Source organism: Bolinopsis microptera, chromosome 12 (genome assembly GCF_026151205.1).
Source record: "Bolinopsis microptera isolate Bmic1 chromosome 12, MBARI_Bmic_1.0, whole genome shotgun sequence".
Taxonomy (NCBI): domain Eukaryota; kingdom Metazoa; phylum Ctenophora; class Tentaculata; order Lobata; family Bolinopsidae; genus Bolinopsis; species Bolinopsis microptera.
In genome coordinates, this window is record NC_087083.1 from 4,784,533 (window position 1) to 5,324,270 (window position 539,738).

Genomic DNA, 539,738 nt, shown 5'->3' on the forward strand with positions numbered 1-539,738 from the left:
GGAGAAGGAAACTGTGGACGAATAATTTGTCAACAGAAACGAACTGCGTTCGAGTTTGTATTTTTATCCGCTCTTATATCGATAAATATAGGACAAGCACATTGGTCCTGAATTCCTAATTTTGAGAAAAGTGTATTTTATTTACTATTTATATCACTTTCAACACTATAATATAACAAACAATTTGAGTATAGTTATTTAATGGGATGCTTTAACCAGGTACAGCTATATAGTCCACACCCTGGCTCCATAATATGAAGGACATGCTTTAATTCCAAATGAAGTGCACGAATACCGGAGGAAGATCTCATTATCCCGTTCTTGTAACTCATTTCTCCATCGGATAATACAAATATAGATTCTGATAAATTCTGTGGAAATTGAAGATATTTTATAAGTCAATTAAAACGCCTGACAGGAATGTAGGGTCTACTATTATAGTCCCACCAACAGTTCTTAACATAAGTATTCAGACATCCAACAACTGGGAGATGGTGGGCTTCAAAGTTCCAAAGGTATAATAATAATCTATTGTTAGCATCTCCTTAAATACCATCTCTCGGGGCGTGTAGTAAAAACCGGGCCAAAACTTCCCGGTCATTATATGGGACTGCATTACGCAAAGTGAGCTCTCGACTTTAAGCAATGTACTTTTTGCTCCTTTTACTTCCATTTTGGAGCTGCGAACCCGGAAGTGTGGTAGTGAATATCGCCGCACTAAAATATGACCCAGAATGGAAATATGGCGAGCAACCCTGCAACTTTAAGTATGTGCTGACAGGCCTTAAGAGAGGGGTGGATCACCCTAGACAGGGCACTACTGCTGCGCTATAATTAACCCCTGCAGCTGATGAATTGTTAATTGTTGGCCGCGGGCACAAAACAATGTTAAGTAGTTTGGGAGAGAGCGAGAGAGAGCGAGAGAGAGCGAGAGAGAGCGAGAGAGAGCGAAGAGTGCGAGAGAGAGCGAGAGAGAGAGCGAGAGAGAGCGAGAAAGAAAGAGATGAGATAACATGAGTTGCTGAAAACTCTCAGCACAACAAAGCCCTGAAAGGGCCTCAACCGACTAAATAAGATGTAATGACTACCCACCGAACGGGCTTCAACAATTCCAATTACAAAATTATTGGCGCTAACACTACAGTGTTATTTTTGCAGAGCGAGCGGGGAAGGATAACTAGCTGGGATATTTTATTAGGGCTTTAATGACAACTAGAGCAGCAGAACACTCACCCCACCCAAGTCTTGTGATCTCTACAGCTCTTGTTATGTTGGAGCTAGAATGTGGGAATGTGGGAGTCTCGTTATCAAGTTGTGAGGATGGTGGAGTGGTAGGGGCAAGCATATTATATGCGGTAAATACCGGGATAGAGGTGGAACATAATGCACGGATTTAACGGAGGATTTGTTAACCAAATCTGTAGGGGAATCTTTGGTATGATCATTGATTTATGTATGGGTTTGGAACTTTCTTTACGCCCTAGAGCAGGACCTGCCCGAAATTTCAGAGTGTCTGCCGTTGTGGCAAATTTTTCTTGGTTTCCTCTAGTAGGTGCTCTTCACAGCACGATCTGGCACCGCGTTATGTGACAATAGTGTTGTTTTAGAGTCGGGAAATGAGAGGCAGGCGACGTTGGTTGAAACTTCAAAATTGTAACCTTGTCAAGAAGTGTTTAAAAGTTTTTCCGGTATATATCGTGTAGCCAATTGTCCTCGAATGGGCATGGCCACAATTAGGCTGGGAATCTTAGTTATTTGTCAATGTGTCAGGTAAACAGTGAACAACTTTTTTTTCGGAGAATTTTTCCTAGAATTTGGGTCGGGGTGGCAAAAGTTTTCGGCTAATTATTATACCGCAGAATGATAGTGATAATATAATTCATGTACAAATAAGGTAACGAAACATGCAAGGATCAGGATTAACTAGCTAATTATTTGCCCGGAAAGGAAGTTAGGACTGTGATAGCTCAACAGCCAATAAGAGAATAAGTATAAGTATTTGGAGACTTTACAGGTGGAATTTATTGTTTTTGGGTTGTTCAGTGCGTACCTATGCTGAATTTTATTATTATTATTTATTTTCCTTTCCATGCACCCAAATCGAATAAGCACAACAATACCTTATTCATAATCATCGGCAATCTTAGACCACCCGTGAAACCGCGAATAGGACGAAATATCTGAGAATTCGAAATATTTGAATAATATTACAACGCTAAGCCAAAAATTCTTTGGGTGGGCTAAGCCGGGAGTGTTCTCGTAAAATCGGATCGCTAGTTGAATTATTACAATCTTAAAAATATACAAATAACCCTCTTCCATTTTATTTCAATATTATATTTTAATACAGTCTCGACTGAATTAAAATCATGCATCATATTATGTAAATAACTACTCTCCCGATAGTTCTCACTATTCTATACTTTCAGAAACAAAAGAATTGCCTAATTAAAAGGTGTTAAAGGTGTCAAAGGTGTTAAAGACAAAATATATACTGTCACTTTTTCCTATTTTCACACCGTTTCCACCGTTTAGACTTAAACTGAAAAAGTAAACAACAAAACACTGCCCCAACACGAAACAACGCCAGAATAACCTCATGTGATGAAAGACCACGTGACCGAACAATTCCGTGCTCCAACAATTCCGCAATTAACCACGACTAGAAACATCCACGTGACGTCATCAACAAATCTACCGATAATTGCATGATACCGGTAAAGATAGGCTATATATCGAAAGGAAGCTAGAACTATTTCATTTTATTGTTGCTCTCGGTTAATAAAGCAAAGAGGATGTCCAAACAAGCATGACAACCCGGTTATACCTTGCTTTTCATGGCTTGGTCATTAACGCCAATTAACTGAAAATTGTCGCTAATTGCCAGCTGATGGAGCCACTACGTCTGAGTTTAGATTTTAAGGAAATATCTCGTGTCAGTGCGGTCAAGGGCCCTGGTCACGTGCTATTGGTTTGGTCACGTGATATGGTCGAGTGTGGATCCGTATGTCACGTGATATGGTCGAGTGTGAGTCCGTATGTGACGGTGCCTCAGCAGTGACGGTTATTCGTATTCTGCGGAATGATTTCAATATTCAAAATCAATCTTGGAGCTGGAAGTTCGAATTTACTCAGTTTAACCAAATGTTTAAACGATCCTAATTACGGGTTAAATGGTTAATTTACGACAAAGTATATGCAGCAACCCGTGATAATGATCTCGAATAACCTGTTTAATTGGTGGGCTGCAACGTCACAACAACATCGTCACACCTTTTAATCGCACATCCTGGATTTTAAATCTTGGACAAACACAATTAAGGAGGAGGATAAAAGAAGGTAAAAGAATTAAACGCCTGAAAGCATGTCCAGTGAATTGGGAAGTGATTATTTCGTATACAACATACACCCGCAAGAAACATCATAAAGTCTTAACCTTGGAAGGATTTTTTATAAATATATCGAGAAAGAAATCGAGAATTCGACCCTTTTATGACACATCTAAAGATTTAATTTTTTGATGAGATAGTTATCATAATCATAACTGAGATATAGCTGAGATATAGCTGTGATATAGCTGAGATATAGCTGAGATATAGCTGAGATATAACTGAGATATAGTTGAGATATAGCTGAGAAACGTTAAAAGAAAGTGGCCCACTCGAACGCTCAATATAGCTAGCTCAAACCCGTTCATGAATCAACTTACGTTTGAATTATAACAGCAATAGTCTGGATATGATCAGGTTTTCTGGGGATCATTTGTTTAATCATACTGAAGGAATGACAGATTAGGGCCCCGCCAATAATGCAAGTCTTTCAGTCTGAAATATCACTTTCGCTCCTTAATAAAATAAACATATGAAAGTGGAAAAGAAGGATTCGTAAATCGAAGAATTCCTTAATCGTTATATATGTCGTGACGACGACCACGATGAGGGCTTTATAAATTTGCTTAAGTCCTTGGAATGTTTACGATTTATCGAGAACACGTACTCTAGAGTTCGACGCGTACAAGTTTGCAAATTCTTCGTATTCCTCATATTCCTGATATGTCCCGTGCACCACCTAGGGACTGGAATATTATAGTATTATGCAGTGTTCAGCTGATGACAAATATAGCTGACAAATGAAAGTAATACTAATAGGATGAACCATCTACAAGATTGAGATTTTACTTAGGCTTGTTTCCAATTCTATGAGTACATATATAACAATTAAAATAGTGTGCTGTCTCTCATATGTAAACGACACAACAATAAGAACTGGGCTAATTTATAACCTTGCTATGTGTACTATAATTAAGGCTTAATTGAGCACGACATTATAGGTTACAATATGGCGCTAAATTTGATGATCAGCATATCCCAGTTGAAACTTTCCAACTCTATCAACGATATCTGCAAACAAACAAAAAATGGTCCATCTCCAATCAGAATCCAAATCTATAGTCTATTATAGCTGTCATGGTGGCCATGGCAACGTACAAAATTCAGAAGTCGCCACTACCAGCAACTTTTTTACAAAATGATCAGTTGAGACAAATGGGTACAAAAGTTATTCAAAAGTAATCCTTGCAAGACCTTTGAAACACCCTGTATGTTATGTCATATTTTTTCCGAAAATAGTAATCTGAGGATGACAAATTATTCCGGAATAGAAAGTTATGGAATGCGGGTGTTAGGTGGATATAAACCTGTAGATGTTAGATTTTCCAAGAATAAAAGGGAAATGATGCTTGTTGGGCCCTAAAATAGATGCCCGAGAATTTTACAGTAAAACAAAGTAGTAAAACAAAGTATTTAGTAAAACAAAGTATTTTATTTATTAGCAGTGCAATCAATTCATATGATATAATTATAAGAATATAATAGTATGTCACACCTATTTAACTGTTACGTTCGAGTAGTCGTGCCATGGCTAAATTTAACTAGGACCAGTGGTGTCGATTAACATTTTAAAAGGTGATTCTAAGTGACACAAATGGAAAATTTTAAGAAAAGACGGATCAAAACACAGATCCAAGGACAAGGAGACCCCACTGCAGGACCATACATGCTATTGGCTTGTGCATGGCCCAAAAGGTTCCAGCTGTCCAGGAAACTGTACGTAGCTGGTCAACTAGTTTTGAATTCAGACTAGGCTTGATGAGTTCTGGGGTTTCTAGAGTAAGATTTGATGGTGCCAGGTTTGTTCAGGCGGACATGGAAATTATGCGAGGAATATATAGGTATATAAAAATCATGTCAATATAAAAATAGGTCCAAAAATAGATCCAAAGATTCACACGGCAGTCAGGGAACTTCCAGACAGGATGCTTTTGAAACAGGTATAATTAGCGCTTTTGTAATTAGTTGTATGCAAGGGATGGGATGCTGATTGACTAAGCTGGTTCAATGCCCCAGCTATTTAGGGGGAGCCACTCAATTTCACGCCCAGGTGTTGTCAATTGCTGGGTTTCAAGTAAGAGCTTTTTGATACGGCTCTTGATAATTGAGATGGGGGAGGAAAGGTCGGAAAATTTACTAGAGCCAGGGACCATGACATTGTTTTCATTAGGAGTGCATTTGTCGAATATTTTATCAACCAAACTTTTCCATATAGTCGTACCTTTGAAGACAAAATTGTGTTTAGAAATTTCAAGTTTGTGTCGGGGGACCCGCATAGTTTGGCTACATGCTCTGGAACTTGTTTGGAATAAACTTGTCAGAGAGATAGGTTGATGCAGTTTCAAGATTTTAAACAGTTCAGTGGATATATGTTGGGTGTACAGGTTGTGGATTGACATGATTTTCTCGGTATTGAATATTGGCTTAGTGTTTTCCAAAGCAAAGCTCCTTTTTGCGATGTGTTCACTGTATGGTCTTGCACGTGCACATGTTTCATAGTACTCTGCCCGGTCAAAGCTTGGTTTGCTTCCAAATAGAAGGCGTACACATCTTTTTTGGATGGAGAACAGTTTAGATAGTCTATAAGGTGTGACACCACCCCAGCTACTGATACAGTAGCTCATATGAGACTTGAATAAGGAGTCATACAGCTTATGGTACTCTGTTTCTGGAATAAACTTCATAATACGTTTAATTATAGCTATACTTGTAGTTAGTTTACTTTTTATGTTATCTAGTTGGGGTTCCCAGGATAGTTCATGGTCTATGATAACACCAAGGAATCTCACTTTATCTACTCGTGTAAGCGTGTTGCCTGATAACGTGAGTGAGTTCTCAGAGCCATATTCACGAGCACGTGCACAGGACGAGTACCGACAATATTCTAGAATAAAAACGCGTACGTTTTTATAGGACAGGTGGGTCTCTTCACTTAAGTAAACTCCCTTCATTACCACGCACGATTATAACTAAACAGGGTCTACCTATATTATAAAATTAACTACTAATTATATTATAACTATATTATATAATTTACTACTATACCCTATGACACCACTCTTCTGATAGTGAAGTTGTTGAAATGTCAGAGGAAAGAAAACGATTGCTACAACTTCTGAATAATAATGAATACAGAGACAGAAAGGACTTGAGATCAAAAATTAACAAACTCTCAAATGACATTAAGAAGCGACTGAATACTCTCAGAATAGAAGTTGCAAACAGTCTTGCAGACTTTATCAATAATACAGACGACGGCCGTAAAATGTTTGAAGCTGTTCGGCAACTATCAGGTAACAAGAAATCAGACTCCATTTCTGTTTTTAATGACAAGAATCAACTGGTAGATAATGAGAGTGACAAAGCTGACATTATACGCAACTATTTTGAGCAACACTACACAGGACCAGACAGTGAACCTCCACTTGAGCCGTTCGTTGGCAGTCCTCAGCCACTAAACAATCCCATAACATCCTTTGAAGTGGAACAAGCTGCCAAAAAGCTAAGAAATGGTAAGGCTGTTGGTCCTGATGGTATACCAAACGAATTCCTTAAACACTCCCCACCTATTTTCTATTCTACATTTGCACAGCTGACCAATCAATCTTTTGAACGTCATGAACATGTACCTTCATTCACTGAAGGATTCCTTACCCCACTGCAAAAACCTGGTTAGCCACGTGGACCTTTAAAAAGTTTGCGCCCTCTTTGTCTTTTAAACGGCACCAGGAAAATATTGTCCATGATAGTCCTTAGACGCATTCAAAGACAAGTTTCTCAGTACACTGGACCTTGGCAAAATGCCTACAAGCCTGGCCATAGCTGTGCAAATATTGTTTGGACACAACGGATCCTAGTTTCAGTTGTGAAGGAGAAACGCTGGTCTCTACACAAAATGGGTATTGATATGTCATCTGCATTCGACACCATTAAGAGATCAGTTTTGCTAGAACTTCTTGCTGATGCTGGTTGTAGTGAAGACGACATCCGACTGGTAAGGTACCTACTCTCATGTACCAAACTGAAGATTAAAGTGAGGTCTACCGTATCAGGGGAGTTCATTGTCACGATAGGTGCGTTCCAAGGTGATAGTTTGTCTGGAAACCTTTTCATCCTGTATTTGGCTGGCGCACTTTACCACCTTCGTGCCTTTATGTCTTATCTAAGACCCAACCCTCCGTTTGCTGAAAACCTGCTACCTCTTGAGTGGGAGTACGCAGACGACGCAGACTTCACAGACGAGGATAAAAAGAATTTGGAGTCCATGTTACCAATATGCAAGGAGATATTGGAGGAGTGGAATCTTTTTGTCAACGAATCAAAAACAGAGTTCACACATATCTATCTGGCCGAGAAGAACGAAGTTGATGACAAAGGAGAGCCACTTCGAGGAAGAGAGCCCTGGAGATCATCTATCTCACTTGGTTCCAAATTGTGCAGCAACGAGGACATAAAAAGACGATGTATTCTGGCAAATCTTGCTTTCCAAACCTACAAGAAAGTTTGGGAACAAGGTAAACGCATACCTCTTAAGACCAGACTTAAGATCTACGAAGCCCAGGTGGTCTCCGTCTTAATGTATAATTGTAGCTGCTGGGCAGCTTCAAAGCAGCTACTGAGTAAACTGGATATTTGCCACAGAAAGCATCTGAGGCAAATCATCAGAATGACTTACCCTAATATAATCAAAAACGACACCCTTTACAAGAGATGTGAAGTGGTTCCACTCAGTGAGCGTGTTGCATGTGCACGATGGAGGATGCTCGGACATGTCCTTCGCAGTGATAACAACTCACCTGCACAGCTTGCATTACACTTTGCAGTAGAGAGTCAGAGTACTAAAAAGGGTAGAGTAGGTAGACACCAGTCGAACTTGCTTAAGACTATTAAATTTGATTTAGGTAGCAGGAACATTCCATTTGTAAATACAGACGATTTGTACAATTTAAGACTTTTAGCCTCTGATAGAGCGGGATGGAAGAAGTTGTTATAGCTTGTGTATCAGTATTTCTTTTTTTCTGGCTACTTATCAGATCTTTAAGATGTTCATTTATGTTCTATTTTTGATTTGAATAAAGTTATATAATAAATATAATAACTACTATACCTACTATTATAACTATATTGATAAGTGAATCAAGTTGTATTTGTAGCTATGGTGGGGACTACAAACCACCGTCGGCAAATTTCAAGCTCATTACGATGATACCCGAGAATTTAGCTCAACTTTCGGTACCATAGATTCATCCTAGCCTTCTAAGTTGAAATGTTTGCTGTTTGATTGATTGTTTACTGGTTAATGTTTACTCAAGAATTTATACATTCAATAATATACAATAATTATATACCTAAATCTGCTAATATAAAACCAAAATAACTCTAAGAACATACACCGCACGAAATTATGGACCTGGAAGTAAAATTAAATACTTCAGCTTAATACACAAATCAAAACAAAATTCTAGAAGAAAAAAAACTAGACGGTACGTGCACAGATTAATCCAGAAGTAGAAGAATTGGAACCTTCGCGCGAAATTCTCAAATTTTTTTCTGCTTAAACAGTTGGCCTAAATAGTATTCATTCAGTGTTTTAAGTTCTTCGTCAATTTGTGAGACCAATTTTAGAGATTACAAGTATATTATGGACTAGCGTAGATTAAGATTGCGACCTGCAAGCTAGCTGAAAAGCTGGTGTTCGTATACAGATACTGCAACAAAAGGATGAAGCTTTGAGTTTAACGATAATTACAAGTAGTAGTAGTGTAATATAACCGGTTAAGAGCGATCCGGTACACAAATTTTCCTCTTAAATCTTTTATTGTTTTAACCACTGTGTTTATTTTCGACTTCTATTTCAAAATTATGATGATAATACTAATCAAAAATTGAAAGTAATTCACTGAAGTTGATTCTAAAAATTTGAAAAAAAAATTGTACTTTACAGTGCCTGTACGGTACGTACCTTTAAAAGTAGCTGTACCGTACGTACTTAAAGCCCTGTACCGTACGTACTTGCCATCTAAGAGTACAACCACGGACTAGATTTCAAGTCATCAAGCTGCTTGTCCTTGGTAGCTAGCAGCTCTTTCTGCAATTCAACTATTGTAGGCCCCTGACTGTCAATCACATCGGAGTGTAATTTCTGGTTGTATTTCTCCAGCTGATCAATGTACAACGATTGTCTATACATAATTTTTAACGCAGCATTAATTCTCTGAGCCATGACTTCCCTAGTGATTTCTCTTTTACCACTGAAACTCTGAACTACACACGCGTTAACATAATCTGCTTTGCCTTTAGCAAGCCCGAGAGTTTTCCAAATTCATTCAGCTGCATCATCTTTCACTTCATCAAGCTTATAAGCCACGTATTTTTCCGATTTATACATCATACAACCACAGCACTTGTAGCGCGATGCACTACTGGGTCGCGCGCGCATCAAATAATTGATAATGCTTCTCGGCGAGATGCGAAGGTGGAAGGATTGACATCGTGAATCAACCACAGCACCGGTTAAACAAGCAAGTCTTATCAACGTAATGATAAGTAACTGATAAGCGAGCACAAACGTATTGCAGTTCCTGTTCTACCAATAAAATCAACAACAGTGGAACTGGAACCTCCCGACTGATCTTAGCATAGCCATAGCGTCGCTACTTTTATATCCATGCGCTGGTGTTTCGAAACTGCGCGCGGGGTGGTGTAATAAAAAGATTTCCGAATCTCGTGAAGTGAATAAATTTGAGAAAAAATCAACTCCGATCGTTTTACTTTTGGTTTTCATGACTTTCTGTATACAGAATTCGGTGTACATTGGCATGTACAGTGAATTTACATCGTTTTAAAACTCAGCGGCGGTGTGCCGTGTGGTCGGTAAATCCTCAGCGACGTTCGGTGCGGCGACGTGCTTTATATATATATACCTTATCGGACCTTATTTGGACGGACATTACTTGAACGCTGGAGGCACCTTAATGTCTGTAGCTGTTCAAATAAAGTCCGTTCAATTAATGTCCGTCCAAGTTAAAGTCCGTTGAATTTTTTTCAAAAATTTTTCCGTTTCGAACTTTCTGTCCAGAATATGACAACTTTTTAATTTCAGTCAATTTCAATAGCTATCATTAAACTAAACTATATCGTTGAATCAATAAAAATGAAGTATTATAAAATTTTAACAATCTGAATTGTAAATATCACATTATTGCATGATCACTATCTTGAGGTTGATCTTCGGCTTCTTCTAGTTCTACCTCCACATTTTCTCTTACAACTGGTTGTCTGTCCAACTCGTAGTCGTACCGAGCAATGAACGATCCCAACTGCTCTACTAGAGAGAATGAGGGATACTTGAATACCTAAAGCTTAAGCTGTATCTCTAGCTCCCCACTTGGTATAGGCGACCTACGGTGGCATATGTCAGCTACGAGTATATGATACCTTCCACAATACCATTACCACCCATCACCATAAAGTAAAAGACAAACCGAAAACCCATTTGATAAAGATGATATCTGATATTAGATAATGATCATGTACACATATTTTAACATTTTTACTGATTGAACTTAAAGACTGCTTTTCTTGCTTACTGTATATGAAAATGGATTTTAATCATTTGCTAAAAGTTTTAAAAAGTCAAAAAAAAAGATGAAAAAAATTCGGATATTTGATGGTTTTGGTTGCCTTCTAGTTCTAGCGTTCATAATCATATTAATGTACGTTCATAATTATGTCTGTTCAAGTAATGTCCGTCCAAATAAGGTCCGATAAGGTGTATATAATATACGCTATATAATAGTAATATACGCTATAAAGTGGTCGACTCACATACTACTCAAGCGATATTGACAGTTGAATTTACGAATTTTACGTGACCACCATTATTGGACAAGTTCCGTTAATGATAACGTAATGAGAAATTGAGAACAACATTATTGCAATATTCTCGTTTTGTCCATGACACTTTTTGAACGACTGGAGCCTATTTGCTTAGGTTTCTTCTTCAGAGCGTTTGTGGCAGAAGGGTTTGTAGTTAAAGGGCGCTTTTGTGATGTAGTAAAGTTTGCTTTATAAGGTGATGCAAGACACATTTTTTAACATCAGATTTTCAGGTTAGGTTGAGGCTTGAGGGCCTGCCTTGTTTTTAAAATCGTATTGACTACTATTTAACCACTTATACTATTGATTGAGTTTGTAGCGTATATATGACGCTTTGCCCTTGTACTTTGCCCTTATACTATTACTTATAACGGCAGCTTAAATAGAATTCTATCGATTTTAATCGAACTGCATTGGTATTTGGTAAGCTACTGCAAATCTTCCCTGACGAGTTAAGAGCAAAACTGTTTTAATCACGTGTTTAAACTAATTACACACTACAAATCTATTACATTTATTGAGAATTATGTAATGTAACGCGATGGAAGTATTTTAAGCGGGCATATCCTGTCCAAACCCAGGATACATGTCATAAAGAATTTGGTTTAACTTGTTTGTATGAAAAGCATCAATACCTATATGGAAGTAGATCAACAATGTCGTTCAGCATTTGGGAGATTTAGATGTTTAGGTTTGGGTAATTAGGGTTAGCACTTAGCAAAGTAATACTAATGTGGTTTTGGATTATCCACCATAGTTACCTAGAAAGCAAATTAAAGCTTTACACTTAAAGGTAGATGCAAGTATCAAAGACTATTATAGCTATAGAATGCTTCAAATAATTATGATATTTAAGAATAAAATGAATTAAAATCAGCATTGATAACTTTTTCACCTGAGCATTTGTTCTAAAAATAAAATTGAATGATCAAGCCCGCCATTGAACTTCGAGAGCTATATCTCGACATGTCACACTGTGGTCTGTGACATGGTATTGGTAATCATTACCCCAATTAATGTGGAAACAATTTTAGTCCTCAAAACATACCAGTACTTAAGTATTAATAAAGTAATAATAAGTTCTACGTAAAGAATACTTAATTATACCAAGTTCTGTAGATTAACAGCATAAATCTCTACAAGATACTATAAATAATTCTTCAAGGTAGTCGGACAGTGGTACCTATAAGTATAACAGACCGCGAGATGTCTGCCGACAATCTGTGTCTCACCAGTTGTTATACTCAGTGGATATCCTGCTATGGAGCTGACCTTCTAGGTTTGTTCCTTTTTATTTTTTTCCACGTTATTATTTGTTCTAGGTTTGTTCCTTTTTATTGTTCTTGTGAAGAATAATTTCGACAGGGTTAAATGTTTCCACCTCACTAAACCTTAAAAACTGTTGGTACAAATGGATGATGTCCTGATTTATCAATTCCAGTCAGACCATTTTAGGCCTAGTAATTATTGACCCACCCGGATCACGACATTAAATTGAATTTTCAAAACTGTTATCAATTTATACAAATAGCAATATGATTATGAAGACATGTTATTCAAATTTTTAACCTGGGTCAATAATACAACCCATACCACTCGGACATCGAACCGGGTCCGTACGTCATTAATAATCATCAGTCTCGTACTGTTCCTCCACCATGCACATTGCTGATTGCACTATGCAGAAGGCAGCGAAACATTTCACTGCACACTTCACACACTCGTCGGTAGTCATGTTCTTGCAAAAACCGGTGGCTGACCACTACTACGCCCTTTGAGATAATTTTCCGTAATATGGCCGGATGCATGTGAGTTTGGAAAGAGCTCCTTATTATACAATGGGCCAGTGGCGTGACGTTGTTTGTTTGGCGATTTCACCAGAAGTAAACTCGGCACTAACACCTTACACATTTTCTTTACATCAATCATAGAAAAATATAAAAAGTTACAAAAGACACAAATATGACGTACGAAAATGGTAAGTGTGGACTATGGAGTACCCATGGTGAGTTCATGGTGGTTACATGTTGACGCCTCTACTTTGACCCCAACCCTAACCCTGGCCCAATTTCTAACTGAAGCATATATGCTAAAACCTCAACCATAACGAGAAACTATACTAACTTCCTTATTTAATATTTGGTCATGTGATCACGTGATCGAGACAGTTTTTCGCCGATATCTCGCCAGGGGAGCATTTTAACCCTATGTCATGAGGGTGATTCGGAATCAGCGTTCCAAAAAACATCGATTTCAGTTGGTTTCAACTGTCAAGGGGCCTTTTAGAAAAGTTTCGAACTTCAAAAGTAAAGTGATTTAGCACGCTCGTACACAGTCCGGTGGCCGACCAATTCTCCGTATGGAATATACACTGAAACGTCATGACTTGTTATTCTAGGCCCTATAGGGACGAATAATGCTCTGCTGGGGACAAATGTATGCTCTTCCTATAGTTCCACTCTCAGTTATAGAACCTTGGTCTTGTTCAACTTTCCCGCTCATAATTACACATCCATTGTCTCAATTGGACGTTGCTTTTTACATTTGTTTCATATTACTAAATAGCTAAATTTAGTTGTTGCATAATATATCGCTCAATATTTATTTAGTTGTTCGTGCAACGTTGTAGCTATGTCACCTACCATCAGAAATTTATCGGCTCTCAGCATCTCTCCACCCCCAGGTAAACCATTATCAGCCACTTTCGTATTTTTTCATATTTCCTCATTCGGATAAATTCTACCTCCGAATTATTTGGATTTAAATGTTAAAGCTAGTTCACGTTATTAACTGGGTCCATGAATTAGAAATATAATGTTTAGGACATGATACATTAAACTTAAATGCCTGATAAATTAAGGAAATGAAAGAAATTCCCAAATTGTTTAAGTAATTGAGTCCAGAAAAGGGTGACATTGGAGGGGGGAGTGGGTCCGACTCGATTTATTGGGATCCATGGCTAACTCTAGGGCGTGAAACTTTTATTTATGGCGTGAGACTCTATAGAGTATATTAGGGCGTCTGATTTTAGGGCGGCGTTAGGGTTGGGGTTAGTTAAGGTTTCGCGGATGAGCAATGAGACCGTTTCTTTCTGTTACAAAACGTGACAGATCACGCTGGCGAGTGAATTATTAAAAGCCTTGCTGGGACCTGGCTATGCCTATAACCAATAACCATCTCTGATCTCATCTGACAGGGTCGTTATGACGATCTGCTTTGTCGAATACTGCTGGGATAGGCCAGCTACCATGGGGTAAGACCCATATGATAAGACAGATAGTATGCCTGGTTTTGGTCTTTAGGTTGGGTAGTGGTCGGAGCCTGCAGCGGATCTGCAATAGAGAAGTCAGACGGGGTCATAAAAGTGGCTACCTCAGCCTACATCGGTACCACGCCTCCTGCTTCTCTAAGGCCCCGGGAGTCTTTATTTAGAGACGAGTTGCCCGGGTTAACAATAAAGGCTTTGTAGGCATCCCTCCACTTACCTGTACTCCGGAAAAGGACAAATTCAGGTAGTCGAGAGTCCTCGACGGTTGAAGCAGGAGAGGGACAGAGTTGTATCTGTGTATGTGGACGTCGGTTTGACACAGTCAAAGGCAGGAATATCCATCGGGGTCGAATGAAGTGCATTTGGGAAGGGGAGTCGTCGGCTGGCAGTATGCCTGTAACTTCGACGGAGGTATCTAGCCAGGAAAACAACTACAGTGCTAGAGATATCCGGGCTCTCCTTGACAAGAGAATTTCAGTCGAACCACCTGCTAGCAAAAGAGACAAGGTGAAGTGGCCGGCGTCCAATGATGGTCGATGGAATAAGTTTGATGAGTGTGTGGTAGAGAAGTTTGCAGTGGTTCTCAAGCGGAAACCATTTCAAGAGAAGATGGTGAGTCATTGTGATGTAGTGTACGACGAGGGTGTCAAGTTGTTTGGTATTGTTGAAGTAGGTGCTGGTAGTGGAAAGAAGTCCATGAGCTTTAAGAACAGGCGAAAGGAGGAGATCGACAGCCTGATTGAAAAGAGGAAGCAGTTGAGGAGGAAGAAAAGGAAGGCAAGGAGTGAGATAGAGAAGGATGGTTATGAGGCATTATTGAGAGTGTTGGCTGGTCGTTTGATGAAGTTGAGGAGGGCTGAGAAAAGGAGACAGAAGCAGAGAGAGATAAGGAGAGTTAGAGGGGATTTTGGACGCGACCCTTTCAAGACAGTCAAGGGAGTGCTAAATCCAGGTCCAGTGGGGGAGCTTAAGTGTTCAAAGGAGGAGCTAGATGATCACTTGGCCAGAACGTACGGAAATCCAGCCCGGCAGCAGCCCCTTGGTATACTTGAGGGTCTGCCTGAGTGTGCTCCTGAACCCTCTGTTGCCTTTGACCTCACAACGGTATCCAAGAAGGAGTTTGAGGAGGTTGTAAAGAAGGCAAGGAGCAAGAGTGCCCCGGGTAACAACGGGATCCCGTACACAGTGTACAAGAGATGTCCTGGTATTGCCAAGAATCTCTGGGACCTGTTAAGAACTGGATATAAGTTAGAAGAATATCCTGACAATTGTAGGTATTTCGAGGGTGTCTACATCCCAAAGGCGGATGGCGACTTTTCACCAAGTTCAGGACGGCCTATTTCCCTGGGTAACATTCAAGGGAAGATTTATTTGGCGATCCTGGCGAAGAGGTTGACCAGCTTTGTTGTCTCGAATGGATATGTAGACCTCTCTATACATAAGGGTGGTGTGCCAGGCGTCCGTGGGTGCACGGAGCATTTTGGTGCCATGTGGGAGGTACTTAAGGAAGCAAAGGTCAAGAAGAAGGATCTGAGTGTGGTATGGCTTGACCTGGCTAACGCTTACGGAGCGGTACCCCATGTTCTGATTGCCAGGGCCCTTCGTTTCTACAACGTCCCCGAGAAGGTTATCAATATTATCCTACGGTACTTCTCCGGGGTATTCGGAAGGTTCTCCTCAAGAACGGTGACATCAGACTGGCAGCAGTTTGAGATAGGAATCTTCATGGGGTGTGTGATATCAGTCATCTTGTTTGTCTTGTGCATGAACCTTGGGCATGAACACCTAAAGTCTAAGGTTCCGAGAAGCATTGAGTACATCAAGGATGACACACCGATACCAACTCTGAAGCTGTTTATGGACGATAGCTGTCTGACGACCGCACGTGCAGAGGATATGCAAACGTTACTCAATGTGTTTCAGAAGTACGTGGACTGGTCCAGATTTAAGTTAAAGTCCTCCAAGTCCAGAGCACTGGTGTTGAAGAAGGGAGTGGCTGTGAGGTGGGTTGAGGAGGTAGTGGTAGGAGAGGAGGAGGTGGAGAGAGAAGAGGTGTGTTTGCAGTTGGGTGGTGAGGTGATTCCGAATGTGTCAGAGAAGCCGATAAAATTCCTTGGGAGATGGATAAGAGTGGAAGGAAATGACAAATCAGTCATCGACTCAACCAAGGTCGACCTTAACACTTTTCTTCGTAGACTCGATGAAAGTTCCCTTACTGGACCCCAGAAGTGCTGGGGATATCAGTACATGGTCCTTCCAAAACTGAAGTGGCCTCTTGCCATCTATGATATTCCGATCACAACAGTTACCAGATGGGAACAAAATACCAATAGTTTCCTCAGGAAGTGGTTAGGGGTGGGGCACACTCTGAGTGGTCTTTGTCTGTTCAGTCAATCATCCAGTGTGGCCTTACCGGTGAGCAGTTTGACAGATACATGGAAGATAGAGAAGTGTCGACTGTTGCAATCCTATCAGACATCTAAGGATGACCTGATTAAAGCAGTCCAGCCCCAAGTTCGTTCTGGTAGAGTTTGGAGGCCTGAGACAGAACTGGAAGAGGCCAGAAGAGATTTGGTCTGTGAATCGGTGCGAGGGATGGTGCAACCTCAAAAAAGAGTTGGCATCGGTTTTGGTGACTGGAAAAAACCTTGGGAGAGGATGGATGAACGGGAAAGAGAGAGGGAGGTTATGCTGAGAGTGAAGGAGAACATTGAAAGAGAGAGGGAGGTGCAAGTAGGTTCTCTGGAGATGCAGAGCAGGTGGGGTGAGTGGAGAGAGCTCGTAATGAAGACGGATTTGAGCTGGCATACACTTTTTAAGTATGGTGACTCACTTATTGGGTTCATGCTAAGTGCTGTGTACGGTACCCTCTTAACCCCCTCTATGGTTTCCAAGTGGAGTGAAGATGAGGATGGGAAGTGCAAGTTATGTGAGGAGAGGATGGGCACCATTCAGCACATTTTGGCTGGGTGTAAGGTGGCCCTTAGTCAAGGAAGGTATAGATGGCGGCACGACAAGGTTCTGAAGCAGATCTCTGAACAGGTTGTCTTCCATTGTGATCGCCGAGTGAACACTTATAAGAACAAGGCCGGCGATGGAAGGCAGTTCATTGATTTTGTTCCTGCTGGGAAAAGAAAAGCAGGTACAGACGACCGGAAGGAGAGTCGTGGTTTTGGGATCCTGAGTGGGTATCGGGATTGGATAGTGCTGTCAGACCTTGAGGGGCAGCTTAAGTTTCCCAGTGAGATTGTGGAAACACGGCTGAGGCCGGACCTTGTGATATTCTCAAGGTCGGCAAAGACAGTTATTTGGTGGGAGCTAACAGTACCATCTGAAGAGCGGATCGCTGAATCGCACGAGTACAAGCTCGACCGATACAGCGGTCTGCAGGCTGAGATTCAGGCTAAAGGTTGGTGCTGTTATAATGCCGCAGTCGAAGTTGGAGCTAGGGGAGTGGTTGCGCAGAGTTTGGAGAGAGCTGCAAGGAGGATTGGTTTTAGGGGAAGAGAGCTGAAGAAGCTGGTACGGGACAGTGGGAAAGAGGCAGCCCACTGTTCCAGATGGATCTACTTGTTATCGAGAAAGAGGGAGTGGGAGTTCAGGAAGGTTGGAGCTTGAGAGTTTACTATAACATCTAGAGGTACCATAAACGTTATCTCGTCGCCAATTGCGAGCTCTAACGGGTCTCCTCAAGTGACTCTCGGATCAGATGGTGGTTCAAGGGTGGACTGCTGGGGCGCCTGACAGGAAACCGTATTGCGATTAAAGCCCCGAAACGGTGTCAGGTTGGTAACTGATGATTCTGATCCATGCTCCTGTGAGTTTGCTGTTGTATCTCAACTCGCTAAACTGAGGCATCTCCGCATCTTGGGTGAATATGCGTACATCTTCATACTAAACCCAGGTGTGGCATGTGTCAGTGAATACGGGCGAGCGGATGCAATAGCGAAGGTGGTGTGACAAGGCCTAAAAGACACAGTCAGATAGTTGTCAGCTCGCTGACTGTAAGGGAGAAGGTATATCCGTATTTCGCTGCTACTGATGCAGTCCTTGATCTGGCAATCAAGGCTTCTCTGTTTTTCGTCTAACTATGTACCGTTGGGCTTGTGGAACCCGTCAGGGGGACATACATAGGTTAGAATGGTTTTGTGCACCAAGAGGAGTGAGGGAATGAGGGTTGAAGAGAGAGAGCTAGAGAGTTGTTAGGGTGGTTAGGATCAGTAGGTGGAGTGTTTGGTTGGAGCGTTCTGTTTTTGCTGTATAGCATTTTAGTCACTCCGCAGTTTATTAACTGTGTCTCAACTCTGTCGAATTTGGCTAATTTATCACGATATGATCAAGTGGCATTTAAATAGTGAGCACAGCTGTAGAATATCATTAGTCATACTCGCACATCCTCGAACTTCTACGAGTACAGTAACAGATCAGTGATCACAGATGTCATGCAAAATTGCAGACCATGCGGACGAATTGACACAAAAGATGTTAGTTCAATTCTTAGCTCGTTTAGCTTTGGGGGTTTTTGAGACATCAACGTGATATGTTAATTAATAATTTGACGGCAACAGAAGCTTTTTTAAATATGTTTAAATATAGTCTTTAGCTGTGCGTGCAGTTCTTCTTAAGATCTTTAATTGTTGCAATAAGCACGTTTTCATGCTTCTCAGAGAGATGCATGAAATTGAAATATAAGCGGCTTATGCGGTAGTACAGAGTGCGGAAAATAAAGACAGGCGTGATTTTTGGAGTATGTGGACTCAAGACGAAATAAAGTCTAAAGTGTTGTATGGATATATTTTATGTGTTGCATGCATATAATATTAATTTGATTGATCCTGGTTTCTTAAGAAACCAAATTTCTTTCCATTGTCTTATTTTAAGTTTAACATCGCTGTGTTTCAGTATTTTTATTTCGTGCTGATTTCGTAGCAACGCTGATTTATAGCCGTTGAAGCTATGTCACCAACTGTAAACATATCTTCTACTCTCACTCCACCTCCAGGTAACCTAATAGTCAATGTTATTTTATTTCCATAGTAGGATTATAAAAAGTTAGATTATTTCCGCCAAAATCTGAGTTACAATATACGGAAAACTAACACTTTTATTAAACAATTTTATCAAAGCACCTGTAAATCAGCTCATGATGATGAATCATTCTACGCTGGAATATTGTACGTAACTTACACGAGTTTAACACGTTATTCGAATGAGTTTTTCGCAGATAACTCTCTAGGGAAGTATTTTAACCATACGTCATCTGGGTGATTCGGAATCAGCGTCCAAACATACATCGATCTGAGTTGGTTGTACAACTGCCAGGGGCCTTTTAGAAAAATTTTGAAGTTCCAGTTTTCACAGTGATTCATCACGCTTGGCTCCATATCGAAATTCGAGGGTGAGCACATCCGATCACTATTATATGTTAATCGAGTTGTTGCCTGTTTCTCTGTACGGGAAAAGCTCTTTAATAGTAAACGACCATACCGTTATATTAACTTTATATTAACTTTAAGTGTAATCGATCTAGCAAAAAACCAAAATTGTCCACTCTGCCTTCCCACAGTGTTGTATCAAATATTGTTGGATTTGGATTTTGTTGTACTGATATTTGTAGCAACCCTGAATTGCCGGTGAAGTTATGCCTCCAACCATTCACTCATCATCACCCCTTTCTCTGCCTTCAGGTAAACAGTTAAATCAGTCAGTGGCTGTTTATATTCCGATCTAGGATTCAGATAATCTGTATCGTTATTTTCATATACTGAATCAGATGCTACAGGGTTACCATTTTGAATTGACCTATGATATCAGCATTGTTGATCAACAGAACTATGAATTAAAATACAAATTAGACTTACGAAGAGGGCGTCTAAATTAATTTTGGGGGCCAATCTAAAGTTTTAAACTGATTATGGTACAGTGGCGTAACGAAGGGCCCCGCTGACCCCGCTGTGTGGTAGGGCGCCATCTTAGAGTTATAGAGAGGTGCCAAATCGTTGATTGAATGTGGGACAATTTTGAAAAACTTAACTGCAGTACTCCGCGTTTTGCTCTAGAAGCACGTTCTTTTAGAGATTTTACCGGCGTGACCTCTAAAATCACCTAATTTGTCTAATTTTACGGAGGGGCGCTAAAAGGGGAGGGGTGCTTTTTCGGCGGGGGGGGGGGTGGGGGCGCCGACATGCAACGTTATGCCACTGGGACCGATTTAAAGTTTTAAAATCTAAACTGACTTATATGGTATCCGAATTCCCATATACCTTACAGCCACATTACATTCTGAACCAATTAAATCGTCAGCAATGAAATGAACTTTGGTTCATGGGTTGAAATTCTTCTTATTTAATTCTTTAAAATTCTTTTAAAGAATTACAATAAAAAATCCGACTATTCCATAATTCCTTCTCATTACATGGTTATACATTCATTTGCGCTTAGTTAACTGCAGTGGAGTAAATAGAAAATCTTATGAATGAACCTTCAGTATTAACGTATGTAGTGGAAATACCTGTTTATCACGCGTTGGAACTCTTGTAACAGCTGCATATAAAGACATTATAATGTAGCAGCTTTATAAGGGATAATCGTTTAAACGCGTGTTTCATGTAAGTCGTCAGGGAGAAATTGCGATTTTTCGTATACATTTGTATTGATCCGTATTCCGTATGTATTGATCCTCATTTGTGTGTACGATCAGTGAACACTAATTTCTTTCTTTTCTTAATTCGAGTATAGTCGGTCTTTTGAGACATGATGTCGTTGTTGTTGTCATCTATTAATACATGCAATTGTTACCCGACAGTTGGAACCAGTGATGATGTAAGTAATAATGTTTGTCAGACTTTTGGTGCTTCTGCTGAAGACGTAAATAAGTAATAATATCAAGGTTTTTAGAAATTCAGTACTTGAACTTCTGCTAAAGTCGTAAATTGGCCGTCTTGGAAGAGCAGAATAACCTGAAATATGTACGTCCTGTATTTGGTAGCTAATTCTCAGATCGACAGCTAAAGTATAATATAAGCACAAAGATAATATATGTACCAGAGAAATTAGTGATAATTGACAAGTAAGCTGATATGCCAATAATATTTTGAGGTTATCTGTGTATTTATGCACTTCAGCCTCTTGCTATTTAAGCTTATATGATTACGTCATGCACAGTTTATATCGAGTCTCGTTTGATGATTATTTCAAGGAAATTTCTGATTTTTTTCTGAATAGACTCAGTGGTGACCATTTTAAAATGAAAGTTGTAACATTATCATCTCTAAGTCTACTTGTCTATTCAGAAAAACATCAGACATTTTATTAAAAGTATTGAGACAATATTACATATGAGTATTGCTGAAAGCACAGTGTAAGGCCTACACGGACCTACATATATAATATATATGATATATATTAAAATATGTGTGTGTGCTTGTCATTGACGAAATTTTTTGTTAGGTTGCACAATGCCGCAGATAGAAATGATCTATTAAGCTTAACAGTTACTGTGTATCGGTATTATATTTGTTAGTTAGATTACAAGTGCAAATGATTGAATTTTATCGCTATACGATCATTTGATCTGGAAGTTTATCTGCTGGATCTATAAAATTTGAAAAACGTTATTTACTCCGAATTTCAAATCCCATCATTTAACCATGGCATAATCTCACAAAAAATGTTTTTTATAGTGGTGAACGGAAAGCGTGCATGATTTTAAACATACAGTTTTGACACTGTTTGAACCGCGTGAAATACCACCGCTTATATGTAGTTTTTTCTAGTTCAAGTTAGGAAATTGTGAGTCCCTGATAAAATGGTATTTCCCTCAATAGGTGATACCGAGATTTTGAGGTTTAGAAGACGTAAAACTCGTTTAAATGGGTTTACGAAATGCCATGGTAAAAAAACCGTACTACCATAAATATCCTCAGTACATGATAATAAAAGTAACAAACGGCGATCAATTCTACATAATATATATGTATAGTCTCATGTCTATTGCCATTAGGGCCTCGCTCCTCGTGATCTCTCAGCTGCATCAACTTCCTCTTATCTCCTCTTATCTCCTCGTCATCGTTCCCGGTCCTTTCATACTCGCCGTCTCTCCATTGTCACATGGTTGTCGGTTGACAATACCCTACCATAGAAGTTGCTGTGTATCACCACCGGATCTTAACTCCATTATATGTGTTAAACTAATTTCTTCCTTGGAAATCCAAGATAATTTACTGCAATACTGGGCAGCTGTTTGCAATGAGATTATGCTGTCTCTTATTTACTTTAGTTGTTGCCACGTACTCGGCTTTGTAAATTTTAGTTTTGTGAAGACACACAAAGACCAATGAACGGCAGGAACATAGGAGATCTCAGCATGAAATTGGTGGATGTGGATTGGTCACTATCACCTGCAGGTTCTTTTCACTTATCTCTCCTTAATTTAGTTTTTGACATTGATAATGATAAGTAATCCTTTGAGAGGCATAACGTGCGGTTATTGATCCATATACTTGGTATTTAGTATAATAACTGTCTCTCTTATTTTTGAAACTATTGGCCATGGCAAATTTAATTAAGAGAGGAAAATATAGGGATGAATTTTTTCGCCAAGTTTTCTAAGCCTGTTCAATAAATTTATTTATTAATTCTCGTCTGACAGATCTCTACCGTTACAAAATTCACTATTATCAAGCTCTTCGTAACGCATTTCTCCAGTGAATTTTGACTCGATTGTAATCGACCTCTAATTCTCTAATTCTTACTTTCTTAACGGTATAGCAATAACCACATTGAATATATTGAATATATTGAAAATTTCAACGACGATTTTATGTTATTTTTAGCCATGAATAATAAATATCTGTCTGAATATATGAGCATAATATATGATCAGTTTGAGAAAAATAGCCTTTTAAAATTAATGTAATTAAATGAAAAGTTAACTTTCTCATGGCCACATACAGAAAATTCAAAATTTTGAATTTCCTACGCAGACCAATATTTCCTCCAAAATCCAAAAAAATTGTTCTCAGATTATCTGCGCTCCTGGCTCCCCTTATCAAGTGCTTCTTATCAGAATTCAGAGGTACATTGGATGACTACCTACCGTGCTACTGTCATCAGTAATTGCATACTGAAAACCTCATGTACATGTCCCTATCCAATCGACGAGTCATTATCACTTTATCAAGCCATCATAAAGTAGTTGCCCTGAGGGAGGGTGTTGACTCACGTGACCTCACCGAGTGTCACGTGACCTCAACTTTATATACCAGGGTTCTGTATTATTAGAAGTCTTTTTAGTTCACCACCATTGATTACAGTTACCCTGTTGTTTTACTTGTCGAATCTAAGTCACGTTGGATGGTTAAAAATCAGAAATGTGGAGAATACGGCGAGTCATAGTGAAACGAAGAATCAAAATTTTAAATTTCTGGAAGATGGAATATTTGTGACATCAATATTTGCATAAAATTGTAGACAATACTTTCTTATTTTATCCCTTAATTCCCTTGCAGCTTTGGACATAGAAGAAGGAAACCTGGACCATGGCGGCGGTGGAAACGCGGAAACAGTACTTTTTACAAACCCACTGACAGCGAACTCAAAGAACCCTGATCTTGAAGCAGCGGAGGATTTGAACGAGACAACGGTTATCAGTAACGGAGTACACGGAGGTAACGGAGTACACGCAGATAACGGGCCACAGTCTGACGTTGGGATCGTTCTTACGGTAAGTTATCAGCTAGTAGTTTGTTTGGAGTATATATGTACCATAATTCATACAACCGTACAAAATTTTTGGAAGTTCTGTCCTCTTGGTTGGGTTGAACCATTAACGTAGTATGGGATAGTTAGGAATCACACAATTCTATAATATATAATATGCAACAGCAATGAGTGATTGAGAGTTCTATTAGCTAATTGAAAAGTTTGAGGGCTGTAGAGTTAGTGATCTAGAGAGTTAGAGAGTTAGAGAGTTCCTAGTTGGTGAGTTAGAGATCTAGAGAGTTAGGGAGTTAAGCAGTTTGATAGTGAAGCAGTTAGAGAGTTAAGCAGTTAGAGGGTTAAGCAGTTAGAGAATTAAGCAGTTAGAGAGTTAAACAGTTAGAGAGTTAATCAGTTAGAGAGTTAAGCAGTTAGCGAGTTAAGCAGTTGGAGAGTTAAGCAGTTAGAGAGTTAAGCAGTTAGAGAGTTAAGCAGTTCAGAGGGTTAGAGCACTCACTTCACACCACGTGGAAAGTAACATTACGTTTATTAGAAACTGCCCGGTCGATGCTAATTCATTAATTTCATAACACTATTAAATGTATGTACAGTCTGGAAGTAAATATGTACCACACTATTAACTATTAAGTCTATATCCTTATATCTGACCTAACCTAATAGATTACTATACCTAAATTCAACTCTACCGTCCGTGGTTCAGTACAGCACAGCACTTATTTCATTCATAACATTTTCTTGCTCTCTTATCACTACGCTATCTTGCTCTTTTGAAAAATAAGTGATTTGTGCATCATCACCGTGTTACTTGACCATGCCCGGCCGGGATATACTGATACAAGATGTGCAAGTTCTAGAAGACTGAAGAAGTGAGAAAACTTTTTTTGTTGTTCGTATCTGGTCTCTTCAAGACTTCAGTTCGCCTCTACTCGTGATCGTGCTATAGTATACTTTCTTTCTTACGAACGAATGATTTATTAATGGTTCCCTTTGTGCTGATAAGTGCCCTAAATTATAAGTTCCTATAACTCCCTTTCTTCCTAGGATGAGATATTATCAGAAGCCCTGTTTTTCTATATTAAAGGCCTCTTGCTAGAGGATGAGATATTATCAGAAGCCCTGTTTTTCTATATTAAAGGCTTCTGACTAGAGGATGAGATATTATCAGAAACCCTGTTTTCTGTATTAAAGGCCTCTTGCTAGAGGATGAATTATTATCAGAAACCCTGTTTTCTATACTAAAGGTCTCTTGCTAGAGGATGAATTATTATCAGAAACCCTGTTTTCTATACTAAAGGTCTATTGCTAGAGGATGAATTATTATCAGAAACCCTGATTTCTATTTAAAAGGCCTCTTATACTAGAGGATGAGATATTATCAGAAACCCTGATTTCTATATTAAAGGTCTATTGCTAGAGGATGAGATATTATCAGAAACCCTGTTTTCTGTATTAAAGGCCTCTTACTAGAGGATGAATTATTATCAGAAACCCTTATTTCTATTTAAAAGGCCTCTTATACTAGAGGATGAGATATTATCAGAAACCCTGATTTCTATATTAAAGGACTCTGACTAGATGATGAGATATTATCAGAAACCCTGTTTTCTATATTAAAGGCCTTTTGCTAGAGGATGAGATATTATCAGAAACCCTGATTTCTATTTAAAAGGCCTCTTATACTAGAGGATGAGATATTATCGGAAATCCTTTTTTCTATTTAAAAGGCCTCTTACTAGAGGATGAGATATTATCAGAAACCCTGATTTCTATATTAAAGGCCTCTTGCTAGAGGATGAGATATTATCAGAAACCCTGATTTCTATTTAAAAGGCCTCTTATACTAGAGGATGAGATATTATCGGAAATCTTTTTTTCTATTTAAAAGGCCTCTTACTAGAGGATGAGATATTATCAGAAACCCTGATTTCTATTTAAAAGGCCTCTTATACTAGAGGATGAGATATTATAAGAAACCCTGATTTCTATATTAAAGGCTTCTGACTAGAGGATGAGATATTATCAGAAACCCTGATTTCTATTTAAAAGGCCTCTTATACTAGAGGATGAGATATTATCAGAAACCCTGATTTCTATATTAAAGGCCTCTTACTAGAGGATGAATTATTATCAGAAACCCTGATTTCTATTTAAAAGGCCTCTTATACTAGAGGATGAGATATTATCAGAAACCCTGATTTCTATTTAAAAGGCCTCTTACTAGAGGATGAGATATTATCAGAAACCCTGATTTCTATTTAAAAGGCCTCTTATACTAGAGGATGAGATATTATCGGAAATCTTTTTTTCTATTTAAAAGGCCTCTTACTAGAGGATTAGATATTATCAGAAACCCTGATTTCTATTTAAAAGGCCTCTTATACTAGAGGATGAGATATTATCAGAAATCCTTTTTTCTATTCAAAAGGCCTCTGACTAGAGGATGAGATATTATCAGAAACCCTGTTTTCTATTTAAAAGGCCAATTCTGAAAGCCTGTTTTCTATTTAAAAGGTCAAGATTCTGAAAGTTAGAATAGAACCAAAACTTAATTCATGTGCCTTTTCTCAAACATGAGTTCCATTAAAAAATCCTGGATTTTATTTTTGGCCGATTAAGCCGCTAAGCTAGTTGAAATTCTTAGCTAGCTAGTGGCGCAGGACAGGTAAGCGGCTGAAACCTCTAGAGCTTACCAATCGCTAACTCCTTCATTTATTAAATATATTATTTTATTTGAGATCTGAATAAAGTTACTGTAATATTCCAAATTATATTTAAATGTTCAAATGTTTATTCTAACTATACATACATATTACATATATGTATTTACTCATGCAAATACCACTTTCACAGGAGAAATACCCTGACTATTCAGAAAAGTCCCCTGAAAAGCAACAAGAAACTTATCAGAACACTTCCATTCAGTAAGTTTTTATTTCATAGCAGATAATTTGTTAATTTTTATACTTATTAGGATTAATTGTTTTAATTCCCTGCGCTTTTGTCTTTTATTTTTTCCAAAAAACTGCGAAAAAGCATGGTAAATTGAACAGCTCTTTATCTTGCGAATTAACTATTTTAATAATGTTCTGTTTCTCAAACTTTATCAAATAATTTACAATCTTTTCATTTCAGCGTTTGGTCACCTTCATCAGAGATCGCCATCAACAAATCCACCGTGAATCTGATCGAAAAATCTAAAACAGGTACCTATAGTTATATGCAATATGCATGTGGTTGTACTTTAATTACATATTACATGCACTCTGTTGAGATTATATTACACATTTTTCACACCCCTATGTCACGAAATTTGCACTTTCGGTCCGTCGTGACTGTATGCTGTCACGATTTGTTATCAGGTTGAAACAGAAATGAAGTTGGTACTTGGTTGATTAATTTCAGCCCACATAAGATTTTCGCAATATTTTGAAACAGTCTGAAACTTCACACGAAACCCGTGTTAATAAAATTCTTTTGCCTTGTTTATTTAAGTTTAACTTGTTCCTCTAACGACCAGAACTGTCAACTTAATGATCGCTGACACGTGCCAAACACGTGCCAAACATTTGTGCCATTTTCTAATACTAATTTATTTAATCTTAATTCCTAGACCCTGCATAAATTGGTTGCAGCAAAACGATTTCTTCGAATAATACCTGTGTGTAGATATTAATTCACCGGAGGGCCTTTTAGTTGACATTATGTTATCTTTAGTAATTGCATATTGATAACTCCATTTATAACGTTCCCCCTTTCAGTTGACGTATCATGCTATCATTGCGTGTTCTTGTATTTCCCTTTAGGGAGGATATTTGTGAAGGCCTTTATCACGCGAACTGAATTATATAAACCTGAATTATATAACCCCCCCCCCCCCCCCCAACCTGTGCTATAAGTAAGTTCTATTCGGGCTTTCGTCCGTTCTCCACAATTGACATTGATTACTTTCTTACTTTAACTGGTTATTTCATTTGTACCCACCTAATTTATCTGGAGGCCACGGTTTTGAACTTTAAATGTTACTTTTTAACACTCCCGACCTAATATGTGCTCAACTCTGGATTCAGAGGCAACATATAAGTGCGATGGGTGCGGAATCGCACTATTGACCTAAATATACTGCACTTTTTCGCACTATGGGCCGTTATTCGTTTAATAATTGTATTATATATAAATTATGAGGCAAGAGAAACGCCATCTCAGAACACGCGAGGAGGATTAGGACCCCCGTACAACATTAAATCAATTCATTCTGTAACGTCCTCAATAAATGTAAAAGATTTCTTAGTGTTTTAATTAGTTTACGCTGTCCAATCTAACGTGAGAGTACCTACCTAAAGGCTAAAAATTAGGCAAATTGTTCAGCTTAATTTTTTCTTCTCTAAATTTGCCGCACATAGAACAGTTTTATTGTTAAGGAAGGTGCGGAATCGCACTATTTGCAAAATATTACTATTATTATTTGGTTAATATCACCGCTGTTGGATCAACTGCAGTCAGCACGTGATTGTGTCTGTAAACTCTGGATTGGAGTAACTTTATTTTTAGTTTGATAGCTTCTAGTAATATGGAACCTACTGCAAAAATCTGTTAACGCTATCGAAGATCTCTCAGCATATCCAAGCCATCTTTAGGACTGTTTCTCGACAAATTTCCTGAAAATCCCCCAATGACAGGCTACACTGCTGTCTGCAGCAACCCTCGTATAATAAACCGGAGCCTCCAGTGGAGAGAGGTATACGTGATGTATGATCATAATTGCCCTGATCACCTTCCAGCTAAACCTCATCAAGGTATCAAATTAAGTAAGTTAGTAATCTTATTAACCGGAAATAGGGGGTAAAATGTTTATGGAGTAAGAAGGGGTATTACCTTACCAGAAATAATTGTCACGGACAACTAGTCTTTCATGGACTAAATTTTTCACGGACATAATTATTCACGCTCATGACCGCCCAAAAATGTACAAAAAATTGTGAAACTTTGGTGATTTTTTAATAAATGTTTTACTCTTTTTCTGAACTCTAGAATGTGACTGAGGAGTGATTATATTTGTACTAGTATACTAATAAACTAATATAGTAATCGGCTACACACATATCTACGCATATGGAGGGACACACTCACTAAAATTAATGGAAATAATTACCGGACTTTATTATTCACGGACCTTGATGCCACAGACAGTATTTTCACGGCCTTAATTATTCACGCTAAGGTCTTCAGCGTGAAAGTAATGTCCGTGATAATTATGACCGATAAGGTATATAATATTATATACATATTTATATTATATAGATATTATATAATCTGGTGGGGTTCTGACTTCTGATGGGATTCCAATTGATTCCAATTTTCCCGAGATTGGGCGTTTCAGTTTGATTCATATTTGATACAAGAGAAACGCCATTTTCGGACGTGAGGAGAGTTAGGACTCCTCCAACTACATTAAATCAATTCCTTCTGTAACGTCCTCAATAAATGTAATAGATTTTCGATGTTGTAATTTATAGTTTAAAACTAATCGTACCGTATCCCCTCGAGAATTTGAGAAGATGTTTTAAAACTTCAAAACCATCATCTACTCAGATTAACATCTCAATATATTAACATTATGTTCAAATCAGAAACCTCACGTAGTCTCACAACCAATATTTCAATTGTTGCTGCATCATCACTCCATACTCCAACATCTCAACATATTAACATTATGTTAAAATTAGAACCTAACCTGACGTAGTCTTACAACCAATATTTCAATTGTTGCTGCATCATCCAAACTCTAACTTATTCGTTGTCATGAAGGATGATGCAACCACTGCTGTACCATTACAGTTCACGCTTTAGAAATATAACGTCAGATAAATTACTGATTTACATTTTGTTTTAAGTCAGTGTGTAGGCGTTGAATTCATTATGAATCTATTTCCCTTTTTCTAACCATTCTTGTACTTTCGTCTTTTACTGTGCTTGAAAATTATCTCTTTTGCTAATTGAATTGAGTCCTATCTTCTATCTGCACAAAATTTAATATTGCCGTATTTTACAGCAGAGGCGTACGCCTCTGCTGTAAAATATTTCACCCTCCGGTTTGTTCTCCCTCCGGGTGTGACGTCATGTCTGTGTGACGTCATGTCTGTGCTCCCGCCACAATTGGCTCGGTAGTGTGATAATACAGTACATATTTGCACGGCATATGAACATTTCTTGATACTTCTTGCATTTCTATTTTATTGCCAATATGCATTATGCATTGTAACAATTTAACAAACGTTGCTATAGCTTTGCTAATTAAAATTGTATTATTGTATTGCTGCTTAATAAACATTTTATATCACTTATATGTTTTAAACAACCCCTCCACTCTCCAGGCTTGTCCTGCTTTTTTTTAGTTATCAGTGTAATTCTCAGCTCTTTATGATCATCATGCTTTCTAGTCAATAATTTGAAGTGTCTGCCTGGTGGTAGCTGCGCCCCTGACCCTGGTCCCTGGCCACTTATCGTACATCAAATTAGATATGAAAATTATCATCAACTTGCACGAATGAATAACGGCTTGATCACCAAAGCGTTTTAGAAATAAACGAGTGGTTACCAAACTGTTATCAGCAAAGTTTAATTAGTTAATTAGTCACACAAGCCTCTGGAGTCTGGAATGCGGTCAACGCAATTTTCCCGCGCCTTTTTCAAACCAATTTTCATGGGAGGAGCTCCAGTCTTGAAACTCTGGACCCATCTTCACCTTAAGTTAACAGCATCCTATTACGGCCCTGAGAAGATTTTAAAACTAGCCACTGGAACTGGAACTTCCGACGTCATGAACTATTACATTATTCCCCAGCCGTTGCGCATATAACATGTTTCCATGAAAAACTAATTACCTTAAAGCAGGATATTCATGCATATACTGTTATTTCATATCTGTATATACTGTATATTCATATACTGTTATTTACAGGATATTATAATTCATATACTGATGGGACAGATTTTAGCCTTTGGATTTAATTTGAAGGGGAGTTCGGGCTGTAAAATTGTAATGGAAGTACGTGATCATTATATGTGACGTAAAAAATAACATAATATTATTATATATCATACCATGGGGTGGCAAGTCCCCATACATCGTGGTCCGATAGTTTCATTGCGTCTTAATATATTCGCATATATTTGTATATTGCTATTTTTATCAGAATAATCTCGCATATTTTTGAGGATCTCTTTCCTCTTTTATCGTTTTCGTTTTAGAGTTTTGCGGCTGATCACTGATCATACCTGTTTGTCCTTTCTTGGAATGTGATTTTAACATATTATATCATAAAATATATTATATTATAATACCTTACAAGACATATTTATAACGTACGAAATGTGGCGGTTTTCCGAAAATTTCGCCATATTTTCGGACCGCCAAAATTTCGGTCGTCGTAATAGAATCCGTCGCATTATCTTTAAGCTTATTTCAATGACTGTGCCTTCACTGCTTTATTTTGTTTCTAAAAAGTAATATCAAGTAAAATAAATAAATAAATTCTGGCATCTTGGGACAAATTATCACCACACCAATGACGAATTGAATGTCACGCAATACAGTTTAAATTTGCATTAAAATACATGTATGTGCTAACATGAAAGTCTTACAGTCTTAATACAGACTAAGTTTGAACATGATTTTACCGAATTTCAGAAATTTCCTTACTGCTTACTGTCACAAAAAATGATGAAAAATACCCTTATTTTCTGTGACGTCCGAAATTTGACGGTTTTTGTTCAATTTCGCCATATTTTCGGACCGCCAAAATTTCGGTCGTCGCAAATTGGTCCGCCACAAAAAAGTCTTGTAAGGTATGTGATTTTAGGATTCGTCAGTTTAGTTAATTTGATTTCAGTAGTTCATGGTAGTAGTTGATACGTTATTTGACCGAACGTTATTTGACCGAACGTTATTTGACCGGACATTGCGTGAACGGACATAATTTGAACGGACATTGAAATGTACGCTCAAAGGCATTCAAACCATTACAAATCCGGATTTTTTGTGGGATTTTTTTTCAATTTTAACAGGTAAATTTTCGATGGATTTGTAATATTGTTATCGCAACGCCAATAAGCTGATAGCATGTGACACGTCACCAGATCAGGATTGTAAATCACAATGCTTCGAAAACGCTAATAAATAAAGGGTAATGCTTTTATGACACCGTGGTTATCGTGAAAAGATAATAATGAAGGTATAATGATTGTCTTACGCTTTTGAAAGAACATGATTGAAAGTTGGCATTATGCCACCATAGTGGCGCTATGCCTTTAGTGCCGCGACAGTTCCACCATAGTGCCACGAGAGTGCCACGAGAGTGCCTCGACAGTGCCACGAGAGTGCCTCGAAAGTGCCTCGACAGTGCCACGACAGTGCCTCGACAGTGACACGACAGTGCCACGACAGTGCCACGACAGTGCCACGACAGTGCCACGACAGTGCCACGACAGTGCCACGACAGTGCCACGACAGTGCCACAATAGTGCCAAGACAGTGCCGCAACAGTGCCACGATAGTACCACGACAGTGCCACGACAGTGCCGCAACAGTGCCACGATAGTGCCACGATAGTGCCACGACAGTGCCACGACAGTGCCACGACAGTGCCACGACAGTGCCACGACAGTGCCACGGCAGTGCCACGACAGTGCCACAACAGTGCCACGACAGTGCCACGACAGTGCCACGACAGTGCCACGACAGTGCCACGACAGTGCAGTCGGGATCCGGATGTATGACCATATCCTGGACAATGGGTTTGTAGTGGAATACTTTTGGGAACAAATTTCAAAAAATGTGACGTGCCTGGTGATTAATGTGATTTCCGTGTTCAGATCCACATATTTTCCCTGCTACTTATAGTAGGGTGAATATTCATACTATATAGGGCCAGGGCGAATACCTATTAATATTCGCCGAATACCTTACGAGACGAATTTAAATATGTCTCGTAAGGTAGGTGGTTTCGCCGAATAGGTAATAGCTCTGCCACTACGTATTCGATTTATGTTATTCAAGAATAATATAAATTATAAATGCAGTATCAAGCGGTTAAAATTGAGAAGGATTGCCAGGGTGGCAAGTCCCCATACATCGCGATCGTGGTCCGATATTTCATTGCGTCTTAATATATTCGCGTATATTTTTATATTGCTATTTTCATCAGGATGATCTCGCATATTTTTGAGGATCTCTTTCCTCTTATCGTTTTCTTTTTAGAGTTTTGCAGCTGATCACTGATCATACCTGTTTGTCCTTTCTTGGAATGTGATTTTAACATATATCATAAAGTATATTATATTATATGTGATTTTAGGATTCGTCAGTTAATCTGATTTCAGTAGTTCATGGTCGTAGTTGATACGTTATTTGACCGAATGTTATTTGACCGGACATTGCGTGAACGGACATAATTTGAACGGACATTGCAATGTACGCTCAAAGGCATTCAAACCATAAAAAATCCGGATTTTTTGTGGGATTTCTTTTTAATATAATAATATAATTTTAACAGGTAAATTTTCGATGGATTTTTAATACAGCAAGCAAGAAAAGCAGTAAAAATGCCTCGACAGTGGCTTGACAGTGGCACTACAAACCATGAGGGTTTGTAGTGGAATACTTTTGGGAACAAATTTCAAAAAATGTGACGTGCCTGGTAAATTAACCGTTATAAATGTGATTTCCGTGTTCAGATCCACATATTTTCCCTGTTACTTATAGTCGGGTGAATACTCATACTAGGGCCAGGGCGAATACCTATTAATATTCGCCGAATACCTTACGAGACATATTTAAATATGTCTCGTAAGGTAGGTGGGCGCAACCCTAAATCCGTGGTTCCGCCGAATAGGTAGTAGCAGTTAGCACTGCCACTACATATTCAATTTATGTTATTCAAGAATACCATAAATTATAAATGCAGTATCAAGCGGTTAAAATTAAGAAGGGTTGCCAGCTCAGTACTAGTATGGGTTTTAACCGCTTTACCGCTCTAAGCAAGAATAATATTGTCGTGTCTTCAAGTTTAACGTCATATTATAGTTATACTAATGAAATTATAGGAAACGAGAAAAATCTCATGCGTCAGCGAAATCAAACGGTACTTTTATGTCAGACCGCACTAGGTAATAAAGTTATGAACATAAGATATATCTATTTATTCAATATAATATATTTAAGTTAAATTTCAACTCTCAGCAATCAGTAATATCTTACAACGTCCTCTATTCAAAATTACAGTTTAAGTACATTAATTGAATAACTAACTATATCTGGCGAATAAGTTGTACTATAACTGAAATACTGTCCCTATAATTACTGAGAAGTGGGAGGCCATATTCTTCGGCTGGATAATAACTGCCCACCAGTTTAAACTCTTAAATCAACTGTGAAGTGGTAGACGGGGCAAACCACGTAAGTTTTGGTAATACAACAACAACAACTACATGGCGAACCTAGGAACGAGGGGCCGATCTCCTTTTCTTTTGCGGCGTGGCCACGGTCCTTTCGGTACAGATTTCCCTGTAGCATAGTCGGGACGCAACCCCAGGCCAAAGCACTCGTGTTATTTTCGGTAACACGACTCCTGTCCGACAGCACTTCTTTCTTGTGTTTGAAGTTATAACTCAAATTTGGCACATAGAATTTCACCAAAACTTGCCCAGATGATTCGTTTTAAAACTATCTGGAAAATTTCAAGAAAATCGTATGGTAGGATCCGACATAAACTATTGTCCGAAAAACCTAACTTTGGAGTCGGACAGAAGTCGCTGTCGGACACGATCAGTCGCCCAATAACTCGCACCTCTTATGAGAGCCACGACCATTCACACCAGGGTTTGGTGAGTGACGGCTGTACATCACTTTTGAGATATTGGCCCAATACTGAGATTCGAACTCACAACCTCAGCGCCAGTAGACAAGCGGGCTAACCAACTTAGCCACTCAGTTACTCAGTAATACACTTACTTTTAATTGTTTTTAATAACCAAAACACGGAGTATAGTTAGAAATTGTCTAACATGATCCAGTTATTAATTATCAAATCTTAATTCTGACCCCTCGGGCCTAGAAAATCGAAACCGAATCATGTCCCGGAAATGGAATATGGAGTGTAGTTAGAAATTGTTTAACATGAGTCCGGTAAGTCCGGTTATTAATGATTATAGATCAAATCTTAACATTTTGACCCCTCGAAACCGAATCATGTCCCACGTCTGCGTGAAATTTCACGGTAATCGCTTACTCAACGGATCAATTTAGGAGATTCGCCTTACGCTTTTTTGTTAATTAAAATGAAATAAATTGGGCTTGATTCCTGAAACTCGAAATACATAAGTAAACTGCTGAGGCGCACATTGCGGTGAAATTTGAAGTCAGACCACCTCTTTATACCTAATTAATCAATTTTTGGCTATGAGAAATAATTGTGTTCAGACTTCAGACAATATATTGCCTGAACAAATCTTCACCATCCGACATATTTTACATGTCTTAAATGTCATTAGGATGACTTATTGATCTCACTGATGAAATTATCTCCTAACTCTGTAGAAGCTTAATGTCAGTTCGATAGAAACATTGACTGTTTTTCAAGTGATCGGTTTCATTTTGATCCGCAATTTGTTCTGGACAGTTTTCTAGTCTTATCCATAGGATTGATTTCAAATAAATACTAAATTACTAAAGTCTTGTTCCAAAAAAATGTTCAAGATTTCTCACTTTCCGCCTTTACTGGTTTTCATCAATAAATGAGACGAAGATTTGTATTGCTGTAATTATTGTAGGAATTAGCCAGTTATAATTATATGTGATGTTGATCATTTTCTGGAAAAATAATTATCTAATTATTTAATTAAGTAATCATGTGGAAAAACTGAGGCTACAGTAAACAAATACTCGATCTTGCTAGAGTATTTGGAGTAGAATGAACAGATACTGTGGTACGGCACCAGTTTGTCGGGCACGTGGCAACCGAGTGATCACTTGATAGATAACGTGACCTATATTAGCCAGCGAGAAGGGCTGGATTTCATGCTCAAGCAAAAATATAGATTCACAATTCACATTCTTTTAGTTTGAGAGAACAGCAAGGGTTGGGTCAAGCTTGAAATATCACTGTAATCGTTGGAAATAAGAGGATTATCTATCGCAAGGGAATTACTTTTATAAAGGAATTGAACTTTTTGGAGTACTGTATGTGATTTATGAAATACAGTACTCAATAAGTATCGATAATCAAATCGTCACGTGACAAAAGTGCGCTGTCCAATAGCAGTTAGTTAAGCTGTCATGTGCCAACGACGAGAGTAACACGATGGTAGCAGCATGGCAGGATGCTCATTGGACAATGAAAACTTTGTGTCGGAAATAGATACAGTTTTTTGCCAATTTGACACGGTTAAAATGCACCAAATTTCAAAATGTTGGTCGGAAAATGTTCCCAAGACTGTTGTCCCAAACGAGTGCCTTCGACACTCGTTTGGTCAGGAGTTCTATAACTTACCTCATGGAGTCGGGTATGGCAAGTCCTTCGCCTCTTAGCGGGTGTCTTACCAACACTCAACATGTCGATAGGAAAGTCAGTAATGACCTGCCGCTCTTTAATAGCTCGCACATACTCTTGAACAGAGGGCTTGCAGCACCGCCGGGCAAATGTGAGGGCTGAATCCTTGTCCTTCTTCCGACATTCGTCGATATACGTCACTAATTGGTGACATGATCTACTACTTTAGATTTGTTTGGAGAGGCGAATCATACACAGTTTAGGCTCTTGAAATCTTCGATATACAAAATCATCTTGAGAGAACCTCCTGAATAGAATCAAGTTAGGCTCATATTTAGGTGAAACAAAACAGTCTTAAAAACAAGAATCCCAAAAATTTCATATGGATGGAAAAAATCTTTTATTGGGACACCAATCATTAATAAAAACATAAATACTGACAAGAATAAACAAAGGCTAATAAATAACACAACACAAATATCTAAACTTATCATCTTATAACTTTAATTCTATTTATCCCCAAAATATTTGTTCTGAACTTTAAAATTCATAAGACTCATGGATTCCGGGTGTTCATTAAAACAATGCTGCGATAAAGCTGATTTAGTATAAGACTTATCAGCATCAAATTTAAATTTGCTCCTGTGCCCATTAAAGCGTTGTCTCACTTCAGTGGTTGTCTGACCAACATATGTGCTCTCTCCTAAATTACTACCTGTACAAATACTACACTGGGCAACATATATCACTTTTTTTTCTCTACAGTTCAACCTCATGTCCAGGATAACTTTTTTTCCATTGACCACTACTTTCTTTCCACTCTCGAACAGTAGGGGACAAGTTCCACATTTCTTACCACTACATGATTGAGAGGATGCTGCACGAAATTGGTGTTGGGCAACCCCTTGGCTAAGAGATCTATTCTTTATGACATAGTCATTAATTGCCTCATGTTTCTTCAGAGCAAAGATAATTCGTACATCACCTATTAATCTCTGTATATCCTCTTTCATGTCATGTACTAAGGATTTAAGACTTTTCACTTCTTTGAAGAACTTTTTCGTAAACACCAAGGAACTTGTACTCTTCTCCTTTTTAGGGGCCAATCTGTGTGCTGTACTAACATTAATCTCAAGGCTCTCTCTACTGCTAATGGCTCCAATTCATCCAATCTGTCTGCGTTGTGCCCACATCTAGAAAGGTCGGTCTCCAGATCTTCCAAGTCTTTGAGGCTGGTGTCTTCCTGAGAGTTCCTTTTGATGACTCTGAGCAGTTGGCTGAATGCAACCGAATCAAATACTTGGGGAGGGTGGAAGCTAGTAGTGTTCAAATACTGTCTAGCGTCTGTCTTCTTCCTATAGAGTGAGTACTGGATTTGGCCTTCTTCATCTAGGTACAGTTGGACATCAAGATAGTTCACAGTTGATCTAAAGTAGATGAAATAATCCACATTTTTTATGGCTTTCCCAGATCGACTTTGGAGGTCGCTAGATCGATCCTCCATATTCAATGTCATATTTGTGAAGCCCCACGCTCGCTGCTGCCGATTCTACTCGGAGCAGGAACTCGTTAGCCTTATCCATGTCCTCCGATATAAGTGCTATATCATCTGCAAAGTCCACATCGGTAATGATCTTGGGCCCCACTCTTCTGCTTTTTCTACGTTCGAGAGTGAGTCCAAGTCGCTCCGCATCATAACCTATGGCTTGCCTCATACAGTAGTCGATGACTATTACAAAAAGGTAAGGAGCTAAGGTATCAACCTGTAACACACCTACTAGTATCTCGAACAATTCCGTTTCTCCATCTGGAGTTAGGACTTTGGTCATTGTCTTCTCGTACATGAGCCGTTTAAGCATCTTGAGCATTTTCCCACGATGTACACTGTCGAAAGCCTTCTTAAAGTCTATAAATGTCAGACCAGCTGGCAGTTTCCACCTATTAGACGTCTCAGTATCAATATCTGCTGGGCTGTTGACCTTCCTGGTCTGAATCCGTTCTGGTTTCTGCGCAGAATTGTCTCAATTTCTGGTTTCAACCGGTTCAGGACAATTTTGTTCATTATCTGGGGACTCCAGGCTATTATGTTCATAAACATAATATTATGCCGAATAGAGATTCGGCGGAATGACAGGCTGAGCGCCGCCCAGTAATTTGTTCAGAGCCTTGGCAACTAGGGATGACAAGCTTATTCCCCGATAGTTCATTGGTTCGCTAAGGTCGCCCTTTTTTTGGAATTGATACGATGTTCGCAATTGACCATTGGTCTGGTTTCTCGCCTTTCAATAGAGCATTGTTACGGAAGTCTAAGACAATTTGATCAAGGTCGCATCGTTTTAAGACTTCTGGGGCTATGTTGTCGTCACCCCATGCTTTTGCTTCCTTTATACTGGACTTTGCTTTCCTGTACTCATGATAGTGGACTGGATCAATATCCTCTTCCGCATTCGCTACTGTTGGTGGTGAGCCTAGAAGAGTAGCAAAATAGTCCTGCCATTTCTGAACTCGTTCCGTTGGTGAGTTTTCCTTGATTTTGCCAGTATACGATGGAGCTTTACCTGTGATCTTGTTGATCATGGTCCAGCTTTTAGCATGCCTCTTCCAGTTCCCGGACCCGCCCCTCCAGCAGTTGCTCTTGGGCTGCTTGATAGGCATCGCCTAGCTTCTGTTTGCATTCTTGAACAGTTATACGGTTGTCCTCAGCTGGCATCTGAGTGGTATTTTATGCTACATTCCCTCAGCTTCAGCCTAGCAATCTCAACACTTGGAGTCGCTGAGATTTTACTTTTTACTTTTTCTCTTTTTTAGGGAGCAAAAGTTGAGAAGTTCTACTATTCGCATCAATGAAGCATTGATACAGGGTGCGTAATAAAAACTATACACTTTGATTCTTAAAATTGTGGAGGAAAAACTATAAGGAGTTGGCACGTTCCTTTTGTATGGTATCAGTTATATGCCTTGAGATAGCTGATACAAAAAATCAAGTGGATTGAAGAATTTGGTCATGCATTTCTTTAAGGGGTTTATAATTTAAATACTTTATAAAAATAGTACAATTCTTGCATGTTTCTTTTTGCGGTTCTTGTAGCTCAACAAAAATTTATATTTTCTCTATCTTTCCATACAGATCTAGCTTGGACACTCCTTGGAGTGCTTAAAAAGTCCCCATATAAAGATATCAATTGGTTATTGAGATAATTGATGTTATGTGGGGCGCTCCTCATATCCAAAAATGAGCCATAATCTGGCTCAAGCGAAATTTCTACAGACAGGTCTTAAAACCACATAAATTACCATAATTTATCTTAATCTTGAGGTTTTAGTTGTAAAATGTATCAAGGAACACAGTAGTGAAGTCCATTTGCTGCCAAATTTCATAATTAGACCGCCACGCCTGTTTTATTACGAAAAAACGCCCATTTTGACGATTTTTGCCCGATTATCGCCCTCAGATGGGCCGGGTGACCCTAAGAAACTCCTACAATTTTACAGGATACTTCTAATGGCCAACCCCATATACTTCCTGACATTCAGAACACCATATATTTTTATTTGGAGTTCTTATTAGATAGCCGAATATTAGGGTAAAATTGAGAAATGCAAGGATTTCTAAATGGGTATTCCAGGGGGTTGCCGATTGTGGAAAAAATATTTGGCCGATTCCAAAAAACTCAGGAAAAGGTCCAGACTTATTGACTAGAAAGATTGAGATAAGCTTTCAAATTTAAATTATTGAATTACAAAGTGTATAATTTTTTTTACTCACCCTGTACCTTTCTGTTGCTGTCTGATCCTCCTGTCATGTGGGATACTGAATGGAAAGGAAGCAGTTCTAACGAGCGCTTCTCAAACACAAGGATATATCTTGTGAACTTGGCTAGTATATATGAAACATTTGACACGGAGTTGTAGAGTGAGCTATGTGCCTCGCCGGGCTAAAGTAGTGGATGTCCTTGCTGTACGGCAAGTTAAACAAGGAACTGAAACTACTAGGTTCCGTACAGACTCAACTCTGCACCCATGTCAATATGTTCATTATATGCAAGCCTCTTGATTTATAATCACCGGGTCTAGTAATTGTTTAAGAGAGCTCTCTGGCAGTTACGAAACTCGAGAGACTGTGGGATACTGAAGGGAAAGGAAGCAGTTCTAACGAGCGCTTCTCAAACACAAGGATATATCTTGTGAACTTGGCTAGTATATATGAAACATTTGACACGGAGTTGTAGAGTGAGCTATGTACCTCGCCGGGCTAAAGTAGTGGATGTCCTTGCTGTACGGCAAGTTAAACAAGGAACTGAAACTACTAGGTTCCGTACAGACTCAACTCTGCACTCATGTCAATATGTTCATTATATGCAAGCCTCTTGATTTATGAACTGACCCCTGATAATCAGGGGTCCCCCTAAGTCGGCCTCCCGAATAATAAAGTTGTTCACCGTTAACGAAAGATGATCGAACGATTTGGTTTAATAAAAATACGTAGTATGTGACTTTTCAAATCGGAGATAAACAGCATTCATCAGTCGTAAATCGTAATGTTGCAAATTAGTATCATAACTTATAATTCCAGTTTTCAGATGACTTAATCGTTAAATACCGAGTATAAGTTAAAAGGGAACTTATTTGTTTATTTTAGAATTCTAATCTCCTTCCTACTATTATTCTGTTATTATTACTGTTATCTTTCTTGAATTGTTAATGAATTATAACCTTTATAAAAGCCTCGACAGTCACGGATATGTCTCCACATAGTATTAATATGACACCTTTCTTAACGTTTCAAAGTTGTCCTCATACCGTCCACAGTAATCCATACCTGTGTTAGTTGATACTGGATAGCGGGGAGCGCTGCACGGTGGAAATATCTTGTTCATTACATGATTAAATTTTAAACAGGTCAGCCGTCAGGTTCCTTGTCATCGCCAAATTATGATTTTAGGTGTTAACTTATTTATATTAAGAACGGTCATTTTATGTGGTTTTTTGGTGATGAAAACTAAACAAATTGAGCAGGATACGTAAAATTTGGAATACCTGAGTTTAATAACAAGATATACTATGCGGCGAAATTTGAACAGAAACCGACCAATATTTTCCAAGATTGACATCTAACTTTCCGTTCTGAGGACATATTTTAAATGTACATATGTTTTGAAGAATTAAATAGTAGCTTAAATTATATGCCCAGGAACCAGACATATTAAATTGGTATTCAAATTATGGTTATAAAATGTTACTGGACTAAGACAGTACATGTTAATTTTGTGTTCGGTTAGTCGTCGAGTAAGTACCGCCAAAATAAGAAGCAACAAAGTTACATTAATTCCTTCCGCAAGGCCCTTTCTTGGTCGCTCTCTTGGAACAGTCGCTACGTCTGCAAATGATATCATCATTAACTCTTTGATATCTGCTTTCATGTGTTCTGATGAACATGATTGGATCGATATTCATTAAACAAGAAATCACGAATAATGTAATTATGAAGGTATAATTATTGTTTCTCGTGAACTGGCTTGAAATTGGTCTCTTTAGTTTTATAGAGAGGTTGCGAAAAGCTGGCCGCTAACAGCTCAAAATTGCAACATAATTACACTAAAAGCTTTAAAGGTCATCTTTTCACGGCCGTGGTACACTAAATAGTTATATCTGTTTTCATATATACGGGTAAATGCCTCACAGAATGGCTAGCCTCACAGAATGGCCAAATTTGTAAATGTTTTTGTAACTAATTTTTTATAAAAGACTGGTAGGTTTTGTGGATACCATATGAAACAAAAGTCTTCTGGCAACACTTCCTGTGGTGAAATCATTAACTAGGACCACATTTTCTGGCATAAATATGACTGTTTATGTAGAAATTTTGAGCACTGAAAAATTTGATTCAAATTTTTGAACTAAGTTTACATTTTGGTGAGAACTTCTGGCACCAGTATGACAGAAGATGTTCAAAGAATAGTATTCATCAAACAAAACGAACATTGTTCAATATAGGAAGAAAAAAATGCTAAAATGGCTACACGCCTCACAAAATGGCCAAAATATGCCTCACAAAATTTGTTTTCAAATTTTTGAACTAAGTTTGCATTTTGGTGAGAACTTCTGGCACCAGTATGACAGAAGATGTTTAAAGAATAATATTCATCAAACAAAACGAACATTGTTCAATTTAGGAAGACACAAAATGTTAAAATGGCTAAACGCCTCACAAAATGGCCAAAATATGCCTCACAAAATGGCCAAAATTTAAAACTCCTTTTATTCAATGAAACCATAAGTCTAAAGTATTCACAAGCTATTTATCATATAATAACACCCCAGATGGAGTGTTTTTACAGCCGAATGAAGGTTATAAATCATGAAATCAGGGAATATGAACAACGCCACACAAAATGGCCATTTTTGGTGTAGGAAATTATGCCCTTTTTATTCAGTTCTAAGAAATTTCACCTATATGGGGGTGTTAACAAGGCATATTAATACCAGCAGCATGCCTGAAACAAGAGCCAAAGGTTTTAGAAAAATACAATTTTCTCGTTTTCTTTTTTTTTTTGCCATTTTGTCAGGCATTTTTTCTTTTTTGTGAAATAATTTTTCACAGCTCAGTTTTTTCGTGAGTTTTAGGTTATTACCCCATTCCTTAATAGGTTTTCTAAGAACGTGTGGTGATAGAAATTTAAAAAGTATCTCCATCAACAAAATTATAGAAATTCAGATTTGGCCATTCTGTGAGGCATGTTTTTTTGGAGGAAGATTTTCCGGCCAATTTTTCTCAAAGAAAAAATGGTTATGAGATTAAATGAACCCCCGGGAAGAAAAATATGAGTGTCAACTTAGCTTCTTATGAGATAAAAACTGGAATAAAGTGTGTTTTGTGACTTTGAGAGACCTTCCTTTTTTTTGGCCATTCTGTGAGGCAAATACCCGTATAAGTTTTACATAATATATAACTTTTATATATGTACATAGTATAAATTTTAAACCTTGAAAACCAATCTAATTACAGCGGTATTAACTTCTCAAAACGGTAAATTCTCCTCCAAAAAACCAGAGTCGCAGAATTTCAGCAAACTTAAGTTACACATGAGTATTTATGAAAATTTTGAAGCTGAGAATTGGATGGATTTCTCATTTTCTCAAAAAATTTTCCACTCAAAAATAGTGATATACCAAATCATTCTTCATTGTTCATATCAGTGCAATGCTCAAAAAATGCTCAAAATCAATTTTTGAGAATGAGAATTTGGCATTTTCGTTGGGACTTTCAAAAATGCTCATGACCCCCCCCCCCCCCCCCCCCCCACACAAAAATATTCTATTTATAAAATGTTATCAAGTCGTGAATATCTGCAAGACAGATCGAACGTGTTTTAGCAACGTGAACATCTAATCCAATGTTTTATAAGCTATGCGCTCCATCATATTCATGGCGCTGAACCGGGTTTTAAACTAATTACAACACCACAAATCTATTACATATTTATCGAGTATTATGTAATGGGATGGCAGCGCTTTAACCAGGCTAGCTCCATAATATGAAAAAATTTGCTGTTCCACTACCAGATGAAAAGCTCAAATACCGGCAAATAACGCTGTGGTATGACCCATATTTAAGATGTTTCCATATTCAATCTTCATTTATCGCCTAAACAGACACGATGCTGATTACTAGCATATTTGATATTAAATCCGCTGCGGGGAGCCCGGTATAATGCATACGGTATAACCGATCATACTGTATTAGGAGTCACTGTTACATATAATATTATTGTTGGCAAAATCTTATACCTTCGTTCTAGCAGATATTTTGCGCAGTTATATTATAGTTATATTACAGCTCATCAAATCTGCTGCACTAAGTACATATTTCATGAGCCCATATTATAACGGTCCTTCTTCTTATAGCCCCGCGCATGAGTGTCCCTTACCGTCAATAAAGCAATAAATAGATTCGTTCTTATTAGGAGCCATTAATTTTTTTAGTCTACGTTCATGATCTGCACTTAAAACTTCTTGTTACTGTTGCAAACCTCCAAATTAGAAAGTTTTAACCTGATGGCTGCATTTGAGCTGTTAGTTGAGGGTGACGTTCAAGATAATGACGTGAGTGTTGACCTGAAAACGGATCGGGCGAACGGATACAAGGATCAGTATAATGGTGAGTATGAAGTTTTCAAATTGATGGTTACAACTCTGTTTAATGAATAACTAATTATGTAACACTACTAAGTTACTTAGTAAGTATTCAGTTATCATATCCAACGTTTACATAATATACACTAACATACTTAACATACATGTATAGTGTATATCACCACACAAATTATAGTAATAGCACACTGCACTTGAGTCGCAGATAGATTGTAACGATGATTGGTGAGATTGGGGATCTCGATGAATAAAATATCACAAACCTGCACTGAATTGCAAAAGAAAAATTTATAAAGGAGCAAAAAAATATACATTGCTAAACCGCTCAATATGATTGATCATGATTTTCTAGTTTCCTTTTATTATTTTATTGATCCTAGCTCGCATATTGTGTGAAATTTTGATTGATGGGCGCAGTGAGCAACGTAATAAGCCTAAGGCCAAGGCATGTGCGGGTGCAAAACCGTGCTGGTCTGGGAATATCTTTTGACTCCGCTGATGAATCAGAAGATTCCAATTACTACGGTACATAACCTAATATCAATAATATTGAAGTATTGATATTTTACTAAATATTAGTTTAAATAGTTTAATTTATTAATTTATCTCTCTCAATTCTCTCAATAATCGGGTGGGCGACAATTGACCCCCCGACAATTGACCCCCCGACAATTGACCCCCGACAATTAACCCCCCGACAATTGACCCCCGACAATTTACCCCCCGACAATTGACCCACCGGCTGACCCTGACCCTGACCCTGACCCTGACCCTGACCCTGACCCTGACCCTGACCCTGACCCTGACCCTGACCCTGACCCTGACCCTGACCCTGACCCTGACCCTGACCCTGACCCTGACCCTGACCCTGACCCTGACCCTGACCCTGACCCTGACCCTGACCCTGACCCTGACCCTGACCCAGGACACTGACCCTAACCCTAACCTTAACCCTAACCCTAACACTAACCCTAACCCTAACCCTAACCCTAACCCTAACCCTAACCCTAACCCTGACCCAGGACCCTGACCCAGGATCTTGATCCAGGACCCTGACCCTAACCCGATCAATTGACCCCAGTGTAATTACATGGGGTGTCAATTGTCGGGGGGTCAATTGTCGTACTCAGCCCTAGATTTCGCGACAATTGACCCCAGTGTAATTACATAGGGGTCAATTGTCGGGGGGTCAATTGTCGGGGGGTCAATTGTCGGGGGGTCAATTGTCGCGGTACCATAATAATCCACTATCTTTAATTGGAAGTGTAACTCTCAATGAGGGTGAACTAAACAGGGGGAATATAAACCGATCGAGAAAGTGTTTATTATTCACATTAGCAACACTCGAATGTATCTATAATTTATAGTTTGTTTGTTTCCATGAAATATTTCAGGTCCGTGCAAGTAATTTCACTTGTAAATAGCTACCGATAATGTATTCGTTTTCCACCTTTTTCCGTTTTTGAGCTAAATATTTTTGTATTTATTAAGATTAAATGTCACTGTAGTAATAGCAAAACGGCAGTATTATGATTGTAACATGCTCGAGTGAGAGATTATTCGCTTGAGCATGTTTATGAGGTGATTGATAACTGTAAGGAGTGTTGCTTGAAGCATCGTTTAATCTTTGATCACTGCTACTATACCTGTTTATAATACGTTGTCGTCTTAGAAAGATTAAAATTGTCTCAATTATCATTTTTCATAGCATGTATACCGCTAACCTTTTTCAACTGGCGCCCATAATTAAAACTACTGAATAGGATATACTGGATTTAGCACCCATTTCAAGGCCACGCCCGGACCAGTTACAGATACTATACCTAGTACCTACACTCTTATTTAGCGCGACATTCCATTTCTCAACCTTTATTGTACTAACCAATAGCTGGTTAAATGTTTATGCTGCACTGCAGGTAGCACGCTATAATTTTGAGCGGCACCAAATCACCTGATACCTATTATACCGTTGCGCGTGTTTGTTTTTCATTTGAGCTGAACTACAACATAATCAAAACAAACACACTCGCCTTGTAGCGTCATCTGCCTAGAACGAATCATGATCCGATTCTAGCACCACGTGATCAAATGTCGCCAATCCTACCGTCCTACCTTGTTACCTTGTACCTTGTTAGCTGGATATTTACGTAATAAGGTTAATTTTATTACATAATCGAGTGTGTTCTTGTGACATTCTACCTCCTATATTTTGGTAATAACTGTGTGTTCGAGCGCATTTATTACATTTAGCTCCGCCGATACGTTCCTCCATTGCCAGTTACAGTGTCACCCCCGGCAACACAGCATCATAACCGTTCGTACTATTGATAGTCGTTCATTTTCTGTCTTCACGAATTCCGTCGTGGTCTACAGTTTGATCCACTGAGAGTTTTTACTCGTAGGAAGTGACTCCCCCATCTGCTTGCCTTCACAAGAAAGAAACGGTTCTGAACACCCGAAAGGCGAAAACACCGACTGTTGAAATTCTTTGTAAACAAATATTAATTCTTAATATTGTGAAGCTAAGTTCTACATAAAAGTGTCGAAATAAAGACAGCTGATTGGCCCCCAAGAATCACGTGCCGCAACAAAAAGTGCTTACTGGCCCCGAGATATCACGTGACAGAGATCATACATTACTAATTCACTGATTGGCTAACACATATCTTCTGGTCTCCCAACATGCAGAATCACATGTCAGTTTGTTTTGCTCTTATCAAATTCTTCTCGAAGATACACCACGCTGTCATGCCTGCTGGAGAGCAAAAAAAAGATTCTTCCTCCGCTGTTCTTTTGGCGAAGTCCTGCTTATTCTTCTTTCTCAGTGTTGGGATTGAACTGATGGGTGCATTGTTCGCCGTGTATTTTTTTCTTGTCTGCACCTTTACCGACCGGTTTTATCTGCCTACGGCACTATCTTCTTACAGGTAATTAGAAACAGAACATTATGGAGATTTTATTAGCGTAATTTAATCTATCTTTGCTGATGATAAATGACAATCGTATAATATGATATTACTGTTTTGTGGGAAGCGAAGTATAGTAGTACTCGAGTAGGAAGATATTTAAACTTTGTATTCTGACAAATTTTATCGCGCAATTCAACTAACTTAAACTACTAATTTCCAAGTACACACCTTAATCTGCTGTTCTTGTTCATTTTAATTGACACTCAAAACAGTTTAATAATAATGTAATACACTTTTAGCGCAAAATAGCGTATTATTATTGCGTCACACTGAAACGAACAATCTTTGGTAAGATCATGTCCAGCAGTGATTAATTAGTTTATTGTAGTCATAAATTACAGCAGGTTGTGATAATGATATATATTTGTGTAGTATCACTATCATGGGTATAGAGTATAGACACATATAATGAATACATATTTTAATCTTACCTGTATTTAAGTTGTAACGAGTTGTTGATGACCAGTGACCACGCATGATGCATCTAATTTAGGCTTGATATATCTAATTAGCCTAGCTTGAAATCGAAAATATGTTTGATTCTCCACAATAGCCCATAATACGATGTCCAAATAATCTCACGCATTTTGTTAGAATCTGTCGCGTAGGTATTCTTCACTTGTACTCTTTCGCAAGTGTTAATTAGGTTATTATTTTTCATATGCTTCCACTCTTATAAAGTTATAACTAAGGTTGGTCACTGTGATACCGCTGTAGCTTCGGTATTACCCAAAAATGTTTTTCTTTATATCGCATAACGCATTGTTTCTGATGTGAATCGGAGTCGGAGAGAATCGGCAGTAATATGGAACATTTTGACTGAATATATATGGTTGAATATACACTGTTTGATGTAAACTGTATACATCTCAAGTAATAATTTAGTTTTTTTGCAGCTTAAATCTGTTTGTTTGGACGGTATTTTGTCACATATTATAAAGATACCATGTTCCCTTCTATATGGCTCCCAAATGATCAAATTTCATGTGATCTCAGGTTGCTATCCTCCCCATTGAACTTTTAAAACTTACCTTTTTGGAATTTGGCTTAACATCATCTCGTCCAAAGTTGGGAATTCAGTGATAATTGCACCGCAGAAAATGCTCTACTGATGATTATCTCAAACGCTAAAAAGTAAAAATAAAATAAAAAACAAGGTTCCTTACAACATTCCAAGTAATTTAAAATATCCTGTGAATTTTCTAGTGACCGTTCTTCTTCAGAAGACCAGGGAGAGGACTCACTGGGGTCCCGTACTTATAACGCCCTCAAAGATACAGAAGAGGACCCAGGCCCCTTGGAATGTCACAGTCTCAGTTACACTTCACGCAAGGTATTTCATCATTTATGGCATCATTTAGGGCATGCAAGGTATGTTATTGTAAGGTCACTTCACGAAAGGAATGTTATCATGAGATAAATTGGTGTGAGGGTCTCAACATATTTTCGTTGTAAATAAAATTTTTCGACAGTTGAGGGTAAAACATTTTTATTCGATTTCAGTAATTTCTCCGGATATGAATTTTTTTCCTCTTTTTTGTTCATCTTTGTTTCAGCAGGGCTTAAGTTTTATATAGTATTATAAATTAAATGGATACCTCATATTTTTCTATAATATTCTTCAAACTAAAATTGATTTCCCCAGCTACTGCCCATGAAGCACTATCACGATGAAGCACGTGCCATGAAAGACATCCAGAAATTCCTGTCAAATCCTATTATTCTTTTTAAACTGGAAAAGCACACAGTCCACGATATCATACAGGAGATGATAACGAAGCTTGCATCAGAGGTATGTAATGGTCACGTGTTATGTCGGAGGTAGCAAAAAAGCCGCGCACCCCCAAATATCTTTTCTCATTCGATTTTGTTGTAAGTTTATACTCTGAGCTTATCAGTATGAAGGTTACTATGATAGATATTCCCAGTTATTTCTCAGTCTCTTTGAGGAATAGTTGAGAAAATTAATAAATTGCAAATTATCACCCTTATTTGGTGTTGTATTAAAATCTTCCTAATCCTACAGAAACCACGACTCAACTTGAAATTAGAAAACATTATATCGTCGCTGGTGGAGGAAAATTCAGGTTTGCATTATTTATTTTTTATTTTCATATGCTTGAGTAATGAGTTGTGTTGTGCACATTTTTCAAATATTTATAGGTCTCTTCTGAATTATGTTCAGTTTGTGACTGCCAAGTTTCAGGACGATTTTACTAAAAATGTGGGAGGTAATAGATTTTGAAGTAGAATTAAACCTCTACTTTGAGTCAGCCCTGATATGAAGACCAACGGTCGATGTATCGTGAAAAAAACGAAATGCACTTTAGATTTCATCAATAATATTGATGATCATGAAATTAGTTAGAAATACTGTAATCTGTATGCCAATTTTATCTCTAGTACTATTTTTATTATCTCAGATTACAAGCTTATGGAGATCATGCAGGGCATGAAAACGAATGAGAAAGGTGAAAATGAGACGGAACCTTCTTTTGTCACAATCTTGTGAGTTCAATTTAGAATTCAATTTAGAATTCAATTTTAAGTTCAATTTTTAGTTCAATTCAATTTCCAAAGGTTCATAGTTTATATAATTATGTTCTTTGATTTGCAGAAAAAGGCGTGAAATGACTAGTGACTAAATGATAGATTACAGCAAAGCATAAAACTTGAGATAATAAATCCTGCACATGCAAAATACACTCGATTTTTTGATAAAAGTCTATAAGATTATCTGGCTAGAATATAAATACAAATTATGTCAACACGATATGGCACAAGTTCTAAAATTTTCAAATATAGAAATCGTTTCGGTTGTTTAAACTGATTTAAACTCGTTTATAACAGCACTCGAGCTCAACTATCATCACATAAAATAATCAGTGTTGTTAAATCAAGAAATATTTCTACATCTCTGGAATGTCCGTCTGCAAAAGCTTGTCCTTCGGAAGTTCCAACTCAGAGTCATATTTATACAGTACTTTGGTGCGGAGAACAGACGTTGACTGTCGAGACTGATCAGTGGTGAGAAAGGGTGCATTCTTTAAGCGCAGAGACGCTACAGTTTTACACATTGTCGACTGGACAGTAGAGGTGAATTTTGTTAATCCGCTGGTTCTCATCCAGGTTTTGTAATTTGGCATTCGGAAGTAGTAAAGGAAAGGATTGAGGGTGGCATTCAAGACTGGGAATACGATCTGGAAGAGGTAACTGTAATTCCATCCGATGAAATAATCAAGCGAGAACAAATCTTCAGTTTCGAACCACAAAGTGCAGTGTGACATTATTTTAGTAATAACTAAAGGCAACTGGCAAAATAGATAGATTCCGGTGAAATATGCAATTGTGACTGAGGCCCTCCAAATTTTATTTTCTGTGCGACCTTTCCCGCTGGCGGATTTTCGTGTTAACAAAGCAAAAACGCTCAAAATAAAACTAACAATGACGATCGTGATTGGTCCGAAGGTTTGGACGCTTGCTATCGGGACGAAGACTTTGTCCCAAACTTCCTTTCTTCCAGCTGCTTTTTTGAAAGATTTTGGAGCGAATGAGCAATAGCCCATATCGTTGTAGAAAACGAATTGAACTACGTCCAAACCATACAGTACGGAGACAAATCCGAACTCAAAAATGACATACACAGCAATGGCTCCTATGATCAGTGGCTTCATGATGTTGTGAAAGGGAGCCACTATGGAGACAGTCCTGGAGACACTGATGACCATGACTAGGAAGAGTGCCATGGTAGTTGCACCTTTCCAGAAAATAGTCCAGAGCCCACAAAATGTAGGGTTCTTAAAAAACATTTTTTTCCTTAAAGCGAAAAGGACAACGGCAACTGGCCATGAAAGCAAAGATGTCAGCGTGTCTAATACACACATCATGGTGTATAGGGTGTCGTGGATTGTTTTCTTTTTCTTTTTCACGAAGTAGATAAGCGAGATGATGTTTCCCAATGTCCCTGCAACGCACAAACTCGCAAGAATGACTCCCCAGAGGGTGTCCAATTTCAGCATCCTCCCGGAGGGACTCACAGAGAAGAAGGTTGTTGAGAATGTTTCAATGGTTGTGTACTGAGACAGGTTGTGCGTCATCATTTGCAGCAGACTTAGCTAAGATATTATTGTTTAGTGATTGGTTATCAAATATTGATTAAATAATAATATAATAATATATATTATGAATGCACATTGTATTAAATTAATATCCAAAGTCCCACTGCTATTTTGTTTAAGGATATCGGGATCTCAGTGCCAATTCGGCCGGGTACTAGAAAGCTTCATGGATCATAATAAATTAAACCGATGCAATTAAAAACGAATAGTATAAATTCCCTAAGTTAAACATGTTAAAGAGCTCCAATGCATAGCTGGTAACACAGGATCAGTGGCACCCTTAGTGAAATAGCTAAAATTGCGTACTGAAAGAAAGGACGAATGGTTCATTATTATTAGATCAAACTAGCTATTAATTAAGGCTATACGAAACATTCATTTTTCAGTTTCCACGTATAAATTTCAAAGAGCCGCTGGAGACGAACAACATTATAGCACCGGCCCTAATTAACATCAGCAACTCCACTCATAAACCTGTGATTTATAATAGTATAATGCAGGTGGCAAACAGGGCTTTGTGTTATAGCTTTAAATAATACTCACAAGGAAAACCAGGGGTTGGCTTCTCCCACACGAACCTAGGTTTCTGGAGCGAGCTCAAGGAATTGTTATATCTTGGGCTCGCTCCAGAAATTTGGTTAACAGTGTCATACAACTTGCAAGCTAAGGCCAAATGATTGTTCGAATGCGAATTACCATAATTACAGCTTGTACCATGTGTATGTTACCATCTTGGAGGCGCCAAGTGTCTTTAGACAAAACGTTGGAGCGTTTTTGCATGGTATAAAATAAATAAATAAAAATGGAATCGTATTGAACTATTCCTGTAACCTAATCAATATTGAGCTAATTACTAATTAGCATACAACTGCACGGTCCGTGGCTGGTGGCACCACACGGTCTGCTGTCTTACAATTCAATGCTGATATAATAAAGATATAAGTCCGCCAAAAAATCTATAGTGTGGCTGGTGCTGATTGTTAAATTATATTGTTTAAGGGGACGCCGGAAGGGAGGGAGGTTGCAATTATGCCAAATCACCTCAACATGCCCAAAGCCCAGATTTACTTGTAGCTAGTGGTCCAAAATCGTTGACATCATTTATAGCAGTAAAATGTCAACAGATATATTATATTACTAGTGTAACCCGTGCCTACTGCCTATGGCCGGGACTCTCTCAGTTGAAAACGAAATTTAATTCTAAGCGCCCATCACGTAATACGTATCCAGTAGGAATACTTAACAGGCTCAACTGCCAAATTACCTAATTATGTTCAAAGCAGTTATTAGCAGGGTTGTGAAAAACGTAAATGGTAAACTCAAAAAACGTTAAAAACGTGTTTTTTTCTATTTTTTCCAAAAAACGAGAAAAAAACGTTCGCATAATCTAATCAAGCCGACTCACGTGAAAATTCAAAATGTAGCGGTATGACCAATCAAACTTGCCAGTTGTGTTGACTGTTGAATACTCTTGCTTTCTAAGTTACTGTACATGTAACACGAATAACTAAGAGGGGTGGGAATCAGCTGCAGTTTCATCTTTCTATCAGTAAGCAAGAAATGAGATTATGACCATGCCATGCACCTACAGCCTACTAAGAGAGCAACATCAGATGTTAAATATAGTTTCGGTTATACTTTCTGGAAATATCAAATATGAAACATCTTAATATGCGCTAATTTATCATTTAAGTTATAGAATTAGCGTTATCTCGCACATATAATCTGACGGTATAATATAGCAGAGTCTGGAATGTTCGCTTAACTACAATAATAAAGTGAGTAATGACGATATGTGATGGATCTTTTCGATACTTTGCAGTTTTAATAGGAATGTACAGTGTAACTGAAGACTGCAATCTGCTTATGTGATTGTGGCCCAGGCCTCAGTGTTCGTACTTCGCTGGTTCGCTCACTAGTAGTCGGTGACTAATCACAACGTTTTTTAAATAAATACGCAAAAACCTGTTAAAAAAACGTAAAAACGCTCCAATTCAAAAAAACGTAAAACATGACGTATTTCACAACCCTGGTAATTATGGGAGCTGTAAATGGGGAGAGACTAGTAAGTGAGAGAGAGAGTATGCGAGAGGGACAATAAGTTAGTCACTTTAATATGACATTTGCAGCACAAACCCATCAATTAAACCACTTACCACCGGCCACTTTTTTTTAAATTTTCGCTTTGGCTTCGGAAAAACCAGTCCCATAACTTTTACCGTTTTCTCGATTAAACCATTTGGAAATTTCCCACACAGACAGTCAGACAGATAGACACACATTTTGGGATTATTAGTATTGATATTTATATAATAAATGTATCATCTTGCTTTTTATATAGTAAGATGGATCATTAAAACATCATACCAGTATGATAACTACAGATTACTTTCGACACTGCAAAACTTTATAAACATTTGACTATCTTGAATAATATTTCCGTTGTTCGAGAATAAGGAAAAATGAACTTCATTAGGTATCTATTAAGAAATACCTCAATGCATGCTATTGCCCCTATTTAACAGTGACAGTGAAATGTGGTCGAAGGCCGGGTTGAACTATTAACCGGGTTGAACTAATAACCGGGTTGAACTATTAACCGGGTTGAACTATTAACCGGGTTGAACTATTAACCGGGTTGAACTATTAACCGGGTTGAACTATTAACCGGGTTGAACTATTAACCGGGTTGAACTATTAACCGGACGGGTTGAACTATTAACCGGACGAGGTATGGTCTTATTCCAAGTAAAGTAAAGCTTATGAAACAAAAAAAGCGTCAATTCATAGATTGTATCATATATGCATGCAAAAAGAGTTAGGTTTAACAAAGTTCTTAGCATAAGAACCTCTTAATATATGAATCCTAATATACCAATCTTAGTAGTTGTGTTATGAAGTTTTAAGGAAAACTATTGCTATTTATAAGGAAACCAGCTGTGTTCCGTAATATATATAATTGTCAACTTGTTACAATTTAAATGCTTCTCTGAGTCTTATAGTCTGGACTAAAACTCTCAGACTTTAATATTTTCCTCCTTTTCATGCCAGTTACCAGCAATGCCATTTAATAAGAAATTATGGCAGACAATTTTCCGATACATTAGTGCAATTATTCTACTGATAGTGCAAGAACTTCACTAATTCCACCTTCAAGTTTGAATTAAAACGACCACAATTCTCCAAACTCATCGTATATATACGACAAAACGTCACAAATTACGAGTGACCACGCACGTTTGGGCTTTTGAGATAAAAATAAAAAAGCATTATCAACCTAACTCCATCATCATGCCATACTTAAACCTCAATAGAATCGGATCGTCCACATTAAAAGTCTTGACATAACTCCGTCAATCCGCTAGAGCTATAATTCAGCGAATTTACTGAATTTACTGAATTTACAGAATCATCCAGAAATCATGTTTGAGGTTCAAATAATAAGCCACAATCCTGTAAAGAGTACACTCTGGATAAAATGATTAAATAGATATCTAATTATTATATTTTAGATTAAGAGAGCCTTTTTGCCAACCTAAATACCGAGGCAAAATGCCAATAGAAACTTTGAACCCCAACTAATTTTAGGTTTGCACTGTATAACAGTTGCAAAGATTTATAAAAGATCATGCCAAATGAAAATTCTATTACGATCGGAATCTAAGATGTCTAAGCTAGATTTTAAAATGTTTGGAATCCTGAGCCCTATCTCTATTAATTAAAGAGCGACCTGTCAAATTTCGATGCTAAAATCACTAATTTTATCGTTAAGATATGAAAAATTATTTCAAAAAATATGTGCCGACTTCTCATAAGTTAAGTTATCAGTTTTAATTTTAAAGTAAACTTGGTGGCAAATCCAAACTATTTTGAATCGATTGAATGATAATCAAAACGATGCTATAATACTTTTAATACAGTATTATGAAATATAACTTATATTATGAAAACATTGAGCTTCGTTTCACTTTAATCGCCAAAAAATAGACTTCAAGTGACCACGTTGATAATAGCTGGATATTTTAAAAACACAAAGGGAAATAAATGGCGATACTTTTTTAGGATTTTATGTTCGGAGTAATATGCCGTATAAAGTTAATTTAAGAAATATATCAGCCTATCACGTACAAGTATCAAGTAGTATCACGTACAAATATATTATCGGACAAAGAATGCCAGACTGGGAGTTAAAGTTATACGGTACTCCCTTCTCTCACCAAAAAAAGCATCAGCTGCTGCACGCCTATGACTACTCATTCACAGTGAGATCTGTAAGATTCTGGAATGTTCTCCCCCAAATTGTCAATGCTTGAGCTTCAAAACATTTCTTGGAAACTACCTAGACGCCCTTCCTGACAAGCTCAGTGCAGAAAATTCTAACTTGATAATCGATTGGTGCAGTCAATGAGGTGGTCCGCAGATTGCGTAATCACCGTGAAGAGGCCTACTTCTAAACCTCTCGATAGTTTCAATAGGTAGAAAAGACGAAGACAAATTGGACTATTGAAAGGGTGGACCTGCAGGACAATATACATATTACATAAGAGACCAGTTTTAGGGGGCCATACCTAAATATTTATAAAATATAAATGGGCTATTATGGAATATTATGGGCACTTACACAATTGTCCATAATCTATATCATTGTCTTCACATGTGGACGTTCATTTGGCCACTGACCACCTCGCATATTATTGACGCTTCATAATAAGATGTGACATTTATCTACAATTAAACATAATATCTAACTACCGTGGTATTTCAGGTGTAGCAGCAATGAGGTCACAGAGAATCACGTGGTTATGTGTTTGCTCCACAACACTATTAACCTGGGTCCCGGAGCAGAGGAGATCCATTTTATCGCCCTGGTGTTGAGCCCTCTTAAAGAGGTAAGTGTTTAAGGGGGCCGGGGGGGCCTCCATCAAATTATCTCGAAATCTTTTTGATGGAGACCCCCCCCCCCCCCCTCCCCGCGGCCCCCTTAAACGATTTTTCGTAGGGTCAGGAGTTTTTTGTTGGATTTTATTTCGCACCATGGTGAGTGGTCACCAGGAAAAACACGAAGTAAGGTTAAGGCAAGAAATTATAAGGTGTACAACTTTTAAGACAGAATTCTTATACTCTTAGATCTTATATATAAGCCTTGACTTCAAAAGCCCAAGAACCTATAAAAGTATAAAGACGTAAATTAAAAATTTCCAGGGTTAGTATTCTTGTCCTTTCTTTGTGTGGAAAAAGAAATATCAACTTCAAAATTAGACATATCAAAACGAGACATATGGTAAAACACTTGACACTTGTATAAAGTTAAACTTTACTTCAAAAGCGTAAAAACATACAAAGTAGTAAGCAAATTTACACTACTTACGTGATGAGACTGGGATAATTAGTGAACAATTAGTGAACAATTAGTGAACAATTAGTGAACATTAGTTTATTAAGCTTTCTTAATGGCTGCGTGGAGGGTCGTGGTAATATATATATATGTAGTATATGTGAATATATCGTGTAAATATGACTTCATAATTTGACCAATAAGGCTTTTGAGTGGGAGGAGCCTGAAAATCTCATAAAAGCTATCTTTTCGGCAAGGATAGTCTGAAACCTGGATAGTGGATAACGCGTAAAATTTTAGGTCTGTTATATAACGAAAATGTAGTTATTTAAAATCAACGTTGTGGACCAGCCCTCTTTTCCAGATATCAGCGTACAGTAGTCAAATAAAATTACAAACACACTTGGTACTTCATGGTATTCGAGTTGGCAATCTCCCAGGGCCCAGCTTGTATGAAATGAATGCGGACATCTTGGACACCGCCATGTTTTGTCTCAAAATGTTGCAAGGAAATGTGGCTTGATCACGATTAATATTAATAACTAAATAATGAGCTAAGGCCGGTGCCATAAAATATTTGGTTTAACCCGGTTTGTGAGCCCAACATGGTATTTTTATATTGCCTAGAGGTCGAACCGAACAAAATTACGCGTGCTTTCTTGAGAATAACCTGAGACGAATAACCTGATCACAAAACAATTGCTGTTATTGACAATACGTCTTATATATAATGCCACAACGTATTCTCAAAAGCAGCACTAAATAACGACTCCATTCTCCAATCTCCGCGTGCCACGTTCATTACAAAAATTTGCATACGCAATTTAAAATAACCACAACAACGTAAGTTTGGCCCAACGTGGATCCTGGAGCAACCACTGATCAGTTAGATAATTCAATTGCTCTTTAAAACCTAAATTTTGTACTAAAATAATGGCATACGCGGATGCCATCTTCATACTCCAGAGCGTTATAGTGTTACGCAGTAGCATAGATGTGTTGATTGCAGCCTTTTCCGGGTCGTACAATAGTTTGTTTTCGACAGAACTGCGACATTCCTGCGATGAAAAAACTTCTACAGAACTGCGAAAGTGCTTTGACAGAACAGCGACAGTCCTGTGTGCGACAGTTCTGATGATATAACTACGACAGAATTGAGACAAAATTGAGACAATACAAAATTCCAATACAAAATATTATAAGAAATAACATAAGTTTGCTAACAAATAAATTGCTGAAATTTAAACTGGTATTAAAATATAGCTGTTATCGGATGAACAATTTACAGCACACTTCAAATAAGCCGGCTGGAAGCAATATAGCGTGTCTCCGCTTTTGGTTGAACTCGTCAGAATTGAGGATAGTTCCACTAATGCTGTATGGAATGCTTTGATACTAAATCGAGTTAAATGGGTCATTAGTCATTAAAATTTAAAGTCACTTAGTTACGCATGTTGTGTCCATAATCCATATTTAATATTAGGCACGTATGAGAGAAATTTGTATATCAGCGTCTGAAGGGCTTATAGGCCTTCGGAAAAGAGAATGACGGTAACATTTTTGTGGTACAAATTTTGTCTCAGTCAGTCACAGCTAGACATTTGATATGAGTCTACACTATATTCCTCAGATTATTACATAACTGAATCCTTTACAGAAAAAGATCAAGTGTGCAATCGAAGTTTCTCGAACATATTCGACTCTGCTGGCAGATGTCAAATTGCGGCAACAACTCAAGGGGGCAACTAATCCGACCGAATTCGCCGTAAGTTTACTTCAATATATTGCTATGTTTATAAACTATATAATTGGAAACAATCTGTTATTTAACAACATTTTTATTTCACGAGGTGCTCACTGACGTAGCTTATAATATATCTTTACTCACATATTTAGTATACTAGTTTAGAATAGGTTTTAATCGAAGTCTTTAAGTTTACAATAGTCTTAAAATTATCGAATCGAGCTTAATAGATTCGATATTGATTTTACATTCTTGAATAAATTTAGCTGTTTTTTCAAGAATGCGAAATTAACCAAATGGTTTTAAACAATTGCTAAACAATTACAAAATAAGCAATTTCAATCTAAAGATCGGTCACTATAGTTATGCAACAGATTTCTCGAATGACAGAAATGTCATTTACAAAGTTACACTCAAGAATTACTATGTGATAGGCATACGATGAAGATCATTGGTTAGCACCGAGTACTGTTTCAGTGCTTCCGGTTATTGCTCCTCAATTAATCAGTCAATCAATCGGACAGAAATAATATGAAATATTCATGTGTTGTGTTTGATCAATGAAGTGCCTTGAGTGAAAATTGCTCCGCAGATCAATTAAATCATAGGTCATTAAGGATAATTGTGACTGATAACATATGCATTCGACATTACCTATCTAAACAATTTGTGACATGCCAATTTAGCGGTACGACAATCGTATGTGTGTGCAAATTGTCAACGATTCAATTTAGATCTAATCATCGCTATATTATGTTCTGAACATTTTTGATATGTCAGAATCTACGCATTAAAACGGCTGACGCACAACTAAGAACCTGTCAATTTTACCTAGTTAACTAATTAACATGCTAGCTTGGGAAATCCAATCAGCTCCGACAACTAAGAACCTCTGGAGATACTTTAAACATTCAGTGTCCAATGATTTCACAGCTGTGCTGGTTCATCCCCCCCCCCCCCCTCCCCATCAGCTTTAGTCTTGACAGAGTCTTGACAGATACCCATGTATGTCCTGGGAGCTAATACACAATTTATGGCGCATTAAGTTATCTTAAATAATTTATACACCATACTCCATACTATTAACGCAGCACAATAACAACTTTATGTTGGGCAATTACGCACCCAAAATTTTGAGTCGCTTTTGGCCGCAGAATTGATCAAATGCATTATATTTTGAACTAAACCAACATTATCTTTGATAGTTAAGCATGATTTCCATAATCCTATAATATCAGGCTATAGAAATTTATCACGTACTGAGGCTTATAGGTTCAAAAGAATACGGAAACAATTTTGTGACAAATTTTGCCATCATCACTCAGTTTCGCATAATTTCAATAACATACTTCCTTCAAAAAAAGACTCAATGAGTTTCTCAACATATTGATTTGGCAGTGTCAAATTTTCAGAACAACGAGAATCGCCGAGTTTACCTTAAGTTTTGCATAAATATTGATTGGGAAACCTTTAAAAAAATTTTATTCGGGGCCAAATTTAAAATCCCGCAAATTTTGAATATTTATAAATTTTTTAAAGGCCCTAAGTTTACAAATTCGTCAAAATTAAACGATCGAAATGCGATTCGATATGTTACTTCTGAAAATTTCATGTTAAGAATTGAAAATTAACCATGAAACACTATTGACATTACATAAAGCTATTTTTGAAGCGAGTCCAAGTTTGCAAATATTCTCGAATGAGATATGGGAATGTCATTTACGATATTGAACGACCAAGAATTACAGTTAGGATAGATATTGAGCTGGTTTAGAAGATGTTGTTAGGCTTCCTTTCTCTAATTAATTGTAATTCAATCAAAAATATTGAATATATCATGTTTGGGTCCAAGAATCGATCGAAAATTGCTCGCAGCAAATTCCAAATATAGGTCATGTAGTTTTGTGACTCATAACTACCCATTTTTATCCAAACATTGTAAACATTGCAATTTAGCGGTTCATGGGGCAAACTAATATGCCGCTTTTTATTTTACAATAGTAAAGCACCACAAAGCCTGGTATTTACCTGTTAACTAATTTGCTAGTTGGGAATTGGACAAAAATCTGGCAGCCCTCGGGCACTGATTTCACAGCTTGGGTTCTAATGTAAAGGTCTATCAGGCACAACGACAAGCGCTCCCTAATTACAAAATACAATCTTAATTACAATCATAATGAACTTAATTATAATCTTAATGCACTTGCACGAATTAATTAAGTTCATTGTCTAATGTCTATTAAATTTCAATGTCTTGGCGTTCGTTCAGACTGTTCACGGACTGTTCGCATGTGAGTGTGACCATTGACAGGTGGTAAAAATGCAAATGGTCGCAAACTTGAGTCTTGACAGAAACTGCGGTATGCCCTCTATAGTCTATACAAGGTACCGGGTAAGTTTAACAGCTTCAATTGGATTTTGGAGTCTACCACCTGCAATTAAAATAAGTTAATTTAATAAATTAAATTAAATACTGATCTTATACACAGCATCCTGTCAAGGCAAATCCATTCTCAAAAAGATATGTAACGACAAGTTACTCGATATAGGAAACAAAAACTGATTAAATAAACAGCTTCAATGGATATAACCTTAAATACCGGGTTACGTACATTGCTAAACACAACTAACCAATGATTCTTGCTGCTACAACGAGCCCCAAAGACCAAATATTTAGATTCAGTTTAATAAGGAACCCGATAAGATTATATACGCATATGAACCAGATGTAGCCAAAATGATACTGGGACTAACAATATCAATATCATCATGACACAAACAAAAACACAAACACAAACACAAACACAGACACAGACACAGACACAAACACAAACACAAACACAGACACAGACACAGACACAGACACAGACACAGACACAGACACAAACACAGACACAGACACAGACACAGACACAGACACAGACACAGACACAGACACAGACACAGACACAAACACAGACACAAACACAAACACAGACACAAACACAAACACAGACACAGACACAGACACAGACACAAACACAGACACAGACACAGACACAGACACAGACACAGACACAGACACAAACACAGACACAAACACGAACACAAACACACACACACACACACACACACACACACACACACACACACACACACACACACACACACAAATTATCGTGCTGCCTCAACATGACCTAAACAAGGGCATTGGGGTGGCGAATCATCTATCAAGGCTTGTTTTAGGACCAGTACGCCTCGAGCTCGGGTCGGTATAGTGCTCACTGCAACACCACTTAGCGTTTGTAACAGTAAAAATATACAGAAGACAATTGTACATTGTATGATGCCGTTCCTGCAAAAAATTTATCAAATTTTAAGCACTAATTCGGGCGGCTGCTGAGCAGAAAAATGAAATAGGAATAGCAATAAGAAAGGTAGAATATTTATTTTAACTTGTTATTAACCTACTCCACATCTCAACGCTTCTTTAAAAAGATAATTAACGGACTGCCCGGAATTTTTTTGCGAAACAGGGTGTTTTAGACGACATTTGGCACTAAAGAAAATTGTAGGACAGCAATAAACTGGGATTGAAAAGAATCAAGTACTCACGTAAATTTGGTAACTTCACAACAGCAATCTGCATTCTCCAATCAGAATTTACGACTTACTCAGGCCTCATCGTCTTAAGATTTTTACATTTCCTACGGTCTAGGGGACACTATTGACTATTTATAGAAGTCTTCTAGAATGTTTGCTTGGATTTTATGACAGATTTTATGACAGATATTTACTTTATGACAGATATTTACTATAATCCACAGTTCAAATCTTTGACTGACTGCAGTCAGAAACACAGCCCAGTTACCAGGCGACCATGGGGACTAGGGGGCTTATATTTTTTCTGGGGTTCGATTTTTTCCGGGGGGGCTGCCGCCCCCCTAGCCCCCCCCCCCCCCCCCCCCTGTCTACGTGCCTGCCGATACGATGGTGTTCCCGCCCACTCGTACATCAATCATCATAGTCATAATTATATCGACTTCGCTCACGGACCTCAACTGCTATCTCAGAATCTACCAGACGATAAGACGATTAGAACCCCCCAACGGCGAAATTATAACTACCGAGCATTACATGTATGTCGACGTCTGTGTTATCTCCGGTAATTTTCTTGACTAATGGTTTAACCACAATAGTAATTTAAATTAGGAGACCAATACAACTGCCCACTTTAATAATAAATTAGCAGCTCCCTACAGAACCCTCACTCCATATTCATCCCTCTCCAACAATGAGTCGTTTAGTCGTTAATGTGTTGCATGACCTGATTATGATCTGGATCAATAATGATATTGATAACTACCACACCGAATGCTATGATCATAATCAGAAGTACAAGCTCAGGAACCCCAATACGATTTTGATCGTGATAGGAGTATCAACAAGGACTTTTAGTGACGAGCAGGCCGACAAATTAGAGGTCGTTTTGCGATGATCGTATCGTGTCAGCTAACCTTTGAGAGGATAGATAAGGACAGAGCGATTTTCTGAACGTCCAACAACAAAATAAATACTGGCTGACAACAAAAACAAATACTGGCATATCTATAAATACTGGCACCAGCACCTACTAATAGTAAGATGAACTAGAGGTTGATCGTTTAACGGTTTACGGAATAATTTCTGCGTCAACTGTCGAGTGTCGACACTAATGATAGATCAGTTTAATATTTGGATTATATCAGCGCGTGCATGAGTTGGGCCTGTTAAAATCGGTCGTGTTATTAACAGTCAATAAGCATTATAATGCTTGTTGACTTTTCCAAGGTATTTGATCTAGTTGACAGCGAGATACTTCTTCAGAAGCTGGAACACTATGGTGTAAGGGCGCCTCAGCCTGTCTTGGTTCGAGTCATATCTAACAATTAACGGAGACGATAATATGTTCACGTCAACAGTTGCAATTCAGAAGAAATGGGGTTGGCACATGGAGTTCCTCGAGGGTCCATTCTTGGTCCAATATTGTTAATTATTTACATTAACGACCTTCCAAACGTCAGTGATACAGCCCAATATGAACATCATCATTAAGTGTTTTATATACTCAATACTGTTATGTAAAAACGTGGGTAAAAAACAACGGTTTCAAACTTAATGTAGGCAAAACTAGATGTATAATATTCACTAACAGATCACCGGAGGATACATAAATACCAGTATAGAAGGACAACTATTAATGGAAAGTGAACATCAACAGTTTTTAGGCGTCATAATTGGCTCAAAACTTAGTTGGAGTCTACGCAACGAACAGCTTAAATCAAAATATCTATAAATTCTGGTATAATGCCAAAACTTAAAAGTTCCATTCCTACAACAAAAGATGCGTACTTAATAAGATATTTGAAAATAGGCATACAAATATTTAGACATGAAGTTAATAAGAGAATTATTCTCGGCTAAATGTTCATATTGCTGACGCAAGTTAAAAAGATAAACTACAGGTCTAAGAATCGATCTGACCTGTCAATATGTTCAATATATAAGAATCCATTGATTTATAATGCACCGCTAGTATTTTTAAAAGAGTTTCGCTGCAAGTTACAAAAAACCCGAGCCTGACAGTGCGTGAACAAAAATGGAAGCTAGTTCCTAATCAGACTCTATTAAATACAAAGGATAAACTTTAATTTAGTTATATATATATAGGACGCATTGAACATGGAAGTGTATAGGGGACTTGCCTCGCCAGGGCTAAAATAATGATGAACCTTCCCGTAATAGAACCGTTAAACATACGGATCTGCAAACTACTTAGGTTCGTAAAATGATCAACTGAATGTCATAATAGACTTAATAAATCAAAATATGATTATACTCAAACTTGATCTATTATTATCGACTTCTGTTTGAGGCACTAAATCTTTACGCTAATTGCTAACGCTATTCGCCTACTTATAATAAAATAATTATAAAATAGGCATCACAAATATTTCTACGACAAAGAAAAATGTAACATAAAAGCTATCTTCGACAATTATTTTATGCTAAATACGGTTCATAATTATAAACAGATAATAAAAGATATATAACAGGTCTAAGAATGCGAGTCTTATAGCTCAAAAGTTAGTGTAATTAAATATTATAAGAATCCGATTAAGCATTTATATTTTGCAGTCGCCGTGGTTTTTTAATATTTCGCTGCCACACCTAGCTTATCTAAAAAAATCCCTGTGGCCTGTACAGTGCGTGCTAACAAAATACTTGGATTTCTACCGACCTGATAGTATACCTATATAGATTACTATATATAAGTTTTATCTTAAAAGTGGTGTTATTAAACTTTAATTTATTATTATATATATATATTAGGACGCAATGAAACTATCGGACCACGATGTATGGGGACTTGCCACCCCATGGCAGCATTAAAATATATCGACTCTGTTACACCGTTTCCTGTTAATATAAAACTCCGTTACAAAATGAACTGGGATCTGGCAATACTACACCTTAGTTCGATAAAATATGATAAAGTAATGTATAACTAGACTTAAGTAAAAGTCTGAAAGAATATAGAAAACAAAATATATACTGCTAGAAAGCTTGATAATAATAAACTGCCAAAGAATAGTTAACGTGATATAAAACTGTTCCGAAACGATCAAAGGGAGAAGTGAATAGATCACGGACGAGGTAACATGCATATATAATAATAAATTAAAGTAATGATATATATATTATTATAACATATTATCTATAGTAATAATCTCAAGATGTGTGTTCGTTTGTTCGTTCGCGTGTTATTTCCTTACGGCTTAATCAAGAAAACGGTAAGAGTTACGGGCTGGTTTTTTCCGGTATAGTGCCGAGAAAACTCTGACGAATGTTTTTTAAATCAGTCGGTGGTTTAAAGTGGTTTAATTGATCATTTTGTGACCCAAAATAATAGGCGGATTTATACTTTTTCATTTCAACTGCGATAGTAAAGTCTCGGCCGTTGGCACGGGTTACACTAGTATCTTACTATATATAAATCGAGACGATATATATGGATCCGCACAATTTTACTGACACCACGGCATCAACTTTAACGCGACTTTCCGCAAAAACCGTAAAAGATATACAACTGAAACTTTTTTGACTGGGTCAAATGCTTTAATGGCCTCCAATTCAGCATGAAAAATAAAAAATTGGCCAAGGAATAGGAGTTTTAGAGCCTAAAATTTGGACCCCAAGTGGTGTCAAAAACGCGAATTGAATAGGTAATAATTATTTTAGTCTCTTCAGTCTTGACACCATTTTAGGGTTATACGGGTTCCTGCTAGTTAATATAATCGCGGGTTTACTACGACATGAAGAAGAAGTGTTGATATAGCGTTGATTTTTTGAATTTGTTGGCTATTTACCATGCTGCTATTAACTTGATTTTACTTTTCGTAACCTTAAATGTTGGTTCTTTCTGTCCCAAAAGTATGCCATCTCCGAGAAGTAATAGTTGGTATTTGGCATCGCCACTGGCAAAGTACTGGTCAATGAAGTCCAAACATGTTTAAACTTTTTAAAACTGGGAACTGGTCACTCAGGCAGACGATTTAGAACACAAATCAATGATTTTTCAGATTCGCTGGTGTATTTCAAAGCCTGACATTATCTATCATCATATGTCTGAATATTAGTTATGGGGAGTTCATCATGTGCATATAATAAAATTCCACCTCCAACCTTAACTTCTCTATCAATGTAGGACTTAAGCCATGTCTCCGCTAATGTGACTAATGGAACCCGAACAGTGTGGTCCTTGGCTTTTTCCTATCTCAATTGGTGTTCAATAAGCTTATAAGGATTGAGAGGCTTTTCATCTGGAGATACCATGGATTTAAGCTAATCCAACAATTACACGCATACATTTATGAGCCCTTCATAGTGACTAGTGAGCCCGTCCTATCCAGTGGCGTAACGTTACCCTCTCTCTCTCTCTCTCTCTCTCTCTCTCTCTCTCTCTCTCTCTCTCTCTCTCTCTCTCTCTCTCTCTCTCTCTCTCTCTCTCTCTCTCTCTCCCCCTCTCTCTCTCTCTCTCTCTCTCTCTCTCTCTCTCTCTCTCTCTCTCTCTCTCTCTCTCTCTCTCTCCCCCTCTCTCTCTCTCTCTCTCTCTCTCTCTCTCTCTCTCTCTCTCTCTCTCTCTCTCTCTCTCTCTCTCTCTCTCTCTCTCTCTCGTATGCAAAGTTTGCAGATCAGCGCAGAATATCCCGACAAAACTCAATGTGCAGTCATAAGCACTTATAATTAGTTTTAAGGTACATTCCATACCCACCCACATCGTGAATATGGATGTTGAACTACCGATTGGGTCTTTACTCTTTAAGTCACCTTATTGCGGGAGCTGGAGCACTGCAAACAATGTTGAAACTCAGAAACTTTAAATCTTACACTCTTACAGTTTACAACAGATTTACCTTCTTAAAGTGCTCTAATATGACTTAAGCAATCAAAGCAAGGTAGCTGCATTTTCATGGGTTGTTTTTTTTTTTGTATAAGTATTAAGTATATTATTAGTATTAAGTATATTAAGGAATGATATTGGTGACTTATCATGGTGAATTCGTTTGGGTTAAATTATAAACGGCCATTAAAAGGAGAAATGAAAGAAGCAATTTGTCTAAACTCTAAAGCTAGCCAATTTTATTGATTTAAACTATTTTGAATTAATTCTGGCCAAAAACAACTAACAATCATAGCTGTTCCAGACGCTAAAACTGAGTCCACTACGTCCAAGATTGTGAATCTACTGACGGATTATAAGGGACAGTGCAGTTGTGGGAGTCAAAATAAACATCTTCTGAATATTCGCGAAATATACATCTTCTGAATATTCGCGAAATGTCCTAACGTTCTCATTTAAATATGTAAACATTCCACACATATTATCAAATTATATTCTACGCAAATCATTTGTAAGACCACAAACATATTATTCGTTAAACAGCTTCAAATCGTTACAATCACCAGTGGGTCTCCTCTTCGTGGCGGAAGACTCATTAACTAAAACATAATTAATCAAAGTAGGTATAATGCAAAATACAGTTTAAATGGATGTAGAAGATTGCCATCCTAGATTCTGACGAAACAATCTATACAACTAGAAGCCCGCTAGCCGGGGGAATTTCGTCAAGTTTAAATATAATATAGATTTACTAGCAGATAAATATATCAAGTTATTTTATTATTATTATCAAATTTCAATAAAACTTTATTCGAGAAATAATGTGTTTAAATGTTAGGTCTAGTGCAGACGATTTGATAGACTTATACCGTGTAAAGTAAACGTCAACAATTAGAACGATTGCTTTTATTTATCGTATATTTATTATATAGTTATTTTTTCTAAAGAATAAAAAGTCCAAAGTTGATGACAGACGTTAAGTAAAGTAAACGTCAACAAGAACGATTGCTTTTATTTGTCGTCTATTTATCATAGAGTTATTATAGCTATCCGTTGTTAAGAACTATTAGAAGTAACGATATCAAAATTATAATAAACATATTATCTCTTTTCTTCTTTTAGAGTGAACGGCATGTCTTAGTTAGTTAAGGGGGCCGGGGGGTCTTCATTAAAATTCTCTCGAAATTGACTTTATAGTTGTTTCTAATAGAGGGGAGTAATATCTACCGGTTGCTTTTGGTCCCATGGAAAAATATTATTCCTAGCCGAAATTATCGCCGGTCTAAGATCAGCGCTCATGAGTAATTGCATAGTACGAGCGAGTTCTGAAAATCGCTCGAAATTGACTTTATAGTTGTTTCTAATAGAGGGGAGTAATATCTACCGGTTGCTTTTGGTCCCATGGAAAAATATTATTCCTAGCCGAAATTATCGCCGGTCTAAGGTCAGCGCTCATGAGTAATTGTATAGTGCGAGCGAGTTCTGAAAATCGAGTCTAAAAATCTATCTTATCCTACATCACCCTGAAACTTTTAGGATATTTTCTAGGGACCATTTAGAAGGAGATCACTCATGGGACCAAAAGCAGATGATAGATATCACTCCCCTCTATCAGAAACAACAATAAAGTCAATTTCGAAAGAATTTTGATAAGCCCCCCCCCCCCCCCCCCCCCCCCCCCCCCCCCCTTAATGCTTTAATGACAGTTGATATTATCTTATTATGAAACTAGGTACGAGGTACTTAAACGTTTAACAATAGAACAGTTTTGCGATATTTAGCCTTCGAGTTGCAGTCTCGTTGGAGACTTCACTATTTATTCATTAATTATATTTGGCCATGTTATCAAACGAAGGCTAAACATGATCTTAAAATATTGACTGCCTAGATGAGGGTATATTGTCATCTGTCTTTCATTCTTTCATTCATTGAAGCCTTATTATCAAGCCTTGCTAGAGAGCTAGAGCTAAACATGTTTGAACCATTTTCCGGTCCGGCAAAATCTGGCAAACCGGAAAATAGATTTGTTTCCGGTTTGGCAGCTAAAACCCCCGACCGGTCGGTTCCTAGACGGAATAATACAGAAATCGGACGTTTTTTCCAAATCAAATAAAATAACTCTCAGTTAAAGCTATCAAATTCCTAACGACTTTAAAACTAACTTTGAAATTAAAAGGGCTGGCTACTTATTATCAAAAATTAAATTGAGTACCGTGTGTTTTATTTTATGTTATAATATGATAATGAGTCAAATGGGCTCAGTCGAGGCAAAAAATGACTTGAAGCACAGTTTGGGGAAACTAAACATACTTGGGACACCATTGGGGCACAGTTGGTGCACAGCTGGGGCAAAAAGTTAAATATTCCACGTGACCCCTCGATCACATTCCCTCGTCAATGAAGTTATTTGAGATACTTCACGTGAAGTTTTTTTTGCCTCGACTGTGCCCCAGCTGTGCCCCAACTGTATTTGCCAAGACTATCATGCCCCACGTGTGCCCCAAGTAACTTTTTGCCCCAAGTATGCGCCAGGAAGGGTTGTAACTAAAACTTGAAGTGTGAGACTGACCCCCAGGTGGTGTAAATACTTTTCGCCACAAAATATTTATATTTATATTTTAAATCACGTAGTATTTGGATTTATAAATCCAATTACACGACGAGATTTAAAATTGTTCCAGTGTCAGTGTCAGTGGTGGTAACCAGGTAACTGATAACGACCAGTTCTTTTATTACGACCGTTAAAATATCACAGCATAATTGGCTAGATAAAACCGAGACAACGGAGATCAAGAATTCCTTAAATTTGTTGGAAACTTTGTGGCTGGGTGGCCTAGTGGTTAGAACTTCCACCTTCTGTACAAAAGGTCCACCGTCCAAGGTTTGAATCCCAGTGTCCACTCAGTCTAAAGAGTAGCTAAGGATTCATTGGATCTATGCGATCTCCTCGGTCGACCCAGCCGAATGATAGGAAACTTGATTGAGGGTTAAATGAGGAGGGGTGCCTGTGCCAAGAATCTTAGGATACTTCTTCAGAACATCTACAATGTAGTGTACTGTAAGAAAAGACCCTGTAGAGGAATCTACGAACTTTACAAATCATTCAAATTACTATTATACTAACTACTAAGCCTTCTTTTTCAGTAAAGAGTTCGGCACAGTCAAATACATGCATACGCTCTACTGCGTATATAATATTTACTGAATTTTTCCCACTGAGAAAGTAATGTCAGGTGGTCTTCTAACCATTTAACAGCATGTGAGCACTCGGCGCCAGCTCTCATTAATTAAACCAACAAAAAAACTTATTTAACCTTTAATATTCAAATTTTGAAATAATAAATTCGCCTACTTCAGCACATCTTCGAGTTGGAAGTTCACCGTATCTACACAGAGCAACGCAACGGTGTGGAAAAGGCGCTGGAGTCTCGCCAGGTGAGATAAATCTTTCCAGCCTCATAAATATTAAATAATTATAATTAATCACCAAATTAAAATTAACGTCCCGTCGTTATGACCATGATAACGTCCATGCACAATACAGGAGCGTTTTACAGAGTAGTTCCTTGAAGTTATTTTAATTTTACTCAGTGGCTGGCATCATTTCTGGAGCCCGCCAAGCTGTACTACAATACTACAATACAACATGAACTATTTGACCAGACTCAACAATGATGTTCAATTTGGTTTACAAAAGCAAGATTGCGCGGTTTTGTCTAATTTTGTGTATTTGGACTGAGGTGTACTCTTTGCCGCTGATTTTAATTTTCTCTCATGACTGGAATTAAAATGACGTGATTGGAATTGCAGGATTTGGGAGGGAACAGCAAGTGGTGTTTCGGAAACGATCTTATCAACGATCTAAAACGGCGAGCTCCCCATTACCTTTCAGATTATACAGACGGTAAATATGTTTATATTGTCCGTTTAACTGCGGTGGACTTAGGGTCATAGAGCTGATCCAGCCCCCAGAGAGACCACATCATACCAAATGGGCTAGATCTAAGTGTTAATACTCGGCCTAGAACTTAGGTATAAATATTGTAAGATTGAAGAAAGTAGTATCACATTCTATCAACTTACAACATTCTATCAACTATCAACATGCCAACCTTCTCCTCCACCCCCCCCCCCCCCCCCCCCCCCCCCCCCCCCCCCCCCCCCCCCCCCCCCCCCCACAACAACTATGTAGATAGCTGACGGGACCTTTTACCTGGCACCTAAGATTTGAAGCAACTTACAATATACATGGCCATTGGAGATTTGAAGATTATACTACTTCGACTGTATGAATATTAAATCCGTACGTAAGCATGTGAATGGATCGGAACCTGTTACGGCTGTTACGCCGTACATTAAGGGATGTGTGTGATGCAGTCCCCTGATCCAACGACTAAGAGGAGACCTCTTCATGTTATTATGTTATAGCATGTATTTATGTATGTAATAAATTATGCAATTTCGCTTGGTGCTTAACCATTATGTAAGTTATATAGTCCTGCTAATGCTCGCCCGTGAGCTAGGTGCTACCGCCTCTCACATTTCCGGACATAAGAATGAGTGACTAAGTCTTAGTTCTTACTGACTATACTGTTTTCAAAAAACAGTGACCAAATTAGTGACCTATTTGCAAAAATTAGACTCAATGAATGGAGACATACATTGGGCATTTAACAATTAAAAACTTAAGTTACATGTTTCCGGCCTTTGTATTTTTGCGGCCCTGATCGTTTCTAAACCATTACAGCATAACGAAAGCCAGAAAACTTAGTACCAGTCAAGTTCATTGTTAATGAATAATTAACACACATCGTAATTTATCGTGCATCTATAATTATAAATTATAATGCAACGATACTTTACCTGGTCGTCTACTAAACTTATAATATCCTGCTGAGATCTTACAAAATTAACAAAAACGAGTAATATACTAAATTGAGGCCATTGTTCAATAAAACCAGCAAGTTTAAAAACATTTGCCGACCGGAAAGACTGAATGTAGGTTATTTTGAAACCTATGTTTTCCAGCTACTCCGACGAAATTAATCTATCGTCTTTTAGATATTATTATATTATTCATTGAACAACAATACTTAAATTATAAATTCAAATTCGACGTTGAAGAAACTTTATGGGCGCATCTCTTCTCCGCCGTACTATATCAAACACGTGATAGTAAACACGTTGTAATGTCCAATGAAGAAGTACTTGGAGCTAGACAGTACCTCACGTGCCGCACAACTATTGTTTATGAATATCTATGGTTGAGCACACGATAATTTGGCAGTTGGCTCGAGCGGATATGGCCGCCCTGCCAGCATTCTACCGACGCCCTACCGGCAGCATTATCCGCTGGAACTACCACAAACATAAGATTTACAAAACATGAGTAAAGTGGTAAATACAGATTCATATCACGTGGAACTCAGCAGGTATATACGCTTGTTTAAGCCGCTGTGTAACTATCTCAGCAGTTCAAATCGAGGCCAACTCGCTGTTCAACAAACATGTTATGAAGATAAACTGTATATAACTGTAAAATAGTATAATCTTTTTCAAATATAGGGTCAAAGAAGGGGGGCAATTCCATTGCCTATTTATTCCTCAACTTTTGGTCAAATGGGCATTGATTTGCATTGCTGATTTTAAGGTTTTGCCCATTGAGCAAAACCTTAAAACCAGTTAAAAATTGAGTTATGATGAAAATGAACATGACTATCGTGTTGGTCATCCTTTAGTTCGCAATCAGAAATATTTATTTTAAGATACCATAATATGTGCCCATTTATTCCTTAACTTTTGGTCGAATGGACATGGACATTGATCGGGTTGTAAGATCATTATTATTTTCTATCAGAAAACAAATTGAGATGGATTTGGTTTGTTTAAAAAATATCGTTTTTCTTTCTCAACAACACATTCCATCTGCACGTGCCATCATTCAGACAATTATAAGTATGTAATGTCGGTTTATCGTAAACTTCATTTATGTTAATCTCATGACAATCATGATGGTATTGATAGTATAATATCTGGATGTATGACTATGAAAGTATGTTTCCGAAAGTATGTTTCAGAAAACTTAACGTAAGGCCATCAGGTCAACTTGTCAAAAGATGCTTTATCACCGTCTGAGACTGGGGTTTCAACCAAAACATTTGTTCGATTGTAAGCCCCATGAATCATAACTGCTACCACTAGTGTGTAGATCAATTAAAAATTGGTTAATTTATTGACGAAGATTGCAAACATTTGTTTCAAGTTTTCGTTGGATGATTCACCTATAATGTAAATTTTACAATTTGCATAACGTACTAATCCTCAGGGCTGAACACGTGTGCTGGCATACAGAAGATCATTTCAACCATCATGTTCCTTTTCTTCTCCCTCATCATTCCTTGTATTGCATTTGGAGTTCTCTTCAGTTCATTAACCCATGGTATCATCGGTATGTAGATGAAACAAAGTAACCTTATAATTTCAATTAGCAAGTAAAAATGTCAGTAAACGTGTCAACTGTCAATTGTTATTTTTAATCAAGAACGGAGTAGAGCTCGAGATGTTAAAAATGCTAGATCCTACTTTTCTTTGATACGACAAAATTAATATTTTCACATCGTGTAATACAGATACTTTCAGATGTTAGGAAAGTGATTTTATCGCAAGCCTTAGCTGGTTCATTGTTTTCTATATTCGGTGGTCAACCTTTACTAGTTATCCGTGCCACGATACCTCTCACTATTTTCACAAAAGGTAGAAACTAATTGTTCAATGTGTATCAGTGATGTTTATTGTTTATTGTTAAAAGGTTTTGTCATTAAAGTAACTATGTAACTAAACCTTATGAGCAAACTAAACGTTTCAAACAGAATGATCAAAATATTTGGTAAATTAAGTATATTTGGTAAAGTAAGATGTACATTTGGTAACGTAAGTTTATTTACAATCCAGTAATTTTTAGTGATTTACTCGATCAGCGACGAGAAGGAAATGGATTTCCACACATTTTACGCAATGACTGGGTTGTGGACCAGCATCTTTCTGGTAATCAGTTCGCTAACCGGCATAAGCAGTGTAAGTATATCAGTAGTCGAATATTTGGCATAACATTATAAATTCTAGTGAGCAGTTTTCATGCCCAGAGACGAGAATCTGGTATCTGTACATGAGAATCGGTTTTAAGTGTTATAGTTCTTCTCGGTTGATTTGTCTGCCAAATTAAACGGGGCTAATTACAACGTTATCAAAGCTTTACATTGTTGGCTTAAAAAACTGTAACTTGATAAGTAGAAACTGCTTTGTTGACTGTAAAATATTTCAGCTCATGAAGTACTGTTCTCGATCAACCGAAGAAATATTTGCGCTTTTTATCTCCATTGCCTTCACCGTGGACTCCATCAAGTTTCTGGTGCATGAATTCGACTACAATTTCTGCTTCGACTCCGTGGTAAATATTTCAGGACTAAAATTCATTTTATGAAATATATTTTAATCAATTTGCTAGAAATTTTAAGTAAAAACTACATGATAATGTTTGCCTCATATATTTCATTTCATGATACAGGCTGTAGAGTGTAAACAAAATTCCTATAAAAAGCATCGACAAATAAAAGGCTGTCGTTGCGAGGATCATTATACCGCATAATTCACCATTCTCGTATTCATCCGGGTTCAAGAATTTTTCTGGAAACGCCTCTTTCATTATAAAGACAACATGTTACATGTCCTATTATATGTCCTTTATTGCATATAATGCGCCGACATTCTATGCGTATTGTGCAATTAGCATAAGCCCGACTTGGTGCATTTTAGACATCCAATTACAGTATCAGTTTCCAACATCTTCCACTGGAAGATTTTTCCAGATCTACTTATGATCAACAAACTTCTCCGGCAGGAAGACTGTAATGTTCCTAAAGCCCTGCTCAGCCTCATCCTCTTAGTAGGAACAGTACTGATTGGATGTGAGATCTACAACTTCCGTTACTCCCCCTACCTCACCGCCGCCAAGAGAACCCTATTGGCTGACTACGCCCTTCCAGTCGCCGTGCTTCTCATGGCTTTTGCTGGTAGTTGGCTCTTCAGAAGAGTTGAGATGGGAACCTTTGACGACAAAAATCCCACAAGCTTTCAGTACACAGCTTGGGGAGAGGTGTCAGTTGGGATGGTATTGGGCAGCATGGGTCTGGGTTCGCTGCAGAGCCTGCTCATTTTTATGGATCAGAATATTGCTGCTAACATTGTTAATAATCCTTCCAACAGGTTAGTCTTATTGTTAGCATTTAGTATTTACTTAATCTTGCGACTTGCAGTTAAAACTTAAATTCTATAAACGATTACTATATTCAAATAATGCTTGTTTAAAATTGTTGACGCATAAGCGCACCATCATTTTTTGTTACAATGTTTCACTCTTCCTTTACTTCTGCCAACCACTTTTCACCCACCCAGGTTAAAAAAAGGACCTGCCTATCACTGGGACCTGATGGCTGTTGCAGTGATAAACGTCGTCTTGGCCCTGTTTGGATTACCACTGGTCCACGGCGCCCTGCCCCATTCTCCACTACACGTCAGAGCGCTGGCAGATATTGAAGAGAAGTGTGATCACGGACATGTTAGAGAAATGTAAGTTTTAGTTAGGATCCTGTATCAACAGAGTTGATGTGGGCGATCATCAACTAACATATTTCCAGTTTGTTTGTTTCACAAAAATTGAGGTTGCAGGAGGCAGGCAACAATTTCCCCTTTCTTCCGCATCTTTAGTCATGGAATTTCACCTACAATATCCCACAGTATCGTCAGTGTCAGAGAAACTCGAGTAACCTCTCTAGTATGCCACGTGCTTATTTGGATCTGCGCTTTGTTCCTCATTCCCAAACCTCTGAACTATATCCCGATCCCTGTCCTATACGGTCTGTTCGTCTTCCTGGCTATTGTGGCTCTTGACGATATTCAGCTTTGGGAGCGAATGTTACTCATATTTACCGAACAGGTTTGTGTTTTATGTTTTTTCAAGAAGGTAGTTTGTAAGTTATTCAGTTAGTAAGTTGGTCAGTTAGTTAGTCAGTTAGTTAGTTAGTTAGTTAGTTAGTTAGTTAGTTAGTTAGTTAGTTAGTTAGTTAGTTAGTTAGTTAGTTAGTTAGTTAGTTAGTTAGTTAGTTAGTTAGTTAGTTAGTTAGTTAGTTAATTAGTTAGTTAGTTAGTTATTTAGTTAGTTAGTTAGTTAATTGGTTAGTTAGTTAGTTAGTTAGTTAGTTAGTTAGTTAGTTAGTTAGTTAGTTAGTTAGTTAGTTAGTTAGTTAGTTAGTTAGTTAGTTAGTTAGTTAGTTAGTTGGTTAATTAGTTGGTTAGTTAGTTGGTTAGTAAGTTAATCACTTAATCTGTAATCATAATATTTCAGAACTCCTACCCTCCCACGAGTTACATAAGAAAAGTACCCCAGAAAGCGGTCCACACTTTTACCATTATACAAGTGATACAGCTTGCGGTTCTTTGCGCGATTTCCTTCTCTGGCTCTCCTTATCTGAAAATGTTATTCCCGGCTCTCCTCATACTCATGATCCCCATCAGGTAAAGGAATTTTGTCATTATATATAATAATTATAAATCAAGAGGCTTGCATATAATGAACATATTGACACGGGTGCAGAGTTGAGTCTGTACGGAACCTAGTAGTATATTATATATATTATATATATTATATAAATATTGTTCCTTGGATTCATTGGAGTCTTTGGACCTGGATTCTTCGGCTACTTAAAACATGGCATGAAATACGGCTGTGGCTAGAAAACCCATCCCCATGAATATATATATTGTTTTCGATCAATAAATCAAATAATAACTCACACAATTACATGTAACTTATGGAATGTTTTAAAACTTCAGTGCAAGGTTATCCATATAATGTCGATCCAAAAAGTTCAAAGTTTGATAAATATTAAATACCGAAATAAATCTCTTATATTAGTTTTCCTCAGATCGAAATTGGTCCCGAAGCTGATCAAAGAGCAATACCTGAAAGCCCTTGATGGACACATTTGAGGCAGTCACCAATGTCCATGCCCCATGGTACATACGACAGCCTTAATTTTGCCGATGCAGAAGACTTGAATAAGAAATGCCCACTTTTTATTTCAGATTTGACTTATTGGTTTTTAATAAGTGCTTTTGTGGGACATTTTTATGTTTCTTAAACATTGTTTCTCTAATAATGCTTCGGTGGAGGGCACAGGGAGACTAAAGTGCAAAGAAACTGCTGCTAACTGGGGGGCAACTCCATGCCAATTTATTACTCAACCTTTAAGTCAAATGGGCACGGGCATCGATGGGTCGGGTTGCCCCTTCTCCTTTGCCTAACCCTCTCCCCCTTCCCCCTCCCCAATGCCTAAGCACCCCGGCCCTGGCCCTTAGTTAACTTTCATAATCATGGTTTGAAAGCGAGTAATTTTGAACATTGACATAAGGAAACAACTTGCTTGAATAAATGGTAGTTTTTTTTTCAGTACAGAGCAGAGGATGGAATTGGCTTTTGTAGGTTTATAACCTACCAGGACGCGCGCCGAGTTGGACTCGTGGAACAAATATGAATATTTTACGAGTATCACCCGTTAAAATTGGCTTATGCCTAATATCGGCGAAAAATAAATACGTAGTAGTTTTTTAGATAAAATATTTGTTCCAAATATATCAATGGTCGTCCATCTCCATTTTCCATACTCGGCGGACGTCTTAGTGGGTTTTTAACGTAACTTGACATGCAGGCGATTAAAAAACTGATTCAATTGTTTACTGTTGAGGTAATAAGTATTTGTAATTGTATAGGAGGTGCACGAAAAAATTAAACTTGCTTGGATTTTCAACATTTTTGTACCATTGTTTTCTTGAAAATGTGAATTTTTTTAAAATTTTGCCTTGTATTGGTGCCATATTTAACGACGCGCGGCTTTCTATTTTGGAGCTAAATTGGTAATTTGACTTAATTCATGATTCATTGATTTTCGTCGTACTATTCCGTTTTTTCATACGTTGTAGGCCTGCCGCTACTAGTGCCATTTAGTGAAACGACAATCATGGCCGGGGGTCACGACATGATACAACTTTTGTCATACTCATATCTTAGGTTCCTGGAAGGGAATCATAATTTGAAAATTCGTAACGACGCTTTGGTGAATATCGGAATTGACACAGTGATGGAAATTTGAAATTGGGGAAAATTAAAAGTTGTTATTATGTTCAACATAATTTTTAATGGTTGGGTATCAAATATGCTCAAACTTCTTCTTACTGGGCGGCGCTCGGCCTGTCATTCCGCCAAATCTTTATTTATGAACATAATAGCCTGGGGTCCCCTTGTCATACGTTGTATGACCCACCGCGCACGAAGTGCGCGGCTCCCCTCGTATCGTCAGGACGATAGTGAAACGACCGTGGGGGTCGCAACGTGATACAAGGGTCCCCGGGTAAACTTCTTCCAAAGGTTTTTTGTAAGTATAAGTAAGCTTACCAATTTTTGTTAACATTGGGTTGAGGGAAGGTTACCAAATATCAAATATGCATTTATATCAAGACTTTCGTATTTTCTGCTGGCCGAAAAATTCTTAGCGTTAAAAAAACATAATACAGTCGGTACACGCGGCGCACTGCTTATAATATAATAAAAAGGTTATACTGTATACAGCTCAAAGAAACTGCTGCTGTCGCGCGCGCGCCCCATTTGCAGCAGTTGCGCGCGGCGTGCGCTGCGCTGTAAAGACAGGTACACAACTGCTACTGACTGCTGCAAATGGCGCGCGCGCGACAACAGCAGTTAGCAGCAGTTAGCAGTAGTTTCCTTGCACTGTTATAAATATAGTTCCCCTGTGTTATATATAAATTTGAAACTTGGTTCGTGATTACCGATGGCCGGTGGTATTCAAGCATTTAGTATTGGTACTTTAATTGCCTTGTAGGTTTATAACCTACCAAAACGCACGCCTAATTGGACTTTGCTCTATCCAGAGCCCTTGCGCTTGCAGTAGTAGCGCGCGCCCGCCTCACGGCGGTAAAAAGGGCTCTAGCCATCAACCCACCCAATGATTTTGGCACCACTCTACAGTGGTGCCAAAATTACCCGCGCTTTTGTCCTCATATGCGACGTGTGTAGCCTTTCAGATATTGATTGCGTGAACGAGGTGTCGTACGTCACCCCAAGATCGGGTGACAGGGGGCTGACCATGCCCGAACCTAATTGATCATTGATTGGGTCTGAGGTCACGTGATTATGAGCCTATGAGGTCACATGACTATGACGTCACCAGACCTTTCCCGCTCATTGGACCAGGTGAGCTTGCATGCTTGTAAATGTAGGTGTAAGTACACTGTACAGCTGTACTGTAGTTTATACCTAATTAACCCCTATACACTGTCACTATATGTATATGCACTAAAGAAACCTGAAAAGTGGTTACTGCATACTGGAGGGAGAAGTGCCAAGACTACCTGCGCTACATAGACGCTGTTGTCAGCACTGCGCACGCGCGCACGAACCTTCCCATCGGGGTTCGTGGATAGGTGCTTTTCTTGACTTGTGAAACAAGCGCGCCCGAAGTGGCGCGAAAGCACATGGTTAGGTGAAATTGGACTCGTACGTCGACTTTATCAGCTAGAATTTTATACCATGTGGCGCGCTAGCTGCTAGTGCTGCTCTAACCAGAGCCCTCTCGCTTGCAGTAGCACGCAACCGCCGAAGGTGGAACAAGCACGTCACGCAGTACGCGTACACACATGGCTATGTGAACTGCTAGTGTATTGCTCTAACCAGAGCCCTTTCGCTTGCAGTAGCGCGCGACCGCCGGCCGAAGCACGAAGCTTTTGCCATTCACACTTGTATCACGTGGTGACCCCTTGATTGACGATGTCAATCCGTCGAGATCGTTGCTCTGCGAAGCAAGAATGCTAGTTTGCTAGTTTGCGCGGCGCGTCGAAGCGGCGAAGTCCTCCAAGGTGACCCCCCACTGTCGCTTCACTATGTATCGTCTTCGACGATACAGGGGAGCCGCGCACTTCGTGCGCGGCGGGTCATACACCGTATGACAAATTTACACTACTCATGTATATTTATAAAATGTGATAGTATGCTTGATGCTATATTTGGTAATATATTTATTAATTGATTGTGTAATAAATTGGTGATAAATGATAAAATTGTCTTTTTTCAAAAAATTTTGTTTTTTTGGATCGAACAAATATTTTAAAAATATCGCCCCTTGATTATTACCGACTTAAAGCACCGGAGGGCCAAAGTGCAAAAAACTAGTTAGCAGTAGTGAGCAGCAGTTAGCAGCAGTTATTAGCAGTTAGCAGTTTCTTTTATATAACTTTTTATATAACTTTTTATATAACTTTTTATATAACTTTTTATATAACTTTTTATAATTCTAAGAGAATAAATCAATGAAACAAGAAATTTTCAATGAAACAAGAAATTTAATTTTTAGCACATTTTACAGAATAAAAAGATGTAAAGCAATTAATAAAAATATAATGCCTATGTGGTGTATGACTTTTTTTCTTGACGGACTGCTAGTTTGATTTTGAAAGAACAGGCAATTAACGGGGCAAGGAATGTGCATGCCTGAAAGCTTTTGCACACACACCGTAACGCTTTACTAGTTCAATTGAGTTTGTAGAGACTAAGGCTCATATTAGGACCAGAAGAAAATTGTTAGCAGACATCAGGGGTTCTGTTTAAAATTTTTTTTAAAAAGGGGGGACCCCCATAGTAGAGGCTCTTACGGGCAAAAAGACGTGTTTTCTGCTACGAGTTTAGAGACCTAACCGCTAATTGGACACAATAGTATGATGTCTAAGGATCGATAATATGTTAAGAAGTATAAATTTGGACTTATTAGTCACGTGCTATACCAATGCGCGTTTTAAACTTTGACAGTCTATTACTCTAAGGCAAATAGAGTAATTATATTCATATTTTGTCAGCAATAAGATCACATTATTTTCTATTTAGTGTGAAAATATGAGCTAGAACGGACATAATCTCGCTGAGTTATAGCTGTTTGAAATTTATGATGAACGCGCGGGTGCCAATTGATAACAACTAAATGCTTTTGCGCGTAGTGCGCGTCGAAAATTTGGCAAAAACGCTTGCGGAGTGACATAATTCAAACTTCGATAAAGTATATGAAGTGGGTACTTCTCGGAAAGGAAAAATTTAGGCAAACACGATGTGACTATTTTTGGGTTGATTTAATACAACTGCAAAAAATTATTCAAACTTCAAGCAAAAAAGTCAAAATTTTTACCACTTTTTTGGATTTTTACCTCAGAACAAATAGAGGGATTTGTTTTATTTTTATACAATCTTGTGCGGCTGTCTTTTAGCTATCTTTATGCAAGTTTTGCCGACATGCCAACAAAATTAACTTGCTCAAAATATCAAAAAACATGGTTTTTTGGCCTATTTTTGGCCCAAAAATCGGTTTTTTGCGATTTTACCCCAGAACAATCAGTCCAATCATCTTGAAACCACTTTCAATCGATTCTACGGTCAAAAATACGTCTAGTAAGGTGTATCTGGGGTCCCTAACGTATCGAGCAGACAATGCCCGTAAGAGCCTCTACCATGTAGCTGAGACACCTCACAGCAAGTAGACCAAAGTGGCTCTTGCTTGTTAAAGGTGCGTCAACTACCCGCCGAAGCGGTGGGTTGGGAGTCCCCCTGGGATCATTTCGTCCATAAAATTATATACAACATAAAATAGTACAGTAAAATATCAAAATTTACATAAACAAATCTAGGAGACCTCAAAGCTCGTCTTCTGGGGGATGAGGTTGAAGGAAATGTCTTGCAGTTCAAGATGCTGGGCCGTTGATCTTCCTCTGATTCCTCTTAGTGCAATGAGTGTACTTCTTAACAGATCAAATCTGAATCGTGTTCTGATATTTGACTTGGCTCTTGGCTTCTTTTTTATGGTCAGCTATCATCTCAGAGACACGACCTACGAATACAGTGCATAGCGGTCCCATAGCGAGTGGAGCATCGTCAAAGGGTCACTTCTGGGATCTCAGCGAAACCTTGATGTCAAAAATAAATACATGTGAGCATGATTCATATGCACATTTCATGTCTAATAACCCATTGATTGCTAAATACCGAGGAATCAATGTTTCTTGATTGTTAAATTCAGAACTACATGTTAACGTCCTAAAAATAATTAATCATTAAATGTTCCGGATAGGAACATTTTTCTTTTTGATAATATTGTGCGAACTGCAATAGCGTAGAGTGCAGTTGGGTTTCAAGTTTTGTCGAGATGGCCATGTGGCCATAATCCTATTATTATTATTATTATACCTCCAGAGGTTGTGAAGACTAGAGGGACAAAGGATCCTTTCTCTGATTGAAGTACTCTTTCTTCATACAAATATTTCTTTTCTTTCTCATGATCTTTATTGATTGAAATAAATTTCCGTGCACATACAGAATGAATGGTTAATAATTTAATATATATGTAGACCAAGGTCTGTACACGGGATGCTTCCTGGAAGAATCCAGTTCTTTTAGCGGGGCACCCTACCTAAAGCCAAATTGAGATATAATAATCATATTCCTAGAGAAATAATCAGAAATCGAATACCAATCAAATAATATGATATATAGGAGTAGTAACCATATTTACTATGTAAAATGCCCCAACCACATAGTGTAAATTTATATAGAATTCAAATTCCATATCATCATTAAACCTCAATAGTCAATATAATAGCCCAAGCAAAATTAAATAACTTCTTATATACCTTACTGTCATACTACAAATTAATTAAACATTTGAAATCTGTTAACCAGAGAATAAATTTCTAAACCTAGGATGCAAGTGAAATAATTTAGATGCAATAATGAATGCCTAATGTGAGTATCATCTGTCAATGTCCTTGTAAAAAAGTCTGTAAAAGAGATATGAGTAACTAATATAGAAGAAAAAACAGGAGGTTGTCGTCTGTTGAAAAATAAATAAAATATCTAGAATATAAATTAGAATATAAAATAACATTCAGTCAATGTGTCGTCAATAAACTGTACAATTATCAAATGTTAAAACTGGGTGATACAGTCACCAAAAATAAATACTAAGTATAATAAGTAAATAAATTAAATGTGGTCTATAAAACTACCACTAGGTATAATAGGTCAATAAATTAAAAGTGGTTTATAAAACTACCACTGTGCGAACCCTTTCTCCAGTTAAAACATGTCAGTCATGTGCAAAATCAATCAAAATGGTAAGGTGGTAAAAAAGGGAAAAACCTTTCGATACATCAATTATATATGCCTCAGATTTATAAGAATTAGAAGATACTTAGTTATCGTCGACTATGATTGCAGTGTAAAATTTGTCATATGAATTGTCGACGGTATAATTAGGGTCTGTTGTTATAGATGAGAGTAGCTGTTTCTTATACGAATCACTAAAGCTTTTAACATCGGGCAGATTTCGTAGATCTGTTGGAACATTATTCCAACATTTTGCCCCCAAGTATTTAAAGTTTTTATGTGATGTTGATCTATTAACATATAGGTTGCAGCTTTCGCCGCTCCTACTACCTCCTGATATGTAACTAAATTTGTTCATAAAGTTTGTAGGACAATTGTCATGGATGATTCTAAACATATAATTTGACAGATGGAGTTGTCGTCTAAGATGGAGTGGTAACCATTTCATGTCTCTATAAACATTAAGGCTGCTCTCTGTTTGTGGAACGTTGAGAGCTATTTTGGCTACCTTTTTGTACAGAGTGTCAAGTTCAGCAAGTTTTGTCTTGCCAGCTCTACAATAGATCGTGTCTAAATAATCGAATTGTGGCAACATGAGTGCATTGGCAAACATTTTCCTATATTTAATGGGTAGCAGTGCTTTACTTCTATACATGGCACCAATTCTCTTCATGACCTTCTTAATAATATAATCTACATGGCTTTTGAAGTTTAATTTACTATCTAGAATAAGGCCAAGATATTTTGTCTCTTTGCACTCCTTGATTGTGAAAGTTACCTCATTACATTCAATGGTTAATTCATCATGTTGATCAACAGAATTGTAGGAACCTCCCGTGGGAGTAACTACTAACTAGTCACTAGGTCTACGCAATTTATAGGGCTCCATCCTATAAGAACCAGTATAGGATCTAACTACGCCTGGTATATAGTACTGACTACAAGTCTTAATAACTTGCGGTCTAACTACTAGTAGCTAGAGCGCTCTAATGATGACTAGCTTGAGGGTCTTCGGGATCGATAGTCTCCACCAGTATGGTGTTACTCTAATTCGCCAAGAACTTGTATCCTCCTGAAACTGTACGAGTTAAGCTTGTGATTAAATACGGCTTTCTGTGTCAAGGACTCAAATTTACTGGTGGCACTGCACACTTTTAGTAATTGTAACGACTCAACTTTCAATCATAGTCTCAGAGACTTGCAATATAGCAGTTTTAGTAGTTGTAGTGTAAGCGATTAATGACAGTATATGAAAAGACCAGCAGAACATCTGGTCATCAAGGTAAGTAGTATCAAGTATCATAGTATAGTACAATAAAATATAGTATCGACCGAGCTAACCGACCTTAGGATGAGTAGGAGGGGTGGACAGTTGAAGAGCTGGTTCTCTAATCTGCATATCGCCACCGCAGCTTAAAGAGTCGACTTTCCTCAACCAGTCCGGAGATGAGTCTGATCGCTGGCCGGAGATGAGTCTGATCATCTTCAGTCGCACGGAGGCAGAATCAGGGCGTCATCTTAGGGATAAGGGCAGGAACAGAGTAGAAGTGAAGAGATCCAGAGGTTCAGTGTCGGAACGATCGGAGGCCGAGTGACCAACTCGAAGTTGGAGTAATGGAACTGAGTAGAAGTGGGGAGAAGTCCAGGTCGTCATCTCGGATAGTCTCCCAGGTTCTGTTAATTTACCGTTTAAACTCAGAGGTCCGATAATTAATTGGTCGTATCGGCTCGGTTTCTCTCGTCCTGTCCCGGTGCACTGAAATATGAGATTTCGCCGTCAGGACACCGGTTCGGGGGCTCCGTGATTGGTTGCTATTCGTACGGTTGCCACGGTGATTGGCGCGCTCCACAGTTTGATGGAAGCCGTATCACTGCAACTCTTAATGAGCTTTCATTCGCTCCTAGACAGATGTCCCGTCCGGTCCATCACGGTATGAACTAGGTATGAAGTGTAAGTGTCAACTCCCAGTGCTCAGTTATTAACTGAGCGACAAAAAGAATAGGGGGCCGAGGTTCTTACACGTCCCTTTCTTCCAAACTGGCGTCCCGCCATGAGTCTATCAGCGTTTTTGGAATCGGGGAGTTGACATGGAGAATGGAGGTTGACATCAAGGGTTGCTTGGGAGAGAGATCCACGATGGTTAAGAGTTGTTGGCCCGGTTAACCTTGGTCGATACATTAATACACTTCTAAAAACGTGGTTTCGCCGCAATAATTTAAGTTAACCCGGTTGTAAATAGTTAAAATAAAACTTGTTTCTTTTTTTACAACAAACATTTCGCCAATTATCTTTTACTTTAATTCGTAAATAGTTTTCGGCATTAGGCCAATGGTTATTGATGAATGGAGCTGTGCGGTGTTAAGTGTATGACTTTGAATGACTAACAATATCGCCAACATTTGTTAGAAAAGAAAAGTTACAACTGCAAGTACTAAGGCACGGTTTGTGAAAAGCTTCTTCTTCCTCATTTATTCAAGCCGAGGGTTGCGACTGGGTGATCGCAGGTAGAGGGTTCCCATGATTGGGAGACCATAACCTGCTTTCTTCGGGCGGACCAGCACTCGCCCACTCGGCAGAACCGAGATTTTAGTGAGTTTGTGAGTGAGTGTGACCTAAGGTTCGACGGTAAAGGAGAGAGGCAGAGAAGGAAAAAGAGGGAATTGGTTTTATCATGGAACGCCTATGACCAGGTCGTATCCAGACATCTACTCAGAGGTTTGGAAATACCACCATTTTAAAGAAAACTACCTCCTATTTATAAAAGTCACACTACTATACTCACGCGCCGCCATTACTGGAAAGTTCGTTCTTCGTCCTGTAAGCCAGGGTAGACTGGATGATATCCGCTTGGGTACATGTATTGTGATGCGTAAGGTCCGGGTAGTGTGCCATCTTGCTGTTCTGCTTGGCCGATGGGTGCTGTCGGTTTAGGGGCTTCCCCTGCATTTACCACTAATGATATGTGGCTCTCTGATCTCGGTAAGGTACTGCATCGTTCTTCGCCATATCTTTCTAAGCCGGGGTCTCGGAAGTGCACTCTGGTTGAGTTTCGCCTGCACTTGCAACACGGTGGGGGACACATATTAGTGTTAGGAGCGACAAAGTCTTTGATCATTTTCAATACCACAAATACCAGCAGTGTGACCCCTACGATGCATGCCATTTTAAAGTACTTGGGGATCATTTTTATATTTTGTATGGTGTCTTTAATTATTGGTTGTGCACTCTGCATGGTGGCAATCTCCTTTTGTCCTTCTTTCAGCTTCTGTAAGTCCTCCTGGAAGTTTTCCACGTCTCTCGCCAAGCTCTCTGCTCCCAGTCCCGGAATTTTGATCATATCCTCTCGATCTATTATTGGTGCCAGTAGAGGTGGTTTGCGGTACATGATACTGTTAATTGGTGCCGCGTTTTCAGGGCTGTGGATCACTAAACTAACACTCGTGGTATTCTGATCCCATTTCACGAATGTCACCTGATGCTTTGGCATTATTCTTTCCTCCACTGATGATGTAGTTTGCATGTGTGGATGAGAAGTGTCTTTTTCCGAGGATTTGTGGGACACTATCCTTATCGCCGTCGAGTTGGTTCGTAGAAGTAGTCCAGCTGGTGTCGAATTGTAGATTTTCAAAATCTGCCTCGATCAATGTCGCTGTCGCCGTCTGATACAGAAGATGGGGAAATTCTGTGAAGAATTTCGAAGTTTTCGCCAGTTGCCCAGTCGCTAGGTGTCTCACTTAGGAGTTTTGGGCTAGCGAGGTGTATTCCCTTTTTTTTTTTTTTTTTTTTTTTTTACCTGGAGTACTCTGCCTAAAACTATAGTATTTATTGCCGACTATTGAGTTGATCACTTCAATAGTGCGGAACCATACGAGGGTAACACATATTTACGAATAAAATCAACAGAAGTTTAAAGCACAATTCAAGTTTGTGGACACATATTAGTCTTATAATTAAACACGTAAATTTATATAATTGGTATTTGTTAATATATCAATTCCATTTCCACAATTTTTCATTCAATCAAACTTTTCAAAGTGTTCCCCAAATTATCGTCGTTTTGGAAAGAAACATAACATTTATTATTGTCGAAGATTCGCCCAAGATGTGATCACGTAAAATTCTCGGAAAGTAGCCCAAAAGTTTGAAATTCGTACGTAAAAGTATTAGTATGTTCACAACAACCATTTTCGCCGTTTGCGTGCCGTAAAACAACAATTTACATTATAACGCACAAGTAGTCTGTTCGCCAATTTAGTTGACCTGCGCACTTTAAGCTCAGGTTGCTCTACTTCTAGAGTTGTGTCCGCCTGAGGAGCTTCAACTGCTGCTTGTGGTTAATTTACTACTTCTAAGTCAGTGGGGGCTGCAGTACCAGAATCTGTGTTTTTTTTTTCTATAAGTTTGTAATTTACACTAAATGATGGTTTATCATTATGAATGTAATGACGGCTTGTCTCCGATCACCTTTGCTTACCTTACTACTCACCTTACTTTTTTTAAATTTTTTAAATGTTTTATATAACGGCCCAGTGCCCATATTGGTTATACTCATATAATATTTCATTAAACTAGGCGCAAACTACCGCTTATTTATCATTATAAATATCATCCCGCTTCAATATCAACTTGGCTATTTCTATACCGCCGCAGGCTATTTATATCGCGCCGCAAAACGTGCTTTAATTATCATTCTACGATCTTCTCACTTTTGGAGGAATAAAATAACCGGTCAACCTTTATATACATAAACACATCTCCATTTTTATACCGGTGAGCATCATCATTTATATAGCGCTTTATCGGAATATCTCATTTATATAGCGGTTCATATGCACGTGCAATTTATATAGCGGCGAACTTCAACTTTAAAATGTAGGCGGTTAATCATCAGTTCTATTCTAAGAGCTCTATTCATAAAAGTGAGGTTGCTTTACTACAGTTGCCTAATGAAACCTTTTACCTGGTGAGATGAATGGTGAATGGGTGAATTGATAAGTGAATGAATTTGATGTACCTGATGATTACCTCCTGTAGCTATAGCTGGCCACTGTAGTGCGCCCTCACTTATCCTTACCTTACGTTAATATAAGTATTTATAGTATATAGGCCGGTTCCGTTGTCGGCCAGGATCGCCGTATTAGCCACGCTGAGGGCTTTGTTAAGTAGTATATAAATTAATTGGTGGTGATTTCATGGTTTATCTTATCAACTTATAGTTATACCTTTGGTGACCGGGACAGTGCGTGTGACTTTGAGTAAACACATCTTCTGTAACTCCTCGTGGTGCACAAAACCATTCCAACCTATGTATGTCCCCCTTACGGGTTCCACAAGCCCGACGGTACATAGTTAGACGAAAGACAGAGAAGCCTTGATTGCCAGATCAAGGACTGCATCAGTAGCAGCGAAATACGGATATACCTTCTCCCTTACAGTCAGCGAGCTGACAACTATCTGACTGTGTCTTTTAGGCCTTGCCACACCACTTTCGCTATTGCATTCGCTCGCCCTTATTTACTGACACATTCGCACACAAGGTCTCTCTTATTGAGTCTATACTCACGATCGCCATTACTTACCAGTTCAACTTGTGCTACACAGGTACTGTTGACATGTGAATCTTGGGTGCCCTATTTAGTTCAGTGACCTGGTTATGTGTCACGTACGTTTCCGTACGTGACTACATTATATAAAATGTTTGAGGTCTTTAAGATTATATTTTTACTTAAATGCACCAGCCTGCGAATGTTCATTGAGATATTGAATGCAGCCTGACCCGGGTGACGTTAGTAAAGTTGTGTTTAAATGATCCGGCCCGGAGACAAACTTGTTATATTATTATGACTCGGTTCTCGGACTGCGATATATATTAAAATTTCTCATTGCTGTCCCTGGTGAGGTACAAATTACTGTCATTATCGGACAGCGCTCCCTATAATTGGCACTCGGAAGGATCAGTTCTCCAGCTGATATAATTAGCCTGTCCGACTTTATTTTAGAATGTGCCGCTGATTCCAGGAAAGTACCTGACAACTTTAGGGGGACTGGTCGTATTCGCCACGTCATTACGTGTTCGCCACTAAAATATGGAACTTTATTCGCCAGACTCCATGATTCATGAGAAACAATAATATCGGAGCAGACCGGTGTAATCATGCTAAGAGCGCTTAAAGTTAATTATAGTTATAATACCGTACTTAATCTTGATACACACAAATACACTTCTTTCATCGCGTACATTTTACAGTTCCTCATTCTGATCAGTTACTTATTCTGATCTGTTTACTCTTCACCGTTAACTCACAATTATCAATTTAATTTGGGCATAGACAGAAATTTTGGTAATCTACCCGTCAATATTTGTGCAAATGCCTTGGAGTTAATAATAATATGGCTGGTACGTTAACTCCGTTCATATTGTGCCCGTTACATTGGTCTTAAATGCAAGTTTTATAAAAATCAAAAACTATCAGAGTTTAGTTAATTGAAACTTTTAGTAATTCAACGGTCGCTTTTGCTAAAATAACCTTATGAATTTGGTCAAGGAGGGTGTATATTAGTCGACAAATTTTGTTAACTTTTCAATAGTCCTCGTTTACTAGTGTACTGTAATGTTATACAAATTGTACTGTGGAAAATGGAATTGACGTGTTACCCAAAAGTGCTGCAAGAAATCTGTTTGGATCAATGAGGGGGGTTCGTAGAATATAACTCGTAAAAATATATAGTCCGCGTTTTAAGCTGTAGGTAGTAATCTCGCCAAGTGAGAGCTACTGTGCAAACTACACAAACTAAGGCCATGCAGAATTAATGACTACATGGTCATCAAGTAGGTGCTCGCCTTCATCTTTGTCAAGGAATTCAAGAAACTTAAAGGAATATTTTACCCTGTTTAAAAACAAGTACAGAACTTTAAGGCCATGCAGACTTACCACTGCATGGTCGTCAAAATCTTTCGGCCAGTTTTGCATACAGCCGCCTTTTTCATTAAACTAACAGCGATCTATATAAATTAGTAGTGTTATTGGTGTTTTCTGGTAAAATGTAAGAATGTACGCCGTTGTTTAACCACGGACATATCACGCCTATTTAAGTCTAGTTGCAAATAATGGCCGTAAAATATTCGGATAAATAATGTAAAAATTCCGCGTTAATCAGTAGGCTGGCATTGGACACAGTGCTTTGTCTCTTTGATTGAGACGGGTTCGACGTGATGAATATTGATTTATGAGTAAAATAAAAATAGTGGGGTGAACTGAGCGTGAGTGAATTAATAAGTTTGGCTTAAGCTGGTCCACTCGGTAACCGTGGTTTGTATTGGTGCCGTTAATTTGAATATGAGCCATATTCGATCTCAGAATTTTTTGTGTGGTTACTTTAAAATGCTGGCATTCTGGGGCGTTACAAAAGGTTTGCCTATGGCCTCTCTTTTGCACATACGACAAAATGTGCCTTCCCAGCAGTAACCACGTAGCCTGGCCTTTGGTTACCATAGTGTATCAACTCTCGCTTCATTACAAATACAATTATTATCAGAAATTATTGTCGTCAAAAAAACTGAATAATTGGAAAATTCAATCACATTGGCCTTCGCCCTGTATTAAAATGTTGCTTTCTTTCTAGAAAGTTCGATTTCGCCATATATGGGCGTGGAACATTTTATAAACTTATAAAATTAGCCTCGATGCTACTGCCTACATAACTTAAAATATTAAATTAACATACTTGTAACGATGAGTTGTGATGTGGATAATATATTGACGCAATTACTGACCAGCACGGTAACACACAACTTATACAGTACAGTTACTCCTCAGGGCTCTATTTCTTAGTTACTGATTTAGTAACGCCATGTATGGCCCGTTATATTTCATTATGTTCTATCACATTTCGCCAAAAATTTTCCGCCAGAAGTAGCACATTTAGCTTACAATTCGTTACTTAGTTACTAATTTAGTAACGCCATGTATGGCCCGTTATATTTCATTATGTTCTATCACATTTCGCCAAAAATTTTCCGCCAAAAGTAGCACATTTAGCTTACAATTCTTTACTAGTGCAAACTGAGCGCTTTTTATGGAACGACAACTCTTACCTTGGTGGCCTGCAATGCCTCTTCTTGGGAGTTGTCCTCTTCTTATCCACTTTGTCGCCGTCGTGGAGTAGAGATCTTTTGAGTTTGTCTTGTCTTGCTTCTGAGGTATTCTCTCTGTCCTTCTCGGAGTTCGTCAGAGAGATAGCCGTCTGTAGGATTCGTCTTCCTTGGTTGTCTCAACTCGTTACTGTGTGGGAAAGTTCTTTTAGAATTAGAGTCTCGTTTCAGTCTCCAATTTGTAGGAACCTCCCGTGGGAGTAACTACTAACTAGTCACTAGGTCTACGCAATTTATAGGGCTCCATCCTATAAGAACCAGTATAGGATCTAACTACGCCTGGTATATAGTACTGACTACAAGTCTTAATAACTTGCGGTCTAACTACTAGTAGCTAGAGCGCTCTAATGATGACTAGCTTGAGGGTCTTCGGGATCGATAGTCTCCACCAGTATGGTGTTACTCTAATTCGCCAAGAACTTGTATCCTCCTGAAACTGTACGAGTTAAGCTTGTGATTAAATACGGCTTTCTGTGTCAAGGACTCAAATTTACTGGTGGCACTGCACACTTTTAGTAATTGTAACGACTCAACTTTCAATCATAGTCTCAGAGACTTGCAATATAGCAGTTTTAGTAGTTGTAGTGTAAGCGATTAATGACAGTATATGAAAAGACCAGCAGAACATCTGGTCATCAAGGTAAGTAGTATCAAGTATCATAGTATAGTACAATAAAATATAGTATCGACCGAGCTAACCGACCTTAGGATGAGTAGGAGGGGTGGACAGTTGAAGAGCTGGTTCTCTAATCTGCATATCGCCACCGCAGCTTAAAGAGTCGACTTTCCTCAACCAGTCCGGAGATGAGTCTGATCGCTGGCCGGAGATGAGTCTGATCATCTTCAGTCGCACGGAGGCAGAATCAGGGCGTCATCTTAGGGATAAGGGCAGGAACAGAGTAGAAGTGAAGAGATCCAGAGGTTCAGTGTCGGAACGATCGGAGGCCGAGTGACCAACTCGAAGTTGGAGTAATGGAACTGAGTAGAAGTGGGGAGAAGTCCAGGTCGTCATCTCGGATAGTCTCCCAGGTTCTGTTAATTTACCGTTTAAACTCAGAGGTCCGATAATTAATTGGTCGTATCGGCTCGGTTTCTCTCGTCCTGTCCCGGTGCACTGAAATATGAGATTTCGCCGTCAGGACACCGGTTCGGGGGCTCCGTGATTGGTTGCTATTCGTACGGTTGCCACGGTGATTGGCGCGCTCCACAGTTTGATGGAAGCCGTATCACTGCAACTCTTAATGAGCTTTCATTCGCTCCTAGACAGATGTCCCGTCCGGTCCATCACGGTATGAACTAGGTATGAAGTGTAAGTGTCAACTCCCAGTGCTCAGTTATTAACTGAGCGACAAAAAGAATAGGGGGCCGAGGTTCTTACAAGAATCAAACAATAGGAATTCAGTCTTCTTTTCATTGAGTGATAATTTATTTACACTGAGCCATTTAAAGATTGTCATAAGTTCTATTTTCATGTTTATAAATGTGCTAGATAGTAAATTAAACTTAGATCATTACTGAACATTTATTGGCCTCATGGAACAATATCCAATGCAAACTTATTAAACCTAAGATGTAACTCAGTTAAGCTATCAGATCGTGTCCCTAAAGCAAGGTGGAAGCTCCTAGGTCATATCTTGCGTAGTGCTGATGACTCCCCCGCTGCATTAGCGTTAAAGTTTGCTGTCACAACAAACTGTAAAGGGCGCGTCGGTGCGCATCGTAAGAATTTGTTCAAGATTATTGTGAATGATTTGACCCGTAGAGGTTTAAAACTTAACTCTTTGAATGATCTTAATAAGCTTAAGATATTAGCCGATGATAGAGTTGCTTGGAGAAACAAATTTTAACTCTAGCTGTCTTGATCTGTACTGATCACCATTTTAGGATGACTTGATTTCTTTTAGGGGTTTTGAATATTTTAATGGTGTAAACAGTTTCTTAATAATAAATGTGCTTCTGCAGGTTTGATCAAAGAATAGTGCACCATCATCTGCAAATAGAAAGGGCTTAGATAGGTTACAGGCATAAATGATGTCATTTATGAAGATACTAAATAATATAGGCCCAATGATGCTTCCTTGTGGTACACCATTCAGAACTTCTAAAAATGAACTTAGTTTGCCATTGATCCTAGTGCATTGATATCTACAAGATAAGAAGTTCTTAAACCAGGTTAAAGCAATGCCACCAATTCCATAATATGCCAATTTTTGAAGCAATATTTCATGATTCACTGTGTCAAAGGCCTTCTTAAGATCAAGAAAGATGATTCCTGGTTTATAAGACTTAGATTTACTCATATATATTTCGTCCATCAGATCGTACATCAAATAAGTTGTGGAGTGAAACTAGATCTTATCTAGCGTCTTAAATGTGTTTGTGTCACAATTAGGATGTGTGACCCTGTTCTGTTTATAGTTGTTATTATGGGTTGCAGTCTTGATGTGACAGAAAGTCTACACTTTAATATGCTTAAGTTTATATTGTGTAGTTCCAGGATATAAAATGCAACTTCAAGGTGGATATTATCTATTGAAGAGCTGGCGAAAGATTATGGCCTTTGTATCAACAGTTATAACAATGATGTTTCTATTAAGTCTACTCAAGGAGGCTACTATAGCCAGCTTCAAGTCCTAATGTTTTGAGCTTCAGGGCATGCTTAAATTCGATCTACAAATACAGTGTACTATTTTTTATTAAACTTTTGTTTTATTTTTTATTATAGTGGCTAAACAGACTGTCTGATTTAATTTTATTAGTTCTCTACTTGGACAAATTTGCATTTACATCTGATTATTTTATTCTTCAGCTGTAGCAATGATGTTACGAAAAAATAGCTTGTCAATATCTTCCAGTATTACATCTATAAGCAGACACAAAAGCAGTGGACCCCCACCATTGGCTGAGAAAATACATACTGACAAGCATTTTCTTGGACATGCTAGAAGTCGGCTTGACAGGTAATACTCAAAGAGTCACATATTGCGTCCAATCATTTTTTGGCCCATTTTTAACCCCCCCCCCCTCCCCCTCTGTAATCAGTTTTATACATAGCTATTGTGTCAAAATTACACTAGCATAATCAATTGGAAACCCCCCTCCCCCATCAGCTGATTACGTAATATGTGAACGACCCCTTACACTATAATTTTTCTTTCGTTAATTATGCTTGTTGCATTCACAAATGCAGCAGTTCATATTTTCATTAATTAGACAATACGTCTAGATCCTGTCCTTCAGATTCAACTGTTCAAATGTTTTTTAAAGAATCATATCACACTCAACTGAAATGAAATAGTTGTTCTGTCTATTTACTGGACATTTTTTCAGATTGGGAATGCACAGGACTATGTCATTGAGGAAAGTGCCTATTCAAGCCCAATCAACGAACAGTTTTAAAGGTATGACTCCTATTTTTATGTACTAACCACTGCTATTTTGATATCTTTAAATTTGTATTTTCGTTGGTTGTTATTTTCTGCCTGTCAAAAGTTTTTGTTTATCATCATCTGTACTGTACGACTAGCTATAACCTCACTCCCTGACCCCCCAGACGTTAAGATGCCTGTTGACAGTGTAGTTGGAATCCTTAGCAAGCGCAAGATTGAGAAGCAAAACTGTGATGTAGGAGAGTCGACCATAATGCAATCACAGAGAGAGATATCCAAGAATGTGGACAAGTGGGTTTTTTAATTTTGTATTTCATTGATTTTATAAAGATAAGGCATTGGTTTTGAATGAAAGATTATTTCTAAAACTTAAACTGATATGCAGCTTTGCAGAAAGTTGAGCAACATAGCTGACAGCTCATACTTCTCTGAAGATGTCACACCTACAAACTGTCAGTACACAAAGGAGTTAGAACTCAGAGATTGCAAGGTACTTATTAGTTTTAGTCCAAGTTTGAATGTTTTTAGAGTTGAAACATTTAGAGTTGAATAAAGTGAACCAAAGTGGACATTCTTTATTTATAAAGTTAACTTTGAGTAATACTGTGAGTAGATAAGGGACATCATCTAATCACAACTGTTCTATGCTCATTGCCCAAGTATCTATTGTTGATACAGTCATAACTTTAACAACTTATCAATTTTAAAAGCCGACTTATTTTCAGGCAGAGGACAAATTGTTAAAGTTCCCAATTGACAATGAAAATGTTGTTTGGGAAGAAAGTCATATCCCTTTTACAGATCACATTTTCCTTAACAAGTGATTATTTTTTATTTTTATGTTAATTTCAGTAGAACAAACATTTAACTCCTAATAAAAGTAGGTGCAGTACTCAGAAAATGTCTAATATTTTAACGGACTTTATTTTTTTAATTGTTTAGCTTTATTCCTTCACAACAAGTCTTAGCTAGAAAGTAACTACAGTATATAATAATTAATAATATTAATTAAAAAGTATTGTCACTTTTTCCAGGTACTTGGTCCTATTTCCACCTGTAACCCACCGCTTCATGGAGACGATTATCAGCGCATTGCAAAATAATCCTGATCTCACAGCAGACAAGAAAAAACAAATAATCTGGAGTTATTTAAACTATTTTAACTTCCACAGCGAGTTACTGGAGGAAGATGAGGAAGACATTCTCACGATATAAACATTGTTTTAAAATAATTCTTGAAAATAAGGTTGAGAATTTCTTTTTTATCTTAAACCTGTCAAACTTGTACAATGGAAGAACATAATAAATGCAGTGGTGTGTATGGTGATTATGAACATTACAAGATTGATACAATTATTCTCTATAATTTAATAGAGTAGAATGCAAATTTTGTAAAATCTTATGTTTATTTTGGACATGCTAACTGGTGTTTTACGTTAAATGCTGTACCAGAAATACAGAAATTATTTCTTCATCCTGCACTGTGTTATTCACTGAATTTATTGTGTTATTCACTGTGTTATTCACTGTGTTATTCACTGTGTTATTCACTGTGTTATTCACTGTTATTCACTGTGTTATTCACTGTGTTATTCACTGTGTTATTCACTGTTTTATTCACTGTGTTATTCACTGTGTTATTCACTGTGTTATTCACTGTGTTATTCACTGTGTTATTCACTGTGTTATTCACTGTGCTATTCACTGTGCTATTCACTGTGCTATTCACTGTGCTATTCACTGTGCTATTCACTGTGCTATTCACTGAATTCCAATGTGATTTCCATAGCAAACTTAAATTATTCCCCTATGACCCCATATTTCATGCATGGTGATATTACATTTTATATTTATATTTAAGTTATTTAAATTCTCATGCATCTCTTCAGTTTCAGCAAAAAGTTTTAGCAAAAAGTTTCAGCAAAAAAGGTTTTTCAGCAAAAAAGGTTAATCTGTAGATCATTGGTTATAACAATGACTGATAACGGCCACCACGAAAATGATGATAATATACCTGAAGAAAGTGTATTTTCATTGCTTTTTGACGACTCTGAACATGAATTTATAGCCCCAACGGCCAAAATCTCAAAAGAAGATGTCCATCAGCACTTTCTACTAAAAAACCTCGCTACAGAACTTTACGACTTGCTAAAATGCACACATGCCATTTTCAAACATTTTGGCATAAACTACTGGTTAACAGGCGGATCAATGATTGGTCACGTGAGACATAGTGGAATTATCCCCTGGGATGATGACATTGATATCTGCTGTTTTCGGGAAAACAAGGAGAAGATATTTAGTGAGGAGGTCCAGGAAGCGTTCAGGTTGAACAATGTTAAGGTTATTGACAACCAAACATTTGATATTATAGACTCAACGCTGTCCAAGATATACCGACACACTGCCAACAGTAAAGCCAATACATCTGGCAAAGTACCATATCCTTTCATTGACATATTTTACATGAAAAAACCAGACAAATATAATGACACTATAAGGTTCCTCTCGAAATGTAACGACAACCATTATATCTATCCAGATGAGCTTTTCCCCATCCAACAAATTAGCTTCGGTCCTGTCACAGCTAATGCACCACGTGACCCGTTACCTCAGCTGGATCGAGGGTATGGTAAGAAGTGGCCTAAGGAAGGGCAGATTCACATTTATGATCACGTGACTAAGCAACGTAAAGATGGACCCATTAAGAAATTTGATGTTTCTCCTTTTTTAAATGTTAGTGCTGCTTATGATGCTAGTTTGATAACGAGTAAAGTGATACTGCCTCATGCTGGAATGTAGGTGCATGTGATCAAGTGCATATTTTTAAGGATCCAGTATTTTATTGTTTTCAATATTTATCTGCAAGATATGATTAGAGACTCATATCATGGTGACTCATTGTAACTTGTTGTCCCATTTTCAATTCTAAGCTTGGTGAGCGTAGCTTCTCTGTAGTATATTGAAGTGCGTGCTCTAAAGTGAATTTTCTTAGGAAATACTAATTGATATCGATGTTTATCATTTTTAATTAAAACGTCAAATATGCTTCACTAGGATAAGAAATGTGTATTTTATATTCTATTTATTGATAAAAACTTGCTGGAATCTAAGTATCATTATTGAGAACATGTCCTCATTTTATTCTGTTGTACTAGTTCAATTTTTCAAAAATGTGGTTAGCATTCCTGAAGATTACTTAACACCACTAAAAACTATGATCACAACTTAAAATCGCATTAAACTTCACACACACGTGACTAGGAGCGAAGGCACACATGGGACCCGGCGAGAATTCTATAGACTGTTCGTGCTGCACGGGATCTAGAGTCAGGAGGTACCTCAAGTCAAAGCTACCCTGCATAGCATGGATGAGAGCGTACAATTTGAAATGTCTTCAGGGTGATATCATCGCTGGTTTGTTTACTTTTATTTTTTAGTTTGTTACTGGCCGTATGTTACTTTCTGAGTCGGTGAACTATGGATATGGTAGCGCCATGAGAACGTACCTTTACTTTGTCCCTTAATATTTCCAATCAAGTCATCATGTGCTATGCCATGAATGAAAAATCATCATCAGATTTACGGTTGTGCAACTGATATGCTACTATTAATATAACACATTGAAAATAAATGTTGATGACTCCGACAGACTCCAACCCCTCTTTTGCTCAGGATTAACGGTTGATATAATGGTGTAACCCCTCTTTTGTTCAGGATTAACGGTTGGTATGATGGTGTAACCCCTCTTTTGCTCAGGATTACCGGTTGGTATGATGGTGTAACCCCTCTTTTGCTCAGGATTAACGGTTGGTATGATGGTGATCCCACAAGGTCTAGCATACGCTCATTTAGCAGAACTTCCTCCTAACTTTGGACTTTACGCATCGTTCATTGGTGTCCTTGTTTACATTTTCACTGGAACATCAAAAGACATCACGTGAGTAGACCTAGTTAATCAAACAGTTAATCGAGCCAGGAATTTTAAACTTAGACTTAAAGAATGTTACATTTAGAAGTGGATTCTGCTGGGAAAGTGAGGCATATTTTTGACACGTGACAGCAATAAACCAATCATCAAAAACTATTAAGTAATCAAACCCCAGAATCACTGTCACGTGTCAAAACAAGATGCCTCACCTCCCCACCAGAATCCACATCTGTTGTGTCTCCGATTAAAATCTATATTTCTAGCAGGAACCACCTGACAGCAGTTCCCTCATTTTCTCATGCTTATTTTAAAATATCGTACTATGATACTAACCTTGACCATCCAACTGCAGGATAGGTCCAACAGCCATAATGTCACAGATAGTTGCGGAAGTAGCTAAAGGTAATACTAAGCTTGCAATCTGCTGTAGCCTTGTCGCTGGATGTTTTCAGGTACTTTTAATGATTGCTCTTTTAATGTATGCTTTACTTATGATGTTTGCTATTTATAAGTGTAAAATGATCTGTTGCTCCGGTGATTAATAGTCCGGTCATTAATAGCTTTTCTTGCTGAAGATTTATTAGTTAATTATGGTTTCTTTATATTTATATTTTTGGCCTTGTGGAAATTTTGGCCTTGTGGAAATTTTTGGCCTTGTGGAAATTGTCGGTTAATAATAGATTTGCTTTTTGATGAGCAACAGCAACCAGGAATTGCTCTGAAATTCGTTATTTTTGAGTACATATTCCTTGAGAACCAGCTAGAAAAAACAATTAATCAAAAAATCAACAAGTAAAGTTCAAAACAACAAGTTAATTTTCATAAGATTCAGATTTTATCCACAATAAATCACTAAATTTATAAAAGTCTCTATAATCCCCGTTTGATGCTCAGGTACTAATTGACATCACTTCATCATATAATATAATCACCCCTTCACAACATCATCCCTAGCTGAAGACGATTAACACATATATTTTGAAAGTTCCTGCTAAAACAAACTTCTCGTATCTCTTATATGTTTTAAAACAAATCCCCCTCCAGGTACTAATGGGATCCTTCTTTCTGGGGTTTGTGGTGTGGGTTATCAGTACACCCATACTGTGTGGCTTTACTACAGCCGCCGCCCTTACTATAGCAGTCGGACAACTTTCTAAACTACTTGGAATTAAAGGTGTTAGGTGAGTAAAGGTGTTAGGTGTTGCAGGCGTTATGTTGCAGGCCTGAGGCGTTAGGGATGACCATTATTCGACAGTAATGCCGTACTAAACTTCACTTTTTTAATATACCGTTTCTTAACATATCACCATTATATATTAGTCGACAACTAATTGTTTTGAAACACTGAGTGGAGACTCTCACTTCGTCACCAACTATCAAACTATATAATCGACCCACTCATAAGAGCTAAGAAATATTACCAATATCACCATTATCTGCGTAATAAAAACCCAAAGATTTACATTCCAGGAGGCAGTTCTGGCGCAACATTTACGACACTTTCTCTAAGATAAAACAAACAAGATGGCCTGATGCGGTAATGGGATTAATTTGTTTGGTCGTGCTGTTCGCTCTGAGGTACCTTCAGAGGTGGACTGAGGCTAAGCGAAACAGGTGCTGGTTATTTTTTATTGCTTTTGCTGTGGTTATTTAGAAATTACTGAGTATAAGTTTAACTTAATAGTGGTTTTATTAACCTTTATAATTGAATTTTAATAACTTGTTGGCGATGCATTGTTTTACAAATACAAATGATTGTCTCTCAAAACATTTTGATAAATCCATGATTTAAATCTCAATTTAATCTATTGAGTATGTAATCAGGGTGACGAGTCTCAAACTAACTGAAGGATGTTCAAAGTATATGTATATAATAATTTGGAGACACTGTAATAACATAACCTCGGTTAATTATATTCTTAGTTAGTTTACATTGGTGGAGTTTTGCTTTTAAATTTATCAGTATCAACAGCTTGTTTTAAGAAACGTTTGGTTATCTCAGCTGTATAAATCAATCACTGACAGCCAATTGTATATTTATAATTAGCTTATGCAAATATTGTCGTACTGATTACAAACTAAATCTGTGTGTATCATGTGTGTTAGAATAACATTGTTAGTTCTTTGTGATACAGTGCGATGTCATTACATTAAATAAATAGTCACATACTTGTACCCTACATGTGTGTACAATTCAGTTATTAGACTAAACAGAAACCGAAAGTAATTCTGACACGTGACTCCGTACTAGCTACAAACAGAAACCGAAAGTAATTCTGACTCCCTACTAGCTACAAACAGAAACCGAAACGACGACACAGAAACAACACAATAACAGGCACGGACCTGTACCTGTTCTCCCCTCCGAATGTTAGTCACGTGGACTTGACAGAGAACTCACCAACAGAACACATCCCGCTTACTGACCTACAACGACAAATTAGTGTTCTGACGTTGGTGTTATCTGTGATCTGTGATCTGTGATCTGTGATCTGTGATCTGTGATCTGTGATCTGTGATCTGTGATCTGTGATCTGTGATCTGTGATCTGTGATCTGTGATCTGTGATCTGTGAATACTGTTTATGTTCCCCAGAAAAGTAATCATCACTTATTTTGCGATATAAAATATCATCTGCTTGCCAACCTTCTCACAGTCAATGAGAATGTTATGAGGTTTAGAAAGTAACTCGTGATGGTTATAACATTCTTTAAATATAATATCTATAATTGAGTGTAACTGTAGACATTAGAGGACCTCTCTGATGTAACTTCTATTGTCGTTGTGTATAATTAATAATTACGTGCGGTGACTGTTTTAACTGTTTAGATATTACATAAGACTTTTAAACCGTGCTGTAAAATTTCATTCCTCTCTTGTATACTAGGTCTCGCTTTAATGACTTAAATGTATCTTTTTTTCGGTGTACTTTAAATGTGCAAGTGTGTAATAAATGTTAGAATTTATTCATCTATTTATTATGTATTTAAAACATCGCCGCCCCAGGTTCAGCTGTTTGACCGGTTTATTGGACAATGTACAACATGTACATTGTACACATGTACAGCATGTACATTGTACAATGTATAACATGTACATTGTACAATGTATTTAAACATGTACAACATGTACATACTACATGTATAACACCGCCTCCCCCCAGAGCAGACACCCAACCCACCTACCACATCTCCCGTCGTAAGAGCACCGCCCTTCACGTGGCCTGGTTCATCGGCGTCTCCCGCAACATCATCATCGTCATCTGTGCTACCATCACCGCGTACCTCATCACCAAAAACATGTCCGACTCATCAGGTAAATAATCAGTTTCGCTTTGCCATGTGTTTCACTTTCACTTTCACTTTCAGAGTTGAAGCACGGAGGAATATAAGGTTACAGAACGCAGTGAGCACGGTGGGCTGGCTGTTTTGTATCAGCCGGAATATTGTTGTTGTTGGTATAGCGACGGGCATTGCTTTCTCTGCTAGTAACGGTACCGTTATTGTAACTCCGTGTAGTACAATTTAATGGTACACCCCTTCTTCGTAGTATACATAGTATGTATACATTAATATTATGCAATTAGTACATGATAATTGAACAGTCTTTTTTCTTATATTGTATGTTTGAAATGATGGCTTGACACACGTGTAACTTGTATGATGATTAAATCTAAAATATAATGTCAGTCATGAATTATTGAAGAAACAAGTTATCGTGCAACTGCAACTGACAGTTAGAATGCCATGGCAGCTTACAGCCCCCGCCCCCCCCTCCCCCCCCCCCCCCCCCCCCCCCTCCCGTCCCCACCCCCCCCCCCCCACCCCCCTCCCCACCCCCCCTACAGTCAGCTCTGTAATTCAGATTTTATGATTCTGTGATTATAGAGTATTAAAGGTACTACTTGTACAGTGAAGTGCCTTCAAGAGATAGTGTCATATTATTACGTAGGAGAGTGTCGGGTAACATCTTGCAAACTTGAAATTTAACACTAGGACATTGATAATATTTTATTCCGTAATTTGATATTTGTGAGTAGATTTTAATTTACAATTACTTCAAAAATTTGATAATTCGCGTGTTTATGATTAGATATAATTACTTGTCCACATTATTGAATATAATTTAAACTATGGATGTCGTAATTTAATATGTAAAGATGTAATAACTTATTGTATGTGACAAGAGAAACACCATCTTAAGACGCGAGGAGAGTGAGGACTCCTCAAACTTCGATAAATATATTCCTTCTGTAACGTCCTCAATAAATTTAATAGATTTTAAGTGTTGTAATTAGTTTAAAACTGCATTAAAACTACTTTAAATCATACATATGTAATATGTAATATGTAATATGTAATATGTAATATGTAATATGTAATATGTAATATGTAATATGTAATTATATGTAATATGTAGTATGTAATATAATATGTAATATGTAGTATGTATCAATATGTAGTATGTAGTATGTAATATGTAAATATATAGTATGTACTATGTAATATGTAATATGTGTGATAAGGTAGTAATTTTCATGATGCCTCACCTTGAGGAGGACAATACGGCCCCCTGATAATCAGGGTCCACGGTGATCGGATCACTAAAGGCGGTTATGTTGTGGTCCAATCAGCAGTCTAACATTGAACACCGTGATATACACTGTTGACTGTACACTGTGTTGCGTAGTTATAAGTCACCTGATCTTTAACAGCAGTAACACTAACAGCATCTATACTCTATTATAGTGTCGAATATAAATTATATAATGGGCTTAAATGCTACATTTTAGTTCGAGATCCTCTTATCTTATTCTTTATCGGCCCTAATTTTATTTGGCCAACCAAGAAGTGTTTCCGGTCATAAGTATAGCCACAGAAGCCACATTTCGCAAAATCAGGGCCGGATAAACAAGTGTAACAACAAGTGTAACAACAAGTGTAACAACAAGTACAGTGTAACAACAAGTGTAACAACAAGTGTAACAGCAAGTGTAACAACAAGTGTTACAACAAGTGTAACAACAAGTGTAACAACAAGTGTAACAACAACAACAAGCTTAAATTTAGTGTGTATTTCAGGCACCACACCGTTCACAATGGTTGGGAATATAACCGGGGGACTTCCCAAACCAAGAGTAGATCAGTTCTCTTACATTTTCAACAATGATGGTAAGTTGAAGGAAAGTTATTAATTAAATTACATTAAATTACATTAAAAATAATTTAAATTAAAGAATAGTAAAGGTAAAGGAAAATTATTACGCAAGCTTTTTTCCTTCACCGACCCGTAAACAACTCTACGAGTAGCTTTTGTGTAGAATTTACAGGCGTTTCTAAATTATGACGTGTACCTTTTTGGTTTTTGGATAATCGCGAGTCAAGGCCAGTGTGTAATAAGACTCGTCAGGATATAATAAACAATTGATTAGATAATTGTATAATTACTTAATTATTGTTTAATCACACAAGTTAACCACGTTCTTCAGAATCAGTATTATAATTTGTTAATCAAATAAATAACAACTTAATAATCCTCAGAATCAGTTTGCGGATTAGAAACGGACGAATCTAAAAGGTGGACATGTAGAGCACATACCTTTACAAATGTGACAGAAGAGAAACAAGCCTGTATTGACATGGCTTGTTGTTGGGATCCTGTTGGGATAACAAAGTGTTATAGCAAGGGTAATTCATTTGTTAATTCTGTGATCGGTTGATTGTTTGATTTCTGAAGAAATGGCCCATTAAATTTGCTTAAGTTGTAATCTGTAACTCTTTGTTCAGAGTTTCAGATTTTGAACTGTTATCAGTCCAAAAGCAATATTAAATAATAACAATATATTTTATATTAGGATAATATATAATGTATAATAGTAAAATATAAATAGTATACTCACAAACATTCATCCACATATTTTATTCACGTTGAAACTCTTTAACAATCAAAGTGTTATCAGCCAGCATACTGATATTTGTAATTTTAGTTATAACTTAATTAATTAATTATTTAATTTTTAAAATTTCTCAGGGTTTAGTGTATCGGAAGTGTTATCAGGCAGTATACTGATAACAGCTATTGGTTATCTAGAACATATTGCCATCGGACAAAGCTTTGCTGTTAAAAGCAGCTACCAGATTGATAATAGTCAGGTAGATTACAAACTTATTTTACTTATTATTATTTGATTAATTTGTTTAATTAATAGTGGAGTAGATTACAAACTTATTTTACTTATTATTATTTGATTAATTTGTTTAATTAATAGTGGAGTAGATTACAAACTTATTTTACTTATTATTATTTAATTAATTTGTTTAATTAATAGTGGAGTAGATTACAAATTTATTTGACTCATTGATTGATAATTAATGAGAATTCGATATGTTATCACTAAGATTTTCTAATTTATCAAGATCCAATTACTTAAGTTTCATTGATAACTAATTAAAAATTTATAATCAGGATCCCCCCCCCCCCCCCCCCCCCCCCCCGCCGTAATCAGTTTTACACATAGCTATTGTATCAAAATTACAATAGCCTAATCATTTGGAAATCCCACCTCGGCTGATTACGTAATATGTGAACGACCCCTTATTCTTTCTCCAGTTATCTAATCAACTAAACATTTAATTAACTTATTAATTAATTAATTATCAGGAGCTGATAGCACTGGGATTAGCCAATGTGGTGGGCTCCTTTTTCTCCAGCTACCCAGTTACCGGTAGTTTCTCCCGTACCGCCCTCAGCTACATGGCCGGGGTCAAGACACCACTCGTGGGCCTGTTTACCTCCACTATCGTTATGCTCGGGCTCAGGTAATGGTTGAGATATTGGCACGTGACAGCTGTAAACCAATCAGCGTATACTGTTGATCGATCAAGTTCCAGAATTAATATCACGTATTATGAAAATATGCCTCTCCACCAGAATCTGTTGGTTTAATAATGGGTTTTATAATTAGTTAGTTACTCTGTTGGTTTAATAATGGGTTTAATAGTTAGTTAAGTAATTGGGTTTTTTAATTAGTTAATTAATTTGTCGATTAGTTAGTAAATGATTATGTGATTTTACCTTATATTCAGAAAAAAATGGTCCTCCCTTCCACTATCCAGATCTATTAAACAAATAACAAAAATTATCCAATTAATAAATTACCTCCCCCCTTTCAGTTTTCTATCAACGTACTTCCAATATGTACCTGATGCCTGTTTAGCGGCTGTTATCATGGTGGCAGTTTACCCGATGGTTGATTTCTCAAAACCTATATATCTGTGGAAGGTTTCCAAGTAAGTTTAGCTTTTTTATGCTGATAATTTAACTTATTAACTAACACCTTAAAAACTTAAATAAATAAAGGTGTTAAAGAACTAATTTGAAACTGGAATTTATCTGATTAATATTTGTAAGAATAAAACATAAAATGTTGATCTTCAAAAAAATATCCAAATCTTGAAGTTTTCCTTTTTCAAGAAAGTTTAATCCGAACTTTTAACCCAGTTTTTTTCTTCAGGAAGGAATTTTTTGTTTGGACACTTTGCTTTGTTCTTATTTTAGCTTTCAACATTGAAGTTGGCATCGGTGTCGCTATCTGCTTTGAGATACTTCTTCTATTAGTGAGTTAAAGATAACAACAATTGTCTGGTCCATCGTGCACAACTAGCGTGGTGTTGATCGTAGACACAAAAAGATTATTTTACATAAAAATCTACATTATATACATTATGTAGGATTGGCATTGTATTTATATAACTATACCTATTTGATTTTTTTCTCAAAGAGAGTGCTCGACTGCAGTTAAGCAGGAGCATTATAATTCGAACAATTGAAACAAATCAAATTGGCGGGCAAACGATCCGTTTCATGATATGTATAAAACAATACCAATCATCAGTGCCAAATAGAATAATGAATTGTAGCGCTATGATGTTGCTCCTTTATAAATCGCTATGATGTTGCTCCTTTAAAAATCGCTTAGATATCGATTAAGTATAATCCCAAGGAATTTCATCATGTGCAACGTGGATATCAAGTAACTTGTGAGTTGTGAGTTGTGACAGTACAATATCTAGGGACTGAAGATCAACAATGTCTGTTAGCCCCAATTTCGCCTCCCGGAGAGAGGGAAGCCTCAATCCAACCTCACCTGCGGGCTACAATAACAAGTTAATTAGTGGGTCTATAACCTGTTTCCGTACATTAAAGTAAAAATGTGGTAGAAACTCGAATTCAGTGATCGACCGGGATCCCGGCCCCGGATACGGCCGGGATTTGTGTTTTTTCCCCGGCCCCGGCCCCGGCAAAACAATTTTCAAAATCCCGGCCCCGGCCAGAGGCCCCCAATCCCGGCCCCGGCCCCGGCTTTTTGTCAATTTTTGCCGGGATTTTGCCGGGATTTCTCGTAATTTTCTGCCTCAATTTAAACCGATAGATTATCAGAATTTATCTTGATTTTTAGACTTAAATTAAACACAAAATTTTCGGTAACATGAGATCGAGTGAAAAATATAAATACGAGGACTTGACATCATTCCAGTTTGATATTCAGAAAATTTCAACTTTGAATTTACAAAGAATGTAAAATATTAATGTTGATTAAAAAAGTTCGAGGTTGATAAAAAAGTTCGAGTAAAGTCATGTGTTCGTGTACCGTTTTCTTTCATATAACTAGTACAAACGTCAAACAATTTAGTTCAGGAGCAAAAAACAGTAGAGAGTGAGGCCGACTCAATGCAGATGATGATGATAGTCATCAGATCACAGATGACTACTCGTTTCCGGTGTCAGCTTCAGTGTCCGAAATATCTATGTCCGGCTACAAGAAAGCCTTTCTGAGTTACATTTAACTATTAAAGAGAAATAATCGTTCCTCATCCTTTAAACATTGTGTAGCTGCCTTCTAGGTTGACCTTGAAGCTAGCTCACATTGATACGAGTTTCCGGAAACTTTCAAAAATTTTCAAAATTAGATTGAAAAAATCCCGGCCCCGGCATATTTTAGCCAATCCCGGCCCCGGCCTTGGCAACATTTCAAAATCCCGGTTAATCCCGGCCCCGGCTGATTCAACTTGGTCCCGGCCCCGGCTAAATTTCGTCCCCGGTCGATCCCTGCTCGAATTCTTTATTAGCCTCATTTTGGCCTCCTACAAGTAGACTCGGCGATTTCTGTAATGTTGAGCTTGAAGAGGATGAATCAAAAAGCCTCATTTCGCTCTCTCAAAAGGTGGTTAGCCTCATTTTCTCCTCGAATATTTAAAGCTTAGATCTCGTTCAAGTATAATCACTATGGATTATACTTGCAACTTGGATATCATGGACTTAACACGAGAAAGTTAATTTTTGAAAGTGCTGATGCTAATTCGTTAGCCTCAATTGTCCCTCGCAGTTCAATCACTCCTACTGAGTATAGTGAGCGAGCTAGGAGGTCACCGAACACTTCATTTTAAAGCCGTATCGATATTCTATAGTCTATACGCATACCAAAAATCAAATGCGTAACTAAAACAGAAATGAAATTACAAAAGTTGTAAACGAACTTTTAGTGGTGTTTCTAATAACCAGGGTCATGAATGCAATTTATCATATTATTATCGTTATCTTTCAGGGACGTATGATGTGGCCGTCTGTTAGTATAAGACATGTTGGTGATGGTACCTACGATGTTAAAATAGATGTGAGTGTTTATTTATACTGTTTAATATAATATTATGTGGATTTTGGTTGAGAATTTAAAAATATTTGTTTGGACACGTGACAGTGATTCTGAGATTTTATTGGTCAATACTGGAAGCTGATTGGTTAATCACCACGCTGTCACGCGTCAGGAAAAATTATTTTTAATAGTATGCTTTCTCTATTCAATTAAGTGATGAATGGTTTTTAAAGTTTAAACTTTAATAAACTAATTTTTACAAAAATAAGACCAGCAACTCTTCAGGGAAGTTTGTGGTACCTCGGAGCATTTACTGTAAAAGAAAAACTAAGCAGTCTGATAAACGGGACCTACGTTAAAGATAATCCCGGGCTTGATTATCCTGTTGAGAACGTCATTATAGATTTCAGCAGAGTTTCCAAGGCAGATTCAACTGCTTTGGACAAGATTAAAGAGGTCGGTGCAGTGGTTCTCTTATTAACTAAACTAAGTGTAGACTTAGCAACTTAACTAAGTAAAGATTTACTAACTTAGTAACTTTACTTATTTTACTAAATAAAGACCTACTAGTACATAACATAACAGTTATTCTGTAGAAACAAGGCAAGGCAAGAAAATATTTTATTGTAAATAAACTACAGTCTACACGGAGTACCAGTCCGCGCGAACAAAACACCTGTATTTTTACCTTTGATCGTTCATGTCCACATTCTTAAAGTTAGTTTTACCCTTAATCACCCTTAATTACCCCTAATTACCCCTAATAGCCTTATCACTGGTTTCAACTACTTACTGCCCTCCCAGGCGGTAGTGTTGGGTACAAAACGAGACATTCGACTGATGGGATACGGCATGTCGGACCAGGTCCAGATAAAGGCAGCTAAACAAGGTCTCCTCACCCTCATGATCATTGAAAAGGTGGGTTAAGGGTCTTAAACAAGGACTTCTCACCCTCATGAGATGTCGTATCTTCGTTAATTCGCCGAAAATCACCCTGAGTTTCCAACATAATGATGTTAAATAGGGAAATGTGTTAAATAGTTAAATAATAGGGAAATGTGTTAAATAGTTAAATAATAGGGAAATGTGTGTTGTTTGTGGATTTAACGCGTGTTATTGGGGGTGTGCAGATGTGAACTTGAATTTTTTGTTGTTGAAAATAAATGAATATATTTACTTTTAGCATTCATAACATTACATGGTTTGAATTCGAAAACATACCCAAATGTATACATGTATATTGTATATTGTATACATGAATATACATATTCAAGCCATTCAAGCGAGACTTAGTGCACCACGGGCTTTATACTGTAATATGACAAGAGAATATGAATTGTCCAAATCGGGTGTTTTCTAATTAATTAACTAATTGCCCGTCCAGACGGAATCAGATGCTGTACGAAGTGTAAGGTACGCCACAGACGAGTCAGGACAACCTGCTTACGTGAGATTTGACGACAGTATTATAGCTCCCAAGCTCGTTATAAAGGTTTGATAAGAGTATTATGGTTAATTATATTATATAATATATTATTATAAAGGTTTAATACCACTAGGGTGTTATTATCTATTTAATTCGATATAAATGAAATAAAATATGCTAGATCAAAATTTGATATATACATTATACGCTAGCAAAACTCTAAATTTGCTTTCAAAACTTGATATACACAAGCAGAACTCTGAATAAAACTTACATACAAACAATATCAATTTTAAACTCTCTGAACAATAATAACAATTAAATAAACTGACACTCCCAATTTCAGAGTCGATCTGGGAGTATAGAGCCGGGACACTATAGGCAACTAAGCGACGGGTCAGCTCCTGACGATTCAGTCGGCGAGTAAGTCACCTTATCTGACGTTATGTCACGTGGTTTCATATCATGACGTCACGTGGTTTCATATCATGACGTCACGTGGTTTCATATCATGACGTCACGTGGTTTCATATCATGACATCATTATATGATTTGGATTTAGTATTTACGCGTGCCTCACGCGGTCGCGTGGCTTTTCAAATGACTTAAAGTGCTACTTAAGAAATCGTTAGTTCTCAGTAACCTAATACTCCAGCTTCAACCACGAGACATTTTATTTCAACTTTATTTCATGACAGCTCGTGGATTTTCTTGTTTTAACGATTTTTTCGGAAGTGGTTCAAAGAACAGCTACAGAAACGATCCTTATTAAAGATCCGACATTACAGTTTAATGCTTATATTTGAGTTTCCTCAAGCAGCTAAAGATCATGTTAAAGTTATCTAAACTGTATAATTTTATTCGTAAACAAATTATCGATCGCATTTTCATTCCCTCAGTGCAAGTGGTTTCAGATCCTATCATATATTTTTGCGGTAAATTGTTTATGGTTAGATTTTTAATTTTTGGTATGTTAAAGTAATTTTATCTGAGACTCGCAAGATTTTTAATGTGTTATTTGTCCGCATAATTAAAGCGACGTCTATCTTAATTCTTTGCATATTATGGTTTTCAGAATTGAATCAATACCATGAACTGAGATATTTATTCAGTGCAAGTGGGTATTTTCTCATTTCTGACAGGATATATTTTTCGTAAGTTCGAAATATTTCCAAGTCTCCAACAACAATTAATAAAATTTCGTCTTAACTAATTAAGGAGCCCTTTCCTTTAGTGGAACTTTTTATAGATGTAACAGAAAAATACTAGCATGTTACATTTTTATGGAATAATATTTTTGGAAGGGCGTAGTTTACAGATGAACTCAGTGTGTATATTTTGTTACCGAAATTTGTTGTTACCGAAATTTGTTGTGATGCAAAAATGTGTTTTGATATTTTGTAGTTAATGATTTGTTGTTGTTAAATCCTGTTATGATGTTTAATACCTTCTTTTTATTATTCAGATCGCTTGTACATCCTTAATGTCTTCGTAATTATTTATTGAGCTCACTTATAACTTGATAATTAAATTCAAATAACTCCGAATAATTAAAAGATCTGACATATTAAATATTATCACAATATACTTCTTATTTCAATATTTCTGCTAAATCCATTTTTATGACAGCTAAGTTGTGAATTGTACATCAAAAGATATAACTCCAATTCTACTGAGCAGTACTTTTACGGAATATAAATACAAATTTAGGACGAAGAAATGTCAAGAAGGTCTCTATTTAGAGTATAACATGTAACATATTTACCTTAAAAGCGGCCACGGGGTGCCGTTTTTTTAGAGGGAAGATTTTGTTCTGTCAGTGCGTTATTTTGAATAGTCAGCGTCTATGATAGCAAGGAACCTGGGTCCGGATAAAAATGTTGCAACTTACACCAAAATAAATGAGCAGAACACACACCCTGGCCTCTGACACAATCAATTTGTCACACAGTTAAAATCATATAATTTGTAATTAGATTGACGAGCCAAGTTTCAGGAATTGGGTTAAGGTGAGAATAAGTTGATACGTGGATAAAATTTTGAACCGAAAGAAAATTCCCTTCCAGCCACATAACAGGCATTTTTATGTCCCAAATTTTGCAAGGGTTTTGGTACACTTTTGCCACACTTACTTTTAATAGCTAAGGTCCGAATAAGTTGGAATAAGGTAAGGGGGGGGGTCAACCTCATTTTACCTCATGAGGCCAGCCAAAAAAGGCAAAATTGGGATGAGGTAAAATGAGGTTGACCCCCCCCCCCCCCCCCCCCCCCCCCAGGTAAAATAGTACTGTTAAAAATGGGGGCTGTGCCACAAAAACTGAGAACACAACCTCTGGCTAATAAAAGGAGATGTTTTGAGGCGATGTTTTCTCAAAATTTGTGGCGGCCCCCATATTTTTGCCCCCATTTGTGGCGGATTTTACCCCCATTTTCTGAGAAAACACCCTCTGAAACATCTACTGTATAATGGGCAGTCAGAGAGCACGGTTCCTTGATTTGTGTAGTGGATTGGTAGTGGATTTCACAGTTGTAGTGGATTTGTGTTCCGGGGTAGGTTGGAACATGTTTTGGTGGTTAAATAGGTAGTATTTGACCTAAACGATCGGAAAAACTGAGTTTCGACCTCTTGACCCACTCAGGCCACGCCCATCCCAAAATTACGGAAATCCGGGTAAAATCAAGATCGAAAATCTTTACCCCCGTAGTGCATTTATATTCCAGGGTAAGTCGGAACATGTTTTGGTGGTCAAATATTGTAATGTACGCGCGGCGCGTAAAATGTACTTTTTTATTAAATACTTTTCAAATTTTACAGAGTACAGCAATAGATGAATATAAAATAGAATCGTTCAAAATATCGCCCCCATCTGTAAAATATGATGGGCACCCAAACACGGTAAACACATAGTGAACTATGTCCGCAGTAACTTGGACCCATAAATATATAAAATACAAAATACAATATAGTATAAATATTATAATCAGAAGTTTTATAAATCCTATCCGTCCAAGTTAAACTTGAAGGGCGCTACACGCACGACGAAAACTCCCTTTAATGTGAGCTGAAGTAGACTACTAGTAGTAGAGCTAGTAGCGCTTGAAATTGACAGAACTGAAAACGAAATCTGACAATTGTCGCGAAAACTGACAGTTTTGTGTGCTCGAAGTGTCGAGAAATACTGACAGTGCAAGACTGGGCACACAAGAGTGAGTTAAAACATCCTCCACACAACAAAAACTTGAATACACTAATAATAATCAATTATTAAAAACACTCAAGCTCATTCTGCAGTCTTATTAGTCTTATCAGTACTCTTTATAGCACCGTTTCTGATAAAGTGTAGCTTATCAGGCTGCTCAGTTACCAGTCTTTTCATGTCACTGACGAGTTCTCTTTGCTTGGCTCTCTGTTCTGGAGATCGATCTGGGCTGATAAAAACAGTTTTAAACTTTTCCGTTGCTCGCAGGTTTCTCGATTTAGCGAGAATCTGATTAACAATTGTTGCACTTGCCGCAGTCACTTTAACTGGTCTCACATTACATCGAATTAATCTAAATCCAAAAATTTATGAAAAACTATTTAATAACAAACAAATCCATGGTGAATAACTGTGGATATATAGTCAAAATTGGTATTTCAATACGTCAAATTCCAGATACATTAGATACAGGTCTGATATGGTCATTAATGTGTGAGAAGGTGTGCGGGTGAAGTGTGATATGATGTTGAAAGTATAGGAAGGTAGATAAAATTAATAAAACAAAAATAATAATAATATGGGGAGCAGAGAGACTAGGCTAGACTGTTGTTTCACTATCCAATAAACATTTCCATAGATGCTTAGTGACCTCCGCTTTGAAAAGACTAGTAGACACAATCTGTCTTACCTGTAAAGGGAGTCCATTCCACAGTATATGAGTTCTGTAGAAAAATGATTTTGCCAGTGGGCTATTTGAGGTACATATGGTGAGTGAATTCTGACTTAACTTAGGTAGAATTGATGACACAATAGACAGACTGTCGAGGTGGCAACGTCTTAGTCGAGAAGTGCCCTGATATAAAGTGAGATAGTGATGCAGCGATACAGGAATTAAATTGTTCAGAACTTTGTGGAAAAAAATAAGATCATTCAAGTCAAACTTTTGAGACAAAGGGAGAATGTCGACAAGCTTGCACTTTTTAACATATTGCTCAGGTGGATAACTGCGGCCCTCTTCAGACAGAATCCATTTAATAGCTCTCTTTTGGAGACTTTCTAATTTATCACTAAGTGATTTATTACAAGGGCGCCAGATTATGGAACAATTTTCGAATTGGCTACGAACTAGGGAGAGGTAAAGCGCCCGGCGACGTTTCAGATCAATGACAATATGGCCATCTCTTCTGACCATACCAAGTTGTTGGCAGGCCTTAGTATAAATTCTGTCGCACTGACTATTCCAACTTAGCTTAGGAGTAACATCGACTCCAAGATCTTTTTCTAACTCTACATACACAAGAGGAGAGCCATCAAGATTATATGCGAATGGAGGAGATAAAGATGGTTTTCCTGAAACAATAAGCACTTTACATTTTGCTGGATGGAATCGCATTTTGTTTCTAAGTGCCCAGTCAGAGAGATAGTCTATATCCATTTGTAAATTAGTATTATCAGAAGATGAATGTATTTTACGCCAGATTTTTGTATCATCGGCATACAAAACAATATCAGTATTATCCGAAAGGCCAAGAGGAATATCATTGATAAACAATACAAAAAGTAAGGGACCAAGGATAGAGCCCTGGGGGACACCAGAATTAACTGAGAGGGTAGATGACATCTCATTACCAATAACCACTCTTTGGTAACGGCCTTGAAGGTAATTGGTAAGAAATTTGAGAAGTGTACCATCAATCTTATATAAGGTCTTTAGCTTATGAAGAAGGATATCATGATTTACAGAATCAAATGCCTTAGCAAAATCAAAATACACAACATGATTAATAATGTTTTCGTTAAGAGACAATGCCAGGCTATCACAAAAGTCAACCATATTGGTTGTGCATGACTTGTGCTCTAGAAAACCATGCTGCCTGGGATCAAGAAGGGTACTTGTCAAAGAAAGCAGTTTACGTTTAACAATGCGCTCAAAAACTTTCATGACTAAACAAGTAAGGGATATTGGTCTATAGTTTTCAACCTCACTTTTCTTACCTTTCTTAAATATTGGGACAACATTTGCAAGTTTCCATTCTTGTGGAATGTAGCCGCTGTTGTAGGATCCACGAAAAATGCATGTTAGAGGGTAAGCTAAACCTACGGAACAATTTTTTAGAATTTTACCGTGTATGCCATCTGGTCCCTGGGCTTTATTTGAATTAATATTTGAAAGAAGCTTACGAACATCCCGATGATCGAAGTCAATATCAAAATCAACATCATTGACATAGGAGATGTCAGTGTCATAAAGTGAAGGATCCGAAAACTGGTTATAAAAGAAAGAATTGAAAAGTTCAGCTTGATCTTTGGGTTTGAACCGAAGCTGTCCAGAATAACTAACACAATTAGGAATACGGCAGGAGTTAGATTTATACTTAACATGTGACCAAAACTTCTTAGTTATAAGCGCTGGATCATCACTATTGAAAAGATTATCTCTTATTTTGGCTGATGAGAGCCTCTTAAAATCTTTACGGCTAGTAACAAACTTTAACTCATCAGAAATAGAACCAGAAGTTTTAAATTTAGCTCTGAGTCTATCTTTTTTACGGCATGAAGAAAAAAGTTCACTATCGAACCACGGGGGTTGGAACTCTGATTTAATAGTTACTTTAGGAATATGTATATCAACTAAATTCATAATGCAGTCTTTAACTAACTTCCAAGACGAATCAGGATCTAGGCATTCTAGGACTTGCCAATTAATCGAGCATAATTCACGATTAATCATGTCCCAGTTTGCTTTCTTAAAATTATAGATTTTACGTTTAGGAGTTTTCTTACGGGAAAAGGAGCTTTTAATTGAAAAAGTGACAGGAAAATGATCAGATTTGCACACGGAATGAGGATCACAGACATTCAAGTTATCAATTGTGTTATCATAATTACTGAGAAGAATGTCTAATGTATTACCACTTTTATGGGTGGGTGATGTGATCAACTGGGAGAGAGAAAGATCACTGAAAGAATCTATGAAGGATTGCTCAATAGGTACAGTACTGGATGAAGATAGCCAGTCTGTATGGGGGAGATTAAAATCACCAATAACATAGATTTTAGGGGGATTCTTTTTGGAAACTAGCTTGCGAATATAGCTAACTATGACATCATGATTAGGTAACCCAAGAGTTCCTACTCTATAACAAGTACAGATTACAATACTCTCTTTGTTAGGAAAAGCAATTTTAACGGCATGCATTTCTGCACCTAGGCTAACTGGTAGTCGGGTTGTAGTGGCGTCGAGATCAGACCGAACAGCCAAAAGAACACCACCTCCATTTTCCCTAAACTTTTTAGGGTTATTAGGATCTTGAGGATGAGTCTTTCTCGTGCGGTCATTGCGGAAGATTTCATATTGAGAAGAAGGAAAGATTTCGTTGCTAGAAATAGACTTTTTGAGCCAAGTCTCATTTAGGGCAATTATGTCAGGCTGCTCTATGTTAGCAAAGGATTGAAGTTCGGAAATCTTATTACCATCAAGAAGGGGATGGGAGGAGCTTAGGTTACTGAAAGGAATAAGACCTTGGACATTTTGGTAAAGTACAGATAGGGAGTTGGGACCTGGATTAAGCATAGAAGAATTAACAAGAGTTATCAAAAGAAAGTTAAGAGAGAAAACCCAAAGAATGAATAAAGAGACTAGACGCCTGAGGCGGCTGGAATACTTGACTCTATTCATCTTACCAGGGAAAGATAAACCATGAGGAGATAATTACAAAGAAAAGTTTGATGTGGGAGCAAGCAAGAAATGGTATAAGATAACGTGGGCTGTCAAGGAGTAGAGAGGAATGAATATTAGAATCTAGGGGGAATACGGTGTTCATGGATCTAGTCGTGGAGAGAAGAATTTGGAGAAAGTAAGTCATGATGAGAGAATAGAAGAGAAACATATGATTATGATAATTGTAGTTGATGTGTGGGGTGTATGGAGAATCCACTACACATTTATAAATATAAGCACATTTATAAATACGAGCAGTTTGGTGAGACTTCTGACGGCTACCGTCGTAGATGGTGAGCGGACTGAATCACTACAGGACTGAATCCCTAACGGACTGAATCACTACCAATCACTATTGGTAGGGATTGAGGTATATTTTCGGACTGAATCACTACCGGACTAAATCACTACCGCTAATATCTAGACCTAACCACTTTGATGTGATCCCTACTGAACTTTGCAATAAAGGCATAATTATTCGTATTTCATTAGTTAATTATTTTATTTTTTGTTAATTATTATTAGATTTTTCGTGATAATTGACTAAGCAGAAATTTGGTCAAAGAATAATAGATAATATACTGATACAGTAATTTAAATCACACAATTTAAATCACACAATTTATTATTAATTATAAGTAAACATTAAAGCATTAACCCAAAATCTTAGATCCAACAGCTTTCAGAAACTCGGTAACATCCCCAAAGTTATCATAATCATCAACAATACGCTGAATCTCCAGGTCAAACTTCTCCCACTTTTCTGCTCTCTTGAAGGGTCTTCTGGTGAGGATGTTGGTGATCTTCACGTCTGTCAAAGCCTGCTCCCTCTTGATGCACTCTAAGTACTTCCAGATGGAAGGGTTGTGACAGTTGACCAATGAGGCGAAGCCGCTGTTCCAACCCTCTGCGATGTTGCTGGAGCGAGGTAGTAACATCTGGGACGCTTCGTGGTGATTCCAGGAGTCGTGCCTGAAGGGAGGAGGGGTGGAGGTGGTTCCGATCCATGTCGACTCAAAGTATCTTGCGAAGGCAGTCATCTCAGCAGGAAGAGAAGGTTTGAGAAGCCGCCACGCCTGGTCCACATCAGGGACAAAAGGATTTCGCGGCATGTACGAAACCGCGAAATTTCCCATTCTCCGCGACAAATCGCGATTTTTTACGTTTTCCGCGACAGATCGCGAAATTTCCCATTCTCCGCGACAAATCGCGATTTTTTCAGTCCTCCGCGAAAAATCGCGCATTTTCCTTTAAATCTGAAGACCAAATTTGCGCATTTTCCTTTAAATCTGAGGACCAAATTTGCGCATTTTCCTTTAAATCTGAGGACCAAGTTTGCGTATTTTCCATAAAATCTGCGGGCCAAATGTCACGTTTTCTACAACTATATGAAACCAATCACATTTACAGCCTTCCGTGAGTTCCGATTGTATGTACATTCTCGATACGTACCTCTGAATGCGGAGCTACCGCTTCCGAGCTCGTGTTGCGAAGGGGAGGCCTGCCTTCCGAGATCGCATTACAAGGGGAGCCCTCGAGTCCAAAATCGTGTATCGAAGGGTATGTGTGAACTTTGAAAACCGAAAAAATATTTTCGGCTCATAAAAACTTTGAACAATTTTGACTTAGAAAATGTTCGGTCCGAGTCATTCTCGATACGTACCTCTGAAAGCAGAGCTTCCGCTTCCGAGCTCGTATTGCGAAGGGAGGCCTGCCTTCCGAGATCACATTACAAAGGGGGACCCTCTAGTCCAAAATCGTATATCGAACTTCGAAAACCGAAAAAAATATTTTTGGCTCATAATGATCGGGGTAGCATGAAACATGAACAAAAGTAGTTTCCAAGAAAACTTTGAAAATTTTTGACTTAGAAAATTTTCGGTCCGAGTCATTCTCGATACGTACCTCTGAAGGCGGAGCTCCCGCTTCCGAGCTCGTATTGCGAAGGGGAGGTCTGCCTTCCGAGATCGTAAATGGAAGTTGACCAGTAGACTAGGGTTTGCATTATCGGTCCAAAATTTTTTATCGCCGATAACCGATAATAATTTTTCAATTATCGGCGATAACGATAATTATCGGCGATAAAATTTGGTCAGAACAATTAGCTTATTTTCCATCGATTCAGTGGCTTAATTAATCATACGTTCATGATTTATAACTTCCGTGATTGAGGGTCATGAATTCCCAAGATATCGTACACAAATTGTAAACGCGTAATTTCAAAATAGTCAATTAATTGAAAGTGAAGATCCGATATACTTTACAGTGAACAGTCAGTGACAATAACAATCTTACACAAAGTGGAACTCCACAGCCGCTAAACGGCTATACATTTCGGCTTGAGTTTTCTTTTCGATGTAAGATACTATTAGGGACTGATTTTTTGGTCGTTTGACTTTTGGGGATGCCGAAAATTTATCATTATTAGCAGCTGCATTTTCTATACCGTGTTTAACTCTCAAGTGGTACCAAAGACTAGTGTAAGACCTTTTAGCTGTTTTGCTGAGAAAAGACTTGTCACATTGCATGCAGGCCACGTTGTCCCCCTCTTTTGTGAAATGTTTCCAGATCTCGTTGGTTGACATACCAAGATTAACTAGTTTTCCGAGACACAACAGAAAACAGATAACAACTGATACGTGTAACGTAATCAATCAACGATTTAAGCAAATGAGCGACCCAGGCAAGTTAATCATCGGCATTTCTCAGGGGAGGGGCGTGGAGTGTGGACTGTGCAGGAGTGTATTGTGTTGTTATGGTGTGTACTGTGTCGGGTTCAAATTTTTACCTTATACGGTTGTAACTGAATTGATAGTTTGAAGTGAACAGCTTATCTGTAATAGGGTGGGGCGAAACTACGGGATACTTATTACAGATTTACCGTTTAAACTTTAATTCCGTTGAATTCAAATATGCAACTATCCCATGAAATATGAATACTTTTACATAGTACATACCTTGTTTCACCAATCAACAGTGATAAGATAACATTGCAAATCTTGCTGATTTAAGTACTTAAGTAGCAAATTCAGATGTTTTGATCAGTTTCACACATATCTTATGATCAATCTAGTGAAAATGGGAGGTAAGAATCTGCGAGTTAGCTGTAAAGTCTCGAAAATTCCGAAATTTTTTTTGAAAAGAAATTTCTGAAATTATCGGTTTATCGGTCAGAAATTATCGCCGATAACCGATAACGATTTTACTACGAATTATCGCCTATAATTTTATCGCCGATATTATCGATTGCAAACCCTACAGTAGACATATAAAACTTGACCAGACGACATAAAGTTGACCAGTAGACATATAAAACTTGACCAGACGACATAAAGTTGACCAAACGACATATAAAACTTGACCAGACGACATAAAGTTGACCAGACGACATAAAGTTGACCAGTAGACATAAAAAACTTGACCAGTAGACATAAAGTTGACCAGAAGACATACAATGGATTAAGAAATCGAACAGTAGGTTAAATCAGTGTTGTTATTGAATCGTCACTTGTCAGATATCTTGTCAGATATTTCGTCATCGATAACGTCATCGTTATTCGCTTGGTATTGTATTCGCTTGTTATAATGGACCGCTTTGTCAAACGGCCTGCCGACAAACCGGCTGGACCTTCGTCTAGCAAACGCTCGAAACAGGGCAATGTTACAGCTTCCACGAGAGTGGCTAAATTTGGCGAATCATCGTTTTATGCTGACAAAGGGAAGTTATTTTGTAGAGCATGTAATCTCGTCGTAGACCACACAAGGAAGAACACAGTGGATCCAACAGGTTTCGTGATATCGGCGGAGTATAAAGTGACGTGAAGCCGATGTCTTTTCCTATGTTTCTCTAGACTGCTAGGGCTTCTGTCCGGATGGTTGTGGGGCCCGTTGAAACTTAGAAAAAGACTTCTGTTCTTGTCTGTAGTAACGGTAGCAGGACAACTTTCATTCCTCGCGTGGTATAGGTTACATCTGTAACTAATGTTGTTTTTCTGTTCCGATCGTTGCTGAAATAAGTTGTCTTCGTGAACAATCATGGGCTTCCCCCAAGATGTGGTTAGAACTTCTAGAAGGTTCGTAAGCTTCAAGGGGTAGAGGTTGGATACTATATGGGGATAGACTAGGTAGGGATATGGGAATTGGATTGAAAAGTTTGTAGTATTCCATTGCTATAGTTGTGAAGTGTAGATGGTCGAATGATGATGTCTCCTGTCGTCTGTTGAAAGTTATATAGTATCGATAACGAGATATGTAATACAGTACGTATGACATTGCAACATTTGAGATCATGTCAAAAGTTATGGCAGCTCTTGTTGTTATGGACCCCCATCAGCCTGTTTCAGATCATATGATGAGATCACATCCTCATGGGACATGAGCCGATCAAATAGAATAGTCAAAGAATATGTGAACTCTAACTAAGCACTGTAAATACATTATTTGTTGCCACGAATCCGCCGCGATTTTTCGATATTTTGCCGCGAATATGCCGCGATTTTCGAAATTCCCGCCGCGAATTAGCCGCGAATTAGCCTAGTTTGGCTTGTCGCGGTGCCGCGATTTTTGGCGAAAATAACCGCGAAATCCTTTTGTCCCTGGTCCACATCACTGACTGGAACGAAGGGGAGAGCTCCAATCTGCATGAAGGACTTTCTGGTAGGAGAGTTGTCGATAGAGTAGTCAGCAGCAAGTCCCTCGCTCTGCAGGTGTCTCCACAAGGACGGGAGAGGTCAGGTAGTTAGGAGGAATCACCAGGTCTTCTAAGGAGATGGGTTGACAGGATGGGAGTAGGCTGCCAGTCTGGCTCGTCTGACTAGTCGTGCCAAGGACTTGGGATCACAGTTGAGCCGGGACGAGGCTTCGAAGGATAGTCCAGCGACAGAGTCTGCAACAATCTGCTTAGTTGAGTTCTCAGTAGTAGCTGCGAGGGTCTTCATTTTAGACTTGGAGCGGTGGGCTGCAATTTGTGCTGGTTGAGATTCGTGGTCATGAGGGGTAGCAGAACAGAAGGTGTCCTGGACAAGGATCAGGCGGGACTTGCACTTGTTGCACTTCCAGTAGGTCTTGTCTTCCTTCTTTCTGTTAAGGTGGTAGAGGTGACCATCGTAGAGGACGTTGCGGCTGCCTTTCTTTCTGCCAGGAATAAACTCGATGGATGAGGAAGACATAGTGGTATAAGATAAACACAGGCGTTGCGGGTTTATATATAATTCCCGCTAGCTGATTGCAGATTGAGATACCGAGCATGTGAAGGTTCACATCACTGTATTGTCGTATAGCAGGTCATTATGGATGACTTGATCCGAACCAGTTCTCGTTAGGGCTCCTCGTTGCGTACGTAAGTCTGTGGATCACATGTCTGACAGGCCCCATAGCAAGCACTCCCGGCTCAGATCATGTCATGATATTAGAACTAGTGAACTAAGATCAACTGGTAGGGATTGAGGTACATTTTCGGATCCCTAACGGACTAAATCACTACCAGTAGTGATATTTGGGTGGTAGTGATTCCGTCCGTTAGGGATTCAGTCCTACAATCGTCGTAGATCACAATGCTGGCAAGCATAACCGTTGCCCTTATATTCACAACACTATTTACCCCCCTATACTATTATATCCCCTTTATTGTTTTCCAGGCATTAAGACTCATCGAAAGTAGTTCAGCAGGTATATTTAAGTTCAAAAAATTCTAATTCAATGTTAAAGATGACAGGAATAAGAAATAGTTATGTGGAGGTTTTTAAGAAATTTGCGCAAATACGCACCAGCGTGTTATACGAAATTAGGTAAAAAACCCAAAATCGCCATATTCAGGTGCCTTAAAAACCATGTTCAAATTGAGTTAGAGATCTGAAACTTTGCAGGGCGTCTATACCTTGTCCAAATCGACTGTAAAAAAAATGTCATGTTTCAGGAGTATCGGGAAACGGGTTTTCTGGAACCCCTGTTTTACAACAGATTGTCGTGAAGTATAGTATATAATATGTATAGACGCTTTTGGCAGTCAATTGTAGCCTACATTTAAGTGTCCGTAGATTCAAAAGTATAAAAGATACAGTCATTTCGAACCACAGGTTTTAAAGATAATTGTTTATACTATAGGCCTTACACTGTGCTTTCAGCAATACTCATAGTTTACATTATAGCGAAAAATAATTTAACGTCATCATCATCACTTGATGACGTCATCAAGTTAAGTGTTTTTAAAACTTGATTTTTGACAAAATAACAACTTTTCAAATCGATTTTAAACCATTATGATTAAGGAGTAATTTTATTCAAAATCTGAGGACATTTTCATCTTAGATAATTGTTCAAGCATTCTGAAAATCTACCGGAAAATTTTCCTTCCTTGCTCCTTCATAAAGATATTCGCTATTGAAGTTAGTGCTTTTTTGAAGAATAATTTTATAAAAACACAAAAGTTGTGAATTAGTATTCTCTGTTGTTGGGCCATCCCTTGGGTTGTGGAGCTCAATTGTGCTTCCTAAAGGTCTCAATTGTGTTATAGGCTAGTTTTAAAGTTGAAAATCGAAAAGTTGCACACGTGGGGACACGCCCAAATTTATTTAAAATAGCTAAAATCACTGAAAATCGTTATTTTCACGATTTTTATCAACTTTGGAGTCCCGTTGTGATCCAAGTTCTTTTTGAAATCTTCTGAAACTTTGCATGCTTATCAAACTATATATAAAATACCACTATGCAAAAATTTACGGTGATTCAATATTGTATGCGCACGCAACGTCCGCTCAAAGTTTGCACTTGCGAAAGGTGAGAATTTTGCTCATTCGTGATTTCGAACATATTCTGCTTTCCCACGATATTTAAATGGCATTATATATGAATTTAATGCCAACTTGAATGAGTAAAAAGTGTGTTATCGACAGATATGCATACCTAAAACAAGGAAACGTTTTCAAAGGTAAAATTTCGAAATCGTTGAAATTACCTCCTTATTAATGAAGTTTCGACTGTGTAAATTATCCTGACATTATAATCAAAAAGAGATGATATTTGACCAAAACCCATAATCATGGGTAGAATGAACCGCTGCCAGTGTCTCTCTTTTCCAAACAAAAGAAAATGATATTAATTTGAGGAACCGTCCGCAAATGCAAATTGATACCGAGAATGAAATCGGTCGCTCGCTTTTCCCATTCATTCACGGCTTACGAATTGTAATAAATAAAGCTTATTGAATAGGAAAAGCGAGCGACCGATTTCATTCTCGGTATCAATTTGCATTTGCGGACGGTTCCTCAAATTAATATCATTTTCTTTTGTTTGGAAAAGAGAGACACTGGCAGCGGTTCATTCTACCCATGATTATGGGTTTTGGTCAAATTCTACAATGATAAATATTGTAACACACGTGCGGCGCGCAAAATTCAGGGAAACGTCTTCTGCACTCGTAAATGGAAACCGCGAAATCTTTTTTCATTTTATTGATCGCGCAAGTACTGGGCCATGAATAATAAAATATATATAATATCGCGCGCGCGATCGATCGATTTATCGCATCGATCACGCGCTCGATCGTGCGACGCGAATTTCGCTTATATTTATTACATCTTCAATCTTATATTATTTGTAGGTTTACAACCTACCAGGACGCGCGCCGATTTGGACTCGTCGACGGTCCAATATATGGAACAGATATTTTACGAGTACCTTACAAGACTTTTTTGTGGCGGACCAATTTGCGACGACCGAAATTTTGGCGGTCCGAAAATATGGCGAAATTGAACAAAGACCGTCACATTTCGGACGTCACAGAAAATAAGGGTATTTTTCATCATTTTTGTGACAGTAAGCAGTAAGGAAATTTTTGAAATTCGGTAAAATCATGTTCAAACTTAGTCTGTATTAAGACTGTAAGACTTTCATGTTAGCACATACATGTATTTTAATGCAAATTTAAACTGTATTGCTTGACATTCAATTCGTCATTGGTGTGGTGATAATTTGTCCCAAGATGCCAGAATTTATTTATTTATTTTACTTGATATTACTTTTTAGAAACAAAATAAAGCAGTGAAGGCACAGTCATTGAAATAAGCTAAAAGATAATGCGACGGATTCTATTACGACGACCGAAATTTTGGCGGTCCGAAAATATGGCGAAATTTTCGGAAAACCGCCACATTTCGTACGTTATAAATATGTCTTGTAAGGTATCACCCGTTAATATATTATAAGCTGTTAGTGAAGTCAATCCTGATCAAAATATTCACTTCAATCCCGTGATTCTCGAAAAACTGGATTACAGAAAATCGGGATTCCCGGAAGCAATTTCAAATTTGCGCTTATGCCTTATATCTGCATTGTGCATGCTTGTCATACGTTGTATGACCCGCCTGTATCGTAGAAACTCTACAAGGGTCCGGGTAGTGAAAGTGAAACGACCGTGGGTGGTGGGGTCACAACGTGATACAAGTGCATGTCCCTTAGCTCTGTTTCAGTGATCCAGAGACCAGATTGTCCCGATGTTCAAAATCCCCAGTTCATGGCAGCAGATATAACGCAATCGGCCACTAACTGACGAAGATTTTGTTATTTCTGATGAAGACAGTATATCCGATATCGGCTATTTTTGCAATCTCGCCCGATTCGGGTTGTGGACCAGATCACAGATGGAGTTCCAGTCTGTCTTCTCAAGACATGTGCTCAAGAACTGTGCCAACCTATTACATCTATCTGGACGGAACCATACACCCTGGGACTTGTACCCAAATTCTATAAGGAGACACACATTCCTCCTCTCTACAAAAAGGGAAACCGGGCACATGCAGTGAACTACCGTCCCGTTGCCCTCACTTCACACATCATCAATATCTATGAGCGCATTCTACGGAGCACCTTGGTCAATGGTCAAGTACTTGGATGAAAATGAAATTCGGTTTGATAATCAACATGGATTTCGTTCAGGAAGGAGCTGTTTGACTCAGCTTCTTAGCCATTTCGATGACATGATCATGAGAGGCCTTTTGAGTGGGTCAGATACTGATACAATATATCTAGACTTTGCGAAGGCCTTCGACAAAGTGGACCATCGTCTTCTCATTGATAAATTGCAAAAGTATGGATTCAACGGAAGGATTCTTAAGTGGCTGGAGTTGTTGTTCTGAACGGGGTGTCTTCCTTCGCAGCCTTGGTTATCAGTGGTATCCCCCAAGGAATCGATCTTGGACCCATCCTTTTTATACTCTTTATAGATGACATGAAGCTTTGTGTGACTGGTTCAATTATAAGATTATAAGATTCTTTGCTGATGACACCCGTTTACTGAAGCACATATATATACAGAACAGGATGTTATCGTTCTTCAGCAAGATCTCGACCATGTTATTGCTTGGGCCAAACGTAATAACATAGTTTTACATGAGGATAAATTTGAGCTCCTTATAGTTCACCGGGGGAATCCTAATGAGAGTCCATGTATGAGCTGCCTTCTGTATTAACAAGTGAAAGGCTTAACTGAGGTCCACAAACTTTAGATTGTGCATTGGCGACTTATACAAGTATTACTGGCCAAACTATCATCTTTCCCTCACTTTTCTCCTAAAATATATTAATAATTTAATTACCAAAAATCATACGTTCATAAAGTTATACGTTCATAAAGCTACGATAAACAAAAATAATAATAATTACAAAAGAACAACTTCAAACACGACAGCAGGGGATTCCAACAAAACACAGCACACAAAACTAGTGTAAACTAACAACCACAGTCACCTTCCCAGTTCCAGTACTACACCGCTACACGTCATGCATCACAATGTAGAACTAGGAGCTAGAAGTGAGGTGACGGGGTAATCGGTTCTCAAACAAGTAGTCAAGTGTACTGATCATGTCAAACTTCTCCTGAAATCCATGTTTTTCAGCTATTCGTCGGAATTTGTTACTCAACAGCTTCCTATCAAAACCTAATTTAATAAACGCGTTTAACATCAGTTCAACCCGTTTCCTAAAGCCTTCAAACTGATTACAAATTCTAAAAAATCTGACTAGTTGCGACCCAAAAACTCCAATAAGTACATCTCTGGACATATTACTACATTTAGGGGCATATTGGACTATATTAAAAGGGAAATCGTCCCGTTTATCATAAACTTCTACAATAAAATAACCTTCAACTATAGAGATATTCAAATCTAGGACATGAGCACTAGTGTCCTCGGTGTTCTCCTTATTAAGAGTTAAACTATCAGGATAAATATTGGCTACATGCTCCTGGAAGACACCATCAGAATTAATAGTAGTAATGTCATCAATTAACCTAAACGTGTTATTAAGTCTCTTAGCGCTATAATAATCAATCCTATAGAGTTTATCTAAATATTTATACTCATAATAAAAAAGTGTAAGATTAGCAATAAAGGGTCCTGGGTTTACCCCAATAGGGACACCAATAATCTGTCTAAAAGTCATATTCCCCATGCTAAAATATGAATTATCTAAAATAAAATCAATAGTATTAATAAGAGTATCCACGTTAAAACGGAAGGTGTTTTCACGTGGATTCTTGACCCATGCAAAACCACTTTCATATATTGAAATATACGGACACTTACTGTGTTTAAAGTCTAAATTAACGACATCTTTAAGAGCTACTTTGATCTCATCATGTCTGAGATGTACAAAGTCGAAAAGTCATAGGTTTGGACATTACGAGCCCTATCAGACTCCATTATATAGCTATTAAAACAATCTAAAATAGGCGCATTATTGTCAATAATCCAATTACGCTTAATCCCAGTCACTTTAAACAGCATGCGTGAATAACTACAAATTTGACTGTAGACAGCTTTAAGTCCAAGAGTAAGGCGCTGTGCAATTGGTTTAACTGTACAGCAAGCGTAAGACACTACAAACCGCTGAGAAAACTTGGGTTTATGGAATTTAGGGAAAAGTACTATATGGGGTAAAACATCGTCCTTATTCGTATCATCAATATTTAACACATCCTTCATAAAAGTTTTCTGTAACTTACAAATCTCCTGGGTATTGGATTCCGTGATATGAGAATATGAAATAGAATTAGTCATACATTCATTCAAAATGGTATCTAAATAAAAACGTTTACAAATTATAGCGACATTTTTCGATGCCTTGTCCACGGGACAAATAACAAAATATTTATGAAAATATTCCAGCTCCGCTTCAACAAATGGGTCAGAAAAGACTGAAACCACATCACTGCTACGTTTATATCGCTTTTTTAAACAATCAACGGCATCAGTTAGTAATTCTCGGAATTTCTCCTTCCACCCATCAAAGCAGACTAAAGCTACTTTCTCCTTTTCACTCCAACTCTTAACAAACTTATCTAAATTCTCTAAAATAGTACGTTGAGCAAAATTAAAATCTAGAACTGCGGGTTCCTTGAAACTAGGCCCTTTAGAAATAATATTCCTTAGCATCTGATTACTAATAATAGAAACATCCCCTGTAGCGACATGATTACAATCGCCGTTAATATATTCCTCATGCTTATTACATATACAATCATAATCTTCAATACACTTAAAATCGTTAACCGTATCATTATAATTAAATAATTTACTAGATATTTTAGGCGTGTTAGTGAATACAACTGAAGGTTCATTAATATTACATTGGCTAATATAGGACTTTAAAGATTTATCCCTGAAAATTCTGGGTAAATTTATCATATCAATAGCCTTATTAACAAATTTAACTTTAAACATGAATTTCTGTTTCTTTTTAGAAACTTTAGGGCATTTCCATACATTAAACGGCTTAATTTTATACATTAAAAGATCTGTAATCACAAAATGGGCATGTCTGCGTAGAATATCATGCTTCAAAACATTATCATTAAAAACATTATCTAAATATAATTCTCTAACTTTATTCAGTTTATCACGTTTCAAAGGGAATAAAATACGTTTAGTTTTAGTAATACATGAGGTATGAAAAGGTTCATTAACAATCAATAGTAAACTATTTACGATATTTAAAACATCGATACTGCCAGACCCACTACTCCAAGACCTCCTTCTCCTGCTCTTCAAGGAAGTAAACTTAGCAAATTCACAATTGTAATAACCTTTGTCAAACACAAACATACAAGGTGTCTGGCCTGACCTCTAGTAGGTAGTATGCATGTGATGGGGGTGATTCTGAATGATTCTTCAAAAATACATCGATTAAAGTTGGTTTGAACTGCCTGGGGCCCTTTCAGAAATATCTCGAAGTTTCGGTGTACGGCGATGTAGTACTAGTACTCCGTTTTCTGAAGAGCTACTCAGCATTTTACGAAACACTGACGTAAGACCTGTAACACTATACTCTACTGCGGTACATCACGTGGTCTGACTTATTACCAATGTGGTATTCAAGTGACCTGCATATTATCTCAGTAACATAATATTATAAGCCTACTCTAGCGCGTCACGGGACAGTGGGACACCACGTGACAGTACCACGTGACTCACGACAGAGCATTCCTCTCTGATTACATTATTACATTATTCTACTCACAATCTTTGTCTTGAGCTCACCGTGCTGTTTTCTTTATTGTTTAAACTCGCACTCTCGTTATCTTCAACTGTGTTTCTTTGATTTCCGGACTTAAAGTTGATCATCTTGGGCGTTTGATACATATCTGGTAGGTTAGTATATTGATATATATCTGGTACTTGGTAGGTTATATAATTATCATACCATATTATGTGGACCCAAATTCTTATCTAAATTGATTTGTGACCTGTACTGCAAAAATGACCATCGATAGCTATAATTAGATAAAAAGAATCGTTTCATGGTACAGTTAATAGTCACTGATAGAAGTTGGAACAGTGCCAATCATCAGTGCCCGAATTATCATCTGTCCGCCTAATTCGAGCGTTTTACCAATTTGATATAATGTAATGCTTCTGCTTGTCAGCTGAGCACCTTTTTCGGAAACTAAATAAAAACTCACAAGTAATTTAAATATGATGATTATCATCTTATATTTATCGTTCAAACTATAAAGTACCTGACCTTAACGGGTGATACTCGTAAAATATCTGTTCCATATATTGGACCGTCGACGAGTCCAACTCGGCGCGCGTCCTGGTAGGTTGTAAATCTACAAACCTGACCATATTCCATAAGATGTTGAATGTTCACGATTGTTGATGATCGCAAACATTTTCAGACAGAGGTATCCAGTGGTATACGAGTGACAAGCTTCATTACTGAGGCATTGAATCTACTTCCTAACTGTGTTATTACGAATCAAGAAGAACCTAGTACACAAATTTCAAGTGAGTTCCTTTGCTTTACAACCTATTTTATAAGGCCTCCTTTTTTTATTAACAATTCTGTTATTAATAATTTTATTTCACTATTCGTGTAATTCTCATTTTACTCGTTTTGTGGTTTAATTTACTAATCTACAAGTTTATTCTCCGTGATATGTAATCACAGCACGATTTACTATTATTATTAATTAACATTATGTTTAATATTTTAGGTACTGGACCCAGGCCTGCAATCATTCAGCGTTTATAACTTCTTCCTATTAACTGTAAAGCTCAACACCAACCTTTACATTAAGGTAAATATACATTTGTTTAGTTCATATTCCGATATTAGTCTTGAATGATGACTCCTGATTCACATTTACAAATATTAATAGCTTGAACGGGCTGAGTAAGTTACATCCGAATCCCGACGGCACTCTCGCCGCACTCTCGTGGCACTATGCAGGCGGCACTCTCGCGGCATAGTAGCGACTTAGTGCCAACTTGTAATAATGTTCGCTTCAAAGTATTACCCTTTATTTACTAGCTTTGTCAATCGCTCTATCAGCATCATCTGATGACGTGTCACATGCTATTAAATTATGGGCGTTCCGATAACATTCCGGCAGGATACACTTGAGGTATCACATTATAGAGATAACGAGTCCTACAGATGTTCTAGAATCTGGATTGGTATGACGTAGACATAAATTAGGACGTGAGGTGTGCCGTGTGTCATGTGAAATGTGAATGTTACGTTGTACCTAGCAAACAAGTCACAGAACAAGGTACCTATATAAGACGAGCTCCATAGGAAAATAGTGTCAGTTATCTGTTCTATCAACTTTATACTTCTCAGCGTGGTGGCCCAAGGACCCACGTAACGTTCCCTCCACCATTCTTCCATAGCACATAGTTGTACTTTATCTTTCCAAATTAAGCCTCATCGTTAGTTGTTAGCATTGTGTGAATTAGCCTTCCTTTTTAAAGAATTATAATATTGATATTAATATTTGTGTGCAATTCTCACTACTCGTTTTGTGGTTAAATTTACTATTACTATAATACACAGCTCCATGGCACCAGGCGGCAGGCACGCTATTTTTAAGCTGTAAGATTAAAAAAACTCACGCGGAGTATATCAAATTTCAGTGATAAGGATCAAAACAACTTCAAACTTATTCGAGCAACTACTTCCTAACTGTAATCTATCTTGTGACTTCACAAGATAGATTCATTTATATAATTTTAATGATTGTTCAGGTGGGAAATAACTATCATAGAACCGCGATACTAAATTAATGATGAATCATGAAAGTATACTAGTCTGAGAAAAAATGATATGGAGTATGGACTAAGAGATTTCAGATCTGAAAAGGCTATAACCGGGAAGCATTTAATCTAAAATCAACACGGAAATTGGGTACAGTCCGACCGGCTATTAACTTGACTCATGAATGTTATGTAATTTTTGCAATATATAAAGATAAAATTAGCATCTACATTCTACATGTATAACTAGAAGCGCCACAATTTTTGGGAAAAGGGGTTACAAAAGGGAGCATAATAAATGTTATCATTAATTTTTGGAATCAACACACTGCTTTATACAAACAAAATCGTCTCTTTTCAACAAAGTAATAAACATTTTATCGGCTCTTATTATTTGACGCTGCTCCTAATATATTATAATTCGAAAAGATCTGGCTTTTGACGCATCAGTTACACAGTTATATAACTACTGTTTTATAGGAAAATAAGGAAACACACCACTGAAACAAACCTCGGACCCTCTATTCAATTCAAGGCACTAAACGCAAAACGACCACTGAACGACCACTGAACAAGTAAGTCATTGAAATGAAATGAAATGAAATGAAATGAAATGAAATGAAATGAAATGAAAATGAAATGAAATGAAATGAAATGAAATGAACTGAAATGAAATGAAATGAAATGAAATGAAATGAAATGAAATGAAATGAAATGAAATGAAATGAAATGAAATGAAATGAAATGAAATGAAATGAAATGAAATGAAATGAAATGAAATGAAATGAAATGAAATGAAATGAAATGAAATGAAATGAAATGAAATGAAATGAAATGAAATGAAATGAAATGAAATGAAATGAAATGAAATGAAATGAAATGAAATGAAATGAAATGAAATGAAATGAAATGAAATGAAATGAAATGAAATGAAATGAAATGAAATGAAATGAAATGAAATGATGTGCTTGTATACCGCCCATATTGTTAGCAACTGACACAAGTGTCAGGTACTAACCATGTCAGAGCGGTTCTAAAGGGCGAAGTGAAAATATCCAGCAACAAACAACTAATCATCTCAAAAACAAATCTATTCAGGAAAATTAAAACTATAAATTCATCATATAGTAATCATAGGAAGATTCTTGATATATATATCACACTACGAATAACAATAAACCACCAGAAAACACTTCAAAAGTAACATAATATACTTATAGGAATCATAGGAAGGTTTATTAATATATTAATACACTTTGCACTAATAAATAAAGATACACCCTCGGCCCTCCAGGCTCCAACAAATCATAAGAACAAAGAAAAAACAGCACTAATCACATACGTTCATATAAATAATTTTAAGGCTACCTTTAAAACTGCCTTCGTTGCGTAGTGATCGTATCTCCCAGGGAAGTGAGTTCCATGCAGTTGGTGCGTAGTTGGTGAATCGACGTTGATCAATCCTACTATTTGTAGTTTTATAATTACAGTAGTCGAGCTACAGTAATTTTAGAAATAGCTTCTTTCAGAAGATTAGGTAGGACTTCACTCAATTGTCTCTTAATTATGTTTTCTAGTGTTTGGCTGTCCTGTTCCGGAAGGGGGACAAGTGAGGTCTTTGATAGATCAATAGCTCTGGAGTCTGGTTGCAATGATGTATAGTTCTTTACAAAGCTTGAAAATATGTTCTTTCTTGTTGCTGGAGGCTATATTTGTTAAATCTTTTGCTTGGTGAATTGTTTTCTTACCTTGAAAGGAATTTTCGTTGATTAGGTCGAGCTCCTCTTCCAGTTTCTTCAAGTCATCCATACTCCATATCTGCTAATGAAATCAAGGTCCTATACCCAAGATAAGCTGTAAGTTTTTAGAAAAACTTAAACAGCTACAGTAACGTAGATCTGGGTGTGTATGGTAACAATAGAAACCTCAAATTATTTGTTATATAGTAGTGTTGAAAGTATTAAAACTTAAAAATATTAATTGAAATTTAGTAATTATGTACCACGAGAGCTGTGTGATAATATAAGAACCTAAGTTGATCCTGGAATCTTCGATCTTTCAATCTGCATCGATCCCCCTTACAGCTGATTTCATTTCAGATATATCAATTGATCAACAATGGATAACTATTTGGAAATAGGCAAACAAATATACGAAGAATATTGCTCAACGGCTGAAAACCTGCCCACAATGCTTCCAAGAGCACCAGAGCAGACCTACATTGATGTATATCCAGATGAAGATCAGCCCGGTCTCAGCTTTACAGATGACGTCAGACGACATCAATTAGGCTACGAGACCGAAGTTAAGGTGTATAGGGCTTTAGAAGAGGTAGATGGAAACTTTATTGTTCTTCACAGCTTCAATTACACGCATCATCAATATCGTTTGTGTGCAGGTAAAAGTCATATCCGAAGAAGATGTTCTAAATGTAAAGGCAAGAATGCAGAAAATCAGGAGGGGGTTTGTGACTTTCTCATCATTTGTGCGGACAGTTTCATTATCATCGAGGTAAAGAACATGGATAATGTTGGAGAGGTTGTGGAATGTGAACCAGACTTCCACCTGTGTTCAATTGGCGAGGACTGGCAACCTCAGTGTAACAGAGACCAGCAGTTGAAAGCATTGAATGGAACGTTCCAGAAATCAGTCAAACAAAGAAACAAGATTGTTGAACTGATCGAGTGTATGGATAAAGATGCAAAAATTCTTCAGTTCACTGCCTATCCTAATTTTAGTAAACAGTTTAAAGATGAGTTTCAATTTAGTGAGATGACAGGACTCCGGTTAAGTGATGATGAACTGTCGACTATCATATTTGAAGAAGATTTATCCACTTTTAATGCTTGGTGGAAAGACAATGTAACTGTGGCCATATCATCCGTCAGAAGATTTCCTGAAGAAACGGTATCGAATACAGAAATGCCAATATCTGGATACAACCAGGATTCTCATGAGAAAGCAAGGAACATTTTACTAGCCATATGGGCCACAGAAATACGCAGGTGTGATAAATCCAAGTGCAGTTTAGCACGATGTATTTTTGATATCAACAAACAACTTAGGGAAGGTCGCATTACTTTCGAGCCTAAAAGAGGTGAACAACGTAATCATAATCCCGGTGTGGTAAAAGCTCCTGATGTCATAAGCCGCTATGTTGGAATTTTAAACCTCACTATAGAACAAAGTGTAGTGTTCGAAAGAGACGAAAACCTGCAATGGATAAATGGACCTGCGGAGGCAGGTAGAACTGTAATATTATGTGGTAAAATGTTACAACTTATACAATCTGACGCGAATAATAAAGTTGTGTTATTAAAATACAATGGAGAGGGCAACAACTCTCAACATTATCAGAGTGCATTGAAAAATTGTAGTGTAGAATACGAGGTGATTAACTATCGCAATTTTGATGATCGAGTAGCAGAGAGCAACTGTCCAGTTATCATAGTCGAGATAACACGTTATCTTCATGTGCAACAATTGATTGAACGACTCAGTGGAGTTAGTGACCGTCATTTGTTTTTGGACGATGTACAGGTGACTTGGTACCGTAGCACAGCTGAAGAGTGTACTGATCTAATAGATTTGTTGTTAGAGTTGTCGTCAAATAAATGTGTATGGATAGGGTGTGACTTTTCACAGGCTTGGGTATTTCTAGGCCCAAAGTATACTATAGATTTCGCTAATGTACTGGTTCGCAAACTATCGACTAGTCAGCGAGCAAATTTATCGAGAAGTCTTACAATTAGCAGTGATTTGTACAATATTCTATATGTGATAAGAGATACATTTATTAGACTGTCTAGGCTATCTTCTGACTCTGAGAGATTTGATGATGTTCTTTTGGAAATTGTATCACCCGACCTCGCACAAGGGCATTTTATTCATGGGCCAATACCCGTCATACATGCTTTCAATAACTATGATATAGGACCGATTGGTCATGCATTTTGTATTGAATTAGATGAAATGTGTAAAAATGATGAAATGAATTATTCTGAAATGGGTATCGTTTACAATGATGACAGGAGAGATATAAGAATGTTAATTAAAGACGTTGTTGATAGACGATGTATTAACTCTGAATATAAGATAGCAATTTGCCACAGTAGGAAGAGTTTTTCTGCTGAGTGGCCAGCAGTAATTGTATTGCACAAAGTGTGCAGGTACATTGAGAAAGACTTGATCACACTTCAATTAGAAATATCCAGAGCCCGTGTTTACTGCTCTGTTCTTTTATACCCAGAGAAGGGTAAAGATTTAGGCGATTATGGACATATTTCAGATATTTTAGATAAACTGAAGGGTCGTGCACGCATTTTAAAATATTGAATTTGCAGTTCGCACTGCTCTTGAAGATGTTTCATAAAATGATAAATATATGGCATGGATTTTTCTGAACGATCTTCTTTTATAGATCACAAAACATATTTTATAAGCTCAAACATCAAAGGAGCGTTCCTTAATAATATTTATCAGTGTTTACTGCTCTGTTCTTTTATACCCAGAGAAGGGTAAAGATTTATACGATTATGGAGTATGGATATATGGCCATGGGGTCGTTCACATATTACGTAATCACTGAGCGGGAGGGGGGCTTCTAAATGATTACGCTAGTGTAATTTTGACACAATAGCTATGTGTAAAACTGATTAAGGAGGGGGAGAGGGGGTCAAAATTGACCAAAAGGTGATTACGTATTATGTGAATGGTCCCATATTTCAAATCTTTAAATAAACTGGATGATCGTGCAAGCATTTTTCCCTGAAGTTTTTATTGAAAAGTAAGTTCAATAAACTTCTTTCCCCTGATCTGAGCATCTTTCCGTGCTTAACTTATCGCTCCTAACCTTCCCAATGATATTGGGCGACTAATCTTATGTAAAGTATGAGTTTTGCCAGTCATGAAAACTAATAATCTTTAACTGATAATTTTGAAATACTAGAAGCTAGTGTATCTTAGTTATTATTTTGACAACCTTGACTTATATGGAATTACTTTTTTACTTTTGTGTTAAATTTGATTGAGAGTTGAGAAATTTGTAAAAATTTTACATGTTTTTGATAACCAGGAACGTTTCTATGAATCTTACAGCCCCGAATGGGGAAAACTACCTAAAATATTTCAATTTCTCTGCCTTTTCTCTGCAAATTGGAATCATCACGATCAAAACTTTTAAAACTTATTTGATTTAATCTTCATTCAGCTAATGGTTATTCGATATGATAGCAGTGGATCCTCTCTAAGCTGAAACATCTAGATAAAAACAGTGGAACAGTTAAGCCATATAATCCATCCACCAATTAATTGCAAACATACGTCATACATAGCAGGTAAACAGTAAATAAGTTGGCAATATCAAATATAACCTTAACAACTTTTATATTAATACAAAATCTTTGATATCGCTTTCCTATCAATTTAATTGATTGATCTTGGATACATTAATAATTAATTTAGCGATTTACATTTTATGACGTGGTTGTTTACGTCGCTTTAACTTATTATAAGTAACAGCTTTTTATTTATTATACTCGCAGCAGAAAGGCATGACATTTTTGACCAAGTTTATACTCCCGTCATTTACTTTATTTGGCTTATATTTTTTACTTTTGCCGTACTTTAAATTACTCAAATTCACACTAAATAACTCACACTGCAAAACATATACCTTATCGGACCTTATTTGGACGGACATTACTTGAACGCTGGAGGCCCTAGCGTTCATCTTAATGTCCGTTCAAATAAAGTCCGTTCAATTAATGTCCGTCCAAGTTAAAGTCCGTTGAATTTTTTTCAAAAATTTTTCCATTTCGAACTTTTTGTCCAGAATATGACAACTTTGAGAACTTTATTGTGCCGTAAGTTAACGACAGAAAGGTTCTCCTTGGTCTGCCGGATGCACAGAAAACTCTACTACTACTACTACAGCTAGTATATGATGTTTTCAAGGGTCACTTGGCGGAAAAAAGTCAACGAAATTATGGCACTCAACAACATAGTTCATGAACTAGACAAACTTGTTCCAGCCTCTAGATATAACGGTAAATCGTGTTGCCAAGGACATTGTCCGACGTTGTTATAGTTCATGTTACTCGGGGGCGGTAATGAAACAGTGCTAGGAAAGCTACACGTGATGTTAAGGTTAACCTAAAGTTGTCTAAGATAAAACCACTTCACGCCGAATGGCTTGTAAAAGTTAACACTGAAATGCAGGACCGGGGTAGTTTGATTAAAAAAAAAGGTTTCCATAAAGCTAGAAATCACTGATGCTTTAAGCATGGACTATTTCATGCACGAAATCCCATTTGATGAAGATGATATGCGATATTAGACACTGATCATGTACACATATTTTAACATTTTTACTGCTTAATGACTGCTTTTCTTACTTACTGTATAAAAAATGGATTTAAAAATCATTTGCTGAAATTTAAAAAACGTCAAAAAATATTGAAAAAAATTCGGATTTTTGATGGTTTTGAATGCCTTCGAGCGTTCATATTAATGTCCGTTCATAATTGTGTCCGTTCATGTAATGTCCGTCCAAATAAGGTCCGATAAGGTACACATTGTACAAATATAGGTAGTATAATTTACGTAAATCATAAATTCTAAATTGGATTTGACGGTAATGACGCTTATAACTAACAAAATGTATTAATATTATATTTCAGTTTCGATTACATCCTAGCCTGAACGATGGATAAATATCGTAAGTTTGGAATGGAAATGTACAGCAAATATTGCATTACAAATGGAAACAAGCCTATTATGTTTCCTCGAGCCCCCGAACAGACTTACATCGATGTCTATGCGAAAGATGGTTTCGATGATAAATCACCTTTCAAAGATGACCCAAAACGTCAATCTGATTACGAAACGGAAGTGGTAGTGTATCGCGCCTTGGAGAGGTTGGATGAAGGGTTTATTGTTTTTCATAGCTATGAGTATACACATCACCATTATAGAGTGTGCGACAGTAGTCACGTACGTAAAGAGTGCCAAAGGTGCGAGAAGTTTAAGAAGAAAGCGTCACCTGAAGGGGAATGTGACTTTATTATTGTGTTAGCGAACTGCATCGTGATCATCGAAGTGAAAAATATGACAAATGTGGTAGAATGTGAGCCCACAAAAAAAGAAAAAGCTTTAAAAGCTTTAAAAGAAACATTCAAAAAGTCAGTCGAAGAACAGAGGCAAAGAATTGTGGAACTGATACAATTAATTGATCCATATATGAAGACTATGCAGTTCACTGCATATCCTAATTTTAGCAGACGGTATTCGGAACAGTTCCAGGTGGAAGATGCTCAACTGGCAACTATAATATTCCAAGAGGACTTTTCTGAAGAGATGGAATTCGGTAATTGGTGGCGTGCCAAAGTAACTGAACAGATAGTTGAAACAACAACGAGCACTGAACCAGAAATTATAAACATTTTGCTGGCTATCTGGGCAGACTGTGATGAATCAAAATTAAGTTTTGGAAAGTGCATAATAGACATAGATGAGCAACTGAGGGAGGGACTGATAACGTTTGTGACTACAAAGGGCAAACACCGAAATAAAAATCGAAATCCTTTGGTAGAAAAATCAGATGACATAATTAAAAAAAATCTTGGAGTACACTACCTTACCAAGGAACAGAAAGATATACTTGATTCAAGTGAAAAACTGATGTGGTTAAACGGGCCCGCTGGGGCTGGAAAAACTGTGATTATGTGCGGAAAGATAATAAAACTAATGCTAGAATCAGATAGGGACTCCAGAATTATGTTATTTAGAAGTATTGCAGGGAACGGAACCGATTTGCAAAAAACGGAGTCGTTTTATCAGTCAGCATTAAGAAAGGCATGTATTCGGTTTGAGGTTATAAATCAACAACAAATCGACAGTCACAGAGCAGTATCGGATAGAAACATTAAAGTCATTATTGTTGACATCAACGATCATCAGCGTGCTGCAAAGTTATTAATAGATCAGTTCAGTGGAGAGTTTCACTTGTTTTTAGATGACGCTCAAAAGGTTTTGTACTATAGCACTAGAGGTGGGGAGTACGGTGTCTTTATAGACAAGTTGAAGAAGATGGCTGAGAACAAAGTCGTATGGATTGCATGTGACATGGTACAAGGCTGGAGGTATTTAGGCCAACGGTATACAAGAGAACTAGCTAAAAACCTAAAAGAAACTCTGTCTGACGAGCAAAGGAAGTGTTTATCAATGAATCTTAGGAACACATGCGACCTGTCCAATATATTATGTGTAATCAGAGATCGTTTCATCCTTAGATATGATCAGCAAGGACAAGACAGATTCCCTGTAGATATGATTTTACCCAAACAAACTCGTGGCCATTATATTCATGGAACTAAGACCGTTATACATGTTCTAAATAATTATGACCTTGATACTATCGGTGAATTATTAAAGACAGAGTTGGACAAATTAAACCAAACTCACAAACCAAACTCACAAACCAAACTCAGAAACCAAAATCAGAAACCAGAAGTTCCCGAAACCAGTTCACAAGCGAAGGAGGTTCAAAAAGTTAATCCTCTAACTAACTTGGGAGTAGTTTACAATTCTTCGAACAGCGATGTTGAATCATTAGTTAAAGACATTGTAAGCAACCATAAAGATAAACAGAAGTTAGCACTGTGTGACAGTGTGTTTAGCTACTCCGTCGAGTGGCCGGCAGTGATTGTGCTTCATCAGATGTGGGGAGATCTTGACAATGACCTTCCAGCACTTTACCTAGCCATGTCAAGAGCACGAGTTCACTGCTTTTTGATGTTGTACCCGGACGAAGGTGAAACTACAAAGGACCATAATGAAGAAATGCTCGAGTTGGTAGAAGAACTGAAAGATCATGCACATGTCCGTTACATCTTTGATGAAGATGACTCATGACTGAATCTATCTATCCATTTAATAAACCTTGAATTTTCTTGACGTTCATGATCTTGACGTTATGGAATACTTTGCTCCTATATGCTACATATCGTTTATGATCAGTCCCATTGCTCGGTCACAATCCAGTTGACTGAGCAGAAGTTTGTATTTATGTTGCAACATTATTAGTAAATATTGTTTTCAGTTGAAGGGAAGCCCCTGAGATTGTTTACTAATACGAAGTTATATATTGCCCATTAAGAAGTCTGCAAAACAACAAAGGTGTTATTTTAGAGCGTTATTTTAGGGTGTTATTTTGGTTAGCTCAGGGGCTTACTTTGCTTGACAAGACTTTCGTGCATGTTATGTTATCATCGTATTATATGGAATATAATTGATTCGATTTATCAAAATTTGAATAACGCAGGTTTTTTACATTTGTTAAAAATCATAGGCAGCTTAAAACAGACATAAACATATTTAATATAAATGTCGGATAAAATCTCAAAAATTACCATTCCGTTTAGCACAGAATAAAGTTTTACTTCCCATTGCTGTACTGCTGTGCTTCAATTCAAAATAATCATAACCATTACGTGCAACGTAAATGGATAAGGCTGACAACCGCCAAGCAGGTGTTTTAATATCTCACACTGTAAAAATAAATTCTATCAAAGAACATTTAAAATTCAGTGTCTCTGAAGGTTATTTTAAAGACAACTCAATCTGATTTCTTAATTTTGTACGTCTCTAATCAAGTTTATTAAGTTTTGCTATATCGTAAATGTCGTCGCAGAAAGCTAGGTAGTTAAACACGTTCATGCCTCCAACGTTGACTTTGTATTGTTTTTCTAAGGCGTGAAATTCTACCTCGTCGGCAATCAGAGATAGTATTGATAGTACTCTTCGAAACTGAAAAATAGAGACGTTAAATAGATACTGTTAACAGTGAAAAAAAGTGTTACAACTTACAATAAGAGAAAAGGACCAGTTGCAGTTAGGACTAAAAACATTAAACAGGAGGGAAAACCGAGCGTGCTCATAGCTTAAAATATTTTTACACTGGAACTTCAAAATTTGTCTAAAAGGCCCCCGTACAGTTACCTGTTACAAGTTAGAACCAACAACAATTATCGATGTATTTTTGAAAGCTGAATCCGAATCACATCACAAATGACATGGACATTGGACATAGGGTTAAAATGCTTCTTTGACGTGTTATCGGCGAAAAACTGACTACAGATTAGATCACGTAACAACATGAGTCATGACTATGTAAGAAAATATAAGGCACATTTTTCGTTAGGGATTTAGCAGATGCTGGAGTCGGATGCTGGGATCTGGTAAGGGTTGAAGTCAGAGGACAGGAGCTGAGTATAAGGTAAGGGTTTCGAATTGTCTGTCAGCGCTATCTAGAGAACGTGTCAGGCTAGGTCATGTGTTGTCCAAAGAGGAATTAAATGTGGAAAAATCAATAAACCGTACTCTTCATATTCATATTGTTATCGACACTACAATGCGCGCCACGCCATGTAATTAAGCTAGCGTTTACGTACATATACAAATCAAAGGATTTTGCCCCTTTCTCTACTCAAAATGCACCGCGCGCGCCTGTAAATGCAATTAATAGACAACTTTGTGACGGTGCCATTCCACAGTCTTTTCACATTGTTTCAGAACGTGAGAGTTCCGTTTTTTGTAGATTTGATTGAACTAATTATTAAGTATCAAACTTTGATGATCATGATAAATTCATAACTCTCTCTTTCTCTCTCTCTGGTTAAGGTAACCAACAATTACATCATACACTGACATTTGTCACAAACTCACAACAACACAACGAAAAAGGATAAAAATATTCGAATAACTGAATACAAATCATAAACCTGATTCAGCTATTTTACATACCTGGGAGTAGGTAACAGTACCATTCCTACACTTATCATAGTCTTCAAACATCGGGTAGAGCTGCATTCGGCGCGTTTTCACCTGTAATAGTTGCACTTAAACGAGGACCTGTTTCTATAATAGGTTAACATGATTTGACTCGATTTTAAAAGTTATTCTCCAGGGAAATCTGCCGTTTTTGTCTTTATTAAGGGCTGAGGAGAACTGGAAAATTGCAACCAACAATAATTGTTACACTCAATTCTCAAATTTCATCGCTAAACAGCCTGTTTAAATGATCCAATGGGCTTGATAATTTTGTATTGAGCAAGTATCGGTCAAAAATGATAAGCACGAACAAATTCGAGATAATATATTCAATAAAAAATTAAAATATAATACGTACAAATCGGGCAAGGTGTTCCATGGCAGAATTGTAGACTTCCTGGATTGGTTTAGATAAGTTATTCTTTAGCCAGGCCGGCATTATCTTGTACTGTACCACCTATAAAGGAAAGAATTCATGTTATTGTAATGTAAATATTCGGAATTGTAAGCGGATCGGAAATAAAAATGTAAACTTATATAATATATATACAATCGATGAATGGCCGCCCAAAGTCTCAATTGCATTACTTCCACCTAAGACTAAAATTGTGTTCAAATGTGGAAATTAAAAAACAATAAATAAATATAAAATAGTAATTAAATTTACCGGTGCGGTAGGTGATTTCTCCAGCTCCTTCACCGTGAAAATACTCTCTATCTCATCGTTAAAGTGGTGGTAATAAACACAGTCCTCCTTGCAGTCAGATTGATATCTGGTGATAATTTAGGTGATAATTTAGGTGATAATTTAGGTGATAATTTAAGTGATAATTTAGGTGAAAATCTAGGTGATTATCAGACAGCTCTAATCTCTATTGATCAATAACTACTGAGTGCTGACTCAAAATATTAGCAATCTATAACCTCAAACCACCAAAATTACGGACCTCATTGCTAAAAGATCAATCTCATCCACAGTCAGATCCAGACCACTCAAATCTAGAGCTCTCTTGAAATTACTCTTTAATATCCGTCCTGACTTGAGCTTGTCATAATCTTTGAAAAATTCAAGAATTCTGATCCGTCGCTTCATAACCGTCTCCTTTATCTTCTCGATCACCGCCTCCACCGTTTTACATCCGTCCTTTTTAAGGAGCCGTTCAGTGCCGGTTTCCCGGAATTTTATGTACTGGACCATCTCGGATAAATTCCGTTCATATTTCCGGGGTTCTGGTTTAACGGGATCCAGGTCGTTGAAGAATATGTGGTAGTTAATGCCTTTGGAGTCGCCATACATCGCGTTGATTGCCTGAAAAGTGAAAGAATGTTTTTGGAATTTTCTTCAGAATTTTTCGGATATTGTGTAAACTGCGTGGTTGCGACTATAACACGACATCGACAAGCTGGGCCTGGCCACTAAAAGCTAAAAATAGCAATAGAATTACACTAACATTTAGCTTTTAACAGCGGTGGTATAAGTATAAACTACCAAATGCATATGGTCTAGCTAAAAAAGGATTTTAAATTTAGCAGTATATCAATTCAAATTCCTTCAGTCCAAAAATCCGCATTCCAATACAAACCTTTCTTTCAGCCTCCGTGCTCTCTAATCTCAGATAACTAAGTCCCTGTTCAAACTGGTTCCGGCTCACATACCCACAGTTGTGTCGGTCAAAGTCGTGAAAACACGGTTTAGTCATGATTCTTCGCTGTGCTATTTGCTCTCGCATTCTTTGGATTGCGTTTTTACCTCGGGTTCTGACCTAGGAACACGGTATTTGGTGTTTAAAATGTAAATGTTTGTGAGGGGAGAAAAATCAATATGTTAATTGATAGGCGCTCGTTTGTTTCTGAAATGTGTAAGGTGTACCAATATGGACAAATTCTGATCGACTATGGTCATGTTTAACATGTAAAATTAGTAACCTATTGAGAAAAAAGATAATAACAAATGTTTTGATCTCACCTCATCGCTTATCTCACTCTCGGTATTCCAAGAATTTAGTGTTATGTGGTCGTTTGATCGGACCCTAAAGTCGGGCTTCTTTTCTAGATTCCGTTCAGTTATTACTGAAATTAATAAATTAGGAGATTTTAGAATGGCACAGTTTCATAACTTATCGAGGATTAAAGATCGCTATCTTTAATCCTTGGGCTTGATAATAAGATAATATGTTATAAAAATGTAGAATGTAACCTATTAAATTTCAGAATAGCGACATTAAACTTGAATTTACTTGACCGCTATTCTATTTCGGAGAAATTGAAAATACAATTGATAGTATCAATTAATATTCGGTCAATCGGAAATTCACCAATCATGGCCAAAGCATCGGGGACAACAAAACAATGTTCAACCAACCTTTTTCCATATCTCTCTCAAAATCACTCCACCTTACGTCTCCGGTAGTTTTAGGATCGGTATAATAGATGGAGAGAGCTTCTAGTTCAGATCGAGTGAGGTTGTAGTGGTTACCCTGCATACTTGCCAAACCCTGGTGGAGGAGACATGATTGTTAACTTTGGAAATTCTTGGAATTCCTCCCAGTGCGTGACATAATATAACCAGAGATTCTTTTGATGTTTAATAGGTTAATCATTGAATTTAAAAAAAGATCCACTTACCCTTTTAAATAAACTTTTAGAGATAGACCCAGACTTGAGGCCATCAAAATCCTTGAAATGTTCACACACCCTCACACGGTACACCTTAACCTCACACTGCAGCCTGTGTATCAGTTTCTGAATGTCGATCAGGTGAGGGCTAAGCTTTGGGGAGAGAGGTGAGAGAGACTGGGCTCGAAGATGGCTGGATTTATCCTCGTTCACGTGACTGTCTGGTGATTAGTGTAGTTTAATAATTTATAAAATATCACTATTGTAGTGTTTTCAATAAACTGAAATGGTATATAAGAGGATTAAATAATCAGTATCCACTATTGACCAATGAAACCCCCAGAATCAATACCACGTGTGAAAATCTCGCTAGAATCCACATTCCACATCTGTAAGAATATGGATTACCTTCTTGATAGTCTTTGTCGATAGCTTGCACAAAGGCAGGATAGTTAACATCCGTGCCGTTAGATTCTTCAAACTTCTTACATATCAACTGGTAATATGATGAATTATTAGTTATTTCTTAAAGTTTGGATGCTCAATAAAATCTATCAAAAAGATGCACATTTTTGTTGAAAAGATACAAAAATGAATGTATTATACAAAGAAATAAACGGAATGTGCCACCAATGTACGTGTAATCAGTGATGTATTACACTTATTGAAAATAATTCATTAAAAGCACATCGAATCTTTGTAAACTTTAACAAATAAGGTACAACAAATTCTTTGAAACGAACAAAGGAACGTGATCCATACCTCACAATCTCTGTCAGACAGATCAACATCAAAAAAGTTGAGAAGTCTCCTGAACTGAGCTTTTGTTACACCCCGACTGAACAACTTTCCCTGCAAACAAAACGGGGGTTTAAAACACGAAAATCTGATTCAATGTTAGATTGGAGGGATTTTGATCAAATGGTAAAATAACTACTTGTTTCAAGTGAAACTAACGTATTAAGAACACTAATTTCCAGTAATAAACAAATAAAATAAAAAGTTTAATAAGAGAATATAAACACAGGAATTTCGAAAAGCTAGTTTACCCTGTCAAAGTCTTTAAAGAAAGGATACAACATGGTAATCCTCCTCCTGGTCACATAATCCCGGAGAATATCCAGCACTTTCTCCACCTGCTCCTCATCGTCCGGGTCCAACTTGTGGACGGTGGGCGCCAGCGCGCCCGTGTGCGGCCTGTAGACAGTTGCTGTTGGGTTCTTCTCCAGGTGGGGTACGTTGAATGCTGTGAGTGGGGTGATTGTGAAAGGGAGGGTGAGCAAGAGAGAGAGATAGAGAGAGAGAGAGAGAGAGAGAGAGAGAGAGAGAGAGAGAGAGAGAGAGAGAGAGAGAGAGAGAGAGAGAGAGAGAGAGAGAGAGAGAGAGAGAGAGAGAGAGAGAGAGAGAGAGAGAGAGAGAGAGTGAGAGGAAGGGAGAATGAGAGAGAATGAGAGAGAATGAGGGAAAATGAGAGAGAATGAGAGAAAATGAGAGAGAATGAGAGAGAATGAGAGAGAATGAGAGAGAATGAGAGAGAATGAGAGAGAATGAGAGAGAATGAGGGAAAATGAGAGAGAATGAGAGAGAATGAGAGAGAATGAGAGAGAATGAGAGAGAATGAGAGAGAATGAGAGAGAATGAGAGAGAATTAGAGAGAATGAGGGAAAATGAGGGAAAATGAGAGAGGAAGAAGATGAGGGTGAGCGTTGAAATACTTAACTATGAAGTCATGAGATTGAAGTAAGAAACATTGATTCAAAAGTTATCATGATAAACAAAAGTTATCATACCGTTTTCCATGAGGAAGCAAAAGTCCCGGTAACAGACCCTGCCATCTTTAGCAATGTAGTATTCTGCTATCTTATCTCCTTCTTCTCTCGTTAAAGGGCACCTGTCAAATGACACGTCATAATAAATAGATCTCATTGAATCTGACACGTGACAGACATTAACCAATCAGCTTCCAGTGTTGACCAATCAAAACCCAGAATCACGCCTCAAAACAAATATAAACAAATATAGTTCGCCTTCCCATCAGTTAAGTATACAATCGATACTCTTTCCGTTCCCCTGGCTAGCATTTCAAACTATTTGAAGCACAATTTTGTTTCGAATAAACTATTTTCGTAACTCAAGAACCATGGCTATAATTGACCGTAGAAACATGTCCATCCTAGCAGTGTCCCAACGTAAAACTGGCCGCCTGGAGCATGCGTGGAGACCACAGCTTGGAGACCACAGCGTGGAGACCACAGCGTGGAGACCACAGCGTGGAGACCACAGCGTGGAGACCACAGCGTGGAGACCACAGCGTGGAGACCACAGCGTGGAGACCACAGCGTGGAGACCACAGCGTGGAGACCACAGCGTGGAGACCACAGCGTGGAGACCACAGCGTGGAGACCACAGCGTGGAGACCACAGCGTGGAGACCACAGCGTGGAGACCACAGCTTGGAGACCACAGCGTGGAGACCACAGCGTGGAGACCACAGCTTGGAGACCACAGCGTGGAGACCACAGCTTGGAGACCACAGCGTGGAGACCATAGCTTGGAGATCACAGCGTGGAGACCACAGCGTGGAGACCACAGCGTGGAGACCACAGCGTGGAGACCACAGCGTGGAGACCACAGCTTGGAGACCACAGCGTGGAGACCACAGCTTGGAGACCACAGCGTGGAGACCACAGCTTGGAGATCACAGCGTGGAGACCACAGCTTGGAGATCACAGCGTGGAGACCACAGCGTGGACCAACTAACAGTACTTAGTGTCACGCCTTAGTACAATCCTAGTTAAAACATTCAAAATGGATAGTTCACTGACCTGTTGCCACAAATCAAGTTCAATCCAATAATGAACTGGTTCTTAGTAATGAACCCACTCCTCAACTTATCATGGTCAATGAAGAACTCAGTCGTTCTGATACCATCCTTGTAAACATGAAGTTGAACCTGAAGTGACAACATTTCAAAATTCGCTGAAATAAAAATCACTGAAATAAAAAATCACTGAAAAACTGGAGACACAAGTTTTTTTTAATTCTCTTATTTTCCTATTGAGGAGAGAACACTCAACGCAATGTGGATGTAAGAGAAGTATGAAAGGTATGAAGGGTATTTCACCTTGTCAAGGACTTTGAGTACAGGTTTTTGTCTGGCTGGAGTGACGGGAGGCGGTGACGCAACAGGACGTAACTCCCTCAAACCACAGTTATCACCTGGGATTAAATTATTTTACAGAATATGGGGGGAGTGCTATTCAATGTGCTAGCTCCTTGAGAATAGTGACATATTTACAGGATTAAGTGATTTTCAACAAATAATAAAAGTGGGGAACTAGATATTATCATTATAAACCAGTATACATTATAAACATTATAAACCACATACCAGATGGTGGAATCCTGTCCAAGTCTCCTTGGAATTTAGAATAGCTGATAAGGTTGGTGTTTCTATGTCGGTATGTCTGTATTATCTCTGATATCTCGGTATGAGTCAAGACGTCCGGTATTGACGGGAAGCATCTCCAGAACTGCAATAAGGTTCACATATTAACACATATTCTCATATTAAGTAATCAATATTTTAGCAATTTTTACCCCCTCCCCCCTCCGTAAAATTGCTTCATAGTTAGGGCAAGAATTGCTGTTTATGGGTCAATCTGTGAACAAATTCGTAACAAAGGTTTGTCTACAGGAATGTGTTGTCCATAGTCCCAGGAACCACCAAAAAAAACCGTCCAGCTGAAACTTTTGGGCAAAAATTTTTATAGTCATTTTTCTCCAGGAACCCATACGCCCCACCCCTAATATTGGTTATTCGGCTCCCGAAGGTCTTGAGATCTCCATAGGGGGTGCAAAATGACCGCAATGGCCACATTATGGCAGGCGAAAAATAGTTTCAGAACGATTGGAGCTTTATTTTTCGAAATAAATGGAATTTTTCGAATTTTTTTCTCAATTTTATTGAAATTTCGGAAAAAAAAACACCAAATTATTTTTAACGCTTATTTCAAATCTATTTAAAAACTTATCTACAAATAACAAATACAGTTAATCTAAAATGTGTATTCTCAGTAAGTACCATGACAATTATTAATACACAGTTAATATTAATCAAAATTCGCTTGTTCTTCAGGTTCATCATGTCTAATGTTTGTGCAGTTCATACCATGGCATCGTCCACAAGCTGGCAAACAATTGAAGCCATATTTCCTACATGAACATCTGAAAGTCAAACAGGCCTGTTCCACATCGACAGAACAGTTACAACATATAAGGTTCATATGAGGAGGATAACTGAGGAGGAGGAGAAGGACTGAGGAGGAGAAGAGGGATCCAGGAGGAGAACCCAGGAAGAGGAGGAGGAGGACTGAGGAGAAGGACTAAAGAGAAGGAGGACTGATGAGAAGGATGAGGAAGAGGGTGACTGGGAGAAGGACTGAGAAGGACTGAGGAGGAGAATGCGGACTGAGGAGGAGGAACCAGGAAAAGGAGGAGGAGGAGGACTGAAGAGGAGGACTGAGAAGGCGAAGGAGGACTGAGGAGGAGGGTGACTGGGGGAGGACTGAGGAATATGAGGAAGACTGAGGAGGAGGAGGAAGAGGAGAAGGACTGAGGAGGAGAAGGACTGAGGAGGAGAAGGACTGAGGAGGAGAAGCAGGAGGAGGAGGACCCAGGAGGATGAGGACCCAGGAGGAGGACCCAGGAAAAGGCCCCAGGAGGAGGAGAAGGAGGACTGGGGAGAAGGAGGACTGTTGAGGACGAGGAGGAGTAAAAGAAGGACTGAGGAGGGGAGGAGGAAGAGGACTGAGGAGGATCAGGAAGACCCAGGAGGAGGAGGACCCAGGAGGAGGACCCAGGAGGAGGAGGAGGACTGAGGAGGATGACTGAGGAGGAGGAGGACTGAAGAGGAGGAGGAGGACTGATAAGGAGGAGGACTGAGGAGGAGGAGGACTGAGGAGGAGGAGGAGGACTGAGAAGGAGGAGGACTGAGGAGGAGGAGGACTGAGGAGGAGGAGGAGGAGGCTGCACGACGGCCAGGCCCCCTCACGGAGATCAGATCATGTCACCAATTAGTGACGTATAATTAGTGATGTGATCCGTCAGTAGAATTTAACTGACCTAGATTTTCTGGAAACTACGTTTGTTCATATTTCATGCTACCATGATCATTATGAGCTTCTGAAGTCCGTATATACATTCGGAAGGCTGTGGATGTGATTGGTTCCATATACTAACCTTATCGGACCTTATTTGGACGGTCATTACTTAAACGGACATAATTATGAACGGACATTAATATGAACGCTAGAAGGCAATCAAAACCATCAAAAATCCGAATTTTTTTCATCTTTTTTAAAACTTTTTTAATTTTAGCAAATAATTTTTTCCCTGCTCTTGCCGAAGGCAAAAAGATCGTAGGGAATAAGTAATCGGGTTTGGATATATGAGCTATCCCGATGGACCTGCGATGATGACAAAAGTCTGCTCCTTCGCAATATAGACCACTCCCCTATAATTAAGTGTATAGGGAGCGTCTGTTATGCTGCGCGCGACGCTCGGCATGTGTTAGTTAATTGCAGTATCCAACGCGAATTTCAACTGTCAAACGATGCCGTTCAAATTAAATTAGCCCAAAATTTGTGCGCGGCGTACTATATATTCGAGTACATGCAATCCTGCACGCGCGCAATGACAAATTACGATGAAAATATTGCAACTTTTTAACAACAAAATAATCCAATATCTAATTTTTATTAATCGATAAAATTAACTTTTCGTTGCAAACATTAACGGTTTAAGCAGGGAAAATTAATCGTGCGTGGTGTAACCGCGGCGAAATTCTTGTTAAACCCATTTTTCATACAGTAAGCAAGAAACATGTTAAAATATGAAAATCGCGATTTGTCGCTGCAAACGTCAAAAATCGCGATTTGTCGCGGAGATTGGGAAAAATCGCGACTCCGCACGTGCCGCGATTTCCTTTTGTCCTTGAATTATATACCTAAGAACACTTGATCGGCTCACTCCCGTTGCATGCCGTGCCTTTGGCACGTACGTCTCACATCCCTAGATACGAGAACCCCCCTTTATTAAGAGCTCCCGTCCCTTATGTAATCTAAAAGATCATGTTTACTTCTTAATGCACATCCATGATGTACAGAGTTGATATGTGAATTTTACACTGTATCTAGCCCATTTCTAGGTCAGTTAAATTCTACTGATGGATTATATCACTAATTATACGTTACTAATTGGTGATATGATCTGATCTCCGTGGGACCCCTAATAATGAGGGGGCCTGGTCGTCGGCCTCCCGAGGAGGAGGAGGAGGAGGAGGAGGAGGAGGAGGAGGAGGAGGAGTGAATAGGAGGAGGAGGGGGACTGGGCAGGACTGAGGAGGAGGAGGACTGAGGAAAAGGATGAGGAGGAGGACTGAGAAGGAGGACTGAGCTGAGGAGGAGGACTGAGGACTAAGGAGGAAGAGGAGGAGGATGAAGAGGAGGTGGACCTAAGAGGAGGAGGTCCCAGGAGGAGGACCCAGGAGGAGGACTGAGGAGGAGGAGGAGGATGACTGAGGAGGAGGAGGAGGAGGAGGAGGAGGAGGACTGAGGAGTACTGAGGAGGATCGCTGAGGAGGATCGCTGAGGAGGATGGCTGAGGAGGATGGCTGAGGAGGATGACTGAGGAGGATGACTGAGAGGGAGGAGGAGGAGGACTGAGGAGGAGGAGGAGAAAGAGGACCCAGGAGGAGGACTGAGGAGGATGGCTGAGGAGGATGACTGAGAGGGAGGGGGAGGAGGAGGAGGAGGACTCAGGAGGAGGACTCAGGAGGACTGAGAAGGAGGAGGACTGAGGAGAACTGAGGAGGATGAGGAGGAGGACTGAATAGAAGGAGGAGGAGGGGGACTGCGGGGAGGACTGAGGAGGAGGACTAAAGAGGACTGAGGAGAAGGATGAGGAGGAGGACTGAGGAGGAGGACTGAGGAGGAACAGGAGGAGGATGAAGAGGAGGAGGATGAAGAGGAGGAGGAGGACTCAGGAGGAGGACCCAGGAGGAGGACTCAGGAGGAGGACTCAGGAGGAGGAGGATGACTGAGGAGGATGACTGAGGAGGAGGAGGAGGAGGAGGAGGAGGAGGAGGAGGAAGAGGAGGAAGCATCTAAATGTTATTTCAATTTTTGTCCGTTTTTGTCCGTTTTTGTCCGCTTTATTTTTTGTCCGTTTTGAAAATATGGCTGCCAAACGGACAAAAACGGACAAAAAACATGATCCCCCCCCCCCCCCCCCCCCCCCCCCCCCCCCCCCCCCCCTTTAGAAGCAGAGTTATTTTCTCTGATAGATCCTGAATAGATTTAGTCTTAAAGTTAACACCTATATTTTCGTTCACACATTTGTTGATGTAACCTTCCAAGTCTACTAGTTCCTCGTCGTAAACTTCTTCCTCTATAATGAAACAACAAAGAGCGGCGTCGATCAGAAAGTGGGCTCTCAACGCTTTATAGTAAGATCCTCCATCCGATATATGCGTGACGTCTCCAGGATACACGAGTTTGATGAGCTCCTCTAAACCCGAGTCTGCCATTATATAGCCTATGCAGCCAAGAAAACTCGTGAGAGTGTGGAAGCCCCCAAGTGCCCCAACCCTGACCACAATAGGCATCCCAGTTTCCAGTACTATTCGGGTGGCCTTAATCCACAATGGCAAATCGAATGTGATTATCATCGGCTCACTGTAGGATAACTTAAGACATTCAACCAGAGTAGCATGTACCGTCGAATAGCTGTCTGGGGGTTGGTCAATAATCTGTTGTTTGTTAGTTAACCTTGATATTTGTTAATTGAAGTTATTTCCCGAGTAAGATTTGAAATAAGCGTTAAAAATAATTTGGTGTATTTTTTTCGAAATTTCAATAAAATTGAGGAAAATTGAGAAAAATTCCATTTATTTCGAAAAATAAAGCCCCAATCGTTCTGAAACTATCATTCGCCTGCCATAATGTGGCCATTGCGGTCATTTTGCCCCCCCCCCCCCCCCTATGGAGATCTCAAGACCTTCGGTAGCCGAATAACCAATATTAGGGGTGGGGCGTATGGGTTCCTGGAGAAAAATGACCATAAAAATTTTTGCCCAAAAGTTTCAGCTGGACGGTTTTTTTTTGTGGTTCCTGGGACTATGGACAACACATTCCAGTAGACAAACCTTTGTTAAGAATTTGTTCACAGAAAAATCAATTCTTGCCCTAACTATCAACCGTAATCAAGACCACCCCCACCCCCTCCTGACTACAAAATTACGTAATCATGGCCTGGCCCCCCCCCCCCCCCTCTTTTTGACTTTTTTCCCCCTGGAAAACACTTTTATCTACGTGTCATGCTACCCTGATCATTATGAGTCGAAATCATTGTTTAAATGATATCCGGCCAAGCACCTTCCAAACTACTTACTTTAGCAGCCGGATAGCCGATCCATTTCTAAATTTGATCACCATCAGAGTGAAAATGAGTGGAATTTGAGTTAAAATATTGTCAAATTGTTATTATTCTAGAGGGTAAAAAAGAAGATTAAAAAGCCAACGGAGCCCTTGGCCTTGGAATCAGAAGAACAGTAAAAACAGTAAACACACATGCCTCAACTCGGCAATTTTCATACGACAGCTTCCAAGCCAATTCACCTAGTGCCAAATGGAGTAGATTTGAAGGCAGGATACGCCACATACATTCCTGACTGTAATCTCGAGACTGGAAATAGGTCTATAATGTTGTGCAAAAAATTGAACATAATCAAGACTTTCCCACTGCAGTCATTTTGAGTGATCCATGTGTTGACGGTTGGAGTATACACGCGATGATTCGACTGATTCTTTTGAATTTCTCTACCAAGCCGGGTACCTACTAATTTAGAGGTTCCTCAGCCTTTGTCGCCTGCATAACTCCCAGTTTTATTTCATTAATCCTCTCTTCGAGATAGATAATTTTGATAGAAAAGAAACAAATTGATTGGAACCATATGTCACGGGAAAAACTAAACTGTGTAATGTATACAATTAACAATTAAAACCGAGACACCCATCTAGTACGCCGTACGCGTACGAATTGTCGATATATATCTATATATTAGTCAAAAATCACATATCTACTCATCTCGTGTTATAATAGGATCTAAAATGTTTAATTCTTAACGTACATGACCTCAAAGCGTACGTCTTTGCTTCTGGGTCCACTGAATCCACCAACAACAGACATGTAAGGATAAAAACTATGTCCGGCCGTCTGGACAGCAGAATACAGGTTGGTGAACTCCTCAACCCATACCTTCTCCGGGATATTCATTGACTTGCCTCCGATAGCCCTGTAGTAGACAACAGCCTCATCCCAGTCCTCAATGTAGACATCTGCGTTAGTAGGAGATGGGGGGTTGGCTTGGAATGCGGATGGAATGTAGAAGTGCATGGAACTACCGGTTTCGTTATAGCTGGCATCAAAGTAGACCTTGGTGATTACCGGGGCTGTCATGGCGATTTTAGCACCATCAGAATTTGCTCCGGAGATGTACTTGAAGAGCCTCATGAAAGATTCACTCTTTTTCACTCCGTTACTATCGTCAACCAGAGTTGATACCCACTTTCCTGCCAGAACTTTCCTTATTCCAAAACCACAGTCGGTGTTATTCATTTCCACTCTTGCTGCGCACTCCAAGTCTACGTCACAGATATCGTCAATAGCTCTGGGAAGAGGCTTACCAGGTTCCACAAATTCTTGACATTCCTCATAGCCAGCAGCGTCGGACCAAGCATCACCAACATTTACCTTGACCGGACTGGCCAGACACGTGACCAGGAGACACGTGGCTATCAGGAAAACTTGCTTCATCTTGCTAGTGGGGATTGTGGTTAATTGAGTGCTAATTGTGGTTAATTGAGTGCTAATTTTGGTTAATTGTGTGCTAATTGTTATTGCTATTTTAATTTTGAAACTTTACTGGGTTGACTGTTCAAGGATCAGTTGCAATCGTAGTCAGCAGTGGATGTAGACTGTTGATAGAGGAAATGACCGCATCAGGGTCTACAAAATAAACGCACGATCTCTCACAACGAGAAACTGAGAATATATCATGATCGATATCTAAAACGAGGGTGACGGTATCTAATATTGGAGTTAAAACACTGCACTACTATAAAAACTCTAAAGTAAAAAAGTTGTATATAAAGGCCTTTTTGAAGCGGTATGTGACGGCTGGACCGGCAAAATTATCGTTACTACAAAAGGAAACTTCAACGAGCAGATGTTGGCATAGTTAATACGGTTTATTCGGTTGTTTGACGGTAAAAGGTGTCGTTTTAGAGTTTCGTCGCGTGCGTAGAAGCTTACTGTGAAGAAAAAACTTAACGACACGTGAATTTATAAAATGATTTTGTAAACATCTGGCCATAAAGTCAAGAAATGTTCAACAGATGGGAGGCTCTTCTGAACACTTCAACAAAGCCCACCGAAGGCTTTGTGCTCTTTCTCCCTTTGTCTAACGAATCTTTTTTGGGAACATGTGAACAACAGCGGTGTTGATTCGGTTTGACTCTGATGGTTGGTTGTTTACTCTTCATGAAACATTAATATTGATAAAGAGACCTTATTTAAGGGACTATAAATCTCTTGTGAACGTGTTCGAAGAGCAGTGCAACAAAAATCAGTTATCCTCTAGTAGTTAGGGGGGGGGGGGGGGCAACGCCCCAAAAGGCCCGATTTCTAGGGCCCTTTTTGGATTTTCGATATGTGTAGGGCCTTTTGGGGCCCTAGAATTAACTTCAATTTCATCAAGTTAAATGATATATGCTAAGTGCGTTAATGATATTATCTGACTATAACTACTTGCACAGTACTTTTATATTTATTTGAGTGTATTTACATGGAGATTATGGTCCATAAACATTGAACCAAATTCATGCCAAAAATACAGGGTCAAAAGGCCCCAAAAGGCCTTAAAAAGCCCAGATTTCTAGGGCCCTTTTCGGATTTTCTATATGTGTGGGGCTTTTTGGGGCGTTGCCCCCTCTGACAATCAGATTAAATGTGGTCAAACGCTATTTATAGAGGATGATACTCGAACAAAATGTCATAAATCATGAATGTTCGATCATCAAATTCAAATAGACCCGTCGCCAGCACAGATCGCTCTCTCATGAATGTTACGCAGTTAATGTGGCACGATTAGATGCCAGAAGCAAAATATAAGCGCGGTGGGTGCAGAATTGCACTATTGACCTATCATCGCACTTACGGCAATCGTGTAAAGCAATGTCATACACTACGCTGTTGAATAATCTAACCTGAGAAAACTTAAAGGCTGCAAATTTGGAGAATTGTTTTGGTCAGGTGCAGAATCGCACAATTTACAAAATATTACCGCACGTTCACGTTACCTCTGTTGAGTCTGTTTGGTGCCTCCCTGGCTCAATCATTTGTTATATTATATTACCAAAACTTAAGCCCATATTATATTCCTCGCCACCCGGCCACTATAATCCAAATGTATAAACGAAACCATCTTAAAACTAAAACTAAAGAAAGGGCTAACTTTCTTCCTTGCTGAAACAATTAAAATTCCTATAATTCCTATAATAATTTTACACTAAAAGCTTACCTGACTCTCGGTGACCAGCCCAGAGTTAGTTTTATCGAAATCTTCGAAGCAGTCAGACAGGATAATGCCCCGGAAATCGTAGTGACTTTGAAGTTTTTCCAGGATTTGGCTGACATTTTCTGTTAAAGTGGGTGACTTTCGTGAGAAACACCGCTCTGAAAATGTTAGTTGTAATCAGCGAAGAATAAGTTTTAAAATTTTGTGTTCCTAAAAACAGGCATGAGGACTGAGGTGCGGCAACGTCCAAAATTACAATCAACAAAGCATATGATTATGAGAACCAATTCACAATAAATTAAATTATATTTAAAATTTGGGGAAAACTCTCACCATTTTCGTGCAGACCGTTGAGAAATTCCCGGTAGTTAATCATTCCTATGTTAACATTACTTCCGTAAATGTCTTTTGTTTGGTTAAAATCAATTTCGGACACTGTCACTCCAAAACTCTGGTTTATACATCTCTTGAATTGGGACTCTGAAAAAGGAGGGGATAATTTAGTTTTAGATTAAGAACAACGGCAAGACTTTAGATCATAGAAAATGCATTTATGTGTATTGCTATTTTTCAGTAAAAATGACCTCAGAATCTTAAATAACCTGAGAGTGAACTATCAGTATCATGCGGAAATATTTCATTTCCGAAATAATTAAAGAAAACTGAGAAATTAACACCAACCAGTAATTTCACCAGTTCTAAGTCGGTCGAAATCTTTGAAAAACTCGTTAAATCGGACACGTTTGTTTTGAGCTGCGTGGTGTATCTTCTTTTGTAGACTGGTCCTCTGGTGTGCTAGCGCTGCCTGGGGTATCAGAGGTGAGAAATAGTGGAATATTGAAATAGTGAAATAGTGAAATAGTGAAATGAACAGTGATAATAATAATACAATTATTGATATGTAATGTGTAGAAGTTCATACTAAATGTGATAATTTAGCGACTTAAGTTAAAACTAATTAATTAAGGACTCTTGTTTGAACCTAACAGAAAATAAGACGAACACAGAAAAACAATTTTTGGACTTACCATTTTAGTTCCAGTGCTGACGCGTTACTGTGACAACCTCGCCTTAGCTAAACAGGAAGTTATTATGTTAGCGAAGCTGTGATTTTCATTTTGGGTTGCAGTTGGTAGGCAGACTTATTGTTGTGACTCTACTAACTACAGCAGTCTATAATTTTACCCAATTTTATGTAAAATGTGAACATTCTTTGCGATTGATTTTTTTTAATTAACTCAAAATTATCGACACGTGAATTTATAAAATGAGTTTGCAAACATCTGGCCATAAGGTCAAAACTCAAAATATGATCAACAGATGGATGGCTCTTCTGAGCTCTTCAACAAAGCCCCACCGAAGGCTTTGTGCTCTTTCTCCCTTTGTCTAACGAATCTTTTTTGGGAACATGTGAACAACAGCGGTGTTGATTCGGTTTGACTCTGATGGTCGGTTGTTTACTCTTCATAAAACATTAATATTGATAATGTCAATGAGGCCTTATTTTACAGATTTAAATATCTCTTTTAGACACACTCAAATTCAAGAGTTAGAAGTACCCAATAACCCAATTCCACGCAGTCATATTAGATTTAGAAGAATACTTTTCGTGTTTAAAAGTTTATTTGCGACACTGTTAAGCTCATGGATATTGGATATCTCAGGTTACTAAAGAAAATTACGAAATGACAGGTAAAATAGAATATAGATGCAATGGACAGTGGAGCCTTAATCAGCGTTTTTTTTAGTGGATTCCACATGACGTGAGCAGAGCTACTGGAAACTGAGTTCCCCAGAAACAAGGTTTTAAAGATATGATGGTGATAATTCACGTATTGAGCGTTATACGGTATATCTATCGCTATATGAGCATGTAATTCATTACCTTGATAGACATACCTATAATTAGGCTTTGGTTGTCGTGAATTTTTACAAAAAAATCAAACATCTTAAAATCAAATCATAAAAAGATAAAATTAAGATAAACTTTGATAACTGCGTTAAAAGCACAGATACAATATTTGATGTTTAAACAAAATAAATTTAAATATATCAAAATAAGTGTAAATTAAAAAGTCTATCCATCCTCCTCGCTAAAACAGCCTGCAAAATTAGGCTCAAAGACTATATCTTAAGATCTTACTTCAAAGCAAATTCCAAATGTAGCAACTATTCTCATTTCTCATTCTGTCAAATTTGAGGTCAGCGTCAAATAATATCCAAGTTTCTTCCTTTCTGGACCAAATTTTTAATCGCATTCAAGTCATCGGTATTCTTCTTTCGGCGTTCGGATTTGTTCGGTGATGAAACCCTGGAAACATCATTTTTCCTCGTACAGATTACCTTTGGAATGTCAGGAATTTTCAACTTTCGTGGCTTTTCTACCTTTCTTGAAGGCTGCGAGTTTCTAGAGGGCTCTGTTGTTCTCGAAGCTTCGATTTTTTTAGAATGGAAGAAACATTTTGTAGAAGAATCACCCTGGGAATTTTGAGAGACGTTTTGCTCAGAGGGAGACGATCCTTGGGATTCGGAGAATCCGGAAGAGGAACTGAACTTTTTTGAACGATCCGATGATTCGTTAATCGCAGACGGATTTACCACCGATTCTGTAAGTTCCTTCCCCGCGGGAAAATCTGGAAACATAGTATTGACAGAGGTGCAGCTGGAGCTCAGCGATTGGTCTGAGAGAACTATCTTAGACAAGGATTCATCAAGTTCAAGCTTTAAACGAGAGTAAATTTTGGACTCCATCACGGTTAGATGGTCCTGAAGGTCTGTCTCCGAGACGAAACTGGAATTAGAGCCACTAAGCGACACATCACTGACACTCATCACCCCGTGATCGGACCCACTTCTGGAAACATCTGCGGAATTTGTAACATGTAGGCATTCCAAACAAAACCACCACAACGAAGGGTTTCTGGACAGAGTTGCAACAGTAGATCTGCCAAGCTTGTCCGGCAAACAGGGGGTGTGGTACACTCGGCGACATATCGCGCATGTCACCTTGTCATGGTGATGTGGACACGTGATACCACATAAACTGCAGTACCCTCCCGAGTTGAAAACTCCCTGTTTCAGGTCCACGTCACCTGATCTGAAGGAAGCGATGTGATCCGTGAACCGACGTCCGGGAGGCGAGGATTCGGAGAACTTTAGAGGATTGTTCATATGGACAGCTGGTCAAGGGATGAAATTAGCAATAATTCAGTTAGAGATAAAACTAGAAAGAGCTAGATAAATGTACAAACTAAGTAGTAACGGCTGATTAGAGGAAAACTAGTACATATTTCGAGAGAAGTGATAGATCTTAGCAGGAAAAATGAATTACATATTAAGTATCAAGAAATTATGCTAAAATTTGTCAAGGAGTGCGGCTGTCATGGAGAATTTAACGTTGCATGTATTATAGAAAATTCCAGAGTCGAGCACCGATATTAAATCTCATGTTCAATTAAATAACAATCAAAACAAGAAACTCCAAACCTAAAATCATCCTCAAACCTTTTTCCATTATGAATTGCGACCATGTTCAAGATAGGGGACAAATCACGAACCTTGGGTTACGTAAACGGAGCAAGAGTAGGTGCAATACACACATGTGTGTGTTAATTTCTATATTCATATAAAAATGTGTAATATGAGACTAAGAATTTGTTATGTAGTGTGACGTGAAGTGAGTCTGCAATTTGTTTTTGAGTAAATGATTTTACTGCTGACAATAAGAGCGGTGGAGACTAGGACACTAGGTGACACTTGGTGAGCAGGCGTGACTAGGGTTGAGGCCGCTTTTTGCGGGTTTCCTACCTACCTATAATGTGACCTATAGCTATGTTGGGTTTCATCAAGACTTGACATCACATTTTCTGACCACCCCACAGCGAAGTAAAGTCTCGCTCGTTGCGCTAGCACAGCAGAGGGTTCGAATTTGGAGGAGTATATTATCCCCTGATCGGCGACTTATCAGGGAGAGACAACATGAACTTTGTTAGATCTCTTTAAAATGCTCGAGATCTTGAATCACATTTAGATGGTAGGGGATTCCATTCCACAAATTAGGTCCCTGAACTGCAAATGAGTTGAATGTTCGGATCATTGCATGTGCTAGTAGGGGCCACGACCAATTCTTACCACGCCACTCCAGGATCAGGTTAGGAGGAACAACAGTGAATCTCAAAATAAAGTATACCAAGGAGATATGTGTGTGGACAAGATGTTAGTCAATCAAATGAGTGAGGTGGGTTTTGCAGTGGGAAATTAATTATTCGGATGGAAAAATCATTTTGGCTACTTTTGAGCTGAATGGACTAATTGGCCTGAATTCCTTAGTAAGTAAGACTGATCTTATGCTAAAATCCACATGTATGTCATAAAAGGCAGATAGTGCAATTAGTGTTCGATAAAATATCAAGTCCTAAAGTTCGATAAAGTGGCAATATAACTAAAAACGGAATTACTAAGAACAACAATGAGGACAATAATGAATAATAGGACAACAAAATAATAACTCGTAGCTCGGTATGAACCACTGTAGATACGTGGCAAATCAAGCCATCAAGCAGAAAACAATACAGTTAATTTCCTCGCTGCTTGTTATCTAAATTATCAGTAGAACTATCACAAAATATCCGGTATATGTAGGCTACATCACATAGTAATGTATACTTGATGAAATGTGTTCGTGTTTGACATTTTAGTCACTGAATTTATAGTGATGAGTGGAAGTTATTGATATGTTGTGAAAATATTGTGTACAATTGTATAGATCTGGACGCTGGTGAACTGTATTTGTTTCGACACGTGACAGTGACACTGGATTTTGATAAGTCAACATTGGAAGCTGATTGGTTAATGGTTGTCACGTGATCGAGATGTTAGTAATCTTGTGCAAATATTGTGTAAAAGTTGTAGTATACACGCTGTGTACGTATTACTTTCTGTGTAAATAATAAATATTGTGTGGATTAACAAATACAATGGTCTCATCAAATTAAACTGTATAAAATAAGACGGTGAAAGGAGTTTTCTTTACTACAAAAATCTGATAAAAGGTGATAAAAACAAAGATAAAAACATAAATAATAAAACAAGTATATAAACAAGTATCAACACAAGAATGAACACTAAAGATGGGGGAAGTACCATGACTAAAAACCTAAAATGTAGAGACAAGTTTAATACTACACACCATGACTAGGAGCCTGTCCAATGCACTGTGGTGACGGCGACTAGGAGCTTGTTTATTTGCTATGCGTGGTGTGTAGCAGTAGAGGAAGCAAGGAAAGTTTGAGGTGGCAGGAGAGATATGATGTATTATCATAATATGTATAGGTTGTGTAATCTATAATGTACTTATAGTGCGTATATTTGTGTACCATCAAGTAATCAGGTATGTACAATATCTGTAAAGTTTACAAAATTGACTTTTTTGCATTTCTGTATTTTTTAAAGTGGCAATTGGCTATATTTTTCAGAACAATTATATCTTCAAAAAAATATTCTCGTATCGAATTAAATGATCACATTAAAGTGCACGTAAAGAGACGCAAAATTTAATTTTACAGCCGTAAGTTAAGCTAAGTACAATAATATCACTGAGCACAACAGTAATATGCTGAGATACTGAAACCTGCAAGTACTGTAAATCTTGTAAGAGCTAGCTTGTAATATGTAGCTCAGCGACGGAGTGGACCCCTAATTATAACTCCTTACATTATGGCCTTGTCAGATGCCTGACTCCATACCCTTGTATTGTAGAATCCAGGATGTGCAAGAACAACAGGATAAGTATTAAGTATGCGAATCTAAGGAAATTGGAAATTATGAACGATTTTACTCGAACAGATTTATGGTTGCTATGTTATATTGCTATGGACGATATTTAATGAGATTATTAGGATTATGTAATCCAGAAATTGGTTTTGCTGAACTTTACTGGCTGAGAAAAGTACAGACCCGAAAATAAGAACTTCTGATTGAATTTAAAACTGGCCTAAAAGCCACACGAAATAATCTAAGAGAACCCGAATAATGACTATCTTGTATTGTACAGTTAGCAGCAATAAAGATTAGAGAGAACTGAGAAGTTGAGTAATTATGCACAGCTTGACATGCTGAGCTAATGTTAATGATATATTTACACTGTTCCATATCAAGAATTGTTTTGTAGATTTATAACGTACAAACTCGCAGGGGAATCATCAGTAAAATATTGTACATCTCATTGTAATTCGCTTATGTTTTACTTGTAAGCAAGGCAAAAGTTTACACTTCAAATAAAATTTCGAAGGAAGAGAGGGGAAAAGATGTGTTTAAGAAAGTCGACAATGAAGAATGGGCAGAGGTTAAATTCTTGCTCAGGTCGTTCTAAATAATGTTTGGTTAACCCGACTTGCCATGAACGTTCTGATTGGAGTGTTGTTCGACCATGTGACAACTGTGAGGACCGATCAAAATCAAGATAACAACCCGACGTTCTTATCAACCAAAGAGCATCAAACATGGTGATCACGTGATGATCTTCAGTCAATTAGCGACGAGAGAGATAACAGAGTGCGAGAGACCTTTTAGCGCCAATCAGTTTTAAGAATGATAACCACGTGACATCTTATCAGCCCATCAGCATCGAGGGGGCTGAGGTTATCGGGTCTACTCAACAAGTCGGCACACTATCTTACATTATCAATTCTTGGTTTGTCGAGAACAGAACCATAGATAACATAAACACACGTATAATACTAGAATTTTAATTAACGACACCATATTTGAAAATAATAGAGTGTTCGTGAGAATAAGTATATAAGTATAACCATATTTAATTTCATGGTGTCCAAAAATGTTTTCATATTCCAGAATATAATATATATATCCTTCTGGTTGGTAATATACTCAATGATGGAAGTATAGTGTATTGGCTATGCCCCGCTTACTAGTTTAGCTCTTTCTAGTCCCCTGCTACACGGCATGTAAACAGGGATTGGCTAGTTAGAGGCGGTCCGTGTAGGCCTTACACTGTGCTTTCAGCAATACTCATAAATAACCTGGTATTGCACTATGATTAGCTAATTAAATTACCTTCAATTGATTAAAATTTCTGTCATAACGAGGATTTTAGGGAATATATCGCTTTCTTGGAGCGAAATCTGTTTCTACTCTATTCAACTTTCATATAATTATAAGCTTAGAAATTTTGTTCCCCAGACGACAGGTTTTACTTGCCCTGAAGAATTGAACAACTTGCACTCAACAGAATCTAGTATTGAGTGCATGGTACCCCCCCCCCCCCCCCCCCCCCCCCCCCTTTCCCTTCTGGGTCTCCAATAAAATTTAGAACTTAAGACTACAAATAAGCAATAAAACGGCAAAATCCGATGAAACATAACTTGTCGATATAAAATTATTAAATTTAATTCGACACAGCTTACTTATAATGGCGTGTAACTTGTTTGTTAATGCATCAAATAATTCGTAAATCTCTAAAACTCTTAAATCATTGTTTTCTGTTAATTACAAGTCGTTTATGAAAATATTAAAACTTATTTACATTTCCGCTGGTTCCTTTAAACTCACGTTACTTTCCTGAAATAAGCTAACTGATCAGCATTAAAATATTTAGAAAAAAAGGAAATATGTCATAACTAATGACCCATTTTATAAAGAATTAAAACTAAAAGAAGAGGAAACTATTTTGAACATTTAAAAGAAAAGAAAAAGTGCGGTCAAATTTTAAAGATTTAAAATGAGATTTCACTTCTGAGCACTTCAAGAAAACTGGATGGTCACAAAGAATGCAAATTGTGTCACATAAAAGTCAGTCAGAAAAGTAGAAAAAAGATTTTCCCATGCAACAAATCTAATTATAAGTTAATCCTTAGCATATAATATAGATCAAGCATGCTTACGATACAAACATATGTTTAAGGCTTTAGTTCTGCTTCGCACAAAAATATATTAACATCACTCGAAAACATTTTTTAAACATCACAAGAAAATTATAATCTATGTATTTCTTAAATTTTGCTAAAGAATTGCGTGATCTGTAAATGTAAAAATCAAGATTTTTTCTTACCTTTCTTCCCCTTCTTTCCTTTCTTCTTCTGCTTCAGCTTCTTCCTCGTAGCATAAGACCGCCAGTGGGCCTGAATAACAACCGCAGCTTTAGTAAGTAATCTTAATCTTCTTTCTTCCTCCGCCTTCAATTCGGCGTTAACTCTTCTTTCTTCGATGATACGATTATACTCCTCCTCCAGGACGGCGAACCTCTCTTCCAGATCCTCCAACTGCTGTTTCTCGACTTTATAAACAGCTTCTATCTGCTCATATTCTTCCTGTCTCTCGCCCATGTCGGTGTCGTACTTTGCGATCCACGTCTCGAGGGCAGATTCTGTTTTAATCTTCCTGCTGCGCAGAATCTGCTCCGATTGCCGGTGTTCTGCAACAGCCTGCGCGAGCTGTGTCCTCAGCTGCGCGATACTCTGGTTCAACCGGTCACATTTCCCGCCTGAAGTTTTAGTATCTGTCAGCTCCTGCTTCATGGAGTCAGATTTAATACGTTTGTTCGTTTCATTGCTGCTTTTCTGCAGCTGAGCCAGATCTGATTTCAGTTTCTTGATCTCCACATTACGTTTGTTCAGATCAGCTTCCCTTTCCTCTGATGCTTCCTGAAGCAACCCTTCCAGCTTCTTAACCTCCACTGACGCCTTAGCTTCACGCTGTATAATCTGCTGAATATACCTGCTCCTCTCCTCCTCCTCCTCGCGCGTAGTCAACAACTTCTCCATGATGATGCTGCGCAGGTTGTTGGACGTGCTGATGAGGGATGTGGCAGCGGACGGACGCTCAGATACTTGTCCCAGGACTGCTTTCAGTGCAGAGTGGTTGCGAGTGAAGAGGCGCACGATGGAACGTGTGGAATGGCGAATTTGTTGTTGGAGTTGTCCACGGTATGTACAGAGTGATTCGTAGGACATTTGCTCGACGTCACCGTCTATTCCGCCTCGTTTAGCTGATCCTGAAACAGTTCAATTTTAGTTTTTTGCTAAACAAGGGAGAATATTTATAATGATAAAAAGTAAAAATGCTATAAACCATGCAATAAAAATGATACACGAAACAAGATACAAGATACAAGATACAAGATACAAGATACAAGATACAAGATACAAGATACAAGATACAAGATACAAGATACAAGATACAAGATACAAGATACAAGATACAAGATACAAGATACAAGATACAAGATACAAGATACAAGTTACAAGATACAAGATACGAGATACGAGATACGAGATACAAGTTACAAGATACGAGATACGAGATACAAGATACGAGATACAAGATACGAGATACAAGATACGAGATACGAGATACGAGATATAAATACCTGTGTGAGCGACAGTTTCTTCCTCCTCCTGGAGGAGAAACACTTTTGAAAACTGTGCTTCCAACTTGTAGTGCTCTTTCAACATTTCTTGGATGTCGTCAGATATGATACTAGCGTACCTGATAATTATGAAAATTAATTATTAATTAAATAATTAATCATTTAAGCTGGAAATAGGGCTACAAAGTACAAATACATCAATTTGAGAATTTAACGGACACATCTATAGATGAAATAATTACTGTTTTAAGTTAATTAAACATAATTATATTTTCAGCAAAACAACACTAACTTTTCAGTGTTCTGAGTCAGTTCCGGAAGCAGAGTGATCAGTCTGATTTTACAGATGGTATCATCTAACACGGCCATTATACGCTGACTTTCCACTGTTACCAACTTTTTGCTGGACGGGTCAAGGATCTTCAACGGGTCCTCTCGCTTTGTCCCTGAAATTATTGCATTCCTAAGATTTGTAGGATTCCATTGCTGGGATTTTTGAGATTTCTGAAGAATAATCCAAACCTTTGGATTCCAATGGTCCTGAAACTGGAAAATATCGTACAACAATTTTTATGATTGAATTCATAGTGCATACCTTTAGTATTAGTAGTACTCTGCATGGCATGGTACATCTCGATGTCGCTCTTTTTCTTGCCCCCCGCAATCGCTTCACTCCTCGTGTGATGAACACTCGGGGGCGGGTCCACAATACTCGCCATGTGCTATCTGAACGGGGAAAGTCACGTGATATCACTTTCACTTTCACTTTCACCTCACAGCAAATTAAACACTAAGTAGATTAATGATAGCCATATATTTATCTTATTTGTTGTGAAACCCAGGTGTTGTGTTAATAGTGCAATTAAAGCAGCTAGTCATGAGTAAGAATGTGATTGCTCGAATGAATTGTTCATGAAAATTCCACAGTTTGGCGAGTGGAAGTTGGGCATGTGGTCTCACAACATCAGATGTACGTAAATCCAGTCTAGTATGCATGCTTACAATTACACACAGTCAAAGAAATATTTCAAAAATATTTTCAAAGAACAAACATTCCTTTTCAATAAAATTTCCATGCTGATTGCGCAATTTCAAAAATAGACATAATACATTATTCCGTGTACAGTGAAATGAGAATCATGACACGAAATATGCGTCTCTCAAAAAATCATAATATCGACATAAACTCACAAATTCTCAATAAAAATTTCATAACTACGTTTCGAACAACTGTTGAAGAAAAAAAGTGTTCATATAGAAAAATCAGACATATGGCCCTGCGAATCTTCCCCATCTCCGTCACTCTCTGACTCTGAGGCATCTGGATCATCAAACGCTTCTACAGCCTTGTCATGGTCAAATTCATAACAAACATTCTGAAGCCGAAAATCGGGGTCTATCTGTTTGATCTGTTGCCAGTTCACCTCATCGTTAGGAGCTGTGTGGGCTATGTTGGGACATGGAATTTTGGTCATGTGATCGTAGGGCCACAAAAAGAGTTGCTTTGGTGGAGTTCTACCCATGTGGAATCGGTTATAGCAATGCTTAGTAGGGATTGTGCCCACTATGATGCGTTGAGAGACACTTTTTTCCATGCCATTTACATTAATCATGATGGAGATCTCGTGGCTTACCTTCATGAACTCGACAATGTTGACAGCTGATTGAGCGACCACAGGGAGAAGTAGTGGCTCCTTCTCCTTGACCAAATCATGTCTTCCCGCAATGGACCCCATCTCACTCCAATTCAAGACATTCCTTGATGTCTCTACCTTCTGTCCGGATGACAGATATTTCACAATCTCCACCAGTTGTATCCAGGAGTTTGATATTTTACTACTTGAATTGTTATCTATCTCAACATGCAACAATATCTCCTCCCCGGGGACGTACCCTAACTTTTCTAATCTTCCCGCGACATGAATCTTCTTTCGTGACAGTCCTACTTTAAAGGTTTTGGTAAAAGTAGCAGGTTGGAGAGCGTCCCGAACGTCACAGAGGTTACAAGCGTCGACTACTGAAACCAGGCGCTCGTGGTCTTGAACTACCGCCCATGGCCAGTCAACCTCCGCTTTTAGGTAATATCTGATGTGCCCTTTGGGCAATTCCATTGATGAAGGAAGCTTTCTTTTCTTCTTCCCTTTGAGAGATATAGAAAATGGAAACTGTATATTATCTCCTGCTTGCAAGAACATTGTCTTACCTTCACCGACAATATACTTTTCTGTGTACATCAAATTATCATCGTTGAACTGCTTTACTTTTTCTTTCTTTCCCACCAAACTACCTCTCTCTTCCCACCACACTACCTCAGAACGACACCGTAACGTCAACCTTATCCCACGCATCCTTCGCTTGTACTTGTTGTCAATCTCCACAACCCCACTGATATCTTGGCCCACAAAGTAAACCTCTCGGTCCAGTTTTACTCTGATTTCCATGGGCTTCTCCTCGGGTGATGATTCCTCCTCTCCATCAGAATCTGAATCACTGAGTTCGAACATATCATGTTTGCCCATGGTGCAGGTGGTATGGTTGAGTTTTCCTAAATCTGAGTGAGTGAGGTGGTAAGAGTGGTGAAATTGTGGTTTAAGATGGTGAAATTTGTGTGGAGCTTGATAGAAAGCAATAAATGTGGACAGGGCGGTTGAAAGTGAAATTATAATTGCACATTAGGTATAAACAGGTTAAAATTTTCAACATACACCGGCACGATACAGGATTTTTAGAATTATTTGTAATAAAGCTTTCTTTTCTTCTATTATGTCCGTTTTACAGCAAATTAGTAGCTTGTGGTCTTGAAGTTACTCTCAAAATGATGTTAAAGGTATCTAAAATCGTTAATTCACCCACGTAAAACAAATTACAGCAATACCTCTCAGGTTTAAAGCTACCTCAAGTCAAAAGAGTGTCTCTGTATCCAACAGATTTAGTGCTCATCTGTGCGACACGCTCCCTCGTACGCTCCAATTCCTTCCACCTTCGCTCTTCCATAGCTCGCTTTTCAGCCTCTAAATTGACAGATCGTTTTACAGGAAGTGTATTCATGGTCATTTGCTGAGTTTGCCGATACTTCATACGTTCAGCACGTTTTTCTTCCAATTTTTTCTGCATAGCATCGATTTCCGTCGAGCGTACCTGAGGTGGAGACTTGAGTTTTTTCTTCTCTTCCATGACTTTGGCAGTTTCCTGACTGATTACACCTCGGTTATGTGAAATCGCTTCTAACTTCTGCTCGATCATTTTCTTGTAAGATACTTTTTCGGCAAGAATATCTCCCCTTTTCTCTTCCAGTTCCCTAGCTTCTTCTTCCTTTATCAGAGCTATCCTTTCCCGCAATTCAGCGATAGACATCTCACATAGAAAACCAAATCCGGCTGTCGAGGTCAAGTCAACAAACTTGGCAGTAGAAGTTGGAGTTCGATCAAAGGCTCGAATTTCTTGGATCATCTTCATCTTTCGCTCCATTTCTCGAGCAGACTCTTCGAAGGCAATTTGCATCAGAGCTTTGCTCTCAGCATGAACCTCCTGGACCATTTTGCGTTTGACCTCTTGAAGCTTCAATTGAGCGTCTTTTGCCTGCTGATGACCATCTTGGATTTCCAAAACCCTCTCTCTGATCTCTTCCTCGAGTTGAAGTTGGGATATCAGATACTCTTTCAACATCTTATCTGCCTCCACCTTCAGCCTTTTAACCTTTTGCTTGTTCATCTCCGTCAGTTTTTGCTTGGCCAACATAGCCTCTTCATAGGATAGCATACCGATCATCTTCTTCCTTGCTCTTTCCTCGGCCTCCTCCATTCGGAGTTCTTCGTCCCTCTGTTTCTTCCACGTTTGGAAATCATCGTCGGTTCCTTCTCCAGATAAAACTCCGACTATTTTCTTTAATTCTTCTTCTTCTTTCTTCGTATACAAAGCATCTTCTCGCATGATAGCAGCAGCGTTCAGTTTAATAGGGGCAGCGTTTTCCATGATCTTTTTGGGGACTGGTCGGGCTTTGTACGAATCGAATTTGAGTTGAGCCTCACTGTCTTTAACAATTGTGTTCAGTCTTTCCTGTGTTTTAGTTGACTTAACTGTCTTGGTATGATTAGCACTCAAAGTACGAACTCGATCCAACATCTGTTCGGATCTTTTTCTGTGCTCTTCTTTCTTCTTTGCCAATTCCATTTCTTCACGAGGGGATTTGTAAGTGGAAGAAGGAATAGGGTTAGTTGGTTTCACTTTAGGCACCGGTTCAGGTAAAGGAACTGACCGAGGCTTCACTTTAGTCAAACTGAATGGCTTTGGTTGAGTATGTGTAGACTCTTTTTTCGGCTGTGGTTTATTCTGGAGTTTATCATTCAGATTTGAAATAAGTTGCTCTGCTCTGTCCATATTGTTAAGAAGATTAGGAAGAATTGAGTCCTCAACAAACTTTGAATCATATATGTTACACCATTTACTCTTCAACCAAGATTGCAACTTCGGTAAATCAAATAGATACTTCAGGAAGGAAAACATTTTGAGATTATCCTGTGGTGCGACAAACGATTCAAAGTTTTGAAAGCCAAGATCGTCCAAACGAAAAAGTGCAAGATATGAAAAAATTCTGTACAGAATGCAGTCTTTTCTTAGCATCTTCTTACCCTCATCTAAATAGAAGTTTTCAACAGTGACAACTAACAGGGCATGATGCCGAACACATCCTGAGAACACTTCAACAACAAAATTTTCTTCAGAATCATCCAAATGTGGGTTATTGTCCAAAATATCCTGCAAACGGATATCTGCAGCCTGAGTTTCAGCGTCGAATCCCTTTAATCCTTTGATACATATGTCAATAAGTGCTGTATAGTCCATCCTGGAAATATGGTTCATATTTTGGTCAAACAAAACTTCATAAACTGTACCATCGATAGGCAAAAGAAATGCAGTAACAGATGTGCAATGTTAACCGGTCACTAATAAATCTCAAATATCACGAATAACAAGGTACATATTAAGTTTACGTGTAATTAGGGTAATAACGAGAAAACAACGCACAAACGACGAAGATACCACGCTTTGGCTTTGGTAGCTATAGTAACGATTGGCTCTGCGCAAGCAATCGAAGAGCGCGTTAATCGAAAATTTAAAGTATGCGCGGCGTAGAAATTGCTTATATTGTTTTGATGTATGAATAATAAAGTAAATATTTTGAATGAACAAAAAAGTAGTTAAAACTTAAATAAACCGTATTTAGTAATTGATTGAAGTTTTTCAATTTTTATACAATATTCAAATATGTTTATACTTCAATGGTATAATTTTAATTTAATTGAATAACATTTAAAATCATTTTGTTAATTCTAAAATTAAATATTTTGTTGTAAAATATATTAAACAGCAAACTTTCATTTGATATGAATTTTACTTAAGTTTTGTTTGAAAATATCAAATTATTTCCTAAAACATCGTCAAACCAAACTTATCAATAATACGCGCCGCGCAATGATTAATATCGCACCATGAAAGTAAAAATCGAGCGCTGTTTAAGTTGATTTTGTTCACGTCCCTATTATGAAGCTGTTTATAAAATCAAAATTTTCGAGCCTCCATTATAAGTTTGTTGCTCATGTTTTCGACTGAATATTTGGACTATTCACATGCACTCATTACTTGAACTTATATCTTCGAACTAGACTACTCATCATTGTGATGACTGTGGAGTGTATGAGACATTGAGACTTATTGATAGTTTATGGAACATCGTCTCTGATATACAGTGCCTGATACACAGTGCCGCTTTTTCAACAGTATCGGTGGCACCAGAAACTGCAAGATCAAAAGCTGGGAAAGTTTCCATAGTATTCTGATAGATGGATCATTTTGATGATGAAACAGTGTACTTCCTACAAGAATAGATACATTGATTTTTCACTCTCATTATTTCCAGAATTAGCATTCATAATTAAATTGTTTGTTTCATAAACGTTGATAATTCGTTTTCAGTATCGATTTTCATTCGTTTTACAAGTTCGATAGCTGTTCTGTAAACTATACATATGCAGCTATTAATTAAAATGAGTGAATTCTAACACATATCTTCATAAACAAGCTACAAAATCAGTTGATCCCCCTCATGATACCAGAATAAACTAAGTATCTCGACAAGGGCATGTGAGGAGCTCTGGTTGATGAGTCAGTTTAATTGCCAATTCTGGTGTAAACCTCATAACAAAGGTTAGATATCTAAATTACGTTGTTAATTGATACTGTTCATGCTGTGCTCACATAATCTAACATACATTAAACAAACTTAAACTTACTGTAGAATGTGATTGCAGTAATTGTGTTGACAAAGCTGCTTTGTTTATCAAATATCCGAATTTAGTTTAATAGGAAAATGCTTTTATCTGTGATTTAAGAAATAGTTCTTCCTTTTTTAGAAGTTAGCACTATTCATTTTTTCTGTGTCATCTACTGCAAGCGCCAAACAAGACACTAATTAATATCATTGAAGTATTTAATTTAAGTTCTTTCCATTTCTCTAGTAACACACAACACACAGCTTCAGTGACATGTGTGGACTGTGGTGACTTCGTGTTTGATAACATAGCTTTCCTCTGTAAGCTTTGTTCAGAACGACAGCATTTGGTAAGTCAGTCAGAAACTTGTTGAGATCAGAATCTAATATCTTTTTTCACTCTAAATTCATTGTTAATATTTGTTGTAGTTAGACACTTAAAACATTTTTGAAATTATGACCAACAAATCAACATTTAGAAGCATCAAGATCACGAGCTTGTGCCACTTAAGGAATATATTAAAATGTCCAAGTCACTGACCAAGTCGGCTATTGAGGAAAAAAAGGTTCAAGAATCCTGTAAAAGCATACTGCTGGTTGATGACTGTGAAACTCTTTGCGTAAGTTTTAAAATAGAGAGACCCAGAAAGATTTACCTCAAATTTAAACATTAAAGCAGTAGCTGACTAGTGACTATCTTCGTATTTAGTCAGCTTTTAATCATATTTCTGTTGAACATTATTAACGAATCATTGATATTCAATTTATTATTCTGCCACCCGTATTTCAGGTTAAAGATGTAAAGGCATTAGCTGAGTCCCTACACATGACACATGACCTGCCAGTTAACGTGCTCTCTATATTTGGTAACACTGGGGACGGTAAATCTCACACGCTTAATCACGTGTTCTTTGCCGGGCAGGAGGTCTTTGCTACCTCGTCCAGTCAGGTGGGGTGTTTTGATTGGTGCTTAGTTTGATTTTAGTTATTATTGTTTGACAAGCTTATAATTGATTACTAATTCTTTTAACTAATTGACTTTTTATTTTTATTTTGTTGGCTTTTAACGAGGGGAAGTGTTTTATGTCGTGGCTAATTTATAGAGCCTGCTTATGACATAGTCGGTCAGTCACCAAGCTGTGATTTGGCACAGCTTCGGCTGGCGATACACACTCCCTGGCTCGTAGGACTAACCCCCCTACAGCTAGTATAGTGCCTCGGCACAGAGTGGCTTAGGGTTACTGAAAAGGAGATAAGCACCTCAGGCCATCCCAACTTGCGGGAGAGACCTGCCCTTGTATCTTGTATCTTGTATGATATGATGATATGAGTTGTAGGGTTATAACATTTTTACTGAACCAACTGGTTGATTAAATATATCGTTTTAGGTTGAACACAATTCACATCATTGTTACAATTACAATTTAGTCATTCATGTATAATATTTTAAAACTGAAACTCTGTTTTTGTAGAAACCAGGAACGATTGGAATGTGGGTAGCGTATGATCCAAGTTCTAATACTCTTGTTATCGACACCGAGGGACTACTTGGTTAGTCAAGTCTGTTTGTTTCTAACTTTATACGTTTATAAAGTTAGACTTCCCAATGTCATAGGTCAATTTGGATTACCCCAATCATTGAACATTATTTTTGTTAACTTAAAATTTATTAGTTTTTGCTTGCGACTGTAGCACAACTTTGCTGTCCTATAAGTATTTTTAACAAGTATATTCAATATCGTTTACAGGTGTAAGCAGTAATCTAAACAGAAGAACCCGGCTCCTCCTCAAGATATTAGCGCTTTCTGATGTTGCGCTTTATCGCACCCGCGCTGAGCGCCTCCACAATGACATGTTTGTGTTTCTTAAGGACGCGAGTAATGTGTACTGTGAACACTTTAGTTCTGAGTTAGAGGTATTTAATCATATTTAAAACTTATTTTTGTTAATCTGATTTTCATACAGAATGTAGCATTTGAAAATTGGTGTTATCATACCAATCGAAACATTGGATACACTTTTGATGTGGGTCTCCAACTTTTAGAATATATGTACTGATAAAACAGCTGGCTGACATGTGAATGGATAATGGATATGTGTCGGTTGTAATTTGATATTTTCTATTTATAACAGTGTAAATGATATTAAGTCTTGGCTGAGTATATTTTTTCTCATTTCACATCCCTACCAAAATCAGACCCAATAAAAAACTTCACTTCATGGGAAATTTCATCATTAAAATTAACAATATTTCTCGTTGTAACGGTCCCAAAGTCTTATTTATTCACTCTATCTCTTACAATTTCACAGGGTGTTCTAGAGAAACACAGCATAGATGTGCCGGTGTCTAAGCTTGGTCCTAAAGTCGTTGTGATTCATGAAACACAGTTTACAGACACATTGGATTCCAGTAATGAGATGGTAATTCCTTCATTATTAATTTAATAATTGTTATTATTATTATGTAAATTGTACTAGCGTGTTAGTTAATGATTCATCTAGTCAATTAGTCAGTTAATTGACTTGCTAATTAAACAGGTGCTAACAGATGACCAGAAGTCATTGGGCAGCATGAGTAACTCCAGACCATCTCTACACCGAGCTGAGGAGGAGATTACGTCACGATTTCTTGCTCTTGGAGAGTATCCCAAGGTGAGTAATCACGTGATCACGTCAGTGACGTCACTCTTTTTAGAGTAATTACCCTGAAGATTATAAGAGATCTGTCATCTTAAAATTTGAGATTGGCCTCAAAATTTTGGACCTTTATTTTTGATTTTAGAGGTCCACGATTTTCAACGGATCACATTGCTTATAGCTCACACATGTCAAGGTGTTCTTATCAACAAAGGAATGTAACGTGCTTATGATACTCAAATGTACACTGAGTGTAACTTTTTATAATCGTTCGTTTGTTGTACTCAGCATGAAGAATGTTGTCACGTGTTTAAGTCTGAGAGATTTGCTGTATTTCGTTTAGAGAGTATGAGATTTGTCTTCTACAATCAACAATCAGTGTCATAATTGCTTAGGATTGCCAGCATTCTCAGCATTGCAATCATTCTCACCATGTCTTAACCTCTCCAGTCTCCACGACTTTTCCTGGTTCAACTAAGTTGAGTCAACTTCTCCGAATCTATCCAATAACCAAATATTCAGTGAAAAAGTTACTCAACAAACAACTAAATAAATACACCAATCAGGCTTACAGTAAGATACGTTACATTGGTGTGAAATCAGGGAAACAGCCCACTGATTTTGACATGATACGAGAGGCAGTGTTAGAAGAAGTAGGTTCCAGCAGTATCAGGAACAGTAAATCTCTTGCTGTCATCATGGAAACTCTACAGGTAGGTTTTAATTACGTAAATACGTACTACCTAATACGTAGTTTGTGGCAAATCTGTTGAGTCCTTATTTCTTAAGTTCGATTATTAAGGATTTATGCCGTACGTAAATATTTACTTGTTTTGTAGACGATGGTTGTACCACGGTTGGATTGGGGTCAATCCCTCACATTTGGATTTGAAACTTACTTAACAAATAGTAAATCTTATGGTAGCTGGTGAACAATGACTCGTCAATAAGGTCATGAACAATGAACAGTATTCTTGTTGACTAGTTACCATTTTTCTGATCATAAATAGTAAAAATCTTAGCAACCCTTACAACTCCCTCCAACTCCCAGGTACTAAACAGTAAGTTCAGCAACTCCATCTCACCCCGGCCTCTCTCTACCTTCTCCGATCAGTTCTTCAGATGTCCAACTCTTTGTCTTACTTGCGGGTGGGTTTTAAATATTCGTTAAATGAAATAGCTAAAATAAATAAATATTATTTTATTAATTATAATTAATATAAATTTATATTAGATGTGACCTCTCGCGGAGGTGAATTTAAAAATCACTGCATTACCAATTTTTCGAAACATATGTTGATCAACAAGATATTTCCTTACAATTCACCTGTAAAACCCCAGTAAAACCCCAGTAATATCTCAAGTAAACCCTCAGTAGTATCCCCAGTAAAACCCCAGTAATAACTCCAGTAAACCCCAATAATATCCCCAGAGATCAGTGTAAATTATCAGTATCCCACGACGGGAAGCACGCCCCCTCCAGTACCTACTGTAGATACCAACACTTACACAAGAACAGAGTTTATATCTGCGGAAAGTGTTATCATAACGGGGATAGAAGCGAGGTTTAATTTCAAAATAATTTTAATTCAGTTATTTATTAAACCAATATATTATGTATGTAAAATCCGGATTGGAGTATTGTTTATGAGTCGCATTGTTGTAATGTATTCTGTGTAAAATTATCTTTATCCCGGTTACTGCGACAAGTAAAAATGCTCTTATTAGGGAAAGGAGATTACTCAAGTAAACTCCTTTCCCTAATAAGACCAATATATTATGGTCAAGTGTAATGAATCGTGTGATACTCTGGTGAGTGGTGGTGTTATCGCGAAATTTCGTTCCATATCCATTTATATGTAATTTTAACGTTAAACATTTTCAATTACAAAAGTACTTCTGGAAGTCAAATAGTCGTTAAAAATACACTACATTTCGTACACTGTCCGCTGTTTATAAGTACTTACTACTGTAACTCAATATATGTATTAAGTATATTTCTCAGGTTTCAATTGTTATTTCCCAGGTAATGTCGAAGTCGTACGAGGATAGTGACAGCCTGTGGTCTGGGTACGCTAAAATGGCCTGGTCTGGGTAAGACACTTTTAAATCAAGATATCTGCCAAAATCAATGGTTCCTGTCGGAATCTTTCCACTTGTAATGCAAGAGTCCTCCTTATTTATATTGCTTCAGCGATATATCATGTTTTCCATTAGTTATGTCAAACAAGTCACGAGATTACGGGTCATGAGATTAAAATTTACAAGTCTGACATTAGATTGATGTAGTAAAGATTTTATATTCGAAAACCTTGAGACCTGATGTCATATTCATTATTCATATATTGATAGTACTGTAAATGCAATCAAATGCAGCCCTACAATCTACATCATATATTTAGTTGACGACTACAGAAAATAATGATACTACCTAAAACACTGGCTCGCAACTTGTGATTGAACTGGCTGTACCGTGTACACAGACCTCAAATAACCTGAACCTTAATTTCAAAATAATTCTTCACTGAAGATTGAAGATTTGACAACTTGCCATCCTCCCAGGTATGTCATAGAGTGTGATAAATGTGGTGTGATATACCGGAGTAGACAGTACTGGTACGGAAATAAACCGCCGGAGTTAGACTCAGTCCGGACTGAAATAGTACATGTCTGGCCGGGGGTGAGTAGTTATATTTGGGGTAACTTCCGCATTAGAGTTTGACGTTAAAAGGGTCTACTGAAGAAATTTTTGGAGCGCGCTAACGTTTTTATGTTGACACAACGCGCGCGAATGCTATTTTTACACAAATCCATCAAAATAATAGCTCGGCTGATCGTTGTTGCATGTGCAAGTGCCAAGAAGTAAGTGATCTTGTCACATGACCTGAAATTTAACAAGTTTGTCATGCGTGTTGTCCGGAGATCGTAACTAGCTGCACTCTCTCAGGAAGAAAGCAGGCCTGATAACACTGGTAGATATATATTGGATCAGATCTATTCTGTGTCTGAAACGATAGGTAACAATTCTTTAATGGATAAATGTAGATCATATGCGCTACTGTTTGATATCCCATATATATTTGTTAGTCAGCGATCTTATCAGTATGGGAAGTAAATATGATTTTCTGTTCAGGACAGTACAGTGCGGGGCCAACTCAGACGGTAACTGATTGGATAAACGACCAGATAGCGCCTCCTTATTGGGTCCCCAATCACCTCATCACTGTATGAATTACATTTTAATCTTTTTCTTTTTTCAGTCCGTCTGAATCAGTGTTTGGCTCCCGCCATGTTCGCTGAACATTTATCTTTGCTGTGATTGGTATTCGAGGTCTCCTGTAATGACCGGTGATGCTAAACAGTATTATGACAGATCTCTACTTTTCACGCCTAGATTTTAATTTCTTTTAGTTACTTTTTGTACATTTCTTTCAGAACTGTTGGTCGTGCAAGAAGGACTTCATACCTCTGGCTCAAAAACACCACTGTAGAGCGTGTGGTAATGGGTTCTGTTCAGATTGCTCATGTCAGGTGATAAAAATAATTGTTTTATTAAATAAATAATTGCTTCATTTAAAAAATGATTGTTTTATTAAATAATTGTTTCATTGATATTAAGATTATTAGCATACTACATACTAGTTGATGCTTACATGATTTTAGCTAAAAATTTAGCTTTTTTTATAGTGACCTGTAGAATCAGAATGAAAAACATATCACAAACCCACCTGTGATATTTTCAAAACAATTCCACTGTGCAGTAACCAAAGATGTTACCATAGAACTAATAATACCTGTTTTGACACTTATTCCTTAGAGTAAGCCAGTGCCGTGGAGAGGTTGGGGTTACGACGCGGTGAGGGTTTGTGCTAAGTGCTTTGCTTCAACTGGTGAGTGGTTATTTCTTGACATCAATTGTAAACTTAAGTTTAATAATGGCAACGTTTTTCCATACAAACGGGCCTATAATCAAAATAAATTAACTTAATTGTAGAACTTTGCAGTGTCTGAAATCAACTATCAAATATATGCTACAAAACTAGACTGACTCGATCCTCCACCAGTTTCAAAACTTTCACATGACTAGATCACCCACCAGACGAAGAGCTAACAGAAGAGTACCTCGCCGCGGATATAACAGCATGGAAAGTATCGGAGTGTATAAAAACAGCAGCTTCAGTTGTCAAGTCGGTAGTGGAGGTTCCGGCGAGTATGGTGACGGATTCCGTGAGACCTGATTATTGGGTGCCTGATGTAGATATTATAGGTTTGTTATATCATGGGGATGGGTTGGAGACCACCAGACAGAACAGTCGGGATTTGGTCGGGATAGTGTGAAATATCTACTTCTAAAGAGGTCATCCATTAAAAGATTAATGAATCACTGATCAGTTCTTAAAAACAATAAATCTGGCCATTTATTGTTTTTAAGAACGGATCAGTGATCATTTTTGAGCGCATGTTCGTTACACAAGCGTCCCAGTGATCACTAATTCCAGTTTGTGATGAATATTAACCGCTCTACCCCCTGCAGAATGTTACCAGTGTAAAAGTCCGATAACCCAAGACAAACACCACTGTCGGGGGTGTGGTCAGGGGTTCTGTAGCGACTGTACCAGTAGCAAGAGACAAGGTCAGTTATCTTACTTCTGTTAGTCTAATAGACTTTTTAGACTCATTTTTAGACACATATTACGTAATCAGCAGAGGGGGGAGGGGGTTTCGAAATGATTACGCTAGTGTAATTTTAACACAATAGCTATGTGTAAAACTGATTACGGAGGGGGAGTTGTCCAAAAAGTGATCACGTAATATGTGAACGACTCCTTGCCCTCAAATTTCATTTCAATTTTCCTAAATATCCATTTTGAAAGATTTCTTGATTAACCATCATCTAATTTATTAAAATTAACCAATTTCTTCAGTTCCAGATCGAGGTTGGACTTATCCAGTTAGAGTATGTGACACCTGTAGTCTGACCTTGTGATACAACGTAACATCTTTTAGAAACTAGAAATTCGTGACAACTCAACAAAAACTTGTTGGCTAAGAGTATGATTTTATAATGAGACTGTCGAATTAATTATGATTTGATTTTAACACTATTTGAGTCTTGATGTCATACCTCGACTTTATGACTCGAGTTGTGATTTTTGAAATTATTTGTATTCGTCCAAGTTCTAAAAAAAAGACTGTAGAGTTGAAATTTGAAGCCATGCAAACGGAATCTATTATATGTGAAATGTGAAATGTGAAATTGTACGTAAGAATGTGGATTGATGTCATCATGTGATTCTTGAAGATTTGCTGCCTTGAATTGTGCTCTCAAATTGGTAGCTTAAACTAGCCCAACGGGCGGGAAGGTGGAGGAAATAAGTAAATAGGCAGCCAAAATTCAGACTCCTTTTATTTGCTAGGTATTAAAGTATTGTGGTGTCCCTGTAAACAGTATTTAGTAATTGCTGTATTTTGGCAGATGCTTTCTGTGAAATTTAGATAGGCTAAAAGAGCAGCTACAAGTTCATATTGCAGTCCCAATCAAGGCTACAGTTCTTGTTCAATCGGAAGCAGCTGATTTCCTGGTTTAGACCATTTGTTCTACTAATCTGGTGTATTCACCGATTTACTGTTTATTTGATTCAGATTTTATTCGTTGATATAGATCTAGATACTGGTGGAGAGGTGAACCATTTGTTTTCTGTCACATGACAACGATTAATAAACCATCTTCCAGCATTGGCCAACCAAAGCACAGCAGAGAATCACTGACCACTATCAAAACAAATTTGGGTCATCTCCCCACCAGTATCCATATCATTAAGCAAAATATATTTGAAAACATGGGTTTTATCCAAATCCGGAGGGGTGTGTTGATCGTGTTAAATTTATATTTGTACCCAAAAGCTGGATTTTAATTTGAGTGTATAATTAATAATTATGTCTGAGACTGTATAACTGTATTCGCAAGTTACACAAGTATGGATCTCCCTGTGTAAGTTAACCTGTTTTAATGTTTCTTTGTTTTTAATAAGACTATGTCTATATCAATATGTAATGTAGAAAGTTAACATAAAATTCTTTAACTTTTTAATTTGTTTGATGAAATGATAATCATATTCTAATTCTACCTGCACCAGAAAGATTTTTATTTTACTTGGTCTAAATCAACATCCTTAACTCTTTTAAAGGTGTTGAATAAATTTTTGATTTTACTGTCAAACACGTAATTAAAACACTAATACTAGGATTAATGTCAGCAGTCTTCAAATCACAGATTTTAACTGCGGTGCTATAATTTCGGGTTCACCGAGGGACAAGTAAAGCTACATTTGAATTATACTCGTGCGCGGCACCCGACTACCATGAGCCTAATGGCCTTCTATTTTCTAAATTTCTGTTGTGAAATTTTCCATCAAATTTTATAAAAAACCAGCTTCAGGGATCCCATCGGCGGTGCAACAATTAAAACAACGAATTGTGTAGTGATTGTTTGCCAAAATAAATATGGTAGTGATACAAATACAGGCACATTATAGCAAATAGCTGACCCTTAGCAATTTATACATTCCAATCATAGCTATGCATAGCCTCCCGATCTTAATGGGATTCTAACAGTTGCCAGGCGATCAATACATAGTTTTAAATGTCTGGAATGTTGGTATCAATCTCCTTTTTAGCGCATGAAAAGTTAAAGTCGTTTTATTGGATCAAAGGCAACAATGCTAAACAATTTGCAAGATCAGATATGGGCCCCTTCCTGAAACACGTCTGCAGCATCACGTAGGTCGTAGGGGGCGAGATAAGTGTCACGTGATAACACCATAATGTCACGTGATGAGTGTCCAAATTTGGCAGACGTGTCTCGTGAAGGAGCCCAAACCGTTAATAACGTAACAATAATTGTGTAGTAGAAATCAAATAAGTTACCGTCTTGGATACGATTAAATACACAGTTTCAAATAAATATTCTCCCTTAGTATAAGATCGCATAATACAAATTTGCAAATGACACGTGCATGAATTAAAATCACAAGAAGTGGACCAGGTGGCCAAGTATCATCCTTTCCATAAAATCTCAAATTTTTCCATTCTAAAACTTATCATCTCGTTATTTGAACCTAAAGTTATAAGTTTTCCAAATCATATTTGTTATTTTGCTTAGGATAATAAGAAATATTACGGTGATAAGATCAACTTAAACGGCGACCAAAATTTCCAGAATTTAATCAAATATATATAAGACCAACGTAATATCATATAAACATTCTCAAAACAAATCGACAGGGGTGCACAATACGCATATATTATTACCATTAAATTTAAAACAATGAGCTAAAGTAAAATACTGGCGATCCACGCGACTTCATGATTTTTATTGTACCGGAAAAAACCAAAATTATTACAAATTACAATCATATATAGATTCCAACGGAACAGGGCGGCCCAAAATATCATTAACATTATAATCATACCATTAAAACTGTAATCAACAAATTCAAAACATAATCGGTTAAATTTTTGTGTGCACTTGTTGTTAGTCCGCGTAATGTAAGTTTAATCTATCTTCGCCCTGCCCGTTTTCGAGAGAAATTGTATAAATCAATATTACGGCAATCATCGGCTTGATCAGCTCTATTATAACTATTTAATTTAAGGACACACTCACAGCTACGCATTGACACAAATAGTCTGGAAGATGTTTTCTGTGCTCAACATTACAGTACAATGTTTTTATATAAGCCGCAATCTTATTTGTTATTCAGATTGAATTTTTTCGTATTATTATGACTAAAACCAAATTTCATCGGCTTTCAACTCAAACAACAAAGAATATTCTGCCTAATACACCTTACTATTTTTAATCTATCACTCTATTTAAGGACGCTATCTGGGCTATGAAACGTTTAGTAAAAATAGATTTTTTGCCAGAACTTTTAAGTTCTGCTTAAAGAAATCGATCAGCACTTAACGTAACTTAATCCGGATGGGGTTCTTAGTCTTTACACAAAAATTAATCAACAAAAAACAGAGGGATTTAACTGACATGGGTGTTTCCTAGTTCGCCCAAAAATTACTCCGGTAAGCCCAAATTTATAATTGGATCGGTATGCAGTAAAATGATAGATAATTTTAAAACTTAGCATATCAATAAAAACACACGTACAGTCCGAGCTATTTACAATTTTTCGAAAACATAAAATTCAAAAAATCAATATATGAAAATAGATGGTATATTTACAGACATCACTTAAACAGATGCATTACTGCCCCGCGGAATAATCTCACACATAATTAGGTAGATTCAATCAAGATGGGACTTGTATTTTCGGGAGATATCCATCGGGAAGGCAAGGCATTAGCCTGAAATTACTGGGCAATAATCTATAATCCTACATCACTATCTATCACACAGCATGAAGAAAAGTCATTCGTTCACAGTTTCTATTTATATCTTTTTATTCTAATTTTGTCCTACAGTAAGTTCGCTTAGTGTACAGCAAGTACATGGAGTCTACATCGGTGTACTATGCCCACCGGATGTACAATGTACACCCAGTGTACGATTTACACCGACTCAAATTTAACGAATTGAGCCTTGTAATCGCTCACACACTCTCACACACACACACACACGCATTCTGAGTTCCGTAATAAGTGATAAGTGATGATGAAAGTATAAAAGCGTACAAAACGGTAGATATTATATAGCTATAAAATTATGAGGTGCAATAGTATGGCTATAAAATGATGAGGTGCAATAGTTGACGGGTCCAGCTCGTCTAAAAGAGGGATTTATTCTACAATAGTTCGTCGTTACTTTTCTGAAATTAAATTAAGCGATAAGATATGAATTTATGATGTATCGGATAATCACTGATCTGTGTAAGGCCCACTTTTTAAGAAAGCAGCTTTCTAGTTAGCTATATTCTAGTTATATTATTTATATAGTAATCTATTTATTCTCACTAACCCGCGAGGGCACATTCGGCAATTTGGCTGCACAGTGATTCCAATCCAACATAGTCTAGGCTGTCCGGCTTGTGTCCACTTTGCTCGGTGAGTCCCAAGGTTGAGCAGGGGAGTGAGGGACAGCTACCCGCTGAAATATTAAAATTAAGTTATTATTAAATCACTGATTAATTACCGAACACAATAACAGTCTAATTTGATTGATAAGAACATAACTTAAGTGATTTGGCAAGAGCGAGAGTCCGAGACCGCAGACAACTATGCAAGCGTGCCGATCAGAGTTTAAGATGCTGCGCGCGTCCAAAACACATTGAAAAGATAACGAAAGTGGAAGGCTTTTGATGAAAATATTTCATCGCGCGCGCCGTATTTTCGGTAATCACAGTGAGGTCCGAGAGCAAGGCAACTCTGATTCCTTCCATCAAAATTACTTAACGAACAAATTTTCCAACTTCAGATCACTTGCATACCTTCGTTGTTTTCATTGGTGGGAATGACATGTAAAACGTTGACTAAAGTCTCGGCACTAAAATCGAAAGGGTGAGTGTGTGATGAGTGATCGTGCGATGAGTGATCGTGTGTGTTGTGTAATGTGTGGGGCAGTTCTTCTCGGGTAGTGTTGGGCCCTGTCAGTAATAATGTGAGAGTGATATTTAGTAGATTAATTCAAAGTCCACTTTATCCGGAACATGTTTATATTGAACGTTTTTATTTCGGGGCGATGTTGGGTAGAAGATAAGTTTTAAACCTTCAACAGGTTTAACAGATAGGCAAGGTTAAGTCCGAAATTAGAAGTGCACCACAAGGCTTTACATTTCATCACAGTTGAGAATGTACTGAGTGTCAAGTGATTATCAGGAATGAGAGAGAGAGATTGTGTACATGTCACTCAACAAAATGTACGTCTTATATAGATAACCACGGGGCCCTTGCCGCTAAAACATGTCAATACATTTTACACAGGGTATTGTGTATCACAGGAACTAAACAGTATTTAGCCTACATTGTACTTTGTGAAGTAGCTACCATTAGCCGCTGTGTGCACCGTATGAGTAATAATTTGTTATAATCTAAGACCGGTAAAATTCAAAGAGGCTCGAGTGTTAGAGAAACTACTCATTAACATAAGTTTCTGATGCCGATTAGTTAGTAATTATCTGTAGATATGGAGGTGAACTGTATCTTTTGGACACGTGACAGTTAGTAGCCAAACGGCTTCCAGCATTGACCAATCAAATCCAAGATTGTCACGTGTCAAAACAAATTCAGCTTCCAAATCTATTGAATCACACTTTTAATGTCTAGTGTTAACTTATTAGATAATATTAATAACCAAGAGGCATTAAAAGCTCAATTTACTTGCTCACTAACTGAAGTCAAACCCCTAATTTAGATAATTAATAAATAATTAAATAATTGGATAACCACTCACCAGGAGGAGACCAGATGTTGTTAGAGAAGGGACTGTAAGTTGGCGGGGCTACTGGAGCTGAATGAGAGTGTCCTAGGAGTAGGTGGCCGCTGTTTGACCGGCACTGCTGAGAGAAGAAAAAAGGGGTTTAGTTTTTTTACTTAGTTTTACACATTTTTTTACTTTTAAAGTTTATAAAGTTGGGTACTGAGGGGATTTTTAGTGTCATAGTTGGGTATATTGTGGAGGGTTCCTAAGCGAAGGCACGTAATTGTGAGTTTTATTTTTAGGTATTTGCGGTATTCATAGTAGTTGCTTTACGTCGGAATTTTATAAATGCTTGGTCAGAAAAAATGTCACAATAATCTATAGTAAGAGTCACTACTATAATGTAGTTTTACGCGATTACACAAATTAAATATGAACTCCCCAAACCATCCACTCCTCAGTTAACAAACTACCAACAGTACACACACAATAACACTTATCAAAGTGCTAGATCAGTGATAAATCACCTATCAAAGTGCTAGATCAGTGCTAGATCTGGAGAGAAAGAGTTCATTTGATGCATGTCAAACTCAAGCAGTGTGCAGCGCGCTCGCCAGATTATATCATATAAATATATATTCATTATATAGTACAGTTTAGTGAACTGTTGGATGCAAACTCAGTTTGCCGCAAACTGCTGGACTATCAAAATATAGACAAATTTACATTTAGAACCTTGTGTATTGAGGTATTTATAAATATACTGGTGGATGTGCTGATGATGGAATTGGAACCGTGCCAACATGTTATAATATGCCAAAATAAGAACTTTATTAGATAATATTAAAAAATATAGCTCTCATTATGCAATAAACAGAGTGATGTTATTTTAGTTGAATAATGGTTAGCTCCGCGTTATAATGCAATAAATAAAGGCCGATGGTTTTATCGCCGCTGAACTCGACAGAACAAATGGAACTTCCTGGTTGCTATTACAGTCCGCTATTATTGAAATTATATCCATTGATGATAAGCACGTGATGACCGTGCTCTTTAATTTACACACGAAATTTGTCAGGCTCGCAGACACTTTACGGCGGCCGGTATGTAAAGTATTAAGGTTTTGCCAGTAGGTGAGTGGTGTTTCCTACTGTAGATGAGATGTAGTGTGTGTGTGGTTATAGGTAGTTGAGGGGAGGGTTATGGATGTTTTCACTTATTTTCCATTATTGGCTTATTTACCACTTATTTACCAATTATTCACCAATTATTTACCAATTATTTACCACTTATTTACCACTTATTTACCACTTATTTACCACTTATTTTCCATAATTGACTGCAGGCGGTGTCAACAGCTTTAAATCCTTTTATATTTCTTACTTATTGTTTTTGACGAGGGATATAAAACAGACATAACGTGTTCATGGGAATTTGAAAAGGAATTAAAAATAGAAAAAAAATAGAGGTCAAATATTCTGAATTTTTTAAAGTTATAAAAAATACAATTAACGTGTCCTAACCTGCCAGTTTGGTTTATTTCCTCTGTTGAATTTGTTGTAACCGGAGTAACCACCGGACGACTGGTGGTTCACACCGTTAACCGGCTTTATCGGGTACTTTATCTTAACAGAGTGGGGGAAATTAGTCAGGTCAAACCTCTTCAGCTGTATCACCTGGGTTTATGTTATTATTATTTGTGATTTAGTTTTCGTGTATATTTAGTGTATATTTAGTGCATATTTTCCTTAAATTATACATACAGTAAAATAGTAAATTAAGATTTACTAATATAGCTCTCGAAGTTTCAATTTATTTATTATTTATTATTTATTGAAGTATTTTAAATGAATAACAAATTTAAAGGATTTAAATTTGAAGCAAAATTCAAAACAATCTCAATATATTACCTGTCCGTTCCTGTAGTTGTAGTTGTCGATGCATTGCTGTAAAATCTCACACACGATTCGTCGCTGTTTATCAGGAAAAGCCTACGGAAAAAAATATTCTTAGGAACATTCCAAGGAAAACAGGAAGATAATAAAACGAAAACGATCAATAGTTTAAGGAAATAAGACTATTAAGTTTTAATAACTAACCGCGTGTTGGGCAGCATCCTCCAGTAACTTGAAAAACAGCTTCTGACAGTCTTCTTCAATGTTGTTTGCCAGGATTATATTTCCAGCTGAAGACAAGTGGGTGTCGGTTAGTAAAAATCAAAATATCTAATCAATTGATAATATTAATTATTAAGTTAATGATGTCAAGGATACAGCTCAAACTTAGTAAAACTATCAGCAGCTATGATTATGGTAACTGATAACATTAAAATTCGGATAGGATTAAGCAAGATTCTGGGATGGGTTAAGCTTAAACTTGGATCAGCACAAATGATCATTATTAAAAAATCCTAATTAAGCTTATATCACGTGACTCGCACTAACCAGTTTCCAGAACAGTAGTGTAAACATAGATCAGTTCGCAGGTCGGACTGTCGTAATCCGGATCCGGATTAGGAGCGAGGGGAGAGGAGGGGGGAAGCCGGAAGGGGGTTTTCATCAGCATGTTGTGAAGCTCCGTCACACAGGGATTGAAACGTCCAGGTTTGGAGAGATCCTGCGAAAGGGATGAAATTAGAAAATTTATTAATATAATCAATGATAATATAGATTATTGATCCTTTTAGTGTAGACTAATTTTATTTTTATATTTACCCTATTTACTATTTAGTGCGAACGATACATCATGATTTTTATTGATATTTTTTGAATGTTTGATTATCATAATATAAATTTATGTAATATCTTATTCGAGGCCCATGCCAGCCCATGCCATGGGAGGGGGGGGGGGGTAAAAATTGGCCAAAAAGTGATAACGTAATATTATGAACCACCCCTAACGAGCATACAACTCACATTCATGATATCCTGCAGCAGACCATGTCTTCCAGACAACTTCTGAATGTTCAGCAAAATCTTCCTCCTCGCTCCCTCCGTAATATCACCCAGTTTCAGTTCATTTAACTCCACCATGGTGTCGTAGTTCATGGCTGAGAGTTTGGCGTAGTACTTGTGTAGACGCAGTGTTTTCAGCCAACTCATCAGCGCTGAGAGGTGGGAATGTTAATTAATTAATTAATGTTGATTGGTATACTGATTTACACTTGGTTCAGGCCCTAGAGGCTAGACGCGCAATTTGAAATGGTGAGGCTGCATTTTCAGGCACATGGCCAATGTTAGCGTACAGAAAAGGACTAATCACCGTTCTTATGTTTTGAAACAGCAGTAAAACCTAAGTTCCTTCTTCGGTTTTAATTGCTTAAAGCGTGGTTATAGAATATTGAATGCCATAAATTTGGCTTTTACACTGAAAATAGTTACACTGGGTTTTTCTTAATGGGATGACAAAAGATCTAGATTTACAACTAATGCCATCATACCATTGTACAAGAGTACAAGACACGGTTACGGAGTCACCGTATACACCAAGTAAAGTAAACTCAGTTAACAGCCCGGGAAAAGTTAAATATCAAAAATAAGGAACGAGATTTCTAAATGTTGGGAACGCGAACGTTTGTTTATGAATGAGTTAGATTAATGATAAGGGGCATTTCAAGTGGTTCAACGCCAACCAATAAAACACACGGAATTCTAACACGTGACCAGCTACATACCAGTCATATGAGAGGTAACATCAATAGCTCGCTCTCTGTGCTGCACCTTACATCTCGTCCCCACAAAGTTCCCTCCACCCAATGGCTCACTCTGGGACCTTTTAAAGATGACGCCGCTGTTACGACGACAGTGAGGCGGCAGGCTAGCGAGTGCCGGCGGTGGCGGTGGCGGCGGCGGGAATTGGAACATGAAGTTGGGGTTGTAGACGAACATTTTGTCTTGTGTTGGCGAAGGAGAACAGGATGATGATCTGTGGGTCGTAGGATTTAATTAATAAATTAAATTAAGTGTTGTGGTTGCAAAGTTATTTTAATTGGGTTAACAAGGCAAAAATAGAGCTTTTCGTTGGTTTTATTAAATACAAAGTATCTAAAGTAAGAGCCTAAAAGCCCATTATATTTTTATTTAGGTATGTACTCAAAGCGCACTGTAATTTGACAAGCTCATTACATGTGGCTTCATCAACAAAGATTATCAAATTTTATTGATCAACAATTAATTAAGTTTATCAATTAATGTATATTATTGTTACATTTTATCGATCAATTAATTAAGTTTATCAATTAATGTATATTATTATTACATTTTATCGATCAATTAAGTTTATTAATTAGTTAATTAACTAAATTACCTATCAGAGCCCCCAGAACTGTAACCGCTCTCCGACTCGTGGTAATTTGGGAACAGTCGATCAAACAGGTCAACCCAGTGGCACAGAGACGCGCGCTCTGCTACCGTAAACGAGGGGTGACTGAAATCAATTAGTGGTTACTAATGGTGTAATTGATTAAAGTTGGTCATTATGTGAAAATATGATGTTTGGGTTCATTTTAGTATGAACTAAAAAGAGCTGAGGTGAGGCATTGTACCATTGTAAGAAGGCAGAACAAGAAGGAATGTTGAGATGTTGTAAAAGAGAGCTATGATTATGTAACACGTCATATCATGACACAAAGACTCAGTGGTGTTCACAAATCAGTCACGTGACATAAAATAAATCAGTCACGTGACAATACACAAATCAGTCACGTGACAAGACAAGGTAAATACCTGAAAACGAGCCACAGAAGCTGTCTGCACTCCTCTAGATGTGTCTGAGTCTCGTAACTCCGGCAAATAGTCCGGTCAACAAGCTTTAGGTACAGTTGATTCAGGACCGGGTTACCTGACACGTTTTACATTAATTAATTAATTAACTTATTAGTTGATTAATTAACTAATTAGTTAATTGATTCAACACGTATGACCTATAATAAATTATAAGACCCAACGTATCTACTATCTATACTGACTTTAACCCCCCCCCCCCCCCCTGTAAACTACTAGTTAAACTATTGTCACGTGTACTGACCTGGTCCCAGTAGTTTAGTGAGCTCTATCAGTTGAGTGGGGGTACACACACCTCCCTCCATACTTGCCAGATATCCTGAAATAATTGGGGTTACACAATGAAATATTATAATTAGCTAATCGATTTTGTGTAGATTGTTCCAAATTTGAGAAATGACTAGAGTGTGGTTGCCAGATTTTGTTCCGCAGATTAACTTGTTTTGGTGTTTAGTATGGTAATAATATGAAGTTTAACTTGCAGTGAAACTGAAGAGCGGCTTTCTCTCTGTGATGAAAATATTTATTATGAGCGCAAGAACATACGTATATTAATACTGAGTAACTTTTTGAATAAAGCAGATATTATTTCTAGGAGAACTCCTCAAGTTCGCTTTATTTAACTGTAACAGTTAACACTGTCCATATAAACAAAATTAATCATCCATATAATCATGGCTATCATTCACAATAACCCCAATAATGGCACAGCGATTTTTTGGCAGAATATCACATATTCCATTCTTCCCAGAAGAATGGAGCATTGTTGCGTTTCTTCAACTCACTATTCTGAGTGATTGGTGATGCACACGTGCTAGATACACACATTGAGTATTGACTATCAAATTGACGACTTCAACTAAATTATACACACAATCCATTTCAATTGTGTGGTGAAGGTACAGGACGTGTTACTGCGTTACACGTGTACTACACGTGTAACGCAGTAATAGGGAATAATTGACATGGTGATAGAAAGATACACTGTTTTTTTAGACAAAGAAATCGTGGATTATCGGGCACTGGCAGGTCGGATAATATATACATGATATGAGATGTGTGTAGTTTTATGAGAGTAGCTAGTTCAACTTTGGACACGGTTATCAAATGATGTTGTATCAACTTATAACATCAATTACAGTTGAATATATTTTTAGAAATTAGAGCGACCTACAAGATGATTCGGCCATGTATTTTAGTTTTTTCTTTAGATATCATTTTATAATTCTTTATAATTCCACGTCGGAATAACGTGTGAACACTCACACGTGTGTAAGGATCGGTATTCAGATTTTTTCAGATCGACATAAAACCAAGACCCCCATCTAATGCTAACAAGGTTTTAACTTATTAAAAATAAAATGTTTGTACAAATAATTACGATATTTTTTGTGTTTGTATGGGTTCGAAAGTATGTGACTGTGATATTATATTAGTGATATTAGTGTTGTTAACATATTTAAGATATTTTAAATGATTAACATAAATTAAGTTTTGTAGCATAGTTATCATAGTTTTAAAGTATAGCTTAACATTCAGCCACAATCTATTCCGTGCTTTATCTCCTAATAACAAGCGGGTTTTCTTTTTTCACGTATAAACATGACAATTGGCAGTGGGATTCGGTTGGTTCGTGAAAATTTAGAAAAATAATCACCATAGAACAACTTAGGACAAACCATCTAGATCAATCTTCAGACCAAAGCCAAGGAAAAACACACAAACAAACCTCAGTAAGTTGCCAGAAAACAACCCTTTAAACCTCCAACATTCCCCAATATTAACAAAAAACAATACACAGTGATTTCAGACTTAAACTTGGATCACAGAAACCGGGCACGAAATAAGCCTCACAAGTCACATCTAGAAGAAATCGCTCAAATCTAAACTTTCACAAAAAACAGGATTATCAATATCATAGAAAAGAATGCAAAATGTACATGGTAAATAGTATGCAGTACGGGTTGCGTAAAAAAGTAGCACTTTCCATTACTAATTTTAGGCTTACGTAGTTTATGCGGCTGAGCGCTGTAAGTTAATTAGTAAAACTACTTCACAAGTCACGTGATATTTTCCAAGGCTTCCTATTGGCTGGCAGTATTTTCATTTGCATCTGATTGGCAGAAAGGAAACAGAAACAAGCTGGTCGTGCACCAATGAGATGGGTTCTCATCAGTTACCTAGTGTTACGTATTAATTTTATATTGGTTGAGTAAATTATTGATACGCAGCAGCGGTACAGCTAATACATTAGGTAAATCCAGCCCTATGATATATTCGGAGTGAAGTTTAAATCTTAATATTTAAATTTAATTAATTAATTGTGTTACTTATAAACACATATAATCTACGAGCTACTAGTACTTAGCAAAAGACACAAGATGTGACCGATTTGCCGTTATTAGAGCACGAGGCAGGAAGTTCGGTAATTTTCGCACAGTGGCGATAATTTAGGAAATGATAGATGTTATCAATGAATTTGATATCAGATGATTTAATTGGGTCACTGCAAGCTGTAGACGGGAAGCGGGGATGGATTACTGCTCTATCTTTTTTGGTAATATTTTAACCAATAACCATCTGACAATGGTATGATCAGTCAAAAACAACAAAGTACAATAGCCAATGAGCCGACACGACAGTGACTATAATTCTGTACCAAGTTTTCACAAATTACAACACAATAAAGATAGTATCTTATCCGACCTACTTTCAACAGAAGGATCCACATCACAAGAATCTTCCCACATTTCCTCCAACTCTAAATCTTCCATAACAACACAGAATCTAACTCGTAACAAAGAAATAATCAAAAGATAATCAACGATACAAGAAAAACTTGGCAGCGATGAACATTAAACACACACGCAGATTATCTATTCCTCCACGCAAACTCTTTCTCTGTAGCTCGATTGCATACTTCTTAAGCTCACATGGCTGCATGTCAAATGCAATTCCAGCAATTCTACAGCTCAGGAAAAAGTTTTAACATTTACTTTTTAACCCTTGCGGTTTTGTGACTGATATAATATATTATATATTATATATTATAGTAATGTTATATGTATGGCGAATTATATATGTTAGGAACTTACTGTGTGGGGATTATATATTTCGTAGAATGCTTTTAAAAAAGCTTTTAGAGTCAGTCCACAACCAACCAATCCAGTGCGACTGTGCAAATTTAATTTTATGTACATGTAAAAGTTCAATGAACTATCAAGGGTGGGCCGTGGATATGATTTTAAATTATCTCTTTGATATATTATATTGTAATATCTGGATCACTTTAATAACTGATATGATATCAGGGGGCCAGTAAAATGTTACAGCGCTGCAAACACAAGCCAATAAAATGGTCGAGTCTGAGTATATATTGCATGACGAACTTATTGATAAAGTTAATATTAATAACGACAACGTTTCCATCAGTATAAATTATAAAACAGTGATCTTGGTTATATCAGTGAGGGCTCTTTTAAAATAACGATCAACTTTGCATGTGGAGTATTATAATTTATAAATACATGCTGGCACTTTCCATGGAATACATCTGGCGGGACAATGAGAGGTATTTGCGTTCGTGATTTAATGGACCAGTTAGTGAGTTGTAGATATTTAAATTTCCTTGTTATAAATTGGATTTCCGGGTAAAATATAGATTATTGTTTACGAATCATTTCTGGTTTATAATAACTTACTTTGAGTATTGAGTATTATCATTATTATAATATAATAGACATATTTTTCTTAAGACAATGGTAACATGTTTTTAAGTCTGTGAAATCCATCCATTACAACTGAAAGACATGTTCCTTTAAAGACCTCTTGAGTATTTTCATAACCCTCTGCAAAAATAGACGTGCGATGAAAAACATTTCCTTCACACTTAGTTTTCCTGCTAGCGTCAAGTACAGCACTTAGTGCTTACGCATTATCTTGATATCGCTGGCCATGTATCAGGAATTCGCGACATATTTAAGGATATTCAAGTTATTTTACAGGATATTAAAGATAGTTAAGACGGGTTATTTTGTCGTGTTATAGTTTATTTTCATCATCATATATTGTCCCTGGCTTTCTGCAGCACAAACTGTGATACTTGTTTGGTTTACTGATAAATGATATTCCACACAAAGCATGAAATTGTGCTGTATATGAGTGGTGATTTCGCTCTGAGAATCAGGGTCAGTAGCTCAATTGGTAGAGCAAGAGACGCGAAATCTCGAGGTTCTGGGATCATTCCCCAGTTAACTGCAGTTGTCCCTAGTTTTTCAGAGTTAATCATCACATATAGACAGCATGAGAGTAGGCCTGGCCATCTGGAAGTGATAATAAACTGTGATACTGTTATGTCACTAAGTGTACACAGTGTAGTAGACTACAGCATCATTCGCTGTAAACCTACATATTTTAGTCCTTTCCAGTATTAGACAAAGAATTTGTGAGCCTACTTAGAAGCCTAAAAACGGGTCCTATTATAGCTGTGACAGAGCACATAGTTTTCAGGTGCTCTATAGAATAAACCTCATACTGATGAAACCCTCGCACACACATAATATTACACGCATATCACACGCATATTACACGCATATTACACGCATATCACACGCATATTACACGCATATTACACTTAAAGTTCTGAAACAACAATTTATGAAGGTACACAAAAACCACGTACCTAGTATGCCTAAAACACCGTACATACACCCCATTATATGGTAAGTGGAACGTGAACAATACAATTTGATTTCGGAACCCACTTATTACCCAAGCGTTAATTATCAATTACAATTCACAGGTGCCCTAGGAAACTCTGCTGCTCAGTGCTAGCGTTAAAGTAATGACCTGCACTCTCCACGCGATATCACGATGTAACAATAAGGATGGAATCATGAATAACCATGGCAACCGTGTTAACCGTGTTTACATTCACATTCCACACTTAGGATTGGGTTTTACGAATGAAATGTTTTATCCCAGCTCTTCCAAGCCTGGTCCCTATGGAATTTGTGTAGGGCGTGGGTTCGGGCACGGGCGTGACCATCAAAGTTCTCTAAATATTTCGTGTGATATGTCTGCATTCTTTAGTTTTTGAGACACGCGCCCTTCGACTTCCTATCTTTGAGTGGTATTCTATTTCTAATGTGTTATATATTTGTATGCATCTGAGCTGTTTACTCTGCCAAGTCTAATTTGACCGATACAAAACAAATTTCAGGCTCTTAACTTTCAGGTACTTACTGATAAAGATGTCACTCGGAGAGTTCACATATTTTCCAACATTCAATGTGGTGTGAACAAAATTAGAGTATATCATATTAGGGGCTTTCTTTGTGTTTACATATTGAGCTGGAGCATTGCCAAAATTATTGTACACAAAACACTTCAACTCTGGGATATAAATGTGTCACGTGATGAGAGATCTAGCATGATGATTGCCGATTGGTTCACACAGACCACGTGACATTACACAAAGCGATCTGATTGGTCAACGCATATCACGTGATAACAACATTAGACAGCAAATGTGTGTCTATAAAGCCTGGATATTGGGTTACAGTGGGTTGCTATGTTAAAGTAGGTATCATTATAGGTGCACTGCACACCCACATTTGTTAACTTCGTTATCTCGATGCTAATGTATTAAATGACATCTATCTCTCTGTTGAAGCTCTAGGTTCTACGAGGTGTTAACTTTATTTTACTCTCTGACATAACTTAATTCCGTCCTTACTTTACACCTTAAAGACCAAATTTCTTTGATATAAAATTCAGTGATCATGTTGGAAACACTGATAGGACCAAACGGCAAATACATTTCTTTGATCCAGGTCGTGATTTTGCTGGAATGTGAGTAGATATTGGCTGTTGGTGCTTGAGAACCGTAGAATATCTTACTCGATATTTCAATTGATGGTTTCACCAAAAAAAGCTAACTGGAAATACAGAATATAATCTCATCAGATAGGAATAACTTTATAAAAGATAAAGACGTCTTATAAAGATAAGACGGTTGGTTTAGGCTGGTGTCCAATGAAATGTGGCGCCTGCGGCTATCCAAATTCGGCCTCCAATTAAACCGCTGCGTAATTTACATTATTCAAAATACTAGGTTTAACAGGCCAGATACCAATCTGTATTCATGAGCCGTATTGTTACTTTCTGTTATTGTGCTGCGTATAATATATATTGACCACGGGTAAGTACTAAGTACACAAAATGTAAGATCCCTGTCGCCAGTACGAGAATTCTGTCACCAAGTGTATCCGTTTGGTACATTTTACAATATTAATTGTATCATGTTAATCATGATCCTCGGCCTTCTAGCTCACAGATTTTACGGGATATTATATATTATGGAAATAAGGGTAAGGATATTACGGCTTGAGCCTATTCAGTATTCCCTTGCTCTGCTATACACTACTTACTAATACCCTAGACTCAGTCTACATTCACTATGTAACCTGGATCATTAAACATTACACATACCATTACACAAAATACACATACCATTACAAATACCATTACAAATACCATAATACATACCATTACACATACCATTACACATACCATTACACATACCATTACACATACCATTACACATACCGTAACACATACCATTACACATACCATTACACATACCATTACACATACCATTACACATACCATTACACATACCATTACACATACCATTACACATACCATTACACATACCATTACACATATTACACACGCAGTGGATTATCATTACATCGTTTATCGTTACAAGTCCTCATTAGCAGAGGGCCAGTGTCATGGTATGTCAAGAATCCTTGGAGGAATGCCAGAAAGGTGTAAGCACAGCAAAATAATAAGATTTGTTCATGTCAAATATTTGCACAGGTTATCAAATTAAGATATCACCAATGATATCGGTGTTTAATTACCGTTTAAACTTCAGGGAATGTTCCAGTAAAATAAAACGGGTGGTTTAAAAAGATGATTTTTCTGACCATTTAGCGGAGAAAAAGTGTAATTTATCACTTTAGTTCTTCTGTGGAATTCACAGTCGAAGAGTCCAACTGAATTAAATAAAGTAATGAGTGTTTCACTTTGACACACTCGTCACATAAATTAAACTTTTAAACTAGCAACAGTCAACACATTACACATTTTCCCTATTAATAGAACAGGAACCCGCTTGCCGGCTTAGATTTGTTACAGAATCAAGCCGAATAATAATGCCAAAATCTAAATTCACTGTTTCATTAGCTTGATTTCAGTGAGGGTTGATGACCAAAACATGGACAATCCATATCTTCCCATCCGTTTCAAAACTGAGTGTACTCGGTAGTATCGGCACTCAGCTGATGTGAAATTTAAGCTGCGTACTCAAAGTTGTCTTTGAAGCATCTCTCAAGGGAATTAAATCGGAATTTGCAGCTGTAAACATCTGTGTTATCTTAATCTAATTTTCTAAATAATTCCATGTATTCGGACGGTTCATGAGATATTTTGAAACAATTCCCAGATCATGCTTAAAGATATTGGTAACCAGAATCATTCTGTTTGATAACAAATTAGCTGTGACAATTTGAACATAATCTCATACATGACATACAGAAGTTGATAAATTAATTAATTAATAATTAGCTAATTATAAACGAGTACTAGATGAACCAGTACCCTGTGTACCAGGTGGCTGCAGTACTGTGAGCTGCGTGGAGGGACCTCACACAACTCTGTAGACCTATTGTTGGGCTACACTCTGTTTCTATACAGGTTCCAGATGTTCAGAGAGGGGACATTGTACACTGACTTGTGATTGGTTGATTGAGATCACGTGATAGGTGGTAATTGGTTGGATTTAATCATGTGGTTGATTTGACGGGTGCTGATTGGATGAAAGAAGAGAGGTGGGACATTTGAGACTTGATTGAGTAAGACTAAGAGCTCTGGTTTAATCAGGACTTTAGTGCCACATAATTGAGTAATAACGGAGGGTTTAACGAGTTCAACTTTAAATTTAATTCTTACACGATAAGGGGGGAAGCCAAGGGGTATTTTGGGGTACTTTGGCCTGGGGTATTATGATTTATGGGGGACTTTATTATGGGGGATTTCCAAAATCCATTAAGGCATTCCCCATAATACCCCAAAATACCCCTTGGCTTCCCCCCACGATTAGTATTGGGCTTCTTTTTATCGTTGTAAACATGAACTATAAATGGCGGCATTTTCCTCAGTTCTAAACCAAAAGTATAGATGCGGTCATTGGCAGACATCGAAATTCGAAATAGTTAGCATTCCTATTTTCAAAATGACACAGATTATCGACCACCGCGCTCTACATACACAAATATATTTTAGTCTACTGTTACCTACATGATGAGTGTTAAATACGAGTGTTATACGTACTATTTCACACTTGGTAACTGGTTCCGAGAGACTAAAACTGTCATCATAGTGTCTCTGGTCACGTGATAACACCGCGACCTACATGTCATCAACTATCTTAACCCGGAATTGGGAGAATTCTATGTTTTATCCAACGAAAACACGCGAGAAATGTTCGAGAAGGAATATTGAAAGTAATGTGTAGCTCATCAGTGGAATGAGACGTACAAACATTGGTAGAAGTTTAGTTTGAATTTAAAACATTTTTATAAATACTTTTATAAATTTCGGATGAGCTACTTTGATTGTCAGACATCTCAAACATGAAACACGCCTCAAAAGTCTGATTTATTTAGATTTTTAACTTATTTCCATATTCTTCAAAAATGTTTACAAATCCTGATATTTCCAACTTACTAACCATTTGCGATGACAGATGCTAAAGTCGGCTTTCGTTCGTTACACTTTTCTAAACGTAGTCAAGGTTTGGAAATTTAGTTCAGACAATACAAATCTACACCGACTCAACTAAGATTGAAGATTGCTTCGACGTACAAATTTTCAAAGACTGAACTACTAAATTATTATACAGTTCTCTCGATAAACAGAGCTACCCAACATATTTGTGCAATTCGTCAACATGATGGGAAACGAACTATTGGTGTCTATTTAGCCCAATGAGAAGCGTTCAATACACACCAAGTTCGTGGAATCCATTATACAAGAGCGTACAACCTATCGACTATATGGCTAACATTTAGACCTATTTAAGAAGTATTTGAACTTTGCACCAATACTCCCATAAACAGTAAACACCGTACCATAAAACCCCGAAATATTTAAAAAATAACATCTGAAGTTGTCCTAATCCAAAATAAACACCTACAAATTCTAACTGTGGGTTGCGTTGCACAGTAGACACCATTGAAAATAATCAGATTCAAAATATCTTTCAACGGTTTTAATAACTGACAGTAAGATAACACGAAAAGATAACAACAACACCCCAAAGACTATTATAATGTATATACAGAGCTGGACACAAGAGCAACAAGCCCGATACAGCCTCATATAATGTAGAGGTATCCTCCAGCAGCTCTTTAACTCTCCCCTCTCTCTCTCTCTCTCTCTCCCTCTCTCTCCCTCTAGAGCCACCGAGTGGTGGCTATATCGGGCAGCATTACATCAGGCAGGTAGACAGTATGGCCAGTAAAGTCTCTCCCTCGTGCTCATTGGACCGGGCAAGCCTGGACACGGCACATCTGACCACCGATTATAGATAGGTTACAAGTGCGAGCTTCCTAGAGCTGGAGAGAGAGTTTGGAGAGAGAGAGAGATGGAGGGAGTGAGGGAGGGAAGGGGAGGCTATATTTATAAATATGGACACAAAAAGCACACGTTCGAACATAATCTGAACACGTTTGAACATAATCTGAGTAAAAAGCGAAAGGTTTCCCCACTAGCAAAAAGATGATCATCATAATATTTAATTAAAGTGCCAGAGATATTTCAGTTTAAGTTATTGCAGGAAGAGATTAAAGAGAGCACAAGCTTTCTGTAAAGATTAAAGGGATATAGAGAGTTACGGAAGAGGATGGATTATATCAGATGCATCTAACGGTAAAGCTGCAACAGTTTTACATCTTCACGGTTATTACAGGAGAGAAAGTAGTTCTTAGTCTGTTTTTAGACTCCTTTTGAGGCAGTGTAGAATATGCAGCTTGGAATGGAAGTGACATGATATATATTGAATACGTTATAATTAAATACTTTATAATTAAATACGTACTATAATTAAATACTACGTACAGTTAAGTGAAATAAAAATAGGACTATCAGCCGGGAGTGAACTACAAACAGAAGAACCAATTCACAATAATGGCAGTGTGATCGTATCTGATCTGATTTTGCACCAAAGTCACGTGACCTCTCACTAGAGTCACTTGATGTAACACTTGTGACAGTACTGACAGTAAACTGAAAACAAAATGTAAACTCGTGTGTTATTGGTAACTACTTTACTTATAAACTGTACATTATAACTATTAATAACGGTGGGGAACTGATACAGTCGATATTATCATGTAGGAAAACTTAAGGTTGAGTACATGTCAGTAGTAACCGATATGTGCTCTTATGGAACCATCTTATCGTTAATGATAGAAAATTCCGCAGAATTCCATATCGGTCTGGGGTGAAAGGAAGCAGATAAGGATTCTGCAGATAGCAGAGGTACTCAGTAGATATTTCGGGTGGGGTAAAGAAGTATAACAGTCTCGTACCTTAATAAGAGATAAGAGATTGCAGATAAGAGCTGAGGTTGCAAGACCTGACCTTAATTCTTTTGTTATCTAAGCCGATCAAAACAGGTTGACATCATTACACATTGCACCAACAGTTTTAGAATAACTATCTCGTATTCACTTATAATATAAAGGAAAATAAGAAAGCGGGTTTCCAAATATAATGCTATTTTTTACAAGTAATGCACTACGAGGGATGGAATGTGAAGAATGGGACACGTGAACACGTGCTCAATATGTGCTGATAGTAGCTCGTGTGAGAGGTTGTTTCCAGACAGCATTCGCTAGATAGTTGTAGCTGTGTCCTTGCTCAGCTTGGTGCGGAGCTGTGAGAGAGACTGCGAGTTTTAAAGTTACGAGACTTGGCGGATATTTTATTTGTCTAGTCGTATATATTATTATACATAATATAAAGTCGTATTTTTAATATATATATATTATATTATAATAATGTTAGGAAATATCAGCTGAAGCTGTTGATTCTACTGAGGTCCAATCCAACTTACTCTACAGGCTGTAACAAAGTAAAATACAGAAATACGTAACCAAATTTTGCAAATCACTCAGAAATGTGAGGTACAGATTACGTTTTTGGTAATTTGTCTGTTTTATTTCATTACAAATAGAAACTACCCCGCACAGTGATCAGGTCGGAAGTACCTGGAAATTGGAATTTAATAAAGACTCCCAATTTATACAAAGTTAGCCTAGATAACACAAGTAGTCCACCTAGAGCAACAAGAGCCCAACAAGAGTCACCTAGAGAAACTAGAGCCCGACTAGAGTCACCTAGAGAAACAAGAGCCCGACTAGAGTCACCTAGAGAAACAAGAGTCATCTATCTAGAGAATCAAGAGCCCGACAAGATCCAGAGAGAAACACTGCAATACCAACACACAGCTGGAGGGAATAGCAGTTAACAGTGCGATATAACGTGCGACGCCTACTCAACATGTACATTAATTCTTTATGTTGGATGTGAGGGGGGAAGCCAAGTAAGAGTCAGCCTCTCTCTCTCTCTTGGAGGAACTGCAGTACTATATTTAACACTAGCAGACACGGACATGTTGGTGTGTGTGTGTAATTGTGAAGTGTGGTATGTAGTGTGGTATGTGAAGTGTGGTGGGGTTTGTGGTGTGGTATGTGAATGTGGTAAGTCATAAAGTTTGAAGTGGTATTTGTTATAAAGTGTGGTGTGTTATAAAGTGTGGTGTGTTATAAAGTGTGATGTGTTATAAAGTGTGGTGTGTTATAAAGTGTGGTGTGTTATAAAGTGTGATGTGTTATAAAGTGTGATGTGTTAAATAAAGTGTGGTGTGTTATAAAGTGTGATGTGTTATAAAGTGTGGTGTGTTATAAAGTGTGGTGTGTTATAAAGTGTGATGTGTTATAAAGTGTGGTGTGTTATAAAGTGTGGTGTGTTATAAAGTGTGATGTGTTATAAAGTGTGGTGTGTTATAAAGTGTTGTGTGTTATAAAGTGTGGTGTGTTATAACGTAGGCATGTGAAGTTTTTGCACCGTATGTAAGTTGGTGGGGTAAGTGCAGGAGTGGGTATGAAATTTGGTTTCATATGAATAGGGTATTTTTAATGGTTTTTGTAGACTGTACACTCTCCAATTAGTTAAATATATAATGGTAAAATTTCGTCATAAAACACCCTTTATAATTATGATCATAATATATCAAACGTTTTGAACAACGACCCGACAAAGATACTCGAAGCCTTCAGAGATGTCTACCCTTGAATAACTCATGTATATTAATATGATGACAATTTGGTCTGCCAAAGAAGATTCCAGAAATCTAGTTAAAGATAACACGATACGAGAAGAACCCTACATTTAAAGTATCTTCATTTGTATAATATGTATTATACAATATACACTATACAGCGTACATTGTACGGTGTACGGTGAACGGGGGTCTGGTCAACATGGGCACTTAGCACACAAATTATAAATTTGACAGATTATATACACAGATAGCTGTTATCTGTTATAAGGGGGCTCCACGTTATGGTGCACATATTTCACATATTTCACATATTTTACATATTTATCATGTAATGATCTGTGGCCCTCGGAATGTATGATAGCCGACTTTTATAAACGTTTACTTTATATTATGTTTGTTTAGAAACGTTTAAGAGTTTGTCCGGTAGTAGTGCAGATTCAGAACAGTAAAACGACCGCTGTACAATAATCACCGGCTAAGAACAGGATAAGAAACTCTATTGACGGCTCTGAAGCGGTTCAAAAGCGGTTCCAAAGCGTTCCTGACCATTAGTGGGTGTTACTTACTGTAAGTTTATATTATTGGTGTAATAACTCGTAAGACTCCCAAATGTTGACTTGAACATGGCTTTATACAAAGCCTTGTCTTGTATTTTAACAGGATAATTTTGCTCCCAGGCCATTGCTATGTTGACATGGTGATCTTATTTGACAGTGTATACTGTATAATCGTTTGAATGTGATAACAAAATAAATGTTTCCTAATTTCAATAATTTTCATAATTTATTTATTTTATGTTTTACGCTTGATTGTCAAACAACACAGTTTGTGCGTGGTATTCATTGTTTATATATTTACCTTAAATCATTAAAATAACAATATCACTCAGCTATATTGTAATTATTATTAATTAACATTTTAACATGATATTTACATTATAAATATATTTTCACACACAAAACTCAAAGTGATGGTGGAACTGTAGAAAATAACTCTATCAGTCTACCGAAAGTTTCTCCAAGAACCAATTTTATTAACATTTTAAGTAAGGAAGAAGTTAATTGTTACCATAGAGCCCAAAGTACTGTATACACTATACAATAGTACAGGCGAAACTTTACACTTCACTGTTACACTCAATATAAATAATGTAAACAACTTAGTATAAGCGCTTTGATGTACAATTATTTACTTAACGGAATACTTTCAGAGGCTAATAAAGAGGGAATTCCAGTAATTGTGTAACCGTTAAATGTACCAGTGCAGCAATAGACCAGTGCAGCAATAGACCAGTGCAGCAATAGACCAGTGCAGCAATATACCAGTGCAGGAATAGACCAGTACAGGAATAAAGTACAGGAATAGACCAGTGCAGCAATAGACCAGTGCAGGAATAGACCAGTGCAGGAATAGACCAGTGCAGGAATAGACCAGTGCAGCAATAGACCAGTACAGCAATAGATCAGTGCAGGAATATACCAGTGCAGCCATAGACCAGTGCAGCCATAGACCAGTGCAGCAATAGACCAGTGCAGCAATAGACCAGTGCAGCAATAGACCAGTGCAGCAATAGACCAGTGCAGGAATATACCAGTACAGCAATAGACCAGTGCAGCAATAGACCAGTGCAGCAATAGACCAGTGCAGGAATATACCAGTACAGCAATAGACCAGTGCAGCAATAGACCAGTGCAGCAATAGACCAGTGCAGCACTGTGCAGGAATGGACCAGTTCAGATACTGGTCAAACATTTAACTACTTACTCAGATTTTATTAACATCTCCAATACTGCAAGCAGGTATCCAGGCAATTAGTACTTACAATTAAACTAAATGTTGATTATTAACAATGTTAATACCTTTGCTTACTTTCTTATTTGTATGGCATCGGGAGTTAAATATCAAAATTTAGGACATCATGTTCGTTTCACGAAATTGAGCTAGGACACTTACCTAAGGCCATTTCTTGGTATACCAGAGCTTGGTATGCAAACATTCCAACGTCTCAGCTCCCACTTCAACCACCAAACGCAAAAATTCTTCTTCAGAACTTTATAAAAACGAGTTTTTTATTCCCAAAAAATTCGACGCTTTGAAATTCTAAAAAAATACCTGCAGGAGAAAAACGGACAAATATGCTCGCGAGAAATAGCTAAAATAACTTACAGCTGTCAGAGAGTCAATTAACAGTGTAGATATATATACCAAATTACATTCAGCCCAAGCGAGATGAGGCGCTATTTTAGGACGACGTTATATATACTGTATTTTTCAGCTGATGGCGTGTTCAATATAGCGCCTTTTGTGTTAAATGATGTGAGTGTAGCTTGGTGGCTATTTTAGTGAGCGTGGCACGTGACAAGAAACATTGTCACGTGTGATGGTTGCTGGTTCGTGTGATGGTGGACCAGCGCCCTCGGCTATATTTGTATCTGGCCTCATGTGATTGTGCATGTGGTGTCGCAGTAACAAGATCACGTGGTTTGCACGTGGTTTGCACGTGGGCTGAGCGTTGACACTGTAACAAGCGCCATGTGATCATGGTAGGAACAAATAATGAAACAGCCTCAATTGTGACGGAATGTACGAGTCGAGGGCAATTCTTCAGAGTTTGAAAATTACTTTTTTTGTCTTTACTAATGGTCAATTGAAAATTGGAAAAAAGAATCCTAAAATTGCTGCAATCTATAATAAAAATCAGTGCACGGCCATTATTGATTAATGAATCTACCAGGAAGTTGACTGAATGAGATTAAAACAGCTGCATGGAAATAGTTTGCATTGTTCGATAAATTGACAAGCGATTCAGTATGCTGTCACATATATGAGTATGACTATGAGGTGCGTTCACGGAAATTCGATTTGAGAACAAAAGATTCTTACAGTTTCTTATAATTATATGTTTGTAGAGTTATAGTGGACACTGAATTCTGAAGTAGACTTCTTTGATTACCACATATTAAAATTGCTCGGAATAATAAGTAAGATAAACATCAAATTCCAGGCATATTTTGACGATAATAATCGTACTATTATCATAGAAGAACCCCCCTTACTTATACTACATTTCTGGTGTACGTGATTTAACTTCCAAAAGTGGGAGTTTTGTTCTAAATTACAGACTCCCTACACTTCCTTAGTACTACCTATACTACTCAAAAATTACTCAAGGAAAACTGTCAAGAATGTAACAAATATTAAGACTTCGATTAAAAATTCATAGTTACAAATTAACGATTTATGCCAAGTCTTAAATTTCATAACATTAACATTCCAGCGTCATCATTTCTCATTCATCATTGTCACATTCATAAGGATTAATTTACTTCTTCACAAGATTAATTACTGTGTAAGTGCTTTAACCATTTATGGCCAAAAATGAAATTTATCTTTAAATTACATATATTACCAAATTTCATGCGCACCTGACATAGTTCCTCAACACACGAAACTAAAACAAATCTCACAATAAATCAAAACAACGGAACAATATCTCGTCTCAATCAGTAACTGTTTCCAACAATGCCGTAAACGATCAGCTTAAACAACAAACAGTTTTGTATAAACAATATTGATAATTAACACACACCAATCAAGTAAACTGTTATGCGATAACAAAGTATTTAATGAGCTAACTAAAAATAGCCTGTGTCTATGATTGTCTACATGTGTCAGCAAAGTGCCGGACCACGTGATCATTTTCCTGCTGTTTCATTGGATGATAAGGTAAATGTTTGGTTTTGATTGGTGGGAGGTTGAGCGTGCGGGTGTGTATAACTGGCCGGTTACCAGATATTCATCTGACCAAAGCGGTAATCTATTTTTGTTGCGAAAGGAGGGGGTTATAAGTCAAAACGGGTTTCAAAGCTGAATTTGGTTTCTTAATTGTAGTTTGAGCCTGTACAATGTAACGTGAGTGTGTATTATCATAGGTAGATTAAACAAACGTTTTATTTGTCAAAGCAAGTAAACGTTGGAGCCATTCCAATTTTGTAAACGATGCGAACAATTTGTTGTGAGATGAGTTGTACATTGTTGTGATTCTTGTCAGACAATTCAAAAATTATTGGCAAAAAGCCGGGCTGATTGACAATCGGAGTATTTCGTATGAAATTATCACCCTTGATCAGTAATAAAATACGGCTTTTCAGTTTAACAAATTCTTAAAACTTAAATTTAAGACTATTTGTCTTTTCAAACCCTACAACGGAATTTAGTGACAGACATTAGTCATTACTATTGGTCACCGAGAAAATCAATACTAGAGGGGCTTCATGGACCATGGTTATGTAATCAGAGTGTGGATAAGTTCTGGAATCTTTACAAGGTATTTTCTAGAATTGTAAAAATAAAGTTCAATGTTAGAACCGAGGTATGTAACCTTAGAACGGTAAGATGACAGGATTACGCTAGGTAAGTAACAGGTAACTTTATTGGTGCAGTCAGTGAATTAGATGCTCCAAACCGGACGATATTTTTGTGGTAAATACCACCATATTACTAAATTTCAGTAGAGGTACTGACTCTGGTTTGTGGGGGGTGATGCAACGTCAATTAATGTCAATTAATGTCAATTAATGTCAATTAATGTCAATTAATGTCAATTAATGTCAATGTCAGTTTTGCAAAATTTTGGAATACTGACATTAATTGACACGATATTTTTCGACCAGAGATTATGTAGTTCTACCACATTTTTAGCACTTTAGAACGTTTATATCATCAAGTTATTCACTACTATCACATATGGAAATGTGAAATGTGAAAAAAATTCAGATCATTAAACGATAAAACTAAAATAATACGGTTTTCCGAAATTTAATTTTCTTAAATGGTCGTGGCCATCCAAGGGCGTGGTTCTCAACATCATCAGAACTTAAAACCCACATTAAACGAAATGCCTTCATGACATTTATATTTGAATAACGAATCTTAAACAGCTAACATTACTCCTTCATACAAAAAAAGCCGATTCTAGATATTTTACCTGTATAAGAAACCAATAAAATATGGGCGTGGCCGGTGGGGACCGAAGATGGAAGAGTTGGAAGCTGAAAATTTTTTTGGTGGTCTTTGAACCTAAGGATCAACAGATAAGAACATACTCATAATTATTCAAGGACATTTTGTTTTTTTGAACCGGTCTAACTTACATAGACGTGAATATCTTGAATATTTATCGAACAATGATAATCTCAAATTTCAAGACATATTAATGTCAATTAATGTCAATTAATGTCAATTAATGTCAATTAATGTCAATTAATGTCAATTAATGTCAATGTCAGTTTGGGGTTTTTATGGAATACTGACATTAATTGACGTTGCATTCCCCCCGGTTTGTGATAAAACCACTCGAAATTTTAGTAAACAGATTTTATTTAACAAGAAATTATGCTCACTTAATTTAGAAATCTTTAAAATTAATATTTTAAAAGAAAATTAGAATAAATAAGCTAATAACTCTGATAAAACTCACCATGTAAATTGAATGGCTCCATAAAATGTCTTCGTATGATTATCCTCAAGGCCTGCAATAGAAAACAATCAAATCAAAAATAAAGATCAATTATATTGATAGAGTTCTCCATAGATTGAGTTCATGTTTATTAAAAGATTAATTAGTAATTACATACCTAATTAGTAATTGATTGCCCTAGCTAAACCCACTATACAAATTTTAATTTGACATAGGATACCAGCTGTTTCTTAATTAATTTAATGAAATTTTGTTAGGAATTAGCTAAAATAACCGAGTTGATGTACTCAATTAAATTCAGATGTACATGATTATTTATGAAATTATAAGTGTTATGCAAATTAGTCAGGGGAACCTTGCAGATATAACAAGAACAATTTTGAGCTAACAATTGTATACAGTATACACGAATCAAAACCTTAAATGACCAAAATGAAACGTTTTTCATTACAATAACCGCGTTGACTTTATTGACTACAAACATTACAACAACCGATATAATTGTAAATTTAACGACCAAAATTGGATATGATACTGGTAAATAAATTTATAGCTGATGAGAAGAAAATTGCGAAATAAAGAATTATTTACCTATGATAACGGGGGTATAAGCGGTTGGAGAGATCGCATGACACGCCACAGACCTTTTCACCATACATCCACACCCTAGAACTAATAATCATGATGATACCAATCAATTATCGAGCATTTATCAAGTGATTAGCAGATTATCGAATTACACCAATTGATAAAGATAATGTCCCTTAATTTGGGAGGACTGTCTCTTGATCTTGGTCGCTTAGTAACGATATAAGTGAACATGATCCGGCTAAAATCGTTTATTATACAGCCCTGTACGTTCACACACCCAGTATTAATTTATCATTGTTCTAATAATTTGTCATTTTGTTAGTATTTCAGAGACATTCTCCGATTATTACATGACCAGAGAATGTCTCATCACTGCACTGGAACATTCCTAGTAAATCAAATATTTAACTTATGTGATAAAAATGTAACTTATGGAACAATAAAAGCGAGCAGAACAAAGTACCCCTTAATCTGAATGAGATGCAGGATGTTTAGGTAAGAGGTAAAAATTCAGACAAATCGATACGATTGTTAAATATGGTTTTATAAAAGTAAATAACAAGGAAGTATGAGTTGGCCAAAAGCCAGAGTTTCGAGTCAGCCGAAGAAGTCCAAATCATACCATTTTTTTGTCTTGCAGTTTAAGAAAATCGATCAGTTCGTGTAAAATCACAAATAAGATCAAAGTCCCGTGATATGAGGTTGGGGTAGATATCAATATGTCATAAACAAATCATCAGTAAAGACAATCGTTCAAACAAAGAAATAAATGGAGAAGTAACGGGTTACCCGCTCAGACGACCAATGTTAAAGGCACAAAGACAATTTGGACAGTTCAGGAAGTTGGCGGGCCAGACAAATTGATACAAAAATTAACAATTTTACGTGGTCTTGAAATATAACATTCGCTTGACAGACTGTGGATTGAAGCTAGGACTTGGTTATAAACTGAAGCGTAGTAGGGCGACGTGAAAATCAGTGACAAACAATTTCTTTCCGTAGTTCAATGCCTAAGTTAAATATTTCCACATCCGGATCTTTTTTCAGCGTCCGGATCTTTGAGAGAAATGACTGAGGTTCAGAACGTCAAAGTTTGGTAAAGAATAGTTAGTTACGTGAATAACAGAGCCACAAACGAACGGATACGTGCACAGCGGATAAAGGCTTGAGACGATTCCAATAACTGCAAAATAATAAATAAAGAAAGTCCTCCTGGAATCCAAAAAATACAGTAATATTAGCTAGTCTCCTAAAAGCTGCTAAGAAATGGTATGGCTCCATTCCATTCGACCTAATGCAAAGAAACCGTACACACAAGGCCAAGGACACAGAGCAAAGGTCCGCACGTTCAATGAAAATCTGTGAGTTCAGCTATTTCATTTCCGCAAACTGGCCACTCAGCAAAGTTATAGATCTTTCATGTGATCGAAACAGCCAATCAAACGATAGGAATTTTACACGTGACGGGATACGAAATTAGAGTTGGTGTGCTAAGCTGTCAACAGCTTTGCGGGTAAGGTGTTCGAATATCACAGCTTTTAAAGTACTTTGAAGCAGATCTGTAGGTTGTGCTTGGCAAGCTAAAAGAGTTATATATTGTTGAAAGGAGATGGGCCGAAAGCAGACATTGATCTTAATGACGACACATCAAACAACATTGATTCAAGAACTGGGAAACAGGATTGAACTTTGTTTTGAATGGGTTACTATTACTTTGTTAGTCTCCGTAAGTGGCAGGAAGCATACAGAGAAGCAATTCGAGTTGGCGGAAGTATCGTCAAACAAAATGTTGTGCCAATAAATTGGATTAGACAAATAAACAGCTGAGAAAGTAACACTCAACAGCATCTTATCGATAGGAAGTTGTGTTATAAATCTTTGTGTATCAAGATTATCAAAACGAATTAATAACAACTATTAACCAATGATATAGCCATATAGGCGAAAAACACCACATCAAACTAGGCAATGTAAGAATTTATTGGGTCGCCGTCATTCACGGGCTTCCCTGTGGCATCAAAAATTTGCACAAGATCATCCTCAATGGTCGAATGGAGCAGGCGCTCCTTCATCAATTTCTTATTCCACAGCAAATGTTACACTTTCGCGCGGCTTTATTTACGCGATTCATACATGATATATTTAAAATGTATGTCTACAGTTAAATCTGAGGGCGCGGCAAGTTATTACATTATTGTGATTCACAGTTTATGATTCTTAATTTAAAATTTAGTTGATGGCGCTTCCACTAAATCGCTCACCCAAATTTTAAGAAAATTATTGTAAAAAGGCCCTGAGGGTATTAACGGGTGATACTCATAAAATATTTGTTTCGACCGTCAACGAGTCCAACTCGGCACGCGTTCTGGTAGGTTATAAACCTACAATAATGAATAAGGGTATGAAAGTAATTTAATTCGGTGCATTTTGGACGCGAAGTGCGCACCGGAAGACAAAATAGATGTAAAAGGTTTACAATGTTAATCAAATTTGACAAAATGATAAGCCGATCAGTGCCGACCAGTAAATTGCAAGCTGTACAAAAATTTAAAATTTTGATGAGCGCGTTACAGTCCAACTATTGAATTGTAGCGCAATGCGTTACTGTACCGCGCCGCGCACTCAATGAGGCTTCTCACAGCTAGATCGGCGAGATGCGCTACTGTGCTGCGCCGAGCTGCGATGAATTGACATCGCCAATTAGCTATTAAACTGTCCAATAGTGCATCGGGATATATTAACCGAGCCTTCTCGCTTGCAGTGGTGCGAGACCGCCGAAGGCGGCAAAGGAAACAAGCGCGTCACGCAGTACGCGTATACACATCGCTATGTCAATGATCCGCCTGTATCGTAGAAACTCTACAGGGGTGAAATTGTAGCGCGATGCACTACTGGGTCGCGCCGCGCATCAAATAATTCTTCTCACAACCGCAGATCGGCGAGATGCGAAGGATTGACATCGTGAAACAAGGGTGAAACAACGATGGGAATCACGACGTGATACAAGTGCTTTCCACTTTCGCGCCATTTATAGTGTACTGTAGTGCAGGTGTGTTTGTTTCACAAGCCAGATGGCAGGTGCAGCAGGCGCGAGCTATAACTGCAAGCGCGAAGGCTCTGATTAGAGTAAGGATTACATTGCATTGCATTGTAAGCATGTAACATGTAAAAGTTTGTAGTGAAGTTTTAAGGTAACAGCTGCTAAGCACTTGTATGTTGTAGGTTTATAACCTATCAGGACGCCGAGTTGGATCGGACTCGTCGACGCGGTCCTGAAACAAATAGTATCACCCGTTAACTTTGACGGATGTTACTCGTCTAAATTTCTTCGAAGTAGCGCGCGCCGCTTTCTTCTCGATGGCAAGAGCTACGAAGTAGCGCGCGCCGGGCCAGATCATTAACAATGGTCAACCGTTAGCTGAGCACCCCCAAGAAACCTTACCATTAGGGGCCTAACTTCGGAAGTAAAAGAAATAGAAACATTTGGTTTTCAACAAAATGTCCGTCTCGTAAAACTAAAGTTAGCTCTCCAGGAGCCAAATTCAAAACAATGTAGATTTTCAATTCTTGGGAAAAGTCATATATATTTTAGGCCTTATAAAACTGCGCTGCTTTAACTTTGCGGAATCTTGTTCTCTGATTGGCTGAATCGTATCACGTGGTACGTGGTTGTAGGTTTACAACCTACCAGGACGCGCGCCGAGTTGGACTCGTCGACGGTCCTGCCAGCGATGGTCAACACCAAAAGCGCGGCGTACTGCGCGCGACCAACTATTTCGCCCGTACAATATATGGAACAGATATTTTACGAGTATCACCCGTTAAGGTACGTGGTACAATTGCATTCTTGGAATAATTGAAGCGTGCAAATGCAATGAACTAACGAGCGCGCGCGGAGTTCAACAATGAACAAGCTGTGAAAAGGCGATCACCCTGTAGTAATATCGCTAGCCGGTAAGTGGTAAGGTCTGCTGGGCCGCACAGTTTTACCTGGGGACCTCAGGCTATCATGTTCATAACACATAAACAAATAGAGATTCGGCGGAATAACAGGCTGAGCGCGGCCCGGCCCAGTAACGCACAGTTAAGTTAAAAATTGCAAATAAATATGTCAACTCTTCCAGATTGAGCCCTTTGGCTAGAGAATATTTTCTTAGATATTTTGGACAGTTTTTAATATTGGTAATGCTAATGAATTTTAATTGATTGATATGTAATATTTAGGCCCGTGGCCAGTTAACACTATTCCAGATTGTTGCGATGCATGAATTAATTCGATGCGATTGTCAACACCTGAAAAGTTAGCCACATCCTCGAGTACACAGGCCATCCAGCCTTTTCGGGTTTTCACTCTCGATCGCTTTCCATGGTTAGGTTTCCACTCCAGTAGAAAATCTGTCTCTGGCATTCTTACAACGTGTCCATACCACCGTAGTTTTGTAGAACCGATGAAAGTGTCTATAGACTTTATGCCAGCACGCCTTTGAACTTCATCATTGGAGACATGGTAAAACCACTTTATCTTCAAGATTCTTCTCAGGGATTCAGATGGAAAACCTCAAAACGCTTCATTTGCTTCTTAGTAGTGTTCCAGACTTCAGCTCCTTATAACAGGATAGTGATAAAAGCAGCCTTTAGATGCGGATCTTGGTAGGTGTTTTTTAGTTCTACTGTTCCATATCTTCCAGAGCTGGTGGAACGTGCCATTGGCACGCTGGATCCTGAGGTCAAGATCTCGGTCGATAGTACCATTCCCACTAATGTTGGCACCCAAATAGACAAAGTTACTGACCTGTTCAACAGGTTTCCGCTCCACTGTCAGCTCAATAGTGTCTAGACAGAAATTGAATATGGGGCTGTGGATGTGATTGGTTTCATATACTTATAGAAAACGTAGTATTCTGCAGATTTGAAGGAAAATATGCGTTTTGTTGCGGCATACAGCAAAAATTGCGATTTGTCACAGAGAATGGGAGAAATCGAGATTCCTCACATGCCACAATTTCCTTAATTAAAAAATTATTACCTACTTGTTCGAGGATTCCATCACCAAAATTTGAAAATTCGATTTTTGGGAGGCCACACCCAATCAAAATTGAATTGCTTATACTCGTGTTTGCGAACATGTTAGAGACTCCATTGTTACATATTGTAATTATGTATAGGTCATTTAATCCTGAATATAATCTGAAAAGATGGTGCAAAACGGATTGAAAATGTCAAAGTTATCAAGCAATTTGTTTATCTCGTTAGCAAAATAGATTGGGTAATCAATGATTAGCCCATTACGCAGTGGCGTAACGTTGCCTGTTGGCGCCCCCCTGCCGAAAAAAGCGCCCCCCTGTTGGCGCCCCTCCCCTTTTGGTGCCCCTCCCTAAAATTGAACAAATTAGGTGATTTTAAAGAATACGCTGGTAAAATCTCTAAAAAAGTGTGTATCTAGAGCAAAACGCGCAGTTTTGCTAGTACTTTAGTTAAGTTTTCGAAAGTGTCCCACATTCAAACGACGATTTGGCGCCCCCCTAAGACGGCGCCCCCCTGCACAGCGGGGTCAGCAGGGCCTTTCGTTACGCCATTGCAATTATGACACCGTAATTGGGCTCTCTGCACGATTCCAGGACAAACGTAATTTAAATGGCCAAACACAATTCAAACAAATTTGGCTCGATCCGACTACTGTATCCAAACTATCATAAAAAAGCGAAAAATAAAACCTTCATTTGAAAAAAATGAACACAAATATTTTTCGATTTGCCAAATTCCTCGAACCAGTGTAAGTCATACCAGAAAGAATTATTTTGATTGGGCCTTCAGTGACTGAGCTATTTAGGCCAACGTATGGGTACTGACTTTTGGCCCCCTGTATTATTGTAGATGTTTTATTACATCTAATATTATTTTTGCTTTATTACATCCAATATATTATAAAATTCCTACTATTAGGTGAAATGTAAGGCCATGCTGTTCTCAACGAAAGGAAGAATGTAACTGACGAACTATGAGCTGGTTCAAAGCATCACTTAGCCAATATGCTCAGGATGCCCTCAGTCAAGCTCAAGCATCTATTGATAGGGCTCTTGAAATAGAGCCGGCTCAGGACCCATTATCAGGTAATGTCTTCATTTAAGTATTTACTATATAAGCCAAAAATAATGATTTATTGAAAAATTTATGTTGAACATGAGTCTGTTAAAGGTTACAATCATTTAAAAATGACAATCAACTTGCTTCATATTTGTATGTTAGTTTGAAATTCCAGGAAGTGCACCCGTACCTAAACCTAAGCCAAAGAAGCCTCGCACACCACCACCATCTAGACGATCAGAAACAGTTAGAAGCGCTGACAGAGCAAGGATTTCTGACAAACCAAGGAGTTCTGAGAAGCCTACAGCTGCTGCTGATAATTGGACATCATGGGGTGCTAGCACTGTGAATAATATTTTTGAGAGTAAGTTCAGAATTTTACACCAGTATGATGACACAAATAACTTTTTCTTTACATAGTGATTATATTATCACTTCGAGATGGCCAGGCCTACTCTCATGCTGTCTATAATAGGTGATGATTAACTCTGAAAAACTAGGGACAACTGGGGAATGATCCCAGAGCCTCGACATTTCGCGTATCTTGCTCTACCAATTGAGCTACTGACCCTGATTCTCAGAGCGAAATCACCACTCATATACAGCACAATTTCATGCTTTGTGTGGAATATCATTTATCAGTTATTAAGAATATATATTTGCATGTATCCACACTATATTTACATTACACGTTCAACGTTGAACGTGCAATGTAAATATAGTGTGGATACATGCGAATATATATTCTAAATAACTGATAAGTGATTACATTAGTTAAAAATGAATATTAATTTTCACTGCTGAATGGGCTTCTTTTCATAGTAATGATAACATAAGGTTGTTCCAAAAATTTAGATTATTGATATCATTACCATTATTCAGATTCCTTTTCGTCTCCTGGCGAAGAAAGTATTCAGAAAAGGACTCCTCCAACTAGAAAGAAATCTAATGCATTAAAACTAGGAGGACACAAAAGAACATCCCCTACCAACAATTTGCGCGGTGACAAATCACCAAAGCCTTCAAGTAGACGTACAGATAGACAATCTCAAAAGACATGCAGCACAACTGGTCTAAATCTTGTAGAGATCAACATCAACGATCCACCTGTTGAGACTGAAGATCTATTGAAAACTCACAAAGATTTAAATGAAGACGTGGGTACTGAAGAGCCCATCAGCACTCCAATTTCAGAACAGGAGTTGTCTTCAACTAAACAATTGGAAGCTGATCATGAGCCGTCTGAAAAACCAATCAATGATGCGCTGTTAAATGAAAATGAATTTACAGCTACCTCTCTCATTCCTACACCTCTAATGAATGTTTCAAGCTCCGGAACTCTAAAATCTGTATCCAGTTCTGGTTCATTGCAAACAATGGAAAACTCAGAATCAGTTCCTCCTGCTGACAAAGCAAACGACAGTCTCAGGGCAGGTGATGTTCCTGATAAAGACCCTACCACTCCAACGTTATCAACATGCAGCTCTAGTTCTGCCCTCTCAAAAAGTCTCATGGTCAACAGTTCGTCTTCAAACAGCTCTGAACAATCTGCTGCAATGTCTTTTTGTACTATAACTAATGAGCCAATACAACAGCTTGTTGTAGATGTTGTTGATGAGGTGTCAGAAGATTGTGTTAGTGTCCCGTCTCCAGAACGTGGTGGTTGGTCTGAAGACGAGATTGACGAGATTGATGTCGACAAAGCAAGCAGTGACCAAGATAGTAGGTCATCATTTGAAGTCACAGAACACAAGAGATGTTTGAGTATCGGCAGTACAGCTAGCTCTTCAATTCTTATGTTGCAGTCACCCTATGATACCACAGATGGAGACAAAAGTGATAAGAGTGATATCAAGAGTGATAAAAGTGATGAGAAATCAGATGAAGATTCAATGAAAACCCCAACTGACCTACCTGCTCCTCCGACACCTACATTGGAACTTGCACATCAAACAATCGTGGAGGAAGTACCAGCTAGCAGTGTTCCTGCACGAATCATAACTTCTCCAACCCACAGTGATCAGAGTGATCTCATGGTTATTTCAGAACCAGACACTGCTTCAAACAACGAGCTTATGAAACTCAAGGAAATACTTCATGCAAGGGAACAGAGGCTGTTCAGGATGAATCATGAGTATGTTCAAGTTCAGGATGAGCTGCAAAGTGAACGACAAAGAAGTCATAATCTTGAGCAGAATCTTAATCTTTTGAGTCAGAAGCATACTGTTTCTGTGGAGAGGCTTGAGGATGAACTGGCTGCTATGGATGATCTTAAGAATCATCTGGAGGAAGAGATACAATCTATGAGAAATCTTGGCGATATAAATGAGCTGAAATGTGAACTAGATGAAAAGGATCAGCTCATAGAGGAGTTAACCATGGAGGGAGAAAAGTTGGCCCAATCAAGCTTTAACAGCAGCAATAATGTTAAAAAACTTCGACAAAAAGAAAAAGAGGACGAAAAAATCATCAAGGATCAGTCAGAGAAAATAGAGTCCCTCTCAAGAGAGATTGAGCAATTGAAAGGGAAGATGAAAGACCAGCAGGCAACCGTTCATGAAAATGAACAAAACATATCAGAACTGAACTCTATTATAAGCTCCCAAAGTGAAGAGCTCTCAAACGCCAGAACAAAACTAGAAAACTGCGAGTCAGAAAATCTTGCCTTGAAAACCAAAGTGGACGGTTTCCAACTAGAAATAAATTCTCTTCGAGATAGAAACGCTCAAGCTGAATCACGGGCCAACCAAGAAACCCTCAGTGCAAACATAAAAGCAAAAGAACAAGCCCAAGCAGCGGTGGAACAGCTGCAAGCCAGCACTGACTTGACCATCAAACAGCTAAACTCCCAAATCGAGGAGCAGCAGGAGGTGATTGGTCGGTTGGAACAGCAAGCTGTCTGGCGAGAACAACGTCAAAGGGACCAGATTCAGGAGCTGCACCTACGCGTTGAGGATGCAGATGGGCGCAACCAGGATATTTCAACTTCGATCACTGCGTCCACACAGCCACTTCTCAGGCAGATTCAGCTGTTTAAGGAATCTCTTGCTAATCAGCAGGCTAATTGGGAGAGAATTGAGAATGAGTTGAAGGATAAGCTGGATCAGGCAAGGTCGGAGTTATCTGGTTCAGGTGAGCTTCAGTTTTATTCCATTCTTATCTGAAATTAATCTACAATAATTTGAAATGAAAATTACTAAGTCAGGCTTATTTATTAGTTATGATTTTTTGTTTGTTTTAAGGTCCATAGTTTTAAATGAGAATGAACCTTAAAATTAATTAGTATTCGACGAATTCTAGAAGGCTAGTTGTATCTTTGTAATTTTCACAGTCACTGAAACCCTGAACTATTTTCAGAGATGGAGAAACGGGATTTGTCAGACCGACTGCAAGTAACAAAGAACAAAGTTTCCACCCTACAAACCCAAGTTGACAACACCCGGGCTGAGCGCAACGAACTAGAAGTAACCCTCGAGGTCGTCCAAAACAAACTCTCAATCCTGGAGGAAGAGCGCAAGAAAGACACCAACAAATCCGACAGTATAAAATCACAATTTGTGCAATCTCTAGAAGAGAGCCAGAAGGAGTGTGATCATCTCCGTGAGGAGTTACTCCGCATGCAATCATACGTTCGGGATCTGGAATCCAATAAATCAGTGATGAGTGAGGTGGAAGATATTGCCAGCAGGAGTAGTACTCCCCCTATAGAGTTCACGTCTCAGACTAATATCCTGGAGAGATCCTTATTTGGAAGTAGCACTCCAATGTCGCCGACTCAGTCTATACCTTCGCATTCTTCGTATCTCATGGAGAAGATGGCTTCTCAGCTCAAACAGTCACAGGTAAGGGGTTTATGTTTTGATTGTAGCGTTCATTTTGATTATTTTGGGGGGATTATTTTTTGTCTACTGATCGAAACAAACATGGTTCATTTCCTCGCCAGTATCCAGATATATAAGTTACCTGATAATTAAACCATCTTGAATTTAAGACGAGCCATAATATTGTAATAGTGGTTGTCATAGAATAGAGATAATATATAAGCGTTTTATCGAGTTAGGCGATGGTCAGGGGGGCGGGGGAACCCCCCCCCCCCATGGTGAGATTTTAAGCTGTAAACTGATTCACTGTTGGCACATGTCCATTTCTAATACAATTAACGTTGATAAAAATAACCTCATGTGTTTGAGCCGATTGGCTCGGTCACAACACGTACTCAAATTACATGTGCTTTAGATTTTAACTTACAATTCACTTTAACATGTCAGTTCATCCTAAACAATGGTTTACATTTTTTACGTCGAATTTAACTAAGATCACGCACAAGATGTCATCCTGACATTCCCTTCAAATTGAACTAATATCATACCACTAACAAGATATTATCCCTCTCAGAGTGAACTAACAAGATATTACCCCTCTCAGAATGAACTAATATCATACCACTAACAAGATATTACCCCTCTCAGAGTGAACTAACAAGATATTATCCCTCTCAGAGTGAACTAATATCATACCACTAACAAGATATTATCCCTCTCAGAGTGAACTAATATCATACCACTAACAAGATATTACCCCTCTCAGAGTGAACTAATATCATACCACTAACAAGATATTACCCCTCTCAGAATGAACTAATATCATAGGGGGGGGGGGGGGGGGCCAATGGCATAAATGGAGAAAATGGAGAATTACTCATAGGTTTTTCCATTTTCTCCATAGAAATAGTCTCCATTTTATGCCATTTTATGCCATTTTATGCCATTGAAAACCTGAAAAATTTAGAATTTCGAGAAAAATTATTTTAAAAAAAGATATTTTCGGCCAATAATGAACAGGGTATCATGAAACATGGAGAAAAGTGGTTTTCAGAAAAACTTTGAAAAATTTTGACTTAGAAAATTTTCGGTCCAAGTCATTTTCGATACGTACCTCCCGTATCGAGAGCTCCCGATTCCGAGCTCTTGTTGCAAAGGGGAGGCCTGCCTTCCGAGATCGCATTATCTCGAGTCCAAAATTGTGTATCGAGGGGAAGGTGTGGACTTCGAAAAAAATATTTTCGGCAAATAATGAACAGAGTAGCATGAAACGTGGAGAAAAGCGGTTTTCAGAAAAATTTTAACCGAAAAAATATTTTCGGCTTATAATGAACAAGGTAGCATAAAACGTGGAGAAAAGTGTTTTTCAGAAAAACTTTGAAAAATGTTGACTTAGAAATTTACCCCTCGGTACACAATTTTGGACTCGAGGCTTCCTCCTGGTAATACGTTCTCGGAAGGCAGACCTCACCTTTGCAACACGAGCTCGGAATCGGGAGCTCTCGATACGAGAGGTACGTATCGAGAATGACTCGGGCCGGAAATTTTCTAAGTCAAAATTTTTCAAGGTTTTTCTAAAAACCACTTTTCTCCACGTTTCATGCTACCCTCTTCATTATTAGCCGGAAATATTTTTTTAGTTTTTCGGTTTATCGAAGTCTGCACCTACCCCTCGAGGCTTCCCCTGGTAATGCGATCTCGGAAGGCAGGCCTCCCCTTTGCAGTGCGAGCTTGTTTCGACTTTCGAGGATGTAGGTCTCACTTCTCAGTGCCTATTACTCTCCCCTATTACTCACTCCTGCTGTAGCCTGTAGAAATAACTTGACACTAGGCTTGAGTAATTATGAGTTTGCCTGAAGTGTGCCTCTACTAACCTAGTGTAAGCATCTAGTAGCCTACTATGAGCTTTCATAAGCTTGTTACGCCCCTAGTTAACGTAAATAAACATGTTAGGATGTCCAGTTTAGGTGTTAAATGGTGTTAAAGATGAAATTTCGAAGACAAAATTCATGGCATAAAATGGAGAAAATGGAGAATTACTCATGGGTTTTTCCATTTTCTCCATGGAAAAAGTCTCCATTTTATGCCATTTTATGCCATTTTATGCCATTGGCCCCCCCCCCCCAATATCATACCACTAACAAGATATTACTCCTCTCAGAGTGAACTAACAAGATATTACCCCTCTCAGAGTGAACTAACAAGATATTACCCCTCTCAGAGTGAACTAATATCATACCACTAACAAGATATTACCCCTCTCAGAGTGAACTAATATCATACCACTAACAAGATATTACCCCTCTCAGAGTGAACTAACAAGATATTATCCCTCTCAGAGTGAACTAATATCATACCACTAACAAGATATTATCCCTCTCAGAGTGAACTAATATCATACCACTAACAAGATATTACCCCTCTCAGAGTGAACTAATATCATACCACTAACAAGATATTACCCCTCTCAGAGTGAACTAACAAGATATTACCCCTCTCAGAGTGAACTAATATCATACCACTAACAAGATATTACCCCTCTCAGAGTGAACTAACAAGATATTACCCCTCTCATAGTGAACTAACAAGATATTACCCCTCTCAGAGTGAACTAACAAGATATTACCCCTCTCAGAGTGAACTAATATCATACCACTAACAAGATATTACCCCTCTCAGAGTGAACTAACAAGATATTACCCCTCTCATAGTGAACTAACAAGATATTACCCCTCTCAGAGTGAACTAACAAGATATTACCCCTCTCAGAGTGAACTAATATCATACCACTAACAAGATATTACCCCTCTCAGAGTGAACTAACAAGATATTACCCCTCTCAGAGTGAACTAACAAGATATTACCCCTCTCAGAGTGAACTAATATCATACCACTAACAAGATATTACCCCTCTCAGAGTGAACTAATATCATACCACTAACAAGATATAACCCCTCTCAGAGTGAACTAACAAGATATTATCCCTCTCAGAGTGAACTAATATCATACCACTAACAAGATATTATCCCTCTCAGAGTGAACTAATATCATACCACTAACAAGATATTACCCCTCTCAGAGTGAACTAATATCATACCACTAACAAGATATTACCCCTCTCAGAGTGAACTAACAAGATATTACCCCTCTCAGAGTGAACTAATATCATACCACTAACAAGATATTACCCCTCTCAGAGTGAACTAACAAGATATTACCCCTCTCATAGTGAACTAACAAGATATTACCCCTCTCAGAGTGAACTAACAAGATATTACCCCTCTCAGAGTGAACTAATATCATACCACTAACAAGATATTACCCCTCTCAGAGTGAACTAATATCATACCACTAACAAGATATTACCCCTCTCAGAGTGAACTAACAAGATATTACCCCTCTCAGAGTGAATTAACAAGATATTACCCCTCTCATAGTGAACTAACAAGATATTACCCCTCTCAGAGTGAACTAACAAGATATTACCCCTCTCAGAGTGAATTAACAAGATATTACCCCTCTCATAGTGAACTAACAAGATATTACCCCTCTCAGAGTGAACTAACAAGATATTACCCCTCTCAGAGTGAACTAATATCGTATCAAGAGCAGATCAGGAGTTTGTCACTAAGCAAAGCGTCCTTGAGCGCGGAAATTACTAACGTCTCCAAGAAGTGCGGTGAACTGGAACAGAAGATCGTGGACCTGCCTTTGATTAAGAAGGAGAATAAGGTGGGTATTTATTATATTATTTATTTAATTGTTTGTTAAATTGTTTGTCAAATAATTTTTTTAGAAACACACCATACAAACTGTACATAAAAATTAAGGTAACGGTACTGAAGATATTATGACACTATTCCTCCCGTTGTTATAAAGACTTTGTTTTGTTGTTAAACAATTCCCTTCCACAAATATAAATTTTTTAGTAAAAAACACGCAGAGTCACTCTAAGTCTAAAAGAAAATGAACCCTTCGCACGACTTTGGATCGGATTAAATTTTGGCTCAAGAATTGGATCATGAAAAAGTACATTTAAAAAAGTACATTCACATACCCTTATATACCAAACCAATTTGGTGTAAAAATACAACATTTACCACATTTTGGTTATATCGTACATTGTGCTAACATTTATACCACTAAGTTTTATTATTACTGTAAATTATATAATTGTGAGATGTACTGAGTAACACACACAACAACAGTAGTGGTTCGATGTGGTGAAAGTTACTGATACCATTATGGCTGAAGTGTATATTATTATACATATTTATTTATTATTATGTATATTTTATGTAGGCTATTTGCATACTTTTGTTCGTGTTGGACGGAGAAATGATACGACCTTGTAATCACAAAAAATCGAAAAAGTATCCATTGAAATTTAAAATCAATAATGATTCTAAAATGTATAATCATTGCTTACACTGAAACTCATAACATTATAACTGATACGATCTCTCTAAAGTGAACCTCAGTTCCGCTTACAGGCAGGCTGCAGATGTGGAGAGGGTCATCGCCATTTCTCATTTATTTTTGGAGGTTCAATTTTCGCTATTATATTGAAGGCTGGTAAAATAGCAATAATCATCAATTAATTTCGATGATTTGACCATTCACTAAAACTTGTCCATCGATAAATGGTAGTGAAGGCGATTTTTTTGCTATCATAGCCATTTATTTAATTCTTAAACTTTTTAGCCATTTCACCAAGCGAAAATTACATTCTCCATTTCTTTTTTTTAAAGTGGCGATGATTGTTCCAGACATATAGCACTAATCACAAAACAGTACAGAGAAATCATCATAAATTTAACAATTCTTCGTGAGCATTAATATTCTTATTTAATAAGCACACTTTGCTTACACCCAAAAGATAACACAGTGTGAATATACGTGAGCAGTAACTGAGTAACTTGGAATTTTTCATATACACAAACTACAATGAGTCCATGATGCGGTTTTTTCTTCCAAAGGAATCTGTTCCGGTAATTATAATCTTTGGAATGATAAACTGCACCGGATTTGATGTTTGAGCAGTTGCGGTGATAATGTTCATTTCCATTCCTTCGCCTGGTATATCTTGTGTGATATCTGAAGCTAACCCTAGAACTGCAAGTAGATTACTCAGCCTCAATTGGAGGCTAATGAAGAGTTGTTTTGTTTTGGTAAATAATTGTTTTTTGTCCCCGTTTATAAGCGGATTTATGACTGAGTTGATGGGTAGTATGATTAACGAGAATATGGGATATGTTGAGGTTGCATCGATCTGTCCAAGGGAATGTAATCCACAAACAAAAATAAACGGTACCCAGCATATGAAATCTGTTAATATAATCATCGCAATTTTTCTTTGGTCCTTTTTCCTTTCTCGAACCAACTGCATTTGATCGATTTCTTCCAGTTCCACAGTTTCAGCCGATGTTTTTGTTTTGACAATGATGAGTCCATAGCAAAAGCAAATTGTTAAGAAGCAGAACAAGTTGACTCCTAAGCAAAGCCACACAAAGGCTTTTTGTGGATCATTGTTCTGGACGAAGTACTTGAAAAGACAAACTCCGTCTGTACCATAAAAATGGATTTTCTTTCGGTCAAGAGTCCCTTTGTTGTAATCACTTGTGAACATTTCGTCAATCAGTGAGTTTATGCGTTGCCATGAGGTATCATCTTGTAACCTTAAATTCCCATAGAAACTTTTTATAACACCGATGTGAGTTTTTTTATCCACATACGGTAAAAACAATTTTACATTAGGGTTGTATGTCATTCCGTTAACAAACAAATCTTCAAAAGAGGATAGAAGAGGCGCAATAGCTATCATAAGGCTTGGAACAGTAACAATCATAATCAAACCAGCGATTTTCGATAAAAGGTTTTCTAGCATACTAAACTTTAAATTAAAAACTTCGAACAAACGGAACATGCTGAATGAAGTCATCGAAAATAGGGATATTTGTGCGCCAAATGTACTTACCACTCCTAGCGATGAACACATGGTGCTTGATAACCAGACATATTGCTGCTTGCAGTATCCTTCTCCATAAATGATGGAATCCATAATTGCAATGCAAAGCAGGTAAATACCTGTGAGAAGATCTCCGATATTGATGAGCAGCGCAAATGTTGTATTGATCACAGTGTTGTTTACTCCAATGTTTTTGGATAATGATATAAAATTGCTGATCATACGCGTAATATTTAGTATGACTGCAACAACCCCAATGATCCAACTGACTACTTTAAATAAAATCCCTGAAATTATTTGCCTACCACAGTCTTCACCACATTCATCCGAGTAGTCAGAGCATTGAACAATGCCGTTGCACATTTGTGTGCTGGGAATGAAGTCTCTGGTCAAATTACAAGAAAAAACGTTAGAACAGTTTGTTTCATCGGAAAGGTCTCCACAATCGTCCACTAGATTACAAACTTTGTCATGAGTTATACAATGTTCGTTTTCACAACGAAATAGTTCCTTTTGTAAATACCTATTTGTAACACTTATAAAAGCTAAACTGGTCCCATCACGTGTGACAGATATAACATTATCTTTAAAATTTTCACCTCCACAGGCTTTCGTGAGTTTGGCGACTTTTAATGGACAAACCAGAGAGTGTAGACATCTTTTTTTGCAGGTCATATAAACGTATTGCTCACCATAAAAGCTTTTGCATTCATGTTTTTTCTCTGGTAGAAAGATTGACAACGCACTTACTCCTAAAATGCCGGTGTCTGGGATTTGGAAGGTTTCATGAGAGCACGATGAGATGTGCTGACCCATACTAAGAGCAATTCCAGGGAGACAGTATGACACAAATTTTGTCGGGAAATTCTTAATGTCCTTCCATAGGCGTTTATGATAATACGCTTTACTTATAACATTTTTGGATGGTCTTGTTTTTTTACAAGCAGCTTCTTCCACTGAGCAGGTGTTTAAGCCATTACACATACTCTCCAGTTTCACAAATCCAGTGGTCTCTGGCCCACACTTGAATACATTTTTACAAAAATGACCTTCTGGCAAGTATCGGAACGAAGTGCCAACTATGCAGGTCGGCCAGAGGTTCAGTTCATCTTCACCTCCGGTACAATCCTGAAATCCATCACTAAGCCACGATATGGGCAGACTCAGAGGCATATCATGACGATATCTGCGGGCACACGTTCTTTCAGTCATTTCATGACATTCCTCCATATTTTCATCACTATGATCAACACAATCAAAATTTCCATCACAAATTTGATGTTTATGAACCTTGCATCGGAAAGAAGGTTCTTTGCACAGTACATCGAAATGGTCATCACACAAAGAGTTTACCAGAGGTAAATCCATACAAATGATTGTAGGAGACAAAGTTGTCATAAATCCGCTTATAGGACATGTCAAGACAGCTCGCTTTGCGTCCGTGCAATTCATTTGGTCAAAATAATTATTGCATAAAGGGATGACATTATCATCGTAGAACATAATATGTGATATATTTATGACAGAATTTATGACAGAATATATGGGGTATTTACCTAAAGCTGCACATCTTGTAAAATTGTGAATTGGTATCGAAAGGAAATCGCTAATATGCTGATATGCTGATATGCTGGAAATACATATCTGGGTATCAGATTTCAAATCCAAGTCAAAACAATTCCTCTCGTCTTCCCCACCATCACAATCCCACACTGAATCACAAATTTCAATCGGTCTCACATATGTTTGTGTTTTTCCTTTTTTGCAAATAATTCCATACAGAAAACCGTTGCAAAATGCTTCGTCGAAACAATCTAGAGAATCGCAGTGTAGGTCGCACAAAGAAATGATTATTTCAGAAACTTTTGGGCAAAAGGCTTTCATATCACAAGAAACAATTGATTGAAACAGTTTGTCATTTCGCGTTTTATCGCAAACCCAACTGTAATCCATAATTTCATGCCATTTTTTACCTCTGAAACGTACATTGGATGTATTGCACATAGTTGCATCGTAAATACCATCCAGGTCCTTCAGTTTATACTTTACTTCTTCATTAATCGAATGCAAAAGAAGCTGGTAGTTGAAATGCTTATCATTTGGGCATATTTTAGAAACATAAACTTGGTATAAGTTCTCATCCTCGTATAGAGATGGTTTGGAGATAAATGCAAGTACATAAATGACTGTATAGTATGTTTCTGACCATACACATTTCTGAACGTTAAAAAAATGATTATAAACACATACGATTTGAACTGTTGCACCGTGATGTAATTCCTTGCACTGTCCTGAGATAAAATGTTTGTTCTAAATTTATGTTGGAGACTTGGAGAGGAAAGACTAGCTTGAACAATTCACGATAATAATCGAAACCCTAATTCACTGCAAGCCCTGATTTACTGCAAACCCAAATTTGCCGTGGCTGTTAGCTTTCTTTCAAACTCCACGGTAAATTGGGGCTTTAATGTATCATCATCTACAAAAGTAAGTAATACTGCAACATCCAAACTTCTAAGGCATCAGAGTCCAAGATCCTAAATATCGTTCACATACTACGTAATCACGTTTTGGAAAATGTTAACCCCCCTCCCCGTAGTCAATTTTACACACAACTAGGCTATTGTGTCAAAATTACACTAGCGTAATCACTTGGAAACCCCTTTCCCCCTCGGCTAATTACGTAATATGTGAACGACTACTATGCGAGCACGATGCGTCCTAAAATTGAATTATGCGAGAAAAATGCTGACGGAAGTTGTCCAATCTTACCTGGTTTAGGGTTGCACGAAAGAATGATATAGGGTAGTAATTCTCCAGAAGTAACTCTTATGTTGTATGAACAATCATCGAACTTCATCACTTCGTCCTCACAATGGAGATCAGATATAAGAAGGTAGGGTGTGTAGTAACCAATTTCTGCATAACTATACAATTTCTCTTCATCCATATAGTCCACCCAGTCTACAGAAGTTTCAAACCCCAGTTCTTGACAGATAAGGTTGGCTGCTTTGTTGGAAAAATTTTCTGCAACAACTAAACCAGCCTGAGGTTGTAAATTGTCAAGAGCTTTTCAAAGTAAGCATCCAATTTAATGTTATTTGTTTGTTACTAGTTAGAGTTTTGAACATGGTTCCTCATTTATATTTAAGTAAGTTCAGCATATCACTTACAATAAAAACTGTAAAAACTTTCATAAAACTAGAAAATTACCCCAAAACTGGCAGAAGCAGCTTCAAGAATTCCGGAGGTTGATTTAGCAGGCACGTTTGGTCCAGTCATCAGTCGAAATTGTAGCCTTTCTGTGGGTTTTCAACGTTACGTGTTTATTTTAAGGGTCATGTAATTTTGCTCGTAACTTTGAAAGGTATTATAGAATTTCTTTAATCGGTATGAGAAAACTGTGCGGACATAGACGAGCTTTTAAAGTTTAATGACAAGAAGAGGGTTAATCACGTGTGGTTAATCACGTTTGGTTAATCAGTAATCACGTGTGGGTAATCACGTGTGGTTAATCACGTGTGGTTAATCACGTGTGGTTAATCACGTGTGGTTAATCACGTGTGGTTAATCACGTGTGGTTAATTACATGTGGTAAATCACGCGTGGTCAATCACGCGTGGGTAAACTTGTGCCACTTAAGATTACCCACTCCCATTGGATTAGGAATTCAAGCTCTAAACATAATCATAAAAATATTAAAATCAGCCTAGAATTCATCTACCAAACAAACTAACCTTGGGTGATAGAAACTCCGGTTTGATTTGATGCTGTGACATAGCCGATACAAGAGTAAATCAGTGCTAGTAGCAAACCACCGTGCATAGTTCAAATTCCTGTAGAATGGGAAAAGCTGGTTTAGGAAGTAAATGTATGTATATTTTCTCAGAGAAAGTTCAATTTGATAAATTAACAGGTCAATAAAGCAATAAATTTGGTTCACAGTAAATTTAATTCACAATAAATTTGGTTACAAAAATTTTGGTTGCCATAATTTTAGTCACAAACTTCGCACATTTTTAGTCTACAACAGTTTTAGTCACATTTTTCGACTTTTCGAGACTATTTTTCCTTGCATTTATTTGATTTTTTTCATTATTTAGCTATTGTTTCCCGATTTTGTACATAAAGTCATACTTTCAAGTTTAACGTCAGAATATTAAATGGTGTATCATAACATATAGCAGCGGTTTTAAAGGATAAATTCTAGAAGGGGTCATTTCACATAATTACTTCAATGAGTTAAACTAGATGCAGATACTGCCTGATGGGAAAAGGATGTAAGAGAATGTGAAAGCATTAAAGCAGTGGATTACACGTGTAGGATTTGCTTAAAATTTAATAGAATTAAAGTAAAGAAGATTAAATATGAGCTTGCTTTTACCTTGATTCAACTATAACATGAACGTGCAAAAAATTCAGAATCAAGTAGAGCAAGGAAACAACGAGTATTATATCTAAGTAAGTAGTAAGTACCGTAGGTGGATTGTGGAGTTTGCAGATTTGCACTGACCGATCCTTCACTACTATATAACATGGGTTATATTTGAATACCTTCTAATGATATCCATTGTCCACAGCCCGTTAAATATAGATAACTCTTTGTAGGTGACACTACATGGTCAGGATTTTGTAATGAGATTTTGAAGTACAAAACAAACTCTTTAAGAGAGGACAATGTTATGAACGTCAATTCTTACAACTGAATTTAAGTACTGCTCACTAAAATAGTAGGAGCTTGTATTTAAGATGAGTTTACTAATGAGGCTATCTCAGTCAATCATCGTAATAACATGATTGTAATATTACACTATAGATATTTAGTATGGTATGAACGGCACGCTATAAAATACCAATCTTGCCATCTAGTGCATATTTTAAGTAAAAATATTTAAAATAACGTATATTTTTGACGAGATATTAAAGGGCCACAAAAATTATATCCGTCATTTAAATGAAGAAAAAGCCGTACCTTTAATTTAAGAATTTAGTACCTTACTCCGTTTTACCGCGCCCTGATTTACAGTGAATCCTATTTACCGCGGCCATTTACTTCCTCAAATTAATGCTGAACATACTTAACATACTTATACTTATTCACATACTTATGTGAACAATCAAAACTCCGATTTACTGCGAATTCAGATTAACAGCGGCCTTTCCCCAATACCACACCTTACAATAACACCATAACACTCTACCATAATACCCTATAAAAACACCTTACAATATCACCCCAACACCCTACAATAACACCCCAACACCCTACAATAACACCCCAACACCCTACAATAACACCTTACAATAACACTCTACAATAACACCATAACACCGTACAATAACACCCCAATATCCTACAATATCACCTTACAATATCACCCTAACACCTTACAATAACACCCTACAATAACACCTTACAATAACACCTCAATGTCCTAGGAGCTACAAACACGTTACGACACGTTACTACAAATGTACGGCGAGAAAGCAGAAGAAGTCCATGAACTTCAGCTCGATCTTACAGACGTACGTGAAGCGTACAAAGCCCAGATCGAGCAACTTCTCGCTAAAGTTATCCGATAGTAGTCCAGATTCCAGAAAGAGCTGGAGGGGGGTCTCAGATTTAGTTTTTATTTGTTTGATTTATTTGATTTTGGTTAGTTTTGTTCTGGTATGTTCTTGATGATTGATATGACAGATAAGGAGGGTGTAGTGTAGTTGGGTACTCACGGGAAGATGAATCACGTGACTATGGTTAACCAATCAGGTGCCAGCATCGACCATCTGAAGTTAGTGTCACTGTCACGTGTCTCAAAAAAAACATGGTTCACCTCTCTACCAGTATCCATATCTATTGGAGCTGGTTGATTTTTAGATTTATTCCGAATATTGTTTGCAGTTTGCTTTCCCTGATGAAATATTGGCATAAACAATCTGTTATGACAGTGGAATGTTGTAAAATAGTTTGATGATATGGATTTAACACTCGATTTGTTTCCCAATACAGACAGGCAGCAAGAACAATTGTTGATAAGCATGTTATTAAATAAGACGTGTTGAATTCGTTAATAAACACTAAAACACCCACTACTGTAACATTGGTTTAATGTTTTAAGATGAGTTAAAACCTTTGTAAGATATATTTGTTGATAGGGAAAATCCATTGTAAGTTATGAGCTATTTCATGCTGGGCAGAGTTTTATTTTTGAATATAATTTGCATGATAGCAATTTTTCTGCTAACTTAATTGTTGATTTGAATTCTTACTTAAAAAGTGACTTCTTCATTATGACTTCGTTTCGGGAGTGATAAGTGATAACACCTGGTAACTTGGTAAGAATGGAATAACAGCCCGTACTTTTTGTGAGAGCAATCCATCAGACGTGTAGGAAGGAACCAAGGTCAGTTCTCGCTTAACTGTTAACCGATCATACCCGTCAAGCATTCCCCACGTAGACATGTTGTTACAGATGTAGCAAATCGTAGAACTTTCCTCGACGCGCCGATACCAAACGCCTCTTCGCTAATGTGTATGCACTGCCATTATTTACGTTGCTGCGCGCGCGCGCCTAACGTAGCATATCATCACCAGTTGCATCTCCATGTCGATGAACCGTGCAACTATTGTTTTGTGTGCCAATTAAAGATTACGTTTATACAATCAACCAGTCGCATGATCGCTCTTTGCCCGAATAGACGAGCCTAAGTATACAGGCGGTTGGGATCATGGAGGCTACCCTATAAATAATTTTGTTAATGTTGAACCGTGGTCCGTGATGGCTACTCCTAATTTCTTATTTCTGATTCAATCAGTGGCTAGCACGAGCGTCGAACTTTACATTTTCACTTCAGAATGATATAAATAAAACGCATGTTTTACCACAGGGTTATTAAAAATAAATAACGTTAAAACACACCGATTATCTCCCAAATAAAAGACTTCAAAATCAGCAGCAGGGGGGCGCTGTCTCTAGGAACTAATTAATTTGTCTAGAAAATGTGGTCCTTCTCGAATTGTTTGCCCTCCCAGTCGTCCATGCCTCCGTCGATGAATTTGGTCCAAAGTGCCTTTTCGTCCGGTTTGTTCATGTCCATTTTAGTACAATTGAAGTTTTCGATATCAATTGTCCAGTTTGTATCTTCCTGTGAATAAATATTTATCAGAATAGTGTTTATATTAGATTCTTGGAGGATTTTATTGATCGATTAATACAAGAATAAAACTGAGAGACAGTTAATAGTAATATCATCATACATCATCATGCAGAATCTGCTAAGAATCTCCAACGCTAATTATTCGGACTGATCAGTAATTACCCTAATTAAGTAATTACTCTAACACATTGCCCAGAATATTTAAGGACAACTTTCTGAAGTGCTCCAGGATTTGTCAACAAATTTAAGTGGTAGCGTCTTTCTGATTCAGATCCGTTAAAAAAACGACCCACTCACATAGAAAAAGTTGTCTCCCCCTCGTCCAAGCCAGATTCCAGCAAGACGCTGATCTCCTTCGTCTCCAAAAATGTACATGAGACCGAACGCATACTTCTTCATAGTTTCCAGTCTCTGGAACATTCCTGTGGTATGGATGGTTAGTAATAACACCCTACACATTAACACCCTGACCCTAACCCTAACACCCTACACATTAACACCCTGACGACCCCGACCCTAACCCTAACACCCTACACATTAAAACCTAACACCTTACACATTAAAACCTAACACCTTACACATTAACATCCAACTTGAATTTAGTTATAAAATTTGTAGTCATTTGATTATGATATGAGATAATATAGAGGAATTGAAACGCAAGGAATGCAAACGATCTCCGAATATTTTCAATTTTCCCGTCAAGCCACTAGACCCACGACTTAGAACAGAATACATGAACCTACATTTTCTCCCCAACCGTAATACTGAACTAAACTATAAAATATAATTTTAATCTGGAAAATCATTTGACATTTTCAAGTTATCAATTAAAAAATTAATCATAATTATAACGTACCTTTGACGAGGTTGTTGGTTTTTGTCGTCTTGACAAGCTCACTCTGGTACTTATACTCGACCTTCCACACTGACCATTCTCCATCGACGAAAGTGTCGTCAAAGTACTTATGGATAACCTCGCTAGGATCGTTCCAGTAATGTCTGAGAAAGTGAGATTAGATAAAGGTAATATCTAACAGCTCTCGTTGGGTGGATTGAACATGGTCCTGACGATGAATAATCAGAGGTGGAATGTTTCATAACAATAATATTAAATAAATAAAGTCACATTTTATACAGCAATTTATCGGTATTATCATTTGAGTTAGCCATATAAGAAAGTATAGCTGACGCTGTGAAGGCTGCAGCAAATCATATCAGGAGCACCCCTGCAGATTTCGTCGATTTCAGGTGCCGTCGGCACCATAAAAATTAAAAGCAAACATAAATTTTTCCCCCTAAAATCGAATGCTTTCTGCGCAAAAAATTGACCTCAACAGAAAAAATTAAACGTGGCTTCAAATCCAAATTTGAACTAGAGATTTTTCACTTCCTCTCGATAAACTTAATTTTCAACCCAAAATAAAGTTTCAAAGGGGTAAATTACTCAGGTCAGGATTGTAGGCAATGATTATGCCAAACCATACATTTTTGTAAATTCATTAAACTTTCAATTTAGCCAAAACACCCTATTTCGCAACATTTTTCCGGGGGGGGGGCTGCGCCCCCCTAGCCCCCGCCAATGTGGTCCGCCCCTTACCTGGACCCCGCTGGGGGCCGCGCCCCCAGACCCCTGCCACAGCTTGCAGCTTCGCTCGCCGACAGCCCCCCTCCCCCCCCCAAAGAAAAATCCTGGCTACGTGCCTGAGCAAAATATAGATTAAGGGCTTTTCAGATGATTTGGCTCCTCAACAGATACCGACGTACATAACGGTCAATATGTAGTTTAGGTTTACCTGGCCCGTAGGTTACGAATGTTATGTGCCCGAGGAGGAAAAAAAAAGCAAACTTAAGAAAATTTCTCGGGAACTTAAAAGTTCACCTCAAAACGAAATCTGCACCTATGATCAGGAGACTGTACACATATTAGATAACTAACAGTCTCGTGATCTTGAGTGTAGAAAGTAGGAATGTCAGTGTAGAAAGTAGGAATGTCAGTGTAGAAAGTAGGAATGTTAGTGTAGAAAGTAGGAATGTCAGTGTAGAAAGTAGGAATGTTAGTGTAGAAAGTAGGAATGTCAGTGTAGAAAGTAGGAATGTCAGTGGTTAGACGTACCTTTTGAAGTCATCCATGTTGAGCTTAGGTGCTGGTAGAGAGGAGAATGGTGCTGATCTCTCTTTCTTTGGGGCTGGTGCAGCTTCCTGTAGCACAGATTTACCGTTAAGTTTAGTTTGGTATGAATTGTTAGCAAGGAATTAAAGTTTGGTATGAATTGTTAGCAAGGAATTAAAGTTTGGTATGAATTGTTAGCAAGGAATTAAAGTTTGGTTTGAATTGTTTAAAATTTAGGTAATCACTAATCAGCCGTATATGAAGAGTATAACAAGCGTTAGAATTTCCGAAGTACGGAAAGAGGGGACGGCTGATAAGAACTTAAATTATTAGCTATTTCAGGTTTAATAATTATAATCAGCCTTAGGAGGAAGGGGTTCGGAAATGCTAACGCTTGTGTAATTTCTTCACAACATGTATGTGTTAAAACAATTATAGAGTGGAATGTTGGGTCGAAAGTGGCCAAAATCTTTTGCTACATAAGGTTGTATTGTGCGAATGTAAATTGATATTTAATTGGTGCAGGGAATGCTTCTATATGGGTTTGTAGAAAAAATATTATCAAGTTAATAATATTAATTAATTAATAATATTAACAAACCTCTTTCTTGGGAGCTTCTTTCTTTGCTGCTTCCTTCTTAGGGGCGGCGTTCTTCTGCTGCTTGGGATTGTTCTGCTGGAACAGCTTAGCTGAAAACATGGTCACGTTTAAAAATGATATTTTACAATCAATTTAAGACCTACAACATAAACGTATGGGGATACATTTCTCAGCAAGGTAAAACCGAGGAGGATTGTCGAGAGGTTTGTAAGTCCACACGGAATCTTAAGTCAACGCAATGGTTATCGGCTTGTCGCTAAAGTGAACAAAAATGAAGACATTTTTCTCACTAGATGTGTTTACAAAAACTATAAAGTTGTATTTGACTTATGAATATAATTCAATTAACAAACCATCGAATTGTGCGGGCTTGACGCAGAGTGTTGTCTGTCCCAGGACTCGGGTAACCTCGTCTTGGTTCATGATAGTTGTAAACCATCGGGTGACATTCACGTAGCTGTTCCGTCTGTTTTCGTCCAAAATCTGAGAAAGATTTTATCAAATTTTAAAATTTTTTTCTCCCTAGTTGCTTCCATGATCCACCATTTTTCAACTCCATAGATCAGAGACATGATAAAGCAGAATGTAACGTAACTTTATGAGGACGTCACAATAATGCATGTCACAGTCGACCAATCAGAAGCCACCACACAAGATGCGTGTAAGATGAAGGAACGCGCGCGCCCCTAAAAGTTGCACTCGTCGAGAAAGTTTGTTGGCTTTGTACGCCATTATTGAAATTCGAGAAGACCTTCCGGCGCGCCTTACTACAAATACAACGACTTTAAAGGAGCTTTTCTCCGTAAAACGTCAGTGGAGATAGGTTGCGAATACTGAATAGCCCCTTTTTGAAAAACATCTTGGAGCAATAATTTAAACGCTGTTTTGACCGGCCATTTTATGTGAAAAAGTTGGCATTACAGGCTACAGCCCGCACGGTTTTTTCACACATTCAACAATTGATCAACGCATTGGTTTCTCACATTTTTGTGTATGTTTTAATGTGGATTGTGGAAAGCGTTTTATAAATTCTAAGAATCATAAGTATAATCTCAGTTGCAACATTCATCTAAAAACACTAAAACCACATCGAGAAATTTCACAATGCCTACATTCCTCACACGAAGAACCGGCTACATTACACAGTTACACATGACATACAGACCGAACATTATATCAAGTTAGCGTACATTATGCTGCCAAATCGGACGATTTTTCGTTAAAAATACCAACAATTCAGAAAACCCCCCACCCCCTCCAGCCTCAGAGTCTTTCGGACCCTTTGTTGTTAGGCTACGGAATGCTCACACGAAATTACACACATACCATTGTGTAGAGGTCCCTCATGTACACCGCAAGAGAAAGATCAGCGAGTGTAACTGATTCACCGACAAGGTAAGTTCTGTTGAGGAGATGCTGGTCCAGGACGGTCATGAAATTTTTGATGTTCTCGTGGCCTTTGTTAACAACCTGAAGTAAAGTAAGGTAAAAGTAAGGTAAAAGTAAGGTAAAAGTAAGGTAAAAGTAAGGTAAAAGTAAAGTAAAGTAAAGTAAAGTAAAGTAAAGTAAAGTAAAGTAAAGTAAAGTAAGGTAAAGTAAGGTAAAGTAAGGTAAAGTTAAGTAAAGTAAGGTAAAGTAAGGTAAAGTAAAGTAAAGTAAAGAAAAGTAAAGTTAAGTAAAGCAAAGTAAAGATAAGTAAAGTAAATTTAAGTAAATTAAAGTAAATTAAAGTAAACCAAAGCAAACTCAAGAAACCTAAAGAAAACTAAACCAAAGACCATACTCACGTTTTTGTTGTTGGGCATGAGGCCCCAGCAAGGGTACAGGACTTGACAGGCAGCTGGGAATAGCTTAGTCTCTGCCATGTTCATGAACTGAGTTATTGTGGCCCGGGTAATCTCGTCGCCTCCCCTCAGGTCACAACCTCCAACTGAAATGGAGTCGATTTAGATTCTAATAATTAGCGATCATTTCGGTTAGAAATAATTTCACTTCAAAATACATTGTATTGACATTTCACATGATTATAGGGCCCAAAACTAGTGTCGGTATTTTCAGGGCTTTACAAATGGAAGTTAACCTGATTTATACATAACTATTTCGAAATCCAAATAAATTGTACATCAATGTTACAATTAATTATACACAAGAAAATTTGTGTCTTTCTTAAAGTTTGTCTTTCCCAAGACCAAAATATCTACAATAAGGTAAGGGAACTATCAATGAAACTCAACACTACCAGACTGCAGCTGGAGTGAGAAAAATATATGTAAAACATCTGTAAAATACATTTCGGGTAAACTATAATATGGTATACCTTACGAGACATATTCAAATGGTAAGAAAGTTGGTGGTTTTTCGAAAAAAAAAAAAAACACCATTATTTTCCCCAAATTATTTTTCACGTATTTTCCTTAATTATGATTTTATCAATTTACCATCAACTTATCAATATAGTAAGTTATGTATACATACAGGGGGGGGGGGGGGGGAGTGGCCAAAAGTCAGTACCCATACGTTGGTCTTAATAGCTCAGTCACTGAGTGACCAATTGAAATAATTCTTTCTGGTATGACTTACTACCACTGGTTCGAGGAATTTGTCAAATCGAAAAAATATTCGTGTTCATTTTTTTCAAATGAAGATTCGTTTTTGCATTTATTTGATAGTTTGGATATATAATAGTCGGATATATAATAGTCGGATCGAGTCAAACTTTATTGAATCGTGTTTGGCCATTTAAATTACGTTTGTCCTGAAAATATGAGAGTTCTAGCTTCTCAGATGCCCGAGATATGAAGCATAACGAGTTTTTTCATTACGTGTGATCAGGTTGAGGCTAGATCCGCATCGTGCAAAGAACCCAATTACGGTGTCGGAATGGGCTAATCATTGATTAGCCCAGAACAAACTAGAACAAACTAGAACATCAACTTTACAACCCGTTGCTGTGTCAAGAAAGGGCACACAATCGATTTATTAAACTATGGGAAAGAGAAAGAAAAAGCAATAAGAAGCTTACTTTCTACAATAAAGTTAAAGAGGCTTTCAAAGCGGAGCCGTACCTCACTCTACCGTCGAGAACTGGAAGCAACTTCGTGGCTAGGATCCGAATGAGTGGACATAAGCTTAACGTAGAAACAGGAAGATATGGGAGACGAACTGGTAGTCGTCATTATAGAATCTGTGAATTCTGCAGCGAGAAGCCCGTGATGGAGCTCCTCCTTCCAGGTGTGGACCCGATCATAGAAGATGAAGAACACTTCCTTAGAACATGTCCCAGGTACCATTCCAATAGGACTAACATGAAGGAGCCCACAAAGTCCTTGCTATTTCATGACATGAAGAGCCTCTTTCTCCCGGAACACATAGTGGAATTCACCTATTAGGGTTGAATTCCTGCTAGGGTTTGCGTGCTTTTCTCGCTCTTTTTGGTAGCTTCTATCTTGATCGATTTGCACTCGCCTCTGGCTTTAGAGTGACACCACGACATTTTGGTAATGGTTTTCTCTCCCATTTGGATTACGGAATTTGGATTTATTTTAGCAACGCCGATCTAACGTTATTATACTGTACTCTATATTTGTAAACCTTGTAAACCTTGTAAACCTTGATTACCCAATCAATTGTGCTAACGTGATAAACGAATTGCTCGATAACTTCGTAATTTTAAATCTATTTCGCACCCTCTTTTAAGATTATATTAAATGAACTATTGCAATATGTTACAACGGAGTCTCTAACATGTTCACAAACACGAGTATAAGCAATTCAATGTTGATTGGGTGTGGCCCCCAAAAATCTTTTCAAATTTTGGTGACGGAATCCTCGAAAAAGTAGGTACAGTATGCCATCTGCAAAGCAACAACTCTCAAATATAAAACACGGCGGTGGTATAAGACCCAACGTATGGGTACTGACTTTTGGCCCCCCCTGTATGATTCATCGAACAATTTATGAATTGCTTTAGAAATGATATTTGACACATGATCCCATTAAAAGATGAAAAAGCTTCTCAAATATTGGGTTTCATTTTTGTAAAAAAGGAGATGAAAAAATCCCCAAATATCATGATTTAATATGGGGTACGAAATTAGGCGGTTTTCGGAAAAAATTCCTATATTTTTGTTCCCAAATCATTAAGGTCACCGGAATAATGTCGAACATAAATAATAAATATGTCTCGTAAGGTAATGGAGATGAGTCCTACGAGCAATACTTTCTTTGTTTTACAAAACTAAACTTATCAAAAGTACGCAAAATTTATTTATACTTCACATGTACTAATTACACCACTACAAATCTATTACAATTATTGAGTTTTATGTAACGTTATAATATGTAAACGTTTTAGGCGGATAAAAGCCAGTCCAAACCCAGGCTCCATATCATGAAGGTCTCGTTTTAATTTGTATTGAAAAGCAATAATATAAAACAGACGTCCCAACCAACACCTATTGCACTTAAGCCACATTCCCCAAATTCCCCACTACCTTAAATCAAATTCCCGACATTCCCCACTACCTTAAACCACATTCCCCAAATTCCCGCTAGGTCTACAAATTTAAACGTGTACGTGTGAAGGTACATGTCATCAACTGGTTATCTGATACGAGGGAAACGAGTGTTATCTTAAATATCCGCGTATTTCACGTCCAATAGCAGCACTTTCTTGATATCAAAGTTCAAGTGAGTCAAACTCAAATGATTTTGAATTCATGTGCTTCGAATCAGTTTTAGACATCCTTTTCTTGAATCTATGATGCGTAAGCTATGGTATAAATTTCAAACGATCAATTGCAATTTGGGATCGTTTCAAAAATATGCATATTCATGTAGAAATATGAATGAAGAAATATGAACATACCGAAAGAGGCGATGGCCATGGTATCGTTCAGACATCCTGCAGATGACTCGAATGCTGGAACCTGGAATAAAAAGAATGGTAAGTATTTCTGGAATTTATCGTATTTCTATCAAGCAAAAGATCGCGAAATTGTTTTGAAGTTAATAAAATGAGTTATTTGATTTGTCCCGACATAATAGTTAACGAATAGCGTTTCTTCATGAGCTGGGCAAGAAGCCAATAAACTTACAATAAAAGATTGAACAATTTTAATATACAATGGACTGCTTGATGATACGATTATATGCAGGATGTTTAAAGGGTAAGAGCTAGTTAGATTTAAAATATTTGAAATTATACTAAAATAGAAAATATTGAAACTTTTGTGCATGATCATGTGTGATGTGAAATTGAAACTAACAGCTGTGTCCCGTGGGCTGTATCATTATAAATGTGGATTCAGGTGGGGAGGTGAGGCATATTTTTTGTCACGTGACAGCAATTTACCAATCAGCATCCACTACCGACCAATCAATTACTGCCACGTGCCAAAAAATTAGGCCTTCCCTCCCACCAGAATCGATATCTATAGTTGTCCCAATGAGAAAGAGAGGAGATCTTGACGGAAAAACTTTATAAGTGACCATTTAGAGTATTTATACAACTAAGACTATTGCTGCTTCAGTCATAGTTGCAGTCTTCAGCTCATAATAGATTTAACATTCCTTTCGTTTCAGATATTTGTGTGTAAAATGAGATTAAGATGACTGATTAGCGTTATTTGGAGCTTTCTTTAGTATATCCTGCTACTGTACGTAATTTAATAAGAATGTAAAGATTACCATGTCATTAAATACAGAGTCAATTTACAAAGACTAAAAACAAACTAAACTAAATGGCTCAGAATTACAAATCATGAACTGTTTGCATTTAATCTACGTAAATTACTAACTCCTTTAATTCCAATGTTTTACAAACGCCAGTCCAAAATCCCAATTTTGAGAGGGATAGAAATTAGAATGCCCCAGATACTCCATTATTAGAGATGGTGTAACCTTCACAGCACAGTCAGACAAACTGTCACGTGTCGCACAAACTGTCACGTGATAATTGCACAGGAATAAAAAACCTTAACCTGGTAACCCTGGTGCCTGCAGAAGAGCAATTCTAACGTTAAATGCAAATCCACATTTTTTGTGAGCAAACCCAAGAGATGAGGCGTTGCCGAGTAGCCAAAGTATGGTGGGAATCACCACACATGTGTAGCAGCGACAAGAGGTCCCATGGTCGCTTGATCTAGATTGGGCTCAACTGTCCGGCAGCCCTTAGTGGGACGGAAAATTAAAAAAAGAAACACCTACCATCAACTTAATTAAATATTTCATTCCGCAGGCCACCGTACGTTACCAGGGGACTTCTTTATTGTGAAAGCAGTTCTGTCTTTATGTCTGTACTCATATTTTCTACAATCCAACAGAATGTGAAGGTCAGGGATTGGAAGGAGAGGAAAATTTCTAAACATTATGTTAAGTAGATAATTCTGAGATCTATCATCTATGCCACAGGAGCTGCACTTATTACTGGGACTTAACTATTACAAGGAAGGAGGGTGCAGTTCATGGTAAATGTTGGGAATCTCACAGGCAGTGGCGTAACTTAGGGCCCCGCAGACCCCGCTGTGCGGGGGGGGGGGGGGGGGGGGGGGTGCCGTACTAGGGGGGCGCAATTTTCCTGAATTTTAGGCCCTTTCACTGAAAAAACGCCTTATTTGTGTATTTTCCTGTCCAATTTACCGTTCGGTGGACGCGAAAAAATATTTGGGTTACCTTTTTTGCTTCAGGGGGGGCGCAATTAGCTGTAGGGGGGGGGGGGGGGGGGGGGGGCGAGAAAAAAAGTACCCGACCTTTTTTTTTTTCTTTTTTTTTTACGGACACAACAAATTTTAGGGGGGGGGGGCACATTTCGTCACTGAGCCGGGGGGCGCCAACAGGCAAAGTTACGCCACTGCTCACAGGATCTGTAATATCTATTGAACACCAATATATTACTGCTGCAAGGTACCCAACATTTGAAGGGAAATTCGATGATATTACAGGCAATCACTGACAAAGCTTGGCAGTTATTTTTCTTTAACAGTTATGGATAACATTCGACAAATATATGTTTAACTATCAACCCATGAGATACAGCTAAAACTATTTTAGAGATCATATTTGGGTTTTTTGGCTTTATCACAAAAACGTTTAAACATCCGTTTAAAAACTACAAGGGAGGAACAAAGTCACGCCCTAGTTGTGATGTTCAACGATCTAATATGTCAAATCCGTTCATGTGGTCAGTGTTTTTCTAGTGCTACTTTCAATTGGTATTTTCAGTTGTATCCCAGATTCGAGCCTTGCTATGAGTTTCGTTACCATGAAAGCGGAGGCAAAACAAGAAACTCTTGTCTGTTTGAATGATAAGAAATGATTATGAGCAATGTTGTGTAGGACAGAGTCAAGTTATTAATTCCAGTTGTCAAATAATCATGAAAGGTGCTTTCAGGGTGCTGATGTTCTTTGTTATTGTGCTATTATATGTTTATAGGTTTTCAAGAAAGTTACAACATCGTCTTTTATTAAAACTAACCTGTCCGAATGGGAATTTAGCTGTGAAGGCTGGAGATTTGTTGGTAACACCAAACTCGAAGTCAGACGCTAGTTTTACGTCAGAGCCGCCGTATTGAGCACTGATCTGGATCAGTTGAGCTCTGGAGCTGTTGGGATAGCAGTAGAGTGTCTGAAAACAGAACGAGGGATGAGTTTCATCACAACAAAAGTTAAGTTACTGAGGAAAACTAAGAAATCAAGCAATTGAGCTACGCATACGTGACTCAATGAGTCTCAACGATACACTTCAAACTCATCAGAAACTAGACTAACAGTTTAACACAAGCATGACACCACAAAATCTGCTAAAATCATCTAAAAAACTTACCCCATCGACACCGTTCTTTGCAGGCATGACGTTAAGGTGTGTAAATTAAAGTAAAGACTGATTCTGTCTAGGCCAGCATGGAAATTTCTTATTTAGCGCTCGATTCAGAGAGGACGTATTAGCTGGTAGCGCGCGCAATTTTCATCGATCTCTTTTGATTGTGCGCTCTTGGTTCTGTAAACAACAAAAACCAAAAATGAATAGATTATTTATTAGTATTCAACTCTGTTCCATGGGTGAATTGTTAAGAGTCCTGTTTAATTATAATAAAATAAGATTATTCTCTGATCGCACCGATACTACGGCGAGTTTTTTTTGTAAAAGTTGATGAGCGAATCATCGATTATTTTTTTTTGGCATCGTGAATTTTACACTCATTAGGATTCACTTTTTAACTAAGATTAAGGGAAATGGGGACGTGCACTTATTTCATGGTATTTTCAACGAGTGTACCAAATGTAATAATTGGAGAAAGATTAAATGAAGAATTGGCGGCAAGGGTGACGCGCATGTCATTTAAAGAAACGTCGCGCGCGTACGTTCCTTCGCGCCAAAATCAACTTTCTACATAGAACTCTTCTTCGCGCCAGCGCTAAAGTCACAGCTAAGCTCATTAGACACCGAACAAGTGGATTATTTCAACTTTCAAGTCACAAAAGTTTGATGACGTTAGCAATTTTATCCTCTTATTTAAAAGCTATTTTGACCATGACATATACAAAGTTTAATTTACATATCACGCCCCAAATCTTTCCTATCACTAAAACCGTTTTAGTTAATTTTATCACTTCACAGTTTCTCAATTGTAACGTTTACGTTTCTTTGGTAACAGAGGTGAACACAGCAAATATCCACTCGTCTCCACGCATATTCATAGAACATCATGTAAGAGGTGAAATCAGTTCGATTACTTAACTCAACTGCGCATGATAACATCGCGTTTTTAACTTTTATCATCATGGTGACTTCACGCGCGCATGCTGTATCAGGTTTAAACAATATTCTTCAAGATGGAGGAGGGACAGTGAATTAAATTACAATCGGACATACGAGATAATAGGTTTTTAATCGGTGTTACATTTAAAGAAAATTCCAAGTTTTACATTTTTATTATTCGTCCTTATTCAATGAATATCGTTAGTTATAGACCCTGTATCACTACAATGAATATTTAACTGCAATATCTGAGCTCAGAGATTTTACTGGTAATCAAATTTTTCAGTTAACGCAAACACAAACACACAGATATTTTGTTTCTTATAGTAATGACTGGGATGAAAATTGAATTTCGGAAGGACAAGGAACAAAATATGCGTTGCCTGGATCGGTATATTGGGTGTATCACCCGTTATATTGGGTGTATCTCCGATTATGGATGCGAACACGTGACGATGATTAACCAATCAGATTCCAGCATTGACCAATGAAAACCGAAAAACACGGTCACGTGTTAAAACAGATTGACAGTGTAATGGCATGATCCGTTAAATGAACCTTCAGAAATGGCACATGATTTTATGTTGAGACAAAATTTTTAATTGGCCCTGCATAAAATCGTGTTTAAAACGAGAGGTATTTTACTCGGACCAGATACGGCTACAAAAGAGATAATTTTATTTTGAGTAGATTTCTATTACAGCGAAGACTTTTCGCTGTGATTTCACTCATGAATGGAAATTAATTTGAATTATTCAAACCATTCATATTTCACCATATTCTTTGAGTCTGGCCTGAAAAAATAGATGGACCGCTTTAATTTATTGATCATTCGTTTTATTCCATAATGTAATTTTACACGTAAGTTTTGAGTGTAAATATTTGTGTGGCTTAACATATTAGTATACGTGTATTTTTAAAATATCGAATATTTTACATTACTGCCCATCAAACGTGGAAAGTGTATAATATATATTTCGGGAGGTTGTGATTGTGAGATTTAGTCAAAGTGTGAAGATGTAAAAATGTGAGTGTGACCAAAAGTGTGACTATACGTGTAAGTGTGACATATTACATGGACTTTGTTCAACCGCGAGGAGAGAGAGAGAGAGAGAGAGAGAGAGAGAGAGAGAGAGAGAGAGAGAGAGAGAGAGAGAGAGAGAGAGAGAGATAGAGAGAGAGAGAGAGAGAGAGAGAGAGAGAGAGAGAGAGAGAGAGAGAGAGAGAGAGAGAGAGAGAGAGAGAGAGAGAGAGAGAGAGAGAGAGAGAGAGAGAGAGAGATAGAGAGATAGAGAGAGTCCAGGGGAGTTCAAGTGTAAAGTTCAGAGTGTGACATTACGTCATTCAGCAACTATAACACGTGACAGCGAGTGTCAGTGTAACTATGACGTCACACTCCACAATTGTGACACGTGTCACGCGACAAAGTGTTGATATGTGCCATATTACAGCACACACACACACACGTTCTGCACTCTGTAGCGGCTCTATTACATCAGACTGTGCGGCTATTATGTAATTTAACAAAAAATTACGTAATGTAACGAAATGTTACGTATCATTAATTAAGCAGCACAGGAACATCGTGCTGAGATAGTTTCAAATTACGATTCAAAGATGTTCCGGACTTCACTGTGATTATTTTTATATTTCTATTTCTGGCCATAATATAATATGTACTTGGTTAACATTGGATTTACTAAGAGAACACACTGAAACATACACTACTCTTATCAACAAAATGCTCTTATCAAATAATGGTAACTACTTGCACTGGGCCAAATCAGCAGACCTGTTAAACTTTATTAGATTTAAATTATGAATTTAATTTAATTAGTTTAATTTAATTAGGGCGACTACTTACTAGTAGTAAGCAGTGACTGGACACAACTTCTCACAGCGATTTAATTTTTTTAAAGAGGCAAAAACTTGTTAGAAACAGAAACATTGGTGTCATATAGTTTTAAACTAATTACAACACCACAAATCTATTACATTTATTGAGTATTATGTAACGCGATGGAAATATTTTAAGCGGGTAATATCATTACATAACATGAAGACTTTGTTGTAACTTTGTATGAAAAGCATTACGTAATATAAATTATTCAAAATACACTTTTCTCCGTTTAAGAGATAAGAACAGCCGTTCTTGGAAAAGGTCATGTAATTTGTAATTTGTAATTTGTAATCACCTTATAAATACAAGTTACACGATATATAATGTTATTAAATGTGGTAATAAATACGGACGATAAAAATAGTATGATATTATTACACATAATATTACACAGTACGTGATATTGTGTTGTTCTCTTATCATTATAGTTTGTGTGCCATCCTCCCACTGGTTACAATGTCACACAGCAATGTTACAATGTTACACAGCAATGTTACAGTGTTACAATGTTACACAGCAATGTTACACAGCAATGTTACAGTGTTACAATGTTACACAGCAATGTTACACAGCGATGTTACAGTGTTGGGAGTGTTACACAGCAATGTTGCAATGTTACAGTGTTACACATCAATGTTACAGTGTTACACAGTAATGTTATAGTGTTACACAGTAATGTTGCAATGTTACACAGCAATGTTACAGTAAAAAAATAATTAGCCACGCCCAGATCTAGCTCGAACCTAAATTTACAGCAAAAACTCCAATTTACAGCGTCTGTTTTCTGTCCACCAAACACCATGGTAAATCAGGGCTTTATTCTACAACAGTGCATCAGAGTCAAAACATTATCGAAAGCACACCAATTTTCAATTTAAGAGTGCTTTCAATTGGGACTCATATCTTGAGCCTTATTGGGCGCCCTACATTGTATGTATATAAAACAAGAGAAAAAATTTGATTAAACAGCTTTTTCCCCAGATATACACGACACGAGTCTTCAAAACACCATGTTTATAATGTAACTAAGTGATTGAGTTAGAGTTACACGAGTTGTGTTAATAACACCAAATTCACATTGTGTCCACCGTTCCGTTAATAAAGAGTCCATATTGCGGGTTACACACAAAATTGCACCACAGGTATTATAACTGGTAATGAATATTTCCTTATCTCTACATCCGATGCAGATGTTGAGTGTAACGCATATATATTATGCTGGAATATCATTAATGTAACGTTTATTACTCAGTTCAATATTACGTATAATATATATATTATATATAGTTATATATAACTATATATAATTTATACACATATCGATTATCGCTTATTTCCAGCTTAACGTTTTAGATTTATCCCTCAAGATGCAGTCAAATAAAGTTTGATAAGACTGCAAATATCATACCAGACCGTTGGTAACAATGATAAAAGTAGTAATGAGACAGCCAAAGAATAGAAACATAAGCAGAAACATCAAACCCCTTTGGTGAGTTATTGACCCCAATATAATGTTTGTTCACATTGGATTTATTTTATTTCGGTTCACTTCCTTTTTGACCATCACGTCATTTTGTTTCACAATCACAGAGTAGACCACGGTGAACTATGTTTCCCACATCCAGAAACATCAACCCCTCTTCAGTCTTCACTTTATACAGAATACTGAATACCACGTACCACTGCTATATCTGTTTACTTAACAATAATTAGAACTGCTCCTATCCAAGGTAAACAAACAGCACTCTAATGATAATAAGGTAAACAAACAGCACTCTAATGATAATAAGGTAAACAAACAGCACTCTAATGATAATAAGGCAAACAGCACTCTAATGATAATAAGGTAAACAAACAGCACTCTAATGATAATAAGGTAAACAAACAGCACTCTAATGATAATAAGGTAAACAAACAGCACTCTAATGATAATAAGGCAAACAGCACTCTAATGATAATAAGGTAAACAAACAGAGCACTTTATTGTAACAATGGGAACAATGCACTATGTTAACAGGACAGTTGCAGGAAGCAGTCAGCTGAAGTTATGCCAGGTATATTTATGTTATTAGTCATGATTTTTCCAGGCAGGTTTGGGTTAGAGTCTACACTCTGCATATTTACTTTAAAGATATTGAAACTCGATGATAGCTGAAGATTTATTGAATTTAAACCAATTTAGGGATTTCATAGTTCATATTTCTTGTTTTTATTGCCAAGCTTCTCATTTGACTAATTCTCAAAAAAGTAGTAAAAACAGTTCCTGGATTAAGCACCTGTGGTTTGAGTTTGTTAAAATGCCACAAAACTTCATACCATCACCACAACCACAGAACCGTCAACAAATGCATACCAAACATTCCCAGAAATGTTACAAATAGCCCATTTCTTCAGCCCTAAAAAGGTTCCATGCTGTGTCTCTGTGTGTCTTAATCCTGTCCTCTGATCCCCCATAAATGGACATTCCACACACAATGCGCCACAGAATGGACATTCCACACACAATGCGCCCGGAATTTTGATAAACGTGTATAACATACCGCTCTGTTCTCAGCATTCTGATACAATATCCTTACCAAAAAGGGTAACATTTTTCGTGAAAACTGGTATGTGATTAGGCTCGCATCACATTCCATAATCTTACACCATTGAGGGGTATTTCGGGAAATCAGTCCGTACTAGATATAATTATATTATGTGTAAGATATCACATTTGTAGAGGACCCAGAACACCTGGATCAACAAGACTTAATGTGTCACACACACACGCACACTTTCCCAAATACCGATCTGAAATTCCTCAGAACTCGATCCCACATTTTTGTGTCAGTGTTTGAATTCCAGAGTTGAATTCTACTGAGGCAGGGGAAGAGAGGTGTAAATTCCAGCTTTCCACATCGTGATGATTATTTTAAGAACATTTCAGTTTTTTCTAAATTAGACTCAGTCATGACAATGCTTTAACGAAGGTAAATTAAATAGATAAATCAAGTATCAAAGTTTCTACGTCATTCTCAAATTATTAGTTGGAAGTATTTTTTTAAACATCGTGATGAGATATATGAATTATGATACCCAAACTGTTGTAAGATTGCTTGATATATTCAGCATCTGTTACAAAGCACATTTGGTAGCACGACTCGTATTATGCAAATATGTGAAATATGTGCGACATATGCGAGAAATATGTGGGATATTTCAAGAGGCATGGAAAATTTCCCACAAAAATGTCTAGTATGACCAGAAATCGGGCATATATATCCACGGGAGATAGTAAATGTAATCTTCTGTCCGCGGGAACGGTTATGAGTTATTCGATTACCGTTTTACAAGGAATATATTGATAATAAGAGCACTAATCGAAGAAAATGTCACGTGATCATATCTACGAGCCTAGTTACGTCACCCGGCCCCGGTTACGTCACATTGATACCAAATTTCCGTATTTTTAGCTGGGTTGTAAGCTGAGAGGGTGTGAGACAATGCTCGTTGGGACGGATATCCATTTATCTCTCCTGACGTTGACTGCAGAGTACAGATGTCGATAATACTCTTGAAATGCTGATTAATATTTGCAGACAATTTGATGTATTTACACAACTCCTCTGAATTGTAATAACAGTTAATGTCGCACATTATCGCACACTATAAACATTATCGCACATTATAAACTTTAACACAACTCCCCCGTACAATGAACCAAACCCCCATGATGAACACACACACAGACACACTCACAATAACTAGTGTATAATAACACTCTCTCCACCAATGAAATGCTTACTTTGTGCTGTTTTACGAAGAGAGGGACACCAGGTGGTAAATGTCGCTGGACTGAGCTAGGCCACACACGTACACCTATCACAATATTTACATAATAAAATTGTTAAGATTATTCGAATTTTGTTTGATCTAGAGTGAATATCCGAAATGTTTTACAGGCTCTAATGATGTAGTTTTACAAAGAATTCAAGCTTCATACTGTGTGTTTCCCTTCATATCCAAATGTAACATACTTACATAACATTATAGTTACTTACACTAAGTTTTTGTGTGGTGGGGTCGTTAGTGTGAGAGGTGTTTTTGCGTGTGATAATGTTTTATATTCAATAAAACGGTCAATGACATACCAGGTTATTGGTAAAGTTATGTTTAGAGAGTTTACTATTTACACGGCCCTGTGATAATTAGAGCACAAGCGCCTCGCAATGGACAAATATTTACAAATATAGCACGAATCACTGAGCCGTTACTATTGCTGTAAATATTGATCATATCATTGGCTCCATTTATTACAGGTACATCAAGTATAAGTAGTACGTGTTTTTCCTCTCCAATCTCGGCAATGTTTGCAGTCAACTCCATTTGATTATGGAACCTCCATTTACCTCTCTCACAGGAGCGTAAAATAACACTGTATATTAGCTAGAGGTACGCTAGAGGTATGGTAAACTGTGCAGTAAAATGCATGATCCACCAGGAAATTCAGACGAATAATCTAGAAAGATCACGCAATAAGATTTACTACACAGCGCCTACATCATTTCCTGAACTAGATATAACACTTAGAATTAGTGTAACTTTACTATAAAGTATGCGTAGCATTAGACTCTGAAATAGTACGTACATTTTACGTGTAAAGTACGTGCACAATGTACTGTCACGTGTCACAACGTAAATCGCAGGGGAATATATAACATATTAAACATACTCATAGCAATGTTGATCAGGACGCCGGCCTAAAAACAAACATTACCAAATACAGTCTCTTTCAACTTCGCAAATTATTATTATTTACACAGCACTCAGACAGTAAAACTATAAATAGAACGCTATTTAAAATACCACAGAGATTAGGAAGATAAATCATTCTGATTTCCTGGTTTTATTTCCTCAATATGTGTATACCAGTGCTACACAGGTATAGTACTCTATTGTTGTGTCACGTTATACATTTAACAGCAAGACTGTTTTAATAATATACTGTTATACACGAATACCGAGCTCTTTTTTCTGTGTTCATATGCCAGTGTAACTCACTGTCTAGTGTGTCTGTGTGCACTGTACAGCATTTGCTGCACATGCTGCACTGTAGACATTTCCAGTGTTATAATAAGGGTACACTAGAAGTCTTGCTGCTGTTTAATAATAATAATATATGCAGATTGTAGATCCTTCTGTTATAAGACACGATTTATAGGATGCCATCTTAGTGGGTACTGGGTAGTTATCAACACTATAATACCTACACTCGGATATTATCAACTTTCATATCAACTCTTCTTTCAGAGAATGCACTTATTACGATCGGATCAACATTGAATAACTGAATCGAGTGCTGAATACATTCACGAAATGCACCATGATTTCTGACGACTGTGAAGGTCCAGGTATATGACACAATCAAATACTTCCCAAACATGGCTCATTCAGAGAGAAGGAAAACTTAGCATTGTGCGGAAAATCCGAAATTTGGTCATGATAATCTAGATCTGGTCTCAATTCCACTTAAAGTACTTGATTCATTAATTCGAGAGGATTGCACAGGGTAACTACAGTGGGCCAGATGTGACGCAATCAAAGCTAACACTTCAACAGGCAGTATGTAACAGCCTTATATAAAATCTGTTCAGACGTCTATTCTGGTCCACACTGTAAAACTCAGCACACAATTGTAGACACACTTTTAGTATTTCACCTAACTCAACACTAAGTCATTACACTGTGCCCCGCTTACCCACGTTTAACTGTAGTACACTGTGCAATGTAAACTGTGCACTGCTTCCCCACTGTAGCGACCACACATAAATAATAGCTGTTATATTACATCGGAGGGGAGTGAGGCCGCCAAATTGTATTGTGTTTCACACATAGCGTGTAACTGTGTAAGTGAGTGTTATATGTGGTTCTCATTAGAGGGGATATCGTGTGTGTCCCGGAGTGTAACATTTAATAATGTGGGTGAAGTTTATAGTTTATAATGTAACGTTTTTAGTTTATAATGTAACGTGTTTAGTTTATAATATAGTTATGTAATACTATTACATAATGTAATAGCAATGTAACGAAAATTATGTAAAATGTGACATAATTTGTAATGTAAAAGTTCACGTATATCTCAGCTAAAAGTAACAATATGTGTGACGTTTATCTCAGTGACTGTAACAAACATTATGTATTACGAACACAAATTACACACCGATTATGATGATCTCGGACCGAATACCGGTTTAGTTCCATCAATTAAACTTTTAACATGTCACTAGTTTACTGAACCAACTGCCAAAATATTGATTTTAGTGGACCAAAACTGGTCCGGGAATAGTAGAAGTTTCACTGTGAATGTGTGATGGTATGTATCACATAGTGGTAAAAGTGGTAAATGTGGTTAAGGATCTAGGAATTATAACAACCAATATCAGCAAATCCTCGCATCCTTCCGGTGTATATAATCAAATTACATTTTACCTTCAATAAGTGTAAAATGATAATAACAGCACACAGTGGCTGTGTATAAGTTATTTGTGTTAAAAATTAATCCCATAAATTATGTGTGTGGCAACAAATATCTCAAATATCTTAAATATCTCACCGCATATTATAATAAATTATCATATTATTATCTTTGACAGTCCAACTTTGAACATAGCATGTATTATTGGAGAGCATGTTTTCAGTGTTTGAGAGCGAAATGGTCAGAATATATATTCAGGAGGGAGCAGTGATGTACAAATGTCACGTGATTATGTATTTTGTGTCACGTGATTATGTATTTTGTGTCACGTGATTATTTGAGTTTTGGATATAAATTTCAAGGTTTTGTCATATCAGACGATATTTTGTTTGTTAAACTTGGTTGGTAATTTTATTTTCAGCTAATTTTCAACTAAGTTATCAACAGCTAATCGATCAATCACTTACAGCTGGTCCAGGAGTAGCAACATATTGTATCATTGCTCCTATGTTGGCTTCAAATTGGTTACAGTTACTATACACTACTCTCACTAACTTTGAGTAGTAGACACACACTCTCTCTCTCTCTCTCTCTAATAGACTAGTCTCTACACAGAAAAGTTTAACATTCTACGCGGGAAGAAGAGCTTGGTAACCTAACCGACTAGAACCAAACCGTCTGCACTTATACAGCATCACATAACTCAAACCTCCACAAACACTAGTGACAGGAACCCATATGTCCATCTCAACCGTGGACAGAAGTTTAAAACCCTCGCATATTGGACCCACGCAGTGCAAATACCAACCCACTCCCTCCCAATGCAGTACGAAATGTCGTGAACATTTCATGCCCATATAAGGTAATAAAACTGGGCCACAAGTCCACGACAAACTCTGATTTGATTATAGAAAGGAGAATGGGGTGATATAGTTAAAGGAGCACTTAGCAAGATTCTGGTATGTGTTGATAAAAACAAGGGGGCCGGGGGGCGAACAAATTTCTCTCTTTTTGTCTTGTTAGACACTGGTTGTGAACAAGAGTTGAAGTATTTGCTGGCACTAATTATAAGGACATACCTCTCTGCACAATACATTGTGTACACTTGCGGTGACGTAGCTACAATCGTGCAATTAAACATTTAACCTAATGCAATATATGATATTGAATTGGATTCCTAACCTACACTCGGACTGTTCGTTAGCTACATCCCGCAGATAACACGTGACATGACCACGTGACCGCAACACGTGACTACATTACCGTCTCCTATTAGTCAGCACTAATTTATACAAATTCCACGCAGGACAGAGCTGGTGCTCGAATTATTACCAAATAAGGTCATGTTTTAAAAGAGGAAAGCTGAGCGCGGGCACGTGGGCAGTCATGTGGGCGGTGTCACGTGACAGATGCGCCCACGTGACTCGGTCCTGACAATTTCATTAGTCTGTTGTGGGGAAGTTCTAGATTTTCTACCTTGCTGCGAACACTACCGGCTCACCCCTTCTTTCTGCTCTCCTGGCGCACTGGTTGGAAGGTGTGTGTCACGTGGCACGGATCCCGGCAGGTGATTGGCCAGTGTCCTGTGAGGGTAATTACGCATTTTGGACTGTGGTTTGAGGGGAGAATTAAAAGTTGTTAACAATTAGAATAGAAGCAGTATGATAAATATATCCTACACACACACACACGCTCACGGTCTCACATCCGCTTAACTTAAAATATCCATACATATCTTAAACATATTCATACATTTCTAACATTCCTAGAGTGTTCCACAGTAGCTTTATTACATAAATGTATTATGAGTTGACACACTCACGTTCAATAAAAGATTATGTGAAGTTCTCACTCAAGGATTAGAAATTTCTACAGATAGAGAATGCCAGTTTAAAATGAAAATTGTGTGATAATGTGAACATGTAATTATGCAGGGAACATGTAATTATGTAGGGAGTAATTAATAATTATGCATCATGTATAATTAATGACGGAATGTATTTGTAGACCCTGTACTGCAGTGCAGTGTACGTGACTCTTGTGCAAAGAGTAGATATTAATTAAAGGATATATCATATAAAATGGTACAGTATAGATCGTGAGTCACGACTCTTCTACTGTACCACTCAAGTGTAATGTGGAGGATATGAACGACTAGTGCACAATTCGTGCACAGTTCGTGCACAATTCGTGCACAGTTAGTGCACAGTTAGTGCACATTTCGTGCAGGTAATTCCAGGAACACAGCCCGCACATCTGGTGTAGTAACTGTTGCTCATTGTGGCTGTGGTCAGTCAGGCTGGGGGTTACACTACGTGTCACTTAAACAAGGAGGAGTAACCAGTGTAAGGTTATTTCGTCATTAAATTTATTTTTTATTCACATCATTTCCTGGTACGTCATCCGGGTCATGCCATACTTCTGATTAAGGAGCATGATTGGTTCAGTGCTGAAGATAGCAGTGTGTGTCCTAAAATGATGTAACTGGAACCTGGAAATATCGCACCTAAATTAAATCACACAGGTTATTGTGTGTAACCATGATAACTGTAATTGCCATGGTAACGTGAGGGGGACTTTGCTGGGGATGTTGAGATTATTGTGATGTAATGAACAGTGGTGACAGTTAACATTACTGTTAACGTTGCAGTTAACATTACTGTTAACGTTGCAGTTAACATTACAATAACAGTTTACATAACACAGCGTAAACGTTAACATTACACATTACACATTAATCGTTACATTTACATGTAATGATTGTGAGAAGTGGGAACATAGCATTCATATTACAATCGACATATATATTATATATATATATATTAAGATGATATATATTATACATAAATAATATCATCTTAAATATTTCAGTTAACATGACATAATATTTACGATTGGGCGACTCCTGTCCGAAAGCGACATCTGTCCGAAAGCTGAATTAGGGATTTCGGACAGATGTCGCTATCGGACAGGAGTCGTTTTTGGCGACATCTGTCCGAATTTCGGATCATATTGTAATTTCGGTTCACATTCGCATTTCACAAGCTCACAGGTAATCTCGTGACGTTCTAAAGCTGATGTGATCCCTTAAGATCTGATCCATCGATACGTGATTGACTAGCTGAGAACAGGATCGTGCTAGCCGTACCCTAACAAGCTGTCGATCACATCACAGGACATGAGTACATATAGGACAGCAGTATGTAGATCACTTATCGCAATCCACAATGGCAACCAATCTTCAGTTTATCCCTGGACGCAAACAAGGCTCGGAGAACCCTATCCTAAATGGCTTCAGATACGTCTTCGACAAGCGAAGTAACGACACCTACTGGAAATGTTAGGAGATAGACACCTGGGCTTCTGGGGGCTACCAACCACAATCCATCCTCATGGACTACGAGCTCGCCATTCACAACGCAGTTGCTTCCGTGTGGCCCTCCACTACCAGACGAGGATGTAACTTCCACTACAAGAAAGCCCTCCTGAAGCATGTTAAGCAGACCAACATCTGGGAGGAGTACCTGACTCCAAACTCTCCTGTTCGGGATTTCTTCGCGATGACTGGAGCTATTGCCTACGTACCGGAGACTGACGTCCCTCGAATCTGGAGACACCTGAAGCCCCTCCTTCCTATAGACATGGCTGAGTTTGCTTCATACTACGAAAACACTTGGATCGGGACATCAACCACCAATCCTAACTTCGCTCCCCACATGTGGAATCAACACGAAGCTGCACAGATGAGGATTCCTCGCTCATCCAACATCGCAGAAGGTTGGCATCACGGATACCATTCAATGCTGTCCTGCTCGAAGCCCACAATTTGGAAGTTCCTTGATTGCCTTAAAGCAGAACAAGCCCTTACAGACGTGAAGAAAACCAAAAGAGACGGGCGGGAACTACCTGAGCCACGTGCACCCAAATGGATCCGTTATGATCGACAACTTCAGAGAATTGTAGATGATTACGACAACTACAGCAACCCTATGGATTTCCTTAAAGCTATCGGAAATTTGACTATGCTTTAGATTTGATTCTGTGATATTGTATTATATTGAATTAATTTATAACATTTAAATAACATTGAAACTATTGTCCAATTTATCGACATCAAATTAAAATAAACTGTGGTAGTAAACTATGGCTCAGATCATATCTCAAATTGGACATGTTACGTATACAATTTAGCAAGTAACAGTTTAGATCATGTCTCTAATTGGAAATGTGTCGTATTGAAATCAGGTCACAATTTCGGACAGATGTCGTTTTTTTCTGGTACCCTGATTCGGACAGATGTCGCTTTCGGACAGATGTCGCTTTCGGACAGGAGTCGTGTTACCAATATTTACAGTTGTGGATCGAACTCCCAACAAATTAAGATTCTGGGCGTTAATGAAGTAATGAAGTCCAAGTTTATCATCGTTTAGCTGAAACATGTTATAACTGAATGCCGAGATGAATCATTAGAGTGTAGACTGTAGAGTTTGGTTTTAAAACGGTACAACTTCGTCACCAGCCGCAGAAAAACTTCGTCACGTACAGAGATCACTTACAGAGACCACGTACAGAGACCACGTACAGAGATCACTAACAGAGACCAGTTACCACGTGCAGAGAATAAACACAGGTAATGTTTCGTAACGATTGATCACATTTATTTTGAATTTATCATCTGATTTATTCCTCAATTTTGCAATCTGTTATGGATAGTGGAATGCAAAGACTATTTACGATTTGTGTCGCTAATTAAATTGTCTGATGACCTTTTGAAAAGAGAAACACAAGAGATATAGTCCTTTGTCAAATTGGTAAAAATAACCAAAAAAACCACCTAATATGAGCAAGCGAGTAACAAATTCAGAAACTTATATTTGGCATCATTGTATATTGTACTCAATCATCATATTGTTATAGCATTTGAAGCGTACGTGCTCTCGTTGAAACGATAGAAATTTAAGATAAGAAATCCTGAAAACCCCAAAATCTAAATCATCAAAATTGAAGGAATTGTGCAGGAATTTCGTACAAATTTTCTGACATGAACAAACAACCGATTATAATTATATAATTATGCAATTGTATAATTGTATAATTATATAATTATGCAGAAAAAATCTAACACCATAATAAAAGACTTACCCTCGCCAATTTCAACATATATATCCAACTAATATTTTATATATTTTTAAAAAGTGGTGAGTAATTTCTATACATTTTGTCGAACGTTTGAGCTAAAATTGAGCCCCAATGAATGAGTCATCATCAAAATCATTCGTACACTCATAAAGAGCTCAAAAATCAAGCTGTATATTGCAAAAAATAGTAAATTAATTTTAAATAGCCTTTAAAAATCAATTTTAATACACTAAGTAAAGGCCAAATGGAAAGCATCAAGACAAACTGAGCTCAAAAAAGCCACAGTCGACTTGCGAGAGAGGAAACATAATTATTGATGGAACTATAAAATAGAGGCGAACATACCAATATACAACATTCAAGTCCAGACCAATTTAACAACTAAAACCCTCTTGAAGAGAAATTGCTCGTTGTTAAGGGACAAGTACCTTACTTAAAACTGTAACTCAGTAAGGAATGTACCGGGTGAGAGCAGGTAAATACCATCTGGTCCTTTATTGGTGTGCTCCATGCCTGAAATAAGAGGGTTAAACCTGATAAACTTGATAAACTTGATCACTTATTAGTTATTAATAAAAGTTCAAATAATTTAGATAATGCCAAATAGTATTGAACAATATTTTTAAAAACTACTTAAAGAAAGTAGTACTATGTTTACAGTGTGTCAGTTTATCAATTAAGTAATTAAATAAATACTTACATTCAAAGAGTACTTGAGAGACCAACAATACGATTAACATTCTGCTAGTTTATCCTCAATAGCATCATAATCCTGTGCCTCAAACATGTTGGCAGTTTGGATGTTGGCAAACGAATTCAACATAGTTTTGAATCCCTCCCTGAAAATAACCGTTTTTAAAAACATTTCCTCATCTCAATAAGGAGCTATCAAATGCAGAAGGAAAACTCTTGAAATTTGGAGGGGGTTCTTGAAACTTATAAATGACACGAAATGTTTTATTAGCAGGATCTTTCAAATAACATGTCTAATCCGTCTTCAGCTAATGGAATTTGAAATATTCCAAAAAGATTAAGCACTGATGGTGCACATACCATGCGCTGGAGTACACCATCTTTTGTCTGATCTTGCTGCAGGTGTCAGGAATCCACTTGAATACGAGGACTTTGTCGGTGTCAGCGCCACTACGCTTGTTCTTACACACGTAATTCATTACTACAATACAGGGTTTGTTCTGAAACTGGTCCTCCTGCAAGTTGAAAGATTAAAGCAAAGTAAAATAAAAGTAACTAAAATAAAAGTCAGCTTATCCATCATAGCATCAGTTAAAAAAGTTATTTAAACATTTATTGACATGATTCTTGGCAAAAATTAAAATATATGCTAACCTCGCAACACAGTGATCTGAGTAAATCTACTGTAGTTTTACCCTCGGGTAAATCTTTTGCGTAAACCGTCTTCTCGATCCTGAATTGAAATTCATTAAGATCAAAAAGTGTTTATTGGTGAAAAATGTAATGCAGACAATAATTGTCCTGAAAAGATAAAAATCACGAATGAAAACTTTCGCATAATAAGAATGAAAACTTACTCAGCAATGGTCTTGCTCATCTGAAGAGTAATGACAACCATGATAGGGTCTCTTTGTTTTCTCATGGTTTGGAGCATCTGAGTATCTTCTTCGTTGAGGGAGTAGTCCAACTTAGGCATGGTTGTTTTGGACTTGTGAGTCTAGCTAATTTTTAATTGTTGTTATTTTTATTTTTAAAGTTTAGGAACAGTTTTTTTCGGTGATTTAAACCATGTTTGCCTGACATGCTTTCATAGTTTGATTCAATAGGTGACACAGTAATGTAACAGATTAACTACAGTTGGTGGCACTATGGTTTGAAGTGAGTTTGACATGGAAATTGAAGTGAAATTGGCAATCAGTTGATTCTGCTAAAGAAAGTTAGCTTCCACTCAAAACCTTTATTGATATTCTCTTTTTACAGACTTGTCACGAACTATTCAAGTTGTACAGGAAACAATGAAAGCTAGCTACACAATGCACTTAAATGTTCCCCTCCTGGACGGGCAAAGGAAGACTTCTCTGAAGACTTCTCTAAAGACTTCTCTAAAGACTTCTCTAAAGACTTCTAAAACCTTTTAAACTATTTTCACAACTACAATTAAATACATTTATTGAGGATACGATGTAACAGAGTCAGGGGGCGCACCTTAGGGGGGCGGCATTTTCCTGGATTGTAGTCTGATTTCACGGAAAAAGCGCCTTATTGGTTACTACCCTGTCGAATTTAGCGTTCGGTGGACGTGAAAAAAATATTTGGGTACCATTGTTGCTTCAGGGGGCGCAAAAAATACCCGACCTTTTTTTTTTTTTAATTATTTTTTAGGGTGGCAAGTCCCCATACATATCATCGTACTCCGATAGTTTCACTGTGTCCTAGTTTTTGATCAAAATGAACGAATTCATCGAAAACTGGAAAATCTTATGTCGAAAAAACAATGTCGCTCAGTCCCAAATATTCTGGAAAAATTATAAAAGGGCAATGTACTGATAAGTCTGATAACTACCTCTCCACTCAGACAGAACTCAGAAAGAAACCATCTTGTACTAATCATTCATTTCAGGTGAACATATACAGGCATTTTCATCATACTTTTGAACAGGAAATCAGTAGTTGTTATGACAATCGATAGTTGTACTCAGTTCCGTTCCAGCCAATTAGACCCGGCTTTAAATGATCACCTGAATGGAAAAATAGGTAGAGAAAGTTGTTCCAGCACCGAAGGATAAAAAGAGCAGTACCAAAAGTTTTGACATGGGAGATCTTCATCCAAAAATCCTGAAGCCCAACTGATAAGAACAAGATAGAATGAATCATGATTGCACAGGTCATGCAAATATCAACGGGGGGATCATACACTTAGTACCGTACGTGACGTTGGGGGGGTGGGTCATATTTTCTTCCAAAAACACAGTTAGTACATGGTAAATTTCCCAGAAAAACAGTTAGTACATGGTACAAAGGGGGGTCTCCAACCCCAAAAAACCCATTTTACCTCAAATATCAATTTTGGGAATGGGTTTTTTGGGGTTTGAAGTTTTTTTGAATTTTTTTGAATTTTTTTCCATTTCCCCCCAATGTTTCCCCTTTCCCTAATGTTTAATGAGCTGTTTAAAGCAATTTATGGGTGGGTATCTTATTTTATATACTAAGACACAGTTAGTACCGTGATTTCTCAACAGTTAGTACCACAAAAGCCGGCAAAAGTCGCGAAGGGGGTGGGTGGGTCTTAATTGACAAAATTCCAAAATTACACTTAGTCGACGTCACGTACAGAACTTAGTACCTGATCCCCCCGATATCAACTTAAACAAAGCTGGTTTGCCTGCTACAGGATCACACAAAACTCCACCCACCACAGAGGTTTGAAAAAAAACTTCACCCACCACAGAGTTTAAAAAGCGAGATTTGAAGAATAACTTTTAGAACAGTAGTTCTCACAAAGTTTTTACATGCTGCTCCAATATGGCTGAATGATGACCTTGACACTTCCAAAGACTGTTACGTTAAGGTAACACTCACCATCCTCCATCTGACCTCTTCCTATAAGATGGTAACTGTAAAATCTATGACAAAAGCACTTATAAGTAACCCATTTAAGCAAGGGCTCATCTTGCAGCTGGAAGAGGCAAATGCCCACTAAAAACAACACCTTATTAACGAGATACGTCAGTTTCTAACGTAGACGGCTGAGTCAAGAGAACTGAAGAGAAGCAAAATAGACCTTCTGACAAATGTCCGAATAAAGAGTATAGTCAGCTACTAAAAGGAAGAAAATGCCCACTGTAATATGGACTTTACTTCGAATAAACATACCTAGTTGAACCAAACAATAAATCCGAGTGAGGTAAATACTGATGAAAGGAAGTTCTTCCCTCCACAACCAGGCAGAAGCACCGACACAAAACTGAATACCCTTTAACATGGCAGCAACATTACTACCGTTGAGGTAAGATTGGCCAGCAACTACCACCCTCTATATCCAAATAACCAAGTTTAAGACAACAAAGACCACAGAATCTTCTCTTGTTCGCTGTACAAGCCGTTCCTACATAGCTTAAAAGCCTTGCAAGAACACTTCACCAGCAAACAACCATGCTGGTCTATTTTAAGAGGTGGTTATAATGAAGGCGGTATACAACTTGTATCAAATTCCGCCGAATTTGTATTATATAAACATTATAACCTGTGAACCTGGGGTCCTCAGCCAAATAAGTTTTCGCCTAAGATAAAACTTTGGTCAGCGTAATAAGCTCCGATTGAGTTGACACAAAGAAAAGGGTTGTTTAAAGATGCGAATAAAATAATTTTACAATACAATAGATCGCACGTAATCCGATAAGCAAAATGTTTTACAATACATTTTTTGGAAAATGTTTTGCAAAGCGTAGACCAATTGTGCATAACTGATAACGTATATTCCAAGTCAGACTTCCAAATTTTGCATTTTGAATTAAAATGAACAGGAATGATACTTGTATAGATTTTTTGAAGTGGTGCAACTATTATTAAATATCACGCGCCTGGTCTGCAGTTTATTTGTTATTACATATTAACAATTTTAAATGTACAACATAAAATTACCTCTGGGAAAGATATGTATCATTAATCATGGAATTATTTTGTAAAACGCGCAGTGTTGGTCGGGGTCGCGTATAGTGTTATCAATATAACAAAAATAAAAATAAAATGTTGGTAATTATTATTTTTTCTTTTTAAAAAAAAACCATTAGGACTGTGGTTTCAAATTTAAAAAATTTGAGTTATAGACAAAATTCAATGATGTAAAAATGACATATCTTACTGGGCCGCGCTCAGCCTGTCATTCCGCCTTATCTCTCCCTGCGGTTTCTTTGCGTTCGCGACTATACCCATTTGTGATTCCACTGTGTGGACGCAGGTATGACAAATCATATATTTTCGTAAAGTACATCCTCTGACTAGGAAATCACAAGTTTAATCAGTTCTGGGGACTGTTCCTGGACAGAGTTATGACAGTTTAAAGCTTCCGCGCCGCGCAATAGCCCCAAAATGGCTAAAAATGTACACCGTCGTAGAATAACTTTGCGAAGGGAATGCGCGAGCACGAGAATATGATAGTTAATATTGATTTTCGGCCCCCGGAACGATAGCTTAGTTGGCTAAGAGGGCGATTGACCGTGCTAGCTGAGGGTTCGAATCCCGGTCTGACCTTTAATTTAGTTTGAACTGAAATAAGTTGTTTACTATTTTCATCAAAAAGCTTCTCTAGTGTTAAGTTAATATTGATTAGTTTATCATATTACAAGTTGTACTATAGGATGAAATGCATAATTAGAAATGGGAAAGCAGCTATACGCAAAGCGTCATTATGCTACAATATTATAGTAATAACATTGTTTGTCTCAGATTATTTTTAATACAAGAAGCGACCAGCATCGCATCTTCATCGATTAGTTCGGAGTCGTCGCTACATTGATTTTTAATTGATGCTATATAGCAGATATGAGCAGCTTTAATCAGTCTGATTTGGTAGGTTTTGGGCTGGGCACAGTTTGCTAAGGATTCTGTTTCTATCTGTTGTAAAACTTGATGGTCTGCTGTGAAAAGAACAAGGCAGAAGGCTCTGGATTGGTCTTTTAAATGCCTTTCTCAACGACAATCCCTCCTTAGCAGTTACTTATATTACAACTTTTTGTTCGGACTATTGACATGTAGTGTCTGGAGAAGGAGGGCAACAAAGGAGCACTTCTCAGTTGTACAGTGGGCATTTCTAGACGCTGCTATCCATTACCTTCGACATCTGAAACAGATTTTAATATAAGCAACCAATTAATAATACGGGTGAGACTTAAGTTTCAGTGAAATTAAATCTGACACTTGTGTGCAGTAATGAGAGAAAATCCAGTGCATCTCAAACTGCTAAACTTGGCTTACTGTTTGAGAATCGTGACCTGGAATTGTTGAAATTCCAGCCTCCAAGATCAGAGTTGCTTTTACGTCCTCTTAAGAGGCTATCGAGATTCCACACTGTGTATGCTCTTTTCTCTGTACTTCCGGGGGTTGTATAAACCTGAGAAATTGAACAGTTCAATACCAGAGAGAATGCTGAAGACTTTGAAAGTTCTGCCAAAATGTTTATTTTCTATACACAAATCCGAATTTATCTCTTTAGTGGCGATTTTAGACAACATTTACCTTCTTTCGGACTAAACTTTGAAACTGAATTGAAGTTTAAATGATTGCCTCTAGAATGATATAGACAGCTCAGGAAAAACACCACCAGAAGTTAAGAAATGGTGGATTTTTAAAGCAATAAGCTTAGATTTTGAACAAAATCATTCGACGCGAAAGCGCGGCTTTACGCGCGCCATTTAGCGCGCGCGAGTTTAATTGTCTGAAAGGGCTGACATTTCATATTTGACCAACAGAAAGACAATGTGACCGACATGAGATACTAAAACTCTTTCGATAGACTAAAACTCTTCTAGACTGTTCTTTATGGCGGGAGTTTATGAAATTTCAAGATTAAGGTCAAATCCAGACTATCTTAAGCTTTAGAAAATGTTAATGACGCGTAATGCGTATACAATTTGTACGCGTAAAAGGGTGTTGACAACCAATAAATACTGGTGTCGTACACTGTCAGACACCTTACTTCTTGATAATATATGTATAGGTTCAATCTTATCAGCACTGATCTGTTGAACATAATCATTCATGACCCGTATCTAGAGACATATCTAGTTACATTTTGATATGGTTGGGATATCAGTTTCACTTTCAATTTATTAAAACCCACCTGAGTTGTAGAACAAGAAAGTGTAGAGGAAATCTTTTAGCTTGCTGTTTTTAAATGGAGGATATCTGACGTCGTTAGCGAACTCCATACCAGCGTTCCGGCAGTGCACAGATTTGTAGTTTGTGAAGCGTCCTGGAGGCCAAGTGTTTAGACTTGATTGTGAGGTGAACAGTGATTGTGTGGATGAAAGGAGATGTTTGAAATAATATTTCACATTAATTTGTCTATTTCGATTACATTAGTCCAAATACCATGGCAAAGTATGCTGGTTAAATTCTTGGACCGATGCCAGGACTCACCGTCTTTATTTTGGAAGGAGACATCCACTCCTCCAGGTTTCTGATGGTGTGGCCTATTTCATGGTCTGTGAAACGAATATCTGTGAAGTATAGTTCTTATTCTGGCTTCCTCATATCCTTAACCACTGCTTCCGCATCTAGTCAGTCCTGAGGATATTACTGGATAATGATCAAGTTTAGGAATAATTATTACTGTTCTGTAATCTGTTCACTGATCACTATTTTTATGATATAAATTAAAGTTGAATCAAGATCTTAGATGGTTGGTCTATGCATTCCTCTCTTATAATTGTATATTAATGTTAACTATGATCTCGCATTTATCAATTATCAGTATCACTAAGGTTACTGAAAAGGGGATAAGCACCTCAGGCTATCCCAACAATTGCGGGAGAGTATTCAGTACCCCATCATTATATCGCTAATTTCTTCGGTATTGCGTGATTTTCAATCAGGTGCACTGAATAGTGAATATCGACTTTATCTTTTTCAGTTTTTGAGCAATCATCCTGAAACTTTGCTCACGATTCAACAACTTTTGCTTTAGCTCCCGAACCAATCTCAACTGAAAATACATACATTACACAGATCTTAATAATTTCGGGTACATAGATTAAATGTTACAGACTTTTCTGATCATAGCGGAAATGTGACACAGATTTGAATAATTTCGGGACAAAAATGAAATGTAACAAACCTTCTGATCATGGTGGAAAATGGAAATGTGAGAGACACAATAGTATACAGTACGCTGCAAGTTCTGTGAATAGGGATTATATTAGGGTTTCTCACGATTCAACAACTTTTGCTTTAGCTCCCGAACCAATCTCAACTGAAAATACATACATTACACAGATCTTAATAATTTCGGTACATAGATTAAATGTTACAGACTTTTCTGATCATAGCGGAAATGTGACACAGATTTGAATAATTTCGGGACAAAAATGAAATGTAACAAACCTTCTGATCATGGTGGAAAATGGAAATGTGAGAGACACGATAGTATACAGTACGCTGCAAGTTCTGTGAATAGGGATTATATTAGGGTTTCTCACGATTCAACAACTTTTGCTTTAGCTCCCGAACCAATCTCAACTGAAAATACATACATTACACAGATCTTAATAATTTCGGTACATAGATTAAATGTTACAGACTTTTCTGATCATAGTGGAAATGTCAGAGACACCTCAGTTTAGTATAATGTACGATACAAAAATGGTAATTATTTACTACTGCACTGAACCATCAAACAAAATAATGTTAATACAAAAAATTTCAAATCAAATAATGAAATCACAGTACGTACCTATGAATAAATTTAATGCTGTGAATCCAAGAATAGAGTGAATATATTAAATAAGAGCTCCAGCTCTAAATTCTAATCCTCTCATATATACAGAAACAGTTTAAGAGAAATTGTACGATTATTTGTATAAGCTATTAGCTAGTACAATTTACGAAGCAGGCATTTACATCTTCAATAAATAAAGCCCCCCACGGCCAGACCCACTGCTTAAGTATAGATAATTAAGTGGTACCGTTTGCTTATGTTAACTAATCATTTTAAATAACAATTTAACTGATCATATTTAACATAATTGCCCGCCGAAAACCACGTGGAGGTGATACCTTTTTCAGCTTTTTATGACCTTAAAACATTGAAAGTGTTCTTATATGTGAAAGATCATTATGTAAGAGCTATGTTAGCTATATAATAGCTAATAAGGTAAGACTGAATCAAATTAGAGTGTCAATGTTTTAAGATCAAAATTATTTGAATAAATTGACAGAATAAATTAGGGTTAAGTCATGTCCCATATACTTGGGCTAACTGTGTGTCATGTTCAATGTTTAAAGTAGTATAAAATTTGAACATAAAGCGGTAAAACAGTAACTTGAATTGTGATTATCGTAAATTTATCTTATTAACATTATACATATAAAATGACTTGAATCATTTAATTAAAAGTAGTTCAATTTACATTAAATATTCACGTATGACTTGGTATTACACAAATACTGAAAAACAAAAGTTATGAAATAGTCAACACTAGACTAGTCTGGGGATCTCTATTCTAAATCTAACTAAATTCATTGACAAGCTGATGACAATCAAAATTTGTGGAATCAACAGTGGATACTATATATTATATAAGCTATACTGGGCTAAATGGGACCTGAAGGGTCTTGAATTATCTTGAAACTGACTTTGTACTTATAGATATCACTCCCTTTTATTAGAAACAACTATAGTTGTTAAATACTAGACCCCTTAACCTTAGCCTAGATCCCCAGACTAATAGAGGAACTTGAAGTTCGCATATACTTACGCTGGTAGCTCTTAAAAATGAATCGAGCTCATAATCCTCGACTAGCCTGATCACAAATCATTTACCTTACAAGACATATTTATGGCGGCCTTATTTGCGACGACCGAAATTTTGGCGGTCCGAAAATATGGCGAAATTGAACAAAAACCGTCAAATTTCGGACGTCACAGAAAATAAGGGTATTTTTCATCATTTTTTGTGACAGTAAGCAGTAAGGAAATTTCTGAAATTCGGTAAAATCATGTTCAAACTTAGTCTGTATTAAGACTGTAAGACTTTCATGTTAGTACAATGTACATACATGTATTTTAATGCAAATTTAAACTGTATTGCTTGACATTCAATTCGTCATTGGTGTGGTGATAATTTGTCCCAAGATGCCAGAATTTATTTATTTATTTTACTTGATATTACTTTTTAGAAACAAAATAAAGCAGTGAAGGCACAGTCATTGAAATAAGCTAAAAGATAATGCGACGGATTCTATTACGACGACCGAAATTTTGGCGGTCCGAAAATATGGAGAAATTTTCGGAAAACCGCCACATTTCGTACGTTATAAATATGTCTTGTAAGGTAGAATGAAATGTGCAAATACATTTTTAAACATACAACTAGGAGGCCAACTTATGAGCGACTAAAATCTAAGAGGTATTCAGATAAATATGTGCACTTCAAGTGATATATAATATATAAAACAACAACAATTTTACTATAATAGTATTATATTATAATATCTGCAGGGCAACCTACACCTTCCCTGGATTTAATATGATGTCTAGCACCTTATTCCTCAACAGGGCCATTGTATAATCTCCCTGCATTAGAGCTTTGAATAAATTAATTGTAAAAATATGATATAATATAACTATGATTTAATATTGAAAAATGTCAATAAAATAAAAAACCAAATAACTGTAATAATTGAACAAGCAAAATGACTTAAGTACTACTTATACTTAGTCAATAAAAATGTCAATAAAATACAAAACCAAATAACTGTAATAAATTGACAAGCAAAATGACTTAAACACTACTTAATACTAAACACTGACCACTTAACTTGAATAATACCTGAAATAATCATTAAAACAGACCTTCGTCAAATTCAGTTAACATATATCCATGCGCGTTTGATTCTAGGTAAAGACTTTGGAGCGTGTATCTACATGCAAGCATGCGCTTCTGCAAAATTACCAACTGTTCTTGAGAATGGGAATTTATACATGATCCAAGTCTACTAGGATCTATGTCTGATTCTTCTTCATACAAAGTCAAATCGTTTTGGTCTACTTCTAAACTAAGGGTTTGAATTTTGTCTTGGAGTTCAGTAACAAAGTCATTTAACTTATGGATATGTTGTCGAACATGCGTAATGTAATTTTTCTGTGCCTCATAATATGGTGCCATATCTTTCAATAGGGCAGGTGGATACTGTTTTTGTATACTGACCAATGACCCGACAACCATATCGAATATTATCAAGTCTTTGTCAACGTCGTTGTATATTTTGGCTAGACATCTAACTTGAAAGCTATTTTTCAATCGCTTATAATCCTTATGATCTATTGCAGGCAATTTTTCAAGAAGTCTTTTAAAAGTTTGGGGCAACTGGATTTGAGCATCATTGATAGTTTCTATCGAAGTTTCAGATAGAATCTGGTTGGATATATTGATATTAGTACTCTGATCATGACACACAAGGTGTTTTCCTGAAACTAACTCAACCAAATTTTTGTAAACAAGCCTATCATCTTGACTTTCAATTTTGAATTTTATGTTGTTGTATATGGCCTCTTTTGTTTCGAGAATTTTTGAGATACTGGAAACTTTGATGTTGTTGATACCAAAGGGAGGAAAAAATTTACCTTCACAGACTGAACAATCATCTGCAGCGCATCCACAAGACTTATAACTGAACACAAAAAAATCCTTTTGTGCAGTAGATACATATCTGTCATCACCATTGCAGACTAAAAATGGAGAGAGCCTTTGTAAGAGGAAAGGAAAATCTTCGCACTGTTCAATGAACTTTTTAGAATATGAAATTTCTGGGCGCGGAGAATTTTTCAGAAAATTTGTCATCTTTTTCGAGTACCCACTGCTCATATTACTGAAGTGAGTTCCATGATAGTGCCTAGTTGCCTCTAACCGCCTCATGACATGCAATAATAGCTGAGGTTTTGAGTGCTGTTGGTTCGTAAAATTTCTAACAATGTTTTTTAACTGCCGAAACATGTCTTCGTGACGGCCTGCGTTGAAGCTGATAGAATTTTGAAGCTCAAATGCAATAGGCAGGTAGTAGATTACATTCACACAGTAAGTGGACCTAATGATTGTTTCTTTACTAAATCTTGGAAGAACATTTTCAAGACTTTGTAGAAAGTAAAAAAGCAAAAAGGTCAAGTTATGCAGCCTTACAGCTTCGTAAGAATTCCTTTTAGACTCATGCTTATAGCCGTAAAGTTGAAGTTCGCACAATACCCGATAGTAACCAACAACAGTACATTTCAGACATTTCTCAATTATGGATATAGTGAATAGATGGCCACATTTATGACATTGGTCAATCAGTCCAGAGGGGAAATATTTCTCTTCAAGATCTTTACATATATCAACTAAAGCTTTTGCCAATGATTCAGCAGATTGTTTATCTTTAAGCAAATAAAGCTCATCTCCTGTTTTGTGTACTATAGCATGGATTGCTTTAAGGGTACTATAATCATTATCATTAAGGTGAATAGAGCCAGGAATGTACTCCAAAGATTTTTTGAGGAGACCTTTCAGATCATGTAAAACCTCTAGTGGAAGTACTGACCACTTGTGTAGGTTAAGGAGGGATAGATCAGTATAAGGATGATTTGATAACATGGCTGGCATACTTTTAATACCACAAAGAAATTGTACGTGTTTTTCCCTAGCATCCGCTGCATCGACAAAGGGTATTTTTGCCTTTTCGCAATACAATCTAGAATTAATTTCCTGAAGATTTACATTAAGGTTATCTCCAGGTTTATCAAAGAAGTTTCCTTTGCTTGCAATTAGACGCTTGTCACTAACTGACAAGTGATCATAGGTCAACAAGTCTTTGTATGAAGCGTATTGCGAAATATCCATAGGTAGGGAGCACAGGCGGTATGGTCCGCTCTTATTTTGGCCATTTTCACTACATCTAACAGGGTTGTCCCCAAAGGAAATTGTGAAAATATCGTTGAAACTTATACCATTTACTGATTTTGGAGTAGATAATGTAAGGATATCATTCAGGCGCATTTTATCGAATTTTCGCTCCGCCTCAGTGGTTGATTTCGACAAACCAAGCACATAAATTTGTGGAGTCTCAATTTCTTTTTGCATATCGTCCTTGTCCATGCCAGGAGGGCACACATATGTTGCGATATTGTAAATTATTTGAAACGTGAATTGAACATGTGATCGATTCGCTATGGTTGCATGGTCATACCATATCCCAATCTCTCGGGTTGTTTCGTATTTTCTTACCAATTTTTGCAACTCTCCTTTTTCTAAGTTTTGATGACAGCTGTTTAATATTCCATACTCTTTAAACATTTTCAATATTGTTGCCTTGGTCAGAGTGCTGTAGTAGGAGGGTTCTTTAGCGCGAAGGTATTTTTCATGTTTATGAAGAGTAAACTCGCGTAACTCGTCGAAAGTCACTTTGCGTAATTCTAAGTTGATTTCAATTTTTTCACCAGTTACGTGATGGGTGGCAGTGATTGTTTCTGCCGATTGTGACTGACCTATCAAAATTATCTTATCTTTGACAAGGCGATTCATCTCAGCTATTGCAGACTTTTTGTTAGGAAACCGTGGAAATTTATATTTGCCAATCAGTTCGAATTGCTCTAGTTTGGCGCGTCGCCGGAATCCAATTTCAAAAGCACTGAACAACGTACTAAAACGATCTTGATCCCCATTTTCAAGCTTTTTTATATGATGCATCACTATTGTTTGGGCATAGATGCCTGGCCGAGACGTGCCCCCACGAGATCCTATGATCTGATACTTTTCACCTAATGCCTGAAAGAAAGTTTTCTGCTCAGTACCAAATTCTTTGATATGTTTTTCATAATCTAACAATAGAAGGTTAAAATCGAGTTCAGGAATGGATGACTGTATGTTCTTCATCTGTACATTAGGATGCAATGCAATAATTTCATCAACTGTTTTGTGTACTTTTTTCGGTTTGCAATATAACTTTCGGTCCAAAGATACTATTTGGTTATTGGGAATGGCTGTCGCAAAGTATAGAAGCGCTGACTGTTCGTTAAGGTTTTTCTGAAAGATTTCTAAGTTTTCGGCTACTTGATCTGGAAGATTTTCAGTGACTAAACTGAACTCATCGAATGCGGTATTGTTTAAATTTGATAACAAAGTATGCACTTCTAGTGAGCTTTGACCGGATTTTAATCTAGATTCGTACAATTTAGTTACAATAGATTTTAACTCTGTGTCAGTTATAGGATCATCATTTTGAATGCAAATTTTGCAAGCAGCGTCTTTAACAAATTCTTTCATAGAGAGATGCTGTTCGGAAGAGCTCTCGAGGGTATTTTTTGCGAAGGACCTGAATTCTTCATCAAGGCTACTTAACTTTATTCGCATTCGTGCAAAAAACTTTTTACAAGATGGTCCCTTGTAGTAGCCTAAGAATTTTGGCATTCTATCTAAAACTGAAGATTTTGTATTTTCAAGATGAGCAGACTCCTTAAACAAATAACCTATAGCACATATGCAGTTAGGCAATTCGTTTATACTTTCAAGTTTTGTTAGACATTTTTTAAGTAACTCGTTCTCTGTCAGTGGAGCATCAAATATATTTAATCGCTCTCTAACATCAGAAACCATGGCCGTTACTGGAGTAACGACGGAAGAACTTGAAGGTAGAGAGGATCTTTTGGAATCAGGGGTGAAAATTTTTGGAGTTCTCCCAGGTACAAAATCACAATCAACAGCCATCGAAGAACTAGAAGAAGTCTTAGGAGTTTTACATGCGACTGGAGTGTAATTTAAATTACGAATGTTGATTGTACCTTTAACTTTTCTTACCTTAGGAGTTGTTTGAACATCCAAATTGGATTCACTGATCCTACGTTTGTTTTCGTTGATTGGAGTTGTATCCATGACTATGTTAAAAACGAAATTTGACGAAACCTGATCGATTTAAAAGCATTTAAATATAAAGTAAACAATAACATCAACGATTAATACATTGCTACTTATTTCGTTATTTCAGCCTTGGAACAATTTTTATAAGTAGTAGAATTGTAAATTGCAATCGATCGAGAGACAGTTCATGATGAGCAAACGAAATATTTAGCAAAGACAGCTTCATAATTGATTTTTTACACCTGAAAATAAATTGCTTGCGGAGTGTCTATATGAGAATTTCGCACTCTGTGTCGAATTCGCTCAATTTGATATTGCGCGCTGATATATGATAATCGAAATCGCTAATATCGCCAGCACAGGCCTGAGGCCCTGTGCAAAATAAAATTTAAAATCATTTTTAATCATTTTTATGTAAACTTTTTCAAATAAACTTCACCACAAATTTACTCAGCACCCAAATTCATTTTATAGTTACCAGTTCACTTGTAGCGCGATGCACTGCTGGGTCGCGCCGCGCATCAATGATCAAATAATTCTTCTCGCAACCACTTCGGTAGATCGGCGAAATGCACCACTGTGCCTCACCGAGCTGCGAAGGATTGACATCGTGAATCAACCAGTTCACCATTACAAGGTACGAACATGATCATTAAACTTTAAATGATTAACTTAAACTGTACAATAGAGCTTTATAGTTTATAACTGATCAGCTGCATGATTTAATATATTAGTTTGAGTATTTATAGTCTATAAAATGATACGAATGATATTATTGTTAACATTATATCTATTTACTATATTATAACATAGTTATCAATTATTAACAATTATAATCTGTCAATAGCAAAAATAAAGAACCGTCAATTACAAATTACTTATTATTCATATTAGAAACTAGTGGCTCTATTGATCAAAATTCTAACCGTTCATAAAATGACCGCAAATATATTTGAATAACATAATTTCCATTGCCAAATTTGCAGAACTAAAATTTTAGAAATGTTGCGATTGTTGAGATATAATTTTCAATTACAAATTAGTCGCTAGTGTTGCATTGCTAATTACGCGCGGCGCAAGTGACCGTCCGTTTAACACACTCGCTGCTAATAATGTATGCGTCTAAAGCATAGTTAATGGAAGGCGCGCCGGTGTAATTTTTGCGCGCGAATATTGGATTTAAGCGCAAAGAAACCGCAGGGCTATTTATGAACATAATAGCCTGAGGTCCCCAGGTAAGACATATCAAACTCGTGGTTATATAAAAAGGTGAAAATTAAAGTAAAACTGTATGTAAAAACAAAAAATGTATTAGTTGTAAATATATTAGCCATTGCACAGAAGGAGCTCAAACCAGGTTTTTGGAGGACTTCGCCGCTTCGACGCGCCGCGCGAACTAGCATTCTTGCTTTCTAGCATTCTTGCATTCTCGTCGATCGTTGCTCTGCTTCGTTTGACGTTTTACTAACCATGTGCTTTCGTGCCACTGCGGGCGCGCTTGTTTTACAAGTCAGGCGGGCGCGCGCTTCTACAAGCCACAAGCGCAAGGGCTCTGGATAAAGCAACGTTTGCAGTTTGACGTTGTGTGCCCGCCGCGCACAAGTGCGCGGCAGTAATATCATGGCTATTGGCTTTCGCAACGGTAAAACGAAAATCTTGACGTGAGACAAATATTGAATTACATGACTATGTTGATTCACGATGTCAATCCTTCGCAGCTCGGCGAGGCCCAGTGCAATGCATTTTGCCGATCTACTGAGAAGAATTATTTGATGCGCGTTTCGGCCCAGTATTCAGTATTGCATCGCACTACAAGTGAATTTGGAGTATGAATATCCATAAATGTTGTTATAAAAATTACGCCTTGAATATTTTATTGTTTGAGTAACCTTTGCGCAGGATTCATATATGTTTTAACATTCGACAGTGTCCCTTGAATTAGTTAGTGCAGCTGATTGTTGCCTCACGTTGTCAGTTGTAAGCTCGCCGCGCTCGAGTTCGCGGCTGTATCGTGGCTTCCGCCCGGATACTTTCACTAAGTGAAATATGAAAATGGGGTGTCACGACGTGATCAGTGATACAAGCTGAAAATTGGTAAAGTTGATTGGTAAATTGTTTTCATGTTCCTGAAAAAGTTTGTAGCGCGATGCACTACTGGGTCGCGCGCGCATCAAATAATGCTTCTCGCAACCACAGAGGTAGATCGGCGAAATGCACCACTGTGCCTCACCGAGCTGCGAAGGATTGACATCGTGAATCAAATTCTTAATATTATATTATTATATATATCCTTAGCAGTATCCACATTTATAATGGACCAAGTGCAATATCCACATCAAACCACGTTTTTAAATTCATGGGTGGTGGCAGTGGTGAGGCCTGTCGTTTCTGTAACAGCTTCATTGATTCTCCCGTACACCAGCTCCTATTGTGTCTGGAGGTGCAAGACACCAGTTACCTGCAACTGAAAGAAGAGCTGGGTGGGCAGACTCACATTTCTATCTAGATGAAGTGTTAACAAAAAGCAGCACACAAAAAGCATTCATTAGGAGGGTCGAATTTCTTTGGGGACAAAATGATGCTCTCCAGGATTTATCCGACTAGAAAGATCATGAAATAAAGACTCTGCAAACATCTCAGAGAAATATTACCACCATAAAGAACAAAGAGGGAGTATCCTGGACCCCGAAATCCACCACTTTTCTGTACTTTCAGAGGTACCTGTTAGATGGCCTCTAGTTGAACAATAAAACCCGTATTTGTCGTATGTACATCCTAAATTATTAAAAGAACTTGAACATAATTCAAGTTTTGTTTCTGCTGTGACTAAATTATTTCAAACATGTGCTTCAAGTGGAAAAATTCCAGAACAGTGGAAGACAGCAAATGTTACATCTCTTTATAAAAAGGGTAGTCGGAAAGATGCCCTAAATTACAGGCCAGTGTCACTTACATGCATTTTATGTAAATTATATGAAAAATTAGTAAGGAGGCATATTATGAGTTTTGTTAGTAAGAAAATAAATCCAAACCAGCATGGATTTGTAGAAGGTAAATCTTGTTTATCTAATCTATTAGAGAGTGTAGAATGTATCATCGAACTATTAGAAGATGGTGCACCCGTAGATGTGTTTTACTTAGATTTTTGTAAAGCATTTGATAGTGTTCCACATCATAGACTACTTACAAAAATGAGAAATTTGGGTATAAGTGGTAACACTTTAGATATTGTGAAAGACTTTTTATCTGGAAGAAGATTTAAGACATTTGTTGGTGGAGCATATTCCTACCTTCGTGATGTTTTATCAGGCGTCCCACAAGGGTCTGTTTTAGGTCCTTTATTGTTTGTCATTTTTATCAATGACTTGCCTGATTGTATTAATGGTATATCAAAACTGTTTGCAGATGATCTTAAAGTTATTATGGATGCCAATGACACTGAAAGCACTTTCAATATGTTAGAAAGCTTGCAAAACTGGCAAAATGTGTGGCTGTTAAAGTTTAATCCTAGCAAATGCAAAATAATGCATGTTCCATTTAATGAAAATCCCCTTCAAGAATATGTATTTAGTGGTGTTACACTTGAATGTATTGAAGCAGAGAAAGATCTTGGAGTTTTAACTTCTTCAGATTTGAAATGGTCGAAACATATTAAAAGTTGTATTAGTAAAGCAAACAGTATGATTGCATGGGTTACAAGGAATCTCATTATAAGAGAAATTAATGTTATGAGAAATGTTTATAAAACTATAATAAGACCCCACTTGGAGTATTGTGCTCAGTTGTGGTCTCCACCTGCCTGCCATGGGAATTGGGCTACTATCATTGAACTGGAAAATGTCCAGAGAAGGTTCACACGCCTTATTGATGATATTGGAACACTTCCTTACAGTGAAAGGTTGGATGCCTTACAGATTACAACACTCGCAGAGAGACGGGTTAGAGGAGATTTGATTGAAGCCTACAAAATTGTAAATGGATTGGTTGAGTATGGAAAAGATATTTTCAATTTAAGTAGATCGGGAGATAAAATTGTTAGCACTAAATCTAACAATATTGATAGAAATATTAAAACCTTGTCTAATAATTTTTTATCAGAGCGTGTTATCAGCTTTTGGAATAAATTGCCATCTTTTGTTAGAAATTCAGTGTCTGTTATTGATTTTAAAATTAATCTAGAAGAATTTAAAAAGACTAATAATTTAGTAGACACAGGCAATTTTTGGGAAGTGTCAAATATAGTTTTAGCAAAAATAGAGGGTGTAAATTATATCGAAAAGAAGAAGCAACAAGTCCAATATTTATATAAAAATCCTCGTGTTGCCAAGAGAAAGGGAATAAATATCTCATGAATTTGTTTTTTATTTATTTATTTTTAAATTAACGGTTTTTAACTTTTTAAACTTTTTTATATGTAAATAAATTATGACAATTATGTTAGTTATAGAATTTGTTTGTTTTTTAATGACGAAGGCTGTGAAATGTTCACAGTTCTGATAATGAGGAAATCAGAAAGAATGTTTAAAACTAGTGATGATGTTTATGTCATTATTCTTAATCTAATCTTAATCTAATCTAATCTGTAAAACAAAATACTTTATTACATAATAGAATAACTTTACCACCAAATTAAACCAATTCCAAATAAATACCTAATAACTAAACATTATAAATACTTACCGATTGGACGGTAGTGTGCTGCCAATGTTCCACTCCTCCCCAGTCCAATCGGTTATCCTCCTTTGCTTGTCATTGCTAGAAAAGGTAAACACGGTTAGAAGTATTCTGTCACGAAAGAGAGAGAAAAGTGTGAACAGTAATAACAGTACCAATGTGGTAGGAAACCAGGGCTCATGCTGCCGCTGAGCTAAAGCAGTAGAGGGGATGGCGGCTTCTCTAGGATCTAACACGTCCTGAAGCAGACCAACACTATGTCCCAACGCACTGGTGTTGGGATGTCTGCCCCCGGTGCCTGTCCGGGTCAATAAAGCAGTCAAGCATCATGTATGTTATGTTGAGCATTCTCAACCAACAAATGTGGGAACTCCCACGAAAGACCAAAACAGATCTGAAGAGACACTTAACAACATTGGAAAAATAGACTTCAATTTGTTTATATAATTTATAAAGCGTATATTATTGCCCACGTTAAGGGGCCTGTTAATAATTTGTTAAATTATTAGCTATTTTAGATTTAATAATAATAAAATTCATGTGAACGGGTTATATTATTTCCACATTTTGTTAAATAAATTAACAATCAACATGAGACTAATTCTTTATATATATATATAAAGAATTAGTCTCCCCTAATATATATATTAGGGGTTGTTTACAACAAATTTTAACCGGTATTCGGTAACCCTCACCCCTTCGTAATCAGTTGTACACATAGCTATTTTTCAAATATTATGCACATACTATCACAATGACCCTATATAACAAGAATTTCGTCGCGGTAAGTATCTTTTATAACACATTAGATAGTGACAATACCGAACCTGCTCGATAATGTAAACAAAAGTATACTTGTAAGCCTCATTTCACCCTCTCAAAAGGTGGTTAGCCTCATTCTCATCTCGAATATTTAAAGCTTAGATCTCGATCAAGTATAATCACTATGGATTATACTTGCAACTTGGATATCTTGGACGTAACATGAGAAAGTTCTTTTTTGAAAGTGATGTGGCTAATTCGTTAGCCTAATGACCAGGGTCTGCTATGCGTGTAATTAATTAACACATAACTGGCATCAAGCGCGAAAATTTACCCCTTCTATATATATAATTATAGGGGAGTGGTCTATAGTGAAACAAATTTTTTTAGTGAAACAAATTAAAAATTTTATCCTTTATTTTACAATCATAATATAATAATATTTATAAGCCTCCGTTTTGAAAGTTTTAAATTTTAATATTATATTCCCATTTCTATTTAAAATTCAATTTAATGTATAGTGAGGTTGAAAACTATAGACCAATATCCCTTACTTGTTTAGTCATGAAAGTTTTTGAGCGCATTGTTAAACGTAAACTGCTTTCTTTGACAAGTACCCTTCTTGATCCCAGGCAGCATGGTTTTCTAGAGCACAAGTCATGCACAACCAATATGGTTGACTTTTGTGATAGCCTGGCATTGTCTCTTAACGAAAACATTATCAATCATGTTGTGTATTTTGATTTTGCTAAGGCATTTGATTCTGTAAATCATGATATCCTTCTTCATAAGCTAAAGACCTTATATAACATTGATGGTACACTTCTCAAATTTCTTACCAATTACCTTCAAGGCCGTTACCAAAGAGTGGTTATTGGTAATGAGATGTCATCTACCCGGAAATGATGTTCATTTTTGGTATGTTTCGGACGAAGTATTAGGAAAGATTGAGGGATTAAATTATGCTACTAATAAAGAGAAGCACAATGAATATCTTGTGTGTCATCCTCATGTTGCTAAGAAACGCTTTATTAACTTACATAGTAGTGGAAAGTATGTAAATTAGATTCATTTTATCTTGGTTGTTTAGGCCAATAGATTTAATCGCATATAATCTTGATGGCTCTCCTCTTGTGTATGTAGAGTTAGAAAAAGATCTTGGAGTCGATGTTACTCCTAAGCTAAGTTGGAATAGTCAGTGCGACAGAATTTATACTAAGGCCTGCCAACAACTTGGTATGGTCAGAAGAGATGGCCATATTGTCATTGATCAGAAACGTCGCCGGGCGCTTTATCTCTCCCTGGTTCGTAGCCAATTCGAAAATTGTTCCATAATCTGGCGCCCTTGTAATAAATCACTTAGTGATAAATTAGAAAGTCTCCAAAAGAGAGCTATTAAATGGATTCTGTCTGAAGAGGGCCGCAGTTATCCACCTGAGCAATATGTCAAAAAGTGCAAGCTTGTCGACATTCTCCCTTTGGCTCAAAAGTTTGACTTGAATGATCTTATTTTTTTCCACAAAGTTCTTAACAATTTAATTCCTGTATCGCTGCCTCACTATCTCTCTTTATATCAGGGCACTTCTCGACTAAGACGTTGCCACCTCGACAGTCTGTCTATTGTGTCATCAATTTTACCTAAGTTAAGTCAGAATTCACACACCACATGTACCTCAAATAGCCCACTAGCAAAATCATTTTTCTACAGAACCCATATACTGTGGAATGGACTCCCTTTACAGGTAAGACAGATTGTGTCTACTAGTCTTTTCAAAGCTGAGGTCACTAAGCATCTATGGAAATGTTTATTGGATAGTGAAACAACAGTCTAGCCTAGTCTCTTTGCTCCCCATATTATTAATATTTTTGTTTTATTAACTTTTGTATCTACCTTCCTATACTTTCAACATCATATCACACTTCACCCGCACACCTTCTCACACATTAATGACCATTTCAGACCTGTATCTAATGTATCTGGAATTTGACGTATTGAAATACAAATTTTGACTCTATATCCACAGTTATTCACCATGGATTTGTTTGTTATTAAATAGTTTTTCATAAATTTTTGGATTTAGATTAATTCGATGTAATGGGTCCAAGTTACTGCGGACATAGTTCACTATGTGTTTACCGTGTTTGGGTGCCCATCATATTTTACAGATGGGGGCGATATTTTGAACGATTCTATTTTATATTCATCTATTGCTGTACTCTGTAAAATTTGAAAAGTATTTAATAAAAAAAAAAATAAGTCAATATCTGGCCGCTAAAGCCACGCAGTCTTGAAAACAGGATTGAATTGTTTATGATTATACGACAAATAGAAATAAATTTAAAACTATCCGTGGTTTTTTAAAATAAATTATAATCTTACCTAAATCCAAAGCTTTGTAAAATTTATTATTAGATCATAATATATCGTCAATTCTAAATATTTACAATGCAACATTTCATTAATCTACATACAAGCGTACTCCAGCCCCTGCACGCATCTATTCTTATGCGGCTCGGCTCAAGCCGCGCACGCACATATTATTTTATACTTTTTGCTTCCTAATAAATATTGTGTCAATGTGTACGTCTAAATGTTCATGTTTTGTGTAAACCGAATCCAATTGAGATTAGTGACAAGGATAAGGACCCAAGTGCCTGTACGGCTTTTTCGGACCCCTGTGGACCACTACTCTTTAAATCGCTCTACAACTATTGAACATTTATAACTGTTATATTATATATAATATATAACGTCATTTGACAATTATTATCATTAATCTACAATCTAACTGTCTTGCTGAGGGGGAGGAGTAAATGTTGGAACCCTGTTCTTGGGTTAATTAAATAACAAATAATACTCAATTATTATAAATACAAATTAGATGAATAAAGAGGTTATACAAATCTTGTGTCAAAAGTAACCTTGTTACTCTACAATGTACTCTCTTAAATAGTGAATGATTGATATGGTGTGACTCAGTAACTCACACTACTCTGCTCTGACTAATAGTTAAAACACATTTCAATACTAAACTAAACAATGTCTTTTTTACTATTAGATTAAACTACTATTAAATTAAAACTACTACTCCTGATGATGATGTTCTTCTTACTATATGAGGGACTTCTGAATGATGAGGACTTCAAGTAAAACTGGAACTGATAACTATAAAACAAAACCCTGGGGGAAAACTACCGTGAGTAAAGTGAAAGGTAATCCACGTGAAACTATAAATGAAAGTGAAAGAGGAAGCGGGAACTCCTAGGCTAAACTACTAAACTATAACTATAAACTACTTACCACTCTTTCCACGTCACAGAACACAGATAGTATCTGTCGACTGGAATCTGTGGGATCACTAAAACAACGTCACTCCTCTCCCTTCTGCTACGCTAGAGTCTGGAGTCGACAACGTCACTCCTCTCCCTTCTGCTACGCTAGAGTCTGGAGTCAACTAAACACTGGACACTCCTCTCTCTTCTGTTACTTCAACTAGAGTCTGGAGTCGAGCCTTGTCTGCCTTCTGGAGTCCCTTTACCCCAACACTGTATATACAATCACTGGAACTAAACCTTTGCTAAAGTGAGATACAGGGTTAGTAATATGAAGTACAAAAACAAGCTACAAATAGAATTAAGATTCTAACAGTAAACGCTTCACAAACTAAAATACTTACAGCATACAAAATTTAAAACCATCAACACGGTTATAGTTAATATCAAGGGCCAATTTGGTATACCTCTATTTCGTTGTAATATCTAGTATATCTTCACATCTTAATAATATAATGAAATACAATAGGATACATGTTTCGAGAAAGAAAGGTTGGTCCGATTATTAACAAAAGTAAACAAAAGTCCATCAGGGACTCCACGGAGTCGAAAAAGGTACACGGCTGCTGTCTGGTGCTGCTAGGCATTTATTGATCAAGATGTTTTATTGTATTGGTTTTTGATGATTCTATGTTCGTGAATAATCAAGTTCTAAGTGGGGGTATGAAGTGCTGCTTAAGATACTTCGTCATCTCATGTCCAGTATAATGAATAAGATAGTAAACAATACAGTTTCAGTAGTTGACCCATACAGTTAAGTCCGTCATAACTCACAATTGTTTAATCATCCGTCAATTGTCAAAGTCGTTGTGTGTTTAGTCGCTGAGTTAGCAGTAAGATAAGTTGTTACGCGCGCGCGCGTTTAATCCCGTCAACGTGAGATGTGACAATGAAAACGCTACAGAATTATTGTTTTCGTGCGTTACGTAGAATTTACTAGTGTGTAATACTGGTTAACACTGGGTGTACACTGAGTGTAAGTCGCTAAGTTTAATATACGAGCCGTTGAATATTTCCAATTTTGAGTGTATCGTGAGCATGTTTTACAGTGCAATTGTTCGGTACTAGTGTGTTTGAGTGTATATATATATATATCATCTGTATAGGAGAAGGAGCAGACTTTGTCATCAATGTAGCGCCGTCGGGCCACCTCATATATCCAAACCCGATTACTTATTCCCTACGATCTTTTTGCCTCGGCAATAGTAGGGAAAAAAATCCAATGAAAATCTGAGTAAAATTTATAAAAACACATAATAAACTAAAAATTCTGTGCAGCAGAAAATGCATGATCCCAGAGAATTCCCACCCATTTCCATGTCACGTGACAATGCACCGACTTTCACAAACGGCAAAGACATCCTAACTGAATTAGAAACCAGAATAAGGAACAAAAAAATGATCCATGATGTCATCTCAGGACCAGATGACGTCACAGAGTTCTTTGGTAGGGTGTTTCCTGAACTTCAGCGTCAGCACAATGTGGGACTAAACAAAACAATTGATTACAAGATGTGGGATGAGAGTGAGAACGAGATAACTATTGAGGAGGACCTTGATATTGTATCAGAGAATGAGAAGAAGTGGGATGTTTATGTGGGCGGCCCTGCTGCAATATTTGGAGCAGTGATACAAGCACAGAGCCATGAAGGAGGTAATGTTTTGTATGCACACGACGGAGTAAGAGGAATATCCAACTGGAAGGGGTCTGCAGGAACTTATATTATGCGGGAGGTTTGTCCACTGTATCATGCAGCTAATTACAATGCAGTGTATATAGGGTACCTAACGCTCCGTGATGCACTTCATCGCAGGGTTAACTTTACCGGGTACCTTCACAAGATCAAGACAGATGCAATGTGGGTGAACTTTAGAATCCATTACAGCTCACTGCTCCGAGATCCTGGACTACTGTTACTGTCTTTAAAGAATCAATGGAATGCGCTGAAAGACGTGGGCTTTTACATGCATGGAACAGCTCTTAATCCCATTCACAAAACTACTGCATACACCTCAATTCCCCATGCCAGACTGACCACTGTGATTCTGAAAAAGTTGAACCTACCCTATTCTGTACTCTACATGTCCAATGAGAGATCTATGTCTCTGGATGCAACACCTGGTAAAAAACAAACGAAAAAAAGTAAGTTTGTTGAAGGGAAGAAAAGAATGGAGGAAATAGTAGGAAGGGAAATGATTAAAGAAAGAGTTTTATCAAAACAAGAGACATTAGATCGGGGATATGATCCTGAGTATGTGTTTAACTTGACAGAGAGACCGGGAAGTGGGGCATTTCCCATGAGTATTGATGAAGATATGACACAAGATATTATCAGTGGTGGAGGTGAGGTGAGAAGTCAGAGCAGGCTGGTGAGTATCCTTGTTAAACCAGTGAGAGGTGGTGAGGACTGTCAGGTCACCAGAGTAAGGTGGGAGGACACTGTTACCGGCCAGATGTCTACCACAGTTGTTAACTCACTGATAACCTCACTGGGTCCCTCAATGACTACACTTAGATTACAACCAGGGAATAACCAGAGCTTGTTAGGGCGACTAACCAGGGTGTTTCAACCCTCAAACTTGATGGAGAAAATGATGTTAGCTACAGCAAACACCATGATATTCCTCATTAAGATAGATAAAACCAAAGTTCCTGACTTTCAGCTGAGCAAATTCCGAGATGACTATGGGTACGGTGATAAAAGGTGCCTCATGCTAGGTGAGCGAGAGGTGGACATCTCCGGAACACCCTATCACTTGTTTGCTATGCAGGCTTCAGGTGGGGGATTGTTCCCTTACCGACACTGCCATGCAGAAACAGCTCTAAACATTATCAACACAGTTTTCAGTCCTTCACTACAGCTCGATAGCCCCGGGATACAATATGAGATAATATCTGTGAGGACATGTTCCCGTGGTCTTACTGCTCAGAACTTCATGCGGCTCTCAGCTCCAGCTGCTAACATGGCCATGGTGTATGGGTTGGGAGGTATAGGTATGGGCACTATGGTCCCTAATGCTCTACTCCTCAAAGCTCTGATCACACAGAGAGGACTATTAGCTGAAGGAATGATCAGTGAAGACCAGTTTAGGGATAATCTGAAGATGGGTCAGTTTGATGTTTTACCACACTGGGAGGCTGAAAACCCTTTCTCTCGGGATTATTACAAGTTCTTTGATATGCGGAGTAGTCGAGCTGCTGCCAGACAACTGTTCAGATTTAATACCAGTTACAGTAGAAATATTCAGAAACAAGGATTTAAAGCTCAGCTTGTTTTACCTTTTATCAAACTTCTTAGGTTTAAGAGATAAGGTTAATCACGACATTTTGCTATAATATGTTGGTCCAACTCAGGCAATTTTAAGTCCACTTATTGGTTTTATTCGATTAATTTAATTTAATTTCAGAGTTTCATGTTCTACTATTTTATTTGTTGAAAAAAACAAGATAAATTGAAGCTGTATTTTTATATTTTTGAAAGTTTAAGCTTTTAAAATATTTTTTTGACGTCAGTGTTTATAATACAAAGGACATTATTTTAATCAGAATTAGGGTTATACTATGTAGTATGTATGTTATGTCCTTCGATTTTATCCATGATATTTTATATTAAAATAGTTATTGTAACCGGTAATATTTGCTTATTGTGTACATTTTTATACTTGAAGTTATAACGAATAATGTTTAACGTTTAGGCACATTTGGGAAATTTATAGAATATGTTATTTTTAAGTGTTTGATTTCTTAAATACTCATTCTACAATCTACAATAGCAGAACTAGAATTAAAACTAATACCGCTCTATTATACAAATTTTTATTTGATAACAGTGCAGTGATGAAAATTAATTGTTTTTTACCCTAGGTCAAGGCAATGGTGACGTAAAATGTTTAACGATTTCAAGGACTTCAGATATCAGAGTTTTAGGCAGCTTAAGAATGATTGTATCAAAGCAGACAACCTTTTCAATGATGGAATGTTTGGGGCTGACCATTTGTGTCTCGATATCAATGGAACTATGCAAAACAGAATACTTCAGTGGCTCCGGCCAAAGGTAAGCACAAGTTAAATAACAACTGTCATTTCAGTAAACTTAACCCACAAGTTCTCCTTTTGACCACCTTTGACCACATTTGACCACCTTTGACCACATTTGACCACCTTTAACCACCTTTAACCACCTTTAACCACCTTTTACCACATTTTCCCATCTTTTACCACTTTTTCCCTGCAGGAGATATACCCAGACCCACGACTAGGAGCAAGTGGACCAAGCAAGGGCAAGTTTAGTAGCCCTGCTGTCGTAGCCGCCATCACTGCTGTTGGTACACGTGCTCCTGTTAAAGAGTTCATTATGCCTAAGGTGGGGTTAATTAGTTAATTAGTCTTAATTGGTTAATTAGTCTTAATCGGTGTTATTACAGTGCTTACTGACAGTGATATTATGATAATACTAGAAAGCCCGTGGTAACAGGGACGAAGCTAGTAGTATTCTTTGAAAGAAAGTTTTAATCACATCAAAAAATATCCATCCCAACCGAAGATACAGCCGAATTAAATATAAAACACTTTAAACACAACGTAATTACCACAAAACCGATAAAAACGACGTTAAAACAATCTTTGCACGTGCATGTGTGCATTAAAACACCGTTGCTATGGAACGTTTTGGTTGTTATCTAAATTCCTATTTCTCATCTGATTTGCACGTGGGCGGTCGTACAAACGTACATACAGAAATAATTCTCTGAATTATAGTAGAGATATGTGTTGTTATTGTCTCAGTCACTGCATTATTGTATTAATAGTTTAATAACGATTGATGGTAAAATGCGTGATATTTTTTGTCGACTGACTGCATAAAAAACAGCTTTAATTTCCCAGTCACAATGACACATCTTTTTAGGACCAAGAATGGAACTCAGAAAAACCACAATTATATCGGGGAATATTCCACTTTCATTTCCACTACTTTGGTCAGTGGACGGATGTTGTTATCGATGACAGACTACCAACTCAGGTACGGTTAATTAATTTAATTAACTTAATTAACCTAATTAACTCAGGTACGGCTAACTTTAATTTCATAGAATGATCACTGTCCGCAAGGTTAAGTATGTATCCGAATCTCAACCGGCTCCAACTCAAGTTCACCTTGCTAATACATAAAATATTTACTGGAATTTGATTTGTAACGTCCTGTTAAACATGATAAGAAGTGGTAGGTAAAGTACCCTTCACAAGGCACCACGCCTCCTTTACAGGGCACCACGCCTCCTTTACAGGGCACCACGCCTCCTTTACAGGGCACCACGCCTCCTTTACAGGGCACCACGCCTCCTTAACAGGGCACCACGCCTCCTTCACAGGGCACCACGCCTCCTTTACAGGGCACCACGCCTCCTTTACAAGGCACCACGCCTCCTTTACAGGGCACCACGCCTCCTTTACAGGGCACCACGCCTCCTCTACAGGGCACCACGCCTCCTTTACAGGGCACCACGCCTCCTTCACAAGGCACCACGCCTCCTTCACAAGGCGCCAACCCTCCTATAACACTCCTTTAAACGTAGTCCAGCTGATATAACATGATATTTTTGAAAATGATCAATTTTATAATATGTCAACCCCATAATTATACGGCTTATCAGTGATTGGTTTCTGGCACCAATATGTAACCTTACACTGAAAATACTGTCCACATTCTCCACACTGCACAGGTGCGGAAATTAGAACTGTGGGCCTTTCAGCTTATTTTATTAACACCGTGAATCTGGGAATGTAACCTAGTGGCGTTCAGTTGCGTAAAATTAAGAAATGACGTCAAAATCGTTTGTTACTGCGAGTTATTTAAGTTCTCGCTGTAATTTGATAAGTTCTTTTTGCAACCTGACTTGAGATATTCTGCATATTATTCAAATAATACAATATCCTGGAAACTCAATTTAGTGTGTACACACTCGTGCGGAATAGAACGGGTTCTAACAAACCAATCATTTGTCAATAGTGATTTTCTTAATCAATAATTTTCTTAACTTATCTCCCTTACTGATTCGCCGATCACTAAATCGATTACTCAACTAATTTACCAATTACTCAACTAATTAACCAATTACTCACCTCCAGAAACACAAGTTAGTGTACACAAAATCGGAACATGACAACGAATTCTGGCCCTCTCTAGTTGAGAAGGCGTATGCAAAGTTACACGGCGGTTACAACGTTATTGATAGGATACCTGTAACGGATATTCTCAGTGATCTTACAGGTATTGTTTACAAGGTTTATATAGGGTTTAATAGGGTTTAATAGGGTTTAATAGGGTTTATCAGGTTTATTATTTTAAGGTTTATTAGGTTTATTAGGTTCTATCTGTTACAACAGGTGGTTTCAAATGTGGGATTATTTATTGTATTCGTAAGAATTTCGTATAAAGTTACAAAGCTAAATGCTAATCAATCTCTGTTTAGTCGACTCCTATTAAATGATAATTCCCAAGAATGTTAATAAAAATAAAATCTCAGTAAATTTAACTAAACTTAATATCTAAATTTAACTTAAAATCTGACGTTTAATTTTCACCAGGAGGTGTGAGTGAAGTGCTGGATCTAAACAAGCTGAGTTCAGCTGACACCTCAGCTGCTGATGAGTGGATGGGGTTCTTCAACATGGTGGAAGAGGCGCACGCTAGTAACACTATCTTCATCGCTACCAAATCCACTGTTAGTTCATATTCATTATCTTCGAATAATAACCCATTTTCAAAATCCAGCTTGAAAGTGGCTGAATTCAGCTCTTTGCAAATCCCTTTAGGATAGGGTCATATATACAACATCATTTAATTACTAATTAATTACTAATTAATTACTAATTAATTACTAATTAATTACTAATTAATTACTAATTAATTACTAATTAATTACTTACCAAGCCCCATTCTCAGGGTGTTGCTGTACAGGGACCGGACGGTGAGGATCAAACATTCTCAGATAATAACATCCTCGAAAATGGGCTCTACCCAATAGCTGAGAGCAAGAAGGTTTCTTCTATTTTACTTCATTATAATAATTATAGTAATTAAATATTTTACCAAAAACAGCATTTAAAAAACACTGTTGAGAGACCACAAAACATGTAATCTCAACTTACTATTTCTACTTTTTATTTGAACAGCAAGTCAAGATGTCATTACCTTATTGTTGAATGATACTGATCTATGTATAGGTTTCGTCACGTGACAACCATTAACCAGCCTAGACCAATCAAATCACTGTAACTTAATAATGAATTTACGTAATGTTTTGTACATATTATACTTTAAGTATTATACTTAGAACTTATTATAGGCTGGATAAACAGTTGGCGCCATATGATTGGTGTTGCACTGTAACCAAGAATACAAAGTTACTGAGATTGATTAATGTACTGACTAAAAATACATTATAGCCGCATCGATTTGTGTTTATTAGCTTATTGTTTTGATCCAGGATATTGTTAGAACAATTTACTGACCTGTATAGCAAGTGTTACATGCTAAGAAATGCAGATATATAATACCCAGAAAATACACACAGTACAATACAGTGTAAATTGTAATGTATTTGTGATGTATTTGTATCTACGAAGAAGTCGTAGCGTAATTGAGGATACACGATGTATTAATTTCTCAGTACTGTTGATTGTAAACACTTTGCGTAGAACGTCAAACAAATATTATAGTCTGAAAACATACAAATTTTTATGTTTCTACATAACCTAGTTTTACTACGAATTGAGGTGTAATTTCTTGAAATTTCAACTATAAAGGAACAGAAAATTTCTCAGGAAATCTTAGATTACACAGAAGTTCATTTCACCCGGATGTCGATTAAGGAACTAGAGACGAAAAGTAGCTGAAGGTCTCCTTTCATACACTAGGGCTGGACATTACTCATTGCTTTACACAGTATTGTGAACACTGATAAAAACTGATAAAGGCACTCAATAAACACTTGATGACGACTTTTTCAAAGATCTAAACTCTACGTTCCAAAAAAAAAACGGACAACCTTCCACAACTATTGCAAACCCCGTATTATTTTGGACAATGCGTACATTAGGAAGTGAAAGTGAAAGTGAAAGTGAAAGTGAAAGTGAAAGTGAAAGTGAAAGTGAAAGTGAAAGTGAATCATTAACACGTGTTCTCATTACAGGTGAACGTGGGTACCATGTTTAACAGAGAATACATTTACCTGCTAAAGCTTGTTTCTCCAGTTGACGAGGTTTATGATGGGCCCTACTCTAAGGGTGAGTGATTAATAAGATAATTGAATAATTAGATAATTGATAAATTAATAAATTCATAAGGTGATCGGGTGCTTAATCAAGTTTTTTGGCTTCAGAAATACTAACAAGATTTAAATATTTCTTCGCTGATAAAACTTGAGCAGTGATCTTAAGTTATAAAGTTATGCAGAAAGTTAAGACTTATTATATCAGATTCAGTGCAGATGGCGAGTCTACCTGAAGCTGCAAAGAGAGAGTTGAATACGACAAGTCCTCGACAGTTCTGGATTGCTGTTATCGACTTCTTTGAAGGTGCGAGATTTGATGTTATTATTTTACATTTGATAAATCTTTCTGTCATGATTTATTTAGTGATGATCTAAATATGAGATCTCCGTGAACATCCAATAAAGAGTTTTTATACTGTTCAATTTTAACTTAGCACATAATATATTTTTTGAATGACCTTACAAATATTATCTTTATTTTGCACAAGCCTTTTGCTTGACTTCAGAAAACATATCCCAACATTCCACGAGCTGTCCCCTCGGATACCTTACATGATCACATAAAACATATCCTTGTGTTTGACATCCCCTCTCCTCAGAGTTCTCACACTTGGTAGTTAACCACGTGATTAACACGTCATTCCTGGCTCTCAGTAAAACTTGGAGAAAGGAACAGTTCCGGAGCTGGTGGGGGGATGGTAGGGCTGGTGGTTTTAATGGCGACAAGGTGATTAAGTGATTAATTACCGAGTTAATTAATTGGTTGATAGATTGACTTCAGAGTTCAGCTACAAGTTTCGTTTCCAGTTTCGATCGATATGATTAGTGAAATCTGACCCTGCTGTTTTATCCGGAAGTTTTTTCCTCTTTTGAGTAAACGTCTTTACTTGCTAAAAACTGTGTGCGGTCTAGTTTAAACCAATTTCACTTGATTGGGTTACCCTGACTTAAAACTGACACCAATTATTCTCTAAACAATATAATTTAAATTTCATACGATTTAAAAGATATTATGATATAAGTTCAACTCCCGTTGGCATGAAAGTTTATGAAATTCCTTCCGATAGACAATGTTTAGAAGATATAAAGATTAAAATCGATATCTGATAAAAATACATTTACTTTCAGGCGTTGTTTATAAGTTGTAACCACAAGTATTTAATAAACACAACTTTCAAGCGATTTTTATAAGATGTAACCACAAGTATTTAATAAACACAACTTTCAGGCGATGTTTATAAGATGTAACCACCAATACATGATGAGTATAACAGACGACGAGGTAGTAGTTCTAATAGAGTTAACTCAGAAGCCACAGTATACCGGAGCTGTTAGCAGTGATAATCCGTTTGATGATGGTTCCATGCCGGCTTTCAAGAAAATAGGATTCGCCATCCTTGAGGTCAGTCAATTTAAAGTACATTTAATTTAACAGTTACCATTTAGGTTCATGAAACAATAACCTGTCAAATTGTAATGTTAGCGTAACCGCGAAAACCAGAAGCCACAAATCTTATAAAATCCCTTAAGGCGGGGCTACACATAAGACACCCGGTCTGCAGACAAAATATTGATGGTTGTGATTCCAGGAAATTCAACCTCAAATTATTTATGAATCTTTATAATTTGCATATTATACTTGGAATATATTCTGAAGATGAAAATTCTCCTTTCGAGTCAAGCAATGACTCATCTTAAAATTACTCTGATGTAACTTGATATGGAATGTTAAGTGATAAAATGTGGTAATTATGATAAAATGTGGTAATCGACAAGAGCCACATCCCTCTGGACTCTAATCTATTGAGGTTATAGGGCTGGTAACTGGACAATTTTTTGTTTACTTGCTATTTTGATATCAAATAGCAAGTCAGTACTGTCCAATCAAAAGCCACACTCACTATCCAGTATCCTTCTACTGTCACGTGTCAAAACAAACATGGCACCACCATCCCCATCAGTATCCAGACCTATTTTATGATCTACAAGTTTTTAGATGAAGTTTATATAAGTTTCACGTCTCTCTAGGGAATTCCAGTGTTGTATTCTACATTATATCACGACAAACTGCAATGTAATTTGAGAGTAGCACGTACCCCCGCCCACCTCCTTATTATGTATTTTATGTTATGTACTATATAATATGTACTATATAATATACGAGCGTGCCTCCACAGTCCACAAAGCACATTCTGTGGATACCGTGCCAGGGTTCATTATGAGCTTAATTTGCTACTCATCTGATACAATACACTATTGTGTACACATTGAACATCCCCCTGCTTGTATGTAAGCCTCCTTTACATTCACAGCTTTTTTTAAAGATGGGACTGATCCATAAAAAATATTACCGAACGTTTTGTAAGTCAGGAATAGAGCTGTAATAATATTGAATGCAGTTACAAGTTATAGAATTTACACAGGTTGTCGTTAGTCATGTTGTCTGTTGTTGTGTTTAAGGGCCAACATTAACTTTAGAATATCGTACGTGTTTTAGCTGCTATAGTAACAATGGTGTACAATGTACAAAAAGTTGAAACACGGAGCACTTCATGAAACACACATACTCTCGTTTAGAGACACAGGGCACAGACTTAATATTGTCAATATTGTACGGTGATGTAGTTCGCCTCCTATGGTTATGAGGTTTCAGAAGGTGTTATTAGTGTTATTAGAAGGTGTTATTAAAAGGTGTTATTAAAAGTGTTATTAGTGTTATTAGAAGGTGTTATTAGAAGGTGTTATAAAAAGGTGTTATTAGTGTTATTAGAAGGTGTTATTAGAAGGTGTTATTAAAAAGTGTTATTAGTGTTATTAGAAGGTGTTATTAGAAGGTGTTATTAGAAGGTGTTATTAGTGTTATTAGAAGGTGTTATTAGAAGGTGTTATAAAAAGGTGTTATTAGTGTTATTAGAAGGTGTTATTAGAAGGTGTTATTAAAAAGTGTTATTAGTGTTATTAGAAGGTGTTATTAGAAGGTGGAATTAAAAGGTGTTATTACATGGTGTTATTAGTTTTCAACTACTACGTTCTGAATTCTGATTTCTTTCCCTCAGTAAAATGATACCAATTGTACATCGTGTCTGTAGTCTGTACTGTAAATGTGCAAGTTAATCATTGTTTGTAAGCTTTGTCCTGTAGTACTATGATAACTCTACGCTTTTTGTAACGCAAGAATTTCTGGTTTTCGTAATATAATAACATGTAGATTGTAGATAATATAATAAGTATACAAATTATAGAATTTGAAGGTGGGCGAGTCAAAAGTAAAGCCGTGGTTTTTAAATGTATATGATTATTGATTACATACAGATGAGAATTAATCAATCAAATCCTTCAATCAAGACTCCAGCGGCTGTCATAGTTCGGGGTCACGATAACCTACCAGACATCACATACTACACATAATACCATACATACCAGACGAGATTTCAAACATCATCAAATTTAAATAGGAACTTAAAACAAATATATTAAAACAAAACAACACACAAATGATTTACTTGAGCGGTTTCACTGTTTCAGTCAAATCATACAGTTTAAATGGGCTTCTTACTCAATGATTACCTATTTCTAATAATTAGTGTATGCTTTCTAACTGGAAGTTAGGTATTCATTATTCATTATTCAATATTCATAGAGGGATAAAAGCAAGATATTCAAATAAAAATAATACGCAAAATCTTTCGTTTCTAGTTCTCTGTGTGCTCAAGAAATTAGGTCAAACCAACAACTTGTTATCTACATTTTTATCTACATTGTTATCTACACTGTTATCTGCATTTTTATCTACATTGTTATCTGCATTGTTATCTACACTGTTATCTGCATTGTTATCTACATTATACTCCACAAAGCGTACATCAGCTTTCATCTTATCAACGTTTTAGTGTCCTTTCATCTTGTCAAATTTTTGTTTTTTCAGAAGTTTTGGTTTCCTCAGATTTCCCCTTCGCAGTAGCACCTTTAAAAGTGTTTATAACCGCAAGAGCAGACGTACTGTTATCACGCCCTAACCTCCCACTACCCAATCTTCCAGAAAAAGAGCTAAAAGATTTCCTGGAAATAGACACAGACACAGTCTTCCACATGGTCCTAGCATTCAGCTGCTTCCTATAAGCAACCATCCCGGAGTTACGCGTCATGTAAACTATGGGATCCACGGCAGAGTTGAGGGGCATTATCAACAGACACAGTAATATCGTTATCAGATCTCCTTTGCTAGTGAATATCTCCTCTAGATATACGATGACAGGATCGTTGTAGGGGTTAAGATTAATCAGGATCACATCATAAGACAAACATATGAATAGAACAATCCAGAGTGCATTGAAAACGATGAAAAGCAGGCCTAGAATAAGAACAGTTATTGTAGCGGCTCTCTTCTGTTTGGCAGTGCCTGCCTGGCGTACTGCTTCATCTCCAGTTTGAAGCTTTAGAATTGTCACAAGGTTAAAGACACACACCAAAACCACGTGGGAAGAGATAAGGCCCCACTCTATTCTAAGAGAGTACCATTCTATTGGTTCGTGCTTCTTCGCGCAGGTTACCATCTTACCAAGATCGGGGGTAAGAGAATTTGTAAACTCGCTCAAACATGCCAGTACTAGTAGCTTTGTTCCAAAAAGTGCTATAAAAAGAGATGCAGCAGTGATTATAGCAAGTAGGATAAACTTTTGTTTCATTCTCAAGAAGGGTTGTACAGTGGAAATCATACGAGTGGCACTCAACAGCAGGGTAATAAAACAAGACATAAGAATGAAGAGAAGAAGTAAAGAATAGCAAGGCAGGGTTGTCTCCTCTAACCATATAAAGAACTTGTAAACATCCATAATTCCAAGGTTTGGGTTTTCACCCCGGAGAAAGTAATATAATTCTTGTAGGAAGTCGGGCAGTTTGTTCATGATGGGGATGAATACTGCAACGTTGATAGTGGAGATAACACAAATAAGGAGATCACAGATGTTCAGGCTGATTAGGAGTTTGTTGCCAAGGCCGTCTCGTTGATTCCTGAAAATAGTGTGTTCCAGAAAATCGTGGATAATCATTAATCATACTGGTATGATCGCATTATAGACTAGAATAAGTCAATAACAAGTTTGAAAGAAACAAACAATTAATCTAAAAGTGATCTTCAAGTTCCTACCTCAGAAAGTAAGATAGCGATATTCCATTAGTAATGATTCCAAGGGCTGATATTGCTGCTGAGACACCTATCCCGATCTTGAAAATCAAACTCAAATTTTCTGTGTACGAATCTATTACTGTATCTGCCATCCCTTTCAAAATTTCGATCAGAAAGTAAAGTAAAGTAAAGTAAAAAGTAAAATTTATGACATCACATCATCACACATGTCTACAAACTATCATCGCACTGTGTGAAAAAATATATAATAAATATTTCCCCACCAACATTGATTAATTATCAAATACAATATTTAAAAACAATTTCATCAGAGGTATTCTTTTATGTAAGAAATTGAACTAATTTAAATTGTATTTTGTTACATGATGACATATTTAATAGTGTATTTTACGTATATGCTATCTTATTGTGAACGCTTAACCAGCTTTCACTCTTTGTAATGTACATATTCCGATCAGAACGCGAACGATATTTCATGTCCAAATCTGAAGACTTAAATGTCTCCCGAAAATATTTGCAAAATTCCATTAGCACAGCTATGATCGTGAACTTATGACTGAGTAAGCTGTGTATAATTTAGTGTGAGGGTTCTATAAATATATGTTCCATTTAAAAGCATTATAATGCTTTTATGAATGTTGCAGTTCATTATTCTATGCACATTGAAAAAAATGTATACGCCTTTTAAGGTTTTGTCCATTTCAAGTTTTAGTGGTTCAAATAAAAGAAATTTTCTGACAAAAGAAATTTTTTGAATAAAAGATAATTGTAATGTAAGTCACCTATTTATTCCTAATGCGTAACGGATGGAGTGGAGTTAAATATGAATTAATTTAATTACATTTTAACTTAAAATAAATAAAATAAAAATATCATGTAAACAATAGACTAGTCAAAGAAATGGAAAAAAAAACCCTGCGCACATAAGAAATAAAAACTGATGAACAGTTGACAACAGTGATATGGGTTTTTCTTGCTGTCTGACTTATACCAGACAAACAGAATAAAATATTTAACAATTAAGTCTCCTGACCGGTACCTGGTACCTCTCAGTCGGGACCAGCTTTTGTTGCCCTATACCACTATTGCCCATGCAGCACCTGTCTCTTTTCAAACAATAGCATGGTGACTGGTATTTATGGTATTTAGCCGGATATCTAGCAGATGGTAGGGCGAAAATATTGGAACATCTGAATTTTGATAATATGTCGGAGAGTTTGAGATTCATTGCCTTGAGCTAGTCCTTAGCCTTAATTTTTGGACAATCAAAACAATTTATTAAAATTAGCGAAACGTCTCCCGTATGCTGGCTGAACTCCTTCGTCTACAAATTATTAGTCAAATCGGGTCACGTGATCTATTCGTCCCCTTTGTGGTCAATGTCACGTGATATGCCGTTTTCGAACCAATTTTTAACACCGAGATAATGAAATGTCCAATCTTTGACCTCTTCTTCATTGTCCACTCAATTTACAAATTCTTTTTGAAAAATGTGCTATCTTTTGTAACCTTATACAAGTTTACTGTACGCACAAATTGAATCAGCTATTACATCGTGGTATGAACGCATGATCGGTAAATCGAACAAAACATTTTATTAAATGTGCAACACCTGATGTACAATGCAACACCTGATGTACACCTGATGTACAATGCAATGTACACTATTATTAAAGTTTTGAAGTTAATAAAGTTTTACATTTGATTAAACTGTGTACATTTTAATACCTGTGTAAACTTAATCATGTCATGTAATAGTTATTGAGTATTGGAATAGTATTGAACTATGTAAATTGTAAATATTTCGATATTTGCGTGCCTCAGTTAAAGGTATTCAAGGTATTTACTAATAACCTTTGTTATTACAACATTAATAACAAGAGGACATCATCAAGGAATATCTAGTGTTTTGTTAATGTTGAGAGCTCTGTGTGTACAGGAAGTATTCATTGTGTGTGGTCAGTAGTGTATATTGTGTAAAGTATGTACATTGCACACACTTATCAAATAGAATGGTGGACCTAATCATCTAATTAAATTGTTGAGCTACCCAACTTGTCTCAAATCATCGAAGGCAAAATACAGCGCCCTTTTGTTCTAAAACGTGAACCAGCGGTTTTATTTCTTCGTATTTTAGACGAGGAACAACACAAGATAGCGTAGATAACAAGGTAACCTTATTAAGGCTAATGTTTTGATAAATTCCGATCTCTAGGAAATTCCCCGGACAACTATAATTATACTGCACAACATGAAACGGTGTCATTGTATCTAAACATTGCCCTGTATTGATCGGAAGCTGTGCCAAATTGAGAGACAACTGACAAGTTCAGTGATTATAGTCCACTTCTGTGCAGCTTTAATAACTATAATTACTGTAATAACTATAATTACTGTAATAACTATAATTACTACCAGCTCATCTGACTCTGTCTGTTCACCAACTATTTGACTCATTAAATACATCACGAGTCTTAACATAACGCGAAAATGTTTTCTCCCTGAATAAATTGTTAGTACGGTAGTTTTAGATTTACATGTGAATAAGAAGGATAAACTGACTACTTCCATAATCATGTTTTGTATGTTTTTCATTTAGCTTTTGTAACAGAAAACAGGCCTGTCTATGATCCACGAGAATCGAGATTATTATTTGATGTTACTCTTACAAAATGTAAACAGGGATAAGTTCACGAACACAAAACAACGTTTGAACAAATTTAGTGACATTACTGAGCATCAATAATACCAACTACCACATAGTTAAAAAAGTGCTTAATCAAGCCACGTGGTATGAGCTGGTGGTCACGTATTCCATACTATAGGATGTTTTATTAGAAAGTGTGGGTACATTAGGGCCAATGACTGATGAGAGTGTAGCGTTGAACGAGGGTTGAGGGGTAGGATAAGAGGGGTGTTTCTGTGGACTCCGCACAATTCTGCTCAAGGTTTACAACTCTTTCACTCTTTCAGGTTGAAGCGAACAGAGAATTCAGACTACATCGTACTCACTACGAGTCGGCACAGACTAGTGACTTTCAGTGTGCGCGTAGTGTCAGTATGCGAGTAAACCTACCTGCTGGTTAGTATTTTTAGTTAGGTATTAGATAAGTTATATATTAAGTTATATATTAAGTTATATATTAAGTTATATATTAAGTTATATATTAAGTTATATATTAAGTTATATATTAAGTATTTTGTGTGAAATTTACAGTGAACTTATCTGCTGGTTGGTTTTTTTAGTTAAACATATTTTAATACACCAGATTCTTTACTTTCGGGGTCTAAAGCAAAAGCTAGTAACGCAAATCATGATTAAATGGGACGGCTAGAAAACTATAGTGCAAACAACCTTACTTGATCTTAAGTACCTATTTTAAAATGTTTTATTCTAACTCCATAACATAACCAGTTTCTTACTAGGAAAATACTGTGTAATACCCTGTACATATGATTCAAATACGTCTGGCGAGTTTGTCCTGAGATTCTTCACAACCAAGGCTATTGACATCAGGTGAGGACATAAGTTGATAAGAGAATTAATTGCTTGAATTTGTGATATTTTGTGTTCTGATTTAATGAATTTTAAATTTAGGAAGATTAAAAAACTGAAAAAACGAATGATAGTTTGAATTTTATAAAGGAATTTGTAACGCTATTAAACCCCAAGTTCAAACAATCAATCATCGAGATTCGAGATACCCGAAATTATTCTAAATTTATCCAGAGAATCAAAGTTGAGTCCAGTCGATCACATCTCGTCACTATTAAAACTCCACTCTCCGAGATTTACATTTGTTCGGTAAACTGTGCTTTAATTAAAGACTAAAGCACTTAGAAATAGCACCACCATTTAACCAATGAGAGGGCGTATAGTAGATCACGTGCACCATCATTCAACCAATGAGAGGGCGTATAGTAGATCACGTGCACCTCATCAACCAATGAGAGGGCGTATAATAGATCACGTGCACCTCATCAACCGATGAGAGGGCGTATAGTAGATCACGTGCACCTCATCAACCAATGAGAGGGCGTATAATAGATCACGTGCACCTCATCAACCAATGAGAGGTCGTATAGTAGATCACGTGCACCTCATCAACCAATGAGAGGGCGTATAGTAGATCTCGTGCACCTCATCAACCAATCAAAATATACATATATTTGTGGACCAGGTCGGATTTAACGCCTGTAGGGTTCCTACCGTAGCCTAAAATTAGCATTTTGTCACTTTTCCAAGTAGCTCTAGAGCTCTAAGGTTTTTGGTCGTATTTGGGTTTTGGGGAGAGAATTGAAGCATAATATACCGAATATAGAGTAATTAGATTGGAATATACGCAGATTACTATTCAGTAGTGTTTTTGTTCTCTTTCCGTTCGGCAGTACTGTTAATCTTACCAATGGCAATGCTGGAGAATTTCCGATAGATATTAACTATGTCATCAAAAAGGCGTGCTGTAATGATTTAATGTTTCGAGCCTGTCGAGAGTAATCTGTGCTTACTGCATTACCCTGAAGTTACCATGATGATTATTATCTTCTGATACAGTACGCGCCGTATCTTTTATAGTGGGTGTTGATTAACAAAAGTTATAATCGCCGCTAATTGCTCCTATAACAAAAGGTTGACTCAGCTGATACTTGGCACACTGCTCACACGGTTGTGTGGCAATTTATCGGGAAGTGTTGACAAAAGTCTTACATCATTATTACTTGCTCGAGTTGGTTTGAAATGAAACTTTGGACTGCGAGTTGGACTTTCTGTACCAAACTGTACCATGGTACAATATTTGACGAAAGTCAATTATCTTGAGATCCTACTGATACATTTTCTTTAAACTTTCCAGATAGTTGTATGGCTATGAGACGGATAATCTGAGCAAGTTTGGGCGAATTTCTATGTGCCAAACTTGAGATATGACTTCAAACACAAGAAAATATCTCAAATTGGTACAATATTTGACGAAAGTCAATTATCTTGAGATCCTACTGATACATTTTCTTTAAACTTTCCAGATAGTTGTATGGCTATGAGACGGATAATCTGAGCAAGTTTGGGCGAATTTCTATGTGCCAAACTTGAGATATGACTTCAAACACAAGAAAATATCTCAAATTGGTACAATATTTGACGAAAGTCAATTATCTTGAGATCCTACTGATAAATTTTCTTTAAACTTTCCAGATAGTTGTATGGCTATAGGACAGATAATCTGAGCAAGTTTGGGCGAATTTTTATGTGCCAAACCTGAGATATGACTTCAAACACAAGAAAATATCTCAAATTGGTACAATATTTGACAAAAGTCAATTATCTTGAGATCCTACTGATAAATTTTCTTTAAACTTTCCAGATAGTTGTATGGCTATGAGACGGATAATCTGAGCAAGTTTGGGCGAATTTCTATGTGCCAAACTTCAGATATGACTTCAAACACAAGAAAATATCTCAAATTGGTACAATATTTGACGAAAGTCAATTATCTTGAGATCCTACTGATAAATTTTCTTTAAACTTTCCAGATAGTTGTATGGTTATGAGACGGATAATCTGAGCAAGTTTGGGCGAATTTCTATGTGCCAAACTTGAGATATGACTTCAAACACAAGAAAATATCTCAAATTGGTACAATATTTGACGAAAGTCAATTATCTTGAGATCCTACTGATAAATTTTCTTTAAACTTTCCAGATAGTTGTATGGCTATAGGACGGATAATCTGAGCAAGTTTGGGCGAATTTCTATGTGCCAAACCTGAGATATGACTTCAAACACAAGAAAATATCTCAAATTGGTACAATATTTGACGAAATTCAATTATCTTGAGATCCTACTGATAAATTTTCTTTAAACTTTCCAGATAGTTGTATGGTTATGAGACGGATAATAATGAGCAAGTTTGGGGGAATTTCTATGTGCCAAACTTGAGATATGACTTCAAACACAAGAAAATATCTCAAATTAGCGGTTTCTAGCGGAACGCAGGCACAAATTTCGAGATCCTACTGATAAATTTTCTTTAAACTTTCCAGATAGTTGTATGGCTATGAGACAGATATTCTGTGCGATTTTGGGGGAATTTCTATGTGCAAAACCTGAGATATGACTTCAAACACAAGAAAATATCTCAAATTGGTACAATATTTGACGAAAGTCAATTATATCGAGATCCTACTGATAAAAAAAAATGTTGTGAAAAAATGTTGTGAAAAAATGGAAATAATATTTAGATGCTTCCTCCTCCTCCTCCTCTTCCTCCTCCTCCTCCTTCTCCTCCTCTTCCTCCTCTCCCTCATGCCCCTCCTCCTCCTCCTCCTCTTCCTCCTCCTCCTCAGTCTTCCTCCTCCTCAGTCATCATCCTCCTCCTCCTCCCCAGTCCTCCTCCTCCTCCTCCTCCTTTTCCTCCTCCTCCTCATACTCCTCATCAGTCCTCTTCCTCTTCCTCCTCTTCCTCCTCCTCCTCAGTCCTCCTCAGTCATCCTTCTCCTCCTCCTCCTCCTCCTCAGTCCTTCTCCTCCTCCTCTTCCCCCTCCTCAGTCTTCCTCATCCTCCTCATCCTCCTCCTCCTCCTCATCAGTCCTCCCCTTCCTCCTCCTTCCCCTCCTCAGTCCTCCTCTTCCAGTCCTCCTCCTTCTCCTCCTCCTCCTCATCAGTCCTCCTCCTCCTCCTCCTCCTCCTCCTCCTCCTCCTCTCCCTCCTCTCCCTCCTCTCCCTCATCCCCTCTTCCTCCTCCTCCTCAGTCCTCCTCAGTCCTACTCCTCTTCCTCAGTCCTACTCATCTTTCTCCTCCTCCTCCTCAGTCCTCCTCAGTCCTACTCCTCTTCCTCCTCCTCCTCCTCAGTCCTTCTAAGTAATACTCCTCTTCCTCCTCCTCCTCCTCAGTCCTCCTCAGTCCTCCTCCTCAGTCTTCCTCATCCTCCTCAGTCCTCCTACTCCTGAGTCCCCCTGAGTCCTCTTCCTCCTCATCCTCATCCTCCTCATCCTGTGTTCTCATCCTCCTCCTCCTCCTGAGTCCTCTCGAGTCCATCTCCTCCTGAGTCTTCCTCCATCTGAGTCCTCCTGATTCCTCCTCCTCCTGAGTCATCTACCTCCTCCACATCCTCCACTTCTTCCTCCTCTTCAGTCCTCCTCCTCCTTCTGAGTCCACCTCCTCCAATACCTCCTCCTCCTCCTCAGTCTTCCTCAGTCCTCCTCCTCAGTACTCCTCCTTCTCCTCCTCCTCCTATAGCCATGTAACTATCTGGAAAGTTTTAAAACATTCTATCATTTAGATCTCCAAAATATATATGCCTTTGTTCCGCTAAAAACCGCCAATTTGGAGATATTTTCTTGTGTTTGAAGTCATATCTCAAGTTAGCACATAGAAATTCTCCCAAAATCGCACAGATTATCCGTCTCATAGCCATACAACTATCTAGAAAGTTTAAAGAAAATTTATCAGTAGGATCTCGAAATATGTGCCTGTGTTCCGTTAGAAACCGCCAATTTGTGATATTTTCTTGTATTTGAAGTCATATCTTAGGTTTGGCACATAGAAACTCGCCCAAAATCGCACAGAATATCTGTCTCATAGTCATACAACTATCTAGTAAGTTTAAAGAAAATTTATCAGTAGGATCTTGAAGTATGTGCCTGTGTTCCGCTAGAAACCGCCAATTTGTGATATTTTCTTGTGTTTGAAGTCATATCTCAAGTTCAACACATAGAAATTCTACAAAAATCGCACAGATTATCTGTCTCATAGCCATACAACTATCTAGAAAGTTTAAAGAAAATTTATCAGTAGGATCTCGACATATGCGCCTGCGTTCCACTAGAAACCACCAATTTGTGATATTTTCTTGTGTTTGAAGTCATATCTCAAGTTCAACACAGAAATTCTACAAAAATCGCACAGATTATCTGTCTCATAGCCATACAACTATCTAGAAAGTTTAAAGAAAATTTATCAATAGGATCTCGAAATATGTGCCTGCGTTCCGCTAGAAACCGCCAATTTGGAGATATTTTCTTGTGTTTGAAGTCATATCTCAAGTTTGGCATATAGAAATTCTCCCAAACTCTTACTCATTATCTGTCATATAGCCATCTAACTATCTGGAAAGTTTAAAGAAAATCTATCAATCAGATCTTGAGAAAATCGAAAATATATTCTAAGTGATTCACTAAAACACTCGATTTTCGACCATTCCATATGGTACAGTTTTGTCGAAAGTCCTTCTGTGGACTGCTCATGATAGTACCGGAATTGTAACGCGCGATGACAGAATTGCTAGCTTTAATCCATTGCATTGTCCGGTTGCACGCGATTTCGGATTGCGCGCAGCATAGAATTAAGGTTACCTTGCCTGTTGAAGAGACAACACTTCAGAACATTCGATCCTACACTGGGCTGTCAAATAACTTGATCTTTTATTGGGCAAGAAGGACATTTTGAGTGTACCATAGTCGATATTATCATTACACACTTCTACTTTAGGTCTTGAGTAAGAAAGTATTCACATATTCTAACAAGTCATCCATGGGACTTACAATTCGCTTCATTGTAATGAATGCGCGCCTCTGTCACTTGTCCACTGTCGAGACCCTAGTTCTTCATAAAGCTCTTTAAACTTCACATATGATGCTGCTTTAATGAGCCTAAAAATGCTTATTTTAGGAAGGAAGCCTGGGACGCTCCCGGCTTCGTCCTCTACTGCAACTCTAAATTTAATGAGTAAACCATGCTGGGTGTTGGGAGAAGCGGTTATTACAATAACTACAATAATTATTAATATCTTCCGATTATAACTTAGACCAGCTTTAAAATTTTGTTTTTAACGGGTGATTTCTTTCAGTCAAGTGATAGAAGAAATGCCTCAAAGACACTGGATGTTAAAGTGTTTTCTGAAACCCTACCTAGCGGGGGCCTCCTTTACTATCCGGGGTCTCAAGATGATTGAGGGTATTCTTGGTAAGTCATAACTAGCTTGTTTAAGGCTGTACGTAGCGGACTAAAGTGCTTTCCTAAATAAGGCTGTAAGTACTAGCTGTAAATACTAGCTGCACGTGTTCGCTGTAACATTAGCTGTAAATAGCTATGTAATAACTAGTTTGGCTTTAATTAAGTTATGGCTGTAAGTACCAAGTGTAAGTACCGACTGTGCATTGCAGCTTTTGGTAGCACTTAATGAAGGTGAATGTTTGAACAGTGCATGCACTTTAAAGTTTAAAAAATACTATTGATTACGGGGTGACAGTATGTTTGTTTTATTTGAGCTGCTTTTTTATCAGTTAGAAGCTGAAGAGCGTGTGTATTGTGATGAAACTTGTTGTTTTTGTTGGAAGCTTTAATTTTATTTGCATGCTGCAAGAAAAATGTGATTTTTGGAGAATGCAAGCGTGTCATGATGTAATGGTGAATGAACTGTCATTAAACTCCATTTGTTACTTGCTCGTTCATGTAATCTTTTCAAGGTTTGGGCGGAACTTTAGTGTCAAAAAACGGGGTAGAATCAGTTGCAGGGTATTACGGTATGTTTGATAAATGCCCAGCAAATTAATTAATCAATTAATTAATCATATTTCATCACTATCTGCTATTCTGCTCTAGTCTGTGAAGTTTAATTGCTGTTTATATCCCAGCATCTTTTCTTTTTCAAAAACAAATTCTCTCCAGAGGACGAAAGCTGATATTTCTTTCTACGATTAACATCTTGTCACCTGTTCAATAAGCGACAGCAAATCCCTTCATTAAAATAATATAATGCTTACTTAATACGCTAATTAATAATTAATAATTAATACGCTAATTAACTGTTGACGAACGTCTCTTATTGGTTATTGACTCATACCAGACTGATCATTTCTATCCTATTCACAACAGTAACTGTCACCAAGATGTAATTAGATCGAACGCAGAAATTAGATTGAACCGGTTCGATCTAGGAATTAGATCGAACGCCGGCGCGGCTTTCAATGTATTTGTATATGTATCTCGCGCCAGCGTTCGATCTAATTCCTAGATCGAACCGGTTCGATCTAATTTCTGCGTTCGATCTAATTACATCTTGGTTACAGTAAAGGTTTTTCTTCTTGCAATAAATCTAAGTTCTTGAGCTGAATTTCTTAGAAGTTTGAACTTGAAAGAATCTGCAGTTTTTAGATCAGCGTATGTCCATTTTGATAATGCTATCCCTATTTGATAACTATCGTTTCAGCTAAATATTATCAACAGCATCTATTAATTATTCTAAAGTAATCTCAATTTCAATCCTTAAATAACCCTCTAAATTGAAGTATTGAAAGATAGCCCTCTAAAATCTGATCATCTCCTTTTTAAAAGAGAAAGTGAAAGTACTCCCATTTTAAAAGAGAAAGTGAAAGTACTATCTCCCATTTTAAAAGAGAAAGTGAAAGTACTATCTCCCATTTCAAAAGAGAAAGTGAAAGTACAGGGTGGGCCAAAAGTCAGTGTGCAAACGTTGGGTCTTATACCTCCGCCGTGTTTTATATTTGAGAGCTGTTGCTTTGCAGATGGCATACTGTACTTACTGGTTCGAGGATTCCGTCGTCCAAATTTGAAAACTCGAATATTTTAGACCACACCCATTCAATATTAAAACACCTATATTGTTTTCTCTAAACATGCTGAACGCCTAATTTTTTCAGAGACGGTAGATTATCAAATGTTGCATATGATCTGAAAACATGAGGCAAAACGGATTAGAAATGACGAAGTTATCAAGCATTTTGTGTATCTCGTTAACAAAATTGACTGGGTGATTATGTGACACCGTGACACGACACCTTAATTGGGCACCCTTAACAATTCCCATAATGTTTAACGGGGTAGTTAACGGGGTCACCTTATCACGTGATTAGGTAAACCAATCACCTGATCACACGTAATGAATAAACTCGTTATGCTTCATATCTCGGTCATCTGAGAAGCTACAGTTCTAATTCTTTCAGGACAAACGTAATTCGAATGGCCAAACACAATTCAATAACATTTAGCTTGATCCGACTATCCAAACTATCAAATAAATGTGAAAATGAACCTCCATTTGAAAAAAATGAACGCGAATATTTTTCGAGTTGACAAATTTCTCGAACCAGTGGTGGTACTAAGTCATACCAGAAGGAAGTATTTCAATTGGGCACTCAGTGACTGAGCTATTAAGGCCAACGTTTGCACACTGACTTTTGGCCCACCCTGTACTATCTCCTTTTTAAACAGAAAGTAAAAGTGTTATCTCCCAGATAACCCAGAAGCATTGGACTCTTTATCGGAAAACGAGTTGTACGTTCAGATGGAATGCGAGAAAACTACCCACGTGACCACCCAAAAAATGGGAGTCACGTGGAATGAACAATTTACCGTATATCTGGTATCCCCCGTGACGGCCGCTCTTCATGTTAAGGTTAGCAGATTAGATATTATTATTTTTTGTTTGTGTGCAACATTTATTTGCTAATTTAGGATGTGCTTAAAACTTAGATTTGAATTTTAGATTACGCTTATTTTAATTCATTGGCGAGTTTTTTTATTAGTTGTTCTAATAAAGGCAAGTATTTCCTTTACTGGTGTGGATTGTTGAAAAGTATGGAATTTTAAGTTAATTTTTTCCATCGCATTTTATTTCAAATGTTATTGACCGATTTTGGATTATTTTGAGAGAGACATTGAACATTTTTACACGCTATCCTCGCATTTATTGACGATGTAACATCTCTCTTGCAGGTGTTCAAAAAGAACATGATTGGATCAACTCTGGTGGGAACGAGTTCCATCCAACTACCAGAGTTATTTGGCAGCGTCAAAACCATTGATGATACGAGGGACAAGGAATTCAACATGCAATTGGTACATTCCCTTCATTCCTTAAATTCCTTGTTGCTAGGAGACAGTTTTAGTAGCTATGTAGTTTTGAGTCCTTCAGCTTTTGCTTACTCTTAACTGAAGACGGACTTGATTTAATTGCTGATATGTTTGGTAAAGTGTGATCTCTCTATGGAATTCATAGAGAGATCACACTTTATCACACACTTTACCAAACTTCACCCCATTTAATCACACTTAATCACTTTATCTCCCCGCAGAAAGATAGGCACGGTCTCAACCTAGAGATCCATCTGAGGATGAAAGCGAGCTTTTACACAGACCTAATGGAGATTTAAACTTCGCAACTTTTAGACTTAAATATAAAGTGGTATTCCACAGGCATTCATGGTATTCCTAACTCCTGGAAATACTAAAGTTCCGTCTTCAGAGAAAGAATGCGGATCAGAAGATGTGCTGAGAAACACAATTTTAGCTCGGTATATTTTGATGTTTACTAGCTATTTGATGTCTTGATAAATAGACACATGTTAATAGGATTCTAAAATTTTATTATGATAACTTTTGTGTGGTTTGGCTTTAGAATTTAGACTCTGTACAATGTCATCAAACATCGAACAATATAATACTTTAAAAAGTGGTTAACATTTTATCAGTTTTTGGCGAGAATTTACTAATTTTTTTGTTATAACTAATTTTTTGCTTTATGGATTGAGGATAACATTTCACATTGGGGAGGGCTGTATGAATATTATTATATAATTATTTCATCGGACATATCCTAGGAAATATAAACGGAAAAGTTTTACAAATTGCTTTAAAATTAATGTGAGAGAAAGAAAAAGCATTGAGATTAAATAATCCGTGTTTCAAATCAGAATATAAAAACATGAAAATTGCAGGAAGGCTTCACCAAGTCAGCAAAATTCAAGTGGAATGGATAACCTGTAAATATTTTGTTAATTTAGTATTTGGTTACCTATCTAAATAATTGATGCACAAATCTGGTTTAAAGTTCATATTCAATATTTAATTGATAAATGGTGTTAATTTTTTCTTAGATTTAGAAATTAAATCTGAATTGTGATTTTCAACCGGATTGATCATTGATGCATTCCTCATAATTCAACATCGTTGGAAAAACAGTGGTATTATTTGGTTCCTTTAAGTGGAGGCTGTCAAGGGGATTGTCTGCGCAATTAACAGGTGATACTGATAACCGTACAAGTCAATATTTGCTTGAAACAAAGTCGTCGATGACTTTGGACTTACAAAACAACTCGGCGCGCGCTTTGATAAGTTTCAAACCTACAGCTGAAAGTTTGATTCCGGTCGAAGGAAGTTTATTGAAGATTACAGAAAGCTTTACCAAACGAAAATTCAGATTTTCTAAATCACAAACTCTGTCCCATTTTCAAATATGAAAATTTTGCGAACAGTAATTGTCAGATTTGATGGATGTTTTGGCCAGAGACCAATTAGTCAGCTAACTGATGATTACTGGGCCGCGCTCAGCCTGTCATTCCGCCGAATCTCTATTCTATGTTTATGAACGTAATAGCCTGAGGTCCCCAGGTAAACTGATGATTGTATCTCCCTGTCACTGTCCCATGCAGGTCTTGTCATACGTTGTATGAGGCCGCTGCGCACGGGCGCGCGGCTCCCCCTGTATCGTTAAAACTCTACATGCTACAGTGAAGGGTGACAGTTAAGTGGGGGTCACCGCGTGATACAAGGCAGGTCCCTGTCCAGCTCGATGGAATTTTTGCCCAGATGCCAGACACCAATTTATTAGTAGTAAGTAGGCAGTGCGCCATCGACAATAAAACGCGCGCGCTGACCATTGAATGGTTTTTTAGCTCTTATTTCGGCCAGCACATTATTTTGGAAACAATCAAAAAGTTATAATACTTCCCATATAACAATTTTGTTGAAATTTGGTCAGCTTACGTAAACACTTATGTTCTACTGAACCTAATTTAGTTTGAACAATTTCGATGCTCAGAATTTGAGTTATCAACGAATTTCTACCTATTTTGTCATTTTTAGACCTCTTAATCAAGGCCAATCTCTCCCAACTAAATTAGGTTCGGTAGATAAGTATGATTGAAAGGTTCTGACAAATTTTCAGCATGATTCATGTTTAGGAACCGAAGATATGACAGAATAATACGACAAAAATCAACAAATTTCGTCAAATTACGCGACTTTTACACCTAATTTTGCTCCAAAAGCCGCGCACCATCAAATATGGCACCTAGGCGAAACTCACTGATCATTCCTTCGGCGGCGCGCGCTTCGCGCGCGAAAAGTGGCATGCAACGTATGTCAAATCATTCCAAAAAGGTATAATAAATTTGGTACTGTGAAAATTCTCACAGTCTCTAGAAAACGATGGTACAAAAATTTTGAAAATCCGAGCAAGTTTATTTTTATCGTGCACCGCTTATTATTAGTTAATTGATCATGATGATATAGTTAAAACCAAATTGTGAATTAGAACTGGAAGTCAAATCTTTCGACATAATAGAAAAATAATTTTCAGTTTTTGAAGACGAAATTTCCCCGACCGAATTTTCTTGCCTCACGTTGTACTTGTATTTGTAGGCCCGTACGAGTGCGCGGCTGTAAGTGTATCCAATATCGTGGCTTTCGCGAGTGAAATGACAATGGGGGTCACGACGTGATAGTGATACAAGAAATTTCTCCGACTGAATTATTTACAGTTTTGACCGAATTCTCTCCAGAAACCAATTAGCCAGTCAACTGTATATAATATAAATGGAATTATATAATTATAAGCGACAAGAGAAACGCCATTGTCCGACCTGAGGACTCCTTAAAGTTTGATTGACGATGTCAATCCATCGAGATCGTTGCTCGACGATGCGAAGCAAGAATGCAAATGCTAGTTCGCGGCGCGTCGAAGTCCTCTAACTTAAAGTTAAAGTTAAACTGCATTAAAATTAAAATTAAATATATTCCTTCTGTAACGTCCTCAATAAATAAATTTAATTGTAGTTGTGAAATTTATGTGCACGATTGTTTATTTGTAATAGTTCTGGCCTATTATCGAAACGAAGATCAGAAAGCTGTTTTGGAATTTATAAAACTGGAAACTGAAAGATAATAGGTTGAGCTTGATACAGTTATAATAATTAAATCTCAATTGCCCAAAGTAATTTTAAAATCCAAGACTCTACAATTTTCATCTTTATTTTCTTCTTCGATTTCCGGACAGCTGATTTAGATTTTTTAAATCTTTGAACTTCCCGTCCTTGCAATTGCATCAGGTTTAACTTTATTTGATTTCAAGTTCGACAGTGAATTAAATTCTGTTCGCTTCTGTTTACTTCCTCTATTTGAATTTTCGTCCATCTTCTTATTTTTCTTCCTCTTCTTCAATGGCTCGGGAGAGTTAGCACCGTTTTTGTCAGATTTCCGTTTGTTTCTAGCTTTGTTTTCCCCAAAATCGTGAGTATCCAGATGAAGGAGTGCTTCCCTCATGGCTAGGGAGACTGGTTGGAGGATCTTGACAGATTCCTCGTCCGACATGGTTGTTTCTTCTAATTGTGTGCCTACGGAGGAATGTTGTTTTTAGTATATGGAATGCATGAGTGGTGAGAATTGTATGTCAGTGAAAAACAAGGTACACGTACTCAAGTTCGACACGCACTCTAGTAATAGACACGTACTGTAGTTCGAAAAACTCGTACTCCGTTTTATAGATCTAGATTATAGAGTACGCTATGTAAATATCTACTCTTTATATACCACACTTTATATTATCACAAACGACTAGTAACCGAGTACCGGTCTGGAGATTTGGCTGATGAACCGGAGACAGTCGGATCAATCTATTTTCCTGTATTAAGATATTACTTCGGTCTTCAAAATGAAAACGAAAGTGCTAGAAACTAAAATCTAAAAAAATCCTATTATATGTCTATTATATGTCTCACCAATGGCAGCTTCGATGGCTTGAAGTCGTTCAATGTCGTACTGTGTTATGATAGTGACCGCGCAGCCACCGGCACCTGCACGTGCAGTTCGGCCCACACGGTGGATGTAGTCTGTTGGCGCAGAGGGAGTGTTGTAATTCACTACGTATGAGACTGTCGGAATATCCAAACCTCTGAAAATGTTTTCTGTTTTAAATTAGTATATGTTTGATGGTTAGAAATAGAAAGTTAAAATAACTAAGATATATTGAAATTGAAATTTTACTAAAAAATAAAATTAACCTGCTAGCAACATCAGTAGCTACGAGTATCTTCACAACACCACACTTGAATTTGGCGAGGGAAGAGAGCCGCAAGTTTTGGTTCATCTGAGAATGTAGTGCCGTGCAAGGGAAACCTGCGGTAGTTTAATTTATACAGTAAAACCCCGATATGTTAAACCCCGATTTACCGCGCCCCGGTATACCGCAAACTCCGATTTACCGCAGCCGTTTCCTTCCCCAAAATAGGACTTAAAATGCAATATGTAAACAAAGAAACCCCAATTTACCGCGGATGTTTCTTTCCCCCAAACTCTGCGGTAAATTAGGGTTTTACTGTGCATTGTGTATACATTTTAAACTATTTTTGAGAATTTCATAGTTTATGAAATAATTGAGTAATCGTGAGATTGTTTGTGCTGTTTTTAAAACATTTCAAGATTTTCAACTAAGAATAAAGATTATCCTCCAATCTATTACTATTAGCAAGCAGTAACAGTTGATTAATTCTAAAACTCATTATGGAATGAACAATGACGGAACAGTTGTTTCATCTACTAACAATAATCACATTTTTCAAAAGATATCGTTAAAAGTTGGACGTTTTTCTTATTAGTATTACACCATTTGAAAAGGATTGATATAATAATGAATAATTATTAATTAACTTGTTAACTAATTAATTAGTCAGGGTCACTATTGTAGAAATTCACGACGCGATAATTCGTAACAGGAAACAGGAAAACAGGATTGCCAAAACTTATCTTCAAAAACTTAAAAATAAAAAGGCTTTTCTTGAGAATTTACGTTCCTTTAAGTCAACCCACGATATTGACAAATTTTCCAGCACATGAGGATACGTCATAATAAGCTTTATCTCTTAAACCTAAGAAGTTTGATAAAAGGTAAAACAAGCTGAGCTTTAAATCCTTGTTTCTGAATATTTCTACTGCAACTGGTATTAAATCTGAACAGTTGTCTGGCAGTAGCTCGACTACTCCGCATATCAAAGAACTTGTAATAATCCCGAGAGAAAGGGTTCCCAGACTCCCAGTGTGGTACCTCATCAAACTGACCCTTCTTCAGATTATCCCTAAACTGGTCTTCACTGATCCTTCCTTCAGCTAATAGTCCTCTCTGTGTGATCAGAGCTTTGAGGAGTAGAGCATTAGGGACCATAGTGCCCATACCTAAACCTCCTAACCCATAAACCATGGCCATGTTGGCTGCCGGAGCTGAAAGTCGCATGAAGTTCTGAGCAGTGACACCTCGTGAACATGTCCTCACAGATATTATCTCATATTGTATCCCGGGGGTATCAAGTTGCAGTGAGGTACCGAAAACTGTGTTGATAACGTTTAGAGCTGTCTCTGGGTGGCAGTGCCTGTAAGGGAACAATCCCCCACCTGAAGCCTGCATAGCAAACACGTGATAGGGTGTTCCGGAGATGTCCACCTCTCGCTCTGCTAACATCAGGTACCGTTTGTTACCATATCCGTAGTCATCTCGGAATTTGCTCAGCTGAAAGTCAGGAACTTTGGTTTTATCTATCTTAATGAGAAAAATCATGGTGTTTGCTGTAGCTAACATCATTTTCTCCATCAAGTTTGAGGGTTGAAAAACCCTGGTTAGTCGCCCTAACAAGCTCTGATTATTCCCTGGTTGTACTCTAAGTGTAGTCATTGAGGGACCCAGTGAGGTTATCAGAGAGTTAACCCCTGTGGTAGACATCTGGCCGGTAACGGTGTCCTCCCACCTTACTCTGGTGACCTGACAGTCCTCACCACCTCTCACTGGTTTAACAAGGATACTCACCAGCCTGCTCTGACTTCTCACCTCACCTCCACCACTGATAATATCTTGTTCCATATCTTCATCAATACTCATGGGAAATGCCCCACTTCCCGGTCTCTCTGTCAAGTTAAACACATACTCAGGATCATATCCCCGATCTAATGTCTCTTGTTTTGATAAAACTCTTTCTTTAATGAGCTCACTTCCTACTATTTCCTCCATCCGTCTTTTTGCGTCCACAAACTTGTTCTTTTTGGTCTTCCTTTTGCCCGGAGTTGCGTCCAAGGACATGGATCTCTCGTTTGACATGTATAGTACAGAATAGGGTAGGTTCATCTCCTTCAGAATACTCGGGGTCAAGCTAGCGTGGGGTATTGAAGTATACGCTATAGTTTTGTTGGCGGGACTAAAAGCGCTTCCCCGCACGTAAAAGCCCACGTCTTTCAGCGCATTCCATTGATTCTTTAAAGACAGTAACAGTAGTCCAGGATCTCGGAGCAGTGAGCTGTAATTGATTCTAACATTCACCCACATTGCATCCGTCTTGATCTTGTGGAGGTACCCTGCAAAGTTGACCCTGCGATGGAGCGCGTCTCGCAGCGTGAGGAACGCTACATATACAGCGTTGTAATTAGCTCCATGATACAGCGGACACACGTCCCGTAGAATATAACTTCCTGCAGATCCCTTCCAGTTTGATATCCCTCTTATCCCATCATGAGCGTACAAAACATTACTTCCTGCTTCCCCGCTCCGTGATTGGATGACAGCGCCTATTATAGCGGCAGGACCCCCCACATAAACATCCCACTTCCTCTCATTCTCAATTATAGGTTCCAAGTCCTCCTCAATAGTTATCTTGTTCTGACCATCCTCCCATATCTTGTAGTCACGTGTTGTGTTTAGTCCCACATTGTGCTGCCGCTTTACTTCCGGGAATACCCTGCCGAAGAATTCTGTGACGTCATCGGGTCCGGTTATGACGTCATCAACCATGCGTTTGTTCTCTATTCTTGTTTCTAACTCAGCGATGATGTCTTTACCGTTTGTGAAGGTTGGAACGTGGTCATGTGGTATGGAAATAGGCGGAAACTCTCTCTGATCTTCCATATTTTACTGAACAGATTATATTGTGAAATATGTGAATTAATGTAACATTATGCTCATATAAAATCCGGATTGGAGTATTATTTATGAGTCGCATTGTTGTAATGTATTCTGGGTAAAATTATCTTTATCCCGGTTGTTGCGACAAGTAAAAATGCTCTTATTATTCAAACGTTTTTTAGTAACAAGTACATAATAAACAGGGTGTAACATATTTTATACTTTACAGACAGGGGATTGTCTACACATATGTAGTGATTTTTAGTGATATTTATAGGTTTTGTTTACTTTCTGAGTACAGGGACCACATCTCACACACGCACACTTCCGCCTCCTATTCAACACACTACCCTTACAACATCAATCAAACCATATTAGGCTCCCACGTTTCACACTTCTCATTGGTCAGTACGATTCCCGCCATTTCCACTCCACACTAGATACATACCTACACACTTCACATCATGCACCTGTTCACCGTTGTAGCACTCCATGCTTCTGTATCATGTGTAGTATATTTAGTAGTAGTTTTAGGAATGTACAGTATTTACTATAAAAGTTTGTCGTCGTATAAATTAGTTTTGTTATGAATTTTGTTATGACTTTTTTGTATCGAATTTTTGGATAAAGTTGATTGATTAAAAATAAATTAATGTACACAAAATTTGCCTCAGATATATGTTTTTTACGTTTTGAATTTTTAACACTTGTTTTTAGATCATGAATACGATGTAGTTACATTGAAACGTCGAGTAATCTCCTTTCCCTAATAAGAGCATTTTTACTTGTCGCAACAACCGGGATAAAGATAATTTTACCCAGAATACATTATGCTCATAAATATATAACATTGTGCTCATAACTATGACTTAAATGTTGGGTAGATAGTAAACACTAAACACAGCCTTGGTTAATAACTTCTAAATGGATTGTTAACTATCATTGTGATCAAAACCAATTTATAGTGTTTTCAAAAATAATTTAAAATCAAACCATTCTCGGACAAATGATACTAGACACAAAAAAAAAACAAAAACAAAAAAAAAGTGATAAAATCTTCAGAACAGATAAAAACAAACAGGAATTCTTGAGAATTAAGAATATAATATGATATACATGGCCCTGTACTCGACGGCCTGTACTTGCTGTGTCAGTCAATGCATATCAAATTCAAACTGGTTACAGTGAGTTTGAGGTTAAATGAATTATTGTCAACCGGTTAAAACCGGATTGTTTTTTGCGAATTTTGGATACAGGCCATGTTTTTAGGTTTGTCTGTAGGACAAGCATCAACAATATATGTAATGTAGAAATTGATATAGCGATCAAAATAATGATGAATGAGTAAAACGTTCATTTATGGACTTATCAAAAGCAGTTAGGGAAACTGTTAGCAATAAATTTGTTCATGTTTAACAAGTACGGGTAAACCGCCCCTAAAATGTCAGCCACCCCTAAAATGCCACTCTTGATTGATTGGATCCCAGCTTCTTAAAAAGTATCTTACCTAATCATTTGTAACTCCTAAACATAAAAAAATATCATTCGGACCCTGCCACATCCTGAAATTGAATCTAAATGATGCCATAAGGGCATTTTTTTCACTTTGTACGAATTTTTTACTTTTGAAAAAAAGCGCACAATTTTATAACTCTGGGATTCATTAATATTAACTCGGTTTTGGTCTAGGATAGTGATATTTACATATTTTAGCAACTTTGTACATATGACTGGAGATATGGAAAGTAATACATTACTCAATATTACTACCCTCCCCTAAAATGTCACCTGGCCGCCCCCTAAAATGTCATTTTATCAGATTCTGGCTTTGAGACTACAAGCACCATAAAATGGAGGTACCAGCCTATTAAACATCATATTTAGCATCTAATGGTAATATTGGAAAGCTTTGGCAGCTCAAGGAATTAGTTTTATATTATTAATCGCAATAAACATCCCCTAAAATGTCTAATTATCCCCCCTAAAATGTCATTTTAACCTGATCAAATTACTCAGGCTTTTCCTAAGATGCAATGCATTGCTACATACAAGAACAGCTCCTTCCAGCCAAATTTATCTCAATCTGGCCTAGAAAATGCCAATAAGTCAATAAAAGTTCAATTTAAAATAAAGTTCTTCATAAATGCCAAAAAAATGTGGGAGAATAATTACCTCCGACGGGTATCGAACGTGCAATCTGCTGCCAGTGAGCAAACGTGCCTACCACTCACGCCACCAGGTCCTAGTAAGGTCTGTAATATTTATATATATATACGCGCGGTTTCTGCTAATTCTAGATGCCTGCTAATTCTGCTATGCCTTTGATCTTTTAATGAATTTCTTCTTCTCCTTATCCCTACTACACATATCGTTAATAGTTGATGTTAATAATTAACAAGTGCCAAAACAAGAGCTATTATCGCACACCATGCGAACAAACAACAAATTTGACATTTTAGGGGAGAAAAAAATGACATTTTAGGGGGCATATCATAGGTTTACCATAAACTAGTAGTTTTTGACATCCAATTTTGCTAAAAGCAGTCAAATCTAGTCTATAGAGAAGGTCAGATCGATTACTGGGTTGGCTTAGTTAACTACAGGTCACTAAAATTGCCAAAATGCAGGATGATGTTAAAAATCCCAAAAAATGCAATTAAAACATGCAATTTGCACTAGGTTAAAATCACATTGAATCCATTTCCTTTGTGTCAATTGTTAGTTTATAACTAGATAATCTAACTACAGGTGTAAATTTTGTTGACTGAGTTACTGTTTTGCCGTCAGTTCTGGGTATTCAAAAAAAAGTCCCCAAAAAGTCACAAAAAGTAAATTGACTAAATTCACCATTTTTTTTCAACAGAGAGAGAAATTCTGGTCAACACCTCTCAGAAATAGGTTATATTTGTCCCAGAAGTGGTTAAAATTAATAATTGAGCAACATTCTGAGTGCTACACAACCTGTTTTAGCTGACATTTTAGGGGTGGTGCATGTGACATTTTAGGGGGTAATTACGGTTTTGAGGCACTTCCTTTAGTGAGTGAATGTTTTCAAGTAGCTTAATGTTTTAATAAGACAAAACAAATAGTACTAGTGACAAAATATAAATCAGGCCTCCTGTACATTTTGTAATTATCACACATATAGAGTTGACATTTTAGGGGAGGTGTTTTAAAAGTGACCCCATTTCAACGTCAAAAAAATTGTACCTGATTTTATTTTCAAATTTCCAAATCTTCCTGGCAGGCTAGAAAAAGGTTTAAATATTATTCCTAGACACTTCAGAACCCTGTAAATTTAGCCCTAACTCGGCAATCTGGGCCCAAAAAACAGGTGACATTTTAGGGGCGGTTTACCCGTAACAGCCTTCAGATAAAGATGTCAGTTACCAAACATCCAAATTTTCACGATTATAGATGATTAAAAAAACTAATAAAAATATCCTTTTCTTACATTGATTATAAATATACTGTAAACAGTATAACTTATATTTCTTATTGAGATTTTTAATATCTTTATTTAAAGCAGTTTGCTGAAATCACAGAAACGTGGAGGATGCAGAATACTCTAATTGATATTATTGGATACGAAGTTTGCTAATTGTATTATTACAATAATAAATTAATCGATTAATTACCGTATATTTTCAAATATCAAACCATCGGCATTGATAACATCCGGATAGCCAAATAAAAACGAAAGTTAACTAATCAACTAATTATCTGATTAACTAAATATTTATTAGATAATTAATAATTAACTAGATAATTAACTATCAAATAACCCTACCGAGTTTCTTGAGTCCGATGGTGAGGATCTGCGCGGATTTACAAGAATGTGTAAAAACAATGCACGTTTCCTCTCCTACACGTGTCTGTAAGGTGTGTGCTAGCGCGGTGTTACGCATCAGCTCCGGCACCAGCATGTAGTGCTGTTTCAACGTCTCTACCTGCAGGTATTAATAGTTTAATTAATTAATTAGATAATTAATGTCATCAAATAGTTTTTTTAGAACTTTTTGATACGTTGAACATGTGATTGAAATTATAGAATTTTGAAAGGTTGATTTCAAATTTAATAATAATAGTATTCACGATTTGTTTTAATTGTTCGAATATCAGGCTGATTATCGGATCTTATTAAATCATCGATCTTGTAACAATCGATTTAAATTGGTCACCTTTTAAACATTCAAGTTGGGGCGAGATAATTCATAAGTTAAATTCATGATTAAAATAATCCATGTCCCCACTTATCATTTGCATTAGTCACTATATTTGCATTAGTCACTACTATTTTCTGTATGGTATTTGAAGTTTTAATAGCCTTGATCTGTATGTAGACTAGCGCTAGAAGGACGCTATAATTTATCTCCATAAAACATAACCCCAGCTGTAACTAATCATGGTCCCCACGTGACCCCCCAACGTGGCCTCAAAGTCAAATAAACCTTTCATTCTACCCGACCACCGGTACAATAACCTGTAGCCCAACAACCAAGATAACAACTTTATTTATTTAAATCTAAATACAGTATGTGCCTAATTGTCGAGTTGTCGGCTGAAAAATTGTTTTTATGGTAATTAATATACAGGTGTGAGCGGCAATAACTTCAGGACCAATAACTTCAGGCGACTGCGTTGAATTAATCATGTGCCCTGATTATGAGAGATGTGTCTAATTTCAACTCTTTGGATATGATATTGTCATATTGTGGGCAAGTGCAGTGTTTTTTGGAGGCCACGGGAAAGTTAAGAATTCGACTTCGCTATCTAATTAAAGTTTGAATTTTCTAGTTATATTCATACGTATGCTCGACCACAGCTGATAGCAAACAATGTAACTCCACAATTTCGGTAACCGCCTGCCTTTTCAAAGGTGTTATCAATTGCTGACGTATAACTATTATATGAGACAAATGTTTGCGCTATGCCGCTCCCTCCTTTTTCTGGGGGGTTCTAACCTCAATTTGCCTTTTTTGGGCACCGAATGAGCTAATGAGGCAAATTGAGGTGGGAACTCCCCCGCCCTCTTTTCTCTGGAAAAACGTATATTTCAAGAGCATTTAGCACCACTTGTATGCTATAAGTACCACAGCTGGTAGCAAAAATGGCACTCATTTTGATAACCACATTTCAGACACTACTATGCTGTTAGTAATCGATGAAGTAAAAGACAAGACAAAAACACTTTACTCTACCATCTTACGAGGATCATGAGTGCAGATCTGAAACTTGCTGCTTTTCTAATGTTTTTGACTTTCGTAGCACCAAGGATTTAGGTAGATCTTTGCTAGGTGTTTACTCGATGGGTGATAAATTCTAGCATAGTGAAGATTTTAAAGCTTAGAATCAAGGAAACGCTTAAAATATGAGAGCGTCTTTTGAGACACCAGCCCATTGTTTTTCCCTAATATAAAATCTAAGAGAGCAGATTCAATAGTTGATTAACTTATTTGCATTACTCGTAGTTAATGTATCTCGAATAAGAACGATGTAACAGCTGTAAAGTGATGAACCGCAGTCATCTACTTCTACTCGTGATGATATTGAATTGGTGCCTCTACTTCGCAGCTTCCGCAGCTGATGATGATGGTAATAATGTTATGAGTTGATTGAACGTGAACCAAGAACATGTTTAGTATATACAATTCAAGCTATCTAATAATATCCAGGAAATCATTTAATTTGCTAAATGTTAACGCAGAAGGAGTAAAATAATAGAAAGGGCAATCCTCAGGATTTATATTAATAATTTCATTTATAATTAAACTCATAATAATAATTTAAACCTTACAGGATGGATACCTGTTAACCGAAACCAGATAATCAACCACAACCTAGAGACAACACCACTAGAAATAAAAACTGAACGCGTAATAGGTGACGAAGAACTTCGCGTGATGTTCCACAACACAGCAGGGGAAAGTGCAGGAGGCTTCCTCGTCAGATTAAACGCCAACTCAAAGGACACTTTCGAAGTATACAAATGCCGATCGAGATTTAAACGCTTTCCGCTTGAAGTTCCGACTGATCAGGATAGGATTTGGAGGATTGCCAAACAAAATGGTCACGTGATTGAAGTACATTGCAATGAGGTTCGGGTATTGAGTGTAGAGCTCACAGACTCTGAGTGTTCTGACAAGGACTGGAAAGCAGAATGGAATGTGGAAGTCGTCAAAATAAGTTTTGCGTCAAATGACACGGCTGCTGACTTCTATCGTCCTTATATAGGTAGTTTATTTACTATAGTATAGTTCTATGGTTACCCTAAGGAACAATATTTGATGACAATAAAACCCTTCGCTATGGCAATAAATTCGGAAATTTTAATGGGAATGAGTAATGACTATTATGAACCCTTTAGGCATATTATTAGGACTGTCACTTCAATAAAACTCTAAACGTAACATGCCCAAAAATTCAGTGTGTTCCGGTCTGAACGAATTCTGGGACAACATGATAGCAGAGCTTCCAGTTAGAAAAGGAACAGCTGTAATACTCAGCTGTAGGGCTGGGTACCAACTAAGTGGCGATACGACAGTGGTCTGTCTAGGAGATACAACCTTTGGATACCCCCAATTGGAACCCAAATGTGGTAAGAATTGTTCACATTCCAGACTTAAGGATTAAACTGATTTTTTGAAGAACCGAACTTTTGTTATTTGTCGTAGAAACGTGTAAATCAGAAGTTTTTTACATTCATCATTGTTCATCCGACTCATCAATAATATTCATAGTGCTAGAGACTTCAGAATACACTCCCAACAAATTATATTGGTACAAAAAAATAACTATCGTGCTCATTTCAGATGCATGCTCTGCTGGGACCTATAGAAACGATGACAGGGGTACTATGACCGAATGTGCGCCTTGTGGTGACAACGAGTTCAGTGCTAAGGGAGCCCACCACTGTCCATCTTGCGGGGACGGAAGAGTTGCTAATGATGATAAATCCAAATGTGGTACGTTAAAAGTTTACCACCATCAGCAATTTCAGGCAAATTGAATATTTTTGAATCCATTAACTTCAACTTTCATCAATATCTTTTCCGTTATTCTTCATCATTACACCCAGTTTCAAATTAACACACAGTTATCACCACTTTGTCAGTAACATGCCAAGCTGGCAGCTACAGAAAAGATGATATGGTAGAATGTGAAGGGTGTGAAGATGACAGCATTAGTTCCGAGGGTGCTGGCGAGTGTAACCCATGTAGCAGCGATGAGGAAGCTAATGGCCAGAGAACCAAGTGTGGTATGTTAGGAACTCCTCGATTGACGACTGGACGTAGCATGGAACATTTGGAGTTCAAAGACTTTCCTTCAATCAAATTTATCAAATTTATCCATCTTAAGTAGCTAAACATTTCTAGAAATATACTAAATTTCAAATCAATTCCTCTAGATAAATTTTGTGACGGGTTTGTGATAACAAACGCGATAGTCTCGCCAGTTGGGCTTGTTAAAGAAGGAGATATCGTGATAGTCACGTGTTTAAAGAGAAACCGTTACATACTGATCGGTGATAAGAAGGTAACTTGTGGTGCTACCGGGGAATGGTCCTTAAAACCTGAATGCAGAAGATGCGGTAGGATTTATTTTTTAGTATAACTATAACATTAACGTTTGGTAAATATTTGAGGACTTCCATAATGTTTAATTTAGAACAAGAAACAAAATAAAATCAAGCGAGGAATTTGAAGAAAAGCTCGATTGGGGATCAGCTTTTATTCAAAACTCCTAATTCTCTTCAGAGACGTTTATACGTTATTTATCTTCAATACAGATTTATCATTATCATTCGATAACATATCTTTCTTTAGCAGTAATTTCTGTAACAGCAATTCTTGGAAAAATTGTATTGGTTATTTATAACTCTGATGACATATTTTAACTAATCGAGGAATTCTCATCACAAAACAATCATGCTCAGTTTGAGGAGTACAACTATTAACCATTAACTAATCAGATGTATCAAATGAACTAATAAAACAGAAATACGTCTTAAAATGCTGTAAGTCGTGTAACATAATAGTTCCAGAAATATATTAGAAAATGTCTAGAGTAATTTCTTTTTATCTGATGAAAGAACGAGGGTTCAGATTATGACGCCTTTGGATTAAGTTTAACTGATAACTGATAGCTACATTTTAAAAATGTTGTAACTTTTACGATCTTCTAGGCCCTGTGTGATTAACTCAAGGACATATAATTTTAAATGTTCAAAGAGAGGCCGGACTAAGGTTGCCCACGAAAGGATAGCATGAAGATTATCTGCCTGCCTCTGGGGTATGCGGTCTGGACACGTAAATTGGTCGGCGGCGGTCTGACTACTAGATATCCAAACCGCGGTCTACTGAGTACTGGTACATGATTGTGTTGTGAAACTGATGTATATGAATTGATTTCTTAATATCAATCTACATTGAAGAACTAATTTATCGTTTACAGCTTTATTTGTTAATCTGACGGCCAATACCTCAAGGACCGCGGTCTGGGTCAACATTTTATAGGTTTATCTTTTATGAAACAAATAATAAACATGTTTGTTGTTTGGGGACCGGTTTTTGGTACACCGGCCAATGTTTACAAAATCATATGATTATATATAACAATATGATTTTATTTAATATACGTGAATATAAAAATTGACAATTATGATGCAACCTTTAACGTCTATTCATAAAAAAAACAAAAACTTGAAAAATTAAAACTTGCATATCATGATTTATTAACATAGTGACAAATAATTTGATTTGATACGACAGATGATCACATAACGTATTTTATACGCTACTTGTGTCAGATTAATGATTAGTGGGCAGTGCAGAGTCGATGGTATAGTACTATGTATCAGTATAGTGCTCTTGATTGAAGTTAAAACAAATCTTACTATATATAAAGCGAGACGATATATATATATTTATTTATCCGCACCATTTTACTGACACCACGGCATCAACTTTAACACGGGTTTCCGCAAAAACCGTACAAGATATAAAACTGAAACTTTTTTAACTGATTCAAATGCTTTAATGGCCTTCAAATCAGCATGAAAAAATCGAAAATTGGCCAAGGAATAAGGATTTTAGTACCCAAAATTTGGACCCCCAAGTGGTGTCAAAAACGCGAATTAAATAGGTAATAATTATTTTCACTGGGGGACTTTAGGGTAGGAAACTGATCCGGCCACCAAAAGAGCCTTGACACCAGTCTTAAAGGTTTGACGGGTTCCTGCTAGTAAGAATAACTGAGCACATAATTTTATGATTTTTTGTCTACGACTCACATAAACCCCAACCTCAGTCTTACCAATTATATTCTTGCAAAAACCAATGCTCAGTGATCACCTCATTAGAGAGAGAGAGAGAGAGAGAGAGAGAGAGAGAGAGAGAGAGAGAGAGAGAGAGAGAGAGAGAGAGAGAGAGAGAGAGTGAGAGAGAGAGAGATATATATATATAAATAGAGAGAGAGAGAGAGAGCGAGAGAGAGAGAGAGAGAGAGAGAGAGAGAGAGAGAGAGAGAGAGAGAGAGAGAGAGAGAGAGAGAGAGAGAGAGAGAGAGAGGGAGAGAGCTGATAATTTGCAGATTTTTCCTACAAGGAACCGTAGGTACCTGGCCTTAGGGCCAACAAATTAGGGTTACAATAAATTTGGTTACTATAATTTTGGTTGCCATAATATTGGGCACAAATTTCGCAAATTTTAGTCTATAACAATTTTAGTCGAATTTTTTGACTTTTGGAGACCATTTTCCATTCCATTGTTTTGATTTTTCCATTATTAAGCTAGTTTAAAAAAAATTCGCATATAAAGTCATACTTTATAGTGAACTAAGTACAGACAACGGAAATTTCCCATGGGCCCACGTGTGCACCGCGCGCCAAACGGTCACGTTCACAAATTATCAACCTCGTGATCCTGTAACTTCGCTTATTCGGGCCGCAAATTCCCTCCAGCAAGCTGTCGGGAATTATCACGCGTAGCCCGAAGAAGCGGAAGTATTATTATATTGTAATTGGTGCGTGAGTACGCCTATAATTACCGCTGCAAAGCACGAGTTTCTGAGAGGACCGCAACCTTTGGCTCTATAATTTTCTAATGACCTACTTCAAAATTTATTTTTAATATTATATATATAATATAATAAGACCTTAGTAAAGACAAACGGAGAACACGTGCTAATTAAACGGGAGGGAGAGGTGTTGCTAAGGAGAGTAGGTCCTTACTTTACAATTCAACTGTTTTGTTTTGCATGCTTTCGAACAGCTAAGGTAACATTGACAAATAGAATGAATCCACGTAAGAATATAGAGGATCACCGACCCTTTCCGAACGGGCTGGCTAAAAGGAAGGACAACCATCTCAACATTTTCATCAACCCGTTAAAGATTACCATGATCATGATTCTTCTTGTTCTCACGGAGGTTGCCGCTGGTAAGAATTTAAGTTTTCCCCCGATTTTTAAGGCATATATTCGCGGCAAATTGTTTCACCAAAAAATAACAATATTACCTGACTAACAGTCGACTTAATAAACCAGTCGAGTACGAAATAACGGTAACGATTGGATCACAGCATCAGTGGAGTGGAACAGACGACGCCCAGTACGTGACAATTGACGGAACGCTGGGAGAAACAGAGGAGGTGCGGTGCGGAGGGGACGGAGATTACACCCCGGGCGTAGAAGTAACATGCACAGTGGAGAGTGTGGTAGATATTGGACACTTCAGATGTGTTATTTGGAGAACTGGAGGTGGAGATGCGTGGAATTTGGATAAGGTATGTTTGGAATTTAGATGGAATTTTTTTGAAGGACTTTTAATGTTCTTGGAATTCAGGTGAGAGGTTGGAAGCTCGCTGAGTTTGATGTCTTAAATAAAGAAATAATGTGATGCTGTTTATCATATTCAATATTCAGTCCCTTGTTTGAAATAAATAAGAGCTATGTATTATGTTTCCCTTTCGTGTTACCCCATTGGTACCGTATGAGGCCCTGAACGCCTCCCTGAGGGCTTTGCATTTTTAGGCCTATAAGGTTCACCATGGTAATATTAGCTTAGGGCGCAATTTTGAGAGATTGTTCTTATTTCCAATGCCCAGACCCTTCCAATATAATTGAGGGATGTAAGCTGTCATGAACGATGTTACTGAAATGTTACTAAAATGATACTAAAATTTTATTAAAATTTTATTAAAATGTAACTAAAATGTTATTAGAATTTTATTAAAATTTTATTAAAATGTTACTAAAATGTTACTAAAATGTTATTAAAATGTTACTAAAATGTTATTAAAATGTTACTAAAATGTACTAAAATTTCAGTTGAGTATGACTATAGACGGGAGTGTACCCATGGTGTATTGGAATCCTATCGAGCTAGATGACGAACAAATACAAGAACTTTGGTTCGGTAAGTTATTTTGCTTCAAGGTTTTAGTCTAACATATTTTTAGTCCGATAAAGTACATAATTATAAAATAAAAAAATTCATCGAGTTTTTTGTGTACGTTGTTCCCAATGGCAATACCAAGTGTAACCAAATGAGCATATTATTATGAAAAGCTCTTCCCACCACGCGGGGCTTGTAACGAACTTTCTTACAATACTATTCGTAAATACATTTATAAGAATAATTTTCAGATCCTGTCGCAATAAAGAGCATTGAAATGACAACCGAAGACGCTAGCTATCCGGTCACCAACCTCTACGATGGAAACTACAATAGTTTTGCACATGATATGCAGGGAATAGGTCCTAATCCTAATGGATTCAGCATAACGATCTTCCTACCTTTCACAGCCAGAATATCCGCTATCAGACTCATCAATAGGTTGGACTGTTGTAAAGAAAGAATTTTGGGATTTAACATTTTCATTGTGAATAAGGACGGATCAAAGATTAGCGTTGGAACAATAGCGGAAGAAAAATCATACTACGAATTTTTCAAAGAAGGAGTTGGTGATAAGATTGAGATAAGAAAAGAGGGAAATGTAGGAGACGTCAATCTGGCAGAGGTTGAAGTGTACGGTGTCTTACGACCAGGTAAAAACCGCTTATTTTCACAATGAACCACCTCTTGTGAAAAGTGAAATTTCAACGGGCTACACGACGTTTCACGGTTATTGATAGCCTTTCCCTACCAAAAGACCGAATTGCCCGCCAACCCCCTCCCCCCCTCCAAACATCTTAAATGATCTTGTAAATCACCCTTAACAACAGATATCATACTTTTATTTTTGAAGCAGTAACATGATTTTACCGGCCGTGAGTAACAAGCTCACTGCTTAGTGCTTAACATCATTCCAAAGAAGCATACTCGATTATAATTGATAAATTAAATCATAATCGATATTAATCATGATAACATACGTCTATGTTATGATAATGGGTTGCTTACATGTGACTCTTCAAGTACTGCAAGACCAGTTTTTTTTATTCAAAAAAAATTCAGACACGAACGCCTAGCAGACAAAATCCAGGTTCGAGCTGATTAGTTCACAAGTGCAGGGTATATTCACGGTACCTACGTATCGAGATGACTCTGCATCTGGTCTCGGACCGAAAACTTTTTAAGTCAAAAATTTTTCAAAGTTTTACTGAAAACTATCCTTGTTCATGCTTCATGCTACCCTGATCATTATTAGCCGAAAATATTTTGTGTGTTTCCCAAGTCCGCACCTACCCTTCGATATACGATGTTGGACTCAAGGGTTCCCCTTGTAATTTGATGTCGGAAGGCAGGCCTCCCCATTGCAATACGAACTCGGAAGCGGGAGCTCTGTCTCTAGAGGTACGTATCGAGAATCGAGATGACTCTGCATCTGGTCTCGGACCGAAAATGTTCTAAGTCAAAAATTTTTCAAAGTTTTTCTAGAAACTATTCTTCATTTCTTGTTCATGCTTCTTTGATCATTATAAACCGAAAATATTTTTTCGGTTTTCGAAGTCAGCACCTACCCTTCGATATACGATTTTGGACTCGGGGGTTCCCCCTTTGTAATGCGATCTCGGAAATACATTTAAACAGGATCTACAGGGTGAACCACATAAAATTTAACTTAAAAAAGGTATCACCCGCCTCATTAGCAAATTTTAACAAAATTTAACAAAATTTAACAAAATTTAACAAAATTTAACAAAATTTAACAAAATTTAACAAAATTTAACAAAATTTAACAAAATTTAACAAAATTTAACAAAATTTAACAAAACTTAACAAAATTTTGCAAATTTTACTGTCCGCCTATGTCCGCTTATGTTCGCCTATGTCCTGTCCTCATGTCCTGTCCTGTCCTCATGTCCTGTCCTGTCTTCATGTCCTGTCCTGTCCTGTCCTGTCCTGTCCTGTCCTGTCCTGTCCTGTCCTGTCCTGTCCTGTCCTGTCCTGTCCTGTCTTGTCCTTTCTGGATTAAGTGAGACAAGCGGACATAGACGACCGTGTCGTTGTCAGCCCCCCCCCCCCCCCCCCCCCCCCCTTTAAAGAGAGGCCGGACCAAAATGGCCCACGAAAGGATAGCATGAAAATTCTCTGCCTGCCTCATAGGTATGGCATTCCTGATGGTATGCCGGAGTAATCACTATGAGGAGATGATGGAGGTGAGGTATCAAGCGAACAGAGATGTGCACCGTGTTACTTTTAGGCGGCAGCGGTCTGGTGCCAAAAATTTATGCAACCTTTTGCTTTTAACTTAATTTGCACGTGGGCGGTCGTACAGACAAACATTCTACAGACAGAAATAATTCTTTGAATTATAGTATTGACTAGAACCAGGAAAAATATTCAGGGGAGACACCACATCATGCAGATACTTATCGTAATTATATTTATCATCAAGGAGTGAATCGAGAAATCTGTAAGATTAAGTCATTAAAATTGAACTAATATTGAACATAAGCTTGCTAGATGTTCTCGTTAGAGACCAAAATATATGCCTCCTGACTCCTGAGCAGCTGAGAATAACAATATAATCATACGAGTTTAAATATAATTTACATCTTATAAAAGGTATATGTAGCTAGACTAAGTAATACTGGTTGCTCTAAATACACAGCTTTTGGTCGTAAGACCTCTAAGGACATACTAAGCTACTGAAGATTTTGGCTATTTCGATTTATGAATAATTTTTAGATGTTAAGTATAAGTATATGCTAGGTATGTTTTGTCGGAATCTTATCGGAGCGCCCTATATTATGATCATGATTCCATTTTGCCCATAGAAAACAACAAATCCTGCCCCAAGCGAAGTAAGATCCTTACTCCGGTGAAAGAGAAGGTCTGTATTCTGTATTTTGACCCACGGCCCACCAATCTCAGTCGATGCTTTTACCAAGTCATTACTTTAGCTAAAGATTTAATCTTCTAAAAATAGCTGGCCTCGCAAAATACCTCAAAGGAGTTGCATAATATGGATATTTAGTCTTTACTCTTTGTCTATTTTAGGAGGGTACCTTTTGTGGGCCGATTATTTTCCCTACCCTGAAAGTTCACCACGTTTATGTGAATACTTGGACACAGACTTGAAAGACGCTCATGAACATTTGTACGATCTACTGCCTCGGTGTCTAATGTCTATTGCAAAGAGAGCATTGATCTGGACAGAGAGCAATGGCCTGGACAGATACATTTTGACTATAAACTTATGCTTGCTTTTCTGCAAGGTAAGTGGTAACCCACGACCCACAAGTCAGTGCGCCAACGTTTTGGTTTATAGCATGTCCAATCCTCTAACAACTTATTAGACTTAGAGGATACAATCGCGTCGTGAGAAATATAAATAATAATATTTCAAAGCACCCTTCCTCACATTGCAGATATCACTATCAATCATTGTGAATTCGCCGGATCTAAATGTTTCTATATAACGTCATGTAGTATTGTTTCGGTCAGTTAAAATTACTGATTTTAAAAACTTATACCAATTTGTTTAAAAAACGGAGGAGTCTCAGAATGAGTAAATAGGCCAGCACTTTTATACTAAGCCTCTTTGTGTGCCCTTTCGTTTATAGATGTTATTATATATATATTATATATATACTAGAAAACCCGTGGTCACAGGGAGGAAGCTAATAGTAATAGTATTTTTTGTTAGTTTAAATCGCGTTGAAATGTTGCTCGCACTAAACACAACGTAATATCAACAAAACCGATAAAAATGCCGTTCTAACAATCTTTGCACGTGCAAGTGCGTGTAACAACCCTCGTTATAACACGCCAATTGTTATTTCTCCAAAAAGGAATACAACGGTTTTATCTGCTTCTCGGCCGGTAAGCTGAAAGACGCCATTACATTTATATTGCTCAATAGTTTTGTTTCTTTTGGAGGTCAGATCCTCTGACAGACGAAAGGTATTCCCATGAGAGGGAATTCAAGTGGTCAGTTCGCCGATCTTTCTATAGGGAAGTGTGAATTTAACTACATGACCAAACTCATCAAGGAAAAGAAGTTCAGCCTTGGTAAGCTTCTCTCTAAGAACTGCAGATATGTTGACGATTTCGGCACTATCAACTATCTAAAGTTTGCCAATCTCATCGGGTCAATCTATCCACCAGTCTATAATTACCGCTGCAATGCACGAGTTACTGAGAGACCGGATCCTTTAGCTCTAATTGGCTCTACTACAACATTCATAACCTACTACAAAATTCATAACGGTCCTTTGATAAGATTTTAGTAAAGACAAACGGAGGAAAACTGAAAAGTGAGCTAATTAAATGGGTGGGAGAGGTGTTACAAAAGAGTGTAGGTCCCTACTTTACAATTCAACTGTTTTGTTTTGCATGCTCTCGGACAGCTAAGGTAAAATTGACAATAATAGAATTATTCCCAGTATGGATTTGAGGGATCACCACCCCTTTTGGCACGCGATGGCTAAAAGGAAAGACAACCATCTCAACATTTTGATCAACCCGTTCAAGATTACCATGATCGTGATTCTTCTTCTCACGGAGGTTGCCGCTGGTAAGAATTTAAGTTTTCCCCCCGATTTTTAAGGCATAAATTCACTAAATTTGCGGCAAATTGTTTCACCAAAAACAACAATATGACCTGACTAACATTCGACTTAATAAACCAGTCGAGTACGAAATAACGGTAACGATTGGATCACAGCATCAGTGGAGTGGAACAGAAAACACCCAGTACGTGACAATTGACGGAACGCTGGGAGAAACAGAGGAGGTGCGGTGCGGAGGGGACGGAGATTACACCCCGGGCGTAGAAGTAACCTGTACAGTGGAGAGTGAGGTAGATATTGGACACTTTAGATGTGTTATTTGGAGAACTGGAGGTGGAGATGCGTGGAATTTGGATAAGGTATGTTTGGAATTTAGATAGGGTTTTCAAAGGAATTTTAAGGTTTTTGGAATTTACATAAGGTTAGAAGGTTGCTGAGTTTGGCGTCTTAGACCTTTAGATACAGAAATAATTTGATGCTTTTTATTGGATTACGTCCCTTGTTTGGGACGTAATCCAAATAAGACCGATGTATTATGTTTCCCTTTCGTGTTACCCCATCGGTACCGTATGAGGCCCTGAACGCCTCCCTGAGGGCTTTGCATTTTTAGGACTATAAGGCTATAAGGTTCAACATGGTAACATGATGGGCACAATTTTGAGAGATTGTTCTTATTTCCAACGCCGAGACCCTTCCAATATAATTGAGGGATGTAAGCTGTCATGAACAGGATAATCAGTATATTACTTTAATCCAAATTTTCAAGTCTGAAGATATATCAAACATTAAACTCTAACAATGTTACTAAAATGTTACTAAAATGTTACTAAAATGTTACTAAAATGTTACTAAAATTTCAGCTGAGTATGACTATAGACGGGAGTCTACCCATGGTGTATCGGAATCCTATCGAGCTAGATGACGAACAAATACAAGAACTTTGGTTTGGTAAGTTATTTTGCTTTAAGGCTTTAGTCTAATATATTTTTAGTCTGATAAAGTACAAAATTATTATTTTTTAAATTCGTCGAGTTTTTTGTGTATGTTGTTACCAATACCAAGTGTAACCAAATGAGCATATTATTATGAAAATTCCGTCCCACCACGCGGAGCTTATAACAAACTTTCTTACAATGCTATTCATAAAAACATTTATAAGAATCATTTTCAGATCCTGTCGCAATAAAGAGCATTGAAATGACAACCGAAAACCCTAGCTATCCGGTCACCAACCTCTACGATGGAAACTACGATAGTTTTGCACAGGGGATAGGTCATCCTAATGGATTCAGCATAACGATCTTCCTACCTTTCACAACCAGAATATCCGCTATCAGACTAATCAATAGGTTGGAATGCTGTAAAGATAGAATTGTGGGATTTAACGTTTTCATTATGAATAAGGACGGATCAAAGATTATCGTTGGAACAATAGCGGAAGTAAAATCATACTACGAATTTTTCGAAGAAGGAGTTGGTGATAAGATTGAGATAAGAAAAGAGGGAAATGTAGGAAAAGTCAATCTGGCAGAGGTTGAAGTGTACGGTGTCTACCGCGACCGACCAGGTAAAAACCGCTTATTTTCACTATGAACCACCTCTTTATCAAAAGCTTTCAAGGGTTCCACCACGCGACGGACGATAAATTTCGGGACAGCAAAATTTCAACCTTACACGACGCGACGTTTAACGGCTATTGGTAGTCTTTCTCTACCTTTCCCTACTGAAGTGCGCCAAACATCTTTGATCTTGTAAATCACCCTTAACAACAGATATCATACTTTTATTTTTACCAGCCGTGAGTAACAAGTTCACTGCTTAGTGCTTAACATCATTCCAAAGAAGCATACTCGATTATAATTTAAAAAATAAATCATAATCGATATTAATCATGATAACATACGTCTATGTTATGATAATGGGTTGCTTACATGTGACTCTTCAAGTACTGCAAGACTGTAAGACCAGTTTAGTCAGCCACCCAATGTTTTTATTCAAAAATAATCCAGACACGAACGCCTAGCAGACAAAATCCAGGTTCGAGCTGATTAGTTCACAAGTGCAGGGTATATTCACGGCACGTATCGAGATGACTCTGCATCTGGTCTCGGACCGAAAACTTTTTAAATTTTTCAAAGTTTTTCTAAAAACTATCCTTGTTCATGCTTCAAGCTACACTGATCATTATTAGCCGAAAATATTTTTTGTGTCTCTTAAGTCTGCACCTACCCTCCGATATACGATGTTGGACTCGAGGGTTCCCCTTGTGAAGCGATCTCGGAAGGCAGGCCTCCCCATTGCAATACGAACTCGGAAGCGGGAGCTCTGTCTCTAGAGAGCTAGAGGTACGTATCGAGATGACTCTGCAATCCGCATCTGGTCTCGGACCGAAAATGTTCTGAGTCAAAAATTTTTCAAAGTTTTTCTAGAAACTATTCTTCTTCATGTTTCATGCTTCTTTGATCATTATAAACAGAAAATATTTTTTCGGTTTTCGAAGTCAGCACCTACCCTTCGATATACGATTTTTGACTCGGGGGTTCCCCCTTTGTAATGCGATCTCGGAAATAAATTTAAACAGGATCTACAGGGTGAACCACATAAAATTTAACTTTAAAAATTGGTATCACCCGCCTCATTAGCAAATTTTAACAAAATTTAACAAAATTTAACAAAATTTAACAAAATTTAACAAAATTTAACAAAATTTAACAAAATTTAACAAAATTTAACAAAATTTAACAAAATTTAACAAAATTTAACAAAATTTAACAAATTTTACTGTCCGCCAATGTCCGCTTATGTTCGCCTATGTGCTGTCCTGTCCTGTCCTGTCCTGTCCTGTCCTGTCCTGTCCTGTCCTGTCCTGTCCTGTCCTGTCCTGTCCTGTCCTGTCCTGTCCTGTCCTGTCCTGTCCTGTCCTGTCCTGTCCTGTCCTGTCCTGTCCTGTCTTGTCCTGTCTTGTCCTTTCTGGGTTATATGAGACAAGCGGACATAGACGGACGTGTCAGTGTCAGCCCCCCCCCCCCCTTTTTAAGAGAGGCCGGACCAAGGTGACCCACGAAAGGATAGCATGAAGATTCTCTGCCTGCCTCTGGGGTATGGCATTCCTGATGGTAAGTCGGAGAAATCACTATGAGGAGATGATGGAGGTGAGGTATCAAGCGAACAGAGATGTGCACCGTGTTACTTTTAGGGCTTAGGCGGCAGCGCCGCAGCGGTCTGGACGCCAAAACTTGGTCGGCGTCGACGGCGAATCGAGGTGGTGCACGTCTCTGCAAGCGAAGTTCTGAAATAAGTCGACATGGACTGAATAGCAGCTGACTTAGACAATATCTATTAGGAAGTTCACCATTTTATAGGTTCATCTTTTATGAAACAAATAATAATTTCATAATTATGATTGTTTGTCTACGACTCACATAAACTCCAATTTCCAATTGCGCTAATTAACAATTGAGTGAGAAACCGATCAAAATGTCGTTCGTAAATCGTTGCACGTGCACTTGCGCGTTCAACACCATGGTAATTATGCAACCTTTTGCTTTTTACTTAATTTGCACGTGGGCGGTCGTACAGACAGACGTTCTACAGACAGAAATAATTCTTTGAATTATAGTATTGACTAGAACCAGGAAACATATTCAGGGGAGACACCACATCGTGCAGATACTTTTCGTAATCATATTTATCAGCAAGGAGGGAATTGAGAAATCTGTAAGATTAAGTCATTAAAATTGAACTAATATTGAACATAAGCTTGCTAGAGGGTCTCGTTAGGGACCAATATATGCCTCCTGACTCCTGAGCAGCTGAGAATAACAATATAATCATACGAGTTATATAATTTACATCGTATAAAAGGTATATGTAGCTAGATTAAGTAATACTGTGACACTATCAGTTTTCCTGGTTGCCCTAAATACACAGCTCTAAGGACAGACTAAGCTACTGAAGATTTTGGCTATTTCGATTTATGAATAATTTTTAGATGTTAAGTATAGGTATAAGTATATGCTAGGTATGTTTTGTCGGAATCTTATCGGAGCGCCCTATATTATGATCATGATTCCATTTTGACCATAGAAAACAACAAATCCTGCCCCAAGCGAAGTAAGATCCTTACTCCGGTGTAAGAGAAGGTCTGTATTAGTGTATTCTGTATTTGTGACCCACGGCCCACCAATCTCAGTCGATGCTTTTACCAAGTCATTACTTTAGCTAAAGATTTAATCTTCTAAAAATAGCTGGCCTCGCGAAATACCTCAAAGGAGTTGCATAATATGGATATTTAGTCTTTACTCTTTGTCTATTTTAGGAGGGTACCTTTTGTGGGCCGATTATTTTCCCTACCCTGAAAGTTCACCACGTTTATGTGAATACTTGGACTCAGACTTGAAAGACGCTCATGAACATTTGTACGATCTCCTGCCCTCGATGTCTAATGTCTATTGCAAAGAGATCATTGATCTGGGTAGAGAGCAATGGCCTGGACAGATACATTTTGACTATAAACTTATGCTTGCTTTTCTGCAAGGTGAGTGGTAACCCACGACCCACAAGTCAGTGCGCCAACGTTTTGGTTTATAGCATGTCCAATCCCCTAACAACTTATTAGACTTAGAGGATACAATCGCGTCGTGAGAAATTTAAATAATAATAATAATATTTCAAAGCACCCTTCCTCACATTGCACATATCACTATCAGTCAATGTGAATTCGCTTAAAACGTCGGATCTAAATGTTTCTATATAACGTCATGTAGTATTGTTTCGGTCAGTTAAAATTACTGATTTTAAAAACTTATATCAATTTGTTTTAAAAAATGAGGTCGATTTAACCAACTGCAACCTAGTGAACTTAGCGAGGGATCGTCTAGAATGGAAGAGTTTATTTACTATGAGACATATAATTGAACGGAGGAGTCTCAGAAAGAGTAAATAGGCCAGCACTTTTATACTAAGCCTCTTTGTGTGCCCTTTCGTTTATAGATGTTATTATATATATATTATATATATACTAGAAAACCCGTGGTCACAGGGAGGAAGCTAATAGTAATAGTATTTTTTGTTAATTTAAATCGCGTCAAAAAATATCCTACACAACTGAAGATACAGACGATTGAAATGTTGCTCGCACTAAACACAACGTAATATCAACAAAACCGATAAAAATGCCGTTCTAACAATCTTTGCACGTGCAAGTGCGTGTAACAACCCTCGTTATAACACGCCAATTGTTATTTCTCCAAAAAGGAATACAACGGTTTTATCTGCTTCTCGGCCGGTAAGCTGAAAGACGCCATTACATTTATATTGCTCAATACTTTTGTTTCTTTTGGAGGTCAGATCCTTAGACAGACGAAAGGTATTCCCATGAGAGGGAATTCAAGTGGTCAGTTCGCCGATCTTTCTATAGGGAAGTGTGAATTTAACTACATGACCAAACTCATCAAGGAAAAGAAGTTCAGCCTTGGTAAGCTTCTCTCTAAGAACTGCAGATATGTTGACGATTTCGGCACTATCGACTATCTAAAGTTTGCCAATCTCATCGGGTCAATCTATCCACCAGTCTATAATTACCGCTGCAATGCACAAGTTACTGAGAGACCGGATCCTTTAGCTCTAATTGGCTCTACTACAACATTCATAACCTGCTACAAAATGCATAACGGTCCTTTGATAAGATTTTAGTAAAGACAAACGGAGGAAAACTGAAAAGTGAGCTAATTAAATGGGTTGGAGAGGTGTTACTAAAGAGTGTAGGTCCCTACTTTACAATTCAACTGTTTTGTTTTGCATGCTCTCGAACAGCTAAGGTAAAATTGACAATAATAGAATTATTCCCAGTATGGATTTGAGGGATCACCACCCCTTTTCGCACGCGATGGCTAAAAGGAAAGACAACCATCTCAACATTTTGATTAACCCGATCAAGATTACCATGATCATGATTCTTCTTCTCACGGAGGTTGCCGCTGGTAAGAATTTAAGTTTTTCCCCCGACTTTTAAGGCATAAATTCGCTAAATTTGCGGCAAATTGTTTCACCAAAAACAACAATATGACCTGACTAACAGTCGACTTAATAAACCAGTCGAGTACGAAATAACGGTAACGATTGGATCACAGCATAAGTGGAGTGGAACAGACGACGCCCAGTACGTGACAATTAACGGAACGCTTGGAGAAACAGAGGAGGTGCAGTGCGGAGGGGACGGAGATTACACCCCGGGCGTAGAAGTAACATGCACAGTGGAGAGTGTGGTAGATATTGGACACTTCAGATGTGTTATTTGGAGAACTGGAGGTGGAGATGCGTGGAATTTGGATAAGGTATGTTTGGAATTTAGATAGGGTTTTTAAAGGAATTTTAAGGTTCTTGGAATTTACATAAGGTTAGAAAGTTGCTGAGTTTGGCGTCTTAGATCTTTAGATACAGAAATAATTTGATGCTTTTTATTGGATTACGTCCCTTGTTTGAGACGTAATCCAAATAAGACCGATGTATTATGTTTCCCTTTCGTGTTACCCCATCGGTACCGTATGAGGCCCTGAACACCTTCCGGAGGGCTTTGCATTTTTAGGACTATAAGGCTATAAGGTTCACCATGGTAACATGAGGGGCGCAATTTTGAGAGATTGTTCTTATTTCCAACGCTGAGACCCTTCCAATATAATTGAGGGATGTAAGCTGTCGTAAACAGGATAATCAATATATTACTTTAATCCAAATTTTTAAGTCTGAATATATATCAAACATTTAACTCTAACAATTTAACAATGTTACTAAAATGTTACTAAAATTTCAGTTGAGTATGACTATAGACGGGAGTCTACCCATGGTGTATCGGAATCCTATCGAGCTAGATGACGAACAAATACAAGAACTTTGGTTAGGTAAGTTATTTTGCTTTAAGGCTTTAGTGATAATATATTTTTAAATTTAGTCTGATAAAGTACAAAATTATAAAATTAAAAAAATTCATCGAGTTTTTTTGTGTGCGTTGTTACCAAAACCAAGTGTAACCAAATGAGCATATTATGAAAAGCTCTTCCTACATACATACATACATGGTAAGGTCTCCTCCTAGTCGTTGGAGTGGCCTGCATCACACACATCGCGTTGGCGGCGTAACATATGTCTCCACGGTACTCGGTTGGTAGCCAAAGCTTCTGTTGTGTTATTGTCGATGTTTTCAACACCTGTAAACTTAGCAGCATCTTCGAGTACGCAGGACTTCCAGTTCTTACGGGGTCTGCCCCTTGACCTCTTTCCATAATTTGGCTTCCAGTTCAACAGAAACCTCGGTGTCTAGAGTCTGGCATTCTAACTACATGTCCATACCAACGTAGCCTGGCAGCACTGATGAAAGTTTCAACAGACTTGATGCCAGCCCTCCTAAGAACTTCGTCGTTGGTCACACGAAAGAACCATTTAATCCTAAGGATCCTTCTCAAGGAGGTTTGATGGAAAACCTCGAAGCGTTTCATCTGCTTTTTTGTGGTATTCCAGACTTCAGCTCCATACAACAAGATGGTGAGGACAGCAGCCCTATAGATCCTGATCTTGGTTGGAGTCTTTATAGTTCTGCTATTCCAAATGTTCCAGAGCTGATGAAAGGCGCCATTAGCCTTCTGGATACGGACATCCAGGTCTCTGTTGATTGTCCCATCCCCACTGATAGTTGCACCCAGGTAGAAAAAGTTGCTAACCTGCTCGACGGGTTCACCCTCAACCGACAGCTCAATACAATCATCCTTGATGAAAGGTCGCTGGGAGGCGCACTTGCTTACAGCCATGCATTGGGTCTTCTTTGCATTTATTCTGAGCCCAGCGTAGGAGCTGTAATGAACTAATAGATCAGTTGACTCCAGTAGGCCTTCCCCTGAGTTGTCCATAATAGCCATGTCATCAGCATAATCGGTGTCCAGAATGTCCTTTTCCTCGACCGTCTTCATCTCTTTCTGCAGCACTGCGCCTTGACTGATGATCTTGTTGGTCTCAGCCAGAAATGCAGAAAAGTTTAGGCAGAAATTAAAGACAGGAGGTGCTTGAATGTCACCCTGACCTGTGCCTGAGTTAACATCAAACCAGTCTGTCAGCTCTTCCCACCACGCGGGGCTTTCTTACAATACTATTCTTAAAAGCATTTATAAGAATAATTTTCAGATCCTGTCGCAATAAAGAGCATTGAAATGACAACCGAAGCCGCTAGCTATCCGGTCACCAACCTCTACGATGGAAACTACAATAGTTTTGCACAAGGGATAGGTCAGCCTAATGGATTCAGCATAACGATCTTCCTACCTTTCACAACCAGAATATCCGCTATCAGACTCATCAATAGGTTGGAATGCTGTAAAGATAGAATTGTGGGATTTAACGTTTTCATTATGAATAAGGACGGATCAAAGATTATCGTTGGAACAATAGCGGAAGTAAAATCATACTACGAATTTTTCGAAGAAGGAGTTGGTGATAAGATTGAGATAAGAAAAGAGGGAAATGTAGGAAAAGTCAATCTGGCAGAGGTTGAAGTGTACGGTGTCTACCGACCAGGTAAAAACCGCTATTTTCACTATGAACCACCTTTTTATCAAAAGCTTTCAAGGCTTCCACCACGCGACGGACGATCAATTTCGGGACAGCAAAATTTCAACCTTACACGACGTTTAACGGCTATTGGTAGTTTTTCTCTACCTTTCCCTACTGAAGTGCGCCAAACAGCTTTGATCTTGTAAATCACCCTTAACGACAGATATCACAATTTTATTTTTGAAGCAGCAACATGATTTTACCGGCAGTGAGTTCACTGCTTATCATCATTCCAAAGAAGCATACTCGATTATAATTGATAAATTAAATCATAATCGATTATAATCATGATAACATACGTCTATATTATGATAATGGGTTGCTTACATGTGACTCTTCAAGTACTGCAAGACTGTAAGACCAGTTTAGTCAGCCACCCAATGTTTTTATTCAAATAGGTAACAATCAAGACGCGCACGTCTAGCAGACAAAAAACAGGTCCGAGCTGATTAGTTCACAAGTATAGGGTCTATTCACGGTACGTATCGAGATGACTCTGCAATCTGCATCTGGTCTCGGACCGAACATTTTCTAAGTCAAAAATAAAAAAAGTTTTTCTGGAAACTATCCTTGTTCATGTTTCATGCTACCCTGATCATTATTAGCCGAAAATATTTGTTCGGTTTTTTAAGTCCACACCTACCCTTCGATATACGATTTTGGACTCGCACTGCACCGTGTTAATTTTAGGCGGCAGCGGTCTGGACGCGAAAATTGGCCGGCGTCGGCGGCAAATCGCGGTGGTGCACGTCTCTGCAAGCGAAGTTCTGAAATAAGTCGACATGGACTGAATAGCAGCTCACTTTGACAACATTTATTAGGAAGTTCACCATTTTATAAGTTCATCTTTTATGAAATAAATAATAAACATAATTTTATGATTGTTTGTCTACGACTCACATAAACTACAACCTCAGTCTTAACAATTAAATTGTATTCAGTAGAATATACAGCTTGCAAAAACCAATGATTACTTCATTTACCTCTGCAAAGAAAGAAACGGACTGTAAAGTGGTCTGTATTCTTTAGTAAGGATGCTGAAAGGGAGAGAGAGAGAGAGAGAGAGAGAGAGAGAGAGAGAGAGAGAGAGAGAGAGAGAGAGAGAGAGAGAGAGAGAGAGAGAGAGAGAGAGAGAGTGAGAGAGAGAGAGAGAGAGAGAGAGAGAGAGAGAGAGAGAGAGAGAGAGAGAGAGAGAGAGAGAGAGAGAGAGAGAGAGAGAGAGAGAGAGAGAGAGAGAGAGATATATATAGATATATATATATATATATATATATATAGAGAGAGAGAGAGAGAGCGAGAGAGAGAGAGAGTGAGAGAGAGAGAGAGATATATATATAGAGAGAGAGATATATATATATATATATAGAGAGAGAGAGAGAGAGAGAGGGAGAGAGAGAGAGAGAGAGAGAGAGAGAGAAGAGAGAGAGAGAGAGAGAGAGAGAGAGAGAGAGAGAGAGGAGAGAGAGAGAGAGAGAGAGAGAGAGAGAGAGAGAGAGAGAGAGAGAGAGAGAGAGAGAGAGAGAGAGAGAGAGAGAGAGAGAGAGAGAGAGAGAGAGAGAGAGAGAGAGAGAGAGAGAGAGAGAGAGAGAGAGAGAGAGAGAGAGAGAGAGAGAGAGAGAGAGAGAGAGAGAGAGAGAGAGAGAGAGAGAGAGAGAGAGAGAGAGAGAGAGAGAGAGAGAGAGAGAGAGAGAGAGAGAGAGAGAGAGAGAGAGAGAGAGAGAGAGAGAGAGAGAGAGAGAGAGAGAGAGAGAGAGAGAGAGAGAGAGAGAGGGGGGGATACTAAGTACCATGAAGAAGTCTATACTATATTGTAATTCGTACGTGAAACTGAATACGTCTATAATTACCGCTGCAAAGCACGAGTTACTGAGATCGAGAGGACCGGATCCTTTGGCTCTAATTGGCTCTACTACAACATTCATAACCTACTACATAATTCATAACGGTCCTTTGATAAAATCTTAGTAAAGACAAACGGAGGCCACGTGGTAATTAAATGGGAGGGAGAGGTGTTGCTAAGGAGAGTAGGTCCTTACTTTACAATTCAACTGTTTTGTTTTGCATGCTCTCGAACAGCTAAGGTAACATTGACAAATAGAATGACTCCACCTAGGAATTTGACGGATCACCGCCCCTTTGCGTACGCGCTGGCTAAAAGGAAGGACAACCCTCTCAACATTTTCATCAACCCGTTCAAGATTACCATGATCGTGATTCTTCTTCTCACGGAGGTTGCCGCTGGTAAGAATTTAAGTTTTCCCCCGATTTGTAAGGCCTAAATTCGCTAAATTCGCGGCAAATTGTTTCACCAAAAATAACAATATGACCTGACTAACAGCCGATTTAATAAACCAGTCGAGTACGAAATAACGGTAACGATTGGATCACAGCATCAGTGGAGTGGAACAGACGACGCCCAGTACGTGAAAATTAACGGAACGCTGGGAGAAACAGAGGAGGTGCAGTGCGGAGGGGACGGAGATTACACCCCGGGCGTAGAAGTAACATGCACAGTGGAGAGTGTGGTAGATATTGGACACTTCAGATGTGTTATTTGGAGAACTGGAGGTGGAGATGCGTGGAATTTGGATAAGGTATGTTTGTAATTTAGATGGGGTTTTTTAAGAAATTGTTAGGTTCTTGGAATTTAGGTGAGAAGCTTACTGAGTTGGTGTCTTAAATACAGAAATAAAGTGATGCTGTTTATAAGATTCTGTCCCTTGTTTGAAATAAATAAGACCGATGTATTATGTTTCCCTTTCGTGTTCCCCATCGGTACCGTATGAGGCCCTGAACGCTTCCCTGAGGGCTTTGCATTTATAGGCTTATAGAGCTATAAGGTTCACCATGGTAACATGAGGGGCGCAATTTTGAGAGATTGTTCTTATTTCCAACACCGAGACCCTTCCAATATGATTGAGGGATGCAAGCTGTCGTGAACAGGAAAATCAGTATTATAATTTAATCCAAATTTTCAAGTCTAAAGATATATCAAACATTTAACTCTAGCAATGTTACTAAAATGTTACTGAAATGTTACTAAAATGTTACTAAAATGCTACTAAAATGTAACCAAAATGTAACTAAAATGTTAACAATGTTACTAAAATTTCAGCTGAGTTTGACTACAGACGGGAGTGTGCCCATGGTGTATCGGAATCCTATCGAGCTAGATGACGAACAAATACAAGAACTTTGGTTAGGTAAGTTATTTTGCTTTAAGGCTTTAGTCTAATATAGTTTTAGTCTGATAAAGTACAAAATTATAAAATAAAAAAATTGATCGAGTTTTTTGTGTACCGTTGTTACCAATACCAAGTGTGACCAAATGAGCATATTATGAAAAGCTCTTCCCACCACGCGGGGCTTGTAACAAACTTTCTTACAATACTATTCTTAAAAACATTTATAAGAATCATTTTCAGATCCTGTCGCAATAAAGAGCATTGAAATGACAACCGAAAACCCTAGCTATCCGGTCACCAACCTCTATGATGGAAACTACACTACTTTTGCAGAGAACGAGGGAATAGGTCAGCCTAATGGATTCAGCATAACGATCTTCCTACCTTTCACAACCAGAATATCCATGATAAGGATTATTAGTAGGGATGACGAGTGTTGCAAAGATAGAATTGTGGGATTTAGTGTGTTCATTGTGAATAAGGACGGATCAAAGATTAGCGTTGGAACAATAGCGGAAGAAAAATCATACTACGAATTTTTCGAAGAAGGAGTTGGTGATAAGATTGAGATAAGAAAAGAGGGAAATGTAGAACTAGTCAATCTGGCAGAGGTTGAAGTGTACGGTGTCTTACGACCAGGTAAAAACCGCTTATTTTCACTATGAACCACCTCTTGTGAAAAGTGAAATTTTAACGGGCTACACGACCATTCACGGTTATTGATAGTGTTTCCCTACCAAAGTGCCCGCCAACCCCCCTCCCCCCTCCCCCCACCTCCCTCCGAAACATCTCTGATCTTGTAAATCACCCTTAACGACAGATATCATACTTTTAGTTTTGAAGCAGCAACATGATTTTACCGGCCGGCCGATTCACTGCTTAGAGCTTATCATCATTCCAAAGAAGCATACTCGATTATAATTGATAAATTAAATCATTATTGATTATAATCATGATAACATACGTCTATGTTAATATGATAATGGGTTGCTTGCATGTTGCCTCCTAAACACATCATGTGACTCTTTAAGTACTGCAAGACTGTAAGATTAACCGCAGAAAAAAGGCATAATCCCATAAAGACCAGTTTAGTCAGCCACCCAATGTTTTTATTCAAAAAGGTAACAATCCAGGCACATGCGTCTAGCAGACAAAATCCAGGTTCGAGCTGATTAGTTCACAAGTGCAGGGGCTATTCACAGTGCCTAATACCCAAATGGCCCTGCACTAAATGGCTTAGTACAGTCTGCCAGCACTGTTATAGCAAATGAAACAGAAAAAGAAACTTAGAATGCCTCAAACGAAATGGATCGGGGAAAATTCTGTGATCTAATATAAATTTTAATTTATAAATAAACTTACAATGTGTCTTACGTAATGTCTTACGGTTGAGTTTCCTGACAATTCAAAATTTATAAACCCATAATTATCCTCATAAAAGCTTTTACAAGTAGATGAGCAGGGTGGCTGGGACTAGTTGAGCTCGTTATGGGTATAATTAAACAGTTACTGTTACTGCATTGGCACTGAGAATGATGTCTGGTGCCATGCCAAGTACACCCTTCCTCGCATTGAATCACCTTACTGACATCCCAGACACCATACTATTCCTGAGGGGCGAAGCAGCGAAGGGGGCAGCAAGGCTTCAAGCCTACGGCAGCCTCACTCTTGAAACTATCGCCCACAGGAAGGGAACTATCAAAAACCACACCACAATCAACAAACAATTCATGGAGGATCTCAACATACCACCTAGAGCCACAAGAGACCTCACAGCACCAACCATGATGCTGGGACGGCACTTCACCGTCACCACTCCTGGAACTAACAACACTGAATACAGAACCGCACTCCAACACACCATCGACAACATTACCAGTGAAACGATTACCTGCTACACAGACGGGTCTCTATCAGACTCCGGAAGTGGGGCTGGGTACATCATCAAGACTGACAACAACAACACCACCCTGGAAGAGAGATCATTCAAGCTCCCTGATTATTGCACTGTCTACCAGACAGAGCTCACTGCAATCATTGAAGCCTGCAAGTATCTCTCATCCTACACCAATTCACACATCATTATATGGTCTGATAGTCTCTCCTCCATACAAGCTATTTCCTCGCTCTCAACGAGGAGCAGAACTACTAGAGACTGTTATGACACCCTTAACGCACTCGGATCGAACAACACTCTAGAGATCCGATGGATCGCAGCCCATATTGGGTTGTGGGGAAATGAAAAAGCGGATGAGCTGGCCAAGCTTGGCACGACCAGCGAACTCGTTTTGAAATGCCCAATCCCTCAATCTTACATCAAACGACAAATCGACAACAAAGTCCACAGACTGAATCAGGATATCTGGTTAACGGATGGTCCTAGACACACCAAACTAACACTTGGCCAAAAGCACACCAAAATAATCAATAATATAAACACGTCACTCATCAACAATAGACAAGACTATAGAATTGAACCGCAGTCCACCTAATCACGGGCCACTGCGGCTTAAACAAACACCTCCACACCATCCGCAAATCAAGCACCAGTGCTTGTCCCATGTGCGGAGACGGAGAGGAGACTGTCTCACACTTTCTTGGACAGTGCCCAGCTATTGCCCAACTAAGAGGCAATACTTTCGGGACTACTACCTCTCGGTCAACGACATATTCGACAACCATCACATTACCACAATCGTCAACTTCACAAACCGCACCAAACGCTTAATAGTACCAAAAGAACTGGATCAGACTGGCGTAACTTAGCGCATCAACACATTACATATGCAGCCTTGCCTAACTGATTTATAATCTCATCTGGTACCAAAGCGCGGTATTCCCATTTAGATCATTACCACCACCGTCCTCCACAATTCACAGTGTTGTCCCCGACAAACCCCCCCTCATCCCAGAGGTAGGCAAAGCATCTTAATGCTATCCTCTAGTGGGCTTTCTATGCCCAGCCTCTCTTTAAAAAAAAAAAAAAAAAAAAAAAACAGTTACTGTGTTTAACAAAACAAATAACTCGCTTAATGTTGATGTCGTACACCGAGTTTCTATCTTTATTAATATCCCTTTCACCCAGCTGCAGTTGTCTTGTCGAACTTTGGTACGTATCGAGCTAGGGTCCATTTAGCGTACCCTAGTTCGACAGTCGTAGTTATCTTGTCGAACTTCACTACGTGTCGAACAAGAGTCCAGGTAGCGTACCCTAGTTCGACAAAGTAGAACTTTAGGGTTTGTCGAACTACAGTACGTGTACCTTCCTGGCAATTCAAGATGTATAATTCTAGAATTACCATCATAGAAGGTTTTACAATTGGATGGTCAGAATGAATGGGGCTAGTTGACTTGGTAATGAGCATAATTGATGCAGAGTATTCAAATTCAATAGTGTAAATTTACAACACATTGTGTGCGGAAAAGTGCGATTCCGCATCCACCACACTTACATGCTCTGAATCCTACCCACTCTTTTTCCTTCCACCATCCTAGCTAAAAAATAAGGCTTTTCCCATTTTGCGCTTCTGGTGTTCTACAATCATACCCCAACAGTGACAATGTTCAGTATGTCCAGGACCAGACTCTCTGAATCCTGGACCAGGAGCTTGCGAGCCTGTGTGTTTAGACTGCGATAAGGTTACACGTTACACTTATCTAGGAGATTCCAGAAGCATCACATTGAGAGGAACTCAGTCTCCAGTGGTGAGTGTAGTTTAGCTAGACTGACGATTTACTATTCATGGTATTGAGAAAAGCTTCAGCACACTTGAACACTGAGCGCAGTTAAAAGTTAGGCTAGAGTCTCTAAGTCTATAGTCTAGTAGAGGTTTACTATTCATGACTATAACAGGTATTCCAGAGAACTTGTCTACACCGAGACAAAGAAACTTCCGGTGTAACTAATTGAGCCAAGAAATTTCCCCCTTCGTGTCTTTAGGGGACAGTGCGTTCACTCTATGTTCTGATTTTGGAGATAACAATTCGTTGGTATAACTATAGAACGTTACGTAGTGTGTGTAACGGTTTAACATGCATATGTCACACTGCCACACGTGCGTTGAACGTGACAGGATCGAACGTGACAGACATAAAGGTGCTCATGAAGTGTAGGATGCCCTAGGATGCGGATGGTTTGATCTGGACCACGTGACTTATCATATCACCACAGAAACGTGTAGAGGAGTACCAGGAGTTGTATCAGATATGAGAACGACCAGCTCCTTCACATTGTAGGAGGGGTGATCTGGATCACACTCTCACGGCCAGGGGTGTAGGAAGCGGGGGGGGGGGGGGGGGGGGGGGGGGGGGGGGGGGGGGGGGGGGGGGGGGGCCATCGCCCCCCCATGAAATCTGGGCAAGGGGCCAAAAAGGGCCAACTTTTTAATTTAGGTTTCTGAAAAAATTTTTCCCGAAAGTCCAAAATTTTCAAAGTTTTCTTGGAAACTACTTTTTTTCATGTTTCATGCTTTTTTTTCGGTTTTCGAAGTCCGCACCTACCCTTCGATATACGATTTTGGACTCGAGGGTTCCCCTTTGTAATGCGATCTCGGAAGGCAGGCCTCCCCTTCGCAATACGAGCTCGGAAGCGGGAGCTCTGCTTTCAGAGGTACGTATCGAAAACGACTCGGACCGAAAATGTTCTAAGTCAAAATTTTGCAAAGTTTTTCTGGAAATTGCTTTTTTTCATGTTTCATGCTACCCTGATCATTCTGAGCCGAAAATATATTTTTCGGTTTTTTGAGGTCCGTACCTACATTCGGAAGGTTGTGGATGTGATACTGATTGGTTTCATATACTAATTATTTGGCCCACAGATTTGAAGGAAAATACTCGAATTTGGTCCTCAGATTTAAAGGAAAATGTGCAATTTGACGCAGAGAACTGAAAAAATCGCGATTTGTCGTGAGGCCAGGATCTGAAAAATCGCGATTTGTCGCGGCAGACGTGAAAAATCGCGATACTGCACATGCTGCGAAATTCAGGCTTTGGCGCGAAGCGCCAAAAAACTTAGACTGTAGTGCGAAGCGCCAAAAAATATTTAGAATTTGGCCCCCCCCCCCCCCCCCCCCCCCCCCCCCCCCCCCCCCCCCCCCCCCCCCCCCCCCCCCATGAAGAAAATCATTCCTACACCCCTGCTCATGCTCACGGCACACCGGAGATAATAAAAAGTAACATGTATCGTCGACCTCCTATATTCACTATAGCAGCCAAGCAATATAGCTGCGATTTGTAAAATATCTTAAGGAAATGATATAAAGATTAAATTTCAGTTCCAGTAACACTGTGCTTCAATGATGATAGACCAGCGCTGTTGAATACGCTGCGTTTTTATTTTATTATACGCCGGAGTAGGAATTTTCGAAAATAAACGTATAAAACGTACATTTTCTGCTCTCGAAGCTAATTATTATGACTGTTCAATACGGCAAAAAATTCGCACATGATATGTTAATAGGACATGCGCGGCATCTTTGAACTTTAAATTCTTGCTATCGCTAAATAATAAAACTGAAACCAAAAACAATTCCATATACTCTCTACGCTAAAGAGGGTGCGGTTCCTGCCGTATAAGGTCAAAAATGCGAACAATTTTCGTTAGCAACGTTGTGATAGACAAATACTTTTCACCTAACACAAACAACTTTTCGGAAACTTTCTAAAACCAGTTTCTTTAAAGTTGCCTTCCTAAATACCTAAAATACCTACCCAGCTTGCTTGAGCAATAACCGCTCTAAGTACTGGTAATGTGTTAATTTGTTAAATTCTTGCAAACATTGTCAATATCATACATTGCATTTTTGATAAACTTCATTCTTATCTACGGAATAATTTTTGTAATTTTTGAAAAGTGGTTCATCTTCACGGTGTAAATGTTTGCGAATTTATTTTTGTTGTATTTGATTTTTGTTGTATTTGATGTAATGGTGTTATTGGTCACAAGCGATCGATTATGCGGCACAAATTTTCGTGAAATGTTTCCTTTAAAAAAATGTTGAATATAAATTCCTCGCTAAAATTATTGTTTTACAGTACGTTGTTTGTGAAATGTGTATTAAAGAGGACCCTGGGCCTGGACCGATGTCCCAAATAATCACTCTTAATGGTACCTTAATGCATTCCTTACACAAAAACCTTTCTTTTTTTGGCTTTTTTTGTCGAAATGAGACCATTATTTTGGAAACGTAATGCGTCATTACGATGAACCAAGTCAGCATTACTCAACTGCTGTATAGGGCATTGCTCAACATTGCTCAGCATTGCTCAACTGCTGTATAATAAACTGTATATAAAGCTGTAAATAAACTGTATAATATTATAATAACTCGAACTACTTATAATCCTGTAATTGGACGACAAATTAACTACAATTTAAATAGCATAATATTTCTTTAAAGTATTTTTTCCGTAGGTATATTTAATATAATTTCACTTTTTTGTGTATTCCACAGAAAATTGAATTAAATTATTTATTTAACCCCAGACGAAGATTATCTTAAAATAATTTACTTCTAACGGGACGAAAATACTGCGAATATCATAAATCTAAGATCCAAATGAATGTAATATAATATCTAAAATAAAAACTAACCGGTCATATGAAAGAACACTAATTTCACAAATATATGTACATACCTATAGCTAGGTAGCCAATACTATTCTGCAGAAAAAGTGATCAACTATGTCATATACCGTTCATCTATTATGCAGAAAAGCAGTTATAAATAATATGTTACTTGTTTATAAAAATAACTGTTCTTTGTGTTTACATTTCAAGAAAATTGCTGTAATTTAATTACCTTGGGCGCAAATAAGAATTATTACAAGGTGAGACAATTAACGTAAGTCTAACCGACTTTAGATTTCATATCACTATTTAAATATTACTAAAACAATATCTAAGAACAAATGGAGGAGTTAGGAGTGCTTTATGATGCTTGCATTTTTCTAGCATTATCTATTGTTCAGTCGGTCTGGAGGTTAACCTTCTTTGTGTTGGTTTGTCAATCATTATTATATAAGCGAGCTATAAATAGCTTATTTTATTTCATTTCATTACAGTGTTTTATCATTTTCTCGCTCAGTTGCAGTTGATATGGTTTTTACTTTTTGGTTAATTTTTAGACTGAGCTGTTGCTGGACAACCCGGCAAGCATTCCAGTATATTATTATAGTATATTATTATTAATAATAATAATTCGACACGTACCCAGACATTCCGGTATGATACTGATATGTTGTGCGTACTGTAGTTCGACACGTACTTGCTGTAGTTCGACACGTACTGGCTGTAGTTCGACACGTACTGGCTGTAATTAGACAAACCCTAAAGTTCGACTCTGTCGAACTAGAGTACCTGGATTCAAGCTCGACACGTACCGAAGTTCGACAAGGGTGATTTCTGGCCATCTTTAGTTGTCGAACTAAAGTACGTGTCGAACTAGAGTACGTGTCGAACTATAGTACGTGTCGAACTAGAGTACGTGTCGAACTAGAGTACGTGTCGAACTAGAGTACGTGTCGAACTAGAGTACGTGTCGAACTAGAGTACGTGAATTATGCAGAGATATTGACACATTTAATTCACGTGATGGATAGTAATAACCTGCCTACATTTTTTTGCTGAACAATTCACCAAATATGCAGCCTTTAGGTACTCTCAGGTTGGATTATTCAACGGCGTATTATATAACGTTGCATTACACGGTCGAGTCGCGGTTGTTGAGTTTTATACATCAAATAACTTACAAGGTTAATGTATTACACCTGAATAAAAGGTTTTACAATTAGATGGACAGAATCCGCTTATTTTCCAATTGCGCTAATTAACAATTGAGTGAGAGGTCAGCTAAACACAAACTTGTAGTGATTAATTGTCCGCATCAGATCCACCTTCCATTAACATTACATAATGATATCTAAATATTATATATTATGAGCGTAGAGCATTTTGCATATTATATATATAGATATGTAATATATATATATATATATTATATATTACGAATAAAACGGCGACTGTTAGGCTGACCTCCGACTCAATTGTTCTACTTGTATAATAAAGCTCCCCTCCCGGGTAGAGCACTCCTGTAACTGGACATAATTATATATATATATATATATATATATACAGTGCACATAGTTAGTTATTAGTTGAACAGCATGAGATAAGTGGAAGAACAAACGAACGAATAGGCTTCAACAAACAAGGTGTACATTTTATTTCTCCTCTGTAGTTGCGATCATAATAATTGAACCGACTTTTGTTAAACAAAACATTTCCGGATGTTTGACATATTAATCAGTCTCAATAAATGTATATATTTGTAATTTTAGTTGTGAAGCAGTTTAAAATAGACTTAAAAACCGGTCGGTTCCTGTATACTGTACGTTTAAATATATAAAATCACTTAAATCTTTACTTTTAGGTTAAATGGGGGCACAAATATCCAAGCTAGCTGTCACCGAAATCCCTGATGCCTATATTGCAATCTCAATATGTTCCAGCTCAAAGATAAGAATCATGAATGTGACACCAGAAGTTAGAGAATTGCTTGAAAGACTTGACCAGGAAATAACAGAAAAATATGGATCCACTCGAGGTGCACTTGTAGAATACTTCGGTACTTTGAAAATCCACGTTGGAGACAGGCTTACATTTGGAGAAGGAGGTGGCAAGGACAGGTCTACTCTCGGGAAGTTCTTTGCTCTCCGTCTCCTGGAAGAAATGTACAACTTGGGATACAACCCGGTTACCAGCAGTGAGTTAGCGACACAGCATGATAAATCTACATGGTTCTTTGCAAAGAGTGCTCATGAAAACAGAGGCAGGGCTAGAATTTGTTGTATTGCTCCAGGTGGAACAATACGGAACAACAAACTTGTCCTGCTACATCATGATGAGCATATAAAACAAGCAGTTATGCTAGCTGTTGGAAATGCATGGCCGAGCTCATCCGGAGCTGAGGACGTTTCAGCTGCAGGTGAGACGCTACATGAGATTTCTTTAGGTGGATGCTGGGGTATGACTCATGAAGATGGAATGAAAACTCGAAAATTAATTTGCAGCTTGGTGGGGAATATGAGTGCGCTTAATTGGAGGCTTCTCGCTTCAACTAATCTGAAAGGGTCTGCTGACTCCCTCTACTTTATATACGATCAAACTTTTTCTGCTGACCCAAAGGATTTCTGTATGCTGGCCCTAGCTAAATCGGACAGGTTTAGGCTGATTAACTGCGACCAACTCCTTGAGCCTTTGGAGACGGCTATTACTGATGCTGGTCTTGTTATTCAAGAAAAACTGGATTACTACGGAAGCCATGAGATCAAGATTAAAGGAAATCCTTGGCGTTCTAATGATAGTGAAGCTATTACTGCACGAAGAAGTATTTCACGGATTATGGAAGTTTTTGAGCAGAATGGTTACAGCCCTCTCTACGCAATTGACGTTAGTCGTGGACTAACTGACAAATCCTCCATTCTCTTCCAGAAAACTACAACCCAGTTAACTGCAAATATGCTTGCCTGGCACTGACCGGTACGAATAGGCTGGCACTACTAGATTTTCCCGCTGATGTTAGTGCCGCTATGAAGGACTGTATACAACAATTCTACCCTACTGGTATCCACAAGGAGGTCCAATTACCAGACTCCAACCTACAAGTTGATGTTCAAGGAGATCCGTGGATGGCTCTTGGATTTGGTAAGGGTAGTGCTCGATTTCACATGAGAGCCGTGATGGGTAAAATGATGGCGGTTGCGGCCCAGCATGGCTGGCATGTCTCAATTTCAGCAGATGTTTCGGCGAAATTCCTGAAGGAAAGGACAATAGATGTTCACAGCCTCTATTTTGTGAACACACAGTAGGAAACGGTTTTTGAACAAAGACTGCTTGAATATTGCTAACTTTTTTATGTAAAATATGTCCAATAGAAAGATAAAAATTTAAGATAATGTTATAGGGAATTAATTTTTTTGTTAAAAACTTGTAACTTTTGTCAGTGTTCAGGCTACACTATGCATATGCGTCTATGCCCTGTGTTTTTTATGACTCTATTTTCCTCCTAATATTTTGTTTCAATGTTCTGATCGTTTGCCCACATCGAACTCTCGCCCTGACTCATGATTGTACATTCAATGGATGCTACTTCTAGATCTTCCTGGTGCACAATGTTCAGTGATGCAATATCCTCGAGTCGGAAAGTTATCCCGGGTTCATGAACTCCCAAAATCTATCCCATGTGTGTAGGTAAATCTTAGATCAAACTTCGCACGTTTAGTAAGGGGAAAAGTGGCATTCCGTTGGATTTGAATGTTCACAAGGATTTCTCAACGGAATATGGTAGTTAAGACCCCTACGAACATAATTAGACTTGTTGCCAATTTTGTATCTCAACAGAAACACCACTTTTACCACTTTTTACCACCTTTGTACCACCTGTCTGGTTTGCCAAATATCTTTAGTTGTGAACGTCGTAAAAGGCTGCAAATTAACCTAGAATGTTTATCTTATCAAGGAGTAAAACTTTTGTGTGAAAAATTTTTACATTGGACAATCAGCTAATTGGATAATTACCAATTAGTTAATCACCAAAAAAAGTGAAAATTTTTTATTGGCTCAAAATGATTGAAATCGTTTGAAACACGGAGAAATGTAGTTTTTAGAAAAACTTCAAAAATTTTTCACTTAAAAATTTTTTTCGAGACTTGGAAAAAAGTTTGAAAATTTAAAAATATTTTTTTCCGCCAAAAGTGATCGAATTGCATGAAACGTGGATAAAAATGCTTTGCAGAAAAACTTCGAAGATTTTGAGATAGGGGAATACTAAAATCATCAATATTTGAAGTTGGAGTTCAGTAAATCTCGACATATTTTAGTAATTAGGAATAGCTTAGCGGAAAGGGCCGAACCTGAAAAAGGTTAACCACACAATATTAGAGTTTCATAACTAATTACAATACAGCTTTTATTCCACAAATTCCACATAAAGAAACAGCACAAAAGGACCATTTAAGATCGAACCGATTTTACCTGCTGTACTATCATTTTATTGATTTCAATGATCAAAACCTCTGTACCGTCCACTGGGAGACTTTGGGGCCGAAAACTGATCCGGCCCCCAAAGAGGAGTCAGATCACGTCACCAATTAGTGACGTATAATTAGTGATGTGATCCATCTGTAGAATTTAATTGGCCCAGAAATAGGCTAGATACTGGGTAGAGTTCACATGTCAATTCTGTACAACATAGCTGTTCATTAAGAAGTAAACATGATCTGACTGCTCGACTCGTAGATCACATAAGGGACGGGAACTCTTGCTAAAGGGGGGTTCTCGTATCAAGGGATGTGAGACGTACGTGTCAAAGGCTTGCAAGGGGAGTGAGCCGATCTAGTGTTCTAGGTATAAATATTGGGTGATAGAAGGTAGTAGTATCGCATTTAATTCTATCAACAGTCATGCCTACCTTCTCCAAGTTCCTCAACGGTTTCAGAGGATGTAAACAGGTGCTTGATTCTGACGGATATATCTACAGCCGCAAGAAAAATGATGACACCGTCCTCTCCTCTGCTTGGCGTTGCCAGAAGAACAAATCCCTTAAATGTCCTGCCAAGTGCTATCTCGCTCTCACAGACAACAATCTTTCCCTTGGAAGTAAACCACACAACCACGATTCAGATCTGGCTACCCCACAGAGACTCGAACTCCTTACAACGCTCAAGAGGAAGGCTGCAGAACAACCCCTGTCGGCGACTCAGAACCTGATATCAGAAGTCCTTGCTGATGCTTCAACAGAAGTAAACCAGACGCTACCTAATATGGAATCCCTTGGAAAAGTCGTCCAACGAGCCAGAGCTTCTGCCTCCGGATCTGCCCAACATACCGAGTCGAAGACTTCTCTTGAATTCGTTCTTCCTCCCAGCTGCACATCTACGAGAAGAGACGAACCATTTATCCTCTTTGATGGGAAGACTGACCGAGATGTGAGAATCATAGCCTTCGCCACCAACAGGAACCTTCACACCCTCGCAGAATACAACAATTGGATTGCTGACGGGACAACCTATCAAGGAGCAACAGGTTGTTACAGATTACCATCTGGATCGGCTTGCTGTTGGAAAGACTCCTTCCAAAAAGAAGAGGATTTCCAGCAGTATTCTGTACGACCTTTGTTCCTTCTACACGACATACCCAACAAAGATTGAGTACTTGTTCGCTGTTGCGAAATACTTTGGTAATAATATTGAGTAATTTGTTGTATTCTGAAGTATTATATTATTAATCGATTTAACATTTTATAACCAGCCAATACATTGTCTCAATTTAAAACATGTTCACTTCTTAATTTGTAGCTTCTGTGTGCAGAGTTGTCATATGAACTTTACCCCAGATCTAGCCCATTTCTAGGTCAATTATATTCAATCCATGGATCACATCACTAATTATACGCCACAAGCTTCAAGCTTGCATGTTAATTACTTGATGACGTATATGGTGGATCATATCACTTCGGCCCCAAAGTCTGGCAGCCGTACCGTCAATCTTGCCAATCTATACCGGGTATACCTCTTATTTACCTCTATAATTAGACCCAGTTGTGCAAGAAATGCGATTTCTCACAGGGGTTTCTTTTAACTGTGCACTTTTTGTCACTCTCGCAACTCGCAAGAGGCCCGGTATTATAGGGGGGTATAGGAAGCAAGTGTAAATATACCTTCCATCATCCACTGTGCCCCCACTGTGGCTTTTTTGTATTGTGAATGCGCATGCCGCTTCGTTTGCTATGCCAGATACCTCGAATAACCCCCATATGTCATTGCCAGGGTCGGGATAGAGCTGGAGATAGCATTGAAAAGTTGCTAGAGAATAGCTAGATTTAGAGTAAACTGGTGGTAGCTGGGTGGTGCTAGCATGGATGTAGCAGAACGTAGCTACACGGGGTTTCATTGGAGTTGGTTATTTTAATGGCTAAAGAGTGCCGGAACTAAAGTTACTTAAGATTGCAGTTGAGGGCAGGGTAAACCACGGTGTAGTCAGGGACACAGAGCTACAGTGCAGGAGTACTGCAAGTGCAAAAGAACAGTGCAAAGTGATACAGTAATGCAACAGTAAAACGCCGAAGAAGGAGATAAGATTGTGGCTGCAGAGGAGGGAGAGGAGCCTGGAACCTGATTTTGTTTGGGTTGAAAGAAGAGTAGGAAGAAGAGTTTCCTGCCTTGGTAACTGCATTTTGGAAGAGGTGGGGTGAGAACTTATTTTCAAGCGACAAGGGTGGGCTGGGAAGCAAACCAGGTACAGCTATCCGACCTATTAAGATCACCGGTCCTGAGCTTAACAGCCTTTCATCAGAATCTGATGAAAACAGAGTGACTGACCCACCCTTTTTAGATTGATTGATCAAAGTGAGTCTCTTTAGCCCTCTTCTTCTTTAGAGCTTTAGGTTAGTGATCAAACTCTTCGCTACTCGCTCTTCACTGGATCTATCAGGACAGATTCACATCTTTTTAGTCTCAACCAGCCTTAGTTTTCCTGTTTTCATCATGTAGTAACGTTCTGCTACCTCATTTTAGCACCACCCAGCTTCCATCAGTTTCTCTCTAAGTCTAGCTTCGTCGGCGTTTTACTGTTGCAGACTGGTATCACTGCACTGTTCTATTGCACTTGCTGTACTCCTGCACTGTAGCTCTGTGTCCCTGACTACACGTGGTTTACACTGCCCCTCAACTGCAATCTTAAGTAACTTAGTTCCGCACTCTTTAGCCATTAAAATAACCAACTCCAATGAAACCCCGTGTAGCTACGTTCTGCTACATCCATGCTAGCACCACCAGCTACCACCAGGTTTACTCTAAATCTAGCTATTTCTAGCAACTTTTCAATGCTATCTCCAGCTCTATCCCGACCCTGGCAATGACATATGGGGGTTTTCGAGGTATCAGGCCTAGCAAACGAAGCGGCATGCGCATTCACAATACAAAAAAGCCACAGTGGGGGCACAGTGGATGATGGAAGGTATATTTACACTTGCTCCTATACCCCCCTATAATACCGGGCCTCTTGCGAGTTGCGAGAGTGACAAAAAGTGCACAGTTAAAAGAAACCCCTGTGAGAAATCGCATTTCTTGCACAACTGGGTCTAATTATAGAGGTAAATAAGAGGTCCGGTACATCCAGATACCCGGTATAGATTGGCAAGATTGACGGTACAGAGGGTTTTGATCATTGAAATCAATAAAATGATAGGTACAGCAGGTAAAATCGGTTCGATCTTAAATGGTCCTTTTGTGCTGTTTCTTTATGTGGAATTTGTGGAATAAAAGCTGTATTGGAAATTAGTTATGAAACTCTAATATTGTGTGGTTAACCTTTTCAGGTTCGGCCTTTCCGCTAAGCTATTCCTAATTACTAAAAATATGTCGAGATTTACTGAACTCCAACTTCAAATATTGATGATTTTAGTATTCCCCTATCTCAAAATCTTCGAAGTTTTTCTGCAAAGCATTTTTTATCCACGTTTCATGCAATTCGATCACTTTTGGCGGAAAAAAATATTTTAAATTTTCAAACTTTTTTCCAAGTCTCGAAAAAAATTTTTAATGTGAAAAATTTTTGAAGTTTTTCTAAAAACTACATTTCTCCGCGTTTCAAACGATTTCAATCATTTTGAGCCAATAAAAAATTTTCACTTTTTTTGGTGATTAACTATTGGTAATTATCCAATTAGCTGATTGTCCAATGTAAAAAATTTTTAAACACAAAAGTTTTACTTCCTTGAAAAAACTTTCGGGGGGGTTTTAATTGCGCCTTGTACGACGTTCACCCTAAAGTTTTTTTGCAAACCGACAGGGGGTTTCCAAAGGGGGAAAAAGGGGAAAAAGTGGTGTTTCTTTTGAGCCCAAAATTTGGGAAAAACAAGTCTAATTATGTTCGGGGGGGGCCCTTAATTACCATTTTCCGTTGAGAAACCCTTTTGTGAACTTTCAAACCCAAAAGGGAAACCCAAAATCGACCACTTTTCCCCCTTTCTTTTACTTTTGCATTTTTTACAAAACTCACAGATATACTGGGGGGGGCGCGCAGCAAAAACTTGAGGGGAATTGTTTTAGCGGCTTACAAAAAACCCGAAAAATTGTTTTTGTGACCGGCCGAAAGGGCCCAAAAAAAAGAAAGAACTGGTCTTCCGGAGCAGTCACGGGGGTTAAGAACCCCTTTCCTTTTCCGGGAAACCTTTTCCCCCATTCGGAATTTTTTGAATTTTACTTTTCCCGACGTTACTCATCTAGGTCACATCACTTACTTATATTTTACATCAAAAGATCTATTAAATCGTGTACTCACAGTAGCGATATCAGTAAGGTCCACAGGTACACGTGTGGGGCAGTAGCAGACATGGATTTCAACTGTTCTATCGTATCAGTCAGAGTTGCACTGAACAGGAGGGTTTGTCTCTTTTGGGGAAGAGAGCCGAATATGGTGCCCAGATCTGATTCAAAACATGGGTTCCAGTAACCGATCAGCTTCGTCGAGAACCTGTTTGATTAAATAATTTCGTTTTAATTAATTAATTTCGTCAGATAAAATAAACGCTTAAAAAATATATTCTGGATAAAATCAGATAATTCTGGGAAAATGTATACATTAAGACAAATTTGTTCACGACACAAAAACTGAAGAGAAAAGCGGTAAGAAAAAACTAATTCTCTAGAAAACTGACCAAAAACTTGACTTTGCCCAACTTGAGACCATCTCCCGAGTTGAGTGATCCGCAAGTCTGCCTGGTGTTGCTATGACGATGTGAGGTGATCTGGACAGTTCCATACTCTGTGTTAACATGTCCATTCCTGTAGAAGAAGATACAATAGTATATAGACACGTATAGTAGACATATACGTATTTCCGGAATGAACATTTTTATTTCCTTTTCATTTCACATTTTCAGATTTGAGCGCCCCAAATTTCACTGCTTTGACTGAATTTTTCTGAGTGATCATCTAGCAACAAGCATGGTCACTGAGGATGACACAAGACACGATTGAGGTACTGGAAAGTTCTATTCCCAAAAAAGCTTTTATTTGATAAACGGAAAATCTTGATAATGATATCAACAGTAGTATCAAAAGTCAGCTCGTCGATAATTTCCTCTACTCTGATATTCTTATATTTTAAAAAAACTTTAAAAAAACAAACCTCCGATGACAGTGGAAACACGTATGTTGATGTGTGCTCCAATCGCCACAAAACTGGTCCTTTATCTGAAACGCTAACTCCCTGAAATACACGTGATAAGAAGCAGACTATTTACAGAAACTTTCAGTCTGCAGCAGTGGCGTTCGGAGGGGGGGGGGGGGGGGGGGGGGTGGGGGGGGGTAGGTGGAGGGGGGTGAGGAGGTTGGGGGGGGGTCGTGGTGGGGGGGGTTTTATAAAGCCACATTCCACCACATTCCACCACACTCGTAACTATGGTTACCATGCAAATTACCTTGTAGGAGTAAGAACTAGGCACATCTCCCAAATGGATCCATCAATACTCAATATATCAAGAATGGGAAGGGCAAACGCAGCTGTTTTCCCTGATCCTGTCTTAGCACAGCCAATACAGTCTTTACCTGTGAGCAATGAGGTAAACAAGGGAAAATAAATTTAAAAGTTGGAATTTTGAAGAGAGCTGTCGAGAAAAATCGATGCAGCTAAATACTCTTCGTCATAACATTGTAGCTTTAGTGCTACAAATATGTCTTAAATTAAACTATAACCGATTAAGTTTATTAAAAAATGTAAAGGAAAAAAAAAGAAGAAAACAGAATTGAAACAAACCAGCTAAGAAGCAGGAACACAGTTAATTTGAACAGGAGTGGGTTGCTTCATTCCCAGACCTTTGCACTGTTGAACCAACCATTTCTTTATATCCTAGACTCTCGAACTTTACTCTGGTTTCAGACATGAAACCCACTACCTCACCACACTGACATTCTATGTGATATAATAAATGTTAATTAGTTTATTATATTTATTCAATGTATGTATTTATTGTATATTTCTAAATTTATTATTACTAAACATTTTTAGGCCGAGTACTGCCTCCGGGTGGATCTCCTCAATCAATCATAAAATTAAAATTTCGCTTGTAAGTTTAATTCATTCTAGCAGGTGAGAAAAAATAGTTACTATGAAGAAGTTTGCTATTCATTTTTGTTTCGCCATCAATTTAGAAGCATCAGAAAATATTGATAAAAAGGCAAACGAATTTTTCCAGAGATCAATCATAAGTTGTACAGATAAGCTTTCAGATATGGGGAAAGCATTAGAACTAACTCTATTTATAAATATTTGGGTTGTATACTAATCAGTCGCAAATATAATCAATAATTCTGGCCTTAATATCAGTAAAATATAAAACAAGATTAAGAAATTTGAAATACAGCATAGTTTTTCACAACAATTTTCATATGTTTTGTTAGTCATAAGAAAACTTGAAGCTAATCTTAGAGGAATGGAAGTTATGTACGTATACGTTAAAAGCGAAGTCACAAAAAATTAAAGCCTTAATTTTAAAGAAAAGTAAATCAAGTGGCCAAAGAACAAATAGCGATAAATTTTAATTCTAAATATAGCAATTCGAATGTATCCAAGGAGAGGCAGTAGTTAAAAAAATAGCAGCAGCAGCAGCAAGGAGCATGTCTACATCTTGCTTTCAATTCCTTTCTTTACTTTGCATTTCAATTTTCAGTTAATCTATAACCACAACCAAGTCTCTCAAAAATATCATGTAACACTACAACGTAAATGTAATGACAAAAACTGTCATAATTTCTTGTACTTGGTAGAGTAATCTTTAGGACTGATTACCAGACCACGCCCTTTTCTGGCACCTCTGGGAAACCGCTCGATGAATCAATCATTTCCTGCTTGTTTTCAATAGGCCAGTTTATCTTGTTGTTGTTTCCTGCGGGTGGAAATGGTTCAGACGGATATAATAATCAGATATTTTTAAAGTTTTAAAGTTTTTCCAATCTTGATTCACTCACTATAAGAGTGCAATTGTTTATTTCTCCTCTAATAGCTGACAAACCCTGCCCCCAAATCAATCATAATGTGCTTGTTTCTGTAGAAAAACATAACATGCAGGGATCATACAGCTCGTACATTTTGTTTGAAATCAGGAACCTGAAATACCAGCTATTGATTAAATACTAATTATCTCAACTGTTGTATTGGTTTCATTGGTACATGATCAAAAATTATAACCACTTCAATATTCACAGATTTAAAAGTTAGATTTGTAAGAATTTATTACAGAAATTATGAGACATCCCACTCAGTGATATCTACCAAGTAGATTTGTGCAAAAATTTCTGATCTTGTCTGCAATAAACCCTACGTGTTTCGTCCCTCTTCTGCATGTTGGATCCAACGTGACCGTACTGGAAGTTGCCAAATAATCCCTTTATATAGATTTTTTCATCAACGGAGCTGTTTCCATTTAAAAAATAAAACAATTGCAATTAAACTGTTATCTTTTATGAGAAAAGACAATTTTTTTGAGAAAAAACAAGAACTTTTAAAAAACTTATTGGGGTACTAATAGCATTTAATTTTCATCTTAGTAATGGGACAAGCACAAGTAATGGTGGGTTACTCCAACTATAACCTAAAAACAATGACTCGTCTTCCTCTGACAGGATTGCTTTGGGCAACTTGCCAGCCGTTGTGTAAATGTGGAAGATGTACGACATGAGAAATCTAAAGCTGCAATTTAGAAATTATATTTAAAACTGTCTACAACATATGATGATGTACCCGGACAATATCGGGCCAAAACCACTATCCACAGCTAGTAGAGACACAAATTTTTTTAGAGACACAATTTGAATTTTGATCTTTATTACAGATTATAAAAATCATATATAAACTATAAAAAGCCGCGTTCGGGTGATTGCCTCAACTTGGCTTGGTAAAATTCAGTTTACAGAAGCGAAGGCGGCAGCTCAAAAGCCCCATGAACCTCGGAAAGTCAAGGACGAGTGCCAATGTGGTTTTTCGAACCCTTTTTGCCCTTTTTCTGTGGCCAGATGAGCCCCCGCCCTGCGCTTAACGGGACATGAGGGTTTTTTTTTTAAATACTTATTTTAAAATTTAAGCATAATTCATTTTTGGGTTTTACTGAGACTTGCTTGTCTAAAATTCAAAGTCAAAAAAAAATTTGCAGTTAGAAAAAAAAAACACCCAAAATTTCTCTTTAGGTTGCTTAAGGCCCCAAAGTGGTCAGATCGTCTAAATAATGCCTCCTATTTCCGGATTTACAGACCTCGAAAATTTCGACCAAATCGTAGAACGTGTTGCGGCGTCGTATGTAGTGTTTACAATGAAAAAAAGTGCACTTATAAATCTGAATCGGTTGCGGCGCGTGACGTATATTGCTCAAAAGCGCATTACTGCGCCAGAAACCGGTGGTACCGTAAACACTTAGAAATAGAATAAATCACAAGAGACACAATAAAAGTAACATCACTATCAAAGTAATGTTAAAAATGATACAATAGCCACTGCTTTACCAGATTAATCCCATAAACACTATATTTCCTACAGAAGCCAACCGATCAGTAAATCGAACATAGCAATAGAATTTTACGTTTCTACTTTGAAAGATTTCTTTTTCTGATCTCTTATATGAATGATGCTTGTCTTTGTTAAAGTGTTAACATCTCTATCCGCATCTATTTGTTGGCGGCAAGGATTAGATACGATTCCGCTGTCCGAAACAAACTCGTCTTACGACAGTGTCTTTCTGATAAACTGATGTGATCATATTAAACATTGCTGGAGTTTGCAGCGTTTCTCAGATAAATTAGACGACACATAGTCATTGATACTTAAGCGTTCGTCAACACGAGGTACATTCAGGTAAAACATCTCCCTGCTCTCCAGTTTTTAAAAGGTCCGTACAGCGTCAATACCTGCAACTCATTAAATGCAGCAATTGTGTTGTCGTGCGTGGACACGTGTCTTTCCATTTTAAACCCGTGCCTAGAGAAGGTTTAAACTTAACATACAGCTTCGTATTTACCCATCAAATTGTTTCACATTCACCCACAGAGTTTTGCTGTACCTCAAACGCATGTTTGTGATATCTACCTAGCTTGCTATAGTAGATATTTTCCGAGACTCTCAGGGTTAAGAACAGGTCACTTTGTTCATTTTGCGAATCAGGAATTAAAGATCGATGTGCACAGATCCCTGACGATTTTTCGTAGATGTCCACAGATATATGTTGCGAAAATCGACGAAGAACCTTTTATCTTATCCTGAATCAAACTATCCTTTTTCGTTTTCTAACGTCTAGGAAATCGAATTGTTTTTAAAGAAGAATAACCTCTCATACTCCTTAAATTAAATCGAATAATATGTATAATAATTATATTTGCGAGCAAAATTTTTCACACAAACCTTTCAACCTGGCATATGAACCACAATCTCAGTCGCATTTTCAACAAGACAACATCAGTCCACTTGATTAGGGTACTAAATGAAGATAGTCTCCACATTTTCTTAGTTTCTAATCGATAAGCCTAATGATATGCAGTTGTATCTGGCAATAAACTCACCTGTAAAACACCATGATCGATTTAGTAAACATACAGATTTAGAGTTTGGAGGGTTAGTGGAAATCTTGAGCAAAATCCATCAAACATACAGAACCGTAGACGTGGTACAGGTAGTATGTTTGATTATTTTAGACCCGCTCATTGAATCTCCTAGATATTTTATTTTTTATGTTATAATTCATATGTCACTTTCGCTAATCACTACACAAATGTCGGGTAAGTGGGGTGGCTTTTTCGAGGGTCTCTTATGATTGCCGCGCCTTTGTACCAACAACCCAGTTCCAAGAAACTTGTGCCGATGCTTTACAGTTTATTTCTTTTTATAATAGCAAATATGTATTATCTAGGAATAATTACAGTTTCGATGGTTTAATATATATTTGCCAGATTTTCAATCCCAAAGAACTTAAATTGCAATATTTACTGGTAGAACCCGGCAATACACTCAGGGAAGCATAATTTGGTTTTTTTGGATGAATGGGTTTTTATGATAGTTTTAGTAAACCCTGGAATTGTAACCCAGGCCGACTCCCCTAGGTGTTAGATTGGATGGTAATAAATTGAATGTTTACTTTCAGAATGTTCAATGTCTCATCCCTTTTGGTGAACTGAACAATGCCCAACCAATATTGATACAACTAAATGTCTTGAAGTGTCACTTATCTTAATGAGGCTAAGATAGATTGCAATACTTAACGGAAACCTGGTTTTAAGAGTTCTATTGGCTTGATAGTGCATTTCTGCAACCCTGACGATATAAGATATTTCGCTCTGATAGATCGAAGAAAAACTCATCCACCATATCCTAGCTAATCCAACCCGGATTAGGGAGAATTGGTGGAGGGGTCTATGATTGCATGAGAGCAGACCTTGATCTAACTTCAAAGGAAGTTCATCTCAAAGTATGGTGCAGAAATACATGCTGTGGAATTTTAAGACACCACTGGATTAAGTTTGGTTGTATGCACATGTATCGTGTTGGTACACTGGGCTCCGCAAATCATGAAAAAATTGTTGATTCCATTTGAAAACTCTTCTCATAAAGAAGAGAGGACTGAGTAAAGTCTTCATACTAGAGATTTTTAACCTACGCGGAAGTTTCCTGGTCACCCTGGCCAGCTCCTGTCCTATTGAGCAATCCTTTTGTTGAATCTTTTTGTATCTGTGTAAATAAAATTCCGTCGCATTATCTTTTAGCTTATTTCAATGACTGTGCCTTCACTGCTTTATTTTGTTTCTAAAAAGTAATATCAAGTAAAATAAATAAATAAATTCTGGCATCTTGGGACAAATTATCACCACACCAATGACGAATTGAACATGTCAAGCAATACAGTTTAAATTTGCATTAAAATACATGTATGTGCTAACATGAAAGTCTAACAGTCTTAATACAGACTAAGTTTGAACATGATTTTACCGAATTTCAGAAATTTCCTCACTGCTTACTGTCACAAAAAATGATGAAAAATACCCTTATTTTCTGTGACGTCCGAAATTTGACGGTTTTTGTTTAATTTCGCCATATTTTCGGACCGCCAAAATTTCGGTCGTCGCAAATTAGGCCACCATAAATATGTCTTGTAAGGAAGACTGTGGAATGGCACCGTCACAAAGTTGTCTATTAATTGCATTTACAGGCGCGCGCGGTGCATTTTGAGTAGAGAAAGGGGCAAAATCCTTTGATTTGTATATGTACGTAAACGCTTCATTAATTAAATGGCGTGGCGCGCATTGTAGTGTCGATAACAATATGAATATGAAGAGTACGATTTATTGATTATTCCACATTTAATTCCTTTTTGGACAACACATGACCTATAGCCTGACACGTTCTCTAGATAGCGCTGACAGACAATTCGAAACCCTTACCTTATACTCAGCTCCTGTCCTCTGACTTCAACCCTTACCCTTACCCAATCCCAGCATCCGACTCCAGCATCTGCTAAATCCCTAACCCTAACGAAAAATGTGCCTATTTTCTTACATAGTCATGACTCATGTTGTTACGTGATCTAATCTGTAGTCAATTTTTCGCCGATAACACGTCAAAGAAGCATTTTAACCCTATGTCCATGTCATTTGTGATGTGATTCGGAATCAGCTTTCAAAAATACATCGATAATTGTTGTTGGTTCTAACTGTACGGGCCACGGGGGCCTTTCAGACAAATTTTGAAGTTCCAGTGTAAAGCTATTTTAAGCTGTTAGCACGCTCGTTTTTCCCTCCTGTTTAATGTTTTTAGTCCTAACTGCAACTGGTCCTTTTCTCTTATTGTAAGTTGTAACACTTTTTTCACTGTTAACAGTATCTATTTAACGTCTCTATTTTTCAGTTTCGAAGAGTACTATCAATACTATCTCTGATTGCCGACGAGGTAGAATTTCACGCTTTAGAAAAACAATACAAAGTCAACGTTGGAGGCATGAACGTGTTTAACTACCTAGCTTTCTGCGACGACATTTACGATATAGCAAAACTTAATAAACTTGATTAGAGACGTACAAAATTAAGAAATCAGATTGAGTTGTCTTTAAAATAACCTTCAGAGACACTGAATTTTAAATGTTCTTTGATAGAATTTATTTTTACAGTGTGAGATATTAAAACACCTGCTTGGCGGTTGTCAGCCTTATCCATTAACGTTGCACGTAATGGTTATGATTATTTTGAATTGAAGCACAGCAGTACAGCAATGGGAAGTAAAACTTTATTCTGTGCTAAACGGAATGGTAATTTTTGAGATTTTATCCGACATTTATATTAAATATGTTTATGTCTGTTTTAAGCTGCCTATGATTTTTAACAAATGTAAAAAACCTGCGTTATTAAAATTTTGATAAATCGAATCAATTATATTCCATATAATACGATGATAACATAACATGCACAAAAGTCTTGTGAAGCAAAGTAAGCCCCTGAGCTAACCAAAATAACACCCTAAAATAACGCTCTAAAATAACACCTTTGTTGTTTTGCAGACTTCTTAATGGGCAATATATAACTTCGTATTAGTAAACGATCTCAGGGGCTCCCCTTCAACTGAAAACAATATTTACTAATAATGTTGCAACATAAATACAAACTTCTGCTCAGTCAACTGGATTGTGACCGAGCAATGGGACTGATCATAAACGATATGTAGCATATAGGAGCAAAGTATTCCATAACGTCAAGATCATGAACGTCAAGAAAATTCAAGGTTTATTAAATGGATAGATAGATTCAGTCATGAGTCATCTTCATCAAAGATGTAACGGACATGTGCATGATCTTTCAGTTCTTCTACCAACCCGAGCATTTCTTCATTATGGTCCTTTGTAGTTTCACCTTCGTCCGGGTACAACATCAAAAAGCAGTGAACTCGTGCTCTTGACATGGCTAGGTAAAGTGCTGGAAGGTCATTGTCAAGATCTCCCCACATCTGATGAAGCACAATCACTGCCGGCCACTCGACAGAGTAGCTAAACACACTGTCACACAGTGCTATCTTCTGTTTATCTTTATGGTTGCTTACAATGTCTTTAACTAATGATTCAACATCGCTGTTCGAAGAATTGTAAACTACTCCCAAGTTAGTTAGAGGATTAACTTTTTGAACCTCCTTCGCTTGTGAACTGGTTGCGGGAACTTCTGGTTTCTGAGTTTGGTTTGTGAGTTTGGTTTGTGAGTTTGGTTTAATTTATCCAACTCTGTCTTTAATAATTCACCGATAGTATCAAGGTCATAATTATTTAGAACATGTATAACGGTCTTAGTTCCATGAATATAATGGCCACGAGTTTGTTTGGGTAAAATCATATCTACAGGGAATCTGTTTTGTCCTTGCTGATCATATCTAAGGATGAAACGATCTCTGATTACACATAATATATTGGACAGGTCGCATGTGTTCCTAAGATTCATTGATAAACACTTCCTTTGCTCGTCAGACAGAGTTTCTTTTAGGTTTTTAGCTAGTTCTCTTGTATACCGTTGGCCTAAATACCTCCAGCCTTGTACCATGTCACATGCAATCCATACGACTTTGTTCTCAGCCATCTTCTTCAACTTGTCTATAAAGACACCGTACTCCCCACCTCTAGTGCTGTAGTACAAAACCTTTTGAGCGTCATCTAAAAACAAGTGAAACTCTCCACTGAACTGATCTATTAACTTTGCAGCACGCTGATGATCTTTGATGTCAACAATAATGACTTTAATGTTTCTATCCAATACTGCTCTGTCGATTTGTTGTTGATTTATAACCTCAAACCGAATATGAGCCTTTGTTAATGCTGAATGATAAAGCGACCCCGTTTTCTGCAAATCGGTTCCGTTTCCTGCAATACTTGAACTTCTAAATAACATAATTCTGGAGTCCCTATCTGATTCTAGCATTAGTTTTATTACCTTTCCGCACATAATCACAGTTTTTCCAGCCCCAGCGGGCCCGTTTAACCACATCAGGTTTTCACTTGAATCAAGTACATCTTTCTGTTCAAAGATTTTGTATTAATATAAAAGTAGTTAAGGTTATATTCGATATTTCCAATTTATTTATTGTTTACCTGTTATGTATGACGTATGTTTGCGATTAATTGGTGGATGGATTATATGGCCTAACTGTTCCACTGTTTTTATCTAGATGTTTCAGCTTAGAGAGGATCCACTGCTATCATATCGAATAACCATTAGACATCTATATAAGTCAAGGTTGTCAAAATAATAACTAAGATACACTAGCTTCTAGTATTTTAAAATTATAAGTTATAGATTATTAGTTTTCATGACTGGTAAAACTCATACTTTACATGAGATTAGTCGCCCAATATCATTGGGAAGGTTAGGAGCGATAAGTTAAGCACGGAAAGATGCTCAGATCAGGGGAAAGAAGTTTATTAAACTTACTTTTCAATATAAACTTCAGGGAAAAATGCTTGCACGATCATCCAGTTTATTTAAAGATTTGAAATATGGGGTCGTTCACATAATACGTAATCACTTTTTGGTCAATTTTGACCCCCTCTCCCCCTCCTTAATCAGTTTTACATATAGCTACTGTGTCAAAATTACACTAGCGTAATCATTTAAAAGCCCCCCTCCCGCTCAGTGATTACGTAATATGTGAACGACCCCATATGTCCATAATCGTATAAATCTTTACCCTTCTCTGGGTATAAAAGAAGTAAGAACAGAGCAGTAAACACTGATAAATATTATTAAGGAACGCTCCATTGATGTTTGACCTTATAAAATATGTTTTGTGATCTATAAAAGAAGATCGTTCAGAAAAATCCATGCCATATATTTATCATTTTATGAAACATCTTCAAAAGCAGTGCGAACTGCAAATTCAATATTTTAAAATGCGTGCACGACCCTTCAGATTATCTAAAATATCTGAAATATGTCCATAATCGCCTAAATCTTTACCCTTCTCTGGGTATAAAAGAACAGAGCAGTAAACACGGGCTCTGGATATTTCTAATTGAAGTGTGATCAAGTCTTTCTCAATGTACCTGCACACTTTGTGCAATACAATTACTGCTGGCTACTCAGCAGAAAAACTCTTCCTACTGTGGCAAATTGCTATCTTATATTCAGAGTTAATACATCGTATAGAAACAACGTCTTTAATTAACATTCTTATATCTCTCCTGTCATCATTGTAAACGATACCCATGTCATAATAATTCATTTCGTCATTATTACACATTTCATCTAATTCATTACAAAATGCATGACCAATCGGTCCTATATCATAGTTATTGAAAGCATGTATGACGGGTATTGGCCCATGAATAAAATGCCCTTGTGCGAGGTCGGGTGATACAATTTCCAAAAGAACATCATCAAATCTCTCAGAGTCAGAAGATAGCCTAGACAGTCTATTAAATGTATCTCTTATCACATATAAAATATCGTACAAATCACTGCTAATTGTAAGACTTCTCGATAAATTTGCTCGCTGACTAGTCGATAGTTTGCGAACCAGTACATTAGCGAAATCTATAGTATACTTTGGGCCTAGAAATACCCAAGCCTGTGCAAAGTCACACCCTATCCATACACATTTATTTGACGACAACTCTAACAACAAATCTATTAGATCAGTACACTCTTCAGCTGTGCTACGGTACCAAGTCACCTGTACATCGTCCAAAAACAAATGACGGTCACTAACTCCACTGAGTCGTTCAATCAATTGTTGCACATGAAGATAACGTGTTATCTCGACTATGATAACTGGACGGTTGCTCTCTGCTACTCGATCATCAAAATTGCGATAGTTAATCACCTCGTATTCTACACTACAATTTTTCAATGCACTCTGATAATGTTGAGAGTTGTTGCCCTCTCCATTGTATTTAAATAACACAACTTTATTATTCGCGTCAGATTGTATAAGTTGTAACATTTTACCACATAATATTACAGTTCTACCTGCCTCCGCAGGTCCATTTATCCATTGCAGGTTTTCGTCTCTTTTGAAAACTACACTTTGTTCTATAGTGAGGTTTAAAATTCCAGCATATTTGCTTATGACATCAGGAGCTTTTACAACACCGGGATTTTGGTCACGTCTATTTCCTCTTTTAGGCTCGAAAGTAATGCGACCTTCCTTAAGTTGTTCGTTGATATCCAAAATACATCGTGCTAAACTGCACTTGGATTTATCACATGTTTTTCTGTCTGTGGCCCATATGGCTAGTAAAATGTTCCTTGCTTTCTCATGAGAATTCTGATTGTATCCAGATATTGGCATTTCTGTACTCGATATAACCGTTTCTTCAGGAACTCTTCTGACGGATGATATGGCCACAGATACATTGTCTTCCCACCAAGCATTAAAAGTGGATAAATCTTCTTCAAATATGATAGTCGACAGTTCATCATCACTTAACCGGAGTTCTGTCATCTCACTAAATTGGAACTGGTCTTTAAACCGTCTACTGAGATTAGGGTACGCTGTGAACTGAAGAATTTTAGCATCCTTGTCAATACATTTGATCAGTTCCACTACCTTGTTTCTCTGCATAGCTGACTTCCTGTACGTACCAATCAAATCCTGCAATTTACTAGTCGTACACTCTCCATCAATATTATTAATGTCCTTTACCTCGATAACAATGAAAATGTCCGCACAAATGATGATAAAATCGCATTCGCCTTCCGTGTTAAACGGATTCTTGCACTTGTTACACGTTTTTTTGTTCCTAACATGACTTTTATCACACAGACAATACTGATCGTGTGTGTATCTAAAGCTGTGGAGAACAATAGAGTTTCCATCTAACCCTAATTCTAAAAACCTATACATTTTGACTTCAGCCTCGTAGATATACTGAAAGAGTCTTTCATCTCTAAAGCTGGTACCAGGCTGATATTCATCCGGATATTTGTCTATGTAGGCCTGCTCTGGTGCTCTTGGAAGCATTGTGGGCTGGTTTCCAGCCGATGAGCAGTATTCTTCGAAAATTTGTTTCCCATTTTCCAAATTATATTTATCCATTGCTGATCAGTTGATATATCTGAAATGAAAACAGGTGTTTAAGGAAGTGATGCGGATTTAAAGAATCAAAGATTCTAGGATTATTATAGGTTCTTATTACTATCACACAGCTCTCGTGGTACCTCAGTACATAAAATATTAATTCTGAATGTGAACGAAATTTCATTAAGCTTCAAAAATGACGTACAAATTATTCAAAGTAGCTGTTTAGTGCTATAAGTATAGAATTATATTGGGTTCAAGGTTTATTTGTGTCATTTGTGCCAAAAATCCAATCTGAAGTAAACAAACGTATATTTACTGTAAATTTAATATTTACCTTGATGTAAAGAATGATGTTGAGCTTTACTGCTAATAGGAAGAAGTTAGAAACGCTGAATGATTGCTGACCTGGATCCAGTATCTAAAATATTAAACATATTGTTAATCACTAAGCAAGTGAATCTTGTTGTGATAACATATCATGATGTAAAAACTTGTAAAATAGTAAATTTAACCACAAAACGAGTAGTGGGAATTGCACAAAAATATTAATATAAATATTATAATTCTTTAAAAAGGAAGACTAATTCACACAATGCTAACAACTAACGTTAAGGCTAAATTTGGAAAGAGAAAGTACAACTATGGAAGAATGGTGGAGGGAACGTTACGTGGGTCTTTGGTCCACGGTGAGGAGTATGAAGTTGAACAGATAACTGACACTATTTTCTTATGGAGCTCGTCTTATATAGGTAACTTATTCTGTGACTTGTTTGCTAGGTACAACGTAACATTCACATTTCACATGACACACGGCACACCTCACGTCCTAATTTATGCCTACGTCATACCAATCCAGATTCTAGAACATCGGAACGCCCATAATTTAATAGCATGTGACACGTCATCAGATGACGATTGTAAATCACGATTGGAATGCTGATAGAGCGATTGACAAAGCTAGTAAATAAAGGGTAATACTTTTAAGCGAACATTATTACAAGTTGGCACTAAGCCGCTACTATGCCGCGAGAGTGCCGCCTGCATAGTGCCACGTGAGTACCGCCATAGTGCCATAGGGTGCCGCGAGAGTGCTGTCGGGATTCGGATGTATTATTGTAACTTACTCAGCCCGCTCAAGCTATTAATATTTGTAAATGTGAATCAGGAGTCATCATTCAAGACTAATATTGGAATATGGAGTAAACAAATGTATATTTACCTTAATGTAAAGAATGATGTTGAGCTTTACAGTTAATACGAAGAAGTTATAAACGCTGAATGATTGCTGACCTGGGTCCTGTACCTAAAATATTAAACATAATGTTAATAAAGTAAATCGTGCTGTGATTACATATCAAGGAGAACAAACTTGTAAATTAGTAAATTAAACCACAAAACGAGTATAATGAGAATTACACGAATAGTGAAATAAAACAGAATTGTTGATAAAAAAGGAGGCCTTATAAAATATGTTGTAAAGCAAAGGAACTCACTTGAAGTGTGTACTAGGTTCTTCTTGACTCGTAATAACACAGTTAGGAAGTAGATTCAATACCTCAGTAATGAAGCTTGTCACTTGTATACCACTGGATACCTCTGTCTGAAAATGTTTGCGATCATCAACGATCGTGAACATTCAACATCTTATGGTCAGCCTTGTTCAAACTATAAAGTACCTGACCTGGTCAGGTACTTTATAGTTTGAACAATAAAGATAAGATGATTATCATCATATTTAAATTACTTGTGAGTTTTTATTTAGTTTCCGAAAAAGGTGCTCAGCTGACAAGCAGAAGCATTAAATTGAATCAAATAGGTCAAAACGCTCGAATTAGTCGGACAGACGATAATTCGTGCACTGATGATTGGCACTGTTCCAACTTCTATCAGTGATTATTAACGGTATAGTATCATGAAACGATTTGTTTTATTTAAGTAAAGCTATCGATGGTAATTTTTGTACAGGTCACAAATCAATTAAGATAAGAATTTGGGTCCACATGATATGGTATGATATTGTTATAACCTACCAAGTACCAGATAAATATCAATATATTAACCTACCAGATATGTATCAAACGCCCAAGATGATCAACTTTAAGTCCGGAAATCAAAGAAACACAGTTGAAAATAAAGAAAGTGCGAGTATAAACAATAAAGAGAACAGCACGGTGAGCTCAAGACAAAGATTGTGAGTAGAATAATGTAATAATGTAATCAGAGAGGAATGCTCTCTCGTGAGTCACGTGGTACTATCACGTGGTGTCCGGTGACGCGCTAGAGTAGGCTTAGAATATTATGTTATGAGATTATATGCAAGTCACTTGAATACCACATGGGTAACAAGTCAGACCACGTGATGTACGCAGTAGAGTATAGTGTTTCAGGTCTTACGTCAGTGTTTGGTAAAATGCTGAGGTGCTCTTCAGAAAACGGAGTACTAACTACTATTACTAAATCGCTCTACACCGAAACTTCGAGATATTTCTGAAAGGGCCCCAGACAGTTCAAATCAACTTTGATAGATGTATTTTTGAAGAAAATATGGGTCACGAAATCCTCTCCGAACCTCCACGTGGTGTGGCCTGGTTGGCACTAACGGGTGGTGTGCTCTCTTGTTGAGTACAAAGGTTGGGACTTACCAACTCAAAGTTCCCATAGGAACCAGGAAGTCGACACTAACAGCTACCAAGCACCAGGAAATTCCTCTTTCAGATATCAGGTTACAAGATAGTACACACACAAACGACGATACGTTAGACACAGATACATAGCTCTAAGAGCTATTAAATCACCAGGAAATTCTCTTTCAGCTTTCAGGTTCCATCGAAGTCACCCACCACAGAGCTAGGGATTCCAATTCGCTCATCCTGACTACAAGGACACACTGATAATGAGTAGTCTTGGCACTTCTCCCTCCAGTAACCACTTTTCAGGTCTTTTCAGTTAAGACAGCTAATGCGTTAGGGCTGACACACGCTAGACACAGGCTCGTGATAAGACAGTGTTAGGGATGTCAACTCTGACTACGAGGACACACTGATAGCGAGAATTCCTGGCACTTCTTCCTCCAGTAACCACTTTTCAGGGGACCGGGTTAGCTTTGCCACACTCTTCATTGAAGTGTGACTGGACGCTCTACAATCATCTAGTAGCCAGCAGTGTTTGACTGACACCCCTACTGCAACTGGTTCTATTCAGTTCTACAGCGGAAGTTCTCAACACTCGAAAACAGTTCATCTCGGACATCCTGCAGAGATGCTTTTTCACAGCCTGCCCCATTACACGGGGAACCCTTAGATCTACAGTACCCTGGTGGACAGCATAGCTCACTAAAGCATAGTGGACCTCTTTAGTTCTGAGACGCAAAGCTAACCGGACCAGGAATAAACTCTCTCTCTCTCTGTTCTGGTCAACGGTTTCTGGTCTCTTACTTTATGAAGGGGGCCTTCTCGCCGTGCCCACAGAATGCAACTCCTGCTAGCTGCATTCCAGGACTCCCAAACCAGGAATAAACATCAATGCAATGCTTAGGGGATGCAAATAGGACATACAATGTTTAACGATTTACTCTAACTTTTGATTCATTTTTTAGCTCGATGATACATGGTATCATTTCAGGACAGATATTCCTTCTTCAGGTTCATTGAGGAAATCGTACCCGCTATTTGCGTTATACAATGGCAAGTATCTGGACTAATGATAACTTAGGATCTCAGATTCCTAGGTTGCATTTAAAGCGCTTAACAGCACCAGTTTTAACTCCAGGTTCGTTCTGAACATCTCAGACCAACTCAACTCACTAGGTATTCTCATCGAGTAGAACTTCGTTCAAGGACATGAAGGAGTATACGGTAAAGAACTAGCGGACGAATTCGCAAGGGACGATCAATCCAACAACATCCCCATAGGACCAGAACCCTTCCTCCCAATTAGGCCACACTCAGTGACAAAGGAACATTCCACTTGAGATGTTCCTCCACAACTATAAATACAGGAACTTTAATTTTTCTGGAACTCACATCAGATGGCTTACATGGTCGCTTTCAGGATAGGTCACAGCCCACTAGTTTATTTTCAGAACGTGGCAAACAACGTCAACTTCGAGACGCAAGATTGTGAACACTTTTCAGGAGAAGCAGAAACATCCCAGCACCTCCTCTGCAAGTGCATCCAGATCATGACGTTCAGAATGAGGATAATTGGTAAACTCTACCTTAAAAACAGTAAACTACAATCATATCTTCAAATTTGTGGAACAGTCGACAAGACTAGATAGGGAAAACCCTTTTGGGTAACCTCCTAGGATTCTTCACCAGGAACTTTCGCTAAATCCCATACTAGGAACTCAACCTAGGCCCATCTCCGCATAGAGACATATCTTCCAGGCTTTGACCTTGCTCGGAAGTCCCTTGTCTGCCCGCAGAAGTACTACAACGGAAGTGAGTTTGCTCTGAGACAGGTAGTGACAGCTTCAAGACTCCAGGGGTCTGTTGCATTGATATTTATTATTTTATGATTTCGTATATATACTTTGGGAGTCCTGGCGTGCAGCTAGCAGGAGTTGCATTCTGTGGGCACGGTGAGAAGGCCTCCATCTTTTAGTAAGAGGCCAGAAACCGTTGACCAGAACAGAGAGAGAGAGAGAGAGAGTATTTTTGAAGAATCATTCAGAATCACCCCCATCACATGCATACTACCTACTAGAGGTCAGGCCAGACACCTTGTATGTTTGTGTTTGACATACAGAAGGCAGCTCATACATGGACTCTCATTAGGATTCCCCCGGTGAACTATAAGTGATAAGGAGCTCAAATTTATCCTCATGTAAAACTATGTTATTACGTTTGGCCCAAGCAATAACATGGTCGAGATCTTGCTGAAAAACGATAACATCCTGTTCTGTATATATATGTGCTTCAGTATACGGGTGTCATCAGCAAAGAATTTTATAATTGAACCAGTCACACAAAGCTTCATGTCATCTATAAAGAGTATAAAAAGGAGGGGTCCAAGATCGATTCCTTGGGGGATACCACTGATAACCAAGGCTGCGAAGGAAGACACCCCGTTCAGAACAACAACTCCAGCCACTTAAGAATCCTTCCGTTGAATCCATACTTTTGCAATTTATCAATGAGAAGACGATGGTCCACTTTGTCGAAGGCCTTCGCAAAGTCTAAATATATTGTATCAGTATCTGACCCACTCAAAAGGCATCTCATGATCATGTCATCGAAATGGCTAAGAAGCTGAGTCAAACAGCTCCTTCCTGAACGAAATCCATGTTGATTATCAAACCGAATTTCATTTTCATCCAAGTACTTGACCATTGACCAAGGTGCTCCGTAGAATGCGCTCATAGATATTGATGATGTGTGAAGTGAGGGCAACGGGACGGTAGTTCACTGCATGTGCCCGGTTTCCCTTTTTGTAGAGAGGAGGAATGTGTGTCTCCTTATAGAATTTGGGTACAAGTCCCAGGGTGTATGGTTCCGTCCAGATAGATTTAATAGGTTGGCACAGTTCTTGAGCACATGTCTTGAGAAGACAGACTGGAACTCCATCTGTGATCTGGTCCACAACCCGAATCGGGCGAGATTGCAGAAATAGCCGATATGATGTCTTCATCAGAAATAACAAAATCTTCGTCAGTTAGTGGCCGATTGCGTTATATCTGCTGCCATGAACTGGGGATTTTGAACATCGGGACAATCTGGTCTCTTGATCACTGAAACAGAGCTAAGGGACATGCACTTGTATCACGTTGTGACCCCCACCACCCACGGTCGTTTCACTACCCCTGTAGAGTTTCTACGATACAGGCGGGTCATACAACGTATGACAAACTTGTATCACGTGGTGACCCCCACTGTCGCTTCACTGTATCGTCTTCGACGATACAGGGGGAGCCGCGCACTTCGTGCGCGGCGGGTCGTACAACGCATGACAATGACAAACATGCACAATGCAGATATAAGCGCAAATTTGAAATTGCTTCCGGGAATCCCGATTTTCTGTAATCCAGTTTTTCGAGAATCACGGGATTGAAGTAAGTATTTTGATCAGGATTGACTTCACTAACAGCTAATAGTAATAATATAAAATTGAAGCTGTAAGCGAAATTCGCGTCGCACGATCGAGCGCGTACGCGTGATCGATGCGATAAATCGATCGATCGCGCGCGCGATATTATATATGAGTATTGCTGAAAGCACAGTGTAAGGCCTACACGGACCGCCTCTAACTTACTGGGCCGCGCTCAGCCTGTCATTCCGCCAAATCATTATGTTAATGAACATAATAGCCTGGGGTCCTCAGGTAACCTCTAACTAGCCAATCCCTGTTTACATGCCGTGTAGCAGGGGACTAGAAAGAGCTAAACTAGTACTAGTAAGCGGGGCATAGCCAATACACTATACTTCCATCATTGAGTATATTACCAACCAAAAGGAAAATTTCCTTGTGTTTGGAATCTACCAAGACGAAAGTTGTACAATCCAGCGAAATTCCGAAGAATCATGGCCCAGCTCACGGCTGTTCTAGCGTGGATTCTAATCCGATAGGATTGACATACGTTTGTTGTTTGTGCATGCCACTTCTCGCGCGCGCCGCCGTATTATCTCTGATATTGGATACGAAACATGTATCAACGATAGGATTACGTCATTCCTGGTTGGACGACGTTCGCTGTCCTAGGGCGAACCGATCGCATTTCAGATCGTCGTCCGATCGCTAGGCGCTCGGATTTTATTATTGAGAGGCGATAGGATAGAAAAAAATCCGAGAGCCTAGCTCTGCGCAGAGAGGCGCCTCTAGGATTTTACGTTTCCGAGAGGTGTACTCTCGGATTTATGTTTCCGAGACGTGTGCTCTCGGATTCATCATTTCCGGGAGATAAAATGCGTGTTGCGCGTTTCCGAACTCAAATAAAATTCCATCGAGATCGAAAACATGAAAAAAAGTAAAATATTAACTTTTAGTATGTTTTCATTCTTCCGCAAAATAAGTGAGAAAATATACAGAAGCAAAATTCATCATCCTTGGATACGGCCATACTCGGTTGAGTACACCCCATCTCGTTCGATCTGGGAAGTTAAGTAACTGCAGGCCGGGTTAGTACTTGGATGGGTGACCGCCTGGGAATTCCCGGTGCCGTATCCTTTTGTTATATTTCCGAAGAATTGTTTTACTGAACAGAAGAAATTGTGTATGGCTTTTTCAGAATTGCAGTGGTTATTAAGAATAGCATTTTATCCTTAGCAATATAGTCTATGTTCAAACGCAAGGAAATGTTTCCAAATGTCAGAATAACATGGCTTAGAATAGCTACAAAGTTTTGTCTGAAAGGGCTTATTCTAAGATCTATCTGAAACATTCTGCTCAAAATTGATTAGAATATATTCTTAAGTTAACTTGAAGAGTACTACAAGGTATCCTGAAGTTAACTTGAAGGGTACTACAAGGTATCCTAGAGTTAACTCAAAAAGTACTACAAGGTATCCTGAAGTTAACTTGAAGAGTACTACAAGTTATCCTGAAGTTGGCTTGAAGAGTACTACAAGTTATCCTAGAGTTAACTCAAAAAGTACTACAAGGTTATATCCTGAAGTTAACTTGAAGAGTACTACAAGGTATCCTGATGTTAACTTGAAGTGTACTACAAGGTATCCTAGAGTTAACTCAAAAAGTACTACAAGGTATCCTGAAGTTAACTTGAAGGGTACTACAAGGTATCCTAGAGAATTAACTCAAAAAGTACTACAAGGTATCCTGAAGTTAACTTGAAGAGTACTACAAGTTATCCTGAAGTTGACTTGAAGAGTACTACAAGTTATCCTAGAGTTAACTCAAAAAGTACTACAAAGTTATATCCTGAAGTTAACTTGAAGAGTACTACAAGGTATCCTGATGTTAACTTGAAGTGTACTAAAAGGTATCCTAGAGTTAACTTGAAGAGTACTACAAGTTATCCTGAAGTTGACTTGAAGAGTACTACAAGTTATCCTAGAGTTAACTCAAAAAGTACTACAAGGTTATATCCTGAAGTTAACTTGAAGAGTACTACAAGGTATCCTGAAGTTAACTTGAAGAGCACTACAAGGTATCCTAGAGTTAACTTTTATAATTATAGAGAACTACAAGTTAGCTTCAAGTTATCATTTATCTACTTAATTTAACCTAAACAACCTCCATGTTGTTGTAGCCTGCAGGTGACCGTGGATCAACTTAAGATAAAGCGATGATATGATCCTGAAGTTAACTGACAGAAAGCATGAAGTTTCAACCTACAGTTAGATATGCGTCGTCTTCCAATTATATCGGTCCTGATATTTGAAATTTTATCGCCTCTCGGATTTGCTCTCAGATCCTATAGGATTTGAGTATCCTATCGGGTCCGAGAGCAAATCCTATCGGCACTCGGAATTGTTAAATCCTATCTCCGCTAAGATTAGCGCTCGGATCCGATAGGTTTTTAATTTCCTATCGGGTCCGAGAGCAAATCCTATCGCCTCTCGGAACTTACACATCCTATCGCCGCTCGGCGATAGGAATTCATCGGAGGTATTATATCCTGGGGGGACTGGATCGGCGTTAGGATTGATAAAATCCGAGATATCTCGGACGCGCTAGGATAAATCCTAGGGTAATCCTGTCTAATTAGAATCGCAGAAATCGACGTTCTGATCTGAATTAACAGCCGTGCCAGTACTCGCGCGATCAATTAAATGAAAAAAGATTTCGCGGTTTCCATTTACGAGTGCAGAAGACGTTTCCCTGAATTTTGTAGGGGATTTTGCGCGCCGCACGTGTGTTACAATATTTATCATTGTAGAATCTACGACGATTGTAGGACTGAATCCCTAACGGACGGAATCACTACCACCCAAATATCATTACTGGTAGTGATTTAGTCCGTTAGGGATCCGAAAATGTACCTCAATCCCTACCAGTTGATCTTAGTTCACTAGTTCTAATATCATGACATGATCTGAGCCGGGGCTCTCATGGAGTGCTTGCTATGGGGCCTGTCAGACATGTGATCCACAGACTTACGTACGCAATGAGGAGCCCTAACGAGAACGAGCGTACTAAATCACTCTACAGTCGATTTTCGAGATTGTTCTAAAAGGGTTCCCGACAGTTGAAACCAACTTCAATCGATGTATTTTCGGACGCTGATTCCGAATCACCCCCCATGACATAGGGTTAAAATGCTCCCCTGACGAGATATAGGCGAAAAACTGTCTCGATCACGTGATATGACCGTATAAGGAAGTTAGTTTAATTTCTCGTTAGGGTTAGGGTTTCAGCATATGCTTTTGTTAAGGATTGGGTTAGGGTTAGGGTTTGGATCAGATAAGAGGGTTAGGGTTTCGAATAATCGTTCAGGACCAGCTAGAGAACGGGTTGAAAAAGTCACGTGACAGTCGAGTGTAGAGTGATTAATTATCATCCTAACGAGAACTGGTTCGGATCAAGTCATCCATAATGACCTGCTATACGACAATACAGTGATGTGAACCTTCACATGCTCGGTATCTCAATCAGCTAGCGGGAATAATATATAAACCCGCAACGCCTGTGTTCATCTTATACCACTATGTCTTCCTCATCCATCGAGTTTATTCCTGGCAGAAAGAAAGGCAGCCGCAACGTCCTCTACGATGGTCACCTCTACCACCTTAACAGAAAGAAGGAAGACAAGACCTACTGGAAGTGCAACAAGTGCAAGTCCCGCCTGATCCTTGTCCAGGACACCTTCTGTTCTGCTACCCCTCTTGACCACGAATCTCAACCAGCACAAATTGCAGCCCACCGCTCCAAGTCTAAAATGAAGACCCTCGCAGCTACTACTGAGAACTCAACTAAGCAGATTGTTGCAGACTCTGTCGCTGGACTATCCTTCGAAACCTCGTCCCGGCTCAACTGTGATCCCAAGTCCTTGGCACGACTAGTCAGACGAGCCAGACTGGCAGCCTACTCCCATCCTGTCAACCCCATCTCCTTAGAAGACCTGGTGATTCCTCCTAACTACCTGACCTCTCCCGTCCTTGTGGAGACACCTGCAGAGCGAGGGACTTGCTGCTGACTACTCTATCGACAACTCTCCTATCAGAAAGTCCTTCATGCAGATTGGAGCTCTCCCCTTCGTTCCAGTCAGTGATGGACCCACTTGTGGAAGAATGTTCCAAAACCCTCTTAGAAACAGATTATCCCGAAGATCTCCTAGGTACATACAAATTGAACGAAGATATCACAGTTCACTTGAACAAAATAGCAGACAAATGTCTCCAAAAGACCAAACATCCCAAAATAACCAAAAAGGGATCCATAAATAAACAACCCTGGTTCACACAAGCCACTAGAGAAGCTAAAATATCCTGTACTCGTGCAGCTCAAATTGTTTCTGATTTCCCCAATAGCGATTATCTTCGAAAAAATTTTTACCAAGTAAAAAATACGTACAAAAGTTTAATTGACCGTACCAAAAACAAATATCTTGACAAACTGAATACAGATATCGAATCTGGTAAAATTCTTAACTGGAAACAATTCAAAAAACTGAAAAAATTTAAAGGAAGAGTTGACAAATTTGATTGCCATGACATGGACAACTTTCAAAAATTCTTTGGTAAACTTTATGCCAATGCACATAGCACCATAACTGTAGAGAATAAGGAAGAAATGCTTCAAAATGCAGAGGCTATTAACAATAAGTGCCAACCATCCCCTGCACAATCAATACTCAATGGCCAGATCTCTGTGGACGAAATATCTACTGCGCTCTCTTCACTCAAAAACGGCAAAAGTTCCTCGGAGGATATGATATGCAATGAAATACTGAAGACCTTGTCCACAACAAATACACAACTCCTTTGCAAAGTATTTAACCGCTGTTTGGACACTGGAACTTACCCGTGGAACAACAGCATCATAACACCCCTACACAAAAAAGGCGACAAAGATAATCCCGACAATTACAGAGCAATTGCTGTGAGTAGTACAATCGGGAAACTATTCTCGACCATTATGCTAAACAGGATAATCAAGTTCAAAAATGAATACAACCCGGACCCCATAAATCAACTTGGCTTCGCTAAAGGAGCTCAAACATATGACCACATACTCACACTCAACACCATTACGTCTAAATACAAAAAGCTCAAGGTTCCCGTCTATGCTGTTTTTGTGGACTTCCGGAAAGCTTTCGACTCTGTTTGTCGTGAAGCTCTTTTCTTAAAGTTAGCTAAACTAGGTATCACTGGCAAAACATTTAATGTTCTTAAACATATGTATAAAAATTCCACTGGCCAGATAAAACTATCTGGATTTGTCAGCGAAAAATTTGATATCAATAAAGAAACTGAACAGGGTCATCCACTTTCCCCTGATCTTTTTAAAATATACATCAGAGATCTTTCCCCTCGACTAGAATATGATAACTGTCCGAAACTAATGAACCAACTTATCAGTCACTTACTATGGGCAGATGATCTGATACTCTTGGCACTGGACCCCAAAACCCTCCAAAAGCAACTCGATGCTTTGAACAATTTCTGCTTGGAATGGGGCGTCGAAATTAATGCAGATAAAACTAAACTCATGAAATTTAATTCCCGCTTCGATAATTATCAGCTGGTTCCCCTCAAAATTGGTAATCACTTGTTAGAAGAAGTCGAGTCATACTGTTATCTAGGAATCGAAATACACAAATCCGGCACATTCACAAATGCCCGAACTGAGCTCAAAAAGAAAGCCATGCGTGCACTTTATGGCATGAAAAGCTCAGTAAACAAATCCAAATTATCATTCCGTTCTCTAACAACACTCTTTGACGCTCTTATTAAACCTATCGTTCTTTACGGAGCGCCTATTTACACACCTAATATGGCTATCATAAAACACATAACAAAACAAGTCGATCTCAATATGGATCCCGACACAAAAACAAAATTTCAAACTAGTATCCTCAAGAAAATTAGTCTTCTGAACAGCGAAAAAGTTCACCTTCACTTTCTTAAATGGTCACTGGGTGTAAATCGTAAAACCAGCAACGCAGGCGTCTGGGGTGAGTCAGGCCGCTACCCATTAATCTATGAATGTATTAACCTCACTCTCAAATATACCCAACGCTTGAAAAATCTCAAAGATAACTCCCTTGTATCCTTAGCTTTCAAAGAACAGATGAACATGAAATTGGACTGGTACAGGGGTTTGGAGCCTGTCCTCGCGCTAGACCCATGTTTCTCTACCGATCATGTCACAGCCTACCGCACACTCAAAAACAATCACTCCAAGTCAATTTTCGAAAGAAACCCGAGTATCGCAAAACCACCAAAAGAGGACTTTCTTATTCACAACGGTTTCAAGAAACGAATTCCTCCGCAATCAACACAACCCATCGGGAGTAAAATATTCACACCACACGTCATTACTAAAACTTTGAAAAGTAGCTTTAGAGAATATTGGGGGTCCTGTATCAACACTTCTCGGAAATTAGAATTCTATCGTGACCTAAAATCCAAATTTAACAAAGAGTATTACCTAGACAGTGTCATTAAATATGCAGACCGTGCTAATATCACAAGACTGCGGATCAGTGCACATCGACTCGAAATTGAACTTGGCCGATACAATCAAACTCCTCGCGATGAGCGAATATGCTCCTGGTGCAATATAGTCTTAGGTTCTGGTATTATTGAGAATGAAGATCACTTCCTTAACCATTGTGATCTTAACGCTGCATCAAGGCGAAAAGTCCTAGACAAGATCCAATCAATCATATCAAATTCAATCAAACCATCTGCGTCATCTTGTTCTGTTTACACTGTCATCCCTGGAGCAAACGTCCTCAAATTCATCAGCAGCAACAGTGAAATCATTGAATTAATCACGAATGAAAGTCAAGTCCACCTCACGAGAGTCGTTGCTAGATTTGCCACTACGTGTTTTAACAACCGCAAGAAATTCGTCGACTCTCTGGCCAGTACATGAACACTGAAAATCACTGTACCAGCGCTTTTTTTCTTTTCGCGCAACAAAGAGTGCAAAGTGGCCTGGCTCAAGCATTAGAGCATTACCAAGGCGATTGTAAACAAAATATTTTTTGTCAAAATATTTATGTTTCACTTTAGTTTAAGTTATATTAATATAATAAATTCAAATCTTATGATATTGTTATTATCTTAACAGTTACTATTGTAGCTTAAGATTTTAAATTTGTATTCCTTGTATTCCTTGTATTCCTTGTATTCCTTGTGATGTGGACCAGGCGTGGCGGCTTCTCAAACCTTCTCTTCCTGCTGAGATGACTGCCTTCGCAAGATACTTTGAGTCGACATGGATCGGAACCACCTCCACCCCTCCTCCCTTCAGGCACGACTCCTGGAATCACCACGAAGCGTCCCAGATGTTACTACCTCGTTCCAGCAACATCGCAGAGGGTTGGAACAGCGGCTTCGCCTCCTTGGTCAACTGTCACAACCCTTCCATCTGGAAGTACTTAGAGTGCATCAAGAGGGAGCAGACTTTGACAGACGTGAAGATCACCAACATCCTCACCAGAAGACCTTTCAAGAGAGCAGAAAAGTGGGAGAAGTTTGACCTGGAGATTCAGCGTATTGTTGATGATTATGATAACTTTAGGGATGTTACCGAGTTTCTGAAAGCTGTTGGATCTAAGATTTTGGGTTAATGCTTTAATGTTTACTTATTATTGTGTGATTTAAATTACTGTATCAGTATATTATCTATTATTCTTTGACCAAATTTCTGCTTAGTCAATTATCACGAAAAATCTAATAATAATTAACAAAAAATAAAATAATTAACTAATGAAATACGAATAATTATGCCTTTATTGCAAAGTTCAGTAGGGATCACATCAAAGTGGTTAGGTCTAGATATTAGCGGTAGTGATTTAGTCCGGTAGTGATTCAGTCCGAAAATATACCTCAATCCCTACCAATAGTGATTGGTAGTGATTCAGTCCGTTAGGGATTCAGTCCGGTAGTGATTCAGTCCGCTCACCATCTACGACGGTAGCCGTCAGAAGTCTCACCAAACTGCTCGTATTTATAAATGTGCTCATATTTATAAATGTGTAGTGGATTTTGTAGTACATTTTACGCGCCGCGCGTACATTACAATATTTGACCACCAAAACATGTTCCAACTTACCCTGGAATATAAATGCGCTACGGGGGTAAAGATTTTCGGTCTTGATTTTACCCGGATTTCCGTAATTTTGGGATGGGCGTGGCCTGAGTGGGTCAAGAGGTCGAAACTCAGTTTTTCCGATCGTTTAGGTCAAATACTACCTATTTAACCACCAAAACATGTTCCAACCTACCCCGGAACACAAATCCACTACAACTGTGAAATCCACTACCAATCCACTACACAAATCAAGGAAACGTGCTCTCTGACTGCCCTTTATCCAGTAGATGTTTCAGAGGGTGTTTTCTCAGAAAATGGGGGTAAAATCCGCCACAAATGGGGGCAAAAATATGGGGGCCGCCACAAATTTTGAGAAAACATCGCCTCAAAACATCTCCTTTTATCAGCCAGAGGTTGTGTTCTCAGTTTTTGTGGCACAGCCCCCATTTTTAACAGTACTATTTTACCTTATTCCAACTTATTCGGACCTTAGCTATTAAAAGTAAGTGTGGCAAAAGTGTACCAAAACCCTTGCAAAATTTGGGACATAAAAATGCCTGTTATGTGGCTGGAAGGGAATTTTCATTCGGTTCAAAATTTTTATCCACGTATCAACTCATCCTCACATTAACCCAATTCCTGAAACTTGGCTCATCAATCTAATTACAAATTATATGATTTTAACTGTGTGACAAATTGATTGTGTCAGAGGGTGTGTGTTCTGCTCATTTATTTTGGTGTAAGTTGCAACATTTTTATCCGGACCCAAAAAAAAACGGCACCCCGTGGCCGCTTTTAAGGTAAATATGTTACATATATTATACTCTAAATAGAGAAGAAGAGGATCTTCTTGATGTTTCTTCGTCATTAATTTGTATTAATATTACGTAAAAGTACTGAGTAGAATTGGAGTTATATCTTTTGATGTACAATTCACAACTTAGCTGTCATAAAAATGGATTTAGCAGAAATATTGAAATAAGAAGTATATTGTGATAATATTTAATATGTCAGATCTTTTAATTATTCGGAGTTATTTGAATTTAATTATCAAGTTATAAGTGAGCTCATTAAATAATTATTTGAATTTAATTATCAAGTTATAAGTGAGCTCAATAAATAATTACGAATACATTAAGGATGTACAAGCGATCTGAATAATAAAAAGAAGGTATTAAACATCATAACAGGATTTAACAACAACAAATCATTAACTACAAAATATCAAAACACATTCTTGCATCACAAAAAATTTCGGTAACAACAAATTTCGGTAACAAAATATACACACTGAGTTCATCTGTAAACTACGCCCTTCCAAAAATATTATTCCATACAAATGTTACATGCTAGTATATTTCTGTTACATCTATAAAAAGTTCCACTAAAGGAAAGGGCTCGAGCTCCTTAATTAGTTAAGACGAAATTTTATTAATTGTTGTTGAAGACTTGGAAATATTTCGAACTTACGAAAAATATATCCTGTCAGAAATGAGAAAATACCCACTTGCACTGAATAACTATCTCAGTTCATGGTATTGATTCAATTCTGAAAACCATAATATGCAAAGAATTAAGATAGACGTCGCTTTAATTATGCGGACAAATAACACATTAAAAATCTTGCGAGTCTCAGATAAAATTACTTTAACATACCAAAAATTAAAAATCTAACCATAAACAATTTGCCGCAAAAATATATGATAGGATCTGAAACCACTTGCACTGAGGGAATGAAAATGCGATCGATAATTTGTTTACGAGTAAAATTATACAGTTTAGATAACTTTAACATGATCTTTAGCTGCTTGAGGAAACTCAAATATAAGTATTAAAGTTAAACTGTCGGAACTTTAAAAAGGATCGTTTCTGTAGCTGTTCCTTGAACCAGTTCCGAAAAAATCGTTAAAACAAGAAAATCCACGAGCTGTCATGAAATAAAGTTGAAATAAAATGTCTCGTGGTTGAAGCTGGAGTATTAGGTTACTGAGAACTAACGATTTATTAAGTAGCACTTTAAGTCATTTGAAAAGCCACGCGACTGCGTAGGGCACGCGTAAATACTATATCCAAATCATATGACGTCATGATATGAAACCACGTGACGTCATGATATGAAACCACGTGACGTCATGATATGAAACCACGTGAGTACGTGACGTCATGATATGAAACCACGTGTCATGACGTCAGATAAGGTGACTCACTCGCCGACTGAATCGTCAGGAGCTGACCCGTCGCTTAGTTGCCTATAGTGTCCTGGCTCTATACTCCCAGATCGACTCTGAAATTGGGAGTGTCAGTTTATATAATTGTTATTATTGTTCAGTGAGTAAAATTGATGTTGTTTGCAAGTTTTGTTCAGAGTTCTGCTTGTGTATATCAAGTTTTGAAAGCAAATTTAGAGTTTTGCTAGCGTATAATGTATATATCAAATTTTGATCTAGCATATTTTATTTCATTTATATCGAATTAAACAGATAATAACACCCTAGTGGTATTAAACTTTTATAATAATAATTATCTATAATATATTATATAATATAATTAATCATAATACTCTTATCAAACCTTTATAACGAGCTTAGGAGCTATAATACTGTCTTCAAATCTCACGTAAGCAGGTTGTCCTGACTCGTCTGTGGCGTACCTTACACTTCGTACAGCATCTGATTCCGTCTGGACGGGCAATTAGTTAATTAATTAGCTATGTAGAGTGACGAATTTGTTGTTATATTGAATATTGATTACCGTTGGGTTTGTATGTTAAATCTTTACAAATTTCATAACAAGGCTTTGAATGGAAAATGGTATTAATGATAATTATAGTGGTCAGCAAACTTTCAGTACCATGTACTGGTTATCTATATTCTATGAACAATGTTCATTGAACATATATTTTATCATATCATTATATTATTCGGTTATTTAATAAAAAACAGTGGCTCCAAAAGAAAACACCCGATTTGGACAATTCATATTCTCTTGTCATATTACAGTATAAAGCCCGTGGTGCACTAAGTCTCGATTGAATGGCTTGAATATACAATATACTATACATGTATACATTTGGGTATGTTTTCGATGTCAAACCATGTAATGTTGTGAATGCTAAAAGTAAATATGTATATTCATTTATTTTCAACAACAAAAAATTCAAGTTCACATCTGCACACCCCCAATAACAAGTGTTAAATCCACAAACAACACACATTTCCCTATTATTTAACTATTTAACACATTTCCCTATTATTTAACTATTTAACACATTTCCTTATTATTTAACTATTTAACACATTTCCTTATTATTTAACTATTTAACACATTTCCCTGTTATTTTACAGATAGCCGTACTCGGGTTTCAGCCGACAACTTACTTAACGGCTATTTACTGCTCCAATTTTCCATGACTTCTAGAGATTATTTTTATTTATTATATTTCATTAACTTGTGATGGTATTAATTTAACTACGTTATATTGGCTCCTTTTAACTAGGAGTATGGATATTCAGGGTTCGATATTTATGGAATACCACCCCGGTTTGAGACTCACTTCAGGGCAGAGTTCAAACCCAAAACTCTCGTGGGCTACAATGGTAGATTTATGGACAGGAATTTATGTTATAAATTATGGACCTTCGAACTTTGCGGGGGAAATAATGTCTAGAGTATTAACTTCGAACTTTGAAGATGGAATTTATATCTGGAAGATAACCAATTATAAAAAAAAGTTAATTAAGGACTGTAAATAATGCAAGCACCAATCAATGTACTCAAAATAAGTGTTCAATCTCCATTAGGGGTAAAGTCGTTACACTAAAATCAGCCCTTGGGTAGCTGGGTGATCAATGGGAACTGGTGTGTATTGATACGGGCTGCAGACTCTCTCTCTGGACGATGGACCGGTCGCTGAGCTGCTATATCATGGCTACGTTCCTTCAATGCTGCCACACGAGGGCAGATTCCGTGGGCGGGGATGTCCTAGAAAGGGACAAAATTATTAGCAATGACGGATTAATAAAGCCAATCATATACTAACTGGATAAAATTAACAAGATAAGTTAAATTAGAAATGCTCACTTAATTTAGAAATCTTTAAAATTAATATTTTAAAAGAAAATTGGAATAAATAAGCTAATAACTCTGATAAAACTCACCATGTAAATTGAATGGCTCCATAAAATGTCTTCGTATGATTATCCTCAAGGCCTGCAATAGAAAACAATCAAATCAAAAATAAAGATCAATTATATTGATAGAGTTCTCCATAGATTGAGTTCATGTTTATTTAAAGATTAATTAGTAATTACATACCTAATTAGTAATTGATTGCCCTAGCTAAACCCACTATACCAATTTTCATTTGACATAGGATACCAGCTGTTTCTTAATTAATTTAATGAAATTTTGTTAGGAATTAGCTAAAATAACCGAGTTGATGTACTCAATTAAATTCAGATGTACATGATTATTTATGAAATTATAAGTGTTATGCAAATTAGTCAGGGGAACCTTGCAGATATAACAAGAACAATTTTGAGCTAACAATTGTATACAGTATACACGAATCAAAACCTTAAATGACCAAAATGAAACGTTTTTCATTACAATAACCGCGTTGACTTTATTGACTACAAACATTACTGATTACAACAACCGATATAATTGTAAATTTAACGACCAAAATTGGATATGATACTGGTAAATAAATTTATGGCTGATGAGAAGAAAATTGCGAAATAAAGAATTATTTACCTATGATAACGGGGGTATAAGCGGTTGGAGAGATCGCATGACACGCCACAGACCTTTTCACCATACATCCACACCCTAGAACTAATAATCATGATGATACCAATCAATTATCGAGCATTTATCAAGTGATTAGCAGATTATCGAATTACACCAATTGATAAAGATAATGTCCCTTAATTTGGGAGGACTGTCTCTTGATCTTGGTCGCTTAGTAACGATAAGTGAACATGATCCGGCTAAAATCGTTTATTATACAGCCCTGTACGTTCACACACCCAGTTTTAATTTATCATTGTTCTAATAATTTGTCATTTTGTTAGTATTTCAGAGACATTCTCCGATTATTACATGACCAGAGAATGTCTCATCACTGCACTGGAACATTCCTAGTAAATCAAATATTTAACTTATATGTGAAAAAAATGTAACTTATGGAACAATAACAGCGATCCGAACAAAGTACCCCTTAATCTGAATGAGATGCACTTAACACAGGATGTTAAGGTAAGAGGTAAAAATTCAGACAAATCGATACGATTGTTAATTATGGTTTTATAAAAGTAAATAACAAGGAAGTATGAGTTGGCCAAAATCCAGAGGTTCGAGTCAGCCGAAGAAGTCCAAATCATACCACTTTTTTGTCTTGCAGTTTAAGAAAATCGATCAGTTCGTGTAAAATCACAAATAAGATCAAAGTCCCGTGATATGAGGTTGGGGTAGGTATCAATATGTAATAAAAAAATCATCAGTAAAGACAATCGTTCAAACAAAGAAATAAATGGAGAAGTAACGGGTTACCCGCTCAGACGACCAATGTTAAAGGCACAAAGACAATTTGGACAGTTCAGGAAGTTGGCGGGCCAGACAAATTGATACAAAAATTAACAATTTTACGTGGTCTTGAAATATAACATTCGCTTGACAGACTGTGGATTGAAGCTAGGACTTGGTTATAAACTGAAGCGTAGTAGGGCGACGTGAAAATCAGTGACAAACAATTTCTTTCCGTAGTTCAATGCCTAAGTTAAATATTTCCACATCCGGATCTTTTTTCAGCGTCCGGATCTTTGAGAGAAATGACTGAGGTTCAGAACGTCAAAGTTTGGTAAAGAATAGTTAGTTACGTGAATAACAGAGCCACAAACGAACGGATACGTGCACAGCGGATAAAGGCTTGAGACGATTCCAATAACTGCAAAATAATAAATAAAGAAAGTCCTCCTGGAATCCAAAAAATACAGTAATATTAGCTAGTCTCCTAAAAGCTGCTAAGAAATGGTATGGCTCCATTCCATTCGACCTAATGCAAAGAAACCGTACACACAAGGCCAAGGACACAGAGCAAAGGTCCGCACGTTCAATGAAAATCTGTGAGTTCAGCTATTTCATTCCCGCAAACTGGCCACTCAGCAAAGTTATAGATCTTTCATGTGATCGAAACAGCCAATCAAACGATAGGAATTTTACACGTGACGGGATACGAAATTAGAGTTGGTGTGCTAAGCTGTCAACAGATTTGCGGGTAAGGTGTTCGAATATCACAGCTTTTAAAGTACTTTGAAGCAGATCTGTAGGTTGTGCTTGGCAAGCTAAAAGAGTTATATATTGTTGAAAGGAGATGGGCCGAAAGCAGACATTGATCTTAATGACGACACATCAAACAACATTGATTCAAGAACTGGGAAACAGGATTGAACTTTGTTTTGAATGGGTTACTATTACTTTGTTAGTCTCCGTAAGTGACAGGAAGCATACAGAGAAGCAATTCGAGTTGGCGGAAGTATCGTCAAACAAAATGTTGTGCCAATAAATTGGCTTAGACAAATAAACAGCTGAGAAAGTAACACTCAACAGCATCTAATCGATAGGAAGTTGTGTTATAAATCTTTGTGTATCAAGATTATCAGAACAAGTTAATAACAACTATTAACCATTGATATAGCCATATAGGCGAAAAACACCACATCAAACTAGGCAATGTAAGAATTTATTGGGTCGCCGTCATTCACGGGCTTCCCTGTGGCATCAAAAATTTGCACATCGTCCTCGATGGTCGAATGGAGCAGGCGCTCCTTCATCAATATATTATTCCACAGCAAATGTTACACTTTCGCGCGGCTTTATTTACGCGATTCATACATGATATATTTAAAATTTATGTCTACAGTTAAATCTGAGGGCGCGGCAAGTTATTATATTATTGTGATTGAGCTCATATAAAATATATTAGCTTTTAAGCTGTGATTACTTTCCAGGACAATATATTTATTATTGTGATTCACAGCTTATGCTTTTTAATTTAAAATTTAGTTGATTGCGCTTCCATGTTCCACTAAATTAAATCGCTCACCCAAATTTTAAGAAAATTCTTGTAAAAAGGTCCTGATATGAGGGTATTAACGGGTGATACTCGTAAAATATTTGTTTCAACCGTCGACGAGTCTAACTCGGCGCGCGTCCTGGTAGGTTATAAACCTACAATAAGGGTATGAAAGTAATTTGATTCGGTGCATTTTGGAAGCGAAGTGCGCGCCGGAAGCCAAAATAGATGTAAACGGTTTACAATGTGAATCAAATTTGACAAAATGATAGGCAGATCAGTGCCAACTAGTAAATTGCAAATTGTAAAAAAATTTAAAATTTTGATGAGCGCGTTACAGTCCAACTATTGCATATTGAACTGTCCAATCACCAATATAGTCTGATCCCAACCCTAACCCTAACCCAATCCATAACAAAAGCATTTGCTGAAATCCTAACCCTAACAAGACTAACTTCCTTATACGGTCATATCACGTGATCGAGACAGTTTTTCGCCAATATCTCGTCAGGGGAGCATTTTAACCCTATGTCATGGGGGGTGATTCGGAATCAGCGTCCGAAAATACATCGATTGAAGTTGGTTTCAACTGTCGGGGCCCTTTTAGAACAATCTCGAAGATCGACTGTAGAGTGATTTAGTTGCTCTATCCAGAGCCCTTGCGCTTGCAGTAGCGCGCGCCCGCCCGCCTTGACTTGTGAAACAAGCGCGCCCGCAGTGGCGCGAAAGCACATGGTTAGGTGAAGTGATTTAGCATGCTCGATAATTTTAGCTATAGCATTTAGGATACATTTCACCTAACCATGTGCTTTTTTGTCATACGTTGTATGACCCGCCTTGCTCTAACCAGAGCCCTCTCGTTTGCAGTAGCGCGCGACCGCCGAAAGCGGCAAAGGAAACAGGCGCGTCACACAGTACGCGTATACACATGGCTATGTGAATGACCCGCCTGTATCGTAGAAACTCTACAAGGGTGAAACGACGATGGGGGTCACAACGATGGGGGTCACGACGTGATACACGTGCTTTCCACTTTCACACCATAAGTGTACTGTAGTGTAGGTGTGCTTGTTTCACAAGCCAGATGGTGGATGGTAGGCCGCAGGCGCGAGCTAAAAGTTTGTATACAGTGAAGTTTTGAAGTAACAGCTGCTAAGCACTTGCTCTAACCAGAGCCCTCTCGCTTGCAGTAGCGCGCAACTGCCGAAGGCGGCAAAGGAAACAAGCGCGTCACGCAGTACGCGTAGACACATGGCTATGTGAAGCTAAGCACTTGTATGTTGTAGGTTTATAACCTATCAGGACGCACGTTGTATCACGTATTGACCCCCACGGTCGCTTTACTTAGTAGAGGCTCTTACGGGCATTGTCTGCTCGATACGTTAGGGACCCCAGATACACCTTTCTAGACGTATTTTTGACCGTAGAATCGATTGAAAGTAGTTTCAAGATAATTGGACTGATTGTTCTGGGGTAAAATCGCAAAAAACCGATTTTTGGGCCAAAAATAGGCCAAAAAACCATGTTTTTTGATATTTTGAGCAAGTTAATTTTGTTGGCATGTCGGCAAAACTTGCATAAAGATAGCTAAAAGACAGCCGCACAAGATTGTATAAAAATAAAACAAATCCCTCTATTTGTTCTGAGGTAAAAATCCAATAAAGTGGTAAAAATTTTGACTTTTTTGCTTGAAGTTTGAATAATTTTTTGCAGTTGTATTAAATCAACCCAAAAATAGTCACATCGTGTTTGCCTAAATTTTTCCTTTCCGAGAAGTACCCACTTAATATACTTTATCGAAGTTTGAATATTTTCACTCCGCAAGCGTTTTTGCCAAATTTTCGACGCGCACTACGCGCAAAAGCATTTAGTTGTTATCAATTGGCACCCGCGCGTTCATCATAAATTTCAAACAGCTATAACTCAGCGAGATTATGTCCGTTCTAGCTCATATTTTCACACTAAATAGAAAATAATGTGATCTTATTGCTGACAAAATATGAATATAATTACTCTATTTGCCTTAGAGTAATAGACTGTCAAAGTTTAAAACGCGCATTGGTATAGCACGTGACTAATAAGGCCAAATTTATACTTCTTAACATATTATCGATCCTTAGACATCATACTATTGTGTCCAATTAGCGGTTAGGTCTCTAAACTCGTAGCAGAAAACACGTCTTTTTGCCCGTAAGAGCCTCTACTACTTCACTATAGTGTAGAGTTTCGACGATACAGGGGGAGCCGCGCACTCGTGCGCGGCGGGTCATACAACGTATGACAAGACGCGCGCTGAGTTGGATCGGACTCGTCGACGCGGTCCTAGAATAGTATCACCCGTTAACTGAGCACCGCACAGTTTTACCTGGTGACCTCAGGCTATCATGTTCATAAACGAATAGAGATTCGGCGGAATGACAGGCTGAGCGCAGCCCGGCCCAGCAACGCACAGTTAAGTTTTAAATTGCAAATAACAAATATGAAATAACGATGTCAACTTTTCCAGATTGAGCCCTTTGGCTAAAGAATACTTTCTTAGATATTTTGGACAGTTTTTAATATTGGTAATGCTAATGAATTGTAATTGATTAATATGTTATATTTAGGCCCGTGGCCAGTTAACATCTTCCAGATTGTTGCGATGCATGAATTAATTCGATGCGATTGTCAACACCTGAAAAGTTAGCAACATCCTCGAGTACACAGGCCATCCAGTCTTTTCGGGGTCTCACTCTCGATCGCTTTCCATGGTTAGGTTTCCACTCCTGTAGAAAATCTGTCTCTGGTTACGGTGGTATGGACAACGTGTCCATACCACCGTAATCTTGTAGAACCGATGAAAGTGTCTATAGACTTTATGCCAGCACGCCTTTGAACTTCATCATTGGAGACATGGTAAAACCACTTTATCTTCAAGATTCTTCTCAGGGAAGTCAGATGGAAAACCTCAAAACGCTTCATTTGCTTCTTAGTAGTGTTCCAGACTTCAGCTCCTTATAACAGGATAGTGATAAAAGCAGCCTTGTAGATGCGGATCTTGGTAGGTGTTTTTTTAGTTCTACTGTTCCATATCTTCCGTAGCTGGTGGAACGTGCCATTGGCACGCTGGATCCTGAGGTCAATATCTCGGTCGATAGTACCATTCCCACTAATGTTGGCACCCAAATAGACAAAGTTACTGACCTGTTCAACAGGTTCCCGCCCCACTGTTAGCTCAATAGTGTCTAGACAGAAATTGAATATGGGGCTGTGGATGTGATTGGTTTCATATACTTATAGGAAACGTAGTATTCTGCAGATTTGAAGGAAAATATGCAAATTTGGTCCTCAGATTTAAAGAAAAATGAGCAATTTGTCGCAGAGAACTGAAAAAATCGCGTTTTTGTTGCAGCATACAGCAAAAATTGTGATTTGTCACAGAGAATGGGAAAAATCGAGATTCCTCACATGCCACATTTTCCTTTTGTCCTTCAACGGTAGTTATGATAGGTAACATATACATAAACCACTCCCTAACCTCTCCAAACAATTTGAGCTCAGCACTAACCAACATCACTAAAGCTCTACAATACTGCTCCAAGCTCAATATCAAAGATATAATAATTCTCGGTGACTTCAACAGCAGACACATCTCCTGGGGAGATATCATCTCAACCGATCGTGGAAGACAGCTGAACTCATTTATTGGTCAGCATAATCTGACATGCATTACTCCGAATACCAATACATTTGTTTCCCATAATGGTGGGAGTATCATTGACCTTGCTTTGTTGAAGGGCAAAGTATGTAGGCTATACCAATCGTCCAGTATTGACAGTGAAAGTGAACTTTTCACAGGTGCTCCTAATAGAGGTCACTTACCAATCATCCACCAATTCTGTCATGCACAAACTGCTCAAATTGCATCTCCTCTTCTTTACTGGGACCTTGAAAAAACAGACTGGAATGCTTGGCGTGAATCACTAAACAGGTCCCTTCTCCTTGGAATAACTGGTAGGATCAACTCTTACATAGACCCTCTAAAGTTGTGGCAAGACTTCAAAAACACTTTATCTGCAATTGGTAATCAGTGGATCCCTCTCAAGAAAGCCAGCATCCACTCAAAACCTTTTTGGAACTCTCTCCTTACAGACCTCTCACGAACTCTTCAAGCTGCGCAGGAAACGATGAAAACCAGCTACACACCGCATAACGTCTCCCTCCACAAACAAGCAAAGGAGGAGTTCTCTAATACCTTGATATCCGAAAAAAACAAATGGATTCATCAAAAACTGGAAAATCTCAATGTTGCACAATCTCAAACATTCTGGAAAAATTATAAGAAGACATTGACCAATAAGTCTAACGAGTACATGGGAAACCTCATGGATGGTGGCATTCTCCACTCTGACAGAACTCAGAAAGAAAACATCCTGTACAAATCATTCTTCTCTGGTGAACACATGAATGGAGGCAGTTTTGATCGTATTTTCGAACAGGATATCGATAGCTGCTATGACAACATTATATCCACCCAGTTCTCTTCTGACCAACTAGACCCAGTAATTAATGATCACTTGAATGGAAAAATAGGCCTAGAGGAAGTTACCTCGGCACTAAAGGCTCAAAATAGCAGTGCTAAAAGTTTTGACACTGACGATCTTCATCCAAGAATCCTTAAACATCTGCCTGTGTCAGCTCTTCATATCCTAACAAAACTTTTTGATCTTGTCCTTGACACTGGTATATGGGTCTGGGACGTATCCAATGTCACTTTCATCAAAAAGGATGGGAAGGATAATTACATGAACCCCTCTGCTTACAGACCAATATCGATATCATCATATGTTGGAAAGCTTCTAGAAAAGATCTTGGAACGAAGAATAAAGCTCCATTGTGAACTAGAGGGCTTACTCGACGAAGAACAAGAAGGCTTTAGACCTCAAAGAAATACTGCAAGGTATCTTTATAAATTAGTTGCTACTCTAGATGCATGCAAGAGGAAAAAACTCACTACTTTCCTACTATGTATCGACTTTAGTAAAGCATTTGATAGTGTATGGGTGAAAGGCCTGGTTTTCAAGCTCAACAAATACCAAATACAAGGAAAAATCTTGCGGATAATCAATAACTTCCTGTTGTCTCGCAAAGTACGGCTGAGGGTTGACAACAGTCTCGGATTCCAACGCTCATGTGGATGGTTTGGGCTTCCCCAAGGCTCTGTCCTTGCACCTCTGCTATTTATCCTCTACATCTCGGATATGTTATGTAAGGACCAGCTTCCACTGGAATGCAGCTCTAACTCAAGTCTATTCAAATATGCGGACGATGGAAGCATAGCAGTATCCCACATGGATCCTATATGTGCTCACCGGATAATGCAGCTGATGTGCAAATACCTTCATGTCTGGTGCAGTAAATGGAAACTAATCCCGAACTGTGATAAAAACAAAACCGAGTGCATAATGATCGCACCAGCATCCTCAACTGCACCTGATGTCACAACCTTAAGTCCGTTAATTATTGGCAGCAGACCCATAACCTATACGTATCAATCAACTGTTCTCGGATTAACAATCGACAACAAGCTCACATTCAAGGGTCACGCAAAATTCAAACTCAAGCAATGCTGGTTTGCCTGGCACAGGATCACCCAAAACTCCACCCGCCACAGAGGTCTGAATACAAGCTCACTCAGAATGCTCTTCAGAACAGTGGTACTCACAAAACTTCTATATGCTGCTCCTATATGGCTAAAAGATAACCTCGACACTTTCAAAGACTTTTATGCCAGGGTCCTCTTGAAGATAAGCGGGGCCACTCACCATCCTCCCAAAGATTTGACCTCTGTTGCGCTTGGGATTCCACCCCTTGAGATATCCTACAAGATGGTCACTATAAAATTTATAATAAAAGCACTTACAAGTGACCCATTTATGCAAGGGCTCATCTTGCAGCTAGAGGAGGCAAAGGCCCACCGATACCAGCACCATATTGACGAGATACGTAAGTTTCTAACGTGGAAAACTGGGTCTAAAGAACTAAACAGAAGCAAAATAGACCTTCTGACTAGTGTCCAGAACGATGTTGTCAGCTACTCAAAAGAAGAAATAATCCGCTTCATGGAGTTTACTTGGAATAAACATCTCCTGCTGAACCCAAGAATAAATCAGAGTGAGGGTCAGATACTGGATAACATTGATGAAAGGAGCAAACGATTATTTCCTCGCTACTCAAGCAGAAACACGGATACTAAGGTTATGTCTCTCCTACATGGCCATGACATCACCTTTGCAGCCTTCCAGGCAAGGGTAGCCAACAACTGCGACCCTCAGTGTCCAAATTGTAAGGTATTGGACACCAATTATCACAGACTCTTCTACTGTCCACTGTGCAGCTGCTCTTACAGGGAAACCCTGCAGGACCATTCCTTTAATGACCAACCATCATGGTCTATCTTAAGAGATGATAGTGATAACAGCATCACTGCCTTCCGCTCTCTAGCACAAATTGCCATTGGTGAACTATCATAAAGATGATTATTATAGTGCTCATCTCTTGTGACATTTATTCTTCTTCAGTCTCTACTACTCACTCTACTGCCTCATCTTCTGAACATCATTATCTTTAGTATAGTTGAGGATTCTCAACACCCACTTTCAAGTTGAGTACTCTCGACCCACTTAGTCCACATGCCTTGCAAACTTACAGCACGGTATTTGTAATGGTCTAAGTTCCTAATACTCGCCAAAGATGGTTCCTCTAGTCAACCGTAGGAGAAGAGAAAGCTCAACAACAAATTAGATGGCTGCATTTTGTTTTCATTTTATTAGGTCCTAGTATTTATTCCTATTGTCTTAAAGTTTTAAGAGAACTCACCTTAAATTATTTTAATGCAGTCACTCAGATAAGTTTATATCAGGACAATTCAATAAAGACACATACTCTGCCCACAATAAGGGGCCATAATTGTTTCAATTATGTAACTGTGTAGAATTATTATTATTATTATTGTCCTTGTCCAAATATTTTTTTGGGGGCAAAAGTCAGTACCCATACATTGGGTCTTATACCACTGCTGTGTTTTATATTTGAGAGTTGTTGCTTTGCAGATGGTATACTGTACCTACTTGTCCGAGGATTCCATCACCAAAATTTAAAAATTCGATTTTTGGGAGGCCACGCCCAATCAAAATTGAATTGCCTATACTCGTGTTTGTGAACATGTTAGAGACTCCATTGTTACATATTGCAATAGGTCATTTAATCCTGAATATAATCTGAAAAGATGGTGCAAAACGGATTTAGAATGTCAAAGTTATCAAGCAATTTGTTTATCTCGTTAGCAAAATTGATTGGGTAATCAATGATTAGCCCATTACGACACCGTAATTGGGCTCTCTGCACGATTCCAGGACAAACGTAATTCAAATGGCCAAACACAATTCAAACAAATTTGGCTCGATCCGACTATCCAAACTATGAAAAAAATGAACACAAATATTTTTCGATTTGCCAAATTCTTCGAACCAGTGTAAGTCATACCAGAAAGAATTATTTTGATTAGTACTCCAGTAGCAGGGAATAGTTGAGTGTGCACTTCGATGTATACGATTTCTGACAACACAGGGTTGTTTGTTAGATCATTCTTAACCAAAATCGTTTAGGTACGCAATTTGTGTCGCTAGACATAACCCTACAGGGCAAATTTTCTAAATTACCCTCAGTCGCGTATACGGGATTTTTGTATTTCAGCTCCTGAAGGTCAAAGAGACTTCAATTTTAGCTTAAAATTACCGCAATGGCCATATTTATATACAAGTTATGAAGCAACATAAGGTCTCCAGTGCTTTGTTTTACAGATATTGACAAAAAACTGTTTTTTTGGCTCAGCGAACCAAAAATGGGACTGAATTTTGATAACTTGAACTAGGAAAATCGTAGAGACTTGAATTTTAGCTTAAAATGAGCGCAAACATCACATTTCTATACAACTTATAAAGCAATATAAGCCCTTTAATGCTTATTTGTTAAGATATTGACAAAAATCGGTCAATTATGGCTACACGCGTGAGGAAAAATACCAAATTGGGCAACAACTTTGGTCTTTTTTTGACCAGTTTTGTGCTCAAGTTATTAAAATGTGCTTTGATGTTGTAGATCGGGTGTTTTCTTCCAATATGGGTTTCGGTATAAATCTGGAAGCACCCGGTTCATGGGTGATAGGGGTTAAAAATCCTAAAATGTCATGCGATGGGCGAGACAATTGTCTGAATTTGGTTATAAAAACACTTGCACTCTTTGCTAGGGTTTGCTTTTTTCTGCTACATCGATCCGATTTCTAACTACTTATCATCCGCATCTAGATCATTCTCTTTTAGATACATGATTTCTATAAGTTCTTGAAGGTACATCCGGCATGATGTAAAGTCTATATCAAAGCATTTTAATGTGGTCTTAACAAGTTGCAAGATATTCAAGTTCACTAATAAAACAAAGATTGTAGGTTATAATCCTTCTTTTAGTTTTACATATTGAGTAATTTTGGCTACACAGGAAAGATACCAAATTGGTTTACCAAACTAAGATTGTAGGTTATCTATTATTCTTTACATGATTATTGACACAACTTCATTATAGTCAAACCTGTATTATTTTAAATTTAATATTTATCCACACTCTCCATAAGAATATTATTGGGAGTCATTTTTGTGGTTAAAATTCGATTAAATCAGTATTTCCAAGCAAAAAACTGTCCCAAATTTCTCCTCCGAATATGGTCCGCTAGTTCGAAATTTTAGCACTTATGAACGTTATTGTTATACATTACATTAGTGTAATACCACTGAGACCAGATGTAGTGATCTATTCAGATAAAGCGAAGAAGGTGCATCTGAATGAGGAGAACTTTGCTGATCAAGAGAAAAGAATATGAAGAGATATCAGCAGCTGACAGAAGAGATTGCAAGCTCCAGACAGTAGCAGTTCGAGTTCGAGTTCGAGGCATTTACAACTGCAGCCTCCAAACCTTTATGAACCACTGCACCTTGAACGTAAACACTAAAGAGAAAAAGGCCTGCATGAAGATCGCTGAAATTATGAGGGCATCATACACCATCTATCTGTCCAGAAACACCATTATATGGACAGATGATTGGGAGTTAGTCCAGAGGCTAGTAATTGCATAGTAGGAGCGTATAATGTTTGTAGAATGTAATTATTTTTACAAACTACCGTTCAAAACTTATAGATCAAGTGATTGCCTACTCACAATTATATTACAACGTCGTGGGGTCAGTTGATATTGTTGCTAAAAATCAGGAGCAAGCGTCTTGAAACAGGATACCATGAATCTGTATAAGTTTTAAGTAGTTTCATTCTACGTTTAATATTATTATTGGGTCGTTTACGTTAAAGTTATATTCGGCCATTTTATAGCCTCCCCCTCAAAAAGCCCACAATTACTCAATATTATGTAAAAGAAGGATAACCTACAATCTTTGTTTTATATTAGTGAATTTGAATATCTTGCAACTTGTTAAGACCACATTAAAATGCTTTGATATAGACTTTACATCATGCCGGATGTACCTTTAAGAACTTATAGAAATCATGTATCTAAAAGAGAATGATGTAGAGGGGGATGATTAGTAGTTAGAAATCGGATCGCTGTAGCAGAAAAAAGCAAACCCTAGCAAAGAGTGCAAGTGTTTTTATAACCAAATTCAGACAATTGTCTCGCCCATCGCCTGACATTTTAGGGTTTTTAACCCCTATCACCCATGAACCGGGTGCTTCCAGATTTATACCGAAACCCATATTGGAAGAAAACACCCGATCTACAACATCAAAGCACATTTTAATAACTTGAGCACAAAACTGGTAAAAAAAAGACCAAAGTTGTGCCCAATTTGGTATTTTTCCTCACGCGTGTAGCCAAAATGACCGATTTTTGTCAATATCTTAACAAATAAGCATTAAAGGGCTTATTTTGCTTTATAAGTTGTATAGAAATGTGATGATTGCGCTAATTTTAAGCTAAAATTCAAGTCTCTACGATTTTCCTAGTTCAAGTTATCAAAATTCAGTCCCATTTTTGGTTCGCTGAGACAAAAAACAGTTTTTTGTCAATATCTATAAAACAAAGCACTGGAGACCTTATGTTGCTTCATAACTTGTATATAAATATGGCCATTGCGGTAATTTTAAGCTAAAATTGAAGTCTCTATCACCTTCAGGAGCTGAAATACAAAAATTCCGTATACGCGACTGAGGGTAATTTAGAAAATGTGCCCTGTAGGGTTATGTCTAGCGACACAAATCGCGTACCTAAACGATTTTGGTTAAGAATGATCCAACAAACAACCCTGTGTTGTCAGAAATCGTATACATCGAAGTGCACACTCAACTATTCCCTGCTACTAGAGTATAGGCACTCAGTGACTGAGCTATTAAGGCCAACGTATGGGTACTGACTTTTGGCCCCCTGTATTATTGTCGATGTTTTATTACGTACATCCAATATTATAAAATTCCTACTATTAGGTGAAATGTAAGGCCATGCTGTTCTCAACGAAAGGAAGAATGTAACTGACAGAACTATGAGCTGGTTCAAAGCATCACTTAGCCAATATGCTCAGGATGCCCTCAGTCAAGCTCAAGCATCTATTGATAGGGCTCTTGAAATAGAGCCGGCTCAGGACCCATTATCAGGTAATGTCTTCATTTAAGTATTTACTGTATAAGCCAAAAATAATGATTTATTGAAAAATTAATGTTGAACATGAGTCTGTTAAAGGTTACAATCATTTAAAAATGACAATCAACTTGCTTCATATTTGTATATTAGTTTGAAATTCCAGGAAGTGCACCCATACCTAAACCTAAGCCAAAGAAGCCTCGCACACCACCACCATCTAGACGATCAGAAACAGTTAGAAGCGCTGACAGAGCAAGGATTTCTGACAAACCAAGGAGTTCTGAGAAGCCTACAGCTGCTGCTGATAATTGGACATCATGGGGTGCTAGCACTGTGAATAATATTTTTGAGAGTAAGTTCAGAATTTTACACCAGTATGATGACACAAATAACTTTTTCTTTACATAGTGATTACATTAATTAAAAATGAATATTAATTTTCACTGCTGAATGGGCTTCTTTTTATAGTAATGATAACATAAGGTTGTTCCAAAAATTTAGATTATTGATATCATTACCATTATTCAGATTCCTTTTCGTCTCCTGGCGAAGAAAGTATTCAGAAAAGGACTCCTCCAACTAGAAAGAAATCTAATGCATTAAAACTAGGAGGACACAAAAGAACATCCCCTACCAACAATTTGCGCGGTGACAAATCACCAAAGCCTTCAAGTAGACGTACAGATAGACAATCTCAAAAGACATGCAGCACAACTGGTCTAAATCTTGTAGAGATCAACATCAACGATCAACCTGTTGGGACTGAAGATCTATTGAAAACTCACAAAGATTTAAATGAAGACGTGGGTACTGAAGAGCCCATCAGCACTCCAATTTCAGAACAGGAGTTGTCTTCAACTAAACAATTGGAAGCTGATCATGAGCCGTCTGAAAAACCAATCAATGATGCGCTGTTAAATGAAAATGAATTTACAGCTACCTCTCTCATTCCTACACCTCTAATGAATGTTTCAAGCTCCGGAACTCTAAAATCTGTATCCAGTTCTGGTTCATTGCAAACAATGGAAAACTCAGAATCAGTTCCTCCTGCTGACAAAGCGAACGACAGTCTCAGGGCAGGTGATGTTCCTGATAAAGACCCTACCACTCCAACGTTATCAACATGCAGCTCTAGTTCTGCCCTCTCAAAAAGTCTCATGGTCAACAGTTCGTCTTCAAACAGCTCTGAGCAATCTGCTGCGATGTCTTTTTGTACTATAACTAATGAGCCAATACAACAGCTTGTTGTAGATGTTGTTGATGAGGTGTCAGAAGATTGTGTTAGTGTCCCGTCTCCAGAGCGTGGTGGTTGGTCTGAAGACGAGATTGAAGAGATTGATGTCGACAAAGCAAGCAGTGACCAAGATAGTAGGTCATCATTTGAAGTCACAGAACACAAGAGATGTTTGAGTATCGGCAGTACAGCTAGCTCTTCAATTCTTATGTTGCAGTCACCCTATGATACCACAGATGGGGACAAAAGTGATAAGAGTGATATCAAGAGTGATAAAAGTGATGAGAAATCAGATGAAGATTCAATGAAAACCCCAACTGACCTACCTGCTCCTCCGACACCTACATTGGAACTTGCACATCAAACAATCGTGGAGGAAGTACCAGCTAGCAGTGTTCCTGCGCGAATCATAACTTCTCCAACCCACAGTGATCAGAGTGATCTCATGGTTATTTCAGAACCAGACACTGCTTCAAACAACGAGCTTATGAAACTCAAGGAAATACTTCATGCAAGGGAACAGAGGCTGTTCAGGATGAATCATGAGTATGTTCAAGTTCAGGATGAGCTGCAAAGTGAACGACAAAGAAGTCATAATCTTGAGCAGAATCTTAATCTTTTGAGTCAGAAGCATACTGTTTCTGTGGAGAGGCTTGAGGATGAACTGGCTGCTATGGATGATCTTAAGAATCATCTGGAGGAAGAGATACAATCTATGAGAAATCTTGGCGATATAAATGAGCTGAAATGTGAACTAGATGAAAAGGATCAGCTCATAGAGGAGTTAACCATGGAGGGAGAAAAGTTGGCCCAATCAAGCTTTAACAGCAGCAATAATGTTAAAAAACTTCGACAAAAAGAAAAAGAGGACGAAAAAATCATCAAGGATCAGTCAGAGAAAATAGAGTCCCTCTCAAGAGAGATTGAGCAATTGAAAGGGAAGATGAAAGACCAGCAGGCAACCGTTCATGAAAATGAACAAAACATATCAGAACTGAACTCTATTATAAGCTCCCAAAGTGAAGAGCTCTCAAACGCCAGAACAAAACTAGAAAACTGCGAGTCAGAAAATCTTGCCTTGAAAACCAAAGTGGACGGTTTCCAACTAGAAATAAATTCTCTTCGAGATAGAAACGCTCAAGCTGAATCACGGGCCAACCAAGAAACCCTCAGTGCAAACATAAAAGCAAAAGAACAGGCCCAAGCAGCGGTGGAACAGCTGCAAGCCAGCACTGACTTGACCATCAAACAGCTAAACTCCCAAATCGAGGAGCAGCAGGAGGTGATTGGTCGGTTGGAACAGCAAGCTGTCTGGCGAGAACAACGTCAAAGGGACCAGATTCAGGAGCTGCACCTACGCGTTGAGGATGCAGATGGGCGCAACCAGGATATTTCAACTTCGATCACTGCGTCCACACAGCCACTTCTCAGGCAGATTCAGCTGTTTAAGGAATCTCTTGCTAATCAGCAGGCTAATTGGGAGAGAATTGAGAATGAGTTGAAGGATAAGCTGGATCAGGCAAGGTCGGAGTTATCTGGTTCAGGTGAGCTTCAGTTTTATTCCATTCTTATCTGAAATTAATCTACAATAATTTGAAATGAAAATTACTAAGTCAGGCTTATTTATTAGTTATGATTTTTTGTTTGTTTTAAGGTCCATAGTTTTAAATGAGAATGAACCTTAAAATTAATTAGTATTCGACGAATTCTAGAAGGCTAGTTGTATCTTTGTAATTTTCACAGTCACTGAAACCCTGAACTATTTTCAGAGATGGAGAAACGGGATTTGTCAGACCGACTGCAAGTAACAAAGAACAAAGTTTCCACCCTACAAACCCAAGTTGACAACACCCGGGCTGAGCGCAACGAACTAGAAGTAACCCTCGAGGTCGTCCAAAACAAACTCACAATCCTGGAGGAAGAGCGCAAGAAAGACACCAACAAATCCGACAGTATAAAATCACAATTTGTGCAATCTCTAGAAGAGAGCCAGAAGGAGTGTGATCATCTCCGTGAGGAGTTACTCCGCATGCAATCATACGTTCGGGATCTGGAATCCAATAAATCAGTGATGAGTGAGGTGGAAGATATTGCCAGCAGGAGTAGTACTCCCCCTATAGAGTTCACGTCTCAGACTAATATCCTGGAGAGATCCTTATTTGGAAGTAGCACTCCAATGTCGCCGACTCAGTCTATACCTTCGCATTCTTCGTATCTCATGGAGAAGATGGCTTCTCAGCTCAAACAGTCACAGGTAAGGGGTTTATGTTTTGATTGTAGCGTTCATTTTGATTATTTTGGGGGGATTATTTTTTGTCTACTGATCGAAACAAACATGATTCATTTCCTCGCCAGTATCCAGATGTATAAGTTACCTGATAATTAAACCATCTTGAATTTAAGACGAGCCATAATATTGTAATAGTGGTTGTCATAGAATAGAGATAATATATAAGCGTTTTATCGAGTTAGGCGATGGTCAGGGGGGAGGGGGAACCCCCCCCCCCCCCCCCATGGTGAGATTTTAAGCTGTAAACTGATTCACTGTTGGCACATGTCCATTTCTAATACAATTAACGTTGATAAAAATAACCTCATGTGTTTGAGCCGATTGGCTCGGTCACAACACGTACTCAAATTACATGTGCTTTAGATTTTAACTTACAATTCACTTTAACATGTCAGTTCATCCTAAACAATGGTTTACATTTTTTACGTCGAATTTAACTAAGATCACGCACAAGATGTCATCCTGACATTCCCTTCAAATTGAACTAATATCATACCACTAACAAGATATTATCCCTCTCAGAGTGAACTAACAAGATATGACCCCTCTCAGAGTGAACTAATATCATACCACTAACAAGATATTACCCCTCTCAGAGTGAACTAACAAGATATTATCCCTCTCAGAGTGAACTAATATCATACCACTAACAAGATATTATCCCTCTCAGAGTGAACTAATATCATACCACTAACAAGATATTACCCCTCTCAGAGTGAACTAATATCATACCACTAACAAGATATTACCCCTCTCAGAGTGAACTAATATCATACCACTAACAAGATATTACCCCTCTCAGAGTGAACTAATATCATACCACTAACAAGATATTACCCCTCTCAGAGTGAACTAATATCATACTACTAACAAGATATTACCCCTCTCAGAGTGAACTAATATCATACCACTAACAAGATATTACCCCTCTCAGAGTGAACTAATATCATACCACTAACAAGATATTACCCCTCTCAGAGTGAACTAATATCATACCACTAACAAGATATTACTCCTCTCAGAGTGAACTAACAAGATATTACCCCTCTCAGAGTGAACTACCAAGATATTACCCCTCTCATAGTGAACTAACAAGATATTACCCCTCTCAGAGTGAACTAATATCATTCCACTAACAAGATATTACTCCTCTCAGAGTGAACTAACAAGATATTACTCCTCTCAGAGTGAACTAACAAGATATTACCCCTCTCATAGTGAACTAACAAGATATTACCCCTCTCAGAGTGAACTAATATCATACCACTAACAAGATATTACCCCTCTCAGAGTGAACTAACAAGATATTACCCCTCTCAGAGTGAACTAATATCATACCACTAACAAGATATTACCCCTCTCAGAGTGAACTAACAAGATATTACCCCTCTCATAGTGAACTAACAAGATATTACCCCTCTCAGAGTGAACTAACAAGATATTACCCCTCTCAGAGTGAACTAATATCGTATCAAGAGCAGATCAGGAGTTTGTCACTAAGCAAAGCGTCCTTGAGCGCGGAAATTACTAACGTCTCCAAGAAGTGCGGTGAACTGGAACAGAAGATCGTGGACCTGCCTTTGATTAAGAAGGAGAATAAGGTGGGTATTTATTATATTATTTATTTAATTGTTTGTTAAATAATTTTTTTAGAAACACACCATACAAACTGTACATAAAAATTAAGGTAACGGTACTGAAGATATTATGACACTATTCCTCCCGTTGTTATAAAGACTTTGTTTTGTTGTTAAACAATTCCCTTCCACAAATATAAATTATGGCACATAATTTTAGTAAAAAACACGCAGAGTCACTCTAAGTCTAAAAGAAAATTAACCCTTCGCACGACTTTGGATCGGATTAAATTTTGGCTCAAGAATTGGATCATGAAAAAGTACATTTAAAAAAGTACATTCACATACCCTTATATACCAAACCAATTTGGTGTAAAAATACAACATTTACCACATTTTGGTTATCTCGTATTGTGCTAACATTTATACCACTAAGTTTTATTATTACTATAAATTATATAATTGTGAGATGTACTGAGTAACACACACAACAACAGTAGTGGTTCGATGTGGTGAAAGTTACTGATACCATTATGGTTGAAGTGTATATTATTATACATATTTATTTATTATTATGTATATTTTATGTAGGCTATTTGCATACTTTTGTTCGTGTTGGACGGAGAAATGATACGACCTTGTAATCACAAAAAATCGAAAAAGTATCCATTGAAATTTAAAATCAATAATGATTCTAAAATGTATAAGAATTTCTTACACTGAAACTCATAACATTATAACTGATACGATCTGTCTGAAGTAAACCTCAGTTCCGCTTACAGGCAGGCTGCAGATGTGGGGAGGGTCATCGCCATTTCTCATTTATTTTTGGAGGTTCAATTTTCGCTATTGAAGGCTGGCAAAATGGCAATACAAAATTTCGATGATTTGACCATTCACTAAAACTTGTCCATCGATAAATGGTAGTGAAGGCGATTTTTTTGCTATCATAGCCATTTATTTAATTCTTAAACTTTTTAGCCATTTCACCAAGCGAAAATTACATTCTCCATTTCTTTTTTTTAAAGTGGCGATGATTCTTCCAGACATTTAGCACTAATCACAAAACAGTAGTACAGAGAAATCATTATAAATTTAACAATTCTTCGTGAGCATTAATATTCTTATTTAATAAGCACACTTTGCTTACACCCAAAAGATAGCACAGTGTGAATATACGTGAGCAGTAACTGAGTAACTTGGAATTTTTCATATACACAAACTACAATGAGTCCATGATGCGGTTTTTTCTTCCAAAGGAATCTGTTCCGGTAATTATAATATTTGGAATGATAAACTGCACCGGATTTGATGTTTGAGCAGTTGCGGTGATAATGTTCATTTCCATTCCTTCGCCTGGTATATCTTGTGTGATATCTGAAGCTAACCCTAGAATTGCAAGTAGATTACTCAGCCTCAATTGGAGGCTAATGAAGAACTGTTTTGTTTTGGTAAATAATTGTTTTTTGTCCCCGTTTATAAGCGGATTTATGACTGAGTTGACGGGAAGTATGATTAACGAGAATATGGGATATGTTGAGGTTGCATCGATCTGTCCAAGAGAATGTAATCCACAAACAAAAATAAACGGTACCCAGCATATGAAATCTGTTAATATAATCATCGCAATTTTTCTTTGGTCCTTTTTCCTTTCTCGAACCAACTGCATTTGATCGATTTCTTCCAGTTCCACAGTTTCAGCCGATGTTTTTGTTTTGACAATGATGAGTCCATAGCAAAAGCAAATTGTTAAGAAGCAGAACAAGTTGACTCCTAAGCAAAGCCACACAAAGGCTTTTTGTGGATCATTGTTCTGGACGAAGTACTTGAAAAGACAAACTCCGTCTGTACCATAAAAATGGATTTTCTTTCGGTCAAGTGTCCCTTTGTTGTAATCACTTGTGAACATTTCGTCAATCAGTGAGTTTATGCGTTGCCATGAGGTATCATCTTGTAACCTTAAATTCCCATAGAAACTTTTTATAACACCCATGTGAGTTTTTTTATCCACATACGGTAAAAACAGTTTTACATTAGGGTTGTATGTCATTCCGTTAACAAACAAATCTTCAAAAGAGGATAGAAGAGGCCCAATAGCTATCATAAGGCTTGGAACAGTAACAATCATAATCAAACCAGCGATTTTCAATAAAAGGTTTTCTAGCATATTAAACTTTAAATTAAAAACTTCGAACAAACGGAACATGCTGAATGAAGTCATCGAAAATAGGGATATTTGTGCGCCAAATGTACTTACCACTCCTAGCGATGAACACATGGTGCTTGATAACCAGACATATTGCTGCTTGCAGTATCCTTCTCCGTAAATGATGGAATCCACAATTGCAATGCAAAGCAGGTAAATACCTGTGAGAAGATCTCCGATATTGATGAGCAGCGCAAATGTTGTATTGATCACAGTGTTGTTTACTCCAATGTTTTTGGATAATGATATAAAATTGCTGATCATACGCGTAATATTTAGTATGACTGCAACAACCCCAATGATCCAACTGACTACTTTAAATAAAATCCCAGAAATTATTTGCCTACCACAGTCTTCACCACATTCATCCGAGTAGTCAGAGCATTGAACAATGCCGTTGCACTTTTGTGTGCTGGGAATGAAGTCTCTGGTCAAATTACAAGAAAAAACGTTAGAACAGTTTGTTTCATCGGAAAGGTCTCCACAATCGTCCACTAGATTACAAACTTTGTCATGAGTTATACAATGTTCGTTTTCACAACGAAATAGTTCCTTTTGTAAATACCTATTTGTAACACTTATAAAAGCTAAACTGGTCCCATCACGTGTGACAGATATAGTATTATCTTTAAAATTTTCACCTCCAGATCCACAGGCTTTCGTGAGTTTGGCGACTTTTAATGGACAAACCAGAGAGTGTAGACATCTTTTTTTGCAGGTCATAAAAACGTATTGCTCGCCATAGAAGCTTTTGCATTCATGTTTTTTCTCTGGTAGAAAGATTGACAACGGAGCATTTACTCCTAAAATGCCGGTGTCTGGGATTTGGAAGGTTTCATGAGAGCACGATGAGATGTGCTGACCCATACTAAGAGCAATTCCAGGGAGACAGTATGACACAAATTTTGTCGGGAAATCCTTAATGTCCCTCCATAGGTGTTTATGATAATACGCTTTACTTATAACATTTTTGGATGGTCTTGTTTTTTTACAAGCAGCTTTTTCTACTGAGCAGGTGTTTAAGCCATTACACATACTCTCCAGTTTCACAAATCCAGTGGTCTCTGGCCCACACTTGAATACGTTTTTACAAAAATGACCTTCTGGCAAGTATCGGAACGAAGTGCCAACTTTGCAGGTCGGCCAGAGGTTCAGTTCATCTTCCCCTCCGGTACAATCCTGCAATCCATCACTAAGCCACGATATGGGCAGACTCAGAGGCATATCATGACGATATCTGCGGGCACACGTTCCTTCAGTCATGTCATGACATTCCTCGATATTTTCATCACTATGATCAACACAATCAAAATTTCCATCACAAAGTTGATGTTTATGAACCTTGCATCGGAAAGAAGGTTCTCTGCAAAGTACATCGAAATGGTCATCACACAAAGAGTTTACCAGAGGTAAATCCATACAAATGATTGTAGGAGACAAAGTTGTCATAAATCCGCTTATAGGACATGTCAATACAGCTCGCTTTGCGTCCGTGCAATTCATTTGGTCAAAATAATTACTGCATAAAGGGATGACATAATCATCGTAGAACATAATGTGTGAGCTATTTTCCTTGAAGGAATATACGGGGGGTTTCTCTAAAGCTGCGCATCTTGTAAAATTGTGAATTGGTATCGAACGGAAATTGTTGTTGTTGTTAGAAGCACATTTCTGGGTATCAGATTTCAAATCCATGTCAAAACAATTTCTCTCGTCTTCCCCATAATCACAATCCCACACTGAATCACAAATTTCAATTGGTCTGACATATGTTTGTGTTTTTCCTTTTTTGCAAATAATTCCATACAGAAAACCGTTGCAAAATGCTTCGTCGAAACAATCTAGAGAATCGCAGTGTAGGTCGCACAAAGAAATGATTATTTCAGAAACTTTTGGGCAAAAGGCTTTCATATCACAAGAAACAATTGATTGAAACAGTTTGTCATTTCGCGTTTTATCGCAAACCCAACTGTAATCCATAATTTCGTGCCATTTTTTACCTCTGAAACGTACATTGGATGTATTGCACATAGTCGCATCGTCGTAAATACCATTCAGGTCCATTGACAGCTGTTCATACTCTACCAGTTCATTAACCGAATGCAAAAGAAGCTGGTAGTTGAAATGCTTATCATTTGGGCATATTTTAGAAACATAAACTTGGAATAAGTTCTCATCCTCGTATAGAGATGGTTTGGAGAAAACTGCAAGTACATAAATGACTGTATAATATGTTTCTGACCATACACATTTCTGTACTATAAAAAGATGTTCTTCAACACATACGATTTGAATTGTTATACCGTAATGTAATGTAATTTCCAATTACTGATTGTCCGATGTAAAAACTTTTGATACAAAAGTTTTAACTCCTTGATAAGATAAACATTCTAAGGTTAATTTGCAGCCTTCTATGATGTTCACAACTAAAGATATTGCAAACCAGAAAGGTGGTACAAAGGTGGTAAAAATGGTAAAAAGTGTGTTTCCGTTGAGATACAAAATTGGCAACAAGTCTAATTATGTTCGTAGGGGTCCTAACTACCATATTCCGTTTAAAATCCTTGTGAACATTCGAAACCAACGGAATGCCAATTTTCCCCTTAACTATTCATGCTAAAAAATGCCTCCATTATGTCATGACGTGAAGATTCTTAGTCCATCATTTAGACATGTGCCTGCACATTTTCAGATACCCACGAAACTTTGCAACTGGTGACCTTCCCAAAGGATGAATAAACACGATTTCGGTTGAGACATTTTTTTACCTTGGCAAAACCCGGAGGGCCCAAGCCCATATTGACCCAATAACTAACTGACCCCTTGCTTCTGAGTCGTAGAGACTCAAAATAGGCTTCAACGAACCGCATATGCAAGCGAGGTATTAACATAGAACGGGGAGCAAACATGGGCTGATATAACCAATTTGCTCTATTTTGGTGCACATTTCCCTCCAATAACCACTACAAGTAAGCATTTTAGGGTTGCATGTTGCTTCATAAGTTGTTATAAAAACATGCCATCTGCACATTTGCATTCATATTCAAAAATCTCTAAGTCGCCTTCATAGCTTCAAAGTACCACATACCCATATTTTTTGCATGATTTCGGGAACCGAAAAATCAGTTTATCGCCAAAAACTGTAAAAGTACGCACTTTAAGGCATATGTTTCTTCGTAAGTCATATATAAATATGCCAATTGCGGTTCTTTTGGCACTCTATCCAAAGACTCCTATCACATCCTATCAAAAGTTATAAAATCGGCTCATCGTGCCACGCCCAAATGGTTTATTGGCGAATTTCTCGAAAAGTAAGGATTTTAGCAATGTGTTGACAATAACTCATATATAGAACCTGCAATATGCGCTTCGTTTTAAGCCTATTTGGAAGTCTCTACGACCTCAGAACAAGGTAATATTTACACTCGCTTCCTATACCCCCCCCCCCCCTCCCCCCCCTATAATACCAGGCCTCTTCGCGAGGTTCGAGAGTGACAAAAAGTGCGACAGTTAAAGAAACCCCTGTGATAACTCGCATTCTTGCACAACCTGGTCTAATTATAGAGGTAAATAAAGAGGTCCTGTACATTCAGATACCCGGTATAGATTGGCAAGATTGACAGAGTTTTGGATCATTGAAATCATAAAATGATAGTACAAGCAGGTAAAAATCGTTCGATCTAAATGGGCCTTATTGTTCTGTTTCTTTATGTGGAATTTGATAAAGCTGTATTGTAATTAGTTACGAAACTCTAATATTGTGTGGTTAACCTTTTCAGTCCAGCCCTTTCCGCTAGCAATTCCAAATTACTAAAATATCGAGATTTAATGAAACTCCAACCTTCAATATTGATTATTTTAGTATTCCTCAATCTAAAAAATCTCGAAATTTTTCTGCAAGGCATTTTTATATCCACGTTCATGCAATTCGATCACTTTTGCGGAAAAAATATTTTCAAATTTTCCAAACTTTTTTTCAAGTCTCGAAAAAAAATTTAAGTGAAAAATTATGAGTTTTTCTAAAAAACTACATTTCTCCGTGTTTCAAACGATTTTTAAATCATATTAAGCCAATAAACAATTTTCACTTTTTTTGGTGATTAACTAATTGGTAATTATCCAATTATGCTGATTGTCCGGATGTAAAAACGTTTGATACAAAGTTTACTCCTTGTATGGGAAGATAAACATTCTAGGTTAATTTGCAGCCTTCTATGATGATCACAACAAAAGATAATTGCAAAGCCAGAAAGGTGGTACAAAAGGTGGTAAAAAGTGGTAAGAGATGGTGTTTCCGTTGAGATACAAAAGTGCGCAACAAGTCTAATTATGTTCCGTAGGGGTCCAAACTACCATATTCCGTTGAGAAATCCTTGTGAACATTCGAATCCAACGGAAATGCCACTTTTTTTTCCCCTTACTATTCAACTAATAATGCATACATTATGTCATGACTGTGAAGATTCTAGTCCAGTCCATTTATGGACATGTGCCTGCAAATTTTTCAGATACCCCGAAACTTTGCACAGAACTTCCCATAGGTATGAATAAACGATTTTCGGTTGGAGAACATTTTTTTTACCTTGCAAAACCCAGGAGGCCACGCCCATAGTGAACCCAATAACGTAACTGAACCCCTTGCTTCTGAAGGTCCGTAAGAACTTCAAAATAGACTAAACGAAGCCGCAATGCATGCGAGTTATTAACATAGAACGGGAGGCAAAAATGCTGATATAACCAATTTTGCTCTATTTTGTGCACATTACCTCCAAATAACTCGAAAAGTAACATTTTAGGGTGCAATGGTTGCTCATAAGTTGTATATAAACATGGGGCCATTCTGCACAATTTGCACTCATTCAAAAATCACAAGGCTTCATAGCTGAATGTACCACAAACCCATATTTTTGCATGATTTCTGGAACCGAAAATCAGTTTTTCGCCAATAACAGTAAAAGTAAGCACTAAGGCATATGTTCGCACCGAAGTCATATAAAAATATGCCACATTGCGGTTCCTTTTGCACTCTATCCAAAGACTCTATCACAAGCCTATCAAAAGTAGTAAAATCGGCTCAGCGCACGACCAAAATGTTTTTGGGAATTTCTCGAAAAGTAAGATTTAGGGCAATGTGTGCTCAATAACACTTAATATAAACAATGCATATGGGCTTCGTTTAAGCCTATTTTGAAGTCTCTCGACCTTCAGAAGCAAGGTATATTTACACTCGCTTCCTATAGGTGTCACCCCCCCCCCCTCCCCCCCCCACCCCCCCCCCCCCCCCCCCCTATAATACAGGCCTCATGCGAGTTGCGAGAGTGACAAAAAGTGCACAGTTTAAGAAACCCCTGTGAGAAAACGCATTTCTTGCACAACTGGGTCAAATAATGAGGTAAATAAGAGTCCGGTACATTCAGATACCCGGTATAGATTGGCAAGATTGACAAGGGATTTGATCATTGAAATCAATAAAATGATAGTACAGCATGAAAATCGTTCACGATCTAAATGGTCCTTTATGTGCTGTTTCTTATGTTGAATTTGATAAGCTGTAATGTAATTAGTTACGAAACTCTAATATTGTGTGGGTTAACTTTTCAGGTCCACCCTTTCCGCTAAGCAATTCCTAATTTACTTGAAAATATGTCGAGATTTACTGAACTCCAACTTTCAAATATTGACGATTTTAGTATTCCTCAAACTAAAAATCTCGAAATTATTTCAGCAAGGCATTTTATCCACGTTTCATGCAATTCGATCACTTTTGGCGGAAAAAAATATTTTCAAATTTTCAAACTTTTATTTTCAAGTCTCGAAAAAAATTTAAGTGAAAAATTTTTAAGTTTTTCTAAAAACTACATTTCTCCCGTGTTTCAAAAACGATTTAAATCATTTAAAGCCAATAAAAAATTTTCCTTTTTTTGGTGATTAACTAATTGGTAATTATCCAATTAGCTGATTTGTCCGATGTAAAAACTTTTGATACAAAGTTTTAACTCCTTGATAGAGATAGGGAGGAACAATTCTAGGTTAATTTGCAGCCTTCTATGATGTTTCACACTAAAGAATATTTGGCAAACCAGAAAAGGTGTTACAAAGGTGGTAAAAAGTGGTAAAAGGTGGTGTTTTTCCGTTGAGATACAGAAATTGGCAAACAAGTCTAATTTGTTCGTAGGGGTCCTAACTACAACTTCCTTGAGAAAATCCTTGTGAGACATTCGAATCCAAAAGGAATGCCACTTCCCCTTACTATTCATGCGTAATAATCATACATTATGTCATGACTGTGAAGATTCTTAGTCCAGTATTTTATGGACATGTCCTGCAAATTTCAGATACCCACGATAACTTTGCACATAACTTCCAAAGGTATGAATAAACGATTTTCGTTGGAGACATTTTTTACCTTGCAAAACCCAGGAGGGCCACGCCCATATTGACCCAAAACGTAACTGACCCCTTGCTTCTGAAGGTCGTAGAAGACTCAAAATAGGCCTTAAACGAAGCCGCATATGCAATGCGAGTTATTACATAGAACGGGAGGCAAAAATGGCTGATAAACCAATTTGTTGCTCTATTATTGTGCACATCTCCAAATAACTCGCAAAGTAAGCATTTTAGGTGCATGTTGCTTCATAATTGTATATAAACATGGCCATTCTGCACAATTTGCACGCATATCAAAATTCTCTAAGCCTGCATAGCTCCATTGTACCACAACCCATTTTTTGCATGATTTCTGGGAACCGAAAATCAGTTTTTCGCCAATAACTGTAAAAGGAAGCACTTTTACGGCAAATATGTTCCATCTAAGTCATATATAAATATTCCAATTGCGTTCTTTGCACTCTATCCAAAGACTCTATCACAATCCTATCAAAAAGTTAGTAAAATCGTCTCAGCGCCACGCCCCAAAATGGTTTTGGCGAAATTTCTCGAAAAGTAAGGATTTTAGGCAATCGTGTTGATCAATAACTACTCTTATATAAAACAAGCATATGCGGCTTCGTTTAAGCCTATTATTGAAGTCTCTACGACCTTCAAATCAAGGTATATTTACACTCGCTTCCTATACCCCCCCCCCCCCGCCCCCTATAATACCAGGCCTCTTGCGAGTTGCGAGAGTGACAAAAAAGTGCACAGTTCAAGAAACCCCTGGTGAGAAATCCATTTCTGTCACAACTGGGTCTAATTATAGAGGGAAATAAAGAGTCCGGTAACATTCAGAGAACCCGTATAGATTGGCAAGATAGACAGAGTTTTGATCATTGAAATCAATAAAATGATAGTACAGCAGGTAAAATCGGTTCTCGATCTTAAATGGTCCCTTTTGTGCTGTTTCTTTAATGGTGGAAAATTTTGATAAAGCGTATTGTAATTAGTTACGAAACCTAATATTGTTGTGGTTAACCTTTTTCAGGTCCAGGCCCTTTCCGCTAAGAGCTATTCCTAACTACTAAATTGTCGAGATTTACTGAACTCCAACTTCAAATATTGATGATTTTAAGTATTCCTCAATCTAAAATCTTCGAAATTTTCTGCAAGGCAATTTTAAGTCCACTTTCATGCATTTCGATCACTTTTGGCGGAAAAAAATATTTCAAATTTCAAACTTTTTTTTTTCAAGTCTCGAAAAAAAAATTTTAAGTGAAAAATTTTTGGAAGTTTTTCTAAAAACTACATTTCATCCGTGGTTCAAACGATTAAATCATTTTAAGCCAATAAAAAATTTTCACTTTTTTTGTGATTAAACTAATTGGTAATTAACCAATTAGCTGATTTTGTCCGATGTAAAAAACTTTTGATACAAAAGTTTTACACTCCTGATAAGATAAACATTCTAGGTAATTTGCAGCCTTTCTATGATGTTTCACAACTAAAGATATTTGGCAAACCAGATAAGGAGGTACCAAGGTGGTAAAGAAGTGGTAAAATGTGGTGTTTCCGTTGAGATACAAAATTGGCAACAAGTCTAATTATTTCGTAGGGGGTCCTAACTACCATATCCGTTTGAAAATCCTTGTGAACATTCGAATCCAACGAATGCCAACTTATTCCCCTTACGAATCATGCTAATAAAGCCAGTACATATGTCATGACAGTGAAGATTCTTAGTCCAGTCATTTAGGGACGTGACTGCCAAATTTTCAATACCCACGAAACTTTGCACAGAACTTTCAAAGGTATGAATAAAACGATTTTCGGTTGGAGACATGTTTTTTACCTTGGGCAAAACCCCAGGATGGCCAAAGACGCGCCATATTGACCCAATAACGTATCTGACCCCTTGACTTCTGAAGTCGGTAAGACTTCAAAAATAGGCTTAAACGAAGCCGCATATGCAGTGCGAGTTATTAACATAGAACGGGGAGGCAAAAATGGCTGATATAACCAATTTTGCTCTATTTGTGCACATATTCCACCAAATAAGCTCGAAAAGTAAGCATTTAGGGGTGCATGTTAGCTTCATAAGTGGTGGTATATAAACATGGCCATTCTGCATATTGCACCTCATTCAAAAACACAAAGGCATTCTACTCAATGTACCACATACCCATATTTATGCATGTTCTGGAACCGAAAAATCAGTTTTTTGCCATACCTGTAAAAGTAAGCACTTTAAGCATAATGTTTTCTTCCGTAGTCATATATAAATAGCCAATTGCGGTTCTTTTGCACTCTATCCAAAGACTCTATCACAATCCTAACCAAAAGTTAGTAAAAATCGGCTCAGCGCCACCCCAAAATGGTTATTTGGCGAATTTCTCGAAAAGTAAGGAAATTAGGCAATGTGTTGATCAATAACTCTTATAAAAACATGCATATGCGGCATCGTTTTAAGCCTTATTTTGAAAGTCTCTAACGACCTTCAGAAGCAAGGTATATTACACTCGCTTTCCTATACCCCCCCCCCACCCCCCCCTTAATACCAGCCTCTTGCGAGTTGCGAGAGTGACAAAAAGTGCACAGTTTTAAAGAAACCCCTGAGAGAAAATCGCATTTCTTGCACAAACTGGGTCCAATTATAGCGGTCAATAAGAGGTTCCGTACATACAATACCCGAAAGATTGGCAAGAATGACAGAGGTTTGTGATCATAGAAATCAAATAATGATAGTCCAGCAAGGTTAAAATCGTTCGAGTCTTAAATGGTCCCTTTTGGCGTTTTCTTTAATGTGGAATTTGAATAAAAGCGTATTGTATTTTAGGTTACGAAACCTAATATTGTGATGGTTAACCTTTTTCAGATCCAGCCCTTTTCCGCTACAGCTCTTCCTAATTACAAAAAAATGTCGAGATTTACTGAACTCCAACTTCCAAATATAGATGATTTTAGTATTCCCTCAATCTAAAAAAACTTCCGAAATTTTCGTGCAAAGGATTTTTATCACGTTTCATGCATCGATCACGTATAGGCGGAAAAAAATATTTCAAATTTTCAAACTTTTTTTTTCAAGTCTCGACAAAAAAATTTATAATGAAAAATGTTGAAGTTTTTCTAAAAACTACATATCTCCGTGGTTCAAACGATTTAAATCATTTTAAGCCAATAAAAAATTTTCACTTTTAATTTTGGTGATTAACTAATTTTAATATCCAATTAAGCTGATTGGTCCGATGGAAAACTTTGATACAAAAGTTATACCTCCTTGATAAGATAAACATTCTAGTTAATTTGGCAGCCTTCTATGATGTTATCACAACTAAAGATATTTGGCAAGACCAGAAAGGGTGGTACAGAAGGTGGTAAAAAGTGTTAAAAGGTGGTTTATCCGTTGAAGATACAAAATTGGCAACAAGTCTAATTATGTTCGTAGGGGTCCTAACTAACATATTCCCGTTGAGAAAACCTTGTGAACATTCGAAACCAACGAATCCACTTTTCCCCCTTAGCTATTCAAAGGCTAAATAATGCAAACATTAATGTCTGACTGTGAAGATTCTTAGTCCCGTCATATGGACATTTGCCTGCAAATTTTCAGATACACACGAAACTTTGCACAGAACTTCCCAAAGGTATGAATAAACGAATTTCGGTTGGAGACAGTTTTTTTAACTGGGCAAAACCCAGGAAGGGCCACGCCCTCATATTATTAGACCCAGATAACGTAACTGACCCGCTTGCTTCTGAGGTCGTAGAGACTTTCCAAATAGGTTAAACGAAGCCGCATATGCATGCGAGTTATTAACATAGAACGGAGGCAAAAATGGCTGATATAACCAATTTTGCTCTATTTTGTGCACATTTCCTCCAAATAACTCGAAAAGTAAGCATTTTAGGGTGCATGTTGCTTCATAAGTTGTATATAAACATGGCCATTCTGCACAATTTGCACTCATTCAAAAATCCTCTAAGGCCTTCATAGCTCCAATGTACACATACCCATATTTTTGCATGATTTCGGAACCGAAAAGCAGTTTTTCGCCAATAACTGTAACAGTAAGCACTTTAAAGGCATAAGTTTCTTCGTATGTCATATAAATAATATGCCAAAGCGGCTTCTTTTGCACTCTACCAAAGACCTCTATCACAATCCTATCAAAAGTTTAGTAAAATGCCTCAGCGCCACGCCCAAAATGGTTTTTTGGCGAATTTTCTCGAAAAGTAAGGATTTTTAAGGCAATGTGTTGATAAATAAACTCTTATATAAACATGCATATGCGGCTTCGTTAAGCCTATTTTGAAGTCTCTACGACCTTCAGAAGCAAGGTATATTTACACTCGCTTCCTATAACCCCAACCCCCCCCCCCCCGCTCCCGCCCCTATAATACCAGGACTCTGCGAGTTGCGAGAGTGACAAAAATGCACAAGTTTAAAAAACCCCTGTTGGAAATCGCATTTCTTGCAACAACTGGGTCTAATTATAGAGGTAAAATAAGAGGTCCGGTACATTCAGATACCCGTATAGAAATGGCAATATGACAGAGGTTTTGATCATTGAAATCAATAAAATGATAGTTACAGCAGGGTAAAAATCGGTTCGATCCATAAATGGTCCTTTTGTGCTGTTGTCTTATGTGGAATTTGATAAAGCTGTATTGTAATTAGTTACGAAAATCTATATTGTGTGGTAACCTTTTTCAGGTCCAGCCCTTTCCGCTAAGACTATTCCTAATTACTACATAAGTCGAGAATTTACTGAACTCCAACTTCAAATTTTGGATGTTTTAGTATTCCTCAATCTAAGAAATCTTCGAAATTTTTTTCTGCAAGGCATTTTATCCACGTTTCATGCAATTCGATCACTTTTGGCGGAAATAAATATTTTACCAAATTTTAAACTTTTTTCAAGTCCTCGAAAAAAAATTTTAAGAGAAAAATTTTTGAAGTTATTTCTAAAAACAACATTTCTCCGTGTTTCATCAAACGATTAAATCATTTTAAGCAATAAAAAATTTTCACTTTTTTGGTGATTAACTAATTGGTATTTATCCAATTAGCTGATAGTCCGATGTAAAAACTTTTGATACAAAAGTTTACCTCCTTGATAAGATAAACATTCTAGGTTAATTATGCAGCCTTCTATGATTTCACAACTAAAGATATTGGCAAACCAAAAGGTGTACAAATTGGTAAAAAGTGGTTAAAAGTGGTGTTTCCGTTGAGATACAAATTGGCAACAAGTCTAATATGTCGTAGGGGTCCTAACTACCATAATTCCGTTGAGAAATCTTGTGAACATTCGAATCCAACGGAATGCCACTTTTTCCCCCCTTACTAATCATGCTAATAATGCTACATTATGTCATGACTGTGAAGATTCTTAGTCCAGTCATTTATGGACATGTGCCTGCAAATTTTCAGATACCCACGAAACTTTGCACAGAACTTCCCAAGGTATGAATAAACGATTTTCGGTTTGGAGACATTTTTTTTTACCTTGGCAAAAGAAACCCAGGAGGGCCACGCCCATATTGACCCAATAACGTAACTGACCCCTTGCTTCAGAAGGTCGTATAGACTTCAAATAGGCTTAAACGAAGCCGCATATGCATGCGAGTTATTAACATAGAACGGGAGGCAAAATGGCTGATATAACCAATTATTGCTCTATTTGTGCACATTTCCTCCAAATAACTCCCCCGAAAAGTAAGCATTTAAGGTGCATGTTTCTTCCCATAAGTTGTATAAAAACATGGCCATTCTGCACAATTTGCACTCATTTTCAAAAATCACTAAGGCCTTCAATAGCTCAATGTACTACATACCCATATTTTTGCAATGATTTCTGGAACCAAAATCAGTTTTTTCCCGCCAATACCAGTAAAAGAAAGCACTTAAAGGCATAGTTTCTTCGTAAGTCATATATAAAATATGCCAATTTGCGTTCTTTAGCACTCTATCAAAGACTCTATCACAATCCTTCAAAGTTAGTAAAATCGGCTCAGCGCCACGCCCAAAATGGTTTTTGGCCGAATTTCTCGAAAAGTAAGGATTTTATTGCATGGTTTTGATTGAAAAAAAACAATAACTCTTATAATAAACATGCATATGCGGCTTCGTTAAGCCTATTTTTGAAGTCTCTACGACCTTCAGAAGCAAGGTATATTTACACTCGCTTCCTATACACAGACCCCCCCCCCCCCCCCCCCCCCTATAATACAGGCCTCTTGCGAGTTGCGAGAGTGACAAAAAGTGCACAGTTTAAAGAAACCCCTGTGAGAAATCGCATTTCTGCACACTGGGTCAAATTATAGAGTAAATAAAGAGGTCCGGTACATTCCGGATACCGGTAAAGATTGGCAAGTATTGACAGAGGTTATTGATCATTGAAATCAAAAAATGATAGTACAGCAGGTAAAATCGTTTTCGATCTTAAATGGTCCTTTTGTTGCAGTTTCTTTAGTGAATTTGATAAAGCAGTATTGTAATTAGTCACGAAACTCTAATATTGTGTGGTTTTATCCTTTTCAGGTCCAGCCCTTTCCGCTAAGCTATTCCTAATTACTAAAATATGTCGAGATTTTACTGAACTCCAACTTCAAATATTGTATGATTTTAGTATTCCTCAATCTAAAAATTCTTCGAAATTTTTTCTGCAAGCAATTTTTATCCACTTACGATGCAATTCGATCACATATGGCGAAAAAAATATTTTCCAATTTTCGAGAACTTTTTTTTCAAGGTCTCGAAAAAAAAATTATAATGAAAAATTTTGAAGTTGAGTGATTTCTAAAACTACATTTCTCACGTGTTTCAAACGATTTTAAAAATCATTTTAAGCCAATAAAAAATTTCACTTTTTTTGGTGATTAAACTAATAGGTAATATCCAAATAGCTGATAGTCCGATGTAAAAACTTTTGAAACAAAAGTTTACTCCTTGAAAGATAAACATTCTTAGGTTAAATTGCAGCCTCAGATGAATTCACAACTACAGTATATTGGCAAACCAAAAGGTGGTACAAAGGTGGTAAAAAGGTTAAAAAGTGGTGTTTTTCCCGTTGAGATACAAAAATTGCAACAAGTCTAATTATGTTCGTAGGGGACCAAACTCCATTATTCCGTTGAGAAATCCATGTGAAACAGTACGAATCCAACGGAATGCCACTTTTCCCCTTACTATTCATGCTAATAATGCATACATTATGTCATGACTGTGAAGATTCTTAGTCCAGACATTTATGACATGTGCCTGCATAATTTAAGATACCCACGAAACTTTGCACAGAACTTCCCAAAGGTATGGAAATAAACCGATTTTCGGTTTGAGAGACATTTTTTTTTACCTTGGGCAAAACCCAAGGGCCACGCCCAAATTACCCAATACCGTAACAGACCCCCTTCCCTTGCTTCTTTCTGAAGGTCCGAAGAGAACTTCAAAAGAGCTTAAACGAGAGCCCGCAGAAGCATGCGAGTTATTAACAGAGAACGGGAGGCAAAAAAAGTGCTGATATAACCAATTTTGCTCTATTTGTGCACATTTCCTCCAAATAACTCGAAAAGTAAGCATTTTAGGGTGGCTTGTTGCTCATAAGTTGTATATAAACATGGCCCATTCCTGCACAATTTGCCCTCATTCAAAAATCTCTAAGGCCTTCATAGCTCAATGTACCCACAAACCCCATATATTTTGTTTGCATGATTCTGGAACCGAAAATCAGTTTTCGCCAAATAACTGTAAAAGTAAGCACTTTAAGGCATATGTTCTTTCGTAAGTCATATATAAATATGCAATTGCGGTTCTTTTGTCACTCTATCCAAAGACTCTATCACACAATCCAATCAAAAGTATAAAATCGGCTCACGCCACGCCCAAAATGGGTTTTGGCGAATTTCTCGAAAGTAAGATTTTAGCAATGTGTTGATAATAACTCTTATATAAACATGCATATGCGGCTTCGTTTTAAGCCTATTTTGAAGTCACTACTGACTTCATAAGGCAGTATAATATACACTCGCTCCTACACCCGCCCCCCCCCCCCCCCCCCCTATAATACCAGTCCTCTGCGAGTTGCGAGAGTGACAAAAAGTGCACAGTTTTCAAAAGAAACCCTGTATGAGAAATCGCATTTCTGCACAACTGTGTCTAATTATGAGGTAAAAAAGAGGTCCGTACATTCAGATACCGTATAGATTGGCAAATTGACATAGGTTTTGATCATTGAAATCAAAAAATGATAGTACAGCTGGTAAAAATCGGTTCGATCTTAATGGTCCTTTTTGTGCTGTTCTTTATGTGGAATTTGATATAGCTGTATTGTAATTAGTTACGAAACTCTAATATTGTGTGGTTAACCTTTTTCAGGTCCAGCCTTTCGCAAGCTATTCCTAATTACTAAAATATGTCGAGATTTACTGAACACCAACATCACATATTGATGATTTTTAAGTATTCCTTTCCCCCAATCCTAAAAATCTTCGAAATTTTCTGCAAGCATTTTTATATAACCACGTTTCATGCAATTCGAATCACTTTTGGCGAAAAAAATATTTTCAATTTCAAACATTTTTTTTCAAGTCTCGAAAAAAAAAATTAAGTGAAAAATATTGAAAGTTTATCTAAAAACTACATTTCTCCGGTTTCAAACGATTTAAATCACATTTTAAGCCAATAAAAAATTTTCACATTTTTGTGATTACTAATTGGTAATTTATCCCATTAGCTGATTGTCCGATGTAAAAACTTTTGAATACAAAAGTTTTACTCCTTGAAAGATAAACATTCTAGGTTAATTTGCAGCCTCTATGATGTTCACAACTAAAGAAATTTGTCAAACCAAAAAGGTGTACAAAGGTGGTAAAAATTGGTAAAGTGGTGTTTCCGTTGGATACAAAATTGGCAACAAGTCTAATTTATGTCTTAGAGGGTTCCTAACTACCAAATTCCGTTGAGAAATTCCTTGTGAAATTGCCGAATCCAACGGAATGCCACTTTTTCCCTTACTATTCATGCCTAATAAAGCATACCTTATGTCATGACTGTGAAGATTACTTAGTCCAGTCATTTATGGACATGTCCTGCAAATTTTCAGATACCCACGAAACTTTGCAAAGAACTTCCCAAGGTATGAATAAACGATTTTCGGTTGAGACATTTTTTTACCTTTGGGCAAAACCCAGGAGGGCCACGCCCATATTGAACCAATAACGTAACTGAAACCCCTGCTTCTGAAGGTCTGAGAGACTTCAAAATAGGCTTAAACGAAGCCGCATATGCATATCCGAGTTATTAACATATAACGGAGCAAAAATGGCTTGATATAACCAATTTTTGCTCCTATATTGTGCACATTTCCTCCAAATAACTCGAAAAGTAAGCATTTTAAGGGTGCATGTTGCTCAATAAGTTGTATATAAACATGGCCATGTTCTGCACAATCTGCACTCATTCAAAAATCACTCTCTTCCCTCTCTCTAAAGGCCTTCATAGCTCAATGTACCACATACCCCCCATATTTTTGCATGATTTCTGCGGAACCGAAAATCAGTTTTTTCGCCAATAACTGTAAAAGTAAGCAACTTAAAGGCATAGTTCTTTCGTAAGTCATATATAAATATGCCAGATTGCGCTTGCTTTTTTGCCACTCTATCCAAAGACTCTATCACAATCCTATCAAAAGTTAGTAAATCGGCTCACGCCCCACGGCCAAAATGGTTTTTGGGCGAATTTCTCGAAAAGTAATGGATTTTAGGCAATGTGTTGATCAATAACTCTATATAAACCTACATATGCGGCTTCGTTTAAGCCTATTTTGAAAGTCTCTCGACTTCAGAAAGCAAGGTATAGTTTACACCTAACTCGCTTCCTATACCCCCCCCCCCCCCCCCCCTATAATACCGGCCTCTTGCGGAGTTTGCGCGATTGACAAAAAGTGCAAGTTAAAGAAACCCCTGTGAGAAATCGCATTTCTTGCAACAACTGGGACTAATTATAGAGGTAATAAGAGGTCCGTACATTCAATACCGGTATGATTGCAAGAATGACAGAGGTTTGATCATTGAAATCAATAAAATGATAGTACAGCAGGTAAAATCGGTCGATCTTAAATGTCCTTTTTGCTGTTTTTCTTTATGTGGAATTTGATAAAATGTATTTACTTAGTTACGAAACTAATATTGTGTGGTTAACCTTTTCAGGTCCAGCCCTTTCCGTGTTCTAAGCTATTCCTAATTACAAAAATATGTCCGAGATTTACTGAACTCCAACTTCAAATAATGAAGATTTAGAGTATTCCTCAATCTAAAAATCTTCGAAATTTCTCTCTGCCAAGGCATTTTTATCCACGTTTTCATGCAATTTCGATCACTTTTGGCGGAAAAAAAGTATTTTCAAATTTTCAACTTTTTTTTCAAGTCCCCCGAAAAAAAATTTTAATTGAAAAATTTTGAAGTTTTTCTAAAACAACATGCTCCGTGTTTCAAACGATTAAATCATTTTAAGCCAGATAAAAAATTTCACTTTTTTTGGTGATTAACTAATTGGTAATTATCCAATTACTGATTGTCCGATGTAAAAACTTATGATACAATAGTTTTTACCTCCTTGATAAATCAACATTCTAGGTTAATTTGCAGCCTTCTATGATGTTTCACATACAAAAGCTATTTGCAAACCAAAGGTGGTAACAAAGGTGGTAAAAAGTGGTAAAATGGTGTATCCGTTAGATACAAAATTTGGCAACAAGTCTAATTATGTTCGTAGGTGTCCTAACTACATATTCCGTTGAGAAATCCATGTGACATCGAATTCCAACGGAATGCCACTTTTCCCTTCCTATTCATGCTAATAATGCATACATTATGTCATGACTGTGAAGATACTTAGTCCAGTCATCTAGGACCATGTGCCTGCAAATTTTCAGGATACCACGAGAACTTTGCACAGAACTTCCCAAAGTATGAATAAACGATGTTCGGTTTGTGACATTTTTTTTACCTTGGGCAAAACCCAGGAGGGCCACGCCCATATTGACCCAATAACGTAACTGACCCCTTGCTTCTGAAGGTCGTAGAAGACTTCAAAATAGGCCTTAAACGAAAGCCGCTTATGCATGCGAGTATTAACATAGAACGGAGGCAAAATGCTGATATAACGCAATTTTGCTCTATTTTGTGCACAGTTTCCTCCAACTAACTCGAAAAGTAAGCATTTTAGGGTGCATGTGCTTCATAAGTGTATATAAACATGGCATGTCTGGCTACAATTTGCACTCATTCAAAAATCACTAAGGCCTTCATAGCTCAATGTACCACATAACCCATATTTTTTGCACGATTTCTGGAACCGAAAATCATTTTTTCGCCAATAACTGTAAAAGTAAGCACTTTAAGGCATATGTTTCTCGTAAGGCATATATAAAATATGCCAATTGCGGTTCTTTTTGGCACTCTATCCAAAGACTTGCTATCACAATCCAATCAAAAGTTAGTAAAATCGGCTCCAGCTCCACGCCCAAAATGGTTTTTGGCGAATTTCTCGAAAAGTTAGGATTTTAGGAGGCAATGTGTTGATCAATAACTCAATATAAACATGCATATGCGCTTCGTTTAAGCCTATTTTGAAGACTCTACACCATCAGAAGCCAAGGTATATTTACACCGCTTCTGATAACCCCCCCACCCCCCCCCCCCCTATAATACCAGGCCTCTTGCGAGTTGCGAGAGTGACAAAAAAGTGCACAGTTTTAAAGAAACCCCTGTGATAAATCGCTTTCTTGCACAACTGGGTCTAATTATAGAGGTAAATAAGGTCCGGTACATTCAGATACCCGTAGAGATTGGCAAGATTGACAGAGGTTTTGATCATTGAAATCAATAAAATATAGTACAGCAGGTTAAAATCGTTCGATCTAATGGTCCTTTTGGCTGATTTCTTTATTGGTATTTGATAAGCTGTATTGTAATTAGTTACGAATCTCTAATATTTTTGTGGTTACCCTTTTTCAGGTCCAGCCCTTCCGCAAGCTAATCCTAATTACTAAAATAATGTCAGATTTACTGAACTCCAACTTCAAATATTGATGATTTTAGTATTCCCTCAATCTAAAAATCTTCGAAATTTTTCTGCAAGGCATTTTAAACCACGTTTCATGAGCAATTCGATCACTTTTGGGAAAAAAATATTTTCAAATTTCACTTTGTTTTTCAAGTCTCGAAAAAAAATTTAAGTGAAAAATTTTTTGAAGTTTTCTAAAAAACTACATTTTCCTCCGTGTTTTCAACGATTTAAATCATTTTAAGCCAATAAAGAAATTTCACTTTTTTTTGGTGATAACTAATTTGGTAATCAATCCGAATTAGCTGATTTGTCAGATGTAAAAACATTTTGATACAAAAGTTATACTCCTTTGATAAGATAAACATTCTAGGTTAATTTGCAGCCTTCTATAGTTCACAACTAAAGATAATATTGGCAACCAGAAGGTGGGTACAAAAGGTGGTAAAAAGTGTAAAAAGTGGTGTTTCCGTTGAGATACAAAATTGGCAACAATTCTAATTATGTTCGTAGGGTCCTAACTAACACCATATTTCCCGTTGAGAAATCCTTGTAACATTCGAATCCAACGGAATGCACTTTTCCCCTTACTATTCATCATATAAAGCAGTACGATTATGTAATGACTGTGAAGATTCTTAGTCCAGTCATTTATGGACATGTGCCTACCAAATTTCAGATACCCACGAAACTTAGCACAGGAAACTTCCCAAAGTAGGAATAACTATTATCAGGTTGGAGACAATTTTTTTTACCTTGGGCAAAACCCAGAGGGCCAACGCCCCATATTGACCCAATAACGTAACTGACCCCTTGCTTCTGAAGGTCGTAGAGACTTCAAAATAGGCTTAAAAACGAAGCCGCATATGCATGCGAGTCATTAACTTATGAACGACGGAGGTCAAAAATGGCTGATATAACCAATTTTGCTCTAGTTTGTGCACATTTTCCTCCAAATAACTCGAAAAGATAAGCATTTTAGGGTCATGTTGCTTCATAAGTTGTATATAACATGGCCATTCCTGCACAATTTGCACTCATTCAAAAATCTCTAAGGCTCATAGCTCAATTGTACCACATACCCATATTTTTAGGCATGAATTCTGACCGACAATCATTTTTTCGCCATAAACTGTAAAATAACACTTTAAGGCATATGTATTCTTCGGAAGTCATATAATAAATATGCCGAATTGCGGTTCTTTGCACTCTAATCCACAGACTCTATCACAATCCTATCAACAGTTAGTAAAATCGGCTCATCGCCACGCCCCAAAATGGTTTTTGGCGAAATTTTCCTATTCTCGAAAAGTAAGATTTTAGGGCAATGTTTGATCAATAAACTCTAGATAAACACTGGCATATGCGGCTTCGTTTAAGCTATTGTTTGAAAGTCTCTACGACCGTTCAGAAGCAAGGTATATTTACAACTCGCTTCCTATACCCCCCCCCCCCCCCCCTCCCGATAAAACAGGCCTCATGCGAGTTGCGAGAGTGGACAAAAAGTGCAAACCGTTTAAAGAAACCCCTGTGAGAAATCGCATTTCGTAGCACAACTGGGTCAAGTATATAGGAAATAAGAGTCCGGTAACATTCAGATTACCCGGTATAGATTGGCAAGATTGACAGAGTTTTATCATTTGAAATCAATAAAAGATAGTACAAGCAGGTAAAAAACGGTTCGATCTTAAATGGTCCTTTTGTGCTGTTTCTCTATGTGAATTTGATAAAGCTGTATTGTAATTAGTTACGAAACTCTAATATTGTGTGTTTAACCTTTCAGGTCCAGCCCTTTCCGCTAAGCTATTTCCTAATTACAAAAATATGTCGAATTTTACTGAACTCCAACTTCAAAATTGATGATTTTAGTATCACAAGCTAATAATCTCGAAAATTTTTCTGCAAGGCATTTTTATACCACGTATCATCAATTCGATCACTTTTTAGGCGGAAAAAAATATTTTCAAATTTTCAAACTTTTTTTTCAAAGTCCCGAAAAAAAATTTTAAAGTGAAAAATTTTTTTGAAGTTTTTTCTAAAAACTACATTTCTCCGGGTTCAAACGATTTTAAATCATTTTAAGCCAATAAAACAATTTTTTCACATTTTTTTGGTGATTAACTAATTGGTAATTATCCAATTAGCTGATTGTCCGATGTAAAAACTTTATGATACAAAAGTTTTACTCCTTGATAAGATTAACATTCTAGTTCATTTTGCACCTTCTATGTGTTCACAACTAAAGATATTTGGCAAACAGAAAGGTGGTACGAAAGTGGTAAAAAGTGGTAAAAGTGGTGTTTTCCGTTGAGATACAAAATTGCAACAAGTACTAATTAAGTTCGAGGGGTCCTAACTACCATATTCCGTTGAGAAATCCTTGTGAACATTCAATCCAACGGAATGCCACTTTTCCCCCTTCTATTCATGGCTAAAAATGCGATACATTATGTCATGACTGTGAAGATTCTTCGTCCCAGTCATTTTTGACATGTGGCCCTGAAATTTTCAGATACCCACGAAACTTTGCACAGAAACTTCCCAAAGGTATGAAAAAACGATTTTCAGGGTTGAGACATTTTTTTTTACTTGGGCAAAACCAGGAGTCCACGCCCATAATGACCCAATAAACGTAACTGACACCATGCTTCTGATGTGTTGAAGACTTCAAAATAGGCTAAACGAAGCCGCATATGCATGCAGTTAGGTTAACAGAAACGGGAGGCAAAATGGCTGATATAACCAATTTTGCTCTATTTGTGCACATTTCTCCAAATAACCTCGAAAGTAAGCCATTTTAGGGTCAAGTTTCTCATAAAGTTGTATATAAACATGTCATTCCCTGAACAATGTTTGCACACATTCAAAAATCTCTAAGGCCTTCATACTCAATGTACCTCATACCCATAATTTTGTTTTGCATGATTTCTGGAACCGAAAATCAGTTTTTCGGGCCAATTAACTGTAAAGTAAGCACTTTAAGGCATATGTTTCTTCGTAAGTCATATATAAATATGCCAATTGCCGTTCTTTTTGCACTCTATCCAAAGACTCAATCACAAACCTATCAAAAGTTATTAAAATCGGCTCAGCGCCACGCCCAAAATGGGTTTTTGGCGAATTCTCTCCAAAAGTAAGGATTTTAGGCACTGTGTTGATCAATAACTCTTATATAAACATCATATGGGCTTTCGTTTAAGCCTATTTTGAAGTCTCTTACGCCTTCAGGAAGCAAGTAATTTAACAACTCGCTTTCCCATACCCCACCCCCCCCCCGCCCCCCTATAATACCAGGCCTCTGAGAGTTGCGAGAGTGACAAAAATTGCACAGTATAATAGAAACCCCTGTGAGAAATCGCATTTCTTGCACAACTGGGTCCTAATTATAGAGGTAAATAAGAGGTCCGGAACATTCAGAATACCCGGTATAGATTGTGCAAGATTGACAGAGGTTTTGATCATTGAAATCAAAATATGATAGTACAGCATAAAATCGGTTCGATCTTAAATGTTCCTTTTTGGTGCTGTTTCTTTATGTGAATTTGATAAAGCCTGTATTGTAATTAGTTTACTAAACTCATAATATTGTGTGTTTAACCTTTTTCCAGGTCCAGCCCTTTTCCGCTAAGCATTCCTAATTACAAAATGTCGAGTTTTACTGAACTCCAACTCAAATATTGATGATTATATTTAGTAGTCCTCAATCTAAAAATCTTCGAAAATTTTTCTGCAAGGCATTTTTTATCCACGTTTCATGCAATTCGATCACTTTTGGGCGAAAAAAAATATATCAAATTTTCAACTTTTTTTCCAAGTCTCAAAAAAAATTTTAAGTGAAAATTTTGAAGTTTTTCTAAAACTACATTTCTCCGTGCTGTCATCAAACGAATTTAAAAATCATTTTAAGCCCAATAAAAAAATTTTCACTTTTTTTGGTGATTAACTAATGGTAATTATCCAATTAGCGATTGTCCGATGTATAAACTTTTGATACAAAAGTTTTACTCCTTGAAAAGATAAACCTTCTAGGTTAATTTGCAGCCTTCTATGATGTTCACGATGGAACTCTAAGATATTTGGCATAAACCGAAAGGTGGTACAAAGGTGGTAAAAAGTGTAAAAGTGGTGTTTCCCGGTTGAGATACAAAATTGGCAACAAGTCTAATTATGTTCGTAGGGTCCTAACTACCATATTCCGTTGAGAAATCCTGTGAACATTCGAATCCAACGGAATGCCACTTTTCCCTACAATTCATGCTAATAATGATACATTATGTCATGACTGTGAAGATTCTTAGTCCCAGTCATGTTATGGATCATGTGCCTGCAAATTTTCAGATACCCACGAAACTTTGGCACCAGAACTTCCCAAAGGTATGAAATAAACGATTTTCGTCGGAGACATTTTTTTTACCTTGGTCAAAACCCAGGAGGGCCACGCCCATATTGACCCAAAAAGTAACAGACCCCTTGCTTCTGAAGGTCGAAGAGACTTCAAAATAGGCTTAAACGAAGGCCGCATAATGCATTGCGCGTTATTAAACAAAGAACGGTAGGCAAAAATGGGCTGATATACCCCATTTTTGCTACTATTTTGGTGCACATTTCCTCAAATAACTCGAAAGTAGCATTTTAGGTGCAAGTTGCTTCATAAGTTGTATATGAAAACATGGCCATTCTTGCAACCAATTTGCACTCATTCAAAAATCTCTAAGGCCTTCATACTCAATGTAACCACATAACCCATAATTTGTCATGACTTTCTGGAACCGAAAATCAGTTTTTTCGCCAATAACTGGTAAAATAAGCACTTTAAGGGCATATGTTTCTTCGTAAGTCATATATAAATAGCAATTGCCGGTTCTTTTTGCACTCTATCCAAAGACACAATCACAATCCTATCAAAGTTAGTAATCGCTCTGCGCCACGCCCAAAATGGTTTTTGGCGAATTCCCACGAAAAGTAAGGATATTAGGCAATGTGGTTGATCAATAACCTTTAAATAAACATGCATGCATATGCGGCTTCGTTTAAGCCTATTTTGAAGTCTCTACGACCTTCAGAAGCAAGGTATATTTACACTCCTTCCTATACCCCCCCCCCCCCCCCCCCTATATACCAGGCCTCTTGCAGTTGCGAAGTGACAAAAAGTTGCACAGTATTAAAAAACCCCTGTGAGAAATCGCATTTCTTGCACAACTGGGTCTAATTATAGAGTATATAAGAGGGTCCGGTACATTCAGATCCCGGTATAGATTGGCAAGATTGACAGAGGTTTGATCATTGAAATCAAAAAAATGATAGTAAAGCAGGTAAAAATCGGTTCGATCTTAAATGGTCCTTTTGTGCTGTTTTTCTTTATGTGGAATTTGATAAAGCTGTATTGTATTAGTTTACGAAACTCTAATATTGTGTGTTAACACTTTTTCAGGTTCCAGCCCTTTCCGCTAAGCTATACCTAATACAAAAAAAATTCGAGATTTACTGAACTCGCAACTTCAAATATTGATTATTTTAAGTATTCCTCAATCTAAAAATCTTCGAAATTTTTCTGCAAGGCATTTAAATCCACTTTCATGCAATTCGATCACTTTTGGCGAAAAAAAAATATTTTCAAATTTTCCAAAACTTTTTTTATCAAGTACTCAAAAAAATTTTAAAGTGAAAAATTTTTGAAGTTCTTTTTTTATTTTTTTCTAAATACTACATTTCTCCTCCGTGTTTCAAACGATTTAAAATCATTTTAAGCCAATAAAAAATTTCACTTTTTTTGGTGATTAACTAATTGGTAATTATCCAATTAGCTGATTGTCCGATGTAAAAACTTTGATACAAAATTTTTTACTCCGGATAGATAAACATTCTAGGTTAATTTGCAGCCTTCTATGTTTCACAACTAAAGATATTTGGCCAAACCAGAAAGGGGTACAAAAGGTGGTAAAAAGTGTAAAAGTGGTGTTTCCGTTGAGATAACAAAATGGCAACAAAGTCTAATTATGTTCGTAGGTCCTAACTAACTACCATATTCCGTTGAAAAATCCTTGTGAACTTCGAATCCAACGGAATGGCCCACTTTTCCCCCTTACATTCATGCTAATAATGCATACATTATGTCATGACTGTGAAGATTTCTTAGTCCAGTCGTATGGACATGTGCCTGCCAAATTTTCAGATACCCACGACACTATGCACAGAACTTCCCAAAGTTAGAATTAAACGATTTTCGGTTGGAGACATTTTTTTTTACCTTGGGCAAAACCCAGGAGGGGCCACGCCCATATTGACCCAATAGGTAACTGACCCCTTTGCTTCTGAAGGTCGTAGAGACTTCAAACTAGGCTAAACGAAGCCCGCATATGCAATGCGAGTTATTAACATAGAACGGGAGGCAAAAAATGGCTGATATAACCAATTTTGCTCTATTTTGTGCACGCATTTCCCTCCAAATAACTCGAAAAGTAAGCATTTTAGGGTGCATGTTTGCTTCATAAGTTGTATATAAACTGGCCATGTTTCTGCACAATTTGGCACTCAATCAAAATTCTCCTAAGGCCCGTTCATAGCTCAATGTTGTACCACATACCCATAATTTTTTGCATGATTCTGGAACCGAAAATCAGTTTTTCGCCATAACTGTAAAAGTAAAGCACTTAAGGCATATGTTTCTTCGTACGTCATATATCAATATGCAATTGCGGTTCTTTTGCACACTAACCAAAGACTCTATCACAATCCTATCAAAAGTTAGTTAAATGCGGCTCAGCGCCACGCCCAAAATGGTTTTTTTGGCGAATTTCTCGAAAAGTTAAGGATTTTAGGCAATGTGTTGATCAATAAACTCTTTATAACACATCATATGCGGCTTCGTTATTAAGCCTATTTTGAAAGTCTCTCTACGACCTTCAGAAGCAATGTATGATATTTTACACTTGACGCTTCCTATAAACCCCCCCCCCCCCCCCCCCCTATAATACCAGGCCTCTTGCGAGTTGGCGAGATGACCAAAAAGTGCACATTTAAAGAAACCCTGTGAGAATCGCTATTACTTGCACAACTGGGTACTAATTAATAGAGTAAAATAAAGAGGTCCGGGAACATTCAGATACCCGGTATAGATTGGCAAGATTGTACAGAGGTTTTGATCATTGAAATCATAAAATGATAGTACAGCAGGTAAAATCGGTTCGATCTTACATGGTCCTTTTGTGCGAGTTTTCTTTAGTGGAATTTGATAAAGCTTATTGTAATTAGTTACGAAACTCAATATTGTGTTGTTTAACCTATTTCAGGGTCCACCCTTTCCGCTAAGCTATACTAATTACTAAAAATATGGTCGAGATTTACTGAACTCCAACTTCAAATAATTGATGATTCTAGTATTCCTCAATCAAAAAATCTTCGAAATTTTTTCTGCAAGGCATTTTTATCCACGTTATCATCATCCATGCAATTCGATCACTTTTTGGCGGAAAAAATATTTTCAAGATTGTTTCAAACTTTTTTTTTCAATCTCGAAAAAAAATTTTAATGAAAAATTTTGAAGTTTTCTAAAAACTACATTTCTCCGTTGTTTTTCACAAACGATTTATATCAATTAAGCCAAACAAAATTTTCACTTTTTTTCGGTGATTAACTAATGTGGAAAGTATCCAATTAGCTGATTTCCGATGTAAAAACTTTTGAAACAAAAGTTGTACTCCTTGATAAGATAAACATCTAGGTTAATTTGCCAGCCTTCCTATGATGTTCACAAACTAAAAATAGGCAAACCAGAAAGGTGTACAAAGGTGGTAAAAAGTGGTAAAAGTGGTGTTTTCCGTTGAGATACAAAATTGGCAACAAGTCTAGATTATGTTCGTAGGGGTCCTAACTACCTTATCCGTTGAGAATCCTTGTGAACATCGAATCCAACGGAATGCCACTTTTCCCCTTACTATTCATGCTAATAATGCATACATTAGTCATGACTGTGACGATTCTAGTCCAGTCATTTAGTGGACCTGTGCCAGCAAATTTTCAGATACCCAGAAACTTTGCACAGAACTTCCCAAGGTATGAATACACGATTTTCGGTGGAGACAATTGTTTTTTTTACCGCTTGGGCAAAACCCAAGGAGGGCCACGCCCATATTGAACCCAATAAAATAACTGACCCTTGCTCTAAGGTCGAAGAGACTTCAAATAGGCTTAAACGAAGCCGCATATGCATGCGAGTTATTAACATAGAACGGGAAGCAAAAATGGCTGATATACCCAATTTTGCTCTATTTTGCTGCACATTTCCTCCAAATAACTCGAAAAGTAAGCAATTTTAACTAGGTCATGATGCTATCATAATTGTATATAAACAGGCCATTTCTGCACAATTTGCCACTCATTTCAAAAATCATCTAAGGCCTTCATAGCTCTAATGTACCACATACTCCATATTTTTCATGATTTCTGGAACCGAAAATCAGTTTTTCGCCAATTAACTGTAAAAGTAACACTTTAGGCATATGTTAGGTCCTTCCGTAGGTCATATATAAATAAGCCAATTGCGGTCTTTTGCACTCATCCAAGGACCATCCACAATCCTATCAAAGTTAGTAAAAAATCGGCTCAGCGAGCCACGCCCAAAATGTTTTTGGCGAATTTCTCGAAAAGTAAGGATTTTTAGGCAATGTGTGATCATAACTCTTATAAAAACATGCATATGCGGCGTCGTTTATCCTATTTTGAAGTCTCTACGACTGCAGGAAGCAAGGTATAATTTACACTCGCTTTCTCTATACCCCCCACTCCCCCCCCCCCTATACATACCAGGCTCTTCGAGATTGCGAGAGTGGACAAAAAGTGCATAGGCAGTTAAAGAAACCCCGGTGAGAAATCGCATTTCTTGCACAACGGTCTAATTATAGACGTAAATAAAGGTCCGGTACATCAATACCCGTATAATTGGCAAGATTGACAGAGGTTTATGATCAATGAAATCAATAAAAAGATAGTACAGCAGGTAAAACGGTATTCGATCTGAATGTCCTTTGGCTGTTCTTTTATGTGGAATTTGATAAAGATGTATTTAATTAAGTTTACGAAAACTCTAATATAAGTGTGGTTAACAACCTTATTCAGGGTCCCAGCCCTTTCCGCTAAGCTATCCAATTACAAAATATGTCGAGGATTTAACCTGAACTCCAACTTTCACATATTGATGATTTTTTAGTATTCCTCAATCTAAAAATATTCGAAATTTTTCTGCAAGGCATTTTTATCCACGTTCATGCAATTCGATCACTTTTGGCGAAAAAAATATTTTCAATTTTCAAACTTTTTTTTCAGTCTCGAAAAAAAATTTTAAGTGAAAAATTTTTGAAGTTTTCTAAAAACTACATTTCTCCGTGTTTCAAACGATTTAAATCATTTTAGCCAATAAAAAATTTTCACTTTTTTTGTGATTAACTATTGGTAATAACCCAATTAGCTGATTGTCCGTGAAAAAAACTTTTGGATACAAAAGTTATAGCTCCTTGAGAAGATAAACAGTCTAGGGTAATTTGCAGCCTTACCTCTGATGTTCACAACTAAAGATATTGGCCATACCAGAAAGGTGGTTACAAAGGTGGTAAAAAGTGGTTAAAAGAGTGTGATATCCGTTGAGATACAAATTGCAACAAGTCTCCTTATGTTCTAGGTCCTAAACTACCAATATTCCGTTGAGAAATCCTTGTGAACATCGAATCCAACGAAATGCCACTTTTCCCTTACTATTCATGCTAATAAGCATACATTAATGTCAATGACTGTGAAGATTCTTAGTCCGTCATTTTGGACATGTCCTGCAAATTTTCAGAATACCCACGAAAAACTTTGCACAGAATCTTCCAAGGTATTGAATAAACGATTTTCCGTTTGGAGACATTTTTTTACCTGGGCACAACCCAGGAGGGCCACGCCCCCATATTGACCCACTAACGAAACTGACCCCTTGCTTCTGAAGGTCGATAGAGACTTCAAAACTAGGCTTAAACGAAGCCGCATCTGCATGCGAGTTTATTAACATAAACGGAAGGCTAAAAATGGCTGATATAACCAATTATGCTCTATTTTGTGCACGATATCCTCCAAATAACTCGAAAAAGGTAATCATTTCGGGTGCATGATGCTTCTTAAGTTGTATATAAACATGGCATATCTGCCAATTGGCACTCATGTTCCCAAAAAAAAATCACTAAGGCCTTCATAACTCAAATGTACCACTCTAACCCATATTTTTGCATGATTTCTGGAACGAAAATCAGTTTTTCCCAATAACTGTAAAAGTAAGCACTTTATGCATATGATTCTTCGTATCATATATAAATATGCCAATTGCGGTTCCTTTTCACTCTATCCAAAGACTCTAATCACAATCCTATCAAAATTAGTAAAAACGGCTCAGCGCCACGCCCAAAATGGTTTTTGGCGAATTTCCACAAAAGTAGGATTTAAGTAGGCAATGTGATGATCAATAACTCTTATATAAACATGCAATATGCGGCTCGTTAAGCCTATTTTGAAGTCCTCTAACGAACCTTCAGAATCAGGTTATTTACACTCGCTTCCTATACCCCCCCCCCCCCCCCCCCCCCCTATAATACCACATCCATGCGAGTTTGCGAGAGTGACCGAAAAGAGGCACAGTTTTAAAGAAACCGCAGTGCGAAATCGCATTTCTTGCACAACTGGGTCTAATTATAGAGGAAAATAAGAGGTCCGTACATTTCAGATCCCGGAAAAGATTGGCAAGATTGCCGAGGAGTTTGATCATTGAAATCAAAAAATGATAGTAACAGCAGGTAAAAATCGGGTTCGATCTTAAATGGTCCCTTTTTGGTGCTGTTTCTTTATGTGGAATTGATTAAAGCTGTATTGTAATTAGTTACGAAACTCTAATTTGTGTGTAACCCTTTTTTCAGGTCCAGCCCTTCCGCTAGCTATTCCTAATTTACTAAAATCATTTCGAATTTACTGAACACCAACTTCAAATATTGGATGATTTTTAGTATTCCTCAATCTAAAAATCTTCGAAATTTTCTGCAAGGCTTTTTTATCCACGTTTGCATGCAATTCGATCACTTTTGGCGGAAAAAAATATTTTCAAATTTTCCAAACTTTTTTTTCAAAGTCTCGGATAAAAAATTTTAAGTGAAAATTTTTGCGGTTTTCTAAAAACTACATTTCTCCGTGTTTCAAACGATAAATCATTTAAGCCAATAAAAAATTTTTCACTTTTTTGGTGATTAACTAATTGGTAATTATCCAATTAGCGATTGTCCGATGTAAAAAACTTTTGATACAAAAGTTTTACTCCTTGATAAGAAAACATTCTAGGTTAATTTGCAGCCTTCTATGATGTTCACGAACTAAAGATATTTGGCAAACAGAATGTGGTACAACGGTGTAAAAAGTGGTAAAAGTGTGTTTTCCGTTGAGATACAAATTGGCAACAAGTCTAATTATGTCGTAAGGTCCAAACTACATATTCCGTTGAGAAATCCTTGTGAACATCGAATCCAACGGAATGCCAACTTTTCCCTTACTATTCATGCTAATAATGCCATACATTATTCATGACTGGAAGATTCTTAGTCCAGTCATTATGGACATGTGCCTGCAAATTTTCAGAATACCCACGAAACTTTGCAACAGAACTTCCCAAAGGTATGAATAAACGATTTCTCGTTGGGAGACATTTTTTTTTAACCTTGGGCAAAACCCAGGAGCCAATGCCCATATTGACCCATATAACTAACTGACCCCTTGCTTCTGAAGGTCGTATAGACTTCAAAAATAGGCTTAAAACGAAGCCGCATATGCATGCCGAGTTATTAACAAGAACGGGAGGCAAAAATGGCTGATATAACCAATTGTGTGCTCTATTTGGTGCACATTTCCACCAAATAACTCGAAAAGTTGCATTTTTAGGGTGCATGTTCTTCATAAGGTTGTTATATAACATGGCCATTATCTGGCACGAATTTCACTACTTTCAAAAATCACTAAGGCCTTCATAGCTCAATTAGCCACATACCCCAAATTTTGCATGAATTCTGGGAACCTGAAAATCAGTTTTTTCCCGCCAATAACTGTAAAAGAAAGCCTTAAAGGCATAAGTTTTCTTCGTAAGTCATATATAAATATTGCCAATTGCGGTTCTTTTGCATCTATCCAAAGACTCTATCACAAGTCCCAATCGAAAAGTTAGTAAAATCGGCTCAGCGCCACGCCCAAAATGGTTTTTGGCGAATTTCTCACGAAAAGTAAGGATTTTTAGGCAATGTGTTGATCAATAACTTCTTATATAAACATGCATTGCGGCTTCGTTTACAGCCATTTGTAAGTCCACTACGACCTTCAGAAGCAAGGTAATATTTACACCTCGCTTCCTAATACCCCCCCCCCCCCCCCCCTATAATACCAGGCCCCTTGCAGTTGCGAGAGGACAAAATGCACATTTTAAAGAAACCCCTGTGAGAAATCGCATTTCTTGCACAACTGGTCTAATATAGAGTAAATAAGAGTCCTGTACATTCAGATAACCCGGTATGATTGGCAAGATGACAGAGGTTTTGAGCATTGAAATCAATAAAATGATAGTACAGCAGGTAAAATCGGTCGATCTTAAATGTCCTTTTGTGCTGTTTTCTTCTTTTATGTGGAATTTGATAAAGCTGTATTGTAATTATTTACGAAACTCTAATATTGTGTGGTTAACCTTTTTCAGTCCAGCCCTTTCCGCTAACTAATCCTAATTACTAAAATATGTCGAGATTTACTGAACCCAACTGTCAAATTTGATGATTTTAGAATTCCTCATTCTAAAAATCTCGAAATATTCTGCAGGCATTTTTAAATCCACGTTTTCACAATTGCAATTTTCGATTCACTTTTGGCGGAAAAAACAATTTTCGAAAATTTTCAAAACTTTTTTTTTTCAAGTCTCGAAAAAAAATTTTAAGTGGAAAAATTTTTGAAGTTTTTTAAAAACAACATTGCTCCGTGTTCAAAAACGATTAGAATCATTTTAAGCCAATAAAAAACTTATTCGACTTTTTTGTGGAGTTACTAATTGGTAAATTATCCAATTAAGCTGATTGTCCGGATGTAAAAACTTTGATACAAAAGGTTAAACTCCTAGATAAGATAAACATTCTAGGTAAATTAGCAGCCTTCAATATGTCACTAACTAAAGAATTTGGCAAACCAGAAAGGTGGTACAAGTGGTAAAAAAAGTGGTAAAAGTGGGTTTCCGTTGAGATACAAAATTGGCAACAATCTAATTATGTTCGTAGGGGTCCAAACTACCATATTATTTCCCCCCGTTGAGAAATCCATGTGAACATTCGAATCAACGAAATGCCACTTTTCCCTTACTATTCATGCAATAATGCATACATTATGTCATGACTGAAGATTCTAGTCAAACCAGTTCATTTATGGACAAGTGCCTGCAAATTTTCAGATACCCACGAAACGTTGCACAGAACTTCCCAAAGGTATGAATAAACGATTTTTCGGTTGAGACATTTTTTTTACCTTGGGCGAAACCCCATGGAGGGCCACGCCCATAATGACCCAATAACGTAACTGACCCCCTTGCTCCTGAATGTCGTAGAGAACTGTCAAATAGGCTTAAACGAAGCCGCATATGCATGCGAGTTATTAATACATAGAACGGAGCAAAAATGGCTGATATAACCAATTTTGCTCTATTTTGTGCACATTTCCTCAAATAACTCGAAAAGTAAGCATTTTAGGGTGCAAATGTTTGCTTCAAAAGTTGTATAATAAACATGGCCAATTCTGGCACAATGTTGCCACGCATTCAAAAATCTCTAAGGCCTTCATAGCTCAATGTACCACATACCCCCCATATTTTTTGCATGATTTCGGAACCGAAAATCAGTTTTTTCCCGCAATAACTGTTAAAAGTAAGCACTTAAGGCAATAGTGTTTCCTTCGTAATTCATATGATAAATATGCCAATTGCGGGTTCTTTTGTCATTGCTCTCAAAGATCCAAAGACCTCTATAACAAACCTATCAAAAGTTAGTAAGAATCGCTCAGGCGCCACGCCAAAATGGTTTTTTGGCGAATTCTCGAAAGTAAGGTTTTAGGCAATGTTGATATCCCAAAAACTCTTATATAAACATGCCATAGCGCATCGTTTAATTGTAAGCCTATTTTGAAGTCTCTACTACCTTCAGAAGCAAGGTATATTTACATCACTCGCTTCCTATAACCCCCCCCCCCCCCCCCCCCTATAATACCAGGCCTCTTCCGAGTTTGCGAGAGTGACAAAAAGTGCACAGTTTAAAGAAACCCTGTGAGAAATCGCATTTCTTGGCACTACTGGGTCTAATTATAGAGGTAAATAAGATGTCCGGTACATTCAAGATACCCCGGGTATAGATAGGCAAGATTGGACAGAGTTTTGATCTTGAAATCAATAACATGATCGTACAGCAGGTAAAATCTTCGATCTTAAATGGTCCTTTTGAGCTGTTTCTTTAATGTGGAATATTGATAAAGCTGTATTGTAATTAGTTACGAACTCAATATTGTGGTGGTTAACCCTTTTTTTCATAGGTCAGCCCTTTCCGCTAGCTTATTCCTAAAATACTAAAATATGTCGAGATTTTACTGAACTCCAACTTCAAATATTGATGATTTTAGTATTCTCAATCTAAAAATCTCCGAAATTTTTCTGCAAGGCATTTTTTTTAATCCACGTTTTCATGCAATTCGGATCACTTTTGGCGGAAAAAAATATTTTCAAATTTTTTCAACTTTTTTTCAAGTCTCGAAAAGCAAAATTTTAGTGAAAAATTATTGAAGTTCTTTTCTAAAAACTCCATTTCTCCGTGTTTCAAACGATTTAAATCATTTTAGCCAATAAAAAATTTTCACTCTCTTTGGTGATTAACTAATTGGTAATTATCCAATAGCTGATTGTCCGTGTAAAAACTTTTGATACAAAAGTTTTACGCCTTGATAGCATAAACATTCTAGGTTAATTTGCAGCCTTCTAATGATGTTCACAACCTAAAGATTATTTGGCAAACCAGAAAGGTGTAACAAAAGGTGGTAAAAATGAGGTAAAAGTGGTGTTTTCCAGTTGAGATACAAAATTGGCAACGAAGTCAAATTATGGTTTCCGTATGGGTCCGAACTAACCATATTCCGTTGAGAAATCCTTTGAACATTCAAGCCACGAATGCCCACTTTTCCCCTTACTATCATGCTATAATGCATACATTAATGTCATGACTGTGAAGATTCTTAGCCAGTCATTTATGGACATGTGCCTGCAAATTTTCAGATACCCACGAAACTTTGCACAGAACTTCCCAAAGGTATGACTAACGAATTTTCGGTTGAGACATTTTTTTTTTACCCTTGGGGCAAAACCCAGGAGGGCCACGCCCATATTGACCCAATAACGTAAACTGGACCCCTTTGCTTCATGAAGGTCGTAGAGACATCAAAAAGGCTTTAACGAAGCCCGCATATGCAAATGCGGAGTTATTAACATAGAACGGGAAGGCAAAACTGGCTGAATATAACCATTTTTGCTCTATTATTGAGCACATTTCCTCCAAATAAACTCGAAAAGTAAAGCATTTTAAGGGTGCATGTTGCTTTCATAAGTTGTATATAAACATGGGCCATTGCTGCACAATTTGCACTCATTCACAAATCTCCAGGCCTTCATAGCTCACTGTACCACATACCCTATTTTTTGCATGTTTTTCTGTAACCGAAAATCAAGTTTTTTCCGCAATAACTGTTAAAAGGAAGCACTTTAAGGCATAGATTTCTTCGTAAGTCATATATAAATATGCCAATTTGCGGTTCTTTTGCATCTATCCAAGACTTCTATCACAATCTATCGAAAATTAGTAAAATCGGCTCAGCGACCACGCCCAAAATGGTTTTGCGAAATTTCTTCGAAAAGTAAGGATTTTAGGCAATGTGTTGATCAATAACACTTTATATAAACATGCATATAGCGGCTTCGTTTAAGCCTATTTTGAAGTCCTCCTAACGACCCTTCAAAGCAAGGTATATTATCACTCGCTTTCTATACCCCGCCCCCCCACCCCCCCCCCCTCCCCCCTATAATACCTGCATCTTGCGAGTTGCGAGAGTGACAAAAAGTGGCACCGTTTAAAGAACCCCTGTGAGAAAGTCGCATTCTTGCACAACTGGGGTCTAAGTATAGAGGTAAATAAGAGGTCCCGTACATCAGATACCCGGTATAGATTGGCAAGATGACAGAGTTTTTGAGTCAATGAAATCATTAAAATGATAGACACGCAAGGAAAAATCCGGTTCGATCTAATTGGACCTTTAGTGCTTTTTCTTTTGTGAATTTGATAAAGCTGTATTGTAAATTTTAGTTACGAACTCTAATATGTGTGGTTAACCTTTTTCAGTCAGCCCTTTCCGCTAAGCTATTCCTAATTTACTAAAATATGTCGAGATGTTACTGAACTCCAAACTTCAAATATTGATGAATTTTTAGTATTCCTCAATCTAAAAATCTTCGAAATTTTTCTGAAGGCCATTTTTATCCATCGTTTCATGCAATTCGAAACACTTTTGGCGGAAAAAAATATGTTATCAAAATTTTCAAGACTTTTTTTCAAGTCTCGAAAAAAAATTTTAAGTGAAAAATTTTTGTGCAAGTTTTTCTAAAAACTACAATTATCCGAGTTTCAAACGATTTAAATCATTTTAAGCCAATAAAAAATTTCACTTTGTTTTGGTGATTAACTAATTGTAATTATCCCAATTAGCTGATTGGACCGATGTAAAAACTTTTGATACAAAAGATTTACTCCTTGATAAGAAAACCTTCTAGTTAATTGCAGCCATTCTAATGGATTTCACAACTAAAGATATTTGGCAAACCGAAAGGTGTACAAAGGTGTAAAAGGTGGTAAGAAGTGGTGTTTCCGTTGAGATACCCAAAATTGGCAACAAGTCAATATGTTCGTATGGGCCCTAACAACCATATTCCGTTAGGAAATCCTTGTGAGACATTCGAATCCAAACGGAATGCACTTTTTCCCCTTACTATTCAATGCTAATAAAGCATACCATTATGTCATGACTGTAGAAGATTTCGTAGTCCAAGTCATTATGGACATGTGCCTTATTGTGCCTGCAAATGTCAGATACCCACGAACACTTTGACACAGAACTTCCAAAGGTATGAATAAACGATTTTTCCGGTTGGAGACAGTATTTTTTTTACCTTGGGCAAAACCCTGGAGGGTCACGCCCATATTGACCCAATAAAGTAACTGACCCTGCTTCTGAAGGACGTATAGACTTCATAATAGGCTTAAACGAAGCCGCATATGCATGCGAGTTATTAACATAGAACGGGAGGCAAAATTGGCTGATATAACCAATTTTGTCTCATTTTGTGCACATTTCCTCAAATACTTCGAAAAGTAAGCAAATTAGGGTGCATGTTGCTGTCATAAGTGGTATATAAACATGGCCAGTCTGCACAAATTTGCACTCATTCAAAAATCTCTAAGGCCTTCATAGCTCAATGTCCACATACCCATAATTTTGCATGATTTCTGGAAACCGAAAATCAGTATTTTTTCCGCCAATAACTGTAAAAGTAAGCACTTTAAAGGCATATGTTTCTTCGTAAAGTCATATATAAAATATGCCAATTGGCGGTTCTTTTGCACTCTATCCAAAGACACAATCACAAGCCCATCAAAGTTAGTAAAATCGGCTCAGCGCCACGCCAAAATGGTTTTGGCGAATTTTCTCGAAAAAGTACGGATTTTAGCAATGTGTTTGGGGGGGGGGGGGGCGGGGGGGATCAATAACTCTTATATAAACATCGCATATGCGGCTTCGTTCAAGCCTATTGTTGAAATCTCTACGACCATCAGAATCAAGGTATATTTACACTCGCTTCCTATATTACCCCCCCCCCCCCCCCCCCCTATAATACCAGGCCTCTTGCGAGTTGCGAAGTGGAAACAAAAAGTGCACAGTTATAAAGAAACCCCTGTGAGAAATCGCATTCTTGCACAACATGGTCTAATTATAGGGTAATAAGAGTCCCGGTACAATTCAGATACCCGGTATTAATTGCAAGATTGACAGAGTTTTGATCATTGAAATCAATAAAAGTGATTATGTACAGCAGGGTAAAAGATCGGTTCGATCTTTGAAATATGGTCTTGTGTTTCCATTTTTGCTGTTTCTTTATGTGGAATTTGATAAAGCTGTATTGTAATTATTACGGAACCTAATATTGTGGTGGTTTAGCCTTTTCAGGTCCAGCCCTTTACCGCTAAAGCTATTCCAAATTACAGATATGTCGAGATTTACGAACACCAACTTCAAATATTGATGATTTTAGTATTCCTCATCTAAAATCGTTCGAAATTTTTTCCTGCAAGGCATTTTATCCCACGTTTCATGCAATTCGAGTCACTTTGGCGGAAAAAAATATTTTCAAATTTTCAACTTTTTTTTCAAGTCTCGAAAAAAAATTTTAAGTGAAAAATTTTTTTAAGTTTTTCTAAAAACTACATTTCTTCGCGTGTTTCAAACGATTTAAATCATTTAAAGCCAATAAAAAATTTCACTTTTTTTTGGTGATTAACTATTGGTAATTATCCAATACGATTGTCCGATGATAAAAACTTTTGATACAAATGTTTTACTCTTGATCAATAAATCTACTAGTTAATTAGCAGCTTCTATGATGGTTCACAACAAAAGATATTTGGCAAACCAAAAGGTGGTACAAAGGTGGTAAAAAGTGTAAAAGTGGTGTTTTCCGTTTTAGATACATAAATATGGCAACAAGTTCTAATTAGTTCGTATGGTCCGACCTACCATAGATTCCGTTGAGAATCCTTGTGAACATCGAATCCAACGGAATGCCACGTTCTCCGCTTACTATTCATGCTAATAAGCATACATTATCGTCATGACCTGTGAAGATTCTTAGTCCAAACAGTCATTTTATGTACATGTGCCTGCAAATGTTCGAGATACCCACCGAAACTTTGCACAGGACTTCCAAAGGTATGAATAAACGATTTTCGGTTGGAGACATTTTTTTTACCTTGCAAAACCCAGGAGGGCCACGCCCATATTGACCCAACAACGTAACTGAACCCGCATGCTCTGAGTCGAGAGACTCAAAATAGCTTAAACGAAGCCGCATATGCATGCGAGTTATTAACATAGAACGGAGGCAAATGCTGATATAAACAATTTTGGCTCATTTTGTGGGCACATTCCTCCAAGATAACTCATAAGTAAGCATTTTAGGTGATGTTGCTTCTTAAGTAGTATAAAATGGCCATTAGTCCTGCACAATTTGGCACTCATTCAAAATCTCTAAGGCCTTATAGCTCAATGTACTACATACCCATATATATTTGCATGATTCAGGAACCGAAAATCAGTTTTTCGCCAAATAACATAAAATAAGCACTTTAAGGCATATGTTTCTTCGTAGTCATATATAAATAATCAATTGCGGTTCTTTTGCACTCTTATTCCAAAGACTCTATCACAATATCCTATCAAATTAGTACAATCGCTCAGCGCCACTCCCAAAATGGTTTATGGCGAATTTTGTCGAAAAGTAAGATTTTAGGCAATGAGTTTGATCAATCACTCTTAAATAAACATGCATATGCGCTACGTTTAAGCCTATTTGAAGTCTCATACGACCCTTCAGAGCAAGGTATATTTACACACGCTTCCCTATACCCCCCGCCCCCCCCGCCCCCTATAATACCAGGCCTCTTGCGAGTTGCGAGAGTGACCAAAAGTGCACAGTTTTAAAGAAACCCCTGTGAAATCGCATTCTTGCACAACTGGGTCTAATTATAGAGGGTAAATAAGAGTCCGTAACATCAGATACCCGGTATAGATTGGCAAGGATTGACAGAGGTTTTGATCAGATTGAAATCAATAAATTGATAGTATACATGCAGGTAAAATCGGTTCATCTAAATGGTCCCTTTTTGTGCTGTTTCTTTATGTGGAATTTGATAAAGCAGTATTTGTAATTTAGTTATCGAAACTCTAATATTGTGTGGTTAAACCTATTCAGGTCCAGTCCAGCCTTTTCCGCGTAAGCTAAGTCCTAATTACTAAAATATGCCGAGAATTTCTGAACACCAACATCAATATTTGATGATTTTAGTATTCCTCAATCTAAAATCTTCGAATTATTCTGCAAGCATTTTTTATCCACGTTCATGCAATTCGATCACTTTTGGGGAAAAAATATTTCCAAATTTCAAACTTTTTTTTCAAGTCTCCGAAAAAGAAATTTAAAGGTGAAAAATGTTGAAAGTTTTTCTAAAAACTAACATTTCTTTCTCCGTGTTTCAAACGAATTTAAATCATTTAAGCCAAAAAAAAATTTCACTTTTTGTGATTAACTAATTGGTAATTATCCAAGTTAAGCTGATTGTCCGATGTAAAAACTTTGATACAAAAGTTTACTCCTTGATAAATAAACATTCTAGGTTAAATGCATGCCTTCATGATGTTCACACTAAAGAGTATTTGGCAACCAATAAGGTGGTACAAAGGTGGTAAAAAGTGGTAAAAAGTGGTGTTTCCGTTGAGATACAAAATTTGGCAACAAGTCTAATTATGGTTCGTAGGGGTCCTAATACCATATCCGTGAGAAATCCTTGTGACATTCGAATCCACGGAATGCCACTTTTCCCCTTACTATTCATGCTAATAATGCATAACATTATGTCATGACTGTGAAGATTCTTAGTCCAGTCAATTATGGACATGTCCTGCAAATTTTCAGATAGCCACGAAAACTTTGCACAAACTTCCCCAAATGAATGATAAACGAATTTCGTTGGAGACATTTTTACCTTGGGCAAAACCCAGGAGGGCCGACGCCCATATTGACCCAAAACGTAAATCGTGACCCCTTGCTGTCTGAAGGTCGTAGAGATTCAAATAGGCTTAAACGAAGCCGCATATGCTATGCGAGTTATAAACATAGAACGTTAGGCAAAAATGGCTGATATAACAATTTTGCTCTATTTTGTGCACATTTTCCTCCAAATAACTCGAAAAGTAAGCATTTTAGGGTGCATTATGCTTCATAAGTTGTATATAAGCATGACCCATTCTCACAAATTGCACTCATTCAAAAATCTCTAAGGCCTTCATAGCACAATTACCACATACCCATTTTTTTTGCATGATTTCCTGGAACCTTACTGAAAATCAGTTTTTCGCCAATAACTGTAAAGTAAGCACTTTAAGGCATATGTTTTCTCTTGTAAGTCTATTAAATATGCCAATTTCGGTTCTTTTTGCACTCTATCCAAAGACTCTATCACAATCCTATCAAAGTTAGTAAAATATCGGTCGGCTCAGCGCGCACGCCCAAAAGGTTTTTGGCGAATTTCTCGAAAAGTAAGGATTTTAGGCAATGTGTTGATCAATAAACTCTTATATAAACATGCATATGCGCTCGTTTTTAATCCTATTTAAGTCCTAGCGACTTCGAGAGAAGCAAGGTATATTTACACTCGCTTTCCTATACCCCCCGCCCCCCCCCCCCCTATAATACCAGGCCGTCTTGCGAGTTGCGAGAGTGACAAAAAGGTGCTCAGTTAGAGATCGCCCTGTGAGAAATCGCATTCTTGCACAACTGGGTCTAATAATAGAGGTAAATAAGAGGGTCCGGTACATTCAGATACCCGGTATAGATTGGCAAGATGACAGAGTTTGATCATTGAAATCAATAAAATGATAGTACAGCAGTAAAATCGTTCGATCTTAATGGTCCTTTTGTGCTGTTTTCTTTATGTGGATTTGTATAAAGCTGTATTGTAATTAGTTACGAACTACTAATATTGTGTGGTAACCTTTTTCAGGTCCAGCCCTTTCGCTAAGCTATTCCTAATTACTAAAATATGTCGAGATTTACTGAACTCCAACTTCAAAAATTGATGTTTTAGTATTCCTCAATCATAAAAATCTCGAAATTTTCTGCAAGGCATTTTTATCCACGTTTCATGCAATTCGATCACTTTTGGCGAAAAAAATATTTCAAATTTCAAAGCTTTTTTTCAAGTCTCGAAAAAAATTTTAAGTGAAAAATTTTGAAGTTTTTCAAAAAACTACATTTCTCCGTGTATGCAAACGATTTAAATTAAATCATTAAGCCACTAAAAAATTTCACTTTTTTTTGGTGTTAACTAAATTGGTAATTATCCAATTAGCTGATAGTCCGAGTGTAAAAACTTTTGATACAAAATTTTACTCCTTGATAAGAAAACTTCTAGGTTAATTGCAGCCTTCTATGATGTTCACAACTAAAGAATTTGGCAAACCAGAAAAGTTGGTACACAGGTGGTAAAAAGTGGTGAAAGTGGTTTTCCCGTTGAGATACAAAATTGGCAACAAGTCTAATATGTTCGTAGGGGTCCTAACTACCATATTCCGGTTTTTGAGTAAATCCTTGTGAACATTCGAATCAACGGAATGCCACTTTTTCCCTTACTATTCATGCTAATAATGCATACCATTATGTCATGAACTGTGACGATTCTTAGTCCAGTCATTTATGGACATGTGCCTGCAAATTTTCAGATACCCACGAAACTTTCAACAGAACTTCCAAAGGTATGAAAAACGATTTTCGGTGAGACTTTTTTTTTATCCCTTGGGCAAAACCAGGGAGGGCCACGCCCATATTGACCCAATAACGTAACTGACCCCTTGCTTCGTGAAGGTCGTAGAGACTTTCAAAATAGGCTTTAAACGAAGCCGCATATGCATGCGAGTTATATAACAAAGAACGGGAGGCAAAAATGGCTGATATAACCAATTTGCTCTATTTTGTGCACATTCCTCCAAATAACTCGAAAAGTAAGCATTTTAGGGAGCATGCTGCTTCATATAAGTGTATAATAAGAACGATGGCTATTCTGCAACAATGTTGTCACTCAATAAAAAATTCTCTAATGCCTTCATAGCTTCAATGTACCATCATACCAAATTTTTTGCATGATTTCCTGGAACCGAAAATCAGTATTCGCCTATGAACTGTAAAAGTACGCACTGTTAAGGCATAGTTTCTTCGTAAGTCATATATAAATAGCCAATTGCGGTTTCTTTTGCACACTATCAAAGACCTATCACAATCCTATCAAAAGTTTAGTAAATCGGCTCAGCGCCCATCGCCAAGATGGTTTTTTTGGCGAATTTCCTCGAAAAGTAAAGGATTTAGCAATGTGATGATCAATAACTCTTATATAAACATGCATATGCGGCTCGTATCAAAGCCTATTTTGAAGTCCTACGACCTCAGAAGCAAGGTATATTTACACTCGCTTCCTATCCCCCCCCCCCCCCCCCCCCCTATAAAATACTCATGCCTACTGCGAGTTGCAGAGAGTGCAAAAAGTGCATCAGTTTTAAAGAAACCCCTGTGAGAAATCGCATTATCGTGCACAACTGGGTCCTAATTATAGAGGTAAATAAGAGGACCGTACATACAGATACCCGGTATATAGATTGCAAGATTGACATAGGTATTGAGCATTGAAATCAATAAAATGATAGTACAGCAGGTAAAATCGGTTCGCTCTTAAATGTCCTTTTGTGCTGTTTCTTTATGTGGAATTTGATAAAGCTGTAATTGTAAATAGTACGAAACTCAAATATTGTTGGTTAACCTTTTTCAGGTCCAGCCCTTTCCGCTAAGCCTATTTCCTAATTACCTAAAATATGTTCGAGATTTACGCGTGAACTCCAACTTCAAATATTGATGATTTAGTATCCTCAATCTAAAAAACTCGAAATTTTTCTGCAAAGGCATTTTAACCACATTTCATGCAATTCGATCACTTTGGCGGAAAAAAATATTTCAAATTTTCAAACTTTTTTTTCAAGTCCTCGAAAAAAAAAATTATAAGAGAAAAATTTTTGAAGTTTTCTAAAACAACATTTCTCCGTGTTTCAAACGATTTTTAAATCAATTTAAAGCCCAATAAAAAATTTTCACTTTTTTGGTGATTAACTAATTGAATTTCAATTAGCTGATTGTCCCGATGTAAAACTTTGATACAAAAGTTTACACCTTGATGAGATAAAACAATCTAGGTTAATTTGCAGCCTTCATGATGTTCACAAACTAAGATATTTGGCAAACCAGAAAGGTGTACAAGGTGGGTAAAAAGTGTAAAAGTGTGTGTTTCCGTTGAGATACAAAATTGGCAACAGTCTAATTATGTTCGTAGGGTCCTAACGTACCATATTCCGTTGAGAAATTCCCTAGTGAACATTCGAATCCAACGAATGCCACTTTCCCTTACTATTCATGGAAATAATGCATACATTATGTTCTTGATGAGAAAGATTCTTATCCAGTCATTTAAGACATGTGCCTGCAAATTTTTCAGATACCCACGAAACTTTGGCACAGACTTCCCAAAGGTATGAATAAACGATTTTCGGTTGAGACATTTTTTACCTTGGGCAAACCCAGGAGGGCCACGCCCATATTGACCAATAACGTAACTGACCCCTTGCTTCTTGAAGGTCGTAGAGACTTCAAAATAGGCTTAAACGAAGCCGCATATGCTGCGAGTTATTAACATAGAACGGGAGCAAAAAGCTGATATAAACCAATTTGCTCTAGTTTGTGCAACATTCCTCCAAATAACTCCGAAAAGTAAGTGCATATTAGGGTGCATGTTTGCTTCATAAGTTGTATTATAGAACCATGCCATTTCTGCACAATTTGCACTCATTCAAAAATCTCTAAGGCCTGCATATGCTCAATGTAACATACATACCCATATTTTTGCATGATTTCTGGAACCGAAAATGCAGTTTTTTCGCCATAACGTGTAAAAGTAAGCACTTTAAGGCTATGATTCTCGTAGTCATATATAAAAGTGCCACTTGCGGTTCTTTTGCACCTCTATCCAAAGACTCTATCAAATCCTATCAAAAGTTTAGTAAAATCGGCTCAGCGCCACGCCCACAATGGTTTTGGGTGAAATTTCGCGAAAAGTAAGGATTTTCGAGGCAATGTGTTGATCATAACTCTTATATAAACAACTTATGCGGCATTCGTTAAAGCTAATTTGAAGTCTCTACGACCTTCAGAAGCAAGGAATATTTACACTCGCTTTCCTATACCCCCCCCCCCCCCCCCCCTATAATACAGGGGCCTCTGCGAGTTGCGAGAGTGACCAAATAAGTGGCACAGTTTAAAGAAACCCCTGTTAGAAAATCGCATATCTTGCACACTGGGCCAATTAAAGAGGTAAAAAAGAGGTCCGGTACATTCAGATATCCCGGTATAGATTGGCAAGATTGACAGAGTTTTGATCATTGAAATCGATCAAATGATAGTACAGCAGGTAAAAATCGTTCGATCTTAAATGGTCCTTTTGAGCTGTTTCCTTTTATGTGGGAATTTGATAAAGCTGTATTGTAATTAGTTACAAACTCTAAATATTGTGTGGTTAACCTTTTTCAGGTCCCAGCCATTTTCCGCTAATTCTATTCCTAATTACTAAAATATGTCGAGATTTACTGACTCCAACTTCAATATTTATTGATTTTAGATGTATTCCTCAATCTAAAATCTTCGAAATTTTTTCTGAAGGCATATTTTATCCACGTTTCATGCAATTCGATCACTTTTTGGCGTAAAAAAAAAAATATATTCAAATTTCCCAAACTTTTTTTTTCAAGTCTCGAAAAAAATTTTTAAGTGAAAAATTTTTGAAGTTTTTCTAAAAAACTACATTCTTCTCTCCGTTTATCAAACGATATAAATCATTTTAACAATAAAAAATTTTCACTTTTTGTGATTAACTAATTGTAATTATCCAATACTATTGTCCGATGTAAAAAAAAACTTTGATACAATAGTTTTACTCCTTGATAAGATAAACATTCTAGTATAATTGCAGCCTTCTATGATGTTCACAACTAAAGATATTTGGCAAAACCAGAAAAGGGGTACAAAGGTGGTAATAAAGTGGTAAAAGTGGTGTTATCCGTTGAGATAAAAATTGGCAAACAAGTCCTAATTATGTTCCGAGGGTCCTAACTACCATATTCCGTTGAGAAATCCTTGTGAACATTCGAATCCAACGGAATGCCACTTTTCCCCTTACTATTCATGGCTAATAATGCATGACATTAATGTCATGACTTGAAGATTCTTAGTCCAGTCCCATTTATGGACATGTGCCTGCAAATTTTCAGATACCCACGAAACTTTGCACAGAACTTTCTCCCAAAGGTATGAATAAACGATTTTCGGTGAGAACCATTTTTTTTACCTGGCAAAACCCAGGAGGGCCAGCACGCCCATATTGGACCAAAACGTAACTGACCCCTTGCTCGAAAGGTCGTAGAGACTTCAAAATAGCTTAAAACGAAGCCGCATATGCATGCGAGTTATTAACAAAGAACAGGAAGGCAAAAGGCTGATTAACCAATTTTGCTCTATTTTGTGCACATTTCCTCCAAATAACTCGAAAAGTAAGCATTTTAGGGTGCAATGTTTGCTTCATAAGTTTTATAAAAACATGCCCATTCTGCAAATTTGCACTCATTCAAAAATCTCTAAGGCCTTCATAGCTCAATGGTATCACATACCCATAGTTTGCATGAATTTCTGAACGCGAAAATCAGTTTTTCGCCAATAACTGTAAGTAAGCACATTAAGCATATGATTTTTGTCGTTAGTCCATATAAAATATATGCCAATTGTGGTTCTTTTGCACTCCTATCCAAAGACTCTATCACCAATCTCGTATCAAAAGTTAGTAAAATCGGCTCAGCGCCACGGCCCCAAAATGGTTTTTGGCGAATTTCTCGAAAGTAAGGATTTTAGGCAATGTGTTGATCATTAACTCTTATATAAACATGCTATGCCCGGCCTTCGTTTAGCCTATTTTGAAAGTCTCCTACGACCTTCAAAGCAAGGTATATTTACACTCGCTTCCTATACCCCCCCCCCCCCCCCCCCCATAATACCAGGCCTCTGCGAGTTGCGAGAGTGACAAAAAGAGCACAGTTGTTAAAGAAACCCCTGTGAGAAATCGCATTTCCTTGCACAACTGGGTCTTATTATAGAGGTAAAAAGAGGTCCGGTACTTCAGATACCGGTAAAGATTGGCAAGATTGACAGAGGTTTTTGATCATTGAAATCAATAAAATGAAGTACAGCGGTATAATCGTTCGATCTTAAATGGTCACTTTTGTGCTGTTTCTTTATGTGTGAATTTTGATAAAGCTGTATTGTAATTAGTTCGAAACTCTAATATTGTTGTGGTTAACCTTTTTCAGGTCCATGCCCTTTCCGCTAAGCTATTCCTAATTACTAAAATATGTCGAGATTACTGAACTCCCAACTTCAATATTGATGATTTTTAGTATTCCTCAATCTAAAATCTTCGAAATTTTTTCTGCAAGGCTGCATTTTATTCCACGTTTCATGCAATTCGATCACTTTTGGCGGAAAAAAATATTTTCAAATTTTCAAACTTTTTTTTTCAAGTCTCGAAACAAAATTTTAAGTGAAAAATTTTTGAAGTTTATTCTAAAAACTACATTCTTTCTCCGTGTTTCAAACGATTTTAAATCATTTTAAGCCAATAAAAAATTTTCACTTTTTTTGGTGATTAACTATTGGTAATTATCCAATTAGCTGATTGTTCCGATGTAAAAACTTTTGATACAAAAAGTTTTACTCCTGGATAAGATAAACATCTAGTTAATTTTGGCAGCCTTCTATTATGTTCACACTAAAGATATTGGCAAAACCAGAAAGGTGGTACAAAGGTGGTAAAAAGTGTAATAGAGGGTTTACGTTGAGATACAAAATTGGCAACAAGTCTAATTATGTTCGTAGGGGTCCCTAACTACCAAAATTCCTTGAGAAATCCTTGTGAACATTTCGAATCCAACGGAATGCCCACTTTTCCCCGTACTATTCATCTAATAATGCCATATATATGCATTATGTTCATGACAGTGAAGATTTCTTAGTCCAGTCATTTATGGACATGAGCCTGCAAATTTCAGATACCCACGAAACTTTGCACAGAACTCCCAAAGGTATGAATAAAAACGATTTTTCGGGTTGGAGACATTTTTTTACCTTGGGCAAAACCCAGAGGGCCACGCCGAAAAAACACATATTGACCCAATAACGTAACTGAACACCTTGCTTCTGAAGGTCGTAGAGACATCAAAATAGGCTTAAACGAAGCCGCCATATGCATGCGAGTTATAACATAGAAAGGAGCAAAAATGGCTGATATAACCAAATTTTTGCTCTATTTTGTGCACATTTCCCCTTCCTCCAAATAACTCGAAAAGTAAGCTTTTTAGGTGCATGTTGCTTCATAAGTTGTAAATAAACATGCCATTCGCACCAATTTGCACTCATTACAAAATCGCTAAGGCCTTCATAGCTCAATGTACCTACATACCCGCCACATACTATTTTGCATGATTTCTGGAACCGAAAATCAGTTTTCGCCAATAACTGTAAAAGTAAGCACATTAAGGCATAATGTTTCCTTTCGTAGTCATATATAAAATGCCAATTGCGGTTTTTCTTTTGCACTCTATCCAAAGACTCTATCACAATCCTATCAAAAGTAGTAAAATCGGCTCCGCGCCACGCCCCAAAATGGTTTTTTGGCGAATTCTCGAAAGTAAGGATTTTAGGAGGCAATGTGTTGATCAATAACTCTATATAAACATGCATTATGCGGCTTACGTTTTAAAGCCTATTTTGAATCTCTACGACGCTTCAAAGCAAGGTAATATTTAACACTCGCTCCTCTCCCCCCCCCCCCCCCCCCCCCTATAAAACCAGGCCTCTTGCGAGTTGGCGAGAGTGACAAAAATGCACAGTTTAACAGAAACCCCTGTGAGAAATCATCGCATTTCAAGCACAATCTGGGTCCTAATTATATAGGTAAAATAAGAGGTCCGGTACATTCAGATACCCGGTAAGATTTGGCAAGATTGACAGAGGTTTTGATCATTGAAATCAATAAAATGATAGTACAGCAGTAAAATCGGTTCGATCTTAAATGGTGCCCCTTTGTGCTGTTCTTTATGTGGAATTTGATAAAGCTGTATTGTAATTAGTTTACGAAACTACTATATTGTGTGGTTAACCTTTTCATTTCAGGTCCAGCCCTTTCCGCTAGCCTACTAATTACTAAAATATGTCGAGATTTACTGAACTCCAACTTCAAATATTGATGAATTTAGTATCCTCAATCTAAAAATCTTCGAATTTTTTCTGCAAGGCATTTTTAATCCACGTTCATGGCAATCGATTTCACTTTTGGCGGAAAAAAATATTTTCAAATTTTCAAACTTTTTTTTCAAGTCCTCGAAAAAAAATTTTAAGTGAAAAAAATTTGAAGTTATTTCAAAAACTACATTTCTCCGTGTTTCAAACGATATAAATCCATTTTTAAGCCAATAAAAAATTTCACTTTTTTTTGGTGATTAACAAAATTGGTAATTATCCAATTAGCTGATTTGTCCGATGTAAAAACTTTTTAAACAAAAGTTTACTTCCTTGAAAGATAAAATTCTAGTTAATTTGCAGCCTTCTATGATGTTCACACAAAAGATTATTTGGAAACCAAAAGGTGGTACAAAGGTGGTAAAAGTGGTAAAAGTTGTGTTTCCGTGAGATACCAAAATTGGCAAACCAAGTCTACTTATGTTCGTAGGGTCCTAACTACCATATCCGTGAGAAATCCGTGGTGAACATTCGAAATCCTTCGGAATGGGCCACTTTCCCCTCACTATTCATGCTATAATGCATACATTATGTCATGACTGTGAAAGATTCTTAGTCCAGACATTATGGACATGTGCCTGCAAATTATTCAGTATACCCACGAAACTTTGCTGCACAGAACTTCCCAAAGGTATAATAAACGATTTCGGTTGAGACATTTTTTTACCTTGGGCAAAACCCAGAGGGCCACGCCCATATTGACCCAATAACGTAACTGACCCCTTATCCCTTGCTTCTGAAGGTCTTAGAGACATCAAAATAGCTAAACGAAGCCGCATATGCATGCGCGTTATCTAACATAGACGGGAGGCAAAAATGGCTGATAAAACCAATTTTGCTCTATTTGTGCACATTTCTCCAAATAACTCGAAAAGTAAGCAATTTAGGGTTCTGTAGCTTCCATAAGTTTATAATAAACCTGGCCAGTTCTGCACAATTAGCATCATTCAAAAAACTCTAAGGCCTTCATAGCTCAATGTACCCACATACCCATCATTTTGTTTTTGCATGATTTTCAGGAAACCGAAAATCATTTTTCGCCAATAACTGTAAAGTAACACTTTAAGGCAAATGTTTTCTTCGTAAGTCATAATATAAATATGCCAATTGCGGTTCTTTTGCACTCTATCCAAAGACTCTAATCACAATCCATCAAAGTTAGTAACAATCGGCCTCAGCGGCGCCACGTCCCATAAATGGTTTTTTTGGCGAATTACTCGAAAAGTAAGGATTTTAGGCAATGTGGTAGATCAATAACTCCTTTATATAAACATGCTTATGCGGCTTCGTTTTAAGCTATTTGAGTCTCTACGACCCATCCAGAAGCAAGTAAATGTTACACTCGCTCTATACCCCCCCCCCCCCCCCCCTCCCTATAATACCAGGCCTCTTTGCGAGTTGTGGACAGAGTGACAAGAAAGTGCACAGTTAAAAGAACCCTGTGAGAAATCGCATTCTTGCATCGACTGGGTCAAATTATAGAGGTAAAAGAATAGGGTCCGGTACATTCAGAATACCCGGTATAGATTGGCAAGATGAACGAGAGGTTTTAGATCATTGAAATCAATAAAATATAGTACAGCAGGTAAATCGGTTCGATCTTAAATGGTCCTTTTGTGCAGTTTCTTTATGTGGAATTTGATAAAGCTGTATTGTAATTTAGTTACGAAACTCTAATATTGGTGTGGTTAACCTTTTCAGGTCCAGCCCTTTCCGCTAAGCTATTCCTAATAACTAAAATATGTCGAGATTACGAACTCCAACTTCAAATATTGATGATTTTAGTATTCCTCAATCTAAAAATCTTCGACATTTTTCTGCAAGGCATTTATCCACGTTTCATGCAATTCAACACTTTTGGCGAAAAAAATATTTTTCAAATTTTCAAAACTTTTTTTCAAGTCTCGAAAAAAAATTTTAGTGAAAATTTTTATGAAGTTTTTCTAAAAACTACATTTCTCCGTGTTTCAAACGATTTAAATCATTTAAAGCCAATAAAACATGTTCACATATTTTTGGTGATTAACTAATTTGGTAATTATCCAATTAGCTGATGTCCGATGTAAAAACTTTGATACAAAAGTTTTACTCTTGATAAGATAAACAATCTAGGTAATTTGCAGCCTTCTATGATGTTCACAACTAAAGATATTTGGCAAACCAGAAAGGTGTACAAAGGTGGTAAAAAAAAGTGGTAAAATTGGTGTTTCCGTTGAGATACAAAATTGGCAACAAGTCTAATTATGTTTCGGAGGGGTCCCCTAACAACCATATTCCGTTGAGAAATCCTTGTGAACATTCGAATCCCACGGAATGCACTTTTCCCCTTACTATTCCTGCTAATAAATGCATACATTATGTCATGACTGTGAAGATTCTTAGTCCAGTCATTTAAGGACATGTGCCTGGCAAATTTTCAGGATACCCACGAAACTTTGGCACAGTAACTTCCCAAAGGTATGAATAAACGATTTTCGGTTGGAGAACATTTTTTTACCTTGGGCAAAACCCAGGAGGGCCACGCCCAATGTGAACCCAATAACGTAACTGACCCCTTTCATTCTGAAGGGGCGTAGAGACTTCAAAATAGCTTAAACGAGCCGCATATGCATGCGAGGTATTAACATAGAACGGGAGGCAGAAAATGGCTGATATAACCATTTTGCTCTAGTTTTGCAACAATTCCTCAAATAACTTCGAAAAAGTAAGCATTTTTAGGGTGCATGTGTGCTTCATAAGTTGTAATATAAACATGGCCAGGTCTGCACAATTTTGCACTCATTCAAAAATCTCTAAAAAGGCCTTCTAGCTCAATGTACCACATACCCATATTTTTTGCATGATTCTGGAACCGAAAATCAGTTTTTCGCTCAATAACTGTAAAAGTAAGCACTTTAAGGCATATGTTTCATCTCGTAAGTCATATATGAAATATGCCAATTGCGTTCTTTCACTCGTATCCAAAGACTCTATCACTATCCTATCAAAAGTTAGTAAAATCGCTCAGCGGCCACGCCCCAAAATGGTTTGGCGAAATTTCTCGAAAAGTAAGGATTTTTAGGCAATGTGTTGACAATAACGTCTAATATAATACATGCAATGCGGCTTCGTTTAAGCCAATTTTGGAATGTTCTCTACGACCTCAGAAGCAAGGTATATTACAACTCGCTTTCCTATAACCCCCCCCCCCCCCCCCCCCCCCCTATAATACCAGGCCCCTTGCGAGTTGCGAGAGTGACAAAAAGTGCACAAGTTTAAAGAACCCCTGTGAGAAATCGCATTTCTTGCACAACTGGGTCTAATTATAGAAGGAAAATAAGAGGTCCGGTACATTCAGATACCCGGTAAAAGATTGGCAAGATTGACAGAGGATTTGATCATTGAAATCAATAAAAATGAAGTACAGCAGGTAAAAATCGTTCGATCTAAATGTCCTTTTGTGCAGTTTTCTTTATGTGGAATTTGATAAAGCTTGTATTTAATTAGTTACGAAACTCTAATATTTGTGTTAACCTTTTCCAGGTCCACCCTTCCGCTAAGACTATTCCTAATTACTAAAATATGTCGAGATTTACTGAACTTCCAACTTCCCATATTGGATGATTTTTAGTATTCCTCAATCTAAAAATCTTCGAAATATTTCTGCAGAGTCTTTTTTTATCCACGTTTCAAAGCAATTCGAATCCCTTTTGGCGGAAAAAATATTTTTCAAATTTTCAAAAACTTTTTTTTCAATCCCCGAAAAAAAATTTAAGTGAAAATTTTCGAGTTTTTTCTAAAAACTACATTTCTCCGTGTCTCAAACGATTTAAATCATTTAAAGCCAATACAAAATTTTCACGTTTTTTTTGGTGATTAAACTAATTGGTAATTATCCATTTAGCTGATTGTCGATGTAAAAACTTTAGATACAAAATTTTACCTCCTTGATCAGTAAAACATTCTAGGTAATTTTGCAGCCTTTCTATGAAGTTCACAACTAAAGATATTTGGCAAACAGAAAGGTGGTACAAAGGTGGTAAAAAGTGGAAAAGTGTGTTTTCCGTGAGAGATACCAAATTGGCAACCAAGTCTAATTATTTCGTAGTGTCCTAACTACCAAATTCCGTTGAGAATCCTTGTGAACATTCGAATCCAACGAGATCCATTTCCCCTTACTATTCATGCTAATTAATGCAACATTATGGTCAATGACTGTGTAAGATTCTTAGTCCAGTCATTTATGGACATGTGCCTGCAAATTTTCAATACCCACGAAACTTTCACATAACTTCCCAAAGTAATGAATAAACGATTTCGGTTGGAGACATTTTTTTTACCTTGGGCGCAAAACCCAGGAGGGCCACGCCCAAATGACCCAATTAACGTAACTGAACACGTTTGCTTCTGAAGGTCGTTAGAGACTTCAAAATAGGCTTAAACGAAGCCGCATATGCATGGCAGTTTTATTAACATATAACGGGAGGCAAAAATGGCTGATTAAACCAATTTGGCTCTATTTTGTGCACATTTCCTCCAAATAACCCTTCCCCGAAAAGTAAGCATTTTAGGGTGCATGTTAGCTTCATAAGTTGTATATAAACATGGCGCATTCTGCACAAAATGCCACTCATACAAAATCTCTAAGGCCTTCCATAACTCAATGTACACTATCCCATATTTTTGCATGATTTTCTGGAACCGAAAAATCAGTTTTTCGCCAAAAACTGTAAAATAAGCACTTTAAAGGCAATGTTTCTTCGTAAGTCATATATAAATATCCAATTGCGGTCTTTTGCACTCTATCCCAAGCCTCTAATCACAATCCCTATCAAAAGTTAGTAAAACGGCTCAAGCGCCACGCCCAAAATGGTTTTTGCCGATTTCTCGAAAAGTAAGGATTTTAGGCAATGTGTTGATCCAATAACTCTTATATAAACAATGCAAATGCGCTATCTTTAAGCCTATTTTGAGTCACTACGACACTTCAGAAGCAAGGTATATTACACTCGCTTCCTATACCCCCCCCCCCCCCACCCTATATACCCGCCTCTTGCGAGTTCGAGAGTGACAAAAAGTGCCCAGTTTAAAAAACCCCTGTGAGAAATCGCATTTCTTGCACAGAACTGGTCTAATTATAACGAGGGTAAATCAGGGTCCGTACATTCAGATTACCCGGTAAAGATTGGCAAGATTGACGAGAGGTTTTGATCATTGAAATCAATAAATGATAGTACAGAGGTAAAAGACGTTCGATCTTAAATGGTCCTTTTGTGCTGTTTCTTCTTAGTGGAATTGTGATAAAGCCTGTATTTTAATTAGTTACGAAACTCTAATATTGTGTGGTTAACCTTTTTCAGGTCAGCCCCTTTCCGCTAAGCTATTCCCTAATTACTAAAATAGTCGAGATTACTGAACCCAACTTCAATATTGAGATTTTAGTATTCCTCAATCTAAAAATCTTCTGAATTTTTTCGCAAGGCATTTATAACCACGTTTCATGCAATTCGATCACTTTTGGCGGAAAAAAATATTTTCAAATTCAACTTTTTTTTCAATTCTCGAAAAAAAAATTTAAATGAAAAATTTTTGAAGTTTTTTCTAAAAACTACATTTCTCTGTTTTCAAACGATTTAAATCATTTAAAGCCAATAAAAAATTTTTTCACTTTTTTTTGGGTGATTAACTAATTGGTAATTATCCATTTAGCTGATTGTCCGATGTAAAAACATTTTGAAACAAAAGATTTACTCCTTGATAAGATAAACATTCAGGTTAATTTGCAGCCTTCTATGATGTTCACAAACAAAAGATATTTGGCAAACCAAAAGGTGGTACAAAGGTGGTAAAAAGTGGTAAAAAGTGTGTTTCCGTTGAGATACAAAATTGGCAAACAATCTAATTTATGTCGTAGGGTCCTAACAACCATATGCCGTTGAGAAATCCTAGTGTGACATTCGAATCCAACGGAATGCCACTTTCCCCTTACTATTCATGCTAATAATGCTTACATTATGTCCTGACTGTGAAGAGTTCTAGTCCAGTCATTTATGGACATGTGCCTGCAAATTTCAGATACCCACGAAACTTTGCACAGAACTTCCCAAAGGTATGAATACAACGATTTTCGGTTGTAGACATGTTTTTTACCTTGCAAAAACCCAGGAGGGCCACGCCCATATTGACCCAATAACGTAACGACTCCCTTGCTTTCTAAAGGTCGTAGAGACTTCAAAATAGCTTAAACGAAAGCCGCATATGGGGGGGGGGGGGCATGCGAGTAATTAACATAAGAAACGGGAGGCAAAAAAGGCTGATATAACCAATTTTGCTCTATTTTGTGCACAATTTCCTTCCTCCAATAACTCAAAAGTAAGCATTTTTAGGTGCATGTGCTTCATAAGTGTATATAAACATGGCCATTCTGCACAATTTGCACTCAATCAAAAATCTCTAATCCCTTCATAGCTCAATGTTACCACATACCCATATTTTGCAATGATTTCAGGAACCGAAAATCATTTTTCGCCTGAATAACTGTAAAAGAAGCACTTTAAGGGCATATGTTTTCATCGTAAGTCTTATATTACATATGCCATTGCGGTTCTTTTGCACTCTATCTCCAAAGACCTATCACAATCCTATCAAAATTAGTAAAATATTCGCTCATCGCCACGCCCAAAATGGGTTTTGGCGAATTTTCTTTCTCGAAAAGTAAGGATTTTAGGCAATGTGTATTGATCAATAGACTCTTATATAAACACATATGCGGCTTTCGTTTAAGCCTATTTTGAAGTCTTCCTACGACCTTCAGAAAGCAAGGTTAATTACACTCGCTCCTCATACCCCGCCCCCCCCCCCCACCTATAATACCGGCCTCTTGCGAGTTGCGAGAGTGGACAAAAAGTGCACGTTTAATAGAACCACCCCTGTGAGAAATCGCATTCTTGCACAACAGGTCTAATTATAGAGGTAAATAAGAGTTCCGGTACATTCAGATACCCGTATAGATTTTGGCAAGATTGACAGAGGTATTTGATCATTTGAAATCAATAAAAATGGAAATAAAAAGTTTTTTACAGCCAGTAAAATCGGTTGTCGATCTAAATGGGTCCTTTTTGTGCTTCTTATGTGGATTTTGATAAAGCTGTAATGTAATTTAGTTACGAAACTCTAATATTGTGTGGTTAACCTTTTTTTCAGTCCAGCCTTTTCCGGCTAAGCTATTCCTAATTACTAAATATGCGAGATTTACTGAACTCCAACTTCAAAAATTTATGATTTTTAGAATCCTCAATCTAAAAATCTTCGAAATTTTTCTTGCAAGGCATTTTTATCGCACGTTTCATGCAATTCGATCACTTATGGATGGCGAAAAAAATATTTTCAAATTTTCATACTTTTTTTTTTCAAGTCTCGAAAGAAAATTTTAAGTGAAAAATTTTTGAAAGTTTTCTAAAAACTACTACTTTCTCCGTGTTTCAAACGATTTAAATCATTTTAAGCCAATTAAAAAATTTTCACTTATTTTTGGTGCTTAACTTAATTGGTAATTATCCATTAGCTGATTGTCCGAGAAAAACTTTTGATAGAACAAAAGTTTTACTCCCTTGATAAGATAAACATTCTAGGTGAATTTAATTTGCAGCCTTCTATGATGTTCACAACTAAAGATATTTGGCAAAAACCAGAAAAGGTGGTACAAAGGTGGTAAAAAGTGTAAAGTGGTGTTTCCGTTAGATAACAAAATTTGCAACAAGTCAATTTGTACGTAGGGGTCCAAACTACCATATCCCGTTGAGAAATCCTTGTGAACATCGAATCCAACGGAAAAATGCCACTTTTTTTCCCCTTACTAGTCATGCTAATAATGCAACAATTATGTCATGACTGTGAAGATTCTTAGTCCAGTCATCTGTATGGACATGTGCCTGCAAAATTTTCAGATACCCAACGAAACTTTGCACAGAAATTCCCAAAGGTATGAATAAACGATTTTCGGTTGGAGACATTTTTTTACATTGGGCAAAACCCAGGAGGGCCACGCCCATATTGACCCATAACGTAACAGACCCCTTGCTTCTGAAGGTCGTAGAGACTTCAAAATAGGCTTAAACGAAGCCGCATATGCAAGCGAGTTATTAACAACATAGAACGGGGAGGCAAAAATGGCTGATCATAACCAATTTTTGCTCTATTTGTTCACATTCCCTCCAAATAACTCGAAAAGTAAGCAATTTAGGGTGCATGTTGCTTCATATAAGTTGTATAATAAACATGGCCCAAATCTGCACAATTTTCACTCATCAAAAATCTCTAAGGCCTTCATAGCTCAATGTACACATACCCATATTTTGCATGATTTCTGGAACCGAAAATCGAGTTTTTTTCCGTACGCCAATAACTGTAAAAAGAAGTCACTTTAAGGCATAATGTTCTCTTCGTAAGTCAGGTAAATAAATATGCCAAATTGCGGTTCTTTTGCACTCTATCCAAAGACGCCTATCACAATCCTATCAAGAAAGTTAGTAAAATCGCTCAGTCGCCACGCCCAAAATGTTTTTGGCGAAGTTCTCGAAAAGAAAGGAGTTTGGCAATGTGTTGATCAATAGCTCTTATATAAACATGCATAATGTCGGCTTCGTTAAGCCTAATTTTGAAGTTCTCTACGACCTTCATAAGCAAGGTATATTTACACTCGCTTCGTATACCCCCCCCCCCCCCCCCCTTAATAATACCAGGCCTCTTGCGAGTTGCGAGAGTGACAAAAAGTGCACAGTTTAAAGAAACCCTTGAGAAAACGCGTATTTATCGCAATTTCATGCACAACTGGGTCTAATTAATAGAGTAAATAATGAGGTCCGGTACATTCAGAACCGCGTATAATTGGCAAGATTGACAGAGGTTTTGTATCATTGAAAACAATAAATGATAGTACAGCAGGTAAAACCGGTTCGATCTTAAATGGTCCTTTTGTGCTGTATCTATTATGTGGAATCTGATAAAGCATGTTATTTTAATTAGTTACGAACTCTAATATTGTGTGGTTAACCTTTTCAGGGTCCAGCCCTTTCCGCAAAGCTATTCCAAATTACTAAAAATTTCGAGATTTACTGAACTCCAACTTCAAAATTGATGATTTTAGTATTCCTCAATCTAAAAATCTTCGAATTTTTCTGCAAGCATTTTTATCCACGTTTCATGCAATTCGCTCACTTTTGGCGGAAAACAATATTTTCAAATTTTCAAACTTTTTTTTCAAGTCACGAAAAAAAATTTTTAAGTTAAAAATTTTTGAAGTTTTTCTAAAAACTACATACTCTACATTCCTCCGTGTTTCAAAAAACGATTTTAAAAAAAATTAAATCATTTAAACCAATAAAAAATTTTCACATTTTTTGTGATTACCTAATTGTAATTATACCAATAGCAGATTGTCCGATGTAAAACTTTTGATACAAAAGTTTTTTTACTCCTTGATAAGATAAACATTCAGGTTAATTTGGCAGCCTTCTATGATGTTCACAACTAAAGATATTTGGCAAACCAGAAAGGTGGTAACAATGGAAAAAAATGGTAAAAGGGTGTTTCCTTGAGATAAACAAAATTGGCAACCAGTCTAATTATGTATTCGTAGGGGTCCTAACTAACTACCATATTCCGTTGAGAAATCCTTGTGAACATTCCGAAACCAACGGAATGCCACTTTCCCCTACTATTCATCTAATATGCATACATTATCATGACAGGAAGATTCCTTAAGATCCAGTCCATTTATGGACATGTGGCCTGCAAAATTTCAGATACCCACGAAACTTTGCACAGAACTTCCTCAAAGGTATGAAATAACGATTTTCGGTTGGAGGACATTTTTTTTACCCTGGGTGGGCAAAACCCAGGAGGGCCACGCCCATATTACCCAATAACGTAACTGACCCCCGTGCTTCTAGAAGGTCGTAGAGACTTCAAATATTGCTTAAAACGAATCCGCATATGCATGCGAGTTATTAACAATAGAACGGGAGGCAAAAATGGCTGATATAACCAATTAGCCTCTATTTGTGCACATTACCTTCAAATAACTCGAAAAGTAAGCATTTAGGGTGCATGTTGCTTCATAAGTGTATAAAAACATGGCCATGTCTGCACAATTTGCACTCATTCAAAAATCACTAAGGCCTTCATAGCTCATGTACCACATACCCATATTTTTGCATGATTTACTGAACCGAAAATCAGTTTTATTCTTCGCTATAACTGTAAAAGTAAGCACTTTTAAGGCATTTGTTTCTTCTTCGTAAGTCATATATAAATATGCCAATTCTGCTGTTCTTTTGCACTCTATCCAAAACTCTATCACAATCCTATCAAAAGTTAGTAAAATCGGGCTCAGCGCCACGCCAAAATGGTTTTTGGCGAGTTCTCGAAAAGAAGATTTTTAGGCATGTTTTGATCAATAAACTCTAATATAAACTTGGCATATGCGCTTCGTTTAAGCCTATTTGAAGTCTCTACGACCTCAGAGCAAGGTATATTTACACTCGCTTCCTATACCCCCCCCCCGCCCCCCCCCTATAATACCAGGCCTCTTGCGAGTTGCGAGAGTGACAAAAAAGTGCACAGTTTAAAGAAACCCCTGTGAGAAATCGCATTTCTTGCACACTGGGTCTAATATAGAGGTAAAAGATGAGTCCGGTATCATTCAGATACCCGGTATAGATTGGCAGAGATTGACAGGAGGTTTGAACATTGAAAACAATAAAAAGATATACAGCAGGTAAAATCGTTCGATCTTAAATGGTCCTTTTGTGCTGTTTCTTTTGTGGAATTTGATAAAGCTGATTGTAATTAATTACGAAACTCTAATATTGTGTGTTAACCCTATTTCAGTCCCAGCCCTTCCGCTAAGCTATTCTAATTAACTAAAATATGGTCGAGTATTTACTGAAACCACCAACTTCAAATATTGATGATTTTAGGTATTCCTCAATCTTAAAAAACTTCGAAATTTTTCTGCAATGCCATTTTTATCCACGTTTCATGCAATTCGATCACTTTTGGCGAAAAAAATATTTTCAAAATTGTTCAAACTTTTTTTTTTCAAGTCTCGAAAAAAGAAATTTTAAAGTGAAAAATATTTGAAGTATTTTTCTAAAAAACCCACTACATTTCTCCGTGTTTTCAAAACGATTAAATCATTTTAAGCCAATAAAAAATTTTCACTTTTTATGGTGATTAACTATTTGGTAATTATCCAATTAGCTGATTGTCCTGATGTAAAAAACTTTGATACAAAAGTTTTACTCCTTGATAGATAAACATTCCTAGGTAATTTTGCAGCTTCTAATGATGTCACAACAAAGATATTTGGCAAACCAGAAAGAGTTGTACAAAGGTGGTAAAAAGTGGTAAAAGCGTGTGTTTTCCGTTGAGATACAAAATTGGCAACAAGTCTAATTTGTCGTAGGGGTCCTAACTACCATATTCCGTTGAGAAATCCGTGTGAACATTCGAATCCAATCGGAGATGCCACTTTTCCCCTTACTATTCAACTAATAATGCATACATTATGTCATGACTGTGAAGATTCTTAGTCCCAGTCATTTATGGACATGTGCCTTGCAAATTTCAGATACCCACGAAACTTTGCACAGAACTTCCCAAGGTATGAATAAAGCGATTTTCGGTTGGAGACATTTTTGTTACCTTGGGCAAAACCCAGAGGGCCACGCCCATATTGGACCATAATAAACGTAACTGACCCCTGCTTCTGAGGTCGTAGAGACTTCAAAATAGGCTTAACCGAAGCCGCATATGCATTGCGAGTTATTAACATAGAACGGAGGCCAAAAATGGCTGATATCACCAAATTAGCTCTATTTTGTGCACATTTCCTCACAATAACTCGAAAGTAAGCATTTTATGGTGCATGTTGCTTCATAAGATGTATATAAACATGGCCATTGTCTGCACAATTGCACTCATCAAAAATCCTAAGGCCTTCATAAGCTCAATGTACCACATACCCATATTTTGCATGATTTTCATGAACCGAAAATCAGTTTATTTCGCCAATACTGTAAAAGTAAGCACTTTAATGCATATGTTTCTTTCTAAGTCATATAAAAATAATCCAATGCGGTTCTTTGCACTCTAATCAAATACTCTAATCACAATCTATCAAAAGTTAGTAAAATTCGCTCAGCGCCACGCCCGAAAATGGTTTTTGGCGATTTCTCGAAAGTAAAGGATTTAGGCAATGTGTTGATCAATAACTCTTAAATAAACATGCATATGCGGCTCGGTAAGCCTATTTTAGAAGTCTCTACGACCCTTCAAAAGCAAGGTATATTTACACGCCACTCAACTCGCTTCCTATACCCCCCCCCCCCTCCCCCCTATATACCAGGCCCTCTTGCGAGTTGCGAGAGTGACAAAAAGTTGCACAGTTTATTACAAGAAACCCCTGTGAGAAAATCGCATTCTTGCACAAACTGGGTCTAATATAGAGTAAATAAGAGGTCCGGTACATTCGATACCCGGTATAGATTGTAAGATTGACAGAGGTTAGATCATTGAAATCCAATAAAATGTAGTAACAGGCAGTAAAATCGGTTCGATCTTAATGGTCCTTTTGTGCTGAGTTTCTTTTAGTGGAATTTGATAAAGCGATTGTAATTAGTTACGAACTCTAATATTGTGTGTTTAACCTTTTCAGGGTCCACCCTTTCCGCTAGCTATTCCTAATTACTAAAATAATGTCAGATTTACTGAACTCCAACTTCAAATATTGATGATTTTAGTATTCCTTCAATCTAAAAATCTACGAAAATTTTTCTGCAAGCATTTTTACCACGTTTCATGCAATTACGATCACTTTTGCGGAAAAAAATATTTTTCAATTTTCAAACTTTTTTTTCAAGTCTCGAAAAAAAAATTTTTCAGTGAAAAATTTTTGAAGTTTTTTCTACAAGACAACATTTTCTCCGTGTTTCAATCCAAACGATTTAAAAAATCATTTTAAGCCAAAAAAAAATTTTCACTTTTTTTGGTTGATTAACTATTGGTAATTATCCAATTAGCTGATTGTCCGTGTAAAAACTTTTTGATATACAAAGTTTACTCCTTGATAAGAAAAACTTTCTAGGTTAATTTGCAGCCTTTCTATGATGTCACACTAAGATAGTTGGCAAACCAGAAAGGTGGTACAAAGTGTTAAAAAGTGGTTAAAGTGTGTTTCCCGTTGAGATACAAAATTGACAACAAGCCTAACTATGTTCGTAGGGGTCCTAACGTACCATATTCCGTTGAGAATCCTTGTGAACATTCGAATCCAACGGAATCCACTTTTCCCCTTACTATCATGCTAAAAATGCATACATTATGTTCATGACTGTGAAGATTCTAGTCCAGTCATTTATGGACGAATTGTCCTGGCAAATTTTCAGATACCCACGAAACTTTGCACAGAACTTCCCAAAGGTAATGAAAAAACGATATCGGTTGGAGACATTTTTTTACCTTGGCAAAAACCAGGAGGGGGGTCCACACGCCCATATTGACCCAATAACGTAACTGAGACCCCTTGCTTCTGAAGGTCGTAAGAGACTTCAAAATAGGCTTAACGAAGCCGCATATGCATGCGAGTTATTAACAGAGAACGGGAGGCAAAAAATGGCTGATATAACCAATTTTGCTCTATATTTGTGCACAATTCCTCCAAATCACTCGAAAAGGTAAGCATTTTAGGGTGCAATGTTGATTCATACGAAGTTTGTATAAATCACATGGCCATTCTGCACCATTAGCGACTCATTCAAACTCTCTAAGCTTCATTGCTCAGATGTACCACATACCCATATTTTTTGCATGATTTACTGGAACCGAAATCAGTTTTTCGCCAATAACTGTAAAAGTTAAGCACTTTAAAGGCATATGTTTCTCGTAAGTCAATATAATATGCCAATTCGGTTCTTTTGCACTCTATCCAAAGACTCTATCACAATCCTATCAAAAGTTAGTAACATCGGCTCAGCGCCACGCCCAAAATGGTTTTTTGGCGATTTCCTCGAAAAGTAAGGATTTTAGGCAATGTGTTATATCATAACACTTATATAACAGCATATGCGGCTTCGTTTAAGCCTACTTTGATCTCTACTCTACGACCTTCAGAAGCCAAGTATATTACACACTGGCGCATCCTATACCCCCCCCCCCCCCCCCCCCTATAATACCAGGCCTCTTGCGAGTTTTCGAGAGTGACAAAAAGTGCACAGTTTAAAGAAACCCTGTGAGAAATCGCATTTCTTGCACAACTTGGTCTAATTATAGAGGTAAATAAGAGGTCGGTACATTCATGATACCCGGTATAGATTGGCAAGATGACAGAGGTTGTGATCATTGAAATCAATAAAATGATTATACGCAGGTAAAAATCGGTTCGATCTTAAATGGTCCTTTTGTGCTGTTTTCTCTTTATGGGAATTTGATAAAGCTGTATGTAATTAGTTACAACTCTAATATTGTGGTGGTAACTTTTTCCAGGTCCCAGCCCTTTCCGCTAAGCTATTCTAATTACTAAAATAATGTCGAGATTACTGAACTCCAACTTCAAATATTGATGATTTTATATTCCAATTCTAAAAATCTTCGAATTTTTCTGCAAGGCATTTTTATCCACGTTTCAATGCAATTCGATCACTTTTGCGGAAAAAAATAGTTCAATTTTTCAAACTTTTTTTTTCAAGTCTCGAAAAAAAATTTTAAGTGAAAAAATTTTTGAAGTTTTCTAAAAACTACATTTCTCCGTGATTCAAACGATTTAAATCATTTAAGCATAAAAAATTTCACTTTTTTTGGTGATTAACTAATTGGGTAATTATCCAATTAGCTGATTGTCCCCGATGTAACAAATTTTGATACAAAAGTTTTACTCCTTGATAAGATAAACATCTAGGTTAATTTGCAGCCTTCAAGATGTTCACAACTAAAGATATTGGCAAACCAAAAAGGGGTACAAAGGTGGTAAAAAGTGGTAAAAGTGGTGTTTCCGTGAGATACAAAATTGGCACACGTCTAATTATGTTCGTTAGGGTGTCCTAACACCATATTCCGTTGAGAAATCGCTTGTGAACATTCGAATCCAACGGAATGCCACTTTTCCCCTTACTTATTCAATGCTAATAATGCATACATATGTCAGACTGTGAAGATTCTAGTCCATCATTTATGGACATTGTGCCTGCAAATTTTCAGATACCGCACGAAACTTTGCACAGAACTTCCCAAAGGAATGATAAACGATTTTCGGTGGAGACATTTTTTTTAACCTTGGGCAAAACCCAGGAGGGCCACGCCCATATAGACCCCAAATAACGTAACTGACCACCTTGCTCCTGAAGGTCCGTAGAGACTTCTATACTTAAACGAAGCCGCATATGCATGCGAGTTATTAACATAGAACGGAGCAAAAAAGCTGATATAACCAAATTGCTCTATTTTGTGCACAGTTCCTCCAAGATATCTCGAACAGTAAGCATTTTAAGGTGCATGTTGCTTCATAAGTTTATATAAACATGGCCTTCTGTCACAATTTGCACTCCATTCAAAAATCTCTAAGGGCCTTCATAGCTCAATGTACCACAAACCCATATTTTTGCATAGATTTTCATAACCGAAAATCAGTTTTTTCCGCCAATAACTGTAAAAGTAAAGCACTTTAAGGCATATGTTTCTTCGTAATCATATATAAAATATGCCAATTGCGGTTCTTTTTGCACTCTAATCCAAAGACTCTATCACAATCCTATCAAAATTAGTAAAATCGGCTCCAGCGCCACGCCCAAAATGGTTTTTGGCGAATATCTCGAAAAGTGAAAGTGATTTTAGGCAATGTGTTGATCAATAACTCTTATATAAACATGCAGATGCGGTTTTTTTTTTCCTTCGTTAACCTATTTGAAGTCTGCTACGACCCTTCAGAATGGCAAAGTTATATTACACTCGCTTCCCTATCCCCCCCCCCCCACCCCCCCCTATAATACCAGGCCTCTGCGAGTTTGCGAGAGTGACAAAAGTGCTACGAGTTAAAGAACCCCTGGTGAGAAAATCGCATTTCTTGCACAACTGGGTCTAATTATAAGGTAAATAAGATGGTCCGGTACATTCAGATACCCGGTATAGATTGCAAGATTGACAGAGGTTTTGATCCATAGAAATCAATAAAATGAAAGTAACAGCAGGTAAAATCGGTTCGATCTAAATGGTCCCTTTTGTTGCTGTTTCTTTATGTGGAATTTGAATAAAGCTGTATTGTAATTAAGTTACGAAACTCTAATATGGAGGTGGTTAACCTTTTCAGGTCCAGCCCTTTCCGGCTAACTATTCCTAATACAAAAATATGTCGAGATTTACTGAACTCCAACTTCAAAATATTGATGAGTTTTACTATTCTCAATCTAAAAAATCTTCGAAATTTTGGCTGCAAGGCATTTTTATCCACGTTATCATGCAATTCGATCCACTTTTGGCGGAAAAAAAATATTTTCAAATTTTCAAAAACTATTTTCAAGTCTCGAAAAAAAATTTTAAGTGAAAATTTTTGAAGTTTTTCTAAAAAACTAACATTTCACTGCTCCGGTGTTTCAAACGATTTAAATCATTTTAAGCCAATAAAAAATTATTCACTTTTTTGTGATTAACTAAAATGGTAATTATCCATTAGCATGATTGTCCGATGTAAAAACTTTTGATACAAAAGTTTACTCCTTGATAAGATAAACATTCTAGGTTAATTGCAGCCGTTCTATGATGTTTCATAAATTCACAACAAAGATATTTGGCAAACCAGAAAGGTGTACAAAGGTGGTAAAAAGTGGTAAAGTGTGTTTCCGTTGAGATACAAAATTGGCAACAAGTCTAATTATGTTCGTAGGGGTCCTAACTCCAATATTCCCGTTGAGAAAATCCTTGTGAACATTCGAATGGGGGGAGAGGAGGGGAGAGGGAGAAGGAGAGAGAGAGAGAGAAGAGGGAGGAGAGGGGAGAGAGGGGGAGAGGGGGAGAGAGAGAGAAGGAGGAGAAGGGGAAAAGGAGAGGAAAAGGAGGAGAGTTGAGGAGGAGAGAGAGAGAGAGGGAAGAGAGATGAGAGAAGAGAAAAGAGAGGAAGAGAGAGGAAAAGAGGACGAGAGAGGAGAGGGATGAGAGAGAGAGAGGGAGGGAGAGAGAGAGAGAAGAAGGGAAGGAGAGTGAGAGAGAGAAAAGAGAGAGAGAAGGGGAGGAAAGGGAGAGGAGGGAGAGAGAGAGAGAGAGAGGAGAGAGGGAGGAGAGAGAGAGAGGAGAGGGGGGGGATACTAAGTACCTGAAGAAGTCTATTTTATTGTAATTCGAAAGTAAAATGAATACGTTAAAATAGAAATTTTTTCCGTGCAAAGCCGGTTATAGATCGAGAGGACGGATCCTTTGGCTCAAATTGGCTTATAAAAACATTTAACCTATACAAACAAAACTCCAAAAAACATAAACAAAACGGGGACGTGGAAATTTAAAATGGGGGGAGAGGTTTGTAAGGGATAGGTCCTTACTTTCAATTAAAAACCTTTTTTGTTTTGCAGTCTAAAACGCAAGGTAAAATTGACAAATAGAAACCCCCCCAGGAAATTTTGAGGAAAATTTTACCCCCCCTTTGCGTACGCGTGGTAAAAAAAGGCAACCCTTAACATTTTTTAACCCGTTAAAATACCATGATCGTGATTTTCTTGTTCTACGGGGTTTGGGGTGTGGAAGAATTTAATTTTTCCCCCCCGTTTTGTAAGGCCAAATTCGCTAAATTCGCGGCAAAATTTTTTCACCAAAAATAAAATATGACCTACTAACATTGGATTAAAAAACCCGTCGAGACGAAATAACGGAACGATTGGTACAGCATCAGTGGAGGGGAACGACGCGCCAGTACGGAAATTGACGGAAGCTTGGAGAACAGAGGAGGTGCGATGCGGAGGGGACGGAGATTACACCCCGGGAGTAGAAGTAAATGCACAGTGGAGAGTGTGGTAGTTTGGACACTTCAGATGTTTTATTTGGAGAATGGAGGTGGGTGGGGGAATTTGGTAAGGATGTTTTATTTTTGGGGGTTTTTTTTGAAATTGTTAGGTTTTTGGGAAATTTAGGTGGGGGGTTTGAAGTTACTGAGTTGGTGTTTTAAAATACAGAAAAAAAGTGATGCTGTTTAAAGTTTTTCTGCCCTTGTTTGAAATAAATTAAGACCGAGTTTTATTTTTCCCCTTTCTTTGTTCCCATCGGTACCGTATGAGGCCCTGAACGCTTCCTGAGGGCTTTGCATTTTATAGGATATAGGGCTATAAGGTTATCCATGGTACATGAGGGGCGCAATTTTGATGAGCTTGTTTTATTTCCAACACCGAGACCCCTTCCAATATGATTGAGGATGCAAGCTGTCGTGAACAGGAAAATCAGTATTATAATTTAATCCAATTTTCAAGTCTAAAGATATATCAAACATTTAACTTAGCAATGTTACTAAAATGTTACTGAAATGTTACTAAAATGTTACTAAAATGCTACTAAAATGTAAACCAAAATGTAACTAAAATGTTAACAATGTTACTAAAATTTTCAGCTGAGTTTGACTACAGACGGGAGTGTGCCTGGTGTATCGGAATCCTATCGAGCAGATGACGAAACAAATACAAGAACTTTGGTTCGGTAAGTTATTTTGCTTTAAGGCTTTAGTCTAATCTAGTTTAGTCTGATAAAGTACAAATTATAATATAAAAAAATGATCGAGTTTTTTGTGTACCGTTGTTCCCAATACCAAGTGTGACCAAATGAGCATCTTATGAAAAGCTCTTCCACCCGCGGGGCTTGTAACAAACTTTCTTACAATACTATTCTTAAAAACATTATAAGAATCATTTTCAGACCTGTCGCAATTAAGAGCATTGAAATGACAACCGAAAACCCTAGCTATCGGTCAACAACTCTATGATGGAAACTACACTACTTTTGCAGAGAACGAGGGAATAGGTCATCCTAATGGATTCAGCATAACGATCTTCCTACCTTTCACAACCAGAATATCCATGATAAGGATTATTAGTAGGGATGATAATTGTTGCAAAGATAGAATTGTGGGATTTAGTGTGTCCATTGTGAATAAGGACGGATCAAAGATTAGCGTTGGAACAATAGCGGAAGAAAAATTATACTACGAATTTTTCAAAGAAGGAGTTGGTGATAAGATTGAGATAAGAAAAGAGGGAGATGTAGAATAGTCAATCTGGCAGAGTTGAAGTGTACGGTGTCTTACGACCAGGTAAAAAACCGCCTTATCTTCACTATGAACCCCCTCTTGTGAAAAGTGAACAGTGAAATTTCAAACGCCCCCCCCCCCCCCCCCCCCCCCCCCCCCCCCACCCCCCCCCCCCCCCCCCCCCCCCCCCGAAACATCTTTATCTTGTAAATCACCCTTAACGACAGATATCATACTTTTAGATTTGAAGCAGCAACATGACTTTACCGGCCGTGAGTTCACTGCTCAGTGCTTATCATCATTCCAAAGAAGCATACTCGATTATAATTGATAAATTAAATCATAATCGATTATAATCATGATAACATACGTCTATGTTCTGATAATGGGTTGCTTGCATGTTGCCTCCTAAACACATCATGTGACTCTTTAAGTACTCCAAGACTGTAAGATTAACCGCAGACAAAAGGCATACTCCCATAAAGACCAGTTTAGTCAGCCACCCAATGTTTTTATTCAAAAAGGTAACAATCCAGGCACGTGCGTCTAGCAGACAAAATCCAGGTTCGAGCTGATTAGTTCACAAGAGCAGGGTCTATTCACGGTGCCTAATACCCAAATGGCCCTGCATTAAATGGCTTAGTACAGTCTGCCAGCACTGTCATAGCAAATGAAACAGAAAAAGAAACTTAGAATGCCTCAAAAGAAATGGTTCGGGGAAAATTCTGTGATCTAATATAAATTTTAATTTATAAATAAACTTACAATGTGTCTTACGTAATGTCTTACGGTTGAGTTTCCTGACAATTCAAAATTTATAAACCCATAATTATCCTCATAAAAGCTTTTACAAGTAGATGAGCAGGGTGGCTGGGACTAGTTGAGCTCGTTATGGGTATAATTAAACAGTTACTGTGTTTAACAAAACAAATAAATCGCTTAATGTTGATGTCGTACACCGAGTTTCTATCTTTATTAATATCCCTTTCACCCAGCTGCAGTTGTCTTGTCGAACTTTGGTACGTATCGAGCTAGGGTCCATTTAGCGTACCCTAGTTCGACAGTCGTAGTTATCTTGTCGAACTTCACTACGTGTCGAACAAGAGTCCAGGTAGCGTACCCTAGTTCGACAAAGTAGAACTTTAGGGTTTGTCGAACTACAGTACGTGTACCTTCCTGGCAATTCAAGATGTATAATTCTAGAATTACCATCATAGAAGGTTTTACAATTGGATGGTCAGAATGAATGGGGCTAGTTGACTTGGTAATGAGCATAATTGATGCAGAGTATTCAAATTCAATAGTGTAACTTTACAACACATTGTGTGCGGAAAAGTGCGATTCCGCATCCACCACACTTACATGCTCTGAATCCTACCCACTCTTTTCCCTTCCACCATCCTACCTAACAAAAATAAGCCTTTCCCATTTTGCGCTTCTGGTGTTCTACAATCATACCCCAACAGTGACATTGTTCAGTATGTCCAGGACCAGACTCTCTGAATCCTGGACCAGGAGCTTGCGAGCCTGTGTGTTTAGACAGCGATAAGGTTACACGTTACACTTATCTAGGAAATTCCAGAAGCATCACATTGAGAGGAACTCAGTGTCCAGTGGTGAGTGTAGTTTAGCTAGACTGACGATTTACTATTCATGGTATTTAGAAAAGCTTCAGCACACTTGAACACTGAGCGCAGTTAAAAGTTAGGCTAGAGTCTCTAAGTCTATAGTCTAGTAGAGGTTTACTATTCATGACTAAAACAGGTATTCCGGAGAACTTGTCTTCACCGAGACATAGAAACCTCTGGTGTAACTAATTGAGCCAATAAATTTCCCCCTTCCTGTCTCAGTGACTGAGACACGAAGGGGGGAATGTCTTTAGGGGACAGTGATTTCACTCTATGTTCTGATTTTTGAGATAACAATTCGTTGGTATAACTATAGAACGTTACGTAGTGTGTGTAACGGTTTAACATGCATGTGCCACACTGTCACACGTGCGTTGAACGTGACAGGATCGAACGTGGCAGACATAAAGGTGCTCATGAAGTGTAGGATGCCCTAGGATGCGGATGGTTTGATCTGGATCACGTGACATATCATATCACCACTCCTGTAGAGGAGTACCAGGAGTTGTATCAGATATGAGAACGACCAGCTCCTTCACATTGTAGGAGGGGTGATCTGGATCACACTCTCACGGCACACCCGAGATAATAAAAAGTAACATATTGTATCGTCGTATATTCACTATAGCAGCCAAGCAATATAGCTGCGATTTGTAAAATATCTTAAAGAAATATAAAGATTAAATTTCAGTTCCAGTAGCACTGTGCTTCAATGATGATAGACCAGTGCTCTTGAATACGATGCGTTTTTTCGAAAATAAACGTATAAAACGTACATTTTCTGCTCTCGAAGCTAATTATTATGACTGTTCAATACGGCAAAAAATTCGCATATGATATGTTAATAGGACATGCGCGGCATCTTTGAACTTTAAATTCTTGCTATCGCTAAACTGAAACCAAAAACAATTCCATATCCTCTCTACGCTAAAGAGGGTGCGGTTCCTGCCGTATAAGGTCAAAAATGCGAACAATTTTCGGGAAAAATATGTCGGAACATAGCAACATTGTGATAGACAAATACTTTTCACTTAACACAAAAAACTTTTTGGAAACTTTCTAAAACAGTTTCTTTAAAGTTGCCTTCCTAAATACCTAAAATACCTACCCAGCTTGCTTGAGTAATAACCGCTCTAAGTACTGGTAATGTGTTAATTTGTTAAATTCTTGCAAACATTGTCAATAACGTACATTGCATTTTTGATAAACTTCATTCTTATCTAAGGAATAATTTTTGTAATTTTTGAAAAGTGGTCCATCTTCACGGTGTAAATTTTTGCGAACTTATTTTTGTTGTATTTATTTTTGTTGTATTTGATGGTGTTATTGGTCACAAGCGATCGACTATGCGGCACAAATTTTCGTGAAATGTTTCCTTTAAAAAAAACGTTGAATATAAATTCCTCGCCAAAATTATTGTTTTACAGTACGTTGTTTGTGTAATGTGTGTTAAAGAGGACCCTGGGCCTGGACCGATGTCCCAAATAATCACTCTTAATGGTACCTTAATGCATTCCTTACACAAAAACGATCACCTTTCTTTTGGCTATTTTTTTGTCGAAATAAGACCATTATTTTGGAAACGTAATGCGTCATTACGATGAACCAAGTCAGCATTACTCAACTGCTGTATTGGGCATTGCTCAAATGCTGTATTGGGCATTGCTCAACATTACTCAGGATTGCTCAACTGCTGTATAATAAACTGCATATAAAACTGTAAATAAACTGTATAATAAACATATCACATAACTTGAACTACTTATAATCCTGTAATTGGACGACAAATTAACTACAATTTAAATAGCATAATATTTCTTTAAAGTATTTTTTCCGTGGGTATATTTAATATAATTTCACTTTTTTGTGTATTCCACAAAAAATTGAATTAAATTATTTATTTAACCCCAGTTAGGGGACGAAAATACTGCGAATATCATAAATCTAAGATCCAAATGAATATAATATAATATCTAAAATAAAAACTAACCGGTCATATGAAAGAACACAAATGTCACAAATATATGTACATACCTATAGGTAGCCAATACTATTCTGCAGAATAAGTGATCAACTATGTCATATACCGTTCATCTATTATGCAGAAAAGCAGTTATAAATAATCTGTTACTTATTTATAAAAATAACTGTTCTTTGTGTTTACATTTCAAGAAAATTGCTGTAATTTAATTAACTTGGGCGCAAATAAGAATTATTACAAGGTGAGACAATTAACGTAAGTCTAACCGACTTTAGATTTCATATCACTATTCAAATATTACTAAAACAATATCTAAGAACGAATGGAGGAGTTAGGAGTGCTTTATGATGCTTGCATTTTTCTAGCATTATCTATTGTTCAGTCGGTCTGGAGGTTAACCTTCTTTGTGTTGGTTTGTCAATCATTATTATATAAGCGAGCTATAAATAGCTTATTTTATTTCATTTCATTACAGTGTTTTATCATTTTCTCGCTCAGTTGCAGTTGATATGGTTTTTACTTTTTGGTTTATACTTTTTGGTTTATTTTTAGACTGAGCTGTTGCTGGACAACCCGGCAAGCATTCCAGTATATTATTATAGTATATTATTATTAATAATTAATTATTCGACACGTACCCAGACATTCCGGTATGATACTGATATGTTGTACGTACTGTAGTTCGACACGTACTGGCTGTAGTTAGACAAACCCTAAAGTTCGACTCTGTCGAACTAGAGTACCTGGATTCCAGCTCGACACGTACCGAAGTTCGACAAGGGTGATTTCTGGCCATCTTTAGTTGTCGAACTAAAGTACGTGTCGGACTAGAGTACGTGTCGAACTAGAGTACGTGTCGAACTAGAGTACGTGTCGAACTAAAGTACGTGTCGAACTAGAGTACGTGTCGAACTAGAGTACGTGTCGAACTATAGTACGTGTCGAACTAGAGTACGTGTCGAACTATAGTACGTGTCGAACTAGAGTACGTGTCGAACTAGAGTACGTGTCGAACTATAGTACGTGTCGAACTAGAGTACGTGTCGAACTAGAGTACGTGTCGAACTACAGTACGTGAATTATGCAGAGATATTGACACATTTAATTCACGTGATGGATAGTAATAACCTGCCTACATTTTTTTGCTGACCAATTCACCAAATATGCAGCCTTTAGGTACTCTCAGGTTGGATTATTCAACGGCGTATTATATAACGTTGCATTACACGGTCGAGTCGCGGTTGTTGAGTTTTATACATCAAATAACTTACAAGGTTAATGTATTACACCTGAATAAAAGGTTTTACAATTAGATGGACAGAATCCGCTTATTTTCCAATTGCGCTAATTAACAATTGAGTGAGAGGTCAGCTAAACACAAACTTGTAGTGATTAATTGTCCGCATCAGATCCACCTTCCATTAACATTACATAATGATATCTAAATATTATATATTATGAGCGTAGAGCATTTTGCATATTATATATATAGATATGTAATATATATATATATATTATATATTACGAATAAAACGGCGACTGTTAGGCTGACCTCCGACTCAATTGTTCTACTTGTATAATAAAGCTCCCCTCCCGGGTAGAGCACTCCTGTAACTGGACATAATTATATATATATATATATATATATATATATAACAGTGCACATAGTTAGTTATTAGTTGAACAGCATGAGATAAGTGGAAGAACAAACGAACGAATAGGCTTCAACAAACAAGGTGTACATTTTATTTCTCCTCTGTAGTTGCGATCATAATAATTGAACCGACTTTTATTAAACAAAACATTTCCGGATGTTTGACATATTAATCAGTCTCAATAAATGTATATATTTGTAATTTTAGTTGTGAAGCAGTTTAAAATAGACTTAAAAACCGGTCGGTTCCTGTATACTGTACGTTTAAATATATAAAATCACTTAAATCTTTACTTTTAGGTTAAATGGGGGCACAAATATCCAAGCTAGCTGTCACCGAAATCCCTGATGCCTATATTGCAATCTCAATATGTTCCAGCTCAAAGATAAGAATCATGAATGTGACACCAGAAGTTAGAGAATTGCTTGAAAGACTTGACCAGGAAATAACAGAAAAATATGGATCCACTCGAGGTGCACTTGTAGAATACTTCGGTACTTTGAAAATCCACGTTGGAGACAGGCTTACATTTGGAGAAGGAGGTGGCAAGGACAGGTCTACTCTCGGGAAGTTCTTTGCTCTCCGTCTCCTGGAAGAAATGTACAACTTGGGATACAACCCGGTTACCAGCAGTGAGTTAGCGACACAGCATGATAAATCTACATGGTTCTTTGCAAAGAGTGCTCATGAAAACAGAGGCAGGGCTAGAATTTGTTGTATTGCTCCAGGTGGAACAATACGGAACAACAAACTTGTCCTGCTACATCATGATGAGCATATAAAACAAGCAGTTATGCTAGCTGTTGGAAATGCATGGCCGGGCTCATCCGGAGCTGAGGACGTTTCAGCTGCAGGTGAGACGCTACATGAGATTTCTTTAGGTGGATGCTGGGGTATGACTCATGAAGATGGAATGAAAACTCGAAAATTAATTTGCAGCTTGGTGGGGAATATGAGTGCGCTTAATTGGAGGCTTCTCGCTTCAACTAATCTGAAAGGGTCTGCTGACTCCCTCTACTTTATATACGATCAAACCTTTTCTGCTGACCCAAAGGATTTCTGTATGCTGGCCCTAGCTAAATCGGACAGGTTTAGGCTGATTAACTGCGACCAACTCCTTGAGCCTTTGGAGACGGCTATTACTGATGCTGGTCTTGTTATTCAAGAAAAACTGGATTACTACGGAAGCCATGAGATCAAAATTAAAGGAAATCCTTGGCGTTCTAATGATAGTGAAGCTATTACTGCACGAAGAAGTATTTCACGGATTATGGAAGTTTTTGGGCAGAATGGTTACAGCCCTCTCTACGCAATTGACGTTAGTCGTGGACTTACTGACAAATCCTCCATTCTCTTCCAGAAAACTACAAACCCAGTTAACTGCAAATATGCTTGCCTGGCACTGACCGGTACGAATAGGCTGGCACTACTAGATTTTCCCTCTGATGTTAGTGCTGCAATGAAGGACTGTATACAACAATTCTACCCTACTGGTATCCACAAGGAGGTCCAATTACCAGACTCCAACCTACAAGTTGATGTTCAAGGAGATCCGTGGATGGCTCTTGGATTTGGTAAGGGTAGTGCTCGATTTCACATGAGAGCCGTGATGGGTAAAATGATGGGCGGTTGCGGCCCAGCATGGCTGGCATGTCTCAATTTCAGCAGATGTTTCGGCGAAATTCCTGAAGGAAAGGACAATAGATGTTCACAGCCTCTATTTTGTGAACACGCAGTAGGAAACGGTTTTTGAACAAAGACTGCTTGAATATTGCTAACTTTTTTATGTAAAATATGTCCAATAGAAAGATAAAAATTAAAGATAGTGTTATAGGGAATTAATTTTTTTGTTAAAAACTTGTAACTTTTGTCAGTGTTCAGGCTACACTATGCATATGCGTCTATGCCCTGTGTTTTTGATGACTCTATTTTCCTTCTAATATTTTGTTTCAATGTTCTGATCGTTTGCCAACATTGAACTCTCGCCCTGACTCATGATTGTACATTCAATGGATGCTACTTCTAGATCTTCCTATTGCACAATGTTCAGTGATGCAATATCCTCGAGTAGGAAAGTTATCCCGGGTTCATGAACTCCCAAAATCTATCCCATGTGTGTAGGTAAATCTTAGATCAAACTTCGCAAGTTACATTCGCATTTCTACAAAACTCACAGATATACTGTCGTGCGCGCAGCAAAAACTTTAGGTTAATTGTTTTAGCGGCTTACAAATAACATAATATTGTTTAGTGACCGGCCGAAACGTGCCGAAAAAGTGAACGAACTGAGTCTTCCGGAGCAGTTACGGAGGTTAAGAAAACTTAAAACAGATCTAGCGGCATAACTTATGGGTGTACTTCCTGTAATAATAGTAAACTACTTATCTACACTATCTTTACCGGTACGCTTCCCCGATTCGGAACTATTTTAAATTTTACTTTTCCCGACGTTTACTCATCTAGTCACATCACTTTACTTTATTTTACATCAAAACGATCTATTTAAATCGTGTACTCACAGTAGCGATATCAGTAGGGTCACAGTACACGTGTGGGGCAGTAGCAGACATGGATTTCAACTGTTCTATCGTATCAGTCAGAGTTGCACTGAACAGGAGGGTTTGTCTCTTTTTGGGGAGCGAGCTGAATATGGTGCCCAGATCTGATTCAAAACATGGTTCCAGTAACCGATCAGCTTCGTCGAGAACCTGTTTTGATTAAATAATTTCGTTTTAATTAATTAATTTCGTCAGATAAAATAAACGCTTAAAAAATATATTCTGGATAAGATCAAATTAATTCTGGGAAAATGTATACAGTAAGACAAATTTGTTCATGACACAAAAACTGAAGAGAAAAGCGGTAAGAAAAGACTCTCTAGAAAACTGACCAGAAACTTGACTTTGCCCAACTTGAGACCATCTCCCGAGTTGATGTGATCCGCAAGTCTGCCTGGTGTTGCTATGACGATGTGAGGTGATCTGGACAGTTCCATACTCTGTGTTAACATGTCCATACCTGTAGAAGAAGATAAAATAGTATATAGACACGTATAGTAGACATTATACGTATTTCTGGAGAAGACTCTGACGGAATGAAAATTTTGAAAATGTCCTTTTCATTTTCAGATTTCAGCTTTCTGCGCCCCAAATTTCACTGTTTCGACTGAATTTTTCTTGAGTGATCATCTAGCATCAAGCATGGTCACTGAGGATGACACAAGACACGATTGAGGTACTGAAAGTTCTATTCCCAAAAAAAGCTTTTATTTGATAAACGGAAAATCTTGATAATGATATCAACAGTAGGATCAAAATTCAGCTCGTCGATAATTTCCTCTACTCTGATATTTTTTTTAAATAAAAAAAAAACAAACCTCCGATGACAGTGGAAACACGTATGTTGATGTGTGCTCCAATCGCCACAAACTGATCCTTTATCTGAAACGCTAACTCCCTGAAACACACGTGATAAGAAGCAATAAGAAGCAGTAGTTTACAGAAACTTTCAGTCTGCAGCAGTGGCGTAACGAAGGGGGGGGGGGGGGGGGGGGGGGGGGGGGTACGTTACGCCACAGTTAGATAACTGCTGTTTGTTAGTATAGACAAGGAGTTTGAAAGTTAATTTAGTTATAAAAACAGAAATCATGGCCCTGAAAAATGTGTCAATCATTTGATAGTGAATTAATGAGATACGCTAGAGGATGCCAAATATTTCCAATCAATTAAAGCCACATTCCACCACATTCCACCACACTCGTAACTATGGTTACCATGCAAATTACCTTGTAGGAGTAAGAACTACACCACACTCGTAACTATGGTTACCATGCAAATTACCTTGTAGGAGTAAGAACTACAGCAAATATCCCAAATGGATCATCACTCAATATATCAAGAATGGGAAGGGCAAACGCAGCTGTTTTCCCTGATCCTGTCTTAGCACAGCCAATACAGTCTTTACCTGATGAGAATGAGGTAAACTAAGGGAAAATAAATTTAAAAGTTGGAATTTTGAAGGAGAGCTGTCAAGAAAAATCGATGCAGCTAATTAAATACTCTTCGTCATAACTATTGTAGCTTTAGTGCTACAAATATGTCTTAAATTAAACTATAACCGATTAAGTTTATTAAAAAATTTAAAGGAAACAAAAAAAGAAGAAAACAGAATTGAAACAAACCAGCTAAGATAGCAGGAACACAGTTAATTTGAACAGGAGTGGGTTGCTTCATTCCCAGACCTTTGCACTGTTGAACCAACCATTTCTTTATTCCTAGACTCTCGAACTTTACTCTGGTTTCAGACATGATGACACACACTACCTCACCACACTGTACATTCTATGTGATATAATACATATTAATTAGTGTTATTATATTTATTCATGTAAGTATTTATTGTATATTTCTAAATTTATTATTATTAAACATTTATAGTGCCGAGTACTGCCTCCGGGTGGATCTCCTCAATCAATCTATATAATTAAAATTTCGTTTATAAGTTTAATTCATTCTTAGCAGTGTGATGAAAAAAATAGTTACTATGAAGAAGTTTGCTATTCATTTTGTTTCGCCATCATATTTAGAAGCATCAGAAAACATTGGATAAAAAAGCAAACGAATTTTTCCAGATGATCAACTCATAAGTTGTACAGATAAGCTTTCAGATATGAGGAGGCATTTAGAACTAACTCTATTTATAAATGATTTTGGTTGTATACTAATTAGTCCCAAATGTACATCAATAATTTTCTGGCCTTAAGATCAGTAAAATATAAAACATAGATTAAGAGAATTTGAAATACAGCATAGTTTTTCACGATACAATTTTCATATGTTTTGTTAGTCATAATGTAACTTGCAAGCTAATCTTAGAGGAATGAAGGTTATGTACGTATACGTTAAAAGCGATGTCACAAAACTTGAAGCCTTAATTTTAAAGAAAAGTAAATCAAGTGGCCAAAGAACGAATAGCGATATTGTATTCTAAATATAGCAATTCTGAATTCATCCAAGGAGAGCAGTAGTTAACAAATAGCAGCAGCAGTAGCAAGGAGACATGTCTACATCTTGCTTTCAATTCCCTTCTCTTACGTAGGCATTTCAATTTTTCAGATAATCTATCAGCCACAACAAGTCTCTCATAATATCATGTAACACTACAACGTAAATGTAATGACAACACTGTTCATTAATACTTGTACTTGGTAGAGTAATCTTTAGGACTGATTACCAGACCACGCCCTTTTCTGGCACCTCTGTAAACCGTCTCGATGATATCAATCATTTCTTGCTTGTTGTCAATAGGCCAGTTTATCTTGTTGTTGTTTCCTGCAGGGTGGAAATGGTTCAGACGATATAATAATCAGATATTTTTAAAGTTTTAAAGTTTTTCCAATCTTGATTCACTCACTATAAGAGTGCAATTGTTTATTTCTCCTCTCAAATAGCTGACTAACCTGTCCCCAAATCAATCATAATGTGCTTGTTTCTGTAGAAAAACATGACAGTGCAGGGATCATACAGCTCGTACATTTTGTTGAAATCAGGAACCTGAAAATGCCAGCTATTGATCTCAATACTAATTATCTCAACTGTTGTATTGGTTTCATTGGTACATGATCAAAAATTTTAACCACTTCAATATTCACAGATTTAAAAGTTAGATTTGCTAAGAATTTATTACAGAAATTATGAGACATCCCACCTCAGTGATATCTACCAAGTAGATTTGTGCAAAATTTCTGATCTTGTCTGCAATACCGTACAGTGTTTCGTCCATCTTCATGCATGTTGGATCCCAATCGTGACCGTATCTGTAAGTATGCCAAATAATCCATTTATCTAGATATATTATCAACGGAAACTGTTACCATTAAAAAATAAAACAATCGCAATTAAATCTGTTACTACTTTTATGAGAAAAGACAATTTTTTTTGAGAAAAGACAAGTACTTTAATAAACTTATTGGGGTACTAAATAGCATTAATTTGTCATCTTAGTAATGAGATAAGCACAAGTAATGGTGGGGTTACTCCAACTAACCTAAAAACAATGACTCTGTCTTCTTCTGACAGGATCGCTTGGTCAACTTGCCAGCCGTTGTGTAAATGTGGAAGCATGTACGACATGATGAAATCTAAAGCTGCAATTTAGAAATTATATTTAAAACTGTCTACAACATATGATGATGTACCCGGACAATATCGGACAAAAACCACTATCCACAGCTAGTAGATCACTGAGAGCTTGCCTTGTCTAATATTCACAAGTCAGAAAAAAATTCGCAGTTAGAAAAATACACCTTAGAAGACAACCTGATTTTAGAGGACAGGTGCTAGATGTCCCATATACACATCATAATGATTTTAATGATTTATTGAGAAAAGACAATTTTTTTGTTGAGAAAAGACAATTTTATTATTTATCACCAATTCAATACATAATCAATAAATATATATCCGAATAAATTTGATTTAAAATTCAATGATACAAGTATGCTAGCAGCTAGCGCGCTTGTATTTCATCAATATACACGCTGTTAAAATGGGTCTTACCACACCGCCACTCACATTAGCACAGTTGGTGAACGGACCCAGGCGCTGTTAAGCTTTTATGAGCCCTGGTTGACTGCTGAGAGTGGCGACGGGTCTGACATTAATTTTATCTTAGTTTTCCCTATATTCCAGTAAAATTTTAGTTTAGTTTATTGAAGGGGGTTCAGTAAAATTTTAGTTTAGTTTATTGAAGGGGGTTCTTTACTTGAAGGCTCGGGATCTTTTGAATAGCCACACAAGTTTATGGAACAAGTTACAAGGCGACAACTATACACAATTATAGGAAAACAAATTTAGGAAAACAAATTTAAATTTTGGTATTTATTAATAACAATCAAAACATATCATATCATAAAAATAAAGCCGCGCGTTGGTTGACTGCCTCAGTAAGGTCAATAATTTAAGCTTGAAGGTGCCCTGCGCATTTACAGAACCTTATGCGGCGATCACATATTCATGAGGACCTGTGAGCGCCAAATTTAATTTAAAGTTTCTAGAAATCATACATCACTACGAGTTACTCATGCTTTTGGATTATAAGAGTGCGGATTGTCAGGTATTTCATTCATTCATACTTAATCGGTTTAAAGCTCTATATTCAGAACTCACTATTGTTTAAACTAAGAAAGCAGAACGTAGATAATGGACAATATACCGACGACAATACCAAGGACTCGAGTGCCGCATTGACTTTTCCGGATCCGTTTTTACCGAAGGCTTATCCACCAGTTACTCATGCTGCATCTATAGTCTGATAATATTTTGTCTTATCTCTAGCAAGCATTCTGTAAATTGAAGTGTCGTATTTATTATAGGAGAGCCAGCCAACCTCCGCATTATAATCTTTTGTGTGCCAAGTTCGTTTATAAAATCTAATCATATAATAAAATTGATCCAATAATCTAAGATGAACGGTATATATTCATGATATATCATAGCTCATCGTTATTAAAATCCGAATGGATGAATTAATCAAGTAATGTTCCCTTTCAACACAACTAAACAACAAACAAATGCTTGCTCACCAGTGGTGACGCAATCGTAGGGGCATGCAGTTGGTTCAGATAACTCTCACCCCGACGACGGCGTCGAGAAATTATCAAATTATGCATTTGCGCCATTTGGTTTGTAGAAATTAGTGTTATCTACACTTATAGCTTAACTGGCGAGCAAACATCGTCCCACTTGGCCGGGACGAAAATACCGAGTCCAATACAGAGAGTTAACCAAAAGATAAAAATAAGAGCTCGGATATCAACAAAAATCACACACTCCAGACGACAGGGGAAGAGAGGAAGGGAAGTTATGGGTTAACAAATTATATTTAAACTGCAAGCAGCCCCCATCTCCTCTACTGCTTTAGTTTGGTGACAGGATTCAAACAGTGCAACTCAAGTCATACATAATTTCCATGCAGAACTTTTAAACCTCGGTTGGACCCGCCATCTATGCGAAGTTACACATTTCTGTAAAGTTTTCTTGATAGTCATATGCATGATCAGGAAACCATGATCGAAGAAATCAGAAACATGAATTTCTAAGACAGCTGAGATACGATAGTTTGCATAACATAACATAACATTATAAATAGTGCCTCTCTGGGCATCTCAAAAAAGAAATTCACAGAAAATGAACAATTTACGTTTGAAACCATATAATTACAAACTTTAAAAAAAAATCCAACTTAATACCTTTGATATTAACCTTCTTCCCCTTAGCTACCATTGGATTCTCTTTCATATAACTTACATAACTATTCCTATTAGACACAGACACATCTATCCTATCAAAGATGTCATATGACAGTTCCCAGTAGTGGCCAAGCTTATTAGCCTGATATCCATGAAGCCGAATGGCATCAAATCCCCTTTTGAATCCAGTAACTGACTCACTAGCTTTCACAAGTGGTGGTAGACTGTTCCAGTAGCGCAAGACCCTTTGGGCAAAGAAGTCAGTCTCATTTGTGGTAAATCTGTGTGGCTTTGACCTAGCAGAGACACAAGTTTTTTTAAACGAGTGCTATTAATCGTCCTCAGCTGTAATGTGTTTTGAACATCGTTAGAACTAGGAATAAACAAGAAATCAACACTTACATACACGTAAAAGGTATCGCAACATTAAACAGTAGCGCCGATAAAACTAAGAAATTCGTGAGTAATAGGACATATTTTGCTTGAGCGCTCGATTTTCATAGTATGGCGTAAATCGGCAAAAATATGCGCGGCGCATAAATTTTTTTAAATTCACTAAAAAGTTTTTTTTTTAAATCATAAAAACATCAAGTATATTAAAATTTAAGCTTTTTTATTATAATTTGTGACAAATTTAACTGTCAATAAAATTATATATTTAAGTGCCAAAAATAAAATGCGCGCAAAAATGGATAAAAACGATTTTCGAATTTTTGGCTTAGGAAATTCTGAAATAACAGGTTAATTTTAATATAAACTTGTGCAGCTTATTTCTTTGCAGCTAGAGCTAGACTAAGAGACTTTACACAAATTTTTTGATATTCCAACAAATTTAATTTGCTTTAAAAAAATTAAAAAATACAATTTGTTTGCTTATTTTTGGACCAAAGTGAAAATTGATTTTTAGCAATTTTAAGGTGACCAGGGAATTTTAGTTTAATTATCTTGGAACCAGTTTTAATAAATTCTACGGTCAAAAATACGTCCAGGGGTGTACAACTTTTAAAATATTTCAAACTATGGCGAACACCGCGAGTCGGCGAGTGCATAACTAACTGATTAAACTAATAACTAACTAAACGTAACAGTATAATTAGTTGTAACATCATAATGCATAAGGTTTCGATCAATGATTAAGTTTATAATTAAAATTGTTCTACTACTACCGTTTAATGTTTAGGCGTTTATAGTACAATTTGATAATTTTGCAAAACGGCTCGCGGATTTTGAATTTCAGCTCCTTATATAGAGCTTTAACGGGTGATACTCGTAAAATATCTGTTCCATATACAGGACCGTCGACGAGTCCAACTCGGCGCGCGTCCTGGTAGGTTGTAAACCTACAAATAGAGCTCCGAGAGTTTTGAGTTCAGAACAGCTGTAGAAGATAAAACAGCTAAAAAGAAAGCACAAGCAAAGTGGAGGAGCTTATTCCGATAAATTTATGTTGATGGAAAAAGTACGAAAGTTTAAACGTAGATTTTGGGGGTGAAGATCGAGTTTTAGGATGATGATTAATCACTCTACACTCGACTGTCACGTGACTTTTTTAACCCGTTCTCTAGCTGGTTCTGAACGACTTTTCGAAACCGTAACCCTCTAATCTGATCCCAACCCTAACCCTAACCCAATCCTTAACAAAAACATATGCTGAAACCCTAACCCTAACGAGAAATTAGACTAACTTCCTTATACGGACATATCACGTGATCGAGACAGTTTTTCGCCAATATCTCGTCAGGGGAGCATTTTAACCCTATGTCATGGGGGGTGATTCGGAATCAGCGTCCGAAAATACATCGCATGAAGTTGGTTACAACCGTCGGGGGCTCTTTTTGAACAATCTCGAAGATCGACTGTAGAGTGATTTAGCACGCTCGCGAGTTTTAACGACTATATTTACGGATCTCCTAACGATAGAACCTGCACTCCTGCCTGTCCAACCAACTTCATTCTCAAGGAAGACCAACACCCAGGATGAGGCCCGTCTTGATGTATCAGCTAAAATGTTGGACTGAATACACCCCTGCTTTGCAGCATCATCTGTGGTTCCTTGTCTTACTATATGTAAAGCGAGACGATATATATGAATTAAATAGGTACTAATTATTTTAGTCTCTTGAGTCTTGACACCATTTAGGGTTATACGGGTTCCTGCTAGTATAACTAACTCAAATATTTGCCGACAAAGTGCTGTTACATACAATTTTACTTTACAAGTTTGTTTATTTATTTCAATAAGAATATTTTGATATTTTGAAAAATGATTATTTTTGACAGTGAATTAAAACTTTTAATTTAAAGTTCTAAGGGAATAAAAGAACCATTCTGTGAGAAACAGAACTATTGGTATGGTCATTATTTGAGATCAGAGCAAAAAACTAACAAAGATTAATTTATGTTTCATATGGCCAAGCTTTGTAGCATCCGGTCAAGTTTGCAACATCTGACCAACTTTAAGATGAGAGCGATTCTGGTGCTTGTTAGCAATAAGGTTAAAGAGAAATCTTGCTGTGTCATGTGACTGAGTCTCGAAAGTCTAAATTTTAAAATTTTTGATCTTTTATGTTCTATTTGGTAGGATTTTCGATGAAAGAAAATTAAGAATACTGTCTGTCAACTTGATGATTACTTATCACTTATCAGCAGCTAGAATGTGAAGCAAAACAGTATGATCTATGGCATGGACTTCAGTTTACACGCTATCCTGTTCTTTTCTTGTCATTGTTTGTAGCCTCGAAACCTGCTCACTCTCCTCCAAACAGTATCCTGAGTTAGAATTGAAAAATGCATCAAACTATACGAGAAACTGTCCACTGGTAAGTTGTCATTGGCTTGGTGTTTGTTGCACAATTTTTTCCCTACCATTGCCGAAAGCAAAAAGATCATAAGTATTGGTTAGGACAGCAAGCTACTCCTTCGTAACATATACCAGGCCCTTTTATTTCTGTGGAGGCGTCTATTTTGCCGCATGCGACACCAGTCATGAGCTAATTTATTACACCCACAGAGACCAGATTTAATGTCCATGATATATTTCAACGATTATATTAACTTGAAGCCCAAGTTACCAACTATAATCGATTTATTTAAAATTACTTCTCCCAGATTTCAGTGGCATCAGAACAGATATGTATCAAAGAGTTTTGTAGAATAGTTGAAGCAAGAAATGACTGTTATGGTAATGCTATCCAGTTACTAAAAGATGGTAAATAGTCAAACTATATATGCAGGGATTGGGAAATTATAATATAATGATCAGTAAAAACTAAAATAGTCGTTTTTTCATAAAGCTATAAGTAATAAGTGTAGATAATTTCTCAATTTTAGCTCACTCTTTTTATTAATATGCTTTTAAATAATTTGTAAACTAAATAAATTTTTCAGGTACGGGATTTATATGCTACATTTTACAGTTACACAGCTGCCCCGGGTCATCTGGCTGTCAGTTTAAAAAAAGGGTTGGGTCCAAGATTCTTCTTTCAGACAATTTCAAAAAACCTGAAGGTTTGTCAAGCAAGTTGTAGGTATTGATATCTGGCCTTATGGAAACTGTAGCTTAGCAAAGCTTGTCACGAGTCTAACAATGAGACATATTAACTGCTGTGTTTTTATTTCCTTTTTTTATTGAGACCTTATTATTTAATTTTGCTAAATTCCTCAGAGTATGATGTAGTGTGTCCAGAAATGCACCGTTGTGCAAGTGGAAAATGTTTGGACAAGATAAACATTTGTGACGGTATAACAGACTGTCAAGATGGTAGCGATGAACTTGCATGTGTTCAAGATGGTAAGTTTTTTTAATGATAAAAAAGATCATCAAGGTTGACCTTATTTTTGTAGTGCTTTATTCGGTTGTTTGCATTCATAATTAACTGATTTATAATTATATTTCAAACAAAATATCGGTCAATCTGACAAATTATGATAGATTCAAGTTCTTAGCTGCTTCTCCACAAATTACATCACTATTATTATTTTCTCATTATCTTATTTAAATACAATCCCTTATATCTGGGGAATAAATTCATATTAACAATAATTGTGCTGTATAAAACTTGATTTTATTTATTTATTCATATATAATTAGTATTATTATTATAATTATTAGTTGCCTATAACTGAACTTTAAACTAATTTCCCACTATCTGTAATCCTCGTTGTTACAGAGAGTTGTGATGCGCCAAACAACTTTGTATGTCGGAGTGATGGAAAATGTATACCATCCTCTCTAAAGTGCGATGGAGTTATTGACTGTACAGATGGATCTGATGAGATGGGGTGTACGGAGTATTGTGAGTGTAATTATAGTTGCTAATTAATGAGTACGGAGTATTGTGAGTGTAATTATAGTTCTTAATTAATGAGTACGGAGTATTGTGAGTGTAATTATAGTTGCTAATTAATGAGTACGGAGTATTGTGAGTGTAATTATAGTTCTTAATTAATGAGTACGGAGTATTGTGAGTGTAATTATAGTTGCTAATTAATGAGTACGGAGTATTGTGAGTGTAATTATAGTTCTTAATTAATGAGTACGGAGTATTGTGAGTGTAATTATAGAACTGTTAATTAATGAGTACGGAGTATTGTGAGTGTAATTATAGAACTGTTAATTAATGAGTACGGAGTATTGTGAGTGTAATTATAGAACTGTTAATTAATGAGTACGGAGTATTGTGAGTGTAATTATAGAACTGTTAATTAATGAGTACGGAGTATTGTGAGTGTAATTATAGAACTGTTAATTAATGAGTACGGAGTATTGTGAGTGTAATTATAGAACTGTTAATTAATGAGTACGGAGTATTGTGAGTGTAATTATAGAACTGTTAATTAATGAGTACGGAGTATTGTGAGTGTAATTATAGAACTGTTAATTAATGAGTACGGAGTATTGTGAGTGTAATTATAGAACTGTTAATTAATGAGTACGGAGTATTGTGAGTGTAATTATAGAACTGTTAATTAATGAGTACGGAGTATTGTGAGTGTAATTATAGAACTGTTAATTAATGAGTACGGAGTATTGTGAGTGTAATTATAGAACTGTTAATTAATGAGTACGGAGTATTGTGAGTGTAATTATAGAACTGTTAATTAATGAGTACGGAGTATTGTGAGTGTAATTATAGAACTGTTAATTAATGAGTACGGAGTATTGTGAGTGTAATTATAGTTCTTAATTAATGAGTTAATTAATTCCATTAATTCTTTTTGAAAATAATCGAAAAATGTATTACATTAATATTTATAACAACGTATATCAATAAGATTTTTAGCATCAATTCATTGAGTCCATGGGACTCCTAATTAGCTAGTTAACTAATTAACTAAGCTTTGATACAAAGCATGCAAACTCAAAGTCACTCTCAGCCTGGTCGATTCCTGCAGTAAATGCTCATGTACTTCCATTGATTGTACTGCACTTGGATTAATCTAATTCTGAAGTGTGCGATGTACAATATTCAGCATCAATGTTATTAGGTCATATTTCAATACTGTTGTTGAGTATGAACTCTGCAATGTGTTTACTGTAGATAATGTTGTGAAGAGGTTATCCGTGCTTTCTTTTGGAGGACCGAGCTCACTATTATTAGTAAATGAATTAATGCAATGCATCTACATGACGTTATCTTAGCAGTAAACGTTACTGATAGTATAAGTAGGTTTAATAAAATGGACTCAAGTTAAAGTGCAGTATTGTTGTTGTTGTTGATGTCCGCTGTCTGCATAAGTTAATCGTGTAATGTGTAATGTGTAATGTGTAATGTGTAATGTGTAATGTGTAATGTGTATACATGATAAACATGGAGAACTATATTCGTTTTAATTCACACCATGAACGCCTCAAAGTGTTGATTGTTGAGAGTAATTGTATTTATAGGATATATAGTAACTTTTTACCAGTATAAAATGTACATTGTACAATAAAAAGGGTGTGTTAAGTGTACAATTTATTTGGTGTAGAGTGTAGAGTGTAGAGTGTAGAGTGTAGAGTGTAGAGTGTAGAGTGTTGAGTGTAGAGTGTTGAGTGTAGAGTGTAGAGTGTAGAGTGTAGAGTGTTGAGTGTAGAGTGTAGAGTGTTGAGTGTAAAGTCTTGAGTGTAGAGTGTTGAGTGTAGAGTGTAGAGTTTTGAGTGTAAAGTGTAGAGTGTAGAGTGTAGTGTTGAGTGTAGAGTGTTGAGTGTAGAGTGTAGAGTGTAGAGTGTAGAGTGTAGTGTAGAGTGTAGCGTGTAGAGTGTAGAGTGTAGTGTAGAGTGTAGAGTGTTGAGTGTTGAGTGTTGAGTGTAGAGTGTAGAGTGTAGAGTGTAGAGTGTAGAGTGTAGAGTGTAGAGTGTAGTGTAGAGTGTAGAGTGTAGAGTGTAGAGTGTAGAGTGTAGAGTGTAGAGTGTAGAGTGTAGAGTGTAGTGTAGAGTGTAGAGTGTAGAGTGTAGAGTGTTGAGTGTTGAGTGTAGAGTGTATAGTGTAGAGTGTAGAGTGTAGAGTGTAGAGTGTAGAGTGTAGAGTGTAGAGTGTAGAGTGTAGAGTACAGAGTGTAGAGTGTAGAGTGTAGAGTGTAGAGTACAGAGTGTAGAGTGTAGAGTGTAGAGTGTAGAGTGTACATTATGCTATGATTCTACTGTTGTCTGTACGATGCTATAATTACACATGCTGATCAGATATGATTATATATGCTGATTGCTGATGAGGTATTGTTTGTTTAATTATGTGCTATTGTTTGTATAATTATGTGCTATAAATACAATTGGCACACTCTTTGACATTTTAAAGTTTCTCATACATATTAAAGAAGATAAGTGCAGCGAATGTGTGGCTCTTCTATAGTACATGTACCAAATGTAACCTTACTATACACTTACCTTGCTTGTAAAGGTAAAGGTACGGAGTCCAATATGTTTTATATCATTTATTGAGCGCAATATATTAACTCCACTGTACCCCGAGCTGAGCACAGTTAGTATTCTACAATCAGTGAGATATATATATACTCCTCCGTACTGAGAGCTGAAACAGTACAGTTCCCACTTCCTAGTCTCTCAATCGAACACTGACTGTATAAGTGTGTTAATATCAGCAATATATAGCAATATATCTGTATATATATTACTAGTAATATATCTAGAAATATATCTAGAAATATATCTAGAAATATATATAGCAAATTATAGCAATGCAGCGCTCAACCATTTTATACGCAGTATCTGCAATATTTTCAGTGTTTCAACCCTTTTTAAAAGGATTATAGACTTGGTCACAAGTGAAAAGGTGAGCCACCTTGTCTAGCTTCATCGAATTATACAGGAGAATTGTTTAGGCTGAGGCTGAGGCTGAGGCTGAGGCTGAGGCTGAGGCTGAGGCTGAGGCTGAGGCCGAGGCTGAGGCTGAGGCTGAGGCTGAGGCTGAGGCTGAGGCTGAGGCTGAGGCTGAGGCTGAGGCTGAGGCTGTTATCTGTTATATTATGTAAGATATGATCTACATAACACATAATATTTAGTATGTCATTATATCAGGTGATGTACTGAATATTTGTGTGTGTGTGAGCGATGTGTAGTATCAAATAACACCGGAACATGATATGATAACGTGACTGGTACTGTTGTATGAGTGGTTTTATTGCTTATTTTATTGTAATATATAACTGCTTCCACCTGATCCAAAGTAACACAATGTTATATAGTTATATCATATATGCATATTATATATAATGTGATTAGTGGTATAGACTATACACTATACATATATAATATGTAGTAAAGCGAGGATTTTGGCAAAACGTGTTGGCTAAAATGTATTAGGTTAGGGTTGGTGTAAAGATAAGGATCCTAGAGCAGGAGGTTCTGGGACAGGACAGGTATATCCTGATGTAGGGTGATTTATCCAAATACAATATCTTTCCTATAACAGAATTAGGCATCATTACTCAATCATTAATCAATCTTATCTGAATATATGGTTATTATTTAATATTTATACTTAATACTCATTTTACGTATGTAAACTGACCGAAGATACAGCCGATTTAAATATAAGACACTTTAAACACAACTCGATTACCACAAAACCGATCAAAATTCCGGTCGAGCAATCATTGCACGTGCGCATTCTAACACTGTTGCTAGGCAACCTTATGCTTTTTACCTAACTTCCTATTCCTCATATAATTTGCACGTGGCCGGTCGTACATGTACAATATACATAGAAGAATTATAGTAGAGAATATGTTATTACAGTTTTCATTTTTCATATTACCTGGCATCTTACCTGGTAATTCTAATGACTGGCATATAACTGGCATATTATTGTATAATAACTGGCAATGTTGTGAAGGCTGATTTTCAATGTGAGCACAGTACGTTTTTCTATTGAACTTGCCAACAATTTATAATTACTAGCAGGAACCCGTATAATATAACCCTAAACGGTGTCAAGACTCAAAATACTAAAATAATTATTACCTATTTAATTGGCGTTTTTGACACCACTTGGGGTCCAAATTTTCGGCTCTAAAATCATTATTCCTTGACCAATTTTTTATTTTTTCATGCTGATTTGAAGGCCATTAAAGCATTTGACCCAGCCAAAAAAGTTCCAGTTGTATATCTTTTACGGTTTATGCGGAAAGTCGCGTTAAAGTTGATGCCGTGGTGTCAGTAAAATGGCACAGATATATATATATATATCTGTGCATATCGTCTCGCTTTATATATAGTAAGATGCAGCGATATCACAATATTTTTTTGAGAAATTCTAGAAGAATGTTTGTATGGCTTTTTAAACTAGAGATATGAAAACTGTACAGACATGGGAATATGGTATTGCTGTTAAAGTCTTGAATTCGGAATCTGTCTTTTTTTCGAATATAAAATATAAAAGGTTTCGACTGCCCACTTGCACTTTCGAAATATAAACCAGTGAGTTTGATAGGGAAATCAACTAATTAATAAAGTAACGTAAAATTTATGACATCACATCATCACACATGTCTACAAAATATCATCGCACTATGTGAAAAAATATATAATAAATATTTCCTCACCAACATCAGTTATCAAATACAATATATTAAAATGTTTATCAAATAAAGTATCCTATTTTAAACACCCTGATTTTTCAGTGACAAGAAGAAAGGCTAACACAACGTTAATGATCACTGCTATCTCAGTTGGAGTGGTGTTATCTTTGTTACTTATAGTCCTAATGTTCGCTTGTGGCCAGAAGTTGTACCTCAATCATTTTGAGCAGAGAGAACGGCTGAGAAATCTCAGACTTGGATCGTGTGAGTGGATAATTAATTACCAATTAGTAGCGTAATTGATTATTGAAACTGTTAAGTAATTCGACTTGAAATTTTTTGTATCAATATTTGTTTATTGGTTTTGTTAGCTGGAGTAAATGTTTATGTTGGTTGCTTAGTAAACATTAGCCTTGACCGATAAACCACAGTCCAATCAATTTATCATTTATCAATTAAACATTTGCTAATGAACTAATTAAATATAAACACCTCCGGGATACAGCTAAGGGACGGATAGAAAATAAGGGGCGGCGTTATTTTGATCCATCCTGCTGTTTTCCCCGCTTACTAAGTCATCCCTGGACAGTTTTAATAATCCCACCCACATTCACTCAACCCTGTTTTGTTTATTGTGTGATCGCTTGTCTTCGACTTAGTCTAGTTTTCAGTTTCCTATGAGAAACTAAAAAATATAGTAACATACGTACGTCTCTTACTTCTCCGATCCCATTTTCCATTTTCCATACTCATCCCAAATAACGAGAATGAAAAGTAAATTTTAAAACGAATTACTCCTAGCAGTATCCCTGAGGAGTTTTTAACACAAAACGCCTCACACTTACGTTTATATTAAAATAACCCCTAGCGCTACACACTCTGAATTGTTATTCGCTTATCCTTCGCGCCACGGGACAAATTGAAATATAATCCCTGTGTGTGCGGGCCTAATGTGTGTTATAAACTATAAATTAAATAAATAAATTCTAACATTTATTGCACGCTTCGATATTAAAATATACCCAACAAAGTTGTACATTCAAGCGAGACTTAGTGTGGAAATATCAGGATTATGCACTTCTTTATTACTTTATTAGTTCAGAATTTATGGACAAATAACTTATCTTCTCATTTTAGCTGGTGCTGACTACGTCGTGAGACTGTTGCCGGGAGAGGCCCCTTTTCAAGACACTCTACCTCCATCATATCACGATTCTATGATACCCGCTCGTCAGTAGCTTTATTAATGATAATTTGATTAACTTTTAATGAGAGCTGTTAATCATTTTAAATCTGTATTTGTAATTCATTAACATAACTGAATTTTACATGATATTTTTATGAGCTTTCAATAAATTGTGATATAATCTGATGATTTTCTTAACTTAACATAAAAGTAAAATAAGAAGAATAAAATAAGAATAAAAAAGAAAATTGTATCGAAATAGATTATGAATCACCATTCTAATACTTTTAAATGAATCTGTTTTGTTCAGCAGGGGAAGGACCGCCAGAGTATGAACCAGAAAGTAGCTTAGAAAGGTATGTCATTATACACAGTTACACATTTGAGTGTAAAGTCAGCTAGCGCGCTATATATAATATAACTCAATTCCAGTAATGTGTCACTGTTATTTCTGAAAATAGCGATTTTGATAAAGTATGTTTTGTAGCGCGCGGATCAAGAATTGTGATTGCACTAGCGCCAACGCACGATCTTATTCGATCGCGCGATATATCGATCGATCGATCGATATCACCTTAATAACACCAGAATGTGTGTGTGTCTGTGTGTCTGATGATCGTCTGTGTGTCCGTGTGTAATTTCCGAACGGTTATACAAAAAACGGTAATAGTTACGGGACTGGTTTTTTCGGTATAGTGCTGACAAAACTCTGACGAAGCCCATAAGCAAATTTTATAAAAATCGGCCGGTGGTAAGTGGTTTAATTGATGATTTTGTTCCAGAAATGTGACATAAATGGATGGGAGAGAGAACGAGGAGGATAACATGTACCGTAATTAGTTTAGCCCCACGTAATACTATAAGCTTAGAGCTCACTCTTGCGGCCGGTTTGTTTCAACTGTAGGGAGATTTCATACTTTCATAAGACAGCGTTATGCGTGATATCAAATATATAATGCGGTTGTATACTTTTACATTGCAACTGTGACAGTAAAGTCCCGGCCGAAGGCACGGGTTACACTAGTATATTATATATTATCAATACTAATAATCCCAAAATGTCTGTCTGTGTGTGGGAAATTTCCAAACGGTTTAATCAAGAAAACGGTAAGAGTTATGGGACTGGTTTGTCCGGTATAGTTTCGAAAAATCTCTTACGAAGTCAATATGCAAATTTTTAAAAATTCGGCCGATGGTAAGTGGTTTAATTGATGGTTTTGTACTGCAAATGTGATATTGAAATGACTCACTTTTTGTCCCTCTCTCACTCTCTCTCCCCATTTACAGCTCCCCTAATTACTGCTTTAAACATAATTAGGTAATTTGGCATTGAGCCTATTAAGTATTCCTACTGGAAACGTTTTACGTGATGGGTGCTCATTAATTAAATTTACTCTAATGAGGTCGGTTTCAACTGAGCGAGTTTATACTTTTGCACAATTTTAACTTTTGCACTGTTTATAATTTTGCAATTGAACTGCGATAGTGAAGTCCCGGCCGTAGGCACAGGTTACACTAGTATAATATAATATTATATAGGCTTTTTGTTTGGATTTCTCCAGTCGCAAGAGTGATCTAATGAATTTTATTTAGATCTAGCGAGATCAAGTTCAGGAATTAAATAACCTGTTCCATTGTGACTCAATTTTGGAGCTGTGAAGCTCATGCGCTAAATTGTGATTTTAATCGCACTTACCTTTCTCAGTTCTCACCTTGATTACCAGATTTGATATTACACTTTTGTCAACAAGCTATTTTCAGATTATTAGACATTGCGGAGTGCTCAGGTTACATATCTCCTCACTCATCGAAAGAAACCCAAGACACTTGTTCAAGTAATGTTATGTCCGCGGATAGTCCCGGACCGTCGTTAGAAGGGTCGAAAATAGAATCAGATTTAGTGACTGTGGATCAGATTAATGGAGAAGAAATTGGATGACCAAATTCAGGAAGAGTTTTTATTTGAATATTTATTTTGGGTTTCGGTTTTTCTACATTCTAAGAGTAAGACGTGGAGATGGTCATCGTTTTTCATGGTTTTAAGCCTTCTCGTTTCAGTACCTTAATCATTCGGTTTTTGCAAATAAAAGTGACTTTCGGTCAAGAATAGACAAAACAACGAAATAAATATTTCAATTTGATCATGATGTACATTTTGGCGATTTAATATAAAATTGTTTTCATTTAATGGGCAGAAGAAAGTTCAAGAATTCTAGATTTATGGACTTCTGACTCTAACCAGGGTCAATTGCTTACAATTGCTTTATATTTGTTAGTCCAGTTACTGCAATAATCCCGTCGTCAGCACGGCTAGTCATGTTGGATGATGATTAATCACTACACTCGACTATCACGTGACCTACTTAACACGATCTCTAAGTGCCCCTGTATGACTATTCAAAACCCTAACCCTTTACTCTGACCACAACCCTAGCCCAATCCATAAACTAGAGCATATGCTTAAACCCTAACCCGTACGAGAAATTATACCAACTTCCTTATTTAGTCATATCACGTGATCGTGACAGTTTCAGCATTTTAACCCTATTTCGTGTATATGTGGGGTGATCCGGAATCAGCGTTCAAAAAGACATCGATTATCAAGTTGGTCTCTATTCATAAATCATGAACTTCTATGATCTAGTGTAGAATAATTCAGCACGCTCCATTTATGTTGGGTAAACGTTCTCATTCTTGCGTTCAAATAAATATATTTGACTTGTATTTCAAGTGCTTTTTTGTTGAATTTTTAGTGGGGTAATATTTCGATGTTCTAACGTTTTCTAGTTTACTACGTTAGTTACAATTTCAAATTTAAGATCTTTCATTTTTATACGATTCCTTGATCCCTGTGACTATCATGATATCATAATATTATTATTAAGCTTTGGTTATTATTTAATGTTTAATGTTACATTTGATTTTGATGTTACATTAAACATCAGTTACCAATTTGTCACAAATTCATTTCCCTGTAAAATTTGTTCAAATTAATTCATAATTGATGTGAAGAAAATAGGAGTATATTTTTGATTTTGTAATTGGTGTCACACGCTGACGTGGGCACGCTGTAGAACTAGACCTGCCGCGCACGAGTGCACAGCAGCTGTATCGTGCCTTACTGCCTTAATACTAATAGCATTCGCTACGATACTAGTAATTTAGGTAGAGGAGTTGGGGGGGGGAGTGGGGGGGTAGGGGGGGTAATGTGGGGGGGGGGGGGGGCGAGGACGAGGCGGAGGTGGGGTAGGGGGGAAGTGGGGGTAGAAGGGGGCGAAGGACAAGACCATTAATCGGGACGTTGCAAGCCGTCAACGACCACATCCCACCCTATACCACGCTTCCTACAGTACTCCCAACATAACCTCGCATCTATGTAAACCAGCTCTCAAATATGCTGGTAGCGCGCACACGTGATTTTACTTCCTGACCCCCCCGCCGGATAGGGGGTGGGAAAAGAACTATATACACACAGAAAACGTATGAACACACAACAAACGTAAAAAAAAGACAATCACCACCACTAACAAACCACCCCCACCCCCAAGCTCCCACTAGACATGGCCACCCCCCCGAACCCAGGGGGGGCATGCTTGGACCTATACAACCGGCAATAAGGCTGCCCTTTGGATGCGTCGCGGCCGGGCTGCCGGCGAGAAGACGGACGCTAAACCACCAGACGGCGCGAAAAACACCAGCCAAACAGTACATAAACCCTAAGCCTCACCACATTCGACCCAAACCCGCTGCTTCTCTAATCACCTTCCCCAAGAAATTCCCTCTTGTTTGTGTATTTTTAAGGTTCTAGCAAACGCTTTATCTTTTGATATGACCAAATGTTCCTATGCAACATCTCATAGACTCATCCCGTTCCCCCCACCCTTTCGCTTTTTTTCCCCCCCCCTTCGCCCACCCCCCCCCTCCATCCCCCCCCCCCCGCTCCGCTCCCCCCCCCCACCCCCCGCGCTCCCCCCCCCGCCCCCCTTTTTTTTTTTTTTTCCTCCCAAACTATAGGATCATTTCCCTTCACGCCCCCTTATACCTTTCTTTTGGGTACTGAATGTTCGTTATGCCAGTACAATTACAGTGGATTGCGTTTTGGTTGGCGTTGGACACTTCATTTTTTTTTTTTCTTTTTTTTTTTTTTTTTCATCTTATTGTTCTTTTTTCTTTTTCATTAAAATGTAAGAAACGCTTTAAAGCTAAGAACTCAAAATTTTTTGCACACATTGGTTGATTATTTAAATCTTTCCGATGTTTCAAGTTCATTGTTTAAATTTGAGGATGAGTTTTGCCATTGCCCCCAAAAGACCATGGGATACGTGATTCCCGGAGCACTCGTCAGTGATCCTCTGCCTCATCCTGTGATCTCGCTCACAATCTGTTCAGAGTAGGCGTTAGCTATGTGTATTAATGAGGTTCATTAGGCTTTACCAAAAACATACTTAGGTGTGGAACGACCCTGATCATGATTGATTGGGGATACCGTTTTGACTTTGCTAGACTCGGCTTCCGGACCCAAACTGAACCCATATGTGGACTTTTCCCGACAGGGTAGCTTGGGAAATATTAATTATAACCAATCAGTCTACTTAATTATCTTTTAAGGAATGTCTCCATGGTCATGGTTACCATGAGATGGACATTTCTTGATTCTGTAATATACAAGTAGACGGTAGTAGGGGCGGTATCTCGAGTCCGTTCTCCGGGTGTTGAGGAAACTGTCTGTGTCCAGAAGTTGTCTGAGCTCCTCTTTGTCCGATGATTTGTTACTTGCTGAAGTCAACCATGATCCGCTACTGGGACACCATCTCTCTTCTTTGTATTGATTCTGATCTGTCTAACAAAGGAGTACTAATAGATGACAAGGTCCCAGGAGCCTTTTCGTCGCGGATCTGATCTAAAACAAGCTTACGTGTTTCACGAAAAGCAGTGCCGAAAAGATACGATCCAACTGCTCCTCAAGCATCGAGATCGACCCAGGGCTCGAGATCTGCAAACCATGGCAGGGCCCTCTCCCCAAAGCATCGGAGTGACGTGATCCTGGAGTTCAAGTTAACATGAGCCAAAGGTAACCAGCGTGCTAAAGGGTGCGTTCATCTGCTTTGGAAAGTTTGAAACAGTGGAAACTATAGAACGCCCATCAAGATTCCGTATTCTACTAGCTAACTTTCAAAAGCTAGACGGACACGTTGTCAGATATGCAGTGACCACAGTTTCCCCAATTTTTTACTGGATTAGGAACCAAACTATGGGATGAGACGTAGGAGGATAACAAATGCAGAGACGCCAGTTAAACGTTCGCTCTAACTAGTGGAAACACCGTAGAAGAGATGGAGGCTCTTCAATCTTCATGTAGCAGTATGTATTAATATTTTTAGACGGGTGTAAGCACTGCACAGGGCTCCAATGCTCTAAATTACAGTGGTTCATGATCTAGCCTATAGTGATAATGACCACAGTCATATACTGAAAATCGATTCGTTGCGGTGCTGTGTCGTATTGACTTGGGTTATGGTGTCGTATTGTCAATTTGGGTGCCCCCAGTAGTGAGTGACCTGGGTTCAGTTGTCGTTTTGGGATGTTAAGATGGTTGGACACCCATTAATGCTGATTGGGTGGCTTTAAACTGCGTTGGGAACTAGGTTCAATTGGGTTCAGTTGTACTGCCCACCTGCTGACAGGAAAACCACAAGTTTTAGAATAATAGATCTCGACCTAATCAAAATTCCAAACAAAAACAATTCAATAATTTCAATAAGATCTGTTCTAATGTTGTACCCGTGCAATCAACTTGGCCCAGTAATCATGGAAGCGAGCGAAGCCCCGTAAACCTGATTTAAGCTGCTCAAGCATTTTATTGTAAACATTAGTGTACATAACATCAATTAAACCACTTACAACGGCGAATTTAAAAAATGTGCTTATTGGGCTTTCAGTCAGAGTTTGGTCGCCACTATACCGAGAAACACAGTCCCGTAACTCTTAACCGTTTTTTTAATATAACGCTCGGAAATTTCCGCACACACATACAACATACACACATACACTACACACATAACACTACACACTACACACATACTCACATACAAACTTAAAATAACATACACACATGCACACCATACACACATACTCAGAGACACACATACACTCATAATCACATACACACATACACACTAACAATTACACACTTTCACACATACACACATTACACACATACCACACATACACAATACACACATACACACATACACTCATTCAACACATACACACATACACACTTACACACATTCACACATACACACATACCACATACCACCCCATACACACATACACACATACACAACCTACAACAAATACAAACGTTTTATCTTTATTTTAACTTTATTCCAAATCAAAAATAGAACATAATGATACATCCTTTGCTGACTGTTAGTCACCAGAGAATATAACACATGATTAAACGTAATTCATGCTTAACTCTCTCTGCTTTTATCTGTTGCAAAAGTCTTAAATGGTATAATCGTCTGTATTTACATGTCTAAAGTTTCTGTCACTAAATCGTTCAAAATTGTTTTTAACAAGTTTGATGGTGTCGTCCGGACTTACCTCTCATCAACTCTGACTCTCTACAGCATACGGTAAGGGCAAGTGGGCAGGTGAGTTATTATCCACTAGCAGGAGGATTTGACCGAGCATTCTCCCCCGTGCACGAGGCTACACGCTCACTTGTGAAACAACTTCGCAGGCGTTTTTTGAGTCACATTTCGTATGACAAGTAGGGTAGGGTCATGCCAATGATCGTACGGAGCTGTTCCCGTGGCAGGACATAAGTTTTTGAAGGAGTTTTTTAGATGTTGCCCCACTGTTGCTCATTATACTTCTGTATTGAATCAACAATTGTGCTTCATAATATCTTGAGTCGAATCTTCAAGGGTATACGTCAACCTTGTCCCAGGTACTTTTTTGTAGTTCTGGATAAGCAATGTTAGCAAGTATACATCTCTCTTGAATCTTCGATGCTCACAACTTCGAGCACTAAGAGATAGATGACCTTCCAAGGGTTCTCTTACCTCTGAGTGTCTCTCTTTGTTATTTCAACCCTGTTCTTGGCCGGCAGATAGAAGTGGGTGACTCGGTTTTGAGTCCCTTGACAAAAAGATTCACTCTTCCAAATTCTCTTTACATATTGGCAACAAGACTCCCAAATTGCTTTTATCCTCATCAGTAAAATCAACATCATCTGCGTTACTCCCACTCGAGGGGTAAACAGATTATCTGCTATGGGAGGGTTAGGCTTAGATAGGACAAAACAGCACGCAGGGGTAAAGTGCTGCTGCCAGATATACCTTACAAGACTTTTTTGTGGGGGACCAATTTGCGACGACCGAAATTTGGCGGTCCGATAAAATATGGCGATATGAACAAAAACGTCACAATTTGGACGTCACAGAAAATAAGGGTATTGTTCATCATTTTTGTGACAGTATGCAGTAAGGAAATTTCTGAAAATTCGGTAAAATCTTGTTCAAACTTAGTCCTGTATTAAGGACTGTAAGACTTTCATGTTAGACATACATGTATTTTTATGCACATTTAATCTGTTTTGCTTGAACATTCAATTCGTCATTGGTGTGGTAATAATTTGTCAAGATGCCAGAATTCATTTTTTTATTTTACTTTGATATTACTTTTAGAAAACAAATAAGCAGTGAAGGCACAGTCATTGGAGAAATAAGCTAAAAGATAATGCGACGGATTCTATAGACGACCGAAATTTTGGCGGTCCGAAAATATGGCGAAATTTTCGGAAAAACCGCCACATTTCGTACGTTATAATATGTCTTGTAAGGTAGAGTGAACAAGTTTCCAGCCAAACTGTCGGGCTTGAAAAGCTCCACTCGCTGTCAATAAAACTCTCCCGATATTGTTGAGTTCACTTGTCTTAAGTTTAGTATTTGCGAGCAAATCCTTACCAGTCGTATGTCATCCCATACAACCAGGCATCAGCTAAATGTCAAGTAAATACTGACCTCCTTTATAGGTATCAAAATAGCAGAGGAAATGGTCAGACTGCCCATCTTATGAAGAGACCAGCGTTTTTTTCCTGACAATGACAATAGTATCGCTGGGTCCAAAACGATATTTGCACAATATGCAGTTAAAGGCATTCTGCCAAGGACCAGTGTTACACATACACCACATTCACACATACCACACATACTCCATACACACATACACACATACACACATACAACATACACACATACATCTAAAATCACCTACCTTACAAGACATATTCATGTGGATCATAATTCTGGGGATCGGAATTATGGGGGAACGAAAATATGGGGATTTTTTTCAGAAATCCCCAAATTTCGTACCCCAAATTAAATTGTCGCATTTTCACGCTAAATTATTTCAGAGAAATCAAAATCAGTTTTTGATGGAATTTTTAAAAATCGTGAAAAACTAAATGTCAGTGTCGATTTAAGGTTGTCCGTTTTGAAGGATAAACATGCAAGATGGATTGTAGAAATATTTGATAAGTTTCATACAGATCGTGGTAAAACTATCATTAAAAACGGATTCAGGAAATCAGCTATAACTGAGGCAATTGAAATGTTAGAATTTTCGGAGCAGGATCCATTTGTTTAACAACAATGTTTAGCTGTTCAAGTTATTCCATAAGGGTGGAAATTGCATGTCTTCCTTATTCTATTTTGTACTTAAAGTTTTTCTAGTGTGAAACTAGTCGTTGTTATAGAAGTCTATATAAAATTATATGTGAGATAATTTTGAATCTGACGCACATTTTTCACGTAACACTGAAAACCAGTATTTTCTATTCAGTAATTTGTATACTAAGTAACTTTCTATTTACCTGAGATATGCGTATCCTTGTCTCACAAAACACGTAAAACAACTTATTTGACAAATTCACCTCAAATTAGCCCTATTTAAGCCAATTACATAAAAATTAATGTGTGGGATTTTAAAATGGCAGCCACAATTTTGGTAGTACGAAAATATGGGGATTTTTTCCAAAAATCCCCAAATTTCGTACCATATAAATATGTCTCGTAAGGTAAATTGTCTAAACTAATCTAAACTAAGCAGGATAGATCTTCAAACTGTTTGGGATGTTATAGACTTTTATTAGACCTATATTTTAAAAGCCATAGTAAAATTAGACATTCGCACTTTTGAAAAAACCACAACAATATATGATTGGACTAGCGTTTTAGCAAGTGCGAATGAAATTTCATTGATTTCGTGATTACCTACACACTATACGCCCAAGTTTTTAAAAATCACCTAAAAGTGCCAACTTTTGACTAATTCCTAGTTCCTTACACTTTTGTGGAGTTTGGCAAGGCCCAAGTGGCAAGGAATTTCATTGGGTCTTTATTACAGTTGATTACTGAGGGCGAGGGGTAAGAATTGCCTGTAAAAAAGTTAAGGCAGGATGGCCAAAAGCTGCATCCTACCCAAACTAAATTGGCTGATGGAAAGCAATGGCTAACAGTTCGCCTTAATTTCAAATTTGTTTCGAATATTTTTCACCTAGAAGGCCTAAAAGCAATTTAGCAATAGAGATCATTTTCAAAATCAGTTTCAAGAACGATTCATATAATGCGATATGCATATAAGCTATATATATATGGACACGTTCATTTGAGTTTGAGGATATTGGTAAACAAAAATAATAGCGTTTTCGACGATAGTGGCTTAATTTTGACATATATTAACCTAGCACGTTCAGAAGTTCTGAACATTAGCCACGTAACCCATACTTCCATATGCACTGCTCAGAAAGAAAATCTATTGTTGTTAGGTACTATAATGTTTCAAATGTCACATTTTGTGTGACTTAGTTAACTGCAGTTGTCTAATTATCATTCCTTGGTCTGAAATATAGTAGATTAGGTCAACCTAACAATTATGATACAACATTGGTTAAAGGGCACGGATCGAACGGTTACAAGGTAATATTTGGGTAACTTTGTCACACTCAGAATAACATAGCTCTATTCTACTGTGAGGTGTCCTAAAAACCCTTTCAACTCATTATCTGATGGTTGATCTACCAATCATAGCCCTAAAATATGTTGCTTTGGTTATTGGGAAATGAGGTTAATTCTGTCACAATATATGGAATTTTAAATTTTGGACGAATTATTTATATCTGATTTTGGAAAACTTTATATGATGACAATGTAGTTGATGCAAGTTAAGATCAGTTGATGTTTACATTGTCACAAAATTGATACGAAATCGTAAATAGGTTGAAAACAATGATTATAGAATGAAACAGTCTCTTATAATAACTCTTATAATAACTGATGTGACAAAGTAGACATGTCTTGCCCCTATTTTGAAGATCTATATTCTATAACTCTATTAGAATTCAACATTCTTTCAGAAAAAATTGGTAGAATATTGTGCAGAATATCAGAGCTTAAGTTTGACAATTTTAGGTTAAATTCGTCAAAGTCACTAGAAATGTGTCAAAATTAACTTTTCCTGCCCTAACAATTTCAAGATAGTGTAAAAATTAGCATAGGCTGCTTTATTACCTATATAGATCAATCCAAACTACTACAAAGTATATGTTAATGTGATGACGATTACCTAACTCTTATAATAACTGATGTGACAAAGTGAACATGTCTTGCCCCTATTTTGAAGATCTATAACTCCATTAGAATTCAACATTCTTTCAAAAACGATTGGAAGAATATTGTCCAGAACATCAGAACTCAATTTTAACAATTTTAGATTAAATTGTCAAGAAACTGAAAATGTGACAAAATTTACTTTCCCTGCCCCAAAAATATCAAGATAGTGTGTTAAAATTGGCATAGGATGCTTTATTGCCGATATTAATCGATCCAAACTACGAAAAAGATCTGTTAATCTGATGACGATTACCTAACTCTTATAATAATTAATGACGGGGGTAGACGATAGATCCGCTTGAGCCGCGCCGCATAACAATTTATGCGTTTAGGGGCTGGAGTACGCGTGTTTACAGATTAATGAATTGTTGCATTGTAAATATTTAAAGTTGACGATATATTATGATTTAATAGTAAATTTTTCAAAGCTGGCTTTGGACTTAGGTAAATTATAACTTATTTATTTTAAAGAAAAAACCACGGATAGTTTTAAATTTACATAGTCGTATAACTATAATCAAGTTAATCCTGTTTTCAAGAATGCGCGGCTTTGGCGGCCAGTTATTGACTTGTACATAAAATTGAATTTTAAATAGAAATGTGAATGTATTAAAATTTAAAACTTTCAAAACGGAGGCTTATAAATATTATTATATTATGATTGTAAAATAAAGGATAAAATTTTAAATTTGTTTCACTAAAATTTGTTTCACTAATGTGACAAAGTAAACATGTCTTGACCCAATTTTGAAGATCTATACCTCTATTAGAATACTATGTAAGTTTATCATCAACAAAATTTCGATAAACTAGTTATTTTGCCAGCAAGGAGCTAACAGAGTTATAATAATTTTGTTGTGACGAAATTACCCTATTTTTGACCATGTTGCGGTAGTTTAATTGTGACACTGTTAACATATTACCACCTGATAATGATTTATGTGACTGGTGCATGGTACTAGCAGTGTTGTTTGATCCATAGTACGCAATATAAGGGGTTTAAGCTGGTATATCATTATTTGTTCAATTTCACACATGTTCAGATATCATCAAGATTATGTGACAAAGTAAACTTAGTTGTGCCTTCTGTGTTTTAATTCCTTACGACTATATGATATAATAACAATTCCCAGCACTTCCAGGCCATCAAATAAACCTACATTACTCAGCATTGCTTATCAAGGCGCCCTAAACATTCATCGCATATTTTCTTTAATGTGTGACAGAGTAAACCTGAGTGCACCATCTAACGAAAAAATTCGTCAAATATGTAGGTAATGGTCATATGTACCCATCCAATCAACTGGACACCCACAAATTTGGTCATAAACGGCGGCAAGGGGTCCATATTTACTCCGTCACATGTTTATAGTGTGACAATGTAACCATTTCCGTGCCGGCCGTATTTAAGCGATATCTTATCGCCTGATTAAGATATCGTTATGTGACAAAGTTAGCCTAGAGGATGAGACGATTATCCTAACCATCAAGGGTTTATGTAATTTCATAGTGTGACAAAGTCAACTACACTGTGCCTTTTGATAGGGTCACTTATATTTACCAATATCCTCAAACTCAAATGAACGTGTCCATATAGTAAATAAGGCCAAGGGACTGCCAGTAGATTTTCCGATATAAGTTGGGTTCAAAAAAGGGATTGGAAAAATTTTCGGGAATTTTTTTGAGGGATGTCGAATTCTAGCAGTGATGAATGTCAAGTTGGGTGTGCAGTTATGTCAGTAATAAAGAAAAACATAACGGTTATCTTTGATTTTTGGAGGACTTCGCCGCTTCGATAAACTGTCTTTGCGCTGGATAAAATATCATCCCTCGATGCCTGTTAATGCTTATGATTGGAATATGCAAAAGTGAAGTTGCGTGATGGTAATAGACCTAATACAACATTATATTTAACATATTTGAATAAGTTGTTATTACAAGATATATTTGCGCGCGTAAATAAATTGCGCGCGAAAAAGTTAAAATTTTTACCACTTTTATGGATTTTTACCCGCGTTAAAACAGAAGGATTCAAAAAAATTTTATACCATCTTGTGCGGCAGTGTTTTAGCTATCTTTATGCAAGTTTTATCGACATGCCAACATAATTAACTTGTTCAAAATATCAAAAAACATGGTTTTTAAGGCCTATTTTTGCCCAATAATCGGTTTTTTGCGATTTTACCCGCGTAAACTTTGTATCACGTGGTGACCCCCACTGTCGCTTCACTATAGTGCGCGGCGGGTCATACAACGTATGACAACTTAAACTCAGTCTAATCATCTCGAAACCACTTTTAATCGATACTACGATCAAAAATACGTTTAGCAAAATGTATTAAGGGTTGACGGATGTTACTCGTCTAAATTTCTTCGAAGTAGCGCGCGCCGCTTTCTTCTCGAAACTGGCCCAAAGGCAAGTGCTACGAAGTAGCGCGCGCCGGGCCAGATCATTAACAATGGTCAATATTTGGGGCCTTAGCGTATCGAACAGACAATCCCCGTAAGAGCCTTTACTAATGTTTTTCTCACTCCAGCTGCAGTCTGGTAGTTGTAAGTTTACAACCTACCAGGACGCGCGCCGAGTTGGACTCGTCGACGGAACAAATATTGTACGAGTATCAACCGTTAAGTAGATCGTTGAGATGCACCACTGTGCCTCACCGAGCTGTAAAGGATTGGCATCGTGAATCATGAATGGAAATTTAAAGTAGAAACAAATTCTTAGCTTGCTATTAAAACATGTGCTCCTTCATAAATATTATCATTATCGTGATCAAACCCCTTATTTAAGGGCCTGCCAGTCTCTTTTGAAGTACGAATGAACATAATTTCTACCGTACGAGAATTGTTCAGAATTTTCTCTAAATACCTATTTTTGAATTTTTTAAATCGGTGGTCCGGTTGTAGTGCGATGCGTTACTGTGCCGCGCCGCGCACTCAATGAGTCGAGATGCGTTACTGTGCCGCGCCGAGCTGAGATGAATTGACATCGTCAATTAAGTGGTCCGGAAGCGGAGTTATGGTTCAATCAAAATTGTTAGTTTAACACTGTTGCTTAGTTTAACACTAGCTGCCGAGAAAGGGGCAAGTGCTTGGTTAACAGCACTACTTTTAAAAGAGTATGGATATCTGATTAGATGAATAAACAACATTTCTCGGACGCAATAGCTCTCAGATACAACATGAACTTAAAGGACTGCCCTAAGGCATGTACGTGTGGCCAGAAGTACTCAGCAAACCATGCGCTCATCTGCAAACTCGGTGGATATAATAATACATATATACAATATATATAATATGTGTCACTGCGACACAACTCGCTGAGAGCACTAGAGCAGTGGCGTAACGAAAGGCCCTGCTGACCCCGCTGTGCAGGGGGAGGCGCCGTCTTAGGGGGGCGCCAAATCGTCGTTTGAATATGGGACAATTTCGAAAACTTAACTAAAGTACTAGCAAAACTGCGCGTTTTGCTCTAGATACACACTTTTTTAGAGATCTTACCGGCGTATTCTTTAAAATCACCTAATTTGTTCAATTTTAGGGAGGGACACCAAAAGGGGAGGGGGCGCCAACAGGGGGGCGCTTTTTTCGGCAGGGGGGCGCCAACAGGCAACGTTACGCCACTGGCTGAGAGACACCTTTGCAGAACTAATGAGAACTGTGAAATGCAAGGATGTGCAGACTGAGCCGGTTCTTCTTCCAGTTGATGGTCTAGAGTTACCAAAGGGAACAGTCCTAGGAGATCAAGCTAGGCTGGACATTTCTGCAAGATCGATTTGGAATGCTTCAGAGAGGGCATTTTTTGATGTAAGGGTATTTCATGCCCCAGCCCCCTCCAATGCAAGCAAATCGATCCCAGCGATGTACCAGTCCCATGAAAATGAGAAAAAGCGATGTTACAACGCAAGGGTTCTTGAAGTGGAGAAAGGAAGCTTCAAACCTTTAGTTTTCTCGACTTCTGGTGGAATGGGTGGTGAAGCTGAAAGACTGGTTAAGAAGCTGGCCAGTAAGATGGAGTACCACGCTGGCCAGAGGTACTCGGATGCTGTAGGATACATTAGAAAGCGCCTTCGATTTGAAATACTAAGAACAACAGTGATTTCTCTCCGTGGAGACAGAGGTGCAAAAAAAAACATTGTTGATATAAACAGTCTAGATCTTAACTTGGAGCCACAAGGCCAAGGGTAATTTTTGATTTTTTAGGAAACTTTTTAAATTCTACATCGATAGAATAATACTGAATATTATAGGTACTGATCATGATTGGTAGTACTCTCGAGAAATTATGTAGTGTTGTTAGTGTACGTGTTGTTAGTTAATTTAACCCACACTGATTTTCCCTAAGAAGACACTCCATTCCAACATCCAGCTTCTTAAGAAGAACCATTTGAAACCAACCATTAGATGCTTAATCTAAGACTAACATACATGTGGATCGAGGAATAGACAACTTTTGTCTTCTTACATCATTCACCTATATAATGACTGATATGCTGAATTTGGGCACTCGGGACATGATTAAATGTAAACAGTACAGAGTTTAGGCCTTCTTTTAACTGATTTATGGTGTCTTGAATCTAAAAGTCAATGAGGTGACTGAAAAAGAGAACTGAAATTTCGATACTTATTTGATCAAATAAAAATAAACAAATTTCTAGCTGATATATGTGTGACTTTTTGCTGATAGCTGGCACACAGACATGTAGGAATTAGTTTAAAGACACAGCCAAACATTATCTTGTCAATTAAAAAACACATTAAAAACACGCCTTGATCTTTTTAATATTTTGACAAGAACCATTAATAGAGCAGATATCAAAATGAATATTTGCTGAATTCTGTCACCTACTGGAATTGCTAATGATGACTAAAATGCTGAAAACAGTTACTCACTTCTATCGATAATCAGTGTAATGGGAACGATTTTTGAGCAAAATGTAACGAAATTGATGAGATTAGTCATTTGGAGGTTAAAATGGTTCATATTCTGCTTGAGCCTGGAACTTCGTTTTTTCAAGTTACAACTGCTGAATATTTTCACTTCATCTTATGTACATTGTTCAAATGTGTGGTTGCACTTTAAAAAGTATTTTGACTTTTTCCTCATTTTGTGCACTCTACTTTGAAAAAGGTAAAATCTGCAAAACAGTGTCACTTTAAAAAAACGTGTCCTTTGACCACCGACAAACTTTCACCCTGCGACCACGGGTTTTCTAGTGTAATATAATTTCAACATCATTATAGCTAGGATAAAAGTCATGGACTCAGATAATTGTGAGAGCTTGGATGATCATAGTGATTCTGAGGATCATAGTGATTCTGAGGATAGTGATTCTGACGATCATAGTGATTCTGAGGGAGAGATGAACGTTGATGTACAAGAGGATGAGATTGAGTATACTTTTGGCTTCTTTGAGAAACTTTTGGGTGTGCTTTCTCTTACTGTGAGGGACAACTTGTCGCATACTGCTGTTGACAAGCTGCTTCATTCGACGGAATTGTATAAAGGTGTAAATTTGGAATACAAAGAGCTTGAATCAGTATACCAGATGCGGAGATACATTGATAGAAACATGCTACGTCCTAATGTTTATTATCTTTGTCCTTCCTCAAACTGCCTTGGGTCATACCTGGAAGAAAGTGTTCCAAACAGTTGCACCCAAGAGGATTGCAATGAACTGTTGGTAATAGAAGAGCTTAGAAAGAAGGGACAGTACTTTCTTTACACACCTTTGGCAACCCAAATCAAACAGATTCTTGAGATTGTAGAAATGGAGAAAGTTATGAGCGACTATCTGGATGGAGCTGTGCTTCAAGGAATGCAATCTTATCCTAACAGCCTGAGAAACATCTTCTCATCAAAAAGGTCAGTTCCAAAATAAAGGCAAGACTAGGTGGTAAGGTGGTAGGAGGTCAACCTTGAATCGTCATTCTCGACTACAAATATACAATAATGATTTTTTGACAATAGTTCTATTATTTCTAGTGATCATCAGTTACCTCTTCTGCTAAGTTTTGTTTTTCACTATGTCTAGCACCCTGGCCCTAGGGTGACCAAGAGTCAGGTGAAAGTTTGGTATTAAGTTGATTTGTTCCAAAATTTCATTAAGCTGACTGAGGAATTAATTATTAATTATCCGAATTAATTACAGCATCTGTCTTAAGGCTTATATAGTGGTACTGAGTCAAAATCATGTGCTCAACAACTGGTTTGCGATATTGTGTAGGAAAGAATTAGATCTAATGACTTTTATGTAGATGTGTATTTTATTTATCTTTTAGATTACGCACGCACGGCGCACGCACTCATTCAAAGTGTTGGCAGGGCGTATATAAAATTTAAGTTTTTCTCTGCTATTTAAAGCAATTTCTTGGCTAAAAATAGAAAAGCTGATTTACCGCATACCCCGATTTATGATGCTACTTTCCTTTTCCAAAAAGTGTGGTAAATTTGGGTTTTCCAGTAAGAAACCAAAACATTTTACACATGTGTCATTCGTAAAAATCTTTTAACCCAGTTATATACTGCATTGTCTATCTTGTGGTTTTATAACCCAAATCTTCATTCCAGGTACCAGGAACTGAAATTGTTGGATGGTAGAGAGAAGTTTGACCCAAGATACAACCTCCTTACTTTAAGTCTCAACTTAGATGGTGTTGAAACCGCAAAATCTGCCAGTAACTCGCTTTACCCAGTGCAGGTATTATTATTGAATAATTATTGTTTCAAAACTGATATTCCTTGAACATACTCTTCAACAGAGGGTTCCAGGTGATGCAGGTTTGAATCATCAGTGATTACCCTCCGCCGTGTTCAAGGTCCCGGAAGTGCTTCTGGACAGCTTGACATGGATGGAAGTTGCAGTTTCTAATTTCCCATCGAGGCAAACTCTTCAGAAACGAGTTCATTACAGCTTTTTCAAAATGAACTATAATAGTACCAGTGTCTTCCGGACAGTGCTGGATCTGGGCCGCAAGGAACTGTCCAGTGTCCAATTATGTGTCGGAAGAACGGGATTTCAATTATTTTTGCGGATATGTTGGATATAATTTATAAATGCTAGGCCCGGCCTGGAGAGCAGTGCTCTACTTTTCCATGACAGAGTAGTTTGTGGGAGCTCATGCGACAGGAAAGGAGTTGTAATTCTGACATTTTAGTCAGTTTCAAGTATGTAGACACTGCACTATAACTTAATAACTATTGAGTAGTGATGCCTCACTACCGGAACCACAGACACGAGCCGGGAAACTTTCCTGAAAAATAGCAAGGGTTCTCACCTGTACCCTACAAGCTCTTGCACATTGCTATCAGTCGTAGTTCGTACCATAGTGCAAAATTTCGACTTTCCTCATTAAATCATAAACTTTATTAGGTCTAAGTAATGTACACTTTGTAGCCGATTTCGTCTGTATCATTAGGATTTGAGTTGCTCAGGCTTTTTTATAATCAGAAATTTTATGTTAAAATTTGTACCTAACTTAGGTTAATTTGTCAGTAATTCAAGGAAGCAAATGAGTGATATGAAAATTAGCCCGTAAAATTTGCTTCAAAGCTTGTTAGTACTTTGCATTAGTAATATTACATAAATTTAAAATCTTACATTAATCTCATGGTCAAATTTTTCAAGAATATCTACTATATTCTAAAACTAGTTGATAAAACTTTTGGTGAAGAACTAAATTCCAGAAGGGAAGCCATCGAAATCGTCAAGTTTATTGATAGTCACGCCATTGCTCATGCTAGTGCCACCATACCAACCGTCAATATAATACTGCGATGCTCTATTAATGTTTTATAGTTATTCAAGTTCCTAGCAATACAAACTTAAAGATTAAAAAAGATTATAACTTAATGATAGAGGATCACGTAGTCACAATGCCCGTAGTATTGAGGCCTGACTGTATGTAAGTGTGTAGTGTTGCCTGTTGCCAGGCCCCTCTTTGGTACGGTTCAGTACTTCGATGCAATTGTTAAAATTAAAAAAGGGGGGTAAGCTGGTAAACTGGTACTATTTTTGAAGGAAAAGGGGGTGGGTGTGGGGGTCTAGGCTGGTCTCCAGGGCAACTTTCGAAAAGTACCATGATACTTTTTTGTAATTTTGTTTCATCAAAAAAGTACCTGCACCCCCCCCCCCCCCCCCCCCCCCTCCGGTTATTGCACTCGGTTTCGTCTAAAGCGGTTATTTTGTGATCGTAATTTGTACATGTTATGCCTCGTGCAATTACTTGACAATTGTGCGTATAATTGTTATCACTCATGCAATGAGGCAGATAGATTCACATAGATTGATACTTATCAATCACAGGTGATCATCAATGAAATGCCGGAGTATGTGAGGCGTAAATTGATCCTCTGCCCTGAGCTGTTTTTGAAAAACAAATCAAACGACATCGACTTCAACCATCTTGTTTTGAAACCGTTGGTACTGGAGTTGCGCAAATTGAACGAGGAAGGAGTGGAGTGGTACTCCAGTTTATTGAAGCGCAGTGTTAGGACTCGTGTGCTGGCGTTTTCAATGAATGCAGACTCAGTGATGAAGCCTGAGCTTATCTGCATTCCAGGTAAGATGCTCCCATATCAGAGGGTTTGTAGCCTGTGCAGTTTCTCCTTATTCCCGTCAATCCTAATTTTTTTGGTCATTACTTAGATTGAGTCCCACTTTTTTTTCTTGGAAGTTAGTCGGACAGTCTGTATTATTTGTTTCGGCTTCCTACCTACCGACATGCAATATAATGCATTATTTGTAACGTTTATCCAACCCGACAGAGGTTTCATTAATATTTCAGTTCATTTTAATTTTCCCCTAAATTCGATCTAGAAAATTCCGCCAATTGGCTTTTATTATGATAAAACGGGATACAGATTTTAACGTGGCACAATCGGCGTATCGTAGACACTAGACAGACTACTAAAAAGGCGTGTGTCAATAGAAGTTATTTCCTATCGTAGTATAGTATTCATTATAGCTTTTTGGATCTTTTGCTCTTTTGTAACATAGAGATTTCAGAGGTTCTTATCACTCCACATTGCAATGTAATGCTCTGATTAATCATTCCTTCAGTTTCCAAAGATCTGGTTAAATTCAACCCCTTAGGTCACGCTGGAAAATACAGTTGTCCGGTATGTACTAAACAAGGAAAGTCTACCACGATGGGGAAAGGGAGTACAACAGGTAGATATGATGTTATTATGTAATATGTATATATATATAGTATATATACAGGCTATTCAATCGATTAAAGGACCAGTTAACTGAAAAAAAAGTTATCCTCATATTTTGACAGATTGTGACAAATAGCAAACTAAGCAACGAGTCGAAATTCCTAAATCTCTAACTGCTCTCTAACGCGTGTAATTAGCGTTTGTATTATTTTGGCGATGACGTCATAAAGTCCCTTGCGCGCACTGAGTAGCTCGTGAGACTGTATTTTACAGGTAGAAAATGGACATAATACAATGTTTCTCCCCCAAATAACTCGAAAAGTAAGTATTTTAGGGTACATGTTGCTTCATAAGTTGTATATAAACATGGCCATTCTGCACAATTTGCACTCATTCAAAAATCTGTAGGGCCTTCATAGCCCAATTTACGAGATGCCCATATTTTAGCAAGATTTCTGGAACCGAAAATCAGTTTTTCGCCAATAACTGAAAAAGTAAGCACTTTAAGGCATATGTTTGTTCGTAAGTCATATATTAATATGCTAATTGCGGTTCTTTTGCACCCTGTCTAAAGACTCTATCACGATCCTATCAAAAATGGGCTCAGCACCACGCCCAAAATGGTTTTTGGCAAATTTCTCGAAAAGTAAGGATTTTAGGCCATGTGTTGCTCAGTAACTCCTATATAAACATGCATATGCCGCTTGGTTTAAGCCTATTTAGAAGTCTCTACGACCTTCAGAAGCAAGGGGTCGGTTACGTTGTTGGGTCAATATGGGCGTGGCCCTCCTGGGTTTTCTCCACGGTCAAAAAATGTCTCCAAACGAAAATCGTTTATTCATACCTTCAGGAAGGTCTGTGCAAAGTTTCGTGAGTATTTGAACATTTGCAGGTTCATTTCCATAAATGTCCATAAATGACTGGACTACACAACTTTAGAGTTAACTTTAGAGAAACTCTTAAGTCATTTATCTCAAATTAAGCTGTTAGTGTCCATGATCAACCTGTGGCGACAATGTTTAACGTGAAATGTAAAAATCAGGAGTAATATAAAAAGTGTATTTTTAGATTAAAGTGCTAGCTCATAGTTTTAGAATTGTATAGATTAACGTTGGTCGTTTAGCCATCTAACAATCGATCGTGCCGTAATATATGGCCAGAGAATAATAGGGTCTTGGAAATTCTATAGTTGTTCAGTGGGTTGATTGACTGAACACGTTTGCACTTGGTATTTAAACTTACCAGTAGTTTATTTATGTTATGTACCGATGATAATGCAATTAGGATAACAACTAGGTAAGCCGTAAGTCTAATTCAAAACACACCGCACACCGTACACACCAATCAGTATTACTATTTGGTAGACCGGGTATTTTGGCGGGAATTCTGTTCCCACGGCACTGTTCTGATAGAAGCTACTTCTACTAATAATCCCAGAGGAACGGCCGTAAAGTAGCCAGACTTCTTGTCTCCTGTACTGGCTGACACATGTGGATTAAAGTTAGAAATTCCGCTATGATATAAATATAATTGCTCTCGGAATTGAACAAACTCCTACTTATCTAGATCCTTTCTAAACTCGTTAGAGTTTCATGGACTGGGGAAAAAAATCGGTACAGTCTCCCTGCTTGTGTAATTAAGCAATGAAAACAATCCAAAATTATCACATTATATGACATAAGTTGTAATAGCAGAAACTTTCTAACCGTACATTCACCCGCCACTGTTCAAGAAATTATGTCACTGTTTAAAATCATGACGTGAGCACTGTACATACAATCAGCTATTCCTTTAGTTAGGATGATAGCCAAAACTATAAGGATTTTGGAGAACTAGGGTAATAGTCATAATTCTAAAATTTGAGTGAGTTACACTTGTTTTATTGACGATGATAAACATTTGCAATGTATTACGCTATGCAAGCGCGCACTGAGGGACTTTATGACGTCACGACGCCACAGCTTATTATTGCAATAACACGCGTTACACGTACGCTAGAGAATTGGTTCTTTCGGCGATACGATTCTTTACCAGTTTGTCACAGCTGATTTAAATCTTAGCCAAATTGGAGACTACAAATTTTTCAGTTAACTGGTCCTTTAAGTCGGTAAACTGGGCTTTTAGGTACAACACCGACAGGCTATAAGCCGGCTTATGACCGGCTATAAGCCACTGTAATGTCTAGCTAAGCGACGGCTATAAGCCGGCTTATAACCATTTTGGGGGCAAAAGTGCTTATAGCCGGCTATAAGATACTGAGGCATTTTGAACGACTTTAAGCTCGATTATAATATCCTAACGGTGTTGTACCAATTCGGTAGTGTGGCAAAGCACGGTCAACGCACGGTTAAGGCACGGTTAAAGCACAGTTAAGGCACGGTTAAGGCACAAGGGTTACATAAGGCACGGTTCTTAAGGCACGGTTAACGCACGTTAGCTGTACATATGCTGTTTGGGGCTGGCAAGCCCCTTAGCATAGATTCAACGTAGGTTTTACTTCGTTAATATGTTCAAGATATGTCTTTATTATCAGTGTTGTGACAGTGCTGCCAAAAATCAGTTTCAAAAATAGTTTATAGCATTTTCTCAAAATATCACACCATGTTTAAAAGTAAGACTCAACGTTGACTCATGATTGACCGAGGTAACTGTGCAAACGTTTTGTCTTGTTTCTCGGCCTGTGTTGGCCCAATTCGGATACTTCTGCCTAATATGAGTTGCCTATCATACTCATTCGAGGAATCAGTGAAATGGAACAAATTCTTAGCTCATTTTTGAATGAACATCGTTCATTTTGGGTATTTTGGCTTTTTGGGTATTTTAGTGCTCAAATCGAAATGTCATGGTGTGCAATGTGCATTGTCTTTTGAAGCTTAACTTACACCAAAACTGAAAAAATGGGACATCTAGATTCTCAGATATCCGAGATATAGAGATATAGGACATAAAGTAATAATTCGTTACAGTGAGATCACCTGTTTAGGTGGCAAGCGAAACGCAGCATGGGAACCTTATTAACTGCGTAATTACGCAATCTTGTCATGTTATGGTGTCTTATCAAGCAGCAACCTTATCAATTTTGCTCACGAGCTTCACAAAACACTCCGTTGTTTCAACTTCGTTTTGCAATCAATATTTTCAGTTTTGCAATCAAAATTTTCAGTTTTGCAATCAATATTTTCGCACAGTTTTGCAATCAATATTTTCGCTTGTGAGTTGATATCAGTTGTCTCTTATCAGTAAATAGGTAATTGCACTGCCTTTTACTGTGCAGCTTTGCTATACACGAAGTATACACAATATGGAATTTTCGGTCAGTACTCTTCACGAAATGGAGAAACAGATTGAGGACTTATCAGACTCGGTTTTAGCGAAACTTAATTGCAGGAAACTAGAGGACCTCACTCATGACTTGTTCAAGCCAAAAGGCGTGACAAAGGATGTAATAACCGAAATAGTTTTGAAGATGGGGTCTATAATATGTAAATCGAGAACTGTTTTGAGATCAGCAGCAGAGACGCTTGACCAACAGAAATCAGAACAGATAAAAACTCAGAACGAGCTCATCCAATGCAAATCTGGTAAACTAGCTTCAGTGAAGGAGACAGTGAAAACAGAAATGAAACTGTTTACAGATGTTGTGAAGAATAACAGCGTAGCTAATGATATCTCTCCAGCTAAAATCAAAATGGCTGTGAAATCGGCGATTACAGAAGATGATCGGTCGAAAAACTTTATCATCTTCGGGGCCCCAGAACAGCTCGAATGTGAAGAGCAAGAAATGAACGAACGGGATCTCGTGGGTGATATTTGGGGTTTTATGAAGTTCATTGGAAGGCCGACCATAACAAACATTGAGAGAGTGGGAGTAAAGAAGTCTGACAGCCCGGGGATGATGCAACGTCAATTAATGTCAGTATTCCATAAAAACCCCAAACTGACATTGACATTAATTGACATTAATTGACATTAATTGACATTAATTGACATTAATTTGTCTAGAAATTTGAGATTATCATTATTCGATAAATATTCAAGATATTCACGTCTATGTAAGTTAGACCGGTTCAAAAAAACAAAATGTCCTTGAATAATTATGAGTATGTTCTTATCTGTTGATCCTTAGGTTCAAAGACCACCAAAAAAATTTCAGCTTCCAACTCTTCCATCTTCGGTCCCCACCGGCCACGCCCATATTTTATTGGTTTCTTATACAGGTAAAATATCTAGAATCGGCTTTTTTAGTATGAAGGAGTAATGTTAGCTGTTTAAGATTCGTTATTCAAAATAAATGTCATGAAGGCATTTCGTTTAATGTGGGTTTTAAGTTCTGATGATGTTGAGAACCACGCCCTTGGATGGCCACGCCCATTTAAGAAAATTAAATTTCGGAAAACCGTATTATTTTAGTTTTATTGTTTAATGATCTGAATTTTTTCACATTTCACATTTCCATATGTGATAGTAGTGAATAAATTGATGATATAAACGTTCTAAAGTGCTAAAAATATGGTAGAACTACATAATCTCTGATCGAAAAATATCGTGTCAATTAATGTCAGTATTCCAAAATTTTGCAAAACTGACATTGACATTAATTGACATTAATTGACATTAATTGACATTAATTGACATTAATTGACGTTGCATCACCCCCGACAGCCCTCGATCACGGCCGATAAAAGTTACTTTGCGAGATCCTGAAATTGTACGTGAATTTCTGAGCAGAGCAAAAGTCTTGAAATCGGTTGATGTGGCAGACTACAATTTCAACTACAACAAACTCTACTTATCTCCAGACAGGTCGCAGGATGAGCGAATCTCTCGCCAAAAGCTCGTACAGGAAATGAAAGAGCGAATCAAGAAGGACCCGAGCAAGAAATATTACATAAAAAACAACAAAGTTTGTGTCGCTGAGTGACTAATTATTTGATAAAGTCAAGCATTTGTGTATGTGTGTGACGTTAATTTCATGGAGTTAAAACTTTTTGTATAACTGAGAACAGAGGTTAGAGGAACTACTGATAAGAGTATGATTAGACTGTGTTGCGTTATCAGTTGACTTTTTGCATCACTCTTCTAGATTATACGTAATAGGGTAACTTAGTTATAGAGTAGGATTTTAGTTGTTGCAAGCATTGCACTAAGGTTTTAAGTTAGGTAAGTAGGCCACGAACTGTTGAGCAAACTGGGCTGAAAGCCCAAGCAATATGCAGTTCTGGTCTTGAGGCTATTTTACAATGTTTTATAACATGTGCTTGCAACTAGATCTTGAATGTCGCGTGCCCCACGGGGATTTGATTTATTCATACAATTTATTATATATTGGTTCCAAAGCCCTTATGGGTACCAGCAAAAAACTGGTTTTCAAACAAACAAGCATAATTTTTTCAGGATCGGTTAAAAGGATCATGCAGTTGCGACAATTTTAACGTGTTCATGAAAGAGCAAACATCAAAACAAGGTCGATAGGGTGTGGCCCTGAATAATCCCATATCCAAAAACCCGCATTCTCGCATTCTAAGAATGTAGGAAATTTTTAAAAGTAGGAAATTTTTGACAAAAAGTAGGAAATTCGAGAGCCAACTCTGAGAATTTTCGATAATATTTCAGTAGGAATTTAAGTGAAAGAGCAGACTAAAAGTTGCTGGACCGTTATTTAAATGTCCTCAGTCAGGGATCCACTGATCCAGTCTATCAAATTTCGTTTCACAGACCAAAGTTTGTTGCTATTAGCTACAAAATCTGTGCATCAAGTAACCACTAACCAGATGCTAATTATTGGGGCATTTTCGCGTACACGACATAAATAGTTGTCATTATTACTTTATTAACATTTTACTATCTACTTATCTAGTCTATGAAACCGGATATGTCTACAGTGTCACCCGATATCTGTATTGGCAAGCAGTAGCATATACACATCACGTCTTCACTCTTCAATGTGTGTATCACACTGCACACACCCAGCCCAAATTCGTGTGGCGTGAGAAAATATCAGAAAAACAGGGCGTTTTAACTAATCTGTACGATGATGCTAGAATGGGCGTGAGAATTGGACTTTTTCTAGTTTTTTAATTAGTCGCTCTGCCCGCTTGCTTTTGTTGCTTACATTGGGTTGTTGAACTTCCTATTAATCATGAATCGTCCAAAGTTTAAGTCTAAATCCGAGGTCCAATGCGGTATATGCAAAGAAGTTTGTACTCGAGCCGATAATCTAAAAGTTCATTTTAAGAGGTGTCACCCAGGGCATCAGCCCTATGAATTCATACCGAATCAACCGTTCTCCATTGTCAGATTCGTTCCAGGAGGCCAAATCTAGTTTAAATTTCCAAAATTTTCGGGGGCTTCGCCCCCAAAAGTAACCTAGGATTATCTATTAAAAAGCATTCCGGGCCCTAAAATAGTAAAATTGAGAATCTGGAATCCGCCATGAAAAATCTTTGAACCGCGCGAATACAAAGACTTTTTATGCGAGCGAAGCGATTGGGCCACAGAAAACGAAAAAATTGAGAATGTAGGAAATTAAAAATTTTTTGGATATGGGCCTGAATTACGGATTTTCACAATTTAGGCGATTAATCCTCAAATGAGTAGTTTCAGTATGTCGTATGCAAAGTTCCGAGCCTCTGACATGAAAAATGAATCTGAAATAGTGCAATAAACCCAAGCGTTTGCACAGTTACTTTTGGACCCACATGATGTACCATTCTTAATTTAGATGATACAGTGTTCTGTATTTCCTCATTTTGTTTGGGGATCCATTATTATCATCTCGAGAACCAAAAGGTCTCAGTCATTGTGATACATGTCAACAATGTTGCGAAATACCGTGTCACATTGCCACGTTCATTACCCTATTAGTATTAGGCACTGGCGATTTGGTTTCTTTTGCTACTTGGTTTATTGGATCAATCAATTTTGCCTCTGATCACGTGGCGAATCACGAACTCCAAGTTCATGTTTAGCCTGGCGCCTGCTTTTGTATACAGCAAGTGGTCGTCAAATTGAGGGTTGCTGTCTCAGCAACACAAAAATTTATGTGTCTGAGTGTAGTCTGTGAGTGCCGCACCGAAAAAAAGTTACATGTTTAAATTCAATTTTTTGATGTCTAAATTCAATGTTAAAATCATTTTCGTTCATTAATTCATTAATTCATCATAATTTTTACCCAAAATCTACTTTTACTTTTTTTTTCAGTTCAAGTACCGGAAGTTGATAGTCACGACAATCTAGTCACTTATCCACTACGAGCTGTGTCGAGTATAGAGGTGGGTGAATATGGATACGAGGGATACCCCCTGCTTACTGCTGTGCCGGAGTTTCCTGTTTTCAAGTGTCATAGCATCGATTATATGAATTGTATTACACTGGGGGTGTTTGCAAAGATCTTTAGACTGATTATGAAAACAGTCGGAGGTGCTGGAGAATTGCGGGTAGCCCAAGCAACTGTCAACATCAAAGGATACACCGGGATAGAACATGGTCCCCGATGTACATCGGACTTCGCTCACTACAAAAGTAGTGAGTGGAGAGATTGGGGACTACTGTTCTTCCCCAAAACATTCGAGGTGCTGATCGACGAAAAAATGCTGCAGAAGGAATTCTTTGAGAACTTTATTGATTTAACAGTAGGGATGTCTCTTCTGTTGAGCGATGATATAACAGAGGACAACTTGGTTCAAGCAGAAAAATTTCTTAACAGATTTTTTATTCAGTTCTGTCGGCTGTACGGTGAGAAGTATTGCGGCTTCAACTTCCACCTAATCACTCACTTGGTCGAAAAGGTGCGGTATCTTGGACCGCTTTGGGCTACGTCCCTCTTTATTCACGAGGGCTTTAACCAAACCCTATTAAAGTGCTATCGTCCAGGGACCTCAGGTCTTAAGCAAATGGCAGAAAAATTACAGCTGCGACTGACCGTGCTGCAACTTTTCTCCTTTGTTTCGGCCAAGAAGAAGGACAGTATAGCTTGCAAACTTGCCGAGCGAGTATGGTTTCCATTGGAGCAGCCTGAAATTGATGTTGAGACCAGCTCATTGTTTAAAAGTGTAACTTTGTCTGAGTGGAATGTATGTCAAGAAGTGAAAGTAAAGCTTACCACTCTCTACAATGCTGATATCAGCGATGAAGTAGTTATATACGACAGGGTTAAATACAAGAGAGACATTTTTACTACTGGTCGTTACTCAGGCGGTAAAAACTCTAAACAAATTGATCACTTCATTTATTGCAAGGACTCTTCCCAATTTGGTAGAATAGACGATATCATAGTGATAAATGACGAAACATTCATAACCTATGCTAGGCTTGTCGTTGACAACAATTACGATTTCAACATTTTTCCGACAAACATCAGGGATATCCCACATATTAAACGTTGTCGGGCGACATCAGAAATAAATGTTCTGAAACTTAGTAAAACTAACTTAATTTTAAAGAAATGTATTTGTCTTACCCTCAAAGACAACTCCATAATGCTTGGCTATATGCCATTTCCGTCGGAAGCCTCTTAATGGGACTAGCTTTTATTTGGAGTTAAGCAATGATTTAGCTTCGTGCAAATTGTGTTATTTTGGTCCAGTGAAATTTAAAGTGTTACATTTAAGAACAGAGAGCAACATTTCAGTAAGATTTATTTGCTACTTTCAATCATTGGTGATTGGTTTTTATCTTATCTAATAATCAAATGTTCCGGTACACTCTTTTGTACTTTTCCATAACGAAATTGGCGGGAATAATTTTGTTGGCGGGAAACAAGCGTTCTAGTTTCTTCTCTCGTCAAAAGAGCGGCAATTTGACGAGTTGATGAATCCAGATTTTTGGAACATTTTTGGAACATTTTTGGAACATGTCCCAAAATTGTCCCAAAAGTGTCCCATGCATTTATTTGCCCTAATAAGCTCTAAATAGTGCCAAAAATAATTGTAAATGATGGATATAGGTAAAAACTAGGCCTAAGAGCCATCAAAACTCAAATAACATTACCCAGGTTCATGGAATGAACGAAAATGAACAAAAATGAATATTGTCCTAAAAATTCTCAGAACGGTTTAAAATTGGTCGGAAAGTGTTTATATTGGTCCTGCGACCACTCAAACCAAGTTTGGGAATCACTGCATGTCTAGAACCGATGTTACCTATGTTCCAAAATGTTCCAATTTTGGGACAATAATCCTCCTGAGAATCCAGATTTTTGGAACATGGGCACATCGAAGTATTGGCTGTATTTAAGTGCTGGGAAGCCTCAATTCGGTTTCTAAGATGGATATAGGTAAAAACTAGGCCTAAGAGCCATCAAAACTCAAATAACATTACCCAGGTTCATGTAATGAACGAAAATGAACAAAAATGAATATTGTCCTAAAAATGCTCAGAACGGTTTAAAATTGGTCGGAAAGTGTTTATATTGGTCCTGGACCACTCAAACCAAGTTTGGGAATCACTGCATGTCTAGAACCGATGTTACCTATGTTCCAAAATGTTCCAATTTTGGGACAATAATCCTCCTGAGAATCCAGATTTTTGGAACATGGGCACATCGAAGTATTGGCTGTATTTAAGTGCTGGGAAGCCTCAATTCGGTTTTCTAAGATGGATATAGGTAAAAACTAGGCCTAAGAGCCATCAAAACTCAAATAACATTACCCAGGTTCATGGAATGAACGAAAATGAACAAAAATGAATATTGTCCTAAAAATGCTCAGAACGGTTTAAAATTGGTCGGAAAGTGTTTATATTGGTCCTGCGACCACTCAAACCAAGTTTGGGAATCACTGCATGTCTAGAACCGATGTTACCTATGTTCCAAAATGTTCCAATTTTGGGACAATAATCCTCCTGAGAATCCAGATTTTTGGAACATGGGCACATCGAAGTATTGGCTGTATTTAAGTGCTGGGAAGCCTCAATTCGGTTTCTAAGATGGATATAGGTAAAAACTAGGCCTAAGAGCCATCAAAACTCAAATAATATTACCCAGGTTCATGTAATGAACGAAAATGAACAAAAATGAATATTGTCCTAAAAATGCTCAGAACGGTTTAAAATTGGTCGGAAAGTGTTTATATTGGTCCTATGACCACTCAAACCAAGTTTGGGAATCACTGCATGTCTAGAACCGATGTTACCTATGTTCCAAAATGTTCCAATTTTGGGACAATAATCCTCCTGAGAATCCAGATTTTTGGAACATGGGCACATCGAAGTATTGGCTGTATTTAAGTGCTGGGAAGCCTCAATTCGGTTTCTAAGATGGATATAGGTAAAAACTAGGCCTAAGAGCCATCAAAACTCAAATAACATTACCCAGGTTCATGGAATGAACGAAAATGAACAAAAATGAATATTGTCCTAAAAATGCTCAGAACGGTTTAAAATTGGTCGGAAAGTGTTTATATTGGTCCTATGACCACTCAAACCAAGTTTGGGAATCACTGCATGTCTAGAACCGATGTTACCTATGTTCCAAAATGTTCCAATTTTGGGACAATAATCCTCCTGAGAATCCAGATTTTTGGAACATGGGCACATCGAAGTATTGGCTGTATTTAAGTGCTGGGAAGCCTCAATTCGGTTTTCTAAGATGGATATAGGTAAAAACTAGGCCTAAGAGCCATCAAAACTCAAATAACATTACCCAGGTTCATGTAATGAACGAAAATGAACAAAAATGAATATTGTCCTAAAAATGCTCAGAACGGTTTAAAATTGGTCGGAAAGTGTTTATATTGGTCCTATGACCACTCAAACCAAGTTTGGGAATCACTGCATGTCTAGAACCGATGTTACCTATGTTCCAAAATGTTCCAATTTTGGGACAATATAATAATCCTCCTGAGAATCCAGATTTTTGGAACATGGGCACATCGAAGTATTGGCTGTATTTAAGTGCTGGGAAGCCTCAATTCGGTATCTAAGATGAATATAGGTAAAGACTAGGCCTAAGAGCCATCAAAACTCAAATAACATTACCCAGGTTCATGGAATGAACGAAAATGAACAAAAATGAATATTGTCCTAAAAATGCTCAGAACGGTTTAAAATTGGTCGGAAAGTGTTTATATTGGTCCTATGACCACTCAAACCAAGTTTGGGAATCACTGCATGTCTAGAACCGATGTGACCTATGTTCCAAAATGTTCCAATTTTGGGACAATAATCCTCCTGAGAATCCAGATTTTTGGAACATGGGCACATCGAAGTATTGGCTGTATTTAAGTGCTGGGAAGCCTCAATTCGGTTTTCTAGGATGGATATAGGTAAAAACTAGGCCTAAGAGCCATCAAAACTCAAATAACATTACACAGGTTCATGTAATGAACGAAAATGAACAAAAATGAATATTGTCCTAAAAATGCTCAGAACGGTTTAAAATTGGTCGGAAAGTGTTTATATTGGTCCTATGACCACTCAAACCAAGTTTGGGAATCACTGCATGTCTAGAACCGATGTTACCTATGTTCCAAAATGTTCCAATTTTGGGACAATAATCCTCCTGAGAATCCAGATTTTTGGAACATGGGCACATCGAAGTATTGGCTGTATTTAAGTGCTGGGAAGCCTCAATTCGGTTTTCTAAGATGGATATAGGTAAAAACTAGGCCTAAGAGCCATCAAAACTCAAATAACATTACCCAGGTTCATGGAATGAACGAAAATGAACAAAAATGAATATTGTCCTAAAAATGCTCAGAACGGTTTAAAATTGGTCGGAAAGTGTTTATATTGGTCCTAGGACCACCCAAAGCAAGTTTGGGAATCACTGCATGTCTAGAACCGATGTTACCAATGTTCCAAAATGTTCCAATTTTGGGACAATAATCCTCCTGAGAATCCAGATTTTTGGAACATGGGCACATCGAAGTATTGGCTGTATTTAAGTGCTGGGAAGCCTCAATTCGGTTTTCTAAGATGGATATAGGTAAAAACTAAGCCTATGAGCCATCAAAACTCAAATAACATTACCCAGGTTCATGGAATGAACGAAAATGAACAAAAAATGAATATTGTCCTAAAAATGCTCAGAACGGTTTAAAATTGGTCGGAAAGTTTGGGAATCATGTCTAGACCCGATGTTACCAATGTTGTCACAATAATCCTCCTGAGCATCCAGATTTTTGGAACATGGGGACATCGAAGTGCTGGGAAGCCTCAATTCGGTTTTCTAAGATGGATATAAAAAAACTAGGCCTTATAGAGGAGCCATCAAAAGTCGAATAATATTACCCAAGTTTATGGAATGAACAACGAACATGAAAATTTTCCTCAAAGCACTCAGAATGGTTAAAAAATGGTGGCAAAGAGTCAATATTTTCGTCCAACAGGGTCTTAAAGTTGCATTCAGAATTATGTACAATTAAACAGAAATTATTTTATTGGGCAAATATTTTTGTTTTAATAATCCTCCAATATTTTGATATAAATGCTTCCCAGCACTTAAATACAGCCAATACTTCGATGTGCCCATGTTCCAAAAATCTGGATTCTCAGGAGGATTATTGTCCCAAAATTGGAACATTTTGGAACATAGGTAACATCGGTTCTAGACATGCAGTGATTCCCAAACTTGGTTTGAGTGGTCGCAGGACCAATATAAACACTTTCCGACCAATTTTAAACCGTTCTGAGCATTTTTAGGACAATATTCATTTTTGTTCATTTTCGTTCATTCCATGAACCTGGGTAATGTTATTTGAGTTTTGATGGCTCTTAGGCCTAGTTTTTACCTATATCCATCTTAGAAAACCGAATTGAGGCTTCCCAGCACTTAAATACAGCCAATACTTCGATGTGCCCATGTTCCAAAAATCTGGATTCTCAGGAGGATTATTGTCCCAAAATTGGAACATTTTGGAACATAGGTAACATCGGTTCTAGACATGCAGTGATTCCCAAACTTGGTTTGAGTGGTCGCAGGACCAATATAAACACTTTCCGACCAATTTTAAACCGTTCTGAGCATTTTTAGGACAATATTCATTTTTGTTCATTTTCGTTCATTACATGAACCTGGGTAATGTTATTTGAGTTTTGATGGCTCTTAGGCCTAGTTTTTACCTATATCCATCTTAGAAAACCGAATTGAGGCTTCCCAGCACTTAAATACAGCCAATACTTCGATGTGCCCATGTTCCAAAAATCTGGATTCTCAGGAGGATTATTGTCCCAAAATTGGAACATTTTGGAACATAGGTAACATCGGTTCTAGACATGCAGTGATTCCCAAACTTGGTTTGAGTGGTCGCAGGACCAATATAAACACTTTCCGACCAATTTTAAACCGTTCTGAGCATTTTTAGGACAATATTCATTTTTGTTCATTTTCGTTCATTACATGAACCTGGGTAATGTTATTTGAGTTTTGATGGCTCTTAGGCCTAGTTTTTACCTATATCCATCTTAGAAAACCGAATTGAGGCTTCCCAGCACTTAAATACAGCCAATACTTCGATGTGCCCATGTTCCAAAAATCTGGATTCTCAGGAGGATTATTGTCCCAAAATTGGAACATTTTGGAACATAGGTAACATCGGTTCTAGACATGCAGTGATTCCCAAACTTGGTTTGAGTGGTCGCAGGACCAATATAAACACTTTCCGACCAATTTTAAACCGTTCTGAGCATTTTTAGGACAATATTCATTTTTGTTCATTTTCGTTCATTACATGAACCTGGGTAATGTTATTTGAGTTTTGATGGCTCTTAGGCCTAGTTTTTACCTATATCCATCTTAGAAAACCGAATTGAGGCTTCCCAGCACTTAAATACAGCCAATACTTCGATGTGCCCATGTTCCAAAAATCTGGATTCTCAGGAGGATTATTGTCCCAAAATTGGAACATTTTGGAACATAGGTAACATCGGTTCTAGACATGCAGTGATTCCCAAACTTGGTTTGAGTGGTCGCAGGACCAATATAAACACTTTCCGACCAATTTTAAACCGTTCTGAGCATTTTTAGGACAATGTTCAATTTTGTTCATTTTCGTTCATTACATGAACCTGGGTAATGTTATTTGAGTTTTGATGGCTCTTAGGCCTAGTTTTTACCTATATCCATCTTAGAAAACCGAATTGAGGCTTCCCAGCACTTAAATACAGCCAATACTTCGATGTGCCCATGTTCCAAAAATCTGGATTCTCAGGAGGATTATTGTCCCAAAATTGGAACATTTTGGAACATAGGTAACATCGGTTCTAGACATGCAGTGATTCCCAAACTTGGTTTGAGTGGTCGCAGGACCAATATAAACACTTTCCGACCAATTTTAAACCGTTCTGAGCATTTTTAGGACAATGTTCAATTTTGTTCATTTTCGTTCATTACATGAACCTGGGTAATGTTATTTGAGTTTTGATGGCTCTTAGGCCTAGTTTTTACCTATATCCATCTTAGAAAACCGAATTGAGGCTTCCCAGCACTTAAATACAGCCAATACTTCGATGTGCCCATGTTCCAAAAATCTGGATTCTCAGGAGGATTATTGTCCCAAAATTGGAACATTTTGGAACATAGGTAACATCGGTTCTAGACATGCAGTGATTCCCAAACTAGGTTTGAGTGGTCCTAGGACCAATGTTAACACTTTCCGACCCATTTTAAACCATTCGGAGCACTTTGAGAAGAATGTTCATTTTCGTTCATTTCTGGTCATTCCATGGGTAATTTTATGCGACTTTTGATGGCTCCTAGGCATAGCTTACGGCTATATCCATCTTAGAAAACCGAACTGAGCCTTCCGAGCACTAAAATACGGCCAATACTGCGATGTACCCATGTTCCAAATTTATGGATTCATCTACTGAATTTGACTGTCGAAAGGCGGGATTGTGTCGGATGTTTATTACGCGTAAAGCGCGAGATGTTTTTTAAGGAATATGACAAAGCGACGCACGCGCGTTTTGTTGCGGCGTGTGATCTTGAATCGATCAAGATCATAGGCCTGGATTCAAGACTGGAAACCAGATGATATTTTTGACCCCTGTCAAAAATATCATCTGGTTTCCAGTCTTGTTTTCAGTAAATTAAGACAACTCGACCAACAACAACAGGCAACACGTGTTTATTTTACTGTATAGAGTAATTGATATCATTTCATCATCATGCATGTTTTAGTTGTTTTGTAGTTGATAAAATTCGACCGAGAAAAATCGTCAGATTAAACAAGTTTTCATTTCTCACGGGGCAGAATTAATATCATGATTGAAGTTCGATTTCCTCTTAATTGAACATACAAATGTACTTCCCACGAGTTACCCCCGTTTTGGTCGAATTAATGTTAATGTCTTCCATGTTAAAGGATTTTATTTGCTTTCGGGGCCGGGATACATTATTATTCGTTTTAAGCGCAATCGTTGCTAAAATTTGCTAACATCTTGTTACATTTGTTTATGTCAATTTGTCCTTAATAAATGAATATATCTTCACTTCTCTTAAACTAATAATAAAGATACGTTAACAAACCCAAACTTAATTGCATGCATTATGAAAAAAGTGCCACGCCCTACTTATTAGGGTGTTAAATGATAATGCTTGTAAAAATTTCTGATTTGTCAAAGAAATTCTATAGGTCGAACATAAGTGTATAAATATATACATGACAAGAAGCTCGATTGATGTTCTGAACTGATAGCAAATGGTAAAATAGTTGTAGGTTTATAACCTACCGTACCAGGACGCGCGCCGAGTTGGACTCGTCGACGGTCGAATATATTTGGAACAAATATTTTACGAGTATCACCCGTTAATAAAATAGGTACCAAGAAGATTTAATGGTCCCATTTTCAATAAAACATTTTATTTGTTTTGCAGAATGGCCTATTATTGTGTCATACCTCACTTAGAAAACGCTGTCTTCTTTCGTTCCTGATTGTCTACTAGATATATTTGATATATTTGATCATTACTGATAAATAGAGTGTTGATATTTATAGACTTATCAAATCTTTTTTATAATCCAAAATGGACATATTTAGTCTCTGAAAACCACAAATATTGACTTATCCACGGGCGCGGAACGTTTAGAGTGAACCTTGCTGGGGGGATCACGTCGTTGATAAAAGGCTCTTTTCCTTTATATTTTGTTCAGCAAGGTGACAAGGGAAACTACTTTAATTCGAATAAACCGTTAAGAATTGTAATTACAATATCTCAGTGTTCCTCAAATACTATGTCAATAATTCGAATAGCCTAGTTCTTTAACTGTAAACATTAGCTGTAAACGTCTGCTGTATTCAAACCAAAAAGTGTCCTGCCATCCAACAGGCCCACTCTTAAATATCCTTAGATAGTATAAACAATCTCCCACTCGTTTTAGCTATCCCTAAACAAATCCCAAACTATCCTTCCTATAGCCAAAACAGAGGTGTAAAATTGAACTCTCTGATAACCAAAACAGAGATGTTAAAATAAACTTTCTGTTTCCCTAAAACTCTCTGCCCTTAACAATATCTTTAACTATCCTCCTATAACCAAAACAGAGTTGTTAAACTGAACTCTTTGATAACCAAAACAGAGATGTTAAAATAAACTTTCTGTTTCCCTAAAACTCTCTGCACTACCCTGCTGTACTAAATGTCGTACACTTATAATATAAATGCCCTAAAATACTACGGTAAAATACTGTTGAATGTCTAGTACTAAAACTGCTAAAACGAGTATATAACATCGTGACCCCCATCGTCGTTGTACTGTAGAGTTTAATTTCTACGATACAGGGGAGCCGCGCGGCGGGTCATACATTGTCATACGTTGTATGACCCGCCGCGCACGAGTGCGCGGCTCCCCCTGTATCGTCGAAACTCTACTATAGTGAAGCGACCGTGGGGGTCACCACGTGATACAAGTCATACATTACTGGGCCGCGCTCAGCCTGTCATTCCGCCTAATCTCTATTCGTATGTTTATGAACATGATAGCCTGAGGTCCCAAGGTAAGTCATACAACGTATGACAAAAGGTCCCCAGGTAAGGTTGGCCAGAGCTAAAATTATCACAGATAACTATGAACTAGTAACGCGCATTTAGGAGACACGCAAAAGTTGAAATTGTTGGCAGTTTTGGGTTTGGGAGAGTGATTTAGTAAAAGTCACGATATCCACCACGGTTGTAAAATCAAGTTAAAAATGCGCATGTTTAAACTCATTCTTAATTAAAGTTTAACAATTAAAACCCAAACATTGTTTTTTAATTTAATATGACTATTTAATATTAGCATTTAATTATATTTTACATACTAATTATAATAAATTTTGACCATTGTTAATGGTCTGGCCCGGCGCGCGCTACTTCGAAGAAATTTTTGTAGGTTTACAACCTACCAGGACGCGCGCCGAGTTGGACTCGTCGACGGTCCAATTATAAATAAATAAATATATGGAACAGATATTTTACGAGTATCACTTAACGGGTGATACTCGTAAAATATCTGTTCGTAAAATATCTGTTCCGTCGACGAGTCCAACTCGGCGCGCGTCCTGGTAGGTTGTAAACCTACAAGAGTATCACCCGTTAAAGAAATTTAAACGAGTAAGTGTAACATCCGTCAAAATAAATTGGAAGGCATTTATTTAATTTAAAACGTTGCTACAGTAAACTGCCAAGTTAATCGGCGCGCGGCGCAGCAAATATGAAATAGTCCATTTTGGATTTACAACCAAATTTTGGTTTTAGAAAAAGTAATTATGCCCATTACCCTCCCTTCAATGCGAAGCAAGAATGCGCTGCTATACTAGTTTGCGTTGACATACGTTGCATACCACTTTTCGCGCGCGAAGCGCGCGCCGCCGATACGTAACATGGTAACATGTATCAAAGTTTGCGCGGTGCGTCGATGGTCGAATTCCTCCAAATATTACATTATACTAGATCGGGCTTACACAGTGTAATTTGTTCCAGTCTGCGCCACGCGCCTATATAAACGTACGCTGCGCAGACTGGAGGAAATTACACGGTGTAAGCTCCATGAGTGTTGAGCTGTGTTTTACTACAGCTCAACCTGCTCAGTCTGACTACTTGGGAATTTAAACTCTTGATATTTGTACTACAATCATGACGGCAGTGGAAGAGGGAAGTGAATTATCTGGAGACATAGGAATGACCCAACCCTGTGTGCTACCCCCAAGACAACATAAGAACTCTAAGAGAACACTCTCAAAGAACTTTTCGGATTATTCACCATCTCAACAGCTTAGTATACACCGGTTAAGATTATGGTTCCTCAAGAATTGTCGCTACTTGAAGCGTCCTCCCCCCTCTCTACGATCTAAAGGAGCTACTATCGTAGAATCGCCGGAGATGTTCCGTAACCTGTCCATCTTAGAGTCACAGAACCTAGAGTTGGCTATCAAAGCTAAAGATCTCCAGATCAACGAACTCAGAGGTACAATCAGTAGTGATGAACCACAACTAACACTACCACCAAACGACGTGAAGAGCCTGAAGAAACACTACATTTCTAAAATAGAGTTCTACAGAAGCCAAAACAACAACAAGTGGAAACACTGGCCCAACAAGACCAAAGCTCTCCTCCAAACTTTACTGACACAGACTAAGAAGAGGAGGAATTTCAAAAAGCGACAACACCGGAACGACAGGAAAGTTGAGCGTGACGCCAAAAGAGCACTGGATACAGGAAGTGTTGTAGTGTTGGTTAACGAAGACATACCTGCTGGGGCACTGGCACTGTTAGGAAAAGGACTAGGCTACATCCCAACCCCAACTCGGGATAACATCGACTTGAGACTTGACATGAAGCTCGTCACCAACAAAATACTGAACTATTCTAATAGAGTACTATCCGGAGAGACAGGATTACCTAACATCAGCAACCTCCCCGCCAAACTCCGTAGAAAAAACTACTCTACAGCAAAACCAAGCAATGAACAAGCAGTCAATACAGCAGTGGACACAATGAGACGAGAACTCGACATCAAATTGAAGACTGCCGGAAGCCCACCTAAGCCCACCAACTTATCCTCTTCTGAGATAAAAGGACTCAAATGGTTGGAACAGCACATTAAAGATGGGACAATAGCTATCACTAAGGCAGACAAGGGTGGTGCAACCCTTATTATCGACCCTGACCTCATCAAGCAACGGACACTGGAGAAACTGGAAAATCAGGAACTATATGAAAAGTTGGACTGTTACCCTACCCAACAGCTGTATGAGAAACTCTTCAAGCACTGGGTACAGGAAAAAGAAGAAGGACTGATATTAGCAAGGGATGCGAAAGAAGTGATGGGTGTTTCTGACAACACCAGAGCAGACCAATCTGGACCAACAAACCGCCCCAGTACCCTCCCACACTATCGCCCTGGACAGCCGTATTTCTACCCTGCTTTTAAAATCCATAAGCTGAAAAAAGAAGACCTCATACCAGGGGCAAAACCACCAGCTAGACTCATTACCGCCCTCCACGAAGGAGCCAGCAGACGACCGGATGTCTTCCTAGCTGATAAATACCTACGTCAACTAGAAAGGGATTTTTGCGAAGACCTTCTTATTGATAATAGAGACGCCTTAGTTTGGCTCGACAACATCAACAATACCCTGGACACAGAACTCAAAAGCAACATTAAAGCATTCACATTTGATTACAAAGCTTTATATGATTCATTGAGCCCCCACCTTACAATCCAAGCTTTGAAGGTGGCCATGGAAGAAAAGAGACCAGAATGGTCCGCCAAATTCAAGGAGTGGTTGATAAGAAGTGTTGAACTCAGCTTAGAGTCGTCTATAGGCAAATTTAACGGAGAGTGGTACAGACAGAAACGAGGAGTACCGACAGGAGGCAGTATCTGTGTACAACTTGCAAACATAGCAGTATACCATGTCATGCGTGAGCAAGTCTATAGTTATACAGACACGGAACTAATGGAACCTGTAAAATCGGTCAAGAGATACATAGACGACGGCTGTGGAGTATTCCATGGTACGAAAAGACAGTTTTCAAAATTCATCGCGACTGTCAACTCAAGGCTAGCAGAACTTGGCCTCCACATTGATGAGAACATCATAGAAGATAACAATGTTTATGTGTCGTTCTTAGACATCAAATTTTGTTTCGACACCGCAGGTGATCTTCAGACAGACCTCCATGTTAAAGAGACTGATGCCCGCTCCTACCTGTACTTCGGTTCCCACCACCCGAACCATACATTCAGTAGCATAGTCTATAATGCATGTCTGAGACTCCGGCGAATCATCAATGATAACGACAGACTCCGAAAACAAATTGATGAATTAAAAACCTTTTTCTTCCAATCCAACTACCCTAAAACTATGGTAGATAACATCAGTGAAAAGGTCAAAGGCTTCGAAAGATGTCTCAAACCACTGGACAACTCAAACAGCAATGTCCTGGTACCAAAGTCTCCAGAACCAGCAGTCCGCGTTATTTCAACATTTGGCAGTGATCAAGAGTTAGTAGAATCGGTGCAAAGATTGGAACCAGAACTCAGTAGAACCAGGAGCTTCTCAGGATTATCTGGTTCCCATACAAGTGGAAACACCCCAGGCTCCCCAATATCATCTAGAGCCGGTACATCACGCCCTATCTTCAAATTCGTCAGACGTACTGGAACATCATTTAGAAGGAAGTTAGTCAAAGCAAAACAGTTTGCGGATGACTTAACCCAACCTCACACAAGACCATGTGGGGGCAGACACTGCGGTACCTGTAACATCATATCTCCACATCCATCAATAACAGTCAATGGACAGCGAGCCAAAGCAGTGACTGGTACATGTGTCAGCTACAATGTTGTATACCTCTTCAGTTGCCAACTTTGTAACATGTGTTATGTAGGAAGAACGGTGCAGCCCCTCAGGGCACGAGTAAACGAACATCGCGCCCATTACTACAAACTCATTTCGGACAATACGTTTGTCCCTGAAGAAAACGACGACGGATTCAGCTTGGGTAAACACCTTGTAGAAGTTCATAACATGAAACAACGTGACAATTTTAACCAGGCTTATAAAGTGTCAATTCTCAGTAATAGTAGCCCAAGAACTCTAGAAGTGGATGAACACTGTTATATTCAGAAACTTAGAACTATACGTCCATTGGGGCTCAATGCCATGGACCCGTTTGGGATTCCATTATTGGATTTATCTTAAATGTTTTCTATTGCATTGGGGCACAAGAGTTATGTTTTTAAAAAATATTCATATCGTTTTTAGTTGTGTCATTTCATTTCCAATGTTACACTTTGTAGGAACTGATATTAACCGAGTTTCTGATTCAGGATGTTACTGAAGATAGTAATGAAAATGTTTTAACGCCTCAGTACTGTGTTTTACTACAGCTCAACCTGCTCAGTCTGACTACTTGGGAATTTAAACTCTTGATGAGTGTAATGTAATATGTATGTACTACGGCTTTAGGTTTCATGGCCGGTTGATTGACAATTTGTCAATCCTTTGCAGTTGCGCAAGCAACAAGTTGTGCATCTTGCCGATCTAGCGAAGGTGTTGATTCACGATGTCAATCCTTCGCAGCTCGGTGAGGCACA

At 37.6% G+C, this 539,738-nt stretch overlaps 27 protein-coding genes, 4 long non-coding RNA genes and 1 other non-coding gene across 45 annotated transcripts; 16 read left to right on the forward strand and 16 right to left on the reverse strand.

Moving 5' to 3' along the window:
• The first annotated feature begins 11,764 nt into the window (after positions 1-11,764).
• On the forward strand, positions 11,765-96,831 carry LOC134824178 (uncharacterized). 2 transcript variants are annotated; one of them, XM_063835932.1, is made up of 7 exons: positions 11,765-11,795; positions 94,778-94,922; positions 95,293-95,363; positions 95,516-95,642; positions 95,745-95,841; positions 96,077-96,171; positions 96,386-96,658. In XM_063835932.1, the coding sequence occupies exons 2-7, from the start codon at positions 94,780-94,782 to the stop codon at positions 96,564-96,566; spliced, it is 714 nt and encodes a 237-aa protein (XP_063692002.1). In that variant the 5' UTR covers positions 11,765-11,795; positions 94,778-94,779; the 3' UTR covers positions 96,567-96,658. The 2 variants fall into 2 exon arrangements, with proteins under 2 accessions (XP_063692002.1, XP_063692001.1); XM_063835931.1 differs by lacking the exon at positions 11,765-11,795 and having other exon boundaries at positions 94,770-94,922; positions 96,386-96,831.
• On the forward strand, positions 14,926-18,153 carry LOC134824532 (uncharacterized). Its single transcript, XM_063836439.1, has one exon. It carries the CDS (start codon positions 14,926-14,928, stop codon positions 18,151-18,153), a length of 3,228 nt encoding a protein of 1,075 aa, XP_063692509.1.
• Positions 22,812-77,733, forward strand: LOC134824171 (solute carrier family 4 member 11-like). 5 transcript variants are annotated; one of them, XM_063835917.1, is made up of 21 exons: positions 22,812-22,940; positions 24,045-24,259; positions 27,106-27,176; positions 27,388-27,458; positions 49,147-49,253; positions 49,566-49,712; positions 49,947-50,007; positions 50,344-50,428; positions 56,804-56,927; positions 59,031-59,138; positions 70,897-70,974; positions 71,350-71,443; positions 73,865-73,987; positions 74,179-74,292; positions 74,501-74,613; positions 74,861-74,986; positions 75,437-75,801; positions 75,991-76,164; positions 76,333-76,531; positions 76,940-77,109; positions 77,520-77,733. In XM_063835917.1, exons 1-21 carry the CDS (start codon positions 22,871-22,873, stop codon positions 77,581-77,583), a joined length of 2,679 nt encoding a protein of 892 aa, XP_063691987.1. In that variant the 5' UTR covers positions 22,812-22,870; the 3' UTR covers positions 77,584-77,733. The 5 variants fall into 5 exon arrangements, with proteins under 5 accessions (XP_063691987.1, XP_063691985.1, XP_063691989.1 ...); XM_063835915.1 differs by having other exon boundaries at positions 49,144-49,253; positions 77,520-77,667; XM_063835919.1 differs by lacking the exons at positions 22,812-22,940; positions 24,045-24,259; positions 27,106-27,176; positions 27,388-27,458 and adding an exon at positions 44,846-44,958 and having other exon boundaries at positions 49,144-49,253; positions 77,520-77,732.
• A 1,782-nt stretch (positions 96,832-98,613) lies between the features above and the next one.
• LOC134823979 (sodium-independent sulfate anion transporter-like) lies at positions 98,614-111,844 on the forward strand. The gene is made up of 17 exons (XM_063835578.1): positions 98,614-98,768; positions 99,153-99,291; positions 99,635-99,734; positions 100,327-100,463; positions 100,753-100,896; positions 102,446-102,597; positions 104,364-104,453; positions 104,823-104,969; positions 105,313-105,434; positions 105,943-106,100; positions 106,455-106,571; positions 106,796-106,898; positions 108,887-108,955; positions 109,220-109,390; positions 109,739-109,852; positions 110,319-110,426; positions 110,707-111,844. Exons 1-17 carry the CDS (start codon positions 98,630-98,632, stop codon positions 110,785-110,787), a joined length of 2,091 nt encoding a protein of 696 aa, XP_063691648.1. The 5' UTR covers positions 98,614-98,629; the 3' UTR covers positions 110,788-111,844.
• A 10,197-nt stretch (positions 111,845-122,041) lies between these two features.
• Positions 122,042-122,449, reverse strand: LOC134824533 (uncharacterized). The gene has a single exon (XM_063836440.1). It carries the CDS (start codon positions 122,447-122,449, stop codon positions 122,042-122,044), a length of 408 nt encoding a protein of 135 aa, XP_063692510.1.
• A 7,352-nt stretch (positions 122,450-129,801) lies between these two features.
• Positions 129,802-136,885, forward strand: LOC134824180 (uncharacterized). Its single transcript, XR_010161358.1, has 4 exons — positions 129,802-129,921; positions 130,456-130,564; positions 130,774-130,857; positions 133,915-136,885. It is a non-coding gene; the product is annotated as an uncharacterized LOC134824180 (long non-coding RNA).
• Positions 136,886-141,169: 4,284 nt separating this feature from the next.
• LOC134824170 (uncharacterized) lies at positions 141,170-168,919 on the reverse strand. The gene is made up of 21 exons (XM_063835914.1): positions 168,910-168,919; positions 157,927-157,975; positions 157,580-157,703; positions 157,232-157,378; positions 156,902-157,056; positions 148,652-148,793; positions 148,385-148,479; positions 148,086-148,213; positions 147,052-147,152; positions 146,311-146,507; positions 146,024-146,113; positions 145,670-145,757; positions 145,271-145,482; positions 145,008-145,140; positions 144,612-144,715; positions 144,229-144,408; positions 143,593-143,954; positions 143,313-143,418; positions 143,004-143,102; positions 142,619-142,699; positions 141,170-141,622 (listed from the first exon to the last, which is right to left on the reverse strand). Exons 2-21 carry the CDS (start codon positions 157,927-157,929, stop codon positions 141,461-141,463), a joined length of 2,709 nt encoding a protein of 902 aa, XP_063691984.1. The 5' UTR covers positions 157,930-157,975; positions 168,910-168,919; the 3' UTR covers positions 141,170-141,460.
• LOC134824167 (TATA element modulatory factor-like) lies at positions 153,145-230,973 on the forward strand. 2 transcript variants are annotated; one of them, XM_063835913.1, is made up of 7 exons: positions 153,145-153,156; positions 214,770-214,936; positions 215,086-215,274; positions 215,793-218,042; positions 218,268-218,752; positions 222,317-222,463; positions 230,139-230,973. In XM_063835913.1, the coding sequence occupies exons 2-7, from the start codon at positions 214,825-214,827 to the stop codon at positions 230,280-230,282; spliced, it is 3,327 nt and encodes a 1,108-aa protein (XP_063691983.1). In that variant the 5' UTR covers positions 153,145-153,156; positions 214,770-214,824; the 3' UTR covers positions 230,283-230,973. The 2 variants fall into 2 exon arrangements, with proteins under 2 accessions (XP_063691983.1, XP_063691982.1); XM_063835912.1 differs by lacking the exon at positions 153,145-153,156 and having other exon boundaries at positions 214,767-214,936.
• Positions 154,399-155,136, reverse strand: LOC134824179 (heme-binding protein 2-like). Its single transcript, XM_063835933.1, has one exon. The coding sequence runs from the start codon at positions 155,134-155,136 to the stop codon at positions 154,435-154,437; it is 702 nt and encodes a 233-aa protein (XP_063692003.1). The 3' UTR covers positions 154,399-154,434.
• Positions 164,265-167,435, reverse strand: LOC134824176 (dynein regulatory complex protein 10-like). The gene is made up of 5 exons (XM_063835928.1): positions 166,879-167,435; positions 166,576-166,729; positions 166,284-166,402; positions 164,967-165,908; positions 164,265-164,476 (listed from the first exon to the last, which is right to left on the reverse strand). The coding sequence occupies exons 1-5, from the start codon at positions 167,000-167,002 to the stop codon at positions 164,469-164,471; spliced, it is 1,347 nt and encodes a 448-aa protein (XP_063691998.1). The 5' UTR covers positions 167,003-167,435; the 3' UTR covers positions 164,265-164,468.
• Positions 167,534-168,802, reverse strand: LOC134824177 (arrestin domain-containing protein 17-like). The gene has a single exon (XM_063835929.1). The coding sequence runs from the start codon at positions 168,800-168,802 to the stop codon at positions 167,534-167,536; it is 1,269 nt and encodes a 422-aa protein (XP_063691999.1).
• Positions 168,931-171,232, reverse strand: LOC134824173 (cilia- and flagella-associated protein 99-like). Its single transcript, XM_063835923.1, has one exon. The coding sequence runs from the start codon at positions 171,141-171,143 to the stop codon at positions 169,179-169,181; it is 1,965 nt and encodes a 654-aa protein (XP_063691993.1). The 5' UTR covers positions 171,144-171,232; the 3' UTR covers positions 168,931-169,178.
• Positions 172,367-181,328, forward strand: LOC134824172 (zinc finger FYVE domain-containing protein 1-like). Of its 2 annotated transcripts, none has more exons than XM_063835921.1 (20): positions 172,367-172,487; positions 172,816-172,901; positions 173,031-173,171; positions 173,342-173,500; positions 174,024-174,102; positions 174,300-174,466; positions 174,862-174,972; positions 175,090-175,203; positions 175,755-175,901; positions 176,240-176,337; positions 176,621-176,753; positions 177,215-177,282; positions 177,751-177,868; positions 178,136-178,205; positions 178,322-178,413; positions 178,624-178,719; positions 179,006-179,078; positions 179,276-179,455; positions 179,723-179,821; positions 180,114-181,328. In XM_063835921.1, exons 1-20 carry the CDS (start codon positions 172,442-172,444, stop codon positions 180,173-180,175), a joined length of 2,139 nt encoding a protein of 712 aa, XP_063691991.1. In that variant the 5' UTR covers positions 172,367-172,441; the 3' UTR covers positions 180,176-181,328. The 2 variants fall into 2 exon arrangements, with proteins under 2 accessions (XP_063691991.1, XP_063691992.1); XM_063835922.1 differs by having other exon boundaries at positions 179,288-179,455.
• On the reverse strand, positions 181,664-208,914 carry LOC134824174 (uncharacterized). Of its 4 annotated transcripts, XM_063835925.1 has the most exons (15): positions 208,827-208,909; positions 208,236-208,287; positions 190,583-190,657; positions 190,282-190,396; positions 189,863-189,982; positions 189,231-189,481; positions 188,473-188,663; positions 188,002-188,173; positions 187,657-187,742; positions 187,468-187,548; positions 187,081-187,233; positions 185,591-185,696; positions 184,629-184,784; positions 184,160-184,288; positions 183,920-184,010 (listed from the first exon to the last, which is right to left on the reverse strand). In XM_063835925.1, exons 2-15 carry the CDS (start codon positions 208,255-208,257, stop codon positions 184,003-184,005), a joined length of 1,665 nt encoding a protein of 554 aa, XP_063691995.1. In that variant the 5' UTR covers positions 208,258-208,287; positions 208,827-208,909; the 3' UTR covers positions 183,920-184,002. The 4 variants fall into 4 exon arrangements, with proteins under 4 accessions (XP_063691997.1, XP_063691996.1, XP_063691995.1 ...); XM_063835927.1 differs by lacking the exon at positions 184,629-184,784 and having other exon boundaries at positions 181,664-184,010; positions 208,827-208,914; XM_063835924.1 differs by lacking the exons at positions 208,236-208,287; positions 208,827-208,909 and adding an exon at positions 193,049-193,189.
• Positions 230,974-231,573: 600 nt separating the features above from the next.
• LOC134824181 (elongation factor 1-gamma-like) lies at positions 231,574-242,575 on the reverse strand. The gene is made up of 11 exons (XM_063835934.1): positions 242,391-242,575; positions 242,043-242,192; positions 239,436-239,496; positions 236,356-236,498; positions 235,895-236,038; positions 234,922-235,051; positions 234,569-234,657; positions 233,971-234,056; positions 232,714-232,856; positions 232,152-232,276; positions 231,574-231,842 (listed from the first exon to the last, which is right to left on the reverse strand). The coding sequence occupies exons 1-11, from the start codon at positions 242,415-242,417 to the stop codon at positions 231,690-231,692; spliced, it is 1,251 nt and encodes a 416-aa protein (XP_063692004.1). The 5' UTR covers positions 242,418-242,575; the 3' UTR covers positions 231,574-231,689.
• A 2,734-nt stretch (positions 242,576-245,309) lies between these two features.
• On the forward strand, positions 245,310-306,558 carry LOC134824197 (calpain-5-like). 2 transcript variants are annotated; one of them, XM_063835970.1, is made up of 17 exons: positions 245,310-245,337; positions 284,036-284,219; positions 284,400-284,528; positions 285,072-285,185; positions 286,292-286,433; positions 286,751-286,887; positions 287,109-287,204; positions 288,358-288,451; positions 288,644-288,742; positions 289,038-289,165; positions 289,667-289,840; positions 296,558-296,666; positions 297,011-297,101; positions 302,429-302,544; positions 304,836-304,996; positions 305,317-305,439; positions 305,676-306,553. In XM_063835970.1, the coding sequence occupies exons 2-17, from the start codon at positions 284,052-284,054 to the stop codon at positions 305,751-305,753; spliced, it is 1,959 nt and encodes a 652-aa protein (XP_063692040.1). In that variant the 5' UTR covers positions 245,310-245,337; positions 284,036-284,051; the 3' UTR covers positions 305,754-306,553. The 2 variants fall into 2 exon arrangements, with proteins under 2 accessions (XP_063692040.1, XP_063692039.1); XM_063835969.1 differs by lacking the exon at positions 245,310-245,337 and having other exon boundaries at positions 284,027-284,219; positions 305,676-306,558.
• Positions 255,073-255,711, forward strand: LOC134824534 (uncharacterized). Its single transcript, XM_063836441.1, has one exon. It carries the CDS (start codon positions 255,073-255,075, stop codon positions 255,709-255,711), a length of 639 nt encoding a protein of 212 aa, XP_063692511.1.
• On the reverse strand, positions 256,472-290,049 carry LOC134824198 (uncharacterized). The gene is made up of 6 exons (XM_063835971.1): positions 290,038-290,049; positions 258,370-258,513; positions 258,167-258,245; positions 257,873-258,027; positions 257,520-257,658; positions 256,472-257,332 (listed from the first exon to the last, which is right to left on the reverse strand). The coding sequence occupies exons 2-5, from the start codon at positions 258,486-258,488 to the stop codon at positions 257,553-257,555; spliced, it is 459 nt and encodes a 152-aa protein (XP_063692041.1). The 5' UTR covers positions 258,489-258,513; positions 290,038-290,049; the 3' UTR covers positions 256,472-257,332; positions 257,520-257,552.
• LOC134824306 (uncharacterized) lies at positions 262,151-271,589 on the reverse strand. Of its 3 annotated transcripts, none has more exons than XR_010161383.1 (7): positions 271,336-271,589; positions 264,893-265,027; positions 264,627-264,761; positions 263,930-264,076; positions 263,631-263,762; positions 262,766-262,901; positions 262,151-262,631 (listed from the first exon to the last, which is right to left on the reverse strand). It is a non-coding gene; the product is annotated as an uncharacterized LOC134824306 (long non-coding RNA). The 3 variants fall into 3 exon arrangements; XR_010161384.1 differs by lacking the exon at positions 271,336-271,589 and adding an exon at positions 265,242-266,500; XR_010161382.1 differs by lacking the exon at positions 271,336-271,589 and having other exon boundaries at positions 264,893-266,498.
• Positions 306,559-308,359: 1,801 nt separating the features above from the next.
• On the reverse strand, positions 308,360-355,813 carry LOC134823972 (probable ATP-dependent RNA helicase DDX49). Its single transcript, XM_063835571.1, has 5 exons — positions 355,622-355,813; positions 316,329-316,488; positions 309,660-309,774; positions 309,378-309,550; positions 308,360-308,993 (listed from the first exon to the last, which is right to left on the reverse strand). Exons 2-5 carry the CDS (start codon positions 316,462-316,464, stop codon positions 308,671-308,673), a joined length of 747 nt encoding a protein of 248 aa, XP_063691641.1. The 5' UTR covers positions 316,465-316,488; positions 355,622-355,813; the 3' UTR covers positions 308,360-308,670.
• Positions 341,817-342,773, forward strand: LOC134824535 (uncharacterized). Its single transcript, XM_063836442.1, has one exon. The coding sequence runs from the start codon at positions 341,817-341,819 to the stop codon at positions 342,771-342,773; it is 957 nt and encodes a 318-aa protein (XP_063692512.1).
• Positions 348,434-350,349, forward strand: LOC134823971 (uncharacterized). The gene is made up of 2 exons (XM_063835570.1): positions 348,434-348,492; positions 348,711-350,349. The coding sequence occupies exon 2, from the start codon at positions 348,716-348,718 to the stop codon at positions 349,814-349,816; it is 1,101 nt and encodes a 366-aa protein (XP_063691640.1). The 5' UTR covers positions 348,434-348,492; positions 348,711-348,715; the 3' UTR covers positions 349,817-350,349.
• LOC134824536 (probable ATP-dependent RNA helicase DDX49) lies at positions 355,618-359,016 on the reverse strand. Its single transcript, XM_063836443.1, has 6 exons — positions 358,940-359,016; positions 358,662-358,753; positions 358,164-358,226; positions 356,763-356,889; positions 356,005-356,124; positions 355,618-355,813 (listed from the first exon to the last, which is right to left on the reverse strand). Exons 1-6 carry the CDS (start codon positions 359,014-359,016, stop codon positions 355,618-355,620), a joined length of 675 nt encoding a protein of 224 aa, XP_063692513.1.
• Positions 359,017-365,946: 6,930 nt separating this feature from the next.
• LOC134824254 (uncharacterized) lies at positions 365,947-369,673 on the reverse strand. Its single transcript, XR_010161372.1, has 3 exons — positions 369,585-369,673; positions 368,700-368,783; positions 365,947-368,399 (listed from the first exon to the last, which is right to left on the reverse strand). It is a non-coding gene; the product is annotated as an uncharacterized LOC134824254 (long non-coding RNA).
• A 5,737-nt stretch (positions 369,674-375,410) lies between these two features.
• On the forward strand, positions 375,411-375,529 carry LOC134824643 (5S ribosomal RNA). Its single transcript, XR_010161450.1, has one exon. It is a non-coding gene; the product is annotated as a 5S ribosomal RNA (ribosomal RNA).
• Positions 375,530-383,662: 8,133 nt separating this feature from the next.
• LOC134824318 (uncharacterized) lies at positions 383,663-385,193 on the reverse strand. Its single transcript, XR_010161388.1, has 2 exons — positions 385,100-385,193; positions 383,663-384,812 (listed from the first exon to the last, which is right to left on the reverse strand). It is a non-coding gene; the product is annotated as an uncharacterized LOC134824318 (long non-coding RNA).
• Positions 385,194-400,124: 14,931 nt separating this feature from the next.
• On the forward strand, positions 400,125-474,678 carry LOC134824537 (TATA element modulatory factor-like). The gene is made up of 7 exons (XM_063836445.1): positions 400,125-400,295; positions 400,445-400,633; positions 400,810-403,059; positions 403,285-403,769; positions 405,260-405,406; positions 474,040-474,109; positions 474,371-474,678. Exons 1-7 carry the CDS (start codon positions 400,184-400,186, stop codon positions 474,676-474,678), a joined length of 3,561 nt encoding a protein of 1,186 aa, XP_063692515.1. The 5' UTR covers positions 400,125-400,183.
• Positions 474,679-479,942: 5,264 nt separating this feature from the next.
• Positions 479,943-481,825, forward strand: LOC134824231 (uncharacterized). The gene is made up of 2 exons (XM_063836013.1): positions 479,943-480,001; positions 480,220-481,825. Exon 2 carries the CDS (start codon positions 480,225-480,227, stop codon positions 481,671-481,673), a length of 1,449 nt encoding a protein of 482 aa, XP_063692083.1. The 5' UTR covers positions 479,943-480,001; positions 480,220-480,224; the 3' UTR covers positions 481,674-481,825.
• A 441-nt stretch (positions 481,826-482,266) lies between these two features.
• LOC134824538 (probable ATP-dependent RNA helicase DDX49) lies at positions 482,267-484,256 on the reverse strand. The gene is made up of 6 exons (XM_063836446.1): positions 484,101-484,256; positions 483,760-483,883; positions 483,297-483,376; positions 482,811-482,938; positions 482,440-482,628; positions 482,267-482,281 (listed from the first exon to the last, which is right to left on the reverse strand). The coding sequence occupies exons 1-6, from the start codon at positions 484,225-484,227 to the stop codon at positions 482,267-482,269; spliced, it is 663 nt and encodes a 220-aa protein (XP_063692516.1). The 5' UTR covers positions 484,228-484,256.
• Positions 484,257-484,771: 515 nt separating this feature from the next.
• On the reverse strand, positions 484,772-486,067 carry LOC134824038 (thioredoxin-like protein 4A). The gene is made up of 4 exons (XM_063835715.1): positions 485,966-486,067; positions 485,627-485,735; positions 485,379-485,472; positions 484,772-485,250 (listed from the first exon to the last, which is right to left on the reverse strand). The coding sequence occupies exons 1-4, from the start codon at positions 486,049-486,051 to the stop codon at positions 485,111-485,113; spliced, it is 429 nt and encodes a 142-aa protein (XP_063691785.1). The 5' UTR covers positions 486,052-486,067; the 3' UTR covers positions 484,772-485,110.
• Positions 486,068-490,812: 4,745 nt separating this feature from the next.
• On the forward strand, positions 490,813-501,336 carry LOC134824006 (sortilin-related receptor-like). The gene is made up of 9 exons (XM_063835635.1): positions 490,813-490,987; positions 491,277-491,376; positions 491,556-491,675; positions 491,833-491,958; positions 492,338-492,463; positions 497,286-497,447; positions 498,321-498,413; positions 498,680-498,725; positions 500,131-501,336. Exons 1-9 carry the CDS (start codon positions 490,847-490,849, stop codon positions 500,306-500,308), a joined length of 1,092 nt encoding a protein of 363 aa, XP_063691705.1. The 5' UTR covers positions 490,813-490,846; the 3' UTR covers positions 500,309-501,336.
• A 12,966-nt stretch (positions 501,337-514,302) lies between these two features.
• On the forward strand, positions 514,303-526,997 carry LOC134824193 (uncharacterized). The gene is made up of 5 exons (XM_063835962.1): positions 514,303-514,920; positions 515,626-515,755; positions 517,361-517,616; positions 518,150-518,227; positions 525,418-526,997. The coding sequence occupies exons 1-5, from the start codon at positions 514,313-514,315 to the stop codon at positions 526,731-526,733; spliced, it is 2,388 nt and encodes a 795-aa protein (XP_063692032.1). The 5' UTR covers positions 514,303-514,312; the 3' UTR covers positions 526,734-526,997.
• Positions 526,998-539,738: the final 12,741 nt, after the last annotated feature.

Bases quoted from the DNA above. Each gene is read 5' to 3' on its own strand.
- LOC134824532 (XM_063836439.1), top strand. From the start codon at position 14,926: ATGCCTGTAACTTCGACGGAGGTATCTAGCCAGGAAAACAACTACAGT.
- LOC134824171 (XM_063835915.1), top strand. From the start codon at position 22,871: ATGAACGGCAGGAACATAGGAGATCTCAGCATGAAATTGGTGGATGTG. The intron at 50,429-56,803 runs GTGAGTTCAATT...GTGGTATTTCAG, and splicing joins CCTTCTTTTGTCACAATCTT to GTGTAGCAGCAATGAGGTCA. The intron at 74,614-74,860 runs GTAAGTATATCA...AAAATATTTCAG, and splicing joins CGCTAACCGGCATAAGCAGT to CTCATGAAGTACTGTTCTCG.
- LOC134824178 (XM_063835932.1), top strand. From the start codon at position 94,780: ATGATGTTACGAAAAAATAGCTTGTCAATATCTTCCAGTATTACATCT. The intron at 94,923-95,292 runs GTAATACTCAAA...ACATTTTTTCAG, and splicing joins GCTAGAAGTCGGCTTGACAG to ATTGGGAATGCACAGGACTA. The intron at 95,643-95,744 runs GTGGGTTTTTTA...GCAGCTTTGCAG, and splicing joins ATATCCAAGAATGTGGACAA to AAAGTTGAGCAACATAGCTG.
- LOC134823979 (XM_063835578.1), top strand. From the start codon at position 98,630: ATGGGACCCGGCGAGAATTCTATAGACTGTTCGTGCTGCACGGGATCT. The intron at 102,598-104,363 runs GTAAATAATCAG...TGTGTATTTCAG, and splicing joins AAACATGTCCGACTCATCAG to GCACCACACCGTTCACAATG. The intron at 108,956-109,219 runs GTGAGTGTTTAT...GCAACTCTTCAG, and splicing joins CCTACGATGTTAAAATAGAT to GGAAGTTTGTGGTACCTCGG.
- LOC134824533 (XM_063836440.1), bottom strand. From the start codon at position 122,449: ATGTCTTCCTCATCCATCGAGTTTATTCCTGGCAGAAAGAAAGGCAGC.
- LOC134824179 (XM_063835933.1), bottom strand. From the start codon at position 155,136: ATGAAGCAAGTTTTCCTGATAGCCACGTGTCTCCTGGTCACGTGTCTG.
- LOC134824170 (XM_063835914.1), bottom strand. The intron at 145,141-145,270 runs GTAAGTGGATCT...CTCCTCCACCAG, and splicing joins CTAAAAGTTTATTTAAAAGG to GGTTTGGCAAGTATGCAGGG. The intron at 142,700-143,003 runs GTACGTATTATA...CAACTATTACAG, and splicing joins TGGAACACCTTGCCCGATTT to GTGAAAACGCGCCGAATGCA.
- LOC134824176 (XM_063835928.1), bottom strand. From the start codon at position 167,002: ATGGCGAGTATTGTGGACCCGCCCCCGAGTGTTCATCACACGAGGAGT. The intron at 166,403-166,575 runs GTTAGTGTTGTT...CATAATTATCAG, and splicing joins CTGACTCAGAACACTGAAAA to GTACGCTAGTATCATATCTG. The intron at 165,909-166,283 runs GTATTTATATCT...GAACTGTTTCAG, and splicing joins AGAAACTGTCGCTCACACAG to GATCAGCTAAACGAGGCGGA.
- LOC134824177 (XM_063835929.1), bottom strand. From the start codon at position 168,802: ATGGGCAAACATGATATGTTCGAACTCAGTGATTCAGATTCTGATGGA.
- LOC134824173 (XM_063835923.1), bottom strand. From the start codon at position 171,143: ATGAACCATATTTCCAGGATGGACTATACAGCACTTATTGACATATGT.
- LOC134824172 (XM_063835921.1), top strand. From the start codon at position 172,442: ATGAGTCAGTTTAATTGCCAATTCTGGTGTAAACCTCATAACAAAG. The intron at 174,467-174,861 runs GTATTTAATCAT...ACAATTTCACAG, and splicing joins ACTTTAGTTCTGAGTTAGAG to GGTGTTCTAGAGAAACACAG. The intron at 175,902-176,239 runs GTAGGTTTTAAT...TCCAACTCCCAG, and splicing joins TCATCATGGAAACTCTACAG to GTACTAAACAGTAAGTTCAG.
- LOC134824174 (XM_063835924.1), bottom strand. From the start codon at position 193,112: ATGGAAGATTTAGAGTTGGAGGAAATGTGGGAAGATTCTTGTGATGTG. The intron at 189,983-190,281 runs GTATTTACCTTG...AATTGATTTCAG, and splicing joins CTTCTGTGGCTCGTTTTCAG to TCACCCCTCGTTTACGGTAG. The intron at 187,743-188,001 runs GTTAGTGCGAGT...ACTTGTCTTCAG, and splicing joins CACTACTGTTCTGGAAACTG to CTGGAAATATAATCCTGGCA.
- LOC134824167 (XM_063835913.1), top strand. From the start codon at position 214,825: ATGAGCTGGTTCAAAGCATCACTTAGCCAATATGCTCAGGATGCCCTC. The intron at 218,043-218,267 runs GTGAGCTTCAGT...AACTATTTTCAG, and splicing joins GTCGGAGTTATCTGGTTCAG to AGATGGAGAAACGGGATTTG. The intron at 218,753-222,316 runs GTAAGGGGTTTA...TACCCCTCTCAG, and splicing joins CTCAGCTCAAACAGTCACAG to AGTGAACTAATATCGTATCA.
- LOC134824181 (XM_063835934.1), bottom strand. From the start codon at position 242,417: ATGCCTGCAAAGAACGGTGTCGATGGG. The intron at 234,057-234,568 runs GTTTGTTAATAT...TCTGTGCTACAG, and splicing joins AAGAAGCTCCCAAGAAAGAG to GAAGCTGCACCAGCCCCAAA. The intron at 232,277-232,713 runs GTACGTTATAAT...TCCATACCACAG, and splicing joins AACCAACAACCTCGTCAAAG to GAATGTTCCAGAGACTGGAA.
- LOC134824534 (XM_063836441.1), top strand. From the start codon at position 255,073: ATGGACTACGAGCTCGCCATTCACAACGCAGTTGCTTCCGTGTGGCCC.
- LOC134824198 (XM_063835971.1), bottom strand. From the start codon at position 258,488: ATGCCTAAGTTGGACTACTCCCTCAACGAAGAAGATACTCAGATGCTC. The intron at 258,246-258,369 runs GTAAGTTTTCAT...ATTTCAATTCAG, and splicing joins ATGAGCAAGACCATTGCTGA to GATCGAGAAGACGGTTTACG. The intron at 257,659-257,872 runs GTATGTGCACCA...GGTTATTTTCAG, and splicing joins ATGGTGTACTCCAGCGCATG to GGAGGGATTCAAAACTATGT.
- LOC134824197 (XM_063835970.1), top strand. From the start codon at position 284,052: ATGTTTAACGATTTCAAGGACTTCAGATATCAGAGTTTTAGGCAGCTT. The intron at 287,205-288,357 runs GTTTCTTCTATT...TTCTCATTACAG, and splicing joins CAATAGCTGAGAGCAAGAAG to GTGAACGTGGGTACCATGTT. The intron at 289,841-296,557 runs GTCAGTCAATTT...TCACTCTTTCAG, and splicing joins TAGGATTCGCCATCCTTGAG to GTTGAAGCGAACAGAGAATT.
- LOC134823972 (XM_063835571.1), bottom strand. From the start codon at position 316,464: ATGCTGGTGCCGGAGCTGATGCGTAACACCGCGCTAGCACACACCTTA. The intron at 309,775-316,328 runs GTAGGGTTATTT...AAACTACCGCAG, and splicing joins CATCGGACTCAAGAAACTCG to GTTTCCCTTGCACGGCACTA. The intron at 309,551-309,659 runs GTTAATTTTATT...AAACATTTTCAG, and splicing joins GCTACTGATGTTGCTAGCAG to AGGTTTGGATATTCCGACAG.
- LOC134824535 (XM_063836442.1), top strand. From the start codon at position 341,817: ATGTCTGGTGCCATGCCAAGTACACCCTTCCTCGCATTGAATCACCTT.
- LOC134823971 (XM_063835570.1), top strand. From the start codon at position 348,716: ATGGGGGCACAAATATCCAAGCTAGCTGTCACCGAAATCCCTGATGCC.
- LOC134824536 (XM_063836443.1), bottom strand. From the start codon at position 359,016: ATGTCGTACATCTTCCACATTTACACAACGGCTGGCAAGTTGCCCAAA. The intron at 358,754-358,939 runs GTTTTTAGGTTA...AAATGGAAACAG, and splicing joins TCAGAGGAAGACGAGTCATT to CTCCGTTGATGAAAAAATCT. The intron at 358,227-358,661 runs GTAGGGTTTATT...TTCCACCCGCAG, and splicing joins GCAGAAGAGGGACGAAACAC to GAAACAACAACAAGATAAAC.
- LOC134824537 (XM_063836445.1), top strand. From the start codon at position 400,184: ATGAGCTGGTTCAAAGCATCACTTAGCCAATATGCTCAGGATGCCCTC. The intron at 400,296-400,444 runs GTAATGTCTTCA...TTGAAATTCCAG, and splicing joins GGCTCAGGACCCATTATCAG to GAAGTGCACCCATACCTAAA. The intron at 403,060-403,284 runs GTGAGCTTCAGT...AACTATTTTCAG, and splicing joins GTCGGAGTTATCTGGTTCAG to AGATGGAGAAACGGGATTTG.
- LOC134824231 (XM_063836013.1), top strand. From the start codon at position 480,225: ATGGGGGCACAAATATCCAAGCTAGCTGTCACCGAAATCCCTGATGCC.
- LOC134824538 (XM_063836446.1), bottom strand. From the start codon at position 484,227: ATGTCTGAAACCAGAGTAAAGTTCGAGAGTCTAGGAATAAAGAAATGG. The intron at 483,884-484,100 runs GTTTGTTTCAAT...CATTCTCATCAG, and splicing joins TGTTCCTGCTATCTTAGCTG to GTAAAGACTGTATTGGCTGT. The intron at 482,629-482,810 runs GTCAGTTTTCTA...TAATCAAAACAG, and splicing joins TGGGCAAAGTCAAGTTTCTG to GTTCTCGACGAAGCTGATCG.
- LOC134824038 (XM_063835715.1), bottom strand. From the start codon at position 486,051: ATGTCGTACATGCTTCCACATTTACACAACGGCTGGCAAGTTGACCAA. The intron at 485,736-485,965 runs GTTAGTTGGAGT...GCATACTTACAG, and splicing joins GACAGAGTCATTGTTTTTAG to ATACGGTCACGATTGGGATC. The intron at 485,473-485,626 runs GTGGGATGTCTC...TGGCATTTTCAG, and splicing joins ACTTGGTAGATATCACTGAG to GTTCCTGATTTCAACAAAAT.
- LOC134824006 (XM_063835635.1), top strand. From the start codon at position 490,847: ATGGCATGGACTTCAGTTTACACGCTATCCTGTTCTTTTCTTGTCATT. The intron at 492,464-497,285 runs GTGAGTGTAATT...CTGATTTTTCAG, and splicing joins GATGGGGTGTACGGAGTATT to TGACAAGAAGAAAGGCTAAC. The intron at 497,448-498,320 runs GTGAGTGGATAA...TTCTCATTTTAG, and splicing joins AAATCTCAGACTTGGATCGT to CTGGTGCTGACTACGTCGTG.
- LOC134824193 (XM_063835962.1), top strand. From the start codon at position 514,313: ATGGACTCAGATAATTGTGAGAGCTTGGATGATCATAGTGATTCTGAG. The intron at 515,756-517,360 runs GTATTATTATTG...TATCAATCACAG, and splicing joins ACTCGCTTTACCCAGTGCAG to GTGATCATCAATGAAATGCC. The intron at 518,228-525,417 runs GTAGATATGATG...TTTTTTTTTCAG, and splicing joins GGGGAAAGGGAGTACAACAG to TTCAAGTACCGGAAGTTGAT.